This window comes from Leguminivora glycinivorella, chromosome 6, assembly GCF_023078275.1.
Source record: "Leguminivora glycinivorella isolate SPB_JAAS2020 chromosome 6, LegGlyc_1.1, whole genome shotgun sequence".
Taxonomy (NCBI): domain Eukaryota; kingdom Metazoa; phylum Arthropoda; class Insecta; order Lepidoptera; family Tortricidae; genus Leguminivora; species Leguminivora glycinivorella.
In genome coordinates this window covers 4,420,732-4,997,447 of record NC_062976.1, presented here as the reverse complement: position 1 = coordinate 4,997,447, position 576,716 = coordinate 4,420,732, and the positions used below count along the sequence as shown (strand labels likewise).

Below are 576,716 nucleotides of genomic sequence, written 5' to 3'. Positions count from 1 at the left end.
TTTCAGAAATATTGTTTGATGGCGATGATGGCATTATGGGGCATAATCTAAATTTCCTCATTGATAGATAATAGTGTCAAGCAACACATTGCAAAAAATTCAAGGTAGGCGCCAATTTCACGGAAAACATTTAAGTACTCAGAAAATTTCTGAGATTGCATAATGAGATGCATTTAATGCGAGGTTAAAATGATTCGGTTTCCTAATATTACTTGTATTTTTTCCTATGAATTGTGAAAAGATTTTGACAGAAAATTATGTTACTGCATGATCAATTATGTAACTTGTACTTTTGTACCTATATTCTGGTGAGCGTCAGAATGGCGGGTGTACATCAAGCAATCCTGGTGTGGTATACGTCAGGAGTTAGTACTAGCAATGTGCCAAATGTGCGCCAAAATTCGAGCAATGTGCTCTTTGAACTCCAGAGATATTTAAGAAATTAATGAAACCCGCCATTCTGACGTCAGGTTGGCGGGTGCACTTCCAGTTCTAGGTGATGGCTGCTTACTCAAGGGTAAAAGTACTGCCTAAGGTTAGTGCTCGCAATGTGCTTCCACATGTATGAAACACACACTAATTCAGAGAGCCGTTGAAGAGTAATATGGGATTGAATAAATATATCTTGTTGCTTGATATACACCCGCCATTCTGACGCTTACATATTCTGTGGTAAAAGCTACTCTAGTCATTGCATACTCTAAGCTTATGTACCAAAAGTCAATACAGCCAGTTCTTTCCTGAAGGACAGATTGGGACAGGCTCTCAATTTCCGGCCTGAGATGACGTCGACTGACTCGCGAGCAAAGGGTTCCGTTCGCAGATTAGTCAATAAGGATTTAGGTTATTTCGTGCCGGGATTAGGTTCGATATCTAAGCTACAATTTTTGGTAGCCTAGCGGTAAGTGCGTGCAACTTTCGCTCCGGAGGTCGCGGGTTCGAACCCCGGCTCGCACCTATGAGTTTTTCGGAACTTATGTGCGAAATGTCATTTGACATTTGTTTGTCGCTTTTCGGTGAAGGAAAACATCGTGAGGAAACCGGACTAATTCCAAGAAGGCCTAGTTACCCTTCGGGTTGGAAGGTCAGATGGCAGTGGCTTTCACAAAACTAGTACCTACGCCAAATCTTGGGATTAGTTGTCAAAGCGGACCCCAGGCTCCCATGAGCCGTGGCTAATACCGGGATAACGCAAGGAGGATGATGATGATCTAAGCTACAATTTTTGATATTGACCAGGATTACCTTTTTGATTTTTGTCGAGCTCCCGATATTACGTCTCAGTTACATGCATCATTATCACGGAAAACTGAAGAAGGGGGTAGATGTCAAAGTTGCGTGATAGCGCGCGATATAAGTCTAATGATAACCTAAACACAAAATTAAAATTTTGAAAAAACCCCCGGCCGCGACATGTCTGGAGTCAAGAGTAAGCCCATTTATAATAATAACAGGGGCGGCTCACTCTGCGATTCTATCGCCGCGCTACAAGTACATGCTGGCGGCCGCGAGTTCGCGGCCTTCTCAGGGGTGGCGCGCGTTCTCACGAAACGCACGTTCGCATTTTCTATTGCTACTTTATGTCGCGAGATTTTTTTAAGGTTCTTATGCGATGTTTGCGTGTGGAATGTCTAATGATGCTTAGTTGAATAAAATAAAAACCATATAGGACATTCTTACACAGATCTACTATTAATTAAGTCCCACGGAAAAGTGGAATAAGGCTTGTGATGTTGGAGCTTAAATAAAAATATATAAATACTGTATCTATACCTAGAAAGTACCCAAGATTTGAATATAATAGTATAACATTTTTTCTGAGTATTAATTCGTTTTAATCCATAGGCAACCCTATAGCCGGTCGCGGCGCACGTGCGGCTCGTTTCTTTGTTAGCATTTTGTAGGCATTTAAAAAGGCGGCATTTCGTGAACATCAAAGCAGTGGGCCTTCTGTACTTGTACTATTATATATTCTGTGATAATAATAAAAAAAGTGGACCGATTTTCATGAAACATGGCTATGAACACTCCCGACTAACTCAGCTTTCAAACAAAAAAAAAACTAAATCTAAATGGGTTCATCCGTTCGGGACCTACGATACCATAGACAGACACATACACAAACAGACAGATAGGTAGACAGACAAACAGGTAGACAGACAAACAAGTAGACAGACAAACAGGTAGACAGACAAACAGACAGGAAGATAGACACGTCAAAGTTATAACACCTCGTCGTTTTTGCGTCGGGGGTTAGAAATAGCCGTTAATTATTCAAAGCGTTACTTGATGCAAAAATCATGGAAAATGTGGCAATGTAATAAGTACATATTTACACTTTGTCAAACAAGTCTGTCAGTAAATAAGAACAAAGAAAACTATATGCATCCTTATCTTTAGGGTGCTAGAGAAAAGGATACCTATAGTTTTCTTTGTTCTAATTTACTGACAGACTTGTTTGACATAAACCTATTATTTAGTTGGACGGGTATTTACAAACGTAAAGAAGTACTAATAAATGTGTGAGAAAAAACTGTGAACTTGAACTACCTACCTACTCGTAGTAACCTTAGGAACCCCAAAATATTTTCAACCAATCGACTCGTCTTTTTCCTGCGCAATTGGATTCCTTATTCCCAGAATAGCCAAGATAGTAAGGCGGCGGAATTGAAAAAAGTCGTCTAGTTTTGAAGTTGATGTGACTGGAGAGTATACTGCTGACAAGTGGTATCGTTGTGATCGGTAGACTTTACTGAGTACGAAATAATGACTTGTCACTTTCTCAGACTGTGGGGGGGTTAACTATGACGTCACAAAGATCGCGGTCCCGGGTTTCAATTTTTTGCCAATTTGTCTAGAACCCCTTATCCAATTTTGAAAAATGAGGTGTCGATTGAAAGCGTATAACATGCTGATTAAGATTTATTATATGTGAAGAGTATAGTTTTGTTAGTTATTTTTTAATTAATAATAATGCAAAAAATACTTTTTTTTACTCTCTTTTTTGATTTTTGTGACTCAAAAAGGCAATGAAAACGGCCACTTAGCTAAAAAATATGTTATATAAATCATTTAACTACATTATTAAGCTATCTGTTGCTTTTTAAATTTCTACGATCGGATAATAAATAAGCAAACTACAACCACATACCTGTAGGCGGGGAGTACCGCTTGACACGCGTTCCCATACATTCGGCGTCTACCAAATTACACCTCGCGCAAAATTCGTTTCAAGCAGATATACCTCTAATCTTATTCATCGTAACCTATCAATATTGGTATCATTTGAAAGTACAATTAAAGTACTTTAAGAAACAATGTCAATCATTTTCATAAAATCAATAATCGCCAGTCTGCGGTGGTTACAAAGGAAAAAAGTGGGTATGCAATTTGACTGGTTTCCTAGGTTTGATACCCTAGACGAGTTTAAAAGGGGAGGTAAAGGTGACATATGGGTTGTTCTCTGGCCTAAAAGCTATACAGAGGGTCAGGGGAGAAAAAAACTAGGGTTTAAGTTTAGTTTTAAGTTATTTTTTCTTTTATTTGTTGATTTTATTGTGTTTAATTTTTTTGTAATTTTATCAAGGATACACATTGGTTTCTTTTGCTGAAAATTCCCTTTTTTATGAGAAATGTTATGAATTTCATGGCATTTTCCGATAGAGACTAAAATTAACTTTCAAATAAGGCCACATAGTCATACTGATACATAGTCATACCCTTAATATTATATAAGTAAAAGTATGACTATGTGGCCTACTGATACATAGTCATACCCTTAATATTATATAAGTAAAAGTATGACTATGTGGCCTTATTTGAAAGTTAATTTTAGTCTCTATCGGAAAAAGCCATAAAATTCATAACATTTCTCATAAAAAAGGCAACTTTTAGCAAAAGAAACCAACGTGTATCCTTGATAAAATTACAAAAAATTTAACACAATAAAATCAACAAATAAAGGAAAAAATAACTTAAAACTAAACTTAAACCCTAGATTTTTCTCCCTGACCCTCTGTGTAGCTTTTAGGCCAGAGAAAAACCCATATGTCACCTTTACCTCCCTTTTAAACTCGTCTAGGGTATCAAACCTAGGAAACCAGTCAAATTGCATACCCACTTTTTCCTTTGTAACCACCACAGACTGGCGATTATTGATTTAAAAAAATGATTGACATTGTTTTTTAAAGTACTTTAATTGTGCTTTCAAATGATATCAATATTGATAGGTTACGATGAATAAGATTAGAGGTATATCTGCTTGAAACGAATTTTGCGCGAGGTAATTTGGTAGACGCCGAATGTATGGGAACGCGTGTCAAGCGGTACTCCCCGCCTACAGGTATGTGGTTGTAGTTTGCTCATTTATTATCCGATCGTAGAAATTCAAAAAGCAACAGATAGCTAAATAATGTAGTTAAATGATTTATATAACATATTTTTTAGCTAAGTGGCCGTTTTCATTGCCTTTTTGAGTCACAAAAATCAAAAAAGAGAGTAAAAAATACGTATTTTTTGCATTATTGTTAATTAAAAAATAACTAACAAAACTATACTTTTCACATATAATAAATCTTAATCAGCATGTTATACGCTTTCAATCGACACCTCATTTTTCAAAATTGGATAAGGGGTTCTAGACAAATTGGCAAAAAATTGAAACCCGGGACCGCGATCTTTGTGACGTCATAGTTAACCCCCCCACAGTCTGAGAAAGTGACAAGTCATTATTTCGTACTCAGTAAAGTCTACCGATCACAACGATACCACTTGTCAGCAGTATACTCTCCAGTCACATCAACTTTTCCCGAGACCCTCTCGCCGCTCTACTAAGAAATTGGACCAATAATCCAATAATTGCCATCTGACATGTCAACAACTATGAACATTATTATCACCTCTTTTTGGCCATATTGTATGTGAGAAATGTTGAAAATCAAATAGACCATTGAGTTTCGAAAATTTTGCTCAATCTCAGACCTTGAATAAAGTCAAATTAACTAATATTGTCTTCGGTTACCGCGATAGTTACTCATGAAATAAAACTATGGAAACGGATTAAATCGCGTATAATGAATTTAAACTTACATCCCAACGTTTCGAACTCTTTACAGCGTTCGTAGTCAACGGGTGACTGAGGAAAAATTTAAATGTGCAAAAGCTACCCACTTACAAGAAATATTAACAAACCATGACCACAAATAATCTAGATTTCTAAGGCAGGTTCACACACTATTAACTGTTTTAAAATTGATAAAAGTAGGTGAATCTAGTAAGTAGTAGTATTTACCACCTGTGGAACTACTGGAAGCAGTGATAAACGCATTTTTTGCGTTGTAGTTTCCTCGCTATAGTGAGGGGTAAAGTTTTGTGTTACACTCGGGTGCAAATGTATTTTACTTCTCGTGTGTTAAAAAACTCGCAAGTTTAGGATTCTATTCTCGAACCACTCGCTTCGCTCGTGGTTCAACTATAGAATCCTTTCACTTGCTCGTTTTTCAATTCCACACTCGGCGTTAAAATACAACTTTGCCCCCTTGTATAACAAATAACTATTAGACCGTTGTATGGAAATCCGATCGGCCCTACTTGTCTAATTATATGGCAAGCATAAATGTTGAAAATTCTACATATTTACGTGACTTCAGTCTCCCTTCAATTTAAATGGTACAGTAACTATTTGTCTCCGAATGGTCTACCAGACGCTTGTACGTTTGAGTAGCGGTTAGCGTTTGAGGAGACGGCATAAACCGATTTAGTCAGTCCCTATCCCTAGTCGCGTCAAGTCGAGAGCCTCTTCAGACGGTAGGGCTGTTAACTTTGTGTTTATCTGAACGTCTTGTAACCATAGGTTAATGAATAAAATATGGACGTAAATTGGATAGCAAGATACCTAGCCAACGTCACTGATATTTTTTAAAGTCTTTATTATTCTACATACTTATAAGTAGAATAACCGTCTCGTCAAGCTGTTATACAATGATTTAGATCAGAAAATTAATGATCGTTAAGAGGTGTAGAGGGAAGTGCTTGGAATAAAATTTTTGGCTTCTTATATAACTTTATTTCGAATAGTTCGGCGCTTAGAAACATCAAAGGCGCGGTCCTACCCTACAGTATACTTTTGCGAAACAACAACCTTACCTAGACATTAACTACATTATCTAACTAAGTTACGGATCTACCTTAAGGGCCCATTTAGACGCTACGAGAACTCGCATACGAGTTTTATTACATTGCGTATGTGCAAAATTGTATGCAACCTCAACAGCCCGCAATGTAACTAAAATCGCATGCGAGTTCGCACGCCGTTTAAATCAGGTCTAAGGCAATTTATGACATACAACTCCCGTGCCAGGTTGAACTTGAAACATATTGTCTTGTATCTTTCGTTTCCGCGGCTAACTTCTAGACCATTAGACTAACCGAGCACTGGTCAGTGGACAAAAGATTGGTCAAGACGAGGTTCGACACGAAAATCAAATTATCCTCATATAGGCTTACTTATTTTGTACCTAAGAGTGATTTATCGAATTCGAACTGTATTTACTTACGACAAATCATAATTATACTAATCAAAAAAACGACATTACGAAAATTACGAAAAACATTTTAAATTGTATTAATTAACTCTTAAACTCAATTGCGTGACAAACATTTTGTAGCTAGGGATGAACAAACATCTCTAGCACACTCGTCTGACGTTAATAAAGCCTTGTTCAACATGCTAGCCCGCTTAGCCTCTTCCCACTCGAGTGGGCTCTCACTTTTTGCTAGAATTGAGACATTAGAGAAAAGTTCTTGGAAAAACATTTTATGTCAAAATAAATTAAGATAAAAAGTCTTTCCTGTTCCAGCGCCCCACGCTTTTACAATCAAATATTATAATTAAAAGCACATAGTTTTTAAACTTCAGCTCACAAATAGAGACAACTTGAACGATCCATAATTTATTTTTGGCTTTTACGTGCATTTATAAAAGCGTGTTTTATAGTGTTTTTTAAACTATTAATTTATTATTCAATAAATAAATAAGAAAAAAAAGTACAAAATAAATCCACAGCACAGGCTTTGCCAAATATAGTATCCATGTCAAGTAGGTTATTAACATATACATTAAACTCATCATAATAATATTGTCTTCGGTTACCGCGATAGTTACTCATGAAATAAAACTATGGAAACGGATTAAATCGCGTATAATGAATTTAAAATACATCCCGACGTTTCGAACTCTTTACAGCGTTCGTGGTCAACGGGTGACTGAGGAAAAATTAAAATGTGCAAAAGCTACCCACTTACAAGAAATATTAACGAACCATGACCACAAATAATATAGATTTCTAAGGCAGGTTCACACACTATTAATAAAGCTAGTTATACAATATTCAAAAAATTTACCATTACTCTGTTAAAAAAAAAAAAAAAAAAACCAATTAATCTACACAAAATTGACAAAGAAACAAACTGCAAATGTCCAACACCATACAACACAAATGCCTCACAGCCTTCGTCGTGCTTGTTCCATTATCAGATGTACTACTGGATCCCAAGCCGGTGGTAAAGTAAAGCCATCCTCTCTATTAAAGTTTGGATATTTCTTGATCTCAATGGCCTCTCGCAACATTCTGGGTATATATCGCTTCTCCTTAGCGAGAACCAGAGGCTTGTCAAACTTTATAGCATGATTGACTTTATCCATGACATGTTCAGAGACTGCAGACCTTTGCCGACGGTGCTTGACATCCGCTATGTGTTCCTTCACCCGTGTGGAAATGCTTCGTTTCGTCTGTCCCACATATGACAGGCCGCACTCACAGTCTAGCCTGTACACTCCCGCGCTTTGTAGAGGAGTTTGACATTTCACAGGCCGGCCTGCAATTCTCCCTTTTGTTAGAGGGGTCACAGATAGGATCAGCCACATCTTGAAACGGGCTTCTATTAAAACTTATTTCAAGCCTATGAAGAAGATGTCCCAATTCCTGAGGCCTGTGAAATGTCAAACTCCTCTACAAAGCGCGGGAGTGTACAGGCTAGACTGTGAGTGCGGCCTGTCATATGTGGGACAGACGAAACGAAGCATTTCCACACGGGTGAAGGAACACATAGCGGATGTCAAGCACCGTCGGCAAAGGTCTGCAGTCTCTGAACATGTCATGGATAAAGTCAATCATGCTATAAAGTTTGACAAGCCTCTGGTTCTCGCTAAGGAGAAGCGATATATACCCAGAATGTTGCGAGAGGCCATTGAGATCAAGAAATATCCAAACTTTAATAGAGAGGATGGCTTTACTTTACCACCGGCTTGGGATCCAGTAGTACATCTGATAATGGAACAAGCACGACGAAGGCTGTGAGGCATTTGTGTTGTATGGTGTTGGACATTTGCAGTTTGTTTCTTTGTCAATTTTGTGTAGATTAATTGGTTAATTTTTTTTTTTAACAGAGTAATGGTAAATTTTTTGAATATTGTATAACTAGCTTTATTAATAGTGTGTGAACCTGCCTTAGAAATCTATATTATTTGTGGTCATGGTTCGTTAATATTTCTTGTAAGTGGGTAGCTTTTGCACATTTTAATTTTTCCTCAGTCACCCGTTGACCACGAACGCTGTAAAGAGTTCGAAACGTCGGGATGTATTTTAAATTCATTATACGCGATTTAATCCGTTTCCATAGTTTTATCTCATCATAATACATAATAAAAAAAGAACACAACACACAACTAAATCTAAAATAACCCTCCCTGGATCGTACCTGGCTCAAAAGTCCTAAATTGTAACTAGAAGGTACAAAAAACTTACAACTGACTCTTTGAATTTTTTTATGTGAGATTAGTTTTCGGTAGGTACTTATTATATACCAAACAAGAAAAACCGGCCAAGAGCGTGTCGGGCCACGCTCAGTGTAGGGTTCCGTAGTTTTCCGTATTTTTCTCAAAAACTACTGAACCTATCAAGTTCAAAACAATTTTCCTAGAAAGTCTTTATAAAGTTCTACTTTTGTGATTTTTTACATATTTTTTTAAACATATGGTTCAAAAGTTAGAGGGGGGGACACACTTTTTTTTCCTTTAGGAGCGATTATTTCCGAAAATATTAATATTATCAAAAAACGATCTTAGTAAACCCTTATTCATTTTTAAATACCTATCCAACAATATATCACACGTTGGGGTTGGAATGAAAAAAATATCAGCCCCCACTTTACATGTAGGGGGGGGTACCCTAATAAAACATTTTTTTCCATTATATTGTCTTCGGTTACCGCGATAGTTACTCATGAAATAAAACTATGGAAACGGATTAAATCGCGTATAATGAATTTAAAATACATCCCGACGTTTCGAACTCTTTACAGCGTTCGTGGTCAGCGGGTGACTGAGGAAAAATTAAAATGTGCAAAAGCTACCCACTTACAAGAAATATTAACGAACCATGACCACAAATAATATAGATTTCTAAGGCAGGTTCACACACTATTAATAAAGCCAGTTATACAATATTCAAAAAAAAAAAAAGGTCTGCAGTCTCTGAACATGTCATGGATAAAGTCAATCATGCTATAAAGTTTGACAAGCCTCTGGTTCTCGCTAAGGAGAAGCGATATATACCCAGAATGTTGCGAGAGGCCATTGAGATCAAGAAATATCCAAACTTTAATAGAGAGGATGGCTTTACTTACCACCGGCTTGGGATCCAGTAGTACATCTGATAATGGAACAAGCACGACGAAGGCTGTGAGGCATTTGTGTTGTATGGTGTTGGACATTTGCAGTTTGTTTCTTTGTCAATTTTGTGCAGATTAGTTGGTTAATTATTTTTTAACAGAGTAATGGTAATTTTTTTTTTTTTTTTTTTATATTGTATAACTGGCTTTATTAATAGTGTGTGAACCTGCCTTAGAAATCTATATTATTTGTGGTCATGGTTCGTTAATATTTCTTGTAAGTGGGTAGCTTTTGCACATTTTAATTTTTCCTCAGTCACCCGCTGACCACGAACGCTGTAAAGAGTTCGAAACGTCGGGATGTATTTTAAATTCATTATACGCGATTTAATCCGTTTCCATAGTTTTATTTCATTTTTTTCCATTTTTTATTTTTGCACTTTGTTGGCGTGATTGATATACATATTGGTACCAAATTTCAGCTTTCTAGTGCTTACGGTTACTGCGATTATCCGCGGACGGACGGACGGACGGACGGACAGACAGACATGGCGAAACTATAAGGGTTCCTAGTTGACTACGGAACCCTAAAAATAGGTACATTTAATTAAATTAAAAATTAATCTTACTTATGAAATAGGAAACAATTAATTACATATTAATTGATTAATTTACATATTTTACTTGCAAATCGGAAATCATATTGCATCGAATGAAATGTAGGCAAGTTTTGAGTTATATTCGTTCATAATGCAGTTTTGAGTAAGTTGAATAGGCTTGTGCCGTTTCGTTCGTTGATCGGAGCGCTCCGATCTCGTTCAATCGCTCCCACGAACTAGTTCGCTCTTTTAGGTCTTTTGCTCATTTAGTTCAGCCAGACCAGCGACCACTGCGGTCGGAAAGATCAGAACGAATGGGACCGAATAGTGTCAAAATGATACGAATAGTCCACAGATAGTAACATTCCGGGCCGAAAGGTTGTAAGTAATCGAAGTTCAATATGAAAACTTGACGTTTTTTGTTGCTCTGCTAAGTAGCTCTCGCTCTCGGTCGGCGCAGTCACACACTCGTTCTCGGTCCAAACCGTTCGCGCTCGCCGATCCTATACTGAACTAAATGAGCAAAGACCGATTCTCAGAGCACGGAAAGATTCAGTTCATTTCGGTCATTGATGGGATTTTATTCCTAACAGTTCATAGTTCGTGAACGACACAAGCCTAAAGTTGAACAATTGTTCTAAGAAGTTTTTTCATTTGAAAACTGTGAAGTTTAAGTTTTAATCTATTTTCAAACTTTCTCTAAGTCAGATTTTATGTTATCATATCATTTTCGTTATCATCATTGAAATTTAATAGCAATAGCAATAATTAATTATGTATTTTGTTGCCTTTGACTTTCAACTCGTACCTAATGGTAAAGTATTTGTCAATACTAACAAACCCTCAATTTATTAGGTATTCATATTGTAAAATCTAATACCCCCCCTGGCCTGTGTGGTGACGGGTTAAGAATTTCACCACCCCCTTTCTTCCCGTGGGTGTCGTAGAAGGCGACTATGGGATATGGGTTAAATTGTGGCGTAGGCGAGAGGCTGGCAACCTGTCACTGCCATGTCACAGTTTCGTTTTCTTTCAACCCCTTATTTGCCAAGAGTGGCATGAAGCTTTAGTAGTTTCATGTGTTCTGCCTACCTCTTTATGGGATACAGGCGTGATTGTATGTATGTATGTAAAATCTAATAAAGTCATTAGAACATATTAAATAACCTAACCACAAAATTAAAATTTTGAAAACCCCCGACCGCTACATAGTGGACCGATTTTCATGAAACATGGCTAAGAACACTCCCGACTAATTCAGGGGCTCAATTCGGCATGGCGAATTTGACGTTTCACGTTGACTCTCAAATGATAGTGGATTGGATCACGGGTTGTCGAATACGTGCAGCTGTCATCTGGATTGGTACTAGGTTGGGACTAGAGCTCAGGCAATGTACCGGATAAAATTTTTGTAACATTTATTTTTGATGGAGTATTTTTTAAGTTTTGAGTATTTTAAAAGAACGGACTTCTATGTTTGAAATAAATAACATATGACATTTTTATCACCTCGTATCTCCATTTTCACTGTTACTTGAAGTAAAACATTTTACTTCAAGTAACGTGAAAATTTTGCTAATAGACGGTCGTCGTCGTGCCAGCTACACCAAAAAATATTTAAAAAAAATATTGCTTAAAAATATGTTAGTTGATTAATCTCTTTGACTCAAAACTTCGCAATACGTCCGAGCCTTTCTAACAAAAAGATAAAATATTCACAAATAACACCTATTTGTAGAAATCCTAAGCACGGCAAACGATTAAATTCCCTTTTTTGGGTCAAACTTGTAATACTGGCAATACTTTTGGTACACACTTTTGGTCTGCATTTTGCTAACGTGTCACGACTCTAGTATTGATTCTACTTTGATTTTACTCTTGTGTCAAAGTGACAGAATGAGATTGCAATTCGAATCATCATATCATTACAAAGATATGAATTGCGTAATTTTACACGAATTTAATCTCTCATGGCCTGACAATACGAACCAAGGCATGCGTTCTCCTGAATGGCACAGTATATAGACTTTTTTGTCGATGGGTATGGCCGCCATGTTTGGTTTATGACACTTAGACGGGGATTTTGTCGTACCAAAGAGTAAATTGCAAGTTTTTTTCGGCACAACTTGGTTCCTCTACTCGTCGCAAGATGGCGTTGGCATTATTAAAATAAACAAGAATGACGTGCATTTGCGTCGGTGTAGACCCATCATGAAAACGTAGATATGATAATTTTATATTTAAAAAAAAGCTAACGTGACATAAATTTGACAAATGTCTAAAAGAAATATAGTATCTTCTGTGTAATATCTTCTTCCGTGCACGTGTGATTTATTGTTTAGTCAATTTAAATATCACTCTAAGTAAGAACTGTTAGTCAAAACACTCGTAGCATAATTGTATATTTCAATATATCACAGCCATACATTTTTATATTCTTTCAGGTGATTCAGCTTACCCACAGAGGCAAACACTACTGATGGATGCACTGACTTTTGGATGCACCTGTAGGATCTCCAGAAGCTCGTTATACCGCTTTACAAGTTCGAGCCCGCAACTGTATAGAGCCGATAGAGCGGTGTTTTGGGCGACTAAAAATCAGTTGGTAGTGTTTGTCGTCAATGGAGAAACTGCACTACAAGCCAGCAGCGGCAGCTAAGATCGTTAAAACGTGTTGTGTGCTTGACAATATAGCTAACAAAGCGAATTGTGAACTGCCTCCGCTGAACCGACACGAAGAACAGGAGCAGCAGCAGGAGCAGAGATTAGCGGCGGAGTTTGACGCCCGTCAGCAGAATGCTGATATTTATTTGGCAATGGCTCCTGACAGGTGTTGGCTAAACAAAGAGCTGCAGCTGGGTCGCGCTGCTCGTCAAGCGCTTGTCCGGCAGTTAGCAAATTATGTAAGTAGTCTATTTCAGTTTATAGTTAAGGTAACCATTAGTATAATTATCATTAATTTCATTACAGAACCCATTTTTTCCTAACTTTTGTGTCGTCATGGGAGTGTCGTAAATTAGGTTTCGGGGCTGCTGATTTCAAAATTAATGTTCAATTTGGAATCTGACATTTGACACAAATTCGTCATGGGTATTGCTATATTATATTAGTATAATCAAGAACCATTTAATACTGGACTGACATAGCCCATACAAAAAAGCGTACCCCTAAAAAAAAGCTAAATTTTTGGTTCAAAACTAGATGGCATTGTTTTGCAACCCGGGAGTTGAAAAAAACATAATTTCACCTATATATTTACTTGTTTTTAGGGTTCCGTAGTCAACTAGGAACCCTTATAGTTTCGCCATGTCTTTCTGTCCGTCCGTCCGTCCGTCCGCGGATAATCTTAGTAACCGTTAGCACTAGAAAGCTGAAATTTGGTACCAATATGTATATCAATCACGCCAGCAAAGTGCAAAAATAAAAATTGGAAAAAATATTTTATTAGTTTGCCCCCCCTACATGTAAAGTGGGGTTTGATATTTTTTTTCATTCCAACCCTAACGTGTGATATATTGTTGGGCAGGTATTTAAAAATGAATACGGGTTTACTAAGATCATTTTTTGATAATGTTAATATTTTCGGAAATAATCGCTCCTAAAGGAAAAAATGTGCGTCCCCTCTAACTTTTGAACCATAAGTTTAAAAAATATGAAAAAAATCACAAAAGTAGAACTTTATAAGGACTTTCTAGGAAAATTATTTTGAACTTGATAGGTTCAGTAGTTTTTGAGAAAAATACGGAAAACTACGGAACCCTACACTGAGCGTGGCCCGACACGCTCTTGGCCGGTTTTTCCATTTAAATCCTTCCGACATCCGATATCGGATCGGATAAAAACGGACTAAGACAATAGATACTGTATCCCATCAAAAACAAAACTTGTAAAAACACCAAGTCTTCGCAAGTCAGTTTGTTCGCGCCCTTTTCATTCATTATCATTCATATCGTCCATCCCGTTCGCTCTTCCTTATGATAGGTTCAACCTCATTTTTAGGGTTCCGTAGTCAACTAGGAATAGGAACCCTTATAGTTTCGCCATGTCTGTCTGTCTGTCCGTCCGTCCGTCCGTCCGTCCGTCCGTCCGTCCGTCCGTCCGTCCGTCCGTCCGTCCGCGGATAATCTCAGTAACCGTAAGCACTAGAAAGCTGAAATTTGGTACCAATATGTATATAAATCACGCCAACAAAGTGCAAACATAAAAAATGGAAAAATATGTTTTATTAGGGAACCCCCCTTACATGTAAAGTGGGGGCTGATATTTTTTTTTCATTCCAACCCCAACGTGTGATATATTGTTGGATAGGTATTTAAAAATGAATAAGGGTTTACTAAAATCGTTTTTTGATAATATTAATATTTTCGGAAATAATCGCTCCTAAAGGAAAAAAAAGTGCGTCCCCCCCCCCTCTAACTTTTGAACCATATGTTTAAAAAATATGAAAAAAATCACCAAAGTAGAACTTTGTAAAGAATTTCTAGGAAAATTGTATTGAACTTGATAGGCTCAGTAGTTTTTGAGAAAAATACGAAAAACTACGGAACCCTACACTGAGCGTGGCCCGACACGCTCTTGGCCGGTTTTTATTTGTCGTGTCACCCGCCTTTTTGCCGACCTTCTTAAAAAATATAAGAAAATACGTCAATCTGCTAAACTAAAAGACATTCGATGTCAATGTGAAAAAATATCCGCAACGACGAATAAAGTTATAATTATTAATTAAATAAATAACGATTCGCGAGTGTACACAAGAAAGAGTGAACCAAGTAAATATTCGAAAGGGTGGCCGCCCGCTGAACTGTCGAGAAAACAACAGCAGTAAGTTCGGCACGCATCAATTACCATAATTTTATTTTTCCGTTTTATTTTATTTTATATTACAATAGTTCGTCAGGAACTACGTAATCGCTGGTCCTTCAACACAGTTCTTCTGGCGTAAAAAAGAGTTGAGATCCCTGTAATACCAAGTCGGTTAATTTATTCAGTCCCTAATACTTAAGAGGGGGTAGAGCAGGGAGAATTTTCAGAATCTGTCAAATTACCCCATTACACACACAAACACCCTTCACTCACACTACCTCAATTTACTGTGAAAGGTCAGTGACCCTTAATTTTTTTCAAGAGTGTTATTTTGAGTTTGTAGTCAACTACTGACCTCCTTTGAGAAATTAAAACTGTAAAAAAGGTAGCATACAAGAAGACAGAGAAAAAATACGCGTCATCTAGCTTTCCTTCTCTGTCCATGTCTCATGTGACTTTAATTTACCTAAATATGTAGATAACGTTCCTTACTCAGTTGATTGTTTACCTAGGTGTATTTCAAATTACTTTGCACTTCATTTTGCGTTACTTTTCTATACTTAGATTAAAAATCGTCAGCCCGCCTATCCCCGCAAACATTTTTCAAAGACGTGTGTGAAGGCCGATACCTCCAGGCAAACAATTATGGTCGCGTGCTAAATGATAAAACATCAGCCCTATCGCTTTATTTGTAAGTGCGATAGGGACGGCCCGATGCTTTATCATTTATCGCGCGACCATGATTGCCCTGCAGGTCTTCAGAGGCCTGAGCTGTGCATTACGTATATGCGGGTTGTATTAAAGACTATCAGATATTTTCTTTTTTCTTTTTGGTCGTTAGGTTTTTTATCATTTAGTTTATACAAAAATAAAGCATGTGTATAAAATAAAAACCTAATGAATAGAGTACAGCTAGCAGCAGTCAAGTCAGAGACCCAAAGGAAGACAGGGAATATCGACGCATATCTTATCATATCCAATACCGCCATCGCTATCTGCATCAGACTCTTGATCTTACCCAATTTCCTAGTCTCTTCTCTTAATTTCAGTTTCTTGAGTTGAAAATGTTGAAACTCATACTTAGCATTAAATAAAACACAAATACATATAAAAATCACAATATAATTTTAAATTATGGCTTAGGCCCTGTACCACTTGCAGTCGCCACGTCTGTAAAGCCACTTGTAGTTTCTTTTAAATGGCTAAATACCTAGATGTTATGTCATAAATATCTGTGACGTGACTGAAAATTAAAAAACATCGCTCAGAGATAAGGTTCAAATTAGCATGGCAAAAAATACAACAGTGCAGTCAAAATACCATCAAAATACGAAAAAGCAAATATCAATGTCGCCGTATTTCAGGCAATAAGGGCTGTTTTCTCAAATATGAAAAAATCTCAAAAGCAGAACTTCATTAAGACTTTCTAGGAAAATTATTTTGAACTTGATAGGTAGAACAATTTATAAAAGTTTTACAGAAAAAAATTCTGAACTAAGTTTGTAACTATATGAAAAGCATTTTTATCTCAGATTGCATATTTTAGTATCGTAACGATTTTTCTTTCAAATAAAAAGAGAATTATTAGAAAAGGTTCACGGTGTCTGCCGTAAACTGGGGTTACATTGACCAATTTGGGAATTTAAACTTCTCTAGCTTCTACATTTAATGGGTATTTTTAATGGGTATTTTTACCCATTAAATGTAGAAGTTAGAGAAGTATCAATTCCATAATTGGTCAATGTAACGTAACAAAGAAAGAAAAAATGGGACCATCAACTTTTTTAGTCTTCTCCTGCTAAAAATCTAGAAAGGTAACAAAATAATGTACGCAAAAAAAAACGATGTTATCAAACTTAAACTGACATTGGGGTTACTTTGATACCCTATGTATTTTTTTAATGGTAATCGAATGTAATCCCTTACAAAAGTATTTTATCTCAAGAAAAGATAAAAAACGGTTCGCAGAGTCAAATATTACAACTCTTTAACGCTATTTTGGGGTTACTTTGATTAAAAATAAAAATTACCATCTTCGAAAAACCACCTTTATTTGCAATTGTTTCAATATTTATCACAAGAAGAGATCAAATTATCAGTCTCAACAAGTACCGTGACATAACCAGACAATAATCAACTATGTGTCATTATGGTCAATGTTACCCCATGCAAGTGATCAAAGACACCCCACATAGTAAATAATTAGTAATAAATGCCTAGTTTGACTTTATGATACAACACTCAATACAATGGTATAGCTAAACACATGTCTGGCAAGCTAATATTCACTGAGAACCTTTTACTTTAATACCCACTACGTTAGTTAAGAAGTTATTTAAACATGAAAAATAGCAACAAACTATGCTTATATTTTGACACGTTATCCGCACTGCCCACGACCATACTTACTTGTTCACTGCGTCAGAGCACCATATAACTATAAAGGTTGGTTTAGGGTTATCATATATCTAGATTTCGATAAATTTATTTTATTAATACATTACCGACTACTCATAACATATTAGTTCCTTATTTTTTGATAAAATAAATATAATATGCTCGTGACAGGTCAGGTTTTGTTCGTAATCCAAAAAAATCAACCCTAGCACTTTTCTCTATTCACCCCCTTCCCGACCCTATTCACCCCAACGTTAGAGTGAGCGAAAATTACTAAATAAAACGACATATTTTCAAAGACAACCCGAAGTTCACACCGCTGGAAGATTTTTTGTGTAAAAAATTAACATGGCACATATAAAAAAACTGCTATCGACGTTCAAAAGTCGGTTTTGGCCCTATTCACCACAAATTAAGTTAGTTCATACCCGTTCCGACCCCATGAATCCAAAATCTTCAGAAAACGATGTACTAAGTAGCCCAAAGTACAGCGCCATCTCTAGGTGAATTGGGTTACTAATTTATGCAAACTACTTAAGTCGCAATAGATGTCATTTCATTTAGTATTTTGGAGGTAACTAGTAAAGATAATTTAGTTTTACAATTGTGCGAAAATAGATTCTCATTTGGCCGGATTTTTTAACCGAATTCCAAAATTCAAAAGGTTATAAATGTATAGTTTTTTTTTAAATATCACTCCTGGTCCAATTTAATATCCCACAAATATTAACGGCAAACTGATAATGACTTAAGTATTTTTGAAATAATTTTGTGACAAATGTGGGTAGTTTAGTAATTAGGCGCCGATTGATTGTGGGTAGGTTATATTTTCGCTCTCTGCTAATAAATCTTGTATGGAACGGACGTGTTTTCTTTGGTGCCTCTTCATCAGCGCTGATCTTCGGCTGGGAGCATACCTTACAAAATTGAATGCCGAAAAAAAAGTTTATCAGCAAAAATTACTTACTTGAAAATAAAGTCATAACCGTTTTCATACTTATGCATTGAAATAGATATCACGCACGAAAGTAAGAACGACAAGGCCTCCTGGTGGCTGAGCCGGGAATCTGACCCGCCATCTCTCTCGCTATACCCTAATCCTCTAAGTGCCACTTGCACCAACGAATATGGAGGGTTAACCTGAGGGTTAACCCACCATTTTACATGGAATTTGACAGTTGACAGCCCACTAACCCTGAGTTAAGTGGTTGGTGCAAAAGGGCCTTAAAGATTCATATACGAGGTGGTCAAAATGTGCCTATCAGAGATAACATACACTAGAGAAATTTCGTCGGGTACCACACGGCGGGCGGGTGGCCTAGTGGTAATGACGTTAGCTGCGTAAGCTGAAGACCCGGGTTCGATTCCCGGCTCGGCCACCAGTGGGCCTTGTCGTTTTTTCTTTCGTGTATGATATCTATTTCAATTTATGTTTGTATGTATGTGAACACTTTATTGTACATAAGACAAGTTAGGACATAAAAATACAGTATATGTAGTTATGGTGTACAAAGGCGAACTTATACCTATAAGGGATCTCTTCCAACCTTTGAGCGAATTGAGAATTTATATAAACTAGAAAATAACAAATCAAAAATTATTCAATAAAATAATTTTATTTCTTCCCTAAATGTATAGTTTCATACTTATGATTTTTATTTTAAAGTAATCCGTTTATATTATAGCAACCATGGGTGATTTTTGTGGACTTAAGTAGAAACGTTGACTTGTGGTTGACAGAAGTGTGATTAACATTTCTAAATGTTAATTTAATTGTATCTAGTCTAAGTACGAAGCAATACATTGACGTATAAATTGCGTCCATATACAGAGAGGTCATTCATAAAAACATCACTTTAGGTAAGTTATATATCTTTTATACAATTTGACAACCATTGACTACACATCCCAATTCACCCCTCTTCCGACCCTAATCACCCCCTTCGTAAACCTATTCACCCCCTTTGCGACCCGTTTCCCCCCATTATTGATCCTATTCACCCCTCAGGCCGCGGATATTTGTTCATCCCGTAAAAGTTCCCCAACACAGTTGCATCGCTTTCTTCATGAAAACCATTATAAAAACGAAAATATGTCTTATGATTTTCTGTTAAACATAAACTTTAGAAGTGTAGGTATACACTATATTCAAAAGGATAATGAACAAATTCTTAGCAAAATTTCACACAAAAATGAAGTTAAAATGAGTAAAAAATCCAATAAATTTGAATGCCTACTTTGACAGACATTTTCATGTCTGTAAATATATTATTTACATAAATCATAAAATATATTATTTAAATATAATAGCATTATATACCCCGGGAACCCTATTCACCCCAAATTACGGTATTTATTAAATTGTCAATATGTAAAATGTCGGAAACTACGGAACGGAACCCTACACTGACCGTGGTCCGATGCGCTCTTGGCCGGTTTTTCTTCTTAAAGATATGTAGAGATAATATAAAAATTCACCTCCCAATTTATAATAAGTTTTTTTGCAAAAAAATCATTTTTGGCACAGGCTTTACCTTAGCCGACTGTACCTTTCTTTCAAAAATCATCTATTGCTCTCCGAGATGTTTCTAAATACCCCTTACTCAATGGGGATACGACGTTTCATAACAGAGTTCCTCTGACCACCTTTCTGCTCCATCATCAGATCACCTCCATGATACCAGAATATTGCATTGTCACGTGATTTACATAAGTGTGCAAAATTTCAGCTCAATCGCAAATCGGAAAGCGGGTCAAATTTAGCTTCTACGTTTTGGCCCAAACTAAGATATACTAACAAGGCAAGTTGAATAAAAGCTTGTAAAAAGGCTTCTGATATCAGATTTGTAATAAGTTTACTTGTCATAGTTTAACAACAGATGAGACAGACATATGCACTGACAATACTGCACGTGTTTCGTGAGTCTGATGTCAAATCACCTCATACAATTTACCGCTCTAAGGCAACTAAGGTAGGGTTTGTTATTGCACTTTAATTACATATTAATGATTTCTAGCCCGTAAGATATATATTTGCTTTAACAATGGATAGATATTTATGCGAGTGAGAGTGTAATTTAGATTTTTATTTATAAGGAATCAAATATTTTTAAGCTACCCGATCAGATATTTCTGCGGATAAGGACACTCCCCACATCTGCCGTCTAGCAATCGTAGCGTCGGGCCAACTGTATGGCTAAGCCGCGCCTACGCGGCGTCTTTTTCCATACAGTTGGCCCGACGCTACGCTCGCGAGACGCTAGAAAGAGAGACGATGTTTTTGCCGGTCACGGAGCATCACAAATTTACGCCGGGAATATGTCGTCATATACTTATGGTCCCCTATAGAAAATTAGATATTTTTGCACGGCCGTTCATAGTCATATATGCTGGTGACTGTTCCATGAATATTTGGTCTAGTCTAGTTGAGTGGAGAAGTGCCATTCAAAACGAGCGTTAACTTTCTAAATATATATTTAGGTACTTTATAATTCTCTTTATTCATTTTAAATCTCAGGCTAGGCTATTTTATAATATGATTATAAAAGTAAAATACAAAACCACTTACAAAACAATACAAAATATATAAACACATTATAAAAAACCTAACCTAGGGTGCCGCCAGCAGCGGGGCAGGGCCCAAGCTGCCGGTGGTTAGGGCTGCAGAGAGAGGAACCGTCGGACTATCCGCGCCGTGTCCAAGATCACCGCCTTCTGCATCTGACCCTTGATCCAACCACCTAGCGAGAGTCTCTCTAGATGTTGGTCGAGACTCTTCGCTATGAGACCGTTCGCTGAAACGACTATCGGGACAATGATCGTCGAATCAACATCCCACATGGCGGTTATCTCGTAAGCCAAGTCTAGGTACTTACTGGACTTGTCCTTCTCGGCTTTCACGAGATTCTCATCATGGGGGATGGTGATGTCGACGAGCACGGCCCGGCGTTGCGATCGATCTATTATGACAATGTCAGGCTTATTGGCTACAATAGTCCTGTCAGTGATAATAGATCGATCCCAATAGAGCGTGGCACGACCATTTTCGAGAACTGGCGCAGGTATGTACTTGTACTTGTAGTACGGTACTTCGCGGTCCACAAGACCGTATTGAAGAGCAAGCTGCTGGTGAATGATCCTGGCTACGAGATTATGCCTGTGCAAGTACTCACCGTTAGCTAGATGAGAACAACCGGAGATGATATGCCTGAGTGACTCTCCGGGACGGCGGCATGCCCGACAAATGTCGACCGTACCGTCCTTCAGGATATATTTCCGGTAGTTGTTCGTCATCATAACTTCGTCGGCAATTGCACAGGCAAAACCCTCGGTTTCTCCGAAGAGGTCCCCGAATCGTAACCAGTTCACCGATGCGAGCAGGTCTACATCGGGTCCCGTGAGGGCCTTGTAGAACCGCCCGTGTAGCTGCTTGCTCTCCCATACCGCCTTGCGGTCCGCTGGTACTTTATAATTATTATTGTTTTCAACTTACGGTTACGTGTTCGTGGTATGCACAGAGTAAATCTTTAATGAAATTGAGACATTTTTTTATATATACAATTAAATTTGAACTAGAAGCTCGCATTCCCCTTTTTTCTTTTCTAAGTAAGAATCAATTAATAAGTATCTGAATATATGTATGAATAAATTAAATTGTAATTGTTTACATACAACCTGTGAAGTTTGGTTGACAAAATTTGACGTAGGTGCTGTCATATATATTTTTAAAATGACGTACTGTTAATACCAGCGTAATGAAAATGTATTCCGATGAGTAAAAGAAAACATGAAACTTTTTTCAATTTAACCAAACTAGAATGAAATCATTTATACTCATTCGGTTGTGTTCGTTATTTTCTTTAATAATGTGATATATTTTTATTTATTTTTTATGCACAAGCCATGCACCTTTAAACTTTAAATGAGATTGGATCTCCACCTGACATTATTGATTTACCCTATTTATTTTGAGCACAGTTTTACACTGGTATGGTTTTTCGTGTACGTACACTATTTTCTGTCAAAATATTTGTCAAATTTAAACGTCAACGCGGAGCGACCGGCGACACGTCTGCCTCCGATGAGCCGCTCAGGGCGTCTAATCGAAAGGAGAATTCTGACAGCAATGGCGAATGTATGGAAATTTTACGATAGTTTAAATTTAAGGTAAAATTTCTTTGTTGCCTTTGAGAGGAAAAATATAAAAAACCTCAAAACCTGTAGTCCATTTATCTGGCTTTTAGAATCACTTAATGTTATAACTAAAGTATTGAATTTTTTTAACAAAGTTTACTAAACGGCGACATACGTTTTTCTCATTTTAGGTCAACTTTGTGTGGATTTAGTTATTACACCGTTAATAATTGGAGATTGTGAATAGTCAAAAGTTGTAGACACACTCTTTAAGATAATAACTACATTTATTTTATTTCATTTAATTTAGAAATGTGAGCAGCATTTGTTAAACGCCGAATGCACTTTTCGAGGATTTCGTACGACCCCCTCTTAAAGGACCTTCTGCCATAAATTATTACGTAGTTTACTAATAGCTATACTTTCGTATTTTGCATTTCTCATGATGCGTCGAATAGCATTCAAATGTATAAGATGAAAACTCGACTCGACGCCGCTCGATTCCGCATATGTGGAAGCCAGGCTTTATGGAAAAAGTAGGTTTTTGTGACAACTACCAATAAGATTTTGCCAGGGAGACTAGAGATAAGGAGGAAAGTCTGTCGAAGTAGAACAGTCGCAAAAATGACCGGCTGAGCCTTTATAATTGCAGTTACAAATATCTCCGCTTGGAGCGCATGTCTCGCTCAATGATCAGCGATGTGAGATGACATTAGACGTTCTTTTCTCTAGGCTAATTTCGTCAGACTGAGCAAGTCAAGACGTAGTCCCGTGGTAGTGCGCTGGCTTCGTACGCAGATGTTCTCGGGTTCAATTCTGACAGCGATCTTTCTGTTTTTTTTTTTTTATACATTTATTTTCTTTTTGTGTATTTTATTTGTGTTTATTTATTGTTTTATTCATACAAATGTTAACTTAAGCCCTTTTACATTGTTTGCCCCATCTTAGGATTCTTCAGTAATGTTGTAAGTCTTGCAAATGAAATTTAAAAAAGTTGTAACAAAACAAAAAAATATTTTTGGACATTAAAAAAATAAAATAATTCAAGAAAAATATTAGTAGAAAAAAATAATAAAGGTCTCACCAGGATTTGAACCCGGGACCCCTTGCTCCGTAGGCGGGGTCACTCACTACCGAGAAGGCAAAGAGATTGTCAAACCCTTATGCACCTGCGATTGCAGCGCCACCTATCTTTTCTTTTATATGTGCACTTCTGATACTTAAAGAGGTTGCTCCTTTATTTCTATTCTTCATGGATTTTGCACATTCAAAACCTCTAGTTTATATTTTGGAAGATATGTCAGGCAAGAATATTGGAGCTTGGCACATAAAAGATTTTAAACTTTTTAATAATAGAGTTCCCCGTGTGGTGACGGGGAACTTTGCTAAATATTATTACGTAAAAATATATTGTAAAAAGTTCAAATTGCTTGATGCAAAATATTTACTAAAATTTCTAAAAATCGTTTTTTAAATAATGTTAAGAGCAAAGTTAAAAGTTTTGGTTGTATATAAAAATCTGGTTACATTAAAGGTAAAGAAAGTAAGAATTGGATCGATATATTAGTTCGTTTATTTTCCTCATCACTACTAAATCATCGACATTTTTACCTGTGCCCGTTCTGGCTGTGCGGCACAAGTCAATTTTGACCTGTTAATTAATTCGTCTATAAAATCTAAACGAACAGTCATCAACTTCGGCGAAGACAGTATTGTGTAGATTAGTTATTAGACTAAATATTGTTTCAATAAAATTTAATAAATGTGTATCTGGTAAAGGTATTTTAGGTAAAATATGAAACCCTCCTTACAAGCTGTAATTGACTTGTACCGCACAGAGAGAAAGCTCAATACAGGACTCTCATGGGTTGTAACGCACTGAGAGCGAGTTCACAAAATCCGGCTCCGCAGTGAACGTGTTAAATAACGACATTTTTATTCAAATGACACTCTTAGTGACATCTAGCGACATAGATTGACGGCTGCCAGCTGGGGTACGGTATTTAGTATGGACTCTGCTGGTCCTGTATTAAATGGTTCTTGGTATAATGTAAAATACCCCATAATGGACGGTGATACCATTATGGACAAATCCTTAAAAATAATAATTTGAAATTAGTTCCTAAAAATTGACGGCATTGTACCATAAACAAGAGTAATAGAGCTGCTTAATTTTGACGTTTCATTTAATTCGGTTATTTCTGAAGGATTTGGCGGCTAGATAAAAGTCATCAGTTTACTGAAAAAAAATATTAGTAAAAATTCTCATTAAATAAGGTTGCTAAGAGAGTAGAGTTCGTGTATAAATTAATAAAAAAAATAATACTCGGTGTAAACTTGAATGAGTTTTACTTACTGTATTAACCATGAGATAAGGTATAAAACATACTAGTTTGTTACTCCAAAGATATAAAGAAATTGTGTTATTTTGCGAGTGTCCATAACTGGACCCGGAAAACTGCGTACCTCCGTTCCGTGGACAAGGAACAATTTACAAAAACCAAAATTTACAAGAAACAATCCTATGTTAAAATAACCCAAACTAATTTTATTTGGGGTATATAAAATTGTCTCATTGAGTATTAGTTTGCTTTAAATGTAAATTTTTAAACTTATTTCACCGTTCATAATGGGGGATCCATTACTGGAGAACTGCCGTCCATGATTGGAGAAAAAGCACCTTGCTTTAATTTGTTAATTATGAAGAAACCAATAGGAGTATCTATTCTGCAATGCGCTGGAAATGTAAAAGAAAGATAAGACATTCAAGTTTTAACACGTTTAGCGGTAGAATTTTTACATGTTTCAGTGAAATATCGAAAATAGGCAAAATTTCATCTTAAACTGTCCATGATTGGGCCCGTTACCTTATAGTCGTTGGATAAGTTCGGTTCGGTACAAAACTTTTTTCTCTACACTTAAATAGGTTTGTAAAAAAGTTTTCGAATAAAAGTGACGTTATTCTAAAACAAATTTAAAAAAACCGGTCAAGTGCGAGTCGGAATCGCCCACCGAGGGTTCCGTACAAACTTTCAAACTCCCCAGTTAAAATAATCTCACGTTTTCACATACCTCTAACGACTTGACTAGAAGACAAAAGTATAGGTACTAATGAGCATTATTGTGTATAGCGCCATCTCTCGGTGAATTCGCTAACTAATTTGCGCGACCATATTAGTATGTTGGTTTTTCAGGGATTATTCTTTATAATGTTAACCGATTTAAACAATTTTTACTTTATTGGAAAGAATTTGATTTACGTAACATCTCGTATTAATTTGAAGTACTATATACATCCGCAAAGGTGGGTAAATTAAAAGTAAAAATCTGAAAAGTTTTTTGTGAATTAAAAAAAAGGTTTTCAAGATACAAACACGATTATATTTTTCCTGTAATATTTAGCATAAAACAAATGTTTCCTAAAATTTTCATAATTTTTCGTTGGTAAACTTCGGAGATAAGGGGGGGGAACGGTATTTTTTTTTACATTTTCCTTCAAAATTCTTTTTTTTTTCCACAACAAAATTTTTTAAAAAATAGTTTATTTACGTTCAATTTGAGCTCTTTCTAACGATACCCCACTTGACCTAGTAACTTGAAATTTACAGTTTGCCCCCCTTTCATTTTGGCCATGTTCTACAATTAAAATTAATAAATTAAATAAAGATAAGGGGGGGGGAACGGTATTTTTTTTTACATTTTCCTTCAAAATTCTTTTTTTTTCCACAACAAAAATTTTTAAAAAAATAGTTTATTTACGTTCAATTTGAGCTCTTTCTAACGATACCCCACTTGACCTAGTAACTTGAAATTTACAGTTTGCCCCCCTTTCATTTTGGCCATGTTCTATAATTAAAATTAATAAATTAAAAAAAATTATATGTTCTATTTGTAGAGGTTCACAATGTTCACAACTATTCCAAATTTCAAGTTGATAGCATTAGTAGTTCTCGAGATATTTAGGAATGTGACAGACGGACAGACAGACGGACAGAGTCGCACCATAAGGGTTCCTGTTGTACCTTTTTGGTACGGAACCCTAAAAATGATATTGCGCTACCTCTTTCTTAGTTTGCCCCTTCTATTCGGGCCCCGTAACGCCTAGGGTTCTGTTGCCTACGTATTGACTTATTGAGGTGGCGTTCTTTTGTGACATGTCGAAACCTGCGCTGTTCTGATGTTGGAATCCATGAAGAGTTGAGGGATTTTTTAGCAACTCAAGCATTTTCTCTTGTAAATTAACACTAATTAACTTGTAAATTTATTTTTTATGTTACAGTGATTCTTCATCGGACCAAGGCCGATTTGTCCAGGACCAATTTTCGGATCTCCTGGGCTTCCTGGAACAAGGACTAGTGATTGTTTCGAGGAGCTGTCATGGTGTTGGCTCTTGATATTTTATCGTGAAACGCAGGTATCCTTTCAATTGCTAGTTTTTCAATTCCACATTCGACGTTCAAATACAACTTTGCCCCCTTGTATAACAAATAACTATTACTGCCAAGTGCCAAGCCCTTTGCACACGCCAATGGTTGGAAACTTCTGATTTATTCGTGATCATTATTATTGCAGATTTAATGATGAAGGCGCGTCGGAACCCAAACGTCAAGAATCGCCGACGTTCACAGAAGCAGCTACAATGAGCGGAGAATCTGAGAGCCAGGTAATAAGTTTAACAAAATTGAAAATATCTGTGTATCTACAATGCCAACAATAGAGGAAAAACGACTTAACCCTTTAATGCACAGCGATGTATATATGCATCATCTATTTTTGACTGTAATGACAGCATGTCAAAATACAAATTTGAATTAATCTTTGTCAAGGTCATGCATTTAATGGTTAAATTTATAAAAATAAAAGCTTGAATTCATAAAAAAATACTGAACTGATTAGTTGAAAAGAGTTATGTCCCTTTTTTAACAGACTTTTTTTATCGAAAATAAAGGAGGTTATATAATTATTAGGGTTCATGTTTTTCTTTAACTTTACCGCCGCTCCAAATTAAAGCTTAAACAGTATTTGTTCGATCACCAACTTAACACGTTCGCTGCGGCAAGCCAAAACCTTAACCCAAAATCTAGTGCGTTACGAGGCCCAATCCGCCCCGTAATAGTTTACATCGTAGTGCGTTACGGGTATAAAAGTGCCCCGTACGCCTAAGTCTGTTAAAAGTGCTGTAAGTTCCTGAAATATTAGATTTTCCAATATTTTTTTCGACTAACTGTAAGAGTATGAAATTTCCTAAGTCTCATTATCCCCGCACGTGGATACGATAAAAACTCACAAAATTATATAGAAAAGAAAATACGGGGTTATTTTATCCCCGTATCGCACTAAAATTGAAAAAATACGGGGCTTAGTACACCCCGTAACGCATGTAATGTATTAAGGTCGATAAATTAGTAGTGATGGGAAATAAAAAAATCGATGTGTATGTGCTATATTAATAAAAACATTACACATCGAAAATATGATACTTCGCACTCTTGTATTTTTGTGAAAGTAGTTAATATAATTAAGTAACAAAGATAAATAAACCACCACCGTTTTTAGGTATTAAAAACATATATTTAATTACCTGCCTGCAATTAGATGTCAATTTGTGGTGATTTTGACGTTTACTGTGTGGGATAACCTTTGTTTTTGGAATAAAGTAGTTCTAACGTGTGGTTCGAGCGATTCATTTTTAATTTGCCGATAACAAGTATTTCAGTAAGCACTGCACTAGCGATACTGTGCCCACAACCCCGTACGGGCCAGCAAATTCTTTTACGGGGTTCACGGAGACCCGTATCGCACTAGAAGGTAATTTTTGTCCCCTGGTCGGTACGGGGTTCCTGAGACCCCGTATATAATTAATATATCAATAAATAATACTTTTGAACAGAAATCCAAATGTATATTTGTCATTTTCGTAGTTGTAAAAATGACCAAAATACAGCTCCCGCACCAGCGGAGTGAACACGATTTTTCTCACCCGCACTGAGTGATGACAGCGTACGGGGTTCAAAAACCCCCGTAACGCAGTGAACGTGTTAACCAAGAAACCTGCGCACTTGACACGAGTTGCCTGTAGTTAATACTCACCACAATGTTTATGTTCCATCGGCCTGGGAATGGAATCGACAACTTGCAAACCTTATTAAGATAGTTGTTCAATTAGTTTATATTTGGTACAGTTTTGTAATCCATCCTCATTATCACGTCACGTTGTTAAATCTGTTGTCTTGTGTCAATTGTCATCTTTAGTTCATGTAACGTCCGTTGGCGCTAGTACACGAGCGTTTAATGTCACGCCACGCTATATCCGACCGGACTGATTCAGGTTCGGTCGCTATCAAAACATAAAGTCCGTCTAGCCATGTTTTTATTCTTGTCATGTTTTTTATTTTTAAATTATGCTTTTTTTGTTCCTTTTGTTTCTTCTTTTGTATGTTATGTTACCTTCCGTGATTTTTCTCACTTAATGGTCTCACCGGAAGACCAGCGCTGGAAGTCGCCAGCAATATGCTGAGGTGAAGCCATTTCGTGGCACTTTATTACTATTTTATGTCAGTGTAAAATTGTTTATTATCTGTGTGCTTTCGAATAAAAATATTCTATTCTATTCTATTCTATTCTATTCTATTCTATTCTAAATCTCAAGGAAGGGGGTTCTCAATTCGTCTGTATTTTTTTTGGTTTTAGGGTTCCGTACCAAAAAGGTACAAAAGGAACCTTTATGGTCCCACTCTGTCCGTATGTCTGTCTGTCTGTCATATTTCTAAATATCTCGAGAACTAGGTAATTTTGCTATCGATTTGAAATTTGGAACAGGTATGAACATTTTTAACTTCTAATGGCAAACTGTAAATCATGTCAAGCTACTACGTCAAGTGGGGTATCGTATGAAAAAGCTCAAATTGTACATATCAAAACTATTTTTAACCGCCGCCTCAAATCTGTCAAGGAAGGAAGGTTCTAGGGATGGTCAGAGGGCGCTGCGAGTCCTTGTATAGATTACTCATATGAGAGATAATTTCGACCTCAGCATCTGTGACCTGGGTGGCCGAGCGGAAATAGGCATCTGCCGCGATTGCAGGGTACGTTGGTTCGATTCCAGCCTCAGGCACTGGAGGCCTTGGTCACTTTTTCTTTCATATGTGTAATTTATTTCGGTTTTAAAAACTAATCAGATTTAAAATTCAATTTAACCACCCTTGCGGATTTTATCGAACAGATCGAACTACAAATGAATACGAGATTATATGTAAAAAAAATCTCTTCTAAATTAAGATTAAACTATGCAAATGAGTTAACATTAAGAAATAATTATCCCTGAAAAACTAACATACTAAACAGGTCGCGCAAATTAGTTAGCGAATTCACCGATACCTATAGGTAATTATAGTCAAATCTTTAAAGTTATAGGTACATATATGAGATACATGAGATTATTTTAACTTTTGTAAGTTTGTACGGATACTACTCAGTGGGCCAGTCCGACTCGCACTTGACCGGTTTCTTTATGTTGTCGATTTCTCCGTTGTTACAGGACCGATTTCATTTTTTTTTTTTGATTGAATGTATATATGTATACAGATTTGAGATTAGTCCTATTTTTATCAAAACCCAGTTCTGATGATGGGATCCTGGAGAAATCAAGGCAACTCCTCGAATCTTGAAGGCATACATGTGGTGATTTTTGTGTTTTTATAAGAACAGCATGCATATACGTACGGAACAGTGACATTTGGTGCAGTGGAACTGCTGATGATGGTCAGAACGGAACTCCTCAAGTCTGAAAGGCACACTCATAGTGACTTTGGTATTTTTATAAGAACAGCATGCATTTATGTTCAGAACAGTGGAACTCAGTGCAATGGAACTGATGATGATGGAAATGGATCAGAATGGAACTCCTCAAATCTGCACGGCACACTTACAATGAATTTGGTATTTATATGAGAATAGCTTTAATTTAAGTACATTCATAACAGTGACATTTGGTGCAGTGGAACTGCTGATGATGGTCATAAAGGAACTCCTCAAATCTGGACGACACACTTATAGTGACTTAATTTAGTATTATTATAAGAACAGTATGCATTTACGTTCAGAACAGTGGTCGCGTTAGAGCTCGCGGGTTCGAACCCCGGATCGCACTAATGAGGTTTTTGGAATTTATGTGCGAAATGTCATTTGATATTTGCCAGTAGCTTTTCGCTGAAGGACAGCATCGTGAGGAAACCGGGTAATCCTAATAAAGCCCTAATTACCCATCGGGTTGGAAGGTCAGATGGAAGTCGCTTTCGTTAAACTAGTGCCTACGCCAAATCTTGGGATTGATTGTCAAAGCAGACCCCAGGCTCCCAAAGACCATAACTTTAATTTATTCAGGTATACATATATTGGTTTTTGTGTTATTATAAGAACAGCATGCGTTTACGTACGGTCGACTACAAAGAGATGTATACACTTTTTCAGCTTCTTGCATCGTAATAAGGTGAGAAATGGATACATCTCTTTGTAGTCGACCGTACCGAACAGTGACATTTAGTGCAGTGGAACTGCTGATGATGATCAGAACGGAACTACTCAAATTTGAACGAGACACTTATTATGACTTTGGTTTTAGGATTCCGTACCTCAAAAAGGAAAAACGGAACCCTCATAGGATCACTCGTGCGCCTGTCTGTCCGTCTGTCACAGCCTATTTTCTCCAAAATTACTTGAGTTTGGGGTTGGTGCAGTGGAACTGCTTATGATGATCAGAACGAAACTTCTCAAAGACGACACAAAAGGATCTTTGTTTGCTAAGCATATTGAGTTTTTAACTCAAATTTTGTCAAACTCGATTTCTTATAGGTAGTCGGATATTGGATTCATGACGAATTGAGGGAACTCCTTAAACCTTAACGGTAGGTATACGTTATTGATGTATTCATTTGTATTTCCATCAAATAACCAGACATTGAAAGCAGTTTTAAAAAAATACAGATTTCTACACAACATGGAACTTGACTGTACTTAAAATAAATTATTTAATACCATGCACGAAATAAAGCATCAGATAAATATAAGGAAAACATGGATAGAAGTTATTTTTAAATACAAATTCTATTTAATTCGTCAGGTAGAAATATATAAAGTAAATGAGTTGAACGTGACGCCACTCAATTCGATTAAAACGTTAAAATTCGTTTTGACAGTTCTTAAAGGGAAGCTGATTTGACTAGGAGGCAAGTAGCCTATTCAACATTCGTAAGTACCTTTCACCAGAACTCCAAAAGCGGCGGTTTTTTAGGGTTCCGTACCAAAAAGGTACAAAAGGAACCTTTATGGTGCCGTTCCGTCCGTCTTGTGTGTCCGTCCGTCTGTCACATAACTTAATATCTCGAGAACTACTTATATTACGGCTTTTTAACCGGAGCTACAGTCCGGTCTGGGAGAAAGCGAAAGCGCAACTTGGCATGTATTAAGTGCAAAATAGCAATAGAGTGCGATGAAAAAACATTTTCCCCCTCACTAGCTCGGAAACACGTGTTTTGTCCTTTAATACCAGCGGGTAAAAACGCATTTTATCCACTAGTGGGTAAAGTAATTTGACCTTGAATAAAGTCAAATTAACTGCTTTAAAATTGATAAATGTAGGTGAATCTAGTAATAAAGATGATTTACCACCTGTGGAACTACTGGAAGCAGTGATAAACGCATTTTTTGCGTTGTAGTTTCCTCGCTATAGTGAGGGGAAAAGTTTTGTGTTACACTCGGGTGCAAATGTATTTTACTTCTCGTGTTTTAAAAAAACACGCAAGTTTAAAGTTCTATTCTCGAACCACTCACTTCGCTCGTGGTTCAACTATAGAATCCTTTCACTTGCTCATTTTTCAATTCCACACTCAGCGTTAAAATACAACTTTGCCCCCTAGCATAACAAATAACTGTTAATTAATGTTCATTGACTATATCACCATTATTACAGGAATGCGGAGCACCTTGCTACTACTAAAATGGAGAACCCGGACCTGTTAGCGACATGGAACTGACCAGGACCGTCGTGGGCTCCTCATGTGCCACCCCCGGATACCTTTTCTGATTGTGGTGTTTACAGTACAGTAGTGTACATATTCATGAAAAAAAAATTGTAGGTACTTTTTTTACATTTTTAACCGTCGCCTCATATCTCAAGAAGGACGGTTATCAAGTCGTCTGTATGTTTTTTTTTTTTTTTATGTTTGTTCCTCGATATCTCCGTCGTTACTGGACCGATTTTGAAAATTTTTTTTTTGATTGAATGTATATGCATACAGATTGGTCCCATTTTTCTCAGAACCCAGTTCTGATGATGGGATCCTGGAGAAATCGAAGGAACTCCTCAAATCTGAAAGGCATACATATGGTGATTTTTGTGTTTTTAAAGGAACAGCATGCATTTAGGTACGGAACAGTGACATTTGGTGCAGTGGAACTGCTGATGATGGCCAGAACGGAACTCTTCAAATCTGAACGGCACGCTTATAGTGACTTTGGTATTTTTATACGAACAGCATGCACTTTCGTCCAGAACAGTGACATTTGGTGCAGTGGAATTTCTGATGATGGTCAGAACCGAACTCCTCAAATCTGAACGGCACGCTTATAGTGACTTTGGTATTTTTATAAGAACAGCATGCACTTTCGTCCAGAACACTGACATTTGGTGCAGTGGAACTGCTGATGATGGCCAGAACCAAACTCCTCAAATCTGAACGGCACGCTTATAGTGACTTTGCCATTTTTATAAGAACAGCATGCACTTTCGTCCAGAACAGTGACATTTGGTGCAGTGGAATTTCTGATGATGGTCAGAACCGAACTCCTCAAATCTGAACGGCACGCTTATAGTGACTTTGGTATTTTTATAAGAACAGCATGCACTTTCGTCCAGAACAGTGACATTTGGTGCAGTGGAACTGCTGATGATGGCCAGAACCAAACTCCTCAAACCTGAACGGCACACTCATAGTGACTTTGGTATTTTTGTAAGAAAAACATGCATTTAAGTTCAGAACAGTGACATTTATTTAGTTATGTTTGTTAAGCATATGTTTTGAAGTCAATGTTTGTCAAGCTTCGATTTCTTATAATATAATCGGATTCATGAGGAATTGAGGAAACTCCTCAAACCTTAACGTTATACGTATATTCATTTGTGTTGCCATCTAATAATTAAAGCATTAGGTAAAAGCAGTTTTAAAAAATACTTACACATTTCTACATAATCCAACATTCGCAAGTAGCTTTCACCAGAACCCAAAAGGCGACGGTTTGTTTTTCTTAAAAATTATTAAAAAACGCACTCTGCATGGTTTTGGAGTTTCGACTTCGTGCTAGATAAAAACCCCCAGGCAAGAGCAAACAATTTTTTTTCCTAGCCTATATTTGTGACCCACTGCAAAGGCCTCTCTTTTCTTCCGCCACCCATCACGTTTTGCCGCCTGCTTCGGCTAGCCGCAGCAAAATACGTCGAGGTCATCTTGCCTCGTTTTTTTTGGTCTACCTCTGCCCCGACTAGTCGGGTGGTGTCCAGTTAGCAAACTATACACCCTGTTTCTATTTTAAATTATATGTGTTGTATTCTTTTCTTGTACAATAAAGTGTTTACTTACTTACTTTTTTGAATTCCGTTAACTTTAAGGGAAGGTTCTTTAGATTAAATACGATTAATTTCTCAAAAAAGCTAGCGTCTTGACTGTTACGTTTACCGAGTTTGAAAAAATAATAGTTATTTGTTTTACAAGGGGGCAAAGTAGTTGTTTAACTGGACGTGCCAATATTGATACCTGAGCAAGGGAAAGATTTCAATATTGGACCGCGAGCGTAGCGAGTGGTTCAAAAAGTGGAATCTTGAGCGTTGCGAGCGAGGGTATCGAGGCACGAAGGTAAAAGGAACTTTGCCACCGACTATATATATAGAGCAGCGAAGTGGTCCAATGATAGCAACCTTCCCCTAATAACTCTTTCATTAGATTTTTATAATATTAGGTAAAAGACATGGAGACAGCCAATTTTTGGCTTCACTTTTTAACGTGCTAATTCTATAGAGCCAGGTTTCTGGGCTCTCTGGTGATTCTGTGTTTTAAACACATCTTTAGAATAAAAGCTTTACCTTATGTCAATAAAGTATTTTATTTGAATAAAGGTATTTTGAAGATACCTATTTTGCATTTTGTATTTCAAATACCTTTTTCTAAAACTATTTTGTATTTTTATTTGAAATAGGTAAAAAACCAAAGTATTTGCATTTTGTATTTAAATACATTGCTGGAGAGCATCACTTTGTTTTTCTGTCAATAAAAAGAAGAATATAGTAACTATGTATGAAGTCCATGTAGAGGCACTGCGTTTCAATATTAAGTATCAGTGTGAGATAAGATTTTTCAAAATAATAGTCACGATATTTGTTTAATTTGATAGTCACGTGTATTTAAATTGTAGTAAGTATCTACATTAGTTCAGAGTTTATTGCTGGGTGTGGCCATACTGTAGATAGAGCTCTTTCTTGTACTGTGCCCTTAGGTTCCCCCTTTGTAATAATTGCAGTGGTTCTTCAAATCATACATGCGGTAAATAATGCGGTCGTGGCACGGAATATCTACTAGCTGAAGAAGAGTTACTGTCAAAGTAAAATGTGTAATCACAGTGCCTATACTGCTATCTCTCGACACAGGCTTAAAACTTTTGAACCACAGTTTTGAAAATTTGACCCATATTCTTAGCTTGATATGAGTTAAAGTGTAAAATACTAATATTGGCGCCATCTAGCCGAGCACCCCCAAAGGTGTAAAGCCATCTAAGCCACCGTACCTTTTTCTTTATAGTTCTGAGTTTGGCCGTTTTCTTCCTATCTGTCTATACGGAGTTATATAATTGTCTTCCCCTGTTGTAAATAGCAATAGTAACAATAGTTGTGGAGTATACAGATGTATGCGACTAAATAAATGTACAAATGTGTTCTGTGACACAAACATTTAAGACATCAAATAAAGTTTAACGAAGCTTGTTCAGTTGTTTTATTGGGCATATTCTATTATATTTACGATCGAATGCAAAAGTATCTCCAAATGTGGTGTTACCATAGGTACAATATTTTGTGTTGTAGAATTAATTTGCCAGTGTAAAATACTAACGCAACAAAGAGTTTGCACATTTTTGTCAATATTTTTGTAGGTAAGTGCGTACTATACTTTGTCAAACAAGTGTGTCAGTAAACAAGAACAAAGAAAACTATATGCATCCTTTTCTTTAGGGTGCTATAAAAATACAACTGTATTTGTATATCGGCAGCAATATTGTGGGCATGGCAATCACATTGAATTTTAAGCGTAGCGAGGGATTTCGATAATAGTAGGTATTGAAATGTTAACGCCCAAGATGTAAATTATTAATTATGTGACAGACATTTAAAGGTATGCAAACTCGTTGCGTTAATATTCTGTACTGACAACAAAGTTCTCGAACGGAAAATTGTCAGTTTGCTCCCTCGTAGAAAAAAAACAAAGTCCCTTTTTGTGTGGGTGAGGTAAAAAACTAATTTCCGCCTTATACAAATCATTATTATTATCATAATACAAATCATTTATTCTTGATAAATATAAACAATACAAACACATATTTAATAGTTGTGTTTGTATGTCATTGAAATGAAAACATTGGCACAAAAAAGATAGGAATTTCAATTGCAGTTTAATGGATTTAACATGTTCAAGCTATTTTGTCAATGTGAATGAGGAGACACACTGACATGTTATCCCGCCGGGCACTGACATTTTAGGCGGCGCCTGTACGTAAGTGTAATAATGGGCATGTCATTGTCGTTCATATGTGTGAGAGAGAGAAAATATATCTTCTTCTCACTCTCACGTATTAAATTCTTTGTCTGTGCAATGGACTTATAAGGTGGCGCCATCTGTCACAAGCTTCGAGTGTGCCTCCTCATTGAATTTCAATGCAAACCCCTTGTATACTAGTGTCTGTACAGAAAGTGAGGAGTCGTGAGTCGTGGAATGTATTAGACCCCATACATTTCACGACTCTTCACTTTCCGGTCAGACTCTATGAATGGCGGCTCTGTAGGAGAAAAAAAATTCAATTTAAGTATTTTGTAAAATGTGTGAATGTACTTACGACTTGATCCGTAAGCGTGGTTTAGAAGCAACTTGAGATTGGGTGACGTGTATATACCTCCTATAATTTGTGGCGTTTATTTCATAATGTGTGGAGCTAGCATTATGTGACGTGTAGATGTCGGTTTCACAAAAATAACGCTTGTCAATAAAGCTTCAGTGCTGCTAAAATTCGTTTAATAATAGTCTTTATCGACCATCACCAGTGTAACCTCTTTTTGATAGCCGGTAAATGACATGTTTAGTTCCGCTACTCGCCACCGCATCGTGCACAGCGTTTCCATAGACAAAAAAGTCTAGCGACCAAATCCACATGTACCAAAAGCTGTCAACGGTAAAAAGGACACATGAATCATGTACCGTTTTGCTTAATGTAAAAAACTATAAGCCCTATTGTACTAAGATAAAGTTGATTTTAGATTCATATTTTTTTTCAATTAATACGTTTTGGTTGGCTCAAAACCAACTTGCGATCCGATCTCACATGCGACCATTATCCACAGTTGATTTTGAAATGATACCACTTGACAGTTAGATAACGGTTCGAATAGGGCCCCAGCTTTCAAACAAAAAATAACTAAATCTAAATCGGTTCATCCGTTCGGGAGCTACGGTGCCACATACAGACACACACACAAACAGACAGACACGTCACACTTATAACACTACGTCGTTTTTGCGTCGAGGGTTAAAATATAGGTCATAACGAGATGCATACAACTCTCCACTGCCTTTATGTATTACCCTCCCTTTTCAATTACTGCATACAACTGCATTCTCCTCGATCCTTTTTGTCGCAAATGCACTCAGCCTTATTTCCATACTTGCATTCTATAAACGTTGTTCAGTCGCTATCTGATACATCGGAGCGGGCAAGGTGTTCACAAATATCGGAACACGCACGCTTTATATGTACATTATGAGCGGTCACGTGTTTTGAGGAATAAGAATATTTTAACTAAATCAATGAAAAGCACCTCGTAATTTTAGACTTTTTTTGATATTATGTGTATTCGACATTGAGAGACCTTATACATCTCTAATTAATTGCATGCTCGGTATCAAGATTCGAGATCGGGTAAGGAATGTCGAGATCCGTCGTCGCACCAAGGTGCAAGACGTTGGTTTCGTCATTACCAAACTAAAATGGAGTTGGGCGGGACATGTTGCTAGGCAGAGTGATGGTAGGTGGACTAAAATGTTAACGGAATGGTGGCCGCTTACAGACGTAAGAAGCGCTTGGCATCCGTTAGCTCGTTGGGTGGACGACATCCGCAAGGTTGCGGGTCACAACTGGATGAGACTAGCTCAGGACCGGGACAAGTGGCGTACTAGAAGAGAGGCCTATGCTCAGCAGTGGGCGATAAAGGGCTGACATGATGATGATGATGATTAATTGCAGTGTTATACTCGCGTTATACTTTAGTTAGAACTTAGTATTATCAATTGTAATTACAATTCAATTTTAAATCATTTGTATATGATATGATGTGGCCTATTTTCTATAAATTATTCCGATTTTTTTAATTACTGCAAAATTAATTAAATTTATTGATAGTGCCAACAAATGTGCATAGTTAAGAAAAACAGGTAAAAGTGAATAAAGGTCTTGAAAACAGGTAAACATCAAAAAGGAAATTTTCATTTTGTAAACGCATACATTACTGCAATATGTTACTAGGACTTTCGCAATGTTGTGATCTCTTATGTTCTACCTGTAGTAAAGTAATATTTACATGCAAGTGTACTTTTTTGTTTGCCACGAGTGTACACTGGGTGGAAATAAGCGCTTGCAACTCGGCTGTGCTTTTTCATTGCATCTCACTGTCGGCAGTCTGAATGGATGGACTAAGTTTTTCAATTTTGAAACGTTTCCATTTTAGAATTGGAGTGAGGCACACATATGCTACATTTTACGAATATTAAAAAAACATTCAGCCTACACCCGCGGAATAAGGACATAAAAGGACATAATGTAATAGGTAAGCGTGCTTCACCTTAGACCGCATCATCACTTCATCACCTAATTCAATCAGGTGTGATCGTGGTCAACCTATTCAAACAAAAAAATAATCAAGCAAGATGGCGCCCAAAAATATAAAAAACAAAGAAGATCGTTAAATATTATTTATAAGGAAAACTGTTTTGACCATTAATAGGTTTACATTTTTTGAGTCATCTACGAAATGCTTCATTAGTCATGTCATGTGAAGAATTTTTCGTGTTTCTATATATGGATAATTTTTTAAAGTTGTTAAATGTAATAAAAATACATTGATGGCATAGTTGGTAATCAAACTATGACGACTACGACGGTTGTCTATTGTTTGCCCGACAGTCATTTAACATAATATTCATTTGCCCGAATCTAACTTGCCTGAATTTCATTTGCCCGAATGATTTGTTTACCATAAAAATCATATGACATACTCGTTGTTTATCCGAATATTACCTTCCATAATCATACAATGCCATACTATTTGTTAGCCATATTATTAAGTGCAATAATATGGTTTCATAGAATATTCAAACGCCATAAGCAATTATTGCCATATTAATTGTTGCCCATATTATTACCTAACCTAACCTACTTTCTGATAGCAGTTTCATTTTCCAGGGGTCACAGTTCTAACTAACCTAACCTACTGTCTGATAGTATTTTCATTTTCCGGGGGTCACAGTTCTAACCTAACCTAACCTACTTTTCAAGCAGTTTCCTTTTCCAGAGGTTCACAGTTCTAACCTAACCTAACCTACTTTCTGATAGCAGTTTCATTTTCCAGGGGGTCACAGTTCTAACCTAACCTAACCTACTTTCTGATAGCAGTTTCATTCTCTAGTCCTTCTAGTACCTATTATAGTAGTTTTCGATTCTGCCAAAGCACATTATGGAAATTGACTTTTCTGGACGCTAATTTGTATGACAAATGATGGTATGGAATGTGGTAATTACGGATTTCGATGATTCTGACAAATGACATTATGGAAACTGACTTTATGGGAAACAAAGTTTCTGGCACTAGATTAATATAGTAAACAATGATTATGGCATAAGATGTTATGAGAAACAATATTATGATTGTTGAATAGGATGGCAAATAAAATTATGGCAAATGAAATTCTGGCAAATGGGGGTATCCCGACTAGGACCACAGAATATGTCAAAAATACATTTAATACGTTTAATAATAAATCATCGTTCAAGGTAACATTATATAGATTTACAATGTCATAAAAATAAAAATTGGAACCACATTGTCATGAGAATGTTGTTACTTTTAATTACTTACTTACCTGAAACTACTTCAAGTTCTTAAAATATTTGCATTAAAGCTTTGTAGTATTACAGAATACAGAATAAACATGAACGCGCTACCGTTGATATTTTATTTAATTTATTTTGAAACCTGACCAGTAATATATAACTGCGCGCCATGTTGCGGAATTTCATTAGAACTATTTTCTTCATACTTTATTGAACTGTCATCCCATACATCAGAATAACAGCGCCCTCCTGACAATAGTCATATATTTTTGGTCAGGCTTTATGTACGTAATACGTACCTAAGTACTACATACAGTACGGTACGGTGACATTTCCAACATTCGTCTGTCATAAATATTATCATTTTAATGTCAGGTAAGTGAGGTAAGACATTCAAGGCCATCCGGCATTAAAAACAGGCACGATAAAAAAAATCCTTAACCTTAAATATTTGTGACAAAACATTTAAATATACGAATGTACTCCTACATTATATCGCGATTGGCGACTTTTTTTGAGTCTTATGGAGACCCATCATCAGTCATGAGTGCCCGCGGCGGCTAAACTCCGTGCACTGACCGCCTTTCGCGCGGCGCGACAGGCTTGCGCTCGCGCTATTTTTCGGTAAATACGAGTTCTAAGTTTTGAGGCGAACTACTAATTATCATAATGTTCAATGCATACAACCTCGCCTTAAGGCTAAAGTGAATCGTATAGGTATATAAAGGAAATAGCAATAATTTTGTTTACAGACCCAATATGTTTCTGATTTCTTTGCTGGTGATCGCTGCCTCAGCGCAGCCTCCGTATAACATCGGCGACGCTCCCAAAATATTTCAAGAATACGTGCAGAAACACGTCAAAACATACAATCCCGAAGAATACTTGAAACGACTTGACATTTTCAAGCAGAACCTAGAACTCATCAACGAACGCAATCATAAAAATCTAAAATACGAAATTGGAATCAACCGTTTCGCAGATTGGACGGATTTAGAAAAAACCGGCCAAGTGCGAGTCGGACTCGCCCACCGAGGGTTCCGTACAAACTTTCTTTCAAACTACCTAGTAAAAATAATCTCATATTTTCATATAACTCTAATGACTTGACTAGAAGACAAAAGTATAGGCACTAATGAGTATTATAGTGTATAGCGCCATCTCCCGGTCAATTTGCTAACTAATTTGCGCGACCTGGTTTTTCAGGGATAATCCTTTATAATGTTAACCGATTTAAACAGTTTTTACTTTATTGGACAGAAGATGGTTTACGTAACATATCGTATTAATTTTAAGTACGATATACATCCGCAAGGGTGGGTAAATTGAAAGTAAAAATCTGAAAAGTTTTTTGTGAATTAAAAAAAAAGTATTCAAAATACAAACACGATTATATTTTTCCTGTAATATATAGCATAAAACCAATATTTACTAAAATTTTCATAATTTTTCGTTGGTAAACTTCGGAGATAAGGGGGGAACGGTATTTTTTTTTACATTTTCCTTCAAAATTCTTTTTTTTTTCACAACAAAAAAATTATAAAAAATAGTTTATTTACGTTCAATTTGAGCTCTTTCCAACGATACCCCACTTGACCTAGTAACTTGAAATGTACAGTTTGCCCCCTTTCATTTTGGCCATTTTCTACAATAAAAATTAATATATTTAAAAAAATTATACTTTCTATTTGTAGAGGTTTACAATGTTCACAACTATTCCAAATTTCAAGTTGATAGCATTAGTAGTTCTCGAGATATTTAGGAATGTGACAGACGGACAGAGTCGCACCATAAGGGTTCCTGTTGTACCTTTTTGGTACGGAACCCTAAAAAGGGAGTATCTGGGTTTCAAGCGCTTTGATGGCGCGACGCAAGATGGCGCTGTTAGGCTAGAGTTCCCCGCTGAGGCGATCACAGCGCCCGAGGAGTTCGATTGGCGAGACCATGGCGCGGTCGGGCCAGTGAAGGACCAGGGCCATTGTCAGAGCCACTACGTGTTTAGCGCCACTGGTAATTATTTTTTTATACTTCCTTGTATAAAAGCTTAAATCATTTCAGCAGTTTTTAAAAATCTAATGCGATCTTTTATCGATTCCCCATACAAACTCATCATCATCCTCCTTGCGTTCGCCACGCCTCATGGGAGCCTGGGGCCCGCTTTGACAACTACTCCCAAGATTTGGCGAGGCACTACATAGTATTACGAGAGCGACTGCCATCTGACTTTCCAACCTTAAGGGTAACTAGGCCTTATTGGGATTAACCCCGTTTCCTCACAATGTTTTCCCTATACAAAGTCTTACCCCCCTGAGTGTTTTCAAGCCTTAAAAGTTTCCTATACTTAAATCTGATATATTTTACAGGAGCCATTTTATAATGGACTCCATCAACCTTGATGATTCTGATCTAAAACAAACACAGATATTTCAACAAACATCAACTAAGTACATAATTACAAAACAAACATACAAGGATTTTTTAATTACAAATGAATAAATGAATACATTTTTTACAGTATCCTGTGTTCTAACATAATTAGGAGGTATTTCAGGTATTATAATTTAATATTATTTTTTGATAAAAAGTTGTTAAGAATTTTGCATTGAGGAGAAAATACTAGTGTTAGAAGGAAATTAATGTTTATAGGACGGCTCATATTGGTACGGATTAAATTATACAGTGGACAAGAAATTTTAGGACATTCTAGTAGTAAATGTTCCACTGTGCCTTCAGCCAGGCCGCACTCGCAAATCGAGCTGTCTTTTATACGTAGGTTGGCCAGAAACACCGGGGAGCAGACATGCCCCAATCTTAATCTTGTAATGATTGATGTATTTATTTTTGGAAAGGTCTGTTCGAAAAAAACCATGGCTTTGGGTCCCCCCATGTTTGGTTGAAGCTTCCCATAATGTCGACCTTTGATCTGTCGCGACTGCTGCCACATAGTGTTCCATTCCTCAGTCATCAAGGGTTTCACTGTGGCTCTAAGATCTCGAGAGTAATGGTTTAACTGATTCCCATCTGAATAGCGTCCTTAGCATTTTTTCCTTCAAAAGTAAATACGGTAAATACGTCATTCGTTTGACTTTGACAGGTGACGTTTTCTGGAACGAAAACCATAGACTTATTTTTTATTACTTGGCGGCGACTTTTAATCGACTTGGACTGCAGATTTAGCGTTTAAACGATACTATACGATGGATGCCACTTGGCTAGCATGTAGCGAACGCAAACGCTTCGGCGCAAACGAAAAGCGATCGTATATCGTATGACTCTTGGCTGCGCCCTGGCCCCGTAGCCGAATGGCATTTCTCCGACGCCAAACGAAAGCGATACGCCGCTGGCTCTGTCGCGCCAATACGCAAGCGCGATAGAGATAGATATCCTAGCGCTTTCGTGAGTGTTTCGTGAGCGATTGGCCATTCGGCTACTCCTGAGGCCTATGCTAGCTCCTGGTATCGGTAAACCAACTAAGCTATGCACGTAGGTAATTTTTGTGTCTTTTTGTGCAATAAACATTTTTTTATCTTTTATCTTATCTTTAATCGTGTCTAGATATTTGTCCAATTACAGCAGGCTTATGATGCTTGCAATTTTATAACTTATCTACGTGTATAAAGCATCCCTCACGTTTTGGCAAGTATAAGTATGTGTTCACACACACGAGTGAAAGATGTTTTAACCACGTTGATAAGTGATACAATTACAAGTTTTTTTTATTTCCATGTAGATTTTTAGGTGCCACTATATCAAAAACGATGAACGCTAAACTTTGCTCTTACGTCCTCCTAAATCTGTACATCAGTCTTCTGTATACGTCTGCCGGCCTAGCCAAATGACAATCGTTGACGCTAGACGCCGATCGAAACGCAGTCTGTCTCAGTCGCGCCAGTGCCGAAGAGCAATAGAGATAGATTACGATATTATCGTATACACCCTGTTTTTAGGGTTCCGTAGTCAACTAGGAACCCTTATAGTTTCGCCATGTCTGTCTGTCCGTCCGTCCGTCCGTCCGTCCGTCCGTCCGCGGATAATTTCAGTAACCGTTAGCACTAGAAAGCTGAAATTTGGTACCAATATGTATATATATTACGCCGACAAAGTGCAAAAATAAAAAATGGAAAAAAATGTTTTATTAGGGTACCCCCCCTACATGTAAAGTGGGGGCTGAATTTTTTTTTTCATTCCAACCCTAACGTGTGATATATTGTTGGATAGGTATTTAAAAATGAATAAGGGTTTGCTAAGATCGTTTTTTGATAATATTTATATTTTCGGAAATAATCGCTCCTAAAGGAAAAAAAAGTGCGTCCCCCCCCTCTAACTTTTGAACCATATGTTTAAAAATATGAAAAAAATCACAAAAGTAGAACTTTATAAAGACTTTCTAGGAAAATTGTTTTGAACTTGATAGGTTCAGTAGTTTTTGAGAAAAATACGGAAAACTACGGAACCCTACACTGAGCGTGGCCCGACACGCTCTTGGCCGGTTTTATTGAATTCCGTTAACTTTAAGGGAAGGTTCATTAGATCAAATACAATTAGAGGTAATTTCTCTAAGAAACTAGAGTCTTAACTCTTAGGGTTATCGAGTTATTAAAAAAATAAAGATAATTACTGAACACGTGTGCCTTTACCAATTCCTGATGTTATTTGTTTTGACATGTGCCGTCAATCACTTGACACTAACTTTAATGTTATTCTTAAGGATATCTCACACTAATTAATTCATTTATTATGTATGAAAATGATGATTTTTTTGCGAATTTAACTAAAAGTGATATACAGGGTGGTTCCTGATAATGAACCTAGCAACGTGTCGAATTTAACGGAAAAGATGGAAAAGAAAAAAAAAACACGGTGTATATTAGGCACATAGTGAGGACAGAAGTGCAAGCCTTCGAAGAACAAAGACGAGTGGGCCTCGATTTGAAGCGTGATGAATTAAAGTCTCGCCCGACAACCTGCGGTCATCAATTACAATTTTGTCGGAGCCACTGTAGAGCTCTAACGGCTCAGCCACGACATTGGTCTAAGCGCGACAGCGGTGAGCGGCGGCCATACATTGGAGCGAGACACAGCGATGGGACTTTTCATTCGCACGTATGGCTGCCGCTCACCGCTGTCGCGCTTAGACCAATGTCGTGGCTGAGCCGTAATATTAGATATATTGAGAGGGATATTAGATATAATACTTACGATACGTTTGTGCACTTGGCTACGTACCCTGTAGAAGTTTAACAAAGTTGCATCCAGGTTACTTCTAGTCTGCTTCTCAGGCCTGTGTGTGAAGCGCCAGAACTTAGAAGTTTGAAGCCGCTAGGACTTGGTATAGTTATTATTTACTATCCATTTAATTTGTTATATATTATTCTGGTAAAGTATTGGTAGGAGACATTTTTGGGTTAATCCGCCGCAAGAACCACGCGAGTCACGATTTTATGGCATGTTCCAAATATTCACGACGCAAATTCAAGTGATAATCTATCTCTAAATAAGTGTTACTTTCCCGATATACATGTATGCAATGAGCCTTTAATTTGCAGCTGTAGTTCAAATGAACACTCAATAAAGTCGTGACTCACGTTACGTTTACGTGGATTCACCCATTTACTTTACCACCATTCTACTTTATCAAGACCATAATAGGTTACTTGCACAAAATACTTTTATCATGAGAGTCACGGGTGTTTCCAATATATTAGATTATTAATAATTATGTTGTCTAGTAAAAGAGTACCCACAACACAGGCCTTCTCGAGTTTACAGTGGGATTTTTATTTCTTTGTCATCAGTCATTGAGAAACCAAAGAAACTTCTAAACGACATCCGTTTACGGATTCTAAATCAAACAGTACGTGAATGATGTTTTGTTTTGATTTCATTACTCAAATCCACCGCATTAGGTGGGTCCGGGACATAAACCTGACTTCCCGGGATTTCCCGCGGGACGGCGGGCTTCCGAAACACAATAAAACCGGGAACCGATGACATTGCTGGTTTATGCGATCATTGAGACGGCGGGACATCGGTGTTTGTGGTTTATGTTGGGGAAAGTGATTCTGTGAGTCTTTTACGCATACGCTATGGAAAGATTGATTTTTATATACTTTGTGTAAAGTGTGAGTGTGACCACTTCCTCTAAGAAAGTAGCGTCCAATACTACATAGACAAACTTTAGACGCCTTACTTGTTAACTACTTACTTTTTACTTACCTTAGCAATAACATGTAAATCCGTACATAAGTATTAACGTTATAACTAATTAATTAATTATCTATTGTATAGAGTCGTGGATCCCACAGTCAAACTGTGTAAACAGTTTTGGTGGACGTTGTATTAATTTTTATGTTCATGTAAGATGCTTATTCAATAAACAATTTAAACAAACCATGCCGATTGTAACTTAGTGTTTGCTTACTAAATAGTGCACCTTGCTAGTGTACCTATGCGAACGAAAAAACAAAGAAAAATATTGACAGTACACCATGGTTGATGCTCAACCGTGCACTGATAGGTAAATAAATAACTTTCCATGTATTTATTTATTTACACTCATGTAAACAAAACACGTGTAACTTGGTATTTATTACCCAAATAGGTACCTGTTTTAATTACATTTACATTCATTACTTACAATACAATACAATACAATACAAATATTCTTTATTGTTCACCAATATAACAAGATTACATCACATAACTTTAATTAACTATGGTAGACAACAGGCGGTCTTATCGCTAAAGAGCGATCTCTTCCAGACAACCTTTGGGTAGTGGAGACAAGACACAAAAAACAACTGATTTGAGTAGGTGATGCAGTGAGTGATAGAAAACGTCAAATAATCTTAATACTAATAAACATACATAAATAGGAATTAAAATAAACCTAAATATACCGTACATATATAAATACTATAACAACACAGCTACGAATGTACATAGATCAAAACCAATGCGGCCAATAGCGATAAAGGAAAATGAAACAGGACCATCAATAAATATTGTATTATGGAATAGATAAATAATGCTCTTTTACTTGACTTTTAAAAATGTGAAGAGACTTAGCATGCCTTATGTCAATAGGTAATGAGTTCCACAACCGAACTGCCTGGAAAGTAAAGGAATCGTTGAAGAATTTAGAAGAAGATGACGGGACTTTAAGAAGATAATTTCGGGAAGATCTGATAGATTGAACAAAACTAAAGCGGTCTTTGAGATAGCGAGGAGTTGAAGGGTTAAACAGTATATTATAAAGGAGAGAAACTATATGAAGGTTACGTCTGCGACGAATGGGGAGCCACTTCAGCTGCGATCGAAAGCTAGACACATGATCGAATTTGCGCAAACCAAAAATGAAACGTATACAGACGTTCTGAATACGATCCAGCTTATTGAGTTGCTCTTCGGATAGATCAAGATAGGAAACATCAGCGTAATCCAAGATTGGAAGGAGCAACGCCTGAGTAAGCGCAATTTTTGTGGGGATAGGAAGAAAGTTGCGAAGTCTCCTCAGGGAAGCCACTGATCCAAACACCTTCCTGCTAATTTCACTATGCTGGGGTACCCAGGAAAATGTACTGTCCATAATAATGCCTAGATTTTTCACGTGACCAGAGAAAGGAATTAAAACTCCGTTGAAAATTAGTGGTGGCAAAGTACCAAGGTCCAGTCGCGATATCAGCTTAGAGCTCCCAATAACGATGGCTTGAGTTTTGCTAGGATTAACATTCAGTCCGTAACTGTTACTCCATTCACAAATTCGTTCTAAATCCTTATTTGTCGATGAAATAACTGTTGGTAGATCGTTTAGTGAACCCTGAGAATATATTTGAAGATCATCGGCATACAGGTGGAAAGATGAAGAGAGATTGACAGTAATGGAGTTAATAAATAAGGAAAACAATAATGGGGACAACACGCCACCCTGCGGAACGCCGGCTAACGTGCTGCACCATGATGATCGAGAAGAATCTAACTTAATACGCTGCCGACGACCTGTTAAAAAACTACGAAACCACTCAACAGCTCCAGGAGATACGTTGAGAGAACGCAGTATCGCCAGCATAATGTCGAAATCAACAGTGTTAAACGCGTTACTAAAGTCTAGCAACGTTAACACTGTTAACTTACGATCATTCATACCGGATCGTATATCATCTGTAATATTGACGAGAGCAGTAGCCGTACTATGTCCCGACCTAAAGCCAGATTGATATGGATTCAGAAGATTATTGTAATTAAGATAGGAAAGAAGTTGTTGAAAAATTAAACGTTCAAGGACTTTGGAAAGAAAAGGAAGTATAGAGATAGGTCGATAATCTGTGAAAGTGGAAGGCTTTGATTTTTTAGGTAAGGGAATGACTTCAGCATCTTTCCAAAGTGAAGGGAAAACGGAATTGGAAATTGAAAAATTCAAAATACAGGTAATGACAGGAGCAAGAACATCAAGAAGTGGAAGAATCATATTACGGCTAATGCTGTCGACACCCACGGCGTTAGAGCCTATAGCTGATAAAGTTTTCGCAACATCACTACTGGAAAATTGAGTAAGAGAAAAAGGAGAAGAGTCTGGAGTCGGAAGTGATGAAAGATACTCGAGAGTCGTAGTCTTAGCAGGACCACTAAAGATTGAAGAAGTGGAAAAATGTTGATTTAAGTTATCAAGATTAACATCAGATTTACATACATTTTGAGAAGATTTACCGACTCCCAGAGACTTTAAAAATTTCCAAACTTTAGCAGGATTACCATCTTCCACAGATTTATGGATATAACGCCTCTGAGCATCTCTGCAGACAGTACTGCATCGATTTCGCAACGAATGATACTTGGTTTTATTTGCATCAGATGGATCCGCCTTGTATCTCGACTTAGCCAAATTCTTTTTACCTAAGAGCGATTTGATTTCTTGGGTCAGCCAAGGAGCAGGTAGATGCTTGACCTTGATTGAGCGAATGGGAGCGTGCTTATCATACAGTTGAATGAGAAGCGAGTTAAATATGGAGATTTTATCATTAACTGTACTAGCATTGTGAACACTATCCCAATCAACCCTCACAGCATCAGCCCGCAACTTCTCAACATCCATCCGACCAAAACTACGCTGCAACAGGATTTTAGATTTAACTTTAGGTGGACGGATTCTGTAGGAAAGGTAAAGAAGATCGTGATATGAGAAAGCGTCCGCAGGCAACTGACCAAATTTAGCTACATGTGAGACGGAAGAAACCAGAGCGAGATCAAGAAGTGAAGGGGAGCAATTTGGAAAGTGATGGGTTGATTTCGAAGGAAGGATATTCAAATTACAGGAGTCAGCTAGTGCTTTAAGGGATTTAGAACGATGGTCATTTTTGAGTAAACAAGTATTGAAGTCCCCCATTATGATATGGTGTTGAAAAGATGGTAAAAAATCCTCAAGAAGTTTTTCTAAAGATGAAAAATAATTAATAGTAAGGGAAGGAGAGTAAAATACTCCAAGGAGAAGTTTGGAATGAGAAAGCGTAACGTCTAAGAAAAGATACTCAGCACAATCTGACGAGGAAGACTGCGGCGAAATGCTAATAATTGAAAAAGGAATATATGAGCGAAGATAAATTGCAACTCCTCCGCCAATCCTCCCCGAGCGATCATTTCGAACCAAAGTAAAACCAGGTAAAGAATAGGAAACAGAAGGTAGGCATGGCTTAAACCAGGATTCAGAAACTAATATTGCATGAATATTTTGCACATCGAAGGATGATAGGAAATCACTGAAATGAGCAGGAATGCTTTGGGCATTAATGTGAACAACATTGAAATTTTTGCATAAATCATAAAATTGTGCATCTAACAAGTCGTGGAGAGAAGGAGGCAAGCTATAGAAACTATCTTCACTTTCATCATTAGATGAAAAGGAAGCGTAGTGATCACTCAAATCGCTATTAAAACTATGGCCGTGCAGTGACATAATATATATAATATAATATATAATAAATATAAATTTACTAATATAATAAAATAAAATAAACTAAAGGTGGTCATACACTACCCGCCAGCAGTGTGAAACAGTGAAAAAACATTTGCAAAAACAGACAACATAAAATATTTGCAGAAACGAAACGCAACAATGACATGACATTGACAGTTTGAGATGACATTGATAGTTCAAATGTCAGTTCAAGTTGGTTTCAATAACGTAACGTAATAAACAAGTTTGGATTTAAACATTTGAAACTAAATCATAAAAAGTAAAGAGGGTATGATTAACTATGTATATAACGCAACTAAATTAAGAAGTTACAACCAACCGACCGACATAAAATGATGTGAAATGTAGAATTAAGTTAAAAAGGTGTTTCAAGAAACTGAACCAACAATATTTATCGAATTACAACTACTTATTTTTCCTTGGGCGAAGTTTTGACGCCTTTTGCGCAGGCTGTGTGTCTCCGTCTGCAGGTGTAGTTGAAGCGGCGTCTGTTTTCGATGCTGGTGTAATCGACTGTAGCTGCAGAATACTGGTTACATGGTGCCTCACTTTGTTCGCGTCGAGAACGAATACATCACCATTCCGGGTCCAGCAGCTTCGGACACCAAAACGTTCCCGGGCAGCTACAAATATATCGTAGCGGGGCTTTGTAAGGAATTCACCTAATGTAACACCGGTGCCTTTTAATGCTGTCTTCCCAAACCACAGGTCATCTCGCACAGCAACGTCATGAAACTTGACAAGGATGGGTTGAGGTCTGGCCCCACGAGGCTTACCCAGACGACGACAGTGCTTGAAGTCTGTTACTGACACATTACTTCTGATAGACTTGAACTTTTCAATTACAAGTGCGGCAGTGTCTTCAGTATCTGAGCTGGAATCACATCCCTTGATGCCATGGACCACCAATATTTTCCTGCGGGATCGCATCTCCATGTCATCGACTTGCTGGGCAACAAGCTGCACCTGCTTCTGTAGAGTCTCGAGTGCCGTCAAAATAAATGACCTAAACGCTGTGAAGTCAGACACCACCGCTGCCGTTGATGATCCACTAGACTCTGCCTTGTCCAAATCTTCTTGCAGCTCTGCCATCTTGGCGTTAAAAGTTTGTGTCAGCTCTGCGATGGACTCCTTAATTATCCCAGTAAGTGCCATAGTGTGATTTGGAGGTTAGTTAACTTAGGTCCAGTGAATAAATAAATAATTGTCTACGGAAATTTGAGAATTTGCTGGAGGGTGGCAGTTATTAATTTTGCATTAAGAATTTAATGCTTAAATTCCAAAATAAATTAAACAAATAATTATAAAAAATAAAAAACTTAAGACAGATGTTTAGGTTCTTCATTTTTAAATTTTTCCCTATTTCGTTTAGGTATTTTTAAATGCATTTAGGTATATTGATACACAGAAAATTAACGCTGTCTCAAATCAATTGAACAGAAACCTCAAAAACTTTACTAGGAATCAGAATACTTTTATTCCTTTATCAGTTATTATATGGCCTCTTAAGACTTAATCCTGATTCTCGAATATTATTTTAAAATTTCAATATTGAAAACAGAGACTGAAATGTTTCGCACGACGCGGCATATTTTTATTCTAATCCTTATTTTATCCTCTTTAGAGTTTACCCTGAACCTCGAACATTTAAAACCTCATGCACCGTATTACCAAAAGCTTACTTACTCGTACTCGCAAGCGCTTTGCTCGATCCTAATACCCAGCAAGGTGTTGTTAAAACTGGCGACGTATGAATATATCTCCCGGCCAAATGCACAATTTCCGACCATCCCGCGCCGCGGGATTGAAGAGTGGATGTAAATTTTACAGCGAACTTCGTTTCCATTGTCATCCGTCATAGATTTATAACTGTTACATCAAGGGTTTAAAATGAGACACGTACTTACTTTGAACTTTCGTAGAAAGAGAAAGAGATCGACAAAGAAAGAAGGAGAAATTATGGTTTACAAAATGCGAGAGACTTGCATTTTATCATCCACTATTGAGCATCGGCCTCTCTTCTATCTACAGTATTTTTGGCAAAACTTAACAATCATAAGATGACGAAGCTTGCGCTGTGGATCTTGAGGTGGCATTTCCTATAATATGTATGACGTACAGGTATGATCTTGAAAACGTTGATAAAGACTACGACACGGTCTAAGATACAAAATAAAAGGAAGGAGGGTGGCTTTGCACAGCAGAGAGACATGTTTCTATGCTCATACCTAATTATTAAATGAATCAATTTCTTGAACACACACACAAAGTTAACATTAAATTATTGTTCATCGTGTGACAGTGAAAACAGGAGATTTAGATGACAAAGCCGGATGTGAGCGCCGCCGATTTGTCAGACGACGAGACACATCGCAAATTAAAATGACGTATTTCGTTCTGAGTTGACGAACTTGATGGTCTGATGTCTAAAGAGAGAAGCTTTTTAGACTAGAGTAAACTAATAGTGTTAATTGATTGAAAAATTATTAAATTAGAAATTACTTAACCTAAAAGTGCCGGTTTGTTTTTGTGATATAAATATTGGACAGGATAAATATAATATTCATTAAGTACCTACTTAAAAAATATTTCGTGCAAACAATTTAAAGGGGGAGGGGGGAACGACAATTTCGCTAAGAGCATGTCATTTAATTATTTTAACATGTCCAAATCCAATTTTGAAAGTAAATATCGAGGAAATGTGTCCATAAGAAAGGGAAACATTAGTTTTCGTTGGACTTCAATTTATTGACGCATTAAATAGGAATGTCGAGGGTTGCACGTGTCGGTGCCAGTAGTGCTTGCAATAGGTTTTTTATGTATAAGTTGACGTCGATCACAATTTACGAGGAGGGTAAGGTAAAATAATAGATATTATTATTTTTTTATTTACATGCATTAAGCGACGCATCTCTCGAAAAAACGGTCTGCACTTTGACGAAATATACACATGCTAATAAAGTATGTAAATTAATCCGTTATATTTGATTATTTCGGATGGCAAGATATCTGTCTGGTGATTTCCTGTATTATAAAAACTTACTTGTTCAGTTTGAAGAGTATATTTATTTTTATTTATTTATTTATTTATGTTATGGAGAACCAACAGCTATAAAACTAGTAGTATACAAGATATGATTCAGAAAGCCAATTACAGGATCTCACAGATAGATACAAAGTAATATTTATTAAACTAATGCTAGCACTTATACCAACGCACACACATGCTCACAAAAGTGGAATATAAAGAAAGAGAAAACAAAACAGAAAGTTAAGTAAGATGAATGCACTAACAGTCAACATAAGTATTCAATTAAAAAGGAAAATAAATAATAATAATAATAATTACTCACAATTCTCACAAAGAACACCGCTTAACCAATAATTGCCTCACATTCGAAACTTTACAATTAAAAATATCAATGTCAATGTCCTTCGACAACTCATTCAGCCGACGACTCGCTCGAACTAGGAAGCTATTCTGTCTATACCTGGATGATGCAGTCTTGACAGATAAAGGGGGATAGTACCTCTTAGAACGAAAGGGGGTATTAAAAGCAGCTTACCAAGTAACTCGGAACAATCAGCTGCACCACTGGTAATATTCAAGAGAAAGGAAATATCAGATATGTCACGTCTTTTTCTCAGTGGTATTAGGTGGTGCTTCTTACAAATACTTAAATAACTGGACGAACTATAGTAATGCTTTAGTTTGTAGCATAAAATTTTTATAAATTTTTGTTGCACGCGCTCAATCCGGTCCACATAAGTGTTATAGCAAGGGTTCCAAACCTGTGATGCGTATTCTAATTTACTCCTCACCATAGCTGGGCATTAACTCGTTAATCCGTTAATCGTTAATTAACGAAGTTAACATTTCGGTTAACGGATTAACTTTTAAGTTAACTTTAAAAAATGTTAACGGATTCGTTAACTTCCGTTAAATTTCATCGAGTCCGTTAATCGTTAATCCAGCACCCCAAGCGGCTCGCTGCGCCGCGAAAACCACGTCCTGACTGCTACTCTAAAAGCCCGTAGTACTACGGCAAAACCTAGGATTTATCGGTAAAAGCAGATCCGTCGGTTATAAACAGTCTAAAGAGAAATTGGCGAATTTGGATCACTTATTCGAGATCTTCTAAATCTTATTAGGCGTGCTAGATCGATCACTAACCGGGGAATAGAGTGCAATCATCAGGCATGATAGACAAATCGCACAACCGACGCATCGAGTTAGAGTCCGGTGGGCCTTAGATTACTCTACCAAGTTATCGTGGCCCACAGCATCGAGTTATCGTCGCAAATCTCAATCTGAAAAACCGACGCACCACGATCGCGACCGCATGAATGACTCAATAATTACGAATCCGAAATAAAACCTAGGATTTAGCCAACCAACGGCGGTAAAAGCCCGAAGAGACCGTAATTATTACATTTCGGTTTTTTATATACCGATTGGTGTCACAGGTTTTAATGGTTTTTGGTGGATACTTAGTAAATACAAATACTTATACCTACAGTGAAGTCCTATTTTTATGACGTGTTAACGGATTATCGATTAACTTTAACTTCCGTTAAATCTACCGAAATGTATCGCTTTAACGATTAACGAAGTTAACTTTTTAAGTAACGGATTAACGATTATCGAAGTTAACTATTTGATTAACGGTGCCCAGCTATGCTCCTCACGTATGAACAATATAAATAGCCTAGGAACCATCCGGTCTTGCTACTACTGGGAAAATAACTTAATTCTATAACAGTACTTTTTATGTCACCAAAAATTAAGTTTGGTAATTTGAAATAGTTTTTTTAGTTAAGCCACCAAAATTTGTGACAAAAAACGTATAATAGAATAAAAAAAAAATATTTTAATTCACTAAAAATCAGGCGAAAATGGAATCAGGACTTTTGTTTTAAATTCGACTACTTTAATTTATGACCTTTATAACACATTAAGAAACCACCTATTTTTGTGAATGATACTTCGTAGTAGCAAAAAGCGGACTAATTAAATCAGTTATGACACAAGCAATAAAAGGACAAGTGAAGTTATGGTTGTTTTGTATATACATTATGTGTTGAAACACTATGAAAACTTAAACCACCCCAAAACAAGACGGATGTTCAATATTTTACTAGCTCGGAATAACATTCACGGCAAAAATTACATAAGCAAAAAAATTGGAACAGACTTTTCGTTAGGATCATAATAAAGAAGAATAAAAATTAATCCACCTTTAAATGCTCGCCAAGAAGCGCTAAAACCACATACGTACGTACTGAAATAAGTATTTTCATATTCTTCTTGATTACAAACTCTCTACCATTGACGATGTAATTTCCTGCATTATTTCAAAAGTGACTCATGTGTTCAACCGCATTTTCATTACATCATGGTATAATAATATATTTCGTCGCCACTACTATCGCTTAAATAGCTCAGGTTGTACTAGCGTAACGTAAAATGACGGACGGTCCTGATATCGTGGGTTCGATCCCCGGCAGTCGAAATGAACTTTTTTTGGTTTTTATTTTTATTTTATTTTTCTTTTACCGCCTTTTTACCCCCTTTATTTAAAATATTTTTTTTTTGTTGTATATAACATTTTATTTAATGCTGTGAGTAATTTAGGTACAGTCAAGATATTTATTTCCCTAGCCATTTTAAAATGTTATTAGACACATGTAATGCAATAAGGTCGAAAACTGTATTTCAGTATTAGTATTGATTGAAGGTAACCTAAGGTTCAACATCGTTCCTCCCCGCAATACTCTGTCTTAGCTAACCATCGCTAGACGTTATGCCCTTGTAATAAGGATTACAAATGTACAGTGACAGTTGTCCGGTATGACTCATAGATTTATATATTATTAAGCTAGATTGAGTTGTTAGGCCAAAAAGTGTGTCCACATGAGAGGGTAAAGTTGGGACTGGTGTCCCTCTCGCACTTATTGCCACTGTCAAAATTATTTGAATGACGTCATCACTGTCATTATTTGGGGATACCAGTCAATATTCAAAGTTACTACCAAATCTACTAATACCGAAATTAAAGGTTTTTTTAATTGCGCAAATCTTTGGTTTTATGGCTTCATAATAATGACTTACCAATTCGCTACAAGGTATTAATATCCTTGCCTCGATATAATACAAAAATTTTTAAGAAGTTTATTAACTTAGTTATCATACAGGTAAAAACACTACTACTATAGTAATCTCTTTAACACTGGTCACACGTGCGAGAGGGACACCAGCCCCAACTTTGACCCTCTCATGTGGATACACTTTTACTATCCTAATAAGAACGTTTTTCTGCACCGGTGATAAAGTTCAATTTATTATGGCAAAAAAAGTGTGAGCTCAGTCCCTATTGAAAGTCCATGGTATGACTCAATGAAAAATTGGCTAAATAGTAATCGGAAAACAAGCAAAAAGGGTAAAATATATTTTTATAAGTTATTTCGTTGGATTACATTACAAAATGAATGTATAATACTCGTTGTAATTGTATAGATTTAAATAAATAATTTTATTAGTTCAAATTAATGACCGTCAAGGAACAAAAACTAATTGAGTCGCTATTAGACCGTTTTCACATTATCCGATCCGATAACGGATGTCGGAAGGATATCAATAGATGAATCCAAGATTCCGCCTGTAATGTATGGGATATCGGTCCGACATCCGATATCGGTTCGGATAATGCGAAAACGCACTTAGGTCTACATTTTACACTTTTGAAAACCAAGATTAATTAGAGTCAGTTGTATGGTCGGTATGTAGTGTAAATAAAAAGTCGAAAAGTAGTAGGTTCTTTCTATACTTTTTGCTATGTATTTTATATTTCAATAGTCAGGCTTCTGTACCCATATTACAGTACTTTCAATATGTGCTATCCTATAATTAAATTCGGACACTCGCGTAGACACTTCTAATATTATTTGAATGGCATTACCAACATTAAATCTCCTTTTGAAAATAAATTTTAAAGAATATCCCACTATCAGATCAGAGCCACTGGTATTTAATTTAAAACAAATGCCTATAATAAATAAATCCGATTAACCTTTGGGTTGTCTGCTGTCGAATTTAATTATTTTCATAGAAAATATTTTAATTTGTATCCTTCCAGCTCGAGATTCTTGGAAGCCCTGTAAATTTTTCTTTGTGACAACTAGATATGACATGTCAGGAAATTTACACATACATACATTACATACATTTATTGTAATAAACGTAGTACAAGTGACCAAGATAAAGATGATACAGTAGGGTATTTTTAAAGTTTATGTAATGAAGAAGTAAAATTGCGGCCTTTTTTTTAGGTATTTCTATACTTATTATATATTGGTAGCGGCTCCATTCGTTCAATATTCGTTCGCGATTCATTTTGACATTTAAGTCATTTGAGCATATTATGACAAAAGGTATTTTGATAAAGAGTTTTTAGTGTGTCACAGTTCTATTTGCAATTTTGATACTTAGGTCTTTGTACACTAAGTTGGTTATGGCATGAACGATTTTTTCCTAAGCAGATAAGAAGTTAACGTTATTAGCATCAACAAGAATGGTATAAATGCAATTTAGACCCAGATTTTTAAAACATTTTTGTTATGAATTGTGCGTCCTTGTATTTAATGTCATTGCAGTAGCTTGTACTTATCAACTTATAATATAAATAAAACATAAAAAAAATGAATTAAAAAAGCTGTAATATCCGCACCTACGTATGCGACGACTGAGATTTGAACCCGTGACCTTTGGCTTGTAAGTCTAACGATAATCGCCGGGGCTATACCTGGCCGTGACATATGGGTCGAAATTAGACTTTGCATAGCTTTCGCGTGTTTGTAACAAGCGTTGCTTCAACGATTCTGAAGAATGGAAGAATACATTTCACAAGATGACGGAGATCTGTCAAATGGTAGAAGAGAAAAACGTGAGATAGATGTATGTACTGACAAGTATATACTCTTTTCGACGACTGTCAAATCGCATGCCTAAAATAAATATGTAATTTTTTAAATTACTTTGGACTTTATTATCGGTGGGAAACGTCTGTTTTTAATCTACCTAAAATATTACTTATGTAGAAATAGGCATGTAATGAGGAGGAACACTCAAAGGATACGACAGATGGCGCCACCCTATTAGTCCGTGAGACGTGAGAGCGAGAAGCTGATAATTATGTTTTTTTCTCTCTCTCACATATGAATGACAGTGACATGCCTAGACTCTTGCATAGGCGCCGCCTGGCGGGGTAAAATGTCAGTGTGCCTCCTCATTTACGTTAATGTGTAATAGAAGAACAGAATAAAAAGCATGCGACACGGCTCATCACCTACTCTCGGCCCAGTTCCACTGGCGTGGTGGTTTGCCATATGAATTCCTAAATGTAAGACACTAATAAAGGACTTTAAGGGTTTTAGCGTGAGTGAAGTATATGGAATTACGCATTATTAAACCTAGAGATTTAAGTGCTCCACTAATAATGCTATCAATGTGCCTATCAAATATTAAGTACACGTTACAGTTCAATTTTTGCTACTCGTGTTACAGGCTTCACCCGGCATACTTTTAGTATCTAAACTAATAAAAAACAGCCACGCAATGAAATTAATGTTTATTTATGAAGGGTACTAAACAATTTACATTCTTGACAATTAAACATATTTACTTAAAGCAATGAAACTAATAACGACGTAAAACGTTTGGTCAACGTATATAATGGCAGAAAGTAACCATAATTTTCCTTAATCAATAAGTATATCGTTTATTGTATTAGTTGTTTCTCTATTGACACCATTATGTTCCCGCTAGTTATTTTGCTAGTATGGGGCACTGCCACTGAGCTTCTAGCTAAGCCACATTACGATTTGAACGAAGCTCACAAACTTTTCAAAGACTTCACGCAGAAACATGGTAAAACATATGAACCTGAAGAATATTTGAAAAGACTCGAGATTTTCAAACAAAATTTAGCAGATATCAATGAGCGTAACGCCATGTTTCCGGAAACTGTTTTTGGCATAACTCGATTTGTTGATATGACACCTGAAGAATTAAGAGCAGGCTATGGTTTCAAAATGTCTGAGGATATTGATAGAATAGCAATTAAGCTGCATCTTCGTCCCGAGGAGATCACGGCTCCGGAACAGTGGGACTGGAGGGACCATGGAGCCGTCACGCATGTAAAGAATCAAGGCCACTGTGGTAGTTGCTGGATCTTCAGCGCTACTGGTGAGTTTGAATTTTCTTTTATTTGAATGAAATTATTCTACATATATTTTCATTGGGAATTAAGTAACAACTAAACACTTTTTTTATAATATTAAACTTTACCTACCTAAAAGATGAGAAGGAACAAATGGAAGCGTTTTTCAATATTTGCCCCTACAATTAATTGAAATGCCCAAAATTTGTCAATGTTGATAACTCCCCGGGTCAGGTGAACTTGAATGCACATATTTGCACACATTTATTCATATTTAACTGTATCTTTGTTCTCTTTAAAATATTCGCAGGCGCTATTGAAGGCCAGTATGCCATCAAGCACAACAAGAAAGTTGCTTTTTCTGAACAGCAGGGTCTGGACTGTATAAAAAATAGCAATGATAATTGTATGGGGGGAGAACCTCCTGTAGTTATGAAGTAAGTATGTAGAATGTAAAACATTTCAATCTGTCTAATAAAGGAATACTCACTCACGGTCACGGTCAGTAAATTAGTAAAGCTGCTGTTACACAGGCAACACAATTGCCAGCAATACCATTGCCGCGTTTGCTCCATAGTTAGTTAATTGGTACGTATTGCATAAACGCTACAATGGTATGTGATGTGAAGATGTAGCTGGCGTCTGGGTATTTTTTTAATAAAATATAGTAGTTTTTTTTTTTTTTAGGAAAATTTTAGTAAGAATTTTATTAAAGTTAGATTTTCTCAGGTACCATAAACGATTCGGCGTTGTACCAGAAACAGATTACCCGTATACAGGAAAGCAAGGAACTTGTACCGAAGATAGTAAAAAGGTCGTTACCAAAGTCACAGATTACACCGTCTACCAGCCGGATGAAGAAACATTGAAACAGCTTGTATATGAAAAAGGACCCTTGTCAGTCGGTAAGTATCTAATAATAAGATTGATAATGATAAAATTGTATCTAATGAAGAAGGACTTAAAAGTTGAAAACACAACACTGAAATCCATCATTCTTCATTCGTATTCTACCAGGAAACATCAGAGCTCATCGTACCTATTGGAACATTGATTCTACATAGAGTTAGACCAAGTTGAATTGACGACTATTTTGGTAAACTTTTCTATTGTGTTATGTACTTAAACATCATTACTAATTCATATAAAATTGACTTAAGCAGTAACCGGAGTGCAATCTCGGAGTGGTATCAAAATCTTTGTTTGCTACACATTGAAGTGACTTTAGCTAAAATTAATAGTGTCATTGGGTATACGTATGTCTTGTAAAATTATTATATAATGATATTCGCGATGCACACTTAATGCTGTTCGCCGTTTTATTTCTTGCTCTTGTTCTCTGTAATAGTCCAAACCGATTATAAGCATAGGCATGACCAGGTAGCAAATATAGTCCACCAGAAACTGGCGCTTAAATACCACCTGATCCCTCCTCCAGCCACTGCATACTATAAGTACACACCTGTCAATGTTCTCGAAAATACTACTCATAAAATGTACTTCGACAGAGCCATATTAACAGACCGAACCACACATTATAATAGACCAGATATAACTGTGGTAGACAAAACAAATAAAACAGCCCTTTTAATAGACATAGCCATCCCAAACACCCATAACATTCAAAGTACAATAGCTGAAAAACTATCCAAATACACAGACTTAAAGGAAGAAATAGCCCGGATATGGAAGCTAAAGAGTGTTACTATAGTACCTATTGTTTTGTCTACCACAGGTGTCATCCCTCAACAATTACATACCTCTTTAAAATCTCTGTCTCTGCCTCCATCGACTTACACAGTTATGCAGAAAGCTGTAATCCTGAATACTTGCCGAATCACCCGCAAATTTTTACAGAATGACATTTAATTATTCACACAGACCTAGACTAGAATATACATTATGAAATTTAAATATGATATACACTTGGCCTCGGCCCGTGTACTTCATTACGCCAGTGCTCTGAGTACTGAGAAGTTTAAAGAACCCAAATAATAATAATAATAATAATAAAGCCATTTATTTCCAATAGAATATAAATTTATACATGCATGATTTTATACGAAATTGAATATTAATTACTAATCACACTTTGAATAAATATCTTAAACTAACATACTTATCTATTATTATCTACAAATTATCATCTATATAATTCAAAAAATAGATACAAGTTGTCAAATAATTATAAAATGTCATTATTATTATATTCAGATTATTCCATTTTTGATTATTATGTTATTAAATTCTATTGGCTGTCCATTTATGGACATAGGCCTCCTCCATACTATGCCATGTTTGTCGGTCGGCGGCGGCACGGGTCCACGCGACGCCGGCCACGGCCTGAATGTCGTCTCTCCAGCGGCGTTTCGGGCGGCCGGGAGGGCGGCGTTTGTCTCTGGGGTACCACTGTAACATCGCTTCGCTCCATCGTCCGTCTTTAGTCCTAGCTGTATGCCCAGCCCATCGCCATTTTAATTCACACGCCCTTTCGCGCTGCGTCCATTACTTTTGTTTTTTGCCTTATTTCACTATTTCTGACTCTATCGCTCAACTTTATTCCTAGCATAATCCTTTCGGCCTTTCTTTGAAAAACTTGAATCTGTTTTATGCTATGTTTAGTAATCGGCCATGTTTGACATCCGTAGAGCAGAGTTGGGGTCACAACTGAGTCCATAACTTTCTTTTTGAGTTTTATATCCATATTAGATTTAAATATATGCTTGTAGGACCAGAATGCGCTCCACGCCTTTTTAATACGCCGCTCTATTTCATTTCCAGGGAAACTCTGTTGTAATGAGACTAGTTGTCCTAGGTACACGTATTCGTTTACATATTGAATATTTTTATGATTTATTGTAATCGGCACTGGATCGTTGTTCGTCATTACACAGGTCTTTTCTGGGTTCATCTGTAGACCTCGTTTTTCACTCTCGTAGTTGAGTGATTTGAGCATGTACACAAGGTCTCTTCGATTATCTGCCAGTAAAACTATGTCGTCCGCAAAACGGAGATGATTTAAGCGACGTCCGTCCACTTTGATACCACAAAACGACCAGTCTAGGTTTCTGAAGATGTCCTCTAGTAGAGCCGTAAATAGGTTCGGAGATATTGGATCGCCTTGTTTTACTCCGCGGCCAACCTTAAACTTGTTACTCTTTCTTTCTAATTTTACTGTTGCCTTGCTTCTTTTGTATATTTCCTTTATTATGTTTATATATTTTCTTTCGATCCCCTGTTTACTCAGAGCAGTCCATAGAGCCTCATGTGATATAGTGTCGAAAGCCTTGGAGTAGTCGACAAAGGCAATAAACAAACTCTTTCTGTGTTCCTTGTATTTTTCTATTACTTGGCGTAGTGTGAATATGTTCTCTGTAAACCAATTTGAATCCTAGGCCACTGTATAACCTTTTCACAATTAACGTCAAGAGTGACTTCAATGGTAATAATGCACGGTGTCAATAACACAGGCCGGTTACAGAGTGGCCTAGGATTGAAATTGGTTGACCGTACGTACGTGTTTGTGTATATCACGAATAAATGTCTCAATAAAATTGAACTTTTTTAGGTATTGATCCTCAAGACTTTTCAACATATCACTCAGGAATACTAAAACCCAAAGACTGCAATGATATTGTTTGCCATGCTGTGCTGTTAGTTGGTTATGGGATAGGTATGAATATTTTTTTTAAATTATAAATTATGCAGAAAATACAGAATTTCTCTCTTATGCTCATATTAATTATTTATCAGAAAGTACGTGGCTGATTACTGCTTTGAGACTTTAAAGTAAATTACGAAAATGAATTGGAATTGATTAATAAACAAAATTTACAGTTCCCGTGATGGTTTTCAGCATTGGGCAAAACAGTTTAGCGAGTTTTTCATCTTCGCCTACTAAAATTTTGAATGCAGTTGGTATGGAAATATTATAATTATTTTGTAATTTATTACAGAAAATGGCACCAAGTATTGGATCATCAAAGATTCTTACGGTCCCGAAGAGAGAGACCATGGCTATGTCAAGTTGGTGCGAGGAATCAACGCGTGTTCTATGGGAACCACTTTTACTATGTCCTGTACTGTTGAGTGATGGTTCGAAGAATTTTACACAATCATTCGCTTTATGGACGTTAAACTTTCGTGAGACATATTCAAATATATAGATATTTATACGGATGTACTCACTTTAATATATCGCGATTGGCAATATGTTTTGAGTCATATGACCCATAGCGATATACATATTTACTGTAACTACGTGTAATTGGATTTATTCATATACATGAAAGTGTCATGTAGAATTAGTTTCTTCTTTTCATTTTTTTCAACATCATTTGCTCTCTGCCTTTATCTTTACGATTCGCGATTTATGCAATCAAACCATAAATATTCAAATTATTCAAAGCTATGTACCTATTTATCTACACATGTATACATATTACGTATGTATTATTTTATATTAACGTCAATAAACTACTTGGAATTTCCTTGGTTATTTTTTTGGATCGCCCTACTCATTCATATATTTTGATTATGTCAGGGGCGGCTCACTCTGCGATTCTATCGCCGCGCTACAAGTACATGCTGGCGGCCGCGAGTTCGCGGCCTTCTCAGGGGTGGCGCGCGTTCTCACGAAACGCACGTTCGCATTTTCTATTGCTACTTTATGTCGCGAGATTTTTTTAAGGTTCTTATGCGATGTTTGCGTGTGGAATGTCTAATGATGCTTAGTTGAATAAAATAAAAACCATATAGGACATTCTTACACAGATCTACTATTAATTAAGTCCCACGGAAAAGTGGAATAAGGCTTGTGATGTTGGAGCTTAAATAAAAATATATAAATACTGTATCTATACCTAGAAAGTACCCAAGATTTGAATATAATAGTATAACATTTTTTCTGAGTATTAATTCGTTTTAATCCATAGGCAACCCTATAGCCGGTCGCGGCGCACGTGCGGCTCGTTTCTTTGTTAGCATTTTGTAGGCATTTAAAAAGGCGGCATTTCGTGAACATCAAAGCAGTGGGCCTTCTGTACTTGTACTATTATATATTCTGTGTTACTTGTACTATTATATATTCTGTGATTATGTTTAAAAATTACTGTGGTTAGACATCTGTCTGGCTGGATACAGGATGACAGGATGTCAATCCTGTATCTCATCTTCTATGATCTTTTTCCTAAAACCACAAATATATGGAAGCAAAACCATGTATAATGTCAGTAAATATTACATACCAAGGTCGCCGTTTAATACATGGAAATCTACGAATACCGTATTTACTATTAAGTAATGACATAATCTATGCAAGTTGTCCATTTCAAAAGCCTTTGGAATCATTGTTATGTAGTTGTTTTTAATATAAAAAAGACAAATAATCACTGCAAGATTTACCATCGTTATATTCCATCTTTTGGCTGCCAGCCATCAAACAAGCAGTATTAACCACACCATCGTCAAAGTCATCTCACCCGAAAAAAAAAATGCAAACATGCAGGTACTTAGTGAGACCTGACTAACACCATTACGAAGCTTAGGCCGGCAACAGACAGTCTTAAGTTTCATAATCTTAAAAAATCATAATCTTATGAAATCAGATCGAGTGCAAAGATTTCCATACAATTTCGCAACTGTCCACACACAGTTTTATTTTTGAGGATTATGATTTTTTTCAGATTGATCTGACAGATTGGTAACAATGTGAATTTTAAAAATGTGTGTGGCAAGGCAGTCGATCTTATTTTATAAGATTATGATTTTTTCAGATTATGAATTTTAAGACTGTCTGTTGCCGGCCTTAAATATACTTTGGGCGGCTTTTGACATTTAGATAAACCACAGGAGCTGCGGGTGTAAATAATCATCTAGTATACGTAAATGTTATATTAGGAATTTCAATTTATCCACTCGAACTTTATTTCAAATAAAGTACATGGCGTCTTTCCCGCACTGACCTTACATACAATTTGCGTCATTCAAAATTACAGGTGCAATTGACGTTTCAAAATTTTCAATGTCCCAAAATCGAAAACCGTTTCGAGATATATACGTCTGTACTTAGATCACAAAAATATATTTTATAATATTTTTTTTTGCATATTTTTAGCAAAATATTCTTAAAAATAGTTTAAAGGGGAAGTGACGTTACATAGTTGTTCGGAGCTGCCACTATAGCCAAAAAAATCTTCGGGTTGGGATGTCACTTGAGTTTGACTGTGACACTTATCACCGCTTGTGGTATGGATATTAGAGATAAGGAGTGAAAGCTTTATGAGTATCAGAAATGCACATATAAAACCATAGATAGGTGGCGCTGCAACTGCAAGCACATAAGGGTCTGACACGTCATTTTTCGACGAATCTACTTTGACAGATTTCCTTCCTTTTACTTCTGCATTCGCAGTAGCTCGTAGTTATTCAATATTTGTGAGTGTGTACGGAAAACGTCCCACTTTGTCGATAGCTATAAAGCCGCTTTGTCAGTTTGTCTTTGTCCGCTTTGTCGCCTTAATGTTAACCGACAAAGTAGGACGTTTTACTAAACACACTCACATTTGTTGACAGTGACACTTGACTACTTTGACAGATTTCCTTCCTTTTACTTCTGCATTCCATAGCTAGTAGCTATTCAATATTTGTGAATGTGCACGGAAAACGTCCCACTTTGTCGATAGCTATAAAGCCGCTTTGTCAGTTTGTCTTTGTCCGCTTTGATGTTAACCGACAAAGTAGGATGTTGTACTAAACACACTCACATTTGTTGACAGTGACACTTGACAGTCAGACATCTCGGACTGTTTAGCTGACTGTTAAAAACTTTTTTTAGGGATGATTTTGTCGTTTTCTTAGGTGTATGAAACAACACATGTGACGTCATTTAATTGAGTCTTGACGTTTCTATTTTACGCTCTTTCTGCTCGAAGTAGTAATAAAAAGGGATTTTCGCGTTAAAATGTAAGTTTTTTTTAAATAAAAAAAATGTGTATTCTTTATTATTGAGTTCTTTCAAACAATAAAAAGTAGTAATCAAAAATATGACATGTTGTCAATTATTGAAATTCCTAATATAACATTTACGTATACTAGATGATTATTTACACCCGCAGCTCCTGTGGTTTATCTAAATGTCAAAAGCCGCCCAAAGTATATTTAAGGCCGGCAACAGACAGTCTTGAAATTCATAATCTGAAAAAATCATAATCTTATAAAATAAGATCGACTGCCTTGCCACACACATTTTTAAAATTCACATTGTTACCAATCTGTCAGATCAATCTGAAAAAAATCATAATCTTAAAAAATAAAACTGTGTGTGGACAGTTGCGAAATTGTATGGAAATCCGTGCACTCGATCTGATTTCATAAGATTATGATTTTTTAAGATTATGAAACTTAAGACTGTCTGTTGCCGGCCTAAGCTTCGTAATGGTGTTAGTCACGTCTCACCTGTATGTTTGCATTTTTTTTTTCGGGTGAGATGACTTTGACGATGGTGTGGTTAATACTGTTTGTTTGATGGTTGGCAGCCAAAAGATGGAATATAACGATGGTAAATCTTGCAGTGATTATTTGTCTTTTTTATATTAAAAACAACTACATAACAATGATTCCAAAGGCTTTTGAAATGGACAACTTGCATAGATTATGTCATTACTTAATAGTAAATACGGTATTCGTAGATTTCCATGTATTAAACGGCGACCTTGGTATGTAATATTTACTGACATTATACATGGTTTTGCTTCCATATATTTGTGGTTTTAGGAAAAAGATCATAGAAGATGAGATACAGGATTGACATCCTGTCATCCTGTATCCAGCCAGACAGATGTCTAAACACAGTAATTTTTAAACATAATCACAGAATATATAATAGTACAAGTAACACAGAATATATAATAGTACAAGTACAGAAGGCCCACTGCTTTGATGTTCACGAAATGCCGCCTTTTTAAATGCCTACAAAATGCTAACAAAGAAACGAGCCGCACGTGCGCCGCGACCGGCTATAGGGTTGCCTATGGATTAAAACGAATTAATACTCAGAAAAAATGTTATACTATTATATTCAAATCTTGGGTACTTTCTAGGTATAGATACAGTATTTATATATTTTTATTTAAGCTCCAACATCACAAGCCTTATTCCACTTTTCCGTGGGACTTAATTAATAGTAGATCTGTGTAAGAATGTCCTATATGGTTTTTATTTTATTCAACTAAGCATCATTAGACATTCCACACGCAAACATCGCATAAGAACCTTAAAAAAATCTCGCGACATAAAGTAGCAATAGAAAATGCGAACGTGCGTTTCGTGAGAACGCGCGCCACCCCTGAGAAGGCCGCGAACTCGCGGCCGCCAGCATGTACTTGTAGCGCGGCGATAGAATCGCAGAGTGAGCCGCCCCTGACATAATCAAAATATATGAATGAGTAGGGCGATCCAAAAAAATAACCAAGGAAATTCAAAGTAGTTTATTGACGTTAATATAAAATAATACATACGTAATATGTATACATGTGTAGATAAATAGGTACATAGCTTTGAATAATTTGAATATTTATGGTTTGATTGCATAAATCGCGAATCGTAAAGATAAAGGCAGAGAGCAAATGATGTTGAAAAAAATGAAAAGAAGAAACTAATTCTACATGACACTTTCATGTATATGAATAAATCCAATTACACGTAGTTACAGTAAATATGTATATCGCTATGGGTCATATGCAGGCATCGGACAAAAAGTGCGGATGACGTAAAAATGACGTAGGTAATCTTCTACACAGGATGTTGGTATTTAAACTTCCGTGTGACATGTAGTAACAAAGTAGTATTAATGAAGTAACAAAATAATCGTAAATAAATCTATGGAATTCATAATACAGGTAGGATGATGTTAGTGAATAAAATATGTATTCACGAGATTTGTTAACATAAAGTACGATTATTTGAAATTAATTGAAGGGATATTTACAAAATCAACATAACTGCTTAGAGCGGTTGACACTTTTAGAACAACATTTTTGATCGTGACAGGTGTCAACCAGTGTAGTCAGTTATGTTGTTTTTGTAAACATCCCTTCAATTAGGACTGAATAAATCTGTGGGAACTCAGATAAATAGGTTTAAAACTCAAAGGTGGGAACAGTAGGTAAGATTAGTAAAAAACGTAACGTACCTACGTACTTACTCATTTCAAGTGGCGATATCGTTTAATAACGAGGTTGATAAACAGATAAGTGATAATTGTTTATGAAAATCATAGATACTATTTAAAATCATCCTATAAGTGGTTTGACGTCATAGGCACTTTTTGTCCGATGCCTGGTCATATGACTCAAAACATATTGCCAATCGCGGGTCGTTCTATCTTTTCGTGCCGATTTGGTGTTTGAGACTTATATTGACCGGGATATAGACCGTGATTACCTTTTTTTTTTTATAAAAATAAAAAACATGATTTTTGTCGAGCTCCTCCCATATTTCGACGCAGTTGCATGCATCATGATCACGGAAAACTGACGAAGGCGGGTGGATGTTAAAGTTGTATAGACAGCGCGCGATCTACCCTCCTTCGCGCGCGTCGGCTGCGTTCACTTTCAGCGTTACCACTGGTCGCGTTCACACTCGATGGTCTGTCCAAACACACTATACTCACAGTGTCACTACGTTTGTTCAATTCTGACTTCACCGGTTTTTTACACAAACAAATCACTGGATTCCATACATTAGATAGTTTGAAGCCATCCTCACGATTGAAATTTTTATATTTGTGAATCTCAATGGCTTCTCTTACCAATCTCGGTATGTAGTGGCGTTCCGTCGAAATTACCTTAGGACTATGCAACTCGATCCAATGATTTGCACCCGACTCAATGAGATGTTGAGCAATAGCAGACTTGCGAGTATCGTTCTTTTTGACTGCAGCAATGTGTTCTTTAATTCTGCAGGCAATAGTGCGCTTGGTCTGCCCTATGTAAGAACTGCCACAACTGCACTCAACTTTGTACACACCAGGTTTTTCCAGAGGAAAATTGTCCTTAGGTGACCGCAAGAACTGTGCAATTTTCCTGTGTGGGGTGAAGATAGTTTTTACAGAGTAATTGTTTAGTATTTTAGAGATCTTATCTGTCACTCCCTTTACGTACGGCATAAACGCTGGTTGTCTCTCTACGCGATGAGTGAGGTGCTTGGGTTTTGCATCCCGTTTATTAACGTTAACTCGGTAACCATTTCTCCTCAGGACTCTCTGAACATGGTTCAACTCCTGTACAAGATGAGAGGAGTCACACAAAGCGTGTGCTCGATTGGTTAGTGATGTTACGACCGAGTTTAACTGTCTGGGATGATGGTGTGAGCTCGCATGCAAGTAACGATCTGTATGCGTCGGTTTCCTATAGACAGAGTGTCCCAGCATGCCCTCGGCTCCAACCTTCAAGCTCACATCAAGAAATGCAATACCCCTATCTTTTTCCATTTCCAATGTGAACGACATGGATCGATGCACGCTGTTCAGGTGTCGTAACAACAGATCAGCTTCCTCCTTGCTACCCTTTATTACGCAGAACACGTCATCCACGTACCTCTTCCAAATTTTAACGGGAACTGGGGGCGCAGCGAGGGCTTTGTGCTCAAAATGTTCCATCCAGATGTTAGCCACAACTGGTGCCACTGGACTGCCCATCGCTACTCCCTCTGCCTGTATGTAATATTGCCCGCGAAACAGAAAATAATTTGTAGTGAGGCAGTGTTCGAGAAGCTTCACGTATTCTAATGGGATGCCATTCTCCTGCATCATATTTCGTACTACCTCAATGCTGTCAGTTACAGGTACATTAGTGAACAGTGACTCTACGTCAAAACTGACCATCACTTCATCTGGTTCAATCCTAATGTCCTGTACAATCTCAATAAAATGGCGAGAGTCCTTCACATACGATTCCGTCCGCCCAACCAACTGTTGCAGCACCTTCGCGACGTGTTTTGCCAAATCGTACGTGGGTGAATCAATCTGACTTACAATGGGCCGTAAGGGAGAATTAACTTTGTGTATTTTCGGCAAACCATATATTTTAGGCGATAGAACATTTCTGGGTCGCAATAGAAACTTCACCGTATCCTCAGTTAATACCTGTTCACACTCCTTGACCAGTGTCAATGTGGCACGATTGTACCGGGCTGTAGGATCGTAATTTACCTTTTTATAGGTTGCTTCATCACTCAGCAGTCCATTTATCTTGCTCTCATAATCGCTGACATCTATAACTACTGTGGCATTGCCCTTGTCTGCCTTCAAGGTCAAAATGTCAGGATTAGACCGCAGGTCGTTCAGAGCTTCCCATTCCTCCTTACTTATATTACTCCGAGGTAGTTTTGCGTGCCTCAGGACTACAGCAACATCTTGTCGCAATGCGTCAGCATCATGAGTTGGGATCTTATTACGCCTAATTAAAATCAAAAAGGTAATCACGGTCTATATCCCGGTCAATATAAGTCTAATGAAAATAACCGTGAATCATTCAAAACTCTTAAACCCCAGTTTTCTTTATTGATCATAAGTAAGTATATAACTAATACTATGTGAGTGCATATTCAGCTTAGCTAGCGTGCATCTTTGACAGAGAGAACGCACTTTTTAATTTTGTCACGCGCGCAATTTCATTTCCAGTCGAAAAAATTGTCAGACTTGTCCAGTTTGAACGCACCTTTATTTACAAACACCCGTGATCCCCGCGTGTCTCTGCCGCCTCAGCCTGCCACGATTTGTCAATGGGGAAGGACGCACGTTAATGGTTTACCCACAATTTCGATTCTCCTCATCAAAATCCAGTTTCGTCCTGAGTAAGTACTCATTACCATCCGGTTATTATTTTGACATCATGTAGTGAAAGAAATTGCTTGTCAAGTTAATTTATTATCATTTAGGTATGTCTTCATTTGGCTTGCTTGGTGGCCTTGAAGTCCGAGAGACGGCGAAGATATTTGAAATAAACGTTAAAACTTCATTCCGCTCCAATTCATTTCCGTCCATTTCCTTCCAATTTTGGCGTGGAAGGGAATGAATCAGTTTGGAAGGAAATGATAATAATGGGGCTACAGAGGGCCGGACCTGGCTATCCGCGTACCGTTTCAGATGCTACGTCTGTTTCAGGCACTTGAGCCATCCACCACCGTATCGGACCAACGGCTATCGGATCAGATGCGCGTCATTCAGCAGTCAAAGTGGCTGGATGACGCCACACTTGATTGGCTTCGCTAGGTGGCTCTCGCTGCTCGCGCGGACTCCGCTTCTCCTTCTCCGCGGAACTTCTGACTGGCAACGCAATTTCAACAAGCCAAGCGCAAGATCTTGGATCCAACTGGTGTTACTTTCCTGTTGTATAAGTCCGGTAGTAACACGGAAGCAAAAAACTATAGACCCATTACGTGCTTGCCTAATGCCTGCACTATACAAGCTCTTTCCATCTATTTTGAGAGCAAACGTTAACGCGAACATTACCTCTAACAATATTTTGGCTTCCGCTCAAAATGTCTTTGGTAGGGTTGGGTCCCGCGATACTAAAGAGCTCCTATTCTAATCTATACGCCAACAAGTTCAGCGGAACAAAAGACCATCTCGGCCGCTTGGATTGAATATAAGAAGGCACAGATTCGGTGCCCCACTTATGGCTGAGACGGATATTGGAGCTGTATAAACTTAATGCAGTTTTAATATCCGTCCTGGCCGCATGTAGGTATGAGGCAGTGGACCACAGTCCTTCGTCAGACAGGAGACAGGGATGACCCCCTTGGCCCGCCGGACTTCATAATGAAATATTCCAGGGTGACATTTGAGTCCATAGTGGTTCTGCCAAGCTCTGAATCCTCTCGGCACTCTGCTGAAGGATTCTGGGCTAGGTTGCCAGCTTCAGAGAGAGGGTGAAGTCATTTCTCACCTTCTGTACTTGGAGGATCTCAAACAATTTTCACCGAACACCCAAGATCTGATGGTGCTATTGAAAACCACAGAAGTTTTCAGTACCGCCATCAAAATGGAATTTGGTGTCGATAAGAGTGCGGATATGCATGTATAGCGGGGGAAGGTAGTAAATTCAGAAAATTTACACTTTTCTGAGACAATGTGTCGTTAATATCTATCTCTAAATCAGAAACCTATAAGTACCTACCTTGGTATGCCACAGTCGTTGGGTATTGAGGATAATGACATTAAATGGTCGGTGAAGGAGCGCTTTTTCAGTCGGCTCACAAAAGTCCTTAACAGTATTTTGTGTGGAGGAGGAACAAAGTGCGCGTCTTTAATGCCTGGTTAATGCCCCTACTCATAATTATACTCTTTTGGCATACTAAAGTGGACCCAGACCGAGCTGGACGCCCTGGTTCGAAGGGTTCGCCTACTGCTCACCACACATCGTATGTTACAGTCATGAGATTGTACATCCCACGGAAGTGCGGAAGTCGAGGCTTCCTAAACGCCAAAAATCTCGACAACCTCGAGGTGTACTACCTCAGGAATTACTTACTTAACAACGAGTGTGGGATGCATCGTGATGTGGTGGCAGTAGACAGAAACCTCACGCCGCTCTCCTTGGCGAAAGAAAACTGGCGCAAACCTGTGGTACTAAGTACTGCGGACCGCAAGGCAGTATGAGAGAGCAAGCCGCTACAAGGGCGGTTCTACAAGGCCCTCACGGGACCAGATGTAGACCTGCTCGCATCATTGAACTAGTTAAGATTCGGGGACCTCTATGGAGAAACCGAGGGTTTTGCCTGTGCAATTGCGGAGGAAGTTATGATGACGAAAAACTACCGGAAATATATCCTGAAGGACGGTACGGTCGACATTTGTCGGGCATGCTGCCGTCCCGGAGAGTCACTCAGGCATATCATCTATCATCTCGGGTTGTTCTCATCTTGCTAACGGTGAGTACTTGTACAGTCATAATCTTGTAGCCAGGATTATTCACCAGCAGTTTGCTCTTCAATACGGTCTTGTGGACCGCGAAGTACCATACTACACTGCCGTCCTTAGTATATAACTGCGCCAGTTATCGAAATCGGTTATGCCACGCTCGCTCTATTGGGATCGAACGATCTGACAGGACTATTGTAGCCAATAAGCCTGACATTGTGGTAATAGATCGACCACAACGCCGGGCCGTGCTCGTTGACATCACCATCCCCCATGATGAGAATCTCGTGAAAGTCGTGAAAGCCGAAGACAAGTCCAGTATGTACCTAAACTTGGCTCACGAAAATTTGGAAAATATCAAACAGTTGATTATTATATTATAAAACAGGTATTAAATCGTTTTATTTTAAGCCTCCATCTTTTAAAATATAATCAATTTCATTTCCATCCTTACGTGGACATTACCTTCCCATGGATTTTCATTTCCATCTACGCCTTCATTACAATCCTTAATTTTTCTTAGAAAGTAAAACTAGTATAAAGGTGCCTTTCACTAAAACATAGTTACTATGTGTATATACATTCGCAATATCAAAATAACGACCATACCTTTAAAAAAAAAAGTTATAACAAAAAACGACAAATCGGCACGAAACGATAGAACGACCCATATATTAAAGTGAGTACATCCGTATAAATATCTATATATTTGAATATGTCTCACGAAAGTTTAACGTCCATAAAGCGAATGATTGTGTAAAATTCTTCGAACCATCACTCAACAGTACACGACATAGTAAAAGTGGTTCCCATAGAACACGCGTTGATTCCTCGCACCAACTTGACATAGCCATGGTCTCTCTCTTCGGGACCGTAAGAATCTTTGATGATCCAATACTTGGTGCCATTTTCTGTAATAAATTACAAAATAATTATAATATTTCCATACCAACTGCATTCAAAATTTTAGTAGGCGAAGATGAAAAACTCGCTAAACTGTTTTGCCCAATGCTGAAAACCATCACGGGAACTGTAAATTTTGTTTATTAATCAATTCCAATTCATTTTCGTAATTTACTTTAAAGTCTCAAAGCAGTAATCAGCCACGTACTTTCTGATAAATAATTAATATGAGCATAAGAGAGAAATTCTGTATTTTCTGCATAATTTATAATTTAAAAAAAATATTCATACCTATCCCATAACCAACTAACAGCACAGCATGGCAAACAATATCATTGCAGTCTTTGGGTTTTAGTATTCCTGAGTGATATGTTGAAAAGTCTGCAGGATCAATACCTAAAAAAGTTCCTCAAAAGTCTTCTTTTCAGATAAGATCTGTGTGTAATTAAAATAATATGTATTTTGTGACTAAATCACTGTTTTCTGAACTTAAAGTTACACGTGTAGGTAGTAATTTTATTACACATGTAGGTAAGAATTTCAATAATTTACAGTGATACTTTAAGTGACGTCAGTTACGTTACATTCTTCACAATTAATCAGTGCCTATTGGTTTATGAAATATTAAAAAACTCTCAAAGACATAAAAGAAATTTACACGTTATATAAAAAGGTAGATTTACAGTTAGTCGAGCACATCATTAGTCTTTCGACACCATGTTTCCGCTATTTTTACTCCTGGTAGTTGGCACTACCGCAATCGAATTATTTGAAAAACCATATTACGATTTGAGTGACGCTCACAACCTTTTCAAAAACTTTGTCCAAAAACATGGCAAAACGTACGATCCGGAAGAATATTTACATAGACTTGAGATTTTCAAGAAATCTTTAATTGAAATCAATGAACGCAACGCAATACACGCGCAAAGTGTGTTTGAAGTAACTCGTTTTGCGGATCTGGCGCCTGATGAACGATATAGCAATATGCTCCTGAGTGAGTTCGTTGATGAAACTGCGATTGAGATGCATTATCACCCCCATGAGATCACTGCTCCGGAACAGTGGGACTGGAGGGACCATGGAGCCGTCACTCACGTCAAGGATCAAGGTTATTGTTTGAGTTGTTGGATCTTCTGCGCTACTGGTATGGTAATCATTATTTTCGCTTATGTTTTGCACGTTTATGATTGTTTACTATATTTTAAAAATAAAATGAATGAAGACATCAAACGCGATTGAATAGTTATGTCTTCTCCAATGCCTAAAAATAATTTAGCTTTGTATTTAAATGTATTTTGTATGTTAATGTACTTTGTACTATCTTGATCCATAGAAAAAGCTTGATACATATTCCTTTAAGTTTTTTTAGTTTAAGATATTTACCAATTCAGAGTAACGTCATTTTATTTATTCATACGTTCACATATTATAAAAGTCGTATTATTAGACTTTTATAATATGTGATTTTTTTCTATATAATATGTTTACAGGAGTTATTGAAAGTCAATACGCCATTAAACACGGTAAAGCCCTAGCATTTTCTGAACAGCAGAGCTTGGACTGCATAACAAATCGTTATGATAGTTATGACATGACTGGGAGACAAGGAGTTGACGAAGACGATTTAGACAATTGTTCAGGAGGCTGGCCTGGGGCTGTTATGGCGTAAGTTCCCAAAATATACAACTAGGGAACAAATCAAATTATTTTATTGAATATTTTTTTGATTTGTTATTTTTCCAAGTAGTCACACTACTATATATAAATTATAAATTGAAATAGATATCATACACGAAAGAAAAAACGGCAAGGCCCACTGGTGGCCGAGCCGGGAATCGGGAACGGCGGGCGTGTGGTCTAGTGGTAAAGACGTTAGCCGCGTAAGCTGAAGACCCGGGTTCGATTCCCGGCTCGGCCACCAGTGGGCCTTGCCGTTTTTTCTTTCGTGTATGATATCTATTTCAATTTATAATTCCCAAAATATCCCAATAATTATTTTTTCCCCTCACTAGCTCGGAAACACGTGTTTTGTCCTTTAATACCAGCGGGTAAAAACGCATTTTATCCACTAGTGGGTAAAGTAATTTGACCTTGAATAAAGTCAAATTAACTGCTTTAAAATTGATAAAAGTAGGTGAATCTAGTAATAAAGATGATTTACCACCTGTGGAACTCCTGGAAGCAGCGATAAACGCATTTTTTGCGTTGTAGTTTCCTCGCTGTAGTGAGGGGAAAAGTTTTGTGTTACACTCGGGTGCAAATGTATTTTACTTCTCGTGTGTTAAAAAACTCGCAAGTTCAGGATTCTATTCTCGAACCACTCGCTTTGCTCGTGGTTCAACTATAGAATCCTTTCACTTGCTCGTTTTTCAATTGCACACTCGGCGTTAAAATACAACTTTGCCCCCTTGTATAACAAATAACTATTATTTACAAGCTTTCACTTAACTTTAAGTCAAATCTTGCAAGTTATTTTAAACTCTACAAGATAAGGGCATAATTTTTCGCTCTAAAAATGCAAGCACTGAACTTTTACATAGTTTTTAATTGCTCTTTCTAATATTGATACCCGAGCACGCGAAAGATACCAATATTGAACTATGAGTGTCGAGCGTAGCAAGGGTTTCAAGGCACGAAGGTTAAAGAAACTTTGCCCCCGAGTGAAACAAAACATTTTTCGCCACACCAACCACCAATATACTAACTGTAAAACCTCAAATTAGGTCAAATCCATCAATTTAATAAACATTTATGATTTAAAATCAAATAAAATTTTATATGTAGGCAGTATACACTCCTTTACACTCTACTGCTATTTTACACTCTTGTGGAAAAAATTTAACCTTTCCAACCGTTTTCGAAGAGTCAAGACAGCCTTTACTAGATGGTCTCGTGAAAATATTGTTATTTAGTGTTACCACGCCACACTACCACAACATTAGTAAAGGTTTAAGAAAGATTTTAGTAGTTGGAGTGGTGTAATGATGTGCAAGTTGCGGAAACTTTCCAAAAACATCTTAAATTTCTTGAAAAATTCACGAAAATTTCACGAAAAATAAAGGGAATTTAAATTTATGAAATGGAAAGTTTCCATCCATACAATTGTCCATATAAAGTATGGAAAGTTTCCGAAGTTTTCCTATGTGAAAATTTCAGAATTTTGGAAACTTTCCGTCGGCACGTCAGTAGTGTGGTGAAAATGTGTCGCTTAACTTCAATTAAACTTGGGTAAATCCATTCTGCTAGAGGGTTGATTGTCTTTCAGATCATATATATTTCTTTATATAATCAACCTTAAAGCAGAATAGATTTACCCGAGTTTATTTATTTATTATTTATTTAAACTTTATTGCACAATTGGAAAAAAAGTACAAATGGCGGACTTAATGCCTTAAGGCATTCTCTACCAGTCAACCATAGAATATGAGTTTGAAATTAAGCGACACAAATATTATTAATAATTAACTATTTGTTGATACATACATGAGTTTTTCGCAGTTACCATGAGAAATTTGGCGTAGTGTTAGAGAAAGATTACCCATATAAAGGAGTTCAATCAGAAACGTGCATAGAAGATACCAAAAAGGTAATAACTAAGGTCACAGGACACACAGTTCTAAAATCTACAGATGAGGAAACACTGAAACAGCTCGTGTATGAAAAGGGACCTTTATCAGTGGGTACGTATAAGTGATGATGCAAATTTGATTTACGTATAGACAAGGTCAATCAATCTAGGCAATAAATATGGCACGAATTTCACATTTTCTATGGGAATAGGCTACTTGACCCTTTTTTAAAGTCTATTTTATATTATTAAATACCAGTGATCGGTTTTTTGGATTCACCCTCGCGGGATATCAAGTAGAAAAGTTAATATTGATACGACGAAATTATCTCTAAGGAACTTTTTACTCTTACATGGCAACCAGTTGAGACAAAAACTTCTATTCTTTTCCTAATCTCTACACTCTATTAAGCAAAATATATTAGAACCTCCACAAAGTATTACCTTACATCTATCATGATATTTATACAAACCGAACATTAAATTTAAATTGTTTTTCTAAATTTTATTGTAAGAATATCAAAGCTTTAGCTCACATTTTTAAATTGTTGGAGATATTTATAGTGGTTATGAAATCGCATGTTAGTAAGGCCTATTACGTTATGTACTATTTTTAGTTCAAGTTTATAATGTTAATGTTGTTGCTTTATATTTTTGGTTGAGCAATAAAACCATTTGGCATTGTGGACATTGTACATATTTTTTTGCCTTTTCTAACAACATTAAGCCCGGATTCCCGGGGCATATCCATAATTCCATACTAACATAATGATTGAGGTCGTTCACCCCATGTAGAATCCAAAAAACCGATCACTGCTAATTACTGTCCAATTAACCGAAAAAAATACTACCATATTTTATTACGACTTGAAAACCACAAAAAAAAAATTATAAATTTTACTTTGACTTAATTAGGCAAAAACATCATTAAAACTGTGTCTACTAAAAATACAAATTAAATTATTTTCTATGAGGATAATTTAATTTGTTCTAAGAAAAAACATCATTAGTCAGGTTATAAGCGATGTAATGCGTTTACATAGTTTTGTTTCACGAATAACTATAGCGTTAACTGAAGACAATATTATAAATATATGTATGTAAAACAAGGTTAAGTTTAAAGTTTCCTCGTCATTTCAGCTATAGATCCCATGGATTTAACATTTCACAAGAAAGGCATCGTGTATCCCCACGACTGCAGTAATCTTGTTTGCCATGGAGTGCTGTTGGTTGGCTATGGCGTTGGTGGGTATCAATAGTATGGTAGACCAATATTAATCTTAGGTCACTTTGGAACCCTATCTTATTGACACCGTGCTTTATTTCCCATGGAAGCTACTTTAACGTCTACTTTGAAAAGGTTCTATGGTGGCCTAGGATTCAAATTAGTTGACTGTACGTTGTAAAATAAGGTAAAGAGTCTTTTTTACAACTTGTATGTCTTCTTCTGTATTTAGTTTGACATGGTGTTAAATTAATCTGTCATTTCTGTAGTGGTGTTGGCCGAATATCGAAAATTCTCCGGACTGGAAGCGCTAACATGCGGCTTCGCTCGCGTTCGAAAGAGGCAAAAAGTAGCCTACGTCACTCTTCATTCCTTCAACTGCCTCCACCTAAAAAATCGCGTCAATTCGTTGCTCCGTTTTGCCGTGAAAGATGGACACACAAACAGACATACACACTTTCCTATTTATTAAATAATATTAGTATGGATTCGTTCTTCTTTTTCTTTTTTCTTTTTAAAAGTATCATTTTTTAAATGTTTTTAAATTCAAGTAAAAATCCACACCTCAGGCAGTTTGCAGTCTAAGTAGACTATATTGGATAGGGTGGCACTACTGTTATCAATTGAAATAATGTTCCAAATTGTCATGTTACAGAAAACGGTACCAAGTATTGGATCCTCAAGGACTCTGGCGGTCTTGAAAGAGGAGACCAGGGCTACTTCAAACTGGTCCGAGGTATCAACGCGTGTACCATGGGCACAACATATACTGCATATTGTACTGTTGCTTAATAAAATGTAAGGGACCAGGCATTTCATAAAAAAGTGCCAAATATTTTATAAGCAGAGATCGGACGAATTTGCGACATTCTTAGTGACTTAGTATGAGATGGCACACAAAAATCCTATCTCTGTTTATAAGCCATCCGATATTACCTAACCATGTCGACATGGACATGGCACATGAATGATAATATTGCTAATAAATATATTTTCATTTTGAAACTTTTATTTATACTATCACATACATTAATTTCTCATTAAAAGAAGAATCATGCATTTAAGGGTTAATACTAGTACTATTCACACAATGTAAAACTTTATTGGCAAAAATTTAAAATTTAAATTGCTATTACTACCTATTATATAATTGTTATTTTAACTCCTGTGAGCAGCTATTCAAATGTTAACGCGGGTTAAGAAGTCATTACCCCTGATAGCTAGCAATTCTTTTTTCATACACTCAAAGAAATAGGTCTTACGGGCTGAAAACCAGCGCTGTGCAGTCACTAGACTCGCGGCACAAGCTGAGTCTCGAGCCTGTCGCACCTAGTATTTAACTGATGGTATAGTTACTTAGTTATTTTAGTCCTCAAAGTTGTGATCATAGCTAATATTATAGAATATAGACATGATTGTACTGTATCATAGCGTAGCTTACTCTTAGTTGCATGATAGAAATTCAAGTCTACCGCCTCAGTCAAGGTCAGTTAGGTAAAATTTTTCAATCTCTGCCTAAATTAGTAGAAGAACACCGTAATTCATAATACTATCACTGTAAATCGTTCAAATTCAAAAGTTTAAGTTACACTTCTGCTATTTATAACTGCGTTAAAAATGAAAATGGAACTGTTCAGATTAATAAACTATTGCAGCGTTATGAATATTATTTTTATTTGTAACAAAAATAAGAAAATCCCATAAAATAGAAAAATTGCAATATGGAATACTTACTTAGGTTGAATTATTTGAAAATAATTAAATATTTATGAAGAATATAATTATTTCGATACCTGTAAGATGTGTAATTATTTTGAAAATTATTCAAAAGTGCAATAATTCCTGTCTTGGATGGAACTTGAACTTACGGCCATTGTATACTAGTGTAGCCAGCGCTCTGCTAACTGAATTATCAAGTCCTCATCTATGGATTCGTCAGCGGATCTTTCCACAATATTATAAGCCTGAGTTAAAGACAATGGTTGTTCACCACACCAAATGGTAAAGTCTCTCTTGATTCTTAGAAAACGAATAGCAAAATTTCAGTTTATCCACGAGAGTGTAAAGTAATTTCATACCTTTAACTTGACATTTTAAACCGGCTAAGATAGTAGAATTTACCAATAAATTATGGTTTGAATCAAAAATGTGTTATAAATTGACGGATTTGATTTATTTTGACGACAAAAACTTTTGCCGGGGATCGAACCTAGAACTATGGCTAGCGTGAGAGCAACTGCTAGCGTGAGAGCACGTGTCCATACCATCTTAGTCGACTTTCTTGTAGCTTATCGGCGATATCACGTACTCCGAGGCTACTGCGAACATGCTCATTGCGTATCCTGTCGATCCTCGTTACTCCGCACATCCACCGAAGCATCTTCATTTCTGCGACTTGGACAGACCGGACATGTTCCTGCTTTATAGCCCACGTTTCACTCCCGTAAGTTAGAACTGGTCTTATTATGCTTTTATAGACAAGGCCTTTAAGCTTCACAGGCATCCTCCGGTCGCAAGTAGCACCCGTCACTTCACGCCACTTTAGCCAGGCAGCGGCGATGCGGTGCTGCAAGTTCCCTTCCAAATTTCCTGAAGCATGTAACATGGTACCCAAGTATTTGTATTCGTCACATCTAGTGACTTGTTGTCCATCGATAACGAGAGGGTCTTCAAGTTGGTTGGGTTCGTTACACACCATGTATTGGGACTTGGAAATACTTAGCATCAGTCCACCCGCTTTTAACTGACGTTTCCAATCACCGCAGCATCCTCTAACTCTTCTCGGGATGTTGTGCAGATGGCTACATCGTCTGCGTAAATAAATGTCCATGGCGCTTTGGTTTGGGCATTATCAGTGAGTGCATCCATCACCAGGCAGAAGAGATATGGGTTTAGCACAGACCCTTGGTGTACCCCTTCTGTAACTGCTATTGGCTTGGTTTGCCCCGCTGTGGTTAGAATTACGGATTTCACGCTTTTGTACATGTCAGTTATTATGTCAATGTACCTCTCTGGGATATTTTTCTTACGAAGACTCCACCAGATTGTCGGACGAGGAACACGATCAAATGCCTTTTCCATGTCTAGAAAAGCGTTAAAAAGTGGCGTGTTTTTGGCTCTGAATTCCTGTGCAACCAAGTTTATGGCAAACATAGGGTCGATAGTGGACAGCCCCGGGACGAAACCGTATTGGTTCTTTGATAAGGAGCTCTCTGCTCTTAACCGGGCATCGATCACCCGTTCATACAGCTTCATCAACTTTATCCCGCGATAATTATTGCACTCGTATCTACTACCTTTACCTTTGTAGAGGGGAACGATGGTGCTTATTCTCCATGGGTCCGGTATAGTTGAACATTCCCAGGCTTTCAGAAATATATGAGTAAGAAGGTATATTACTTTCTCATCTAGGCACTTTCAGGCTTCAATGGGGATACCATCAGGACCCGTGGACTTCTTATTAGATATTTTCCGTAGCGCCGTTTTAACCTCCTGCGGTGATATAGGTGGGATATGAGCCCGAGATTTTTCTCGACCACTGGGAGGTCGACCGTTCTTGTTGTCGTATTTAAAAGCTGGTTGTAATAATTATACCACGCTGCCAAAATGTCGTAGTCCTTGTACAAAAGCTTCCCATCAGTGCCTTTGATAACTCTGGTTTTTATGGGATCTTGTGATGCCTTAGTTCGGGATTTTGTCAATTTATATATCTCTTTCTGCCCTTCTCTAGTTTCAGGGGTAGCGTACAGCGATCCTGTTGCGTTTCTTTTTGCAATGGAAACCGATTTTCTCGCCATCTTTTTCGCCAATTTATAGGCGTCTCTATGTTCTTAGGTTTTAGTGGACTGTCAGATTTTGAAAGCCGCCTTCTTTTCTTGCAATGCTGCTTGAACCGTGGCACTCCACCACCAGGTTTTTTTGAGTGTTTCCTGCCCTGGTTTGGTACGACCAAGAATTTTATTGGCCGCTTTCATTTCGATTTTTTTTTCCACATGCTATTCACATTATCTTCCATCTTTCCTAAACTTTTCAGCCTTCTCCCCTTTTAGCAGCCACCATTTAGTAATTAATATCCGGCGCCCTATCTTGTTTTGGGTTAGGCTTTTGGAGAAAGGTCATATCCATAACTACCACACGATGTTGTGAACTAACGCATTCGCCAGGAATCACTGTAATAAATGAGGTAATGAGGGCATAGCGAATGATATTCCGCTTTGTGTGGTAGGGCACAGCACAGCGGATATCATCTCGCTCGAATCTAGAGTAGAGCCCAACTGATGGGGAAGTACCTCCGCCTTACAGAAGACCGCAACCAAATAGCACTAGACCCTACTCATAGTGTTGTGTTCCTGCCGGTGAGTAAGGCTGCCAGAGCTCAACGAGGGTGCGGTATGCTGATGACGGGAGGACTTACGGAACTAATTTGTTCCGTCTATTGTCCTTTGAGTCGTCGGCAACCCGAACCCTCCTTAGAACTTGTACACTCCTTTTTGCTATGTACTTAACACAGCAAAAGGGAGTGTACAAGTTTCTAATGGGGTGGCAACGCGCATGTGACACTCTTTGAGTTGCAGGCGTCCATGGGTTACGGTGACCGCTTTACATCAGGTGAACCGTATGCTTGTTTGCCACCGAGGTAGTATAAAAAAAACATAAGTATTTCCGCTCTTAAATTTATTTTATAGCGACGACCGGCCTAAGCGCCTGCTAAGCCGCGGTCCTGGGTTTGTATCCCGGTAAAGGCAGTTAAATATTTGTGCGATTAATTATTTTTTTACTTGAGTCTGCAATAAAAGTTACACGTGTAGGTAGTTATTTTATATAAGAATTTCAATGATTTATCGTGATACATAGGTATTTTGAATGACGTCAGTTATAAGTATAACTACAATGGACATAAAATAACTTGGAAATTTGTATAATAAGATAGACTTATTTCTCAATCGAGCAAATAATTGAAATTTCCCTTTCGACTAACAACATCATGTTTCCGCTATTTTTCTTCGTAATAGTTCGCATTGGCAATAACGCTATCGAATTATTTGAAAAACCATATTACGATTTGAGTGACGCTCACAACCTTTTCAAACATTTTATCCAGGAACATGGCAAAAAGTACGATCCGGAAGAGTATTTACATAGACTTGAGATTTTCAAGAAATCTTTAATTGAGATCAATGAACGCAACGCAATACACGCGCAAAGTGTGTTTGAAGTAACTCGTTTTGCGGATCTGGCGCCTGATGAACGATATAGCAATATGCTTCTGAGTGAGTTCGTTGATGAAACTGCGATTGAGATGCACTATCATCCACATGAGATCACTGCTCCGGAACAGTGGGACTGGAGGGACTATGGAGCCGTCACTCACGTTAAGAATCAAGGCGACTGTGGTAGTTGCTGGATCTTTAGCGCTACTGGTATGGTAATCAGTATTATTTTCGCTTATGTTTTGCACGTTTTTAGTTTTGGCATAAAACTATTCAAGACATCAAAGGGCGGCAATTTGATTTTATTTAACCTTTTTTTCTAAATAAGTATTCCAAAATATAAAGAAGTCCAAAATTTTGATTTCTAGTGAGTTACAATTTTTCATAGAACTTGTTCGATTGTAACTCAGAGGAAAGCAAAAAATATACGAGAATTTTCGGACTATTAGAGAGAAAGATTCTGAGTAGAAAATGCGTGAAAGTTTCCAAAAAAAAAGTGAAATCGATAACAAAATGAAAATATGCCGTCATTTTTTATTCAATGTCTAAAGTGAATTCAGTTGTGTTTTTAAATGCATTTTGTGAATACGTTAGTGTACCTACTTTATAGGTGCTAGATACAATAAAAAATATTTCATAATGTTTTAGTTTAAGAAATCAGTTTAGAGTAACGTAATTTTAATGATTATTTGTAACTTTATTTTTTTATATACAATACGTTTACAGGAGCTATTGAAGGTCAATATGCCATCAAACACGCTAAAACCCTAGCATTCTCTGAACAGCAGAGCTTGGACTGTATAAATCATCCTTACGAGTATGAAACGCATGCAGATAATTGTGGAGGAGGGCTTCCTGGGACAGTTATGGCGTAAGTTCCAAAAGAAAAGCCATTAATTGCTTTTTGGACTAAAAGCCCAGAGCAGAGCCGCCAGATCTTATAGCAAAAAAATGGCTGACGGGCCGAACTAGGTAATATGCAGACATTAAACGTCGATGCGAACTACATTATCCCGAAGTTTCATCATTGAGAATTTGAGGAAGGTCTGGCGGCTCTGGGTGCGTAGCCGAATGGCACAAACGCTCAGCTCATGAAACGAAACGCTCGTAGATATCTATCTCTATCGCTCGTGCGTATTGGCGCGACAGAGCCAGACTAATGGCGCGGCGTTTCGTTTTCGTTTGGCGTCGGAGAAATGCCATTCGGCTACGCACGCTGGGCTCTTAGTCCATTTTATTTTTAGGGTTTTGTTTGAATTGCAATCTAATTGTTTCTATAAGGAACTAGAGGTATGTTAGTGCAAATGAAATAAATTCAAAATCTTACAGATTAAGATTAGACTGATGAAAATTTGATCGAAACTTTTCGCCCTAAAAATGCAAACACTGTGTCTGGCATGGCATGGTCATTTGGTCTGTAGGCCTATCACACACACACTTTTTTAGGGTTCCGTAGTCAACTAGGAACCCTTATAGTTTCGCCATGTCTGTCTGTCCGTCCGTCCGTCCGTCCGTCCGTCCGTCTGTCCGTCCGTCCGTCCGTCCGTCCGTCCGTCCGTCCGTCCGTCCGTCCGTCCGTCCGTCCGTCCGTCCGTCCGTCCGTCCGTCCGTCCGTCCGCGGATAATCTCAGTAACCGTTAGCACTAGAAAGCTGAAATTTGGTACCAATATGTATATGAATCACGCCGACAAAGTGCAAAAATAAAAAATGGAAAAAAATGTTTTATTAGGGTACCCCCCCTACATTTAAAGTGGGGGCTGAATTTTTTTTTTCATTCCAACCCTAACGTGTGATATATTGTTGGATAGGTATTTAAAAATGAATAAGGGTTTGCTAAGATCGTTTTTTGATAATATGTATATTTTCGGAAATAATCGCTCCTAAAGGAAAAAAAAGTGCTTCCCCCCCCTCTAACTTTTGAACCATATGTTTAAAAAATATGAAAAAATCACAAAAGTAGAACTTTATAAAGACTTTCTATGAAAATTGTTTTGAACTTGATAGGTTCAGTAGTTTTTGAGAAAAATACGGAAAACTACGGAACCCTACACTGAGCGTGGCCCGACACGCTCTTGTTTTCCTTTAGCTTTTGTTGCACTTTATCGGCGTGATTGATATACATATTGGTACCAAATTTCAGCTTTCTAGTGCTAACGGTTACTGAGATTATCCGCGGACGGACGGACGGCACCCCCTTATGGCACCTACCATTTTTTGAGGTAGGTACCTAACCTGATATTTTCGCAGTTACCACGAGATATTTGGTGTAGTGTTAGAAAAAGATTACCCATATAAAGAAATTCAATCAACGTGCACAGAAGATCCCAAAAAGGTAGTAACTAAGGTCACAGGATACAAGGTCCTGAATTCTACAGATGAGGAAACACTGAAACAGCTCGTGTATGAAAAGGGGCCTTTAGCAGTGGGTACGTATCAATGACAAATTCACTATTATTAAGACGATGCAGGAGGGGTCAACTCTCCATACAATCGCTCTCGACTGTTTCCTCCCTGGTTTTTGAAGATAGAGCACTGATTTTTTCAACACAATTATTATTATTTTTATCTGTGTCGGACTGTTTTGGTTTTCTTTTGATATTCTTAAACGCTAGAGCCCTTCGAAAAATTCCAAAAACGGCCTTATTGATTATGGCGTAAAAAAAGGTGTGGTATTCAAAATTGGCAGCAATACTTAGGCCAAAAAAACTAATTTCATTGTTACTCACGGCGTGCGTCCATTCAGCGTCGATTCAGGACACTTGAATGAGCTTCAATTGTTTGATATGTACAGTCAGCAACAGAAGACAGTTGCGTAGCGGGCAAGGTGTTCACAATGATCCTAACACGCTCTTATTGTCTTAAAAATAAGATCGTGTCAAGTTCATTTTGAACACCTTGCCCGCTACGCAACTTCTGCTGCTGACTGTACGCTGCACGACCCATACTGGGGCCTGACACTATCAAGATGAAGTAATAACTTGTTTTTGTCTGTATTTCAGCCATAGATCCCATGGATTTAACTTTTCACAAGAAAGGCATCTTATATCCGCACCACTGTACAAATCTCATCGGCCATGCAGTACTGTTGGTTGGGTATGGTATTGGTGTGTATCATGAGTATTTTTTTTTATACTACGTTGTTGGCAAACAAGCATACGGCCCGACTGATGTAAAGCGGTCACCGTAACCTATGAAATAAATAAGGGATAGGGCCCAATTTAAGCGTAATGCGTCTGTATGTCTTATTTTGTATTTAATTTGGCTTTAAATGAATGTATTATTGAATTTATAATATTGATTCTTTTTTTGTGATACAAAAATGTAAACTATTAAAATAACGACGGGCAAGTTTGGTATAAGCTTGTGCCAAGAATGTTTTCTTTTTTTGCAAAAAATTCATTTGTTTAACTTTATCATGAATAGTTTTAGGTGCCTACCTAGTCTCTAGGCACTTAGATTGCACATGTAAAACTAATACGAGTATAGGGTGGTAAGGTACAGCGAGGTAATTCCGACTGGGGACAAATGCAACTGGTCCATGTCTTTCCCATGTTTTACAATGTTTGCAGTACCAAATCCAGTGTCCACTGATTATACAACGTGTTTCCGGTAACACTCAAAACCTCAGACACCCCAACTGATTTTTATTTTTTTAAACTCATCTAGAGTATTCATCTTTTAATCTGATGGTTACTTTTTTTTTAAATTGAATTTTTAATTTTCTGTACAGCTCTACTTGACTTTTAGCTCTACACTCAATAAAATAATTGCTAACTTCCACCATAAATAATAAAACTATTTATTTGTGTACGTTACTGCAACGACTTAAGGTTTACCAATAGATAGCTAAGATGTCACTGTAAAACACTTTAAAGCTATGTCACAGTAAATTTCAAATTGGACGGTTAATCAAATCTAAACCCAATATTCAAAATGACAAGGTTGTAATTAGGTACGAGTACAATTTGTTATGACTTATGATAAACATTAAGATTAAACTGACAAACAACGTCAAACTCGTAGCGGAAAAAATAATCGTCCAAGTAACCAGCCAGTATTAATATCTCCAAATACTGAAAAAGGTAAACAACCTCTAGCAATGCGATATACACCATATTGTCTTACGAGTACAATAGAATAGGCACGTAAAAAATAACTAATAATACTAATTTAAATAAAAATATTACCCCCATCAGGATATAGCTCAATCGATTCTACTCTCGATTCTGAACAGTTTTCAGGTTTTTAGTGTTAAGTGAAACACGGTGTATATGGCACGCGTGTTCAGTGAATATGTACATGTGGAACTCAATAGTGTAGGGTGGTGTAGGTAATAATGGATCAGTTTTAATTGTACCCCAGACGATATTTGCCCCGCTGTACCTTACTACTTTCTCCAATTGAAATAATGTTTCAAAATTGTCGTGTTACAGAAAACGGTACCAAGTATTGGATCCTCAAGGACTCTTACGGTCTTGAAAGAGGAAACCAGGGCTACTTCAAACTGGTCCGAGGTATCAACGCGTGTACCATGGGCACAACATATACTGCATATTGTACTGTTGCTTAATAATATGTATTTATAGATGTAGTACATAGGTTGTCCGTTGTATTTTCTCGAAGAAATTAGTATTTGTCGTGCTAGTTTGATCAACGTTAGTACTTCTTGTATTGCGACTGGATGAAATATCATGAATATGTTTACCTACAAGGAAAAAAAAATTGTACTACATCTGTACATTATCAATACAACATCGTTCATCAAAAGTAAAAAATAGTAAATCGTTCATATATTTATTCAAAAGTTATACTACTGATATCTATATTTAACTGTGAACTTAAAAATTAAAAATTTAAATTAATAAATAAATGCAACTTTACGAATATTATTTTTATTCTTGGTTACCAAAAAAAAACTCATATAAATGAAAACAATAGGTAAATATAAATATTGAATACTTATTAAAAAAAACTGAAAATGGAGTGGGAAGCGCTGGTGGCTTAGCGGTAAGAGCGGGCGACTTTCGATCCGGAGGTCGCGGATTCGAACCCCGGCTCGTACCAATGAGTTTTCGGAATTTATGTGCGAAATGTCATTTGATATTTGCCAGTCGCTTTTCGGTGAAGGAAAACATCGTGAGGAAACCGGACTAATTCCAATAAGGCCTAGTTACCCTTCGGGTTGGAAGGACAGATGGCAGTCGCTTCCGTAAAACTAGTGCCTACGCCAAATCTTGGGATTAGTTTTCAGAACAGACCCCAGGCTCCCATGAGCCGCGGCAAATGCCGGGATAACGCAAGGAAGATGATGATGATGATGACTGAAAATGGAGTGGATCCATGATAATTATCTTGAGAGTGGATCTAAATCTATTGAAAAATAAATTCAAAAGTCGTCGGCAACCCGAACCCTCCTTAGACAGCGTTCCCACTTATACGTCGCGTGTCTCGGGGCGCCCCAGGTGGCGTGGCGGCGGCGGGGCGCGCGCCGCGCCGACTAACTACGTAAGCTTGACGTAAGCGTCCTTCCTATGCAAAATGTACTGAGGAGGCGCTTTTTGAACACAGGTGGCAAACACGCGACGTATAAGTGGGAACGCTGCCTTAGAACTTGTACACTCCTTTTTGCTGTGTACTTAACAAGCAAAAGGTTTCTAATGGGGTGGCAACGCGCATGTGACACTGTCTGTGTTGCAGGCGTCCATAGGTTACGGTAACCGCTTTACATCAGGCGGGCCGTATGCTTGTTTGCCACCGACGTAGTATATAAAAAAAAGTGTTAGGTATTATTACTGTCTTGAGTGACATTTGAACTTACGGGCCCCTGTAGCGCTCTGCCGAATCAGTTACCAAGTCCTCACCCATGGCTTCGTAAGATTTTTTTTAATATTATTAAGATCTGAGGGACCCTAAAGACAATGATTTTTCAGTACAGATGGTATTTTTTTTACGCACTAGTGCGAGAAGTGGTTCATTATATGCCAGGTCAAAACTCCGGAGGGCCACCTGTACTGAAAAGAGTGAAAAGTCGTACGATACACGTGCGAAAAATAAGTTCCTCCCTTCGGTCGTGTTTTAATCTATCACCACTCGTTTCGAAATTCCTTTTTACGCACTTGTATCGTAATGTACTATTTTTACTTTTCAATCTTAATAGTACATTACGATACAACTTGTATCTTGTATATTGTATCATACAAGTGCGTAAAAAAAGAAGTTCGAAACGAGTGGCGATAAATTAATTCGACACGAGTTACGAATTTCCTTTTCGCAAGTGTATCGTACGACGTTTTTCAGTACGACGTTTTTCAGTATAATGACAGATAGAGCGTAAAAAAATACCATCTGTACTGAAATAGTTTTCGACAAGTGCGAAAAAGAGGAAGTTCGGCATAAAACACGACCTGACATATAATGAACCACTTCTCGAACTAGTGCGTAAAAAAATACCATCTGTACTGAAAAATAAGTTCCTCCTTTCGGTCGTGTTTTAATCTATCACCACTCGTTTCGAAATTCCTTTTTACGCACTTGTATCGTAATGTTAGTACATTACGATACGCACATACGTTAGTACATTACACAAACAGTTGTATCGTACTTTTCAATCTTAGTACATTGCGATACAAGTGCGTAAAAATAGTTTTTTACTTTTCAATCTTAATAGTACATTACGATACAAGTGCGTAAAAAAAGAAGTTCGAAACGAGTGGCGATAAATTAAAACACGACCGAAGGGAGTGTTTTAAATCGACACGAGTTACGAATTTCCTTTTCGCACGTGTATCGTACTACGTTTTTCAGTACAGATGAGCCTCCGAAGTTTCGACCTGGCATATAATGAACCACTTCTCGCACTAATAGTGCCTAAAAAAACACCATCTGTACTGAAAATTATATTTCAGTACTAGATGATGGTGCCTTTTTTCCGCACTAGTTCACAAAGTGGTACCTACATTTCTTGTAATGTCACAATTTCGAATTTTGATGAAACCCAAAAATGTCGTACTATAAGCTTATTGTAGTTGATTTGACGAAAGCTGCTTTGAAAATGAAATAAATAAATAATAAATTATTTTTACCTATCTGATGGATGTACTATGTTTATTAGCGACATTCGCAGACTGACTTATATGGACCGGGATATAGACCGTGATTACCTTTTTGATTTTTGTCGAGCTCCCGATATTTCGACGCAGTTGCATGCATCATGATCAAGGCGGGTGGATGTTAAAGTTGCATAGACAGCGCGCGATCTACCCTCCTTCACGCGTGTCGGCTGCGTTAACTTTTATCCCGGTCAATATAAGTCTAATGAAAATAACCGTGAATCATTCAAAACTCTTATTCGTAGACTTGTACTCAAAATCAACTCTATACACGCAAGCTGCTGTCATTCGGGGGAGACTTGTTTGCTTACGTCATCCTCATCTGATACAAGTTAGGAAACTTTCAACTGCCCGGCAGACTAACTCCGGCTATTTTAGAGACTGGTATATTCTGAATCATCATTTCAGTATCAGTTTCTTTCGTCATAGTCACATGGCCAGAAGTGGCCGTTTTTTCGTGTAATAGCCTCTTTTTTTTCAATTTTTTCCAAAATCTGTGCAAATCCATACTTAATATTATAAATGGAGAGTGTGTGTGTCTGTTTGTTTGTCAGTCTTTCACGGCTAAACGGAGTGACGAATTGACGTGATTTTTTAAGTGGAAATAGTTGAAGAGATGGAGAGTTGACATAGGCTACTTTTTGTCTCTTTCTAACGCGTGCGAAGCCGCGGGCAAACGCTAGTTGTTGTCATTGACACGGATCTCATTCTTGTATCAGATGACGTAGGTAAAGATGTTATTCCCGCTTGAACTACTGCACTGCTGTCGATACCTTTTCTTTTTGTACCAGGACCACCAGATTTATATCTGGAATAAGTATGTTGGAAATTTCATGGACAGCACGTCGCACTAACGTATCTATTCTACAAGAGCTTAATGTCAAAACTCGCTTCTGCTATCTGCCGGGTCGGAGAAATGCCATTCGGCTACGGGGCCTGACGAGAAGATACATTTGGCCATACGAGATCCTGACAGCCTTTTTCTCGAGTCTTGTTTGGCGTTGATCGTCGGACCAGCGCGCTGGTTCAGAAGGTCACACGTGTTGGGCTCCAGGGATCCTTTAGGAAGGTAAAAGATCGGCCTTAGTGGAGAGTACTACAACGTACAGCGACTTATGGTGGTCACGATCCTCACAGTCATGAGGTTTCGACGAAGAAGAAGAAGAAGGTACGAGTAAGTACTTGTTCGTGTTGAACTTACTTTCTGATAGTAGCTGAGTAATTTAAAGGTAAATACCTAAATCATAAGCAACACGTGTAATATGTATATACGAAGGATTGCATTGTATCGATAAGTACCAAGAATTTCAATCATTGCACGTGGAACTGTGTAATGACGCAGATAAACTTTATTTAAATTAATAACGCAATAAATAACTTCATATTTTGTATAAAAAGAAAAAGTTTTATCATAACCTAGCTTGTGTTTGCACTGCATCATGTTTCCGATATTTGTCCTGCTAATACTTAGCACTGCAGCTGCTGAAGTATTCGAAAAACCTTATTACGACTTGAGCGATGCCCACAACCTTTTCAAAGAATTCGTCCAAAAATATGGCAAAGCATATAATTCCGAAGAGTACTCTCAAAGACTTGAGGTTTTTAAGGAATCTATAGTTGAGATTAATGAACGGAATGCAATGCATGCAGAAACTGTGTTTGATATAACACAATTTGCTGATTTGACCTTTGAAGAACGTCGATCTCTTTCTGGTAGTCTAGTTGAGGATCTTGAAATGGTGACTGAGCTGGAACTTGGTCTTGAAGAGATCACAGCTCCTGAAGAGTGGGACTGGAGGGATCAGGGAATCGTCACGCCGGTAAAAAGTCAAATGGGCTGTGGTTCTTGCTGGATTTTTGCTTCTATTGGTGAGTAGTGTTTTACTTCTAGCCATGTCTAACTTCTCACGTCATTTGTTCTGACATCTTATATGTCTGTTGAAAGGGAAACTAAGCTATACATATAAAGATTGGTTTGGCCTGTGTATCTAAGTTGTATTAGTATTAGTACTTTGACTTAATTGATATTGTTTATTATTACTTACAAATACAATGTTGTCTAATAATGTAATAGAGCCATTTTTATACCATCCTTGCTATTTTTTCCTTGCTCCGTGTAAACCATAGTCTAATTATTTTTCTTCCTTTTCTCTTTTGTAATATACTTATACATACATAATACCTGCTGCGTATTACGTAAATACAAATATCAGTCTCCTTTTCAGTACCGACACTTATCTTTTTTGGATATTTCTTATATTTGCAGGAGTTATAGAATCCCAGTATGCCATGAAACATAAGAAACTCCTGTCATTTTCTGAACAACAGGGCGTGGACTGTATAGTGCAGGAACATGTCCCGTACAATTGCGCAGGAGGACTACCTTATCTTGTCATGGAGTAAGCTAACACTTACGTATTATGAATTTTTACTTATTTAAGCTACTTATGAAGTTTTTCTAATGGTCAATGTTGAAAGGGTTTGGGCTCTTGTATTTGATGTTGTAAAGCTATTAAATTTTGGGCATAGACTTTCTTAGTTATTGGTAAAGAGCAGAGCTTTACATTGGGTCGACGACATCCGGAAAATTGCGTATCACAACTAGATGAGACTAGCCCAGGGCCGGAAAAGTGGCGTACTAGAAGAGAGGCCTATTATGTAATGCTCAGCAGTGGGCGATAAAGGGCTGATAATGACGATGATGATGTATGATGAACTAAGTATTCTTTTTCATTTTACCCTGTACCTTACAATAAATTCACTTTTGCATTTTTGCAGTTACCACAAGAAAGTTGGTGTAGTACTTGAGAAAGACTACCCGTATAGAGGAAAGCAATCAGCATGCCAAGTAGACCCGACAAAGGTCGTTACCAAGGTCATGGATTACACGGTCTACCAAACTGTAGACGAGGAAACATTGAAACAGCTGGTGTATCAAATGGGACCTTTAGCAGTAGGTACGTAAGATGTAGGTTTTAAAAGGTTTATAGCGGTTCTTACAAAAGCGCTGGTGGCCTAGCGGTAAGAGCGTACGACTTTTGATCCGGATTCCGGAGGTCACGGGCTCGAACCCCAGCTCGTACCAATGAGTTTTTCGGAACTTATGTGTGAAATCTCATCTGATATTTGCCAGTCGCCCTTCACGTTGGAAGATCAGATGGCAGTCGATTTAGTAAAACTAGTGCCAACGCCAAATCTTAGGATTAGTTGTCAAAGCGGACCCCAGGCTCCCAAGAGCCGTGGAAAATGCCAGGATAACGCAAGGAAGATGATGATACCGGTTCTTATAATAAACTAAATCATTTATTCACATGAACACAAATAGAAACTAAGATTAAGCATAAAACTTAGTAGCTAGCTTATATGTGACATTATTTGGATAAAAGGACCTTATTGTCGCTTACGACGTTATGAGCGATGTTCGTGTACAAATATGACGCCCCGGGACGTAAGCGCCATCGGCAATAAAGTCCCTTTACCCAGACAATGTCACGTATCTAAAATATGCCCTTGAGGCATTTTATCAAGGATGCTGGCGACAATTCCATGTACCTATCGCAATGCTGATTGTGCGAGGAAGTTGCCAGTTTATCGATCACCAAATCGGGATTTGGATTTTACTTATTCATAGGGTTTTGATAACCTATTTTCTAGGTAGAAATCCAATTTACCATAGATAATTATGTTTTCTTCATTCTGTTTCAGCCATTGATGATGCTGACATACTTTTCCATAAGAAGGGCATAGTGTACCCCCATGATTGCAAGAGCAAACCAACACATGCTATTTTACTCGTTGGATATGGTGTAGGTGTGTATGGACTATGGACATAAGTATTACTATTTTTTGACTAGCGAACATGTTTAGGAAACGCAAAAGTAAAACACCTTAGTTTATTCAAAACATTATCAGCATCAAGTCGCATTTGAGCAATTCCCGTTAAGTTTGTACATTTGGATCACGTCTACGATTTTGATAAAGTCCAATGATGCTGAGCAAGATCCAATAGGTTTCCCAAAATGTCCTATGTAGTTTGTATGAAACCTTCCTTTTTTGTAACCAGATCAACCTAGGACATTTCGAGAAACCTAGTGGATCTTGCTCAGCATCATGGACTGTATCAGCCTACCAATTTTAATCAAAACCGGCCAAGAGCGTGTCGGGCCACGCTCAGTGTAGGGTTCCGTAGTTTTCCGTTTTTTTCTCAAAAACTACTGAACCTATCAAGTTCAAAACAATTTTCCTAGAAAGTCTTTAGAAAGTTCTACTTTTGTGATTTTTTTCATATTTTTTAAACATATGGTTCAAAAGTTAGAGGGGGGGGGACGCACTTTTTTTTCCTTTAGGAGCGATTATTTCCGAAAATAAAAATATTATCAAAAAACGATCTTAGCAAACCCTTATTCATTTTTAAATACCTATCCAACAATATATCACACGTTAGGGTTGGAATGAAAAAAAAATTCAGCCCCCACTTTACATGTAGGGGGGGTACCCTAATAAAACATTTTTTTCCATTTTTTATTTTTGCACTTTGTCGGCGTGATTCATATACATATTGGTACCAAATTTCAGCTTTCTAGTGCTAACGGTTACTGAGATTACCGCGGACGGACGGACGGACGGACGGACGGACGGACGGACGGACGGACGGATGGACGGACGGACGGACGGACGGACGGACAGACAGACATGGCGAAACTATAAGGGTTCCTAGTTGACTACGGAACCCTAAAAACTGAACGGGAATTGCTCAAATGCGACTGCTTGTGTTTGTGATGTTCGAAACGTAGTGCCAAATATAAATGTAAGCGATTAAGTCCCATTTAGTTCTAAAATTATATCTAAATACCCGAATCGGGGCAACGCAGAAAACACGTAAATAGTAGAAGAACACACAATAAAATAATTAGCACAGTAGGCACTTTAATGTCAATACAAGTAGGAATATGTTAAAAATATTAGCGATTTGAGAAATATTCTTACTTATCTTCAACACATTTTTCACACTGAGAGTTATCCGAACCATTTTTTTTAATGTTTCAAAGTTTGACAAGCAGCTAGCACAAAGCTCTTAACACCGAAGAGGTTTTATAGCAAACCGTTACATTAAACTTCCACAAAAAAATTATATAAATGTAAAAGATAAAGATAAAAGACATTTTGTTCATGACGCTCACAAACACGTAGGTACATGTACACACAAGAATAGAACAAAAATGAAACAGTTAACAGAACATTAAGTGCGCATCACGAAATGGAGCTCAGCATAATGCTAGCTAGAAGCCAGCGCTGTACTCCTATAAATGTTTAATTTTCCATACTAAGAGCATGTGACATGTGACAATCTGAACAGCACGGGAAGCATGGTCGCGCGATAGACGATAAAATATCAGGCCGTCCCTATCACACTTACAAATAGTGCGATAGGGACGGCCTGCTATTTTATCGTCTATCGCGCGACTATGCTTCCCGTGCAAGTGTGTGATTGTATTTGGCTTTCTACGAGTAGGTACAAGGCTTGGCTTAAACATTTGGTCAAATGTCTAAACATGACATATGTGTGCCTTACGGCCCAGCCACGACATTGCTCTAAGCGCGACAGCGGTGAGCGGCAGCCATATGTGTGAATGAAAAGTCCCATCGCTGTGTCTCGCTCGCCGCTGTCACACTTAATAGACCAAAGTCGTGGCTGAGTCGTTAGGACTTTGGTCTTCTATTTTATGGTATATGGTACTGCAAGCATGTCCGATGTCCTTCCTTCCTTCCTATATCTATACTAGGTAATATGGTAAATATGATTATATATATTTACGGCTTGCTACTCTCAGCAGCGCACAGTTTGGGAAATCCTGCCTGTTTGGAACCTATAAATAAATCTATTTCTTCCAGAGAACGGCACCAAGTATTGGATCCTCAAGAATTCCTTTGGCACTGACTCTGGAGAACAGGGCTACGTGAGACTGGTGCGTGGGATCAACGCTTGCGCTATTAGGACACAAGCTACAACATGTACTGTTGCTTAAACAATTAAGTAAACATATAAAGAACATATAGAAATAAAGATGGAATGGCATTTTACTCTATCAGCTCCCTGACACATTCGTGTGCTAATCCACCCACTGCTGCTTGAAACCTGGTTCTCTCTCTCCTGGCACTCGATGTTAGTCTAAAGGCCTGAGTGGACGCTCGAAGCGGAGCGTTCAACGGGGCGTGCAACGGGGCAGGCGATTGCGTCCACCCTATGCAGCGTCGACCCAGGAAGGTGCGTCTACGCTAGGCGAGCCGAGCACGAGCAGAGCACGAGCTGAACACGATTCGTCTAGTGTGGACCGACTTACAAGCCTCGAATGAGCGCGTTCCGATCGCTCGCCCAGCATTATGGAAAAGTGGACCAAAGCTTCCTTGCAATTAGACCAATGTCGTGGCTGGACTACTGCCGTTAGTCCATATTCGCCAGGCTCGTATGGGGCGGGCCGTTAGAAGGGGCGAACGAACGGGGAGTGCATGTCAAACAAGTGAAGCTCAATACAAGTGTTCTGAGTGGAGGGTGAGCCATTTTGTTCAAAGTTGTCCACCCCACTTTTTTTTTTTTGGATTTGGAATTTTCCACCCCACTTTTTTTTTGGATTTGGAATTTTTTATGTGGTTTCCACTCAGATTGCGAGCTTTCTCAATCCTAATAGGAAAAAAAAAGTATCCCAAGGTTTTTTCCCATTCCGTTACCATTTTTTCACACACTTTATATGGCGGTAACGGAATGGAAGGTCTGAAAAATGTATGGAAATCTTGGGACATTTTTTTCTCCTAACAGGATCGAAAGACCTCGCGATTCTGAGTATGAATCGCGTAAAAAATACCCATTTTACAAAAAAGTGGGGTGGACAACTTTGAAAAAAAAATATAGTCCAGGGTACACGCGCGCTCGCCCAACCTCTGCTAACCCAGTTGAACGCTCCGCTCCGACAGGAGCAATCGAGTATCAGGTCAACGTAAAGGAATGAACAAAGTGAACAAGATGTTCTCTCAAATCCTGCATCGGCATAGTATAATTTCTTCTTAAGCTGAATTTGTGACGACAAATAAAAATGTATTAGATGTTTTTAAATTTTTTACTTCCACGAATCTTTTATCGACTTAAGCCAGGGGCGGCTCACTCCGCAATCCTATCGCCGGGTTGTCTATTGTTTGCCCGACAGTCATTTAACATAATATTCATATGCCCGAATCTAACTTGCCTGAATTTCATTTGCCCGAATGATTTTTAATAAGACAAAAATCGCTGTCTCGTAGAATGACCCGTATAATTAACTAAAATGTTACTGTCACTGTTAATAATACACTGAATAACCTGACCACAAAATTAACATTTTGCAAAAACCCCCGACCGCGACATAGTGGACCGATTTTCATGAAACATGGCTAAGAATACTCCCGAATAACTCAGCTTTCAAACAAAAAAACTAAATCGAAATCAGTTCATATGTTGGGGTGCTACGATGCCACAGAAATACACGCACAAACAGACATACAAACAGACAGACAGACAGACAGACAGACACGTCAAACTTATAACACCCCGTCGTTTTTACGCCGGGGCCTTAAAATTATAAAACTATACAATTCGAGATAAGAGGAGTTTGGTGTAACGTAATAAGATGGTAGTAAAAGATAAGAAATGGTGGGATGGTGTAAAAAGAAAACGCTATTATAAGGATACAATACATTTATATAAATACATCATGTAATTCAATATAACATAATTATAATATGCAAAAGAGTTTGTGCGCGACATAGGCCGTAGATTACGGCAAAAAGGAGAGGGCCTCCGCGCTGAATCGTTTTTGATACAAAAGTTATCCATTTAAACTATTTTGTATTTGTCTATATGTCGCAGGGAAATGGCGAAAACAGAGATTTGATCAAATCTCTAAGGGATATGATCAAATCACGCAAGATGTCAAAATGGCGAATCCATTTCATCATTTCTCTAGAAAATTTCAGTCATTTGACTAAATTCCTGACTCTGTTTAGTGAAATCACAAAATCGGCCAATAGACACGCCACGTTTCGTCATTTCACTAGATTTGTTTAGGGATTTGATAAAATCCCTGAACCACGACAGTAAGTTGACGAAACGAACTCAAAAAGTAAATTTCTTTTAACATTTTGCTAAACAAATTTAAGGCAATGATAAAGTCTCAACTGAAATATGGTATACATAATAATAAATATGGTGATTTGATCAAACCTCTGAACAGGTTTTGTCGCGAAATGATAAAACAAGTTGACGTTATAAACTCGTTTCGTCAACTTACTGTTATGTGGTTCAGGATTGTATCAAATCGCTAAACAAATCTAGTGAAATGACTAAACGTGGCATGTCTATTGGCCGATTTTGTGATTTCACTAAACATAGTCAGGGATTTAGTCAAATGACTGAAATTTTCCAGAGAAATGATGAAATGGATTCGCCATTTTGACATCCTGCGTGATTTGATCATATGCCTTAGAGATTTGATCAAATCTCTGTTCTGGCCATTTCACTGCGACATATATAACATATTACTTAAATCTAAAAAACAGACCACGTATACATTACAAGATTCGAATATAGTAATTTTCTATTAGCATTTCTGAAACCCTAGTAGTGTTTTGTAATAAGCACTAGTTCACTATAATTCGGGATATTTCGTTATCATTCACTTGATATGTGAAGTTATTCGATCCCCTCCTCTTAATTAGTTCAAAATAATAATTCTGTATGAATACCAAATTTCGCTAGAGTACACGGATGGTAAGCATAATAGTTTAATGGATGGATCCCACCATACAGTGTGTTACCACTATGCGGGCATTTATTAAAACCGATAATAAGATGATATATTAGCAAGCGTATGCGCATACAATGTGATGTGTCCATTTCGTAAATTGTCATTACTCACATCGTTCATACTTATGAGCTGTCAATGCCCTTAATTGACAAGTGTCTGTGCTGTACATTGCTGGCAATAAAAATATTGTTAGAAAGTTTATATAGTCAAAATTTTTGGTTATTAATTAAATTAAGGGCATGGTTAACTTAAATAACTACGTCAGCCTACGCTTTTTTTAAAAACTCCATTTATGGTAATACACCGTACACATACAGCGTGTGTATTCCATACGGGCGCATATCTTATAACGATTAGTATCGGACCTAAGAAACCTAACTACATGTTTTTTTGAATAGATGAGATTTTTTCATACATTACAATTCAGCACGCAACGTATTACGTCCATATCAATTAGCTTACCTATATAATCGTTATAATGACATGACGCTTATGTCATGTCAAATTAAGTTGGACAGCGTACTATCAGCTGCAAAAGTGCATGGCAAATTTATCAATGAATTCATTCATAATATCTCCATGCACTTTTGCAGCTGATAGTACATTGCTTCTTGGTAAGATAAGTCGGATTTAAAAAAAATATTTATATTAAATAACACTTTTTAACAAAATGATTATCTTTTGCGATTTGTATGATCAGATACTATAACCGGATACATTATACGCCCGTATAGAATCCACACGCTGTATGAACGGGTCCATCTCTAGTTTGAAATGAACGATTAGTTAGTTATGCGAGATGGCTCTGCAGTTCTCTGACGGTCGCAGTGGCAGTGTACCGTATACCTATGTCACACGCCCCCACCCCTCGTAGAATGCGGAAGTAGCCATTTTCTCCCCATTTCTCCCCATAGGAGTTCTTGACGTCCAATACTTGGTACCGTTTTCTGTAAAACAATATTAAAGCTATTTTTAACAAGCAGAAACGTCTGCTAACGATTCTAAACATTTTTATATTAAAGGAAAAAATGGAAAAATTTACGCGTAATTTATTTACGCTTTAGACGTGTGTACATAAGGAAAGGCATGGAAAGATTTGCGATGTCCGGCGCGGCTTCCGTAGCTCAATTGGTTAAGAGCCTTGGACGGATTGCAAATGATGGGGGTTCAAGTCCCGCCGGAAGCGTAAATTTTTCCATTTTTTCCTTTAATATAAAAATATTAAAGCTTTCAATCATTTTAAATTATTTTAGTACAGTTTTTAAATTAGTATATTTTATATGCCCGTGTGGTGACGGGTTAAGAATTTCACCACTCTTTTTCTTCCCGTGGGTGTCGTAGAAGGCGACTGTGTGATATGGGATAAATAGTGGCGTATAAGCAGGAAGCTGGGAACCTGTCACTGCACACACACACTGCAATATCACAATTTCCCCTCACTAGCTCGGAAACACGTGTTTTCTGTTTTACTACCTGTGGAACCACTGAAAGCAGTGATAAACGCGTTTTTTGCGTTGTACTTTCCTCGCTATAGTGAGGGGAAAAGTTTTGTGTTACACTCGAGTGCAAATGTATTTTACTTCTCGTGTGTTGAAAAACTCGCAAGCTCAGGATTCTATTGTCGAACCACTCGCTTCGCTCGTGGTTCAACTATAGAGTCCTTTCGCTTGCTCGTTTTTCAATTCCACACTCGGCGTTAAAATACAACTTTGCACTCTTGTATAACAAATAACTATTTCTTTCAACCCCTTATTTGCCAAGAGGCACTGTAACTTTAGCAGTTTCATGTGCTCTGCCTACGCCTTTATGGGATACGTAATTGTATGTATGTATGTTTATATTTTATAGTATGGGCCCTAATAGGTCAAGCGGCCGCGGTAGGCCTAAGACCGTTTTCACATTATCTGATCCGATATCGGATGTCGGAAGGATTTCAATAGAAAAAATCCAAGATGGCGCCTGTAATGTATGGGATATCGGTCCGACATCCGATATCGGATCGGATAATGTGAAAACGCACTAAGAAGCGCTGGCTGGACGTCATGACAGCGGACATGAAAGAGAACAATCTCACGCCTCTGGATGCCGAAGACCGGGAGAAGTGGAGTAGATTGAGCAGGAAAGCGGACCCTGGCGCTAGGCTGGGAAAACGCTAGGTTAAAGAAGAAGAAGTTTCATCATCAGTATGTAAAGTCAACCAATTGGAACCCTAGGCCACTGTAGAAGTATGTTATAGTGAAGTTATTAATCAGATTATAAGAAACCTCTTACTGATTGTCATTTTGGCATGGTTGTAGGGTTCCAATTGGTTGACTGTACCTAAATTTGTTTTTTATCATGCAGAAACATCTGCGAGCGACGTTACATATTTTTAAATTAAAGGAAAAATGGAAAAAAATCACACCTCCGGCAGGACTCGAACCTGCGACCTTTGGCCTTGCCGGGGCCATCCCGCTTCCAACTGCGCCACGGAGGCCTGCTGGATGTGTGCGAATCTATCCACGCCTTCCCTCAATTGGAAGCGAGATGGCCCCGGCAAGGCCAAAGGTCGCAGGTTCGAGTGACTGTACCTACATCCTAATCTTAAAGATAACGTTCTCAATCGCTTTCATGAGAGTTTTCGCATGAAAATTTCTAGTAATACGTAAATTTGGAGAATATTCTGCAAAGTAAATTGTATGATAATTACCTATACCGTACCCGACTATTAGTACGGCGTGATTCAAGAAATGTTTGCAAGCATGGGGGAACATAATGCCGCTCTTGTAGCCGTCCAAGTCTTGCGGCATCAAACACTAGGAAAGAAAAACATTACATATTTATTAGTAATTAAATTTGTTGGTTGAAGAATTTTATGGTAGGTAATTTTATAGCGGAGACGATGTGCCTTCTCCGCTGGCTTGGCCATCTTATAAGGATGGGTGAGGATCGGGCAGTCATGATATCCTATCTGGGTTGTCCAACTGGACGCCGTCCCGCTGGCCATCCTAAATATCGTTGGGCAGATAGAGTGGAAGCAGATCTCCGTGAACTCGGCGTTAACGAGGGCTGGCGAGAGGTCGCTCTGGACCGCGTAAAGTGGCGTGCTCTTGTGTTGGAGGCCAAGACTCACTTTGGGTCGTCGCGCCAACAAAGTAAGTAAGTAAGTAATTTTATAGCAACTATAATTTTCAGACAAAATAAACTAAATCGAAATCGGTTCATCCATTCGGGAGCTACGATGCCACAGACAGACACACACACAGACAGACAAACAGACAGACAAACACACAGACAGATACGTCAGACTTATAACACCTTTGCTACTATTTGCTACCTTGCTATTACTACTACTACTTGTTCCTGAGTCATGGATGTTTTTTTTTATGTATTTGTATCTTTTCGTCTAAATACATATCGTCGCCTAGCACCAGTCGAAAGTTTTATTTGCGTTAAGTCACAGATCAATACAACAAGATGGCCCTTACAGGGCGACTCACGGTCACCAAGCATACGACAAATCAGGTTTATAAAAGTTTGAACGCGTGCGACACCGATCAGTAGCGCCCAAGTATACGACCCGCTAACAGTGTCCGTGTCCGCTCGGGAAAAAATCTTAAATAATCAATTTTGGTTGCAAACAATGTCTCTTACAGCATAAAGTGGTGTGGCAAGTCTTCTAACCCTTCTACATGTAAAAAAGATGGAACAACATTCCACAGTTAAGTCAAATTAATTATTTTGTTGAATATTGTTTATTGTCCGCGGAGTTCATTTATACTGGTCAATATGGTTGTGCTGAGCGGCGCCGAGGCGCGTCCATCCCTCTTTACCGAGTTAAAAATGTGATATGCTATCCCTTTCACGTAAACGACTAGGCATGGGGCCATGTTAGTTTATGTCTGTTGCGGGAACTTCGTACTGCCGTTCGTACCATGTGCTACCATTTTATGAAATATAAAAGAAAGCTGATTTGTAATAGTGAATAATTATCTAGAATCTGTAGAGTCTGTAGTGGTATTTAGTTCATTGATTAGTTTAGAATATTTAGTTGGTTATTTAACTTAGTATACGTAAGTAAAAATGCACAGTTTAGTTATTAGTTACTAGAATGATTTTTATTGAGATGCTATCACAATTATCATCCTCCTTGCGTTATCCCGGCATCGGCATTCGCCACGGCTCATGGGAGCCTGGGGTCCGCTTTGGAAACTACTACCAAGATTTGGCGTAGGCACTAGTTTTATGAAAGCGACTGCCATCTGACCTTCCAACCCGAAGGGTAACTAGGCCTTATTATAATTTAATTATAATATTATAATTTGTTGCAAAACAAATTCACCACAGTACTGGTACCGGTACCATTGTCTATAATAGACATGTCCCATTCCCATCCCTACTGCTAATCATAAAGTCGCGCCATTATTTGAAACGACCAATGGCAGCACCGTGCGCGCCCGCCTCACCCCGCAAGGATTGGTGATTTGCGTCTCGAACAATATCGCTTGCATTTGGCTTCTAGTGGGGTGTTCTGTGCGTTAAGTGAATGTGCTCTTCTTCGTTTTCTTGTTATTAAGTGTTTAATTCGTTTAAAAATCCAATTGACAATGGATGAATTTGTTCCTTGTGACGGTGACAAATGCGTGGTACACATATTACTCGACGAAGGCAAGGTAAAGTAGTTAAATTTTGCCCAAAAACGAGACATTATTTCCGCGCGAAAACCAACGCCCGGCTTGTGTATTTATCAGAAAAGTGCGGCGCGTAATAGAACATTTTGTAGGGCTGTGAGTTCGAAAATTGAAGATTAAGTAGTTAGATATTGCCAAAACGTACCTTTCGGCTTGCCTCACTTTGAAACCCTAGGCACGCCACTGCCTAGCACCCATAGTACAAGCTTAGTTTGGGGCTAAGTTGATCTGTGTAAGGTGTCCCCCAATATTATTTTATTTTTTTCTTTATTTTAATTGTGACGTAGGCGAGAAACTGGTAACCTGTCACTGCAATGTCATTATTATAGTGGGAACCTTTTCAGTGACGTTTTATTTCAATTTTTGTAACATCCTTTTGTAATTTATATTGTTTTAAGCGTCCTGAATAAAGTTTTTTCTATTCTATTCTACTCTATTTCGTTTTCATTCAACCCCTTAATTACCAGAATAAAAAAACATGGAAAAAATTCGATTAGTTGAAAATTGTCTCCCAGTCGTAATTGCCTTAGTGTGAATATATTAATAATATTTATAATACAATTATGATAAAGTTAATACTTAATTATAATTTCTTACAACATGCTGTGATGTGGCCACCCCCCGTCACAGTTGTTATTCCAAATGACAGGTTTGACGCAATCCAGGCTCTGTTGTTCCGAAAAAGGAATCAATTTCTTATATTTTATTGCGTACTGCCCTTCCATGTTCCCTGTAAAAAGCATTTTTATAGATAGTAATTTGGGGTGAGTTGGGTCAGAACTGACTTTCAAACCTCGAATTTATTTTTACACATGCAAACTAATTGGTGTTTATATAATAAGTGTTCTTGACGTTTGTATTTTAGTTTTATTTTTATATTGGGTAGATTCATAATTATTTTTAAAATCGGGACTTAATCGCAAAGTCCCGATTTTAAAAATAATTATGTACCTATAATAATCGTGAAAGTTTAAATCAGTGTTTTGTTGGGTAGATTCATTTCATAACTCACCCCGTAGTCCCTCGTAATTAAGGTCAGACAGATGGGATTTCATACAAAGGTGATTTTGGAACATTATTTGATCGATTTTTTTTATTATGAATATTACTCTAGCTCCATTTTCAATTGGAATACATTATTTTTGCAACAGTATCCTTAAAATCACATCTCACCATTGAATCTACAGGTCGAAGGTCTACAAATCGTGACAGGGTCTTCAGAATTCAAAAGCGAGCGTTGCGCATCATAGACCGAAAACCTGTAGACCACCCCGCTAAAGACATATTCAGAATCCATCAAATCCTTACCTTACCTAGTGTTTACATACTACATGCGTGTACATACATTCGTAGCAACCTACATAACTATAAAACATACGGAGAACCTAGCCAAAGGCCCACACGAAGCCTGCACTTGTTGATGCCCCCGCGCAGGCGTCTAGCAAAGGCGCGCGCGGCTCTCGGCGTCGCGGGGATCCACTTATATAACCGTGTTCCTCAACACATTAAAGACCAAGCCTCTAACGCCTCATTTACAAATAAGCTAAAAGCCCATCTTATTGACCTTGCGTGCTACAGTGTAAGTGAGTTTCTGCAAAAATATCACTGACCCTAACACTCTAGACCTATGTAAATAAAAATAATTATAATAACCATATGTATAAAAATCTATGATGTAATAATTATATAAATTTATATTTGTTATGTTTACTAATTAATTTTAAATTTAAAATTTAATTTATTATAGTTTATAGTTGACGACATGTAAATGAGATGTACATTTATTAATAAATCATCTGAATCTGAATCTGAATCTGAATGGGGATTTAACCCTTTTCTCCCCATTCATAACCCAAGTCACCCCAAATTACGGTAAAGCTCATAATTAAAAGGCATAAAAATTAATATAAAAAATACTTTAATATCTGGGGTGTAAAATAAAGGCTACGATTATGTAAAGAATCGATGGTAGCCCGTAACAAACTTAGTGACTCACCAATTGCGCTAAAAATCCAGCAACTACCACAATCTCCTTGGTCCTTCACGTGAGTGACAGCATTGTGTTCCCGCCAGTCCCACTCCTCAGGAGCCGTGATCGCTTCAGGAGCGTACTCCAGCGTCGTCATCAGACCTTCCAGGGTCTCATCATGAGGCAGCTCCATGAAGTACCGCTGCTTCTCCTCGGCCGTCAGATGAGAGAACCGGTCGAGCCCGTACTCCACTTGCGGATACTTCGCGTTGCGTTCTCTGATGTCTTGTAAGCTTTTCTTGAAAGCCTCGAGTCTCTTCGGGTACTCTTCGGGTTTTATTACTTTCCCATGTTCTTGGACGTACTGGTTGTATAGTTTATGTACGTCTATGTCTTCTAAGTCAAATTGCCCTCTGTTTGGAAGGTCCAAAGCAGTGGCTGTGCTAACAAAAATCAGGAAAGTTAAACAAAACATGTTACCTGATGATGCGATGCGATGTGGCCGGTTTCTTTCTTATACAGCTAAAGTAGTAAATATTATATTACTTTGTTCATATTAATAGCTTCATGTTTTTATGACATTATTGTGGTAAAAATCCGACGAATTTATTTTGTTATCTTGGTAGGTACTTTGGTGTTTAGACATTGCAGCATTTAAAAAGGAAAATGTATTATTTTGATAATTTATGGAGGCCTGTCTTCCTATAGTCATATGTAACACTAGTTACAGGCGTCCATAGGCAGCAAACACCCATTGACGAGGAAATCGCGACACGAAAATGGAGATGGATTGGACACACTCTTCGGAGAGGGGGAAGAAATAATGCGAGCATTGCTTTCGACTGGAAACCGCAGAATGCAAGCCGTGGCCCCGGGCGCCCTGTTCACTCATGGAAGCGGTCCGTCGAAAATGAGCTACGAGCGGCTGGTCTGAGCTGGAGCGAGGCCACGAGGGTCGCTGAAGATAGAAAGGCGTGGCGCGAGCTTGTGAAGGCCCTTTGCACCTCTGGGGTGCCTTAGGACTACAACATAGGCTACGTAAATATTATATTATTTTTATTTTATCCGCTATCACCGCAGCTGTTTCATTTTTCGTTTTCTCAAAACTGTTTTTAAAAGTTGTAGGATGCAATCTTTGTGCACTTTAATCTGATTTTTAATCAATCAATCGAATAAGTTATACTGACTGATATGGGCATTTTGGAACAGATAAAGTTAGTATACACAAATTTTAGCTTTGAAATAATTTTTCTTAAATGAAGATAAGATACCCAAAGGAAAATTTAACATCTCGTTTTCGCTTAAATTTTAATTTCTCGTATACATGTCATTTTAAACCCATGATAAAAAGCCAAAATTAACTCTCCATATAAATTGTAACGCAACTTTTTCACTTTGCACTCGACTAGAAAACCCACGCTTTTGTAAAACTTTACATTTTCACACTAGATTTTACCTGCTTGAAGTATTTTTCACAACTATATCTTTGCTATCACTTTCTAACGCTTTATATGCTTTGATCTTTATAACTGTTGAGATAGAGTTGTGGGTTGGATAGGAGATGTTTTTGGATGGTTGTTGTGTAAGTTTGTTTAGGTAAACAGCCGCCAATGTTGGGCTATTCGTATTCAAATGAAGGAGGCTTGTTATTGTCATCGCCCTCGAAGGCATTGCATTAAATTTTCCAGCGTAAATCAAATACATATAATCACGCCTGTATACCATAAAGGGCACATGAAACCACTCAAGTTTCAAGCTTAAACCTTCAAATCAAGAGTGAACAGGCATCATTCTTCTGGGCGAGCTCACTCCATCGTAGGCCACGTCTTCGCCTTTGGCTAGTCTGTGGCCAAGAGTAAGCCCATTTATAATAATAAAAAAGTCGTCATTTTAGACGCTGTAGGTAACGAAAAACTGACGAAAACTTCATATAAAAATATTTGGTCCTTATAGGTTTTTAGAATTTTAGCATTTTTATTTTTGCCACTTTTATGAAGTGTGATATTTTTGAAAAAAAAAAATATGCTATTTCTACTCAGAATTACTAGCTCTTTCAATCCTAGTAGTTAAAAAAATTGTCCCATACGATTTTTTCTTATTTTGTTACCATTTTCCGTACATGTTGTATGAAATGAAAATGAAAATAAAAATGAAATATTTATTTTTCAAGTAGGCATATTACAATGCGCATATGAACGTCAAATAAAGCTACGCCGGCTCTAACCCTACGCCTCAGCCTCGAGAAGATTTCAGTCCCCCCTCAGTTGGGAGGGGGTATCCACTATGGGACCGGCAAGAAACTCGGCGGGCAACTTCTTTTCAAAACATTACATCTTATAATTAACATGCATTAAATAACAGAACAGACTAGGTACTCTATGGAAATCAATTTCAATAAATTATATTATTGCTTAATAATACGTCGTTCTTCTTCAGAGAAAACATATCAAATTGTCATAGAAGAAAAAGATAATATGAATCTCAATATCATTAAATATGTAATTTACCTACACAACATAAAATATAAAATATTTGATGTGCTTTCTTATCTGAACTGTGTCCTCTATACATAATACAATTATTTTAATTGCTATTCGTTTTTTGTAGTTTCTGGTTCGGGCCATGCATGTTTGTATGGGGTAACAAAAGAGGAAAGTAACAAAAATGTATGGAAATTCTGGGACACTTTTGAGTGCGATTGAAAGTACTCGTGATTCTGAATACAATTGACCTAAAATTCAAAAGAAAAGAAAATAAATGCTCAACTCTGGCGAGATGACAGTGCGAGGCAACGTTCTCAACGGCGCAAGTAATAAGATGTGACCAAAGAGATGCGGCGAGGAAATGCACCAGACTTGATGCACGATGCAAGTTGCAAACTTGTGAATTATGCGAGCTAAGAACCCGTAACTTGTCGTTAGCAGACCATGTGTTAAGTCTGGGGGGGTAACCATTTAAGACGAGAACGACCGCCTTGAGCAAATTTCCATACAAACGACGTAAATGCTGGATTTTTCTCTCTAGATAAAATTAACATGATATTTTACAGTGTTTAATAATTAATAATTAATTATTAAGTAATATATTCATTAATATTTAATGTGTGTTAATATTTAATTTAATATATATCTATTATATATTATACAGGGTGTCCCACGGCGATGCCACATGGAGGGAAAGTACCTTAAATCATAGATAGCATATTTTGCTGAAAGAAGACTTCATTTTATTTTTAAAACTTAGCAAAAGTGCATTCAATTTTGTTTAATTTTTACTATGAGGACTTATACAGGGTGTATTTTGATAGCGAGTCAGTAAGGGCAGCTATGAGATCCCGTAGTCCTACATGAAAATGGTCTAAGTGTACCATCAATCGATTTCAAATTGATGAAAAATGGCATTTACAGATTTTGGAAAAAACATACAGGGTGCGAGAAAAAGGGCATTTTTGACAAACTTTTTTTTTGACGCCAATCGATCCCATTCCTATCCAGGATCAAAACCTTGTATGGGATCAAAAAAAATTTCCGGCTAGAAAAGTAACAAATCGCGAAAAACTTTTCCCATACAATTTGTATGAAAAATTATTTTTTTCCACATGGTATTTTTATGATGCCAATCGATTCCATTACTATTCAGTATCAATAATTGCTTAGGGGTCAACTCACGACAATGCACCAAAAAAAAAGTTAGTCAAAAATGCCCTTTTTATCGCATCCTGTATGTTTTTTTCCAAAATCTGTAAATGCCATTTTTCATCAATTTGAAATTGATGGATGGTCCCCTTAGACCATTTTCATGTAGGACTACGGGATCTCATAGCTGCCACGAAGAATTAATCTCGAAACGCGTTTAGCCACTTTTGTCGTCAACGGCCGGTAGTCCACGTGCTCTTGTAAAATCTAGCTATCAATTTACAAGTGCTAACTCACCGTACACTGTCGTACTTACCGTACCAAAATTATTAATAACTAGACGTGCCCGCGAAGCTTCGCTCGCAAGTGATCGATATCCTAACACTTTCACTGTCCTTGCACCCAATGTGGAATCACGATTAGCCTCGATTTAAATTAGGGAATGCAATCATACATTTTCTATTCCTATATTTAGACATTAGATTTAAATAGTTTTCTATTACGATACTTGCGTTGTATCCGAGAAACGTGGTCCAAAAGTTCTTAAAATTTGTAAGGCGCCATCTCGTTTCTTCCCTCGTTTTTTATCCCTTTCTGGTTTTTCGTTTTTATATAAGTAGATTAGCTCATATCACCTTAACACTGGCGAAATATCCCAATGGATTGAAGCCATTTAATCTAAAAAAAATTGATGGAGAGTGACATAGGCTACTTTTTGTCTCTTTCTAACCCCCCCATTTCCCTAAAATTGAGGATGGAATTTTATATAGAGCATTCCGCAATTTTCGAATTTATCGCGAGCGAAGCCGTGGGAAAAGCTAGTATAAAATATTTACTGAATTGACTAAAATACAACAGTTTGTGTCATAGACACGAACAAACAAGCTGCCTTTGTTGTGTGACCCATTAGTGGCGACAAAAGCTAACTACTGCTATTTCCGACCGATTGCGCTAGGAGTTGTCACTTTCATTTCCTATCAGGGTTCGTAGCCAAATGCTTACAATATTATCACAACGCTTACAATATTCTCGTTATCGTAGCCAGCGTGCGTAGCCGAATGCACAAACGCTCGTAGATATCTATCTCTATCGCTCTTGCGTATTGGCGCGACGGAGCCAGACTACCTTTCGCGGCGTTTCGTTTTCGTTTCGCGTCGAAGAAATGCCATTCAACGCCAATGCCACCGGGTGCCGTAGCCGAAAGCTCACGAAAACGAAACGCCGCGAATGATAGTCTGGCTCTGTCGCGCCAATACGCACGAGCGATAGAGATAGATGCCTACGAGCGTTTCGTTTCGTGAGCGTTTCGTGAGCGTTTCGTGAGCGTTTCGTGAGCGTTTGTGCCATTCGGCTACGTACCCGGGCCCGGTATCTCTATCACTCGTCCGTATCTATACAGCGTTTCGATCGGCGTCTATTAGCGTCAACGATTGTCATTCGGCTAGGGCGGCAGACGGGGTCGATTCCGCTTTTACCTCGTAAGTCCCCGTGTAGGTACTTGTTCAGTACAACTACAAATTGAGGGTAGTAGTTTAGACCTGACATCTTAACTACATAGATGGCGTAACTGCCTTATTGGAAATGTTTCGTTACCAGTTTGCCCGGTATTTTTTTACAATGGCAATGCGGATGCGATCACCGTCATTCTATAGTCAACTGTCAATGTCAGTGACACTATTTCGCAAAACTTCCGGTCTAAGGCCCACTTGCACCAACCACACAACTCAGGGTTAGTGGCCTGTCATCTGTCAAATTCCATACAAAATGGCGGGTTAACCCGCCATTTTCGTTGGTGCAAGTGGCCCTAAGACAAGTATTTTTTTACTTATTTGAGCGTTCAACATAGAAAATACTCTTTAATTTCTAATAAGAAAATATTTTTTTTTAATTTCTTGAATTTTTTTTTATAATTTTAACTTAGAGGCCTTGGATGATGAAAGCTTGTTTATATCGTAGATTTTACACTTTTCATGAAACTGCATAAAAATGAAAAAAAAAAAGGATATAAATGTGGGGAACGGATGGGGAAAACATTAACTTCTCGGCGTATTTTTTTCATTTTAATCAGTTTTTTTAGTCTACTCAAAAACCAAACAGTCACATAAACACATTACATATTGGCAATACAAAAATGTACTACAAAAGAAAAAAGAAAACAGTAACAAAAGACCTGGAGGTTCATAATTGTATACTAAATAGTGTTCACTTAATGAATATCAGAAAACAACATAACGTAACGTAATACAAGAAAATAAAACTGCATACAACATAAAATAACCTAACTTAATTATGTTTTTAAAAGTAAATCCTACATACGTCTCAAGTTTAGCTTTCCGCTGGATGGGCCCACAGCTGATGTTAAGAACCCGCACTATTAGGTCGATAGCCGATTTGATTTCCTCTCGGATATGACTTTTCCCGCCCTGATTGATGGATTGCTTAGAGCCGCTGAAATAGCATCTGATTAGAGACATCGATGATTCATACTTTCTTTGATTGGATCAACTGAGGCCACGGATCTCTGTATATATTTATTTTTTCCCCTCACTAGCTCGGAAACACGTGTTTTGTCCTTCGATACCAGCGGGTAAAAACGCATTTTATCCACTAGTGGATAAAGTAATTTGACCTTGAATAGAGGCAAATTTTCTACTTTAAAATTGATAAAAGTGGGTTAATCTAGTGATGAAGATGTTTTACCACCTGTGGAACTACAGGAAGCAGTGATAAACGCGTTTTTTGTGTTATACTTTCCTCGCTATAGTGAAGGGAAAAGTTTTGTGTTACACACGAGTGCAAATGTATTTTACACTTCTCGAGTATTGAATTTCAATTTCACACTCGGCGTTAAAATACAACTTTGCACTCTTGTATAACAAATAACTATTATTTTTATAAATTGCTTCTTATGAACACTAATAACTTCTTTCTTCATAAACTTGTCTATGTATAAAGTGTTTTTCAGTACACATGGTGCTTTTTTACGCACTAGTGCGAGAAGTGGATCATTTCTTGTCAAGTCGAAACTTCGGAGGGTCATCTGTACTGAAAACCGTCGTACGATACACGTGCGAAAAGGAAATTCGTAACTCATGCCCATTTAAAACAGTCCCTTCGGTCGTGTTTTAATTTATCACCACTCGTTTCGAACTTCTTTTTTTCCGCACTTGTATCGTAATGTAGGTACTATTATTTGCAAACACACATCAACATAACACAATAGAACAAACAATAAAAAAATAAACAGACTAGGTATGTTGTCAGCGAAAAGGCGAGTCGGTTGTGGTGAAAAATTTTGTGTTTCACTCGGCGGCAAAGTTGTTTAACCTTCGTCCCTTGAAACTCTCGCAAAGCTCAATATTCCACTTTTTGGTATTGGAATCTTTCGCTTGCTCGGGTATCAACAAACCATCTGTCCAGCTAAAATTTGCTGCTAAAATTGAATCACGCACTGAAAAAATCAAGTCAATTCGTCGCTCCGTTTTGCCGTAAAAGACGGACAAACAAATACAGACTCACGAACTTCCCCATTTACATTATAGGTATATATAATAAATTATTAAATAAGTATGGATCTACTTAGTGCGAATTTTCGGTTTCATATCATACCGTGTGTAAAGTACGTAGGTACAGTGAACTGCAAAAGTGCATGGCGAATCTATCATTCATAATTTTTCCATGCGTATATGTATAGCGCAATTTCACTCGTACACCGGAAAGGTATGGAAATCTGCACCAGTGCGATAATGCATAAAAAACAAAAACTGTATTTATCTGGCGATAACACAGCCGGAAGCGTTCTACTTCCACAGGGATGGCGAGTGAGGGTTTTGGAGCCACAGTTATACTGGCCAATGGCCATTGAGGAACGCCAATGTTGTCCTCATTCTACCATTAGGCTTTGAGGCGCCTGGGCGGTTTCCTTCCACCCTCGCTTGGACCAGAATGTTGACCGAATGGTGGCCGCCTTCGGATGTAAGAAGCGCTTGGCGTCCGTTGGCTCGGTGGACGACATTCGAAAAACTGCGCACCTCTGGGCGAGATTAGTTCAGCAGTGGGTGATGATGATGCTGAAAATGATGATGATGATGATGATAGACCAATAACCTTCAAAACAAGGTAGGCTCGCTCCATCAAACAGATCCCGTAGGCCCGTACCGCAGTTGTGTTCTTTTTGATTGTTCAACTCGTTGGTACTGGGTCAGCGATGGAATGTCACTCCGGAATTAAGCGCTGAAATCTGGCAACGATGCAGTTGAACTACTGCTCGTATCCGGGGTTATTCTGGATGTGTATCGGAAAATTTTGTTCAGTCTTGTCAAAATGGCGTTTCGATTATAGCCAGCATGATTTTTCCGATATAATAGGTAGGTATCTACTTTAACAAATGATGTAAGGTGCATAAATGGTCTATTTTCGAAAATCGCATAAAAATCACCATTATTTTCATCATATCAAGGTTCCTCTTTCGAAATTACCCGAGCATTTCTGTCTTTAGGAATTACCCTAACGCATCTTACATAAAACTTCCTTAAGAATGTCACATTAAACATGTCGAAAACATCTTGAAATATATGACTACGTGCCATGTTGCGGAGTTCATTGAACTATTTTCTTCATACTTTACTGAACTGTCACTTCATACATCATATGATTAACAGGCGCTCTCTTGACAATAGCACAACAATAGTCATATACTTACTGTCCCGGAGTGGTCCCGGATCTGTAAGTTCACATTTTTGACACATTTGTTTTGAAGTATGTTGCGATGTGGCTAAGACGTATCGTTTGCCAAATCTAACAATTAATTTCGAATTGGTTGAATCGATTAGGCCCTATGTACAAGGAGGTGCTTAAACAAATATACGATTTCTATCAACTTACTGAAATATTTGAATCGAAGTGATAGACTCTGCCACAGTACTAGTTTAAAAATAAAAATGAATGATACATAAATGACATAATAAGTAAATCCTGCGTGATAAATTAATATCGTAAAATACTCACTAACGAAGATCCGCAAAAATGTAACATGTGTTAGATTATGTTTAAAGTAAGCGAAATATTGTTTTTAAGTACTTGATTTTTTTAAATATTATTACAGGATTTTATTTAAAATTTCATTAGGTTGCGCGAGTTTATGTTTTGTGGACGCTGTCATGTGTCAAAAAGAGGTTCTTACAAATCTGGGACATATCTCTATATGTGTCTGGTCAGATTTTATCAAGAAAGAAGATAATTATAGTAAGAGGATTGACGGGGAAAAATCCTGAATCATGTAGTAGTTACACATATTTTAATTTTAATTTAATGTAGTTTTAATATGGGCAAACCATTAAATACCCGTCTATTAAATAGTGAATTTAATCAGGGTTTAGAATAGACCCTTTTCAGCCGGGTGTTGGAAGTGACGCCATCTGTGCTGTGCTGGTATCTGTTGCCAACATGTAGCTGCATTCGATTCCAATTATAGTTTGATTATGATTTTAAATCAAGTAGGTACTTGTAGTAGAATTTAATAAAATAGTGTTCTTATTCGTAAACGTTTGCTAAATTTTATCTAGCCGATAAAGTTCGTTTGTCCCTTTCCGACGTATTGGCGTAATAGAAAGTTTATGAAAAAGGGGGTATGTATATGATTTAACTTCGGGAAATAAATCTGCTTAGTTATTTTATTTTGCGTTTTTCGAGTTCCCACAGGTAGATAATATAAATTGCTTTTTTTTACAAAGTCACTTGCTCGGTAAATAATATACATGCATACATACGCAAGTAGAGCGGAAGAATATGCTCATTTGCAAGCTCGTCTTAGTGCATTTTCACATTATCCGATCCGATATTGGATGTAGGACCGATATCCCATACATTACAGGCGCCATCTTGGATTTTTTCCATTGAAATCCTACCGACATCCGATATAGAATCGGATAATGTGAAACGGACATAGAGTCTGCTTAATATCGAATCAAGAGAAGATTTGAAAATTTACACACCGCTTTTGGTACAGAGCTGAGCACATAATTCACGTGTCTTCGTTAAACAGGTTCGCTCGACCATTGTTAAAATCCTGATTATTGTGTAAGGGCTCTGCTCTAGATTCGATAACTTAACTAAACGAAAAATGCCCTCCTACTTTGCTGTTACCTCCTATCCGGTATAAAAACTAAAAGTTATTAACTAAAAGAAAAAATATTTTATAAAACTTTTAGGGTATTTTATAAAACTTTATATAGGTACTACAGTCAATATAGACATCTTTAATTTTTTAATTAGACAGTAAATATCATATGTATTCGAACAAATACACCATATTTTAAATATTTAAATTTATTTGCATAACAAAAAATTAAAAATAATAAAAAAACCCCCGACAGCGACATAGCAGACCGATTTTCACGAAACATGGCTAAGAACACTCCCGACCTAACTCAGGTTTCAGACAAAAAAAAATCTAAATCTAAATCGGTTCATCCGTTTGGGAGCTACGATGCCACAGACAGACACACACACAGACAGACAGACAGACAGACAGACACGTCAACCTTATAAGTCTTATAACACTCCGTCGTTTTGGAGTCAGGGGTAAATAATAACCAGAGCGCCTGCAAAAACTAGAAAACGCAAAAATGTACAGTGATATGAACTATTGCTATTCGTAATCTGCAGGCGCCTTAGTTTACCTTCATTTTTTGTGGTTACTTATTAAACTTTACTTTGTAAAATGCAATATAAACTTTGAGTAATTAAAATAACGACAGCATACTGTGTTTTATGATTTAACGACATTGTAGCGTTATTAAAAACGCTCAAAATGTCTACACACTTAATGAGGCTTAAGATGCAGTTAATTCGGAAAAAAATGTATTTTGAATCTTCTTGAAAGATATTTAGGTTGACACTTGATGAAGATATCTTCTTGAAAAGTAGAAACTTGAAGAATTTACCATTCCCAAGGGAACTTAGTTGTTTTATGACCACTTTAAAAGACAATTACGGCTTTGCAGCGTTGAGTTACACTTCATGGCGTTTAATGTTTTGACAATAACTTTAGAGTAGGTAATTATGTTTTTAACGAAAAAAAAATGTTTTTTTTTAGTAAAATGCGTTGAATCTGTATGGTATAAACATGTAATAATGATGTGAATAATTAAACAATAAAGGTTCCTTATATAGTGTAGAGGAGCACTAAGAAAGAATTTTCCAAAATTCACTTCCTAAGGGGGTCAAATGGGGGTTCAAAGTTTGTATGGGGAAACAAGATTAGTTTGACTATTTTATTCGAAACTTCACAGGAAGATTCCTTAAGACATATGACTGAATACGTGTTTCAGGTTTTTTGAAAATTTAACCCCTAAAAGGGTGAAAAGGGGGTGATAAAGTCAAAAAATCAATATGGGTATCGTTTTTATGGTTTATCGGGTCGCTGATCACGATAAATACAACGTTTTTAAAATCTAACGAGGCGGAAGTGAAATACCTTCTCCCCTGTTGTGGTGCAATGGGGTTTAAATATCAAAAATATATATAAAAGAAGATATTGACTGACTGACTGACATATCAACGCACAGCCGAAACCGCTGGTCCTAGAGATGTCAAATTTGGCACGTAGGTTCCTTATATAGTGTAGAGGAGCACTAAGAAAGGATTTTTTAAATTCGCCTCCTAAAGGGCTCAAATGGGGGTTCAAAGTTTGTATGGGGAAACAAGATTAGTTTGACTATTTTATACTAAACTTCACAGGAGGATTCCTAAAGACATATGACTAAATACATGTTTCAGGTTTTTTGAAAATTTGACCCCTAAAGGGGTGCAAAGGGGGTAAAGCCAAAAACACAATATGGGTATCGTTTTTATGGTTTATCGGGTCGCTGAGCACGATAAATACAACGATTTTAAAATCTAATGAGGTGGAAAAGAAATTTTATCCCCTGTTGTAGTGCAATAGGGTTAAAATATCCAACATAGCCATAAGAGGAGCACTAAGAAAGGATTTTTCAAAGTTCACCTCCTAGCATGATAATTTGACAGGGACAGGGACAACTTCACAGGAGGATTCTTAAAGACATATGACTAAATACATGTTTCAGGTTTTTTGAAAATTTGACCCCTAAAGGAGGTAAAGTCAAAAACACAATATGGGTATCGTTTTCATGGTTTATCGGGTCGCTGATCACGATAAATACAACGATTTTAAAATCTAATGAGGTGGAAAAGATATTTTCTCCCCTGTTGTTGTGCAATGGGGTTAAAATATCCAAAATAGCCATAAGTGTAGGTTTAGTTTTTATCTATACTTCTGGTTCAAGATTTCAAATTGACACGGAAGTTCCTTATATGAAGGATTTTTCAAAGTTCACCTCCTAGCATGATAATTTGACAGGGGCAAGGACAGGGACAGGGACAGGGACGGGGACGGGATAGGGTTAGGGATAGGGATAGGGATAGGGATAAAAATAGGGGACGGGGACGGGGATAGGGATAGGGGAGGGACGGGGACAGGGACGGGACGGGGATGGGGACGGGGACGGGGACGGGGACAAGGATAGAGATAGGGACGGGGATAAGAATAGGGATTGGGGTCGGAAATTATTCCGGTCGGCAATCGCTATCTAGGCAGTGTAAAATGCAGGTGGCTCAGCGGGAAGGGATTAGTAAGTAGGCATCGGTGAGTATCCTGCATCCGTGATAACTATTATATTCAATGTGCTGTAAGAAGATCGTTGTTTGCTTGCCTTTTATATGTTTAAATTTGCAATAAGTATAAGCAAAATGGAAAAAATTGTAAGCGATAATGCAAGGAAGTACTTTTACCCTACCGACCATAGCGTCGAGATACTGGCTATGTGGGTTGTATGAAGTTTCCCAAGTATAAATATTTATATAGGTAAAATACATACATATTCGTACCTACTACCTACGCTGTGGTCGCTGTGTAACAATTCTACAATCATTGCAAGAATTTTTTTTAAAACAATAGTAATATGTGTAAGGTACAGTCAGCCAAAAAGCAGTAAGGTTCTTGGCTGACCGTACAGCAAATAGATCAGTTACAATGGCCCCCCAGTCGAGAATTGCCCCGCTTTACCTTAATCGAAATAATCGCGGACAGATGTACCTACAAAGAAACCTACGGATCCAAATGAAAATCTTATTTTTTTGTAAACGTTTCAATAAGAATACTTTTATTACGCGGGCGAAGCCGCGGGTAAAAGCTAGTAATTTTATAACAAAGATCTATACTTACTTAATATTATAAATGGGAAGTGTGTGTATCTGTTTGTTTGACCGTCTTTCACGGCAAAATAGAGTGACGAATTGACGCAAATGTTAGCAGTTTATTACGGGTACCAATTCGTCAGAATTTAACCCTTCGTCTGTATTTGATAAGGCGTTGGACTTTAAAATAGTATATCAAAGTTAATTGTTTTATGACAAATTTTTGACAGACACAGACGAAGGGTTAAGGGAAGTATACCTCAGCAATTCCCGTCAACTTTGTACAATGCCACGTCAGCAAATTTTAATTAATCCTATTTTGTTACCAACATTTAGTAATATAATTCGACTTTCGTAAGATATATACAGGATAATTGTTATAATTAAGAAAATATAGATACTAGAGAACCTTAATGACGAAATAAAACTTAATAAAATCTCAATTCATCAACAAAATCTTGGTAACAAAATAGGAATTAATAAAAACAAATTTAACTTTTCCCTTAATTTTTGTACAAAGTTGACGGGAATTGCTGACCTAGCAAATTTTACAGTTTTCTACGTGATCTTAACGCCGTAAAGTGCGAGCAAGATAGACGTACATGGCGAAATTGTAATGGTTCCTAGGTAACTATTACGGAACCCTGCGGAACGTTAAAAGGACACACTTCGCACCCTGTCGTTTTAACGTCATGTGCACGTCGCCGCGCGGACAAAAACCACTACCACGAGTTTGTAACTAGGTATAGTACGAATCGTCTGCGATGGTTTTCTGGCTTTTGCCGTAATCTATGTTTCTATTATTCACGTTGGCTAGCTCCCGTCTCCACGGCACGCGCTAAAGTTTCAATAAAGAGAGAGAAAACAAAACAGAAAGTTAATTAAGATGAATGCACTAAAATTCAACATAAGTATTAATGTATTTTGATGACCCTGCCTGCTGCCGGCGGTCCCGGTTCGAATCCCGGTAAGGGCATTTATGTGTGTGATGAGCACAGATATTTAAATAAAAAATAAATAAAATAAAATGCATTTATTTCAAGCACAATTGCTCATAGAGTACAGATTAAAATAATAATAATTCCTAATAAAATAATATAATAATTAACCTATTTCTAACATAACTAACAACTATTTATCTACAAATCTAGCCTATTCCAGTTTTTACATGCCTGTCGCAGCAGTGCGTTATATAGGGACAGTCCAGTCTGGCCGCGATCATCGCCAGGACGGCGTTGGAGCTGCTCCGCACCCGCTGTACCATAGATGCTGCGCGCACGCGCATGGTGGCATGAAAGCATGGCGTGCGAGCCTCCGCAAACATGCCCGAAGCACTGCAGTAGCGAGGCAGCCCCATCACCGCCCTGAAGGCGCGCGTTGTTATATTGGACGCGGAGTGCGTTGTACGCTTTCTGCGTGTAGTTAGCCCACAGGTTACAAGTGTACAGCGACGTGCAGTATACTTTGAATAAAGTTAACTTTACGCCGCTAGAGCACCGCGCGAACCTGCGAGCCAACATGTTCGCCCTCACACACAACGCCCTCCGCTCCCGCTCCATGTCTTCATCATCTTTGAGGTCTGCCGTAACTACGTGCCCAGGATACTTGCTCCTGTCATGGATGTTTTCTATGTATTTGTATATTACATTTATCGTTGTCTGATTACCTGCAACACAAGCCTTGAGCTTACCGTGGGGCTCGGTCAATCTGTGTAATAATAATAATGTCCTATAATATTTATTAACCGTCGCCTCATATCTCTCAAGAAGGTATGGTGATTTTTGTGTTTTTAAAGGAACAGCATGCATTTAGGTACGGAACAGTGACATTTGATGCAGTGGAACTGCTGATGATGGCCAGAACGGAACTCTTCAAATCTGAACGGCACGCTTATAGTGACTTTGGTATTTTTATAAGAACAGCATGCATGAGGTATTTGTGAGCGTAAAGGAAACACAGCAGTTCAGTCGACGGTCCGTTTATTACTGACTTACAAAGAAGTGCGCGGGGAGCGACACCGCGCCCGCGCTCGGTTTGCATGCATATACTACATTTCTCCCACACTATTCTTGAAAGCTATTGACAAAGAAATAACAATTTTTAATAAAATACCAAACAAGTATTTCCTTATGTTTAAACCTTATAGTTAACATCTTTCCTTGGACGCAATAGACGTCTCGACCAAGATTCCGCGAGAGCGGTCGACTCAGCGGCCTCTTGCACCGGTGCGTCGACCGCGCTCGGCAGCTGCACCGGCGTCCCCGGCGCAGACTCGCTCGGGGAGGCCGGCGGGGAGCCGCCGTCACCGACACAATCCGCCCACATTTCTTCCTCCGCGCGCGTCTCCCGTGTCACCTCGCGGGATGACTCACCGGACTGCTCATTTTCCTTATTAACCTCAGATGTATTAGAACGATTTACCGACGGTTCCGACCCTTGCGAGCAGGGAAATGCAGGTGGTTGAGTAGGTACATCCACGTCCCCTAAATCATCAACAGTAGTGAAACTATCCCTAGGCCCTTTATATTTTAGCAATTGGTCCAGATGGCGCACACAATAAGAATTATATTTATACATAAATATTTTAAACATTTTATTGCCAACCTTTTCCTTTAGAACACCTAACTGCCAAGTTTCTTTTCGAGCACTGTACCACCGAACCCAAACTTTGTCCCCGAGGTCGAAACTCCGACGATGCTCGATCGGTACCTGCGCGCGCTCAGTATTCTTTTTATCAGCAGTTGGTAAAATTAAATCAAGGCGCGACCGTAAATTCCTACCAAACATTAATTTTGCGGGGCTAGTCCCTGTGGTACAGTGTTCGGTGTTTCTATAAGTAAACAAGTATTCATACAGGGCATCGTTAACTTTATGTTGACAACTTTTTTCATTTAATATACATTTTATCATTCGTTTACAATTTCTAACTGTAACCTCTGCTTGGCCGTTGCTGTTGGCGTGGTATATAGGAGAATTCATGTACTTTATTCCATTGTTGCTACAAAACAGTCTGAACTCGGTGCAATTAATTTTGACGTCATTGTCTGAAACTAAGACATTCTGTATACCGAAATACGAAAATAAGTATTTTAACTTAGAAATAAGTGCTTGTGTACTTGTGCCATTATTCATGTGCACACAGTCTAGCCACTTACTGAATGCATCGACCACCACGAGATATACCCGTTGCCCTACTGTCATGTAATCGATATGTACACGGTTCCAAACTCCAGGCGGCCGCGGCCAGCTCAGTGGCGCCTCTCGCGGCGGCATGGCGCGCAACGAAATGCAAGTAGCGCACGCGCCGGTGCAGCGTTCGATATCTGCGTCAATACCTGGCCACCACATGCGACTGCGAGCATTACTCTTCATTTTGATAATACCTAGATGCGTACTATGGAGTTCCTTCAACAAGCGCTCCCTAAGTGCCATTGGAATGACGACCCTATGGCCCCGTAACAAGACCCCACCTTCCAGTTGCAAGTCCGACTTGCATTGGAAATAAGGTTTAATTTGATCGCATACTATCTTACGCGGCCAACCATGTTGCATATACCCTATCACCATCTTTAATACGGTATCATTTCCCGTGGCGCGGGTTATCTCATCATATGTTACCGCTGCTGATATCGCATTCATAAAATGTAGGGAGGTAAATGTGTCGAACTGGTTATCGCTATCACAGCGGGTCTCTGGATAAGGGAGCTCGAGAAAAATAATCGGCTACCAAATTATTTCCACTTGAAATGTATTGTACTACGTAGTTGTACGCGGACAAAATAATGGCATATCTTTGTAATCTTAATTAAGGCGGTTGTAATTGAAATACCAGTTTTATTATTAAATATCGATACGAGCGGACGATGATCCGTTTTAAGAATAAAAGGATCACTACGGCCATACAAATATTGATGAAACTTTTTCACCGCGAATACAATAGCCGTCGCTTCTTTTTCTATTTGGCTGTAATTGCGTTCACTACTTGTCAGAGACCTGGAAGCGAACGCCAGCGGCCGTTCCACCCCCTCCCCATCGCGCGTAGACAGCACAGCGCCGAGGCCGGCGGGGCCCGCATCAGCCGTCAGAACCAGCTGCGCGTCGGGGTCAAAGTGCGCGAGCGCGCGCTCCGAGGCCAGCTCGCGCTGCACCTCTCGCACAGCGCGGCGCTGCCGCTCGCCCCACTCCCACTCTGCTCCCGACCGCAGTAATTCATGCAACGGGTTCAATCAATACGCTTGATGCGTTTGGAATAAAATTCCTGTAATAATTAACCATGCCTAAGAAACGTTTAACCTCTGTAATGTTTTTAGGCTCCGGTGCATTAAGTATTGCTTTTACCTTGTGCTTGCTGGATTTAAGCCCTTCCTTACTTATAGTATATCCTAAATAAGTAACACTATTTTTGAAGAACTCACACTTTTCTTTCTGTAGACGGAGACCGGCTTCGTCTAGTCTACTCAATACTTCGCGTAACCTGGTAAGGTGGTCAGTTTTATTGGGACCCGTAATACATATGTCGTCCAGCCAGCAACTCACTCCATCTATCCCCGCCAACAACGTCTCCATAGCTTTTTGAAAAATAGCCGGGGCATTGGCTAAGCCATATACGAGACGTGTATATTTAAATAAACCCTTTGGCGTATTTATTGTGGTGAGTTCCTGGGACGCATCGCTCAACACAAACTGGTTGTATGCATTCTTTAAATCAATTTTACTGTAGTGCTCGCCGCCGCCCAACTTAGCAAATACTTCCTCTATACGCGGAAGTGGATACTTGTCTATCACTAAGTCCTTATTCAAAGTAACCGAAAAATCCCCCGCAATTCGTAATTTACCGTTTTCTTTGAGCACTGGTACAATTGGAGTGGCGTATTGGGAATGGTTGACGGGTACTAAAATACCTAAACCTACCAATCTGTCTAATTCAGCTTCTACTTTTCCTTTAAGTGAAAAAGGTATAGGTCGCGGCTTAAAAAATTTTGGGCTAGCTTTGTTATTTAATGTTAAAGTGACTTTAAACTTATTAAATGCACCGAGCTCATCGCGCCATAGCTTAGGATATTCTTCTAACAAATTATTAATATCCATGTCTTCGCTTATTTTATTTATCTTAGCAGTGAAATATATATCAAATGCTGCCATAAAATCGCGACCCAATAAACCAGGACCCCCATCTTTGACCACAAAAATGCTTATACACTTAGTGTTATTGTTGAAAGTGGCATCAATATTAAAATATCCTAAAGGTGCGATTTTATGACCATTATAAAAACACATACGGACATTACAAGGCAATAATTCGTATTTAGAAAACTTATCATAATACAAAGCGTCTGATATGACGCAGGTACCTGACCCTGAATCGAGCTCCATGGTAACAAGATCGTCACCTAACTTAACGTCAATTTCAATAGGTTTTATAGAAACGTACCTTAATCTATAGTTCTGACACTCCTCACAGCAAGCTGCCTCATCCGCAAGATCACTACCTTGCTGCACTATATTATTAATTCTCGATAACTTTGATTTACACACTTTTTTTAAATGGCCAACTAAACCGCACTTTTGACACTTGTAACCCTTATACTTGCACTGTTCAGCCTCGTGATTTTTCATGCCGCACACGGTACACTTGCGAACCTCTCGCCCGCGGTCGGTGGCGGGCTTCGCCCCGCTCACCCGGTACACCGGCTCCTCCTTCACGAGTGCTGCCGCCGCCGACTCCGTGGCCGTCGCCCGGGCATGGCGCGCACTCGCCGCCTGCTGAGCCACCTCCAAGGCCTTCGCGAAGGAAAGTGAAGTCGCGTCCTGCTCGAATAAGCGATCTCGTTCACGGCCTACGTTCATGCCTAGCACAAAACGATTGACTAGAAGCATGTCCAGTGCACTACCGAACTCACAGTGCACGGCTAATCCGCGAACTCGCGCCGCCCATCCCTCGACACTTTCTCCTGTGGTCCTTCTCGCCTCGAAAAACTTCTCCCTATCGGCGAAAGTACACCTTTTCGGCGAGAAATGCTTATCAAGCACTTCGACTAAAGCGTCAAACGTAACTGTCTCCACTTTCTTCGGATGAACGAGGTCTGTAGCCAGACGGTAAGTCTCATCCGATAGATGAGTGAGTAATAACGGTGCCTTCTTGGCGTCCTCGACTGAGTTTAAAATAATATACTGTTCCAGTCTTCCATGGAATATCTTCCACTCTTGGGAATTATGGTCAAAAACTGTAAGACTTCCGATACAAGCCATGATTAACGGTTTTTTTTTTCCCACGCGCGGGTAGATTCGTCGCCAGTGAGGTATTTGTGAGCGTAAAGGAAACACAGCAGTTCAGTCGACGGTCCGTTTATTACTGACTTACAAAAAAGTGCGCGGGGAGCGACACCGCGCCCGCGCTCGGTTTGCATGCATATACTACAACTTTCGTCCAGAACAGTGACATTTGGTGCAGTGGAATTGCTAATGATGGTCAGAACCGAACTCCTCAAATCTGAACGGCACGCTTATAGTGACTTTGGTATTTTTATAAGAACAGCATGCACTTTCGTCCAGAACAGTGACATTTGGTGCAGTGGAACTGCTGATGATGGCCAGAACCAAACTCCTCAAATCTGAACGGCACGCTTATAGTGACTTTGCCATTTTTATAAGAACAGCATGCGCTTACGTCTAGAACAGTGACATTTCAGCAGTGGAACTGCTGATGATGGTCAGAACCGAACTCCTCAAATCTGAACGGCACGCTTATAGTGACTTTGGTATTTTTATAAGAACAGCATGCACTTACGTCCAGAACAGTGACATTTGGTGCAGTGGAACTGCTGATGATAGTCAGAGCCGAACTCCTCAAATCTGAACGGCACACTCATAGTGACTTTGGTATTTTTGTAAGAAAAGCATGCATTTAAGTTCAGAACAGTGACATTTATTTAGTTATGTTTGTTTTCGATTTATTATAATATAATCGGATTCATGAGGAATTGAGGAAACTCCTCAAACCTTAACGTTATACGTATATTCATTTGTGTTGCCATCTAATAATTAAAGCATTAAAAGCAGTTTTAAAAAATACTTACACATTTCTACATAATCCAACATTTGCAAGTAGCTTTCACCAGAACCCGAAAGGCGACGGTTTTTTTTTTCTTAAAAATTATTTTATATTTATTTGTTTCATTTAAAGATCACTCACAAAAACACCGCTTAACCAATATTTGCCTCACATTCGAAACTTTACAGTTAAAAATATCGATGTTATCGAGTGAGTAAAGCATTAAAACCCTTGGTAGAGGGTCCAGACACGTTATTGCGACGAAGTGCTACAGCGTGTTATAAGCGTATTTAAACACCCAGAAGTGGGTGAAAGGGTTTTGTGTATAAATGTTGCTTGTCGTTTCGTTTTCTTTGATGTTTCCTTTGAACAAGCTTTATTTTCTACACATATTTTTGTATACAATTTGTTTTAACTTCGAAAAATCTTTATTTACATGAACATATTAACATAATTATATAAGAAATTAAGACTAAACTTAAAAGCTAGCTAATGTCTAAACTAGGTGCTTAAGGCATTGTACCAAGGATACTGGCGACATTTTCTCGCTGTATCGCATTTGTTTTGTGTGTGTTTGTTTTGTATACATATTATATTTTGTGTACATAATTTATAAATCTCTCACACACTAACAGATACATACATTCAAGTAAACACGTACGTACACGCAACTTAGAGTTAATACCATACACAATTATTTAAATATACATTACTTACAAAAAAAAAAAAAAAAGCTTTTTGTACTTCTTTATTCAACTCGCTGTACAATTTGTATAGAAATATAATATAGATTATGGTACTAGTGCGACGAAACTGCGTCCTGTAACACATGGTTTTCTAGCTCAGGACACAGTGCAGGGTCGTGATTTTCTGAAATTGTTAAATTTATATAATAAACTTTTTTCATTTTTCAAGTGGCGACTGATGTGACTATCCCTCTCTATCGCTCTGGGTCTCCATTAGCATGAAAGTGATAGCATACTGTAGTCGCCAGATAGTATTGCGGCAAGTCTGGAGTTTAGGGCCAATTCATTAAGGTTGATGGCCTCCGGCCCTTTGGCACAATTACCAGTTCGCCGCTGAAACAATTAGGGCCCCCAATTACTTCACAATCTCTAATGTATTTTGTTCTTCCTGAGCGAGAAATGCTGTTGTTTTATTAGGATATTTTATGTGTAAGGTATATAGGGCTCATTTTGTCTAGTCCATACTAATATTATAAATGGGAAAGTGTGTGTGTCTGTTTGTCCGTCTTTCACGGCAAAACTGAAAGACGAATTGACGTGAGTTTTTAAGTGGAGATAGTTGAAGGGATGGAGAGTAACATAGGCTACTTTTTGTCTGTTCCTGACCCCTCACTTCCCTAAAATGGGGGTGGAAGTTTGTACGGAGCATTCCGCAAGTTTCTACCTTTAATTTATCGCGGGCGAAGCCGCGGAAAACATAAAAAATGCCTCGTTACGTGATATTTAATTGTAACAACACAAAAAATATGGACACTCAAGGATTTTAGACGTATTTAAAATCACAGGCAAGTAACAACTTCATTAACAATATCTGACACGCTCAGACCCTATACAAATAGATGAACTTGTTTCTTCTATGTAAATCTACTTCCGTATATTGATTTAAACTAACACGATCTTCACTCATATTATTAAATTAAAACGGGACTTAATCGCGTAAAACTTACGTTTTATATTTAATCCGACGTTTCGGACATGACATTACGTCCGTGGTCACGGGTAGACTGGCTGGGAGTTGTATCAACATCTTCTAGCTGTACGAGTTTTTCGAACTACCCGCACTTGATTGTCATCAGTCACTTTTACGCTAGGGTTAAATATAAAACGTAAGTTTTACGCGATTAAGTCCCGTTTTAATTTAATAATCTACTTCCGTGCTGTCACCTAAATGTGCAGTGTAGTGTATTCGCCAAATTGGGATCTTTACTTCCAATAGGTATCGACGGAGAATAAACAATAAATGCCAGTTTTGTCATGTCTTTAATAAAGCTCCTGTAAAAATTAATGCTTATATATAAAACTATGTAGTTGTTAATTTTGTATTAAATTAAAAGCTTCGACCCGACGAACAAAACTAAAACCTTTAAACAAAATCAAGCAACCCCATAAAATTCAATTAGAACATGTACAGGAAATTATAGAAATTTTATAGTTTCATTCCGGTGGATTACGGGCACAACACACGATACAGATTTCAATCTAATTAGTATAGTGTTGAGCAATTTACCCTAATGGCGTATTTACATGATCTTATTATACTACACGACATAAAAGTTGATTGGAATTAGCTTTGCTAATAATTCCAATTAACTTTTGCACAGTCAAAATTTAATCTTTACGGATTTGTAAGAATACGACTTGATGTGAGCCAAGGGGAAGGCCTACGTCACTCGTTCGCGGCCACGCGTTAATTGCCTACACGCTAGCCGTTCATTCGAATGAACAAGTAGCCGAGGGGCGCCGCGTAGTAACTCATTAGCATTAGCAAAGACCTATATAATTTCATATAGACCGATAAAGTCTAAGAAAAAAACGTACCACAAAACCATACAGAAAAAGGTACGGTGAGCTAGATGGCGATACACCTTTGGGGTACGCTCGGCTAGATGGCGCTAATATTAATATTTGACATTTGAAAACATATCAAGCTAAGAATATGGGCCAAATTGTCAAAACTGAGGTTCAAAAAAATCTTATATTATTGTTTAAAGCCTGTGTCGAGAGATGGCAGTCTATGCACTGTGATTACACATTTTACTTTGACAGTAACTCTCTTTAATACTCGATCCTCTTTGGCATTAGTGAAATAAAGCCTAGGTATAAAATTTGTCGTTTTGCGGGCAAGTGAAGGATCTGTTACGTTAGTACCTTAATCATAATCTGTGCCAAGGGGCACGTATAACGTGTTAAATATAAAATAAATAGGTAAATAAATATTGGGGACACCTTACACAGATCAACTTAGCCCCAAACTAAGCAAAGCTTATCCTATGGGTGCTAAACGACAATATACGTACTTAAATAGATAAATACATATATGTATAGAGGTATATAGAAAACATCCATGACTCAGGAACAAATAAATGCCCTTACCGGGATTCGAAGCCAGGACTGCGGCTTAGCAGGCAGCGTCACTGTCGACTGAGACAGACCGGTCGTCGTCAATATTTCATATCGTCACTATTTAAAAAAAATCTCGTATCTCACGCTGTTCCTCAAAGTTAAAACGCAGTAAGTCTATATGCATTCCATACATACTTACTACAATTTTCTTTTCATTGACAGACGAAGATACAAGTTTTTAGGGTTCCGTACCAAAAAGGTACAACAGGAACCCTTATGGTGCGACTCTGAATGTCCGTCTGTCTGTCCGTCTGTCACATTCCTAAATATCTCGAGAACTACTAATGCTATCAACTTGAAATTTGGAACAGTTGTGAACATTGTGAACCTCTACAAACAGAAGGTATATATTTTTTTTAATTTATTAATTTTAATTGTAGAAAATGGCCAAAATGAAAAGGGGGCAAACTGTAAATTTCAAGTTACTAGGTCAAGTGGAATATCGTTAGAAAGTGCACAAATTGAACGTAAATAAACTATTTTTTATATATTTTTTGTTGTGGAAAAAAAAAGAATTTTGAAGGAAAATGTAAAAAAATACCGTTTCCCCCCTTATCTTCGAAGTTTACCAACGAAAAATTATGAAAATTTTAGGAAACATTGGTTTTATGCTAAATATTACAGGAAAAATATAATCGTGTTTGTATATTGAAAACTCTTTTTTTAATTCACAAAAAACTTTTCAGATATTTATTTTTCCCACCTTTGCGGATGTATGTACTTTAAATTAATACGAGATGTTACGTAAATCATCTTCTTTTCAATAAAGTAAAAATTGTTTAAATCGGTTAACATTATAAATAATAATCCCTGAAAAACCAACATACTATGGTCGCGCAAATTAGTTAGCAAATTCACCGAGAGATGGCGCTATACACAATAATGCTCAATTGCTCATTAGTACCTATACTTTTGTCTTCTAGTCAAGTCGTTAGAGTTATGTGAAAACATGAGATATTTTAACTGGGGAGTTTGAAAGTTTGTACGGAACCCTCGGTGGGCGAGTCCGACTCGCACTTGACCGGTTTTTAACCCCCGACGCAAAAACGACGGGGTGTTATAAGTTTGACGTGTCTGTCTGTCTGTCCATCTGTCTGTCTGTCTGTCTGTCTGTCTGTTTGTCTGTCTGTGTGTGCGTCTGTCTGTGGCATCGTAGCTCCTGAACGGATGAACCGATTTCGATTTAGTTTTTTTTATTTGAAAGCTGTGTTAGTCGGGAGTGTACTTAGCCATGTTTCATGAAAATCGGTCCACTAGGTCAGGGTCGGGAGTTTTTTCAAAATTGTAATTTTGTGGTTAAGTTATTTATTTTAAAAGTAGTGACGATATATGTCGTAGCCGGATTGTATTATCTGTTTATAAAAAGCGCCGATTTATAAAGCGGCGGCTCAAGCATTTGTTGGAATAGTTTAAAAATCTTCAAAAAATCGTTATGCTTAGATTTAGCTTACTTAAATAATTGAAACTTCGATTAAATTTAATTTTAAAAACATAATTTTTCAGCAGTATAAAAACTTATTAACAATTTTTGTTATTTTTTTCCTGTGCCCTTTGATATTTTACGCAAAAAGTATGGTTAATTTACCGTCCACGTTTTTTATTTTTTATTTGCTTACCACATCAAACGAAACTGGTAAGGTAAATACAAAAAAGGCGGACCGGCAGTTTGCCTCGCGCGAAACTTTCTGCTTGTCTTGCTCTGGAACTGCGTTATACTGGGGCTAACACCGTTTCTCGCTAGTATATCTAGAACTTGTTATAGCGAGAACGAGAGGTTGATAATAGTATTTTATGCAACTGGCGTTTAAAGGAGGTCAAAAAAGGCGAGTGACGCGGGTACTTTTGGCATAGCCCAAAATTGTTAATAAAGACGCCACGAGTATTTAATTATTTATCACATAATAATGCATTAAGTAATAATAAGTAATGAATAATAATGACTTAGTTAAACACCGTGCAATACTTTTTCTACGACCATGCACTTAGTTTTGTATAGGTAGTTTTCTAGAATAACGTACGCGCAAAACGTTTGCACTGCCAGCGCTCGAGCTAGCTGCCCAAAGGCATCCCCCGCCGGCTTCCCGCGCACGCGCGTAATAAAATAACGTTATAACAATGCGTTGCCATAGTTACAGAGCTAAACAATGCGTTTTAAATTTTTTCGTTACTGCGCGCGTGGGAAGCCGCTTTGGGGAATAGACTTTTATGTAGGGTTTAAAGATCTATGCACAACCTTGTAAATTACGAATAACAGTTCGGGAGTAGAAAAATGTAGATAATAATTATAATTGTTAGAACCAAGTTAGAATTATCAACCTCTGTGCTGCGCGCCTGCTGGCAGCGTGGCCGAAATGGATGCCGCTGCCATCGCGCGTCTTTTGTTTTTATGTACATATTTTTTCAGTTCTGTCAAGTCATGAGCGACAAAATGATTTATTTTGCACATCTTTTTTTTAAATATGTGTAAATCGTTTTGTTTTGTAAATATCCTGTGCTTGGTTGTGTGTATAAACTGTACATAATGTTTTTAGTGTTTTACTTACTGTTGGCGGTCTGATCACATACAAGTATGTATATGTATATAGCCCGGACAATCGCGGAACAGAGCCTTTAGTGTTGTAGTAGTTAAAAATATTCAAATACACCCAAATACCACATAAAATGGTAAATTTTTAACACGTTTCGGTATAGAATTATGTAAAGACAATGTTTACAATAGTAAAACTAGCATGCAATATATTTTAATTTAATTTATATAACACGTTTTTCTCTATTTTTGTTAATGACATAAGGTTGTGTATGTGTAGTTTATGTTGCGGCGAATACTTTTGCGCCAACTAGCTATAAAAATATACTAAGGTACAGCGGGGTAAATCTCGACTCTTGTAACTCTCGGCAATTGTAACTGATCATTTTTTTACATTATTACACTATGACTGAGTTTTACATGTATTTCTACTGAACATGCCTACCATATATTTATAACCGGTGGACACTCCATTTAATAATGCAAACATTGTAAAACATGGAAAAAATGGACCGGTTTCATTTGCCCCCTAGTCGAGATTTTCCCCGCTGTACCTTATGATATATATTTTTATAGCTAGTTGGCGCGAAAGTATCTCGCCGCGACATACTATATATGTACTATATTTTTTTATTTATTACTGATCTGCGCTTTATAATTGCATAATCATTTAACATGATACATAATAATTATTATAGTTATATGACATTGAGACGTCGAGATGCCGCAGTACTAGACCCTACCACCACATAACACACAACATGTTGTCAAAGTTAAACTCCCGCCGCGAACATGTTCGCGTAATGAGACAGCTTCTACACTCACAGTTATATGACATGAACTGACAGTGCGATACGAACAATGCTTAAAGATGGCTTAAAAGATATTTTAGCGATACGATACATCTTCATTATTGTCGAAAGTGGGGGTTTACTTGTAATAGTGCTAGATCAGTATAATACCTATAGCTATCTATCGTATTACAATATATATTATTACTACAATGCTGGCACAGTATTTTGAATGACCGGATAAAATCCTTACGCGCGCGGGCCGTACTTTGCCAACCACTAGTCTATGAGATATTTCTTCGAAAAGTTTTAGTGCTAACGATTATCCAATATCGTTGATACGGTCGCAGCCGCACAACACAGATCTTAGGTAAGCTTATTTATTGTTTTAAATACTTATCATTGAAATCCTAAATTTTTGGGTGAACCTGAACTAAGGTGCAGTCGAAACACAGTCGAAAGGAAGTAATAGTATATTTAGGTATGTTTAACAAAATGTAATGTGTTACTTATTTAATAATTTTCAATAAACAGTTTTCGCTCACATTTTTAACAATAACCCTTTACCAAGGTGAAAATGAATGAAAAAGCTTGTATCTGTCGAGATTCTCGGGAATGTTAATATTTACGGCGTCCCCGGCGGTGTCAACGTTTTGTGCAGGATGGGCGGTGAGACAATATGGCCCGGTGATGGATGGAGGGCCTTATTTAATGAATTTGTGACGTATTTTGAAGTCGGTGCTTTGCAGGAATAGTAACGTAGGGCGGAATTTATATATTGCGTAGGAGAGTAAGTTGAATCGCGACGGCTTGTTCCAGCGATTTAAAGACTTTTTTTAATAATCTACCTCTAAAGCCCAAGTTACATACGATGTTTTTATTCAACTTCACTTGCAACAGAAAATATGAAAAGAGACAAAAATAGTTAATAAAATTATGATAATATTTTGTAACACCCTTGGAAAAACGGTTTTTCTGTAACTTCAGCTCCGCCTGCGTGCGTTGTACATAATGTACATTAACTGTACCAGTATAAGGGACCAGTTGCATCAACCACATTTGACAGACACATCATCGTCACGCTGCAGAGATCTATGGAACTTCCCATACAATAGAATTTAACGGATGTTTTAACGGTGACAGGCGGTTTGATGCAACCGGCCCTTAATGTACAATTTCTCACCTGCCGGTTTAGCCGAAATGAAAATCGTTTGCTCCAAAAGTCTTTCTAAACGCCCATCAAAACGTAGAGCGATTTTTCAGAGATAGAGAGTATAGACGTAGAGATAGACGTTATCGTAAGCATTTGTCCATCTGGCTACGTACCTACTCTACTTATATGGCAACAAAAAAATGCTCCAAGCGATATAGCTTATAGCTGCGTGCTGTATCGTCAAAAAATACTAATATAACATAACCTCACATTTAAAATTATGCTACCAATTGATTGCCAATGGCAAAAGTAGCTTAATTATAGTAAAATTGCAAAGCATCTTTACCTTTAATATCCTATACGGTGCTTGAGTGCCTCAAACCGTCATTTTGTCTCGCCTTGTGTTATATTTAAGTTTCATTAAGCGCCCAAGTTATTAGGAAAGTGTTTCTGTCACGATGTACTATGACGTAGCGAAACCTTGCAAAAGTACAAACAAACTTGTACTGGGCCTTATTTTAAGCGCATAAGCGACACACTTTAGTGTTTGGACCGCAAAACTCAATATGTCTTTTTGCAAGATCAGTGCGGTTTCTAAAAGGATTTTTACTGGAATTTAAACTTTCATCTATAAAGGATAAGTGTTAGTATGTAGTTGATTGGTTATAAGGTAATTTTGTAAAGGCCTTGTGTCGAAATATTGCGTCGTCGTGAAATTATAGAGGACTCTAATGTTTTATTAATGGTTGGTCTGAGGGCAAGTAGGCCTTATTGATTTGGCTCTGGGCGTTTTTTGGCATGTTTACGAAGTTCGGTTTGACGTGGGTGTTTATAAATAAGCTATTGAAATAAATATCAAAGAATATAGGTACCTATAAATAAACAGTCTACTTGAAAGTTATGAAACTCGTTGGCTATTGTTTCTTTACATTATTATTCAGCTTGCGGTACTTATTCAAAGAATTACTAAATTGTTATATTTGGGCGGTTCTCAGGGATGACGTTCGGTGCCTGATTTCGGTGGTGATTTTTACTTACTACTTTATTGATATGTCAGTCAATTTACTCAAATCTAGCCTAAATATAAAAAATATTGGTGGTGGAGGCCTCCATTAGAACCTTATAGTTTGTAAGAAATCTGACATTTTAAAATCACCGAAATGATGTATGGGCACTGTAATCAATTTGCCCCACCGAATTCAATTTTTTACACATTATACCACATTTCAACTTAATATATAACTTATTATTAAATTTATTGATATTTTTCATTTTAATTCGATGACAGGTCATGTAAAAAGGCTCATAATCGCGCAATTTTACTAAATTTAACATATATTCATGCTAGTCATTATCGAGTAGAGAATTTTGTACCCGTAGAGTGGCTTAATTTGCTTAGAAACATAGTTTATGTTTTTACAAGGTATATCCTACTATTTAAGTATGAAATATTAGAAAATAATGAACATTTAATCAGTTTACAACGTGGCAATCGAAGTCGGTGGTCACTTTTTTTGATATCGGTGGTCAAAAAATCCACCGAAACCACGGAAATCAACTCCACTGATATCAAATTTTATAGCTTTTTTGGAGATAACTGCAATAGCATGAATGATACAGAGGAGATGTTATAATGACGTAATAACATACTTTCAAGGATTTGTTAGTACCTTACATAACGACAAATGGACCTAAACTGTGGGAGTAAATTGATCCACCGAATCTTAAAAAACATGGGACCAAACCCAGCGAACGACTGAGAAACCTTCAAAAAGTCCCCTTTATAAAACGGTACTGCATCTCCTCTACACTGAATGGTTAAAACATAGCTAAAACTAACTATATTTGTGCTACTACGTCCCTGATCTACTAATTTGTAAGAGTAATGTCATGTTTAAAAAATTACACCGAAATCAGTCACTAGCTCGGGACACATGGTAAATTTGTCTTTACTCGATGAGTTTAGCTAACATATTATTTTTATACAGAAAATATGATGGGTTAACTAATACCTTATACGTGAATATCTATAACAACTGCGATCAACAACTCCATTTTGAGTTATGATTTTTTGTTTTGCAAATTCTGAGTGCGGGACACGTCCACCGACGGTCATTTTTCGCATTTAATATTTTATTACTCATATCATACAAATAATAAATAAATAATGGTAAGGTGTACCAAATACAACAGAGGCTAAAGATTATGCCTGATTTAATTCAGATTTTTAGAACAGTCCGTTCTGACGTTTTTTGCCTCGGACACGTAAAAACGCGCCTCCTGAGAAATGCCCATTTAAATAATAAAACGTGGGTTAGGGACCCTTCAGAAAATAATCGAAGACTGTAAATATTCATAAGGAATTATTTCTCTATAACCCATACAAAAATATTCACATTCATATTCATTTTATTGGTAATAAATAAATTACATGTCAAATTAAAAATACAATCGCAAATAAGTAGGTATTTAAATTATTAGTTAGACTAGGAATTATCTGTATAAAGAACTCTTTATAATCGTAGAACGTCTGCTCTATAAGCAAATGTTTATGTTTGGTTTTTAACCCCCGACGCAAAAACGAAGGGGTGTTATAAGTTTGACGTGTCTGTCTGTGTGTATGTCTGTCTGTCTGTCTGTCTGTCTGTCTGTTTGTCTGTCTGTCTGTGTGTGTGTCTGTCTGTGGCATCGTAGCTCTCGAACGGATGAACCGATTTTGATTTAGTTTTTTTGTCTGAAAGCTGAGTTAATCGGGAGTGTTCTTAGCCATGTTTCATGAAAATCGGTCCACTAGGTCGCGGTCGGGGGTTTTTTCAAAATTTTAATTTTGTGGTTAGGTTAGGTTATAAATATTGCTATATTAGGTGTAGCGATTATTGCATTCTGAAGGTTATTATAGATCTTGCGACCCATGACGTGTGTGAGTTAATAAGTAGATAGGTATTTTGAAAAATATTACTTCTCAATTGTTTTCAACCTCAGTTTGAACTTCTTGTTCTTACGGTTTAACTAACGTAGTTATCATTATGTTTTGTACCTGCTGACCTAAGGGTGTCTTTCCACAAGAGCTGTGATACGCTACATTTCTATGGATGCGTCTGATATGCACCAATCAGCTTGAGTCGAACCCGTTCCCAAGCACTATTGCTTTGTAGAACAATGAACATGATTGGTGGATATTAAACACATCACTCTGGTGGAAGGGCACCCTTATTGGGGCGCTGTAGTCATTTTCTCACATTCATGTCATGTTAGCCACACAGGTGATAAGCGGTGGATAAAAAAAATACAATAGCCGCGGACCGCACACCGTTCCTCATACACAAATTAGATCAACTTTACATAATACATCCTGTAGTTACCTGTATCATTTTAGGGTTCCATGCCAAAATGGAAAAATCCCTCTTACGATTAGGTACTTTGTTGTCTAACCGGCTATTTGTCTGTCAATATCGGGCCATGCATTTTATCAAGTTGAAATGAAACCATAAAATTTTGTAAGTAGGTAAATAATATTTTCAGTAGGTATCAATCAGCTGAAAAAGTGCATGGCGAATTCATTCATAATTTCTCCATGCACTTTTGCAGCTGATAGTACACACGCAGGTATTGTGTTTTATTTTACCCCGCACTAGTTCACAAAGTACCTAGCCCATTTCTTGTCAGGTCGAAACTTCAAAGGGAAAAACTGAAAAACGTCGTACGATACATGTGCGAAGAGAGAGAATTCGTAACTCTTCTCGTTATAAAATACTCCCTTCGGCCGTGTTTAAATGTATCGCCACTCGTTTCGAATTTTCTCTTTCTCACACTTGTATCGTAATGTATTATTTCTTACGTAACACAGACAGGAATAAAAACAAGTTACATTTGTACCAAAGACATATGTAACTCCGTATAGACGGATAAAATCTAAGAAAATAACGTACCTCAAAGCAATAGAGACCGGGTACGGTGGCCTAGATGGCGTTACACCTTTGGGGAACGCTCGGCTAGATGGCTCTAGTTGTAAGCTTGTGTCGAGAGATGGTAGTCTTTGCACTGTGAATTACACGTTTTACTTTGACCTGAGCACAAAATCAAGTAGAAAATAAAAATTAAAACCCCAAATCATTGTTTAAAAGTAAATTCTACCAGCAAATGTTAAAAATACTTTTCCCCAAGTTTGGATAAAATGAAACTTCTGTGTTTATATCCATACTATACTAATATTATATACATGGGAAAGTGTGTGTCTGTTTGTTTGTCCGTCTTTCACGGCAAAATGGAGCGAAGAATTGTCGTGATTTTTAATTGGAGATAGTTGAAGGGACGGAGAGTGACATAGGCTACTTTTTGTCTCTTTCTAACGCGGGCGAGGCCGCGGGAAAAAGCTACTTTACTATAAGATCAAGATTAGAGAGTAAATCACTGCCCAATTGGTGTAAAAATAAACATGAAGTCACTGCCTGCAATAGTTAAAAAACTTACTTTATGCTGCAATATCGGCAATCACGAACCTACCTTCCAACTAAAGTTTCTAAAATTTAATATTCTCACAGCTAGGCTCCGCATTGCCGCAAAACAAAAGTATGGCCGCCGCAGAATTAAAAGCACGTAGCCAATAACTCTGCTATATTAAAAACAAGTGCCGGCTGCTGGCCAACTGGTGAATTAGTAAACGGTCGAGTACTGGATTAAGGGGCGACTGTCACACCGTGGTGTAATGGTAGACTTACAGGCCAGTTCAGACGAATATCGGGCGGTTCGGCACAACGTGTTACATCGCACGAGCTGTAGTTGAAGTCGCGCTGGACTTAAGAAGCTAAGAACTCGCGAGCGAGAACGCGCGAAAAACTCATTGGTACGAGCCGGGGTTCGAACCCGCGACCTCCGGATCGAAAGTCGCACCTATACTATAGTCTAAGTGCTAGTTCAGACACAGCGGAAACCGCTCTTACCGCTAGGTCACCAGCGCATTTTTTAAAACGGTACCTATTCAATGTTATTTCCGTTTGGATATTATTCATTTATTATGTTACTTTTTGTACTCGGTGTGAGAGTCGGCCGCACCACCAGCCCTCGATGGATGTCCCACACACTGCGGATTAGTCCGCAATTAACTTTAAACTCCGGTTTACGGCCGGCTGCCAACCAGTTAGTTACACTTTTCATTCTGCTCAAAGGTTTTCTATAGTTCAGCGTAATAAGATTTTGTAGGGTAATTTTAGTTGCAGTCTGCGTAGATTGTTTAAAGGATGAAGTATTTTCTTACCTGAATTTGTTTCATGTAGGTAATGAAGTTAGTTGCGTTTCGCTAAACTTAATATATTGACTGGGATATAGACCGGGATGTAGACGAGCAATTCCCGCAGTTTGTACATTAGGATCACGTCTCCGATTTTGATAAAAACTGGTAGTCTGATAGAGTCCATGATGCTGAGCAAAATCCACTAGGCTTCCCAAAATATTCCAAGTAGTTTGTATGAAACCTTCCTTTTTGTTACCAGATTTCTATACATTATCAGTAACAAAAAAGGATTTCTGTTTCCTGTTAGCTGTCACTCAGTTGTAATAGATTTCTCAACGTTCCTTGGTTCCGGGCCAAAACTAGGTTTAGCAAGTCATGAAACAATTTACCTTGCACAAATTAGTATGTCATGTCACTGTCATGTCAGTACTCGTAGACAGGTATTCGAAGTTTAAGAAGCTGTTACCTAGGTATTGCGTTCCGTTCGGTGACTGAAGAAAAATAAAGGACGGACTGTGCCCAAAATATGTATCCACAATTTTAACGTACCTATTTAATTATAAGCAATAAAGTCGTGGTATACATATTTTTGGCACTTTGTTCGCATCTATATTTAATTACCTTGACTGTGCCTGCAACAAATTTACCTCTGTCAAGTTTCAGTTGTAATATTAGTTGAGTAGATAAAATAAAAAATATATATAGCTAGGTACTCGTACCTATAGTAATTTTAATTTATCCTGTCACGGTCGCCATTTTTTTGTACTAGCGCGGGGTTCTTTATAATATTATGTTAACAACATAACAAAATATATTCTTACAGAGATGTGGCATATAAATGAGAGTTTCGTTTTTTTCGCCACTTCTATGAAATGTGATATTTTTGACAAAAAAAAATCCTATTTCTACTCGGAATCACTAGCTTTTTCAATCCTAGTAGTCAAAAAAATCGTCCCATACAATTTTTTGTTATTTTGTTACCATTTTCCGTACATGTTGTGTGGGGTAACAAAAAAGGAAAGTACCTAATAAAAATGTATGGAAAGTCTGGGACACTTTTGTCTCCCAGTGAAATTGAAAGTGCTCGTGATTCTGAGTACAATTGACCTAAAATTCCCTAAAAAAATCAAAATAAAAAAATGACAAAAGAAAGAAAGGATCAAATAACCTGATAGTGGCTTAATAATCTCATTCAAAGATAACAATTACAACCCACAAAAAAAGTAATATAAGTAGGTACGTGTTTTTATTTCAAGAGTAACTGTAACGGTAATCAAAAATATTAAAACAAGCCTAAATCATGATTAAAACGCCAAAGTCATTTGAATATAATGAAGTATCAACTGCGTTTGAATTGACAAATAACCTGATAGTGAATTAATAATTTCGTTCAAAGAAAACAATTACAATCCACAAAAAAAAACCTACTTACGTGTTTTTATTTATTTTCACGGTAATCAAAAATATTATAACAAGCCTAAATCATGATTAAAACGCCAAAGTAGGTTCATTAACGTAGTGCAAACAATCATCGCGCACGGGGGCAAACATTTACCCGCCGTGCCCTGTAATCAGGAAACAGTGGATTAATCTGATTAATTGGGACCATCATTCACCCTGCCGGCGTATTATGATGCTTGTCTTATTACCACTATGTGTTGAAAAGTATGTTTATGAGATAAATAAAAAAGTTTAGCATTCATTCGTAGTCGTAGTCGGTGGTGACCCTGCCTGTGAATCCGATATAGGTAAGGGCATTTATTTGTGTGATGAACTCAGGTAAGGTGCACTAGGGTATTTCCGAATGATTTTTGCACTAGTTGATAAGGTGTATGTGTTTCCATGAACCAGTCAGTATAGCAAAGTTTTTAGACGGAAATAGTGAATAACACACTTACTAGATGAAATAGCCTAACAATGGATTACAGAATTTTTCATAAATAATGTAAGATTTTTAAAATACAAGCATTTCAAATCTAGTTTGTTTTTTCGTTGCAAAGGTGCAATTCCGAATTGGTTCGGGTAAATCCGAATACACTTGAAAACGAGTTTTATGTGTATGTTGCATAAGAAACATATTACTTTTTTGATTGAAATTACCCTCCCGCCTCTTTTTACTCGATTTGCCGTATAGGAGTACTTATACATGTGTTTGTCAAGCTTTTATTTCGGATTTACCCGATCAGGAATCTGTGGTACTCAAACTTTAATGACACATTTATATCCACCATCAATAGTTTCCAAGGGGTCGCCTTATGATAATGTACCTACTTAATAAAAATCCACATATTAAAGGCTTAGTCTTTAACCTTTAAAAAAACGTAAGTAATGCACATAAACTTAGGTGGAAGACCTCCTAGGCCTTTATCAATCCATGTTGATGACACACGTGCTTCGTTGAAATTCACCGAACGGACCTGAAGGCAAATGTGCATATTTTAGAATCGTTATATCCGAATAACAAAAGAACTTAAATTTGTTTGTTTGAGAACCACTGGCTATTACTTAGAGAAAACAAGGTCGGGTAATTCCGGTACACTTTGTGACACAGAATTCCCCACTTCGGGTAAATCTGAAAATGTAATAAAATTCAAGCTAGAATAGTTTAAGCCGATTTAAAATGGCTAAAAAACGAAAATCTCTCAAACACAAAGGCAGTCAATTCATTTACTCACCAAAGTACAGAGTTAGCGATGACAAAAAAGCGGGAATTTTTCACTCGCTCACTAATCTGATGCGCCACAAGCGTAGTTTCGCCGTTAGCGTCTCGAGCCAACTTACGCTGGGAGGGAGATACTTGAACGTCATAGGGTGCGTTGCCAGAGCAAATTATGTAGCCGCGTTTAGTAGATATTAGTAATTTTCGGAATATCCCGAATTTCGGAATTAGCCGAGTAAACCTTATATTATTAGGGCCCATTTAGACGGTACGACAACTCGCATACGAGTTTTATTACATTGCGGTATTTGATGGCTGTGCAAAATTGTATGTGACCTCAACAGCCCGCAATGTAACTAAAATCGCATGCGAGTTCGTACGCCGTCTAAATCAGGCCTTAGTTAGGTAGATTTTTAATCCGTGCACAGGAACCATTTTTTTCTAACTCAGTAATTGATGTGGATTACGTTAAAGTAGTAATAACCTCGAATAGAAACAAACCTGTTTTTTTATGATAATTTTAATTTTGAGTTAAATTTTATCCTAAAATCCTTGTCACCCTACCTTATATTAACTGACAAGTTATGAGTAAACCTTGTCCTTGACATTGTCAATCACTTTTGTCATACGCATAAACAAAGTCAAGAGTCGTGAATATTGAATGAGAGAATTTGAACAAATTTTCCAAAAATCATGCCTGTGATTTTCCAAAAACCATGTGACTCAACTCAGAATACATACAATGCTGGATCCGCACTTGCGTTCCACAGGCACTGCATACTGGTCTGTATTTATTTTCACAAAGACGCGTCATTTCATTCAACCATTTAGACCTGTGAAATGTAACGAACCTAAATATACCTTCTTGACATCTTATTTACTTTTTTGTAAATTTTTGCATTACTCACTCTTTCAAAGAGAGTTCCCAAACGCGTGGCTTCAAAACAGGCAGGTTTACAGTCCAATAAACTTTTAAACACCTCTATTGTAACAGCATAAGGTTTATTCTTATTTTAGAGAAGCGTAAAACTTGTGTGGGTCTTTTGTAATGCCTATAAAGTATTCATCGAGGCAGCGAAAACATTTTTTCTCCCAGACCCAAGTACGTGAGATTTCATCGAGTATGCGTATTTACTTACGTACGTACTCGTGGAAAAGGAAGTATGTAATAAGTATTTTCTAGTCTTATACTTACTTACTTACTTACTTACTCCGTGGTTATAAAATAGCTTTTTCTCAAACATGCAATGAAATATTGTCTTTACGTTCCTTAAAATGGGCTGGGAAGTATCGCTTTTTGGGCGCAACAACTCGAGAGGACTGTAAAGGGATTTCATATTATTTTTCAGGCCTAGGCTTGCAAAGTAACTTTTTTTTATAAAATATTGTCCTTTAGAGCATTTTTTATTTTATTTCATTGTATGTTTGAGAAAAGCACTATACATGCCTCGGCGTGAAAACGGATTCCCGGCCTCGTATCCCTATCCGGCCTCCTCCTCATCCTCATTTTCCTGGCCTCTGATGTAATGTACTATTTATTTGCGTAATAGAGTATTTTATATTTATACTTACAGTAAGTGAATTGCGGGTGTGCCAGTAAAGAGTATGACAGGTTCGGAAAGGTTTAATAGTAAAAGATTTATGTAGCAGTTATGGATCGAATCAGCATTATCTCTTTTCTTGTATTCTTATTACCTATATACTTAAATGCTATGAATAAAATCTAAATATTTGGATTTTTGTCAGCGTGAATGCTTCATTCATTATTCGATTATTTGAAAAATTGGGCGAAGTCCTCTCGCTGACTTTTGAGTTAGGCCACAAAATACGGTCTGGCGCAGTCGGGTCTGATCCATGCAGGGCAGGGCATTTAATTGTGTGATGAGCACAGATATTTGTTCCTGAGTCATGGATGTTTTCTATGTATATAAGTATTTATATATTATATATATCGTTGTCTGAGTACCCACAACACAAGCTGATGTACTTCTTCTTGAGCTTACCGTGGGCTTCAGTCAATCTGTGTAAGAATGTTCTATAATATAATATAAATATACGTAGTAGCATTATTTAGTGGACAAAATATTATACTAGGTACATTATAATATAAGTATGTCTAAGTAATTATGTTTACTTTATAAAATAACTGTCTGAAGGTAACTTAGACGACTTGAATATTAATAATAAAGTTAATTATAGCCAATTTTAACTAAAATACCGTTGTGTAGTCTTTATTCGTTGGTTATTTTCATGGAATTTGGCCAATTTGCTTAAGTTATTTTTAATCCTCTTATTATTTTTACAAATTATTAACTGGGTTGCTAGCTCATACTTGTAATAACCTAACCTAACCACAAAATTAAAATTTTGAAAAACCCCCGACCGCGACAAAGTAGACCGATTTTCATGAAACATGGCTAAGAACACTCCAGACTAACTCAGCTTTCAGACAAAAAAAACTAAATTCAAATCGGTTCATCCGTTCGGGAGCTACTACGACGCCACAGACAAAAAAACAGACAGACAGACAGACAGACACGTCAAACTTATAACACCCCGTCGTTTTTGCGTGTGGTTAAAAAAGCGACGAACGAAAAAAGTTCCAAGAAATAAAAGACCAACGGCCAATGATGAATTTTATTCTAATTAAATTTAAGTGGAAACATGAATGCTTATAACATGAGTCTAAAGAAGGAAACACTATTATATTCTTATTACATAATACTTATCAAATAAACAAATGTCTTTCATGTTGTCATAGTAATAAAAACAAAACAGATTAAATAACACATGCCAGTTATGGCACGACTATATCGCAAATAATCGCTAACTTAGAATGTTTTCTGCAAAAATGTGCCAAAAATCGAGTGATAGGATGGACAGAGGACATCTTATATCTGTCATAAGTACATAATATTATTAGGAAAAGGATAATGTAATTTTTTGGGTTTCATACTAACTATGAATCCTGGTAAATTGTTAAAAAACCGGCCAAGAGCGTGTCGGGCCACGCTCAGTGTAGGGTTCCGTAGTTTTCCGTATTTTTCTCAAAAACTACCGAACCTATCAAGTTCAAAATAATTTTCCTAGAAAGTCTTTATAAAGTTCTACTTTTGTGATTTTTTTCATATTTTTTAAACATACGGTTCTAAAGTTAGAGGGGGGGACGCACTTTTTTTTCCTTTAGGGGCGATTATTTCCGAAAATAATAATATTATCAAAAAACCATCTTAGTAAACCCTTATTAATTTTTAAATACCTATCCAACAATATATCACACGTTGGGGTTGGAATGAAAAAAAATATCAGCCCCCACTTTACATGTAGGGGGGGTACCCTAATAAAACATTTTTTTCCATTTTTTATTTTTGAACTTTGTCGGCGTGATTGATATACATATTGGTACCAAATTTCAGCTTTCTAGTGCTAACGGTTACTGAGATTATCCGCGGACGGACGGACGGACGGACAGACAGACATGGCGAAACTATAAGGGTTCCTAGTTGACTACGGAACCCTAAAAAAACGATGTAAAAAACTATGATGATTATCCTCTGAGCACCTCTCGAACTCGTGAGTGCCAAATGTCTCTACTTACGTTAAAACGTGTAACAATTACAATGTAACTGTAATTTAAAAAACATTACTATTACAAGTTATCTTTACTCTTTCATTATTTGAGAAGGCACATGAAAATTTCTTACAAATAAATGATAAACCGAATGCGACATGCATAAACATGTCGAGAGGCAGAACTGAGAAAGTAAAAAAACATGATAAAGTAAGACTGGGGGATATTCTTTTGAAACGTTCTAAAACTTAGAAGACCGCCAGCCTTACAGTTATCCAAACAGTTCGCTTAATTATTTAACATAATGTATAAACATGTCTTAAACACTATAAAAATACAACAATATTCGTCGGTGAGACCATTCTGCAACACGGCATGAATGATCTCAATGTGGTACCTAGGTGATATGCCACTGATTACTTACTCTGTACAGCTACAGTTTTTACAAAATTCTTTTAAAACATGGATTACAATTCTAATATTACGTGACTGTTCGGGTGTTTCCCTGACTTTTAAATTACTTTGATCCCAATAGAGACAATAGAGAATGTGATAGATATAATGCGAAAGTAATAGAGATAGCAGAATCACATTAGCATTATATGTACATTGTATAGCCGATAGCAACAACAGCGAAATAGGCTTCGTTTGAAGTAAGCAGTCCACACAACAATTTTAACCACCAATATCATTATTAATGAACGTAGTTTTATTATTAATGACTTAATGAATGCTAACATCACGCGAGGTAAGCCGATTTGTGGTGTTTATAATTCGATTTTATATCGAGCGTATCATAAACAAGGTTTAGACACTAAATATTTTTAAATAGGTATTTTTAGTGTTCCGTTTTTTGGTTGGGATAAGTTTACGTCTTTGTCATTTTTGTGTACATAATCTTGTTAACAAAGTTAAATACTTATATACAAAAACAACACAAATCAGCAAGTGTATGTATCCTGTTGTTTTTAGATATATGAAATGTGAATTAAATGATCACATAGTGATAGTTGCTTACTTCAAACTCGCCATAATATCATTATATAACAGGGTACAACATATCTGCATACTACTGCTACACTACAAGTAAGAAAAATATATATTTTTCCAAACTAATTTTATGAAAGCTCGTGAAACTTTATTAATAACAAGAATTGTCTTTTACATTTAATACCTACGATAAGATAAATATATCTACCGTAAACGAACCAGCGTTCAACCATCGTGTCATTTCGAGTTTAAACGACAATAATAAACCATAAGAACAATCCAAACAAGAATAATGAAACCGTAAAAAACTTAGAACTAAAAACACACAAACGTAAATATAAAATATGGCTTAGCCAAGTGACAATAATTGATGGAAAACGCCAATCTAATGTGAAAAATTGTTATGGATATGGTCACAGTTTTCGATGCCATGTTTTTTGTCCGGCTGGCGTTTGTCGAAGTAAGATTGTCATTGCCTAAGCCCTCGAAGTGAACATCGCGTCCATGTCTTTAAAATGTGCTTCGATCTGCTGTGTCATCTATTGTAAACTTAATATCTGTCTTTGGAAATACATAAAGACCTATTGCTTTGGTCATGTTAAAATTACGCACAAACTGTCTTTTTTCAAAGTTGTCAGCGAAGAGGAAAATACAATAAATGCATTATCACAAAAAGCAATACAAGAGAGAATTTTATTTTTAGAGAGTAAAATTCGGAATTGTCACAATGTAAGTCGAGTACAAAATTCTGAAGGTCTGTCTTAACACTTTAAAAATTTTATTTCTCCTCTACTCAAAACTATGGAAGCCAAAATGTGACGACGTCACTATATGCCGCCTACAAAATGCGTTATTTTAGATTTATTTTTACTTATGCATTTATTATAGACACGTGTCTGTCTACTGATACCGAGATAGCTTTTCTAAAAAATGTTTAAAAGTGGTCCTATTTTCAATTTTAATAAGAAAATATGCAGTGGTCCAAGATTGATCGAAATCAAAATATTCATGCGGGGTGAAAAACAACAAAAAATATTCCTGTTTTTCATCGCACACGTTTTGAATCTCTAATAAAATGTACATAAATTTGAGAATTAAAACGAAGAGCTATCCCTTTGTGTTTTATTTATAAATCATTTTCATTTCAATTTTTTTAATATATTCATTTATGATTGTGGTTCTGACCCTGCCTCGTTAAAGCGATATACTATTTTACAGTTACCGATATTCTATCGTTACATCCTTAGTCCTACATTACAACAAGCGACGAAACATCCTAGGCCGATAGGAACTGAACACTGACATAAACATCTAAAATCGTAAACTACACACAAAAAACCGAAAATGATCAAGAACGTATCAAAATAAGTGCTCAATCTAAGATCTCATTATATTAAGGCCTAAAATACTAGTTCCATAGATGCTACAATTTAGAAATGAAACCGAAACTTATATCAAGGTGAAAATGTTTATGATCAGAGATCTGTACCTACTGCTTTTGTAATAAGACAAGCAGAATAGTTTATATTGGTGTCAGCTGTACACATCTAGGCCTTAATATTCGGATTGATCTAAGATCTGTGGCTTTTTCACCACATTGACACTTGACACAGACAATTCGGTGCTTATTTGTGGGTTGATAACTAACAGCGTCAATGTTCTTTGTTGAACAGGCAATGAATGGCGAAGTATCACTTTCGGGCGCCAATTGTCACTGTGGTGCAACAGTCACTGGTCACTGCTAATGAAACTAGTATAAGAGGTCCAAATAAGAGCGGAACATCGTACGCAGAAATAATCTAAATTACTTACTCTAATTCTCACTTAGTCTAGTTATTATAAAACGTACGCCAGCGATACTAACAGCCGATTAAACCATCATCAAACGAACGGCACCTCGCGATTTACATTGGTAACTACGGTCCTAGTCAACGATTATGGGGCCATCTAGTTGACAAAAGTGAAAACAGCTTAACAATCATCAACATCTCATTTTAAAACATTATCAATAAAATCAGTCCAAATTGCATTATTAACAGTTTCAGTAAGATCAATGTAGGAAACCATCTGTGAGGTAAGACCGTCTACAGTTCTATTGTTATTAGTATGGCGTTGAAAATACAATCCATAAAACGTTTTGTTTCATAATATTCTGAAATTGCACTGAGTGATTTTAAGATCGCGATCCCACATGTTAATCATATTAGTCATATCAAACAAACTTTCGATGAACGAATAAATACATGCTCTCAATGTAGGTTTCTGGATGTGATTCTGTCTCGCTTATCAGTGGTTTTATGGGAAACTTTGTTAAATATGACCATCTTAACACATTTTCAACATTTGCGATCACGAAATCCAGTCAGAACAGAGTAGCCGCCTAGCCGGTCTTGCCTCGCAGACGCTAACATTGACCTTGATTTAGTCTTTATATTTCCGCGGTCTGTGGTTGATGTACAGCGAGGAGGCGAGGCGCCGCCGCAATGGTGTCAGTTCGTGTGACTATGAGCTCTCCGGTTCGTCCCACTCCACGCTCGCCCACTGTGGCAGCTCCGTCTCGTACTCCCAGCCGGGCCCCTGTGCAAATAAAAAAAAACTTACTGTCATTCTGAATAAAAAGATTTGCAAAACTTCCATGATTCATTAGGTAATCGTGCTCTTTATCTGGAAGTTTTTTCGAATAACATTTATGCAAAATTCCAGGGTTCCAGAGATGGCATAAAGTAATTACATTGAGAATCAAAAAACTTGGTATTATACTGTGTTGTATGCTCTCTTGTCAAATATTAATAGTCTCGAAAAATCCACCTTGCAAAGCGTTGAGAGTTTTTTGCAGCAGTAAACTTAAAATGAAGATGCTAAGGATTTATGCTTGGAGACAATAGGTGGTAAAGGGTGGAAGGGCCAGTTACTTTGTATTTCCAAGCATGTAAATACATGACCAGGCCTCTAGGCCTTGGGTCACGGTAGCGCACCCGGCACTCGTAGCAGTGAGGATTGAGACTTGACAGACATCAGACGTGGTCTAAGAAACTGGTGGCATATTGGAAGAGCTTGCTAAAGTTTTATGCTTGGATAATAAGTTACCTTGTACTTCCAAGCATGCAGATACATGACCAGATCTCTGGGCCTTGGGTCACGGTAGCGTACTCGACACTCATAGCAGTGAGGGTCATGAGACAGAGCATCTGAGGAGCTGCTGGCCGAACTGACAGAGCTCGTCGCGGTGGCCGCGCAGCCCGTCTGCGTTGCCACTGTCACTTTGTCCGACTAGAAGAGAAATTTGAAAATAGAATATTCGTCAGGGTGTTGGTGGTCATACTCCAACTACACAAATAGTGGTGGAGTGTTCTACGGTGATTCTTATGGGGAATTTTGACCAACGTAAAAAAATTGCTGCTCGTTAAGAGTCATCACAAGTCATTAAGAAGTTCCATTTTGATCTTATTGATTTTGACGAGCGCAAAGATCTATAAAAGATCCTTCCTTTTGTAGAGGCGGGGGAAACACATCTAGTTGTGTAATCACTCTTTAGATATTATCTAAAGAGGTAGTTATAAACACTTACGCCACAAAATTTATTTTAAAAACTATTCACTAAACGTCCAACGCCAGCGATAAAATCAAAATTTAATCTAGCTTGAGCGGGTTTAAATATAATTAACCAGAGCCCAGCAAAATTCATTAAAACTAACAAGCCACTGTAACCTGATTTCAGTTTAGGGACCTTATATTAGAATCAACAAACCACAATTCGAAATAATTCGGGTACCCTTTGGTTCGGCATTGTTTGCCCATACGGGCTTGTTAGCCGGAAGTTTCGTTACAAATTCTATATTTGATATCGAATTTAAAGTTCTCAGGCAAATTTTGTACTACATAATAGTATAAGATTGGAATGATTTTGTAATACGCTAGCTTTTGTCCGCGATTTTGTCTGCGTGGAATCATAGGTAAGATGAGAAGAATAAGTACAGCGACTAGACAAAATTTAATGTTAAAAATTCAATTTGAGCTTATTACTAACAAAAATATGGGTCGATAGACCTGAAATAAAGAATTTCAATTTCAATTAAACAGGTAATTCATTTTTTCCTTCCGTTCCCGATTTTACCCTTTTATGGAATTATTTTCGTCATAAAACTTATAATATAATAGGGTATAACTTAAATAACTTATCTGTAACATCAACTTTAAGAAAACCTTTGTCTTCAAAAATGTTTGTTGATCAAAATACTCGAATATTTCAGAACAAAATATCCCTTTCATTTAAGAGCTATGCTTTTCAGAGCTTTCACTGCGATTCCATGCGTCTTCTTTGATGTGTTCTTTTGATATTAAAATTCCTTGTGGCATGCTCAATTTAAGAAAATGTTTGGCATTTTACCTTTGTTTTCACCTCCAACAAACAGACACTTCGTATTTATTACCACGTAACAAAATGTCGAAGAATGAAAAATTCACTTGATGTTAGGTTAAACATGGGTTTTTGAAAACGTGTTTAGTGAGTGATAGTTTCAATTTTTAGCTGTCCAATGCAAAGCTTTTCTTGTCTCAAATACAGCGGAGCATGGTGCAAGGCATATCGACAAAATATCTCGTGACTCGTAGTCAGAAAGCATGTGAATGTACTTATAATAAAGTTAGTAGTGATAAAAGTGAACAAATGACATCAATTGCTTCCGAGGTGATACCACATTTTGTGTCTGCATATTCATATGTATTAAGGAACAATTTCAGATCCTATACAAGTATGCACTTTACGTATTAAGGGCGGTAAACAAGAATCCAAATCAGGCGTAAAGCGTAACTAAAATGAAGGGAAGCGTTCTATGAAAGCGTCTAAAGTTGTTTGTCCCTATGCCAATTTTCTGCAAATTGATTGATTTAGAGGATCTTTTACTAAGCCAGTGTGAAGAATTATGCACATAAAAATAATCACCTTCTTTAAACGCTGAAAACAATTCACAACACACGAAATAAAATGCGTTTGTACTGGAAACCCCATGGAGTGCTCCAAGGGTGCCTTTTGGATCCTTTGGTGGGTCCTCTAGAAGCGGACCTTTAGATATTTTCATGTAGTCTTTCAAGTGTGATGGTTACCTTGGCGTCACTAGAGTCGTCGTTCATGGCTGCCGAGGGGGTGGGCGAAGGCGCGAGGGTGCAGACTGCCGGGGACGCGTCCAGGGGCGCTTCTGCTGCGCTTGAGGGGCTTGGTAGGGTCGCTGTGGGAGGAAATTCTCTTTGAAAAATTTATTAAAAATAAAAATATGACAAAGAGCAAATGGACTATTATGGTACGAAATAAAAAAAATCTTGTATATTTTTAACCGTAATAACAATGACAATTAATATTCCATTAAAGGATATTTTACTTCAGATATCATACTCCGACTAACCAATTTTATTAAAGTAATAGCTGACTTACGCGTCATGATAGTGGAAGCCGTCACTCCTGGCGCTGGTGACTCCAGCCTTGGAGACGACTCTCTGGAGGTTGGCCCAGTGTCGCAGTCATCTTCAACACCTGATGGAAAATTAAAATTCATTCATGATTTAACCAAAAATATAAATACAGAAGTAGCCCTGAAAATTTTGGGTAAAATGTTCACATGAACGTCTTGACAGGAAGCCTCTTTGCCATAACAAGATTACTAGTTTGGTTCAGGGAGTGACACAAAACATTATACCTTTTCTGAGATGCTGCTGAGAATTGGATTAAAATTATAATTCAGATAAATCTTCGGCATGTTTCCTGATGGTAAAATTGCTACACACTTACTGTTTCATCAGTTTCATTACCTTGCCATCAACTTATGCTGTTCATCGTTCGCTAAACTATCAGTTTCGTAAAAATCTTCGAACAACAACAATAATCAACCGTTTTATCCCTCACAAGCATCGTCATGAGCTTTTTCTACATTAGCTATAACACAAATCACATTACTGTTTACTATTTCAAGATGTTTACCTCATCCCCACAAATGTCTTTATGACCTTTTTTTATTTATACTTACATTATGTAGTGATAACACAAACCATAATTTTATTTTATTAACTATCTCACCTTTCAAAAATAAAAAAAAGCAAAAAATGAGCTTAAATTATACTATCTATCTCTATATTAAGTTGCCATTTTTATTTATTGTATTTATGTATGTATGTATTATGTGCATGTAAGGTATATTTATTTATGTATATATGTATATGTGTTTGTGTTGGTTTTCTCTATATTTTTTGTTCTTGCACTGCCTGTTAGCTTTTGTTTCTGTTCCGTTTTTCCAGCTACCCTAAGGTTGTCTGGAAGAGATCGCTTTTTAGCGATAAGGCCGCCTGTTGTTACCTAGTTATACTCTCACTCAACATTCTGTATATTTTTTACATGTAAAATGCTAAAATGGTGAAATAATAGTACATTGTGCAACAAGGGGAGGAAGTTGAATATTACTAACGAGAGTAAGTTAAATCGCGACGACTTGCCGGAGCGATTTAAAGACTCGAGTTAGTAATATTCATACTCCCCGAGTTACACACAATGTTTTTCATCACACTCGCAATGTATTAAAAAATATGTAAATAGATGTAAAAAAGTTAAGTACGGTACAAGAAATTTCATTATTCCCTTGGGAGAACGATTTTTCTATAACTCACGCTCCGCCTGCGTGCAATAGCACATTTAAAGTGCGGGTGTGATGAAAAGAATATTTACTTACTTACTTACTTTATATACTAGGGGATCGTTTACTTTGGGGTAACCTGTTCAAGATCTTTTATTTACTGTCTCACCTTTATCATCACGCACAGGCTTCGAGAACAGCATATCATCATCACCAGCGTCTACTCCCAGCCAGTTCTCCGCGTTATGTATGGCGATGAGGTCGCGGACTAGCTGCTCGTCTGTCTTTCCGCCGGTGTCGCCGCCCTTGCCTCGGAGTGGGCCGAAGACTGGGTGGTTGTAGAGGGGGTCGTTCACTACGGGGTAACCTGTTCAAGAACGGGAGCATGTTGTTATAGTTATATTTGCTGCAAAATAAATGTAAGGCGAAGCATATACCAGATGGAGTTAAATAGTGCTAAATTTTCTTCGAGGTCACATAAAAAAAAAATGAAGTACTTAAATATTTTAGACAGCGAAAGTAGACGATCTGAAATTGATATCTTTGTGCTCGGAATGTACTATTAAGAGCTGCCTCTATGTGAGAAGCAGAATATATCAAATCATCTTCTATGAGAATTTTGGATGTGTCTTGGAGACGCCCTAGGTCTCAGAAAAAATAAATTAGACATCTCAAAAGTATGCAACCATTCTTCAGGATGATGTTGACTGAATTGAAATACTTAACAACTAGGTATATCAATAATTATGTGTTTTTTTTCTTTGTTTTTTAATTATTAATTTTTATTGTATCTTTTGAATATTCTTGTATTATTTTATATGTGTTGTATCTTGTTTTATATCACGAATAAATGATTTGATTTGATTTGATTTGACTTAAGTAATACAGATTTTGATAAGTAACTAATTTTAAAGTTATTATCCGTTCTCATCTTGCGCTTCTATAGGTGTGTGGAGCAGCAGGCATGTCACAGTGCCTGAAACAGGATGGGTATGTGCTGCTATAGGACTCTATAGCCATCAACAAAGATGCAAGCCCCCGTAAACCTACAAGCGCCGCAACAAACATCTACAATAGATGCTGTGGCCAATGTGTATCCGTTATACAAGAAAACAAGGTAGACTCACCTAGATACTGCAAGTGCACTCTGATCTGGTGCATTCTTCCAGTCTTCGGTCTGCACAGCACCACGCTAGTGTTGCTCCTGGGATTGTACCCCAGCCGCTTGAACACCGTAGAACAATCCTTGCCCTTGGCTGACACTTTGCATACGCCGATCTTGTAGCTCACTACTTCTATGGCCTCTTGGCATTCTATTTCCTCCCTGTTTTAAAAAATAATTTATATTAGAGGTTATTCTTTGTCAAAACTCAATACCTTCACTACGGTACAAACTTTAATATAATGTCAAGATAGGTCATATCATATATTAGCTCTAAATACGATATGCATTGTATATGTAACAGCCAAAAGTGACGGTTTTGCTTGAAGGAATTTATCTTAAACAAAAATTAAAATGATTGGACAGTACAACTTTACTATTCATCACCGATTAGTTTTTTAAGATAGTACATCCCCTATGTGGGTATTGAATTTTAAATAAAAAGCCAGCAACAAGAAATGATTCGTAAAAATGCAATTTATTTCTTACATTGGGTCTACCGTCGAAGCTTGTATTTGTTTTTTACATTTTACCATTATTGCACTTTTAAAGACTTGTTGTCATCATGACCTAGGAATGAGAATATCCTTTTTTATTAATCCATCACCCAACGTTATTAGCCATGCCACTCCATATTAAATTACAGCCCATTTTTCTTAACACGAAACTGTCAACCTTGTCGATTGAAAACTAATTAACTAGCAGCTATTTATAATTGATGAGGACATTGATTGAGCAGAAATCTGCAATGCCAGTGCCGATGAAAATGGCTGATCGCCAAAATTTTAAATAAACAGAATAGATTAACGAGACGTTTCAGTGTTTAGAGAGATAAAAATGGAAAATTATATAATTTTGTTTATAGTAAATTAGTGAAGGTAAAGGCATTTGTCTTTGTATAATAAGACGATTGTCTTTGTATACATACATAATGTTGTGGGTGTGAATAATGAAAATATTTGTCTGTTAATACATCCAAATACCTACTGTTGATTTTTTCATTGCGATTCATGTCTGCATTTATAATTTGCGAAAATATCTGTTCTATTTGAGGATCGGTCAGAAAGAAACATTTTTTTACTCCTGATTTTTTGTTAATGCAGTAGGTATTACAGATTTCTGCATTGCAGTATTCATTTTATACCGCAGCAATGCCTTACCAACTAAAATAAAATGGCTGCATCAATTTCACACGTGTTAAATTTACATGCTAATTGCTGGAAAGATCTTGAACGCGAAATATTTAACACCAGCAAATCAATGTCAATTCACAACCAAAACATAAAAAACCACAAGGTATAAATATTTATTCGAGCCAATGTTGTCGTAACTAATAATGTAAACAGCGCACTCACTCAGGGAATTCGCCGTCGACTCGGCAGACATACTCCTTTTGCACCTGTCGGTTTCTTATCTGGTGTTCCATCTGTCTCGCCTTCTTGGGGCTTCGACCGAATAAGAGCAGCCCTGATTGGACAAAAGGTTTATTAGACTTTGTATACAATGCTATGGTTACAGATAGTATTCATAGATATTCGTAGAAAATATTCATTGTTATTTTTTTATACAGCGAATGTTTTTACATTCAAAAGTATGTAATTTAGATTTTATGAATGAAAGATCAAAAGCAGATTTTTTGATTTTCCATTAATACAGTTTTGATGCAATGTATCCCTCTATAGCTAGCGATCTATTTATGACTTCTAGACATTAGCCCTAGTGTAAAATTCGGACTCTAAAAAAAATTGACATACTTTAAAGTTGTATTACATTTTCAAAGTGAAATAGCTGACTATGTTTGTGTTGTTTTGATATTTATATTTTACTGTGGACAGCTTGGCATTTAGCAGTAATTCCGTGTTTTTGTTTTCCCCATTTTATCGCGAACAAACTAGATCGCAAAGGTCAACTACATAACATTATACTAAGTATGATGAGAAAGACTTGCAGGGGTATTCTAATTTTAGTAATAGGTTATGAATACGACGTTTAGTTATGGATATGATTTAATTCATAACCTGTTTAATAAAATTATAGATCTTATAAGAAATGATGACGTACTAGTATATCGATTAGATAAAGACATTTATATTCAAGTATGTAAATCGGTACCTACTTTAAAGAAAACCATAAACATGATGATATATGTGACTTTTTTAGATTCTCTCTAAAGGAATGATAAGGATTTTATTATTATTAAATTTGTTTGTCTTTACCATATCTCGGGACTATGAGGTTCCGGACCTTTGGGAGGCATGCGTGAGGTCGAAGCCAAGCACAGACGCCCTTTAAGACATTTTAATCTAAATGAACGGGATACACTTTAATCTTTTCAGTACAGATGGTGTTTTTTTTACGCACTAGTGCGAGAAGTGGTTCATTATACGCCAGGTCGAAACTTCGGAGGGCCATCTGTACTGAAAAACGTCGTACGATACACGTGCGAAAAGGAAATTCGTAACTCGTGTCGAATTTATCGGCACTCGTTTCGAACTTCCTTTTTTACGCACTTGTATCGTAATGTACTATTATTGCACTACAAAATAAGGTTCAAATGGTGGACTTGATGCCTTAAGGCATTCTCTACCAGTCAACCAAAGGGCTTAACCAGAAAGATTAAGTAGGTGCAGTGTCTTATTTAAAAAGAAGGAAAAGGAAACTGTAACCTAACTACACTATTACTAAGATAACTAAGAAGTAAGATTTTGAAGAACACATTTTTGCAATTGCAGTATAACCTTGTGTATGGAAAGGCAGATTTAGGGCCAGTTGCATCAACCACATTTGACAGACACTATCATCGTCACGCAGCAGATGACTATGGAACTTCCCATACAATAAAATTTAACGAACGCTTTAACGATGACAGGCGGTTTGATGAAACCGGCCCTTAGTATTATTGTGGCTTTATAGCCATTTCATTACGGTGGTTTACCTGATGTTAGCCTGTCCAGTCTATGTATGGTCCTTAGGTTCTTCAGGTTATACTCCTTAGCCAGAATGAATACAACCGTATTGTGTCGGTATCGCCCACACGGGTGAACCTGTAGACCAAACTTCTCTGTTAAAAAACATTTTTGCAGAATTATGTTCATTGAAAAAAAAAAAAAACAGTTCATCTTCAGTCACTTTGTTCATTATGAAAAGTAAATCTGTTAAAATTGAAATTACTTTGAGACTTTTTCTGTAAAAATCGTGCAGTACTTATTTTAATTATAGAAGTTGCAAAAGACAAACACGTGTATCTTAAACAAAAAAATCCTAGACTTAAATAATATGAAGAGCATGCATTGAAATTAATGTTCAAAAATCACCTTTAAACATAATTATATAGTAAGAGTAAAAGAGTAAGACAACACAGATGACATGCAAGATGAAACATAAGCACAAGTTAATAGGAACATTGCGATTGCTTAAGCGTTTCTTTACACGAAATGTTAAACACTGACCAAAAGTGAAATGATCTGGACAAATATAGGTAGATACAAGAAAATACTAAAGTGTAAACCTTCCACGATAAGAAATCATTTACATAACAAATAAATAAATATTTTAACTAAGGCATACTGTAAAAAACAAATATCGCCTAACTTTAGAGATTCCCTCCAGATTACTTAAAACCTTTTTCTACACTTTAACAATAGTTTTTTTAATGACCCTAATTCTACTGCTGAGTAAAGGCCTTTTTTCGCTTCCAATCTTCCCAATAAGTAATATGAAGATCAATCAACATTGAATCAATAAATAGTAGATATTTGAATTAGCCTCCTATTAAAATTCAATAATACTGAACAATTTCTTTCTATTTGAAAACGATTATAAATATTTCATTGGAGATTTAACTAATCAGGACAGTGAGATTTAGATGAAAATACAACTCACAAACTAAACTAAAATTTTGCTATCGTGGAAGGTGGAAACAATTCTGTAGATTCATCGTTATACAAAGACAAACAAGGTTTACAAGGGGCTCGAGCTAACCACTTGCGGGTGGTTTTGTACAATCCTCAAACGTGTTTGAGGGTTTTGCTCGAACTTTGGTGATTCATATCTCAGGACAGACTCTGAAAGATTTGGTAACTCGCAGTTGATCCCTAGGGTTAAAATAATCTCAAAGGTAGTCTTGAAATTGTACTCCTTCATAAATTTAGAAGTGTATTCGTCTAGCTTTATTAATAATTTTCTTCACTCTGACTAAATCTGTAATATCAGGTTAAAGCGTTAGTAAAATTACTAGCATAGCGTCTTCTTATTGCTACAGTCATTATTAAGTTGCTCCTTGCTGAAACTACGAAGTGTTTACCTTCAGCTCTACGTGATAAACATTACTTTAATTAACTCATAAAACCAGACTAGCTCAGATTTTTAAATCTCAACTACATTCCAAGTGTACTTAGCAAAATTAATAACAGAAATGAGTTTACATTTTGTACCACGTTTACAAACTAGTCTAAAGTAATAACAACGCCACAAAGCTGTGCTTCGGTACAAACTTTTTGCTCTCAAATATACGCTTAAGTAAAAAAATGCGGGACTTTTTAATTGGACGAGTTTAATTAGAATTCTAATTAAGTTTTCGACGTAAAAAATTAAATTAGAATGTCGTTCTGAACCCTTTGACTTTACGAAAAAAAATCAGAATTTCCAATTAACTTGAGCGTAAAATATTTTATATCTATTTCATTTAATAGCCGCAGATGTTTTCCTTGGAACGTTAAATCACAAATTAAGTTTTAATATTATTATTAGACAACATTTAATATATACAATACATATAAAAATAAACAAATATGTTGCCACTTTATTTCCTGTCAAAATTTTTAAATACCTGTATTTGTATGATTGATCGTAAGTTTGATGTAATATCCCAAACTTGAGAAATTATAAATACTACGATACACAAAAAAAAAAATATTTAAACATATAATTAGTACTTAGTACTAATTGAACATCTTTCAGCAACCAGGCGCATTTCTCAGACCAAAAGGCATTCTTTCAAACTCAAAAGACCCAAATAGCGTTGAATCCCGTCTTCAGAGTCTGTCCCACTCAAGGTCGCACGCTCGACTCACCGGCAGCGAGCAAGGCTTGTCTAGCACGAGAAGCTCGTCGTCAGCATGAATGATGCGCAAGGGACAGGCGAGCACTGGAGTTTCGTGCCTGGCCCACCACAACAATTATTAACAGTTCGTATGATGTTGCAATTCACGTACTTGTTGTGAACATTGAATGGTGCTTTTGTTAAATTTTTAAATCGAATTCGTGAATAAATAAATAAGCAAAAGACGTATTTTATATAAAACATTACACTTCCTTTTAAAGTATAGTATAGATAATATTGTGTGACTTTTCAGCATAAATAAAATAAAAATCATTATCTTTTTGATTGATGACAAAAAAAAATTGGTGAGACATAATATAAACTATTCAATGTTCACAACAACACATACGATTTAATTATATTACCAAAACAAATCTTTCAATATACCAAAGATAAGATAAAAAGATTTCAATAAAACAAAATCTTCAAAAATGGCGACCATAAAAGTCATATTAGTGTCAATATATTCACTGACTTCTGGTCTGTTTGTGTATTACAACATCATAAACGAAAACATTGTGTACGCCGATACATTGACGTGGTAGTGTCTAATCTAAGTGTTGGACTGTAAAGTGTGCATTAAAAGAAGGAGTGTGTGTCAAGTAAAAGATAGTGAAAGTAGTATAAGTCTTTAATACTTTGATCAGAAATCTCCAAAAATATGAGTAAAAAGAAGTGTGAGTTTATGTTTTTGTAACGTAGCCCTTTCACAATCAAACACAGCGAAGGACACGGCTACATATTAACATCAATGCATGCCAATAAGGTTTAAGTGACATTTTGTTCAAAAGGGTTAAGAGTGACACCGTTTTACTAAAGCACGTAATTGTTTATGGCGATCATGCAGCGTTCAATGCATGACATCAACAAAATGTGAGCAAAATAGTGCGGTAAGCTCATTGTCATTTTGATTCATTTCATACATTCCGCGATCGTATGCCACGCTGCATAAAACAATAACGCGTTTTCTGGTATGAAGTTTTTGATCCGTGTTTAACAAATTTGAGATGAAACAAGAATGTTGCATTATATTTAACATACATAACTTACAGGACCGATCAATTATTAATGTTAGGGCAAAAGTGAAGGGTATTAGGAAGACTAAAAGCTTGTAGTAAGCTCCGTAGTTCATAATCTTATTAGGAATAGAGGTACCTACTTATATAAGATCTCTGCCAAAATATATTTACTGAGGTTTGGCAGTATTATTGAATATAATGCTAATGAGATATTCGATAGAATCGAGTTGTGTCTAAGAGGCCACAGTACTGGCTGTTGAAGGAATACTGTCATATTTTGTATTTGGTATAGCAACCGATTCTTTGATATGTTTGTTTACGTTTTGTAAGTCAGTCGGTCAATAACAGTTCTCATGTAAACAGTGAATAAATTCCTGGTGTACACTTTCTTGGTTTCCTTGTGCTATAGATCTCTGCTATATAGTGTTAGACTTGTGGGATATCCCCCACAGTGGTTATGGTCCCTCGTACGATTCAAGAATAGTGTTAACGGTAAAAGGAAGAAATTTTCAGCGGAAATGAGTAGTACTGTGAAAATTGACCAACTCAACGAGAGTAATTATGAGACGTGGAAAATCCAAGTAGAAGCAGTGTTAATAAAAAACGACGCCTGGGGATACGTTAATGGGAGTATCAAGAAGCCAGCTGGAGAAAGTGGAGAAGCCGAAGTAGCGAAATGGGAGACAGGAGATTCCAAAGCTAAGTCTGACCTAATTTTATCCATAACTCCGAGTGAATTGAGGCACCTGAGAGGTTGCAAGACATCGCGTGACGTATGGTTAAAGTTAAATGATATTCATGCTTCCAAAGGACCTGCGAAAAAGGCTACACTGTTGAAAGAGTTGTTGCTGCGTAAATTGGATGAAAACGGCGATTTGAGGGAACATGTTATGAGATTTTTCGACATTATAAGCCAATTATCTGACATGGACATTGAAATGCCTGACGATTTGATATCTATAATGCTTCTCTATAGCTTGCCGTCCAGTTTTGACAATTTCAGATGTGCAATAGAATCTAGAGATGCATTGCCAAAGCCAGACGTGCTGAAAGTCAAGATTTTAGAAGAGGAACATTCCAGAAATCAGAAAGAATGTGTAGATAAGGCACTTCTTGTAAGAGGAAAGAGATCTTCTAAGCCAAAGAGTGGCATAGAGCTAAGTCAACGCGCATGTGATGCCCCAGAGCAGGCTAGTTCGAAATTCAATTATAAATGTTTCAAATGCCATTTACACGGTCATAAAGCCTCGGATTGTACTCAAAAGAAGAAGGAACAACGTAATGACAGTGCAAAGTATGTGTCGAACTCAAGTGATTTACATGATGTTGATTCCAATTTTGTAATATTCAATTGTGTTTCAGATGTTAATGCTGTTGGGAACGAGAATGGAAATTGGATCGTTGACAGTGGGTGTACGTCACATTTGTGTAACGATGCAGATAAATTTGGTACTTCATTACTACCGTTGTCCGGTAAGCTAAATTTAGCAACGAATTCGAGCACAGACGTACAAGGTAAGGGGACAGTTAGATTTTCTTCATGTGATAATGGTTCTAAAACTGAAGTGCAATTGCCAAATACATTATTTGTTCCGGATTTGCGATGTAACCTGATTTCAGTAGCAAAAATTACCGATCAAGGTTATAGCATTACGTTTAACAAAAATATAGCTAGTGTTCAAGATAGCTATGGTAATACTAAACTGGTCGCAAATCGTAAAGGTAATTTATATTACGTCGAGGAACATTGTGGTGTAGTGTCAGCGATTTCTGAGCGAAAGGTTGACGTATGGTCGTGGCACGAACGTCTTGGCCATTTAAATGCGAAAGATCTTGTCCGAGTTTTAAATAAATCTGGCATGAATTTAAAGATGTCAGATGTAACTGAATTGTATGATTGTGAAATTTGTGCGAAAGGAAAAATAAGCAGGTTGCCATTTTTTAGCTCGAGTGGACTATGCAATGAAAAGTTAATCAAACATAACGCGAAGATAAACGTGAAGAAAAGAAACGGATCAACGTTTAAAATCGATAAGAAAAGACCGGCAAATACTACAAATCAACCTTTATCGGTAGATGTAGAGTTCCATCCGGCTCAGACTAGTGGAAATCCGGTAGAACAGATCTCTGATCACGAAGATGTGAACATAAGGTCATCGAGTGATCGTGATCCTGAACCCGAGAGAGAAGAGGATGTTCCTGTTGAAGCCCGTCAAATGACAGATGTTCCAGGTACTGTTGCAGAACCATCTCAACATGATCATCATCAAGATGAAGTTCATGTTGATGGGGGGAGGATAGTGAAGAGAGGTCCAGGGCGACCGCGGCTGGAGAGAGGCCATGTTGGGCGTCCTCGGAAGATATACAACACAGTTATCGTGGAACCGGATCCTGTTATCGTAGAGCCAGTGATTGTCGTAGAGACAGAGATTATCGCAGAGCCAGAAGTTGCCATAGAACCAGAGGTTTCTGCGGAAGAAGGCTTTGAGTCAACTGAGGAGTATGGAGACTGCGAAGATTTCGTTGGAGTTGCCGAGATTAGTCTGAAAGAGGCCTTATCAGGTAACGAGCGAAAAGGATGGCAGGATGCAATAATGTCAGAAGTCAAAAGTTTAATTAAAAACGACACTTTTGATATCGTCAAGAAACCTATGGGCCGAAATGTCGTTGGTTGCCGATATATTTTAACGACGAAGTTAAATATCGACAAGACTGAGAAGAAGAAAGCTAGACTGGTGGCGAAAGGCTTTAGCCAACGTTACGGCGTCGATTACCAGAAAACCTTTGCGCCAGTCGCTAGACTTGATTCAGTGAGATTATTAGTTGCACTTGCAGTGGAACTGGATCTTGAAATTCATCAGTTGGATATAAATACGGCATATTTAAATGGATTATTAGAAGAAGAGATATACATGAAGGTACCAGATCTTCTTGACGAATGTTTGCAAGATTTAACAAGATTGAAGCAGCCAGGTTCATTCATATATGAAAGAGCTAGCAAGTTGTTATGCGACCTGAGGTCTGGAGGCAATGTATGCAAGCTCAAGAGGTCGCTGTACGGCCTGAAACAAGCTGGTAGACAGTGGAACATCAGACTGGATGAACAGCTGAAGTGCATGGGATTGCAAGTATCTTTAAATGAGCCATGCCTTTATTTTAAAAATATAGACTCGCAAACTAAACTCTTTGTATTAATATATGTGGATGACATACTCGTCGCATCGCAAAGAGGTGAATGCATCGAAAATTTCAAAAAGGAACTGGCCGAAAAGTTTGAATTGAAAGATTATGGCATTGCGAAGTATATGTTAGGCATAGAGTTTGACAGGTTTGACAATGGAATGAAATTGTCACAACAAAAATATATTGACGATTTATTAATTAAATTTAATATGGATAAATGTAAACCGATATCTACGCCTATGGAATTTAAGCAAAAGATAGAAAAACCGGTGAATAAGTGCAGTGCGCGTGAACAATACCCATATCGCGAAATTATAGGTTCGTTGATGTATCTTTCTACGGGAACGAGACCTGATATTACGAATACGGTGGCTGTATTGAGTCAATTCCTGGATTGCCCTAACGAGGAATGTTGGAATGCAGCAAAGCGTGTCTTGAGATACCTGAAGCATACGAAACAATATGGACTTATTTACAAAAAGACAGGTAAATCATTGCATGGTTATTCGGATGCTGATTGGGGAGGTTGTTTGATAGATAGGCGTTCTTATTCTGGTTATGTTTTTATGTTAGGAGCTGGTTGTGTAAGCTGGAGATCAGAAAAACAGAGATGTGTGAGCACTTCATCTTGTCAATCGGAGTATATAAGCTTGGCATCGGCAATGAAGGAAGCTATATACCTGAACAGTTTGCTTACTGAAATTGGGTTACGTAAGTATGCACCATTATCTTTACATGTAGATAATCAGGGGGCAATATGTCTTGCGAGCGATCCAATGTTTCATTCTCGGTCCAAACATATTGATATAAAGTATCACTTTGTGCGAAGTGTATTAAAGGACAATAAGAGTATTGAGTTAAAGTACTTACCGACCGACTCAATGCTCGCCGATATATTGACGAAGGCTTTGCCTAGAGAAAAGCATTATACGTGCATGCGCGGTTTGGGCATTGCTTGTTAATTGTTTACATTTTTAATAGTTGTTCTTTGATATCACTTTAGTTTGTTTGTATGTTTTATTGTGTTACAATTAATTTTGAATATGCACATTAAGGGGGCGTATTGAATATAATGCTAATGAGATATTCGATAGAATCGAGTTGTGTCTAAGAGGCCACAGTACTGGCTGTTGAAGGAATACTGTCATATTTTGTATTTGGTATAGCAACCGATTCTTTGATATGTTTGTTTACGTTTTGTAAGTCAGTCGGTCAATAACAGTTCTCATGTAAACAGTGAATAAATTCCTGGTGTACACTTTCTTGGTTTCCTTGTGCTATAGATCTCTGCTATATAGTGTTAGACTTGTGGGATATCCCCCACAAGTATAACATAACCTCTAGAGATTTTGTGAACATTACAGAAATGCGAGTATATTTTGTTGAATTATAAGCAGCGTTCGGATATATATCTCGTAGCATGGTAAGACGTTAGAAAACCATGGAGTCGATTTTAACATAAAAATCAACTCATACTCATACTCACATACTCATTCCAAAAGTTGATTATAAAGGAAATAAATATAATTTGGAATTGAATAAAACTATGGCTTTTACCAGTCCCAAGTAATTGTTGAACTTTTAAATTCTTTGCAACTATACTTTCTTTGTAACATAATTTTAGGTAATTATGTATACCTACAAAATATTGCAGAACGATATAAGTTTGTGTCATTTCCAAACAAAAATGCCAATACGTCGCTTTCCATAACATTTTAGAATAATAGCAAAAATATATCTCATTTCGTTAAATTAATAGTTCTAAGAGTTAAAAAGTGGAATTCCTTGCCGGCGGCTATATTTCTGAGCCCATAATTATAACCTTCAAATCAGGAGTGAACAGGCATCTCCTGGGCGAGCTCACTCCATCGTAGGCCACATCTTTGCCTTTGGCTAGTCTGTGGCCAAGAGTAAGCCCATTCATAATAAACAAAAAAAAACTTTGAACTCGTTGTCTGAGCGGCAATTTTTGATGATAAAATTATTTAATGAAGGCAAGACTGTATCCAATAATTCCTTGCTTAGAATATTTTATAGGTATGCTCATATGATCTTTTTATTTACATCATAGTTAGACTTGTGCCCTAGTTGTGTTCCGCGAACTCCAATACGAGAGAAATGGGAGCAGAATATTGAAATTGTTCGGATTGTTTTCTGCCTTTGCATGTACGGATTGTACGGTCATATCATGAGACCATAAAGTGTCTACGCAACTAGTGTATAAAACGCCTACTCAATAGTTTTCTCAAATTCCCGAGAGATGTCGCTTTTCTTTCTGGAAACTAGCGAACGGTAACTAGTGCATTGTAGTTTAGTTATGATATTTGAATTATTTTGTGTTCGGTTTGATTTGTGTGGTAATAAGTCGATGAAACATACTTTTTCTCAAACATGCAATGAAATATTGTCTTTACGTTCCTTAAAATGGGCTGGGAAGTATCGCTTTTTGGGCGCAACAACTCGAGAGGACTGTAAAGGGATTTCATATTATTTTTCAGGCCTAGGCCTGCAAAGTAACTTTTTTTTATAAAATATTGTCCTTTAGAGCATTTTTTTTTATTTCATTGTATGTTTGAGAAAATCACTATACATGCCTCGGCGTGAAAACGGATTCCCGGCCTCGTATCCCTATCCGGCCTCGCTCGCACGCTCGCTCGGCCGTATATACCCACTTGGCCGGAAATCCTCATTTTCCCGGCCTCTGATGTAATGTACTATTGTTTATTATTAAACTGGGTGTTTAATTTAAAGCTTTTCCTTTTCGAGGCCATTGTCCAAGTTAAACAACTAGAAATACACATTGAGTGAATATAATTTGAAATTTTACAATTATCATTGATTTTAGAAAGATTATGACACAAGTAAGTATATTTTAGGCCGATAGTCCACTATAATATGTTTATCATAGAAATATGATCATAGGTCTGTGTCCCTCCCTTTTTCTCCAACGTGAAGAAAAAGGACGGCATGTTGCCTATGATCATATTCCTATGATAAACATAATTATGATAGTGGACTATCGGCCTTACAAAACTCCAAAATTGGCAGCAAACTTGCTGTAGTTATTTTAGTTTATAGTTAAAATAGTAGTGTGTCTACTAAAAAATACAAATTAAATTATTTTCTATGAGGATAAATAAATTTGTTATAATAATTTGCTGTAGTTTTTTATATATTCATAATCAAACACGAAAGTGATGTAGATAGATATATGTAGTTACATTTTGTCAATCAGTACAATTTACAGATCGCAACTACGTCAAATTTAAGGATTTACCTTTATAAAAACAGACGCGTATGGATTAAGGCTGTATGACAGTATTTAGAAAGAAAATAATAAATGTATTTGAAACGGTCAGCTTTCGGTACTTTCAGAGTTTTCATTTGGTCACATTTCAAACACACACTAACATTTAAATCCCCATTTCTCCCATTTCCTCACTCAACTCATATGTAGTAAAAAGATCCTTTTGCCGTAGGCTTAAGGTTCGACTTTCCATCGAAAAGTATCATTAGTACGCGAAATTATGTCTAACATCTGCGCTCGTTTAGGTAAAATATCTTTTCGGTTACGCCTTTTAGAAATTCCTTCTTCAAATATTTGATGGAAACCTTCCAATATTGAGAGCGTGTTTCGTAACATAAGCCCCTAGGGTTATCAAAGGAATCCTTTGCTGCATTTCAAGGAACGTACGGTTATTGAAGATTTCTTGTCAGTGCATCATATGAACGAATGCTTGACTAGAACGATATTATCAATATGAAAACTGGGTCATATTATAAAAAAATACGCACTAGACTTTTAAATATGGGAACATTTATATCACAATAACTTTGACGAAAATCGTGATCATGTGCTGTTTTGAACTATATGGGAGAAAATAAGTCTCAAAATTTTACTGCATACCTACCTTTTTTTATAGATTTTTACGGTACCGAAATTACAGGTGTCTTGTCACACTTACACTGACATACTTGCCAGAACGTGATGGGTAAGTGATACAATTGGAAGCATGATAGGGCCGCTGGTCATTTACAGGTGATGTGAACTTAATCCATGTTAATAAGTATTATAATAAAATTGCAAGCATCATAGATCATAGCCCTGCAGATCTCCCATTACGTTTCGTGTAGCGCGCTAATCATATATCACATTCTGTAGAAATTCAAGCAAGTCAGTGAGCAATATAATTTTGTCCTAAACCAAGGTAAAGCGGTACGGTACATTGGGGAGAACCGCGGCATTTGGACGCCCCGAACTATTGTCAAGTTGACCGGGCGCAGTATTTTACGGGAAAGCGGATTTCGCCGGTGGCTTATAACATTTCGTGGTAAAACTTTATATTCTGCAGGGAAAGTAACCTTTGCACTATTCATTTCTAACGCTTTGATATTGCCTATAGGGCCTTACTGTCGTACTTTTAAACTTCGAAAGGTGATTAACCATTGGAATGTTATACACATTTGTAATAAGTAGCGGTACTAGAAACACACCTTTGGTAAAAAGATCATACATTTTCGCTACATTTTTCCAAATTCATTGGCTCTGATAGGTATATGGTCGGAAGACAGACGGACGTGACGAAACTATAAGGATTCCGTTTTACGCCGTGTCTTGCGTGGGCGACGGTCGCGCGACCGTCGCCGTCGCGTCTCATACTTCCATATCGATAAGGTTTGATTTCGTATGCGTCGCATCGCCGTCGCGCGACCATCGCGCGACCGTCGCCCACGCAAGCCACGGCGTTAGTCATTTTCACAACAGAAACCTACTTGTTAAACATTCTGGAAACTGTCTATTTAAAGAAAAAAAAAATATTTTGTCACAAAACATCAATGAGAACTGGTAACATGGTATTGTTTTCATGTCTGTGAAGTTGGCATATCAAAGTCTAGCAAATCAAGTTTTTATTGGAGTTCTATTAGCATGCACAATAGTTCTAGAGTTCCTGATACTTTATAACAATAGTTCTGGCATATTTATACAAAAAATCGTTACTATGGATTTTGACAAATTGATATGCTAACTTCCCACTCCAGCATATCATTTGTTCCCGAATGGATTAAAATTTTGTACACAGCTCCGCCACACGAAAACCAGGAGTTCCTGACAAAAATAAACCAAAGCACTGACCATCACCAGGATTTGGCAGTTATTTTCAAATAAATTGATATGCTAACTTCACACATGCTCTGCTGGTGTAATTTATAAACACACAAATGTAATTTTGGAACCAAATAAAAGATCTAGCTCCATCGTTTACAGAACTCACGAGTTCTAGGCTCTTACTCAAGTAACAAATCCAAAAAAAAACAAAACATTAATAATATATAATTTTTTAAACATAATACAGTGCTATGCTCAAATATTTCATGGAGTTCTAGGCCGTAATTAGGTCTTAAATGATAGCTGTGGCCCTAGACTGTACAGAACAAAAGAGTTCTAGGTATTCAGGACCCTTTTAGAATTTTTTTTAAATCAAGTTTGAAATTTCGATTTTGTCAAGTTACAGGTGTGATCTGCTGAAAGATTTTCACGAGTTCCAGGAGAGAACTAGGTCTTGAATGATAGCTGTGGCCCTAGATTGTACAGAACAAAAGAGTTCTAGGCATTCAGGTAGCTTTTAGATTTTTTTTGAAATCAAGTTTGAAATTTCGATTTTGTCAAGTTACAGGTGTGATCTGCTGAAAGATTATCACGAGTTCCAGGAGAGAACTAGGTCTTAAATGATAGCTGTGGCCCTAGAATATACAAAACAAAAGAGTTCTAGGCATTCAGGATGCTTTTTGATTTTTTTTTATCATGTTTGAAATTTCGATTTTGTCAAGTTACAGGTGTGATCTGCTGAAAGATTTTCACGAGTTCTAGGATAGAACTAGGTCTTAAATGATAGCTGTGGCCCTACACTGTACAGAACAAAAGAGTTCTAGGTATTCAGGATCCTTTTAGAATTTTTTTTAAATAAAGTTTGAAATTTCGATTTTGTCAAGTTACAGGTGTGATCTGCTGAAAGATTTTCACGAGTTCCAGGAGAGAACTAGGTCTTAAATGATAGCTGTGGCCCTAGACTGTACAGAACAAAAGAGTTCTAGGTATTCAGGACCCTTTTAGATTTTTTTTTAAATCAAGTTTGAAATTTCGATTTTGTCAAGTTACAGGTGTGATCTGCTGAAAGATTTTCACGAGTACCAGGAGAGAACTAGGTCTTAAATGATAGCTGTGGCCCTAGAATATACAAAACAAAAGAGTTCTAGGCATTCAGGATGCTTTAAGATTTTTTTTAAAATCATGTTTGAAATTTCGATTTTGTCAAGTTACGGGTGTGATCTGCTGAAAGATTTTCACGAGTTCCAGGAGAGAACTAGGTCTTAAATGATAGCTGTGGCCCTAGACTGTACAGAACAAAAGAGTTCTAGGTATTCAGGACCCTTTTAGATTTTTTTTTAAATCAAGTTTGAAATTTCGATTTTGTCAAGTTACAGGTGTGATCTGCTGAAAGATTTTCACGAGTTCCAGGAGAGAACTAGGTCTTAAATGATAGCTGTGGCCCTACACTGTACAGAACAAAAGAGTTCTAGGTATTCAGGATCCTTTTAGATTTTTTTTTAAATCAAGTTTGAAATTTCGATTTTGTCAAGTTACAGGTGTGATCTGCTGAAAGATTTTCACGAGTACCAGGAGAGAACTAGGTCTTAAATGATAGCTGTGGCCCTAGAATATACAAAACAAAAGAGTTCTAGGCATTCAGGATGCTTTAAGATTTTTTTTAAAATCATGTTTGAAATTTCGATTTTGTCAAGTTACGGGTGTGATCTGCTGAAAGATTTTCACGAGTTCCAGGAATGAACTAGATCTTAAATGATAGCTGTGGCGCTAGACTGTACAAAACAAAAGAGTTCTAGGCATTCAGGATGCTTTTAGATTTTTTTTAAAGTCATGTTTGAAATTTCGATTTTGTCAAGTTATAGGTGTGATCTGCTGAAAGATTTTCACGAGTTCCAGGAGAGAACTAGGTCTTAAATGATAGCTGTTGCCCTAGACTGTACAAAACAAAAGAGTTCTAGGCATTCAGGATGTTTTTAGTTTTTTTTTTAAATCATGTTTGAAATTTCGATTTTGTCAAGTTACAGGTGTGATCTGCTGAAAGATTTTCACGAGTTCCAGGAGAGAACTAGGTCTTAAATGATAGCTGTGGCCCTAGACTGTACAAAACAAAAGAGTTCTAGGCATTCAGGATGCTTTTAGATTTTTTTTAAAGTCATGTTTGAAATTTCGATTTTGTCAAGTTATAGGTGTGATCTGCTGAAAGATTTTCACGAGTTCCAGGAGAGAACTAGGTCTTAAATGATAGCTGTGGCCCTAGAATATACAGAACAAAAGAGTTCTAGGTATTCAGGACTCTTTTAGATATTTTTTTAAATCAAGTTTGAAATTTCGATTTTGTCAAGTTACAGGTAAGATCTGCTGAAAGATTTTCACGAGATCCAGGAGAGAACTAGGTCTTAAATGATAGCTGTGGCCCTAGACTGTACAGAACAAAAGAGTTCTAGGTATTCAGGACCCTTTTAGATTTTTTTTTAAATCAAGTTTGAAATTTCGATTTTGTCAAGTTACAGGTGTGATCTGCTGAAAGATTTTCACGAGTTCCAGGAGAGAACTAGGTCTTAAATGATAGCTGTGGCTCTAGACTGTACAAAACAAAAGAGTTCTAGGCATTCAGGATGCTTTTAGATTTTTTTTAAAGTCATGTTTGAAATTTCGATTTTGTCAAGTTATAGGTGTGATCTGCTGAAAGATTTTCACGAGTTCCAGGAGAGAACTAGGTCTTAAATGATAGCTGTGGCCCTAGACTATACAGAACAAAAGAGTTCTAGGTATTCAGGACTTTTTTAGATATTTTTAGGGTTCCGTACCTCAAAAGGAAAAAACGGAACCCTTATAGGATCACTTTGTTGTCCGTCTGTCCGTCCATCCGTCTGTCAAGACCCTTTTCCTCAGGAACGCGTGGAGGTATGAAGCTGAAATTTATATCAATTACTCAGGTCTACTGTCCCTTGAAGCTGTGAAAAAATCAAACTTCTAAGCCAACGCAATCAAAAGATACAGCCGTTTATGCCGCAAATTTTAAACACTTGCAAGGGAATCAAAACCTACAGGGTGCTTCCCGTGAACTCAGAATCTTGAAATTTGGTACGAAGCAATGTCTTATAGCATAGATAAAGGAAAAATTACGAAAACCATCAATTTTTAGTTACATCACATAATATATTTTTTTTTAATAATTTTAACCTTACTACCCATTTCCTCATAAACGCGTAGAGGTATTAAATTAAAATTCATACCAAATACTCAGGTCTATAATACCTTTAAGCTGTAACAAAATCAAACTTCTATGTCAACGCAATCAAAAGAAACAGCAATTTAAGCTGCATATTTTGAAACTCGCAAGTACTCGCAAGGGAATCAAAACCTAAAGGGTACTTCCAGTCGACCTAGAATCTTGAAATTTGGCATGAAGCAACGTTTTATAGCACACATAAAGGAAAAATTCCGAAAACCTTAGGTTTTTACGGAACCCTCGGTGCGCGAGTCCGACTCGCACTTGGCCGGTTTTTTTAAATCAAGTTTGAAATTTCGATTTTGTCAAGTTACAGGTGTGATCTGCTGAAAGATTTTCACGAGTTCCAGGAGAGAACTAGGTCTTAAATGATAGCTGTGGCCCTAGACTGTACAAAACAAAAGAGTTCTAGGCATTGAGGATGCTTTTAGATTTTTTTTAACTTAGGTATGAAATTTCGATTTTGTCAAGTTACAGGTGTGATCTGCTGAAAGATTTTCACGAGATCCAGGAGAGAACTAGGTCTTAAATGATAGCTGTGGCCCTAGAAAATACAAAACAAAAGAGTTCTAGGCATTCAGGATGCTTTAAGATTTTTTTTAAATAATGTTTGAAATTTCGATTTTGTCAAGTTACGGGTGTGATCTGCTGAAAGATTTTCACGAGTTCTAGGATACAACTAGGTCTTAAATGATAGCTGTGGCCCTAGACTGTACAAAACAAAAGAGTTCTAGGCATTCAGGATGCTTTTAGATTTTTTTAAAGTCATGTTTGAAATTTCGATTTTGTCAAGTTATAGGTGTGATCTGCTGAAAGATTTTCACGAGTTCCAGGAGAGAACTAGGTCTTAAATGATAGCTGTGGCCCTAGACTGTGCAGAACAAAAGAGTTCTAGGTATTCAGGACCCTGTTAGAATTTTTTGAAATCAAGTTTGAAATTTCGATTTTGTCAAGTTACAGGTGTGATCTGCTGAAAGATTTTCACGAGTTCCAGGAGAGAACTAGGTCTTAAATGATAGCTGTTGCCCTAGACTGTACAAAACAAAAGAGTTCTAGGCATTCAGGATGTTTTTAGTTTTTTTTTTTAAATCATGTTTGAAATTTCGATTTTGTCAAGTTGCAGGTTTGATCTGCTGAAAGATTTCCACGAGTTCAAGGAATGAACTAGATCTTAAATGATAGCTGTGGCGCTAGACTGTACAAAACAAAAGAGTTCTAGGCATTCAGGATGCTTTTAGATTTTTTTTAAAGTCATGTTTGAAATTTCGATTTTGTCAAGTTATAGGTGTGATCTGCTGAAAGATTTTCACGAGTTCCAGGAGAGAACTAGGTCTTAAATGATAGCTGTGGCCCTAGACTATACAGAACAAAAGAGATCTAGGTATTCAGGACTCTTTTAGATATTTTTTTAAATCAAGTTTGAAATTTCGATTTTGTCAAGTTACAGGTGTGATCTGCTGAAAGATTTTCACGAGTTCCAGGAGAGAACTAGGTCTTAAATGATAGCTGTGGCCCTAGACTGTACAAAACAAAAGAGTTCTAGGCATTCAGGATGCTTTTAGATTTTTTTTTAACTTAGGTATGAAATTTCGATTTTGTCAAGATACAGGTGTGATCTGCTGAAAGATTTTCACGAGATCCAGGAGAGAACTAGGTCTTAAATGATAGCTGTGGCCCTAGACTGTACAGAACAAAAGAGTTCTAGGTATTCAGGATCCTTTTAGAATTTTTTTTAAATCAAGTTTGAAATTTCGATTTTGTCAAGTTACAGGTGTGATCTGCTGAAAGATTTTCACGAGTTCCAGGAGAGAACTAGGTCTTAAATGATAGCTGTGGCCCTAGACTGTACAGAACAAAAGAGTTCTAGGTATTCAGGACCCTTTTAGATTTTTTTTTAAATCAAGTTTGAAATTTCGATTTTGTCAAGTTACAGGTGTGATCTGCTGCAAGATATTCGCGAGTTCCAGGAGAGATCTAGGTCTTAAATGATATCTGTGATATGCCAACTTCACAGACATATTGTTTTCTTTGCTTCGACAAAATGTTTGAAAATGCTTTTTTCTTTAAATCAACGTTTTCTGGTTTTGGAAATAGTCTGCTCTCTCTGCCAAGCTTAAAATCATGGAGCAGAATGGGTGATTGCGGCGGAGGTCGTCCTCGGCTTTGCGGGTCCATTTCAACTGCTCCCGGCATCAAGTGAAATTGATCGTCGCAGGATGGCTACTCGACACTAGATGGAGCACTTATATGGGTGTTTGCGATTGAATAACATCGCATAAAAAGAAGGTCTGAGATTTTTTATTATAAATGGCCTTACTCTTGGCCACAGACTAGCCAAAGGCAAAGACGTGGCCTACGATGGAGTGACCTCGCCCAGAAGATGCCTGTTCACTCTTGATTTGAAGGTTGCCGGGGTATATAATTTATATATGATTCTTTTTGTAGGCACGATGTTATTGCCGGTGACTGAACCATTTACTTTGAAAAAAAAAAACCCGTATTTTGTTTATTAAGTCAAAATGACGACAACTATCGGTTATAAAGGGGTAATATTGCACTAAAAAGTCCATTTTGTTACGTAAATAGGTTTTTCTTCTTCTATGGATTGATGACTTGACTTAACGGACCCATTTCAACTGCTGCAAGCATTAAGTGGAAGAGATTGTCACATTGGATTGCTACTTAACTGATTTTTTGAGCTGCCTCAAAAAAAAACTGTTGCTTTTTAAAATATTTTAGTGTTTTTTTAGCATCATGCTTTACTTGTAATCTGTTCATTTCTTATCTGGATGTTGCCCTGTCTAGACATTATGTATTTGCTTTAACTTAAATGACACGATAACTAAAACAAAAATAAAGCACCAAAACCTAAAACATTCTAGTTCTAATAATTGCCTTTTGCTTTTGTTTGAAACAAAACAATTACAATTTCCAAGAAACATTTTCACTCAAACAGAACAATGTTCTCTCTTAATAAGCACATTTTAATTAGCATCAAAAATCTAATTCTGGAAAGAATTATACAAAGTTTGACGACAAGTCTTAAAAAGAAAAGTTTTTCATTCAACGATTTCGCCATAAGTCCCCTAAACGAAAAAGTTACAAAGAAAACAAAACACTCATGCATGATTTCTCCCCAACTTCCCCCGTGCAATATTTGCCCCATTTCCCCTAATCAGAGGTAAAAGCATCGGGCGCTAAGCCGAAAATGCCAAAAGGCCCAAAAGTTATAGATTCATTGTTGTAGACACCTCGTTTTGAAGTATGTGACTTTTAATTTAATTTAGTAGGTATTTATATTCCCCTTTACTGTATGAACCTATTGTGTTTTATTGAGTTACCTAAGTAGGTATTTTTATTAAATTACATATTTATTGGGGCAAGAGAGGTGTATTTTTGCTTATAGCAGAAATATGGTTGAGTCTAACTTTTGAAAGTTTAATAACTCAAAATAAATGTTGATTTTATACTTACAATAAATTTTAATTTGTTTTGTTTCCAGTCATTATTATAATACGTAGGTACACTTAGGGTCGCTTGCACCAAACCGTCTGTTACCGAATTTAAAATAAATAAAAAAATAAAAAAATAAAAATTGTTTATTTTCAGACAATTACAGTCCATAGTTGTTAGTGTATTTAGCATTTGCACAATATTTTGTATAAGTATATCCACAGACTTCAGCAGCGTGGCATATATTATGTAAATGTTACAGTGGTGTTGATGTAACTGACCCTTACTAGTATAATATAATTTATCTAATATGTGTAATCTGTGTCATAAGCTCGCTAGAATACTTCTACTTCCAACAAATCTTAAGTGCCATATTTCTAAGGCACTCATAGGCATATTTGAATTTCATTTGTACCTTATGGCTTAGACTTTAGGTTTACATTTTTATGTGCTTTGATATTTTACTATGGGAGTAATATGGCCGCTTTATGTGAAGCGTGGGTGTGCGAACCTTGACACAGTTTCTTTATATTGAGGACCGGGTCTGGTCTAGCGCATAGTGACCCTGCCTGCTAAGCCGCGGTCCCGGGTTCGAATCCCGGTAACAGCATCTATTTGTGAGATGAACACAGATATTTGTTCCTGAGTCATGGATGTTTTCAATGTATGTAAGTATTTGTATATTATATTTATCATTGTCTGAGTACCCAACACGAGCCTTCTTGAGCTTACCGTGGGACTCGGTCAATCTGTGTAAGAATGTACCTATAATATTTAGTTATTTATTTACTATTGGAAAGTTTTTTGTAAATAATGTATAGTGTGTAGTTAGTGTTGAAAAGGTTTTGTTAATTTTTACCATAGGATGTAAATATTAATTATTTTGTGTTGATATTTTTTTAGTTTTTAGTGTTTCGTGCTCAAATCTGTTCAAGCGCTTTTGAGCAAAATTCGATTTTTGATAATCGGTTAAATGCTGTTTTTCATCAGTTAAAAATGGGGAACGGTACTCAGGGTACAGAGAGTTCGCTTTCAAACTAAGTAATTGACTTTCATATAAATAACTTTACTCTTTATGTGAACCAAGTTAGAAAGTACGAACATATTCATATGTAAATTAGTGGCTTGGTACTGTATATATTCTGAGTTTGAAGCAATATATCACTCAAGTTATAATGAAGTCAAATTAATGTATGAGTCGACGAACCCGGATATAATTAATGTATGGTTTCCCCTCTCAGTAGAGCCATGAGTTTTAGCATAGAGGAATAAGTAAGGGAAGAGTTGTAACTCCATACATCAGTAAATGCGAGTTATTTGTAGTGACATCTATCGACATTCACTCGTCAATCACGCGCCAACTAGCGTAAATTATCAGTACTGCTACTCGACACTAGGTGCCGACATTATTGCGTCTGCCAAAAATGTAATATTAAAACAGTTTACACCTTATATTATAAGCTGAAGTAATTGAAAGCAAAGTACTGATTAATACTATTGTAATATTAGCTAAAAATTGTTGAGCAATAGACTTTTTGTTCGTCGTGACGTCTATTGACAAGTAGCAGTACTGATAATTAACGCTAGTTGGCGCGTGATTGACGAGTGAATGTCGATAGATGTCACTACAAATAACTCGCATTTACTGATGTATGGAGTTACAACTCTTCCCTTACTTATTCCTCTATGATGACGTCAAGGTATGTATGTAATTTTTGATAGTATGTAGGTACAGTCAACCAACTGGAACCCTAAGCCACTCTACAACCATGTCAAAATGACAAGCATTAAGAGATTTCTTACAATCTGATACATAACGTTACTGTACTATAGTTGTGCCGTATACGACATAGTCCTACAGAGGCCTAATTGGTTTACTGTACCTAGGTAGTAAGTAAAGGTGCGTATTCACTATAAATATTTTCGTTTCGAAAAACATTATCTAAACATATATATACCACTATACTATTTTTCTGTTCGACGGAACTGGGAAGCGGTAACTCCGTTTAGCGCTGCGGCCAGAGGACAGAAAATATATTTTCCACAATGTCAGAACACTGACAGGAAAATTAGAACTACTATTTTGTGAAGTATCTATTGTCCAGTATCCTCTTTTCCTATTAAAAGAGTTTTCATGCATCCGTTCGAATAGAAAATCAATACAAACTGGGTCCTTCAAATATATAGATATTCGAACATAGATTCAACGATGCTTGAAACTACGTATTTGAAATATTCAACGGTTTGACACAGAAGTTTTATCGTCATATTATGCATGTTATGGGCCCTATTTTGATCCCTTGGGGCTTTAGTATTGCATATTTTATAGAAGGGTTATAACTGTATCAACTGTTATAGTAATAAAATATGAGCCTTTAAACGGGCCTTTTCAGAGTAAGGGCCTGGCCACATGGGCGCGTTGCGGCGACGCACCGCAAAAATTCTGCGTTGCGGCGCCGCGACGCCAGTTTTCGCGGCAGGAAATCTGCGGCGCGGCACCGCGACGCAGAACTCGCGGCGCGGCGACGCACCGCAAAAACTTGCGGTGCGTCGCCGCGCCGCGGGTCCTTGCGTTGCGGTGCCGCGCCGCAGATTTTTAGCGTTGCGTCGCCACAAAAATTCAACAAATACCTACACGGTGCCGTATTATAACTCTGTTTCCGTACTGTTCAAATTAACCTTGTTTTCGTTTATATTTGATTTCCATGTATTTTGACTAGGTCGATGAGTAATTTCAAATAATGAAATAAAAAAATATAGGTATACAACGTGTTGTTTTGTTTTCCGTTGAAATCGACACGTCGTTAGGTTCATTATCAGGAACCATCATGTATATCGCTTATTGCTAAATTCGAAAAAATAGTTTTCTTTTCGTCTATCCATACTAATATTATAAATGGTAAAGTGTGTGTCTGTTTGTTTGTCTGTCTTTCACGGCAAAACGGAGCGACGAATTGGCGTGATTTTCTAAGTGGAGATAGTTGAAGGGATAGAGAGTGACATATGCTACTTTTTGTCCCTTTCTAACCCCCCACATCCCTAAAATGGAAAGTGGAAGTTTGTATGGACCATTCCGCAATTTTCGAATTTAACGCGAGCGAAGCTGCGGGCAAAAGCTAGTACATAATAAATGGGTTAATTAGTGTGGGAGGACCTTTATCAAAACATTAAAGTCATTGTCAAGTGTTTGACGGCGCATTTGTCTTTAATACCAGCGGGTAAAAACGCATTTTATCCACTAGTGGGTAAAGTAATTTGACCTTGAATAAAGTCAAATTAACTGCTTTAAAATTGATAAAAGTAGGTGAATCTAGTAATAAAGATGATTTACCACCTGTAGAACTACTGGAAGCAGTGATAAACGCATTTTTTGCGTTGTAGTTTCCTCGCTATAGTGAGGGGAAAAGGATTGTGTTACACTCGGGTGCAAATGTATTTTACTTCTCGTGTGTTAAAAAAACTCGCAAGTTCATGATTCCATTCTCGAACCACTCGCTTCGCTCGTCGTGAGTCGTGGTTCAACTATAGAATCCTTTCACTTGCTCATTTTTCAATTCCACACGGCGTTAAAATACAACTTTGCTCCCTTGTATAACAAATAACTATAAGAAGTGGTAAGGGATGCCGCACACGTGTTCAGTAATTAAATTATTATTTTTAATAATTCGATAACCGTAAGAGTTAAAAGGCTAATGAATCTTCCCTCAAAGTTAACGGAATTCAATAAAAACAGGGTGTATAATTATTTTTTATGTATTGGGAGTCAATCTGTATGACCTGTGTTAGAAATTAAGTATTAATTATTTTGCTGTATAGGAGGTAGGGCATAGCGAATGATATTCCGCGCTTTCCTGTGTGGTAGGGTACAGCACAGCGGATATTATCGTCTCGCTCGAATCTAGAGCAGAGCCCAACCGGGGTCAAGAGGGACAGTATACTTCTGTCCCTTTTCATCTGGACCTCCGCCTTACAGAAGACCGCAGCCAAATAGCACTAGACCCTACTCATAGTGTTGTGTTAGGTGTTAGTAAGGCTGCCAGAAGCTCAACGAGGCAGCCAAATAGCACTAGTGTACAAGCTTGTACAAGTTTCTAATGGGGCGGCAACGCGCATGTGACACTGTTTGAGTTGCAGGCGTCCATAGGTTACGGTGACCGCTTTACATCAGGCGGACCGTATGCTTGTTTGCCACCGACGTAGTATTAAAAAAAATATTATTATCATAAAAAATCATTTCGTTAACAGTGTGGGTGAGCGATTTTCAAAGATCTGATGACGTTCGGTGCTGTTTTTTTTAGTACTTTATAGATCAGTCTTTTTCCTAAAATCTAGCCAATTTAAAAAAAAAACATTGGTGGTGGAGGCTTCCATTAGAACCTTATAGTTTGTAAGAAATCTGCCATTTTAAAATTACCAGACCTGTAATGTTCGTCGCTTTGCTATTTTCTGTTTGCCCCACCCAACCATACGTAGGCTGGCCCCGACTCCAAAAATAATTGATTTGTTTATAATTTGGATGTTTAGATTATTGCAATCCGATAAGAAATCTGAATTCAAAGGTTTATTATTTTTTGCTTTTTAGTTTCTCCGTGTTTTGTAACTTTTGTAACGTGCTTATTCTTGAAGGCGGTTTTATTTTTTGGTAAAAAGTTTATTTATTTGTTGATTTTTAGTGGTTCCTATTGATATTATATATATCAGTCCGAATATATCTACAGTAGCGAAAGAATTATTCTTTAACTCCTAACCATTGAGGAGTTGACCTTCCATCATCAGCTCAGCCACATAAAATTATTACCATCAGGCGTAAATACTGGTGTACCTTTAAAAAATACACTAGAAACATTAATTGTGCCTATAACATTTGAAGAGTTCCCTCGATTTCTCCAAGATCCCATCATCAGACCTCGACTTGGTGCCAATGGGACCATCTCGGGGTTATAAATGACCGATTGAAAAAAAAATTGAAAATCGGTCCATGATTCTCGGAGATATCGAGTAACATACAAAAAGAAAAAAAAAACATTCAGTCGAATTGAGAACCTCCTCCTTTTTTTGAAGTCGGTTAAAAAAGCGATACAATTTGATATCAGTGGTGTTAAGAGGGCTTTCATGTGAAAAATAGTGAAATCGCAACCGAGCACTTAAGGGTTAAGTGCATGAATTTGCATGAATTTTTTTTAAAAGAGATGTTAATATATGTGATAGACAACGGTTTTCTGACTCTGGGAAAAATAATAAAAATAAAATTTAATAGTCATAAGGCTTAAACTGCATTTTTATGAAGAAAGCAAGCCACTTTGCACAGTGATACCTACTAGGGACCAATACAAATGATTTCATATTTTTAAATTAAAGGAAAAATTCACACCTCCGGCAGGACTCGAACCTGCGACCTCTGGCCTTGCCGGGGCCTGAGGCCAGAGGTCGCAGGTTCGAGTCCTGCCGGAGGTGTGAATTTTTCCATTTTTCATTTAATTTAAAAATATGTAATATCGCTCGCAGACGTTTCTGCATGATAAAAAACAAACAAATGATTTCATCCGAGGAAACACGATTTTTATCCACTACAATTCAAGATGGCGGACATTTTCCAAAGTGGCGGACGCATATATTTTAAAAATTATAGAATCACAACGGCTGCACCGATTTTGATTTTTGGGGTGTCCATCAGTTCGTATTGAAGCGTTTATTAATATAAAAAATAAAATCATAAAAAAAATTAAGATGGCGGCCGAATAATAAGAAAAATATGAAAATTTCAAACTTTTTTTCATTGTCGCGCAATTTACCAATAAATTTTTAATGGTATGGCCAAAATTTGTAAATATTTAAATTAAACCTGATAATATTATCTACATAATAAAATAAAAAAATGAAAACCGTTGAGTGGTCTTTGAACTATACCCATTTCAAATGGAGCACGCGGATTTGAAAGACGTTTTTGCACGTGATGTAAAAAAAATGGAATCATAATGGCTGCACCGATTTTAATGGTTGGTGTGGCTATCAGTTTGTATTAAAACATTTATTCATATAAAAATTTAAATCCTTTAAAAAATTAAAGATGGCGGCCAAATAATAAGAAAAATATGAAATTTTCAATTTTTTTTATTCTCACGAAATTTACAAATCGTTTTTCTACGATACGGCTACATTTTTATTTATTGAAATAAAATCTGATAATAGGTATCATCTGCAAAAGAAAACAAAAAACATTACAATCCGTTCAGTAGCTTTTGAACTATACGCATTGCAAATGAAGCACGCGGGTTTGAAAGACGTCTTTGCACTTAATGTGATGCATTGTATTGTTTGGTGCCGCTATACATGCAAGACTGATTATTTATTTTGGTTACTATTCAGAATCAATGTTTTTAGTAATTATATACATTATTAGTTTTTTATTCCGAGTTTAGGTATATTTAGATAACCCCCGTAAACTTCGATGGTCATAATTTTTATTTTAATACGTAAAAGAACTTAAATGCACATAACATAACATTTGTGTTAATAGCAATTGCCCTTTCCGAGGACTCCAGAGAAATTTTCGACAACTTCTGTAGGGGGCTACAGAAATATCTATGTATAAAATATTTACTTTCTTTTCTCGTCTACTTAGTCTACGTTTCGAGATGGTTTGCTTGTTATACGACAAGGAGCGTATATTTTTGTATTGCTCACGATGTAGGTGGGATGCTGGTTATTAATTTTGGTTGGAAACAGTTCCTTGCGCACCAAGTTCACCGGTAAATGTTGAGTTTGCGGATCAACTTTTCAAGCTTGGCCATTATTTCTCCAGGAAGACACTGTTCAGTATATGACAACCAACAAGGCTTTTTCCAGAAACTGTAGCCTGTTGATGTTATGTTCTCTAACATTTGCTCCGCTATTTCAGGGTAAACCATAGGAACGTAACCGGAAGAAGCTGATAGCCTCATTGTACGTCGCGTAAAAGATATGGAACAGGGACTCACGCGTATCATCAGATCTTCCGATGCAGATGTCTTGGTATTTAAATAAAAACTGCTGGAGTCTGAAGTACGGGTGAAGGATAGACATAAAGTCAGTGGCCAGATTCGGGTTTGAACCTAGCTTAGAGCCTCGAAAGGTCTTTGCCTCATGAAGAGGCCTCGAGTGAGTTCAGGGTGGTAACGGATGCTAGAGTGTCCCATGCCCTTTGTTGTGTTTATATCGCAGTTTGTAGCCGTGGAAGCTTTCAGGATGTTATTTCAGGATGTAAATGGAGGCAGAAATGTCGGCAAAACGACACTTTACGAGTGCCTAAGCCGCCAAACCATACCGCTAAACAGGCCTGAGTCCATGCCTGCTCACTAAAATATGTGTTAAGAACGGTCCCAATTTGGCATTTAAGCATGGGATCTATGGAGCTAATTATATTGGGAAATTTCCAAGTCTCATCTAAATATATAAAAGAAGAAGCTGACTGACTGACTGACTGACTGACTGACTGACATATCAACGCACAGCCGAAACCGCTGGTCCTAGAGATTTCAAATTTGGCACGTAGGTTCCTTATATAGTGTAGAGGAGCACTAAGAAAGGATTTTCCAAAATTCATCTCCTAAGGGGGTCAAATGGGGGTTCAAAGTTTGTATGGGGAAACAAGATTAGTTTGACTATTTTATTCGAAACTTCACAGGAAGATTCCTTAAGACATATGACTGAATACGTGTTTCAGGTTTTTTGAAAATTTAACCCCTAAAAGGGTGAAAAGGGGGTGATAAAGTCAAAAAATCAATATGGGTATCGTTTTTATGGTTTATCGGGTCGCTGATCACGATAAATACAACGTTTTTAAAATCTAACGAGGCGGAAGTGAAAGACCTTCTCCCCTGTTGTGGTGCAATGGGGTTTAAATATCAAAAAAATATATAAAAGAAGATATTGACTGACTGACTGACATATCAACACACAGCCGAAACCGCTGGTCCTAGAGATTTCAAATTTGGCACGTAGGTTCCTTATATAGTGTAGAGGAGCACTAAGAAATGATTTTCCAAAATTCACCTCCTAAGGAGGTCAAATGGGGTTCAAAGTTTGTATGGGGAAACAAGATTAGTTTGACTATTTTATTCGAAACTTCACAGGAAGATTCCTTAAGACATATGACTGAATACGTGTTTCAGGTTTTTTGAAAATTTAACCCCTAAAAGGGTGAAAAGGGGGTGATAAAGTCAAAAAATCAATATGGGTATCGTTTTTATGGTTTATCGGGTCGCTGATCACGATAAATACAACGTTTTTTAAAATCTAACGAGGCGGAAGTGAAATACCTTCTCCCCTGTTGTGGTGCAATGGGGTTTAAATATATAAAAGAAGATATTGACTGACTGATTGACATATCAACACACAGCCGAAACCGCTGGTCCTAGAGATTTCAAATTTGGCACATAGGTTCCTTATATGGCGTAGAGTAGCACTAAGAAAGGATTTTTCAAAATTCTCCTCTTAAAAGGGTGAAATGGGGGTTCAAAGTTTGTATGGGGAAACAAGATTAGTTTGACTATTTTATTCGAAACTTCACAGGAGGATTCCTAAAGACATATGACTAAATACATGTTTCAGGTTTTTTGAAAATTTGACCCCTAAAGGGGTGCAAAGGGGGTAAAGTCAAAAACACAATATGGGTATCGTTTTTATGGTTTATCGGGTCGCTGATCACGATAAATACAACGATTTTTAAATCTAATGAGGTGGAAAAGAAATTTTCTCCCCTGTTATTGTGCAATGGGGTTAAAATATCCAAAATAGCCATAAGTATAGCTTTAGTTTTTATCTTTACTTCTGGTTCAAGAGATTTCAAATTGACACGGAAGTTCCTTAGAGGGGCACTAAGAAAGGATTTTTCAAAGTTCACCTCCTAGCATGATAATTTGACAGGGGCAAGGACAGGGACAGGGCCAGGGACAGGGACAGGGACAGAGACAGGGTCAGGGACAGGGACAGGGACAGGAACGGGATAGGGTTAGGGATAGGGATAGGGATATGGATATGGATAGGGCCTATCCCTATCCATATCCATATATAGGCATTGGGATTGGGATTGGGATAGGGATAGGGATAGGGTTAGGGATAGGGATAGAGATTGGAATTGGGATTGGGATAGGGATAGGAATAGGGTTAGGGATAGGCATTGGGATTGGGATAGGGATAGGGATAAGGATAGGGATAGGGATATGGATAGGGATAGGGATAGGGATATGGATAGGGATAGGGCTAGGGATTGGGATTGGGATAAGGATAGGGGTAGGGGTAGGGGTAGGGGTAGGGGTAGGGTTAGGGGTAGGGGTAGGGGTAGGGGTGGGGATAGGGATCGGGATCGGGATCGGGATAGGGATAGAAATAGGGATAAAAATAGGGGACGGGGACGGGGATAGGGATAGGGGAGGGACGGGGACAGGGACGGAACGGGGACGGGGACAAAGATAGAGATAGGGACGGGGATAAGAATAGGGATTGGGGTCGGAATAATCGGTCGGCAATCGATATTTAGGCAGTGTAAAATGCAGGTGGCCCAGTGGGAAGGTATTAGTAAGTAGGCATCGGCGAGTATCCTGCATCCGTAAACTATTACATTCAATGTGCTGTAAGAAGATCGTTGTTTGCTTGCCTTTTATATGTTTACGTTTGCAATAAGTATAAGCAAAATGGAAAAAATTGTAAGCGATAATGCAAGGAAGTACTTTTTACCCTACCGACCATAGCGTCGAGATACTGGCTATGTGGGTTGTATGAAGTTTCCCCAGTATAAATATTTATATAGGTAAAATACATACATATTCGCACCTACGCTGTGGTCGCTGTGTAACAATTCTACAATCATTGCAAGAATTTCTTTTAAAACAATATTAATATGTGTAAGGTACAGTCAGCCAAAACCGGACCGTACAGCAAATAAATCAGTTACAATGGCCCTCCAGTCGAGAATTGCCCCGCTTTACCTTAATCGAAATAATCGCGGACAGATGTACCTACAAAGAAACCTACGGATCCAAATGAAAATCTTATTTTTTGTAAACGTTTCAATAAGAATACTTTTATTACGCGGGCGAAGCCGCGGGTAAAAGCTAGTCTAGTATATTTTCTTAATATTTCAAATGACAATAACCTGCCAGAGTATAAGTTATAAAATAGCTAACACTGTGGATCTTGGAAGACCTACTGCTCTTCGTGGTTTTTACGCCTTTACGTCTGACACCACTTCTTTTTTCAATACAAAAGGAGAAAATCATGTTCTAAAACATTGTTTGCATACACTGAAGTTATACCAGATTTGATAGAAACATCGCCTGAAAAGTTCACCTGAACTTGGTGAGCAAGAAACTGTTTACCACCAAAAATAAATTAGTACCTAACCAACATCGGCATTACTTGCGCTCCGTGTCGTATAACAACGCCCCATATTCTGGATATTACTTCTGTGCCTATGCCATCATCCTGGGGTTGGAAGACGTACAATGATAGTTGGGTACTGCAGTGGTCTGAAAACAGGGAGATATGGTATGAATGGGTATACTTGGACAATTGCGAATACGTGTAACGCAATAAAATTATATTATTTTATCTTTTTTCCTACATCTGCAATTTCGCATGGATGTATTTATTGGCTGTGGGTACGGATAGATGCCCCAGTAAAACGGAGGTATTAGTGAACAACACTAAATTACCCTGCATTATGTATGTTAAACAAAATAATTGGCCTACTCTTTAATGTTATGTGCTGTACGGCCTGTACAATGGGAGTGACATTAATTGTGTCGCTTAACTTCAAACTCGGGTAAATCAATTCTGCTTTTTTGTATTCTTAAAACCGAATCGATTTACGCGAGTTTGAAGTTAAACGACACAATTGTATGTTAAAAGTTCGTCTAAAAAGTTAATGAAGCAATAATAGGCTATATTTATGTCGTTTTGTGCGTTTAAATTATTTTATTTCGGTAACAGCAGCTTTGATTTGACGAAACCCCTGTAAAAAGTGACCTTTTCAACACGGATCCGTTTTATCCGAAATATCCGGATATCCGGATCCGGCAAATCTTAAGATCCGAAATATCCGGATCCGAAAAATCGGCGGATCTTGCAAACCCTAGATGCATCACATCAAGTCATCACGTCTTTCAAACCCGCGCGCTTCATTCGCAATGCGTATAGTTCAAAAGCTACTGACTGAACGGATTTTAATGTTTTTTGTTTTATTTTGCAGATGATATTATCAGATTTTATTTCAATAAATAAAAATGTAACCGTATCGTACCGTACCAAAACGATTTCTAAATTTCGTGAGAATAAAAAAAAATTGAAATTTTCATATTTTTCTTATTATTTGGCCGCCATCTTTAATTTTTTTTAATGATTTTAATTTTTATATGAATAAATGTTTTTTTAATACAAACTGATAGCCACCCCTAGCATTAAAATCGGTGCAGCCGTTATGATTCCAAATTTGTTGACATCACGTGCAAAAACGTCTTTCAAATCCGTGCGCTCCATTTGAAGTGGGTAAAGTTCAAAAACCACTCAACAGATTTTCATTATTTTTATTTTATTATGTAGATAATATTATCAGGTTTAATTTTAAAATATACAAATGTGGCCATATCATAGAAAATTTATTGGTAAATTGCGAGAGAATGAAAAAAAGTTTGAAATTTTCATATTGATTTTTTCATTTCTTATGATTCGGCCGCCATCTTAATTTTTTTATGACTTTAATTTTTTATATTAATAAACGCTTCAAAACGAACTGATAGACACCCGAACCATCAAAATCGGTGCAGCCGTGGTGATTCTATAATTTTTTTAAAATGTGCGGCCGCCATTTTGGAAAATATCCGCCATCTTGAATTCTAGTGGATGAAAATCGTGTTTCCTCACACAGAACTTAATTTAGATAGAAGAAACAAATTCATATATTTGTATAGGGGCCGAGCGTGTCAAATTTTGTACTAAAGTTGATTCTTGCCTGTAATTTTAAATATGTCTCAGGCTCTTGATTGTTCATAATTTTTGTGTTGTTGCAATTGAATATCACGTAACGAGGCATTTTTTATGCTTTGGTTGACTTCAACTTACAAAAATTGACGCCCGAAAGCTGCAAGCTGCGAGTAAAGACGGACAACTCAGTGGATTTCACTGAGTTCATTTGACACGCTAAGTAGATACGTTTGCTTGATCTATGGTATATATGACATCTGTGTTTCCTCAGATGAAATCATTTGTATTGGTCTCTAGTATCACTGTGCAAAGTGGTTTGCTTTCTGCATAAAGTGCAGCTTTTGACCATAATTTCGCCGTATTAAGCCGAAATTATACCTACATATCGAGCCACGGGCCATCAAAGATATGATGCATATATACATCACCATGCATTTAAGGGTTAATCATACCGTGTGTAGTATCAAATTAAAGGGCTTTTTGAGTAGTTATATAACACATAATAGGACAAATATATAACACATAATAGGACTTTTTCTAATTGGTCTAACAAAATATGAGTAAATGTCCAGAAGTTGTAATAATTGTGACTGTGATGGCTTGTTTTCAAAAAATTGCCAAAAATGTATAATATAAATTTATAGTCACTTAACTAAAGCATAAGAGCAATTTTAGTAAACTTTGCAGATTGATTTAGTATGAAAATAATGTGTTGTAGATTTTCAAAGAAATTGTCACTTAATATTTGGTAATTTTTGAAAAAAATAATGATTCGTCTTAGCCCCGTTTACTCTTTTTCAAAACCTTATAATAAAAATGTAGTCTGAGAAGTTTGTTGTACGAGATATACGTATTATAAATTTACCAGTTCCAGTATTCAAAATTTTGCAAATTTTACAAATAAGATCGACTAATTCAGCGCTATACGTGGGGTTTTCCTAAACGTGCATCAGATAAAAATTCATAATTAATTTGGTGAGTCAGTTTTCAAAAATCCAGTCTTATAAGAATCAACATAATAAGAATCTCTAATTGAAACTTGAATTAATTACCGACTAAAACTATCAAGTTTACATTATTTTTACGTTTTTCTTGAAAGCAGCCTTAATTGCCGTAGTTTCGGTGGAATTTTTACCACCGATATCAACAAAAGTGACCACCGACTTCGATCGATTGCCATGTTGGAAACTGGTTTATTGTGCATTATTTTCTAGGATTTTATACTTAAAGAGTAATATATACTTAGTAAAAACATAAAACTGTTTGTAAGCGAATTAAGCAATACTATGTATAAGTACAAAAATCACTGTTCAAAAACGACTAAAAACTAAAATTCACAATCCTGCGGACTAAATTGACAAATGACTCACAGATGAAATGTTACCAGGAACAGTGAAATAAAAATAGTGAAGGGTATATGTCGATAACAATATATCGACAAGTTGTAAAGTACAAATAACAGACTAGTTTAAATAAAAAATACATATGTTACTTTTAAATAAAAGGTTTTGGTTTGTTCGGTTTTCGAGGTAGTGGATGGATAATAGTTATTTGTTATACAAGGGAGCAAAGTTGTATTTTAACCGAGTGTGGAATTGCAACACGAACTAGCGAATGGATTCTAGGGTTGAACTACGAGCTAGCGAATGGATTCTATGGTTGAACCACGAGCGAAGCGAGTGGTTCGAAAATAGAATCCTGAGCGAAGCGAGTAGTTCAAAAATAGAATCCTGAGCGTAGAGAGTGTTGCAATACACACGAGGTAAAATAATTTTGCATCCCGTGTGTAACACATAACTTTTCACCTCACTAAAACGAGGAAACACGCAATATAACCACAAAAACAACTGGAACATAATTGCACAGAAATAAGTCAATTTGTGTTTATTACAATTTCCTCTATGCACCCACCGACACCACAAAAGTTTCAAATTAAGAATCAAGAAGAAAATCTATTTGGGTGCGTTCCGTTTCACGCGTTTTGAGATTGCAATGTTACTTAAGGTGCGTTCTGAATAAGTACAGTGGAAAAGTCAAAAATACAATTTTTTGTACGATTTCAAGTGTTTTATGGTAAAATCATGTTATAAAATTGTTTGAATTTAGTGTTTTTAGTCGGATACAATTCGATATGAAATTATTTTTACGTTCACATCACATGATTTGTTAAGACAATTTAAGCACAGGGAGAAAATTGTCCCGTCTGGGACATGCCTTTACAAGAATTTATATTTAAAAATGTAACTAATGACACGTTCAAATTTCAAATATTCTTTGCACTCTTGTGGATAAAATGCGATTTTGCTATCTGTTTTTAAAGAATAAAAAAGTCCTTTCCGAGCTAGTGAGGTGAAAAATGCGTTTTTACCTGCTAGTTTTATAGCATAAAAAGGTATCCGAATCAGTAAGTAAAAAAAAAGTGTTGTCCGACAATAAGTAGTAAGTAGTCTTTATTATAAAATATTATTCATTCCCAGGCTCCGTTGTTTCGTCATCATCATCATCATCATCATCAGTTACATTTATAATAAAACGATTTAGACATTGTCCACTAAATGGTCGAGTTTTTTATTATGTGATTTACACAATCTTTTCATCTTTCGGCTGTAACACAATAATTGTAATAATTCATTTGTAAAGATTCAATTAAACTATCATAATAAATATATAAATTTCATTTGACCTGGTCCAACAAATTTCCCTGGCTGTTCAACGGGGCAACGCGGCCAGTGTTATGGGAACTTTTGGGCCAGCCGCGGTCCGGGGTGGCACCATACCCTAGGTTATTTAGTGTTTAAGTTTGACAAAGCCTGTTGCGGATTATTTCGTTTGTATATAGTCGACAAAGCCTGTAAGTAGCTGATTTGTTTTATGTCCACTTGACGAAGCCTGCGCTGCTGATCACGATCTATTTTGTTTTTATTGGATGGGTTTTGGGTTTAGTTTTAATTTAGTTTTTTTTTATTGATAATGAATTGAAGAATTATGTTTATGTTTCTTAGTAATAAAATAATTTTAATTTCATTTACATTGTTGCTGGTTTGAAATTAACATTTTATATCTAATTAGGGGTCTACAGACCTTTTGATCTGTCGAAATCACAGAAAAAGTTGGTATATTGATTAAAAGATCAAATTGCCAATTTGATTGTACCGTCTGGGTTCACCTTAAATCTACGGTGTAATAATAATTTTAATATCGATAAGAACGACACTAGCCAAACTGTGGCAACATTTGTTCACACTTACTTGTCAATTTGGTCCGTAGGATATGGATATTAGTTTTTTTTAGTACCTATATTACCATGCATAATTTAGTAAAATTGCGCTATTAAGAGCCTTTTTAGATAATCTCATCATAGAATAAAATTAAGAACAGTAAAGAATTGAATAGTATATATATCCATGATCAATTTCAATAAGTTACATATAAATTTGAAAATTATATGGAACTATGTAAAAAAAATAATTCGGTGGGGCAAATTGATTACATAATTTTGGTGATTTTAAAATGGCAGATTTCTTACAAACTATAAAGTTCTAATGGAAACCTCAACACCACTGGAATGTTTTTTTTTTAATTGGCTAGATTTTAGGAAAAAGACTGACCTTAAATATAAAGTACTAAAAAAAACAGCACCGAAAGTCATCAGGGTGGCTAGCCGAATGGCACAATCGCTCACGAAACGCTCACGAAACGAAGCGCTAGTAGATATCTATCTCTATCGCGCTTGCGTATTGGCGCGACAGAGCCAGCGGCGTATCGCTTTCGTTTGGCGTCGGAGAAATGCCATTCGGCTACGGGGCCTGATCTCTGAGAATCGCTCACCCACACTGTTAAAGAAATGATTTTTTATGATAATTACTTATATTAATAGGACATTCTTAATTTCTAACACAGGTCACACAGATTGACTATAGATACGTAAAAAAAATACACCCTGTTTTTATTGAATTCCGGTAACTTTAAGGGAAGATTCATTAGCCTTTTAACTCTTACGGTTATCGAAGTATTAAAAATAATAATTTAATTACTGAACACGTGTGCGGCATCCCTTACCACTTCTTAATGTTATTTGTTTTGACATGCGCCGTCAAACACTTGACAATGACTTTAATGTTATGATGAAGGTCCTCTAACACTAACTAATGAATCCATTAATTATGTATGGACGAAAAGAAAACTATTTTTTGATTTTAACAATAAGCGATATACAGGGTAGTTCCTGATAATGAACCTAACGACGTGTCGAATTCAACGGAAAACAAAAAAACACGGTGTATACCTATATTTTTTTATTTCATTATTTGAATCTACTCATCGACCTAGTGAAAATACATGGAAATCAAATATAAACGAAAACAAGGTTAATTTGAACAGAACGGAAACAGAGTCATAATACGGCACCGTGTAGGTATTTGTTGAATTTTTACGGCGACGCAACGCAAAAAAGTCCTTTTTTCATAGTGAATATATGTTTTTTTTTTTATTTGTGGCTTTTAATACATTATCGTAAGTTGACATCTAGGAAACTATTCATACCTACTGAATAAGAATGGAATCGTTGGGCATTAAATTTTATATGAAAAAAAAAATGTTTTTCATACAAATTGTATGGGGATCGTTTTTCTCGATTTGTGGATTTTCTAGCTAGAAATCTTATTTTCGTCTCATACAAGCTTTTGATCCTTGATAGAAATTGGATTGGCGTCAAAAAAAGTTTATGAAAAATTACCTTTTTCTCGCATCCTGTATGTTTTTCCAAAAATATGTAGGTAAACGCCATGTTTCATAAAGTTAAAATGGTCTTCTACTCTACTGATACTCTATCGAAATACAACCTGTATAAGTAATTGTCAAAGTTTAGACTAACATTTTCAATCATTCTTAGGGTTCGGTACCAAAAAGGTACAAAAGGAACCCTTATGGTGCGACTCTGTCCGTCTGTCACATTTCTAAATATCTCGAGAACTACTTATGCTATCAACTTGAACTTTGGAATAGTTGTGAACATTGTTAACCTTTACAAAATCAAAGAATTTTTTTCTTTTATTTATGAATATTAACTATACAAGATGGCCAATATGAAAGGGGGGAAAATTGTATATGTCAAGTAACTATGTCAAGTGGGGTATCGTTAGAAAGAGCTCAAATTGTACATATCAAAACTATTTTATAATTTTTTGTTATGAAAAAAAAAAACAGAATTGTGAAGGAGAATTAAAAAAAAAATACCGCCCCCTTATCTCTGATGTTTACTACATAAATTTATGAAGTTTTCACCGAACATGGCTATTATAACGAATATTACAGGAAAAATAAAATCGTAGGTACACGTACCTTGAAAACTATTTTTTTTATTTATAAAAAACCTTTCAGATTTACATTTTCAACCTGAACCTTTTAAACAAAATAACAATAAAATAACCTGCTTTCAAATAGATGCAAAAACATCGCGTTTTTCCTGATATAATGATGTCGGGAAGGTTCAGGAGCGTCCTTGCGACATGTCGCAAGTCGTAAACTATTGAAGTCGAATAGTCTTGATTTTATTTGGATGTTGTCTAACAATAAAATTGTATATTAAAATATTACTTGTTATGTGGGAAATTGAGTCTTGAGGAATTTAGTCAAATCTGTAGAGTTCTATGAATAACATTTTGATGATTCAACTATGTTGTCAAAGTTTGTACGGAACCCTCGGTGAGCGAGTCCGACTCGCACTTGACCGGTTTTTTTTTAATAAATGATTTTATGTTATAGTGAGAATTGTAACATTTTTGAAATATACTATGTTGATCCATGTCTGGATAAAGACTGATCGTGAAGTTCTGAACCGTGCATTTGTTATTGAGACACGGCAACGCAACGCGAGTTTTGGCGGCGCGGCGACGCGCCGCAAAAATTCTGCGTTGCGGTGCCGCGCCGCCAGTTTTTGCGGTGCGTCGACGCACCGCGAGTTCTTGCGTCGCGGTGCCGCGCCGCAGATTTCCTGCCGCGAAAACTGGCGTCGCGGCGCCGCGACGCAGAATTTTGGCGGTGCGTCGCCGCAACGCGCCCATGTGGCCAGGCCCTAAACGCTAAAATTGCGATTTTGATACGGTATGGATCGAGATAGCAATTTTGACGTTTATCAAGATTACTATAAATAGACTTAAGAAGGAATTTAATATGATTAGATTCCTTCTCAAGTTAAAGGGTTGAAAAATACCCCAGGCCCCGTAGCCGAATGGCATTTCTGCGACGCGAAACGAAAACGAAACGCCGCGAAAGGTAGTCTGGCTCTGTCGTGCCAATACGCAAGAGCGATAGAGATAGATATCTACGAGCGTTACGTTTCGTGAGCGTTTGTGCATTCGGCTACGCACGCTGAAACAATTTACATATAAAAATATAGAAATTCTCGAGTAATTGTCAATAAATAAGAACAATATATAAAAAACATCAGTAGTATGAATCATATAAAGAACTTATTGGTAAAAAGATAAAATTAAAAATAATTCGCAGTTAAAAGCAAGCAGTTTTCACAGTAATCAATGTTAGGCATCCATTGAGAGCGTACTATGTTTGTAATATTAGAACTTATATGATAGATGTCACATTGAACACCGGGCGGAAACCGCGCGGTTCACATGCGATTTTTCAATAAGTCCTAATAACAGTTATAGACACTAGTCAACTGAGGGTCTGTTGCTTACAATAAGTCAAATTGATTAATTACACCTAGCAAAAAGATAAAGTTTTGATTTAGCAGTAAAAGCAACGGACCCTCAGCGTGCATTAAAATCGTTAAAAGGCGAGAAAAAAAGTACATTTACCTTACCTTTTCGACCTGTTTTGAGACCGACACCATTTCTAAACAATTTTACAAATACAGGAGCTACTATGTACATGTACAAACCTGCATGCACGGCGGTGCCAACGCTGGAAAGTGTAGCAATAGAAGCGAAACAAATATCTACAAACGCAGTACGCACTACGCATATAAGCATAGCCGACAGTATGGCTGTGGGAATAATGAATGGTATCATAAAAAGATTTTAACTTTGACCTACATACTATAGCCATGTAGTAATAATCGCCGCTTAATCCAAGGATAAACCAGGCGACATGTCACATGACGTATGACCAGCAATTGGGTAAAGTGGCGCAACTTTGCCAAAATTCGCTCGACATGTCTGCCGTGTCGCTTGTTGAGCGAAGACTGGCAATGTTGCGCTATTCACTCAACGTCACACGTGTCATGATGTTTAATTTTGTCTCCAGCAGGGTTAGCACATGATTGCCGCGAGAGTATGTCGCCTCGAGATAGACTACCCGTCCTTATGTCATTAATACACTTAGAAGAACACGTGTCATTTATCTCGCGGCGACATACTCTCGCGGCAATCATATGCTAGGCCTACTGTTATCCGTGATTATCATCCCGATTTGAACTATTTACTTCAAAATTTGCTATAAGTTATGGACTAGATGTTAATGTCAAAAGTCACGTGTTTTCAGACTGACATATCAGATTAATATCGTATAAATTTTTTACACAACTGTATTATGGAGCCCACATATCACTCGTTTTCCGAACATCGGTGCCTGTCCTTTTACAATTAACAGACAGGCTTTATCGTCCGGCAAACTGATAACCTATGGTCGCCTTTCCAGTTCAAAGAGGCTGAGTATTAGGGCTGCCACACAACCTATATATATCTACAGTCTCCAACCATATTCATTATTCCCACGCCACCCAGCGCATAACATGGCTGTCTCAATTGCCACTTACGGGGATAGAGGCCGGTTTGTTGACAACCACGATATCCTCGTCGATATGTACGAGGGTGATCGGTTGGCTGGTCACAGGTACTTCGTGCCTGTAATGTGAGACAGGTCAGGCGGTGTTAGAGTACGAGACGACGGGAACGCAAGTTCTGAAGAGACAACCCTGAGTTTACGATTTTTACGATGTCATGTGAATGAACAAAATAGTATATTATATAATGGTAACTTTATGAAGGCTATAAAAGTTGAGTACCGCTTTTAGGCCACGAGGCCTGCAGTTATCATATGAACCTATAGACAAATAGACTTTCTCACCGTTACACAAATGAAGTTAATTTGGATACCGCTGACAATAATCTAATTGACAGATTTTTGTTAATTAATAAAGTTTTTGTTAATTTGTTGTTGTTAATACTTCAATTAGATTTATTATAAGTATTGCGTTTGGCTTTACCAGGAGTAAAATACTCGTAATTGACATAACATAATCTACGAAACGTTTACTTTTTTATGTCTTTAATCTCATGAAAAGTAATAGAATCATCATCATAAAACCTTTTGATTTTCTCCGTAATAACCTATGAAATAAAGACGGTAATACCAGTTTTATTGTAATTATTTCCTGCAATAAAGTCTCATAATAAACTTATTATAAGATGTGCACGCAATCAATAAATGTTTTGTTTTTCGTTTTATGCATTTAGGTACAATTTCGTATACAGGCTATATAAAAAAATCGGTTTTTATGCTAAATGTCCACAATCCATTTTTTTTATCTCCTATCTCTGTTAGGTTCTTAATAACGTGGCATGCGATAAACCAACATTGCTATCGCTGCTGTAGCGGTATCACGATTGCGTTTTTGTCAAATGTCAATAAAATTGTCACCCGGCCCTTTTGCACTTTCAAACTTGCAAAAGAACCTTGTTAAAAAAAAGTGTTTGTTACAAACATATTTTGTCACAGAATCGTTGTACTTTCAGACTTTATATGAAGAAATTTGTGCTAAAATTCAATATTTTGAAGACATACAATTTTTTCTGGAATAATCTCAAAAACCTCGATAGGAATAGTTACAAAATTAAATAATAAACAGCCAGCGATCTTAGCCCTAATCAGTAAGTTTTGACCTTCAGGGAAATTTCAAATTTTTTTAACCTTCAAAACTTGCGCTCAATAAAGGATGTTAATGATATCGTACAGTAAGGACAGGTGATAGGATAACGAGCTCAACTCGTTTGTCGCTCTCTTGACATTTCGTAAAATAAGGACTAGAGCGAGATGACAACAAATGAACATGCGTGGGTACAATGTCGTGACAATATTTGAGAAAAGGGCCTTTATTGCCTAATAGGTACCGGTATGTGTATGTATAACTGTCTGTCAATATGTGCCGATGTAGCTCTAAAATACATCGTAATCATTTCATTTTTTTAATTTATTTAGGTTAATACTCTGACTATTTGGTTCATTGCTTGTTTACAAAGACACTTCTTTAAAGCTCAACTTTCTCAAATTAGAGATACAAGTTTTTTTTAAATATTCGCTCAGATTACTTAATAAGTTATAATATAAAATAATTAACAAATTCAAAGCAATTGACAGATAATAGAGGTAGAAAATACGCACGTTTTCTTTTGACAGTAATACACACAAATCACAGATTAGAAATTGCCCTTTGTGTTACAATCGAGATGCTATTATAATAAACAAATATTTATGAGAGTAAATTCTATTAAGAAAATAATTTTCAAATTAAGACAGCTTGAATGAATAATGTTTAGTGTTTACATTAGGTATAAAATAACATAAGCTCTTTTTCCTGTGTGTTGTATTATTTTCTGGTACAATAAAGTGTTTTACTACTACTACTACATAAGTTGACAGTACTGAATTATATAACAAGCGTTATATGTGTAAAGTTACCACAGCAGGTAAAGTTGTCACGTTTAATGGCACAAACATTTTAGAAAACGCTCATGTTAAAAGAAGAATGACACATAATAGCAATTCCGATGGCAATTAACATCACATCAGGCCATTGTGCACTCGCATGATCATTCGGTGCTCGTTTATATACTTATCTATTTCTAGTATATAGTCCTTATATAAGCTCCCGTTTCGTTTGAGGCTTATTTTTGGAAGTTAAGGATTTATATTGCAAACTCAGAATTGATTGAAGTAGGTAGATTAAACAGAACTTAAATAGTATATGAGAACGTAGAATCAAGTTATAGACAACGTTTAAAAATGTGGGATTAAATTAAATTATTATTAAATAATAAAGAAATAAAAACATCCGTCAAAAAAACAAAATACCAAAATTAGACCCCACATTTTTAAAGCTCAAAAGAAGTAAAAAAAATCTTCAACACTGACATATTACACAAAAACAGGACTTTCACAGACATATAAAAAATCACTTCAAATATTTTTTTTTTAAAACATGCTTCATAAATCCGTAACCAGGTAACCACTCCGTCATAATATACACAAGTCAGAACATATATAAAATACGTTATTCTAAGAAGATTAGTCTAAACAAGTACTGAATTGTGTTTGCAATGTACATGTAGGTATGTCGACTATGTCGTGTGAAGCCCGTGCATATATGTGCAAACTAATGACAACTTTGCACATTTGTGCAAACTACTGCATCTTTGCACATATATAACGCATAGAAGAGGCTATCTTAAGCTAAGTAGCGGCGTATAGGACAAGGGACAATACTTAGGACAGAAAACTGGCGTAAATATCTACAAGGATACAAAATTACTTTGGGCTTAATATTTTTCTAAGGGTTTAAGCGATATTACAAGATGAAATTGATACTTTCACCAACATCTTTAAACTATCAGAGCATTCAATTTATACTGTTAAAGGTTGCAAGTTTACCTGTACAAACTTTATTTCAAGATATTACTTAATTGAAATTGCTCATATTAAATAAATAATATAAGAGAGAAGAGCTATTTGTCTTCAACTGTGACAACTTTCCCTCTATGGCAAAGTTACCACAATAAGTAAAGTTGCGACGTTTAACGTTTATTTTGTACAATTATCTTATAATAAGTATATTCTGTCCTAAATATTGTCCTAACGTGTAGGTATCTGGCTGCATTTTAGACGGTATACAAGCAGCCATTACTGCAAATGTGCATTCTAGAGCACCATTTGTATCACTTAATCTAACCACTGTGGATTGTGTGGATATAGTTCAGAGTACATCCATCACGGGTTTAGGAAATAAATTATTTGGCTGAATTATTTCTGGTTAACATCTGTACAAAAAGTCAAATTTATTACTTTTGTAATATATATGATACATTTAAAAAAATATGCGTTAACTTTGAAATAGATAAAATACCTTGGAATAACTGCAAATCTTGTTTCGTATGTAATTATAACATTTTGTACTGAGTAAGTAGTTAAACTTAATTGAGATTGTCGAAGTCAGGAATGGTCACGTTTCTACCTCTTTTGCACTCATGTGATGTTCATATACATGATAGCTTCTCTTTTGCACATTCCAGCAGTCTCTAAGCGTTAGCGAAATGACAGGTCTGTTGTTTTAAATTTGGTACGGGTATCAGCACGGGAAGCATGGTCGCGCGATAGACGATAAAATATTAGGCCGTCCCTATCGCACTTACAAATAGTGCGATAGGGACGGCCTGCTATTTTATCGTCTATCGCGCGACCATGCTTCCCGTGTTGAACTTATATAAAATGTTAACATTAAGTACTATCGCAGATATATGATTTCGATATTTTCGAGCCATTTAACGCCATCTGCAAATATAATCTATGGTAACAAGGCATTTTTTCAGTGGTGCCATCTACTTTTTGCACGTCTTTACGCGGTCGCATTGTAATGTATGGGATGGTATAATCTTCTGATATTTAGTTTATGGTAGGTATTATTTATTCCTCATAGTTTTTTTTTCTGTTCCTCATCACGCGTGCGTTGACTTTGAAATCAGCCAAATAACATTTCCCTAAACCCACCAATTCCTATAATTTCATTAAATCATTAAAAAAATCTTACCTATGCACAACATTAGCGAGCAGATCATTATGCTTCAACCGATAGTCGGGGTCCACCCGCTCATAGTTGACTGTGAGCGTGCCCGCGCGGATGCAGCGCTCGTACTCCGCGGCGGGGTGTGCGCGAAACTCGCGCGCGAACACGTCGAGAATCTTCTCGCCGACCCACCGCCCTTTTGTGAATGTCGTGAATGTGAAGTAGTAGGGGTAGACTTTTCTGAGGCCTGCAAAGAAGAAGAAGTTTGTAGGTACTGCTGTTAGGTAGAAATGGTAGAATAGGTTTTTTATTAGCTGCCTTTCTTTGAGAATAAAGAAAATTACTCTCGAAGTAAAACGTGTTGTCACAGTGCATAAATAGACTGACATCTCTCGACACAGGACAACTTTTGATCTGGTTAATTTTTTCCATGTTTTACAATGTTTGCATTATTAAATAGAGTGCACCAGTTATATATGGTAAGCGTGTTCTGTGAATAATAGAAAAAATGGGTTTTTAGTTTCAATGGCCCCCTAGTCGACATTTGCCCTGCTGTACCTTAGTTGATGTACGGAGTTATATATGTCTCTGCAGTTTGCTAAAATAAAACAATATTATTATTAGGGGTATTAGGGATAGAATTTTTTGAGACCTGAACATGATTAACAAAAGTTTTTACTGTTATTTTGCTGCATGTATTTCAAAAATGTCAGAATAAGTTTTTTTATTGTGTGAAGTTCTAGAGTTAACCATTTTTCTAAGTACTTACAGCTTAAAAGAAATTTAAGCAAGGTAAGTGATGAATTATAAAAATGAAAGAAAAGAAATATAAAATGAAATAAACACATAAAACGCGTTAATGGCCATAAAAACCTTGAAAACCAAAATCATCCACCAAATTCAATTTACAGGCAAGCCATTAAATCGGTTATATCATAAATTCTAATCCACCATAAAAAGGCCGGCTCAAAGTTACTCCAATGCAAATTAACTGAAAAACGGCATTGCAGTGCCATGACTCAACGAAACCCTGCCACTAGACATTATTAAAAAACACATAGACATAGAAAAGAATATAGACGGAATGCTTTAAGTAGGATCTTATTAACCTTATATCATCCTGTACACTCTCATGAAGTATGGGTACGGGTACCATATACCTACTGTACTGAAAGAGACAGTTCTTCTCGTTTATGATTTTTTGGTGACCAACTGGCAATAAGTCATAAATTTTAGTAAAGAACACACCTTAGTGGTTTTAAATATCTTAGATTGATTGTACTGGACATGATTACAACAATTTATGACTGATAGCCATGCAGTAAGATCACAAGAGAAAAAAATCGGTACCACAATACTGATTGAAGATCGAGTAGTACCTACACATAAGGTTACAGCGGAGCAAATCTCGACTGGAGGGCAAATGTAACTGATCCATTTTTTCCGTTATTACACTATTAAGTTGAGGTTTACATGTATCCACTGAACACGCAAACCATATATAATTGGTGGATACTCTATTTAATAATTCAAACATTGTAAAACATGGACCAATTACATTTGTCCCCGAAAGTCGAGATTTGCCCCGCTGTACCGTATATCTTTCTTTTTCAGCATAATATTATGGCATGTTGCATGATAATTTGATGTACATATACAGGATGACATATCCTGTTTAAAAGTTGTCGTCTATATTTTTTCTATGTCTATGGTTTCTACAATCTATGAAAAAAACCCCATTCTTGTCTATGAGTCGGTGAAATCGTTAAGGTTCCCTTTAATATTGAGAATCGATTTAATTTGACAGTTAAATGGGTCGGTTTCGGCGAAGGAAAGCGTAATTTTAACTAATTTTCCCATCCTGGGGCCGATTTCGAGGTATTTTTTATTGATGTTAATTATGTTACGTTTCTGTGTGTTATTATTATATTATCGAAATTCACTTTTGAATCGAGATGCCAGCCTTTGCGGGATATTTTAGAATAATATACAGATCTAAACTCATATCTGATATAGTCACTATTTTGAAAAAATCTCGTATCTCACGCTGCTTCTCAAAGTTAAAACGTAGTAAGTCACAAGGAATTTATAATAAATAATGATGTATTATAAATTCCTTGTACATAAATTATAACGTTACGTTAGACAATTACAACGTTAAAAAACTCTAAAAAACTCCCGTGAGACTAGGGTTGCAAAAAAACGGTTTTTTTTCTGGCTTGAAAAAAAACCGTGAAAAAAAAACAGTTTTTTTTCTGGAGTATGTTTTTTTTCTAAAGTACGAAATCTCAAAATTTGCAAAGTAGTTAGTACTTTTATACGGTTTTTTTGACTTAATGTTAACTATTAAACGAATTTAATCAAATAACTTTAATTTCGTTTGGCGTCGGAGAAATGCCATTCGGCTACGGGGCCTGGTCTTATAAAAGTAACATTTACGAAATCTGTAGTTGGTAGTTATCACTATTTACTGTTGGCAACACCACCGGTCCACCGCCTCTCCACCCTACACGCAGCATCGGGGATTCCCCAATAAACGTTTGTATACTGAATGTTAATTGTATTAACATGTACGTTATTGTTATTGAAACACGTTACAACTCACGAAAAACCGTTATTGTCGTATTATTTGTTCATCTGAAAAAAAACCATATTTGGAAAAAAAAAACCATGGTGCTCGGTTTTTTTTCATGTTTTTTTCATAATTCTGAAAAAAAACATTTGGTTTTTTTTTCTATTTACAACCCTACGTGAGACTCATACATATTTAAAAATATTTTAAGCGGGTTACTCACGTATTAAGTCGATATAGCGTTCGACATGTTTCGATCCAATTTCGAGGACCTTTTTCAAGAGTAGCGACCCCGCCTTTACATAGAAAGGTCCTCGAAATTGGATCGAAACATGTCGAACGCTATATCGACTTAATACGTGAGTAACCCGGAAAATATTTTTAAATATGTTAAAAAACTCATTAAAAATTTTAAGTAAGTTTTTGGTTTATAGTACGTACGTATACGTCTAATGGAGTTTTACATCGAGCATATCAAGATTTGAAAACTGCACACCAAAGCGTTGGGGCGGAAAACTTTTTCGCTGTCATGATAAAATATTTATTAAAGTACCTTATACTCGTACTAAAGACATATACAAATCTGCGTTGAAATCAAAGACATATATAATTCCGTATAGATAGAACGCCTCGTAAGCCGCATATCCACGTTGCCGCATAGCCTCTGCATATGCATGCCATACAAAAGCATACAAAGGGCACAGATAAAGCAATAATCCATAGTGAGCGGTCTTACAAAGTCTGCCCGTGAATGGCAAACGTGGCTAAGCCGATTACTGAACTGCAGTCTGGGCATGGCTGCTAGCAATTTGGCTGCATTTGTTTAAGGTGCAGTGAGTTCAGGCTAACGTGTTAATTGTTCACGCTATGTCGTCACACCTCGGACAATGGCGATCAAATATATGAAAGAGGCGCGTCCTACGCAGACAGTCGAAGCTCGTGTCGGTGAACGCGTACCATGATTGTATGAGTGAGATATGACAGGTCGACCAGCGCAACTGTGAGGTAGCCGAGAGCGGATGGGAGGCACTTTCAGTGGAGAGTGAGAGTGGCCATACTGTACGATAGTACTCATTATTATACTGTGTCGTCGTAGTCATCTCTTTATCTCTATTTTGAATAGCAATAGGAACACTTGCGTTCACCACAGTAGGTATGTATGCGATTTTCATGTTAACTACGACACTCTGATGGCCTAAAGAAGGTCTTGTTCATTGTCATTTTTTTCCTGGGTTCTGGTTCTGGGTTTTTTCTGGGTCCTGGGTTCGAAACCCGGTAAGGGCATATATTTGTGTGATGAGCACAGATATTTGTTCCTGAGTCATGGATGTTTTCTATGTATATAAGTATGTATTTATCTATTTAAGTATGTATATCGTCGCTTAGCACCCATAGTACAAGCTTTGCTTAGTTTGGGACTAAGTTGATCTGTGTAAGGTGTCCCCAATATTTATTTATTTTATTTATTTATTTTTCCATATTACTCGCGAGTTTTTAGAAGCAATTTCGATATCAACGTTTTGTGCATTTATTTAAATTTCAGCATGAAAGAAGCGTTCCTATGTTCGAGTTTTTGTAATTGAATATAAATCATGGATCATGGTTTAATTCATTAGAACCGATCAAATTTACTAGAAGAAGACAAGCTTGCTTTTCACATTACGATCTGAACAACCGATTGATCAAAAACTTGTCTGGCTGATGCTCCTGCACCTTTAGCTTCTACTTCAATAAATAAAATAATTTCATAACCAGTAAAAGATCAAATTGACAAGTAAAAAAGTATAATGTGACTTATAATACTAAAACGTTTAGAGCTTTTCATATCCATTACAAGAATAAAACGAATGGTAGAAGTATAAAAATGCCAATTTTTCGCAACCTCTATCATGAGTTCTCACGTTTTAATATTGGTTACTCGATAGCATACACCTTCCGAAAAACAGACTAAACAGCGCCTCCATACGGTTCCAAGGACCAAAAATTATACACATTTTCAGTAGTAAGTATTTAATGACCGGTCTTTAAGAATGTCTCATCCTCCTTGCGTTATTCCGGCATTTGCCCTGGCTCAGGAGCCTGGGGTCCGCTTTGACAACTAACCCCAAAATTTGGCAAAGGCACAAGTTTTTACAGAAAGCGATTGCCACCTGACCTTCCAACCCGAACTAGGCCTTATTGGGATTAGTCCGGTTTCCTCACGATGTTTTTCCTTCACCGAAAAGCGACAGGCAAATATCAAATGACATTTCGCACGTTCCGAAAAACTCATTGGTAGGTACGAGCCGGGGTTCGAACCCGCGACTTCCGGATTGAAAGTCGCACGCTATTACCACTAGACACCAGCGCTCTCTGTAAGAATGTATATGATAGTTCTGTTATATTAAAATCTTTAAAAACCCAATGGTAAAGGTTGTGGCGTACCCTCACGCGTCAGGCTTACCGCTCTCATTTTCCCCTGACCCACTTACCCCAATCCAATTTGTTGGGGAAGATTGGCAGAGACGTTACAAATCGACGCCAATTGATTCGATAGTAGGCAATCCTCTTGTTGAGTATGCGTGGAAATGGATGCATAGGGTGAGAAGCGGGGAATTCACAATTTGCGTCAAAAGTAGGTACCTATTGTACTTCTAGTAAAAATTTAATTCCAAAAGATAACTTAACCGGTAAGACTCGTTTTTGAAGTACTGAGCAACTTGGCAAGTTAGACGTCTTCGAAAAAGCATTTAAATCAATTGAAAACAAAACGTAGGTTTTAAATGAAGTAAATTACGTTTAGTGCTTGAAAATGAAGTCTTCTGCTGGGAATAAATAAATAAACAAATATTGGGGACACCTTACACAGATAAACTTAGCCCCAAACTAAGCAAAGCTTGTACTATGGGTGCTAAGCGACGATATACATACTTAAATAGATAAATACATACTTATATACATAGAAAACATCCATGACTCAGGAACTAATATCTCTGGTCATTACACAAATAGATGCCCTTTCCGGGATTCGAACCCAGTTATTACTTACTGAGCCACACCACTGAATACTTGAGCTAAACCATAAAACAAGTTCGGACAACCGATTGAGTCACAGCTTATTACGCTTGAGTTACGCTTACACCTATGTAAGATAACTATGAGTTGATGCTTGCCGTATCATGTTAAACTTCAAGTCGTATGTTTAAGCAGTCATGACTACTTAAAGGCCACACCCCAAAAATGTTTTTTGGAGAAAACTGATGTCAAAGTTTTGACACAATACGACGGAAGAAGAAGAAGAAGAAGAAGAATAAGAATAAATTATTGAAAAAACACCTAATTGCTAATGTTACATTTATGCGTTTACTACGTGATGTGTTACGTGCACCCGAACTAGGAAAAGAATCCTGTATCTCGGACAAAGAGATACAGGATTCTATTCTTACGAGTAAACTCGTGGATGCTGTATGTGTGTATTAAGCCTAACGTATGTGGGTGAATCAACTCTTTCTTGCCTGTTGTTGCCATGGTTACGGTCCCCTGAGTCACGTTGGTTGTATGCAAAATTATGCTACTGAAATTATGCAAGCATGCATGAAGTCCATGTTTGTAAGTGGCAAATTAAGGAAAGGGCTTGTTAACACCACAAAAATGCATGTCTGGATAGTTTAAGTAGCATAATTTTGCATAAAACCAGCGTGACTCAGGGGGCCGTAACCATGGCAATAACAGGCAAGAAAAAGTTGATTCACCCATACCTATGTGTGTAGGAAAGTGTTACCATTTTCGATGTAGTAGGAAGTCTCGTTGTACCGGTCGTCTGTGAACCCCGGCCTCTTCGCCTTTAGCGCCTTGGTCTCTAACTTTGCCTGTAACAAAAAAAAACTTCGGTTATAAGAAACGCTTTTGATACGCAATTTTATTTGAACTATACAGGGTGTTTGGCACATGACAACATCATCCTCCTTGCGTTATTCCGGCATTTGCCACGGCTCAAGGGAGCCTTGGGTCCGCTTTTGACAACTAATACCAAGATTTGGCGTAGGCGCTAGTTTTTACGAAAGCGACTGCCACCTGACCTTCCAACCCGAAGGGTAACTAGGCCTTATTGGGATTGTCCGGTTTCCTCACGATGTTTTTCCTTCACCGAAAAGCGACTGGCAAATATCAAATGACATTTCGCACATAATGAATAACTCATTGGTACAAGCCGGGGTTCGAACCCGCAACTTCCGGATTGAAAGTCGCACGCTCTTACCGCTAGGCCACCAGCGCTTTTTGGTTCAAATTTCCTATAATTTGTACACTTGTCGTTGTCTCCTTATCTTATCCCCGCCGACAATATTTGACGGTCCGTGCATGGCACGCTACGGGTATGATCGGTGATGGAACGGGCTGGTATGCATAGCCTCATACTTTGTAATACAAAGAATATTTTTTTGTCTGACACGTTCATAGCACGGTCATAGCTTGATATGGTCAAATGGTGTAATGGGTTTCCACCTTTAAGGATTAATTTTATTAGTGTTTGTTAGAAAATAACAAACTTTACTAACTTTCATGAGGGAAAAAACTACAAATCACAGCAAAGTTGTCACTTCCCGGCTGACTCGAAGATAAGCGCAATGAAGAAGTTTTGATGGAAAAGTAATCCGCAAAATATTCGACAAACCTAATAATAGATTGACAGAATATTCAAATATTGTGCGATGAAATGCAGGAGCGTATTCTGAGGCGAACTTTGGAAAAACTTGGACTGTAATTTATTTTACACTACAATCCCAAATGACAGAAAAAGTGAGTCACCCATACAGTGGCGGCTGGTGAACATTTCTGCTAGGCAACACTGAGCAAAAAGAAACTTACCTTATCATTAGGTACTTTACTAGTAATTAATTTTAGGGAAGCCTGTGGGAATCGGCTTGTATGGAATGGACCAGCCTCTGGTGCACCCATATATATCACCCTACGTATTAAAAAGTGAAAACACTGTTCGAATTCGATTTCATGTCAAAGTTACCCTCAATATAAACTTACAATGAGAATGAAAATTAAAATATGTCTTATAAAATTAAATCAACCACAAAATAAATTCAAAATAAAGTGTATTTTTGTAGGGCCTTTTTTCTGTGGTAAAGCGTTCTAAACTCATGGTATCGTCACAGAATCGGGACAAAAAGTTACGTCTGCCGGGGCCCGCTGCGAAATGAGAAAAGTTCCAAAAACGAAACAACCGGCCTTTTCATTTATTCCCGTGTCGCGCTTAACGGAAATTGGGGACTCAAAAAAGTAATATATGATTTTGGGATTGTTTCGCATTGGGTATTGATTTGAGTGCTATGTTGACAATATAATGGGAATTATTATTTACTAGCTTTTCAAAAAATGGCCCAACTATGAAACTCTAAACTGAGCATAGTCTGACGTTTGCCTCACTACCCCAGTGGGAAATATTAATAAAAACCCGCACCGTTTGCAAATCACTGTTTAATCCGCGCCAGACAATGTTACTGCACTCATGCCTGCCACGGGCAGATGCTGCCAATTAAATACAGCTTCCAACTCTCATAATAGCAGTAAATGGAAATGTGGAAGTAGTGGAGGTTTTTAGATTTTTTACTACAGACTTGACTAGAAATATGTTAAAAAATAAAATTTAAAATAGTGTGAAGTTCATAGGAAAAATCATTTTTTTTCTTTTAGATTTTTGCTTTTCTGAATAAAAAATCACTTAGTGAGACGTACTAATAGCAGACGAAATTATGCACGTGAAAATATGTCACCGTGGAATAAGTAGTCTGAATAGACTAAAGATCCATAATTTGTGTTCAAAAGTAGGTCTGTAGGTGTAAATAAATGTTAGCAAGATCTTCCTTAAGCCACTTAAGGGTAAATGAAAATATTACACTACCAAATTACTAGGTTAAAGGTAGGTCGCTCCATGACATATCCGCTTGGTTAACTGACAAATGATGTAACTACCAGAAAATGTATTTTTTTTGTATTCATGTTTTAAGTACACAGTATAGATCTAATTGATGAACCAATGCACATTAGAAACATGAATATTTTTGCAAAGGAATCAAATAATAATAATCACGTTTGAACTAACTATAGACACATTTTAATATAGTGTCAACAATCAACACAACACGTTTCGTTACCCTCGTCGTCACTCAAAAAGGGAAGATCGTTTCCAGGAGTATAATCACAATTTTCGCCAACCATGTTCATATTATTCATCCATCATTTAATCCCAGGCATCGTTCGCGCCTCGATTCAATCACAAAGGGTAAATTCGAGTTTTAATTATACAATTCATTCCGATTCCGTACAGCTATTCACAAAGGGAGATTCCTGCAGTTTCTGACATATCGGCATTTTTATGCGACATAACGTAGACTAAAAAATACTTTTTTAATTAATTTTTAGGTGTTATTATGGCTCGTCGATGATTCCGCCAACATCAAGGTGTAGGAAGACACGTGTTTTATGAAGACAATTGGCCACTGAGGTCTACATTTTTAACCGACTTCAAAAAAGGAGGAGGCCAGCCTGCGTATGGTTAGGTGGGGCAAACAGGAAATGGCAAGGCGACGAACAGGTCTGGTACCGACTACAAAAATAATTGATTTGTTTATAATTTGGATGTTTAGATTATTGCAATCCGATAAGAAATCTGAATTCAAAGGTTTATTATTTTTGGCTTTTTAGTTTCTCTGTGTTTTGTAACACGCGTATTTCCGAAGGCGGTTTTATTTTTTCAGCCACTGATTCAATCACTGATTGATATACTTTTGCCTGTGATATTGGGTTGCTTAGTTACCTATTTAATTTAGTTGCATATTGCAATGAAATGAAATAAATATTTATTTTTCAAGTAGGCATATTACAATGTGCATATGAACGTCAAATAAAGCTACGCCGGCTCTAGAGCCCTAATATGCCTCAGTCTCGAGAAGATTTCAGTCTCCCCTCAGTTGGAGGGAGGTATCCACTATGAGACCGGCAAGAAACTCGAAGGCCACATCTTTTCAAAACATTACATCTTATAATTAACATGCATTAAAAAACAAGATACATTTTAACATGCAAAAGTATTCACCAAAAAAAAAATTGAGTAGGTATACCTATCGGGAACCCTAAGTATATAAGATTAAATTCTGATTAATTGCAACATAAATACTGATAGACCTGTATTAAAGCGATCCCAAAACTTTGCGAACAACCCTCCTGTAAGTCCATACCCAGTGAAAATGTTTGTGTAATCGATTACGCGCGACTTTTGAGGCAATCATTAATATCTCCGACGCCCCGAATTTCATTTCACTTTGCTTTTCAGTAGCCATTTTGACGGCAATTTAAACATTGTTTTGATTTTAATTTGAAAGCCTCCTGGCAAGCAAGCATGGTCGTTACGTGGTGGAATGTTTATAGTGACCCTGCGACACTCCACCCAAGGCGGAGACGGAATTCGTTTGTGGTTTTAGACGGTAGTCCTACACTGGTTAGTACGTTATCGCCCTTAGTCCCCCGGACCGGATGGCGTGCATAAGACCGTCCCAATCGCACTTACAAATAGTGCGATAGGGACGGCCTGATGTTTTATCATTTATCGCGCGACCTTGCCTTGGACCGGTTTCTTATTATTTTGGACTAGACAACCAGTTTTATATCAAGCCGATAAAGTTCGTTTGTCCTTTTATATCACACCAATACGTCGGAAAGGGACTAAGGAACTGTATCGGCTTGATAACTTTAAAGTACGTTTATGAATAAGGGGGTAAGCATATTAAGGATCATAAAAAGTTTTTGTAAAAAGATACGAGCAAATTTCATCTGAACGATAAGCAATAACGCACCTTATACTATTTTTTTTAAATTATGAATATAGGCTTATTCTTGGCCACAGACTAGCTAAAGGCAAAGATGTGGCCTACGATGGAGTGATCTCGCCCAGAAGATGCCTGTTCACCCTAGATTTGAAGGTTGCGGGTGTCTACGCCACACATTGAGACAGCCACATCGTCATCCTCCTTGCGGTATCTCGGCATTTGCCACGGCTCATGGGAGCCTGGGGTCCGCTTTGATAACTAATTCCAAGATTTGGCGTAGGCACTAGCACGAAAGCGACTGCCATCTGACCTTCCAACCCGAAGGGTAAACTAGACCTTATTGGAATTAGTCCGGTTTCCTCACGATGTTTTCCTTCACCGAAAAGAGATTGGCAAATATCAAATGACATTTCGTACATAAGTTCCGAAAAAGTTATTGGTGCGAGCCGGGGTTCGAACCCGCGACCTTACGGAACGAAAGTCGCACGTACTTACCGCTAGGTTACCAGCGCTTCATACCACTAAAGTTAAATAACTTGCCGATTTACATATAATGGTATCTTTTAGACGTAGGTAATATGTCTCCGTCATAAAAGTAAAACACAAACAAATGAAAGTAGCACATGATCTAACTTTTCATCCTGATATTAATAATAAAAGTTGGGGTATTATAATAAATACAAAAAGTTACAAAGCCTCCGGCTTATACATTAATACTCATAAAGATTGAGCCTCATTTCATTCCTAACTTTCAGAACGTCGTATGTTGATAGGGTAAACGCGTCAGTTAAGACGATACAAGATGGGTCAATTCTCCATACAAACGCTCTCGACTATTTCCTCCCTGGTTTTTGAAGACAGAGCAATGATTTCTTCAACACAGATTATTATTATTTTTATCTGTGTCGGACCGTTTTGATTTTTTTAATATTATTATTTTCGAAGACGCTGGATCCCATCAAAAATTTCCTGGCGCAAAAAAAGGTGTGGTATTGAAAATTGGTAACAATTAGGCAAAAAAACTAAACAGTCCGAGACAGATTATTTTATTGTTATTCAAATTCTCAAATTTCGTTACGATTGATTAAGATTTGAAGGAGGAAACAGTCGAGAGCGGAAACTCGATTTTAAAGATTTTTTTCGCAATATCTTTTAACTGAGTTTGTTCTTAATGGACATTTTTTTTCTGATAAATCTAGTTAATAACACTAGTATATTTAACTATAGTTACGCTCATTTCCATTTTAGCATTTTCGCTCCTGTAGCGTCTTAAGGTATGTGGTTTCGTATGAGGACATTTAGGGTAAATGATTGTAAATCCAACTTTGGGGTTGCGTTGCGGATGTGTGGTTGGCTGATCTGATGAATTTCGAGTGGAATGAGACGTGTTTTATTCGATCTATCCTCGCTCGAGTTACGTGAAGGATCACATTCAGAGGTTATACGCTGATGCGCACGTGTAGGCAGTCTTTAATTGCGCGATTCTCTGAAACACTACACTGTACAGTTTAATTTGTGGAATGAATTTTCATGTGTAGTATTTACTACGAACTTCAAAATCATCAATGCAGTTACAATCTAGGGATGTCATACAAAGTGTAACCTTTTTTTTAATACCACGTCGGTGGCAAACAGGTATACGGCCCGCCTGATGGAAAGCGGTCACCGCAACCTATGGACGCCTGCAACTCAAGGGGTGTCACATGCGCGTTGCTGACCTATTAGAAATTTGTACACTCCTGTTTTGAAGAATATCCATAAATACTGTGGTTCATCGGGAATACCTGGGCAGGGAGCTCATTCCACAGCCGGAGCGTTCGCGGGAGGTAACTACTGGCGCAGAAAGGACATACCTGTATATGTATTTTCAGTGACAGTACGTCGACAGGCGGAGCACTGTCAGCGAAAGGGTTAACCAATATTTACATATCGATGTCAATATCCTTCAACAAGTCATTTAGCCGCGACGCATTACTTTTGACTTTCATGTCAGAAGCGCTGGTGGCTAGCGGTAAGAGCGTGCGACTTTCGATCCGGAGGTCGCGGGTTCGAACCCACCAATGAGTTTATCTAAACTTATGTGCGAAATGTCATTTGATATTTGCCAGTCGCTTTTCGGTGAAGGAAAACATCGTGAGGAAACCGGACTAATTCCAATAAGGCCTAGTTACCCTTCGGGTTGTAAGGTCAGATGGCAGTCGCTTTCGTAAAAACTAGTGCCCACGCCAAACCTGGGCATTAGTTGTCAAGATAACGTAAGGAGGATGATGATTCTCATGTCATAAATCAATCCAGTTTACGTTATTTTTGTTTATTTACCTTATTTTTACTAAAAAAATAAATCATTGTACAAAAACTGTTTTAGAAAATGTGTCAAAACCCAGGCGAAGATACGAAACTTTACGGTAATACCTAAATAATTTCTACCAGTCAATATTCAGGCGAAGTATTTTATTGGCAGACTAAACTAAATCTGTATGCATTGAACGTAATATGTTTGTTCTCGAGTATACCTCAATGTAAATATCGTAAAGTATACTTTCAACAGAATAGCTACTTATAAAGAACGGTGTTTTGACTTCGCGAAGCGTTCGGCGGAAGCACGATTTGCGGAGTTTACACGAAATCGCTTGTAAATCAAAGGTTATTCCAAACGCTTATAGTTTTTAGTAACCGCTACCCTCGCGGTTCAATATTGGAATCTTTCGCTTGCTCGGGTGTCAATATTGGCACGTGCGGTTAAAAAACAACTTAGCCCCCCTTGTAAAACAAATAACTACTTATAGCAACAAGCAAAGAGAATGGATATTGAGGATACTGGTCTAAAGAAAATTCGAATGACAAATGGCGATAAGTAAGCCAAACAAAAACAAACCTCTTTTCTTAAGTGGTTCGTTAGTTATTATCTTGAATCTGAGCGGAAATTGCTATTAAATTTGTCGACACATGATTAAAACATTTAGAACCTTAGTGATGACAATTCATGTATTTTAACTAATGGGATTACTAGTAGAGCCCTCTAACCGAGCAATTAAAGGGTTTTCCCGCTGTTTCTGAGATGTTTTCTTCTCTGAGACTTTATGTATCTTTGGCTACAAGTCTAATTATTACACGTTCAAACCTGTAACGCCAGGTTTGAAGGATCCTGATCTCTGCAATAAGGACCAATTTCTGTTTGGATCTTAGATGAATAAGTCCTTTTTGCGCTTAAAACTTAAGCAAGCGCAGTAATGGAAATTCACATACGAAAAGTGTGTTGTGACAGAGGAAGACTATATTATAGTTATTTGTTATACAAGGGGGCAAAGTTGTATTTTAACGCCGAGTGTGGAATTGAAAAACGAGCAAGTGAAAGGATTGTATAGTTGAACCACGAGCGAAGCGAGTGGTTCGAGAATAGAATCCTGAACTTGCTAGTTTTTTAACACACGAGAAGTAAAATACATTTGCACCCGAGTGTAACACAAAACTTTTCCCCTCACTATAGCGAGGAAACTACAACTCAAAAAATGCGCTTATCACTGCTTCCAGTAGTTCCACAGGTGATAAATCATCTTTATTACTAGATTCACCTGCTTTTATCAATTTTAAAGCAGTTAGTTTGACTTTACTCAAGGTCAAATTAATTTACCCTCTAGTGGATAAAATGCGTTTTTACCCGCTGGTATTAAAGGACAAAACACGTGTTTCCGAGCTAGTGAGGGGAAAAAAAATAAAAATAAAATTGTAAAGATATGTAAGCCCTGTCTTTGTTAGGCCGGAAACTTTTGGACCGCACTACGTATATTTGCATTTAGTGTAGTTTTTTCTCTGGACAGCTGTATCGACATACACATTTTATGTGAACCATATTGAAATATTTTAATATGGAAATTTATTTCTGAATTAAACGATATTTTATTTACAACTAGGGAACAAATCAAATTATTTTATTGAATATTTTTGATTTGTTCTTTTTTCAAGTAGTCACACTACTATATATAAATTATAAACTGAAATAGATATCATACACGAAAGAAAAAACGGCAAGGCCCACTGGTGGCCGAGCCGGGAATCGAACCCGGGTCTTCAGCTTACGCAGCTAACGTCCTTACCACTAGACTTGCGGCGGCGGGCGGGCGTGTGGTCTAGTGATAAGGACGTTAGCCGCGTAAGCTGAAGACCCGGGTTAGACAGTAGTTATGTTTAAACATAATCTCTATTTAATAAGTCAAAGAGAAAAATATAAAATAAATGAATTGCAGTGACGTCACTCCTCAGTATTTCATAGTAAAAGGAAGGGGAGCATATCAAAATGAAATTTGAAATTTTTGGTGTGTGACTTGAACTTCTACTTCCAATTGTCGTTTTAGAATACCTTAATTTATAGCGTAAGCGTCATGAACTTATATAATTTTTGGTATTAACACATATATAAATTATAATTTCTCATATTCATTGTAGATACCCTAAAATCTCAATTTAGACACTTTCTAACAACGCCAATTGTAAGTTCTAAGCTTTATCGTAACTTTTTATAGGTTAATTTATTTATAAATGGAAACAGCTGTTTCAGTAATCTCCAGCATAGTTCCGAAATGCCCGTAATAGTTTCATTAATTGGTCCAAGCGGAATTTAATAGTACTTTCGTAGTTCCAACTATTTGGTTGTTTATAACATTTCAGAGGCAATTTAGCTATAAATAGTTTATTTTGTAACAACGAGATGTTGTTAAGGAATTTTAGTTGTGTAGAAATCATTCTAAAATGGCGATATGTTGCTAGGCAAAGTGACGGCGGGTGGACTAAAATATCAACGGAATGGTAGCTCCTTACGGCTCAGCCACGACATTGGTCTAAGCGCGACAGCGGTGAGCGGCGGCCATACATTGGAGCGAGACACAGCGATGGGACTTTTCATTCACTCGTATGACTGCCGCTCGCCGCTGCCGCGCTTACGGCCCAGCCACGACATTGGTCTAAGCGCGACAGCGGTGAGCGGCAGCCGTACGTGCGAATGAAAAGTCCCATCGCTGTGTCTCGCTCCAATGTATGGCCGCCGCCCACCGCTGCCGCGCTTAGCCCAATGTCGTGGCTGGGCCGTTAGACCAATGTCGTGGCTGAGCCGTTAGATGTATGAAGCGCTTGGCGTCCGTTGGTAAGTCCATAACAAGGTAAGTACCTATAACAAATACGATACCAACTGTCCACGGATCCTCTATTTTTGTTACACACTGTATATATATTATATGTACAACTAGGTAAACCTTCTTTAGAATAGACAGAATATTTTTTCTAAAAATTCAACAGGTAAAAACCCGCACCCAACAGGAAAACTCAAGAATTCAAATTTTAAACAAAGTCCCCGAGATTGACGCAAGCAAACATTTTTCATACACAATTTACTCGAAAAACGTTTTGCTTGTCCAAAAATTGCCTTCAAACAGTATAATGAACTCGAGATGGACCAGGGGTCAAGGATTCTTAGGGTTTGTATGGAAGGTTGAACTCTGGTTGGATGAGAATTGCAGTACATTAACTGTCAAGTGGGGATGGCGACGTTGTGCCTCTTCAAGACGCGTAATGTATTTAAATTAGGTCGGGGACGTAGTGAGGGGGATGTGTTAGAAAAAAGTATCGATGGTTTTAGGTTTTATATTAGAGGGAAAATATTATGACTTGTATTTAAAAGGAATTTATGATATTGTCTTATATTTTGTTTATATTTATGTTTTTAATTTATACTTTTATTTTACTACTTAGGTTCAAAGGCACTTCTGCATGTATTAAAAATATACTGTTAACGTACACACATATAAACAATTAAACATTACACTACACACATACTATCACATAGTTTTTCTCTTCTTACTAGTGTAAAAATTATTTAATTATGGTTTGTTCTATTATTAATTTAGGATACAAATTTTTCATTTTAATGATTAAATAAATTATATTTTATTATATTTAACACATAGGTACATTTAATTTACTTCAACTTCAACTATAAAGGTACATTTAGTAACATTTCAAATTTCAAGTCTATACATGTCTGATAGGAAATATTAATAGGCTAGTAATGAAGTGTCGCCGTAGTCAAAGAACACATCGCAACAAAACGTACAATAATTAAAACTTTAAACACTACAATCAAATCCCCAATATCCACAAATGGTTTTTGTCCGTGTTTCTACAACACAAAGGAACCTTTATCCAATTTTATAAAACAATGACGTAATAAGAGCTGGTCGTTGGACAATGACTTGACATATAATCAATATTTCAGAGGTATAGTAACCTGTTTAATGGATACCCTTTTGTTTCCAATTAAATAGACACTTTCATGAAATAATACAAAGTGTAATAATTTTGTGTCATTTCACTAATATCAAGATAACAATGAAAACAAAACAGTATTTTTTTCATTTTCCTATTTTCAGGAATTTGACAATCTTTTAGTTTTGAAAATAGGTAATTATGTTTTTATTTTGGTGTTTACGAGGTGACCTGGATAGGAATTAGTTTAACCAAAACACCTCTTTTTCATTTCTAATTTGGTTACTTGAAATGATATATGATTAGATTTTCGTGAGACCATACAATAACTGTTTAAAAGCATGTTTGTACGGTCGAGTACGCAAACATCTTTACAAGCCAACATGCCAAAAATATATCTACACGTCTCTATGACAAAACAATAAGCTCGTGTATACATATATTTGGAATGTTAGTCTGTAAAGGCATTGCATATGTTTTTAACCGACTTCAAAAAAGGAGGAGGTTCTCAATTCGACTGAATTTTTTTTTTTTATTTTTTTTTTATTTTTTTTTTGTATGTATGTTACTCGATATCTCCGAGAATCGTGGACCGATTTTCAAAATTTTTTTTTTGATCGAACTGGTATAACCCCGAGATGGTCCCATTGGTACCAAGTCAGGGTCTGATGATGGGATCTTGGAGAAATCGAGGGAACTCTTCAAATGTTATAGGCACATGTAATGTTTTTAGTGTATTTTTAAAAGGTACACCAGTATTTACGCCTGACGCTAGTAATTTTATGTGGCTGAGCTGATGATGGAAGGTCAACTCCTCAATGGTTAGGAGTTAAAGGATAATTCTTTCACTACTGTACATATATTCGGACTGATACATATTATATCACTAGGAACCACTAAAAATCAACAAATAAATTAACTTTTTAACAAAAAATAAAACCGCCTTCAAAAATAAGCGCGTAACAAAACACGGAGAAACTAAAAAGCAAAAAATAATAAACCTTTGAATTCAGATTTCTTATCGTATTGCAATAATCTATACATCCAAATTATAAACAAATCAATTATTTTTGGAGTCGGTACCAGCCTGTGTATGGTTGGGTGGGACAAACAGACAATAGCAAGGCGACGAACAGGTCTGGTACCGACTACAAAAATAATTGATTTGTTTATAATTTGGATGTATAGATTATTGCAATACGATAAGAAATCTGAATTCAAAGGTTTATTATTTTTTGCTTTTTAGTTTCTCCGTGTTTTGTTACGCGCTTATTTTTGAAGGCGGTTTTATTTTTTGTTAAAAAGTTAATTTAATCAACTGACACTGACAAACAACTTTTGGTCATTCACCAATGTATTCGAGACATGTTGCCAACTGCAATATGATAAACGTAATTAGAACCATGCTTTTTAATATTAGATTTCGTTTACCATTAATCCAAAAAATAACGTGACAATAAAAAAACACCCAGGCCTTTAATACACTGTCAATGTTCCAGACCATTCAGGTACTAGTTCAGCAATAGGTTGTTTACGGGGGCCGTTGTCGATAAATCTCCGGGCGGCGAGTGCGCCGTAAATAACAGAGTTCCCGGCGGATAGCCTGGATACACTTGCAGGTGGTAACGAATTATTAAGTCCAGGTTTAGGTAGTATTGTGTCGGTTTTGTGGGGCACAAACAATTACGTGTAACAGTGACTTCAATTTGAGATGTAAGAATACGTGTTTTAATTACTACTTTTTTAACAGACAGAGCAAATCTAGGAAAAATTTTGGTAAAATGCAAAATGTACACAATATTCAAAGTACTAAGACATTTAGAAATAAACAAAGTATTATCAATTACCTAAAGGTGATTTGTATTTTACGGAGATATTCCGAAGAGAAAAAATGTCGGGGAAGGTGACAATACAAGTGTATTTAATATATATTATATTTACACAGGTAGGACGTTATGATTGACATTTATCAACTTTTTAATAGTTAGATTTTTCACATATAAAATTTCGACTGTCTTTGCATGTATCCCTAAATTTTATCGACACTGTATTCACATCCATTCGTCCCATCCCTACCCGGCTCGTTGTCATAAATTGGTGGCGCCCTCTACACGCCGTTCCGCGGAGATAATGAAAACGAAATGGCCGACCTCCGCCGCGGGCGCGAATACTGGGGGCTGCCAATGATTTCAACAGCAAGGATAAGTCATATAATTTCACCCGTTGACCACAAACGCTGTAAAAGAGTTTGGGACGTTGGAATGTATTATAAACTCATTATATACGATGCCATTTTCGGGGTATGGTCTTGGATCTTCTCTCTCTACTTCTTAAATTCCTCCTATTCTGCTTTGGTCACCTATTCTTTGAAAATAAGCGAGGCGCAAATTAAAAAAAAAAAGACGAATAACGAATGAGTCGAAATAAGAAAAAGAAAAACAACTCATATAATCAAAGACGGTAACGAAAGCAAAAACAGAACACATTTACGAACTTAACTATATCAATTCTGGTGACCGTCTGCCACGTCCTTTCAAAGTAACGTATAAGTCAATAGGGTCTTCAAATTGCGGAGTGATTTTTGGGGCGTGAGGGCTAATGATGAGACGTTTTTATAGTTGCATTTTCTTAGGTGTTGTGTTGTTCTTTTGTGAAGGGGGAAAAAAGGTTTTTCAAATGCATTTGTGGCTATTTCTTTGGTAGAATATATGTTCTCTGTTGATTTGTTTAGTCTCTAAGAACAAATTTTTGACGACCGGTCTGGCTCACTCGGTGATGACCCTGCCTGCTAAGCCGCGGTCCTGGGTTCGAATCCCGGTAAGGGCATTTATTTGTGTGATGAGCACAGATATTTGTTCCTGAGTCATGGATGTTTTCTATGTATGTATTTACCTCTAAGTGTGTATTTATCTATTTAAGTATGTGACCTGGATAGGAATTAGTTTAACCAAAACACCTCTTTTTCATTTCTAATTTGGTTACTTGAAATGATATATGATTAGATTTTCGTGAGACCATACAATAACTGTTTAAAAGCATGTTTGTACGGTCGAGTACGCAAACATCTTTACAAGCCAACATGCCAAAAATATATCTACACGTCTCTATGACAAAACAATAAGCTCGTGTATACATATATTTGGAATGTTAGTCTGTAAAGGCATTGCATATGTTTTTAACCGACTTCAAAAAAGGAGGAGGTTCTCAATTCGACTGAATTTTTTTTTTTTATTTTTTTTTTATTTTTTTTTTGTATGTATGTTACTCGATATCTCCGAGAATCGTGGACCGATTTTCAAAATTTTTTTTTTGATCGAACTGGTATAACCCCGAGATGGTCCCATTGGTACCAAGTCAGGGTCTGATGATGGGATCTTGGAGAAATCGAGGGAACTCTTCAAATGTTTAATCAACTGACACCGACAAACAACTTTTGGTCATTCACCAATGTATTCGAGACATGTTGCCAATTGTGATATGATAAACGTAATTAGAACCATGCTTTTTAATATTACATTTCGTTTACCATTATTCCACAACATAACGTGACAACAAAAAACACCCAGGCCTTTAATACACTGTCAATGTTCCAGACCATTCAGGTACTAGTTCAGCAATAGGTTGTTTACGGGGGCCGTTGTCGATAAATCTCCGGGCGGCGAGTGCGCCGTAAATAACAGAGTTCCCGGCGGATAGCCTGGATACACTTGCAAGTGGTAACGAATTATTAAGTCCAGGTTTAGGTAGTATTGTGTCGGTTTTGTGGGGCACAAACAATTACGTGTAACAGTGACTTCAATTTGAGATGTAAGAATACGTGTTTTAATTACTACTTTTTTAACAGAGAGAGCAAATCTAGGAAAAATTTTGGTAAAATGCAGAATGTACACAATGTTCAAAGTACTAAGACATTTAGAAATAAACAAAGTATTATCAATTACCTAAAGGTGATTTGTATTTTACGGAGATATTCCGAAGAGAAAAAATGTCGGGGAAGGTGACAATACAAGTGTATTTAATATATATTATATTTACACAGGTAGGACGTTATGATTGACATTTATCAACTTTTTAATAGTTAGATTTTTCACATATAAAATTTCGACTGTCTTTGCATGTATCCCTAAATTTTATCGACACTGTATTCACATCCATTCGTCCCATCCCTACCCGGCTCGTTGTCATAAATTGGTGGCGCCCTCTACACGCCGTTCCGCGGAGATAATGAAAACGAAATGGCCGACCTCCGCCGCGGGCGCGAAAACTGGGGACTGCCAATGATTTCAACAGCAAGGATAAGTCATATAATTTCACCCGTTGACCACAAACGCTGTAAAAGAGTTTGGGACGTTGGAATGTATTATAAACTCATTATATACGATGCCATTATCGGGGTATGGTCTTGGATCTTCTCTCTCTAGTTCTTAAATTCCTCCTATTCTGCTTTGGTCACCTATTGCTTGAAAATACGAATAACGAATGAGTCGAAATAAGAAAAAGAAAAACAACTCATATAATCAAAGACGGTAACGAAAGCAAAAACAGAACACATTTACGAACTTAACTATATCAATTCTGGTGACCGTCTGCCACGTCCTTTCAAAGTAACGTATAAGTCAATAGGGTCTTCAAATTGCGGAGTGATTTTTGGGGCGTGAGGGCTAATGATGAGACGTTTTTATAGTTGCATTTTCTTAGGTGTTGTGTTGTTCTTTTGTGAAGGGGGAAAAAAGGTTTTTCAAATGCATTTGTGGCTATTTCTTTGGTAGAATATATGTTCTCTGTTGATTTGTTTAGTCTCTAAGAACAAATTTTTGACGACCGGTCTGGCTCACTCGGTGGTGACCCTGCCTGCTAAGCCGCGGTCCTGGGTTCGAATCCCGGTAAGGGCATTTATTTGTGTGATGAGCACAGATATTTGTACCTGAGTCATGGATGTTTTCTATGTATGTATTTACCTCTAAGTGTGTATTTATCTATTTAAGTATGTATATCGTCGCTTAGCACCCATAGTACAAGCTTTGCTTAGTTTGGGTCTAAGTAGATCTGTGTAAGGTGTCCCCAATAAAAAAAAAATAATAATCAGAAAATATTTTAATTTGTATTTTAAGTAGTCACACTACTATTGTACTTCATAAACATGAAATAAATGTCATATACAAAGAAAAGGTTTTTTCTCCTTTCCATTTTAGCATTCGCTCCTGTAGCGTCTTAACATTGCCATTTTTTAAATATTATTCGGACAACTTAGTCACTGTGTGGAAGAATTTCACCATCTCCGTTCCTCTCGTGGGTGTCGTAGAATTCGACTGTGGTATATGGGTTCAAGTGTGGTGTTAGTGATGGGGTAACAACTTTCTGCAATCACAATTTCGTTAACTTTCAACCCCTTAATTACTAAGAGTAACAATGAAACTATTATGTGTTGTATTATTTTTTCTTGTACAATAAAGTGTTTACTCACTTACTTGAGACTTGAGCAGTTTCTTGCGTTCTGCCTACCCCTTTTGGAAATACAGACACGATTTAATGTATTAATAAAAAAATCGTTGAAACATACAGATATAACTTGGTCACTTAAAGATGCGTACAGGAAAAAGGAAAAGTACCTACAAGTAGATCAATATTTAGAAGAACGTATCTTTCGTTGAGGAGCTCCATTCGAAGCAATGGCCCGAATTAAGCTGTTACCGACCCTTTCGAGAGATACTTGATAAGGATACGATCCTTCTGATAAGTACACTGTATACGTACAACGTGTTTTATCGATGGAAACCAGGTTAAGTGGGTCGGACTCTCAAAATGGAGGGTTTGTCTTTGTCTTCTATACAAGACGGCGGCGCTAGTGTATCGTACTATCGTTGTCTTCTATACTGGACAGCGGCGGTCAAAGGGTTAATAGTAAGTACGGTCACGGACTTTAATTGTTGATCCAATTTTAGCTCATTTTATACCGGAGATCTCATAGTTAGCTTAGTTAATGCTATTACGTTCCAGTATAAAATGAGCTAGAAGTGGATTAACATTATCAACAATCAGTCCGTGACTGTACCAGGGGCGGCTCACTCCGCGATTCTATCACCACGCTACAAGTACATGCCGGCGGCCGCGAGTTCGCGGCCCATTCAGTGGTGAAGACCTCAGCGCGGCACGATAGAACTTAATGTCGGCTGCTCCCGTGCGGTCCGTTTGTTAATGTAGGTAAGAATTTAGAATGGCGGCATTTTGTGAACATCAAAGGAGTGAGCCTTCTGTATTTGTACTATTATATATTCTGTGACTGTACATTCAATTTGTACAAAAAAGAACCTCCGTGTGGTGATGGGTTAGTAATTTCACCACCCCTTTTCACGTAGGTTTCGTAGAAGTCGACTGTGTTATTGACAATTCTGATTTGACATTATTAGTTACCTAATACCTGTCTACTTAAGATCAATATTTCTTTGCTGAATAGGCATTGAACGGCAAAGTGTCACTGTGTTGTAACAGGCACTGCAATGGCTACGAGTACAATCAGTTTGTGTGTATTTGACTTTCTGTATCCCTTTCCGACCGGTTTGATATAATCCTGCAAATTATTTTTAAAAAATCTTGACAGAAAGTAAATTGTATTTTCGGGCTCAAACCTATACCGATCGAATCTGCAGACACTAGCAACACGTAATAATAATAAATACCTTAGGTTAGCCGGGTCAGTCGGTCGCAGGACATGTTTGAAGATGGCGCGGTATTTTGGTGAGAGTAGTGACCCACGTAAGTTCATAATTTCGTATATTTTTGGTGACAAACCTTTTATTTAATGCATGATTTATACTGTTAAAGAGCTAGTGGTTTTATTAATTATGAATTAAGACTAAAATTAAGTGATTTCGTGTTATTAATAACATCGTAAAAAAGAAGTGCACGAATTTGTAGGTTCGGTCGTAGCCCGTAATCCGTTTGCCATAAATATCTGCACGTTTATGTGTATTCGGCCTTTGGGCGTAAAATGAATTTCGAACAAATAATAAAATATTTTCGCGGTTTATTACAAATTTCGGTTTGTAATTCAATATTTATATTCTATAGGGCGTCCATTAAGTGATGAACAAATCCTTGAAATTTTGTGCAATGGTGAAATATCAGATACTGAAGATTTTGACGAGGGCCTTGAAGAATCAACTTATTACCTTTTTGAATGGCGTGACAACGAAAGTTTGGAGGTTGACCAGCTGTTTTTTGAACCTGCGTCTTCAAATACTTTAACTGATTTAAAAATACACGAATCGTTAATTGTTTCTGAGACGCAATGATAATAATTTAGCTTTGGTGAATGCATGGAGGGCATACGTACAAAATTGTTTGCGACGCCATGGGCCTCCCTAGACGCAAAGTACTTATACTAGATTTCCGCTTGGAAATCTTTGCAATGCTAATTAAAGCACCAAGAAAACGGCGTAGTGAATAGAGAAGCATGTTCGAATGACGTTTCACATGGTAAAACACCTGTGAGGCCCAGAAAGTGTCAGAGCTCGTCAGCCCCTTGCGTCTATCATATTTGATAACGTCACTTTCCTGCATGCGATTTTTTTATTGATTAAAGGCAATAAATTTTTTTATATTATTTTTTACGAGTATTTGACGACCATTGAAAACTGTTCACATGCATTTTTTATGAGATTTTAGAAAATAATTTTCTCGGTCGTAAAGGGGTATGGAAAAACACCATAGAGTCTCTTTGTAGCACATACACCGTTGTAATAGGATCGCTGTTTTTTTGAAAAAAAAAGAAAAAAGTTTATTATGACACTAATGTGTCCAATAATAAAAAAAAAAATAATATACGTAGAAATTTTTTAATAAGCTTCAGAAAATGTAGAGGAGTTATTTGTTCTGTCCATAGAAGACATTTATATCAGTTGTTTGACCTCAATAGATACCAAAAAAAGCTTTCCAATAACAATATCGTTTAATTCCCCAAATTAGCAAACCGTTAATTTAACGTTATTTACGACTGTTTCAGTAGTGCCATTAACTAATTATTTACCATTATCACCGATTATCTGTTCGTTACGGCGGGTGTATATCACGCCTAACGACTTTGGTTTCAAGGGCGAATTAGTAAAAGTTTACCTTGGGATGTGCATTCTTAAGTTGGTCCATTTATTAGCAATAGACATTATCATAGCTAAAGTTTGTCATTATACTATGTATCTGGGCGATCGAGCTTGGCTCGGTTTTATTTTATTATATCGTCTTTAGATAAAAAAACTCTTATAAATAAAAAGAAACAAAAACTCTATTTCTGGCAGGGAGTCGAAACCCTGACACTTGCGATGTGCTTGTGAACATTAGACCGACCTCTTACGATTGAGCTACGCTCAGCCGATGCGCGGTCGGCGAAATTGACGGCCATATTTTGCGTTTACTAACGCGAAAGAAAAATGCATGAAAACTCGAAAATTCGCGTTGTCCGGGATATAAGGCTAAGCTAGATCGATTTTTCACCCCCGAAAACCCCCACATAACAAATTTCAGCCACATCGTTAGAGGGGTTTGATGTGACGATTCAATTTCTCTTTGTTAGTTATCAATTTCTTCTCCACCGACATAATTGAAATTGTATCGGTTTGACCCAATGGTTGACTAATAGATTATTAAGTCCGGTAGTTATACATTTTTCTAGGGTTGTGTAATAATTTTAAATAATCTATGTAAGTAATGACAAGTAGTTTTATGAAGGTTACTTAGATCTGGATTTAATAAAAATGTAATCGATAATTATTTACCTTTTTCAAGTCTTTATTTATGTCTGTATCATCCGCTTTTCTCTTCTCGCAGGAAAGTATGCAGTTTTTGCCGCTGTCCTTTTCTCCCTGTAACAATGAAAAATAAACATTATTATACATCATTTTGCTTGTCATGTTTGTTATTATAAAAATATATTGACCCTCCATTACGCGTAGTCCGACGTGGATTTGGCCGGTCTTTTATTAATACTCTCCATCTATTCTAAAACTTTCTAACGTTCCCTCACGTTTTCCTTTCCCTTTCGCGCAATTTATTCGTTGCATACCTGCGCGCCCCGAATCCCCCCTTCCCGGCCGGGCCAATAAAATCCAATATTAATGCAGTATGTCCGGCATTCCGCATTCCTGGTCATCAGGGGACCATTGACGGCCGATGAATCATTTATTTGGGCGGTCAATTATAAGGGGGGTTTAAAATGTCATTTTCCTAAAGGTTAACTTAGTAATGATAATTTTAAAAGTAAAACAATTAGGGCCACTTGCACCAGCGAAACTGGAGGGTTAACCCGAAATTAATCGACAATTTTATATGGAATTTGACAGATGACAGCCCACTAACCCTGAGTTAAGTGGTGGGTGCAAGTGGGCCTTAAGGATACAATTCTAAAATATTGAGAAGATCATTAATCTTTGGAAATGAAATATAAAGAAAGAAAGAAACATATTTTATTTGCAAACATATCAACATGAACAATACAAACTAACAATAAAAAAAAAACTCAAGTTCAGCATTGGGCTGGCATCAAGTTCTGCAGAAAAATCGGAAGCAAAAACCATAATTACTATAACTTTTGACGTTTTATAAAATACGTTACTCCATAACGTAAACGTCATGACACGTCACGAAAAGTGTGTGTTGTTTTAGATTCTAGTCAGAATTAACCATTTGGGCGCGCTTTCTAAAACGTTGAAAACTCACGGCAGAAGCACAAGAGGCTAAGAAATAGACCCGCCTAACAAAGTTTGCTACACGTCTACGTTACGTATTTGCTACAAAACGGAAAGTAGTGTCTACGTGAGCTACGTCGCACGTAGTAGTTGCTTAACTTACATAATATATATACGTTATTGCGAACGGACGGTATCGACGCAATCCTAAAATAGATAATGTTAATTAAATTGCGTTTTGGCCATACCAATCGCAAATTACATTAATTAGGCATCATTTTGATATGTACTAAAGTGTATTGCCCTTCCAAAATAGTCTAAATTCATATACAAAAAGCATAATGAGGGCTATTATATCACGTCACGTGCAATGTCTCCATCACGCGTCAGAATTTATGGTAGCCATCATAAATGCGATTAGTATCCTACGGCATGTAATGTATGGGGGCCGTTAAAAATTAACGACCACTGCATAAGTTAAAAGCCGTGCGTAATTAATGCATTTACAGTAAATGCTAATATTTTTAGAAAGAAATTTATTCAGAAAACGCTTAAATTTAGAAATTACATAGACAGTAAGAGTAATTTATTGTTAAGCGTCATTGAAAGGGTCTCCACTCAGCTTAATGTCAAGATACCACTTAAGGATCTCGACGCTGGTCTTCCGTGGAAATCCTTCCCTTTTACATTTGTTTCTTGTTCTATTGGTTAGTTGATCTACAAAAACATTTTTTTTATTTAAATCATAATTAGGTATAGTTCCATAAGGTTACAAATAGAATTGATAAATAATTTGATTTTGAACGTAATTGCGCGGTGAATTATGAACTCATATCATTTTAAATCGTATTTTTGGAATGATTGAAATATTAAATCGTTTAGTTTAGTTGATTACTAGCCATCAGTTACTAAAAATTGGAGACATCGTTTCGATTCGCTTAAACAAATAAGCATACTATTCAAATGAGCTTAGAGAATAAAGACCAGATAATGTATAATGAATTTATGAGCTTTTATTTGTGCGATGAGCACCTATATTAGTTCCGGATTCATGGATGTTTCCTATGTATTATGTATTTATTTATGTAAGTATGTATATCGTCGCCTAGCACTCATAGTACAAGCTTTGCTTAGTTTGGGGCTGGGTTGCTCTATGTAAGGTGTCCTCAAATATTTTTTTATGTATGGACTCCCGCGCGACAGCGCAAGTTGTGCTAATGGGTCTGGTCGATAGCGAGAACACCAAGAACAAATGTTCATTTTCGCCATACAATGGCTGTCATCTTTCGTCACATTTTCGCTATTCAGTAATTCATACTAATCCATACTAATATTATATAGGGAAAGTGTGTGTGTCTGTTTGAAATGAAATGAAATGAAATGAAATATTTATTTTCCAAGTAGGCTTAACATAAGAAATTATACAAAGTACAAAGCTATTATGATTATTAATAAGAGATGTTAGAGATGTATAGAGTCTCTAAGTGTCAAAGTACATCTAAAAAAATTATACATGAAGAAAAAAACCGAATAACTAAAATAACTTTAGAGTTGTAAAAGACTCTTGTTGTCTTAAGCAAAGGAAAAAAAAAAATATATGTATACTTAATCTACTTTTTTCCTTGGAGATGTATATGGTCTCCAAGAGTCAGAAAGAAAAATAAACAAACAAGGACCGAACAGAGTGCCTCAACGTAATCTCATTCAAAATTAATGTTACATAGAATAGCATAGCCCCTATTAGCCGAAACAGACCGGTCTTCACAAACAGCACCCGTTCACGAATATGGCGCGCATCTCAGCCATCGCCTCCCTCAACCTTCATTCGGGAAGGTGGCGACCCGATCAACGACGTCACCGTAAGCAAAGACTTTTTAGCGAGCATGACATGTTCAAGCTGTCCGGGCTGTATTAAATATTCCAATAATAAGTGAATACGGTATACCTAGATGTAAGACACAACATTCCGTGCTTGTATGTTACATAGTTTAAATTGACTTAATTGAAAACAAGATCTTGGGAGATGTAAAAGGTCCCCACAGTCAATTATAATTAATGGGATATAATAAAAAATAAAAATTTGGAGGTGTAAAGGTTCTCCAAGTGTCAAAAGAACTAGAAATAGAAAAAAAAATGCGTATGAAATACAAATTTCACGTCAAGAGACTGTTAAGCTAGCAATCTCCAACTAATTCTACAGAATACATAACTAGTATGTACTCAACAAGTCAATATATATATATACCAAATTATAATTATACAATAATAAGGATCAATAATTTAAACAGCCAGTAGCAACAGCGCCTTAAGCATGACACAATGTCTCCCCGGGACACTGCTAGCAAAACTATGACAGATTTTGAGCCTGGATAGTCGGCCATGGTGTAGTATCTCCCAGGTAATCATCAATTTTGTAGTACCCCTTTTTGAGAAGTGCACTTTTTATGTACTTCTTGAATGAAGTAAAGGGCAGATCCCATGCCTCTAAGGGTACCTTATTATAAAATGTTACACAGTTTCCCAGGAACGATTTCTTCACTTTCTGTAGACGAAACTTGGAAACCGCTAGCTTATGTTTGTTCCGTGTATTATAACTATGAATATCTGACAGTTTCTTAAAGGACTCTATATTCTTATGAGTATACATTATCACATCTAGTATGTATTGTGAAGCTACTGTAAGGATGTCTATCTCCTTAAAGCGTTCCTTCAGTGAGTCACGTGACGCCATGTTGTAGATAGATCGTATTGCCCGTTTCTGGAGAACGAAGATGGTTTGAATATCTGCTGCTTTTCCCCAGGCCAATATGCCGTAAGACATAACACTATGAAAGTAACTGAAATAAACTAGGCGAGCTGTCTCCACATCAGTTAATTGCCTAATTCTCCTTACGGCATACGCGGCAGAGCTCAACCTTTTTGCTAGGGCAGATATATGAGGACCCCATTGCAGATTGCAATCTAAAGTAAGACCAAGAAAGAGCGTATTCTCGACAAGGTCCAGGTTTTCGCCATTCAGCGTGATGGTAGTATCTGTCTTCCTTACATTGGGTAAAGAGAATTTAACACATTTCGTCTTCTTGGCATTAAGGAGCAAGTTATTTGCTGTAAACCATTCTAGTACCTCCTTCAAAGTTTCATTCACATGGCTATAGTCACTCAGTTGCCTATCAACTTTGAAAATTAGTGAAGTATCATCAGCAAATAAGACTATCTCACATTTGTTCTTTACAAGACATGGCAAATCATTTATATACACAAGGAAAAGAAAAGGTCCCAGAATAGAACCCTGTGGTACTCCAAGCTTTACAGTTGTACCGTTAGATTCAGTACCATTTACAACCACTTTCTGGGTCCTTTCGTTTAAGTAAGATTCAACAAGCTGTAAAGCTTTAGAGGATAGACCGTAGTGCTTCAGCTTGTGTAGTAGTGTGTCGTGCTCCACACAATCGAAAGCTTTGGAGAGATCGCAGAAAATACCGATAGCATCTAACGAGAGTTCCCAGGCATCGTATATGTGCTTGATTAGCACAGAGGCAGCATCTGTCGTCGAACGACCTCGTGTAAAACCAAATTGCTGATGCTGAAGTAATCCATTCGTGTTAAAATGTCGAAGCAACTGGTTCAATATAATTTTCTCAAACACTTTGCTGAGAACGGGAAGTATGGAAATTGGTCTAAAATTTCCAAGGTCATCCTTGCTGCCTGATTTAAACAGAGGAATAACCTTACTATACTTCATCAGATTGGGAAACACACATTCCCTAACACAAGCGTTAAACACATCGGCTAGATAAGGTGCCACGACGTCAATAATTGAATACACGACTTTCACAGATATCCCCCAAATGTCCTCACTGTTTTTAACTTTTAAGGACTTGAAAGTTTTAATAATCTCTTCGGGGTCAGTAAATTGGAAATATAATTCCATGCTGCATTTCTTAACATTGTAATTGTCCAAGTAGAGACCTGCCTTAACTACAGAGGAGTTTAAATTCCGTGTAGTATCAGTGGCTATGTTGGTGAAAAAGTGTTGAAAGGCGCCAGCAACATCGTCGTCTGCAGACAATACTTGGTCTTGAACTTTTAGTGTGTAATGGCCATCACGGGGTTTCGTCTTCCCGGTTTCAGCGTTTATCATATTCCAGGTAGCTTTTATTTTATTGTCTGCCGACCTGACCTTCTTGCTTAAGAATGCAGACTTAGCCGCGGCGCAAACTTTCTTAAACACTTTTGAATACCTCCTTACATATTCAGTAAAATTTTCATCATGGTTAAAATTCCTCATTTCATACAGGTCATACAATCTCTTCCTGCTTCTGTGGATACCGACGGTGGCCCAGTCACTAAACTTTGACTTCAATTGGCCTTGCTGTACAGTCTTCGTCTTAAAAATATTCTTGTGGACGTCGTGGATGACACTCGACAGTTCCCCGTATAATGTATCAGGATCTTGCTTGCTTATACCTGTCAAAGTAGGTACCTGCGATATAATAGATTCTCTAAACTTATCCATTCGGCTAGCAGTGATAGGCCTATACGTAATCGCTTGCTGTTGTTTTACAATGTTGACTTGGAAATAAGCTTTCTGACCACAGTGATCAGAGCTGAAACAACTAAAGACATCTTTCTTTTCAACTTCACAATTACAGAATATATTATCCAAACAAGTCGCCGTACTGGCTGTAATTCTTGTGGGCTCGTGGAAAAGCGGAAACAAGTCAAAAGACTGAAAAAGATTTAAGAATCTAACTGTGTGTCCATGCGTGGGATCTAGTATATTAACATTAAAGTCCCCACAAATTATTATCTTCTTACTGCTAACAAACACTCGTCTCAACGCATCTTCCATCACAGACTCAAAAACGCTAAAATCCGCCGAAGGTGGTCTGTAGACGCACATTACTATAATGTGATCCTCCAATTCTATACATGATATTTCTATAGTTCGCTCAGTAGAAAGTTTAACTATGTCATTTCTTTCTTTACATTTAAATTTATTTTTTACTATAATCAATGATCCCCCGTGAATGGCGGACTTTCTACTGAACGAGCTAATTATGTCATAATTACAGATATTAAATACTAATAATTCATATTCTTTGAGCCAGTGCTCCGTAACGCACATGACATCAATATCTTGTGATTCTAAGAAAAGAACCACCTCTAACTCTTTGCTGGAGAAGCCCTGTAGGTTTTGGTGAACTAACCTAAGCTCACGGGACCTCTCCGCTGTCTCAGCCGTCAGTTTAAATGCTGTGGGCGGCCCGCGGGGAGGCTGCGCACGCGCCGGCGCTCGCCGCGCGGCCGGCACCGTTGCCACTGGCCGAAATGTCAAAAAACCCGGGTTCTACGTTGTAAGCTAGTAATTTTGCTGTCGTCACTTTACAATTCCGTGGTACATTCAAGTTTGTTTTCCGTCTTTCCCGGCAAAACTAAGCAACACATTGACGTGATTTTTTAAGCGCAGATAGTTGAAGTGATGGAAAGTGACATAGGCTACTTATTGTCTTAGAAAGAGACACCCCTCACTTCCCTAAAATGTGGGGTGGAAATTAGTCTGAAGCATTCCAAAATGCTTGAATTTAACGCGAGCGAAGCTGCGGGCAAAAGCTAGTAGATTATAAAGTCATACGTAGTACAGGCACTCCTGAAATGATAACCATTGAATAGTAAGGCAAGCCACAGTTTTCAATGAACAATGCCCTCAATCTCCATTCACAGGCATCCATGCACAATATACGGTAATATCGAAGCTGATGCATTTTGTTACAAAAACCAGTCTACACTCGACCTGTGAATACTCATACTTGTTGTTGGCGACCTATTGGTAAAAGTAACTTATAGCGGTTGGCGCTTAGGCTATTACTAAAGGCGCTCCAATATTATCGCTGTGGTAAGTGACGTAAGCGCCCACTGTCATAAGGTACCTTTTATAAAGGAAAGTCATAACATATCGATACCTTTGGGTTCAATTGGCGTAAAGGACAAAATGCAGGTTTTCAGGAGAAGCAAAAAACAACTTTTTTTTTAGAAAAATGTTTATATCTTTTTTGTTTTTTGACCTATATTTGTGACGAATATAGAAAAATATGTAGATTTTTAGTATCCTTAACCTAGTGTAGCACCTGTAGTGATAAACTAAACGGTTTAGAAGTTAGATGGTTGTAAAGGACATGTCAAAATGCTATGAACGTCCTTTACACCCATGATTTTTTTGAACAATTAGAGTTGATAGGGTCGTAAATGACGGTCTTAGATGATTTTTATACAAATTCGGGGCGTAAATGTAACCGGAATGGTACAAATGGCAACTGTTTTTAGCTTAATTTACAATTGAAAAACTTGAAATATGTATCAAAACGTAGTTAATATGCCATAGAATAGCCACAGTAGTGTTACAGTGTATATTTATCTAAATATTTAGCAAAGACAAAGAACAAGACTATTTTATACCCAGTTTTGCAATAAAGAAACAACATTTGCTTAAAAACTATCTAGTATTTTGGAAAGTTATTATTTTAGTACTCGCCGCTGTCTCAACTCTCAATAAGTTACGCATTCAGTATTTAATTCTAGCAGGGAAACGCTTTCGTAGTTTAAGTAAATATAAAAACACTAATGGTAATCACGTAAACTTTAATCAGAAACTGTGAACAGTAGACTATATTAATACGACAGTAATTTTAAGTCTAAAGTAGAAAGAAGTTCTAAGAATAACTAAGAGTTAAGTACCAATTTATAAACGCAAGTTAGGACGCGTATACAAACTGTGACCAACTAATAAATAATAGTAACTGTAGTCAAGACTACCTACTATGTTGATTCATATTTTTGATAATTTTAAAACAGAAGATTGTTATTTAGTCTTTAACCTGTTAAATAAGAATAATCTTAATTATGAGTTCAATCCTAGAAATATTATAGTCAATGCTTTAAGTACCTGTGGGTACATAGCCAAGTCACCAAACGCTAACTCTCATTCGCTAGCGAAACGCACCTGTTATTGTCGCACTAAATGTTAGTATAGTCTACTGTTAAAGTTTACTGGCGGCGTAGCTGAATGGCAATCGTCGACGCCAGACGCCGACAAAAATGCAGTCTGGTGCAATACGCAAGAGCGATAAAGATATATAGCTACGAAATACTTAGATATTATCGTGAGCGTTTGTGCATACGTTGTGGGTACGTACCCTGATTACCATAGTGTTTTTTTTTTTAATTACCTACATCTCGTCGCAGTATAATAATACTACGAAAGCGTTTCCCTGCTAGAATTAAAGGCTGAATGCGTAACCTACTGACTATTCAACAGCGGCGAATACTAAAAAAATAACTTTGAGCTTGTTGCCAAAGTATTAGTAGATCGTTTTTAAGCAAATATTGTTTCTTTATTACAAAACTGGATATAAAATAGTCTTGTTCTTTTTTGTTTCTAAGATAGCTTAGATAAATAATACACTGCATTAAACTAATGTCTATTCTATGCCATATTAAGTACGTTTTGACACATTTTTCCAGTTTTTAATTGTAAACTTAGCACAACATTTGTACCATTTCGGTTACAATTACGCCCCGGTTTTGTATAAAAATCATCTAAGACCGTCATTTACGACCCTATCAAATCATGGGTGTAAAGGACGTTAATAGCTTTTGACGTGTCCTTTACAACCATCTATCTTCTAAATCGTTTAGTTTATCACTACGGTTGTTACACTAGGTTAAAGATACTCGTAATCTGCATATTTTTCTTATACACGTCACAAATATAGGTCAAAGAAACAAAAAAGTGGGTTTATCTTTCTCTTGAAACCTGCATTATATGTCCTTTACGACCATTGAACCCAATGATATCGATTACAGTTGCGGATAAAATATTTTTAGTGCTGGTCGTAAAGGACGAAGAACAAAAAAACTTGTCCTTTACGCCCAACTTTACCACGCTACTATAGAAAGTGATCCTTAAAAAGTAAGGGCTTAAAGGGCAACAATATATATCAAGGTGACTTACGACTATATTTTTATTTGTAGATTTCCTTTACGACATAAATAATAATTTATAATTAATGACTTGATATTTACGCCCCTTCAGAAAAGCTATTTTTGCAAGTCCATAGTAGAAAATCTTGGTCGTAAAGGCAACTTTTTAAGAGATATCGAAATTTTAACTACACAGATCGATAGCGCTTGAAATTCTGAACAAAACTGTATATATAACTCATTTTCGCCGAAATGTCCTTTACGCCAATTGAACCCAGAGGTATCGATATAGGGGTCAAATTAAGATTTTACATGTTTGTGAATATAAAGGTTATTTGCATACGGCAATCAGCGTAGGTTTGTTAGTTCGTTTGTGGCATTTTGAGGTGAACAGTTCATTGATATTGATGAATAGAGATGAGGGAACGTGTTTCTGGTAACAATTGGAATTATTGGCTGTTGTTTTTAGTAAAAGGGATCGGATAGACATGTCAAATTAGTATTTTCATCGTGTAAAATATCTACAGTATCTAGTTTTCAATGGTTTGTACGCTCAATATGTTTCAGTTTGTTTTGAAGTGATTTAAAGTTTGAATACCTAAACCAGGCAGAGAATTAGATACTATATTACCTATTATAAATGCAAACGTGTATGCTTGTCTGTTACATCTTCACGCTTCAACTATTTAACTACATTAGTAAAATTAGATACGGGATACTTTTACAGAGAAGGGAATTTTTAGGGATACTTTGAATCCGGAGGAAAGATATAGTATGTTTTTTATCCCGGAAATCATCCCCAAGAGAGTAAAAATTATCTCACTTCTTCCCGAAAGTAAGGTTATTTAGGCATAGCCTGTTCATTGATGTATACATTTGTCTCAAAATGAGTAATTGCCTTTATTTTTTTGTCAGGCGTTATCCAAATTAGCAACAACCACAAACCACGCATATAAAATAGTGGGAAAAAGCTGGTGTCATATACGTATATCATAAAAATGTTCTTCTTATTCTTCAAAACATAATGTTATATCTAAAATGTATATACAGTATGTTATGCTTTGATCTTTATAGGCAACATAGTTTAACCGTGTCCACATACTAGACCTGTTACGAAGACAGGTTTACGTAACCCAGTTACGGCAAAAGTTTACTATCTCTGTCATTGTCCGTAACTTTATACTGTTGGTTGTTTAGCGGAATTCGTAACACGTTTACTATGTGGATAGTTTGTGGGGAACTAGGCTACTGAAGGTTAGTATCTTATTGTATTGTGTAACACTATTTTATTTATTTAAGCATGTGTTGATCAGACCCTTCAAGCGCGACTTCAAGTATGGACTCGCGCGCGACAAGGCAAGTTGTGCTAGAGGGGCAAGAAGCATTTAATAAGCCTACCTACACTCAATGTCAATGAGTTTAGTCAGACAATATTTTTCCCAAATATTTTTGCGTGTTTTTAATTTTTATAAGAACAATTCACATGCTTCTTTATTTTAATATCATGATACCACGTCAATACACATTTTGAAAAAATAATAACTTTGTAGGCATCATCAGTGTAGTTATGATATTTAATAGGTGGCGTTAAAAATTGTGGTACGATTCTATGAAGATTGTATATCTATACTAATATTATAAATGGGAAAGTGTGTGTGTCTGTTTGTTTGTCCGTCTTTCACGGCAAAACGGAGCGACGAATTGACGTGATTTTTTAAGTGGAGATAGTTGAACAGACGGAGAGTGACATAGGCTACTTTTTGACTCTTTCTAACGCGAGCGAAGCCGCGGGCAAAAGCTAGTCCTATATAAATCATAGGTAGGTAATACATCTAATGATAACCTAACCACAAAATTAAAATTTTGAAAAACCCCCGACCGCGACATAGTGGACCGATTTTCATGAAACATGGCTAAGAACACTCCCGACTAATTCAGCTTTCAGACAAAAAAAACTAAATCTAAATCGGTTCATCCGTTCGGGAGCTACGATGCCACAGACAGACACACACACAGACAGACAAACAGACAGACAGACAGACAGACAGACACGTCAAACTTATAACACCCCTTCGTTTTTGCGTCGGGGGTTAAAAAGGCTGACTGTGAACTGAACGAGTATTCCAAACATATTACACCTACTATGTATATCAATATGCTACATCTTTGACAAATGTAAACGTCACTCATATATGGTCAGGGCAGCGATACGTTATGTCTGCCAGCATGATGAATGAGGGGACGGTATATGTATGTTTTTGGACAAAAAAGATTTATGATCAAGGTTTGGTTAATATATTATGTTTTAGAAGACTTTTTGGTTGGCTTAGAATGTGTAGAGTTTAGATATTATGACGGCACATACTTTCTTCTTATTTACTGACAAACTTGTTTGACAGAGTATAGTGAAACACACAGGCCTATCAAAAAGTGTCAAAAGTGCAATCTCATTATAAATTTTATTCATTTTCATACTGCCACATATTTCCGCGTTCAAATCGAGACACTGGAACAATTTACGGGTCAAGTTCATGAATTGTTACGTTGTAACAAATTGTTATTGTTACTGTTACGCAGTTTAACGCTCACTTTTTATACACGTTGGAAGTTACGGGAACAATATTGCGGTGCATGTTATATTAGGAGGACTTTAAGTACAGTTTTAACGATTTGGATACTTTTGTTTTATATGAAAAACAGACGAAATAAATGCAGTAAGGAAAATATTTAAAATTTCATGACATGCAATTATAATGTAAATTTCTTGTAAAAACTTAACGTTTGTCATTTTAAGAAAAGTGCATACCCATAAAAGTGTTTTACATAATATTCAACATAAGGTATATTAAATCCAAACAAAAAACAAGTTAAACAAAATTATAATTCGATTAGATTTTTATCCATCCTAATTGCTGCAATTGCTGGTCCTCTATAAATATAATACCATTAAAACTAAGAGGTTTGATATTAATTTTGTTCTTAAAGACAAGAACAAACAAAAAGGTAAGGTTATAGGATTATCATTACCGTTATAATAACCAAATTAACCCAATAAACTACCAAATCAAACCCTTTCACCAACAAGGTTCAAATACATACAAAAGTATCAGTTTCATACAAGCGATAGGCACACAAACGAGCCTTCGTAGACGCGATTAGGGTTTGCAATCCGGATATTCGAATATCCGAATTATTCGAATATCCGCCAATATTTTTATCCGAAAATATTCGAATAATCCAAGTGAAATTATTCGGATAAACGGATAATTTCTATAAACATTATTTTTTATTTATAAGTAATATATTTAATAAATAGACGTCACTGAAACCAATTTCGATCAATTCTTAATACGGATAATGTTATTGCTAACAAGTTAACACCTATTTATCTTCAAAATCAAACTAATATTATTTCATTCTAGCTTTTCTAGTTAAATTGCTTCACCCCACGCACTCAGTTCTTATCGAATATTCGATTAATTGGATGATTTAGAAAAACAGAAAAACGTTCGATTATCATTTTTTTTTATATGAAAACGTTACCCCAATCTACTTTCATTACTGATAATAGCTAACGTGAAGTTATCTGTAAAACCGTACTTAATAAGGGAGATTTATACCTAGATTTCCTGGTCCCTTGTTGTTTTGAAATTGAAATTTAGCGCCTTACTCCGAATTTAGCTGTTACCAGTTCCATAGCAATTTAGTACGCCAGAACTCCCTCCACTTCACTAAGAAATATAAGGTATTTTCCTTTTAAGTCCTTAGTTACATGCATACACAAAAGTCGGTCTAATTACTACTTATACTTCGAAATCCTAGTCGATCTACTGATCAGCTTGGAAACTAAAACCCATCAAATCGCTGCCGAGTAATTTGAAGCGTTTTGGATTTGAATTTTTAAATAAGTTCGCCTTTGTGCCTCCTCCTTCTTCATTCTTTTAAATTTGATGTCTTGTATATTTTGTGTTGGTAGCACAATAAAGAATTTACTTACTTGCTTATTTGTCACCTATCCCCTTCCATTGGTACTTTGGTACCAGCCACTGTGCAACTAAAGTCTAAAATGATCCACACCTGGATAGGAAGTGTCTTCGACTAACTGATCTTCTCTTTTTTTATTATTCTGTTTTGCACGAGTACCTATATCTTTGCTCATTCCTGTTCTAATACCCTAACCAGGACGCTTTTGTTTAGAGCCTACGAAGAGAGTTTTCAATTTTTTATATTAAGTATCCGATCCGGTCCAAGATGGCATCTGGTACGGGCGCAGGCATTTATGCAAATGACTACAGTGGTAGTATCAGCAAGGGCAATTATGCCACTGTTTTCCAAGCCGAGACATATGCAATAATTGCCTGTGTACATGAGAATATAGTTAGACAAACCCAAGGGAAGAATATCTATATACTCAGCGACCGTCAGGCGGCACTCAAAGCCTTCACATCGCCCAGAGTTGACTCTAGACTGGTATTAAACGGCATTCAAGCTCTTAACAAGCTTGGAAGGCAAAACAGGGTGCAACTGGTATGGATACCAGGGAACGAAGGCTTCACTGGCAATGAAAATGCTGATGAACTTGCCAAGGCCGGATCTGAAGACAACTTCATAGGTCAGGAACCTTTTGTGGGCCTTTCACAAGGAACCATTAAAACGGCTATCTATCTAATCACCAAAAAGAGTGGGATGCCCTGGTAGGCCTGAAGCATTCAAAGCTCTTTATGCGGAGGGTAGACTCTGGGTGGAGCAAAAAGCTAGGAAAGCTAAACAACAGACAACTCCAAATTATAACGGAGGTCACAGGCCATTACGGCATCAAAAGAATTTTGGCCAAAATGGGACACGCTGACAACACTGACTGTCACATGTCTGGCGAAGAGGAAGAGACCGTCAGACATCTAATGTGTGAATGTCACGCCCTCGCCAGACAAAGAATGAAGAACTTTGGAGCAGGCTACCTAGTACCAAAGGACTTCAGAGAGCTACCCATGAGCGTCATCATCCGATACGTGTGGAGATGGTCGAGAAGCTCCTGATTAGCTGCCTTCAGATCTTAGGATCGAAGGGGGTAATTGCACAAAAGATCCCGATGGGTCGAAATGTATCCGGAAGGACCCTCGCAGATTTAAGATAAGTATTCGATCCGATAAGGACTGACTCCTATACATTCTCGAAATCATTCAAGGCGCCATCTTTGATTTTTGCCTTTGACATCCTTCCTACATCCGATATCGGATCGGATAATATGACAACGCTGTATAGCCCTATAACCATCATCATATCCAATGATGTTGTTTCACGTTCCACTCTACACAAGCCATCCTCTCTACCATCCATTTCCAAGGTAAAGGTGTTGTCAGAAAAACTTCTCCTTATACCTAACACCTAACTAATCACTACTAGTCTACTACTGTCTTATATCAACAGCTCACTATCTGATTGCAAGATTCTAGTCAATAGAACTAAAGATAGAGAGTTAGGTGTGTTTTAATTTCTACAGTTTGCTGATTTACGCAAAAAATAAATAAAATAATTATGTAGGTAAATTTCGCATTATGGCACTCATCTATCTCAGCCGTTATCAATTCCACTCTTATACGCACCTGGACCATTAATTTTGTTCCATTTCATAAATTATCCGAAATTATCCGATTATTCGAATATTCGAATAATAAAAATTGTATTATCCGAATTATTCGAATATTAAAAACCCGTCGGATAATGCAAACTCTAGACGCGATCGATAGCTACGACGGCGCTACGGAGCTACGTCGCGTTACAGGTGGCTGGGTAAACGTTCCACAAGATACGGAAAACGGTTATATGTACAGTGGGCCAAGAAAGTAGTCTACCAATTTTTAGGGTTCCGTAGTCAACTAGGAACCCTTATAGTTTCGCCATGTCTGTCTGTCCGTCCGTCCGTCCGTCCGTCCGTCCGTCCGCGGATAATCTCAGTAACTGTTAGCACTAGAAAGCTGAAATTTGGTACCAATATGTATATCAATCACGTCAACAAAGTGCAAAAATAAAAAATGGAAAAAAATGTTTTATTAGGGTACTCCCCCTACATGTAAAGTGGGGGCTGAATTTTTTTTTCATTCCAACCCTAACGTGTGATATATTGTTGGATAGGTATTTAAAAATTAATAAGGGTTTGCTAAGATCGTTTTTCGATATTATTTATATTTTCGGAAATAATCGCTCCTAAAGGAAAAAAAGTGCGCGCCCCCCCCTAACTTTTGAACCATATGTTTAAAAAATATGAAAAAAATCACAAAAGTAGAACTTTATAAAGACTTTCTAGGAAAATTGTTTTGAACTTGATAGGTTTAGTAGTTTTTGAGAAAAATACGGAAAACTACGGAACCCTACACTGAGCGTGGCACGACACGCTCTTGGCCGGTTTTTACAAAAGTTTCTGGGAGCTCTAACGATCGCTAGGGTTGACTTGACACATGGCATGACGTAAACATCATATATAGAGAGAGCAATTGTCACTGACATAAAATTATTGCAAGCGGAAATCGACCTTGTTGTCTCATGACGTTCAAACAAACCTCACCCGTAGGGTGGTAAACCACATTTTTGGTCGACTGTACTATCAGCTGCAAAATTGCATGGAGATATTATGAATGAATTCATTGATAATTTCGCCATGCACTTTTGCAGCTGATAGCACACTAAACTAAGTGGGCCATTTTTTTCAAAGTTGTCCACCCCACTTTTTTTTGGATTTGGAAATTTTCTGTGGTTTCCACTCAGAATCGCGAGCTCTTTCAATTCTAATAGGAGAAAAAAAGTGTCCCAAGGTTTTTTTCCCATTCCGTTACCATTTTTTCATACATTTTGTATGGCGGTAACGGAATGGAAGGTTTGAAAAAATGTATGGAAATCTTGGGACATTTTTTTTCTCCTATCAGTATCGAAAGAGCTCGCGATTCTGAGTATAAATCGCGTAAAAAATACTCATGTTAGAAAAAAGTGGGGTGGACAACTTTGAAAAAAATGGCCCAAGTAACATGGGTTACTTTATATGGAAATGTCTCAAGATAATTTTTGAATTAGAAATCGGCGGGCGGGGCGGCGGAGTATACATATTTATTTAACATAAAAAAACGTATTTTATAGATATGTATATCCTGTTCTACAGACTTGCTTTTGTTTCATTCGAAGTGAATAGTTCAAAGTATTAAATTCATATGAGATCCTTTGATAATCGATCTGATAATCGACCTGATTTGAATTTTACAAACGGCAAAAAAAAAACTTTATGACTATACGATATCATTTGAAAATGTCTGTAACGTTTCTTTGAACCAAAACGTCATCTTTGATTATGTATTAAATTATCTACACTGTATTAAAATAAGAATGTGTGATAAATGACAAATTTTTAAGATAATTTAGTGATCGAATTTCTGATTTTAAATCAAATTAAATCCCTATTGGAACGTTTAAATAATAGCAATTTAAAAAGTCTAATATAAAACCCAATCGTGAAACCGCAAAATTAATACCTATAAAAACACATAAAGCAATCATCAAAATCAAAGGAATCTAAGCTCAATAACAATGGAATAAAGTCAAAAATGTATGCAAATTAATGAGGACTTACATCGTTTTAATATGCGTTGGCATAAATCACCCTCTCAGTTCAATGACCTTTGCGTAAATAAATAGGGTAGGCGAATCCTCTTTTATTCTTATTTTAATAAAAAGGAATAATAGAGATAGATCTATACGTTTTGATTTCGGTTATTGACGCTTATTTGTATTAAATTTATGTTAGAAATCTTGAACCACCGAACTGTCTCATTACTTTAACTTAAAACGATTATGTATAATTACTATACTGTATTTCTATGTCCTAACTTGTCTTATGTACAATAAAGTGTTTACATACATACATACATACATAATTATTTTAACGGGCCTAATAAAATATAAAAACTTGATACCTTTCTGATTGGACTAATGTAACACATGATTGTTACATATGGAAGCCTAGTATGACTTTCATTTTGCATTATTTTCACATTCTACAAACAAAATAGGCGTTTCCACATCTGGTTGAGGTCAGTAAAATAGATATCAAAGATGAAAGCTTTATTGATCAGTAAAATAGATATCAAAGAAGAAAGGGTCTTTATTGATCTTGGGACTAAAATGTCATATAAACTTTTCTAGATTTCGTCTAGTTTCAGAGTTTTTGCCAATTTAAGATGTTCATAATAAATGCTTTGTGGAGCTCTCACAGTAGTCATAGCTCTTATGAAATATTGAAGGCTTTATGGATATAAAATACGCCAAAAAAAGTAAAAAAAAAAATAAAAATTTTAAAATTCTTTTTTTCTTTCTTTTTACCTCAGAAACGCGTTGTTATGCGCAGGTTTGATTCTTTATGATTGTTACGCAGGTTTGATTCCCTGATAAAGTGCAGTTTTTGGTATAGTTACCGAAATTATATTAGTACTACTTGTACTATTAGTATACATACAGGTATATTCTGTGTTAGTAGGTACACACATTATAATGACCATAAAGTAACAGAACTGTGCATGAATATCACTCTCAAGCAGATGTAAAATAGGTTATCACGAATGTCAAAATTAAACAAAAGTTTTGATGATCGATTATACTACTGATCTGATCGATTGATCGATACTACTGATCGATTATATTAATGTGATATTTTATCATAGTTGACTCAAATGCAAAGCACACTCTTTTTACATTTGAACGGTCAGAATCGGCCCACTAAATGCATTAAGCGTGACATGAAATTTTAATCGCCTGGTCAGGCCACTCAAGCGCCCTTAATCCCAGGGTCCCCTGCCCACTAAATCTGCTAAATTTGGACCATAATTAGCTCTGGACGGAATGAACAGCGTTTGATTGAAACTAGCCCTTTGTGGGTGATTTAGGGCCGTTTAGAATATTGGTGGTTCGGGACTCAACAATAACGTAGGTAACTCGTCCGATCTATTCTAATTAACGTCTACTTAACTAACGCGATACGCTTACGGAAAACCTTAGCCGCTTAAGTCCTTCTTGACGCGCACGATGCAGTGAGATAAGGAATGCAATGCACGGTCGGTTGTGTATCTACTTGAGTGGGTGCTATTTCATTTTTACCCGCTAATTTTGTAGTGTAAGTTATTGCTTTGTAATTTTAATTTATCCTATGTATCACAATAAATTAAATGTAAAATGTATCCACGAATCGAGTGTCAACACAAACCTGATAGGGTTTCATGGCACTCTGGTGTATGAACAAATGTAAGATTTTTAATATAGAATAAATAAAAAATAAAAAATACTCAAAGAAAATGAAACAAGCTGATATCAAATAAATTTTCATCTTATGTAATATATTCCTACATAAAATAATTGGAATATTTCTACCGGTGGTCGAGTTGGGAATCAAACCCGGGTCATTAGCTTTCGCGGCTCACGTCATTACCACTAGACCACCCAGCCACCCAGCCACTCTAAGAATTTTCATGTTAAGTTTTATATACTGAAGTTTTTCACAATATTCTGCACAAAATTATGGCTTCGTCCTTAAATCGGACATATTCGCGATAGAATATCAATGTCTTTATCAAAAGAGATGTTTTGTTTTGTTACAGTGTATCGCTGTGAAATCCTATAACCATATTTCGAATACAACCATAGTTCGTTATCCAAAGTTTAATAATTAAAGAAGTCGACCTGTCAACGCTGGAATGCATTCATCTGCACCAGCAATATTTGCATTTAGAATATTCAAACAACCTCCAAGTTTGTGAATAAATTTTGCGAAATTCAAATTTCATGAAAGTATGAATACACGAAAACGAGTTCCTTAAGAACAATGAAAACTTAAACGATGCGAAGTTTTCGAGTATTCACGACTCGAAATCAGTATTTCAGTTATCGAAATCAAGTTAATGCAAGTCAATATTTTTATTTCGAAATTTTAACCCCCAACGCAAAACCGACGGGGTGTTATATACGTCTGTCTGTCTTTCTGTCTATATGTGTGTCTGTCTGCGCCTCTGCGGCATCGTAGCTCCCAAACGGATGAACCGATTACAATTTTTTTTGTTTGAAAGCTGAGTTAGTCGGGAGTGGTCTTAGCCATGTTTCATGAAAATCGGTCCACTATGTCGCGGTCGAGGGTTTTTCAAAATTTTAATTTTGTGGTTAGGTTATATTAATCATCAATGTGTTTAAGAGTGGAACTACAAGTATTGACGGTTGACGGTGGAGCAATTTTCATGTCACGTGTTGGTCTTCAGCCTTCACTTTGACAGCTTGACACGACAGGGCTCTTTCACACAGAAGACCAACGCGTGACTTGTAAATTGCTCCACCGTCAACAATTGGACGTAGTTACGCATTAACGTTCCAATCCACATGAAATTGTCATTAAGTTTTAGACCAACGCGTGACTTGTAAATTGCTCCACCGTCAACAATTGGACGTAGTTACGCATTAACGTTCCAATCCACATGAAATTGTCATTAAGTTTTAGACCTTGTATGAAAAACAAAAGTCGCAAAACATGTCGCAGCAATAGCGATATAATAACGTGAGTACAACCGTATTTCAATTAATTATTTGAATATGTCTCACGGAAGTTTAACGTGTAAAAACAAAAGTCTTTAATTTCAATGACAATTTCAGATGGATTGGAACGTTATTGCGTAACTACGTCCAATTCCACTCTTAACCACATTGATGATAAATATAACTTAACCACAAAATAAAAATTTTGAAAAAACCCCCGACCGCGACATAGTAGACCGATTTTCATGAAACATGGATAAGAACACTCCCGACTAACTCAGCTTTCAGACAAAAGAAACTAAATCTAAATCGGTTCCTCCGTTCGGGAGCTACGATACCACAGACAGACACACACAGACAGACAGAAAGACAGACAGACAGACAGACAAACAGACAGACAGACAGACACGTCAAACTTGTAACACCCCTTCGTTTTTGCGTCGGGGGTTAAAAATAAATATTCTTTAGTGGAAGGACTAAAACAGAATCCAGTATTTGAAATACAATTACCAGTATTGAATTGAATAACATTGCTACGTGACCATTCACACTTTGCTTTAATAAAGAGCAAACTTGTTAAATTCACTGCACTTATTGGATTTCCTACACATTAAGTGACACTGCAACTTGAGCAGTTTCGTGTACTGTGCCTACCCTGTTTCGGAAGACAGGCGTGAGTTTAAGTATGTACAAACATGTTATAAAACGCTAACGCCCTTATTCATAACGTTCACTAAAGTTCCCTTGTCCCTTTCCGACGTATTGGTGTGATGGAAAGGGACAAACGAACTTTATCGGCTTGATAACTTTAATGTATTCTTCTTTGTCGTATCCTCATGGCTGAGGGACGTGACGAATGTGGATGCTCTTCACCAGTTATCTCCACGCCACTCGATCCTGGGCCCGGTGCATGATAGCCTGCAAAGTGGTCTTTGTCACAGACGTTATTCTGTCTGCCCAATGCGTGCCCATGCTTCCACTTCTTCGCTTCCTTGCCATGCGTCCCGTGATTGTGAACTTCTCTAGACTATCTGGTGCGGTCCTGCTCAGATGGCCGAAGAAACCCAGCACACGTTGGGTTTAATGTACGTTTATGAATAAGGGGGTAAGACTTTAGTGCCACGACGCAGAAAAGTAGGTCCAAATCTCGTGGTCCAAATCGTTTGGCAGAGAGAGAGAGAGGATTGAACGGACTACCGCTTTCGGCATCTGGGTACATACTATAGCCAAATGCACATAACGCTTACGATAATATCGTTATCGTAGCTAGCTATCTCTATCGCTCTTCCGTATGGGCGCGACAGAGCCAGACTACGTTTCAATCGGCGTGTAGCGTCAACGATTGTTATTCGGCTAGGCCTCGATCCTCGCGCTCTAAGCTATTATTATTATTACATATATCACTAAAAATTAAACCTAAATTGTTTAAAATTAACTGTTGCCAAGAGAATACAGTAAATGTCTGTTACCGTTATGTGGGACAGATCAGAAAAGCAGGCGTCTTGGTTAAATATAAACAAACATCAAACATATCAGCTGGACAGTACAAGGGCATGCAGTGCCAGAAATAACAATACTGGCGGCTTTTCGCTCTTGGTTTGTGCGATATGGACGCATTTGCTGGCGAAGATTGCAACAAAAGCATGAATAATTTGATTTTTGGTCACTCCTACTGAAGGATACGTATACGCACAAAGAAAAAAAGTACACGAGAACTGAAAATCTCTCACTGAACTGCAATATCCTACATTTCTGGCTATCTCATACATTTCGACTGATGTGATGCCTCTTATTTCATCTTATGAAACAGTCATTGCGCGATTTCATAATTGGTCCCATAATAAAAATTTATTATTATGTCCTCAAAAGTCAATATGCAAAGTTTGGCTACTACTTACAAAATCAGCCTGTATAATAAAGCGGATCTATTATACAGTTATTAGGGTGTCCCAAAAAAATCAAAGTTGTTTTTTTATAACGCATACCCTCTAATTTTGTTCGAATGATGTCAAAACTACCGTATATAAAATTTCATATCCTTAGAACCACGGCAACCCGTGCCGACTTACATCGAAACATGTGGGTACTTGTTTACTAGGCGCGCGCAGCAGCGTACCGTTGTTTTTTTTATTAGTGAATACATTATTTTCGTTCAAGATGTCGTAGTTTTCGAAAAAGTATTTTCTTAATCAAAACATCAAATTACTGGTTCAAAACTATCAAATTCAAAACAATTTTCTACAATAGAAAGTCTTTAAGTGTATAAAGTTCTACTTTTGAGTGCATTTTTTGGGAAAAGGCATGTATTCATATTTTTCCTAAACATATGGTTTGGAGGGATTAACAAAAAAATGCTAGACGGTGTTTCAGCAGCGTCGACAAGAGTTTGTTACAAACTTTTTTTGATATTGCCTTTTCAGGAGCGATTATTTCTTACAGCGAAAATATTAATTAGCTGGAGTAAACAAAAAACTCAAAAAAGAAAAGGCGATCTTAGCATTGAAAGCAAAAACCTAAACACTATTCATTTTTGAATAACCTCATCCAACAATATATCATCATTGATTGAAATGAAAAAAATAGTTCAGCCCCCACTTTTTCCTATACCCGTTGAGAGCACACGGCCCGAGTCTAATATTTCCGTAAGAAAAATTTTTCCATCCAAAATTTTGCTGCATTTTCGGTGTCAGATAAGTTGAGCGTTCTTGATATTATACAAGCAACTATTGAAGCTCCATAACATTGACGAATTTCCAATAAGCTAACGACCATTACAAAGATTATCCGCGGAAAAGCGAACGAGCGACAGGAATTAAAGTTGGACGGACAAGGTACCAGACGGGACGGAAGCTGGACGGATCCACGGTAAAGAAGAACACTTCCGATACTTATTACATATGATGATAAAGAACAACTTCTTGCTGTACCTAAATTGGACAACTCTTCAGGTCGTGAACAGGCAGAAGCGGTTTGGAATGCTCTTTTAGACTGGAATCTTTTATCATTTCTAAGCTCGCAATTCAGAATCGCAACCCTCCTTGACGTCTGCCTAATCGACATCTTACGTCAAACCCTGGTTGCAATGTATTTTGGCAGTGAAAGCTCCTTACCAAGACCTCCGCTTTTTAAAAGCCACCTACGCATTGACAAAAGCATCTCAAAGGTAGCTTTACCTGTCAGCACTTGTGGTAACCGATGAGGTGTCTATCTTGTCTCTCTTTGAATAGTGTAGACCAAGAGACTGCTAACTTGTCCAATACAATTCCATCAGCTCATGGGGGTACATGCCATCAAAAGAAGAACTCTGTGGCCCACTCTAAAGAAAAAAAACTCGAAGACTTCGTTTCCGCCAAAAGGTCTTTGTTCACTCGACTGAAACTTGACGACAGCTTTCTCAACGAGTCTCCTTCTTTGTGGTCAACTAATGCTTCGTTTCAACATTAAGGTACAGACCTTAAGAGCAGTAAACGATACCGCCGAAAGAGCAGTCAAGTTGAAAGAATAAAAACAATTTCTACTACGTTGCGTAATAATATATCCAGACTGTAAAAAGCGAAAAGATCTTTTTACTTATGACAGTTATCTATCTAGATTCAAACTATGCTAAGATGATTTACCACCAAATGTGGAACTTCGCAAAAAAAATTTTCTGCTTGGGAACCCTAACAGTTATCATCTAGATATACGATAAACGCATTTTTTGCGTTGTAGTGTCCTCGCTATAGTGAGGGGAAAAGTTCACTCGCAAGTTCAGGATTCTATTCTCGAACCATTCTAACTCAGACAATCGTGACCGGTTGGCTGAGTGGTTTAAGCATCCGTGGCTATAATGGAGTACGCTGGTTCGAATCCAGCATCGGACACTTGGAGGCCTTGGTCATTTTTTCTTTGTATATGACATTTATTTCAGTTTATAGATTTAAGATATCTTGGAATATGATGATCTTAGTAATGGTTCAATGTTAAAATATAAGGCGATCACTTAGGCAAAGCTAAAGAATATCTTGAATGTCACTGAGCCGCTAATTTTTCCCGCAATATTTTATCCCACAGTTTTTGTTTTAAAACAAGTCTGTTTGAAAAGAAGAAGCATCCATGTTCGACTAAAAACAGACTACAAAATGTTGTACAATCTTGAATATTCATTTCAGCGGCCGGCGAACCTGAAGGACAAAGGCTTTGGAAATGCCGTAAATAAAAGTGTAATCCGAATAAAAGCCGTATTCAAACTTCATAACTCGAACTGTTTGGATCTGTCTTTGATGTGAAATATCTGGGGGCGAGCAAAATATATAAAAAATAATTTAAATATCGAGGTTTTACTGGTGAATCCCGATAAGTTGAGCAGAACTGGTTTTTGAAATTCGCACTATGGTGGAATTTCCACAATATTTTTATTTAAAGGACAAATTATCTCGATTTATCGGCTACATAGCAAATTTCAGCTAAATTGCTATCACACGCTTTAGTAACCATATACCTAAGTCGTTATGCAATCTCATAACAGCAATGAAGCTGTAACAACAATAGAAAAAATTGCTTTTAGGGACTTGCATTTTTGTATACCATACATTTAAATCTAATTTGATGACTAGGCAACTATTTATTTACCTACAGAATTTGTGTTAAAAACTATAGATTTATGCTGCTCTCTAACATTTAATTATAACCCTAGTTCTAGAAAATCTGTGTTAAAACACCGGAAGGTTTGTCAAATGGTGACGGCCTTAGCTTTTAGTATTCTTTTCATAGCGTCTAGTCCATCGCTAATCAAGCAAACGGACTATAGCAATGACCAGTCTACTGTGAACTAAAGATCCTTAGAAAATGTATATAAAGAGAGTTCAAATAAGGATAACTAGTACACAAAATAGAGAGCAGAATTCTGTAAGAAAATTTTGAATATAAAAATTTGACGGATCGGATGAGAAAAGTCTTGGTTGACTTTGAAATGACAGATGTTTGAAAGAGTAAATAAAAAAATGTTATGACAGACAGACACGGATAGACAGTAGAGGAAATTCGTATGTCAAAGTTGATTGTCAAAAATTAAAATACCTACTTAGAGAACAAATGAAACATGAAATTTTTTTATACGTTATGGACATACCAAGTTATAATCAAAGTGATGAGTTGTGTCCTACTATTACGAATTTGCTGGACGACATCGGTCTGTCATTCACAACAAGCAACTTATTTTTCTACCAGCTTCCATTTCATACCGGAGGTTGGCTTTCATGAAAAGTTGGAATATCTGCTCAAATTGCTCAATCCATGCTCTCGCATTTTTGAGACAGGAGTTACGTAGTTCTCCGTGTGATCTTTTTTTGAGTTGAAGAGATTCATACTTCTCGTTTCGCATGCGTCGCAAACAACAGTTGCAAATAACAGACCAGGTACCATCAGGTAAAGGGGTAATCTATGAGCCTCTTTAAGAAACCATTCCTTTTAATTTTGTGAAACATAAATTTTCGAAACCAATAAATGCAATGACGACAATAATAAATGAAGTCATAACTGTTTACTCTAACTATATTACTACAATCCGTCCGTTCAGTCCGTTCGGTCGTTTTCAATACAATCCATGCTTTGAGCCAACCGGATGATTCTGTTTAAGAAAATTGATTTAGTTTTGACATTTTAGTTTACTTAGATTTCATAAACAATAGCCAAAAATACATTCTGAAACCTAAAACGGTTATGATCTGTCCGCTGAGGTCATCTATCTTAGGTTATGTTTTATGGCAATCCTGAAAAGTTACGCGTTTCTGAGAAAAAACAGATTATGACTAACGAAAATGGAAACAATCGATACATTATAACTTGAGACTTTATGGAAACCAATAGGAACCAAATATAACGAATACCATCAAATTATAATGACTGAATCAGGCACACACAACATACATGGATTGAAAAGTCAGAATACATCCATTTCTAAATGTATTACTTGAGCCAATTCTGGAGATAAGAGCCAAATGGATCCTATGATATGAATCAAATGAACTGTGGCGTAGATGAAAACAAAGGAAAAACAAAGACAAAGACAAAGGAAAGGAAACAAAGGAAAGGAGGATGATGGTCACACATCTCATGCGAATCAAAGTGCCTTACATATCAGAAGATAAGGAGCTCTACGTATCGCGCTTGCATTAGGTACTCCGCCGGGGCTGACGAGGTGGTGGATTACTAAGACACTACACGCTGAGGGTGCACCAGCTGCAGTCGCGCCACTACGTGCACTTCACTTCATTTGTAGTGCGCGTGCCGCGTACGCTGCAGGACATCATCGCGTACGCAGACTTCTGGCCGAAGGGTGAGGTATTTCGGCGGTTCCAGGGATTTTTCTGTATTTATCGTTTGTGTCTTGTTTTGTATTTTGTAGTTTCACAGTGCCCTGGTGTAAACTGTAATACTGTGTTACTTTTTGATTAAATAAATAAATATATTCCATGGAAGATATATTTTTTGCTATGCAAGATATGCACATAAGTGGGCTTACTCATGGCCACATACTAGCCGAGACGAAGACGTAGCCTACGATGGAGTGAGCTTGCTCAGGTGTCTATTCAGTTGTTTACCTTTGATTTTTAGGTTACTGGGGGGTTAAGTTTATGAGCTGCGAAATCATAGACGCCGGCAACGAATTCCACTCCTTGGCAGTGAATCCTTCACCAATCACCATGAACGGTAACCGTTAGATCAACTCAATGGTGCTATAATATAAATCAACATAGGGTCACAAAAATATTAAGACGATACGATGCAGCTCAATTCTCCATACAAACGCTCTCGACAATTTCCTCCCTGGTTTTTGAAGATAGAGCAATGCCATGATTTTTTCATCACAGTTTTTTTTTCTATTTTTATTTTAAAAGACGCTAGAGCCAATCAAAACTGTCTAAAAACGGCCTTTGACAATATGGCTCAAAAAAAGGTGTGATACTCAAGATCGGTAACAATTAGCCAAAAAATCTAAACGGTTCGACACAGACTATTTCATAGTTATTCAGATTCTCAAATTTTGTTCCGTTTAAATAATTTTTGAGGAAGGAAACAGTCGAAAGCGGAACCTCGATTTTAAAGATTTTTTCGCAATATCTTTTAACTGAGTTGAGTTGTTATTTAACTAAAATTCCCAAATTGAAAGGGGGACTCCATTCCATTTTAGCATTTTCGCTCCCGTAGCGTCTTAATACCATATCTTATTGATACGAACAGAATCGGCAGTCTTGCGCCCGTGCCAACCAATGAAGAAATGATGAGTTTAAAATAAACCTCGTCACGCACACTAAAATAAATGAAACACCCATAAATCATTATTAACCACATAATAATTTCTGCAACGAGACTATTCCATCAACCCGATTCGCTAAACTTAGCTTAAGACTTCATAAGAACCATAAATAAAAGTTCACATAAATAAGCCATTACAAATTTATATTAGTAGACGACAAAATCTGGAGCTGGAATGAGGATAAACAAGATGTTAGACATTGAGCGACAGTAGCGCTTGCACTGACGGCATCAGTAAGTTTGTAGAATGAATGAAGTATCCAATAACTGTCAAAAACGTATGGAGATGACGCGGATTTACGTAATGGGAATATTAGTGTGAATTTAATGAATTCGCATGTTATGTACAGTGGGCTCTTTCACTACAGTTACATTGACAATTTTGTGCCTATTGCTGGGTTGATATGTAACATTGCATTGTCCACTCATTATCAACGTCAATATTTTACATACATACAATCACGCCTGTATCCCATAAAGGGGTAGGCAGAGCACATGAAACTACTAAAGCTTCAGGGCCACTCTTGGCAAATAAGGGGTTAAAAGAAAACGAAACTGTGGCATTGCAGTGACAGGTTGCCAGCCTCTCGCCTACACCACAATTTAACCCATATCCCATAGTCGCCTTCTACGACACCCACGGGAAGAAAGGGGTGGTGAAATTCTTAACCCGTCACCACACAGGCAATATTTTGTGAATGAAAATATGCATTTGTGTGACAGATTGTTACAGATGTTCTTGAGAGATACGATTGTATATCGATACAGATGTATTTATACTTATTAGTAAATTATAATTGTAGATGCCGCGAAACTATGGTGATTCGAGGATGAGAATCGATATTTGACGATGCGAAGTACGAGTACTAAACTTACCTTAAATAGGTACCTATATTGAAGAAGAACACAAATAGCAGTCTGGAGAAATTATTGTTGACACACTTATTTTACAAATATTGGCTTATTTGAATTTGCATGAATGTAATTCATTTATTAAGATATTAAAAGCTCACAATAATACCTACCAACGGTTTTCAATAAGTACTTATTACATTACATTTACATACAATTAATTATTCACACATAATTTTATGTTTGGTATATACATTACGACTACATTTTCTCAATTACCTTTTCTATAATATTTTTATATAATTACATGACAGCCCGTCAAAAAAATCGATCATATTATTTTAATGGAAACAAATATATGTAATGTAAGTACATTACACTCTAAAAAAAATTTGGTTGCTCCTATCAATATTTTGATAGTCGTAGTCAAGCATCGTGATTCCATACGAGCCTGATAAGATCTTAGACAAATGAAATAAGGTAATTTTGATTGCTCTTACTTTTGCAACGTAACTGAATCGATTAAGATCTTGTTCAATAATTCCATGAAAAATAATTATGCTAACTGAATTACCTTAGTAAGTTCAACTAAGGATTGAATCAACCTATGTTACATAGTTATGGCTAACAAGTTAATAATTGATTCAAGGTGTACAATGGTTAGGAATAACAAAACACCTAAGTAATTAGTTCAATCGTACATTCTTAGTTGGTCTTCATTTTTTAGAGTGTAAATACTAATGGCGACACATTAAATTATAATACGATTATATTAAGCCAAATTTCCGTGAAACCGGATTATGGATAATTCCGATTAACGGATGGACGTAAAAGCAATTTTCATTTTACCAGGAAATTTTATTTAATGGTTTTAGTTTTAGGAGGCATTAACAAACTTAATAAGATATATGATCAATATGTTATTCGCTTAAAAAAAAACACACACATAAAATATTGTACATATGTAGTGAGAAAAGGGTTTCCGTCGTATTTGTCATGCTAGTTCAGTCACATTTTGTACTGAGACTGACTGAAATAGCATGACACTTCGTACGTTTATTTTTAACAAGCAGAAACGTCTGCTAACGATTCTAAACATTTTTATGCCCGATGTCCGGCGTGGCTTCCGTAGCTCAATTGGTTAAGAGCCTTGCACGGATTGCAAATGATGCGGGTTCAAGTCCCGCCGGAAGCGTAAATTTTTCCATTTTTTCCTTTAATATAAAAATACTTCGTACGTTTCCGTAACAATACGAAGGCAAATCTTTTCGCACCACATCTGTATGTAGGTATAATGTATCGGTTTTAAGTTGATATGTGAACTCGTACTGTGTCGATTTCGATATTTATCATTCACCTACCTACCGAGACTTCATACTTACTCATACTCATACTCATACTCATAATTTATTGATAATATATAATTACATGTCATCTTACGTATCTACTATACAAGTAATTGTTATTACAATTGGCTTATATATAATTAATATTTACTAGTCAGGAATTCATCAAGGCTGTAGAACGACTGCTCAACAAGCCAAGTTTTGAGTTTGTTTTTGAAAATTGTCATAGTAGGTGCATCTGTTATTACCGATGGTAAGTTGTTATACACAGCGGGACCCATAACGTGTACAATCCCCCAACTCAACCCCATACTGCAAGTCCGTCGGAAATAGCTCGGCAGGGAGCTCATTCCACAGCCAGAGCGTTCGCGGGAGGAAATTCCTCTGAAACCGCACGGTGCGCGACCATTTATTCTCTCATTTATTTTATTAAAAAATTTCTTTGCGGCCGAGAATCTGGTCGGACCTTATTTATTATCACCACCGCCATCGACAGGACGCTCATCCACACACCTTACAACCTAAATGGTCGCGCACCGTGCGGTTTCAGAGGAATTTCCTCCCGCGAACGCTCCGACTGTGGAATGAGCTCCCTGCCGAGGTATTTCCGATGAACTTACAGTATGGGGTTCTTCAAGAAAGGAGTGTACAAGTTTCTAATGAGTCGGCAACGCGCATGTGACACCCCTTGAGTTGCATGCGTCCATAGGTAACGGTGACCGCTTTCCATCATGCGGACCGTATACCTGTTTGCCACAGACGTGGTATAAAAAAAGGTAATCACAATTTTATCTCGATCAATATAAATTTTTTAGCAAGTTACAAAATCGTACACTGGTTCTGATTAAATGATGTTAGCAATATCAAAAGGATAGCTTTGTTATAGTGACTTCGGTGTACTTCAAATGTGAGTGTGTTAAGTAAAACGTCCCACTTTGTCGGTTACTATTAAGGCGAGATTTACTTGTATCTTAATATGAATAAACGGACAAAGCGGTTTTATAGCAATCGACAAAGTGGGACGTTTTCCCGTGCACACTCACAAATGAAGATAAAGCTATTTTTACTGCGAACTAGGGGCAGTGGCCCAGTGGGGCCACTAATAAATCACTTGTCACGCAACGTGTATATTGTCTACTCGAATAAATATATCATTGACTAAATGTGACATGAGCTACAAATCAAGCAACTTTACTTAATGTATTAACTGCGTCATACTAGATCTCGAAAGGATTGAAAGTACGGATACTGATTGAAATAGGTATACTAAATTTAATAAAAACTGGACTAAGATATAATGTCCATCTGTAGTAGCAAAAGAAAAAGTAGCTCGCAGATAACTTTTAAACGATATTGCTTTTAACTAACAGGTGAATATCATTTATTTATTTATTTACACTTTATTGCACAGTAAAAAAATGTACAAAAGGCGAACTTAATACTAGAAGGCATTCTGTATCAGCTAACCTTCACGAACACTATCATTCACTTCTATCATTCGACGAACCGATAATCTGTAGGGTCAAAATGACAATGAAGTTATGTGTTATACTCTAAAATTAACTTCGTGCCTCACAACGATCATATAATAAAACTATGGAAACGGATTAAATCGCGTATAATGAATTTAAAATACACGATACTATACGCGATTTAATCCGTTTCCATAGTTTTATTTCATGAGTAACTATCGCGGTAACCGAAGACAATATAACGATCATATAGTTATTTGTTTTACAAGGGGGCAAAGTACTTGCTTAACCGCACGTGCCAATATTGATACCCGAGCAAGCGAAAGATTCCAATATTGAATGAATTCAAAAAGGTTTCAAGGCACGAAGGTTAAACAAACTTTGGCACCGAGTGAAACACAAAATTTATCACCACACCAACACGAACAAAATACTGACTAAAACATCAAACTAAATCATATCCATCAATCTATTCAATATTGATGATTCAAAATCATCATTTATTGGTAAATTCTACCAGTCAGCTTATGACATCAAGTTAAAATTTGTATGAAATTACTTTGCACTCATGTGGATAAAATGCAATTTTGCTATCTGTTTTCGAATAGCAAAGTAAGCCCTTACCAGTTGGTGTGGTGAAAATAATATTTCCAAACAATGAAATCTCATGACTCAAAAAAGTCAGTCTTATACCTACTCGTAGAGGAACAAACTTTGAAATAAATAAAAAAAACTCGCCCAGTTATTACTATCCAATACTACATTGCTCAATCTAGTGGTAAATAACGATCTGCAATACATCAAGCCATCTTTTAGCGTTACGATAATAAAGCGATGAATTTATACGCCATATAATTCGGACTACAACAGACATCAAACGGAAGGCACAACAACAGACGCCATGTTATTTATGATACACATTTGTGGGACGCGCTTTACCAAAATTTAGTCTGACCAAATCTATTTATTAAGTTACGGCCCTGTTCAAACTTTAACATACGTCAAAATATCAGATCTAGATACGACGTGAATTGGATATCCCAGTGCCAAAATGACGCTTTTGTTAAAATATCCTACTAACAGATCAATATAATATCTTCATCATTCTTCTTTCATCATCTTCACATTTTAGAAGTATTGTTTATGTCACAATTTCGTTTTCTTTCAACTCCAGTTACTGAAACTTGAGCAGTTTCATGTGCTCTGCCTACCCTATTATATATTTTAGTAGACATTGTATATTTTAGTAGACATGAATCACTACATAGATGTCGCTTTCCGTGTAACTACATTCGTATCGGACTATCAATACCTACTTTTATAAACTTTTCAAAATCTTATCTCTTGTACCAAACGTATTCGTGATAAGCCCTCATTATGCCTCAAAAGGGCCAATTCTAGCTTCCAATGAGCAATTTGAGGCTGATCGTGAGGCTCGACGGCCGTTTTTGAGGGTCTCTTAGTTATGGGGTAAGGGTTTCCCCAAGGGTGTGCGTACATTATTTACTTGATGAGACTTTAAATAAACTGTTGTAGATAGAACCAAAGCCATGATATATAAAGCCATTTTGTGATGACAAGAGAGCACACAGGATTAAAATTAGTCAAAATCATAATTATACCTTCCATGTCAGTGAAAAACGAATGAAAACTACCTCTATGATAGACATTTAACGCCTTATTGAGATGCGAGCAAGTAAAATATGTTTCAAATGTGATGAAGTCATACTTTACTATAATTATTTACTCTATATGCCTGATCTATATGCCCTAAATAAGTCCTATGTTTGGGCTATTGCCCCCACGTAGGCTCAAAGAGGATTGCATACATTTGAGGTGTCTTTCAAAGGTGTGTGTTTTAACATTGAGTATTTACACAGTATAAGGATAAATCAGTAGTTAATCTCCGGCAGCGGCGACGCGGTCGTTACTACTGCGCAAGGTCACGCAGGGTTGTACCTGTGCTACTGTCCTACTCGTAGTAATTGTGTATGGCGCTATGCTAGTACCAACGCTCTTTCTACCTTTTTATCTAATAAAGATTCAAGTACGTGTTTGTTTCTTAAATACTGACGAAATCGTATTTACATAAAATGTTTGAATAGATGTTTGCACAATATTTAAGTAGGCACACAGCAAAAGGGAGTGTACAAGTTTCTATTGGGGTGGCAACGCGCATGTGACACTGTTTGAGTTGCAGGCGTCCATAGGTTACGGTGACCGCTTTACATCAGGCGGACCGTATACTTGTTTGCCACCGACGTTGTATAAAAAAAAATATAAAAAGTAGGTACCAAACTTTCGAGCTAGATAGATCGCAGCATCTACCTAAATGTCGTTACAGATAAATCCTTATTGATTTTAATGTGTCATTCTAGCTTTAAATCTCACTTTTACGCCATTTACGTAAGCAATAATGTACCTAACACTGTAAAAAATATAACAACCACTTACTTTTCTGGGTGTCTAGGAATCTAAAGAACATTCTGACATTTCCGCATTTTGAGAACTGTTCTCCATACACCCATAAACACTACAGTAACGAAAATATGTCTTCGGTGCTGACGTCATTTTCTCCCGAACTCAACACGTCAACACAGCGCGCGAACGCGGCCCCGACTGTCCAGCCCAATACTTACCAGTTTCGCATGTATTCGGTGCATATGGAGAGTAGTTTTCGACACACCGCGCGGAGTGAAGTTTGTTAGAAGAGTTATTACTGCTTTATACTGTGGTATTTATGAGTGTTTTAAGTAAAACGTCCCACTTTGCCGGTTACTATTGAGGCGAGTTTAATTTGTATATTAATATGAATAAACTGACAAAACGGTTCTATAGCAATCGACAAAGTGGATTTTCCCGTGCACACTCACATTTATTGTAGGTAGCTTTATAAAAGTTTTTGTCCTATAAACCCCTTGACGCCCGCCCACGTATAACAGCAACTGTTATAAATGTTATAATTTGGCCATCCCGCCTTCATTAAACATATATATTATACCAATCCGTCTTCCCCTAAACCTTTTTAAAAGCCCTTTCCACAAGAAAAATCGGGCGCATTTATTTCAATCGTTCCGGCAGTAATCGCTCCATCTATTGAGATCTCGACAAATGCCGCCATATGTTTCCATCTATTGGTTTCTTGGCCATGGTGTGACTTGTGAGCTTCATGTGTTGGAGAAATGAGTGAAGTAGGGAAGGAGGAAAGTTTTTAGGTTTTAGAATTTAGAATTAATTTTTACGTTTAAATTTTAGTTATATAGTAGTATTAGCTTAGTTTCCAGTAAATTCTATAAAAATTTTATTACTTTGTAAAAAAAACATATGTCAATGGTCAAAAATTTAAACTTTATCAAGCAATGCATTGAATGAATGTCTAAACCATAAGAAATAAAAAATACCGTAAATACTTCGCTGGTAGACCGACAAAAGCGCGAAGAATTTTAAAAGTGAATTTTAGGACTGAAACGTTTTAGATGTCTATAAATTCCTTCCAGGTAACATTAATCTAGAAGGTCATAGAAACAGAGAATCTAAACCTTTAAAGCATTACAAACAACTTTGGTTTTAATATACGGGAACAAATGAAAAAGGAGACACAGTAAATAATGTCGCCAACCACGACTTAAGATCTCTCCAACATGCCAAGCAAGTGACTAGGAAAATCATTTTTTTACGAAAAAAATCATGAATGTTAATCCTAATATTACTTTGGCTCACGGGACTTGATAGCGCAACCACAGAATATATAATAGTACAAGTACAGAAGGCCCACTGCTTTGATGTTTACAAAATGCCGTCTTTTTAAATACCTACAAAATTCTTACAAGGAAACGAGCCGCACGTGCGCGGCGTCCGGCGATAGAGTTACCTATGGATTAAAACGAATTAATACTCACATAAAATGTTATACTATTATATTCAAGTCTTGGGTACTATCTAGGTATATATACTGTATATATATATTTTTGTTCAAGTTCCAACATTGCAAGCCTTATTGAACTTTTTCGTGGGACTTAATTAGTAGTAGATCTGTGTATGAATGTCCTATGGTATTTATTTTATTCATGATGTCTATTCAACTAAGTATTATTAGCCATTCGACACATGGACATCGCATATGAACCTTAAAAAAACTCGCGACGTAAAGTAACAATAGAAAGTGCGAACGTGCATTCCGTGAGAACGCGCGCCACCCCTGAGTAGGCCGCGAACTCGCGGCCGCCAGGATGTACTTGTACCGCGGCGAAAGAATCGCGGAGTGAGCCGCCCCTGGCGCAACGTCATAAAAATTATTGTAATTTTTTAATTCTAATAATTATTTATACTTTGAGCGCATTATCCAGTTTTTTGCTATCGAGTAAAGAATTCTAAACTCGTAGTAGCCACAGATCCGAGATGGCGAACAGATGTCCCCGAATCTTGGATCCATGCCGTAATTCAGACGGATGGGGAGGCCGGGGTATAAACAAGTCACCTGCGAACGTGACCTGTGACGCGGGATAACCATCCCGGGATCCCGGGGATTTATTGTGTTTAATTGAAAATCGTGCAAGGACAGTTCAAAAACTTCAAAATACGGGTGTTGGTTTGGTGGAAGGTGGTAGATTAAGTAGGTCTTTTTCGTGTTTTCTTAGAATAGTACATGTTTGAAAATTAAATAAACTGCAATGAAATTAAACCTTTAATATGGCACACTTCGTTTTATAAGGCACAAAAGAAACGACACCGTCATGGATCGGCAACGCGCATGTGACACCCCTTGAGATGCGTGCGTCCATAGGTTACGGTGACTGCTTTCAATAAGGCGGACCGTATACCTGTTTGCCACCGACGCGGTATAAAAAACAAGCAGGTTAATTTTGTGTTCTAATCCTTATTTAAAGTTAAATCTATTTACTTTCATGACTAACAATATTTTTCTAGCCACCTTATCATGTTCTCCACGAAAGCTCCACAGAGTAACTACTATGTAAAAAAAATTACTTTGTGAACAAGATAATAAAGTAGACCACTACTATATAACTAAAATACACCCTGTTTTTATTGAATTCCGTTAATTTTAAGGGAAGATCCATTACATCAAATGCAATTAATGTCTCTAAGAAACTAGCGTCTTAACTCTTGCGGTTATCGAGTTATTAAAAAAATAAAGATAATTGCTGAACACGTTTGTCACAGCCTTTACCAATTCCTAATGTTATTTGTTTTGACATGACTGTGCCGTCAAACACTTGACAAGGACTTTAATGTTATGATTAAGGTCCTCTCACACTAATTAATCCATTTATTAAGTATGTATGGAAACGAAAAAAACATTTTTTTCGAATTTAACAAAAAGCGATATACAGGGTGGTTCCTGATGATGAACCTAACTGCGTGTCGAATTTAACGGAAAACAAACAAAAACACGGTGTATATTCCTTCATATCATTATTTACATGTCCAATCATCTGTCAGCTAAAGATATCTACAGGTAGCATTATTTCGGTCTAGTAATATTCTCTGACCTATCAAGTTGGACTCGAGCCAGCCGTACCCGATTTCTATATCGTATTGAACTGATCGCACACTTGAACAAACAATAGATCGCCGCGTATCGAAGTGCCTTAAGAGAATTTTAGACACAAGTGAGATAAGACGTTTTAGGGCTGTAACATGTTGTTAGTTTGAACTAATTTTGAATCAGTAAATACTAAAGTGCACAATTAGACTATGCTGTTTAATATTGCATTGGGTGATTTATACAGTAAATTTTAGAAGCACGCTTATTATCTTAACATCTTTGCAGATACTAGACGTCTATTGACGATTTTAATAATAAAACTACATATTAAACGTAAAATCGGGTAACTCGCGTAAACTCGTCGAAGGTCGCTCGACATGTTTCGCTCCGTAACGAGGAGCATTTTCATTGAGCACGCGCGATGCCGATGGTATCCCGACGCAGACTCAGACTCAGACTCAGACGCAGGAGACGCAGGTCTCACGACAGTAAGTAATTATGTATAATATGTAAGAATCTAACAATCGTATTTTCAGACTCAGTCAATCTGTGTAAGACTGTCCTATAATAATAATATTTTTATTTTTCCCTAAACTTTAAAACACGCAATTTATATTAAAATCTTTAAACATTAAATAAAGTACTAGGTTCATATAAAGTTGAAAACTTGCGCTAATATTTGCTTTTAAATGTAAAACATTTATGTTACACTATGGACAGAACGAAACGCCAACAAATATTTGCTTTTAAAATTTAAAACATTTGCTATTCAATTCGTAGATTGAATATAAATTCTCCAATTTAGTTCAGTCACGTTTTAAATGTCATCGATTTCGAGCTTATATCCAAGGATTACTAAATAGATTGTATAAATAGATATATTGTTCACATTCCAACTTAGGCGCGCGGTGAATACTAAACAAATACCAGACATTGCTTAAAAACTAAGAATTTAACTATAAAAATCCAATGGTCCAATGGTTGATTGGTAGAGAATGCCTTAAGGCATTAAGTTCGCCATTTGTACTTTATGTTGTCCAATAAAGGTTAAATAAATAAATTCCCTTTCTTCCCGTGGGTGTCGTAGAAGGCGACTATGGGATATGGGTTAAATTGTGGCGTAGGCGAGAGGCTGGCAACTTGTCACTGCAATGTCACAGTTTCATTTTCTTTCAACCCCTTATTTGCCAAGAGTGGCACTGAAGCTTAAGTAGTTTCATGTGTTCTGCCTACCCCTTTATGGGATACAGGCGTGATTGTATGTATGTATGTATGTAAATATATGTTGTATATGCTGAGGTGAGGCCATTTCGTGGCTCTTCATATTTTATCTGTATGTCTCGAAAATTGTTTATTGTCTGTGTGCCTACGAATAAACCATTATTCTATTCTATTCTATTCTAAATAAATTAGATTTTATTTACATTTGTTTAGTTTCCTAAAGATACAGATTATCCCCCTTATTCATAAACGTACTAAAATTATCAAGCCGATAAAGTTCGTTTGTCCCTTTCTATCACACCAATACGTCGGAAAGGGACAAAAGAACTTTATCGGCTTGATAACTTTAGTACGTTTATGAATAAGGGGGTATTTTGGGCGGGTTTTAGAAGCATTTTGTCTCATTTCGTTTTCTTTCAAGCAATTAATTGAAAACATGTGCTCTGCCTATCCCATTTGAAAACACAGGCGTGAGTGAATTTAAATGTATTTATTTGCCTTAATAATCCTGCGGCGTAAATATAACATTGCAGCAAAATCAGTATTAAAATACAGAGTGGGGCCTGTAACCAAGGTGAAGAATTGAACCCTAGGCTATTCTCCTTATACTGATCAACATTTGTTCGGCGACTTTTAAAAATAACTTGTATTTTGATTTTTATCACCCTTGAAAGTTTTTTCTAAGAGGTAATGTATTGCGAATTCTGTTAAGTCTAAAGTGTGACAGACAACGTCAATGACAACAATAATGGCGTACATTGAAAATTAATATTAATTAATAATATTTATTTTGTATGAAAACTTAAAAATTTAAAGACTTCATAATTTTTAAAAGTCACTGAACAAATGTTGATCAGTATAAGGAGAATAGCCTACAGTTCAATTCTTCACCTTGGTTACAGGCCCCACTCTGTAGACAAACAAGTAAGTATGTAAATCTCCAAAAAATCGTATGTATCTACATAATTATGTAGAAATCTCATAGTCGTTACGTCTATTGATTTAAGCATGCGCTTCTGTAAAGCTGGCAAATTAGCATTGCAAATGGAACATTTATGTGCCGATTGTACGTGTTTTTAATTTTAGATTTTTTGCCAATATTAGCTGATATGTTTCTGGGTTACCCGGCCGAGGTCACAGGTAAAGAAGCGGGCATTTCAAAGTCACGTGCATTATATATCTGTAAAATGAGTGTTTTGAGAAAAAGGGAGTGAATTGTAGGTACCTAATTATTTTAAACACACTGACTTTGTAGTTTTCTATGGGAGATTTATTTCCGTCATTTTGTGGTTGGTCCACAGTAAAAAGTTGCTCAGCACGACCTGCGCACTACTTCACTGTATAAAACTGCATGTAAATAGGTATATTTATTATGATATTTAATTGTTTAATTCTGGCGTAGGCCAGAGGCTGGCAACCTGTCATTGCAATGTCATAATTTTTTTTTTTTTTCAACATCATTACCAAGAGTGGCACTAGAACTTGAGTGGTTTCATGTGCTCTGCCTACCCCTGGATTTGGAATACAGAAGGCGTGATTGTATAGATAATGATGGTACTTTGAATTGTCCTCCTATTATTAGCACTACTGGGTCATTGGAATGTCATTACATGGATTAAAATAATAAACATAACATAATATTCCAAACATTTTATTTACACAGAACCAACAATGTTGCCTTTGACACGCAAAATTTCCATTATTACCAACATTGCAAAAACATAATTAAGCCAATCCTTCGGCTTTTGTTTCACACCCCCACTGTAATTTTGTTTTATTATGTTGGCAGAAAGGATTTTTATATGAAACGTTGTATGAGGCATAAATACTGGCAGTCAAGGTCGTAGACGTCGCAGTTCTCGTTTGGTCTAAATAAAAAAAACTTATACATATAGACTGCTTTAGAAATTAATATTATCAGCAAAGTTACTTAATCTTGAATAATCATTATCCCTTTTGTAAATTATCAGTTATCTAAACAGTGTATAGGACCCAGGAACGCCGAACACAGTAAAAGAGTTATTTAGCAACCTAAAAACACTGATAGGTTTCAAGAGGAGCAGGGGTGGCAAGATCAGTGCTACCCGTCTTTCATGCAAAATAGACACAACCGTTGTCAACTGGCAGAAAATGCACAATAATACTAATTACTAACTAACTATAACTACGACTAGGGAACAAATCAAATTATTTTGTTGAATATTTTTTGATTTGTTCTTTTTTCAAGTAGTCACACTACTATATATAAATTATAAATTGAAATAGATATCATACACGAAAGAAAAAACGACAAGGCCCACTGGTGGCCGAGCCGGGAATCGAACCCGGGTCTTCAGCTTACGCGGCTAACGTCTTCACCGCTAGACGGGCGGGCGGGTGGTCTAAACTACTATACATACTCCTTACCTACAATAGTTATTTGTTATACAAGGGGGCAAAGTTGTATTTTAACGCCGAGTGTGGAATTGAAAAACGAGCAAGTGAAAGGATTCTATAGTTGAACCACGAGCAAAGCGAGTGGTTCGAGAATAGAATCCTGAACTTGCGAGTTTTTTAACAAACGAGAAGTAAAATACATTTGCACCCGAGTGTAACACAAAACTTTTCCCCTCACTGTAGCGAGGAAACTAAAGCGCAAAAAATGCGTTTATCACTGCTTCCAGTAGTTCCACAGGTGGTAAATCATCTTTATTACCAGATTCACATACTTTTATCAATTTTATAGCAGTTAATTTGACTTTATTCAAGGACAAATTACTTTACCCACTAGTGGATAAAATGCGTTTTTACCCGCTGGTATTAAAGGACAAAACACGTGTTTCCGAGCTAGTGAGGGGAAAATAAAATATCTTCCATTTTACAAAACGAGTTTTTTCTTACCGATTTACAAATCGATAATTATACAAAGGGTGACAAATCTAACCAGGGTTATGACAATATTAATCAAGGCACGCGTCTTCGTTCACGTGTCATTCATGACAATATAATAAGATCCTGTACACCGCTTTCTTTATTCACTTGGACCACTTCCAAACATTTCCATTTAAGGAACAATAATTATGATATTAAAGAAAAATCATTACCACACCGCGCCACGGTTTAGTGCGTCGCCACAAACAATGGGATTTTGGAGGGTTAGGGACCAGTGGAACTCACTCTTTACTCGTTTATGAGTTTTGAAAATTGAGCGACTTTATGACTATCGAGAAGATGATCTTTTATGGGCTAAAAAGTCTAAAAACATGTGTTCGCGGCCTCTCGAAAATAACGCCACATCGTGAAATTTTTAAAGCATATCGTAAAACTTTATTGAGTATGATTAGAATACATACATAGTTTTTGTAAGGGCTGGTTGAAACGGCGCAAACTTTCCGTTTAGTTTTATTGTGGACGAAAAATGCCTCATATTCGCTAGGTGAACAACTAGTGCTGGTGGAGACCAGCACTAGCTGTTCACCTTACAAAAGGAGTTTTGTAGGCTTGTTAAATATTATAAAGTCAAATCAGTTTTGATCAACGGCTGCCGATAGCATTCATATTTGAGGTAAGATTACATGTGGCAATCAGCGCCACTGCTTCAGGCACGTTTCCAATCAGTATCAATTAACCTGACTGATTAAAAACCGCAATATAATAAAATTTAAAATGAGCTACAAATGACGAAACATTTCTTTTATCTGATCAGCGCTGGTCTTGCCTGTGTTCACGAATAAATGTTTATTCTATTCTATTCTATCTGCGAAAGGTCGTCTGTGTCTGTGAAAATCCTAAATATCACGAGTCTGTCATCAAAACATGCTATAAATCCCCTGCGAGCTCTGAACTGGCAGAACAAATGCACCAAACTGGATGTTAAGCCGTAGGCATTCATTGCGAATACAATAGGATTTTGGGAGACCAACTATTGGAAATCACTTAGTTTTCGCTTTTGTCGAATTTAAGTCGTCGTTATTTTCATATGATTATTCGATTTTGTCTGCGACTTCATCTGTGTGAAATTATCATAATATTAATTTATAAAAATACCTTCAGCAAACCAAATTATCTTCAGCCCAACAAGCGAAAGAATGTACGCATAAAGCATTCACGATGATAATGTCTCGATTATTATTTCGTGACATATCTCTTAATTTTTAAAGCGCAGCACAAATTGTGTTTAAAAACGGAGAACCAGGGTCTTCAAAATGCGCAAGTTAAAACTATACAAGGAATAAAGGTGCCAGAATTGTCAGAAATTATACAAACTCAGGTAAGACAATTTTTCCTGAAGGCACTTAACAAACTTGATCTTCGACCTGAATTTTAAAAACGAGATAAAGATTGATTAAAAACCTGAGAAAAGTTGATCTTAAATCCAAAGTCAACATCCGTGAAAGCTACTTGAGTAAAAATCTCTTTCAAAGTACACCAAAGTTGGGCTCAGGGGATTATAATCAATTTTACTTTGGCTAAACGTGTTAAAATGGCGTTACTTTCCATTACCTATATAAATGTCATATTTGGGGAAATAACGACATTTTAAACGAGACACTGATTTTAAATTTCATGATTTTCGTCATAACTACGAAAGAAAAACTAAATTGAATTTATAATTGTACACGATTAAATTACGTAGTACCTATCTAGATACTGCTGAGTAGAATTTGAAATGAAACTTAGCGTAGGTAAACTTATTATTTTAAGGTTAGCTGGAAGAGATCCCTTAAAGGGTTATGCTTACACAAATGAAAAGTTTAAGCTCTTTACTTCCTAACCCATAATAAGGATTCATACATAGGTATTTCCAATATTTTCACTAAGTAATTTTTTGTATATCTATTATTGTTAAGGAATTAAATATATTACTCACAAAAGTACAACTACAAAACTTGGTTCACCCCTAATGATGACGCGAAAAACACAAATTAGCCCTAATCAAACCGAAACTGTAGACCAAATTTATTCTATAGGAATAATGTGGCCCCAAAAAGGGTCCCTGAGGAAACCTCTCAATGTCGGAAGCCGCGGCGAATTTCCAAAGTTAAAAATACAAGGTGGCATAATAGAAGTAACATTAAGTAGGGTGAAACGGGCGAAAAGGGTGGATTTTAATCAAATCATGCTATCGAAATGAAGAATTGTTGGAAATTTTACTTGTCATCGTGTAAAACGCTTTACCTAATGCTAAATTTAGAATCTGACAATTACTACAAGTTACTAAAATAAAACGGCAGGAAATGAATTTCATGCTGCTAGGAAAACAGGTAGATAGAAAAGCGTGTAGTCAAGTTCCAAAAAATATGTACACACTACTTTTAAACCAAACCTATGTACTAAGTATACAATAAGACGCGTTGTGTTCCCGAAAAAACATTGGTCATATAAGTATAAGTTAACTCCATTTACAAAGAGTCTTTGCAAGTTTGCAGCTCAATTATAGTGTACAAGTTTCTAATGGGTCGGCAACGCGCACGTGACACCCCTTGAGTTGCGGGCGTCCATAGGTTACGGTGACCGCTTTCCATCAGGCGGGCCATATACCTGTTTGCCACCGACGTGGTATAAAAAAATTATATCTCTGTACCTATTTCTTGGAACATCTAGGTATTTTTAATAGTACTATTACAAGAATTGGAGTGCTAAAATAGTGAGAATCCAGTGAAAACCCGTAGTTACACAATACATGCAAAAAAGGCAATAAACAAAACCAAAAAATCAGTTTAAGCGCTTTACCGCGAAAGAGTTATGAAGCATAAAAAATACACGGAAACGACGGGTTACGGCATTCTAGTTTTTACACGCCGCGGTGAGGATTCGATTAGCGGCCAACAGTAAAGTTTAGTCTGACTTATAAATTGAAATAGATATCATAGACGAAAGAAAAAACGACAAGGCCCACTGGTGGCCGAGCCGGGAATCGAACCCGGGTCTTCAGCTTACGCGGCTAACGTCTTCACCACTAGATCACCCGCCCGCTCATCGTCTAGTCAGCGTAAGACGTTAGCCGCGTAAGCTGAAGACCCGGGTTCGATTCCCGGCTCGGCCACCATTGGGCCCTGTCGTTTTTTCTTTCGTGTATGATATCTATTTCAATTTATAATTTATATAGTAGTGTCACTACTTGGAAAAAAAGAACAAATCAAAAAATATTCAATAAAACAATTTGATTCATTCCCTAGTTGTTTAGTCTGACTTACTTTTGGAGACGAATTTGCAATAAATCATTTTCAGAAGATTTCATCAATGTCACCGGACATTATTCTTAGTTTATAGGTTTTGCCTAACCTGATTGAAGCATGTAAATACAGTGTGTGTTTTAGCCCTTATTTGGATTATCCCGGTTTCCTCATGATGCAAATATCAGCTAAGTACATAACTTCCGAAAAACAGATAGGTACGAGCCGGGATTCAAACCTTTGGTTGAAATTCTCACACTCTTACCGCTCGGCCTTCACTGGTCCCATAGGTAATATGTGCTAATATTGAGTGAAAATGTCACTTCATTCTGTCGCTTTTGTACAATCAGTTACCTGACTTCCGGTGCGAACGCCATCTTAGCGGCTTCGTGTCGTGAATAATTTATTTTTCTTTTACTCGTTAATATTGTTTAAAGTGTAATATCGATAGCTTATTATGCAGTAAACTAATGTTGTAGTGAGAAGCTGATGAAGAATTAATCTCGAAACGCGTTTTTGTCGTCAACGGCCGGTAGTCCACGTGCTCTTGTAAAATCTAGCTATCAATTTACAAGTGCTAACTCACCGTACACTGTCCTATTTACCGTACAAAAATTATTAATAATTAGCTCTTATCACCTTGACACTGGCGAAATAGTCCCAATGGACTGAAGCCATTTAATTTTAAAAACGGAACTCAACTGAATCAGTTACCTACGTCTACACGCTTAAATAAATATAAATATCAGATGACCCTTAATAATGAGCATCAAAGTGTGTTTAGATAACTTTACAACAAAACAACCATTAAAAATATCGTTATGAAACAAAACACAATCGACCGCCAATGCTCGTTAGCGCCGAAAAAATTCCCAGAAAACTCTTCGAAATTCAATCTCACAAAAAGAAACGTGGACAATGTCGGCGGAAAAAAGTCAACAATGTTAAACTGGGAGGTACGAAAATAAAATATATAAAAATGTTTGGAACCCATGCACAAAGGGCCCGAGAAATGATTCTGGGAAGTTAAGACGCATGCACAATGGCGGTGTTCACAAATATTGGTTATAAAATTTGAGGGTAAAATATAGCAAGGTTACTTATTAGTTTGCCATACATTTTTTAGGTAAGGTATAGTATGAATTTTTTGAAACGAACGTTTCTAAACAAAGGTATTGTTCCTTTTGTGTTGAGCGGGAGCTTCTGTATTTGCACGCGCTAAGACAACAAGAAGCAACTGTATCCTAATAATTGTAAGGTTCAAATCTGTACAGCAGCAAATTTGAGATAGATTATTTTGGAAATGCGAAGCGATAGACCACACCGCTATAGGTGCGAAAATACAGCGCTTCTAATACTTTGATACTTGATGGTGTAAGTATAGTACATATAGTTATAATAATCATCGGTAATATGTCAGTCTGTATAATAAAAATAACACGTTTAAACAGCGAAACTGCCAGATTAAAAGGTTGATAAGCACCTGGCACCTTAAGGTGTCATCGCAAAGTGACAATAAACACTGATAAGGTTTTTCAATCTGACCGCCATTGTTATGTTTTGTTATAAATACGGTTTACGGTTTGTTTAGTTATTTATGTTATTTTATATATCAAGACTTGTACCTAATATTTATGTAATTACTATTTATATATTGCTATATACAATTGTTGATTGTTAACAAAATCATTAATAAAAAATAACAGTGATAATATACGTGTTTCATTATTTACAGCACCACCACCAAGTATCAAAGTATTAGAAGCGCTGTATTTTCGCACCTATAGCGGTGTGGTCTATCGCTTCACATTTCCAAAATAATCTATCTCAAATTTGCTGCTGTACAGATTTGAACCTTACAATTATCAGGATACAGTCGCTTCTTGTTGTCTTAGCGCGTGCAAATACAGAAGCTCCCGCTCAACACAAAAGGAACAATACCTTTGTTTAGAAACGTTCGTTTCAAAAAATTCATACTATATACTTGTCTTTATCTTAGAAAAGGACGGGCTATACAGACAATGTGTGATAATTGTTTTATTTATCCGATAAACAAGCTTTCTGGTTCAAAAAAAACACAGTGTACCTAAATCATAATAATTATGCATGTAACTATATCGTTCACGAAATCGCGCATTTAGTTTGGAAGCTATTTAGTTAGGGCATTAGGTTAGCTTTGACAATTGTCATCATAGTGAATGGCATTTTGATATTTTGTTACGAGATAACAAATTTTAAAGAATAAATAAAGAATACATTAATACATACATTAAAAACACACAAATAACACATACAAAAAAACAATACATTAAAATACTCACGTCACGTGTCATTCAATTATCATATTATCAATCTATAACTATTTGTGTCCAAACTGTCCAACATTATTCACTAAGTACTTACTCCATATTATTATGATAGTGGAACGGAAACTGTAATTCAAATTATTCTGAGGCAAATACTAATTTTAGATTCATTATGCAAACCTGAATTTCGCTTTGAACTCGGATCGAACTTCATATTCGCAATATGTAAACGATGAATGCATTACATATAATTTCCTAGATCTGTCAAATATCTATTGAAGTTTCGATGTTTAGTGGAATAATTTGCTTAATTTTGTTAGGTTTCGTTAGGTTAGGTTAGGTTAGGGGCCAGTTGCATCAATCACAGTTAACAGATTCATCAAATTCATGCAGCAAAGAGTTCTATGGAACTTCTCACACAAAAACATTTAGCGAACGCTTTAAAAGTGTCAAACCCACCTGATTAAGGACCTGCAGTCAAAGCTATCTGTCAGATAAAAAATAACACGCTCTCTTTCTTCTTGCAGGTGAAGAAAAGAGAAAGTGTTATTTTTTTATCTGCTAGATAGCTTTAACTGAAGTATCTCAAATATCATAAGAACCTAACTATCCAAAATTTTTTTTAAGAAAAATGGAGAATTAAAAGGTAACTATTGATATAAAGATTGACTAACCTAATAAACCCCTCATTTTATAAAAACAACAATGGCCTTAACAATGAGCATTACAAAATAAATAAATATACAGACAAATTCCAGCTACATAAGTAATAAAATAAGACCATATAAAGTACATTGTCCATATAGAGGACAAATTAGTGTCACGTCAGAGCTTATAAATCAACATCCAATGTCGATAAAAACTAAAAAAAAAGCATAAACGCGGTGCCAAGTTAATTTCATTGCACCTCGGATGCCCACGTAGCGATACAATTAGGGATGATGGATTTTGGCCGAATACCGGATATTCGGCGAGTGAATATGTTGGCATGATGTCACTTGATGGTCTCATCGGAAGATCAGCGCTGGATGTCACCAGCAACACGCTGAGATGAGGCCATTTCGTGGCACTTCATTCCTTTCTGTCTTGTTGTTATTATGTGTATTTTGTCTTACCTGTGTTCACGAATAAACGTTTATTCTATTCTATTCTATTCTTTTCTATTCTATGATATTCGAATATATTAAGTTAGGTACATTTTTGTTACCCGTGGAGAGCCCTCCCCCCCTAAATTACATATTAGTTGTGGACACCGTGTGTCTATACTGTCTATAGTACGCTCCACGGGTTAAGAAATGCCATGGCTAACAAAATACAACTATTGCTAAGATTTTTTTTTTGCATATGACACTCAGAACTATAAATGTACCTAGTACTAAGTCAACGTAAATCATATTGAACCCATGACGATATAATTTTCACAATTTTCCAAGTGGGAAGAATGTTGGCGTGATAAAGCCTATCACTTCAGTCCGTCTTTTTCGCACTATTTGTAAGTGCTTTAGAGATGCACTGACGCGATAAGCTTTATCACACCTAGCGCAAGTGTGCTATGTCCACTGGAAGACTTTCTAAATCGTACACGATATAGTGGTCCACGATATCTTCTGTTACGATTTTCCTTTTAGTTAGGTGGTACGTATATTCGAATAGTGGTCTATATTCGGCCGAATAGCGAGTTTTCGGCAAGAATGCCGAATAACAGGCAAAATTCGGCCTAATGCGGAATAATCGGAGAAAATGTCTGAATAGGCCGAATACCTAATAGTCGCGGCATCACTAGTCTCAATGCACCCATCATTCGATTACTGACGAGGAGCAAAAACTCTAATTGCCGGGAGACAAATTAATCGCATTATGCGTTCAGTGAAACGGATCGCTGGAAATCCTGGAATACTGCGGCTTTTCTGTATCAAAAAGGGGTGAGAAAAAAGTCCTTTTTAATGGACATTTTTTAAGAATTCTTATGAAACCTTAGGTGGATGAATATTTTGTAATATGACAAACCTACGAATGTGGATCCGAATATATGTTTTTTTAACGCTACTTAAAGGACACATATAAATTCGTGTCACGAGAGACCTCTGTCCTAATGACCTATTTGAAATATTTCAATTGAGAGTGTAGGGAAGTACTTAAGTCCTAAACATAGTGAGAGACGAGACTTATGTCAAAATCAAGGTCGTATATTCAACGATGTAAAATGATTCCATTTTAACATTCAATAAAGGTTAATCATTATGGCAAAAATATTATTTAAGCAAATAGTTTTCTAAAACGCACGCAGGAGATCTTGGATCTCTGTTTATATTGTATTTAGACATTAACCCCTTTTTGTGTATGTGTTATAAAAAAATAAGTAGTTCTCGAGATATTTAGTAATGTGACAGACAGACCGACAGACAGATGGACAGAGCGGCGTCATAAGGGTTCCTTTTGTACCTTTTTGGTACGGAACCCTAAAAATCAGATGGTAACATTGGTAACGTCCTTATTACATAGTCAAAAAGGTCCTTCGGTCTAGAAAGCCATATAGTCCAGTTAATTACGCTTACTGTGCAAATCAGGCGCGATATCAATCAGGATGCGATGCAGTTACCTGTGAACGAGAAAATATAAAGTCAGTATGCGCTAAGAAATACCTATACATTTTTCTAGACGGTTCCACGAGTGAAATCCTAGAGGTCCGACGTAACAATGCCTAGCCAACGACACAATGGCTTACGCGTCGTACACAAAGATATAAGGTATATAACTCCGTGTAGATAAACCTGGAACCTGCACGGGAAGCATGGTCGCTCGATAGACGATAAAATATCAGGCCGTCCCTATCGCACTTACAAATAGTGCGATAGGGACGGCCTGCTATTTTATCACTTATCGCGCGACCATAATTGCCTACCAGGTGGGTGTCGGTAGAAGTCGACGGCGGGATATGGTTTATATTGTGGCGTAGGCGAGAGACTGGCAACCTGTGAAACTTGTCACTGCAATGTATTGTCACAGTTTCATTGTTTTCCAAGTCTTTCAATCCCTATTTGTCAAGAGTGACACTGAAACTTGAGTAGTTATATGTGTTCTGGCTACCCCTTTATGGGATACAGGCGATTGTATGCATAGACTGATAAAGTATAAAAAAAAACGTACCTCGGAACCATCAAGAAAAATGTACGCCGTACGGTCGTTTTAAATGGTGCTACGACACCTTTGGTTGGTTCTCGGCTAGATGGCGCGAATTCTAATTGACAATTTTAACACATACCTACTAATTGAAGAATATGGGCCAGGGGGCCGATTTTTGAGTCTCACGGCGTTCGAATTCAGAAAATTGTCACTGAAAATAGTAGGCAATTCACCGTTTTCAACCGGTATTTTAGTGCCAGTGAGACTCAAAAATCGGCCCCCTGATTGTCACAACTGAGGTTCAAAAGTTGTAAGCCTGCGTAGAGAGATGGCAGTGCGTGTCGTATCTCTCCCAATCGCTCTACAGACGAAAGTATACTATCATATGATTATATGATCATAGGTCTGTATGCCTCCCTTTTCCTTCAACGTGAAGAAAAAGGACAGCATGTTGCCTATGATCCTATTTCTATGACAGTGGACTTAGGTGTCGTAGCCGAATGGCATTTCTGCGACGCGAAACGAAAACGAAACGCCGCGAAAGGTAGTCTCTGTCGCGCCAATACGCAAGAGCGATAGAGATAGATATCTTGAGTTGCAGGCGTCCATAGGTGACGGACAACAAGACAACGGTGCGACAAGGAGACACTATTTCACCCAAGCTTTTTACAGCATTACTGGAAGATGTCATAAAAACGCTTGAATGGGACAGAACCGGTATCAACATCCATGGTGTCTTCTTGTCGCACTTAAGATTCGCCGACGATATTGTTTTGTTTGCCGAGTCCCTGGATGATCTCCAAAGCATGCTCCAAGGTCTATTCCATGCTTCTTTAAAGGTAGGTCTCAAGATGAATATGTCCAAGACCAAGGTTATGTCGAACATCACTGGAGATTCGAATCCTACTATAACGGTTGTAGCCGAAAATCTGGAGATGGTTAAACAATACGTTTATCTTGGACATATTCTATCTTTTGATAAAGAACAACAAGACAAGCGCAAGTGCAAAAAAAATCTACGAGCGTTTCGTTTCGTGAGCGTTTGTGCCATTCAGCTACGTACCCTGTAGTGGCGCGACAGAGACTGTTTCGATCGCTAAGTTCAACGATTGTCATGTTGGCTAGGCCGGCAGGTGCGAGCGTGTGAAACTAAAGCGTAGCTATTTCACGAGCTAGTAAAAAGGTTCGAAAGGAAATGGTTTCAACGGAATGGTTTGTAGCATATACATCTTTGAAACGTTTATATAATGTTTTCTCAGGTCAACCAGATTGGGAGAGGTGTCTTTGGTAAATATACAAGGGTTGGTTACATGACCCCTGAATATGACACCATTACTTTTAAGTACCTACTTATCTATATCTACACTACACAAGACTAGCTTTTTCCCGCGGCTTCGCTCGCGTTAGAAAGGGACAAAAAGTAGCCTATGTCACTCTCCATCCCTTCAACTATCTCCACTTAAAAACTCACGTCAATTCGTCGCTCCGTTTTGCCGCGAAAGACGGACAAAGAAACTTACACACACACTTTCCCATTTATAATATTAGTATGGATACCTATTACAGTCACTGAAAACATCAAACATTGAGCAACTTTCACTATGAGACCAACTGCAAAAACTGCATGGCTTTGGCTTGTTCTATGGGAGAGTATTTTTGAACAGTGATAAATAAAAATAAATAAATAATCACAATGCCACAGCGATCCCTGAAAGCTTCCCGCTGAAAGTGCAGCCCACCCCCTCTCGGTTACCTCACAGTTACCCCGTGTGGTGACGGGTTCAGAATTTCACCACCCCCTTTCTTCCCGTGGGTGTCGTAGAAGGCGACTGTGGGATATGGGATTAAATTGTGGCGTAGGCGAGAGGCTGGCAACCTATCACTGCAATGTCACAGTTTCGTTTTCTTTTAACCCCTTATTTGCCAAGAGTGGCACTGAAGCTTTAGCAGTTTCATGTGTTCTGCCTACCCCTTTATGGGATACAGGCGTGATTGTATGTATGTATGTATGTAAATAAATAATATAGGACGTTCTTACACAGATTGACTGAGTCCCACGGTAAGCTCAGGAAGGCATGTGGGTACTCAGACAACGATATACATAATCTACAAATACTAATATACATAGAAAACATCCATGACTCAGGAACAAATATCTGTGCTCATCACACAAATAAATACCCTTACCGGGATTCGAACCCGGGACCGCGTCATAGCAGACAGGGTCACTACCCAGACCGGTCGTCAAAAAAGTGATGTTTGTATGAACAGTGGTTCTATATAACTAATAGTGTACTTGTTGGTGTTTCGGGTGTCCATGGGCGGCAGTGATCGCTTACCATCAGGCGACCGTCTGCTCGTTTGCCTCCTATCCCATAAAAAATTGCTGCAGGTCCTTAATAACTAAGTTAAAACCTTGTAAAATAAAAACTGTTTCTTCAGGTCATACCAAAAACTCGGTAAGATGAATGAGGTTATATAGGTCATACTGAAGAATATTTATCATGGGACTTACCCTAAACTCTCATAAAAAATAAGTCTGAAAACTGAATAACTCAATGTATATAACGTATGCAATGATTATCAAAACTGTCTTATTCAGTATATCCTACTTATTAAGCACATTTTTCATCACACCAAGAAGGTAAAAAGATAATAACCACCCTGAATAATACATTTCCCACTTGTCAAATAAACCGGCATAAGTCAAGAGGTTCAGAGCCAAATCATCCGTCACTCTCTGACAAGTAAATATAAAAAGAGATGGATGGAGCATTATTCACGACAATAAACTTCAACATGACAACCCGTCTGATTTTGGGGCCATGCCAATTTACAAAGTTGCAATATCGTTTGTTATACAATTAACAGATTTCCTTAAAGGTTTTAAGACGAAAGAGGATCAGCGCGATATCGGCTTGTCATACAAACGTACAACTTGACCAAAAACATGTATTTGTATAATGACTACCTACGTGCCATGTTGCGAAATTTCATTAATCATTAGCACTATTTTCTTTATACAATACTTAACTACAACTCTTGATAGGGTGTTTTCCAAAATAAATATTGAATTCTCTTTCTTCCCGTGGGTGTCGTAGAAGTCGACTGTGGGATATGGGTTAAATTGTGGCGTAGGCGAGAGGCTGGCAACCTGTCACTGCAATGTCACAATTCGGATTTCTTTCAACCCCTTTTTGCCAAGAGTGGCACTGAAACTTAGTAGTTCATGTGCTCTGCCTTAACCTTTATGGGATACAGGCGTGATTATATGTATGTTATATGTATGTTATGTATGTAAATATTGAATTTCACCAGATCTGGACGTGTTTGGGCTCATTATTCTCAGAATCACGAGCTGATTCGATCCCGACGATAAAAAAGTGAGTCTCAAATTTTCCATACAAAATTCGAGTTTTCAATACGTCACGCTTACAGTAAGTTATTCATACTAAAATGGCGACATAAAGAAAAAAGAAATGAGGACACATTTTTTTATCGTGAGGATCGAATCAGCTGATGTTGAACTAACTCAGCTTGCAGTGGCCCGAAGATAGGCATCTGACACAAGACTTCAGTAATAAAAAAAATGTATTTTAGGTATAATAATAGGCCTTTGCTTCTAATGATTTAAGCAGCATCCTTGCGACACTTATTAGGTATAGGTAATAATAAAATACATCATCAGGATAGTCCGACGGTTCCTCTCTCTGGCTGTATAGCACCAAGGTTTTTTATAATATGTTTATAAATGTTTTTATATTGTTTTGTAAATGTTTTTATATTTTATTTTTATATACATATTGTAAAATACCTAGCCTAAGAATGAAAATAAATACTGAAAATACATCAAATTGTATAAAAATATTTACAATAATGTACTACGCTTCGTATCAAAGCCTGGTTTCAGGGCGACCGTCTATTTTCGTCTTAAGAAACTTCAAAACTGTACCAACCCCCGAGCATCAATTAAAATGAGTCCAATTAAAAATTTCCAACTTCCCAATTAATTCCATTACAATTAATCGCGAAGTTCGGTTACGATAAATAAGGGCCGACATTTAAGAAATTTCGGCAAAAAAGAGGGTGACCCTCGTCAAGCGGTAAGTTCGTCTTTTTACATCATGTTCGGGTTATTCGGGACTAAGTTTGACTATTGTGAAGAGTACTTTATAAAGGACAAGTTTGTTGACATTTCGACATCGAGTTCAGTCAGACAGGAAAATGGTGATTACAAATAGCCATATGTCAGAAAAAAAACACCCTGTTTTTATTGAATTCCGTTAACTTTAGGAAAGATTCATTACATCAAATACAATTAATTTCTCTAAGAAACTAGCGTTTTGACTATTGCGGTTATCTCGTTATTAAAAAAATAAAGATAATTTCTGAACACGTGTGTGTGTGTGTGTGTGTGTGTGTGTGTGTGTGTGTGTGTCTGTGTGTGTTTACAGCCTTTACCAATTCCTAATGTTTTGACATTCTGCCGTCAATCACTTGACACGAACTCGAATGTTATTCTCTGACACTAATAAATTCATTTATTGTGTATGAAAATTATGATTTTTTTTGCGAATTTAACTAAAAGTGATATACAGGATGGTTTCTGATAAGGAACCTAACGACGTGTCGAATTTAACGGAAAACAAAAAAAACACGGTGTATATTGTACAACAAAACATAGGTTTTTAGCGTAAAGATTGATAGTGTGTAATAACAAGAAGACATTACCTAAGTCGAAAGTTGATCTCGGTAAGCCCTCAAGGAATAATGTAAAATGCCTTCTTGAGCTTACCGTGGGCCTCAGTCAATCTGTGTATGAATGTCCTATAATATTTATTTATTAAGTAGTAATTCAATGATTGACACCGCTTGCTTTGTCTAGCGAAAAGGTATGCAACACGTCATGTGACTATAATTTATTTTCAAACCTTACTTATTAAATATTCGATATTCATTTTACATCAACAATCTGTGTAAAGCATGTATGAGGTTCTGTGAGATGATGGATAAACGTGAAGCTTCTGTCTTGTATTAGTTTATCTCTGTTTTTCCTTTTTACCTTTTTAGATTGTATTATGTACCCAGTTGTATCAATTCTCTGTTAAAAAGTCTGTTATAACTTTCACAGTGTATTAGTCCGCTGTAATGCTGTGTAATTGTTTTGAATCAATAAATAATAAAAAAAAAACATATTATACGTTTATAAACCCATGTTTATACATTTTCTAAAATTGTAATTCAAGAAGAGAGTAACACAGTTCAACAATTACCAACAAAACATACAAAAATCTCCTCCAATCTCTCATCTCAACCGCCATCGAATTCTATTAAAACACCGGGTAATTTAAAACCAAAGAGGGCGCCACTCACATTACAATATGAAAGGAAACCGGAAATTGGTTCCCAAGTACGATTCCTCTGAATACTTCCCGTGATTTCCATCGATTAGCCAACTTAGATTTCCATTTGAATTACCAAAAGCCAAACAATTTTCAACTTTAAAACCTATATTGTAAGAGCATGTGTGGATTTTGATGGATGCAATGTTGTGTGTGTGTGTGGGTTGGGTCACTTTACAATGACAGGTGTGTTGATGGCAAAATGCAATCATGCATGCATTTTTGAAGCATAAATGTGTCGGTGGCAGTCAGTCAAGTTGCTGAATATAGGTAGTGTTTTGGCCTTTGAGATTATTATCAGCAATGTGCTATTTGTCAGGGTATTGATATCAAAATAATGAAATTTTTAAGTGAATTCATTTGTGCATCATATCACTCGAAGTTCTTGTAATATCAGCTGCAAAAGTCCATGGAGAAATTATTAATGACTTCATTGATAAATTCGCGTATTGCATTGGCGGAAAGAGTCGCATGAGCAAATACAAAATAATTTTAACATCAAGTTTTAAAATCGAATTGGTGTAAGCTTAGTTTCATGACATTTGACTCAAATTAGATAAAAAATAATGAATCATAAACTGAAATAGATATCTACCATACGCCAAAGAAAAAGCGACAAAGCCCACCGCAGTGGTGGCGAAGCCGGAAATCGAACCCGGGTCTCCAGCTATCGCGACTGACACGCTTACTGCTACACCACCTCAAAGAAAAATATTTCATAATTTGATATGGTCTCTAGAACACTATTGAACCAATTAGAATTATACCGAATAAATACATATAAGCATTATCATAAAAAATTAACGGACCATAGTTTTGAAAATTTACATACTCACTGAATAAACGGGTAGTAAAATTACAAAGTAACATAATTTGCCAGACTATAACCCGTTGACTCACACTTACAAAAAAACGCCTATTATCTTCACGGTACCATCGCAAGCTCGTCACAGAATAATCGATTACTATAAATAACTCGATAAATATTAATAATCCACTATATTCCCACGTTATGGAGCTGGTATTTTTATCAAACTCAAAAGCATCCAGTCACAAAGTTCTATAATATAATGCAAACTGTATTATGTACTTTTTGAAGTACAGTCGGCGACCAAACAACCTTGCTATACAAGAATACAGACAAAATGTCAAAAACATGTATATACAGTGAGTTGACGAAATGAACTCAAAAAGTCAACTAGTTTTAACATTTCCCTAAACAAATTTAGGGAAATGATAAAGTCTCAACTGGTGATTTGATCAAATATCTGAACTGGTTTCGTGAAATGACAAAGGCAAGAATCTAATAATATCCAATTAGATTTATTAGACTCTTGCCTTTGTCACTTGATTTGATTGAATCCTTGACTAGATTAGTGGAATGGTAAAATTGAATCCGTTTTTAAGTTTTTGGTTTTTTATAAATAAAGAAAAAAATAGAATAAGTGAAGAAACAAAGCTAAAAATGTTTCATTTTAAATTATATTTACATTTATTAAAACATTTTGTCTTTTCACTGTACTTGTTTAGCGAAATGATAAAACTAGTTGACTTTATAAGCTCGTTTCGTCAATTTACTGACGTGGTTCAGGGATTTATCAAATCCCTAAACAAATCTAGTGAAATGACAAAACGTGGCGTGTCTATTGGTCGATTTTGTGATTTCACTAAACAGAGTAAGGGATTTAGTCAAATGACTGAAATTTTCTAGAGAAATGATAAAATGGATTCGCCATTTTGACATCCTGCGTGATTTGATCATATCCCTTAGTGATTTGATGAAATCTCTGTTTTGGCCATTCCCCTGCGACATATACAGTCAAGTGCAAAAATACGTATCGATTTTATCCGCTCAAAAATATGTACCGAGACCTTATTCCGCCGACATAAAGTGCTATGGGACATATTTTTGATAAGTTGTACGCACCCATATTTTTACACTTGACTGTACACAATTACACACCTTAATTATACAGGCATTAAAGTTTTGTATATATATTGGCACTTTGACTGTATTCATAGCTTTGTTGATGGCTGTACATTTTTAACCCCCGACGCAAAAACTACGGGATGTTATAAATTTGACGTGTCTGTCTGTGCGTGTGTCTGTCTGTCTGTGTGTGTGTCTGTCTGTGGCATCGTAGCTCGCGAACGAATGAACCGATTTGGATTTATTTATTTTGTTTGAAAGTTGAGTTAGTCGGGAGTGTTTTTAGCCATGTTTCATGAAAATCGGTCTACTATTCGGGGTTTTTTTCAAATTTTCAATTTTATAAAGAAATTGTAATGTAAGAAAAAAATTGACACAGACAGACAATAGTTCAACAATATTTCGAACAAGGAAAGAATATTAGTTTATGAAATAATAATGGTTTTCATTTGTTCTGCTGTTATAAACTTTACACCATTTAAGATTAAGATTAAGAATATACATATAGTTAAATATTTTACACTCTATAACACAAGGGATAAGTGTGTCATGTCATATCGCTAGTAAAAATAATGTAAAATTAATTTGGATCTGTGAAGTTGTTCTTGTTTTTTATATTTAAAGTACCTACATACGATTGCAAAATAGAAATCCTCAATTTTTCGGTAACTATATACTTATATAAAAATATATAAAATAACGTTGTAATAAACTATATGGAACCTACACACCTACTTATATGACAGGTATTGTAAAAAATGTAATGTAATGTATTTTGTCCTCACCATCAGTATCTTGTAAATCGTTTAATCTTCAACCTGATTATACACTTCACTTGCAATTACCTACTATGTACTTTTTATGGTCATGCGATAATGTTTGTAAAAAAAAAAACGTTTAAACTGACACGCCTTATTGGTAAATATTGCTGAGAATATGAGAATATTAATGCAAAAAGCAGAATCTATAAAAGTTAACTAGTCAGCAAGTGATATGAAAATCCAGTTTTATAATTCACTTCGAGATGATTATAACATAGTTAAAATTATATTTATAGTTGCGAGTCTCTCGTTTCTATTTTGATTACAATATTAAATATAAATGCGACAAGTATTTCTCATCCATCCATTTTTGTTGCTTTTCGAATGCTTTTTTATGTTTTAATTGTTACCTATCGTGATTGTTTCACCGGATGGCCTCAACAAGATCAGCGCTGGAAGTCAACACGCGAGACACTTTTGCCGTTTGTCTTTTCTTGTGTGCATGTACTTATGATTACTGTGTTTGTACAATGTCTTTTTGTATATTTTTATTTATATGCTTATGCTTTGCTTACGAGTAAAAATATAATACCTATTTCATCACTCTTGCATAAAAAATATTTATATTTGTTTTTTTTTTCAAGTCATTTTTTTAAACACGCCTAACAGCGGAAGGAAGATCGCCATCCTGGAAAAACATTTTGACGTTAATTACTCCGCTAATACGATTCCTAATTAATACTGGTGATTAACGACTAATGAACAACGACTAAAGACTAATGACTAAAGACTAAATGCCGGTTCTCAGGCAATAAACGCAGTTAATTTAGTTCTAATTGACTTTTTGGAAGAGTTCGGATGGTTGTTTTTTTTTTCTTGAAGAAACCTTCGTAAATTGGCGGGATCGTCGGATGCCATAACGTCAATAATCTCACTTGAAACGGTTGAGGGCGTCTCATAGAGAGGCAAACACGTATGGAGTTGTGTTCTATCGTTGGTGTTTTTTTTTATAAATACTGAGAAAATTTGTTCATTTACGGCCCGGCCACGACATTGGTCTAAGCGCGACAGCGGTGAGCGGCGGCCATACATTGGAGCGAGACACAGCGATGGGACTTTTCATTCGCACGTATGGCTGCCGTTCACCGCTGTCGCGTTTAGACCAATGTTGTGGCTGGGCCGTTACAGTACGACAAGAAATTGTATGGGCATAATTAAGTATAATATATGTGTCGTCTCGTTTTCTAAAATAATAATTATGTTTATTTGATCATCCGGACGAACACTACAACGTTTTCACTTTTTAACGTCTACAATGTCGTGACAATATCACAAACTCGTGTTTCTGTGTTGTATAATTAGCAAAGTAATATTTACGTTCAATATAATATTAAACGGTTTTCCGCGAATAACGCCTGATTCTATATATATTTTTATCTCGCACTAACAATCTTATTTTATTTTATTTCTTAAGAAACAAACAGTCTCATATTATGACAATTATTACAGTGTAAATTACTAATATTGTAGACTTACAGTTTTCTATATATTACAAATAGTGTGCTTGTTGAATACATTGTAAAGATAATCGTTTGAAGCTACCAAGTGTTTCGTGAAAAATGTCTAACTCTTGGAATTTTTCATCATAAAGCCTGCATGCTCTCCTAATGAAACCGTTTTTAGAATAAGAAGTACGACTACGAGATATATGAAAGAGGGGTTTTTCCTACACGCTCGCTCACAACGCCGGGGTACTCGAAAACAAAGTGTCTGCAATAACGAGGGGGCATCAATGATGTTGTTAATAATTTTGTAGAGGATCAAAACATTTATACGATCTCGACGAGAACTTAATAAAGTGGAATTTTGACTTTTTAAGGAAGTTGTATAATCAATGTATTTGTGATTAACGCGAAACTCAACCGCTTTCACAAATTTTCTTTGCACCTTCTCAATTTTGTCGCTGTGTATTTTATAAAGAGGATCCCAAACGGCGCTGGCAAATTCTAACCTGCTACGGACATAGCTATTAAATCTAACAATCTAACAATATGCACGGGCGAATCACAAAATCAGATTTTATATCACTTTTCAAGCTCAAAGACCTTTAATATTTATTTTTGATAGAGGATAAAAAGCATAATGTAAAACGGTCCCAGATAATGAAGTGCTGCGTATAATGGAGCACGTTTTTAATATTCGTTGGCAATTTAGCTTTAGTGTTAATATAGATTTCCTTGTTTTATTTTGGATTAGCTTTCGTCCGCGGCTTTGCTCGCGTTAGAAAGAGACAAAAAGTAGCCTATGTAACTCTCTATCCAACTGTCTCCAATTCAAAAATTACGACAATTCGTCGCTCCGTTTTGCCGTGAAAGACGGACAAAAAAATATACACACACACTTTCCCATTTATAATATTAAGTATGGATACTATAACTCGCTGGTCATTCGCACATGCTCCGAGTACCTATCAATCATTTCAAAAAACGAACGTTCTTCAAATCTTGCAATGAAAGCTCTTTAATGATCGCCTACATTACCGCCCCACCTTTTTAGTCTAGTATGCTATCATGCTATGTTATAAATGAAGATATAATTGCCCGGCGGAGTGTGGTGCAATTTGTTGACACTCCCACTAATTACGAGCCAGTTTCGCTGCAGATTCACCTTGTGAAGGGTGGGGTGCCACTCACAGCGGGAAGTACAAGCATACCTCGGACGCTGGCGATCAAATATATGAAAGAGTCGCGTTCCTACACACACAGTCTAAGCTCGTGTAGGTGAACGCGTAACATGCTTATATGAGTAAGATATGACAGGTCGACTGGTTGCGTTTTTTACAGGCAGAAACTATGAAGCAACCGAAAGCGGGTGGGCGGCACTTTCAGCGGGAAGCGGGAGTGGCCAATGGCCACACTGTACGATAGTACTCTTTATTATACTGTGGTAGAAACTGATCTATTAGGACCACTCCACATGAAGCAAACTGCTCAATGTTTTCCAAACATCGAATTTATTTGTACACATTCCAAATGTAACCGTGCGACTAACGTGTCGTGATTCGGAAAGTGTCGTGGATAAAATGTCATGTAAGTTGGTATTCTCGTCCTAGCTACAGTAGGAGCGAGTTCCACATACCACCCCCCCACTGGGATTGCAATGGGAAAAAAATAAATAGATATTATGTAAAGTTATAAGAATTATCATTCGCACTACCCTTTATTTTTGAAATTTGCCTAATGCTCTAAATTATACAGAGCAAAAAAACACAAAGAAGCAATTATAAAAAAGGTACAATATACCTTCTTGTACCGTTAGAACACTAAGTTGTGAATCTAAATGCTGAATCCCAGGAATTCCCGGTAATGATTATACCCGCCATGTTGAATGTTTAAATAGAAGACGATAATCTACCTACTCAGATTATCTTTAGATAATAGCCTTATTACTTTAATAAAGCTATCAGTCTATAATGAGATACCGATTATACATAAATGCATCAATCAATCTTGACGAGCCCACGCACATTCCACAACTACTTTACTATTTAATTTAGAATGTGTAAAATACCTGCTAGCTCTCCAATGTCATTGATGTACAAAGGCGATCGCATTTAGTAGGTATAATGCTACCCTTTTATTTATTTTATGCAGGATTTTTTTCTTAAATTTCTATTTAGAACCATTTAAAAGCTTCTATTGATCTTATTAACTTCGTAAAACGTCATGTTTTAGTAAAAGTAACAAAAAGATACCCAAATATACCCCCATCTTAATGAATCATAACCACTATTATAACTAGCACCACACCCCACCACAAGGGCAGAATCTACTTACTCTGAAATGGTTTCCATGTATTCTGAAGGCATGCTGGTTTTCGCATCACGGTATATTGCATCGCATGCCCGCACGAAATGAACCTCCGTTTCGTAGAATATATCAACACCTATGGAATTGGGTTTTTTAAATTACTTGTTAGTGTGTTTAGGAGAATTTAGATTAAAAAGTCCATAAGGTATATTCCTGTATGTAATGAAATAGAAGGCGAAAAACACTCCTTAGAGAATGAAACGAAACTATTACTGTACAAGTACACAGTGATGAACAATCATGTTGAAGAATTTCACTTATATAGTTTTGTTGTCGCAACGCAATTGTTATCTTGGCTGTGCCGGCAGAATCCAACGCAATATAATTATTCTTTTTTTATGAAAAATGCCAATCGGTCTATTCAAAATCATATGATTACTTACATAGTGTAAAACTTTGACGTTATTTTCGAAATCCTGATCAAGATCCACTCAGCTACCAATTTATGGCCAACTTTAAATATTGACATCCTAAAAACATATTGCATCTCCCTTGTAATTTTATGCCAATATACTAGCAAGAGCTAGGCGTAAAAATATACTATATATCTTTCATATATATGGCGTTTCCAAGAAAAAGGTACCACTTGGTGTTTAAGCAGTAGGACGGCTGTAACAGGTGATTCGTATAAAGATACTCGTACCTATGAAATGAGAAACTAATTTCGTCACCATGGTAAGCGACAATGTGGTAGTACCTTGTACTTAAGCCGCAACATTATAATACCATTCTAAAGATAATGTAGTTCAAGTTACCCTTCTAGTTTACATAGTTAAACCGGTACAGTAATTTGACTCCAGGGTAATTTAGCATGTTAATAAATGTGGGCATAAATGCAGACCTCCGCGATTGACATTCAGGAGATGTCCCCTAGGGACCTCAGGTATAGACTCGGGATAAGATATCGATAGGGTTTATCGATTGAGATTGACTTGCGAATTGCGAATAGATTATTTACAACTTGAACACTTTCTGTACACAATCAAACACTAACTAGCTAACTACACGTTTCTTTTAGGCTCTCTTATATGGTATCCCGTATATAAGGTAATTAATTTTTATGGTAAATAGTTACGGTGATAATGGTGATTAATTTTCAATATTTCAAACGACAGACCAATACGAAAATTTTTTTAGTACTACGTCTGGCAATTAAGTTTCAAGTATACGGTCCGCCTTGTCAAAGCGGTCACCCCTAGGACTCCTGCATCAAACAGTGGCAAAATGCCGGGATAACGCATTAGAAATGATGATGATACTTCAAACGATAGTCAACAATACTGGATCGGAATAAGGGCCGGTTGCATCAACCTGTCACCGTTAAAGCGTTCGTAAAATTTTAGTTTATGGACGTCTGCTGCGTAACGATCATATTATGTCTGTCAAATGTGGTTAATGCAACTGGCTCTAAGTCAATGTCAAAAACGACTTTTGTTGAAAATGTGTCTTTTGACACAACAGATCTGTTCCAAACCTTTCCTAGAATATGAAAATCTTTGACTTATAATTAAGAGCATTGTAAGCGCTAAAAACTAGGAAATTAAGTAATTGTAAGCATGTGTGGTCCAACAGGCTAGGCAGTGTACATCTAAATTAGCCAGGCTACATCGACCTTGGAGCTATACATTAATCGCCACAAATCGACACAAAACACGCATATTAACTATAGTCCATCGATTACGATAGCGTAACGTAGTTAATCTGATGACACGGCGACTATTAAACGCCTTACACGGGACACAAATTATGGGGTAGTCTAAGTTATAACATGCAGCGGATTACACCCGCCCGGTCTGGACATGAACGATAGCGGAAGCGAATAGAAGGAATGGTCTTATCGCTTTACTCATTCCTAAGATTAATAATGGAAATGTGGTGAAATAAATTATTATATTCGTGAATAGCGAGTTTGACTTTACGAATTCCACGATGCTTTCCCTTGCTGGAATTTTAGGATATCACCTACTGCGCCAAACTGGTGTCATATATATAGTGTCTTGTTATTCTTAGTGAATAACTGTTTCCGTATGTGTCGTCACAAGATACGAGAGGGTGCTCACGCTATCTAATGATTACAGTGACCCTGGCGACACCTATGGCGGAGATGGAATTCGTTGGTGGTTTTAGACGGTACTGTAGTCCTAAATTGCTTAGTCCGTCATCGCCACTACTTCCGCCGGACCGGGTGGCATGTTTAAAAGCATTTCCCCAACGTTAAAAAAATATACAAGCGGTAAAAAATAAAATGATGTACATATAATACTGTATCCTATCTATATCTAATCTATCTTCATCCACTGGTAGATGGTGAAAATGTATAAAAAAAATTATTTACCGAATTACCGTATTAAGACTCACTGGTGTATTAATAATTATTACTACTTATTCATAAACGTTCAAAGTTATCACAAAGATAAAGTTCACGTATTTTGATATAAGCCAACTTTATCGTCTTGGTATTTAAATGAATAAGGCGAAACCACTACATAAAGACGAAACGCAATAAACATAAGCATATAAAGTACATAAAGAATAGCCATTTGTACCGCATAGGCGAAGATAATCTGACGACACGTCAGACAGTATTTAACGCCTTACACGATACATCCAGACGATTATGGTGTGGTACAAACTATAAGAAACGGAGAGAACTACCTATGGTACATACAATTTTGTATAATAAGAGTTTTGAATGATTCACGGTTATTTTCATTAGACTTATATTGACCGGGATATAGACCGTGATTACCTTTTTGATTTTTGTCGAGCTCCCGATATTTCGACGCAGTTGCATGCATCATGATCACGGAAAACTGACGAAGGCGGGTGGATGTTAAAATTGTTAAAGTTGCATAGACATAATTTTGTATAATGTTTATTTTGGAGAAAGGTATTAAAAGGCATCTACTCATAAGAAATATTATGTCAGATCTCGCATCTTTTTTTGTAAATAAAAAATTGGCCAAGTGCGAGTCGGGCTCGCGCACAAAAGGTTCCGTAGCAGCAAATATAATAAACTTAATATAATAAACTTATACAGTTAAATCAACCTATCTCAAAAACTATAAGAGATACTTTGATCAAACCAAAAATCGTTGAAAGAGTTAATTAGCATGCATCACCTCTATTTTTTTTAGAATTTTATACCCCGTAGTTATAAAAATAGAGGGGGGGGGGACATACTGACGGACAGACGGACAGACGGACAGACGGACAGACGGACATGACGAAACTATAAGGGTTCCGTTTTTGCCATTTTGGCTACGGAACCCTAAAAATTAGGCCTAGGCGCTTTTATGGTTGACTGGCCGGAAAAGGCACATCAGAGGGAGTTGTGGAAATCAAGGGGAGAGGCCTTTGCCCAGCAGTGGAACACTATAACGGGCTAATTAAAAAAAAAAGAAATTAGAAAAAAGAGGCCATTTCCCAGCAGGATAAAGGACCTTCCCTAGTTTTACATAATTTCCGATTGTGTGCCTCTTTCGGCTAATGCGTTAAATCATCTTGAGGTTTCCTGGCTCTACCCCTTTGGCTTTTCCTTCGGCACCTAGGTTGGTTCTTATGTTATAGGAAATAATGTATCGCTGTTTCATCTGACTTGCACCACACAATCTGAACTACAAGTTAAACTAGTCCTACAGACGTTTAATGACTAACACGACTAGAAAAATAGTGAAAAATAACCGGGCTACATAAAACGGCGACCGCTATAAACATCAGCGAGATGCAAGATTGCATCGCTAATTACTGAGAAATGCTAATTCTTTTATTACTAAGCTAGCTAATGCCCGCTACTTTGTTCTCCTAGCTTCTGCTGTGTTATTTTTTTCAAGCTAATCTTGTCACTAAAAACCGGCCAAGAGTGTGTCGGGCCACGCTCAGTGTAGGGTTCCGTAGCTTCTCGTATTTTTTTCAAAAACTGTTACACCTATCAAGTTCAAAATAATTTTCCTAGAAAGTCTTTATAAAGTTCTACTTTTCTGATTTTTTTTCATATTTTTTAAACTTATGGTTCAAAAGTTAGAGGGGGTGGGGACACATTTTCAAATAGTAAGCTAGTAGTAGTATTTTGTCAAATAGTAAGCTAGGAATTAGTTCTGTAGACCTAAGTTATATTCTAATAGTTCTTATTTTTTTTGTGTCATGATATTTTTATGCAATAAAGTTTTTATCTATCTATGATCTATCTAATTTTTTTTACTATTGGAGCGATTATTTCCGAAAATATTAATAATATCAAAAATGATTTTAGTAAACCCTATTCATCCATTTTTAAATACATATCGTCACTACTTTTAAAAAAACTTGTATCTTCGTCTGTCAATGAAAAGAAAATTGTAGTAAGTATGTATGGAATGTATATAGACTTACTGCGTTTTAACTTTGAGGAGCAGCGTGAGATACGAGATTTTTTGAAAGTAGTGACGATATTCAACAATACCTATATAATAAGTTATGGTTGAAATTAAAAAAAAATCACTCCCCACTTTACGTGTAGGGGGTACCCTAAAAAACAGTTTTAACACATTTTTTAACATTTTTTCATAATCATGATTTTTTATTTCGAAGCACCTGCTCTTTTTGATTATGTTTTCGTTATTTCCGCTACCCAACGGTTGTTTGTTAGAGATCGCTCTTTAGTGATAAGACCGCCTGTTGTCTGCCTCTATTTATAATCATTTGTTTTGTCTCCACTGTATCTTTTGCTGAGGTGTGCCAGTAAAGATTATTCGTATCTATCTAATCTATCTAAAAGCTTTTTTTCCAAAATAATTTAATGTTTTTCCTACTCAGAATCAGAAATATATTTTTGTTATCTCTTCTAAAACTGCCCTGTAACAAATCTTCATATTGTTACCCTGATAAAAATAGTGTTAACAATATGAAGCATTTAGATGCACGAAAGTTGATAATGTTCACAATCACAAAATGTTCATTGCACAGACAGTCAGACACTTTTCTTACGATTTTATCACATAAATTCAAAAGGTAAATAAACAAGACGCAATTAAATAGCGGCTTGTTTGAAATAATTAAGGAGACGGAAAGTCGAGGTACTTCTGAGATAATTCACTTGTCGCCTTGTCGACATGATTATTATGAACATTGTTCAAATGTTTCAGTAATTATGGGCGCGCCTTTGTTTATTTAAGCTTACTATGAGTGAAATGCAAGTCTTAAAAAGTTGGAAGCTATAAATTACCTCTGTGTTCTGTTTGTGGTAGTACTATCAAAAAATAAATTAAAAGGATTCAAAATTTAAATCTACCCCGAAAGGCTTCTGTAGTATTTAAGCCACTTATCCGTGCAAAGATTTCATGTGGCCTCAAAGACAGGCCGCTCAATGACATATCCGCTTGATTTTGTATTGGTTGGTTAACCAAACTCCCGGCGGTATTGAACCCTTAAGTCTAAGGAGGGACTTCGCCTCCTATGTGTGTTCTATCGCCTGTACAATGGTTTGTGTTCTGAAGAACTGTTTGACATGATGCCAACGGCCACTTTTCATCATCGCACCGCTCGCCATCGACAGGGCGCTCATCCACACACCTTACAACCTAAATGGTCGCGCAACGTGCGGTTTCAGAGGAATTTCCTCCCACGAACGCTCCGGCTGTGGAATGAGCTCCCTGTCGAGGTATTCCCGATGAACTACAGTATGGGGTTCTTCAAAAAAGGAGTGTACAAGTTTCTAATGGGTCGGCAACGCGCGCGTGACACCCCTTGAGTTGCAGGCGTCCATAGGTTACGGTGACCGCTTTCCATCAGGCGGGCCGTATACCTGTTTGCCACCGACGTGGTATAAAAAAAATACCGACAATGTTGTAGCTACCCGGAAACGTTCCGATATCGGATGTAGGACCGATATCCCATACATCGAAGCCGCCATCTTTGATTTTTGCCTTTGAAATCCTTCCGTTTTCACATTATCCGATCCGATATCGGAATATCGGATCGGATAATGTGAAAACGCACTTACACTGTCACTCTTACCACGAGTAAAATAAAATATGTTAAATTTACCCCATCTGACCTTAAATTATATCAGAGATGGGTTAATTTTTTAACGTTTCATTTTCACTTTAATAAAATGAATTCACATCATTGCTTGCCCTTATCACAATTATTTAAGGTCGGCGCAGCGTCTTTTTCTTCCACACCTCTCTATCGGATGTCATCTCATCATTCACTTGCATTTGTTTCATATCATCTCTCACTCTCACACAGTCTATCCACTTCTCCTTCTACATTCATTCGAATAATACTTTTCTCGTAACAAAAATGAGTTCAAATATAATCCCCTTATTTTTATGAATATTATAAATATGGGAAAGTGTGTGTGTCTGTTTGTTTGTCCGTCTTTCACGGCAAAACGGAGCGACGAATTGACGTGATTTCTTAATTTCTTCTGGGCGAGCTCACTCCATCGTAGGCCACGTCTTTGCCTTTGGCTAGTCTGTGGCCAAGAGTCAGCCCATTTATAGTAATAAAATAATAATACTTGAAGGGCTGAAAAGTCACATAGGCTACTTTTGTCTCTTCCTAACACGAGCGAAGCCGCGGGCAAAAGCTAGTTCTCTACAAATGTTCTAAACCTGACTAAAAACAATAACACAATAAAAACGCTCAATATGTTTTTTGTGGCATTGACAATATTGACATACTATTTACAGCGCCATAAACACGTTCGACATTGCCCACTGTGCCAAACCAAACATGGCTGCCATGCCAAACATTCTGTTTAGTGAACACTGCTTATCTAAGACAGGTAATTGCAGGTTTAAAAATATAAGGTAGTTTCGACAAGGATATTCGAACACAAAGCTTTATTTGACGTTCATAAGCGCATTGTAATTGTAATATGCCTACTTGGAAAATAAATATTTCATTTCATTTCATTTCAAATCAAAATATTTGTTAAAAATAATTTGACTTGTTCCCATAGTTGCGTAAATTAAAAAAACCGACTATACACCGGTTATATATGTATCAACTCAACACGTGAGTAACCCGCTTAAAATATTTTTTTAATATGTTCGAGTTTCACGGGAGTTTTATAGTTAAAAAAAGGATACTCGTATTTATGAAAATTCTTAACGGCTCAGCCACGACATTGGTCTAAGCGCGTCAGCGTGAGCGGCAGCCATACGTGCGAATGAAACGTCCCATCGCTGTGTCTCGCTCCAACGTATGGCCGCCGCTCACCGCTGTCGCGCTTAGACCAATGTCGTGGCTGAGCCGTTAAGTGTTAGGCTTGAGTGCACGCTCATATTAGGCGTGCAGCAGGGCGGGGAGTGTGGCGTGAATGTCAAACAATTGAAGCTCATGAAAGTGTCCTGACTCCTGAGTCGACGCTGCATACGGTGGACGCACGCTCGCCCGCCGCATACTTACGGTGGACGCAGCGTCCGCTCAGGGTGGCTAGCCGAATGGCACAATCGCTCACGAAACGCTCACGAAACGAAGCGCTAGTAGATATCTATCTCTATCGCGCTTGCGTATTGGCGCGACAGAGCCAGCGGCGTATCGCTTTCGTTTGGCGTCGGAGAAATGCCATTCGGCTACGAGGCCTGGCCTTACACTGAGTATCTAAATACCAGTGACGGCTGGTGGTTCTGCTAGGCAACACCAAAGCAAAAAGAAACCTACCTTAACATTAGGTACTTTACTAGTAATCAATTTTAGGCAAACCGGTGGAATCCGCTAGTACGGACAAGCCGCTGCTGGTATCTATCCTAGAGTTCATAGCACACAAGTATAAAACAAACAATTCTAATGAACACAAGTTAAATTATAATCTATTGAAAATATTTCAATATATATGGTTTTAATTTATTTCGGTTTTAAAACAAACAATATTGCAAATTTACCAGTGGTAAGTTACTGAAGTATTTTAGTACTGTTTCTAAGGTTTATTTATTTATTTAAACACAAGCCATCTTGAGCTTACCGTGGGACTCAGTCAATCTGTGTCAAAATGTCCTATAATATTTATTTATTTATTTTGATACGTTTTATTTTATTGATAGATGATGTGAAAGATAATATGTGTGAGAAAGAATGAAATGAGTGCCAAAATGTTCAAAATAGAGGATAATGGAAGGCAAAGTCAGGTACCTATGTAGTAAAATATAGGTCTCATCAAATTTATATTTTTATCCAACGACTCTCTTTAATTAAATATTATACAGTTCACACACCGTGAAAATACCGGAAAATATAACCATAATCGGTCGCCGTTCCTACGAAACCTCCTATTTTGTGTACACACAGGTCTTCGGGTCTCAATGCTTAGTCGCAGTACGGTCGACGTTTAGTCGCGGCGACCCAAATGGGGACGATTGGTAACAGGCACAAATGGTCACAGAAGTGACAGAAGTGTGCACTACGCGTGCACACATTGTTACCGTTTGGCGACTACTTTCCCAAAATCATTCGTTCATTTCATTCTTTTCAAATGGCGACTGTCAGAGACGTCAAAGTAAAAAAGAAATAAAATCATTTGACATTAAAATGTAATGGCGTAAGAATTTGTTAAAGATAAATATTGTTTGCATTTGTAATATAATGTGGGCTAATTACCATGGCCAATTAAATTGCTCGAGTGATTTCATAAAATAAGTCTAAATTTATCAACGCGCCATCAATTTACCTCAGTTTAACCAGTAATAATATTATCATAGACTAAACTAAATAATTGATTTATCTATGATATTATTGACTACTCGGTGTTTGCGTGTTATGTATATTGATTGGTGAAGTTTTAGTGCTCTGGTGCATATACTATACTGAAATAATAAAAATAATGCCCAGAAAACCAATAAAGTTGTTAAAATATGGATTAAGACGGTAATATTCCATGTAAAAAACAGTCGCCAAACGGTCACCAAACGGTCAACAAACGGTCGCAAAATGGTCGCAGCGTACACGCGTGACCGAAAGCAGAATGGCTTCTTGTATTCATTTTTTTCAGGTATCCTCAAACTTTATAAACAATTAAATATGCCGTCGTACTCAGTTGCCCTCACTAAAGAAGATTAAAAAAAAATTGTAACGTGCGTACCGAGCTGCTGGGTTGTAAAGGATCGGGGATCATATTATTATGGTCTTCTATAGAGCAACTAGTATTGTGCGGCATTTCACAATTGACACTTGTTGAAGTAGTCTTCATTAATATTACTATCAACATTCATTTCAGCGATCTGTACTTCTTTTGTCAAGATTTTTGTATAGATAAGTGTCTACAAATTTGTAATGTTAAAGAGACATAAATAAAACGTAGTAGAGTAAATAATGTGTTTTTTTTGTAACCCAAACAAAATACTTGTAGATACGAGTGCGGAAAAGAGGAAAATCGATACGAGTAGCAATAAATTAATACACGAACGAAGGGAGTGTTTTAAATCGACACGAGTTGTGAATGTCCTTTTCGCACGTGTATCGTACGACGATTTTCAGTACCTAAATCTAAGCTAAGAGTTTCGACCAGACAAGAAATGAATCATTGCTTGATTTGCTCGCACTACTGCGTTAAAAAAAGCAGCATCTGTACTGAAAAAAACTATCATTGCGCAACAGAAATTCTATTAATATCACAGTAAATACTCTATTTCATTTGATTCCTACTTTTATTGTGTAAAGCAACACTACACTTCATTTTTATCAATAAGAATTAAAAATTATATATTTAATACATTAAGTAACTATAAAGTGCTTATCTATTTGTATTATCATTCTGCACTTTTCTTAACTTTCCCACATTTCTATAAAATGTCGAAGAGTGCTTAAATGGTCGTCGTCGTTTATTATTATTTAATTCGCTCATATTTAAATGATTCAAAGCAACCAGTCCACAACTTCACAAGACAGTTTGAGAAACCTTCGTATTTCAGATTGTCATTTGCGGATACAGTGGTTTAGGAGCAGTTCGCTAATCAGACCTACACATGTGTGTACAAATTCTGTCAATGTCACTGTCAGAAACCGTTCTGACAGTGACAATGACAGCCACAAATTCGTCCACATGTTGTTACCGTTATGTGTGCAAACGTCGACTAATAAAGTGTCGTTAAAAGTCATTCTGACAGTGACATTGACAGCCACAAATTCGTACACATTTTGTTACCGTAACGAGTGCACACGACGACTACATTTTGTTATTGTATCAATACGGTCGCATTGTTTGCACGCCGTTACCACGCGTTATGTCACATTTGACAGTTAGTTACTGATTTGAAGATTTTGCGACTGAAATGGTTGTATGGGCTGTGAGATCCTGTTACAAGGAAATAACGCGTACTGAATTTTGATTTAGTCTGATTAAATAGAGTAAAAGATAAATTAAGGACAAATTACCTTCGTTAGAAAAAAACGATCCAGATTAGAGAAGGTATTCGGCCATTTTGCCGATTATTAGTTATTCTTTCGAATTCGGCAAAAATACCGAGTGATAAATGTATTTCATCGTGAAATAAAACAAATCAATTATAATTACCACAATTTTCGATATTTAATTTCAAAATTATTCACGAAATTTTGAAATGTGAAGACCCTTTTGACTGCTTGAAGAATTCAAAATACATAAGTAGTTGATTTATATATGAATTTTATTTATTTACAGCTTTAATAGTTTGGTGCAACAAAAGTAAAATTTTAGCAAACGTAATGTAATGTGTTGTTGGATAACGATTTTCATAATAAATAAAACTTAGGTATTTAAAATAATATACCTATATGAATATCACGCCAAATACTCGATATTCGGACAAAAAAAGCTGAACATGCTGTATTCGGGATTCATATAGAAGCCGCCGAAAATTGGGTAGCTAATTAGCTATACTAGCTATTCGGCTGAAGGAGGAGGCCGAATATCTGATATTCGGTAAGAATCAGTATCCAGGGACTTCGGGGCATCTCTAGTCCCGTATCTAAGTTTACAGGCAACACGCGTAAATGGAACACATAATGAACCTTAATTCTGCTGTCTGTCGCACTAATTGTGTCAAATTCGTTTGCGAAGTGTAATTACGTGGACGTAATTTTATTGGGGATTTGTTAGCTAGACGGTGATAATTTTAGTTTTAGAAAATTTAACAATATTTTATGTAATTAAATGTAAAGTTAATTTTATTAATTAAAATGCTTTGTTTAAGGCATAATAACTTCTTTCTGTTCAACGATTATTCATTTATATTAAATCCACCACACCAACCGGTAAAAGCTCTATTGATATAGGTACTTCAAAACGGATGAGAAAGTTGTTTTTGTTTAATATTTTACATTTTCCCATGCATTGACATCCTCCCAACGCTCAAAATTACACTTTCTGGACCTCTCGATTAAATTTTAAAAGCAATATTAGAAATGCCACTTGAAGCATCAGGTCAAAAACGGATCTTTATTAAAATTATACTCTGGCAGCTAGATTTATTTTGAGAGTTCCCCTTGTTTCATTCTGTGGCCTGGATAACACTGCCTGCTAAGCCTCTGGCTTAACAGGCAGGATAGAGTCATTATGCACACACTGGTAGTCAAAATAATTGTTGGTACTAAAATCAAGGGCTATGCTCGGCGTCTCTCTGCGGGAGCGAATCAGAAATGAGGTTATCTGACAGAGAACCAAAGTGATCGACATAGCCCACCGTATTAGGAAGCTGAAGTGGCAGTGGGCTGGCCATATTAGCCGTAGAACCGACAACCGTTGGGGGTAAACGAGTTCTTGAGTGGAGACCGTGTCTCGGCAAGCGCAGTGTAGGACGCCCTCAGGCAAGGTGGAGCGACGATTTGCGCAGGATGGCTGGCAGGAGCTGGATGCGAGCAGCCGAAGATCAGAAACGGTGGCGTCAAATTGGGGAGGCCTATGTCCAGCAGTGGACTGCGATAGGCTGATGATGATGATGGTGATGATGATGATGATGATGGTGATGATGATGATGATGATGGTGATGATGATGATGATGATGATGATGGTGATGACTAAAATGATTGTTGGTACGAATGGTACCTTTCTCTGGGGCTGGTTGGGGGGCAGCGGCGGCGGCGCGATGAGCCGCAGCGGCGGCGGCTGCGGCGGCAGCGCGGCCAACAGCAGCGGCACCACGCCGCCCATCGGCAGCGCCACGGCGTACTGCTTCATGCCTGAGCCCGTGCTGCCCGTGCCGGCTGTTGTGCCATGGCGACTACTGACACATGCTTCAGTAGTGTGTTAGGTCAGGTTAGAACCTGTACCCCCCCTAGGGTGCCGACCTTGCCGTGGTGGGGGGCTGGGGTTAGTAACCGTGGACTGGTCACCCACGGAGAAGCTAAGAGGTTCCCAGGGCCGGCCGGTTTGGGGAGCTGGCTGGCCCGAGGTGGTCGCTCTAAGTGGGCTTGTAAAGCCCACTTAAGACGCGTCTGGGAGGACTGCGGTGGGAGGGAAGATCCGGCAGTATGGGATGCCGCTCTGTGCCCTCCCACGGTAGCCGAGGTGGGGCTGCAAGGGAAGAGGAGTGCCGGTATTACGGTGCGCCGTTCTCCCTATCCTTTGCGGCCGACTTGGTTAGCGGTGGAACCAAAGACCATTTCCACTGCTGGGCGCCGGAACATTCTGGCGCCCATGACCTCTTTGTGGCGGACTCGAGGGGGGGGGGCGGACATGAGAGCGCACTGCAGTATAGTTCTATTTCTGTCTCTCTAACCTGTATGCGCATACAGTGTCATATGCGCTTCGCGCGAAGCGCATATGACACTGAGAACGCATTGCACTAGCTATCTCTGCCATGTAACACAGAATAAGACCTGGATTCTCTGTCGTGTGAAGCATCCATGTTTTAAAACGCGACACGTATCAGTATATTCGGTGTAAATAGTAGGTACCTTTCTCTGGGGCTGGTTGGGCGGCAGCGGCGGCGGCGCAATGAGCCGCAGCGGCGGCGGCTGCGGCGGCAGCGCGGCCAGCAGCGGCGGCACCAGCGGTACCACGCCGCCCATCGGCAGCGCCACGGCGTACTGCTTCATGCCCATGCCCATGCTCCATGGGAGGAACCACCCGCCGGCTTGCATGCCGCCGTACCACGCCAGCGTTCACCGGTGCATATGACACGGGGGGGTTGAAGGCATTAGTTGCACTGTTACCTGTAGACAAAAAGGGTTACATTAGTTATTGTCATTATAGTTATACAGTTAACTCATAACTCATAAAAGATATGGCATATAGTAGACTATCGACACTCATCCATACTAATATTATAAATGGGAAAGTGCGTGTGTTTGTTTGTCCGTCTTTCACGGAAAAACGAAGCGACAAATAGACGAGATTTTTTAAGTGGAGATAGTTTAAGGGATGGAGAGTGACCTAGGCTACTTTTTGTCTCTTTCTTATCCCCCACTTCCCTAAAACGGGGAGTGGAAATTTGTGTGGAGCATTCTGTGAAGCCGCGGGCAAAAGCTAGTAATTCATAACTAAGCATTTTTTTAAAAGACTACTTTTTAAACCGAGCTTTTTGGCGGTGTGAATGGTGTGATTTCAAATATAGGAGGTAAGTATTTACATACAACACCTACATGTGTTTATGACATCCGAAATTGTTGCATTTTGACTGGGGAAAAGTGTTTAATATTTCAAAATATTCCTAAAAAAAAAACATTTTGAATTCGCAAAAATTTGAATTCCATAAATTTTCCAACTTCTATTGGTGATGTGAGAGATACGGCTATGAATAAGTATACCAACATCAATTTTACTGTGAATAAGATCTAGAAAAGATCCTATGTAAATGTTGACTTGATAAACGCCCTAACCCGTTTCGATATAAAATACATAAAACGCAATGAGAAGATGAAAGGGGAAAGCAGAAATAGTCGTCCTAATCCAATAACGTGATAGAGCACAGACCTTCCCCAACGTTAACCAATGTGGCCACGATAAATATTCTTACGTAAAATACTTCAGACACTTTAAATATTATATTAGCATTGGACAGTTTGACTATAAAAATAAATACGGTTGCGTAACCTACTATCGGATCATCAATCTATCCAGAAATAACGCCTTAACAGCGTCGGAATCTCTGACTGACAGTCCGTGGGTGACATGACACGAGCGGAAAGCGTGAAGCGTAAGATATTTATAGTATAAACTACATTCCATATTAGATTACATTCGTATTTTTGTGTGAGATGTTCTCTCTTCTTCTGTAATGTCTTATCTAAAAAATACATACCGACGACCGGTCTGGCCTAGCGAATAGTGACCCTGCCTGCTAAGCCGCACTCCAGGGTTCAAATCCTGGTAAGGGCATTTATTTGAGTGATGATCACAGATATTTGTTCCTGAGTCGTGGATGTTTTCTATGTATATAAGTATTTTTATATTATTTAAATCGTTGTCTGAGTACCCGCAACATAAGCCTTCCTGAGCTTACCGTGGGACTCAGTCAATCTGTGTAAGAATGTCCTATAATATTTATTATTCATATTTATTGATATTGCACATATACATTACACGTCAGAAACATAAACATTCATTATAACTAAGTAATTCTTATTACTCTAAGAATTAAATTATAAAATTTATAAATGTGTTCTATATAATTTAAATACATTATCGCGCTAAATATTACATTTCAAGGAATTCATTATTTAATTAATTTATTATTTATTTATTTTAAATTGACAGTGTCTAAAGTACCTAAAAAAATTGTGAACCAGCAATGAACACACGCCTTTATTATGGCGTCACAGTGAATATGATATTTTAACAGCTCGACATAACGAAATAATGTCTACAGTTACATATTAAGTCAGTCAGCTAATATAAAGCAAAATATAATATTCGCAACACGATCGCGACCCTTGTCATTGTCACGCGACGTCCCGACTTGAACAGCTTATTCAATTGAAATATAATAAACTTGTCATTTTAAGCTTATAACATAATTATAACATCGAAATAAGATGTCATATAGTAAAGAGAAACACAAATCAAAATATTTGTTTAAAATAATTTGATTTGTTCCCATAGTTGAGAACATATAACATATTAAACAAGCTTCTACGAAATAATAATGTTGTGGTGCATTGGGGTAACTTTAAAAGCAGGGCGATTCTGAAAATGAGTTACAATAAATGAAAATGACTTACTAGAACGACAAAGTTGAGTGATTAGATTACGAGTAACTATTGACAAAGTAAATACATACAAAGTGCGTCTAAAGACCTACAGTGCTAATGCTAGACATCATTCGTCAAAGTATTTTCATATTAAAATCAAAACTTACTTAAATATTATTAGCTCCACATGGTTACTATAAGGTTTTCGGACATTTCTACAAAACAAATAGTGCTTTTACAAATGTACCTATATCTGAGAATCAGTGATCGGGAGCAAAACTTTAACAAAACCTTAGAGCTGATATAAATTTAAAATAAAACCAAGATTATTATTTTCAGATCAGTGTTTTTTATTCTATACCTAAATCCAAGATTACTAATACATTACTAAAAGGATATTAATATTTTCATGGCTGTAAGTACTCTAAAATGTCCACTTAGCAAATTTTGTTAAAGTTTTACTCCCATAGTTCCGATCACTGCTGATAATACTAGGCCAAACAAAGGTCAGCGCTGATCTTCCGACCTCTTAAAAAAAAAGTTCCAAATTCAAATTCGCTAAACTTGGCTCACGCCGACAAGGAGACCCAATCACTATCGCTTGCCGCTTGTGCCTCGAGTCGAAAACCCGTCGATCTTCGAATAGATCAAAGACATTGCAATTTATTGGAGCGTAAAACTGAAAGAAAACACTCGAGGGGTTATTATGTGTCTGTGACCGGTCGAACGGAACCGTGAAATTGAATGTGGCGTTAATTAGCACCGGGTTATATTCGGGTTTTTAGGGTTAGATACCCTTTGTGTGACAACATGTAGATTGTTTTAGACTGAACAGGTGGCTTCTGGGAGTGCTTGCTCAATCGTAGGCCACGTCTTCACCTCGCCTTGGTTAGGCTGCGGCCACACATGAACCCATTAAGACGCTACGGGAGCGAAAATGTTAAAATGGAAAGGAGTCCCCCTTTTAATTTGGGAATTTCAGTTAAATGTACTAGTGTTATTAACTAGATTTATCGAAAAAAAATGTGAATTAAGAACAACTCAGTTAAAAGATATTGCGAAATCTTTAAAATCGTTCCTTTAAAAGCTTCCGCTCTCGAATATTGCCTCCTACAAAACTTATTTAAACGGAACGAAATTTGAGAATCTGAATAACAATGAAATACTCGTAATCTGTGTCGAACCGTTAAGATCGGTAACAATTAGCCAAAAAAATCTAGAGTATCACACCTTTTTAACACGCTTTTATTAGGTCGTCGTGTATGTAACTATGTATGTAATGGAATCTGCGGAGGCTAATTTAACCATCTTCCAGGAGTCGTAGCGTAATGAAAATTGGCAGCTATATGTAGTTCCGATGACAATACAATAATATGGTACTGTTGAGCTGATCTGATGATGGAGTCGGAAGATATGAACTGGAACTACATGATGGAACCTCGTATCATAGCCGTTTTTGGGTTTCTTAGAAAAGTCTTGTAATGAACTTTGACTACAATTAGGTTTCAAGGTCTGATGATGAAGCCGAAAGATATGAACTGGAACTACATGATGGAACATCGTATCATAGCTGTTTTTGGGCTTCTTAGGAAAGTCTTGTAATGAACTTTGACTACAATTAGGTTTCAAGGTCTGATGATGGAGCCGGAAGATATGAGCTGGAACTACATGATGGAACATCGTATCATAGCTGTTTTTGGGCTTCTTAGAAAAGTCTTGTAATGAACTTTGACTACGATTAGGTTTCAAGGTCTGATGATGGAGCCGGAAGATATGAACTGGAACTACATGATAGAACATCGTATCATAGCTGTTTTTGGGCTTCTTAGAAAAGTCTTGTAATGAACTTTGACTACGATTAGAATTCAAGGTCTGATGATGGAGCCGGAAGATATGAAGTGGAACTACATGATGGAACATCGTATCATAGCTGTTTTTGGGCTTCTTAGAAAAGTCTTGTAATGAACTATGACTACGATTAGGTTTCAAGGCCTGATGATGGTGCCGGAAGATAAGAACAGAAAAAAGGGGGGGCTCGAGGGGGAAGCATGAAAGAAAGATCAACGTAGTATTTAAAATAAGTTGGGTTAGCGTTTTCTTGTGACCTTTAAGAGCAAACAAAGGGGGCTCGGGGGCGAAGCCCCCGCATGAAAGAAAGATCAACGTAGTATTTAAGATAAGTTGGGTTAGCGTTTTCTTGTGACATTTAAGAGCAAACAAAGGGGGCTCGGGGGCGAAGCCCCCGCATGAAAGAAAGATCAACGTTGTATTTAAAATAAGTTGGTTTAGGGTTTTCTTGTGATCCTTAAGAGTAAAGAAAAGGGGGGCTCGGGGGCGAAGCCCCCGCATGAAAGAAAGATCAACGTAGTATTTAAGATAAGTTGGGTTAGCGTTTTCTTGTGACCTTTAAGAGCAAACAAAGGGGGCTCGGGGGCGAAGCCCCCGCATAAAAGAAAGATTAACGTAGTATTTAAAATAAGTTGGGTTAGCGTTTTCTTGTGACCTTCCAGAGCAAACAAAGGGGGCTCGGGGGCGAAGCCCCCGCATAAAAGAAAGATCAACGTTGTATTTAAAATAAGTTGGGTTAAGGTTTTCTTGTGATCCTTAAGAGTAAAGAAATGGCCCCCGCATGAAAGAAAGATCAACGTAGTATTTAGAATAAGTTGGGTTAGCGTTTTCTTGTGACCTTTAAGAGCAAACAAAGGGGGGCTCGGGGGCGAAGCCCCCCGCATGAAAGAAAGATCAACGTAGTATTTATAATAAGTTGGGTTAGCGTTTTCTTGTGACCTTTAAGAACAAAAAAAAGGGGGGCTCGGGGGCGAAGCCCCCCGCATGAAAGAAAGATCAACGTAGTAGTTAAGATAAGTTGGGTTAGCGTTTTCTTGTGACCTTTAAGAGCAAACAAAGGGGGGCTCGGGGGCGAAGCCCCCGCATGAAAAAGTAAGATCAACATTGTATTTAGAATAAGTTGGGTTAGCGTTTTCTTGTGACCTTTAAGAGCAAACAAAGGGGGCTCGGGGGCGAAGCCCCCGCATGAAAGAAAGATCAACGTAGTATTTAAGATAAGTTGGGTTAGCGTTTTCTTGTGACATTTAAGAGCAAACAAAGGGGGGCTCGGGGGCGAAGCCCCCGCATGAAAGAAAGATCAACGTTGTATTTAAAATAAGTTGGTTTAGGGTTTTCTTGTGATCCTTAAGAGTAAAGAAAAGGGGGGCTCGGGGGCGAAGCCCCCCGCATGAAAGAAAGATCAACGTAGTATTTAAGATAAGTTGGGTTAGCGTTTTCTTGTGACCTTTAAGAGTAAACAAAGGGGGGCTCGGGGGGCGAAGCCCCCCGCATAAAAGAAAGATTAACGTAGTATTTAAAATAAGTTGGGTTAGCGTTTTCTTGTGACCTTCCAGAGCAAACAAAGGGGGGCTCGGGGGCGAAGCCCCATCATAAAAGAAAGATCAACGTTGTATTTAAAATAAGTTGGGTTAAGGTTTTCTTGTGATCCTTAAGAGTAAAGAAATGGCCCCCGCATGAAAGAAAGATCAACGTAGTATTTAGAATAAGTTGGGTTAGCGTTTTCTTGTGACCTTTAAGAGCAAACAAAGGGGGGCTCGGGGGCGAAGCCCCCCGCATGAAAGAAAGATCAACGTAGTATTTATAATAAGTTGGGTTAGCGTTTTCTTGTGACCTTTAAGAGCAAACAAAGGGGGGCTCGGGGGGCAAGGCCCCCGCATGAAAGAAAGATCAACGTAGTAATTAAGATAAGTTGGGTTAGCGTTTTCTTGTGACCTTTAAGAGCAAACAAAGGGGGGCTCGGGGGCGAAGCCCCCCGCATGAAAGAAAGATCAACATTGTATTTAGAATAAGTTGGGTTAGCGTTTTCTTGTGACCTTTAAGAGCAAACAAAGGGGGGCTCGGGGGCGAAGCCCCCGCATGAAAGAAAGATCAACGTAGTATTTAAGATAAGTTGGGTTAGCGTTTTCTTGTGACCTTTAAGAGCAAACAAAGGGGGGCTCGGGGTCGAAGCCCCCCGCATGAAAGAAAGATCAACATTGTATTTAGAATAAGTTGGGTTAGCGTTTTCTTGTGACCTTTAAGAGCAAACAAAGGGGGGCTCGGGGGCGAAGCCCCCGCATGAAAGAAAGATCAACGTAGTATTTAAGATAAGTTGGGTTAGCGTTTTCTTGTGACATTTAAGAGCAAACAAAGGGGGCTTGGGGGCGAAGCCCCCGCATGAAAGAAAGATCAACGTTGTATTTAAAATAAGTTGGTTTAGGGTTTTCTTGTGATCCTTAAGAGTAAAGAAAAGGGGGCTCGGGGGCGAAGCCCCCGCATGAAAGAAAGATCAACGTAGTATTTAAGATAAGTTGGGTTAGCGTTTTCTTGTGACATTTAAGAGCAAACAAAGGGGGCTCGGGGGCGAAGCCCCCGCATGAAAGAAAGATCAACGTTGTATTTAAAATAAGTTGGTTTAGGGTTTTCTTGTGATCCTTAAGAGTAAAGAAAAGGGGGCTCGGGGGCGAAGCCCCCGCATGAAAGAAAGATCAACGTAGTATTTAAGATAAGTTGGGTTAGCGTTTTCTTGTGACATTTAAGAGCAAACAAAGGGGGGCTCAGGGGCGAAGCTCCCGCATGAAAGAAAGATCAACGTTGTATTTAAAATAAGTTGGTTTAGGGTTTTCTTGTGATCCTTAAGAGCAAACAAAGGGGGGCTCGGGGGCGAAGCCCCCGCATGAAAGAAAGATCAACGTAGTATTTAAGATAAGTTGGGTTAGCGTTTTCTTGTGACATTTAAGAGCAAACAAAGGGGGCTCGCATGAAAGAAAGATCAACGTTGTATTTAAAATGAGTTGGTTTAGGGTTTTCTTGTGTTCCTTAAGAGTAAAGAAAAGGGGGCTCGGAGGGCGAAGCCCCCGCATGAAAGAAAGATCAACGTAGTATTTAAGATAAGTTGGGTTAGCGTTTTCTTGTGACCTTTAAGAGTAAACAAAGGGGGGGGCTCGGGGGGCGAAGCCCCCCGCATAAAAGAAAGATTAACGTAGTATTTAAAATAAGTTGGGTTAGCGTTTTCTTGTGACCTTTAAGAGCAAACAAAGGGGGGCTCGGGGGCGAAGCCCCCGCATGAAAGAAAGATCAACGTAGTATTTAAGATAAGTTGGGTTAGCGTTTTCTTGTGACCTTTAAGAGCAAACAAAGGGGGGCTCGGGGGCGAAGCCCCCGCATAAAAGAAAGATAAACGTTGTATTTAAAATAAGTTGGGTTAGGGTTTTCTTGTTACCCTTAAGAGTAACGAAAAGGGGGCTCGGGGGCGAAGCCCCCCTCATAAAAGAAAGATTAACGTAGTATTTAAAATAAGTTGGGTTAGCGTTTTCTTGTGACCTTTAAGAGCAAACAAAGGGGGGCTCGGGGGGCGAAGCCCCCCGCATGAAAGAAAGATCAACGTAGTATTTAAGATAAGTTGGGTTAGCGTTTTCTTGTGACCTTTAAGAGCAAACAAAGGGGGGCTCGGGGGGCGAAGCCCCCCGCATAAAAGAAAGATAAACGTTGTATTTAAAATAAGTTGGGTTAGGGTTTTCTTGTTACCCTTAAGAGTAACGAAAAGGGGGGCTCGGGGGGCGAAGCCCCCCTCATAAAAGAAAGATCAACGTAGTATTTAAGATAAGTTGGGTTAGCGTTTTCTTGTGACATTTAAGAGCAAACAAAGGGGGGCTCAGGGGGCGAAGCTCCCCGCATGAAAGAAAGATCAACGTTGTATTTAAAATAAGTTGGTTTAGGGTTTTCTTGTGATCCTTAAGAGCAAACAAAGGGGGGCTCGGGGGGCGAAGCCCCCGCATGAAAGAAAGATCAACGTAGTATTTAAGATAAGTTGGGTTAGCGTTTTCTTGTGACATTTAAGAGCAAACAAAGGGGGGCTCGCATGAAAGAAAGATCAACGTTGTATTTAAAATGAGTTGGTTTAGGGTTTTCTTGTGTTCCTTAAGAGTAAAGAAAAGGGGGGCTCGGAGGGCGAAGCCCCCCGCATGAAAGAAAGATCAACGTAGTATTTAAGATAAGTTGGGTTAGCGTTTTCTTGTGACCTTTAAGAGTAAACAAAGGGGGGGCTCGGGGGCGAAGCCCCCCGCATAAAAGAAAGATCAACGTTGTTTTTAAAATAAGTTGGGTTAGCGTTTTCTTGTGACCTTTAAGAGCAAACAAAGGGGGGCTCGGGGGGCAAAGCCCCCCGCATGAAAGAAAGATCAACGTTGTATTTAAAATAAGTTGGGTTAGTGTTTTCTTGTGACCTTTAAGAGCAAACAAAGGGGGGCTCGGGGGGCGAAGCCCCCCGCATAAAAGAAAGATAAACGTTGTATTTAAAATAAGTTGGGTTAGGGTTTTCTTGTTACCCTTAAGAGTAACGAAAAGGGGGGGCTCGGGGGCGAAGCCCCCTCATAAAAGAAAGATTAACGTAGTATTTAAAATAAGTTGGGTTAGCGTTTTCTTGTGACCTTTCAGAGCAAACAAAGGGGGCTCGGGGGCAAAGCCCCCGCATAAAAAGAAAGATCAACGTTGTATTTAAAATAAGTTGGGTAATGGTTTTCCTGTGACCCTTAAGTGCAAATAAAGGGGGGCTCGGCAATACTTAAATTTTGTTTGAATTAGTTGAAATGTGACAATATTTTCTAATCGAGTCAAACAAAATCCCACTAGCTGAGAGCTTCAAAACAATGTATGGCGAAAGTATGTCTCTCTAATGTCTTTAAAAAGTCCGCGATGGCACATGTCTATATTGTCTGTCTTTTACGGATAACTTACTAGGTATAAACATTTTTATGATAATACCGTAATAAGAAGGTAGCCGCTAGTTATTATTAAGTAGCAATTAGCAATAAGTACACGTTAAGCTTGTAAAATCCGCCTACTTGAAATAATTTTATGTATAAATGTTAAAAGGTATTTATTTCATTATTAATGACTAAAAAGTATAAAATAAATTAATAGTTTAAAAAACACTATAAAACACGCTTTTATAAATGCACGTAAAAGCCAAAAATAAATTATGGATCGTTCAAGTTGTCTCTATTTGTGAGCTGAAGTTTAAAAACTATGTGCTTTTAATTATAATATTTGATTGTAAAAGCGTGGGGCGCTGGAACAGGAAAGACTTTCTTGTAAACAAATACTAATTCGAACTTCCTGGCGAATGAAGTTGCATAAGAACATCTCGTCCACGAACAAGAATTCTGCATCCTGTCACTGTAGACACTTTCCCCTTTTGTACTTTGATTAGCGGAAAAAAGCGGCGTTCTAAGTGTCGGTGACTGTCGACTCTCCTCGCTGCTAGCGCATATTTTGTCTGAGTTCGACAAACTGGTACCTACTTTGAACACTGACTTTTAATTGATTTGACTGTTTAATGAGAACCTTTTGCTGCATCCAGTTAGCGCTCAATCTGTGTAGCGCATAATTTGATTTATCAGCAAGTTATACTTATAATTCTGTGGTTATACAAAAAGTAAAACAATAAATATTATAATTAAAAGCAAAAAACTTCAGCTCAAAATAGAGACAACTTGAACGATCCATAATTTATTTTTGACATTTATAAAAGCGTGTTTTATAGAAACAAAATTTTTAACCATAAAAAAGGCTAATTTTTGATTGGCTCTAGCGTTTTTTAAAATAAAAATAGCTCAAAACGTGTTAATCTGTGTTGAAAAAAATCATTGCTCTATCTTCAAAAACCAGGGAGGAAATAGTCGAAAGCGTTTGTATGGAGAATTGACCTGTATCGTATCGTATTAACAGTTTGAAAAAAAAAAAAAAGATTGTAGAAACCCCTAGATTTCGGGTATCTGATGCCATCATGGCACCATTTTTCATTCACACTTATGCTCCATCCACAATGAGGTCAAATTCTGTTAAAATTACAGATGTTCTGTTCACAATTTAGAGAACACCAATAGTTGCCAGCCACATATTATTGCAATGAAAATATGGCCCGTTTAGAAGCTAAAACTAAATACACGACGACAATTATTGAGCATCCATAGACAATTTTATACAGACCATAAACACAAAAGATAATCATATATTACAACACTTACTTTAAATCAGTCAGTTAAATATGCTAAATGAATTCAACAATATCTTACGCTAACCTATTTAGAGGCAAGTTCTAATTCTTTGTTAAAATTTTGGCCGCCATTCAAGTTTTCCATCATTTTTTACGCGCTTTAAAAATAATCTGTCTCTGACGTCGAAATACTATCCATTGGATTCCGTATCGTACTGAATTGTACAGTCAAAGTTATTATTATGGATGCAGACAAATTGGCAAAAACATGTATCTACAACCTAAACGTAATGAGCAATAAAGTCGTATATACATATTAATGACACTTTGTTCGTATCTATATTTATTACTTTGGCTGTAGTACGAATTTCTAGGTCTTAAAACGGTTGCCAAGACATAAAACGATTTAAAAACTTATATAATGACATGTGAAATGAATGATTTTAAAATTTATTGTCCGTTTATGAATAAACTCATTCATTCAACGTTCGTTGTTTCTTCGCATAGTAGGGCCATTTTTTCAAAGTTGTCCACCCCACTTTTTTTGTAACATGGGTATTTTTTACGCGATTCATACTCAGAATCGAGAGCTCTTTCGATCCTGATAGGAGAAAAAAAATGTCTGAAGATTTCCATCCATTTTTTGGAAATTTCCATTCCGTTACCGCCATACAAAATGTATGAAAAAGTGGTAACGGAATGGGAAAAAAACCTTGGGACACTTTTTTTCTCGTATTAGTATTGAAAGAGCTCGCGATTCTGAGTGGAAAACACAAAAAAAAATTCCAAATCTAAATACAGAGTGAAAAAATTTCCCAGTAGACACTTCCTTTTTTAAATAAGGTAAAATGTCCCTACATTTTGTTACCTAATATATATATTAAACTCTGTCAAACAAGTCTGTCAGTAAATAAGAACAAAGAAAACTATAGGTATCCTTTTCTCTAGCACCCTAAAGAAAAGGATGCATATAGTTGTCTTTGTTCTTATTTACTGCCACACTTGTTTGACAGAGTATATCTTCTCAGAAACTTAGAGCGTCCACATTGAGCCGGGTCCACATAGACCGCGGCACATCGCGAGATTCGCGAGGCAATGTGCTCGCGCGGCCAACGTACTATCAGCTGCAAAAGTGCATCGCGAATTTATCAATGAATTTATTCATAATTTCTCCATGCAATTTTGCAGCTCACTGTACAATATAGACGTGCCTCTGCCGAGGCAAGTTGCTCGGACGAGCAAAACGCGCGCTCTGCGAGGCACATATAAACGGCACTTTTGCCGCTCGAGGCAATTGCTTCGCTATGTGTGGACCCGGCTATTAATAAAGCGTAATTTCACGGATAAACCGTTAGACCAATACCCATATTTGCGCAAAACTGTTCCACTGTTTAGCTTCAACAAGGCGTGTGTATGTTTGTATGTTCATTATGCGTCCAAACATTGGCCCGCATTCGCCTCACCCTAATTTCTTTTGAGGTCGCATTCCCCGCGTTATTCAAATTGCCTTAATTTAATTCAAAGCTGAATGGAACTCGGAAAAGCTCTGGAAGGTTCCGTGAATACGTCCTTAAGGGCAGAATGTACTTCGTCGATTGCCAATAAGAACGAATTAGGTTCCGATTGTAATTTACAGCGTGGGCCACAAGGAGGAAATTTAAATACTTCGAGGGATCCCGGAATGTTTGCCTAAAATATGAAATATTGAATCATAATATTTAAAACAAAGGTACAATTTAATTAATTATTTTAATTTAGAATTTTAAAATACATAATTGCATTGCACATTAAAAAAAATTAAAAAAAAATTAAAAAAAAAATGAAAACCGACAATGCATCTCTACCATTTTTTTTTTTAATTTTCTACCATTGTCAAGTATTGAAATACGAATAGAATATTATAAAGTAAAGGAGGTTCTTTTTCTTTAAAAAAAAGGGGTACCTAAAAAGAAGGGATTAAAAAAAACTAAAAACAAATGAAAAACGACAATACATGAAAATTTTCTACCATTTTTATTTTTATTATTTATTTGTTTTTTTTTCTACCATTGTCACATAGAAATACGAATAGATTATTATTAGGTAAAAGAAGTTTTTTTTCTTTAAAAAAAGGGGTCAAATGATACCCACAAAATAAACATCGGCTATAAGCGCCCACAGGTACATGAAAAGAAATTCGTGCAGAGTGCATGAGATCATGTAAAAAGTTTACTAGTTTAATCTACACAAGCTTCATGGATATAACCAATCTAACCAAGATATTGAATACTGCGACGTAAGCAAGATCTCACATCTAAATGATACTCCGTATCACTAACAAGTTTAATCTTATTGCCACAGGAGTGTACTACCAAAACACGGTCCGGTCAACTGCCTTAAATACGTTAAGATCTTGTCAGCAGGAAATGAACATACCGGAACTGAACGGAATTCCAATCAGAGGAACTACTGATCTATATTCGATATCTTTGCTCCTTGTCACACTTATGTAATAATTTACTAGTTCGAAAGGGAGGGAACACGTCGAAGGTAGTTCGGGGTAGGCCTTCAGGACAATGAAGAAAGAGATATCGATATGATTGTATCACGGCTAGTTGGACGGGGAAAGCGGTAATGAAGAAAATAAAAAGAGTATATTTCTATTTTGATGAGTCCGAAATACTGGGACAGTCTTTTTAACAAATATGTAAAGTTGATGCTCAAATTCTAAGTTTCTCTTTTCAAAATCACATGTAAATTATTAACCGCTACTTACATGCCACTGTTTTCGCCAATGCTAAATATCAAATAAGCTAGATGTACCTACTATAACATTTATTTAGTTAATACTTAAAAAAAAAAAAACAACAATCGTTTATGAAAATAACCTACTTACAAAATAAAACTTAAAGAAATAAACTAAAACTACCTAAAAATAAAACTTAAAATAATAAACTAAAACTACCTAAAAATAAAACCTAAAATAATAAACCTTGCCCACGTGGCAAGGTACCCATCACGCAGGCAGCATTCCCGCGCTGTATTGCGATTGCAATCTTTTGCGCGAGAAAACTGCCCGCGCGAGGGTCCCCGTTGACTCCCTCAACCGCCTGCCCAGTTCTCTGCAGAGCCCGCGCGCACCGCCACCCCACGGACCGAGTGTCTCGACACCAAAAGCTACAAATTCGTAATTGGTGCCGAGACAGCTATATTTATTTCTTTTAAAACGCTCTCGGGCGTCAGCCGCCGCCCCGGCATTTTTAGTGGTGGCTGAAATGTAGGACGCTGCCAGCGTATCGGTGCAGGTAGCGTCCCACACCAGCGCACGGCCCATCCTCCAGGGAATCAACGACATCCCATCAGGGCGCTTGCCGTCGTCCCGCGCGATCTGGGGTTCTAAAGCAGCTGGGACGCCGGCGCTGACGAGCGATCGCCTTAGGATGTCGTTGAGTGCCGCGTGACGGGACAGCCGACCGGCGCCCGAAGAGCAGGATAGTCCGTGGTGCCCGAGACGATCAACTGCGGCCCCGCAAGAGGTGCAGCTGTGGTCAACACACACATCAGCCCCAACTCGGAGTCCTGCTGCGATTCGGAGGGTTTGCGGGTCGATGAATGTTACCTACTATATGTTTCAAAGAACATAAAATTTCCAACTAGGAATCATTTTTGCCATTAGAAATTTCTGGAACATAAATCAGGTTATTCAAACTCACCTTGTATAAAATTCAATTTCTTAGTTCCATTTTTGCCAAACCGAGTTCGATATTTTCTAAACATTCTTCCTTCTCCATTACTAAGGATCGTGACCAATCAAAACGACCCAAGTAAATGACGTAGCGGTACCCATTGGCGGAACCCTAAAAAAACCCGTCTCAGTTAAAGGGCGGTGCAACCCTTTCAGAATCAAGAACCTTTCTTATGGTAAATAGCTGCCTAATGTAGCTAACGCGTACCTTTACCCTACTGCTGTAGTAGAAACACTTCGAAAAAGTCGTAAATACATAGGATGGTCAGTGGCACATACGACTTTGTCTAAGTAAGCTGGAGAGTTTACAAAAAGGTTTCGATTACCAATTATACAGGCCACGTGGAAATAGAATTAGCTTTCAATTTAAAAAGAAAATTGGGTTCGGTTTGTTTATGTTAGAAATTGAGAATATTGAGTAACTACGAGTGGTAGAGAAAATATAAAATACTAGCTTTTGCCCGCGGCTTCGCTCGCGTTAGAAAGGGATTAAAGTAACTTATGTCACTCTCCATCCCTTCAACTGTCTCCACTTAAAAAATCACGACAATTTGTCGCTTCGTTTTGCCGTGAAGAACGGACAAAAAAACAGACACACACACTTTCCCATTTATAATATTAGTATGGATAAGATTCAAACAATCTAAAAAATACATCTTTGAAAAAACCCCTACATAGTGGACCGATTTTCATGAAACATGGGGGCCGATTTTTGAGTCTCACGGCGTTCGAATTCAGAAAATTGTCACTGAAAATAATAGGCAATTCACCGTTTTCAACCGGTATTTTAGTGACAGGGAGACTCAAAAATCGGCCCCATGGTTAAAAACCGGCCAAGAGTGTGTCGGGCCACGCTCAGTGTAGGGTTCCGTAGTTTTTCGTATTTTTCTCAAAAACTACTGAACCTATCAAGTTCAAAACAATTTTCCTAGAAAGTATTTATAAAGTTCTACTTTTGTGATTTTTTTCATATTTTTTAAACATATGGTTCAAAAGTTAGAGGGGGGGGGACACACTTTTTTTTCCTTTAGGAGCGATTATTTCCGAAAATATTCATATTATCAAAAAAACGGTCTTAGTAAACCCTTATTCATTTTTAAATACCTATCCAACAATATATCACACGTTGGGGTTAGAATAAAAAAAATATCAGCCCCCACTTTACATGTAGGGGGGGTACCCTAATAAAACATTTTTTTCCATTTTTTATTTTTGCACTTTGTTGGCGTGATTGATATACGTATTGGTACCAAATTTCAGCTTTCTAGTGCTTACGGTTACTGAGATTATCCGCGGACGGACGGACGGACGGACGGACGGACGGACGGACGGACGGACAGACAGACATGGCGAAACTATAAGGGTTCCTAGTTGACTACGGAACCCTAAAAACGCTCCCGACTAGGAATAGGCTACTAGACTCATATCGAATTTGGCACAATAAATGATTGTCTTCTGTAGTATTTGACATAAAAAAACAATATTTATAGATTTTGGTATTAAAAGTGTATGATGACTAGGTACGTATTTTCAATTAAAAATGTGTGTATTTTTTTTTGGCAACCGAAAACGCTGTCAGCGATGTAGTGACGTCATCGAATTCGAACCTTACTGCATGTCAAAACAATCACTGACATATTGAATTTTATGCTTTCATACTTAAAAAGTCAGAAAAAGTTGTTTTCGAATAGAATGACCTGATGCACAGATAGTCTATATGTAGATTAACTTGACTGTGTTGTTTTCGCCTGATCACGTAAAAGTATACTTTAAAAACATTTTTAGCTGTTTTCAGGTTATAATAAAATATGGCAATATTTTATTTCGCTTAATTGGACACTACTTAATCATTATAATAGACACACTTTAAAAAAGGGTCAAGTAGCCTATTTAGCTTTCAAACAAAAAAAACTAAATCTAAATAGGTTTATTCGTTTGGGAGCTACGATGCCACAGACAGACACACACACAGACAGACAGACAGACACGTCAAACTTATCCGTCACCCCGTCGTTTTTGCGCCGGGGGTTAAAAATCTTATTGTCATATTTGAACTATGCTTTTGAGATGTAAGTAAGATGTGCCTACGATATACGAGTAATAAATTATGTCAATGTTGAAAGGACCATTATATTAAATTCACAATTTACTTACAATACACAATTATACATGCACAGGGTCAGTAGGTATTTTACGTTTGGGGTCTCTTTCACCTACCTTTCTATCGCTCATCATATACAATTAAAAAAAACCGGGATTATCTATGGTTACAGCTGAACCAATTGAAATGTAATTTTGTATAAATATAGCTTAAAAAGGCATCAAGAATTAAATAATAATAAAAGTTTAGGATCGAAAGCGCGCCCACAACAATGTCAAAAATCCTTAACAGGAAAGAATTGCTTCTGACGTCCCTTCAAATATACGGTTCAATGCAAATGCCTTATCTATAATAGCCCATTGTTTGTCTCCGCCAAAAGAGCAAAACATCTTTTGATTTAATAGCGGACCGCGAAATCAGCTCCTCTACTTCCGAAATTTCCTTGATAAACATTTGATGAATTTTGCATGGTTTATGTTGTACATATTTTTTGGTGTCAGTACAGTGGTACAGTTACCACAAGTACAAATGTTCGAAAAAGTGAAGTAAAGGTTTCGAAAAGCACGTCGAACGGGAGGTGGAAACAAATAAAATACACACTCTAATAGATAATACACAATTATGTTTTTTAACATAATTCACACTCCATTTGTCTCTCTTTTCCATATAGCTTTTTATTGTAACTGCCGAATTTAAATTCAGGCAATATAAATACTGTGTCTTTTTAGGGTTCCGTAGCCAAAATGGCAAAAACGGAACCCTTATAGTTTCGTCATGTCCGTCTGTCCGTCTGTCCGTCTGTCCGTCTGTCCGTCTGTCACAGCCGATTTACTCGGAAACTATAAGTACTACAGTGATGAAATTTGATGGGAATATGTGTTGTATGAACCGCTACAAAATTATGACACTAAATAGTAAAAAAAAAAGAATTGGGGTGGGGCCCCCATACATGTAACTGAGGGATGAAAATTTTTTTTTCGATGTACATACCCGTGTGGGGTATCAATGGAAAGGTCTTTTAAAATGATATAAAGTTTTCTAAAAAACATTTTTCTTAAAGTGAACGGTTTTTGAGATATCAGCTCTCAAAGTCGTAAAAAGTATGTCCCCCCCCCTCTATTTTTATAACTACGGGGTATAAAATTCTAAAAAAAATAGAGGTGATGCATGCTAATTAACTCTTTCAACGATTTTTGGTTTGATCAAAGTATCTCTTATAGTTTTTGAGATAGGTTGATTTAACTGTAATTTTGGTTTGCTGCTACGGAACCCTTTGTGCGCGAGCCCGACTCGCACTTGGCCGGTTTTTTTATCATGCAGAACAAAATTTTTGGAATTTTGAAAACAAATATCTGATCCTGCAAAAGAACAAGTTTCATCCTAACTACTTACACCGGTCTCCATAATAAAGTACTTATTAGAAAAACTTATTGAACTAGGACACGCCTGTCAAAATACAATACACCATCTGATAACCGTTCACAAACAGACAAACCGGCGACCCGTGAAGCGACAAAAACCGTATCGGTCATTTCGTATTGATAGACAATTAGTGGACAATGGGGACTTATTCGGTCGCTGGTCACCGCATACCCGGTACCCGGCCCTAAAGTAGGGACGGGACAGCTATCAATAAAAAAATGGTTTCTGGTATTTGTTGAAAAATTTGCTCAATTTCTATAGATAGAATAGATAAAATAGGGATGACGACTACTTAAAAAACCGGCCAAGAGCGTGTCGGGCCACGATCAGTGTAGGGTTCCGTAGTTTTCCGTATTTTTCTCAAAAACTACTGAACCTATCAAGTTCAAAACAATTTTCCTAGAAATTCTTTATAAAGTTCTACTTTTGTGATTTTTTCATATTTTTTAAACATAGGGTTCAAAAGTTAGAGGGGGGGGACGCACTTTTTTTTCCTTTAGGAGCGATTATTTCCGAAAATATTAATATTATCAAAAAACGATCTTTGTAAACACTTATTCATTTTTAAATACCTATCCAACAATATATCACACGTTGGGGTTGGAATGAAAAAAAAAATCAGCCCCCACTTTACATGTAGGGGGAGTACCCTAATAAAACATTTTTTTCCTTTGTTGGCGTGATTGATATACATATTGGTACCAAATTTCAGCTTTCTAGTGCTAACGGTTATTGAGATTATCCGCGGACGGACGGACGGACAGACAGACATGGCGAAACTATAAGGGTTCCTAGTTGACTACGGAACCCTAAAAATGGCATTCTGATTAGTCCGCCAGTTAGATCGTCCAAAAATACTGAACACATATTTTTCGCTTTTTCTAATTAATGAAAAAATACAAAGATATAGAGCATCAAAGTTCCGGAGTGGGGGCTTGTGACGTCACTTTTATTGTACCTAGGCTTGACGTCACGCGAAACTTCAACGCACTGTACCGTCGTCATTTTTCGTTTACGAGAAAAAATAAAAAATACGTGTCTAAAATTTTTTGATAATCTAACTGCCGGACTAATTACTTTTTTTTAGTCGTCTCGCCTATTATAGGTTGATTGATAGCGTTTACTAAGTAAAATTCATTAAAGCATGAGCAAAATCTATATCTTACATTTAATATCGTGCAACGTGCAACATAAGTATTTTTGAGGTTATGAGGTGCCGCCAAAAAGCGTCGGTCAATTCATATTGATAGACAATTACTGGTATTAACAGTACCCGCATTAAAGTAGGGAGGGGATAGATGTATATCGAAAAAAAGTGTCAAATTGGTGTCTGTCGGTTGTCGAAAAATACACAAAGCGGTTAATTTGTATGGATTGATTGCGAAGTCAAGTAGACCTAATTATAGTGTGAGCAAGTAAATAAATAATATACGTATATTGTATCGTACCACAAATCAAAAAGTTTTTTAAAGTTTTTGAGGTTGCCAAATAAAAGTTGCCAATATTACTTTCAATCGGCGAATGACACAGTTCTATTCAAATGTGCACCTAACATCAAACTGATATTATAATCATATTGAAAAGCTAGTTGATTTCGATATGACTCAAATATCGATTTGATGTCGGCTGCATCTCCGAATCAGCCTATCAATGAACATGCAGTCATGTATTGGGCAAGCCAAATGTCAAATAAAAATCTTCATAAAAAATGGTTTCCAAACCAAAGCCTGTCCCAACTCTAATAATTACAAAATGCTCACCGCAGCCTATTGTCCGATATCCTATTCGTTATCGATACTCGATAACTCTCCCACGAAACATCACATAAAACGACTTAACAACCAGAACATTCCTATAGACCGTGTCATCCATGATGACGCTTTATAAACATGACTTTACGAGTTAAGCATACGTCTTCATGGATGGCACGATTGGCAGTGCGTCCCTCCCTTTTGTGGTGTGAAAAGTGTATTCTAAAATGCCGTAAGTACCGTACTATTGGTAGTAAGTTAAGCTGTTTTGTTGGCGGAATAGGCTATTGTCACGGCCTATTATGAATTAATCGGGCACGTCATTGGGTCTGCCTTTATATTTTGATGGCGACTTCACAGTAGGCTGGGTCCATAGAAATATTTTGTACGTGAAACTTTTTGGAAATGTGAACCATTATTTCCATCATATCAAGATTCCGCTTTCGAAATTACCCCAGCATTTCTGTGATCCGAAATTACCCCATTGCACCTTACGCCGTGGCTTGCGTGGGCGACGGTCGCGCGATGGTCGCGCGACGGCGATGTGACGCATACGAAATCAAACCTTATCGATATGGAAGTATGAGACGCGACGGCGACGGTCGCGCGACAGTGGCCCACGCAAGACGCGGCGTTACTAAGCTTTTGGCCTAAAGGTAAATAATGTTTCCGTTGATAAATCATACTTCATATAAATTATTCAGATAAAAATATTAGAAATTAGTCTAGTTCAAAAATACGTACACACTCTGTCACTGGATTAAGGTGAAGAAATGTATAGATATTTATGCCGCCCGTATGCATGAGTGTATGGGATCATTCTGTATCCCATGGGTCGTAAATCGTGAGGTAAAGCTAAACGTTTTGTTTGCAAATTGCGAACATCGCACCCTTGACACCGGCACAGTGAGATTTGAAACAGTAGGGCAACTATGGAATTGTAACTTACAATCTATATTACGGCTATTACAATGTAACATGAACAAACCTGCATGTTTCAACCCGCACTAGCCGCTGGGAAAAAAAGATAGAAGATGTCTTTTGTTTTTTACACGGAAAATTTTCTTCTTCGTGAATCATGTAATTCGATATGACGATGTTTGATTTACTCGCGTACTGACAGCTCTTTTTTACTTTATTGTACATAATATTTTTGTATTATATTGTTTATTACTGGAAGTACGTTAGTTTTATTTCTCCGCTAGCTGGTCGGCTACATTGGCGCCCAACGTGGGGCGTTGATACCTATATGTTTATATGGTATATGTACGTATATGTTTGAATATTATGTTATTATACATTTTCATCCGATTAAAAATAAAAAAAATAAAAATAAAAATAAAAAGTCATTTATTGTCGCAAATAATTTTAAGGTACAATTACTTAAGTATTTATTTCTATCATGCAACTAAGAGTAAGCTACGCTATGATAGTATTTCTTGTTCTATATTAGCTATGATCAGAGGACTAGAATAACTAAGTAACTACCAATAGTTAAATACTAGGTGCGACAATGGGCGGCACTTTCAGGTGCCGCGAGTCTAGTGACTGCACAGGCCTTTTTCACTGTACGATAGTACTCTTTGAGTTATACTGTGCTAAGTCTAATGACTCCTAACCCGCGTTAACATTTGAATAGCTGCTCACAGAAAAATAACTTTATAATAAGTACTCCAGCGTTTATGTGTGCGGGGGTGGGCGCACTTTCAGGGAGCAGCAGACCGGGCCATACTGTACGCGTACTCTTTATTATACTGTGGTCTTCGAGTCCCAGGCCTCCATGTCCAGCAGTGGACTGCAGCGGTGTGCGGCTGATGATGATGATGATGATGATCTGTGATGGGGGATAATGATCCAGCAGTGATGAGCGGGCTGATGATGATGATGATGATGATGATGATGAATGTCTTCGAGTAGTTCTCTCCATTCTCGCTTTTATTTATCGTATTAGATAAATAGATTATCGATAAATCATACCTATTTGGCCGAACCCTCGAAATTGTAGCCAAGCTTATATTACGTAATTGTTGACTTCAGGAACACTTACCTGTAAACAAAAAAGAAAAATTTTATTAATAAACATCTTATTATTGTAAATTACAGTGTAAAAAATTCACCTTAAAGTACGTAAGCATAAATTTTAAGATAAATCAATTTCGATTTTAAAACCGCTTATTTTTGAAAATAAGTATTTAATTTAATTTCCAATGCTATAGTTGATGTCATAGTTCCATGACCTACTGTTTTTACTCTACTGCATGTCTCAACCTTTTCGGCTAAACTTATTTCGAATGCAATAAATTACAATAAAAACACTACTTGAACGGACGGGAACAAAATAAATTCTCCTTTTGACAACTTTGCATTCTTAGGTTTGGGCTACACAGAGAGCAGTGGCACAGTATAATAAAGAGTACTATCGTACAGTATGGCCACTCTCGCTTCCCGCTGAAAGTGCCGCCCACCCCCTCTCGGTTACCTCACAGTTACCACCTGTCAAAAACGTGAACAGTCGACCTGTCATATCTCACTTATGCAAGCATGGTACGCGTTCACCTACACGAGCTTAGACTGTGTGCTAGGAACGCGCCTCTTTCATATATTTGATCGCCAGTGTCCGAGATGTGCCAGTGGACCCACCGCGAACATTGAAGTGTGCAAAAATGCACTTTCGTTTCTAAAAACTATATCGCGACCAGCTTCAAACAAAATACCTAGGAATTGAACCGGTTACATAGTCTTCTCAATTCAAAAGAGTACGTATTGTTACAAGTAGCAATGGTTTTTTAAACAAAAGCCCAAGAAATTTACGGCATTTTTTGTCAACATATTCCTAACTTTACCTTTTTGTTGCACCTTACCTATGCACTTTGCCTAGATTTTTTAGGTTTAGGAATATTAGCATGCGTCGGGAACAACAATATTAAGTAGGATGATTTGAACATCAAACTAAAAGCTGCTTCACATCGTTCGAAACATAAACTTTATAATAGACCTCAAAAACAACATTTATCCCGTTCTCTGTGCACCCACGCCGAAGTCGTTTGCCAACTTTCGGGACATTAATGGTATTCTGATTAGATGAACATAAATTTGGTCTCGCTTTGATGGAAACATGGCCCGCGACTTTTTAGCCCAAGGTCCAAAAAATCGGGCCTTATTTCAAAGCTGTGCGGTCGGTATGCATTATGATGACTCTGTGTGTGGTAAGCCTTAATTGCTTGAGGTTGACCGGTGGTTTTAAATTTCAAATGCTTGCTTTGAGTGGGTTTTGAAATTATTTTTTGCTCGTTTGTAGTTACATACAGATGGCAAAGTGCCTAAGCGTATACTTGAATATATCACTTTATGGCTCAAAATTAAGATGAAGAAAAGATACAAAACAAGGTAAATACATTTGTATGTACAAAGGCAAAAATAATCTCTAAAAGGAATCTAATCCAGCGAACCTTTGAGAAAATGCGAAAAAAAACATTGCTAGGTAGGTACATCAAAACCAACATATGTGAAAGTACTTAACAATTTACATACCTACTATTCAGTTTAATGATTAACATTTACTTAACTAGTACATAAAGTTTACCTTGTTATGAGAATTATTATCGACCAAGGTATTTTATTTATCTTTATTTTAGTTGTTATCGATAATAATCTTTTATTTATTGCTGGATTACACATGTTTTATTGTTTGATAAAATTAATAAAAAAAAATATATCAAACGTGTCTTTCGATATCATATCGCAGTAGTATAGGTAAATAAAAAAAAACAGCCAAGTGCGAGTTGTACTCGCGTTGCAAGGGCTCCATACACCACAAGAAGGGCTTAAGCGCCTTCTTTTTCAAGGCACAAAATAGTAATGAATTCATATGTCATATTCAATCGTCATGACGACCGATGATGAGTCGTTTGACGACCGGTCTGGCGTAGTTGGTAGTGACCCTGCCTGCTAAGCCGCGGTCCCGGGTTAGAATCCCGGTGGGCATTTATTTGTGTGATGAACACAGATATTTGTTCCTGAGTCATGGATGTTTTCTATGTATATAATTATGTATTGGGCAAATTTTTTTTTTGTTGTATCTTTGGCATACCTCTTCTGACAAAGTATTCTATATCACTTTTTTACAGGCGTTTGATAAATATAATAATATGCATAAATAAATAAATTGTCTTTCAGAAATTATTAGTTTTGAATGATTATTAGTCATATTTTTAATAAAAACTTCTGTTTGAAGTCAACAAAAGTGTTGTTTTTCCCATGTCCTACCATGAAGTACTTATGTTTCATAGGCGTTAACATATTATTTTTGTATCATAACAATATGTTTTTATTTACTTAAATGTTTCTTTGTACATTAATTTCTAATTTAAACAACGCTTTATCTATCAAAAATAGTTTTAGAATACTAAAAAATCATTTCAAACATAAACCACAAAAAGTAGCTCTGTGGAAAATCCTACTGAGTTACGGACAAATTTCGTCAATATTTACTTATTTTACTACTAAAGTGGTAGGTTGTTTTTTATTCTGGCAACATAATAATGTCTTGCCGTGTACGCCATATTGGTTATTTGTTGTCAGTCACACGCCACAACTCGTGAAGGAAGTATTTGTTCGAGCGTGTTTTAGACCGTTTCTGAGTTCCACATAGTGACTACGTTTTCGAAGGTATATTGTATATTTTATTAAGAAACTACCTGTTCATATTACTAGTTAGTTTATCTATTTTAATAATATATAACGTTTATGGGAAGAGTTTGTATAATTTGATTTACAACCAGAATTTTGTTTCTCAAAGGCGTAACCGTTACGTTCCATTGAGAAATATTGTTTCTCAGTGGATGAAAAAGTAACTCAGTGGAACGATAAAGCCGCGTTATACGTACACATTTATATTTTCATATCATATTACATTTAAAAAAAAAATATCGTCACTCTTTTATATGGAAATTTAATTATTTTCATGAATGTGATGCAATATGCAAAGAAAACAAATTACTAAATTAAGGGCCTCAATTTTCATACGTGAGGCGTAAAATGAGTCCAAAAAGTTAATATTTTGAAGACACTGTATATGTACACTTTTTCTGAAAAGGGCTCAGTTAATTTTTTATTTTTGTATTTGAGATATTAACATCCACGTAAAAAACAGTTTGCTTAATTGTTTGACGTAGTTAAATTAGCTCCATGTTAATCGCACCCTTAGTTTTATGTCACGTTCCACTGAGAAATTGTCCTAGCATTTTCTTAGATGTAAATTTAAAATTTTTATAAGATTTTGTTAGCCTTACCTACCTGTGAGTATGATATTATATAAATTTAACATCTTCTTTACATTTAATAGGAGTTTATAGTTAATTTTTCTACAGATTTTTATGTTTTTACAAAAAAGTTTTGAAGTTTTTTGACCACAATGTCACTCAGTGGATATGTAAAAGTGATTTTTAGAGGGTTCTTTTGTGTTTATTCTACAGTTTTTCTAAAATTTAAGTTCATTTTGTTTTGATTTCTAATATTAATAAAAGATTTCACATATATACGTCTTTTTTTGTTATTTTTATACATTAGTAAGTTTGTAACTCAGTGGATCACCCAGCTCCAGAAACACCGATTAAAGTTAATTTTTTTCTCAGTTCTTACAAAAATGCTATTAATTTCATTGAATTTTATGTAGATGAATGACTAATGAACACGAAAAAACAATTATTATCATGCAAACTAACAACATTTATAAAAACACAAGTTTTTCAAAACGCTAATGTATACTCGTATTGTCGCCTAGCACCCATAGTACAAGTTTTGCTTAGTTTGGGGCTAGGTTGATCAATGCCATTGGCTCACAAACAAATACATCTTGGGCCGTAATTTCCCGTCCTGTGACTGCTGACGTCACACGGAGATTGTGATCGTGTGAACACAATATGTCATGGAGATGACAACCAATTACATGGGGAGTCAAGGATAGGTTACGGATTGGAAGATTTTCATAACGAAACTTGGTATGTTTAAAATCCATGCTTTCAATATCATAAATGGGAAAGTGTGTGTGTATGTTTGTTTGTCCGTCTTTCACGGCAAAACGGAACGACGAATTGACAAGATTTTTTAACTGTAGATATTTGAAGGGATGGAGAGTGACAAAGGCTACTTTTTGTCTCTTTATAACCCCTCACTTCCCTAAAATGGAAGGTGGAAGTTTGTATGGAGCCCTCAGAATTTTTTTTTTAAATTTAGCGCGAGCGAAGCCGTGAGCAAAAGCTAGTTTTCTATACATCTTACTTTAAGTACTATTTAATTTACAATACATCTTACCAACCTGCATCCGAACTACATTATTATCAATATTATCATGTCGTAATGTTTTGATATCTTTCATCTTTACTGCAATTTTGTAACATGTGCATAATTAATAAACTTGAACAGGATTTGGCAAAGACTAAAGAGTCTTAAGAGTGGTAGGGTGCATTGGGGTAATTTCGAAGCACAGAAAAGCTTGGGTAATTTCGAAAGCGGAATCTTGATACACTGAGAGAAATTTGCATTGTGAATTTAACAAGTTCAACTTGTTGCAGTTTAATCCGTTTGAATCAGCCAAACGTATGTTTAAAACAATATGTGTCAGGTTGTTTTTATAAAATCGACTTGTTGATTCAAATATAAGTATTGCCGATTCAAATGACAAGTAGCTTGTTCTTTGAACCAAAGAGCACGTAGACGCTATTTTAACCAAAAAACTTGTTGAACGAACATTTATTTATTTTATTTTATTTTTATTTATTTATTTCAAAAAACTTATGACTATATTACATTTTTTTCTTTTCGCCAAACTGAAAACAAACTGAAAACAAACTGAAAACTGGTTGTATTTTCTCTCAGTGTATGATGGAAATAATGGTGATTTTTATGTGGCTTTCGAAGTCACCCCAATGCACCCTATTAAGAGTTAACCAAATCTATGATCACCTACTAACTAATCGATCTTAAAAAAACAATTACATTTGAAACAATAAATCCGTACTAATATTATAAATGGGAAAGTGTGTGTGTCTGTTTGTTTGTCCGTCTTTCACGGCAAAACGGAGCGACGAATTAACGTGATTTTTTAAGTGGAGATAGTTGAAGGGATGGAGAGTGACATAGGCTATTTTTTGTCTCTTTCTAACGCGAAGCGAAGCCGCGGGCAAAAGCTAGTAGTTAATAATTCTATATTACAATTTTATACGGCAGATAAAATACGATCTATGACTCTCTCAAGTCTTCTATTGCAGAGATAAAACATGTATTAAATTTTATATTTCACTTTATACATGTCTAGATGGTCTTAGCTTTGATATTCGTATTTTATTGTTTTCAGACTGGTTTTATTAAGGCCTTGGGTGCCTTTTTATGAACATTGAAAGATATAATTTTATATTAATTACGTATATACATTCATTAGAGTACTATTCAAAAAACATTTGAATACAAGCTTTAATTAATGAACTAAATAGTGTACTTTTCTTTTAGAAGTTTACTAATATAGGTACTACAGTCAACCAATTGGAACCCTAGGCCACTGTAGAACCATGTCATAGTGACGCTATAATTCAGATTGTAAGAAATCTCTTATTGCTTGTCATTTTGACATGGTTGTAGAGTGGCCTAGGGCGCCAATTGGTTGACTGTATGTTACGTATTCATTGAAAATGAAATGAGCTTCATTTAACTTGTTATCCCTTTATAGGGCACTGGTCTCAAAAAAGACCACCCTGTATGACTATCTTTTTGTATTTTTTTCTTGTTCAGAATTTTTAGGACTACAGGATGGCGATGAGGTTTGAACTCACGATTTTTTTGAGTCTTGCCCGTTAAAGGGTTAAACGAGAAGAAACCTATTTTAAACAAGTGAGAAGTACTTAATTAAAAAAAAAAAAATGTTTGATTTACTTACTTCATTTGCCTTTGCCCAGCAGTGGGACACTACACCAGAAAAAAAAAACTTATTTCATATATCCACAGATACAGAACCCAAAATTGAAGAAAAGTTTCGTTTAAATCGTAAAAATTAATAAACATTGTGGTCATTTCCATAATACTGCGTATCTCCATTATTTATTCGACTTTTTGATGCATGGTTGCAAGTTTTAAAAAGTGAATGAATTAACTTTTAGATGACCATAATAATTTATATTTCAAGGTAATTCGTTACCTTTTTTCGTGTTTCGTTATTAAGCATAGTGGTAATTATACTTATTGCATAAAGGTGAACCGATTACTTACATTGTCTAAAGTACCTACTCTAAAAAACTTACTTAAATCACATACTATAGTATTCGTATATGAGCAGGTCTGCGTTTTCCAAAATAAATCTCGAAAATCGAATTTCACCATTTGGACGTGTTCTTTGTGGGCTCATTTTTCTCAGAATCACAAGCTGATTCGATCCTGACGATAAAAAAGTGTCCTATTTTTTTTTCTTTTACGTCACGATTTTAGTATGAACTTATTACGTGTGTGACGTACTGGAAACTCGAATTTTGTATGGAAAATTTGGGACCCATTTTTTATCGTCGGGATCGAATCAGATCGTGATTCAAACATGTCCAGATCTGGTGAAATTCGATATTCGAGATTTATTTTGGAAAACGCCCAGGTACCGTAAAAATGGATGACTATAGTCCCGGGGGGAACTTTGACTTATTATGAATAACGCCATAATATATTAGAAAATTGTCACATTATCCCCAAAGTCCGCATGATACTATAATACAATACTTTTATCCACAGACCTCTAAAACAGATTTAATTCCATTAATTACCATAATAATCTTATTATAAATCAGTACTATAATAGGGCAAGTGTCGTCTCACGATTCGTTGTAAAAAGTCATCATTCTCTGTCAGCGGATGACGATATAACGTGAGGTCACCGATAAGAAGGCTGTATTCAGATTACCAATACTATTTGTAATAGTTTTGATACTGTGTACACAGTTTTACAAACCCTTGTTATTATGGCGCGGATTATTTTTTATAAAAGCTATGTTTGATTATGATTAATTCATACTTTAGTAATTGACATTTACAAGAATAGACAAAGGAACTGACGAAAGAATACGTGACAGGAAAAAAAATCGTAACTTATTTTTATAATTCTTCTCGCAGTGCTTTTCATGCTCCTCAGTGTATTTATAAACAAAGGGGATCGAGTATTATAGAGAGTTACTGTCAAAGTAAAATGTGTAATCACAGTGCATAGACTGCCATCTCTCGACACAAACTTAAAACTTTTGAACGCCAGTTTTGACAATTTGGCCCATATTCTTAGCTTGATATGTGTTCAAATGACAAATATTGATATTAGCGCCATCTAGCCGAGCGTCCCCTAAAGGTGTGTCGCCATCTAGGCCACCGTACCTTTTTCTGTATGGTTTTAGGTACGTTTTTTTCTTAGACTTTGGAGTTACATATGTCTTTGGTATAAATAAGTACGTGAGAGCATATCAAGTCAACTTCAAAATTATTATTTTATAATCTGAATACCGCTCAAGGTTCTAGGTAGTAAACAACTGATGAGTAATTTAGTAGCTAACTACCTTTTAATGAGGCAAATAGATAATATGTTGTTATCGTATAGATCTGAAGAGGATCTTCTAAAATGGTCATTTTCCTGCATTATACTTAGAATGCTTTGTAGCGTTCTATGTCAATAGATACCTTAAGCTTCATATGCATTAAAGACGGATCTATGTTGAAAAGGAGCCTTTTGTATTGAAAAGTCAATAAAGATATTACATGACTTATTTATGTTCTCATCAACTGATTGAGCGTCAAAAATTATATAGAAGAAACAAACTCCGGCGGTCATAATTGACCAATATTCGTCACCAATTTCCTATGAGTAAGATCTCTTTTTTTCCGGCTGCAAATTATAAATTAAGTATTAAAAGTGCCACCGTAATCACATCACAACGCCGAATATAAATCTATAAGTAGTAAATTATCTCATCAATTAACAACCAAAGTCACAAAAAACCGTACATCCATGTCACTACTCCACCAATGTTAATATACGTTGTTTCACCGAACTTTAGTTGGCAACCGACCTAATGTTTCGTAAGTGAGAAACGCTCACCGCATAGGAGACTGAACCATAACAGTGAGTGGCTAGTGTCGGATGTTGAAGGAAGTGACGAAAGTAGAATTTAGTGAAACAATCATCTGTCGAAAAGCTGACGAGTGATGACGATAGTTTTGAGTTTGGGAACAGGTGGTGCTGGCGACGCGGGAGACATTGACATATATAATATTTCGCGAACATAATTAGTTATCTAGTTTAAAAATGACAAATCAACGACATGAGAAATTGGCATTGACTGCTGGAGTCGGCATACTGTAGTCAAAGTATTAAATATACAAATAAATAACATAATACAAATGATAAATAATACAAATTAACCATTAGATTTGGGCGACGACGTAACAGCGTGGCTCCGTTGCGTCGTCTGACTCGGAGTAGGATTCGCAAGGTTGCCCCGGAACCGACGAAATACCACACTCTTCGGCCAGAAGTGTCCTGCGCTCGCGATGGTGTCCTGCAGCGTGCTCATAATCATTGTCCCGCTGTTTCCTCTTCGTCGCTTTTCCTCTTAAACCTACCGGCAGCCGCGAGTTAAGCCGGTGCCGGCACCGGATCAAACCCCGAGTATTATCCTCGCGTGCCTCTCTAGACATATAAGGAACTTTGCCAGTACTGTGACTTTTATACCGAAAATGTGATGATGACACATACAATACAATACAATACAAATACTCTTTATTGCACACCTCAATACAGGAAACAACATAGTACGTACAAACAACAACTTAAGAGGTAAAACAAGAGGCGGTCTTATCGCTAAAGAGCGATCTATTCCAGACAACCTAGGTCATAGTTTTACTATCTTGCCCTTTGGTCACTTTTTTCTTGCAGACAGTATACCTAAATAATAACTATACAACGTGTTATACCATGCACTGAAAATCTGAAAACAGTTTGTTCAGAATCAAGAGTAGAATCGATTAGGTTATATTTTGATGCAGGTTGTTTTTTGTACAGTATTTATTTTTTATTTTATGCGTGTCCGGTCTAAAAGTTACAAACGCAACAGTAATTACTAGTGTATCATTGATAGAGGATTGCATAGGTATCTACTTGGTAAGTACTGTTTTAATACTAGCTGTTGTTTTTTTTAATTAAAGACTGAATTGTCAAAAGTTCGCGCTTCTTGCTCAGTAATAAGGTTCAATTGAGCATGACAAAAATACGACAGTGCAGTTCCTATTAAAAGCGAATGTCAGTTGCCAATGTCACTACCATATTTCAGGCAATGAGGGCTGTTTTTCTTATAATTTGTAACAAACTATTGCCTTACCGACTTTTGTTACAAACCCAGTTTATATGACTGACAATTGATAATATACCTAAAGCCTATGTCTTTGCAATAAGGATTACGAATTGCCAGTACATAATCTGTGTGGACCATGATGATACACTAACACATCACACATACGTAATGAACGAACGTAGAGTTAATCATCTAGAATTTCGAAAATAAAAGAAACAGCAATATCTTTGGAAATAATACAGTGAGATATTTAAGAATAAATTCTCTAGACTAACTCTAAATAATAAAAATCTGTTGGGATGTTTTGAGGTTTTCCGTGGCTGGTGTAACACGTTGTATAAACAGTAGGATCATTTTACCAAAATAATATCAATACGAATAAGTGTAACTGGCCTTCAAATTGCTTTTACAATAACTTTGATGATTTTATGACGACGATTTTTTTTTTTATGACGACCGGTCTGGCGCAGTCGGTAGTGACCCTGCCTGCTAAGCCGCGGTCCTGGGTTCGAATCCCGGTAAGGGCATTTATTTGTGTGATGAGCACAGATATTTGGTCCTGAGTCATGGATATTTTCTATGTATATAAGTATGTATTTATCTATTTATGTATGTATATCGTCGCTTAGCACCCATAGTACAAGCTTTGCTTAGTTTGGGGCTAAGTTGATCTGTGTAAGGTGTCCCCAATATTTATTTATTTATAATAGCTACTAATTTTTCGTATTTTTTTAAGTGACACTAAACGCAGGTACAAATTCAAACACACGTACCGCAAGTCTTACGCCGTGTCTTGCGTGTCTCATACTTCCATATCGATAAGGTTTGATTTCGTATGCGTCGCATCGCCGTCGACCGTCGCCCACGCAAGTCACGGCGTTACTTATAAACAAATTAAATGATAACCTTATAAATTAAAAAAAAAAAAAACACAATATTATAATGAAAAGTACTCGTAGCATTGACCTTCTTTTATTTAATTATGAAGTCAAAATACTGTTAACTTACTAACTGTGACCGTAACCTCAGCATACGATTTGAGCGGCTTAGTGAAAACCTCGATTGACCAAATATTTCCAATTCGTTTTGAAATTTTAAATTTTCAAAGCGAAGATGATGTTATTTAATTATAAATGGGCTTACTCTTTGCCACAGACTAGCCAAAGTCAAAGACGTAGCCTACGATGGAATGAACTCGCCCAGAAGATGCCTGTTCTTCCTTAGATTTGAAGGTTGCCGGAGTATACAATACAATACAATAATTTATTAATAACACCAGTGTTACATGTCAACATCTTATAGTATAGTACATTGTTATATGAGCTCGGAAATATGGCCGCCGGCAAGGAATTCCACACCTAACTACTAACTAGCTTAAGACGCTACGGGAGCGAAAATGCTAAAATGGAAAGGTGCCCCCCTTTCAATTTGGGAATTTCAGTTAACTAGATTTATCGAAAAAAATATGTCCATTAAGAACAACTCAGTTAAAAGATATTGCGAAAAAATCTTTAAAATCGAGGTTCCGCTCTCGACTGCTTCCTCTTTCAAAACTTATTTAAACGGAACGAAATTTGAGAATCTGTATAACAATAAAATAGTCTGTGTCGGACCGTTTAGATTTTTTGGCTAATTGTTACCGATCTTGAGTATCACACCTTTTTTTGAGCCATATTGAAAAAGGCCGTTTTAGACATTTTTGATTGGCTCTAGCGTTTTTTAAAAAAAAAATAGCAAAAAAAATCAAAACGGTCCGACACAGATAAAAATAATAATAATCTGTGTTGAAAAAATCTTTGCTCTATCTTCAAAAACCAAGGAGGAAATAGTCGAGAGCGTTTCTATGGAGAATTGACCTGTATCGTATCGTCTTAAGCGAAGGTCTCCAACTCAGCTTGGACAAAAATACCATAAATGGTACAATGATGAGAAAGTAGGAAATCGCTGTCTTGTTGTGAGATTTTAAAGCATAAGTACGTTTGTAATAATGTGACCGTCTGTTGTGATTCAATATTGTGTAATATTTGTTAATAATGTGCAATAAAGACAAATCATATTTTATGTTAAGGATGCATTGGGGTAATTTCGAAAGTCACATAAAAATAATCATTATTTCCATCATATCAAGATTGTAAGTAGTTCTATATCTATACCTACCTTTTAAACCCCGATAAATTCTACAATCTTATTGAATTGCCTTATCCAGTAAAAAAACTATACTATAATTATGTTTAAAATAAAGCACTATTCATTAGGTATTTCCTTTGTTATTTTTTGCCCCAACCAATATCTAATATTCTAATCTATACACCGTGTTTCACTTAACACTAAAAACCTGAAACTGTTTGTTCAGAATCGAGAGTAGAATCGATTGAGCTATATCTTGATGGGGGTAATATTTTTTGTTTTAATTTGTATTATTAGTTATTGTTTACGTGCCCATTCTACAAATTTGTAATACAATATTGTGCATATCATATTGTTAGAGGTTGTATACCTTTTTCAGTATTTAAGGGTATTAATACTGGCTGGTTACTTGGACGATTATTTTTTCCGCTACGAGATAGACGTTGTGCGTCAGTTTAATTTTAAAGTTTATCATAAGTCATAACAAATTGAACTCGTACCTAATTACGACCTCGTCATTTTGAATTTTAGGTTTAAATTTGCTTACTGAGTCACCTGTCCAATTTGAAGTTTACTGTGACGTCTGTGACACAGGTTAAAGTGCTTTACATTGACATAGCTGTCTATTGGTAAACCTTATGTCGTTGCAGTAACGTACACAATTAAACAGTTTGAAGGTTTATGATGGTAGCTAGGAATTATTTTATTGAGTGTAGAGTTAAAAGCCGAGTAGAGCTGCACAGAAAATTTAAAACTCGATTTAAAAAAATAATAATCATAAGATTAAAAAATGAACATTCTAGATACGTTTAAAAAAATAAAAATCAGTTGGGGTGTCTGAGCTTTTGAGTGATACTGGAAACACCGTGTATAATGTTAACTATTCACGTAACTCGTATGTTATAACATAATCACATAAAAATGTATATTATATAATGGGTCTTTTCTTTCTATAACATAATTTGAAAAACTCACTTTGATTTCGTTACAATAAGGTTCTGTTTCAATAAACACAAGAATTCATTTACGTCCCTTCGAATGTATGTGATTATCAAAGTTTTGCTATACCATCTATTAAAAGGTGTTTTCTTAACAACAACTTCAATTCTAAATCAAGTTTTAAGCACTCAATAATAAAGTTTATATTCAAACGAAGATAAAGATTGATATAAGTCCTTTGGAAGTAGTGAGGTAAAGTTTTTGCCATATTGAATCCCAAGATGGATATTCGATTAATAAGATTGTATCGACATAATTTGATTCGGTATACTTTTCTACGTAACTACTAACTAATATACATAGATAATACTTGTAATATGTTATTTACTTTAGGGATGCGTATCCACAGAAACCGTAAGTAGAGATATTCATATTCATATATTTATTCATAATAGTTCATATTATATGTCACATACATTTTAAATACAATTATTTGCAGAATTGATATTCATTACATTCAAATATTTTACATGGTTACCTATCAAAAAGTCGAAAATTGTAATGTCGATTATTAGTAGCCCGAAAACGCTTCCCATTTTATTAATTGGCCTACGTTTTGTTTGCCCAAAAGTACTTTTCCCCTATTATTATATTCCCGATTCTTATTTCGCTGTAATTTTGTTTCGCTTATGATTCGAATCAACACTTATTAAAATTCCTAAGAATCATTTGACAACTACTTTTTGTCGCGTAAAGTTTTTATTCCGAAATATTATTTAACCGCTATATCAAAAGTTCGAAATTCGAATTAACACTTATTAAAATTCCTAAGTATCATTTGACAGCAATTTTGTATGGCGTATAGTTTTATAATTCGAAATATTATTAAGCCGCTATATCAAAAGTTCAATAAATCCTTAATTTTCTAACAAAAATTTGTTCCCGACCCTCACGGTCGCAGTTCTTACTTGACCTATGAGTGCTTGCCATGAGATGGCAAAGGTTTATTTCTGTAGGGTCGCAGTTCTAACCTAACTAACCCATTTTCTTACAAATGTTTGTTTCTGTGAGGGTCGCAGATCTAACCTAACCCACTTTTCTAGCATAAGTTTGTTTCTGCAAGGTCGCAGTTCTAACCTAACCCAACCCACTTTTTTTGCAAATATTTGTTTCCGTGAGGGTCGCAGTTCTAACCTAACCTAACCCACTTTTTTTAGCAAATGTTTGCTTCTGTATGTTTGCAGTTCTAACCAAACCTAACCCACTTTTCTAGCACAAGTTTGTTTCTGTATGGTCGCAGTTCTAACCTAACCTACTTTTCTAGCACAAGTTTGTGTCTGAATGGTCGCAGTTCTAACCTAACCTAACCCACTATTCTTGCTAATGTTTGTTTTTGTGAGGGTCGCAGTTCTAACCTAACCTAACCCACTTCTCTAGCACAAGTTTCTTTCTGTATGGTCGCAGTTCTAACCTTTTTTTTTTTTTTTTTTTTTTTTTTTTTTTTTGCGTTGGAAAAATACTTTATGTATACCCACACACCTGGGGGAGGTTGTGCGGGTTATGTGGGACTCGGCAAGAGGCGCCGCTACCCACTAAAAAACCAACGGTATGCCTGCGCGCCGCCAATGGAGCGTGGCCACGGGAACTCTTGAGTACGCAACCGTGACCACGCCGGCGCCGCCCGCCCCTACCACTTGCAGCGGGCCCTTCTCTGTGAGGGCTAGAGAGGAACCTCTACCCCTGCCTCCTCAAACGGCATGTGGGCTACACGCGCGCCTCCTCTGTGCGGCCTTTGTAATGGACAGTGACGCCCCCGCGCCACTGCCCAGACTTCACTAGGTGGGGGGGAGGAGGTGGGCATAAGCTCTTCTCCGAGCCCCTGTGCGCTTACGGCGGATAGGGTGCGAAGCTGGGTCTGCCTCCCTTTCCCTTTCCGCCGCCTCCTTCTGCGACATTACATCCTCGCAGAAGAAGAGGACCGCTTTCCACGACCTCTCGTTGGCGACCATAGCCTTAACCACGGCCGGCAGGGAGAGGTCGTCTCCCACCACTGCCACGAGGTCCCGGCGCTGCCCCGCCCAGGCAGGGCATTCCTCCAGAGTATGCTGCGCTGTGTCCTCGTCGCATCTGCACTGATGGCACTCGGCTGTCACCTCCCGTCTTGCGAACCGGTGCAGGTAGCTACCGAAGCAGCCATGACCCGTAAGCACCTGCACCAGCCGGAAGGTTAATGAGCCCCATTCTCTCTCCAGCCAGTCTTGTAAGACCGGCCGGATTGCCTCGACAGTCCTGTGTCCTTCCTCTCGTTCAGCCAGTTGTTCCTCCCATTGGAGGACTATGGACTGCTGGACGAGGAGCTTCTGTGCCTCTACTTCTCTGGGCGCAGGATGGTACTCCTGGAGCCGGAGGTCCCTACGCCACTCATACAGAGACGCTTGGGCCTCCGCCTTCAGGTTCCAAGGAGGCGTTCCCGCTAGTAAGCACGCCGCATCGTATGAGGTGGTGCGATACCCGCGTACGACGCTGATCGCCATCGCCCTCTGAGCCCTCTTCAGCAGGGCGACATTTCGGGCCGCCAGGTTCTCCGCCCAGATCGGTGCCCCGTACAAGGCCATCGATCGCACCACCCCCATATAAAGACGGCGGCTCGCAACCTCCGGCCCACCAATGTTGGGCATCAGTCGCTTCAGTGCAGCCGATGCTGTCATGAGTCGGGGGGTCAGGCGGACAAAGTGCTCGCGGAAGTTCCAGCGGGAGTCAAGGACAAGTCCAAGATATTTCATGTTGGACTTGACCTCGATTCGAGTGCCACCAACAACGATGCTGGCTTCAGCAGGCGGCGCCTTCCGGGCTGGGTGGAAGCAGAGTGCCTCAGACTTGTGCAACGCCACCTCCAGACCCAGCATCGCTATGCGCCTCACCACCTGTGCTACCGTCACGGTGGCAAGGCGTGCTGCTTCCCGGTACGAGGTTCCCCGGGATGTGACCAGCGTGTCGTCTGCGTAGCAAGTCACATTTGATCCCGGTAGAAGCTCCCCCCGCAGGACCCAGTCGTACCCGATGTTCCACAGAAGCGGCCCTAAGACCGAGCCCTGTGGAACACCGCACGATGTCTCCCACCTTGTCAGCCCGCCGCCCCGGACTGGGTACTCCACACACCGCTCCGAAAGGTAGGACCCGACTATTTGGCACAAATAGGGGGGCACTTTGTGGTGTTTCAGTGCTTCCCTAATGCACGACCACGGTAGAGTGTTAAAGGCATTGGCGATATCCAAGGACACCGCCAAGAGAACCCCACCGTGGCCGACCGCCTCATCTGAGAGTGCTTTGATTCGCGCGACCGCATCTACTGTCGACCTGCCCTCTCGGAATCCAAACTGGTGTTCGGACAAATCGGGTCCCACTCCCCGGAGGTGCTCGACGAGGCGACAGCAGATGATACGCTCGAAGAGCTTGTCAGCCTCGTCGAGCAACACGATCGGACGGTAGGCTGATGGAGAATCCGCGGGTCGCCCGTCTTTTTTCAGGAGGACGAGCCGGCCGGTTTTCCAGATGGTCGGAAATCGGCCGGACTGTAGACAGGCGTCCAGTAGTCCTCGAAATCTCTCCCCCAGGGCCCGCAGCGCCAGAGCCAGGACACGTCCTGGGATCCCATCTGGACCCGGTGCCGTGTTTTTGGCTTTCAGCTTAAACAGGGCTGCGTCTAGTTCTGCCTCCGTTACCGGAGGAACCTCGACTTCCGCAACCTCATATCCAGCGCGCTGACGGGGAGGTGCCATTGCTGGGGGCTGGTGCTCCGGTCTGTTCGGGAACAGGCTAGAAACAACAACCTCCAGCAACCGAGGCTCGAGACTCTCCGTCAAGGGAGGGGCCCAGGGGCGTAGTTTGCCCCTGACCGCCTTGTAGGGCCTCCCCCATGGATCTCGGTTTAGAGTCTCGAGAAGCTCCGCTTTGGCGCTCGCCTTCGCTTCGCAAATGGAAATCTGCAGCGTCTTGACCGCCTCTCTGTATGCGCTGTACAGCCGCGACTCCTCGTCGACGTCTCGGGTCCTCCTTCGTCGGCGGGACCGAGTGTACTGACGTCTCGCCTTGTTGGCACGGCATCGAAGTTCTGCGATTTCTCGAGACCACCAATACACTTGCCGTTTCGGAGGTCGAGGCTTGGCTCGAGCCATGCCTGCATCACAGACTTGTGACATGGCTTCTCTGAACCAGGCTACCTCTTCCTCGACCTCCACAGGCCCGGTAGATGTTGTCCAGGCCTGGACGATAGACGCTATCTCTACCGCTTCACGATCTAGGCTGTTTAGGGCCCACCGAGTGGAAGAGGTCGCGGTACGGCGATTCGGGTGACGATCTGTGACTGTCGTACCCCCGGAGAACGTGGAGACATCAAACCGAATGTACAAATGGTCCGATAGTGTTTCCACCGTCTCTAGTACTCTCCAATCACGGACACGGGTCGCGAGTGCCGGGGTCGCGAACGTTACGTCCACGATGGACTCACCCTGCCAGCGCACGCATGTGCTTGCCGACCCTCGGTTCAGAATCGACATGCCGGTCATTGTCGCCCACTCCTCCAGAAGGTCTCCTCGAATATTTGTCGCGGGACAGCCCCAAGCCATGGACTTGGCATTTAAGTCACCCGCGACGACTACCTGGCGCGGTTGGGTCTGCCCCACGAGAGCCGCTAGGTGGCCGAGGAGAGCCTCGAACTCGGAGACTCTTTTGTTGGGGGAGAAGTATACCCCGATCAGGGTGATGTCACCCCAGATAACCGACACATAACCCTGACCCCTCGACAAGAGCGTTATGCCCTCTGCCCCTGCCTTTGTTATAATGGCCACCAAGCCGTCCACATCCGCAGCCCAGTTGTGGTTGGGAGGGATATAGTACGGCTCGGCGACCACAGCGACATCTATCGACCACTGCGCCATGGACTGCAGGAGGAGATCTTGAGCCCCGGCGCAGTGGTTTATGTTCGCCTGGAGGATTCGATTAACTGCCTGATTCAAGCAGTTCTAACCTAACCTAACCCACTTTTCTTAGCAAGTTTGTTTCCGTGGGGGTCGCATTTCTAACCTTACAAATTTTTTTTGTAATGTTTCTATAAAATTATATTAGGAAAAATGACATTTCGATGTCGCGTAGCATCGAATTTATGAAAAGGTGGTTAACGAAACGGTTGTCAAATGATAAGATTGGCAACTGTTCTTCTGGTTATTGAGTTTTTATAAAATGATATTAGGGAAAATGACATTTCGGTGTCACGTAGCATCGGATTTATGAAAAGGTGGTTAACAAATTGGTTGTCAAATGATAAAGTTGGCAACCGTTCTTCTGGTTATAGAGTTTCGGGAAAACGATAATGTGGCATAGCAAACTAGCGACATTTTAAAAATATGGTAAACAATGTATTTGGATTATAAAAATTCTGTCAACCGTTTTCGGACAAGTGATAATCGGACAAAGGATTTTCGAAACATCGATAGGTTACCATTTTACATACTTATTCTAAGCTTAGGTACTTATTTGGTACTCTATAAACTCCTTAAAGCTGTAAAAAGTGTGTTCGATAAGCCATCGTTTCAGTCGTGCTTTAAAGCTCATCAGTGACGGTGCGTTTGTGACATGACCCGGCAGTCTGTATAGGATATTGTCTTCGGTTACCGCGATAGTTACTTATGAAATAAAACTATGGAAACGGATTAAATCGCGTATAATGAATTTACAATTCATCCCGACGATTAGTGTCGTGTTTCAGAGCTCAAGGAGACTTCAGTGTTATAATTCCGCAACGCGCATGAAACAACTATTTAATTATAGGCGTCTATAGATTACGGGGACTACTTTCTATCAGGGCATGCTTATTTGCCAATCTACAGAAGCAGCATAATAATAACCATAAATTTAATACTTCCAAGATCTTTTAAGATGAGTTCACACTTGCCGGTAACCTTGCTGGTTAATGATAGGTTACTAACACTTATCAAGATCGCCTTAACAAAGAACGCTATTAACTATGGCTATTAAGGTTAAACAACTTCGATTAGATGAACTAAAGTTGCAGATATACAGGTTGTCCGGCAATTACTGGACAACCTTGTCTAAGAACTGGCAAGGCACTTTTAGAAGAAAAACCTTTAGGCTGGTCCAGAAAACAAGACAAAATAATTCAGTTTTCGAAAAAAAAAAAACATAAAATCTGGTAGGTTGGTTACCGCGATAGTTACTCATGAAATAAAACTATGGAAACGGATTATACAGCGTATACCTAATGAATTTACAATCCATCCCGACGTTTCGAACACTCTACAGCATTCGTGGTCAACGGGTAACTGAGGAAAAATTACAATCATAAATGCTGCAAAAAATGCTGTAAAGTGTTCGAAACGTCGGGCGTCGGGATGAATTGTAAATTCATTATACGCGATCCATTTCCATGGTTTTATTTCATAAAATCTAGTCACATTATTTCAAGAGAATCAGTTAGGTAGTAATTGCGAGCTGTAGGTATAGAAAACATACAAAAGTAAATCGAGTTAAACCATAGACCTACGGTATGGCTCCAGTCAATTAATTCATATGATTATACACATAAAAAAACAACAAGCCTATTAAATAGTCAAGTCGATCTCTTATGAGGTATCACTCCGTACGTGACCATTGTTATCATAATGATTACCTACTGTATGACGGGCGATGGGTGTGCTGTGTTCCACTTAGCTCCACACAATGTTTTCAGTTCGTAAATAAATAATAGTTATTTATAAATTGAAATAGATATCATTCACGAAAAAAAACGACAAGGCCCACTGGTGGTCGAGCCGGGAATCGAACCCGGGTCTTCAGCTTAAGCGGCTAAGGTCTTTACCACTAGACCACCCCGCCGCTTATACAGGCTGTAACAAAAATGGTGGTGATCCGTTTATGTGCGTATTCAGTATCGTATTCTCATCAGGAAAAAGTAGGATACATTTTTTTTATCTTTGTATGGAGATTCGACCGAATCGCGCGGCCCGGCTAAAAAAGCCTACAGTGCTCTGTGCGTCCAGTACAATAACGCCTTCAGGGGGATGTTGGGCCTGCCCTGGCGCTGCAGTACGTCAGGAATGTTCGCCGCCTGGAGGACGGACGGCTTCCACGCCGTGATGCGGAAGCGGGTGGCGTCTCTGTGCGAGCGCGTGCGAGGCAGTACCAACACTCTCCTGAAGGTGATTGCTGAGAGGGTGGACAGCCCTATCCTCACGCACTGGATGTCCTTGCATCAGTCTAATTGTAGCTATACTTTCTACTAACGTATATTTAGTCTAGTTTTTAAGTTATTACTAACATAATATGGATGTGTGTCCGAAATAAATGCTTTCATTTCATTTCATTTCATACAAAAGTGAAATTTTTTTTAGCGAAAAAAAAATTTTCTTCTACTATTTCCTGATAAGAATACGATACTGAGTACGCCCTTAAACGGATCACCACCATTTTTGTTACACTCTGTATATGGTAGTGTGACTACTTGAAAAAAAAACAAATCAAAAAATACCAATAAAATAATTTGATTTGTTCCCTAGTTGTAATAGTTATTTATTATACAAGAGTGCAAAGTTTTATTTTAACGCCGAGTGTGTAATTGAAAAACGAGCAAGTGAAAGGAGTCTATAGTTGAACCACGAGCGAAGCGAGTGGTTCGAGGATAGATACCTGAACTTGGCGAGTTCAACACACGAGAAGTAAAATACATTTGCACCCGTGTGTAACACAAACTTTTCCCCTCACTATAGCGAGGAAAGTACAACGCAAAAAACGCGTCTATCACTGCTTCCAGTAGTTCCACAGGTGGTAAATCATCTTCACCACTAGATTCAATAACTTTTTCAATTTTAAAATTTTGACTATATTCAAGGTCAAATCACTTTACCCACTAATGGATAAAATGTGTTTTTACCAGCTGGTATCATAGGATTAAATACGTGTTTCTGAGCTAGTGAGGGGAAAACTAAATAAATAATTGAGCCTATATACGTCCCACTGCTGGGCCCAGGCCTCCTCTCAGTAAAACCTGGTCAGATGATAGTCACTTTCGTAAAACTACTGCCTACGCAAAATCTTGGGATTAGTTTTGTCAAGGCGGACCCCAGGCTCCCATGAGCCGTGGCAAGTGCCGGAATAATGCAAGGAGAATGATGATGATTCCGTTACGTTACTTTATTTATACGAATAAACTGTTGAGTACTGCATGCTAATAAGATACTTAATTTATTACCAGGGGGGGCTCACTCCGCTGCGCAATAGAACTCAATATCGTATACAGCCCGTTGACAGGTTGTTGACAGTGAGCCTGCTGTACTTAGTTTGTACTTTTATATATTCTGTGTTATTACTTAGAAACCAAATGAACAATATGTTTATCATCATCATCATCATCATCAGCATATCAGCCCTTTATCGCCCACTGCTGAGCATAATATGCATATAGCATAATATGCTCAGCAGTGGGCCTATATTAGGCCTCTCTTCTAGTAAGCCATACGTCACTTCTCTCAGTTCTAAGCTAGTTTCATATGTTTATAGCGAGCACTAATAGGAATACACCTATTCGATTCGCTCTTAAAATTCATTAAACTCAATGCTTCCAGTTAACTAGATATTATTGTCCAGTAATGGTTATTTGCATACAGGTTTTATCGTTAGTAAGCGATACTATATCGTTATCAAGATTAATACGATAGTCATTTAAGATTGTATAGACACGGTATTAAATATAGATGCGGATAAAGTGCCAAAATATGTATACACGAGTTTATTGTTATTGCTTTAAGGTTGAGGATCCATATTTTGACACTGTCTGCATCTATTGACGACCGGTAAAGCTATTGACGAGCGGGAAGTGACCCTGCCTGCTATGCCGCGGTCCCGGGTTCGAATCCCAGTAAGGGCATTTATTTGTGTGATGAGCACAGATATTCGTTCCTGAGTCATGGATGTTTTCTATGTATATAAGTATTTGTATATTATATATTTCGTTGTCTGAGTACCACAACACAAGCCTTCTTGAGCTTAGCGTGGGACTCAGTCGATCTGTGTAAGAGTGTCCTATAATATTTATTTATTTATAACTGGACTGTAATAGTGCTTGGCGAGTTTAAGTGAACCAATATGAATACAGATGTAGTGCGGAAAGGGTTTCCTTCGTATTCTTCCGGAAACGTTCGTATTTGTCATGCTAGTTCAGTCAATGTCGGTACATCTTGTACTGAGACTGACTGAAATAGCATGACACGTTCGTACGTTTCCGTAACAACACGAAGGCAAATCTTTTCGCACTACATCTACAACTAGGAGTCATTATTTCATTTCATACATTAGTCAGACACCTCACAGATCAACCGAGACCCAAACTAAGCAAAACGTATAATCGGTACTAAGGTAAGGTATCGGACGATATATATATTTAAATACATCATGTATTTAACTAACTAACTTATTATAAAACTCCCGTGAGACTCATACATATTTAAAAATATTTTAAGCGGGTTACTCACGTATTAAGTCGATATAGCGTTCGACATGTTACTTAATACGTGAGTAACCCCGGATAACTATCAAACCATTTTTAAATAACTAACTTATTATCAGAGATCGGATTTTTGTGCGTCATCTCATACTAAAAGTCATTAAAATGACGTAAGTCACTAAGAATGTCTCAAATCCGTCCGATCTCTGCTTATTATATAACCCAGGACCATCGGCTTAGGAGGCCGGATAACTATCAACCGGACCACTGTCCTATTACCATATACGTATATAAATATATAGTTTAGGTTGAGAGAAAGGGACACAGCTATAGCAGTTACATAGCTCCGTCCCTCTCTCTCAACCTAAACTGAACGGCTTTAGCACGTCATGTTAACCCCCCTGGTCGTCGTACTAGGGCTAGCAATTTTATCCACGAGGTGTTGAATTTGTTTATTTATTGTGGACGTTTTATTTTTATTTTATCATCTCTTTCTAACACATATTTGCCTCCTCCTCTTAAATTGACTAAATATAACGGTCCTTGCGTTGCGTTATTGCATTACCATCTCATTGGACCCTTTCACGTCAACACGCCTAATATGACTTTCAATGGCTTCATTAAAATTACATGTCTTGTTTTCATATACGTGGAGCTCGTTCGTCAACAGTCAAGGGATACACAGGTAGCTTTATTTGGACGTAGTTTTGAAAACGAACATCCTAGCAAAATTGAAACCTCGGAAATTTTAACTTTTTGAAAAGCAGTCTGTGTCTGCTTCGGGTGCAAACTTAAAGGAAGTAAATGAAGTGTTAGCAAAGGAAAGAAACTGATCCTTTCGGAAATTCTCGGCTCGGTTCGGCTACATCATTGCAAGTGCCAAGCAATGATTAGAATTGGCGCAACTTGGAGTTGCGAGCAATCACAGAGACAGTAGCTAGAATTTGACTTTTAATATTGGGGGACACCTTACACAGAAAACCTAGCCTCAAGCTAAGCAAAGCTTGTACTTTGTATGGGTGCCAGATGACGATATACTTGGTGTACCCTTGTTTCGCCGACAAACTTTTCATCGAATATCATTTCATCGACAACAAATCATCGAAAGTTTAGTTCGAGTAAAATTGTTTCGAGTAATTTGGTTTCAACTACTATTTATTTGAAATTTTCTTAGTTTTAATAAATACTATTCAACTAATATTTCTTCATCGCTGATTCATTTCAAAGTACTTTAAATAGCAGAAATACAAAACATCGCAATTCATTTAGTCGACGTATTATTACAAAACTTTCTCATTTGTCGTACTACACATTTATGAATGTTTTATTCTAGGAAACTTCAAATTGTCGATTTTATCGTGGCACATCACATACGTCCATAATTAAACTATGACCATTGGCTTTAATCCTATATTAGAGTACCAATAGGTTTAGGTTAGGTTAGAACTGCGATGCTACAACACGATGAATGGGTTTCAAAGTAGGTTTAGGTTAGGTTAGAACTGTGACCACACACAAAAACGACCAGCTTACAGAGTATGTTTAGGTTAGGTTAGAACTGCGACCTACACGACAACGAATAGCTTTTAAACCACACACAAAAACGACCAGCTTACAAAGTAGGTTTAGGTTAGGTTAGAACTGTGACCACACAGAAACAAATAGTTTACAGAGTAGGTTTAGGTTAGGTTCGACCTGTGATTTAGACAGAAGCAAACGTATTGCAGAGTAGGTTTAGGTTAGGTTAGAACTGCGACCCTACACATCAACGAACGGTTTATACATATAGTAGGTTTAGGTTAGGTTAGAACTGTGACCACAGACAAAAACAAACAGTTTACAGAGTAGGTTTAGGTTACGTTAGAACTGTGATCACACAGAAACAAACGGCTTGCAGAGTAGGTTTAGGTTAGGTTAAAACTGCGACCCTACACAACAACGAACCGTTTTTAAAGTAGGTTTAGGTTAGATTAGAACTGTGACTAAACAAACAGTTTATAAATTGTAAAATTTTAGAAGAAATCAAAATTGAAATAATATTATTCGTAATGAATTGTATTTAATGTAAAACAAAATGAAATGAAAAAACACGAAATGAAACACCACGATATAAAGTATACTCGGAATAACTTATCTACGAAGTAAAAGTCTACGGTTTGATTTTACTTGTGTCGATTGTTCTACGATATGAACTGTCGATGAAATGAAATTATTTGAAACGTTGTCTTTGAAATAATATTCGAACAAGTGTCTGTCGGCCATTCAAGGGTAAACCGATATACTTACTTATATAAGTTATATAGATAAATACATACTTATATACATAGAAAACATCCATAACTCAGGAACAAATATTTGTGCTCATCACACACATAAATGTCCTTACCGGGATTCGAACCCAGGACCGCGTCATAGCAGGCAGGGTCACTACGCGCTAGGCCAGACCGGTCTTCAAATAACCGACTATCCTAAATAACCGAAAGTTATGGTGCTAAAACACGATACGACCTTGGATTGCTGTCGAACTTCAATTTTGTGTGAATTTACATACGAAGTTAATAATTTTACTATTAGGTTTCTTACTTTTACAAATAAAGAAAATTCATACATTAAATAAATTAGAATGTCAACTTTAAGTTAAATTTTATCTATCAATTTACAATTATACCTACATATTATCAGCATAATTAAGGCAATCAGTCTACTCATTTATCTCCTATAATAAAAGGAGGCCTAACCAATGATTGCAAAATTCCTTTGAATTCCAAATTGCTCCTTAATAACCAAAAAATAACCAAAACCTCTTAGATCTTGAAGCAATCAATTCGATCAGAAAAAAGCGTATTTATTTCGCAATCTAGTTATCTTGATTAACAAAAGAACATTGCTCATTAATGTCGAAGATATAGACATCGTATATTAGACTCAAACAAAACTGTAACTTATTTACAAGTCAATTCTATTAGGTATTCTAGAAACGGGAACATTTTCGCCCGTTCTGTTAGCCCACGATTTATTGAACCTCTAAATTCGGCGCCTTTCTCTCTAAATATAGAAGACAAAACGTATTCACTTGGTGAATTAATATTTAATTCACATACGAAAGAAAGCCTTGCATTTTGTTTTATTGAACTCCGTTGTGTATTCTGTAGCATAAATGTAAATGACTGCTAACTTAACAGACGTGGCCTTTATTAGATGATTGGAGAGCCTGTTTTATGTAATAGGCAGCAGAAAGCCTGACAGAAAGCAGTCCTCACAGCCCATGGACATAATAAACATCAGAGGAACCACTTATGCGTTTCAATTTTTTGAGAATTCTGAATATCTGCTTCACGAAGAACCCGAAGTGATCGCGCAAGGGAAACATCTCGGAAGTTAGATTAACACGGCCAAATCTTTAAAATACCTATTAGTATTTTACACGATTTTCAAGACCTTTTATCTACATATTGAATATCATTTCACTTTTCTCGCGTCGTCTCGCCCACTGCGTTTATCATAGGTCTTCTCTCTTTGTACTAATAATCTGGGCAACCGAGCTTCGCTCGGTTCTGTTTTGTATCCTTGACATGTGTCGCCATCTAGTTCAAAAATGAATAGTACCTACATCGAGCGAAAGAATTCTCAGCCTTAACAACACAACTACTCCACACGAGATGGCGCGCATTTCGCCACAAAAACTCAAATAGTGTATTTTCTATTCGTTTTAGCCTTGACCTGTGTCGCCATCTAGTGTTTGCAATAAATAGTACTTACATCGACCGAAAGAATTCTGTCTTAACAGTACAACTACGGCACACGAGATGGCGCGCGAAGAAAAACGCATGAAAACTCGAAAATTCGCGTTTTCCGGGACCTAAGGATAAGTTAGACCGATTTTTCACCCCCAAAAACCCCCACATAACAAATTTCTGCGAAATCGTTAGAGCGGTTTCCGAGATCGTCAGTGTAAATAAATATATATATAAATAAATAAATAAATATACAAGAATTGCTCGTTTAAAAGTATAAGATAATACAATTTAACGCTTAAAATGGTGAAATTAAATTAGTTAGACTATTAAATTAATGAAAAGTTTAAGACAAATAGAGCAATTTACAAAGTGCAAAGGTCACTACGATTAAGGCTATAATTTTTATCACAAGGCTGTAAAATCGACCTTGCTAACTGTAATGTCTTTAATAGACGCTATTAGGTGGTCTTATTCAAAATGCCCGTTATTAACCTTTTATTTATTTATTTATTTATTTAAACTTTATTGCACAAATTTACAAAAAAAGAGTACAAATGGCGGACTTAACGCCTTGAGGCATTCTCTACCAGTCAACCATTGGGCTAAACAGAAAGCTTAGTTTGGTGCAGGATTTTAAAAAATTAAATAAGAAAACACAAGTCAGTATTCATACTTATCGCAATAAACCTACTTATATACATATAATAAATACATATTCCGAATAAAATAAAATATATATTAAACACAAATATATATTATACATAAATATATATTATACATACATATATATAATAATTTCGTACCTAGTGTGAGACATAATACAAATACTTAGTCACGAATGTTTTCAAATAGATGCTTACGCAACTTGGTTTTAAACGTAAGTTTGCTCTGAGATTGTCTGATAGGCAAAGGGAGAGCATTCCACAGACGAATCGCTTGACAGGTAAATGAGTCTGACAAGAAGCCAGTCCGATGTGGGAGTACAGCTAGCTTGAGAGTACGAGAGTCACGAAGTACACAACCGGGGCGGGCTCTTATAAACTCAAATTTGGAACTGAGATAAGTGGGTGCCTTTTGATGTTAAACTCAAGCTGTGTTTGTCCTATTATTTTGATTCGTTGGATCGTCTGAACGCTTGATTGAATTTTATTGTTAAACGACTTGGTGAAAACACGTTTTGTTGAAAGTGTTTTACATTTCATTAATTTTTAATTTTCATCAAAGCCTAACAAAGGCAGTTATAACCTAACCACAAAATTAAAATTTTGAAAAAACCCCCAACCGCGACATAGTAGACCGATTTTCATGAAACATAGCTAAGAACACTCCCGACTAACTCAGCTTTTGACAAAAAAAAAACTAAATCTAAATCGGTTCATCCGTTCGGGAGCTACGATGTCACAGACAGACACACACACAGACAGACAGACAGACAGACAGACAGACAGACAGACAGACAGACAGACACACAGATAGACACGTCAAACTTATAATACCCCGTCGATTTTGCGGCGGGGGTTAAAAATAGAAGTAGTTTACGTCGAAATTATACACTAACAATACTTTGAAATAAATTTTGTGATTGCAGCTAAATAAACACATAATACATATACAAAATTAATAAAGTCTACAGTACTACTGATGATGCCTTAAGTTAAGGCTCATTCAGACAGCACGCGAACTCGCATGCAATTTTAGATACTTACATCACGAACTGTTAATTTAATTCTATTCAGCCACCTGATCAAAGCTGTATTGCAATTGACACTTTGCGAGATCTTGCACCATCTAAATCAGCTTTTAAACATGTCACAGTACCTTTTTGTTGTATTTGTATAAATGAATTCTTGTAATCTTTTGGCTCTCAAAAAACACTCCCGACTTTAATTTAAAAATACCCATGCAATTTTCAAAACATCGTCTTTAATTAAACCCTGTTCATCATTTAAATGACTTCATTTAATCTTATTTACATGTAGGCGTACAAGTCCAGCGAGTTTTTTACCATTAACGTCTAGCCCTTGGTCAATATTAACTAAACCTGAAAGTCCAGTGATATTAACATAATACTTAGTTCGTTCCCAGACACTGTCTGAGATATCGCTTTTAAATTCAAATGTTACTAAGAATACACCTGCCTTTCAGGACTTTAATGGTCAAACAGGATTCCAATGAGTGTACGAATAACCTCGTTAAAGCATTCATTAAGCACCTGTCTAGTGTACACTGCACTTGAGATATGACACATTCACTTTTTACGAATGGTTTGTGGATTTCAATGGCTGCAGTAATAACCTCGTTTACGTTTTTAATAAGCACCTGTTTCTGGCACTTGAGACAAATGACATAAAATCGATATGACTCATTTTCTTTTTATGGCAAAACGTGCTTTTATAGTAATAACTCACGAAACGGTTTAGTTTTTAATGATATGTATCTAATTGAAAAATACAAATGAAGAGCGAATTTAAGCGGAAGAAAACGGTAGATCAGGTAATTTTATTAATTTATATAATTTTAATAACTCCTAAGACAGTTTAAATTCTAAAAGGGAAAATAACACAGTCCTTGAACTTCTTAAATACAAAAGAAATATTAAAAGTGATCAAACAGGTCCACTTTTTGACTTAATAACAGCAGCTTAATTGTAACAATATGTAAGATTTTCAATTATCACGATCAAGAATAAAATAAAAATAATATTAGGTGTAGAGCTACAATAATATTTTTATTCGTTTAAGGATTCAGTGGCAATATGGGCCCTGTTACCTGTATCAAATTAAATTAAACAAATAAAACATGAATCGCTCCACACCCTGACGTTTGGTGATGGAACGGGGAAGGTAAAATTAAGTAATTAAAGTACTAATTTCGAAAATGAAGATTTATCCCCTCCTTCAAATGTAACGGGTATTTATCTCAATTAATTTTAATTGGATCGTGATGAAGGCCTGGTTACGATGATTACATGTTTGTTTTATTAATAAAGGAAATAAAACAAATAAACTTTCTGTGAATCCTTTAGCATTTAAATAAATATCTTACTTATGCTGTTTCTTGGAAATGACATTTTGAATGTCAATGATAATATTCTGAATATAATTTTAAAGCTAATAAAAATGCTTGAAGTGTTTAGACGTAAATCGATAGGAATGGATCAAACGAAGTTTTCAAAAACTTTCAGAATTCATAACTCTTCAATAAAAGCAATTCAAAAACTGCAAAATATCACAAAATGCCAAAGATGCCAGCATAAATAAATACCAGAACCTAATTCTACAAACACCTAATTTGACAGTAGCATAGTGAGGCAATCACTGTCTAGTTTCCATCATTATAATAATATAACTTTTATACTGACAGTCTCTCACTTCGCTTTGTCCTATTCAAGTACTTAAGTACCTACTTAGGTGCAACGCATAGGCGGACTCTAAAGATGATCTTAATTAACATGTCAATTGACACTGTCAATTTCAACACCATGGTCCTCCCAATCAACTCCGGTCAACCATTTGTATGGCTTGGTCTTGATCACAACTCAGTAGAAAAAGGTCGAAAGGACGTATGCAGCTCATATTTTGTTAATGCTTTCTTTACAGACGTAGATGTTACAACATTGGAATATACCAATAAACAGTCAAGTGGACTTTATTATATTGGTGTAACGCCTCATAAATGATTTCTTTTAGTATGTCTCAGAGAAGCGCGCTCCTTTAATTTGAAATTACAATTGTTTTGGGACATAACATTTGTAACGAATGAAAATTCTAATATAGGTATGGTGTTGATATTAAAATGCTATAAATATACGGGTAGGGAGAGCAATGGGTTAGTACATAATAACAGAGCCAAACTAAATAAGAAAAATAATATAAAATATAAATGACAAATAATGACTTGCAATATAAACTAAAAACGCAGTAAAACCAATAATATAAGTAGATACTGCAGAAATTGATAGAATTAGTGCTATAACCAAGAAAACAAATAAATCACTAAAATTCAATCTTTGCTAAGCCGTTGTCACTAATCTGGACAAGTCAATCTATTAAGTTGAAATTACACATGAATCTAATATACACATGATGATGAGCTACCAAGGTATGCGATTACTGAACTGGTTTTAAAATTAATGAAGGAAAATGAACCTTTAATGAGATTATTGGTAATGGGTTTAAGTTAGCGTGCTAGATGATATCAATTCGCTTCAACGCTGCCAGGAATATATTCGGAAGAGTAATATATGATACTGAATTAAGGTCAAATCAAACAGTTTGCCGAATGCTAAATTAGCCACTAAATGGACATAAGGTTAACCAGGTCAGAAGCAAAGACGGTCCAAAAAAATCAGCAGGATGACGATCAGCAGGATGATGGACGGATGCACTCCAAACGCAGAAGAAAGAAGTAGAATTGGTATCTCAACAGTGGGACACAAAATAGGCAAGAAATAAAACATCTCAAACAAAACACAATCAAGGCAAGGTCACTCCAAAAAAACTGACAAAATATAAAAATACTTTGATGTGCAAGCGAAAACACTGCAACGATCAGCGCTCGTATGTAATGTACAACTTAAGGCACTAACTTTACTCTAGACGTTGCACCGACTACACCCAATTATAATCATATTTCTAATATCTGAATGCACTCTTCGACCGCACACGCAGTAGCACTTATTCCGTAATAATCTCAACATCTATACTTTCACTGAGATGCAAACATTTCGCAACCAGTTCACGGTCGCGTGCATCCGAAAGCCTGTTTGACCTGATGTTTGGATTGGACAAACGCGAGTACTATTTGTGCATGTTGGGTGTTTTCTCCACGAATTGAATTTTTCTTAGATATAGCTTTAATATCTTCTGTATATTTTACTGTATCGTCATCATTATCATCACTGCCATCATTCAATTTTATTGTGTTATCAGGATCGATAAATAAATAGTAAATGAACAAATAAGTTGATCCATCATGCTTGTTCGTGTGGGATAGACCAACGAGAGACTGGGGAATATTTAAAGATATGCAAATAAAATGATTTTTTTGAAATTGGCCTGATATATTTTAAAAATTAGACCGTATAAAAAAACGGGTGAAATCTAAAGTCAGCAAAATGTAGATAGATAGACAGACGATGACACCTTTAATATATCATCGTAATGCCCTACCGCTAAATCGCTACCTATTTATTATTCATGTGATGTGACATGTTTATTAAGACAGTATTTTAGTGTCTGAGTCTTGATGCTTTAATTATATGTGTCACTATTCAGTCTCTAGGAGTGAGTTTAACCAAATTGCATAGTCAACCAATTACTCTCATTAACCAATAGTCTGACAGTCTTGTAGACCTATAATTAAATGATCCAATCACCTTTACCACCATGATGACAGCTGATATACCTATGCTCAATTTGTTGACAGCTCGACATCTTATAACCTCGTCTCCTCTCACTCAGAAGAAGCCAGAATTGCAAATCGATTACGTCGAAATACCAGTTTGAGAGATTTCGAGGAGCGCACGGAACCAATTAGAATAATATTTGCAACATGTGCAAAATTTACTAAACTTGCTGTCAAATGGACTGAGAACGGGTTGAGCAATTGGTTAGATAATTGATAAATATCTATAAAACATGGAACATAGTACTACTATCTGCTCCATAAACTGCGTTGGGAGGTAATTCTTGAAGTATTTCGAAAGATTCCAATGACAAAAAATATAATTTTCTTTCAAGCTTTCGTTGCTAAATACCATCGCTAACAATAAGCCTATCTGTATTTCAAATCGTCAAGGTCCAAATACACAAAAAAATAAAATGGGCATTGTTTGTCCCAAGACGCAGACATCTTGGGATCTGGACATGAGCGTCCTAATATCAACTGTGGAAATCTTTCAACGTACACGGGTATCATATCTTTCAAATAAATAAAACATTAACTGAGGCGTACTTAAGGGATTAAATAATGTTTGGCAAAATAGTTGATAAAAGTCGAATAAATGAAAATGGTTACATAATATAGAAATAGAAAATAAATTGAAAATCTACAAGAAAATTTGCGACTACAAAAGTCATAAGCAAGATATTTCAAACGAAAAAATTCAGTTATAATTTAACTTGAATTTTAGAATTCGGCGAAGGATAAACTTTGGCAGAGCCGAAAAAATATAGTTACTAACATACTACCTCCACCTTAGGGGCTATTGCGAGCATCCATGTTTAAAAATAATTATGTTTTTTACGATATAATAAAAAAAATATCCTTTTTGAAATTTACGATAAAGGTTTGGTCGACGAATGGTAACATGATATAATAAATTGATCGTTACAATTCAAGAAAAACTTGAACTCAAAGTCTTCAGACAATCCATTTTTTACATTATACTTGTATGCGTCTCATCCCATTTAGGTCTCGTATTCTGTACACAAGACAAATCGTTTGCATCACACACCAAGGTCTCCGTCACCGGTGATTGCAATAATCCCCATTATGCTAGTCTAACGCGATGTCTATCAAAAATGATTGCGTGTAATCACACATAATGGTGTTTCCGAAACTTAGGACGTACGCAAAGTCTTGGCGTAATCTTGAATGCACGGGTCATCCTTTAGACGGTGTATATTTAAGTCAGTTGTGTCGTCGGAACGTTTCTGAAATTTAGAGATTGTCACAAAAAATTACGACTTCAAGTAGGCTTGTACTCTTATGAGCCGATATATCTGACTAAACTGTCGTTCTGTTCACTTATAGAAGCGGTCCGTCGAGAATGAGCTACGAGCGGCCGGGATTAGCTGGAGCGAGGCCACAAGGTTCGCTGATGATAGGAAGGCGTGGCGCGAGTTCGTGAAGGCCCTCTACATCTCTTGGGTGTCTTAAAACTACAACATCTAAGTTAGTTAGTGAGCCACATGCGAAGTCTATGGGAGGTAATCTCCATGGATACGATGGAATTATTGAAAATTGGCCATGCTTCCTCCGCCCATCCGTCCTCTAATTACGAAATTACGGTATTTACCAGTTTTGACGGTTTTTGCTGGATGTCTCAAAAACCGCTTTTGAGGTGTGTTTAAGTGATTTCGCGACTGGTGGTTAGTCTTGGACACTTTGTGGTGTGTTGGGTCAACACTTGACAACGAACAATCCGGTTAATTGAAGTCGATTTTTTTAATTAAAAAAAATAGAAACGGTGTTCTTGTTGGTTCCAAAATGTGCACATAATATATATATCAGCTTTTCCTATACAAAAAAAAAATATCGATTTTATTTGAAAAACAGCCATTTCAGTTTAGTGATAAAGGATGCAAAAATTTGTCAATTAACTTGGAAGCGAACCTCTTCTTATAAATCTGAGAAAGATCATTCGCAGGGTGCTCTGAATCGTTTTTTTAGTACTATTATTATATATACCTACCTACAGGGGCGGCTCACTCCGCGATTGTTTCTGGCGGCCGCAAGTTCGCAGCCTGTTTGGGGGTCGGCGCGTGTTCTCATGGAACTTAAAACGTCACTTTAAAAAGCGGCATTTCGTGAACATCAAAGCAGTGGGCCTTCTGTACTTGTACTATTTGTTATATGTTCTGTGATACCTGTTCAAGTTGCAGGAATGTGGAGCTAAGTTTGTAGTTGTAACCTTACCGTTTCAATCCTAATCTTCAATCCATTGCCTTGTATAATTTACGAGACTTACCTGTGAACAAAAATAATTCATTATTAGTAACTGTAAGCATACATTATAATAATTACTATATACAACTATCAATCATTTACAAGATTACAAGCATCCTTTGAATTTTATATATAACTAAGTACTACGTTCTTAAATAAATTAATAAAATATGATTACTTTATGAAGATTTTCTTTACTATGCTCATTTTACGACCTATAAAATTCTTATTCATTTGAGGATAAAATAAACGTAAGTAAGGCTGCCAGAGCTCAACGAGGGTGCGGTGTGCTGATGACGGAAGGACTTACGGAACTGACTTATTCCGTCTATTGTCCTTTGAGTCGTCGGCAACCCGAACCCTCCTTGGAACTTGTACACTCCTTTTTACTGTGTATTTAACACAGCAAAAGGGAATGTACAAATTTCTAATGGGGTGGCAACGCGCATGTGACACTCTTTGAGTTGTAGGCGTCCATAGGTTACGGTGACCGCTTTCCATCAGGGGGACCGTACGCTTGTTTGCCACCGACGTCGTATAAAAAAAAGGAGTAACATCTCTTTACATATTTTTTTCTACTTGTCGACTGTAATCTGTCAATTAGGACACCACAGACTAAACTATAAGTGCTAACTTTTCAGTGTTGGATACTCTATGGCAGTTCCGACTCAATTATAATAAGCTCATTATAGTTGACTTTAGTTAACTGTAATAATTTCAAAAATAGAACTTCATACAATTTCTATACTAATTTGCGATACCTGGCAAATTTTCCTGCATCTGAAACACATTTTTTTTTATCTGTCGCGTTATCGGCCAATCAGAGACGGTTATTACAAACAATTGGTTGCTAGGTAATTCGATGTTGATACAACGGTGAACGACTCTATTAACATTAATTTTAACTTGCATGAATGATGATATTTCCGTCCATTGATGATGAAGATGATGACTCGTAGAAAAAGTATTGTATACAATAGTGATATAATTAAGCTTTTCACTCTCGTACCGTACTATTAGGCCACTCAGCAAGCTTCGTGGCCTAAACATGGTACTCGACTGAAAAGCTTTGTATTATATCAGGATTGTATAAAATACTATTATCTCTTGAAAACCTACTCAATAAAATCATAAAAAACAAACAGCCATTATAACGCATCAAAATACCCGATTTAACATATAATTATTCCCCATTTATTATAATTAGCGGCCGCGCCGCATTAATAACGAACAAAAGGTTTTATCAGTTAAATTATAATTTTAAATTCCTTTTCGTTTATCCACGGATTATGTAAATGGCAGTTTTTTGCATCTGCCGTGTGCATCAGTGTGGTGCAGCTTATTATGCTGCAGATGCTTATCTGAAGCTGTGTCGCTATCTGAGCGAGCGTGGGTCGAGCTTTTGATGCATATTTTTCAATGTTCGCTACGAAACAACAAAAAAAAAAATTGTTTTAGAGGGAGGGTAGTGATTTTCTTGTAGTAGACTGATCGGCGATTGACCCTAATGACCGTCCAATCAATGAATGATGATGGAAAGTGAAAACAGAGTCTCAGTGCGTTTTCACATTATCCGATCCGATATCGGGACCCACAACCAGCAAAACCTGCTTCTAAAAGTTGTTTAAAAAAAAACATGAAAGGGTAAATATATTATGTTACCGAAACCCCAAACACCAAAATACCTATTATGTCATCTGATTTAATATCTGGGCTGCAAAATGAAAACCGTAAAGAACAGGTCATTGCCAAACTACTCTAATATATTCAAGATGCTTGACCATCCACTAATCCTTTTAGTTGTTATAAGGCTGCACAAGCTGTTAATGCTTAACGGACGCTACGCCAGATACAGTAGAAAGAAGAATAAATATCTAGAGAATTCTTCTTCTTTGTCTTTAAATCCTGTTACCCGCCATTGACTCTGACCTTGGGCAGCTTGGATATTCGCCTGCCAGCTCAGCCTTGCTAGCCGAATAGCATTTCTGACAGAAATGCAGTCTAGCTCTGTCGCGCCAATACACAAGAGCGATAGAGATAGATAGCTACGAAATATATTATCGTTATTCGGCTACACACACAGGTATGGTATAGAATTCTCGTGTTCACGAACGCGTAAAAGCGCGCTCATATAAGGACATGCCTTAACATGCGTTTTAAAATTTATAAGGATTATAAGATAAGTCTTACCTTGACAACACTAAGCACATGAAGTCACGAAGTTCCCAACGTGTAAGTATAATTCACGCATTGACATTCAGGATTATGTTTCGCGTTGTGTTTGTATAAAGGTGTTTGGGAGAAGTGTATAATGCGTTTATTTTTGAAATAACCGTGTGTGTAGCCGAATGCACAAACGCTCACGAAACGCTAGCTATTTATCTATCTCTATCGCTCTTGGGTATAGGCGCGACAGAGACCACATTTCTGCGGCGTTTCGGTGGCGTTTCGCGTCGCTGAAATGCCGACAGGTAAGTTTTAGTAGAAAACAATTGATGGAATCATCAGAAAAAAAATTGGCAGAATCACCACTTTATAGGATAGAATAGAATAGAATATAGGGACTTTATTTAACATCAAAGTGGACAAATATAAGAACTATTATACTGTGGTGTGTCTCACGGTAGTATAGTTATTAAAATATAAGATAAAAGACAATCTAGATGCTAAATGGAATCCCACTCCGCATTTTGCCACGGCAAGCCGAGGCGCTGATTTTCAAGGATGATTTTGAAGTATGTGAGGTGTGCAATAAAGAGTATTGTATTGTATTGTAATGTATATAAGTACGTAATACGTAAGTACAGTCGAACCAGGGTCCATTTTTATTGAACGAGCAAATATATTGTACATACATACATACATACATACAATCACTCCTGTTTCCCAGAGGGGTAGGCAGAGATCACGGATTTCCATTTACTACGATCCTGACAAACCACTTTCGCTTCACACACTTTCATAACGTTTCTCATACACGCTCGTCGGTTTCGAGTACTTCTGACCTGGCCTTCTTGCAATATTTCCCCGATTTGATCAAGAAAAGTTCGCCTAGGTCTTCCACTACCAACTGACCCTTCCACTCCTTAGATATATTGTAACATAATATATTCAGTTTACAGCATAAACAGATAAACGTGCCGGAGCATTAGGTTTTACAGTGTTGGCAACATAAACCAGCAAAATGTCATAAAACGCAAACGGGACTATCAATTCGCATACAAAGTATTAAATGAAAGTTATTTACGACTGTCATATTATTCGCACTCAACTTACTGTAAATAGACTAGTCAATGAAGATGTTTGACACTTTAAAAAAATGTGATTTAGTGTATTTGTTGGAAATTTTACGCGATTTTACAAATAGAATTTTGCTGCGTAGCTAACTAAAAACGAATTAAAATGATAAAATACTATTTAATTGGAAATCCGCTACCTTTTCTAGTAATAATGGCAGTCCAATAACTAAATTCTAGTACATTTCATATTTATACAGTAAATATTTTGGATTTTCAAAGTGTACCTGAATTCTAAACTAAATAAACACTATGATAGTCAAATTTTGCGAATCGATGCGTATTTAGTTCATGACAGGTATCCGGAAGTTTCTAATTAATATAAGTACTACCTTCTCCACTTTCTGTATATTGCAAGGGAAATACATTTGGGATATTTAGGCTAACAAGTAACAATCACATATTGATGTTTCTTTTGTGCGATCAAAATCAAAAATAAAAAAAAAATGTATTCAGTATATATTTTTAAATATGGGTCTAGATTGTATACGTAATAACCTAACCACAAAATTAAAATTTTGAAAAAACCCCCCACCGCGACATAGTAGACCGATTTTCATGAAACATGGCTAAGAACACTCCCGACTAACTCAGCTTTCAGAAAAAAAAAACTAAATCTAAATCGGTTCATCTGTTCGGGAGCTACGATGCCACAGACACACACACACAAAGACAGACAGACAGACAGACACGTCAAACTTATAACACCCCGTCGTTTTTGCGTCGGGGGTTAAAAATCGCTTAGTTTGTAAATGTTCCTCGTTGATTGGTCTACGATAGCATTAAATAGTGTAAACATTGTCAGGTTTCTCCAAACACTGGTAACTTTGGCCAAACATCCGAATTCCGATAAAACGGTCGAGAGCTCCCGAAATGCTTTTAGCATCACCAAATATACTTTAAGAGGGAGTTGGGGTAATATGGACCCCATAGGGTATATGAGCGTTGTAGGTAAGGTAACTAAATTAGTACCTATATCATCAAAATTAACATGTTTTTTTTTTTCGAAATACTTTAAGGCTTTTTAAGATATTGTAATTAATTTAAAAACAATATGTAGTAACGTAGTTTATTGTAGCAGTATCTTCTTAGGGTTGTGATTAAAACTGTTGGTATGTTTCTGAAATTTATAAATTTAATAATGTTTTCACTTACTTTATTCGACAAAAATACGTTAATAATCAATTTTACTATAATTACAATGTTTGGTGTACTAATAATATTAAATTGTGTGTAGTAGGTTATTAGAGAATTCCGTATGTATGCCAAAATCCGTGGACAAACTAATTGAATTTATTATTGCCATATTGGAAACAGTTATTTTTCGAAATAATTTAATTTGAAATAATGAAATTCCATGACTATATACATTAATAATGATCATAAACATGTGTAACTGTTGATGTTATTAATTTGATAGGTATTACATAATCATAAATATAATACTCTTTTATAACATATAAGTAATCACTAGCAGCCAATAGGTGTGTATCGTATTTAATTGCATACACACATATTTTTTTATTATTATTTAAAATACTCTTTATTTACATGAACATATTTACATAATTATATAATAAACTAAGACTAAACTTAAAAGCTAGCTAATGTCTAAAATGCCTATTTGCCTTGCGGCATTGTACGAAGGATACTGGCGACATTTCCTCGCTGTATCGCAATGCTGATACGTTGTGCGAGGAAGTCGCCAGCTCTTCGGTCACCAATTACCTCAACCAGACGCTTCGCGATTTCTGTGAACAATTTGTTCACGCTGGGACGCCATGGACCTAGGGTTTCTACGAGAAATTGTTAGAAGACATCCAATGTGCATTGAGCTAATTTGCCGTGAAAGACAGACAAACAAACAGACACACACACTTTCCCATTTATAATATTAGTATGGATTAACCTAATCGTAAGGATAAGATCATTAATACAAGTCAATTACTCGATGTATTTAGCCATTTAATACATTACGGCATACAACACGCAATTGTAGCTAACAAGAAGCCGACATCATTGTCAATGCCACGCCAAATGTGGGCATTACATCACATGTCGTGTTAGGTCAATGTTGTCACATGTGACCTGTCATATTCCCATACCTCGTGTTTAAGAACCAGGTTAACTGGACTTTTAGACCTGTAATAGTTTTAGGTAGCTGAGGGTCCAACTTACACCGGTCTTCTCAAGTCGTTGGTCGTAAGTACGGTATTAGAGACTACGATCTAAAATGCATTAAGTGCTTTAGTAAGTTAAAGTAATGTAAATTTTAAGACAGTTGTAGTAAATACCAAATTAGATGTAAATGAAAATGTTTCTTCGGTTTTTTATAAAAAATGTGATTTAAAGTGAAAAGTTTAAGAGGCCGTCAATATCAAAAAATAGAAAATCGTAAAATTGGTAGTTTTCTACGTCCGGTTTCAGTTTCAGTATATACTTATTGATAAGAAAAGCACTTGTTTTAAACAGCGCGTATTCTTATCTACAAAATCAGTAGTTAACATCAAGGAAAAGTTATTCCCTGAATTAATTATGATTTTTTTCCTGACGCTAGTTTAAGAAAACCCGCAAATAGTGCTCACGTCTGAGTGAGCTGAGCTCAATTTTGTGTACTTTAAGGCTGCTAAAATTGATACTGTCGCATTACTTATATCCTAAACTAAAAATTCAGTAGTTTAAATGTGTGTTATCATGCTACTAAAATACAATAAATGGAAGTTAAACGACATCAATATTTGTCTAAAAATACTTCGAATCAAATGGCAATTACTTCGGAAACCTTTTAGACAAACAAAAGGCTTTCTTGATAATTATAAACTTTAAGTATGTGTATGCAAAATAGTGTGTAATACAAATCAGGAAACACTTCCAATTTTAGATACATACTTACTTAAAGTTGTAACTAAAATGCGGTCGGCCCATGTCGGCATCTTCATAAATTTGAATATGTACGACCGTGTTTTAGTTTTAAAATAATGTTATTTTATAAGCTAGATAACTGGACTACAGAATTATTACCTTTTCATATTTTTCCTTACAAAGAGAACGAATAAAATCAATGTTGAATATAAACTTTCGTAAATTTTCCATACAAACGTCAAAACTGCGAACAGATTCTATTGAGTCAGACGCCCGATCGGGCTCGTTCGGAGCAGACGTGTCGCCAAATTTGCTCCAATGACATTTGTTTTTGAGACTGGAAATCATATACGGATACAAAAAGATTGCCAGTGCTATGAATGTATTCAAAAGTAATAAGGTAAATAAATATCGTCACGTCTAAAAGAGTCTGAGTTTAAAATCGTTTTTTTGTGTTGTTTACTACTTATTATTGTTGAGAAATAAAAAAATACATGTAACTTTAATACAATGATAAGAAATATAGGTATTTTTTGTCTTCTAAACTTTATTAAAATGAAAGAGTTTTAAAATTAATTTTAACTCGTTGGACTTTATTTTCATTATACTGGTCACATTATTTAGTGTGTCAGTGTGTGTAACATTCTCTTTCGCGAAGAGACATTCAGTGTTGCGTATGAAAAAACTAACAGAACTAATCATTATAATTATATTCTACTAGCTTTTACCCGCGGCTTCGCCCGCGTAATAAAAGTATTCTTATTGAAACGTTTACAAAAAATAAGATTTTCATTTGGATCCTTAGGTTTCTTTGTAGGTACAGATGTCCGCGATTATTTCGATTAAGGTAAAGCGGGGCCATTCTCGACTGGAGGGCCATTGTAACTGATCTATTTGCTGTACGGTCCGGTTTTGGCTGACTGTACCTTACACATATTACTATTGCTTTAAAATAAATTCTTGCAATGATTGTAGAATTGTTACAAAGCGACCACAGCGTAGGTAGTAGGTACGAATATGTATGTATTTTACCTATTTAAATATTTATACTGGGGAAACTTCATACAACCCACATAGCCAGTATCTCGACGCTAATGGTCGGTAGGGTAGAAAGTACTTCCTTGCATTATCGCTTACAATTTTTTCCATTTTGCTTATACTTATTGCAAACGTAAACCTATAAAAGGCAAGCAAGCAACGATCTTCTTACAGCACATTGAATGTAATAGTTATTACGGATGCAGGATAGATAGATAGATACATTTATTGGTACTAATCATACACCGTCAAACACTGTTACAATTATGTAAAAAATAAACTATGCTCGCCGATGCCTACTTACTAATACCTTCCCACTGAGCCACCTGCATTTTACACTGCCTTGATATCGATTGCCGACCGATTATTCCGACCCCAATCCCTATTCTTATCTCTATCTTTGTCCCCGTCCCCGTCCCCGTCCCCGTCCCCGTCCCCGTCCCCGTCCCCGTCCCCGTCCCCGTCCCCGTCCCCGTCCCCGTCCCCGTCCCCGTCCCCGTCCCCGTCCCCGTCCCCGTCCCCGTCCCCGTCCCCGTCCCTGTCCCCGTCCCTGTCCCTGTCCCTGTCCCTGTCCCTGTCCCTGTCCCTGTCCCTATCCCTGTCCCTAACCCTATCCCGTTCCTGTCCCTGTTCCTGTCCCTGTCCCTATCCCTGGCCCTGTCCCTGTCCTTGCCCCTGTCAAATTATCATGCTAGGAGGAGAACTTTAAAAAATCCTTTCTTAGTGCTCCTCTAAGGAACTTCCGTGTTAATTTGAAATCTCTTGAACCAGAAGTAAAGATAAAAACTAAAGCTATACTTATGGCTATTTTGGATATTTTAACCCCATTGCACAACAACAGGGGAGAAAATTTCTTTTCTACCTCATTAAATTTTAAAATCGTTGTATTTATCGTGATCAGCGACCCGATAAACCATAAAAACGATACCCATATTGTGCTTTTGACTTTACCCCTTTGCACCCCTTTAGGGGTCAAATTTCTTTAGGAATCCTCCTGTGAAGTTTCGAATAAAATAGTCAAACTAATCTTGTTTCCCCATACAAACTTTGAACCCCCATTTCACCCTTTTAAGAGGAGAATTTTGAAAAATCCTTTCTTAGTGCTCCTCTACGCCATATAAGGAACCTATGTGCCAAATTTGAAATCTCTAGGACCAACAGTTTCGGCTGTGTGTTGATATGTCAATCAGTCAGTCAATATCTTCTTTTATATATTTAAACCCCATTGCACCACAACAGGGGAGAAGGTATTTCACTTCCGCCTCGTTAGATTTTAAAAACGTTGTGTTTATCGTGATCAGCGACCCGATAAACCATAAAAACGATACCCATATTGATTTTTTGACTTTATCACCCCCTTTTCACCCTTTTAGGGGTTAAATTTTCAAAAAACCTGAAACACGTAGTCAGTCATATGTCTTAAGGAATCTTCCTGTGAAGTTTCGAATAAAATAGTCAAACTAATCTTGTTTCCCCATACAAACTTTGAACCCCCATTTGACCCCCTTAGGAAGTGAATTTTGGAAAATTCTTTCTTAGTGCTCCTCTACACTATATAAGGAACCTACTTGACAAATTTGACATCTCTAGGACCAGCGGTTTTGGCTGTGCGTTGATATGTCAGTCAGTCAGTCAATATCTTCTTTTATATATTTTTTTGATATTTAAAGTTTAAACCCCATTGCACCACAACAGGGGAGAAGGTATTTCACTTCCGCCTCGTTAGATTTTAAAAACGTTGTATTTATCGTGATCAGCGACCCGATACACCATAAAAACGATACCCATATTGATTTTTTGACTTTATCACCCCCTTTTCACCCTTTTAGGGATTAAATTTTCAAAAAACCTGAAACACGTATTCAGTCATATGTCTTAAGGAATCTTCCTGTGAAGTTTCGAATAAATTAGTCAAACTAATCTTGTTTCCCCATACAAACTTTGAACCCCCATTTAACCCCCTTAGGAGGTGAATTTTGGAAAATCCTTTCTTAGTGCTCCTCTACACTGTATAGGGAACCTACGTGCCAAATTTGAAATCTCTAGGACCAGCGGTTTCGGCTGTGCGTTGATATGTCAGTCAGTCAGTCAGTCAGCTTCTTCTTTTATATATTTAGATAAACGATTATTTACGTAAATGGCGAAATTATTAATTGTAATAATATATTATCTTATCACAAAATTGTTCTGTATGACTTATCTTCTTACGTTCAATATAATTTTTAAATGGTGTTTGCACACGGGGCACGTAACCTTAGATTCAGACTTTAACTAAATTTTGAAAATTATTATTTTAATGAAGAATTCTATATATGGCAACAATTTTACATGTAAACTGACTGTCAACCTCTGTTCATACATAACCTCAACCTTTGTCTCAGTGCATTTATAACGGATGTTATAATGGCTAAACCGATCAGGAACAGTGAATTATTTTAATTGATTCGGAAAAGGGTTTAACCATTTATAATTAGAATAAACGAAGCACTGTTTTTTACACCACAGTTATTTTGATTTTATATGGTGTTTGCACAAAATTGAAAATAATCGGAGTCAATTGAAAAATAATCGGAGTCAATTCGTGTGAGATGGTAACACTAAATTGACACTGTCCGCAATCTAAACACGCGGCAGCGTGTCAAGCCAAGTTCAAGTATTTTTGAACTTGTAACGCTCATAAATTTTATATTCTATTCTTTCTATTCTATTTAAAAGTGAAATGATATTTTAACAATTGTTAAAACATTTTGACTGCCATCTTCAGTTTAGAACTGCTTTTGTCGTACTATATAACATTATAATATTGAACTTGTCTATATGGGAGTTCAACTCAGTGAAACTACTTGTCACTCTCACTTAGGTCACTCCTTCCAGTAAATTGCGGTAGTGTGCGAAAAGTATGTTGGTGAGTGTGACGTGCGTTAGTGTGTGTAAATGGGGTAATTTGACAGATACTGAATTTTTACCCATCGTGACGGGCTCTTAAATTGCAGTATGTTTAGAAGTAACAACAATTTTATGTAAGTTATCTTAAGACTCAAATTAGGACAAACGAAGATGTAGGATAGACTTGTCTAGATCCAAGAGTACATATGGCCTAGACCTAAGTGAATATAATGTATTTACATCGTTAAGACGTCAATGAAGGATTTGAAGGACATTTGGTGACAAATAAAATAGCAAATGAAACCACAAGTGTTAAAACACTTTAAAATAGAAGTGAGTAGATATTTAGATACCTACAAAATGGAATAACAAATACACTTCAAGCATATTGTTCGAAATGAGAGAGCAAATTCGAAACAACTTAAAGACACAAAAGGAATAAATAAACGCAGAAGTAATAAAAAAAGAAAAATAATTTCGCCGAAGAAAAGACATTCGTATAAAAATAATCATCGCACAAAAGCATCAAAAATCCATTACATTAAATCTATAGGCTTCCGAAAATCTGGCAACACAATATCAAAGCTGGTACAAAATCAATAACCCTTAGGGTAAGGATAGGAGCACATATACTCGTAGACTTATTTAATCTCCTGAGTTTAATGGTTTCAATCTCAAAATGGGGAAAGATTTCTGCGCTTTGAGAGTTTTGGTTGCCCCTGGCTGTTCGTGCAACAAGGTAACGCGAACTACAGAAAGACATTTTTGGAGACTTTTTTCTGATATTTTCCTTTTCTTTTTGAGGTCTTTTGACACAGCACAGAAAACCATGGGCGGGGCGCGCCGAAAGGTGTTGGCGTGCCCCGCGTGCCCGCATAGTGATGCGATCCGAGCAGTGGCTCGGAACTAGATTTGAGGGACTTTAATGCTACTGCGTATTGCTACGCATCCATTGTACGAAAAAGGAACTATGATACAAAAAGAAGATCTGGTGTCGTAGCCCAATGGCATTTCTATAACGCGAAACGAAAACAAAACACCGCGAAAGGTAGGTAGTCTGGTTCTGTCGCGCCAATACGCAAGAGCGAGCGAGATAGATTTTTACGAGCGTTTCGTTTCGTGAGCGTTTGAGCTATTCGGCTACGTCCTTGAGTAGAAATAACATCGCATCAAATCTATAAAATTATAATAAAATTTTGAAAAAAACCCCGACCGCGACATAGTGGACCGATTTTCATGAAACATGGCTAAGAACACTCCCGACTAACTCAGCTTTCAAACAAAAAACAAACAGCTACGATGCCACAGACAGACAGACACTGTGTCAAACTTATAACACTCCGTCATTTTTGCGTCGCGCGGGGGTTAATAAAATAGGCCAAATGATATTATGGCCGTGTGTCCTCCGCTTTAAACAAATCTTGTTATATTCCTAGTCGTATTTTATTGAGACGAGCGTGACCTCGGCGGGACAATCATTTTATAGACGAGACAAGTGTGGTCAATTGTACGTAGCAGGACTTGTACCCACTGTATTGACAAGTCGTGTATTATGTACATTTGTACATTTTGGCTATTTGCGAATTTCATGTAGTGATGAGGTTACAAAGTTAACATACACTGAAAAGTGAATTCGTGCAGTATTTCAAAACCAATATTTTTTAAACCTTTATGGAAAGAGTAGCTATATCAGAGTTGAAAGTGTATTGAAAAAAAAATCACCAAAAAACACTGCAAAGTTTGTGTGTGTGGTCTGATTTTTTTTTAAGTATGCATAGGTAGACGTTTGACCACGATCACACCTGATGGTAAGTGATGATGCGGTCTACGGTGAATACGCTTACCTATGAGATACCTTACTCTTGCTTTAAAGAGACCTGGATTACTCGTGCGGAAACACAGACTCAGGCAGGGCATTTACTGAAATATACTTATAATAGATACAGGGTGGTCCAAAAATGACATTGGTATTGTTGATACACCATATTACTCTACATCAACACAGATTGGCATTCGTGTAATAGGATAGTAATATACATACTTATATCACGACATCACAACAACATGTTTTATTATAAGATACACATATTATTAGTTTTCATTTTAAGTAACGTGTTTAAAACAGAACTATTTCAAGTAGCCACTCAAACAAACAAATAAAATCGAAAGTTTCATTAAAAATACAAACAGAAGCAAAAAAAGCAAACCACTTAACCCGCTGTCCAAGTTTTTAGATAGTCAAACAAAGCAAGGCAAATCAACAATCGGGACAAATGACTAAATAAACAACGATAATGCTTGCAGACTAAACAAAACCAATCAAATCCAATTGGAAATTAGAATTGGAAAATTGAATTGAAAAGTTTGATGTTTATTTTTCATTAGAAATGTATGATAATGAGAGAAAATTCCTACAATTTTTAGCAGAATTAAATGAGAACGTTCTTTGTTTTTAAATCGTTGTATGCAGCTTAATAACACTTAATGGACTAAAATTAAACAATTTCAAACATACACCAATACAAACTTAACCTAGTTAAAGCACCATATAAATGTAGTTCCCAGCCATATCATTAAGTATTTATAAATCATGTACACTTCAATTAATTCACTTATTAAGTACCATTAATAAAACCCTTTTTAAACAGGTTCGTAAAACGAGCAATATAATTCAATCATTTTAATTTAATTAAAATTGCAACATTGGAATGAAAACATGTCTGGTACCGTCGTTACATTTACCATTAACATGTTTTTGCATTTACAAAAAAAGTGTAACCAACCGCTATAAAAAGGTCCATATACTGAGTGAATCTTGGTGTTTTAATTTAATAAACATTTTTTGAATAATTTTTTTTTGTTTCTTATGTATTATTAAACTTACATATTTTCACCACGGCCTTTTATCTGTTAACCTTGATATAATTTATATAATCTCATACATATCGGCTTGCCTTGGCTCACTAATGCTAGAACTTATACTAAATGGGCTAATACGGACCGATGTGCCAATTTCTATAGAAGCAAGGAGTCCCGCCATAGCTCAGAGATCATGTGACCCTTTTTTTAGAATTGAGCCTTCCTTACATAGCAAACATGTGTCAAATAAGAAACATCGCGTTAGCTTTAACAAGACAGTTAAAAAGGAAAACTGTTATACACAGCCGTCACTAAAAGTGAATACCTAATATAGCAGACTATTTGCTTCATACATGAATTTGGCGCCGCCCTAGTGGGCGTGGGACATATTGTTTATTAGACAGTAGTCAGCTGCCAAATATTATGAAGATATGTTACAATGTATATACTACTAGATAGGTCAACTCAGTCTAGTTTTATTGTATTAATAGAAATCAAGATGGCATGTTAAGCGTGAGGGCAACGCATAAAACATGAAGTGCTTCTGTTTTATTAGATATATTATGACTTTTATGACCCATATTGAAAACCACCCTGCATTGGAATTTACCTCAGTGCAATTTAAATATTCAATAAACAAACTATCAAAGTTATTCCACAGATACACAATCTCGATTCATTTAAATAATTTCACAGACATCCACGTTTTTATCATCGTGATCCGATCATCAATAATATCAATATGTCTTCCGATTGAAATAAAATGAGTAATTGCTTTACGAATGATGTATCGTATCCGAGACACTCTTGGTCTTGTTTGTCAGTTGAATGACACATTACGTGTAGTCCTTGCGCTGAGTGGGGATATACAACAAAGCTAGGTGTCCATTATGTCCGTATCGTACTCATCGAACGCATCGCGTCGCATTTCGTCCACTGAGATTGCGGTGCGTACGGCGCGGATAGGTGGACACACTTGTGTGACTTTCTATACAAAAGAATATTACCAAAAACCGGCCAAGAGCGTGTCGGGCCACGCTCAGTGTAGGGTTCCGTAGTTTTCCGTATTTTTCTCAAAAACTACTGAACCTATCAAGTTCAAAACAATTTTCCTAGAAAGTCTTTATAAAGTTCTACTTTTGTGATTTTTTTCATATTTTTTAAACATAAATGGTTCAAAAGTTAGAGGGGGGGGGACGCACTTTTTTTTTCCTTTAGGAGCGATTATTTCCGAAAATGCTAATATTATCAAAAAACGATCTTAGTAAACCCTTATTCATTTTTAAATACCTATCCAACAATATATCACACGTTGGGGTTAGAATGAAAAAAAATATCAGCCCCCACTTTACATGTAGGGGGGGTACCCTAATTAAACATTTTTTTCCATTTTTTATTTTTGCACTTTGTTGGCGTGATTGATATACATATTGGTACCAAATTTCAGCTTTCTAGTGCTAACGGTTACTGAGATACGAACCCTAAAAAGGATCGAGTATTATAGAGAGTTACTGTCGAAGTAAAATGTGTAATCACAGTGCATAGACTGCCATCTCTTGACACAAGCTTAAAACTTTTAAAACCTCAGTTTTGACAATTTGGCCCATATTCTTAGCTTGATATGTTTTAAAATGTCAAATATTAATATTAGCGCCATCTAGCTGAGCGTACTCCAAAGGTGTAATACCATTTAGGCCACCGTACCTTTTTCTGTATGGTACTGAGGTACGTTTTTTTCTTAGACTTTATCTGTCTATACGGAGTTATACTATATGTCTTTGATATTACTAAATGTGATGCATCCAGTACGTACGACGTGGGTCTGTGGACGTTTACTTTAAAGACATATTGACCGGGATATAAACCGGCCAATATAAGTCTAAAGAAACTAACTGTGAATCATTTAGAATGCTTTCTTTTAGTCAATACTGTCGATAGTATTATTGAATGCATCAAAATATTCAAAATTGACAGAACTATTTTACAGTCCGACGTCTACAGTACCGGCGAGGGCTGGCGTGATATCGCTCTGGACCGAGTAAAGTGGCGCGCTCTTGTGGAGGCCAAGACTCACTTTGGGTCATCGCGCCAACAAAATAGGTAAGTACGTCGACATAAAGTTCATCGCTAACTATGATGGTGTTGTAACATTCTTTAAAATCCATGGCGGGTAAGTTGAATCCTTGAACGAACCAGCATACCGTGACCTTATGGGCCATTTTTTTCAAAGTTGTCCACCCCACTTTTTTTGTAACATGGGTATTTTTTACGCGATTATTACTCAGAATCGCGAGCTCTTTCGATCCGGATAGGAGAAAAAAAATGTCCCAAGATTTCCATACATTTTTTCGAACCTTCCATTCCGTTACCGCCATACAAAATGTATGAAAAAATGGTAACGGAATAGGAAAAAAACCTTGGGACACTTTTTTTCTCCTATTAGAATAGAAAGAGCTCGCGATTCTGAGTGGAAACCATATAAAAATTTCCAAATCCAAAAAAAAAGTGGGGTGGACAACTTTGAAAAAAATGGCCCTTATCAACTGAGTTCTTCAAATTGTTGAGTTTGTACTTACTCCCGATGTAAAAGAGGGAAGGGATAGACAAAAAGCCGTTAATCCGTTATTGCAAAGATTCACTGATTGAAATAAGTAACTATTTTTATTCGTATTTTGGAAGAGTAAAATATTTTGAAGATAGGATAGAAATTCTTTGGTCGAAAGGAACCAATAATCAATTCTGTTGGCAAGCGTCCTTCTCGTGCTCTGATTTATGAAGTAGCGCCGTGTGATAACAACATTTTATTGAAATAAAAATGATAGCTAGCGGGGTTGTGGACTGTAATGACTAATGTAATGTAAATGATGAAGACACGTATTAAAAACACTTATTTTAGTTAAGTAATTTAAATTGATATTGGTAAACAAACATATTTATAGTTCCGTGACAGAAGGCAGACTGACTACTAATCAATCATATTTCAAACAATATCAAAGTGGCATTATTTCAACCGTAATAAAAATCTTTTACCGCGATATTTACTATGGAAAAAAATCGCGTATAATGAAAAAATTCATTTTAATGAATGGATGGATTTTAATTATTTCATTATACGCGATTTGATCCGTTTCAATATCAAAGTGACAAAATTCAAACGTTTAAGAAGGTCGCGCCCCAGCCAGTCGCCAACATACATAAGTCACTAGCAGAACTACAAACATAAACGGATACGGACTTCATAGTTCTTGAAAAAAATTTAAAGTAAAGTAAAGTAAAAAGTATTTATTGTACACACAAAAGAACTTAAACAGAAATTGAGTTATCTGGTCTTACAACTAAATACACATAACTAAACTAAACTAATTTCATATTAAAAAGTGACCAAGGCCTCAAAGTGTCCCGAGCTGGAATCGAACTAGCGTCCTTCATACTCCGTCCGTCTAACCGTCCGTAGGCCTTACTTCACCGTCGTTTGCCTCAAAATGTATAATGTATTTTGTCATATAATTACTAATTACTATGTATGTTTATAGGTACTTAAGCGGCTCTGTTTTTCGTTTAATAAATGTCATTGGATTAAATGGAACTTCTGATGAAGACCATAACAGGATACCTTCAGAAAGAGGAACACACATATTATGCATACGGGTTCGTTTGAGTCTCTGATTCATTTTTGCTCCTTTGTGTCTGCCTGTCTGGAATTACACCTTGTTTGGATAACTAATTGCGGCTCATATTTTGTTTTCAACAGGATTTTATTTCGAAGTGATCTTAGGTAGGTTACATTTACATACCTACAGCTTAACATTCTTATTTTACCATCGGACTCTGCGTACTTTAAGTTTTTTTGTACAAATGTTAGCATAATAGACCCTGGCAATAAATACGTATAAGAGGAAATGCTTGGAACACTATTTTTGACCCTGAAACTTTTTAGGGACAAGTTAGGACGCTTTGACAACCTAATCCCCGTAGGCACTAGTTTTTACGAAAGCGACTGCCATCTGACCTTCCAACCCGAAGGGTAAACGAGACCTTATTGGAATTAGTCCGGTTTCCTCACGATATTTTCCTTCATCGAAAAGCGACTGGCAAATATCAAATGAAATTTCGCACATAAATTCCGAAAAGCTCATTAGTGCGAGCCGGGGTTTGAACCCGCGACCTCCGGAACGAAAGTCGCACATACTTACCGCTATAGGCTACCGCTAGGGACATGTTAGGACATAAAGATATCAAAAGTCCTTAGGTCTTGAAGGGGTTTTTCCTCCACACCTCTTAACGATCCTTCATAATTCATAATTCATAATTCTTTATTCGCATTTAAAAAGTGTTAACATGATAGGTCTTACATAAATTGTGTGTACCAACTTTTTAGCTGTGTTTTGGCAGCATGCAAATTATACAATAACTAAAACTACATTAAAAATTAACTTAATTACTTAACTTATTATTAAACTAAGGTATACAATATGTACAATATTTACAGCATATCTTACTCTGTTGATACTTCCCCATTACTATCCACAAATTCTTTAATCGAGTAGAACAGTTTTGCCATTAGCCATTTGAATAGTGCATTTTTAAATTTATTGCATGGTAGGTCTGTTATATCCTGTGGTAACTTATTATAAATCGTGACACACATAGAATAACAGTTACTTTTAAAAGCGGCAGTTCTTTGTTGTTTAGGTACAACAAGTCTGTTGGTATTCCTAGTATTTCTAGGGAACACTTCCTTGGCAGTCTTAAACAAGTTTACATTTAATTTCACAAATTTACATACTTCAAAAATATAGAGACAAGGTAGAGGAAGAACATTTAATTCGGGGAACAGAGGTTTACAAGATGTCATCTGGCCTACTCCACATATGGCACGAATACATTTTTTTTGGCAGATGAAAGCCCTTTGTACATCAACCCCATTCCCCCACACGATTAGTCCATACCGAAGAACCGACTCCACATAGCCGTGATAGGCCATCAGGGCCGTTTTTCTATCGGTCGTTGTGCGCAGTCTATGCATGACAAACACAAATCTGTTTATTTTATTACATATATGTTCAATATGGCCATTCCATTTTAAATCAGCGTTAACAATCAAGCCCAAGAATTTTATAAGATTATCATTTTTCAAGGTATGTCCATTATAGTTAATATTCAATGTCAAGTTATTAAAATTCATATAATTAGTTTTAGATATATTGATTTGCATATTGTTATGTTGCATCCAATTAATTACTTCAGTTATAGTGTTGTTTACATTACATTCATGATCAATTACAGTTTCTGTCTTAATATTTGTAACAACAATCGAGATGTCGTCAGCAAACAGAATACATTTGTGAGACGTCACCTTCGGCAAATCATTGATGTACATTATAAATAGTAGTGGGCCTAAGACACTACCTTGAGGAACTCCAAAGCGGTTGAATTTATATTCAGATTTGAATACTTCGGTCTCCTGCAAGCTATTCACCCGCTTAATTTCTACACATTGCTGTCTATCTTCCAGATAAGATCTTATCCAATGTAATGCCGGTCCTCTAATGCCGTAACTCTCTAGTTTGGCCAAGAGTAAGTCATGAGCAACAAAGTCAAACGCTTTGGACATATCGAAAAATAGGGCAGTAGTGAAACTACTGTCATCGCGGTGAGTGGAAATCTCACTTATCATGTTAAAAACTGCGAGTGTAGTAGACTTACATTTTTGGAAACCATGCTGTTCTGGTACAATAGCATTAAATTTATGAAAGAATTCACTTAACCTTAAATACATTGCTTTCTCAAAAATTTAGATATAATAGGAAGGATCGTAATAGGGCGATAATTCCCAATATCTTGCCTTTCGCCATTTTTAAAAATTGGAATGACAGTGGCCTTTTTTAATTTGGATGGAAATATTCCTGACTCTAGACTAACAGTTAATCAAATATGTTAAGATAGGAGCTAGTTCACTAACTACATTTTTTGATAATACATGTGGCCATACCATCATACCCTTCTGTTTTAGAATTCTTAAGGGAGGCAATAATTTTTGAATCTCTATTTCACTAAATGGTTTTAGAAATATGGAATTAATTACTTTATTACCATTGAGCGTGTTTGAGGTTTTATAATTTAGCTTATTCGAGGCTTCAATAAAAAAATTATTAAAAGTGTTAGCGATATTAATGGGATCGGTGATAGTAAGATTGTTAAATTTAATGGTATCTATAAACTGGTCATTGTTAGAATATTCAGCTTCATTTTTTATGAGTTCCCAGGAAGCTTTGCATATATTATTACTGTTTAAAACAAACTTTTTATTTGCATTCTTTTGGGCCTGTGAAATACAGCGTCTTAACAATTTAGAATATGCAGTGTATTTATTTTTAGTTTCCGTTGATTTTTCCCTATAGTAACAAAATCTTAACTGTCTTCTTCTTTTTGTGCTTAACTTGAGTCCCGTGGTTATCCACTTCAGTTTTTTATTATTTGATACCCTAATTTTAATCAGTGGGAAACATAGATTATAGAATAAACACACGGTATCGTGAAAGTAATTGAAAGCTCTATTTACGTCAGAATCACTATATACATCTTGGAAAGATAAACTACTAAGGCAATTTTTAAATTTGTGTACATTTTCATCAGAATAATCTTTCTTACAAATAATAACAGTTTTTTGTGGTATGAGCTTACCTTTAGGCTTAAATGAGAGCAGTTGGGCTGTGTCGTGATCAGAAAGTCCTAAGGGAATAATTGTGCCAATACTGTCATAAATATTGCTAATAATGTGATCCAGACACGCGTTTTGTCGCGTGGGCTTATTAATATGGTTGCACAAATTGAAATTATTAATGATATCTAATAGCTCGCAACTGTATTTATTAGTTTTCAGTGTATCGACATTAAGGTCTCCCGCTAATATAAATTTCTTTTTGGGATATCTTTTTGATAAAGTTAATAGTAGCAGCCGTAACTTCTCAAAAAATGATCTTATACATGATGACGGTGTTCTATATATACATACTACAATTAGATTAATGGAGGAAATCTCCACTGCACAGCATTCGAACGAGAACATTTCCGCTAGATCATTTATCGGTTTTACTACTTTGTGAGTCAGACCTTTTCTTAAGAGAATACAAGAGCCTCCTCTTTTACTTTTTCTAGAGAAGTGTGAAGCTAGTTCGTAATGTCGCATCAAAATGTTTTTTTCCTCGCCCAGTCTGATGAATGTCTCAGTTAGACAAATTACATCTACATTTATACCCGAGTCAAATAGTTCCAACAAACATAATTCAAGTTGGTCTTTCTTGTATAAAAAACTTGCAATATTTTGGTGCAACACATTAAAATTATTGTTCACGAAAAAACTCTTCCTTTGGCGGCGAAGTAGTCAGTTCAATAGTCTTCTGGGCCATAGACTCCTCCTCATCTCGGACCGCTAGCACAGGCGATTTAAGTTGTGATGTTGTAGTAGTTGTATATGTTTTTCGTGGGAAATAATCCAGTATTTTTCCTTGTTTATGTTTGTCTATCGGTGGTTTTAAATTGTCACCAGTCCGAGTTAATTTACTCTCAGTGGCAACAAATTGCCCCAGATGGTATATGATATTGGCCATTCCTTTATTACCTAGACGTCCTGTCCTGCCAGAGAACATATCAGCGATAGATCAAGGTTCGAATCGAATGAGAAGTGTCTGTCATGAAGAGTCTCGTTGCTGCGTAACATGGTATTAAAGTTCTCGACCCTGTAATTGTATAGAGGTCTTCCACAGATATACGTAGGGCACGCTATGATTATGTTCGTGTGAGTAATTGAACTAACAGTACTTGTAATATAATTAACTAAATCTGAGTAATCTGCGCTCTGTTGGAAGTCTTCTTCACCAATTAAGACTATGCAATAATCTTTTAATGTAAACGATACCAGCTTGTTTTCCAGTTGATAAAGGCTATTTCTTATTCCTCCCCCAGGCGTTAGGAAATGACAGTAATCAAAGCTTGAGAGCGACTTATCCTGCCCTACAATTTTAGCAATTCTGTTTCTGTTGTTGCAGCTCAATATTGCAATTTTATTTTTTGCAGGCGGTGGTGTTTCTAGGTCATTTTATGTACCGTGCTGAGTGAGACTTCGCCAGATATTGTCACTGGTGACCCGGTAGGAGATGTAGGTGGTGTATTTGTTTCGTTAGTATTTTTTTTATCCTGTCTCTGTTTTGTTTTAGATACATCAGGTGTTTGAATAAAATCTATTTTTGTTCTGTTCATACTTTTCAGGTGGGTCCATGATTTTTTTCTTATCAGTCGATTTACAGATGCTAGTAAGTTTGGCTATTTCAACTTTGTACTCATCTAACTTCTTTTTTAGTGAGTAGTTTTCATTTAACAATTCTTCAATTTCATTCTCAGCAATTTGTAATTTTTCTTGCAATTTTTCATTTTTTTCTCTCAAGGTTTCTATGTCCTCAATGGTGTTTCTTATTTCTGGGCAGCTTCTGTTTTGGATGGATGTATTGTCCATGTCACTGTCACCAAGAGACTCAAAGGAATTATGTGTAGACACATTTATGGCATATTCCTGTCCTTCAGTTATGTTGTAATTAGTATCTGTTGTCATTGGCATATTTTTTGTACTACTCGATGGAGTCGAAACTTTAGAACTAGTTGGTGAAAGAATTTTTGAGCTGGTAGGCGGTGTTGCAATTGTTGAGATCTTCGGACTAGTTGCTGAATTCACTGTGATTTTTGATGTGATTAATGGAGTTGAGTCTTTCGAACTAATTTGTGTAATCGGTGTACTGGTACTGAGGTCATATGATTTCGTTTAGTTGGCTTCATGCAATCATGACACATCCAGTTCTTTTTGGATTTTTCACTCATAAGGGTAAATGCATGATTTGTGACGTTTGTACATTTTATGTGATATAGTTTAATACAACTTGAACACGTGAGTGCCAATCTTTTACTAGCGATTTTTGCACATACTGCGCATTTCGACGCCATTGTTTGTTATTTTTATTTATGACTTGTTTATAGCAATCTCCTTAAACGCGCTATAATCATGCGGTACTCACAAAGTTTCTGAACGAATCTTAATGTCACCCTTGACAGCTAGACGTCAGATTGAATGTGTCAAAGTCAGATCGCGGGCGGCTAACCCTATAATTTCTCCTTTTATTTTGCGTGTTTTTAATTGTTATTTTCAAATTATCTCTGTGTGTGTGAAGTTCAAATATAACTGTCTTTGTTTTGGTTTAGTTTTTACTAGTTTTAGATTGAAAACGGCTTACCTAAGTGCTGTTCCCATCGTATGTTGATTTGTTGCAGTCACTGTTTTGTTATATTTGAATCTTCGGTAAGTTTACGGCAATTTTTCCTATTTTTCGCAATTAATTTAGATGAAAGAGCTGCAGAGACTAAAATGAAAATGGAATACGCTAACATGTTTCTTGGCATAAAAATATCTAGAATAAAGCAAAAAACTCGCCAAGTGCGAAATTGACTCGCGGTTTAAGGGTTCTGTTGTAACTAATTTTTATTTTATTTTGCAATTAGGATGTGTACCTACTTTTATTTTTATTATTTTAGGTCCTAATAGTGCTTTCTTAAACATGACAAAACAGATGTTTTTGTCGAATAGGAAACTATAGTTAGGTGATGAGTATGAGAATCTAACTAAACTATTGGAAACGGTATAAGAGTAGTAAAAGAAAGTTGATTATTGTTAGATTATTTTTCCAATTAACATGTTTTGGATCTACAGTTGATCAAATCAAGGTTTGATACAATCAACATGGTATGATGGAATAACTATTAAATTTAAAATAGTGCAATAACTGACAGTTAAGCAACACGAATAAGGGCCCTGGTCAAAGACATAATATATGTAACTCCGTATAGACGGATAAAGTCTAAGAAAAAACCGTACCTCAAAGCCCTAGAGAAAAAGGTGTGGTAGCCTAGATAGCGTTACACCTTTGGGGAACGCTCGGCTAGATGGCGCTAATATTAAAATTTGTCATTTTAACACATATCAAGCTAACAATATGGGCCAAATTGTCAAAAATGAGGTTCAAAAGTTTTAAGCCTGTGTCGAGAGATGGCAGTCTATGTACTGTGATTACACATTTTACCTCGACAGTAACTCTCTATAATACTCGATCCTCTTTGGCCCTGGTGTTTAGGAAGTATGTAATAGGAAACAAATTTCATACATTTTCTAACGAATCCTCTCAAAATAGCCGGTGGGTTGGTAGCCGCTGATTTTTTTTTTCTTTACTCATCACACAGACTGAGATCATATTAAAAGGGTTCGTTGTCTTCTGAGATACGGAACCCTAAAAAGAGATCATTAACCCAGGCAAGTGTAGGATAAAATTAATAATCATCATTAGTTCATGCGAGTTGTGCGAATGGTATTCAGCACTGATAGGCCATAATAATAAGGAGATATATACGCAGGTGAAAACTGGTGTTGGGAGACAAATCGGTTTGTTGCAAACGAAGGAAAAAAAGTAAAATACTGCAATGATTTTTATTTATTTTCCATGTTTTGATTAAAATAGTCATTATCCATGTTTAAATCAATGTCCTGTAGACTATTATAACAGCCATTCTTTCAGACTAAAACATCGAATACCTATCCTTACTATCCTAAATATAGTTTGGTGCATAGATTGGCGGCAGATCTCCGTGAACTCGGCGTTGGCGAAAGCTGGCGTGATATTGCTCTGAATCGGTTTACATAAGTGACGTGGCGTGCTCTTGTGTTGGAGGCCAAGACTCATTTTGGATCATCGCGCCAACCAAGTCATTCTAACAGCTGCCAACCAGTGTGAGCAATAACAATTTTGACCATTTTAAGTGCGTTCGTTAGTAGGTACATATTTACTTAACCTACCCCAAAAATTTTGATAACGATACCAAGGATAAACAATAATAACCTTATCGCTTAAAGCTTTTCGACTCCAGACATTAACCAAGAGACGTTGTTTTAAACAAGAAAAATATCTAGCAAACAAAACTGCGAGCGAATCAGCCGCGAAGCAAAACGATAAGAAACCCTGGGGTATTCCACACGTTCGAATGAGTCGAGATTTACGTAAACCCATTTTGAGAGAAACAATCATGCGTGACATGGGCGACAACCATGCCGCCCTAAATCGACTTGGCGTCGCTCTGTTCACCAAGAGCTCAGGGTATTAGGGATGGGGTGGGAGGAGGTTACCCAAACTGCCCAAGACCGGAGAAAATTGAGAAACATGATTCCGAGTCCTACATCTCAGCAGACGGTAACAGGATGCAAAGAAGAAGAAGGTGACATGATAGAAGAGGGTATTGTTGGACTAGAGTAACATATGTTTCGCTCAGGATAGAAGTGCAATTTTATTGTATCTTTGTTTTTACAGTGACCCAGAAGAGAAGAGGTGAGGTTTATTGCAATAAAGGTGCGCCTGCAATGGAAAATCCTTTCGTAGAGGCCCAAATAATTTGCACGACAATAATAAACAAACGAAATAATTTTCACAATGGAAAAATGGAAATTGGATGGAGAAAGCGAAAGGTGGAGACAGAATTCTGCTAGTGGACGAAAGAAAAATATCCCATTGGACAACCCCAAATAGTTATTATTTGTCGAGAAATAGCGCAATATCGTAAAAAGTGGCGCTCTCTTGTGTTGGAGGTTGGAGACTAAACTCGGCGTCGCGCTCGCGCTCGCGCAGCGATCGGTAGCGGATGCGGACGCTAACGTATCAATACCGTCGAAATTAACCGTAAATAGTCGTAAAAATGTCGAACGTTGTAAAGTGCAATGTGTGTAATATCGTCATTGACGAATTATTAGCGTTTGTCCAAAATAAGCTATCTCTAGTGGACGATGAGACTATAGTGCGTCTATGTTCTAGTGCATTTACTAGCGTAGAAATTAAAAATTCGAAGTCGTTATTATTTGAATCTGTAACGACAGAGCAGCGGAATATTGCGAGAAAAAACCGAGGAAAGGAAACACGAGATCTTGAAGATATTGTGTCTTTACTGAAATCAATCGACCCAGAAAAAGTACCAGTTTTCGTTGCAAGAAATTTGGAAAAGTTACCACCGCTTACAATAGATCACTTGGACTGTACAAAACTTTTGAAGGACCTTGTCAAACTTCAAAGCGATATTGACACTGTAAAGTCGACTTATGCGAAAAGTCAAGAGCTTGACGAGCTACGAATCGATGTTCAAAACCTAAGGTACGAGTCATTGCCACGGTCACCCTTTGTGAACATAAATGCAAAACGCGGAGCCTGGATAAATGATAGTGGGCCATCAGGGCTATCAGTTTATAATACGGACTCGTTAAAGCAGGCCAACGTAACGACAAAACAGTGCTCAAATTCTACACATGACCTATCGAAAAAGTCGTTACAACGGACTTCGTTTGAAATAAACAATAGCGAAAATGATGAGACAGCCGATGCGATAGCGTTTAAAACCTCTTAAACACCGATTTATAATCATACACAGTCAATAAGCCAAAATGACTTCACGAAGACGCGCAAATCACCGCTTAAAAATTACGATAACAATATACGTACGGTAGATCCATCAGCTGTGGCGGCGGTGACGTCAGAACCCGCGCCGGCTCAGCCGGCCGAGACTCAGACCGGTTCGCTTATCGATAAGCCGGGCGATCACTTGTTTACAGTGCATATGCCTCAGCGCCCAGATGTTATTTATGACAGAGATATGCAAGTATCCCAGCTTAAATCGTATGCAGATGTCGCTAAAGATATGGAGAAATGGAAAACCGTAGGACGGTCAAAACCAAAAACCAACGGTCGTTTTCTAGGTAGAAAAGGGTGTGCCAGTGTTAGCGATGGAAAGTTCCGAGCAGCTGACTCCAAAGTACTTATGTTTATAACCAAAGTCCATAAGGAAACGACCGAACAACAGATAGAAGAGTACGTGTACGATAAAACCGGTGAAAATATTAAGTTACAAAAACTGACGATTAATAAAGATAAGGAATACTGTGCGTATAAGTTTTTCGTGGCTCAAAGTAAGCTGGACTTGTTTTTAGATGAATCATTATGGCCCCAGGGCGTAATATTTCGAAGATTTGTACATTTTAAATATAGAAATACGAAAGGGCTGAGTGGCCCTAGCGGCAATAATAATCGACAGTTAAATGAATAGTACTGTTTACAAATTAGCCAGTTTTAATTGTAAAAGTGTCAAAAGATCTATTGACAGTATACGACAGCTATGTAAGTCGTGTGACATCATTGGGTTACAAGAGACCTGGTTGACGCCGTGGGATATCCAGTTTCTTGACAGTATCGACGATTCCTTTGGCTACACGGGAACATCGGCAGTGGATGCGGAGGCTGGTATGCTGCAAGGGCGGCCACATGGGGGAGTAGCACTCTTATGGAGCAAAGCAGTGTTTAAAAATGTGTGTGTTGTGCAGTGTGGTAACCCGCGAGTGTGTGGCATTAATGTCACCATAGGTCAAAGGTCGTTTTTGGTGTTAAACGTCTACATGCCCACGGACAAGTTGGAAAACTTAGTTGAGTTTACGGATTGTTTAGCTGTGGTAAGTGCGATTGCTAATAATAACATAGCGGAGTCTGTGTACTTACTCGGCGATTTCAACGCGCACCCAGGCGAACTGTTTTATAAAGAACTATCGTGTTTCTGTGCGGATCAGCAATGGACTTGTGCTGACGTCGACGAGTTAGGTTTACAGTCGGGAACGTATACTTTTGTTAGTGACGCGCACGGATCCAGAAGATGGTTAGACCACTGTGTGGTAACAAAGGCTGCTGCGCGTTCTATTGTTGATATTTATGTCAAACTCGATGTAATGTGGTCCGATCATTTCCCCTTAATAATAGAATGTGATTTAAATTTTGTAAAACCTAAGCATTTGGCCCCGTCAAACAAAATAGTTAATAAAGTTGTATGGGGCGATAGAAAGCAAGAACAAATAAATATTTATAATCATGAATGTAATGAAAAGTTAAAAGTTATAGATTTTCCTGATATATTTCGCAACTGTTGTGGTAAAATGTGTAGTGATAAAAATCATAAATCTGCTATTGATAAATTGTATAGTGACATTATAAATGCCTTAAGTGAGGCCGCAACTTTAAGCTATGACCACGACCCTAAGTTTCTCAAAAGGAGAAAACCTGTATTGGGGTGGAACAAATATGTACGTGAAGCGCACATGAACGCTAAAGTTAAATTTGAATTATGGAAGTGGCATGGTCAACCCAGGTCAGGTCAGATTTATGACGAAATGTGTAATACTCGAAAAATTTTCAGGTCTCGTTTAAAATGGTGTCAGAAACACGAAGAGCAGATTAAGATGGACATCATTGCGGAACACCATTCTAAGCGTGATTTCTGTCAATTTTGGAAGGCGACCAATAAGTTGGGTGGCAGACCGGGTCTGCCTGTTAGTATCGAAGGAGTGAGCGAAAGTCAGTCTATAGCCGAACTATTTAAAGAACACTTTTCTGTTAAATCACCGTTGGGACCATCGCGGGCAGATAATGCTGGAGGCTGTGGCTCGGGTGGGCAGGAGATGAAGACCTCATTTACCGCGACGGACGTTAGGAATGCCTTAAAGTCCATGGCGCGAGGGAAGTCTCCTGGCCACGACGGCCTCAGTATCGAGCACCTTCGTCATGCCGGCCCACACCTAGCAAGGGTACTGGCGATGTTTTACACTTTTTGCGTTCAGCACACTTACTTACCCGCCGACATGATGAGGACTGTGGTGGTCCCAATAGTGAAAAATAAGACGGGCGATATTAGTGACAAAGGCAACTATAGGCCCATTTCGCTCGCTACGATAACTGCAAAGGTGCTTGACGGACTGCTTAATTGCCAAATAGACCAGCATTTTAAGGCCCACGACAACCAGTTTGGTTTTAAATCAGGGTTATCGACAGAGAGTGCTATTTTGGCGCTGAAGCAGACCGTAAAGTACTATACGGACAGACGGACAGCGATTTACGCGTGCTTCCTAGACCTATCTAGGGCATTTGACCTGGTTCATTATGACATTTTGTGGCAGAAGCTGGCAGAGTTAAAAATGCCAGCCGATGTTCAAGGTATATTTAAATACTGGTACCATAACCAGGTCAATGTCGTAAGGTGGTCGGACGCGTATTCGCAGCCGTACGGGCTCGAATGCGGCGTTAGGCAGGGCGGGCTTACCTCACCGAAGCTTTTTAATATCTATGTAAACGCCCTTATTGAGGAGCTGAGCAGCACTCGTGTCGGGTGTCACATAGACGGAGTGTGCGTCAACAACTTGAGCTACGCGGACGACATGGTGCTGCTCAGCGCCTCAGCATGTGGGCTCGCCAAACTTATCTCGATTTGTGAACGATACGCGGCGAGCCATGGGTTGGTTTACAACGTCCGCAAGAGCGAATGCGTTGTCTTTAGGGTCAAGGGTAAATGTCCGCCAATGTTTCCTCAAGTGAAATTAAATGGACAACCTTTAAGTATAAATTGCCAATTTAAATACTTAGGACATTTGATAAACGCTGACCTTAAAGACGATGCCGATATTGAGCGTGAGCGCAGAGCGTTGTCCGTCAGGGCAAATATGATAGCCCGCAGGTTTGCTTGCTGCTCTAAAGAAGTCAAAGTTAGTTTGTTCAGAGCCTACTGTACTAGTTTCTACACAAGCAGCCTGTGGGCAGACTATACATATAAACGGTACAACGCTCTGCGCGTTCAATATAACAACGCGTACAGGATGCTGATGGGGCTGTCCAGATTTTGTAGCGCGTCAGGGATGTTCGCAGAGGCGCGGGTAGACTGCTTCTACACCACTATGCGTAAGCGAGCCACATCCCTGGTGCGCAGGATACGGGCCAGCTCCAACAGCATCCTGACCATGATTGCGGACAGGGTTGATGGCCTATACCTAAATAATTGCTGCATGACCCATGCACTTAGGAATAAGTAGATTTAAGTTAAATGTAAATAGTTACGTATACTAACACTAGTCTTAAGTTGTTCTATATATTATGTTACTAACAAAAATGATCCAAGTTGGTCCTAAATAAATTAATATTATTATTATTATTATTATAAACTTTATTTTGTGTCACTGCATGAGACAACAGAATGAATAAGTATGGAAAGGCACACATTTATCCAGAGCACAAATCTGATGAATTCCGTCTCTTTTGAACCGTTGAAAAACAGCGATTACCTATTCCTATTCGTGATTGATCAATGCTAAAATATTAGAAAATGTGTAATTGCTACAAACCCCAAGATCATTTCCCGCTGGTCGACCACACAACTCGATTTGTCCATAGTTTTTCTAGAACACGCATCCTGTAAGTGATCACCGGAATCAACAGGGCGATGTTTTTCGACCAAAAGAGGACAAGAGGAATGGACGTCATTAGGCGCTGGCCGACGTAATGGGCCTTTATACGCCGTGATTTTTTTTACGTAATGATAGAGATTTCGATATGTGTCGTTAGCTTTAGTTTCAGATATGCCTTGATCGCAAAATATGTCAGTACCTATTTCATACAGAATAAGCGTTAGCAGATTGATTTTTAGTGAACCTTTAACTGAACCTGACATATGCAAATAGGTGACTGTAGGTACTTACTCATAACACCCCGTCGTTTTTTCGTCGGGGGTTAAAAAATGGAAATGTACAGAAGATTATTTTAAAACAATAACTACAAATTATCAATTCACTACATGAAGAGTCAAGGTTGCCTCTTAATTATGCAGTTATGCAAATTAATAATCTTCTACGACAATTTATGCGACATGCGACAAAGAACCAGTCAGACAAGTTCATGGTCGATGCAAAAAACTAAGAAATTATTTGACAAACAAATTATTTATCTATAAAAATAGCTGGCAAAGGCATCAAAGAAATTTCCGTTGTGTCTGGTCAGTCATCGGTCTAATCATAATATCATGCTATTTTTGTAACATTGACCCTTTAGCACAACTTACCTTGTCGAGCGCGAGTCCATACTTGAAGTCGCGCTTGATGTATGTATGGACAAGACAAGTTGTGCTAAAGGAGCAGGTGAAAAGTAAAACTGCAAACTTACTGCCACCAGAACTTGTGCCTAGGAGTGCCGAAACGTGCCTGCGACCTCGTCCTATAGCCCTGAGGTGGCAATCGAGGGGTTTTAGTGGGTAAACCATGGGTCTCATTAGCCTATATAGGAGTCCCACATAACCATCCCAGGCCGGCCCTGCGCCTATATTGCGCCAAAAAAGAGTATTATATTAGTGACATCTTATCTGTTTTAGACAACAGGGGCAGAGGCGGAAGACATAACTAGGAGGCATTTACCCAGCAGTGGGACACAAAATAGGGTATTAAAAATGTCTTATCAATACGTAAATATTTTGCCATAGAACTGCTATTAAATTTCTTGTCGTAATATAGATAAAGTTACCTACCACTTACTTTAATGTATTCAGTGTAGAGAAAAATGTAACAGTTGGTCGCTGCTTTTGCTTTCTTTGCCTTTACTTACCTTCGTTATGAATTCGCTTCTGTTACCTTTTTTACCTTTAATTAAATTAACCTATGAGGTACAAAACCTAATGAATATAACTGCTAATAAGATAAAAGTGTTTCCATGACGAAATTTATACTTTGCGTAGTCACAAAAAACAAGCCGGTTTTTGGGATGAAGTCATAAGAATGTAATTTTACAAAAAGTCGTATATCACTATGCCAATCGTATGGAGATACAGTTTTTTAATTTATACAATTATCAGAATGTGCCAACACATGACACGCATTACGAATCGCAAATGATACTCGCATTATACCACAGAATATATAATAGTACAAGTACCCAAGTACCCAACGTAAGGTAGTGTCTTACCAACGTGTGCGAGTCACTATGTATTGTGTAATACAAACATGCTTAAGTTAAATTATAGCTCATTATACAGTCGAGTTCATAATCATATAAACATTATTACAAGGAATTACTGTGAAGATTCGTATACATATTTGTGAACTTAATTCAGTGATAATGGGAAAACTGGTCATTGTTAGGTTGGAATATGGAACACAAATTAAATATTATTAATGTTGGTAAGCATGGGATCCTAATTTTACATCAAGGATACCTTGACTAACGGCCCAGCCACGACATTGGTCTAAGCGCGGCAGCGGCGAGCGGCAGCCATACGTGCGAATGAAAAGTCCCATCACTGTGTCTCGCTTCAATGTATGGCCGCCGCTCGCCGCTGTCGCGCTTAGACCAATGTCGGGGCTGATCCGTAAGGTAAGTAAAATTAAAACCTATTAAGGTAGGTGTATTTCATCAAGGTCATGTAGTTTTCATTCACTTTGGATGGGTCTCGGTAAGATTACGCCGTTGTCTGCGTGGACGACGGTCGCGCAACAGCGCGGCGATGTCGACACGGCGCGACGAAATCAAACCTTCGATCTCTATGAGAGAGATGGGCGACGTCAATGAACTATCGATGATATGCGATGCGATGCGACACGATGGCGATAGTCGCGCGACTATCGCACGCGGAAGTCACGTCGTTTGCTTGATAATAGGGTCCACGCATTTGAAAATGTTTGAGCAATTGAGTAGCAGACCACAGACATATTTTTTTAGAATGACTGAAGTATCTCAAAACCCCTGGGGCCAATTTCTCGAAGCTACAAGTTACAATTTACAAGTGGTAGTCAATGTCTAATATGACAAGTGGGAAAGAGACTTCCGCTTGTAACTTGTAACTTTCGGTTTTGAGAAATGGGCCCTAAGCTCTTAGCCTAAGCTTATAACTACAACAAGTTAACACAATTCAAGCATTCCGTTTCAAAAACAGAATCAAAAGGGGAAGAAAATTTCAAGATCTCTTTGCACAATTTAAAAAATATTGTTATCTCAGAAACTAGGATAATAAAGTACTCAGAAACTACTCAAACGATGGGGCAGACTAGAGATAAAATAACAAGTACGACTTGTTGCGGTTTATCTTTGATTCACTATGTTTAAAACAATATGTGTCAATAAAATCGTCGATTCAAATATATTGATTCAAATGACAAGTTGTTGTCCAAGGAGCAAACGATTGTTGAACGAACATGAAAACTGGTTGTATTTTCTGTCAGTGCAGATGCTCAAATGTGAAGAGGATGTAAATAACACTGTTCAATACCACGATAATGATTGATAAATAACTAGATTAACTAGCAATATTGATTGGTAACGAACGTCATTATATATTGACCGCGCGAGGTTACTTTAATGTAATTGATTGACGGCTATCATTAAAATAAGCTAAGCTATATTAAAATAGTCTTTACAATTTTAAAGATGGGGTTTTTATTTGGCACTTTGGAAATATAGATAAGTGCTTGTTAAGGACTGGTATTGAGTGTGGATTAAAAGCAAATTGAGGTTCTTAAAAACTAATCCAACTGTTTAAAATGAAGAGTCATGTTCCTCAATATTAAATAAGTACCTAATACATCAATAACATACGAAATCTAAATATGACATGCTTTACATGAGAATTTGAGTAAACAAAAATATAATGATGACGTACAAATCAAGTCATTAAAGTGAATTAAATTTAATTAACCAAATCACGGACACCTTGATTTACAAAGAAGAAGCAAAGAAAACCTCAGCACTGGTTCTCAAAACTACACATAGGACTATAAAATATTAAACACATTCGAAAATTGAGTTTTTTTACAGCCAGAAATAGTAGAATTGAATAGTGGCTCCACCGTCATGTAAACTGTTTTACCTGTAGCGACAGTAGCGACACTGACAATTATTTTATGAGATATATGCACCGATAGCACAGTATAATAAAGAGTACTATCGTACAGTATGGCCACTTCCGCTCCCCGCTGAAAGTGCCGCCCACCCCCTCTCGGTTACCTTACAGTTACCGCCTGTCAAAAATGCGAACAGTACAAGCATAGTACGCGTTCACCTATACGAGCTTACACTGTGTGCTAGGAACGCGCCTCTTTCATATATTTGATCGCCAGTGTCCGAGCTGTGCCGATAGCATGGTCATGCAATAAACGATAAAACATCGGGCCGTCCCTAACTATAAGAAGATCATACCATCCCATACATTAAAATGCGACCGCCTAAGAACGCGCGTACACTACATCACACATAGATGACGCCACAAATGAATGACTTGTTGCCATCGATTATTTGTAGGTTGGCGTAGATGGCGCTAGCGTCAACGCATTCACATCGGCTCTATTTATTTTAGTGTTTAAAAATGCGAAATCAAGTAATTTAGTGCTTAGTGTCAGTAATATCTGTTGAAAAACATTTGATCCTTAAGTGAAAATGTTATCTCTAATCTCTGGATTATATAAAGTACGAAACAAGTGATTTGAAAGTGAAAAGTAAATAAACAAGCTACAGTGCAAAATAAACACCAAAAATGTGCATAACACGGTATAAATCATTGATTAGAAATCAACTGTGCAATTAAAATTGTAGACTTGTAGCATTAAATAAGTGTTTGACAGCAAAATATGGATTTAGTGACTGTGTACTGAGTGCAATCAATATTTTTTTAAGTGAGGGTGAACTTCAAATACATTGCTAGAACTATTAGCAGGCATTTTCGTCACATGAACTCATAACGAGATAAAGCGCTTAAATTCGATCGCTGACGTAGTGGTCAGTGTGGTCTAGCGGCATAGGCGAGAGCTTTTGCTCTATACATCACCAGTTGTCCCGAGTTCGAACCCCCAGCGGACGAATACTTTTTGTGTTTTTTTTTTTTTTTTTTTTTTTTTTTCAACATCATCACAACATGGCGTCAATATGCTATAAATGTAAAGAAAACTTGACTGATAAATATGTCCTCAAGTGTTCAAAATGCGAACATTCTTATGACACTGAATGTGCTGGAAGATCTAAAAAGCTATATCTATTAATGACCGCGGAGAGTAGAAAAAAATGGTCATGCTTATCATGTCGTTCAAGTGAAAGTACTCCAAAAACAATGGCAACAAAAAAGCATATAGATAATATTATAAAAAATAAAGAAATAAGCAATAATGTTACTAAGAGAAAAAAACAAATAAAAAATGACTTGTATTCCCCTCCGCCATCTATCTCCTCTGCTTCATCAAGAATACTTGAACAAGAAACAGAGACTAGTCCATCACTCAACTTGCAGTCCGAGGAAATTGAAAGTGTTGCCTGTGCAAGCAGTACACCTTCTGACAGGACAAAGCTACAAAACGAGCCGCACATGACAACAAAAAATCACTCAAATATTGATATTTCCAATGAAAGCCATCAAACTGAGTCAACTCTTGATTTTCTTGAGGGGCATTCTTTACAACAATCCTGTAGCCCCATCAACAGAAGCTGTCCCGAACCAAGAACTGTCACAGAAGAAGAACTTCTGGACTACAAAAATAAAATTATTAACTTAGAGCTGCGGTTGCAATCGGCAGAAACAGAAATCGAAAATTTAGTTTTAGAAAATAGTTGTCTTAAGAAACAACTGGATGAAAATGAGAAGACCATCAAAAGACTGAAAGATATATGTACACCAACTTCAAAAAAATCAAAAAAGAAGAAACAGCGAGCTAGTATTGTATCAAATTTAAATTCAAAGAAATCTCGGGAAAATAAGAAAGTTAAGTGCAACACGACTACAGGCACTGAAATACTCGGCCCCTCAAGCATCAGCCCTACGCACCTACGAAGTGACTCGGACACCTCCGACGACATGATAGGAAGCCCGTCGGATTCACATCATACGTCCATAATACCACTTAACGATTTTGCACCTGTGAAAAATACTTACAATCAGGCTAAAACAAAACTGTGCGTAATAAGCAACCTATCAAATAAAAAAACCCTTCAAGCTATTGAGAATGCATTTCAAAATGAAGCTCAGTTCTGTCATTATGTAGCATCAAATGGTAGTATTAAGAATGTTATGAGCAACTTAGAGGTGAAGCTAGATCAGTTTACTTTTAGCGACTACTGTATAATCTGTATAGGCCCAAATGACATAAAATCAAATAAAAATAGCATATATTTAGTCAATTATCTACGTGAAACTCTTCAAAAAGTGACATATACAAATGTTGTAATATGCCTTCCCACTTTCGTCTGCGGAGCCCTGATATATAACTACAAGGTGGAAATGTTTAATAATTTATTATCCATGGATCTACAAAGTCATGATTATGCATATATATTTGATACGAATTACGATTTGTCATTAGATATGTTCTCAAATTACTCAGGAAAAATTACACCATTCGGCTTAAAAAATATATTTATGAATTTGAAAAAGTACCTATCCAGCTTTTCGGATGGTAACTCAGATTTTGTAAATACACGAGTTACTATGTCAAATAGTTCACCCAATGTTTCAACCAAAACCCAAGAAATCGTAGAGGAAAGCCAGGCCGACCCGGACCTAGCTAAACATTGTTTTCGTGACCACAGACAATGAATATACCTTCAGTATTTACCACCAAAATGTACAAAGCTTAAAATCAAAACTAAGCCAAATTGAAATTCTTGTAGACAACTCAAATATTGACGTAATGTGTTTTACTGAAACTTTTCTAAAAAAAAGTAATGCTTTAACTCTTCAAATTAATGGCTATAAAAATGTGTCTTTCTTCTGTAGAAATAATAAAACACGAGGTGGGGTTGCAATATATGTTAAAAAATCAATAGATTGCATAAGTCTAGATTGGATTTCGGATATGTCTATAGAGACTCATTTTGAGTCATGTGGAATTCTTATTCCAGGCCTAAACTCCGTCATACTTTGTGTTTATAGAAGTCCACAAGGTGACCTTAATACTTTCTTACAAAAACTAGAATTTCTTCTTGATAAGTTAGTATTCAGAAACAGAAAGTTTACACGGAAAATTTACATTGCAGGAGATTTCAATATAAACCTGCTAAATGATGACGCAAATTCGAACCTCTTTATTTCTGCATTGCGCAAATATAATATGCATCCAACAATTCATGAGCCTACAAGAATTACCAGTCATTCTAAGACCTGTATTGATAATATTTTAACAAACGCTAAAAAATACGTCTCGGAGGTGATGAATTTAGCAATTTCCGACCATACAGGCCAGATTATAAAAATTCCAATTAGTGAAAGTTACAAGGAAAAATACTGGTTTGTACGCATTAGAAAGGTAGAGCAAAATATGGACATTTTCATGAGATATATTTCTCAAATTAGTTTCGAGGAAGTTTATCACTACTCTGATCCCAACAATGCATATAATACATTTATACATTTATTTCAATTAATATTTAACTTGTGTATACCAGAGGAGACTATTAAAAAAACACACAAAAGAAAATCAAATTGGATAACCGAAGGAATAAAGAAAGCAAGTAAAGTAAAACGAAGATTACATTTAGATATACAACAACGGAAAAATACAGTTAATAAATATAAATATAAAAAATATTGTAAATTATTAAGAGTAGTAATTCGTAAAGCGAAAATATTAACTAATGATTCTTTTCTTAAAAATAGCTCAAATAAAACAAAGGCAACATGGAGTATCATAAAAAGTAATACGTGCGCAAATAATTTCATTGCCTCCTCGATTGAGAAAATTAATCACGACAACAACATTATTACCGATCCAACCAATATGGCTACACAATTCAACACTTTTTTTACAAACCAAACCTCAAAGCAACAGCTAAAATCTACAGAATATAAGCCAATTGGACCACGGATTACTAACAGCATTTTTCTTATGCCTGTCGATGCACAAGAAATAAGGAAGACTATAATGTCATTAAAATCAAAAAAAAGTACTGGCCACGACGAAATACCAATGCAAGTTATAAAGGCATCTGTAGAGTATATTGTCCATCCCCTTACCTATATAATTAATCTCTCACTAGAGAAGGGCATATTCCCTGACGAGTTAAAAAACGCCATCATAAAGCCACTATACAAGAAAGGAGCTAAGGATGACATGAGCAATTATCGGCCCATTGCCTTATTATCAAACTTTTCTAAAGTATTTGAGAAAGTAATTTATAATAGACTCATTAAATACTACGATGCGTTTAACATCCTAAATCCTAATCAGTATGGTTTCCAAAAAGGTAAGTCGACCTCATTAGCTGTATTTAGGATTTTCAAAGACATATGGGATAAAATAAATGAGAAACAACTATGTGTTGCCTTATTTATAGACATGTCCAAAGCTTTTGACTGTGTCATTCACAGGGTCTTATTACGGCAACTGGAAAACACAGGCATAAGAGGTCATGCTTTGAAATTGTTTGAAAATTATCTTTGTAATAGAAAACAACGTACAGTTGTCTCAAAATATTGTAAAAATTCTAAAACTATTGAAAAATATCAATCTGAATACCAGATAGTAAATACAGGCGTGCCTCAAGGTAGCGTTCTTGGACCTCTTTTATTCTTGGTTTATGTGAATGAGCTCCCGAATGTAGTCAATGAACTCTGTGTACTATTTGCCGATGATGTAACTATTCTTTTTTCGGATGCAAATTGTAATGTATCAATTTTAGAAAACAATATAAATTGTACATTAAGGAAAATTGTAGAATGGTTGGGACAACTGAATCTAAATGTAAACTTGACCAAAACAAATGTTATGCAGTTCAGGAGCTACAATACAATCCCGATGTCATTAAACATTAATAAAGCGGGGGTAGCCATTCAAGCAGTAGATAGCATCAAATTCTTAGGAGTAAACATTGATTCACACTTAAACTGGAAGTCCCATATAGAAAAAATAAATAAAAACATATCTAGTCAGTGCTACGCTTTATCTATTTTATCAGAAACCTGCTCAGAAGAAATCACTAGAAATGCATATTATGGAAATATATATCCATTGCTCACATATGGAATTATCTTCTGGGGAAACTCGACAGACGTCCAGTCTACCTTTATCTTACAAAAGAGATGCCTACGTACTATCTACCGTATTAATATCAATGAATTGCTATCCCATAGAGCCCTCTTTAGAGAAAAGGAATTTCTTACGTTAACTGGAATTTATATTCTGGAAATATGTACTTTTGTTAGAAATAATGCCGCATTTTTTGTTAAGAAATCTCAATTGAAAAGTAACTTACGTAACCAATATAAGCATGATCTAGTTCGACCTAGAGTAAATACCGCAATTTTAAAAAAAAGTACATACATAAGTGCTATAGATATTTATAACAATCTCCCTGATGAACTAAAAACTCTGGAGGGCAATAAGTTCAGATGTAAATTAAAACAATGGTTACCGTTACCGTTACCGTTAAGTGACTACACCAGCCAGCAGTTCTGCAGCAAGGACTCGGAGGCGATGGCCACGAAAGGGAGGAAGGGACAGGGGGGCTCATCGAGCCTGCTCGAATGCACGCGCACGCATGACCCAGGTCGTCGATCAGAGGCGTATGATGCAGGACGCTAACAACCTCCGTCCAGACGAGCCTGTGTCAAACCATGACGTGCATCCGGGCCTGCTCGTGTTCTCCTACCGTCTTCTGCCGCCCCTGCATGGTCAGCAGACCCTCCTGCCCGAGACACCGGTGAGCCAATGTTACAGGTGGGGAGTGTAGGGCTTGTGCAGTCAATGGGAATGGGAGTGACGGGAGTAGAAGAACCAGACCGAATACCAGCATCGTGCCCAGTGTGAAGGAAGATAGATAGATACTTGTGTAAATATATACGAAAGGATAGTGACTGCGATTGAGTTGCGTTCATTGCTTTAGTTTGGATAGTAGTATAAAATAGCCAGTTGTGATTTTCACGTGAAACGATCAATCACTAGCAATTTTGTTATCGCTAGGGTCGTAGTCATCATCTTCAATTATCATATGTAAGTATTTTTCGATTGACTTTTCTTCAAGGAGTATTTTAAGACGAGGATTTTCTTTGTGTCCTTGATGCAGTCCTTGTGAGGTCCTTAACTATGAAAGTGCGACTCTCTATCTAGCTGTCTTGTGTGCCTTTTCCGCACTCTTACGCGACAACGCCGAACTCGATCGCGCATGTCTTCCGCGCATATTAGGGTGCGCGCACACGGGCGACAAAGTTGCTCGGCGACTTTCGTATTTGTATGAAAGGTTGCGTCGCCTCGTGTGCGCACCTTCATACTAGCCCATAGACCGAGCGACGGAGACAAAACAGTTTTGTCTCCCGTCTGTGGGGGCCCTTAGATGGGTTATCCATATCGTCAGTGATCCGTGTCTGATGATATCCTGAAGTAGTACTTTCCACAATAGTTATATTACCTATGCCAAAGAGGGTGTGTTGCACGTTGATTAATTGAGAATTTGGAAGTAGGTAATTGAGAAAAGTTCAGTGGAGAAAAATCTCTTGTCACCTCGTACTAAGTGTACGTATTTATATTTGAACTTCAAAAATACAGCACTGGTATCCTTATACCTTACTCGTAACATTTAACAGTAGGTATATATAGTCACCATAGCACTCAACACCGTAATTATATAAGGTCAAGGTTCATTTCACTAATTTCTTACGTTTATTAGCTTTCCACGGAAGAATTGTTTACACTTTCCCTGAAACTTATAAGAAACCACCAAGTCAACGAATCAGCGAAACTGAATTTCAGCACTGCACTTGGCACAACACTGACACTTTTAGAAGCAAAAAAGAACAACGTAGGAAGTGGTTACCACTTTTTTTTAAATAGAACACTACCACTTTAATAGTAAATACTTATAAATTGGATCAGACAGTTTCATTGTCAGTCATAAGTCTGCTTTGGTGGTTAACATGCCAAAGACCTTAACTTTTCTTGTTTCTGCAGTTAATCCCGTAACTTCCATTTATGTGTAAGTCTTGATGACTATCGCTTCACACGGTTGCAATTCATGTCAAAATACTCTAAAAATCATTTATAAGTGTGTTTTTATGTTGAGTTGTGTGTCCTATGTGTCTAATAGAATATTATTGTGTGCAACACCTGCACACTTCTTCTTCCGCACCATGGTATAAGTCGAACGTCGCAGGTCTACAGTTGCATCGTTCTGGCGTGTACTTGTTTGATGGACGCGTGATGGTCGGTAACCCGATTTCGGCGAAGCAAGGCTTTTGTAGATGAGGGACATTTGATGCATTGCCAGGCCTGTTGTTTGCCAGATGTTGTGGCGAGTATTTTTTACAAAATATTTGGTTTTTGTTTTATGGTCGGCAATTATTGTACCAAGAAAAGTGTTACTATTGGTCGACGGGGGAAGTTAACCATACGCTTATAATTGTGTCCGTCTTTGGAATGTTGCTGAGTTTTTATAAACAAAATGTATCCATAAATATTGTCGCAACAGCGTGGCGTCGTTTGGTCAGCAGATGTCATTATCTGGTGTTTAATTTTATTTCCTTTATATTGATTGCCACCTTTCTGTGCCAAAGATAACCCGGGCTAAAAACAAAACACTTAAACTGTACAACAAATCGAGACAATTACTAGCTAATATTTGATGAACATAGGTAATATGCAATTCATAAGTATAGGGCTTGTGCCGTCGCTAAGTTAACATACATATATAAGGTTCAAACTTATAGAAATTTATCGTAAGTACGTTGTTATAAGGTCGTTCGGACGAAATTTCAAATAACCACCTTGTCTGATCTGTGCGCGAAGAGTAACCTAAGGGCTAATGGTCCCAGACTCGCCCTGTGTACCTATTCCATAGGCATAATAATTAAGTAATATGGCTAGGGATAATAAAAAAAACTAGATTTGTTCTGTGTTCACAAATAAACAGGATTATGGTGATTACAAGGCAACCTGGCGAGGGCCTGGTCTGCCTGGATCAGCAGTAATTTATTTATTCATTAAACCAATGCCGACCATGCAAAATACAAGCAAACAAGGAAACATAGAACGGCCCCTAGCTTTTATTAAAAGTCCCACTGTTCACCTAAATGTGGTTACAGGACTTCGCGGTGAAATGATAACAAGATTAGCAACCCATTGAGATGGTAGCTCACTGAGTTACATTAAAAAGCCTACCTACAGTTCAGCTACCTATTATTAGAAGCTTGTTTTATTATAATACAAGTGGTCCTACTTATAGTTGCAAGACACTTAACAGTAATGAGTTAATAGTTAAGTTAATTAGATTGTCTATGTACATAGATACACGTTGGTATCACAAATTGCAAGGCATCGCGGTAGACCTCGCCAGAGATGGCGTGACGAGCTTGACGCCCCTGACGAGGACTGGTGGGACACCTCAGGGTACAGGGATGCCCGGAGGAACTTTAGGGGGGCCCCCGCCCAACAGTGGGACAATACGGGCTCTTAATAATAATAATAACCATAGTATCTTGGACAAGTCTAGAGTTTGTAAACCGAGTAATTGATTATAAATAACCAAGCTGGAACGGGCTCACCAGGTCGTCGCGTCGTCACGTCGCGTTGGGCCACTGATACAGCAGTCATGAGTCCGTCGCGGTTGGCATGGCCTCTTAGGTCGCATTATTACTGCAAAGCACTGGTACCGAGGTGCACTATATATGATACATTTTAACACTACTGTCACAAAAGTCTGAAATTAGGTACAACGCGTCGCGGTAGCTTTGCTCGGGTCGGGGCGCGTCGGCGGCACTTATTTAGTGCACGTGCGGCGGTTGCACTTTTGATCTGGCGATGGGTGTCTATTGTTTCGATGGGTTTTTACGCGTTTATGGGTCTCGCTCCGGACACGACCGTCCACCACGGCGACCCAAATGGTTCTCCGATGTAAATTAAAACAATGGTTAATACAAAAAGTATTTTACAACATTAAGGAATATTTTGAACATGATAGTGATAAAATTATGTAACCACCTAGCTTCACTTCAATTCGCGGTATTACCTAGTTATTTATTTATATTTAAGATTACAACTGAATTAACCATAAGTTTAGGTATTACCTAATTAGTTTAGGCATAATTTGCATGATAGTTAATAAAAGTTACGAGTAATATAGATAATAAGTAGATATAATAATTTTGTACACAGTTTGTCAATAAAGTGTTTCTATTCTATTCTATTCTATTCTATTCTATTCTATTCTATACATAGAAAACATCCATGACTCAGGAACAAATATCTGTGCTCATCACACAAATAAATGCCCTTACCGGGATTCGAACCCAGGACCGCGGCTCAGCAGGCAGGGTCACTACCGACTGAGCCAGGCCGGTCGACCGGTCGGTATCACTATTGTACTGATAATAAAAGTCTACTGCGGCCACAGACAATAATAGCCCTTAATTCATTTATTACGAGTGTTACCCCAAGGTAGTAATTTGGCCCTTTACCCTATTGTAAGGAAGAGATATATTAATGTATGCCAACAATTAGCGATGCAAGTAATTGAAGGTTTATATATTTCGAGTTTCTCGAAGTTTTGGTTTATTTGAAACTTATTAATCACTTTTTATTACGGAACATAAATTGTTTATTACGTTTCGATAGTATAAAAAACTAGAGTACCTAGAGGTACTTGTGTTTTTGTTTTTGATTGTACGGTAACATAATTATATGCTTTGAACTTCAATTTATAAGTAATGCCGGTCATTGAATTATTACTCTAAATTTGTTACGTAAAAAAAAAACTATAGGACATTATTATAGACCGACCTAGTCCCACGGTAAGGTCTGTGCTCATGAAGTATAAAAAAATGTCCTTAACGGGGTTCGAACCCATGATCATCTTAGCAGGCGTAGTAGTGACGTCACTACTCACTATGCCAGACCGGTCGTCATACAATTTGTTGGATGGAATTACCTAAATATTTGGATTTTTTTAAAGTATGTGAGTGTGTTTAGTAAACCGTCCCACTTTGTCGGTTACCACTTGTATCTTAATATGAATAAACGGACAAAGCGGTTTTATAGCAATCGACAAAGTGGGACGTTTTTCCGTGCACACTCACATATCAGTGTAACACTTTTTTTACAGACTATGCAGCACTGCATCTGATCACATTAATACCGGTACCGGTACCGTACCGTATTCGTTATAGCTACCAACGATGGTCATTACCGGTAATTTTAGTGCACAATCTGTGAACGAATGCATCGTTAAGCTGCGCTCAAGGCTGCTCGTGAGAATGTACAACCGTGAACCAAAGTGTTCATCGGCTTTATTATGTACTAGCTTTTGCCCGCGGCTTCGCTCGCGATAGAAAGATACAAAAAGTATCCTATGTCACTCCATCCCTTCAACTATCTCCACTTAAAAAATCCCGTCGATTCGTCGCTCCGTTCTGCCGTGAAAAACGGACAAACAAACAGACACACACTTTCCCATTTATAATATTAGTATGGATATTATTAAAAATAAGTCTTATTATTACTTTAAAAATTAGGAAGAAGCCTAATTTAGTATTTATCTAAGTATAAAACTAAGTATAGCCAATTATTGAGAATCCTGACAAACGAGGGGACTGTTTTTCTATGTAAATGAAGGCTTGATTCGGGGTGTTCATGGAACAAGAAATTTTCTATGTAGGTATACTGACTGAAACTATGCCCTTTCTTTTTGTCTTTAGTTTGTTTTATCATTAAAATATTTATAAGCTGCAGTGATAAGAGATGGCGGGACGACTTGGATGCATTCTATGCAGATTGACAGGTTTACACAAAATGTCATTCAATGACAGGGTTAAGTGAAAGCGAGTGGAGGCCTTTGCCCAGCACTTGCTGGGCCAGCAGTGGGACACTAATAACAGCTTAGTAAAAAAAAAAAAAGATAATTTAGAAAAAAAAAAACATCTATACATATTCAAAATGCTATATTAAATAATTTGATCTTATTGGACCTTGATCATGCACAGTACGGTGTACGTTACTGTCTCTGCTTGTCAAAATGTTCAAAAATGTTTGCTGACGCTTTAGTACGCGACAGTACCCAGCCCGTAGTTAAGATAGCTTCTTGGTTAGGCAGTTATTAATTTAATGTACCGCGAAGCGCGAAGACCGATTTCCAACGAATATTGAGGAGAACTAATGGCCTCCTATTAGGTTTGACGCCAATTTTACATTACAACCTTGCATTATCAATTAACATGTTCACATTAAAAAATATATACAGGGTGCAAAGATGAGATATATTTTTTCTTAAGTCCATTCCGAAACTTGTAAAAGTTTAAATATTATGGAAATTACGGTGACCGCTTCCCATCAGGTGGAAATTCTTGAAATGCGGATTTTTTTTTTCAGAAGTGCAGTATGTAAATAAAATATTATTTCTATTTACTTCAAGGCATGAAATAGATTGTCAATATTTAAAACAAGTTAATCGTGTTAAGTATATTTACTTAACACGATGCATTTATTTCAAATATTACTTATCCTATTGGATAAGTCTATTGAAACCCACCTTAATTCAATGACATTTATTATATTTATTTATACTTTTTTGCACGAAAAACTTAGTGCACAAGAGGCAACTTAATGCCATGAGGCATTTTCATTGCAGTATTTTACAGCTTAGCCAATGGCTATATAATATATATATATGGCTTATTAGCCATACAGCGAGGAAATTTCGCCAGTTTCCTCGGAACAGCGCCTCAAAAACTATTTTAGATTCAGATATTAAGTGGGAGTTGGATTGCATTCGATAAATGTAAACTTAAACAATTCCTGACAGTTTTATTCTCCATTTTAAATAGTTAACATTTGAAATCGTTTACCCTGACAAAAGACCGTGTCAACCGGTCGTAAAGTATTTCGGCATTTTATGTCGCCGCCAGCGCAACTAGTTTGAGTGGCATTAATGTGGGACAGAAATAGAAATATGGCTAATTTATCGATGCATACTGTTTACTGTAGGCCTAGCACATGATGGCCGCGAGAGTATGTCGCCGCGAGATAGATGACACGTCTTCTTCTGACTGTATTAATGACATAACGACGGGTAGTCTATCTCGCGGCGACATACTCTCGCGGCCATCATGTGCTAGGCCTACTGGTCGCAGAACGTTTTGCAGATAATTGTAACTGTTTCGTCATTAAACTAAACCAAGGAAAAAACACACAGAGAGATACACAAACGCGAACCTAGCAAGACTTTACCGCGTTGAACTGCGATGGATCACCTTGCACAGGTCAGGAAGGTTAATAAAGGTTAGTAAACTGATTTGAATGGAAACTGCAAGTAGGAAGAAAACTCTAAAGGAGCTTAGGTAATGACTATCAGTCTGCTGGACGGTAACATTATGTCAGATGTAAAAAGTGATATTAATTGGCAACAAATACAAAAATATGTTTTATAGGGATTTAAATCCGGGACATCTAGTTCAGAAGAATATATTATGACAAGTAACACAAATGCAACTTATACGTTATTTGGAAGAGATCTTTCATCCAGGTAAGTTACTAGTACTTTCAATAAAATATTTACTGTAACCCTTTTCTCCCAATAAAAGTGTGAATTCCTTACAAAACAGTCCCCTGTCTAACACACCCTGTTTACAAACTAATAGGGCGCAATAGGTTAGAGAAAGCCAATAAAAATAAACCAGAGTGGCATTTCCAGCTGTTCCAGTGTCCTTATATGGCGAGGAATTCACAGGTGCAATATAACGAAGCCTTATAGAAAGAGCGCAGACATATATCTGACTAGACGTCGTTAACATAGATTTATTATGATGCATGCATAATGTACTTTTAGCGCGTGTAAACATTTCTTTTAATTTCATATAATTAGATTGATAGTCTAAGGACTGTATCGTTAAGTATAAGGACAAAACAAACCTCGTCTAAATGTTGACATGTGCATAATTTTGTATTATTATGTTCCGAGAGTATGATCTTAAGGTATTGGTAAGTACTATTTGATATAAGAAGGTCTGATATTTTTTTTATTTTAGGGACTTTATGGTACTTTCATTAAGGTCTAGCAAATAAATTTCGGACAACCCCTATCTGGCTTAATTTGAGAATATTTTAATGACTCTTTGTACGATTTCAACAAACAAAGGTTAATATGCTGCCAAAATATATTCTTTAAGAGTCCTCTTCATGGTTTTTCCAATTGGGTACTTGTAGAATAAATGCGGCGAATTTATATAATTTAAAAAAACGCAATTTTGAGCAACGTTCCGGATTGCCGTAAATGTTTGATGCTAGCAGGATGAGAGAAACAGATAAAAAAATTAGCCATAGGCTAAAGTCTAATTGACATTCATGGTGTTTGAACAGTGCTTAAACCAGATCGATATAAACAATGTATGATAGTCAAATTCGACATCAAAGTCGGAGTTAGAGTAAGCACCATGCCACATTCTCTAAATGGCCGCCATACACAGATCCTGAACTATATTTTAAATAACAGTAGCTAGACTATGTCCAGATATTCTGCTTTGTGGATCATGTGTCGTTGAGGTTCGCACCATACAATTTTTTTTCGCAATCGTATCGTCTTTTACGCACTTTGTGAATTTTCTAGTAGCATTTGTCCGGAATCGTAATTGGTACTCGGGAGGATTAAGTCAATACTGTCTAAACCATATGCTTTACGTCGAGTTTCTAGGACAAAATGTGTACCTTATTATGTGCCTTATTAAGCCCAAGGCTTGTTATAAGAAAAAAATATAATAGCAAATAAATACGGCTACTCAAAGTTGTCTTCATACTTAACGATACAGTCTTTAAGTTGTGCCTTGTTTAAATTACAAATAAATCACCCTATTTGTAATTTAAACAAGGCACAACTTAGACTATTAATCTAATTATATGAAATTAAAAGAAATGTTTATAGACGTTAAAATTTCGCGAGACATTTCAACTATTTAATCAATATGCGATTGTAGCTCATCTCATGCCTAAAGACCTTGGTGTCTTCAGGCATGAGATGAGAGCTCGCAGCGTCGGCGGCTAGATCAGTGCATGGAGAACAAACCGTATTAAATATTACAAATGTTTATTTTGACGATAACTAAAGTGGCTCCATTAAATCGTCTGGGACTGTGACAGATTCGTTAGTTTGCTCCATCTCAGAAGGAATAGTACCGACAGCCACTGTCAAAAACTTTATAGTTGTAGCAAGAAGCAAACCAACATAATAATTACCAAACCATTAGCACAAACGATTATCAACAGTTCATAAGGCATGTTAGAATTTTATGAAAAACCATATATCGTGCAGTGCGTGATCTAAATATAAATATGTCTTCAAAAGAAGCCGTATATGAGTGCATTTTCACGTACGGTCTAGAAACATCTAACAAATCTCTTTTCACCTTACCACTGAGATATAAGGTTTAAAATACGTTGCACCGAAATTCTCATGTTAGTTCGGAATAATAAATTTTGTTAGAATTACGAGTGTACTTATTATAATTATTTAAGGCTTTTGTTCAGTGGGAAATAACTTTAGCCGTTTAACTTTACTGGAGTAACTAATTTAGATGTTCTAAAGATATACATTATACCTTTAGGAATATTATGGGGATTGGTAATGAAAAATGAAAATGAAAATGAAAATGAAATATTTATTTTTCAAGTAGGCATATTACAATGCGCATATGAACGTCAAATAAAGCTACGCCGGCTCTAACCCTACGCCTCAGCCTCGAGAAGATTTCAGTCCCCCCTCAGTTGGGAGGGGGGTATCCACTATGGGACCGGCAAGAAACTCGGCGGGCAACTTCTTTTCAAAACATTACATCTTATAATTAACATGCATTAAATAACAACATACAATTTAACATGCAAAAGTATTCATCAAAGAATATGAACAGACTAGGTACTCTATGGAAATCAATTTCAATAAATTATATTATTGCTTAATAATACGTCGTTCTTCTTCAGAGAAAACATATCAAATTGTCATAGAAGAAAAAGATAATATGAATCTCAATATCATTAAATATGTAATTTACCTACACAACATAAAATATAAAATATTTGATGTGCTTTCTTATCTGAACTGTGTCCTCTATACATAATACAATTATTTTAATTGCTATTCGTTTTTTGTAGTTTCTGGTTCGGGCCATGCATGTTTGTCTGTCAAATAGTCCTCGACTCTGTAATAAGCCTTTAACATCAATGATTTTTTTAAGTAGTTCTTAAGAGCTGGGAGGGGTAATCTCAAAGCAGTGTCAGGTAACTTATTATAAAAATGAATGCATTGCCCAACAAATGACTTCTGTACTTTACGGACACGAAACTTCTTTATGGCAAGCTTATTTTTGTTTCTAGTGTTATAATTATGGATATCAGAATTCTTAGTGAAACAGTCTAAATTCTTAACAACATAAATTATACTATCATAAATGTATTGGGAAGCTACAGTTAAGATATTAATTTCTTTGAAGAGTTCTCTTACTGATTCACGTGTTCCTAAGTTGTAAATAGAACGAATGGCTCTCTTTTGTAATACAAAGATAGTCTGTATGTCAGCTGCTTTGCCCCAAACCAGAATACCGTATGACATTACACTGTGAAAATAACTATGATACACTAGGCGAGCTGTCTCAACATTAGTCAGTTGCCTGATTCTCCTAACGGCGTATGCGGCTGAACTTAATTTGCTTGCTAGTTTCTTTATATGAGGACTCCATTGTATATTGTATATTTACTTAAAACAAGTACCTAGACTCAATAATATTATATTAGTGGGTCGCGCTTTAAAAGGGCACTGGTCCCACCAAAAGAAAGTACCAAAAGGTAGTCGCTCTGCACGGGAAGAACGGTCGCGCGATAGACGATAAAATATCAGGCCGTCCCTATCGCACTTACAAATAGTGCGATAGGGACGGCCTGCTATTTTATCACTTATCGCGCGACCATAATTGCCTGCCTGGTGTAAATAAAAGAGACACGATGGTAGCGCGAGCGAGTTACGCCGTGGCTTGCGTGGGCGACGGTCGCGCGATGGTCGCGCGACGGCGATGCGACGCATACGAAATCAAACCTTATCGATATGGAAGTAGACGATGCGATGAGACGCGACGGCGACGGTCGCGCGACCGTCGCCCACGCAAGACACGGCGTTATAGTTCGACGCCGAGCGATGAACTATGGGCTACTAGACTCATGTCGAATTTGGCACAAGAAATTATTATTTTTTGCAGTATTTGACATAAGAAACTAATGTTTATAGATTTTGGGAATTAAAAGTGTATGATGACTACGTATTTTCGATTAAAAATGTGTGTAATATTTTTTTTTGTAACTTTGGCCACCGAAAACGCTGTGAGCCATGTAGTGACGTCATAGAACCTAACTTCATGTCGAGTCAATCACTGACATAATGAACTTTATGCCTCATACTTAAATGTCAGAAAACTTTGTGTTCAATTCAATTGACGTCAAGCACAGACAAGCCTATTAATCGTTCGCTCTCTCTTCAATACCGACGTTTTTTGTCAATAAAATAAAACCGTTTTTTTTTTCAATTAAATACATCACTTTAACTAACCTCATGTAATTCGATTATGAAACTCTGAAAATCGCGTTGAAGGACCTTATTTAATTTATTAGAATACTAAACTTTACAACTAGGTACTAGAAGTTACAAGTTTTTTCGCAAGTAGACATATTTTTTTAATTTCTCCTTTACATTTTTGCTTACAACACAAAGACGTAAGATTTTTATACTGATTTTTATCGATAAAAGCTGTCGAAGGTCAAGAGGCTACACACTTTTACTTAAGTGATGCTTCAATGTTGTTCACACAAGCAATCGCCTTGCCAAATCTGTTTTAGATAACCAATAATAATTTGAACTCCAATAATTTTTAATTTGAGTGAGATGTTATGTGTAAAGGGCCCACAGCGATTCAATAGTTAGGGACATGTTTTTTTTTATTATAAAGAAGGGCATCTAATTTGTAATTACAGAAATAGTTGCAAGTTTAAAAACTTCGATTAGGTCATTTGATGGTCGACTTTGAATATAGATTAACGAGAAAACGAGAATATCCTACTAACTAAAGGCCGATATTTATGTACAAAAACGCTTAATATGTAAGTAATTCTTGTTGCATTTCCTATCTCAGTGTAAAGAGTAAATAAGGATGAATTGAATATGTCCAAATGAGTCTGTTTTCCATATCAATACACATATAACATAGGTAATCGTTTCCCATACAATTAAAGTTGTTTTCATTTATTGCATCTTCATGTATATGAGCATGTAAAGTGCATATGTTAACAATTATGGATGAATACAAAAGGTCCCCTTTCATTGGTTGTTTCTGAACTCGACTATCACACTCCACCAATGAGAACGCTCCATCGCCAAAATTGCTGATCAATTAAGGTAAAACGTCTACAAAAAACTTCAAAGTGTTTTTCGCGATCAGACTTATCGGCCATCTTTGTTGATACAATCTTTTATTACTTGAAAGCTAAAACGCTTTTAAAAATTACGTATACGTGACACGATGAAACGTTAGTTGAAGTAAATGGAACCTAGCCATTTAGTGTTTCTGGTAAATTGAAACTATCGTGAGTTATTAGAACTAGTATTTTAAGAAATGGAAAGCTAATCGCACTAATTTAATTTGATTAAAAGTATGTTGGTATCTAATTGATTGATTGATTAATCTATGTAAATACCGCAAGGTGTTCTCAGTTTCCTTAACATGTTATTTTAACCTTTTCATATGTACAGTCACCGGCAAAAATAAGTGACGATTTCTGTACCTTGTCGCATTTAATCATATGACAACTTCGTATGACATTTCAAACAAAATGTTAATGTGACAAGGTACAGAAATCATCACTTATTTATGCCGGTGACTGTATAATATTTTAGTCTATTAGGCAATTTCCGAGAAGTCGCAAAATTACTTAGCAATAACTACAACGCCCATAAAAATTTACAACAGCAAAATAGGCCGCTGGCAAAACGGTCATTAAAAGGCATTATTCTTGATACTAGGCCTGCTTGCGTGATGTACACGCAAAAGAGTTTTTTCCAAATAAAGTAGTAACTACAAGAATTTAGACGATCCTGTGGATCACAGATGTCATCTGTGGATTCTTAAGGGTTACTATTCTTTAGTTAGTACTTAGTTTCAGACGTCCAGGTATCTTTGAAGAGTTGTTGAACAAAGTTGAGAAGTTTAACTTAAACTTTGTAATCTACTCGTAAGAGACCGTCTCTTCAACATGTTTTTGATATCTAAAATACGAATAAGAAAATAAAAAAGTATATATAAAAGTGAACAAAATGTAATGTGTAGTAGTTGTGTATATGACAAATATCTTAAATATCCTTTATAACAAAGCCCAGCGAACAGCATTTTATTATTTTTTCTACTCCCATATTGTCATACATCATTTACAGGGTCATGCATAGATCTTTAAAAACCTACATGCTACAAATATGTCAAGATAAGTCTAGTTTATTCCCCAAAAACGCATTTGTAGCAGTGTGTTTTCGGGTTTTAACGTACTGCGTTACATTGCTACCAGCTTACCAACCCACATTTATTCTAGAAAACTAGGTAGGTATTAAAAAGGTAAAAGTATAGTATGCAAAGGTATTTAACTCCGTTAAAAAATACTCGTGGCGTCTTCAACAATTTTCGGCTTCGCCTCAAATTGTTATTCACGCCACTCGCCTTCTCTGACCTCTTAATTGCATAAAATACTATAATGTCACTTACTGCATTTTTACTGCATTATTTCTATGCAGCAGTGCATGCAGTTTGGTTCTGGAACTTACCTGCAAAAGAAAAACATCTATTGAACAAAGGTACAATTTATGCGATGATGAATCGATACAGGTTAGAAATAGATCAGTGGGCGAGTTTTAAACGTAACTGCTGATTACAGGTATATCCTCAGCTTGTAGCATAAAGGAATAAGTAAGGGAAAAGGGAAAATGCGGGTTATTTGTATAGGCATAGTTAAGTGACATTTAGCGACAATCACGCGTCAAATAGCGTGAATTATCAGTACCACTACTCGATACTAGGTGGCAACTTTACTGTGTCTCGTCTATCAAAAAATTTAATATTAGAACAGTTTACAAATATTACAAGCAGAAGGAATTGAAAACAGAATACTGATTAATACCACAGAATATATAATATGTTAATACTATAGTAATATTAGGTAAAAATTGGAGAGCATTACGCCGTGGCTTGCGTGGGCGACGGTCGCGCGACGGCGATGCGACGCATACGAAATCAAACCTTATCGATATGGAAGTATGAGACGCGACGGCGACGGTCGCGCGACCGTCGCCCACGCAAGACACGGCGTTAGACTTTTCGTTCGTCGCGACATCTATTGACAAGTAGCAGTACTGATAATCTACGCTAGTTGACGCGTGATTGTCGCTAGATGTAACTTAACTATGCCTATACAAATAAACCGCATTTACTGATGTATGGTGTTACAACTCTTCCGTTACTTATTCCTCTATGGCTTGTAGCAATTTTTATCAAGCAAATAAAAAATCCTACGGTAAGCGTAAGGTGCCGTATTGAAGTTATTTTATTCAACAAAACGTATTTAGTTTTTGTATGGAAAGTGAACCACATTGAGTGACGTCTACATCACAGGTAATATAATAGAAAATAAACAAAATTCAATGCATACAAATCGTATTATTATATTAAACTAGAAAATATTAAGAACCAAAAACGTAAGAAAAATTAAAAAAGGCCCAATGGCCATCAACTGGGTCATATTTTTTTCTTTCCAGTTTATTGGCAGATGTGATATTTAATTATATTGACACTTATAAAAATATTTTAGTAGTTCTGCAGTAAGGGGTGTAAAATATAAAAATTATAAACTGAAATAGATACCATACACTAAATAAAAAGCGATCAAGCAAATCAAAAAAATATTTAACAAAATAATTTGATTTGTTCCCTACATCAATATCAAAGTTATTTACTAGTAAACGAATGTAACTAAAAATAACTAGAACTAGAAACGAACTACAACTGGAGTATCTATGTAGACCAATTTAGAAAACCAGCTATCTTCCAACGAGTTAATCCAGAACCTGGCTGGCTAGTAAAAAACGTTGTAATTGTACCATTTTTTTTTTCCTTTTAAGACACTAGTCCACCAAAAGCGAGTAAACGATGAGGTATCTGCGATAGAAAAGAAACAAAACGTACAAAACGTAGTATAAAAAAAACCGGCCAAGAGCGTGTCGGGCCACGCTCAGTGTAGGGTTCCGTAGTTTTTCGTATTTTTCTCAAAAACTACTAAACCTATCAAGTTGAAAACAATTTTCCTAGAAAGTTTTTATAAAGTTCTACTTTTGTGATTTTTTCATATTTTTTAAACATATGGTTCAAAAGTTAGAGGGGGGGACGCACTTTTTTTTCCTTTAGGAGCGATTATTTCCGAAAATATTAATATTATCAAAAAACGATCTTAGTAAAGCCTTATTCATTCTTAAATACCTATCCAACAATATATCACACGTTGGGGTTAGAATGAAAAAAATCAGCCCCCACTTTACATGTAGAGGGGGGGGGGGGGGGGTACTCTAACAAAACATTTTTTCCATTTTTTATTTTTGCACTTTGTTGGCGTTATTGATATACATATTGGTACTAAATTTCAGGTTTCTAGTGCTTACGGTTACTGAGATTGTCCGCGGACGGACGGACGGACGGACGACGGACGACGGACGGACGGACGGACGGACGGACGGACGGACGGACGGACGGACGGACGGACAGACAGACATGGCGAAACTATAAGGGTTCCTAGTTGACTACGGAACCCTAAAAAACAAACGATCTTCCGCTAATAAGAGACGCGGTGATAGCGCGAGCGAGTTATAGTCATACTAGTAATACTAAATTGAACCTTATCACTAAGACAGAAAGGTGATCGTATCAGACTAGCGAAAACGGTACACATGAGAGGGCATTGTTTGGGCTGGTGTCCCTCTCGCACGTGTGGCTAGTGTTAATGAGGTTACCATAGCCTATACCATACCATTTCCACCTATATATGAAACTATATTTGTCTTGACGAAGAGGATTTGTCTGTACTGAAGATACTTTTTTTTCCGTGTAGTAGTATTTTTATCTGTATATTACCTGACTTTATAACTTCTTATATTATTTTAGTGTTATATTCAAACTAGGGTTTCGATATATTTTAAAGAATTGGCAAATAATTATAATAATTATTTTGATGCCAATAAATCAAAGATTTGTATAATTAAAAAATACCTTCAGTTGGGTATTAGTAGATTTGGTAGTAACTTTGAAAATTGACTGGTATCCCCAATTTATGACAGTGATGACGTCACTGAATAATGTTGACATTGTCAGTAAGTGCGAGAGGGACACCAGCCCAAACAATGCCCTCTCATGTGGACACACTTTTTGACCTAACTACTCATTCTGGTTTAACTATAATTCTGTGGTTATAGTTCGTTACCGAGAGATGAACTATAAATTGCTCTCTCTCTCGCCCTCTCTTTCATTACACGGGAGTGACGGGAGCGACTATATTTAGTTCGTTTCTATCACTAATAGCTCTTAGCTTACTAGCTTTTGGTGGAACCAGTGCTAAAAGATTTCCTAATAAGCGGTCTAGGCTCTCATTTAGGTCATTCTAGCCGCCCTGAGAATTCTGTCTAGAATTTTAGACTTTAGAGACCGTTCATTTGGCTCTGCAAGCTGAGGCAGTGGGATTTAAACCAGTGGAGTAAGATTGGAAGAACTATAAATAAAGAAAAAGAAATACTTTTTGGTTCATTGCACGTTCACAGCCAGTATTGTAAACTTTTAAGTTATTTGGAATTACGAAGTAGAAAACAAAACGCTTCAACAATTTTATAGGTAGTAGCATTATTAGATTTTTTTTTCTTTAGTTAGTGTATGGTGTAAAAAAAAATCTTGTTTTTCTACAAAACTTTACGCATATTTCTGATTGGAATCGTAAAAGAAATTCTCGGATAAGTTACCATACTTGCAAGATTGTTTCTGCAGTTCTAAAGGTGTTTTGCAGCTTGTTTGATTTTGATTTGTACATTGGGGAAGGGTGTAAGTATTTAATTTGAATATTTATTGAGTAAAGTCACCTAAAATAATAATATGTTACTCTACTTAGACCGCAAGAATAGTGACACATATTAACTATAGCTTAGGGCCCCTTATATTTACAAAGAAGAACGTGCCAAATATTTGAGTATTCGTATATTCGTAGTGTATTCGTTACCTAACATATGATTGCAGATGATAATACTTTTTTCCCCTCACTAGCTCGGAAAACGTGTTTTGTCCTTTAATATCAGCGGGTAAAAGCGCATTTTATCCACTAGTGGGTAAAGTAATTTGACCTTGAATAAAGTCAAATTAAGTGCTTTAAAATTGATAAAAGTAGGTGAATCTAGTAATAAAGATGATTTACCACCTGTGGAACTACTGGAAGCAGTGATAAACGCATTTTTTGCGTTGTAGTTTCCTCGCTATAGTGAGGGGAAAAGTTTTGTGTTACACTCGGGTGCAAATGTATTTTACTTCTCGTGTGTTAAAAAACTCGCAAGTTCAGGATTCTATTCTGGAACCACTCGCTTCGCTCGTGGTTCAACTATAGAATCCTTTCACTTGCTCGTTTTTCAATTCCACACTCGGCGTTAAAATACAACTTTGCCCCCTTGTATAACAAATAACTATTACATTGCCTTAGGGCCACTAGCACCAACGAAAATGGAGGGTTAACCCACCACTTTATATGGAATTTGACAGATGACAGCGCACTAACCCTGAGTTAAGTGATTGGTGCAAGTGGCCCTTATTAAGTTAATGCTACACTGAGAGAAAATACAACCAGTTTTCATGTTCGTTCAACAAGTTTTTTGGTTAAAATAGCGCCTACGTGCTCTTTGGTTCAAACAGCAAGCTACTTGTCATTTGAATCGGCAATATATTTGAATCAACAAGTCGATTTTATAAAAACAACCTGACACATATTGTTTTAAACATACGTTTGGCTGATTCAAACGGATAAACCGCAACAAGTCGAACTTGTTAAATTCACAATGCAAATTTCTCTCAGTGTATAATGTAATTGCTCAAGTATTTTTACTTGAACTCGTCAATGTCACGGATTTTTCCTTATTTGTGGTTATTGCTTGCATCTTATTTGCCTACTTACTGAGGAATGACGACATGACATCATGATGTCGTTCTATGCATTCATTATAGTGTGTTAACTAAAAGTATACATTATGTATGTACAAACACACTAAGTAACCTATGCACAAAATTAACATTTTGAAAAAAACCCCGAAATAGTGGAGCAATGTTCATGAAACATAGCTAAGAACACTCGACTACTTCAGCTTTCAAACAAAAAAAAAACTAAATCTAAATCGGTTCATGATGCCACCGACAGACACACATACAGACAGACAGACACGTCAAACTTATAACACCCCGTCGGTTTTGCGTCGGGGGTTAAAAAATCTAATTTAACACAAACAAATATTTAAGGTACAATAAAGTACAGTAAAATGCGAAAATGCATGGAGAAATTATGAATGAAATCATTGATAAATTCGCCATACAGAACCCTCACGACTTACTCAGCTTTCAGACAAAAAAAACGAAATCCAAATCGGTTCATCCGTTCGGGAGCTACCACAGAACTTAATTTAGATAGAAGAAACAAATTCATATATTTGTATAGGGGCCGAGCGTGTCAAATTTTGTACTGAAATTGATTCTTGCCTGTAATTTTAAATATGTCTCAGGCTCTTAATTGTTCATAATTTTTGTGTTGTTGCAATTGAATATCACGTAACGAGGCATTTTTTATGTTTTGGTTGCCTTCAACTTACAAAAATTGACGCCCGAAAGCTGCAAGCTGCGAGTAAAGACGGACAACTCAGTGGATTTCACTGAGTTCATTTGACACGCTAAGTAGATACGTTTGCTTGATCTATGGTATATATGACATCTGTGGGCATCGTAATGCCACAGACAGACAAACACACAGACAGACAGACAGACACGTCAAACTTATAACACCCCGTCGCTTTTGCGTCGGGGGTTAAAAAATGAATGTGGAAGGAGGGAACGGGAGACGAAAGCCGAAGAAAAGGATGGACAGCGTGAGAGTTGATGAGATAACGTCCGATAGAGAGACACATTATCCGATCCGATATCGGATGTAGAACCGATATCCCAAACATTTAAGCCGCCATCTTAGATTTCTGCCTCCTTATCCACTCCAGTGGAAATCCTTCCGAGATCCGATATCGGATCGGATAATGTGGAAACGCACTAAGGGTAAGCGGATTCATGAACATCAGTAATTGCTTACCACCAGGCTATTTGTCTATTATTTGCCGCCTCGCAGAAAAGAACTTCTAGTACATACATACATGCATACAAACAATCACGCCTGCTTCCCAGAGGGGTAGGCAGAGATCACGGATTTCCATTTACTACGATCCTGACAAACCACTTTCGCTTCACACACTTTCATAACGTTTCTCATACACGCTCGTCGGTTGCGAGTAGGTACTTCTGACCTGGCCTTTTTGCAATATTTCCCCGATTTTAACAAGAAAAGTTCGCCTAGGTCTTCCACTTCCAACTGACCCTTCCTCTCTATTCAAGAACTTCTAGTTTAGAATAATAATTCATCTATCAATGAAACATAATCGCTATTCATATCCAAACTTGGTTAACCAATTACCAATAAAAGATATTGCTTTAATCTAAGTCAATTACAAATACGTAATTAGCCATAAAAGTCAAGAATTGCCCAAAACGATGTTTCCAATTAAGATGTTTATCGATGAAAAATGTACTTCGGTGAATGTTACAGGCTTTTATATTGCCCATTATAATAGGTACTAGAAATATTGAAAACACCTTTTGTTCATTAGACTTATATTGACCGGGATAAAGACCGTGATTACCTTTTTGGTTTTTGTCGAGCTCCCGATATTTTGACGCAGTTGCATGCATCATGATCACGGAAAACTGACGAAGGCGGGTGGATGTCAAAATTGTGTAGACAGCGCGCAATCTACCCTCCTTCGCGTTCGGTAATATGAAGAGCTCGACAAAAATCAAAAAGGTAATCACGGTCTATATTCCGGCCAATATAAGTCTAATGAAAATAACCGTGAATCATTCAAAACTCCTTTTTTTCAGAAAATATCTGGTACAAGAAAAAACTGAAGCAACTTCTTTGTCGTATTTGGGCCATTTTTTTTTCAAAGTTGCCCACCCCACTTTTTTGTAACATGGGTATTTTTTACGCTATTTATACTCAGAATCACGAGGTCTTTCGATCCTGATAGGAGAAAAAAAATGTCCCAGTTTTCCATACATTTTTCAGACTTTCCATTCCGTTACCGCCATATAAAATGGATGAAAAAAATGGTAACGGAATGGGAAAAAACTTTGGGACACTTTTTTCTCCTATTAGGATTGAAAGAGTTCGGGATTCTGAGTGGAAATCACATAAAAATTTCCAAATCCAAAAAAAAGTGGGGTGGACTTTGAAAAAAATGGCCCATTTGTATAGAGATTAAACAAATTTCAATAAAAGTGCAATTGAATTGAGTTTGTTTTGTGAAACTTTTTGAAATGAGATGGTTAGAATATAATGGGTCACTACTGACTGCGCCAGACCGGTCGTCAAAGTACTTATTTGTACTAGTTCTTGTTATATATATTTTTAATTTAGGTGTAATCGGTATTTCGCCGAATAGTAGGTAATATTCGGCCATATCTAGCATAGCCTATGCCCTACTCTCAATATTTCACAGACATCTGTCAGCAATAAAAATATCTCTGTCCAAAGACACAAGGGATAACTCATGCGTCACTCCGAGCTCCATTTACCGTGTGTCCACGCATGTCACCTGTCCCTTTCTAACGTAGTGTCAGAGAGAGACGGAGACAGTCTGGGCCGTTTACAGATTTATCTTTGGGGCGTTATTGCGATCGCTTCCGGAATACAGGTTAGTGACAGAGATGAGGCGGTGAAATTTCATACCTGGGTACCTAAGTAGATACGAGTAAGAAGCCAATCGTTCACGTCGTAGCGTATCGTAGTTATTTGTCTATCACTCGTGTATTAGTGCTTAGTGCGACAAAGAGGGATGATTACAATTCGCTACGGATTGAACTAAGTGTGGTCCTAGCTACGGACTCTGGTCGGAAAATGTAAGATGATATAATTTTTTTTTGACAGGTTCCAAAACTCTTGGCTTTTAAAGAGTACGAATTTTCGTCATTTTGGAATAGGTACGTTAATGCGTTATAAGAAACCGTAAACGTGACGGAAATTGTATGCAATTTTTGGTTGTAGTAGGATTCTAGCTTCTAGTTAGAGGTTTTTTACACTTTGTTAAGTGTAACAAACAGTGTTTTTGTCGGTGATAAAAATTAGAATCATGTATTTCAAAACGTCAAAGACAAAAAAAATGGTATTGATACATTATTTTGTTATTTGGCTCACCTCTACTCATGAAGACAAACATAACAATTATTAAACCTTAACAAATCAGCCACCATTCCATCCAGTCTGGTCTAGACTATCTATAAGTACATACATACCGACTTATTACATCACAATAGCTTCATTAGCACGGCATCGAGCCAAATGTATTTGTACGGCGCGATTAATTTAATTGTAAGCTTGTGTGCGTATCTATTGTTGTTTCAAGTACCTATATATTTACCAAGTTACTTATGGGGATACATTCCAGACAATTCCAGGTGTTGGTATTCTGAAGCCAAATTTTCTGGTAGGTACATGAATTTAACTATTATACTTATTTAAAAGTATAACGCCGTGGCTTCCGTGGGCGACGATGGTCGCGCGACGGCGATGCGACGCATACGAAATCAAACCTTATCGATATGGAAGTAGACGATGCGATGAAAATGAGACGCGACGGCGACGGTCGCGCGACCGTCGCCTACGCAAGACACGGCGTAACAACGATGTGTCAAAATGGTACAACTATCAGTCTCATCAACCGTCAAGTAGGTATGATAGGCTTACATCAAGTATGATATCTAGGCGCAAGTAAGTGTTGCAGTGTTGTATGGAAACATTCGAAGGGCCAACCCTAGAATTATGTAGAACTGGTATCTTTTAATATAAATATCACAGAAAAAAATATGACAGCATCTACGACCGACTTTTTTTCCATCGGCTTATTACATTTGACCGACAAAATCAACCTGTATCAATGTCGGTCACAAACAAACCCTAAATGTACCGAAATTGGACTCTGGCATCAAAAATTTAATTTCGCCCAGTATTCCAGACAAACATCTCCACTCATATTTGTAACCCGAGTCCATCTCATTTCTATACACCGTGTCCAGTATAAGTTGATCTAGTGTTATATACAGGGTGTCCCAGAGATAGGTCATTTTATATTAGATAAGTGTAGAAATGAGAATGTACGATGTGAATTTGCATGCGCCGGGTGCAAGCTATTACAATATGAGTTTTCAGAGTTGTTTTACGATCCCGTGCCAATATATACAAGATGGTGGTTAATGGAGGAAGTTTGCTTTGCTCCCGTTTTGAAGTTATTAAGATTTATAGATTTTTATATAATAATGTAAGATACGTATATGCTTACGTATTTCATGGGAAAACTTGATAAAAAAAAGAAATAGTAGACTTCTGTTCATCAAAAATAATGTGTAGTATTTTATATAAACGCATTGTAGTCATTGAAATAAGTACCTACAATGTTGACTCTGGCAATTGGATTTACAAAGCGTGGAAGACTCATTGTAAACATCAAATGTAAATATAACGACCTCTTACCTAATACATAATAATAAATAAATAGATAGGTAATACAGCGCAATTAATATTAAACTATTACGCGGCACAAAAACTTCTATTGTCTATAAAAAATTTTTTTTAATACCACGTAACCAACTTTTTTATTGGTGATTACACGAAATGATTGACTCACAGAACCCGTTTGAGTACCTGATTGCGTGAAGTCACGACAGGCGAGTGGCCTAAATAAGTGCAAGTTACTTGTAGCATCACTAAGCATTTAGTACTTGACTGCATTGGTGAGTATGTGCCTATTAAGGCGCGGTGCGGTTTGAGCAGTGACGTAACAATGATAATAGATAGAACTTATTAAATTAGGTCCTGGTTACTACTACTAGTTACTACCTGGCATTAGCGTCTATTTCAGACGATTTATGGTGCAATGTCCGAGAGACATCGTTTTTAGGGTTCCGTAGTCAACTAGGAACCCTTATAGTTTCGCCATGTCTGTCTGTCCGTCCGTCCGTCCGTCCGTCCGTCCGCGGATAATCTCAGTAACCGTTAGCACTAGAAAGCTGAAATTTGGTACCAATATGTATATCAATCACGCCAACAAAGTGCAAAAATAAAAAATGGGAAAATTTTTTTTATTAGGGTACCCCCCCTACATGCAAAGTGGGGGCTGATATTTTTTTTCATTCCAACCCCAACGTGTGATATATTGTTGGATAGGTATTTAAAAATGAATAAGGGTTTATTAAAATCATTTTTTGATAATGTTAATACTTTCGAAAATAATCGCTCTTAAAGGAAAAAAAAGTGCGTCCCCCCCCCTCTAACTTTTGAACCATATGTTTAAAAAATATGAAAAAAATCACCAAAGTAGAACTTTGTAAAGACTTTCTAGGAAAATTGTTTTGAACTTGATAGGTTCAGTAGTTTTTGAGAAAAATACGAAAAACTACGGAACCCTACACTGAGCGTGGCCCGACACGCTCTTGGCCGGTTTTTTGATGACTAAAGAGACCTATGCGAGAGCGACATATTTTGCAACATAGCTTACAAGGGAAGCTTGCAACCGATTTCGACGTTACTAGTGCATACAATATCTATGGATTCTTAGTAATACCATACACCAAAGAAAGAGCCATCAAGTCCACTGGTAATGAATCCAACCCAAATGCTTACGCAGCTAACATTTTTACATTTTTTTACCACTGTAACTACCTCGACTGCACCTAGCCCCCTAGTTAGATTCCCGACACCGGTATTAGAGTTCGATATTGGCTATCAATACCACTTTTATAATCTTTTTAAAGACAAAATCAGTCAAAGATTCAATTATACTGACCAATATTAATATTCTATTACACATATGTCATATGATTTATTAATATGGATTTGTAACATTTAGATTAGACTACTTATTTACATATATATAATCCTGTTCAGTGTAGGTACCTATACTAAAAACATACACATATTTCCTTATTCCTATTATTAAAAAAACGCAACTAATTATACACACATGTACATAACGAGTAGTAAAATCCGCAACATAACTTTTAATATCAACAAAAATTAATTTCGTTATCAAAAACTGCAAAACTGCAACCTACTCGTACATACACCTGCCACAGTACCAATTAAAGCAGTAGCGTAACTTAATGCGCGTCGTTTGACACATTTCACTTGACCCAGTGGGGTGCCACTTGCCACCACTTGCGCGTTAAACGACACCGATGTAGAGTCATGGAAGTGACCTTGACTTTGACCACTTTTAAGTCAACGAAAACGCTTTACCGATTATGTACAGTTAATATGGACACGGGTATATCAGCGCCCTCTTGACAATAGTCATACACCGTGATTTTATTGAATTCCGTTAACTTTGAGGGAAGATTCTTCAGATAAAATACAATTAATTTCTCAAAGAAACTAGCGTCTTAACTCTTACGGTTATAGAAAAATAAAGAAAATTACTGCAACCGTGTGTGACAGCCTTTACTAATTCCCAATGTTATTTGTCACAACCACATTTGCCGTCAACCACTTGACACTAACTTGAATGTTATTCTTAAGGGTCTCTCACACTAATAAGTTTATTTATTATGTATGAAAATGATGAAAAATGTTTTTTGCGAATTTAACTAAAAGTGATACATAGGGTGGTTCCTGCTAATCAATCTAACGACGTGTCGAATTTAACGGAAAACAAAAAAAAAACACGGTGTATATTTCTGGTCAGGCTTTAATTAAATACTCAGTTAATTATAAGCTACTTATTACTACTTTTTATTTAATTATACAGTTAAAGCGACCCCCAGGCTCTCATGAGCCGTGGCGAATGCTGGGATATCGCAAGGAGGATGATGAAGATACAGGAAAAATCTTGTTCACAAAAGTCAATTTCTGATTGCATTAACTAAAACCGAAATAAATTACACATATGAAAGAAAAAGTGACCAAGTCCTCTGGTGCCTGAGGCTGGCACCAGAGGACTTCGTCACTTTTTCTTTCATATGTGTAATTTATTTCGGTTTTAATTTATATACATAGTAGTGTGACTACTTTAAGACAGCACAAGTTGAAATATTTTCAATAGATTATAACTTAACTTGTGTTCATTAGAATTGCATTAACTATTTTATTTTATAACAATTCATGTGTAAATTTATAAAACGTAACGAACTAAAAATCAACAGATATGTACATACTTTTTAATTTACAAAAAAAAAATTGCACGACACCGTACCACTTCCAGTATTTTAACTTACTCAAATCAGCGAAAGTGACGTGACGGCCTTCAAGGTCGAGAAAGCGAAGAGCACACGAGAAAGAGACAGCTATATGCGCGGACGCACAGCGTGAGAGAAAGAGACAACTATATGCGCGGACGCACTACGCAAAGCTGCGTAATCGGCCGTCTTCTGACATAATGTGGGACGCTCTACGGAAAAAGGTACCACACGGTACAGACGGTCAAGCAAATCTTGTCACTAAAAAACCCGGCCAAGTGCGAGTCGGACTCGCGGTCCAAGGGTTCCGTACAATAAAATAATACTTTCTTTATTCAGTCTTCACTGCTATCCCAGAAATGGTCGTAGGCGTATCGGTTGTTATAAAAGTTATATAACATTATAACACCATTAGTAATCGTTTGAGGCAACTTTCACACACGAAGAATATCTTTTTCCGTGACGCATTCGATTCGAGTAACGTATTAAAACTTCATGATACCTTTTCCTATGGAATATCTCATCTCTTGACAGTAAAATTTTATACAATATGTGTTACGAATTACGAATGCCAAGAACAAGATAGTGACATTATTAATTATAATGTAGGTAATTTATGGAATATAAAATCGCGAATTTCGATTGATTTTAATAGCTTTTGTGTGCCAATTTTTTTCTTTATGAAAATGTAATTTTATGTGGGAAACTGTGGGAACTTATCATTTCATTCATTATTTTTTTCGGCATAGGTAGCTACTAACTGAATATAAGATATTTTCTTTTTCTAGGACTATACTTTGGACTCTTTTTAACCCCCGACGCAAAAACGACGGGGTGTTATAAGTTTGACGTGTCTGTCTGTCTGTCTGTCCGTCTGTCTGTCTGTCTGTCTCTGTGTGTGTCAGTCTGTGGCATCATAGCTCTCGAACGGATGAACAGATTTAGATTTAGTTTTTTTTTTGTCTGAAAGCTGAGTTAGTTGGGAGTATTCTTAGCCATATCTCACGAAAATCGGTCTACTATGTCGCGGTCGGGGGTTTTTTTCAAAATTTTATTTTTTTGAAATCTCTCTTTGAAATTTGAAATCAAGACAACAGACAATTTACAATAATGATAGTGACATAAAATATAATTTAAAATAGCAATCGGATAGTGCCTAATCGGAAAGTCCAAAAGTTAAATAAATCTACTCGTAGCACAAAATGGTCAATCAAATTTTCATCCTTTTCATCAATATAAAAATAATTATATTGTTGTAACTCGCCAACATTTCTGCTTTATAATATTTGTTTTATTCTTGTAGCACAAGTAAATAATTTAATGTAAATTATAATGAACATAACGTTTTATGCTGATGTCAAGGTTATTCAAATGATGTAACATTTGTCAGTTTTATAGATACGAGTATGTATATATATAATTATATATTACATAAACTTTAGAAGTTGTTGATAATAATTTAAATGCCTGCAAATTATTTGCAAATATCTGTGTGAAGGGCGACATTTTATTTTATATAAAATAACTTTGAACCTAGATGAAATAAATAAGTATGCAAAATAAAAGTGATCCTATTCTTTTTTTTAACTAGGTAACTTTTTTTTCTTATTAAGTGATCATACTTAAACTTGATAATATTTTGGCAATACCTTGCCACCACTGTTGCCCTAACTAGGTTTTTTTTACTGAAGGATACATGGAAAAAAAATCGCACAAAAAATTAACTACATTTTCAAGGACTGACTACCAAAATTTATAAAAAGTCAACGTCTCCAAAAAAGTCACGACAGAATTAATATTTTACTTGTACATAATTATTACATTATTGCCCTTTAATACCGTGCTATGCTATACCACTAGGCATGATACAAGTAAATAATATTCAAATAACGAATAATCTTATCGGCAACGAAAACTAAAACTGAAAATTATTAATTATATTTGAATCATTAAGCCTTCTTTAATGGACATCCACATATTGGCACCAGCGTTTGTGCTCCGGACGCCCTAATTGATTGGCAGATTTGGCAACTATACAATAACAACAATTCAAATTAAATTAGAATTACTACTCAATTCTGCTGCAATAATCCTCGATATATCTTAGACTATATTGCATTCCATCTTAAATAAATAAAATATAAGACGCAGTTCCGAATAATGCCAATGAAATACAATAATACCGACCCCGTTTTAGCTTTTAGAAGTACAAGTGGATGAGAATATTGAGAGTACTACATGTGTAAGGGAAAAGAGATCTTTTTACAAAGGGAAGAGGTCAGTTTTCGTTAAAGAGGGAGCGAACAAGTGGCGGATCAAATCCGACCGATCTGACGTTTTATTGGATCTCAAATAGATCTATGCGCGCGAGTTTCAGGTTGACCACGCTTTTAGTCTAGCGCAGGACAGTTTATTTTCTCATAATATTACATGTAGGATATTTCACAGCCGTCCCTTTTATTCGCTCAGATGTGGTTATCTAACTAGCAAAAATTTCTGACCTAAATATTTATAGGCCAACGAATGCTACATAGATACATGATCGGTAAAATAAATAAAAAAAAACTCAATAGAGTCACATCACATTTAACTAGCCTTGTTTCAACTTACCGATCTTGATTTACATGTCTTACACGGATAAAATACATGTTTCTGACCACTTATTAATAACTGATGTAATATCAAAAGTATTTATTACATGGTGGTAAACACAATATATCACTTGTTATTTTATTACTTTTTGACATACACTCACTTCGCAAACAATGTTATTGTTATAATACAAATAAAAAAAATATATAAAAAAACTGATAATTTGATAAACAAAAAATAGAATTTATAAGATCAAATCAAGTCAAATAGAGGTGTAATTATTTATTCAATTGCATTTTTGAATTATTCAGTTAATCCGTGTATTTTAGTATGTTTTCATTAATTTGAAAGAAAATGATTTAAAAACAACAGATTACGATGACCAAAATATGAAAAATTGTTACGACAGAATATTACCAAGATCACTAAGCCTCTATGCCTCAGACTACGTGTAATTGTCGGCCGAGGCGGAGCTGAGGCTAACAAAAAAATACTGAGGCTTTTGAAACAATATTTACTTGATAATGATCAAAGTGTCAGAAAAGAAAAAAAATGGCCACACTATGGAATACAGAGTAAATAGATTATTTACTTAATATAATAAAAGGTAGAATTTGAAATAAAACTAAATAAATATGAAACATATGGACACCCGATTATTAAAACACTAAAGCGTTTTAAAGGCCGCAACCCATTACCTACGGTAAGAGTAAATATTTGATCACATGTTTCTTTAATGCCCATTCAGACGAGCCATTGTGGTATCGCATGCTTTACTTAAATAATTATAGTAAATTGTATAGGCATTAAAAGAAAAGGTGTATATAGAAGTTTTTATGAAAGGAAATTATAATTAAAATAAAAAATGATTACTGGTTGTGAGACAATGCAAAAAAGAATTGAAACGTACGCAGTTCAAATACACAATAGCACTTTTTAAATATATATAAAATGTATATTATTTGCTCAAGTAATAAAAATAAAAAGCACAATCTCTAAACTACCGAACTATAAATCAAATCCTATGACGTCGTTACCTTGATAGTGCAAAAAACGCATAAAACTAGCTATTATACAAAGCATTAGATGACGGGTATGTGCTGTCATCGTGTCACTACTGTTCTATTATTAGGGTTCCATAGTCAACTAGGAACCCTTATAGTTTCGCTATGTCTGTCTGTCTGTCCGTCCGTCCGCGGATAATCTCAGTAACCGTTAGCACTAGAAAGCTCAAATTTGGTACCAATAACTATGTATATCAATCACGCCAACAAAGTGCAAAAATAAAAAATGGAAAAAATGTTTTATTAGGGTACCCCCAACATGTAAAGTGGGGGCTGAAATTTTTTTTCAATCCAACCCCAACGTGTGATATATTGTTGGATTGGTATTTAAAAATGAATAAGGGTTTACTAAGATCGTTTTTTGATAATATTAATATTTTCGGAAATAATATCTCCTAAAGGAAAAAAACCGACCGTCGCGCGACCGTCGCCGTCGCGTCTTATACTTCCATATCGATTAGGTTTGATTTCGTATGCGTCCCATCGCCGTCGCGCGACCATCGCGCGTCCGTCGCCCACGCAAGCCACGCCGTATGATTAAAATTCCTTCGGTAGCCAAAAGTAATTTGATAACACATCGAGCTGTCATAGTAATTCATGAATACAGCTTTTTCTCTTTGATGTTAAAAATAGATTTATATGTTGCATTCTTTGGTGTAATGCGAGTTATGGTTTATGATCCGACTTCCGATTCTGATCTATAAACCTAAATGGTCGAGCGATAGTAGTGAAGATCTCCATTTTATGCTGAGTTTACACGGGCTTCGTAGCTAATGCTTAGTGCGTGTCACTAATACTTGTCACATGCATGTAAACACATTGTACAAGTGCTTAGTACTAGTGCAACTGATAACTGATGACTAATACCAACTATTAGATGTGAGTTAGCACGGGAAAACGTCCCACTTTGTCGATTGCTATAAAGCTGATTTGTCAGTTTATTCATATAAAGATACAAGTTAATCTCACCTTAATAGTAACCAACAAAGTGGGACGTTTTGTTAAACACACATATATTCTGTGCTAATACTCACTTGATCGTGGTGGGTGATTCAAATGTTGAAATGTCTTAAAAGATATGTAAGTATTTAAAATATATATTGCGTGCAAGATTTAAAGTTTAATTCATCCTGTTTTCATTAAAATCAATTTATCTACTTCGTCTCAGTTAATCTTTCTGCAAAAGCATTTATAAGGGCCCATTTAGACGGTACGAGAACTCGCATACGAGTTTTATTACATTGCTGTATTGACGGCTGTGCAAAATTGTATGTAACTTAAACAGCCCGCAATGTAACTAAAATCGCATGCGAGTTCGCACGTCGTCTAAAGCCCCATTAACTCGTAATAGAAAACGAGGTGGTGACGTTAATAGGTTCTGAATCGGATCTTCGGCAGATTTATTTGGTTTTTTTACAGTAATAACGTTTTATGAGATGTACCCGCTGTTAGAAACATAATTATTGTATGTACCATTTAATTTTCTGTCAAAAATAAAGTTTCTTTGGCAACAGGAAAAATACATGTAACTTTTCATTTTATTTTGTTAATTACCTTTCCGTTATTTTCTTTGACACTTCTTTGAGCTCCCGAGGAAGTCATTACGTTGTTTTTTTTTTCACTTGGCCTAAAAACGCAGGCCCTGGTCTTTTTCCGTTTTTTTTTGCCATTATTTCGATAATCATACGCTTTAAGTGAGTAGGTATTCGTGACAAAATATATGATTCACTAAAGCTCACATCATTTCTCAAGTAACGTATTAACTTTAGAAAAAAACAATGCAAAAAGCCAGACGTCATGGCACCAAGACGAGTAATTGTAGTCCATATTGACACGCCTAATAGCTGGATTGCGTGCTAGTAGGGAAATAATAGTTGGGGAGCCCAAGTGTGGCTTTTCGATGTTACTCGAGCGACTCAGATTAAATGGACATGTTTAGTAAAACGTTCCACTTTGTCGATAACCACTATACGAGATTTGATTGTAACTTCATGTGAATAAACTCACACAGCGGCTTTATAGCAATTGACAAAGTGGGACCTTTTACTAAACTACCTAGCTCACAAATATGAATGATGTCCGTGCAATCTATCTTAACCATTTTTATCCGTATACATTTTGAATTGGTGGGAGCTTGGTAAGCTTCAACAAATCTTTAAGCGTAAAAAAGTGATTATCATATTAAAGACTATGTACATATAATTTATAGAAACATTATAGCAATAACTTGTATAAATAAATATTACGAAATCAACTAAAAACTCGACGATTTTTAAAACCTCCACCAATCTTCTAATATATAATATATAAATTTGTGGAAGCTTCCAAGCTCGCTTGAAAAGAAATTAAATCTAGTAAGTGGTGATCGAGTAACTACACATTTAGCACCGCCAGCTCCCCAGCTATAATGGGCCAGTGTGGGATGTCAAAATGTTGCCACTTTGTAACCATTGTTGTTAGTTCATTCATTCTCAAGAGAATGTTCAGGGTAATTTATTATGAGAATAAGGATTTGTTGTCAAGCGAGGCTTTGATTTTTATCAAGACTCTCAGAACAGTGAAATCTTTTAATCTTATAAAGAAATGTCTCAAGATTTTTATTCTCTTTCTAGCGCCATTTATTTATAAATCTTGTGTCACGTTAACGTAGTGAAAGAATCGTAAAATGTACCAGTATATTTGAGAGATTTCACTTTTTCTATTTTTTTTCGATGTTTATAGAATATTGGCAGATTTTTCAAACTTGGAACAATTTGTGAGGTTAGCAAGGTACAGTCAGTTGCAGAGAAAAGTAGACCCCCCTGCATACAAATTTGTAGGCAAAGGGGACTTTTCTCAGCAGCTGACTGTACCGCAATGTCACTATCATAAAGGCAAAATTTGCACGTAGCCTTACCTATTGCTGTACACACACGTCGTATAAATGAATTGCTTGTTTTAGTGTCGGGTAAATGACAATGTAGCACCTTTGTTTTGAGAATGGCACATATAATAATAATAAAATAATCATTATGAGACATTCTTACATAGATTGAGTCCCACAGTAAGCTCAAGAAGGCTTGTGATGTGGGTACACAGACAACGATAATAGTATACTTATACACAGAAAACATCCATGTCTCATACATACATACATACATACATACAATCACGCCTGTTTCCCAGAGGGGTAGGCAGAGATCACGGATTTCCATTTACTACGATCCTGACAAACCACTTTCGCTTCACACACTTTCATAACATTTCTCATACACGCTCGTCGGTTTCGAGTACTTCTGACCTGGCCTCTTTGCAATATTTCCCCGATTTGATCAAGAAAAGTTCGCCTAGGTCTTCCACTACCAACTGACCCTTCCACTCCTTTTTCATATACTTTCTTCGTTAATCTCCTCTCATCCATCCTCTCTACATGCCCAAACCACCTTAACATACCCATCTCAATCTTTGTCACCACATCTATATCCACTCCACACTTCTCTCTTATCACGCTATTTCTGATCCTATCACTCAACTTTACACCAGCCATGCTTCTTAACGCTCTCATTTCTACGGCATTCACTTGACTTTGAAGTCTTTTCTCCCACACCCAACTTTCACTACCATACATAAGTGTAGGCACCAAAACTCCTCTATGCACCGCCAGACGTGCTTTTTGCGACACTTTCTGGCTGCCCATAAAAGCGTTTAGTGCTCCATTCACTCTATTCCCAGCATTCACTCTCCTTTCAATATCTTTTCCATGTTTACCGTCCCTTGTAAACAACGTTCCCAAATACACAAACTCTTTCACTTGTTCCAAACTTTCATTATCGATCTCAATTTCGCAATCTGTCATAATCTCATCTCTTTCAAATACCATTACTTTCGTCTTACTGACATTCATTCTCATTCCTTTCCTCTCGAAGGATGCATGCACTCTTGTTACCATCAGTTGTAACTCCTCGGCCGACGACGCAAGTAATACTAGGTCATCGGCATATAGGAGACATTTGACCAGTAACCCTTCCATTCTCAACCCACAATCATAATCTTTCAGATCTTGCAAACAACTAATGACCATATCTTACATAGTTAACAAGATGACTCCAAGTAGCAATTTTAAATCAGTTTCAAGTACCTGTAGCTAATAACATCTTTCTTTGAAACTCACGCCAACTATAAGTAAAAAGGGTATTTTTTGTACTACTTCTTGTTCATAGAACTAAAGAAAATTATACTTAGTCACCTTGAGTTTTAGATGGATCATTATGAGTACGCTAATGCAATAATATTGACTTAAATATCGTCATTTGTGTAATGTGCAAAAAGTCCACACATTAGTTTTTAATTGAACTAACGTGTAGGTATTTTGGCTTCAGCATTGATCGGTCATGGATTTGGGAAACATATTGCAATATTTTATGTGCTAAGATAAAAATATTGCGGTTTTTCATTTGATGAACGATTTCCGTTAGTTCATGGTCGGTCTTTCCATGATTTTGGATATATACCTTGCTTGTGAAAATAAAAAGAATATTATGATACCTACTGTTAAATTTAGAATTTTCAGTACCATCCGATTCGGTTTCATTCGTAACATATATTTATTATTATCTTGATTTCGTTTTCTGCGCCGTTTGTACTATATGTCTACCATCTCCAATTCTCCTTCAATTTAAAGGTTAACTGGAAGAGATCACTTAAAGGGATAAGTTCGCCTTTGTACTAGTGATAAGCTATTTTTCTTGTGTGTTATATTATTTTCTGGTACAATAAAGTGTTTTACTAGGTACTATATACATACGACTACATATTTTTTTAATATTTTTATTTCTTCACTAATTTAAATGGATTTTTTTAAGCAGTCAACAACTAATGCTGAGATTACAAAAGTGGACTCATTAATTTCGACTCAACTCATTTTTTTTTGGCCTACGATGGAGTGAGCTCGCCCAGAAGATTCCTGTTCACTCTTGATTTGAAGGTTTGCCTTGGAAGTCGCAAACCCTTAAACAAGACGCCATCGAATCCCCAAACACCGCAGAAAATGAAAAGGGAATCACAAAAAGGGAGCATTACGCAAAGAGCCGAGGTGAAGAATAAAGGGCCGGCCGTGCCATCAGCACTGCGCCACTGACCCAAATAGTGCCAGTCGCAAAATGCCCAACATCGAGAGCTAGGAGCGATGGAAGTGCCAAGGAAATGTCAATCAAGACAACGTCAAGCTGTATGTTAAGAATAAAGTGAAGAAAAAGAAAAATAGATTACACTAACCACAAAATTTAAATTTTGAAAAAACCCCGACCGCGACTTTAGATCTGATTTTCATGAAACATGGCTAAGAACACTCCCGTCTAACTCAGCTTTAAGACAAAAAAACTAAATCTAAATCGGTTCATCCGTTCGGGAGCTACGATGCCACAGACAGACACACACACAGACAGACAGACAAACATACAGACAGACAGACAGACAGACATATAGACGGACAGGCAAACAGAAACTTATAACACCCCGTCGTTTTTGCGTCGGGGGTTAAAAATGCCTAACTTCATGAGCCAAGGAAGTGTCTAATTTTAAGAGAACATTATGTTAGCCAACCATTGAAATACCAAAGAGAATATTACCTCTTTACGAGTAGTAGATGCTACCACTTACCACTAGCACTACGGCACAGGGCACATAAATAGACCCAGCCGTAAAAGACAAATTTAAATGTCATAGGCCACTGATGATCTCAACTCATTAAATTTTATGTCGAATCTCATAAAAAAGATTACGTGAAGTGTTCGCACGCACCTTCAACGATTGCGATGGAATAACACTGCAACGCACCGATAGTCCCTCCATAAGCTGTCGTTTCTTTATCTGCAATTGTCAGTTAGTCAAACTTTTTTTTTAAGGTTTACCAACTTATTACAATGAATCTTATGTAGTTTATACTAAAATTAAGTACAATATGCTTAATGTATAACTTATTACAGGTAAAACACAACATGCAAGTATTTAAACTAATTAAATCTACAAATAGCTGACACATTTGAATCACCTTATTTCTATTGAAAAAGGAGCAAAGCGCAACCTTGAAGTTATCTGCTTGAATCAAGGCATCTAAATCTTAATCACTTGGGGCGAAAAAATGTTATATCTAAACTGGCTTTCACACAGAATAAAAGGAAGAAAGAAAATAAATTTATTCAGGACGTTAACAAGATTCCTTAAGTCTATGATACACATTTATTAATAGGTATTGATATTAACGTCACTGAAAAGGTCTCCCCTCAGCATTTTGTCAAGTTACCTACCATACCAGGTATCTTGACGCTGGTCCTGACATGTCCAAGCGATCGCATCAGTACATATATTTAAACAAAAATTTAACTTACGAGATTACAAATGTTAAAACTAATATGAATGGTGGAAGGTATACATGTATTCTTATTAATGAAACTTCCCTCAACCCTCTTCACAAATTCCTACATCCCCAGCGTTATCTGGTGACGTCAACGCGTCTCATTACCCGACCGTGTCAGCCGTAATTGTGTAAACAAAGGAAACAATCTTATACATACGTACGCACAGACAGTATACGTGATATAATGTACACAAAAGGTTGATGCATATAACAGATAGACCCGGTACGTTACAGGGTATAGGGTGAAATTTTTGGAGCGTTTGAAAGATAAGTCACATCATTTATGTTTATAAAAAAGAAACCTAACACCTTAAGTAAAAAAAAACTGGTTCTTCATTGAAGGACTTTTTTGGCTCAATTTATTGTAAACGGCGATAACGAATGGACATCGGTCTTTGGAAAGAGATAATTAACGTGACATATTTAAGCAAGAAAGAGACAACATTCTACGAAAACGAAAAACCGATGTGCAATCATTATCACTGTCATCACTGAGTTTATTAAAGGACGGTAAAAAAATAATAGCTCCGGGCAAGTCGAATAAGCTTGCGAACATTCAAATCAATTCGTTTATTTATTTATTTAAGCGTATGGCGTGTATATTTGTAGACAATTAATATTATAAGTCGACATTCAGGCTACGCAACCAACCGATCGCGTCAGGTGTCAAATTGGTATAGAGATCCACCGGGCTGCCTTGAAAACGTTAGGGCATCGTTCGACTATGTGCTGGGTAGTTTGATCCTCAAGGCCGCAGTCACATAACGGACTCTCGTTCGATCCCCATTTGTATCGCATGTGATTGCATCTGCCATGACCCGTGCGAATTCTATTCAATTCGTTGCAAAGCTGACTAAGCTTATCTACATTTATATTCATTCCCTTTTACTCGCATTTACACGCCTTCCTCTGATATAACAATCTAACGTTATAATATTTTTATAATGTCTCTGAGACAAAACATTTCCGTGATGGTCTTGAAGCAAAGCAATGTTGATATATAAGCATAAACTCTTAATGAGAACAGTCAGAATAGCCGAAGTGATATTTGTTGACGCTACGTGGCGATTGAAACGCACTCTGGCTCTGTCGCACCAACACAGATGCCATAGGGAGAGCTAATAAAACGCATAAAGACCGGAATGGAAATCCATGAAAAAGGCATATGTTCAGCAGTGGACGCGAATATGCTGAGAAGAAAGAAGAGGGGAGAGCTACAAGACGCTAACGAAGCATAATTGTGACGTTGGCTAAGTACCCAGACCCTAGAATGTCTTCAAAAGGGTGCCCGTAAGCGCCCCGTACGTTTGATGAGCTCTCAGGCTCTTAATGTAACGTCGGGAAGTACAAAGGATTATAAATAGGCTCCGCTGATTACACATCGATGCAAGTTTTAATGTAACAGCTGGCGTTGAATTCTGGTTTGCTTTAACACAACCCTTTATGACATAGGGGTTAGTGTGAAGTCACATCTATCAGCATCGAGATGCATTTTACTTATGTTTGAGAAATTGCTCGTTACGCCGTGGCGTTTGTGGACGACGGTCGCGCGACGGCGATGCGACGCGACGCGGCGCGAGGAAATCAAACCTTCGATCTTTATGGAAATGGCTTAGGCGACGTCGATGAACTATCGATGATAGGCGATGCGATGGGACGCGACATCGACGGTCGCGCGACGGTCGCGCGACCGTCGCCCACACAAGCCACGGCGTTAGTGTGAAGTCACATCTATCAGCGTCGAGCTGCATTTTACTTATGTTTGAGAAATTGCTCGTTAGTATGAAGACATTGAAGACGCTTACGCATCGGGAAGCTGAAAGAATGCGTCATATTAACAAGCAATTTCTCGTAGGCAAAATGCGGCTCGATGCTTATAGATGTGATGCCACCCTTACGCCTATCAAGCACCCCACTTTTTGTGTAACATGGGTATTTTTTACGCGATTCATATTTAGAATCGCGAGGTCTTTCGATCCTGATAGGAGAAAAAAATGTCCCAAGATTTCCAAACACTTTTCAAACCTTCCATTCCGTTACTGCCATACAAAATGTATGAAAAAATGGCAACGGAATAGGAAAAAAACCTAAGGACACTTTTATTCCTATTAGGATTGAAAGAAAAATTTCCAAATTCAAATAAAAATTGGGGGGGGGGGATCAAATTTAAAAAAAAAACTTGCCCAAATACACTTCGCATTAACAATTCATGAATTCACAGAAAAATATTATTTATTCGGAAAGCCAATTGTATAAAGCGAACCTTTAATTTTACAAAAGCAGATCGGGACTGATAAACGTAAAATGGTAGTTTTTGAAGAAATACCTCCAAATTATGATAATTCGTGAGATAAAGAACAAATCTGATGTGAACATTAAACGCATGGGTAGCATAGCGTAAATGTTGGAAAAGATTACAAATAATAGGTAGTTTGGTCAATTTAATGTGCACATTAGTAAACATGAACATTTTGTTTTGACTATGAAGCAATCCAAATGTATGCTCGTCTAGATGGCGGTACAGCTTTGGTTGGTTCTTGGCTAGATATCGCTAATATTAATAAATATTAGAGAATTTCAGCAAATAGGCATCTATCAAGAAAGATTGTCGCTCCCGTGCAAAAAAAAAAAGAGGCGCGATAATAATTTGATAACGCGAGGCAGTTACATAGTTCGTCGCCAAGCGCTTTCTGTCTCTCGCTTACTCGTTTTTAGTGGAACTGTGACTATACACATCGATCCTCTTTGGCGCAAACTAAGGATTCTTGTGTATGAAATCTTATAAAAAAGATCTGCGAATTCAAGTGACCCCCATATACTAACTAGCCACAATCACGCAAAATTACCGTACCCAGCGTTTTTCCTCACAAAGTTCACGTTTCACAGTCGTTTACAATAAAGATAATAGGCTTACATATACATAGGCCGTTTCCAGCCATTTTACATAGCTGAACAAAGGCCCGGTGTCGTAAAAATCACGCAAGGGGCTACGTAAAGACAGCGAAACGTGTTGAAGGTAATACTACGTACCAAATACGAAGGCCTACAAATACTAAGGTAAGGTAGTACTTGAAACTTAACAGTGTTTGCATTTTGTTATCTAATTATATTTTTAACCCCGACGCAAAAACGAAGGGGTGTTATAATTTTGACCTATCTGTTTGACTATCGTCTGTCTGTTTGACTGTCGTCTGTCTGTTTGTCTGTCTGTCTGTGTGTGCGTCTGTCTGTGGCATCTTAGCTCCCGAATGGATGAACCGATTAAGATTTAGTTTTTTTTTGTCTGAAAGCCGAGTTAGTCGGGAGTGTTCTTATCTTAGCCATGTTCCATGAAAATCGGTCTACTATTTCGCGGTCGGGGTTTTTTCAAAATTTTAATTTTTCTCACATTTACGCAAAGAGTTTTTAACTTAAGGTACAGCGGGTCAAATCCCGACTGGGGAACAATTATAACTGATCTATGTTTTCCATTATTACACTATTAAGTTGAGTTCCACATGTAACACGTGTGACATATGTAACCAGTGGACACTCTAATTAATAATGCAAACATTGTAAAACATGGAAAAAGGTATCCCAGTTACATTTGACCCCTGGTCAAAATTGCCCCGCTGTACTGTTGCTTATATATTTATATAACTAGGTACACTTCTTAAGTATATAGGTAGCGTCTTGTTACTCAACTGTACGCCACACATGTACAGAGGAACGTCCTTATTTACACACATGGACTTGTCACGTCAACTTACTTAAATGAGGAAACCAGATTTAATTTTACTTGCTTACCTAGCAAATGAATACGCGAGGTTACCGACTTACATTTTTGACGTGAACAAAATATCGAATGAAAAGGGCATTTAATGCTTTAAAATGACAATGCTTCTACAATTCACAAACGGCTCCAACGTGACTATACAGGTTGTAATTTTTATAACTGGCAATACTTAAAGGGGTGATCGTATTTATGTAGCTGATACGGCTAAGCTCATATAAAAGAGCACTGAATTAAATAGCTATCCAGTGCTCCCAGGTTCAATGACAGTGAATTTTTTTTTCTCTAAGCAATGGTCTTGCCAACAGATAAAAAATGATAAATAAATATTTAAGACTGCATTCAGATTGTAAGATCATGTTTCACTGGTTAACCCGCGATCTCGTGTCTAACGAATAACACTGCTAATGCCAGTAACTGAGTAACTGCTGACATTTCTAATTTGTACCATTACACGACTTCTAAAGGAGCCTTTGGCGTTAAAACTGCCAGCCTAGCCGAAGTGACGATCGTTGAGACGTTGACGCTACGCACGCACGCAGTCCTCTGTCGCAATACTACTGAAGAGCGATAGGGGGCAAAACCGATATCCCATACATTTAAGCCGCCATCTTTTATTTTTACTATTGAAATCCTTCCTCCGATCTGATATCGTTATAATGTGAAAACGCACTAAGTGTAATGCCTGAGTGGAAGCTTGGTGCGGAGCGTTTGGCGAGGCGTGCAGCGGAGGGTGCGAGCGTGCATACAATCTAAGCAGCGTCGACTCAGAACACTTGTATGAGCTTCAATTGTTTGACATGCACGCTGCACATCCCACCCCGTTGCACGCCCAATATGAGCGCGCACTCAGCGATGGTGACATTTTCTAGGTACATCACAGTTACCGCCTGTCAAAAATGCTACCAGTCGACTTGTCTATCTCATACAAGCATGGTACGTGTTCACCTACAGAAGCTTACGCCGTGTCTTGCGTGGGCGACGGTCGCTTCTCATACTTCCATATCGATAAGGTTTGCTTTCGTATGCGTCCACTGAGAGAAAATACAACCAGTTTTCATGTTCGTTCAACAAGTTTTTTGGTTAAAATAGCGCCTACGTGCTCTTTGGTTCAAACAACAAGCTACTTGTCATTTGAATCGGCAATATATTTGAATCAACAAGTCGATTTTATAAAAACAACCTGACACATATTGTTTTAAACATACGTTTGGCTGATTCAAACGGATAAACCGCAACAAGTCGAACTTGTTAAATTCACAATGCAAATTTCTCTCAGTGTCGCATCGCCGTCGCGCGACCATCGCGCGACCGTCGCCCACACAAGCCACGGCGTTAGACTGTGTGCGTAGGAGCACGCCTCTTTCATAAGGCCTGTACCGAAAAGTTTTTTTACATACCGTAATTATGATATTAATGAAACTATGATGACCAGCAAAGATATTTTATTTTAGTTATATTATGGATAGTGTCTATTTACAAAAAATATATACATTTTATATTTTTTGAGTTTTGCGGCTGAATAAGCGGATTTTTCTCTTCAAGCCTGCCATTAAGTTTTGCACGGTGGTTTCGGTGACTTTCTTGGCGTGTTTTTTCCACTTCTTTTTAAAATCTGCTTCTGATGTAGCTGGTGAACAGTTCTTACGCAGCTCTGCTTTTACTAATGCCCAATAACGCTCGATGGGCCGTAGTTGGGGGCAGTTCGGGGGGTTCATATCTTTGGCCACACATTGCACGTTATTTGAAGCCAGACACTCTTGTGTGGCTCGGGCATAGTGTGCAGTAGCCAGGTCGGGCCAAAACAACACATCCCCTTCATGTTGCCGTATAAATGGTAAAATAAATCTTTTTATACATTTCTGGACATAAATATCTGCATTTATCGTACCTTTTGTAATAAATGACCCAGTGCGTTTCCCGCAGGAGCATATTGCTTGCCATATTAAATATTTTTCTCCAAACTTCTCCATAAAAATATATTTATTTTGATCGCTGATATTCGCCTTAGATTCGGTTGTAAAGAATTGATCACCTGGCAAAGTCGAAAAATCTTTTTTCACATACGTCTCATCGTCCATGAGCACGCATGCTCCGTTCAAATCGCAAAGCAGCTTGTACAATTTTCTCGATCTTGTAACGGAACTATTGAATTGTGTTATCGACTGTTTTGGGGCTTTTACTTTTTTATAAGACTTTAAATTTTGACGTACTTTCGCTCTCTGGACCATAGAAGTACTAGTTTTTAATTTTTTTGCCACGTCCCGCACCGATAAACTACAATTTTTCTTATAAGCAGTCACTATTTTCTTTTCTAAAATTTTATTTGACGGACCTATGGGGCGTCCACTTCGAGCTTTGTCTTGAATTCTGTATTCATTGAAGTAACGATTAACTATATTTCGCACCGTTGCACGATTTACATTTACCATTTTTCCGACCGCCGCAAAAGATGAACCGGGATTTTCCAGATACGTTCGCAAAACATTTTCTCTCCGAGTTAATTTATCGTCTTGCATTTTGAATAAAAACAATGCCCAGCCTAAATTAACAATGTCAATTGATACATTAAAATGACATAAGCTGAAAACTATAAACAGAAAAAAAAAACTTTTACCAGCCAGTATTTTAGTAATATGCAAACTTTGTAAAAAAACTTTTCGGTACGGGCCTTACATTTGGTCGACATTGTCCGAGGTGTGCTGTGCTACCTATTGGCTATGTGCAGAAGAGCGATAGAGCTAGCCACGATTGTGACGTTGGCTAGGTATACTGGTGACATATCTCGCGTGCCAGCTGTGTGGCAAGAGCTAATCGCCTTAAACGTCCGAACGGATTTACTTAGCGTTGGTCAATGGGAAGTAATATTTTAAAAACACGACAGGGAAATTTTTATTTGCATTTCGTTCGATAAAGTTATTAGAAACCAACTTTTGTACTTGAATGAGGAAATTGTCATATATATTTTTCGTTCAGTTGTTTTTTACAATATTGAGTGGTGTAGAGTAGATCAAGTTATTGATTTGTCCCTTACTGAATTCTGTCCTAGAAGTACAATCCGGGATGTTACCTACTGGAACTTACCTGTAAAAGATAAAATAATAATTAATAAACGTACTTTAATGAAATTAAGAATAGTAACAGGAATATTAGAACTAGATAAGGTTGGTTGATCAATAGGTGGACAATTGGATTTTATATTACGGTAGAGTGAAATAGTACATTACGATACTAGTGCGAAAAAAAGGAAGTTCGACACGAGTTGCAAAATTTCCTTTTCGCACGTGTATCGTACGACGTTTTTCAGTACAGATGAGCCTCCAAAGTTTCGACCTGGCATATAATGAACCACTTCTCGCACTAGTGCGTAAAAAAACAACATATGTACTGAAAAAATCAAAAAATCAAAATTTTTATCAAATTGGGCAGAATTTGGGCTACTTGGGAATATATGCTTCATACCTAAATGATATCTTCGTTTTTATTGCTTTTACGCTGGACTATGACGTATGTCGTGATAATATGTGCTCTATTTACCGAGTAAATTACTTGCAACAATTACAAAGACGAACAGTCAATAATGACCAAATTGTTAGGCCTCTTTCATGACTTAAAACTTTTTGTTGAATTTACCACTCCGCGAATTCCTCCAGGGCACTAAACCCTCAACAGCTCATTTAAAAGGTCTAGAAAGCTCTATTTCCATTTTTGCCTAGTTTGAAACTCAAGTTATGTTTACCGAGTAACCAGTTATTACGAATGACTAATTACAGAAGGTGGGCAAAGACACGACAGACTTGTTCTACAGACTTAGGCACTGGTGACACCAAAAGCGAGGACGCGATGAATTATCTGCGATGGAAACGAACAAAATATAGTCGCTCCTGTCTCCAAAAGAGATGCGATGATAGTGCGAGCGAGCACTAAAAAAAAATTTGGTTGCTCCAATCAATATTTTGATAGTCGTAGTCAAGCATAGTCGTAGGAGCCTGATAAGATCTTAGACAAATCAAATAAGGTAATTTTGATTTCTCTTACTTTTGTAACGTAACGTGTTTTGTTTAAGATCTTGTTCAATAATTTCATGTAAAATAATTATACGAACTAAATTACTTTAGTAAGTTCAACTAAGGATTGAATCAACCTATGTCACATAGTTATGCCTAACAAGTTAATAATTGATTCAAGATGTACAATGGTTAGGAATAACAAAACACCTAAGTTAATAGTTCAATCATACATTCCCTTGTAGTTTTTAGTAATCATCTTTATTTGAATTATATAAGATCATAATTGTAGTGATTAACTTCACGTCAACTAAAAGAAAACTGCTCTTAGTTGGTCTTCATTTTTTAGAGTGAGTTTATAGTTCGCTATAAATCGCTCGCTCTCTCTTTTATTTGTCACGGGAGCGACTACCTTGTTTTTTTTTTTTCAATTATCAATGGGCTTACTCTTGGCCACAGACTAGCCAAAGGCAAAGACGTGGCCTACGATAGAGTGAGCTCGCACAGAAGATGCCTGTTCAGTGTTCACTTTTGATTTGAAGGTTGTTCGTTTCCGATAGCTCATTCCTCACTCGCTTACGGTGGCACCAGTTCCTTAAGAAGGCCAAACGCGATGGTTCGGCTTGCGTGACTACAGGTATAATTGATGGAAAAGTTATTTACTTTTTTTAATTAATTGATGTCGTTGGGGTGATGGGTGGGTCATGGTATCTAGGTTTTTCTTCTTAATTGATAACAATCACGATTTCTGCAAAAGCAATTTTCTCTGCCTGTTAGCCTTGGTCCTGTTTCATACAACTCACTTCTGATTCTGACGAAAAATTCAAGCATGGCTTTTTCTTTGACACTTTATTGAGATGTTTGAAACACCGGATCTGCGGCTTTGACAAATCAAGGCTGATTTAAGACAAATTATTATCGCAGCATCAAAAATTCTACAGCCTTTGATCTGTTTTATTACCTACTCAGTTCTGATTCTATTTACTGCGAAACTTTTTATTTTATGAAATAGGCAGCAAACGAGCAGACGAGCCGCCTGATGGGAAGCAGTCATCGCTGCCCATGGACATAAGCAACATCAGGGGAGTCATTTACGCGTTGCCGACCTTTGAGAACCCTAAATATCTGCTTCTTGAAGAACCCCATGTCATAGCGCAAGGGGAACACCTCAGAAGGTAGCTCATCAACTTGCATGTTCTAGGCAAAAACGAGCTAGAGGCCCGTTTGTTCTTGGTTGCTAAGCATTGCTTTTTGTTAGACAGTTGACTGAGCTACATTTGAAATGACGAGATCTGCAGTTATGCAGTATCATGATTTATTTAAATACTTGAAGCTATGACAAATGAGAGTTAGTTGAAGACAAGTTTTCATCGTCGCATAAAAATTCTGGTTTATTTAAATAAAATTCCTTTCAACCTCTGACCTCTCCTATCATTCCTTCTACACCATTTACCAGGTGAAACTAGGCCACAACGGCCCATTTAAATAAAAAACACTACAGACATAAAAGGTCATAACTCCAATACAAAAAAGGTCGCTTCAGTCCTTTTTTACAAAGTAGTTCCTCTTTTACAGACAAATGAGGATATTAAACTCGATAGCGTGTTTATGCTAAGCTGCGGCATGCATTTGATCATCATTATCGCTGATCTATTCACTTTAAAAAGGTCGTATGTCAGCAAGGGGATTATACGGAGATACGACAATTTACGGATGGTTGGTTTTCCAGGCCGCCTGCATAATAGCGTCTAAGAGAAATGCGTGCGACGGAAGCTTATTAGGTTAATTATCTCTTTTTATGTTTAGCTATAATGGGGAGGCATCACGATTCCTTTGACTACTTGTAAGGCGGACGACCTAGAACTGAATCTATGGTTCTTGTAATCAGGTTCACTTGAGAATTTCAAAGGTAGCGTTTTAATCGATGTATTGATCAAGCAGATTTGGACCAAGACATGATCCATAGCAACAAATGTACTTAGTGCATTCTACATAAATTGAAGGAATTTAGGAACTTTGTAGAACTTTACAAAGAAAAAAAATAAAATGTTAATTGATATTTGGTCCAGTGTTACTTGAAAAGTTGTTATTATGATCTACTTAAATCGAAAAGTTCAGTACAAATACAATATGATTATCTCTTCGTATTACATACATTCATACATACAATCACGCCTATTTCCCAGGGGGGTAGGCAGAGATTACGGATTTCCATTTACTACGATCCTGACAAACCACTTTAGCTTCACTTTCATAACGTTTCTCATACACGCTCGTCGGTTTCGAGTACTTCTGACCTGGCCTTTTTGCAATATTTCCCTGATTTGAACAAGAAAAGTTCGCCTAGGTCTTCCACTTCCAACTGACCCTTCCACTCTTTTTTCATATACTTTCTTCGTTACTCTCCTCTCATCCATCCTCTCTACATGCCCGAATCACCTTAACATACCCATCTCAATCTTTGTCACCACATCTACATCCACTCCACACTTCTCTCTTATCACGCTACTTATTTCTGATCCTATCACTCAACTTCACACCAGCCATGCTTCTTAACGCTCTCATTTTCTTCGTATTATGTTATTTAAATAGCAGTAATCCCTGTCTTCCCGTGGGTGTCGTAGAAGTCGACTGTGGGATTCGGGTGAAATTGTGGCGTAGGCGAGAGGCTGGCAACCTGTCACTACAATGTCACAATTTTTCGTTTTTTTTCAACCCCTTAATTGCGAAGAGTGGCACTGAGACTTTCATGTGCTCTGCCTACCCCTTCATGGGATATAGGCGTGATTGTATGTATGTAGTAACCATAAGTGACGTACCACAGCTACAAGTACCGTCTGGTGGTTGGCACTTATTCTATTACGACGAACTCTAATACTGATGCGGCGCCAAATGCCTTAAACTCTAAAGTACGGTCAGCCAAGAAAGTGGTTTACCACTTTCCGACTCTATTTTAAACACATAAGGTATAGTGGTAAACCACTTTTTTGGCTGACTGTACTTTATATCGTGGAAAGTCACACACATTTGATAGGTACCACACATTGGAACAATTGACAGGTCAATGCTACAACTATAAAATACAGTAGCCTTCGATACGCATTAGATCTGTGACACCATTTGGGCATGTGGTTGACACAAGAATGCATTCAACTGATTGAATGAAAGGTCGGTTCTTTATTTATTTATTTACTATGCGTTAACTACCTCTACATTCATATGAGCTAGTACATTATTGTTTGGGCAATGATGCTGATATTTGATAGTAAATTAGAACTTCTTCACATTGTTCGTTTGTTTTTTTTTAATTCCACATCAGTACTATCAGTAGCAAGACTGGTAAGGATATCATATACGTACCTAGTCACCATAAGTTATGGTCAGCTGCAACTCCAAGGGTTTTATGACTTTTCGATTATGACGTAAAAGCCAATGATCTGCTGTCTGTATTGTAAAAAGACGTAATTTCTTACTTTGTTATTCAATATCTGGGCAACCGAGCTTCGCTCGGTTCTGTTCGTATCCTTGACATGTGTCGCCATCTAGTTCAAAAATGAATAGTACCTACATCGAGCGAAAGAATTCTCAGCCTTAACAACACAACTACTCCACACGAGATGGCGCGCTTTTCGCCACAAAAACTCAAATAGTGTATTTTTCTATTCGTTTTAGCCTTGACCTGTGTCGCCATCTAGTGTTTGCAATAAATAGTACTTACATCGACCGAAAGAATTCTGTCTTAACAGTACAACTACTGCACACGAGATGGCGCGCGAAGAAAACGCATGAAAACTCGAAAATTCGCGTTTTCCGGGACCTAAGGATAAGTTAGACCGATTTTTCACCCCCAAAAACCCCCATATAACAAATTTCTGCGAAATCGTTAGAGCGGTTTCCGAGATCGTCAGTGTAAATAAATATATAAATAAATAAATAAATAAATATACAAGAATTGCTCGTTTAAAAGTATAAGATAAAATTGTGCCAACTTTTGTATATTTCTAACAAACACAAATGTCAAAATCATAAAATAAATAAAGACTTAGGTACCTTTTTTTTTTCTAGACAATATAGAGAGAATCAAGAACGTTTAAGCTAGTTCTAAGTTAACACATGCACTTTAAGGACATCAGCTACAATTAAACTAAGAACTACAGTAAAACTTTCAAGCATACTCTAATTTTATCGTCAACGCAGGCACTTACGCCATTACACAGCCACTTTACACACGACAATGTCTTTAATGGCTGAATCTACAATTTCCTTTTCATTAATTAAACCTAACTTTGTTTTAATGTACGCAAAGAAATGTACAATTACACTGTCAACTTGGCTTAGTTCATTCGTTACTGGGTAAGATGTTACGCATATACAAGGTGTATTTTTTATAACCGGCAACATTTGAGAAGGTGATCTGATAGTTGATACGCTAAAAAAATGATAAAACGATAAAAAAATGTACCTTAATTTTGCAAAGTTTTCCTTATTTCCATAAATTATGGACACGAAATACGCGGCGGTGCATCAGAGTAGGTAAACAATCGCCCAATCAACTCGCTCTGTGCGTGATTTCACCGCGGGTGTGTGCACGAGATAGAATTTTGTTAAGAAAGAATAAAAGAAGTTAAGTCTGTGTTAAGTTGAACATTATATGATATTTGTTTTTTTTCACATAGAGTCCATGATAAAATTTAAAGCCTAAAAAATATTGTTGGCTATAAAAATTACACCCTGTATCTTCGCGGACAAACGTACGTGTTTGAGAGTGCAATGTTGTCTTAATGAGAGAGCGAGGGCTTATACGGACCATAAGTGCATTTTGATCGCACAAAGCTGCAAAACATTTCAAGGTCACAGTTCAACTCAATCGCTATTTCCTTTATATGGGAATACGCAGGGCAAAATTACTGCATTCAATTTGTGATCGCGATAAAAGCTCTTATTACTTAGAAATTTGGCCTTAAAAGGACGCACTGCTAAAACCGCTTTTAAATGAACAGAATGTGTACAAGTGCCAAAATATACTTAAGTTGCTCAAAAATATGTTTTATAGCCTGTTTTTTTTTTAATACTACGTCGATGGCAAACAAGCATACGGTCCACCTGATGGAAGGCGGTCACCGTAACCTATGGCCGCCTGCATCTCAATGGGTGTCACATGCGAATTAAGAGCTACTAGGACGTATTTTTGAGCCACGTGTGTACTAATCATATTTTTATACTTAACTGTATATGTAATAGGTAGGCTATGTTTGTTTTTGTAATGCCAATTTAATAAATTGAATCTGATAAAAAATTCTTTGTAAGTACACAATTCTCTTGTTAAATTTGAAACCGCTTTCTTTAACGAGCACGGACAGATTGACAGCAAATCGATATTAATATTTTTGTTTTCCTTGTAGTATCTCAATCATACCTTTTAATATTTAACTTCACGGACTGGCGATCCTGCACTCTGTTGCTATAAGACAGCGACAATCCTTTATTCCGATTTTCAACTCATAGAAATCGTACGTTCTATCTGCAGTTCACTTGCCTGGAAAATGCATATGTTAACGTTATAGGGAGACCTAAAACTCTCGTGAATCTGTAAGATGCGTGGAAAGACTACGACCTCTGTTTGTTTCTCTAGTTTTCTAATGATCTCTATTCTATATTTACTTTGTTACCTTCTGGAAATATTTCATGTTTTCTTCCTGACAAATGTAGTAGATATGCTCTTGTAATCCTTTTTATCTGTTTACTGGCGTCTGTCTTTAACTGCAACGATTTATGTTCAAAATTAGTTTCTATTTCTCCTACATGTAATAAACATAGTATTGATCAATGCAGTTCGCAACGGCGAAACTTACCTTTCTAGTCTACAACATTTTTAACCATTATGTTTGCAGAAAAACATCGAATTAGATTCATATTTTAATTTGACATATTTATTTATTGATTGACATCACCATAGTTTTATTTCATGACATCACCATGTCAATAAATATTCTTTCATGTTTTAAACTGACTAAAGAGTTAAGTATGTATACTTTTAATGTAGGTTTGTTAGTTTTAGACCATATTTTTATAATTGGCTAGCGATAATATTTAAATTTTAAATTTAGTTTTCTAAATTCTCAAACATGGGTATATAAGCAGCGGCCCTCGTGTCAAAACCAGGAGTCATTATCTCGTCGTTTTCCTAAGAGAACGAGTTATAAAGGGTCCGTGCGGGGCCAAGCCAGGCCCCGCACTCTTCAAGAAAAACCCTCTTCAAGTCCTCTCCTCCTTCGGTGAGCTGCGCGCTGTGCAATCTACCTCGTGAGCTGGCCTATCTGCTGGGCGCTCCTATTACGTAACGCTATAGTTTGGCGCCCAACTCTAAATTATCCGGCTCAGTTATTACCATTATCTCAAAATTCCAAAACTAAGACAACCTCCGTGTCTATAAATCTATTATTTCGGCCGTCAATTAGATTCATTTTCATTTTTTTTTTGGTAGGCGATATGGCACGCTTTTTTTTTCTATACACTATGAATAACTTTTGTACAATTTTATTTTTATAGTTCTTTATTTTATAGTTCTTTAGCCAGTCCAGTCCGTCTTGCTCCTCCTCTCTAGCTCCTCCTCATCCTCCATTACTCCATCTTCCATCTTCTCCATTATGTGTGTGTGTGCTTCATGTGTAAATATTTTTCTCCATTTCTATCTGGGTGGCTCTTTAGCCTTATGCCCCTTTTTCTTTTTTTCTTTTCTTCATCACAGAGCGGTCGGCCAACTCTGCCAAAATAAGCCTGATGGTCAAAAATCTTTTATACTCTACTTGTGGTAGGTCTACCCCTACCACAACTTTAGCAGCCTCTAAACCTACTTACCTTAGTTCGGCTCTAAACCGACTTGGGTCTTGTATATAGTCTTATCATCTATCTTTCTTTCTAGCGGAGCGGCTGACTACTCCCTAAAAATAAGCCTTAGGTCATAGCGAGTGAACTTCATAGGAGTGACGGTCATCTAAAATGAACCTCATCCCCTTACTTTATCAGAGATGTATGACTGAAGATTATGTTAGGTGACTTAAGAATCCTGTGTTTGAAATGACTGTGTGATTTTGTAAGGTGATGCATGGTTGCGTTGAAGTTCCTTGATCTTCTCATCTTCTTCTTTCATCTTTTCACGCACCCTGATCACATCACTCATTCTCTGTAACGATTCTGATTTTACTAACTTTAGCTGTTCGACTTCTTTTTGCTTATTCTATTCACTTTTTCATCCTCCCTCTGACTTAGCTACCTCTATACTCGTGTACAAAAAAAAAACTTTTCGGTTTAACAGAAACGTCAAAGTTTTTTTTTCCGAGGTTTTTGGGGTAATGTAGTACCTTTTAATATTTAACTTCACGGACTGGCGATCCTGCACTCTGTTGCTATAAGACAGCGACAATCCTTTATTCCGATTTTCAACTCATAGAAATCGTACGTTCTATCTGCAGTTCACGAGCTGGCCTATCTGCTGGGCGCTCCTATTACGTAACGCTATATCCTTTGTGCTACGTTTTGCACGTGGAAAGGTAATTATTTATACAGTGTGTTACCACAATGTGGGCATATATTAAAACCAATAATATTATGGTCAATTAGCAAGCGTTTGCGCATGTCACGAAATATTCTAAGAAAAAGATTTGACGGAATCGTCAACTTGCATACAAAAGACCGTCTCATTACAATTGAATACCTTTTAGTTTGTGTAAATCTTACGTTAACGCAAACCTTATTTATTTTATGAAACTTATTTATGTAGTTGCTCGTTTGGACTTGTAAACTCATGTTAACCAATCGTTAGTCTGGGCTTACTTTTCTGGGCTTCCGTATAAAAGGAGACGATGTGTAAATAAGATAATGACTTTTAGGTGCCCCTATAATACAAAAATTGCCTTGATTTAAGTAATTTCCTTAATAGGAAGATTTCATGTATTTAAAAAACAAAAAATATTCAAACTATCATATTTTTATCGTGGAACGCCATATAAGTGACGTCACAATTTGGCCAAGTTTATGAGTAGGCAAAGAGGATTGAGTATTATAGAGAGTTACTGTCAAAGTAAAATGTGTAATCACAGTGCATATCTCTCGACACAGGCTTAAAACTTTTGAACCTCAGTTTTGACAATTTGGCCCATATTCTTAGCTTGATATGTGTTAAAACGTCGAATATTTGTATTAGCGCCATCTAGCCGAGCGTTCCCCAAAGGTATAGTCATCTTAGCCACCGTTCCTTTTACATTATGGTTTTGAAGTACGTTTTTTCTCAGACTTTGTCTATACGGAGTTACATATGTCTTTGCGAGTAGGTAACATTGTCTTGAGGCGATAAGCAGACAAGTGCTAATCGTCTGTAAATGTATCCTAAAGACTGGGAATCAATAAAACCATAAATCCTTTGATAATTCTTAATCCAGGCAAAAACCAGATAAGAAACAAAACGATTCAAGTAGGTATCTTTTGGATTTTTTACAGCAAAAGTGAGTTGAATATTGCGGCTTAGCGACCCGTCCCCACATTATGGTATGTACATAATGTACATAATAAACCTTTCTTTTCATCACTCTGTGTATTAAACATACCGGTCAAAATCGTAACCCTCCTTTTGCGTAGCCGTAGTCGGGTAAAAAGAAACCGCATCAAAATCCGTTGCATAGTTTTAAAAATCTAAGGAACCATTTGTACCACGTGGAGGCGGTCAGTGGAGAAGGAGGCTGGCGCAAGTGGACTAGGGACAGGAAGAGGCTAGAAAAGGATTTGGAAGTAGTCGCCCAGGATCGGGGAAAGTGGAAGATTCTTCTAAGAGCCCTATGTCCCTAGTGAAGGATAACAGGATCACATCATCATCAGCATTATCAAGGATACATATGGACAGACAGACCGCGGAATGCGAAGGTGAAGATGCGGAATGAGAAGATCTGGACGTGTCTGGGCTCATTCTTCTCAGAGTCACGAGCTGATTCAATCCTGACGATAAAAACCGGCCAAGAGCGTGTCGGGCCACGCTCAGTGTAGGGTTCCGTAGTTTTCCGTATTTTTCTCAAAAACTACTAAACCTATCAAGTTCAAAACAATTTTCCTAGAAAGTCCTTATAATGTTCTACTTTTGTGATTTTTTTCATATTTTTTAAACATATGGTTCAAAAGTTAGAGGGGGGGACGCACTTTTTTTTCCTTTAGGAGCGATTATTTCTGAAAATATTAATATTATCAAAAAACGATCTTAGTAAACCCTTATTGATTTTTAAATACCTATCCAAAAATATAACACACGTTGGGGTTAGAATGAAAAAAAATATCAGCCCCCACTTTACATGTAGGGGGGGTACCCTAATAAAACATTTTTTTCCATTTTTTATTTTTGCACTTTGTTGGCGTGATTGATATACATATTGGTACCAAATTTCAGCTTTCTAGTGCTAACGGTTACTGAGATTATCCGCGGACGGACGGACGGACGGACGGACAGACGGACAGACAGACATGGCGAAACTATAAGGGTTCCTAGTTGACTACGGAACCCTAAAAAATGTGTCCCAAATTTTCCATACAAGATCTGGTGAAATTCGATATTCGAGATTTATTTTGCAAAACGCCCAGTTATCACATTCTTGGACACTTTGGTGTATCTTAATAGCACTTGAAATTTTCATTATTAAAACCAGTTTTTATAGCCATACAACTTACTGACAAGTAAAATTTAATAATCTATTTACAAATAAAACATACAATTAACTTCGACAAAACAGGCTTCGAAAAACTTACCCACACTTTGCCTCGCCGGAGGCAAAAGAACTGACGAATAGAATAAATAAAACATGTCGGGTACGTTAATATTAGGTATCTATGAGAACTGGAACCGGTCAGGCGATAACTAGCCGGGCGTGATCGGTGCCTATACCACGAGTTTAAGGCGTTTTAGAATACGTCACTAGGTAGCGTATTACCCTATCATTCGCTCGCCCTTAGTCATCACAGTCACTTAGTCGTGTCATACATTGTGTTACCAACAAGTGGATGTTTTAAAGGAACGTATTCTTACATAGTAATTTAACTTGATAATTTAATTAATAATTAAGACGCTACGGTAGCAAAATGCTAAAATGGAAAGGAGTCCCCCTTTCAATATGAGAATTTCAGTTAAATATACTAGTGTTATTAACTAGATCTATCGAAAAAAAATATCCATTAAGAACAACTCAGTTAAAAGATATTGCGAAAAAATATTTAAAATCGAGGTTCCGCTCTCGATTGTTTCCTCCTTCAAAACTTATTTAAATGGAACGAAATTTGAGAATCTGAATAACAATGAAATAATCTATGTCGGACCGTTTAGATTTTTTTGGCTAATTGTTACCGATCTTGAGTATTACACCTTTTTTGAGCCATATTGAAAAAGGCCGTTTTTAGAAATTTTTGATTGGCTCTAGCGTCTTTTAAAATAAAAATAACAAAAAAATCAAAACGGTCCGACACAGATAAAAATAATAATAATCTGTGTTGAAAAAATCATTGCTCTATCTTCAAAAACCAGGGAGGAAATAGTCGAGAGCGTTTGTATGGAGAATTGAATAGAGGTAGCGTATTATCATGGAATTATTATTCGCTCGCCCTTAGTCATCCCAATCACTTAGCCGTGTCGTGTCATACCACAGTATGTTACCAACAAGTGGACCTTTTTTCAAAGGAACGTAATCTCACATAGTTATTTAACTTGACCATGCCCTTAATTTAATTAATAATAAAAAATTTCGACTTTATAAACTTTCTAACAAAAAATGACAATGACAGCTCATAAGTATGAGCGATGTGAGTAATGACAATTAAGAAGTGCACGCGTTACATTGAATTTTGGGATTTCGGAAAATTATTTTTTCAGTTAATTTAAATAACTATGATTTGCTGATATGCGCAAACGATTGCTAATTGACTTGTATTATTATTGGTTTTAATAAATGCCCAAGTGGTGGTAACTCACTGCATACACATGTACTGTAACATGAGTTACATGATATACGCGTAACAAGTTAAAATCGTGTTTTTTGAAAGTCTTAACTACCAAGAATAAAAAAAAACATAAATCTCTTACCAATTCCACGTACGTACTAAACTACAGTAAGTCAGTTTTTGCCTTAGTGAGTTGTGGCTATCTACTGTAAGTGTAGTTACGGTACCAAAATTACATAGGTACTATTTAGCATTTTGGATATATAATGAAACGTCTTTAATTTATGTTTGTATGAGAGATCATATCAATTTAATTATGCGACCGAGTATGTTAAAGGGGTATAATAAACAGCCTTTTTTTTGTTCAAAATAATAATCAACGTTTTTACTTCAAGAAAGGTAACTAACTTCCAAGGAACAAATTACGTTTACTCAAATATCATATGACCTGAAGTGACTACTAATATGACGAAATAACTAACTTCCAAAGAACAAATTATCTTTACTCAAATGTCATATGACCTGAAGTGACTAATATGATAAAATAATTATAAACATATATTTGTTTTACAGTTTGGGCAATTCGCCGTTTAAGCAATCCTGATTTGTTTTTGGAATAAATTTAAATATGTAATTCAATTGGCAAATATGGGACATAATAAAACTGCATTGGTTATAAAGCAATGACACCAATATATTTACTTGTTGAAAACACATCAAATACTCGACAAGGGAGTAAAATCATAAACAGGGTTACTATTATGTTTCGTATAATGAAATAGTAAAATATATCTACTAATTTTTAATTACAATTTCATTAGTCAACTTTATCAATTTATTCAGGTAGTTTTCATTAATTAATTTCATAGTTAAATTCAGGTAATTATTATGAAATAATCAGACATAAACAGTGTTGTTGTCGAGTTATTACGAAACACTAACATATTAACTTTTTAAATACATTTTTATTAATCCATTTCATAAATTAATTCAGATAATTTTCATTGAATAATTCCATAAACTAATTCAGACAATTTTCATTGAATAATTTCATAAATTAATTCAGGTATTTATATTTATTAAATAATCTGATTAAGGTACTTAAAATAATTTCATAAATTAATTCAGGCAATTATTATTATTAAATAATCAGATTAAGGTACTTATCTCTGTTCGTGGCGCTGGTAGAACTAAAAGTGACTGCTCGCCGACGAGCAGTCCCTTTTATAACCAGTCCAGGTAAACTTGCCAACCGACCCGGTTTCTTTGTCTACCGACATTATTGCCATAAATTTAAATGTTTGAGAGAAACGTACCTTAAAATGTTACAATTATTAAATATTATAATGGCAAATCCAACACGGCCATACTGACAAGTACTTCGATCTCGAAGTACAAAAGTATTTACATAGTTACATATCTTAATCTAACTCTTATAGTAAGTAGCCACAAGCCTTGACATGTAAGCCCCATCACCTGCTGCCCGTGAAGCCAGGCAAACATCAGACTTGTGACCGACCAGCATTTTTTTTGTAGCTGTGGGCCCTGGCATGAAAGCTCCGTCACCTGTTGCGACATGACGTCGAGCAATCATCAGACACACAACCGACCAACAGTATTTTTGTAGCTGTGGGCCCTGGCATAAAAGCTCCGTCACCTGTTGCGACATGACGTCGAGCAATCATCAGACACACAACCGACCAACAGTATTTTTGTAGCTGTGGGCCCTGGCATGAAAGCTCCGTCACCTGTTGCGACATGACGTCGAGCAATCATCAGACACACAACCGACCAACAGTATTTTTGTAGCTGTGGGCCCTGGCATGAAAGCTCCGTCACCTGTTGCGACATGACGTCGAGCAATCATCAGACACACAACCGACCAACAGTATTTTTGTAGCTGTGGGCCCTGGCATGAAAGCTCCGTCACCTGTTGCGACATGACGTCGAGCAATCATCAGACACACAACCGACCAACAGTATTTTTGTAGCTGTGAGCCCTGGCATGAAAGCTCCGTCACCTGTTGCGACATGACGTCGAGCAATCATCAGACACACAACCGACCAACAGTATTTTTGTAGCTATATGCCCTGGCATGAAAGCTCCGTCACCTGCTGCACCATGACGTCAAGCAATCATCAGACACATAACCGACCAGCAGTATATATATAATTGACAACATTTCATATTTTTGAGTATTACTTTTCATTGTTTGGTTTGGAAGAACTCAATACTAAAAGATACACGTATTTTTTTTTATTTTTCCAAAAACTGCTATTTTAATGAGAGAATCCCTTATTACTACTTCGAGCAGAAAGAGCGTAAGAAGACAGCTTTATGACGTTACATGTGTTGTTTCATACACCTAAGAAAACGACAAAATTATTTCCAAAAAAAAAGTTTTAACAGTCAGCTTAAACAGTCCGGTATGTCTGACTGTCAAGTGTCACTGTCAAACTCAAGTGACTTCCCAACTGGAAGATTTTTTGTAATAGTGACAGCTCTAAATCAGCTATTGACGTCACTTCCCCATAACTATTTTTTAAGATTTTTTTATACTAAAAATACGGAAAAAAAAAATTATATTAATATATCTCGAAATGGTTTCTGATTTAGGGACACTGAAAATTTTGAAACGTTGTCAATTATACATAGTATATAATATATATTACACATTTTATTACATACGTACATATCCAACACGGCTAATCCGGACTTAAAGCAATCGGCAAAGAAAAAGCTACCTTTTTTCAGTTATTTATTGTAATCTTAAATTGATGTAATAGTGTAGCAAGTACACAATAAATATAGCCAGTTTTTTTTTTGCGGAATGCTTTAAGATAATCAGCACTTATATGGCCATTTACCATTTTGTATACCATTTTACATTTTCTTTACAGATATAGCATCATCGATAGGTATATCTTTCATCAAGTTTTATTACAAAATGTTTTTATCCTTGTATTGTAAAAAGATACAGTATCCTAGGACTTCAATTAATCGAGCTATATATTTATTTCTGATTACTTAACGATCAATCAACAAGTGTGAATATTATTATATCTTCCAAACAGCTCGGCCAGTCTGACCTAACGACATAATATTTTATGAAGGGCATGTCATGTAAGGTGCAAATGACGTACAAACTGAAAACCTATCTTCCTTTATTCGTAGCTTATTACATGACAAATATCGCATTATCAGCAACGGTTTTAAGTAAATAGTATACCTAATATATTTATTAAGCATTACAGTATCACATATTAACTATGTAATGAGCTATCTTGAGAAGTAAAGCATAAACCTGACGAATCATCAGGAAAAGAAGCATATAGAATCGTCCACTTATTTATACAGTTATATTTTGAAAATTGTCCCTTTCCCAAAGAATCTTATTTGAACCTATTTACACTATTTTCCGTACTCTATTCAGCATGGAAGATGAATAAGTACCTACCTATTGACCCTTTTTTTTGCAGTATCTTGTTCTGTGAGATTTTTATTATTGTTCGGCATTTGTGTTTTTATTATTGTTCATAATTTAATTTATTAATCTTATTTTTTTTTGCTCCCCCTTTTTTTTACTAATGACTTTCTTGTTGGGAGACCAAATTAATTTTATTACTTATACGAACCCGCTGAGAACATATTGTAGCAAACGTATAATGTGATATTTATTATGAAAACACAGTGTTTTTTTTTGACAGTCGCTAGGATATCAGGAAACACCCGGCAGGTTTATTTTTATCGTTTTCATACATTATAAATTTGTCAATCATGTGAGAGACCCGTAGGAACAGTGAAGTCAGTCTCAAGTAAATGACGTCACATGTAACAATAAATAATAATAAGGAATTACAAAGGCAGCCTTTATTACTACGCTTACTGAGCCACTAAATTCATTCCCTGAATAACTCGATAACAGTAAGAGAAAAGACAATATTTTCTTACAGAAATTAATTGTAAGTTACCTAAAGAACCGTCCCCTAATATTAACGGAAATCAATAAAAATACGTTGTAGATATGAATCTACCTAAACTCGAAAACCAGGCAAGCACAGAGTAAACTTTCTTTTTAAAGCAAGTTGCGTAAGCCTTTATTTGCAAACATTCCAGATTAAATGTCTATGTGTCTCGCACTAGGTCCATTTATTTATCTACGTATATGTTAATATGTATGTAAGTTCATTTATTGTATCTATGTATGTTTATTTTATAATAGAATCGACTTGTATTTAATCATTAAAATCTCATACTGGCTTTATAATGGCGTCCACCAAACTATCTCTGTTTTGCCCAATGGTTGACTGATAGAAAATGGCAAGTTTAAATAAATAAATAAAACTTTATTCGTTTTTGAGCCTAAGATATGCGATAACAGACACACAAACGTGGAAGTAGAATTAAAATCTCAGACACGTCCTTAATCGTTACTTCTCAACGAAAAGAGAAAACAAAATTGTAAACATACTCGCAATGATGATAAATAGATCAGATCAGTAATTTTTCCGAGGTAACAGCAACTTGGAAAAAGTTTCAATGTTAATTGAGTTCAAACTAATAGGGATGTGTGTGTAACAATACTGTTGGGTACTAACAGTAAATTTTATTGCTCCGCAATTTGTAAAATAATTTTGAAATACGTTAGTGCGGGATACAAACGTTTAAGCGTTTCTTAGAATAAGCACAGCATTTTTAGTAGCAAGTTTTGAATCTATTTTTTTTTTATTAACTAGATAGGTAAAGAAAGTCTACCATATTTATTAAATAATTTGGTTTAAATTTCAATGCCTCAAATTGTACCTACATGGTGGGCAGGAACAGGTTAAAATAAGCACAGCATTTTTAGCAGCAAGTTTTGAGTCTTTTTTTTTATGATGTAGGTAAGTATGTAACTAAACTACTGTATTTAAATAAACCAATAACTTTCACTTTGAAGCCATGCCACTATTTGAAGAAAGCACTAATATACTACCTTTAAATTTGACATTTTTGCAGGTAGGCAGGGTTAATTACTAATTTGTTTGTTTCTGGTATAGTATAGTTAAATAAACAACAAAAACCGCCTTCTAAAGTAAATCACATATCGATTGCCAATTTTTTTTTGTATCGCATTATAATGGCAATCTACTTAATGTTTAACGCAAAGTAATTTATAACATAATGAGTCAGAGTCAAATCCTTGAACTGATCGTTACAGTCTTAAACCTCCTTTTATATTTTGTAGGAAGAAGTATTTTTAGAGGACCATAAAGAAAGACAAAGGTCTCATTCTGGTCAATGTGGAGAAAAATCTTTATATAATGTAAGCGAAAACAAATATTGGACAATTGAAAAGAGAGTATTAAAAAAATTAAAGCGATTTTTGAAATGTACATATTTGCTTGATAACATCGATATTGAGTCATCAAATTTTTACTTATTAAGTGAAAACTGCCACTTTGCTAAATACATAAACAAAAAAAAATATATTAGTGATTTAGTGTTGCAGTTATAGGATCACTCCGGATCAGTCGTGTCCTAATACAATCTTTACAACAAGAACTTATTTACCGAATTCTGTCATTAACAAAATATAATTTATTCCCAAAGGAAGAAACTAAACCAGTATTGATCTAAACCTGTATTGTTCAGTTCTGACTTTTATACCCTTTCTTCAGGATTTAACTGTTTTCTTTTAAACAACATGATCTAAGATGAGGTAATTTATTTATTCAAGATGTCATAACACTAGCTCTTTCAATAACTAGCTCGATTAACTGCAGTTCCGTAATAAGTAAACAAAATCAGTTTAAAACACAGTGGGTACAAAAATATTTCTTCAAAGCAAGAATTTTTACATGATAAAGCAGAGCCCTCAGGGCCTTACCGACTTTAATGATCATAACAACGCCAGTCCATTCAGGTTTGCAGAAGGTCCCGAAATCGGTGCACCATGCGTCGGCCGTGCAGCCCCATCATCGCTGTCAGTAGGACCAAATGTAGGAAGCACAATGTTGTGGTATCGGCAGCCCGAAGAAACTGCACTTCGAATGGTGGTATGAAAGTTGATCAGCAGATTTCAATCCGTTATCTCTGAAATAATTCACAGTGTTAAAAGATGGCTAGGTAAAACGTATCCCACTTCTGAATTTAGCATTTTGGATATATAATGAAACGTCTTTAAATTATGTTTCAACGTTTTTACTTCAAGAAAGGTAACTAACTTCCAAGGAACAAATTACGTTTACTCAAATATCATATGACCTGAAGTGACTACTAATATGACGAAATAACTTACTTCCAAAGAACAAATTATCTTTACTCAAATGTCATATGACCTGAAGTGACTAATATGATAAAATAATTATAAACATATATTTGTTTTACAGTTTGGGCAATTCGCCGTTTAAGCAATCCTGATTTGTTTTTGGAATAAATTTAAATATGTAATTCAATTGGCAAATATGGGACATAATAAAACTGCATTGGTTATAAAGCAATGACACCAATATATTTACTTGTTGAAAACACATCAAATACTCGACAAGGGAGTAAAATCATAAACAGGGTTACTATTATGTTTCGTATAATGAAATAGTAAAATATATCTACTAATTTTTAATTACAATTTCATTAGTCAACTTTATCAATTTATTCAGGTAGTTTTCATTAATTAATTTCATAGTTAAATTCAGGTAATTATTATGAAATAATCAGACATAAACAGTGTTGTTGTCGAGTTATTACGAAACACTAACATATTAACTTTTTAAATACATTTTTATTAATCCATTTCATAAATTAATTCAGATAATTTTCATTGAATAATTCCATAAACTAATTCAGACAATTTTCATTGAATAATTTCATAAATTAATTCAGGTATTTATATTTATTAAATAATCTGATTAAGGTACTTAAAATAATTTCATAAATTAATTCAGGCAATTATTATTATTAAATAATCAGATTAAGGTACTTATCTCTGTTCGTGGCGCTGGTAGAACTAAAAGTGACTGCTCGCCGACGAGCAGTCCCTTTTATAACCAGTCCAGGTAAACTTGCCAACCGACCCGGTTTCTTTGTCTACCGACATTATTGCCATAAATTTAAATGTTTGAGAGAAACGTACCTTAAAATGTTACAATTATTAAATATTATAATGGCAAATCCAACATACTCGTACATTTTCTATGACTGTACGCTGTGACCAGAAAGGTCATGAATGTGGAAGGAAGTAACGGGAGAGTAAACCCAAAGAAAAGGTGGATGAACTGTGTGAGAGATGATAATGGTGATTGGTGATAGAGAGAGCACTGTCAATGTCTGCCCATAATACTAAACAAAGTCATGCCTAAGTACTGTAACTGAGTAGTATTTTTAAAGTCAGCGATATCTAGGCAATCAAATCGTCCGACAGCAGACAAAATTACGCAAATTAAAAACAGGTTCCACAACTTTTAATACAATTAATAGTTATGCAAGCATTTTTGCTGTATCTGCAAGGCGAGCGAACCCCCACACTTCGTGGCCTAGGCCGTAAAATGTATATTAGTGTTACGGCCTTTACGACATTACGACCCCCTAGTAATATGGTTTAACGACTTACGGCAAAAAATCGATATGTTTGTAACGTATGTATTTTTAACATCTTTATTTACGGAATAAAACGATAGAAAAGGAAAATATCGCGTAAAGGAAAAAACGACCAAAAGGACTGTTTTATATCGACTTGAGTTACGGATTCTCTCTTCGCACGTGTATCGTACGACGTTTTTTTAGTACATATGGTACTTTGAAGTTTCGACCTGACAATAAATGTCCTACTTTGCAAACTAATGCGAAAAAAAAACCACCAAGTACTGAAATTAATATTAGCTTATTTTTTTTCTGATGTTTATTGTACCTGTTGACTGTGTAGTATACTGATTGTGCTTCACGGAAGATCAGCGCTGACTTTTTTTGTTCCTCCTTTGAACAAGTCCATACATATTTGTGACTGTGACAAATAAATATAATATTCACTTCTCTTAATCTAATTATATGTATTTTTGACGCTAAACAATAATTATGTTTATCAACTGAAATCTATTATTACGTAGTAAATTTAATTTACAATTACCGCTGCTGAAACGTTCATTTATTTGGCCAGTCAATTAATAGCTTTAGTACAACCAATTAATCAAGTCATCGGATTTAATTAAAATTGAACCATCACTACATTTCATTAATTAAAATGTGGCACTTACAAGAGTATAATATTGTAATGGCCATGACATGAGAAATGATCATAATTTTTCATAGCACAATGTACTTGGTATTCATTACATTCAATTGATGTCCGAGTTCGATATCAATAGCGATACTATACACCTAATCAGACCGTCTCACAGACTACAGACTAGACACCGCATTATGGAGCATTTACAAAGAGAATTATGGTCACCACACATATTAAGTTTTTTACTGGTAAAATACAACATTTGAGCAGCGCAATTAAGTAGCGTCTTACACCATTTTATACAGTCCAAGTTCAACGCTAAAACTCATTTTTTATAAATATTTCAAAATTACACGAGTGCTGATTATAAAAGTTGACACAACTGGATCAAGCGGTTGCGTTGCCATACTAAACTAATACGGGAGATCATCTGTAGGTATTTATTGGTTTCCCCTTCCTTTTAAGGTAGAATAAAAACAATTAATTTCTGAAAAAAAGTGACTTTATTTCATTTTTCTGTTTTTGAGTTATTCTTAAAATAGATTTAATGACTCAACAAGTGCTTCATAAGCTTCTAGTTCCTCGTGTTATTTATTTTGATACTTAGGTGCCATAAGATACTTCAAAATTTTTTTTCGAGCGATATACGAGTTAGCTTCTGTTAATGAACCTAACGTCCTGTTGAATTGAACGTAAATAAAAAAAACGGTGAATGTGGTATTGGCTTAAATGTTCTGTCTAGTTGAGGTGGTCTGTGGTCTCAATACATAAATTCTTGCCGGACTTCCCTTGATCTTATATCGGACGAAATAAAGCGATCCCTGATTAATTAGGCACATAATCCACTCCGAATTAACACCCTAACATAATACTAATAAGACCTGTTTTTGTATCACATAGCCGGTATGTTTATTAATCGTGACTGGATTTTTGTTTAGCCGAAAAAAGGCTTTGTCCTGAGGCGCTTTTCTCATATTGCTATCTCTTTCATGCCAATGGAGACTTAGTGTGATAAAAAGTGATAGTGAAAAGTATAGGCGTAAGTCCGTGATATATCAGGGTTGTCAGGGCCAAATAAGATGTTTGAGGTTTAACTAACTCGTATACTTTTAGGGTTGCGCCCACAAATATTTGTCTTTTTCTGTGTGTAGATAATAATAGTGACGACTAAATTACTATGCTGGGTAGATAATTAAATTAACAGAAAGTCGTTAGCCAATACAGAATAACATTTTGGTAAAGTAGGTACGATTACATTTCTTGCCTTTTTCTTATGTAAAAGAGCAGAACTAAGACGTTTAATTTACGTCAATTGTGTTTTTTAGTTATACGATTGAATATAAAAGTTAAAAATACTACCGTGAGCGACATTTGAACTCACGGCATCTATCCCTACCCTCTACCTATAATGTACAAGCTCCACGAGTTCGCATCTCAAAAAGGCAGTGTAAGTATTTTCCACTTTTAAATTGATTCCGATCTTATTAGAATCAGTTGCAGACGTTTCGTAAAATTAAAATCTAAATATGTAAAGAAACTGACTGACTGACATATCGACGCACAGCCGAAACCGCTGGTCCTAGAGATTCCAAATTTTGCACGTAGGTTCCTTATAAAGTGTAGAGGAGCACTAAGAAAGCATTTTTCAAAATTCGGCCTAGGGGGTGAAATGAGGGCCCAGGGTTTGTAATATGGGAAAACAAAATTAGATTAATACGCGAGCTAAGCCGCGGGAAAAAGCTAATCCATACTAATATTATAAATGCGAAAGTAACTCTGTCTGTCTGTCTGTCTGTCTGTCTGTCTGTCTGTCTGTCTGTTACGCTTTCCCGCTTAAACCACGCAACCGATTTTGATGAAATTTGGAACAGACAATCTTTAGACCCTGAGACAGAACATAGGCTACTTTTTATTTCGAAAAAAAGGGATGAAGGGGTTGAAAAAGAGGTTGAAAGTTTGTATGGGATTTCTTAATTTTAAATGATAAAACCATGAAACTTTATATTTTAGCACTTGATAAGAAATCATTAAACATATATTTAAAGTCACATACAGGTCGAACGCGATTAATTAACATTATTTTTACCTTTAAAATAAACATGGTGGGAAATAAACATTAACTAAAAGCGGGTAGATTATATTTATTTGTCTACCCCGAACATTTATATAAATTAATATCGGGTAGTTTTGTGTTGTTTACATCTCCGGTGACATTTTGCTGGGACGTCAGTCTTCCGCGACCACGGCCAGTGCAACCTGGCCGAAACGTTGGGAAAAAAGGTAAAAATAATGTTAATTAATCGCGTTCGACCTGTACGAGTATGTGACTTTAAATATGTGTACAAAGCGCGAGAACTTAAAGTGTTATATCATTAAACATCTTGATAAGGGATAGGGATAGGGATAGGGATAGGGATAGGGATAGGGATAGGGATAGGGATAGGGATAGGGATAGGGATAGGGATAGGGATAGCGATAGGGATAGCGATAGGGAAAGCGATAGGGATAGCTATAGGGATAGCGATAGGGATAGGGATAGCGATAGCGATAGCGATAGCGACAGCGATAGCGATAGCGATAGCGATAGCGATAGCGATAGCGATAGCGATAGCGATAGCGATAGCGATAGCGATAGCGATAGCGATAGCGATAGCGATAGCGATAGCGACAGCGACAGCGACAGCGACAGCGACAGCGATAGCGATAGCGATACGGATACGGATACGGATACGGATACGGATAATATGGGTATCGTTACGGGATACGGATAATCGGTCGGCGGTCTCTTACAATCAATGTGCTCTAAGACGATCGTTGTTTGCTTGCTTGAAGATTACGTTTGCGATAAGTATAAGCAAAATGTAAAAAATTGTAAGGGATAATAGAAAAAAGTACTTTTTACCCACCGATCATAGTGTCGAAATACGGGCTATGTGGGAATTGGGATGTTTATAAAGGTTTCCCCAGCGTATATAGAATTACCTACGCTGTGGTCGATGTGTAATATTTCTACAATCATTGCAAGCAAAAGTATTATGTGCAATCGAAATAATCGCAGATAAATATACCTACAGAGAAACCTACGGTCCAAATCTTAATGAATACTTTTATTACGCGGGCGAAGCCGCGGGTAAAAGCTAGTTTATAATAAAATTATAACTTTATTAGTCCAAATCCAAAGTTTAAAACCACGAAACGCAAAGAACATTTTATTCAGCATTTTCGCGTGTTACTTTGGCATAAATGGCAGTATTTATTACAATAGAACCACGGTGTACCTTCGTGCATTTTTTATTATCTTATTTATGCTTAGGTTAAATGCCGTAGGGATTCGCTAATAACACGCCGCATTTTTAACAACGTGTGACGGTGTAAAGATAAAGGTACCTTACGCCGTTTGGCACTTAGTGTAAGGTCTGGTGCCGTAGCCGAATGGCATTTCTGCGACGCGAAACGAAAACGAAACGCCGCGAAAGGAGTCTGGCTCTGTCGCGCCAATACGCAAGAGCGATTAGAGATAGATAGGACACCATCGCGTGCGCAGACTTCTGGCCGAAGGGTGTGGTATTCGGCGGTTTCGGGGCAACCTGCCGAATCCTACACCGAGTAAGACGACGCAACGTAGCCACGCTGTTACGTCGTCGCCCAAATCTAATGTTTAATTTGTATTCTTTTTTGTAATATTTATCGTTTATGTCTTGTTTTGTATTTTGTAGTTTCACAGTGCCTTAGTGTAAACTGTAATGCTGTGTTACTTTTTTGATTAAATAAATAGATATCTACGAGCGTTTCGTTACGTGAGCGTTTAGTGAGCGTTTGTGCCATTCGGCTACGTACCCTGAAATGCTCGGAGCGGAGCGTTTAGCGGGGCGTGCGAGCGTGCGTCCATCCTATGATGCGTCCACTCAGGACACTTGTATGAGCTTCAATTGTTTGACATGTACGCTGCACGCTTCGCCCTGCTGCACGCCCAATATTACCGGTCACTCAGGCCTAACGCTTACGTTATGATATTATGAGCAACATCGTGTGGTAATGGGGTTAAGAATTTCACCACCTTTGATCCCGTGGGTGTCCTAAAAGTGTGGGATTTGGTTTCGATTGTGGTGTGCTTGAATTGTTTCATGTATACTACCAATTTCTTTCGGGAATACAGGTCTAAGTTTATTTATGTATGCTCCAATAATGAGGAGGCACACGGCATCCAGCCAGGCGGCGCCTGTGCAAGTGTTTAGGCATGTCACTGTCATTCATATGTCAGAGAGAGAAAAACATATCATCTTCTCGCTCACATTATGAAATTCTTTATCTAAAAAAAAATCGTGCAATGGACTAATAAAGGTGGCGCCATCTGGTCATAACCTTTGAGTGTGCCTCTTCATTAGCGTTAGGCGACCTAAGTAACATATTCCATTATGGTGTCTTTAACCGTGGAGCGTCATTTTCTCGTAATATAATACACATAGGTAGATAGTACATGTTTAATCTATACAACTGCTCTTACGTATCACACAGCGATAAATAACGCAAATTGGTATACGGCGTAGTTAATAAACCATATCAGGGACCGGCCCGCTATCCCTTATACGGGGTTTTGTATGGGTATTTCGTTAGGCTTAACTTACCCTACCCTTTTGACGCGATACCCTTTCATTTTGCTTTTAAAGCCCTAACGAAAGCGCTTACCTAAAATAGCCCAATACCCTTTCAAAACCCTTATCATCGGCTCAGCCTAACGCCATAAGGGTAAGCCTTATATTGGGTTTTATTTGCTTTCCCTTATAGCATATCGTGCGAGTTTAAATCCTGTACCTCGCTCATAAAGCACACATTACTCCGAACGAAATAACATACGATCGTTACCTACGGTGGCACTGTGTGTGATATTTACGCGTTTCTGTTTGATGGAAACGGCTGTAGATAAAATAAGGTTCAATTTTCAATACCAAATACTTATAGTTATGATGGCTCCTTCTTTGCTCAGGTGTAACACAGGCAAACGCTGCTTTTTAGGGTTCCGTAGTCAACTAGGAACCCTTATAACTATAACTTCGCCATGTCTGTCTGTCCGTCCGTCCGTCCGTCCGCGGGTAATCTCAGTAACCGTTAGCACTAGAAAGCTGAAATTTGGTCCCAATATGTATATCAATCACGCCAACAGAGTGCAAAAATAAAAAATGGAAAAAAAAAATATTAGGGTACCCCCCCTACATGTAAAGTGGGGGCTGATAATATTTTTCATTCCAACCCCAACGTGTGATATATTGTTGGATAGGTATTTAAGAATGAATAAAGGGTTTACTAAGATTGCTTTTTGATAATATTAATATTTTCGGAAATAATCGCTCCTAAAGGAAAAAAAAGTGCGTCCCCCCCCCTCTAGCTTTTGAACCACAAGTTTAAAAAATATGAAAAAAATCACAAAAGTAGAACTTTGTAAAGACTTTCTAGGAAAATTTTTATCGGACTTCTACGGACGGATTCTAGTTTTTTTATCGGACTTGTCTTGATGAGTACCCGAAGTCTAGCTGATGCTGAACCCTGGCTGCACCTAGGGGAACTCGGGTTTAGTGTAATACAGGCAAACGCTGATTTCGTCATCGGACTTGTCTTGATGAGTACTCGAGTGAGCAGTACCCGAAGTCCAGCTGATGCTGAACCCTGGCTGTACCTAGGGGAACTCGGGTTTAGTGTAACACAGGCAAACGCTGGTTTCGACATCGGACTTGTCTTGATGAGTACTCGAGTGAGCAGTACCCGAAGTCCAGCTGATGCTGAACCCTGGCTGCACCTAGGGGAACTCGGGTTTAGTGTAACACAGGCAAACGCTGTTTTCGTCATCGGACTTGTCTTGATGAGTACTCGAGTGAGCAGTACCCGAAGTCCAGCTGATGCTGAACCTTGGCTGCACCTAGGGGAACTCGGGTTTAGTGAAACACAGGCAAACGCTGTTTTCGTCATCGGACTTGTCTTGATGAGTACTCGAGTGAGCAGTACCCGAAGTCCAGCTGATGCTGAACCCTGGCTGCATCTAGGGGAACTCGGGTTTAGTGTAACACAGGCAAACGCTGTTTTCGTCATCGGACTTGTCTTGATGAGTACTCGAGTGAGCAGTACCCGAAGTCCAGCTGATGCTGAACCCTGGCTGCATCTAGGGGAACTCGGGTTTAGTGTAACACAGGCAAACGCTGTTTTCGTCATCGGACTTGTCTTGATGAGTACTCGAGTGAGCAGTACCCAAAGTCCAGCTGATGCTGAACCCTGGCTGCACCTATGGGAACTCGGGTTTGGTGTAACACAGGCAAACGCTGTTTTCGTCATCGGACTTGTCTTGATGAGTACTCGAGTGAGGAGTACCCGAAGTCCAGTTGATGCTGAACCCTGGCTGCACCTAGGGGAAATCGGGTTTAGTGTAACACAGGCAAACGCTGTTTTCGTCATCGGACTTGTCTTGATCAGTACTCGAGTGAGCAATACCCAAAGTCCAGCTGATGCAGAACCCTGGCTGCACCTAGGGGAACTCGGGTTTAGTGTAACACAGGCAAACGCTGTTTTCGTCATCGGACTTGTCTTGATGACTACTCGAGTGAGCAATACCCAAAGTCCAGCTGATGCTGAACCCTGGCTGCACCTAGGGGAACTCGGGTTTAGTGTAACACAGGCAAACGCTGTTTTCGTCATCGGACTTGTCTTGATGAGTACTTGAGTGAGCAGTACCCGAAGTGTAGCTGATGCTGAACTCTGTTTGCACCTAGGGGAACTCGGGTTTAGTGTAACACAGGCAAACGCTGTTTTCGTCATTGGACTTGTCTTAATGAGTATTTGGGTGAGCTGTACCCGAGATAGAGCTGATGCTGAAACCTGGCTGTACCTAGGGGAACTCGGGTTTGGTATAACATAGGCAAACTCTGTTTGCGTCATCGGACTTGTCTTGACGAGGACTTGGGTGCGCAATAGTCAAGACAGCGTTGTAGCTGAGCCCTGGCGGTATCTAGGGCAACTCTGGTTTCGGTGCATTATAATATAGAAATATTTCATGCAATGTCAAGTTAGGCATAAAAGTCATAAAACATAATATTAACTGAACAAAAATCCTACCAGAAGTGAATATTAACATCAAGTAGTTAGAACAAATTTATTAATTTGCCATACATAAAACACTTTATTTATGTCTACAAAAATACGTATGTATATCCATTTGAATATCAAAATTAAGTACAGTCGATTTCACTAATAGTAACAGGGAATAAAGAGAATACTGGAGTTCCAAGCGACCATAGACTGCGGTAACTATTTACTATCAGACGGGCTGTATGCTTGATTGCCACCAGAAAAGTATTTCTGTTTCAAACGATCTTCATAGAATTTACAACAATCAACAGAAATAGTTTGACAGATTCTATGGTACTACACAACTCAACCAAGTAGCAGTCATAAAGACGAGTCTAAGATATTTCACACGAAACATACTATGAACAGAAAACAGCGTTTATTTATATTGCACCGAACCTGAGTTCCCCTAGGTACCACCAGGTCTCAGCTACAGCACTGGCTTGGGTACTGCGCACCCAAGTCCTCATAAAGGCAGGGCCTATAACGGAAACCGGGTTTGTCTATGTTGCACCAAACCTAAGTTCCCCTAGGTACAGCCAGAGTTCAATATCAGCTTTACCAGTACTCATCAAGACAAGTCCGCTGACAAAAACAGCGTTTACCTATGTTGCACGAAACCCGAGTTCCCCTAGGAATAGCCAGGGTTCAGCATCAGCTCTACCTTGGTTACTGCTCACTCAAGTACTCATCAAGACAAATCTGATGACGAAAACAGCGTTTGCCTATGTTGCACGAAACCCGAGTTCCCCTAGGAATAGCCAGGGTTCAGCATCAGCTCTACCCTGGTTACTGCTCACTCAAGTACTCATCAAAACAAGTCCGATGACGAAAACAGCGCTTGCCTATGTTACACCAAACCCGCGTTCCCCTGGGAAAAGCCAGGGTTCAGCATCAGCTCTACCTTGGTTACTGCTCACTCAAGTACTCATCAAGACAAGTCCGATGACGAAAACAGCGTTTGCCTATGTTGCACGAAACCCGAGTTCCCTTAGGAATAGCCAGGGTTCAGCATCAGCTCTACCTTGGTTACTGCTCACTCAAGTACTCATCAAGACAAGTCCGATGACGAAAACAGCGCTTGCCTATGTTACTCCAAACTCGCGTTCCCCTAGGAATAGCCAGGGTTCAGCATCAGCTCTACCTTGGTTACTGCTCACACAAGTACTCACCAAGACAAGTCCGGTGAAGAAAACAGCGCTTGCCTATGTTACTCCAAACCCGCGTTCCCCTGGGAAAAGCCAGGGTTCAGCATCAGCTCTACCTTGGTTACTGCTCACTCAAGTACTCACCAAGACAAGTCCGGTGAAGAAAACAGCGCTTGCCTATGTTACTCCAAACCCGCGTTCCCCTGGGAAAAGCCAGGGTTCAGCATCAGCTCTACCTTGGTTACTGCTCACTCAAGTACTCATCAATACAAGTCCGATGAAGAAAACAGCGTTTGCCTATGTTGCACGAAACCCGAGTTCCCTTAGGAGTAGCCAGGGTTCAGCATCAGCTCTACCTTGGTTACTGCTCACACAAGTACTCATCAAGACAAGTCCGATGACGAAAACAGCGTTTGCCTATGTTGCACGAAACCCGAGTTCCCTTAGGAATAGCCAGGGTTCAGCATCAGCTCTACCTTGGTTACTGCTCACTCAAGTACTCATCAAGACAAGTCCGATGACGAAAACAGCGCTTGCCTATGTTACTCCAAACTCGCGTTCCCCTAGGAATAGCCAGGGTTCAGCATCAGCTCTACCTTGGTTACTGCTCACACAAGTACTCACCAAGACAAGTCCGGTGAAGAAAACAGCGCTTGCCTATGTTACTCCAAACCCGCGTTCCCCTGGGAAAAGCCAGGGTTCAGCATCAGCTCTACCTTGGTTACTGCTCACTCAAGTACTCACCAAGACAAGTCCGGTGAAGAAAACAGCGCTTGCCTATGTTACTCCAAACCCGCGTTCCCCTGGGAAAAGCCAGGGTTCAGCATCAGCTCTACCTTGGTTACTGCTCACTCAAGTACTCATCAATACAAGTCCGATGAAGAAAACAGCGTTTGCCTATGTTGCACGAAACCCGAGTTCCCTTAGGAGTAGCCAGGGTTCAGCATCAGCTCTACCTTGGTTACTGCTCACACAAGTACTCATCACGACAAGTCCGATGACGAAAACAGCGTTTGCCTATGTTGCACGAAACCCGAGTTCCCTTAGGAATAGCCAGGGTTCAGCATCAGCTCTACCTTGGTTACTGCTCACTCAAGTACTCATCAAAACAAGTCCGATGACGAAAACAGCGCTTGCCTATGTTAAACCAAACCCGCGTTCCCCTGGGAAAAGCCAGGGTTCAGCATCAGCTCTATCTTAGGAACTGCTCACCCAATTAACTCATCAAGGCGAGTTGGATGACGAAAACGGCTTGTTTTTATGTTGGCAATTAACGTTTTCAATGTGTAATGTTAATGGTTAATTGTATTGATTTTCGGCCAACACTGTATATTTACATGCATACATACATATTTACATAATTATAGCCTGTCAACCAAATCTTGGCAGTAGCAATGTACATCAAACTAAAGTATGGTATCCCTATGAAACGAACAAAAACCAGCAATGTACGTCGAACAGCCACAGATTTTTTTTTCAAGGGGCTCGCTCCTTCCTTACGAATTAGATAATGTATTAAAAAGGGACGGATATGTGCTAGTTATTTCTCTTTTTGGTAGGGTGGAGATTTCCACAGATAAGATACAAATGACACTCGAATTTCCACCGATTTTCAAAACTAGTGTTGCTAGCCCGCGATTTTTCAAATTTGCCGCCTTTTTCTAGTGACAAGATTTGGTTGACGGTCTATATATTCATACATACATACCTACATACATTCATACGTACGAACGTACATACTGATCTATGGGCGACGATGATCATTTACCATCAGGCGATCCATCACTTCCTTGTCTCCCAGTTCATTAAAAATAATTTCTAGCCGTGTTCTACTTTTATCCAACGAAAACATGTTTCGTTGCAAAATTAAAAATGGGGCGCATAGTGCGAAGTGGCAACAGCGCATTTTCCTTCCTGTTCTTACAATAGCTTAGATTCATAATCCTGTCTCTTTTACGCAAGGCTCGACTACGCTTTAACAAAAGGGAAAGCCTTATAAATAGCGCTTAAAATAAGGGTAACCCTTATTAAAGGCTTGCAAGCCGTATCGGATAGCGCTAAGCCAATGCACAGGGCTAGCTTTATTGTTTTGCTTAGTTTTTTGTAAGGGCTAGTCAAATGAATGGGCTTGCAGTTCGAAAGGGAGAGTCTCTCGATTGGGTCGTCCTTACGTTAGGGATTCCCAATGAAAGGCTTGTAGCGCGGAAGGGGTTGTCCGGTCCCTGAACCATATTCGACAGTAAAAGCTATTATTTACATTTAACAGATAACCGCTCCGTAATAACCCGCATGGGCATAAATAACTGCCAAATACATCGACATATGTCGTAACTGCACATACGGTTATAGGCAGTTACGACAATTGTGCTCAGCGCGTCAAATACATTAGCATAAGTATTAAGTAGGCATTTAAGATACAAAAGTCCTTTGAAAAATGTGTGCATCGGAAATCATTTAATTCATGTAGGTATGATAATTGAGTATTCAAGTACAAATTATAATTTAAAATGGTAAAAGTGAGCACATTTTAACACTTAGTTCAAAATACGTTTTTAGGGTTCCGTAGTCAATTAGAAACCTTTATAGTTTCGCCTTGTCTGTCCGTCCGCGGATAATCTCAGTGACCGTTAGCATTAGAAAGCTGAAATTTGGAACCAATACGTAAATCAATCACGCCGACAAAGTGCAAACATTAATGTTTCATTAGGGTTATTCCCCTTAACAAGTAAAGTGGGGAGGGATTTTTTTTCTTCATTTCAACTCTAGCGTGTGATAAATTGTTGGATAGGTATTTAAAAATGGATAGGGGTTTGCTAAAGTAATTTTTAGATCATGTTAATACTTTCGGAAATAATCGCTCCAGAAGTAAAAAAAATGTCCCCCCCCCTGCCTCTCTAACTTTTGAACCATAACTTTAAAAAACATGAAAAAAGTAGAACTTTATAAAACTTTCTAGGAACATTATTTTGAACTTGATAGGTTGAACAGTTTTTGAAAAAAATACGGGAAACTACGGAACCCTACACTGAGCGTGGCCCGACACGCTCTTGGCCGATTTTGATTTTTAGTTTTCTAATAACAAACAATTATTATGGTCGACTTATAAAGTAAGGGTTCAACTGTGGTATGAGAAAAATCTGTCACTGCAATTTCAAAATATCACTTTCTTTCAGGCTCTTATTTTTTGATGATATAGTTTGCTAGTTTGCTACAAACTAGCAAACGAGCAGACAAACCGCCTGATGGGAAGCTGTCATCACCGCCCATGGACATAACCAACATCAGGGGAGCCACTATTTGATAAGTGGTACTTTGAACAGTTTTTAATACTTTGATTACCCCTTTTGAGAATACTAGCGTGTTTTATGTATGTATGAGTATCATCATCACTATCCATACTAATATTATAGATGGGAAAGTATGTGTCCGTCTTTCACGGCAAAACGGAGCGACGAAATGACGTGATTTTTTAAGTGGAGATAGTTGGAGGGATTGAGAGTGACATAGGCTACTTTTTGTCTCTTTCTAACGCGAGCGAAGTCGCAGGCAAAAGCTAGTAAGGTATAAAACCTAGTCGCTTCCCGCTGTCTGTCTGTCTATGAATGAAAAAAAAAATGTCCCAAGACTTACATACATTTTTCAAACCTTAAATTCCGTTACATACCATTTCTTCATACATTTTGCATGGCGGTGACGGAATGGGAAAAAACCTTGGGACAGTTTTTTTCTCCGACTAGGATTGAAAGAACTAGCGATTCTGAGTGGAAACCACATAAAAATATTCAAACCCAAAAAAAAGTGGGGTGGACAACTTTGAAAAGAATGATTCAAATGCATAAAACCCGTGCAAAGCCGAGGCGGGTCGCTAGTTGGGTATAAAACCTTCCCTGAAAAGTGCTAAAAGTAATTCATATTATAGTTCCCCATTGTTTTTAGTTCAGACAGGTATTAATGCCAGAACTTCCTAACCTAACAATACAGAAGTAGAAAATACGATCCATAAATTTACGTATATTCTCGTACCTGTATTTCGCATTGTGGAATATATTTATTACCACGCAAAGTTAGATGTAAGAAATGTTGTATTATATTAGCACGTCTACCTTTTTAGGTATGTAGGGGAGACTGAGGTGAGTTGAGACAGAGTCAGTTTTGACAACGTCGATTATGGGAACTAATTAACTCTTGGCAAGCAACAGTACAGGTGTCTTTAGTTAAGTGTCGGACTAGAAAATAACTTATAATAGTTAATGACTTCCCCAAAATTGACGTTGTCACAACTGACCTCTGTTACAACTCACCTCGATCTTCCCTAACATTCATATTTTAAGGACTTATCGATTATCACGGCATTTCTGTTATTATTATTTTGTTTATTAGATATGTACGAATTATTTTTTTTAACTTAAAAAAATGATCTAATCTTTAGCCTACGTCAAATATTAGTTTTAAATATATGAATCGAACTAGTCACTGTCAAAGGTGACGTTTGTGTTAAAATAAACGCCATTTTGACGTATTTTAAAGTTCCAATCAAGCCGAAGGTGTCTTTTAAAGAACAGGTGCCGTAGCCGAATGGCATTTCTGCGACGCGAAACGAAAACGAAACGCCGCGAAAGATAGTCTGGCTCTGTCGCGCCAATACGCAAAGAGCGATAGAGATAGATATTTACGAGCGTTTCGTGAGCGTTTGTACCATTCGGCCACGTACCCAGATATCTCACTTTGCACACTCAACGGACAGCCAGTTGGCACTGACCCTTATTTATGTAGGTACTTAAATGCGTAACATAGCACTAAAAATATACTCATTATGTGCACTCGACTGTTCACGGCTTTTTAGAACCAAAGGACTCAGGACCAAACAGCGGAATTCTTCATAGTAAAAATCAAACTGTCAAAGGGATTGACCTAACTGTTTTATCGACTTATCGATAAATATATATCACTTAAAGAAACAAAGTTAATTAGCTGACCGCCACTGTATTTTAGTATAATAGCAAAGAATAAAACAGAAAATACTTTTTTTTTTAAATTTTTTATACGAAACTTATCATGAAAAATTAAAAACAAATATTGCTAAGAGTAGGTAACTAATCTTCATTCAAAATAACAGAGTCGAAATCTAAATTTGTACTTAATATGTTTTCTTCATCTTCCCTGTAGTAAAAGAAAATAGTCTTTATTTTTCAACATTGTCACCTTTCAAATTACTCCTTTTTTCATTGTAGATCTTTTAAGTTGATTATGGATACCTATTGCTATATTATTCCGTAACATCGATAAGTCGATAAAACAGTTGGGTCAATCCCTTTGACAGTTAGATTTTGCTATGAAGAATTCCGCTCTCTGCTCAGGACATTAGTGTTACTATAGTGTATATCAAATAGGTCATCATAGCTGGGCATTAACTCGTTAATCCGTTAATCGTTAATTAACGAAGTTAACATTTCGATTAACGGATTAACTTTTAAGTTAACTTGAAAAAATGTTAACGGACTCGTTAACTTCCGTTAAATTTCTCCGAGTCCGTTAATCGTTAATCTAGTAGGGCACAGGCGCCATCTGCGCTGCGAAAAACACGTTCTGAACGCTACTATAAAAGCCCGAAGTACGGCAAATCCTATGATTTACCGGTAAATCCTAGGTTTTACCGATATCGATTGCTAAAAGTCCGAAATATTACCTAAAAAAGTATTCTTCACGTGGATTTGCTTTTACTAACTTTGATTCGGTGAATCCTAAGCTTTACCATGGCGACTGTTGTAGTGATAGGGCAGCAAATTCGAGCCTATTTACGACCACATTCGCTTCCCTCACAGATGTCATATATACCATAGATCAAGCAAACGTATCTACTTAGCGTGTCAAATGAACTCAGTGAAATCCACTGAGTTGTCCGTCTTTACTCGCAGCTTGCAGCTTTCGGGCGTCAATTTTTGTAAGTTGAAGTCAACCAAAACATAAAAAATGCCTCGTTACGTGATATTCAATTGCAACAACACAAAAATTATGAACAATCAAGAGCCTGAGACATATTTAAAATTACAGGCAAGAATCAACTTCAGTACAAAATTTGACACGCTCGGCCCCTATACAAATATATGAATTTGTTTCTTCTATCTAAATATAGTTCTGTGGCTTCCCTAGCCTCTACCGCCCAAAGTGCCAAAACAGTCCCGTCACCGCCAGCATCTCTCCTGATACAGCTCTTGGCAGTAGCTCAGGCGATCACTGCCTTCCACGTGCAGCCTAGAGTTCAATAGGCTAGCTGTACTTCTGCCTTTTACAGAAATATAATACGTTATAGTGGATACTGATGCAACTAAATATTTAAAGAAAAGTTTATTTATTTTCACGTGTTAACGGATTAACGATTAACTTTAACTTACGTTAAATTTGTCGAAATGTATCGCTTTAACGATTAACGAAGTTAACTTTTTTAGTAACGGATTAGCGATTAACGAAGTTAACTATTTGATTAACGGTGCCCAGCTATGTAGGTCATTTACGTCTTAATGCACTTTGCTATCACTACACCTATTTTATAAAACAAAAGTCTCTGTGTTCGTGTGTATGTTCGCGTTAAACTCAAAAACTACTATATTATGAAGTATGAATAAAGTGATCTCCGACGAAGGTTTAGGTACATAGGTTTAAGTATCATTTGTAAATATTCTGTGTGAATTGGTTGAAATATGACGATATTTTGTAATCAAGTCGGAAAAATCACGCTATCGAAGAGTTATTTGCGATGCCATATAATATGTCATGTATCTTTTAACGAAATTACTACTACCTACTATTTACAGTAAGTATGTACCTATTTTTAACACTTTCGCTACCAAGAACCCGACTGCCGGGCACACCGCTCGTAGAAGCGTAGCCGATTACATGGGTTTCCCCGTATGTAGCGAAAATGTCGTAGCGCCGCGTAGAGCCCGGTTTCGAAAGTGTTAAATTATGCTTTACTTCCCGTGCAAAGCCGGGGCAGATCGCTAGTGTTTTTGTATGTATCAGTGTGGTATCAGTGTAAAATCAATGACACCACAAATATGTTCGCATGGCCATTACCGGCGCATAGGCCAAATCGTTAGCATCCTGAGCCCAGCGCTACTTTATACTTTTTCCGTCCCATAAAATACCTCAAAGAACGTATCCGGTAATTTTATAGCTATTTGTAATTTACTGGGTGTCTGTCGGTAATTTATTCTTTTGCTGTTAAATTGTATCTTTTTAGATCGCGCTGGAGCGTACGGGATGAAGAAGTATCTTGGAAAAAGTATTTTTAGAAATTTTCACGGCTATGTTGGACTACGATTCTCGTGAAAGACGTCGGATAGAATATACAGCGTGTATTTCGAATATTAACAAACTTTAACTAGAACAAGGTTTTATTGCTAAGAACCCATAAGTACCTACACAGTAATTATTTACAATTGTGATCCTAACTACAAGAGCGTAATTAGTAAAAAAAAATTGAGGAGCAATGTATTGCGTGCACTTATTTGTCATCTGGAAGACGCTAATGGACAGTTCTTTCGTCAAGTCAGCTAAGTACGATGTATTGAACAAAAATAAAGTAGCAATACATTGCGTGCTAAATAATTTTGTATGAAAAAATAAAAGTAATATTTTTTTAAATCAAACAATATGAAAATATGTTCCGTGGGGCTTATACAAGTTAACCCTATAAATACGCGGTAAGGTGTATTAGGGTAATTCCGAAATTCACAGAAATGCTCGGGTAATTTCGAAAGGGGAATCTTGATATGATGGAAATAATGATTTTTATACGATTTTAGAAATTAGACGATTTTCGGAATTACCCTAATGCACCTTAATAGCAAAAATACACACTGTAGGTATATTATATACTATAGGTACCTATATGGGAAAATAGTAGAGCGGCGAGAGGGTCTCGGAAAAAGTTGATGTGACTGGAGAGTATACTGCTGACAAGTGGTATCGTTGTGATCGGTAGACTTTGCTGAGTACGAAATAATGACTTGTCGCATTCTCAGACTGTGGGGGGGTTAACTATGACGTCACAAAGATCGCGGTCCCGGGTTTCAATTTTTTGCCAATTTGTCTAGAACCCCTTATCCAATTTTGAAAAATGAGGTGTCGATTGAAAGCGTATAACATGCTGATTAAGATTTCTTATAAGTGAAAAGTATAGTTTTGTTAGTTATTTTTTAATTAACAATAATGCAAAAAATACTTTTTTTTTACTCTCTTTTTTGATTTTTGTGACTCAAAAAGGCAATGAAAACGGCCACTTAGCTAAAAAATATGTTATATAAATCATTTAACTACATTATTAAGCTATCTGTTGCTTTTTAAATTTCTACGATCAGATAATAAATAAGCAAACTACAAGCACATACCTGTAGGCGGGGAGTACCGCTTGACACGCGTTCCCATACATTCGGCGTCTACCAAATTACACCTCGCGCAAAATTCGTTTCAAGCAGATATACCTCTAATCTTATTCATCGTAACCTATCAATATTGGTATCATTTGAAAGTACAATTAAAGTCCTTTAAGAAACAATATCAACCATTTTCTTAAAATCAATAATCGCCAGTCTACGGTGGTTACAAAGAAAAAAAGCGGGGATGCAATTTTACGGGTTCTCTAGGTTTGATACCCTAGACGAGTTTAAAAGGGGAGGTAAAGGTTACATATGGGTTGTTCTCTGGCCTGAAAGCTACACAGAGGCCCAGGGGATGAAAAACTAGGGTTTAAGTTTAGTTTTAAGTAATTCTTTCTTTTATTTGTTGATTTTATTGTGTTTATTTTTTTTTGTAATTTTATCAAGGATACACGTTGGTTTCTTTTGCTGAAAATTCCCTTTTTTATGAGAAATGTGATAAATTTCATGGCATTTTCCGATAGAGACTAAAATTAACTTTCAAATAAGGCCAAATAGTCATACTTTTACTTATATAATACCAAGTAATACCGTTTGAAAAACGACTTAGAGGTGCGGTTTTTTGACCCAGTAGGTAATAAAAAGTAATCGTAAAATCAAAACGATTGGACTTCGGTCGTTATACACATTAAATCACTAAAATGAAGTTACCTATAATGTTTTAGTAATTATAATCATCACTTTTAGCCACTTTTCTCAAAACATAATTATTCAACAGAAGTCAAGATAACATTAAGAGCATATTTATTATTAATAATGCGTTATAAATATGAAATAGTTGTTGGGGTACACTTGATAAGTACATGCAGCTCCTGCAAATACACTCAGTGTCAAAAAAATCACACATCTCAATCGTTTGCGTTTAAGCAGTATTGACCCACATATTAGAGAGCAGGGCACGCAGGCCGCCTCGTAAGACTATGTGTGGCACTGAGGAACCAGTGAAGTCAGGTCTATGGATTGCTACACTGCTGTCCCGCTTGCACTACTCCGCCGGGGATATTACCCTTAATATTATATAAGTAAAAGTATGACTATGTGGCCTTATTTGAAAGTTAATTTTAGTCTCTATCGAAAAATGCCATGAAATTCATCTCATTTCTCATAAAAAAGGGTATTTTCACAAAAAAAAACCAGCGTGTATTCTTGATAAAATTAAAAAAAATTAAACACAATAAAATCAACAAATAAAAGAAAAAATAACTTAAAACTAAACTTAAACCCTAGTTTTTCCTCCCCTGGGCCTCTGTGTAGCTTTCAGGCCAGAGAACAACCCATATGTAACCTTTACCTCCCCTTTTAAACTCGTCTAGGGTATCAAACCTAGAGAACCCGTCAAATTGCATCCCCGCTTTTTTTCTTTGTAACCACCGTAGACTGGCGATTATTGATTTTAAGAAAATGGTTGATATTGTTTCTTAAAGGACTTTAATTGTACTTTCAAATGATACCAATATTGATAGGTTACGATGAATAAGATTAGAGGTATATCTGCTTGAAACGAATTTTGCGCGAGGTGTAATTTGGTAGACGCCGAATGTATGGGAACGCGTGTCAAGCGGTACTCCCTGCCGACAGGTATGTTCTTGTAGTTTGCTTATTTATTATCCGATCATAGAAATTTTAAAAGCAACAGATAGCTTAATAATGTAGCTAAATGATTTATATAACATATTTTTTAGCTAAGTGGCCGTTTTCATTGCCTTTTTGAGTCACAAAAATAAAAAAAGAGAGTAAAAAAAAAGTATTTTTTGCATTATTGTTAATTAAAAAATAACTAACAAAACTATACTTTTCACTTATAAGAAATCTTAATCAGCATGTTATACGCTTTCAATCGACACCTTATTTTTCAAAATTGGATAAGGGGTTCTAGACAAATTGGCAAAAAATTGAAACCCGGGACCGCGATCTTTGTGACGTCATAGTTAACCCCCCCACAGTCTGAGAATGCGACAAGTCATTATTTCGTACTCAGTAAAGTGTACCGATCACAACGATACCACTTGTCAGCAGTATACTCTCCAGTCACATCAACTTCAAAACTAGACGACTTTTTTCAATTCCGCCGCCTTACTAAAAGGTATTTTTGGAAGTTTTCACTTGGTTCAGCTGAGTGTCGTCAAGAAAAAGATAGATACTTTTAGGAAGCCACAAAGTTAATATGTCGTAAGGTGTTTTATACTTGAAACTCTCATGGGGCTTACCGGCAACTTCGAAAATGGAATGCAATAAATTGTAAGACTATGTTGTCACTCATGCCACTCAAGTAAGTGACAGCGTGAAGACAAACTTTGGAACTTTGTGTTCGACACTGTACTGACACGTTCAGTATGTACTTAGAAGGTTTTTAGGTACAATCGAGTTCAACAGAGTTACAATACCAACTTTGGAACTTTTTACACGAATGAGACACGTTCAGTAAGAATAAAGGGTCTTTAGAAACAGTCAAATTCATTAATATTATACTCGTAAGTCAAAATGTAAAAAAATAATACGTCTAGGGCACTGAAATTGAGGTTATGTAAATATTTTTTGAGGTCGTTGAATGGTAGGCTCTTGTGAATGCAGCCGTTTGTCTCTTAACACGTTCACGGACGACTAGTGATGTCATCTGTCATAGGCCAAAGGAAACAAATGACTACGCGTATGCTATAGCATACGTGTCGACGAATGTGTTAATATTAGAAGGTGATGTTCAAATACTTTGACAAGTCTTATGAGTTTTAACACCAAAGTACAGATGTAGTGCGAAAAATTTGCCTTCGTATTGTTACGGAAACGTACGAACGTGTCATGCTATTTCAGTCAGCCTCAGTACAAGATGTACTGACATTGACTGAATTAGCATTACAAATATGAACGTTTCCGGAAAAAAACGAAGGAAACCCTTTTCGCACTACATCTGTATGGTTATTGTGTGTAAAGTGCGTAACAAGTCTGGGTAATATTATATTTCAATTCCATATTTTCCTATCTCTTCTTCTCTCTGGCTCCTTCCCATTTACTTGGGGTCGGCCCTTCTAATCATGCGTCGCCAGGCCGGACGGTCCTGGGTCGTCTCTGGTCTTAAGTTTCCATTCTTCATATCTTTTCTGACAACTGCCATCCAGGTTGTTGGAGGTCTACCTGATCCACGAGGTGCATCAGCTAACTCCAGGACTTCTTTGGTCATGTGTTTTGGTGGCCGCATCACATGACCATACCACCTTAATCGGCCTTCTACAAGTTTATCTTGGATAGGCACCTACCTCTCTGAAACTGCCTCTTACGTAGTTGTTCTGCACATGATCAAGTCTCGTAACGCCGCCTGCCCATCTCAGCATTTTCATTTCCATATTTTCCTATCGAAATTAACCTATGAGTTTAGTTTCAAGGCAATTGGCACTTAGGTTAAACGTGTTATCGTTGTAAACGCCAACCTTAACCTTAGATGAGGTTTATACTTTTGACCCAAAGACTAACTAACGACTCTTCTATTAATAAACACAAAAGATTATATCTATTCTCCGTAAGTATATTCTCAAGGTTAAGTTTATTTCAATATCACATATTGGCCAATTACCAGAATGATTCTAAGCAGCTCCGAGGCCGCGGCTTCCTTTTGAGAACAACGATCTCTGTGTGTGCGCATGTTCTGACGTTTAATACAATACAGCTTATCGCTGTAGGATATACAGTTCAGTAACAGCCTTCTCTTCAAAACACTAGATAAAAGATACTTTATATTGCTAAACCAAAGATTTGTTTAATACAAATACAGATACAGTTCAGTTACAAGCCTTGTCATATAAAAAAAAGATTTGAATTATTGCCTGACTACACAACGATTACACCCTATATAGTCACTTTGCATGTAGTTTTTTACAGTTTTAAACCTTAATTGATCATCATCATTCTCTTGACCTTATCCCAGTCACTTGGGGTCGGCGCAGCATGTCTTTCTCTTCCATACATCTCTATCACTCGTCATTTCATCATTAACTTGTTTTAGTTACATTCCATATCATGTCTCACACAGTCCATCCACCTCTTCTTCGGTTTTCCTCTCCCGTTACTTCCACCAACTTCCACATTCATTCTTAATATCTTTCTCGTCACATGCCTTTCATCCCTCCGCATTACATGTCTATACCATGCTTGTCGATTCGCTCTTACTTTTTCTACTATCGGTGCTACTTTCAGGCTTCCTCTGATATACCCATTCTTTATCTTATCCATCCGTACATCTTGTCACGCCACACATCCATCTTAATATTCTCATCTCTGCGACATGCAATCTCTTTTGATCCTTCACCTTTAGGGCCAAACACTCTGATCCATACATGACGACAGGTCTGATGACTGATTTATACATTTTGCCCTTCAGTCGAAGAGGCATCCGGGCGTCACAAATGGTCATCTATCACATTTATGACAATTATTGCAAGGGTTAATAAATAAATATGTTTGCTTAGATCAAATATAGTCAGGTTAAATATATGTATACAGCTAGTAGATTGAATTGTTTCTGCAATTGTGATATCCAGAAAATTCAGGTTTAAACGACTATTTTGTATCAAGAATAAAGTATAGAATCGGCTGATTAAACAGTACGTACAAAAGTTTATGAAAATAGAGTTTTATTGTTTTACGTAAGCTATATTGCTGATTGTAAAATCTCGGTTTTATGATTATTATGTGATTGTGAGATGTTAGATTGGCAAAGAGTTTTGGAGAACAATTTCAATAACACTTCTTTCTCAACTCAACTCAGCATCTTGGCTAGAAACCTCCAGAAACTTCCTGCCCCGCACAGCTAAACTGTGGAATGAATTGTCGCCTGCGGTATTTCCGGACCGATACGACCTTCAAATCTTCAAGAAAAGAGCGTACACCCATCTTAAAGGCCGGCAACGCACCTCCAACACCTCTGGTGTTTCGGGTGTCCATGGGCGGCGGTGATCGCTTACCATCAGGCGACCTGTCTGCTCGTTTGCCTCCTATCCCATATAAAAAAAGAAATGCTAAAGACATCGTACATATCGAGGGTCTACTGGTGAAGCTCGATATATCGAGATTATTTTTTGTCGTAATAAGAACAATAGTTGAAATTGCACATTCAATAACCTAACCACATAATTAAAATTTTGAAAAAAAAAACCCCGACCGCGACATAGTGGAGCGATTTTCATGAAACATGGCTAAGAACACTCCCGACTAACTCAGCTTTTAAACAAAAAAAAAACTAAATTTAAATCGGTTCATCCGTTTGGGAGTTATGATGCCACAGACAGACACACATACAGACCGACAGACAAACAGACACACGTCAAACATATAACACCCCGTCGTTTTTGCGTCGGGGATTAAAAACCAGTTTGCTCAACTTATCGGGTTGCACCAGTAAACCCTCTATATAGGGAGTATAGAGACTACAAAATATTTTTTTTTTAAATAAACATTCAGCAGAAAATAAAGTTTTATTGCAGAATTTGCGGACCTTTGAACCCATAACTAGCAAATAAATACATACAAATAACGATTCCCTATTTATCTAAACATCCTAATCTAAATACGATTTCCGCCAAGTCAAACAGCGAAACCAAATCAAAACAAGACAGAACTGCCAAACATTGCGCTGAAGACAAACACGGTAAGACACTGCTGTTAAACAAAGTACAAAGAGAAATACATTGCGACAAGAATGACGAGGAAAACGTATCGAGTTACTGACGTTTATAAATAAGGAAAGGCAAGAATGTAAGCTGAATTTCTGATGTTTAAATGAATTGCGTAAATGGCCGGTACATCTCATGTAAAATGGTGTAAGTGCCAATAACCCTTTTTAAAGTAAAGTAGACATTTTTTCAGGTGATGTTATGTTTCTAACGTTTATTAAGAAAAGATACGAATGTAAATAAGCTCGATGTATGTCAAAATAAGAAGTTACTACATTTTCTGATGCAGTTACGTCGTATGTAATGAATTGTAAAATGATGTAAGTGCCAATAACTTTATTCAAAGTACAACGTGTTTTTTTAAAGACACTGGTGTTAAACAAAGTACAAACACGAAATAAGTATATTGTAACCAGGATGACGAGGGAGAACGTATCCAATTACTGATATTTATAAATTAAGGAAGACATGAATATAAGCTTCATGTTGTTGTAACGAGAAATTATTCTATTTGTGATGTTTTAAAAAGATGGAGGATGGAGTTTGGCAGTTACATCGTTTATGTTGATGCATGTAAAATGGTATAAGTGCCAATATTGTTTGAAGTGGACACTTATGACATTTTATAAACGGGTCTTATTTGTTCGTTTTTTTCGATATGTCAACTAAGTATAAATATAAACGGAACGTGAAAAGTCATTAACGTTCATTACTCGTTTGTCAATCACTCCTCAACAAAAATACGCATCAACACCTTCAAACTCATCATAAGGCGCATTCTGCTAAAATAACGTCAAAATTATGGCAATATAATCCCTTTAACGACTGCCGAAAATAACGGCGTAGCAACAATGATAATTTTAACCAGATTAACTTTATTCCTACGTTACACAATTTGGGAGGATTCCGGAATTTTTAATCCCGCACGTTCTTATGTTATTTCGGTCCGTTTATCTTTCTCTGTTAATTAGTTTGGCCAACTCTGGATGTTTTTTTTTTATCTTTTTAGGCTTCTTTATTTAAACGGTCAGGTTGGGCATCCTTAGTGTTTGCTCTTTATTCAGACCTTTTGTGTATGTACGTACAGTCAATACCAACCGTAGGGTAATTAGTACTTACGACTTTATTAACGATGATTTGAATAATTAGTAATACAATATTGACATAAGGACTTAACTCAAAATAAATCACATTTTCAAGCCAACTTTCTGCAATGTCTTCGTAATTTTAACGCTATTCTTCAACCTTGAACTGACCATTACAATATTCTGGACCACGTTCAATAACCAAGGGATTTCTTTCGCGAAAGTCGTTAACATCAAAACTGATGGATTCCGTCTGAAACTAAATTAAACCGAAGCTTCAACAAACCTAGTAATTGATCGAAATCTAAAACAGGGAACTTAAAGCAACAGCTGCGCGAAACACTAGTACAGATAAATCTTCCGGACAATTTCAAATCAGTGTCATTTGGCAAGAGAAAAAAAAATAGAACGCACAGAGACAAAAGGTTCGAAAGAGTTTTCTTAATTTAAAAATAAGATTCGGAAAGTCGTCGCCGGCCAACAAGCTGTCGCTGTACGGTTGAAAATAGAATTGGTTTAGACTTACGGACGCTAACGGACGGCATGCATTAGTTTCGATGTTCGTTTCTTGATGGCAGTCACGTGAAGCAATCGGATTTGATTTTACTTTCCGACATGGTACAAGTTTACTCGTAATACTAATACCATCCCAAGAATTTCACTAGAATTTAGACAGCATTTAGCCGTTTCAAGGTAAGTTTAACGGAAGACACGTGTATCTCAATTTAGCAATATAAATTAGATATTCCATAAAATATTACCAAACTTTGATATAACAATCAAACTTTCATATCAGAAGAATAAATACTTTCTGGAAATCTACAATTCTGAATCGTTTTGTCAATACACGTGCTTTGGGCAAACACGTGTTTTTAATCTATCGTTCACAACTTCTCAAGATTTTGCCTCCCGCGAGATTGGAAGAGCATTATTACGATTTCTGTTTTAGAGATGGCATTTGCAAAATTATGTCGTTAAATATCCGTGGCATATTTCAAAATAGTAACAATTCTCGCCCGACAGTGACATTTCGCCGTCCATTGCCTTTTCAACAAAGAAAATATTGATGATGAGTAACATTGTTATCTTATCAACCCAGAATAGGCACAGAATTGTCAGTGCCACTGTGGTGAACTAGCCCACTGATGTCATGAAGAATCCCACAAACATGAAATACGACTGATCAATGTATCGTATATTATCTGGGCGATTGTGGGAGATAATAGATGATTGTATAATCTTCTGTTTGTTGCACCGCATAATTTCTCACAACCTGATTCTGACATAATATTAACAGTATCTTATGAGGCTGGCAAACGTTTCATTGAGCGGAAAACGATGTTTGTTGTTAGTTTAGTGCTTTTGACACTAGATAATATGCACGTGTTATGTAAATAAACGATTATTAATTTTGAATTTTCATAGTAAACTTAGTAAGTAAATGTATCAGGGCGTTTTCCAAAATAAATCTCGAATATCGAATTTCACCAGATCTGGACGTGTCTGGGCTCATTTTTCTCAGAATCACCAGCTGATTTAATCCTGACGATCAAAAAATGAGTCCTATTTTTTTCCTTTTACGTCACGAATTTAGTACCTATGAACTTACTACGTACGTGACGTATTGGAAACTCGTATTTTGTATGAAAAATTTGGGACGCATTTTTTTTATCGTCGGGATTGAATCAGCTCGTCATTCTGAGAAGAATGAGCCCAAACACTTCCAGATCTGGTGAAATTCGATATTCGAGTTTTATTTTGGAAAACGCTCATCAGCATAAAGCTTAGTTTTTTAATACATTTGCGGCTGACAAAGCTTTACAGCGCCTGGCAATTACGTCGCGTAACGTTACGTTTTTATAGTATCTTTCATAAAGGCGTAAGTGCCAATTGTAACAATTAATAAACATAATATAAAACTAAGTACTAGAGTACTGACTCACCACATTACCTGCCAAATGTAGTTTTTTAATTGCTTATTTTCACAAATCCGAATAATTTTGTGCAAAATCAACAAAAACCGTGTAACTCCATATATCACATTTCAAAACATTGCTTCCATCATTAGTATTTATTTGGAAGTCTTAATCTTTTTTTTTGTGCTTATTTTTTATTTGTTTCAGTGTGCATAGCTTACGTCTGTATGAAGAGAAGAGTAGATAGATTGTATCAAATCCTTTCTCTACAGACTCTAGTACCAAATTTAATATTATTGATTTTCCCTCACTATAATTTTCGCAGATACACATTCGGCGTTTATATTCCGCTGCATAATGTTAAATATTGTATTGTGATGAGCTCTTGATTGAGAATTGTACAATGAAAAGCTTTTAAATGACGCTTGTTCGTTGAATTTAACATTTACAATTCAACAATACAATAAAATAAGCATCGTCTGAGCAGGTATTATCTTCTCATGGAAAATCAGGGAATATGGAACCGAATTCAATAGGTCCTTTTAAACCAGTTGATCTATGAACAAAGAAAAGGAATAGGTGCAAGGTGCATACACATGGCGGTTACCCTTGACGCCTATGATATTATTTATTTATCGTATGGCAATTAAGACTACAATACACTGTATATACACTATAACTAGTTCATATACTAAATTTACATTCCTCCAAGTAGGTAATGGCTGCGCTTGCTGCGTTTTTAAAATCTTCCACTGGGCCATGGTACTTTGTCAGTGGGCACTCAAGGACAATATGCCGAACAGTTTGCTTTGGGCACCCGCATTCGCAACACTCCCGATCGCTCCATCCCCATTTTTTCCGGAGGTAGTTTGATAAGAACCAATGGCATACGGGGCACGACAGAGATACATGTAAACTTTACATGTAGTACATTGTAAAGGGTTTAAATTTTAAACCGTTAAAGTTTGTGTAACTTGTATCTACATTTTCCATAGCATAAATGAGTTACTTACTCCCTTATATGATATTTATTAAATTGTTACCCAATTTATCTGAAATTTACTATTGTAGTTATAGTTCCAGTGATGCATTATGTAATATTTCCGTTGAATTGTAAAACATACTAAGTACACTTGTTTTGGAACTCGAGCTAGTTTTAAACTTTTTAGCATAACATTTATTGTAATCATGATTTTGTACAAATCTGTTTGGTGTAGGTAATAAAATAAAATAAAGGCACCAAAATAAATACTTGTACTTATTATATTATTTATTCTGTGATGATTAGGTTCTATGATTAGGTTGTCTGGAAGAGATCGCTCTTTAGCGATAAGACCGCCTGTTGTCTACCATAGTTAATTAAAGTTATGTGATGTAATCTTGTTATATTGGTGAACAATAAAGAATATTTGTATTGTATTGTATTGTATAAAGGGAGAAAAAGAAGGAAGACCATATCCCAGCAGTAGGACACTAAAATAAATACCTAAGTATTATATAACTCATAACTAAATCTAAATAATTTTATTCAAACGTATAAATAAATAATCTTCAACATTCAGCTGAACCGGATCAAGTTAAGATGACAGGTGATATCGAAACCCGGCGGAGTGTAGTGACCCATTTCATTTGCTCGTGGTAACACGTGTGTACTGATTAAACTACGCGGGTGAGACGGACTTGACACTTTTTTTACAATCTTCTTCTTCAACCTAGCGTTTTCCCGGCCTAGCGCCAGGGTCCGCTTTCCTGCTCAGCCTTCTCCACTTTGCCCGGTCTTCGGCATCCTGAGGTGAAAGATTGTTCTCTTCCATGTCCGCTGTCACGACGTCCAGCCAGCGCTTCTTAGGCCTACCGCGGCCGCGTGACCTAGGGCCTTGGACGATGAGGTTGAGGCATCTGTTTCCGACGTAGTCTACCGGTCTGCGGCGTATGTGGCCATACCATCGGAGGCGACTTTCCTGCAGCTTATCCGCCACGTCACGGATACACATCCACCGCAACATCTTCATCTCTGTGACGTGAAGCTGCTGGACATGCCTTCCGAGAGCAGGCCAGGTCTCGCTACCATACAGTAAGACTGGTCGGATGATGCTCTTGTACACAAGACCCTTAAGCTTCACCGGTATCCTGGGGTCGCAGAGGACACCGGTTACTTCTCGCCATTTTGCCCAAGCAGCGCTAATTCGGGCCTGGACGTCGTGATCGATTTCGCCTGATTCGTGCAGCACAGACCCAAGGTATTTGAATTTATCTGTTTTCAGAACAGATTCGCCTCCACCCGTTATGGGGTCGGGGTCTGTGCCGCCACACGCCATGTACTCGGTCTTCGCAACATTTAGTTTCAGACCGCCGTCCTCTACTTTTTTTACAATACATACCTAAAATACTGAGCTTAGAGCGAAGTTACATAAAAAATATTTATTTTCTTTGTAAGTCCAGTAAATATTAGCGCAATTTGACTTTACGATCTACTAAACCTTTTTTGTTTGAGTTCGGCATTTCGTAGGCTTTTCTTTGCCATTTGCCGAGATATGCCCAGAATGATAATATCTTCAAAATTAGTCATTTTCATCAAAATCTGAGCTCACAACTTCGGTCGTCCGTCATAGAATATTTAGCCAAATATGTTTATTTGACATCTGTTAATTAAAGGTACATTTAAATCTGCCTTACGTATGTTAATGCAAATTCTCTCTTTTTCATTAACATGTTTACACAATTTTATTTCGGCAATTAATTATTTGAGTACAGTCAGCTGCAGATAAAGGTATACATAGTTACATACCCTTCTTCATAGAGATGTGTATGCAAGGGGGTACCCTTTTCTCTGCAGCTGACTGTACATCAAGAATTGCTTTCAGAAAATGATTTTTCCCCTACAAATAAAGGAAAATATTCTCATTCCACGACATAAAAAGCCTCTAAAAATGTGTTTTTAATTATCTCTAAGTGACGTTTCAATTAATATTCTAAAGGCGAAAGATAATTTGCATTCAAAAAGACAATAGCCTTATTCCTAAACGAAACCTTAGTAATTAATTTGAATTTATCGGAAGGGAAATACATTTTGTACAATTTTATCTTGATTCAAAGTGAGATATTTCCTTTATTTACATTGTTACTTTCGCAAGTTAATGCGGAATAAACGAGAAATGTTTTTAGGTTAATTAATGTATTTACTTTAAAATTTTTAAGATACAAATAAATCATCATCATTTGCTTGCCTATCCTATTTTTTTATACTACGTCGGTGGCAAACAAACATACGATCCGCCTGACGGAAAGCGGTTAACGTAACCGCCTGCAACTTAAGAAGTGTCACATGCGCGTTGCCAACCCATTAGAAACGTGTACACTCCCCTTTGCTGTGTTAATTCTAATTGTGTGCTGTGAATTACTTGTCTTTCTATTGAACGTCATGCATCTCATTATCCATACTAATATTATAAATGGGAAAATGTGCATGTCTGTTTGTTTGTCCGTCTTTCACGGCAAAACGGAGCGACGCATAGACGTGATTTTTTTAATTGCATATAGTTGAAGGGATGAAGAGTGACATAGACTACTTTTTACCTCTTTGTAACGCGAGCGAAGCCGCGGGTAAAAGCTAGTTCAAATATAAGTTGCATTCGTTTTATATCATCCCTCACACATCTCATCCATCTTTTCTTCGGTAAAAACTGGTAATAACCTAATAAATATCCAATAAATATTAGTTATTCGTTTTTTTTAAATGAAATATTAATGTTTATTTATTGTTCGTTTATTTATTTATACTCGACGATCATAATATAAATTCGTATAGATTAAGGTAGAATAATTTTAAATGTAATTTTATATTATGAAATAAATAAATCTAAATATATAATAAGGATTTAATAAAAATATAAGGCTATACGCTAATTTACAAATACCCAAACCAAAACATAAAAGTAATTAAAAATACATCAAACGATTTTTGATGGATTTTGTAAGCAATTGGCGGCTACAACCTTAGAGTGTTATTTGTTTTTTACTGTGACTTTTTATAAGAATACGTGAACATGCTTACGGCAAATGCTTTTAAGTACGTACAGATTATATAAAGAACAAATAATAATTCTCACACCTATCAGCTAATTTTACTCGCTCGAAAAATAAGACTTGAATTTTGACTGTTTTTGTAATAAGATTCAGTTTCCGTCTGATATGACAATTTTCCTTTTTCCAAAATTTGTTTATTTTTCATCATGTTTACATACATATTTGCTTTATATTTTGTCATGTCGTATAAAACTCAGACTATGTATTTAAATGTATGTTTTTTTTTTATATTTACTACAAAAAGGATCATTTAATTTTTCTATTTCCTGACTTCCTGAGACCTACCTATAGGTCGTAGACTTTGCTACATATTTTTTATTATAAACAATGAATTATGGTTAATGTCTTTTTTTATTCATTCTTTTACTGATATTTTTTATTATAAACCTCTGTCAGAAACAACAAGTGAAAAATATACTCACGTTTTAAAAAACCGTCGTTACAACCAAAATCCTCAAAAATAATAAACAGAATCGTTCACGAAACACAAACAGGCTCAACACTCCAACAACATAAAACCACAAACAATATAAACCCGATATTTTCAGAATCGGATTTGAAATAGGTACGTAAATTTTCGCGGGAAATAGGAAAGAGCGACACACGCCGTATCCGCACGGTGGCTCGAATGAGACTAAAGCGAACGATGAAACTCACTAGGCAGTAGGCACCTGCAATGCGTGCGCTGCTAACGTGCGACAGAGACAGCTTTATACAAACATTAGGTTGACAAACAAGGATAGGGTACACACACGTGGTTGCGAGGGGTAGCTTCAGGAACGGGGCGCGTCGAGCGAATGAATAGGACATTTTACAGAAGGAAAAGTGACGTTGGTATTTTTTGTATTGTTCCATAACAATGGCACTCTTTTCGTGATTTTTACGGTTACTGCCGTGGTCGTGGTTCCGAGCGTTGCTCGGCTTAGCGCCTCGGGCGGGTTAAGGTTGACCTTGAGAGTCGTGAGATCAGAGGCATATTCTGATTTTGATGAATTGATCTTTAGCTTTTCATGGTTATGATGTGCCAGTATCAGAAATCACATTTCTTTAACTAGAATGGTCGCATTGATAGTCAGATAATTTACGTTCGTTAATAGTTACATAGTAGGTATAACAAATCCCGATCAAGTACATAACTAAATAAAGTAACCTAGTATTAAGTAATGGTTTAGCAAAAACAATATAATTATATAGAGGAATTGATACCCTCGTCCTTTAGAAATTTTCACCTTTTATCCTTTATTTTATTATGTATTGTTTTGCAAAGAATATTTGTTTTCGTAATCTATACAGAAAATGTATTTTTTTTTCTTTAGAAAATACTATAAAACAAAAATTGTAACAGGTAATTAATTTTTAATAAAAAAGTTTTAAAACAATTTTACACCTACTTACGATTTTTCAATATTGCTATTTAATTTCCATTTTTAGTATTAGTTTTGCACAATGGTAATTTTAAAATATTTATATCGTGTTGATTTTTTTTGTCTATTAAAAAAAACTGAAAGTTTCAGTTTAATGATAGACCTACAATTTACAAGAGGCGACTAGTTATACAGCATTTAGAATGTCAACAGCATGATTGCAGTTTTTACAAGGTTCGACTCCGATAGCTACAATATACAAAGGGTGCTTTAGTTTTTGAGACAAAAGACTGTTAAAGACATTTTTATGTTGACCCTTTTCGTTACTACGCTACCATATTTTACGCTTGTGACTGTAAAAAATATTTTATAGTTATTATTAAACAGAAAAAAATTGGAGGCCAATTCAGTTTAAACTACTTCTTTCCGTTAGGAACTTGTATTGACACGACCTTGTCTATCACTCACGCTACTTGGTGCATGCAAATTGACAATATAAGTACCTATACAATGAAATTTCTGTGTTGCAATTCGACAGAAATCCGTAGAAATAAAAAAACAAATGTGGCAACAGTGTGGTGTGTCGCCCCGTTTTCTTACATTTTAAAAAGGGACGTCACTAATGTTGCCATTTATTAATTTCTAAAATGTTGTATATGTTTATGAGCTCAAATAACTAATACGGCTAAGGCAATGAATATCAAAACTGTAGCAAATTGATAAAGTAGAATCGACTTCAAGTAGCTATTTTTTTTGTAGGTACAATTTGTTAAGTCGCAAATTAATAGCAAATTATTTATGGTTCGTCAGTACATTTCGTATCTACGTTAGGAGCACGCAAATACGTGATTGTTTTTCATCTTTAGAGATCCGCTAAGATTTTCATGAAACATGGCTAAGAACACTCCCGACTAACTCAGCTTTCAAACAGAAAAAACTAAATCCAAATCGGTTCATCCGTTCAGACAGACACACACACACAGACAGACAGACAGACAGACAGACAGACAGACGGACGGACGGACGGACGGACGGACGGACGGACGGACGGACGGACGGTCGCACGGACGGACGGACGGACGGACGGACAGACAGACAGACAGACAGACAGACAGACACACAGACAGACAGACAGACAGTTTTCAGAAATAACAAAAATTTGGCGATACAAAAATCACCATAGCCTCCTCAGTGCCGGGAGCAAATGTTTTGTTTTTGACTTTACGAGTAAGATTCTGAAAGTTCAAAATATATTTTTGAATAAGTATGTACAAATAAAAAAATATTATTTTTAAGTATGTTCATGGCCTGCTCCTTAGTGAACGAGTACCTGGTGAATTGAAGTGTCCAAGTCCCCATATTATTGTATCTGTATCAATAGTAATGTCATTAATTTAATTGTTTTCATTTTGTGTTATATAATTTCAACAATATTATTTGTTAATTAATTTATGAACATGTAATGTGAATATAATGAATTGCTTTTTTTTAAATTTCTGATTGAAAACTGACAGTGTATGATTAATACCAATAAAAATCTATCTATCTATTTCGTTCGTATCATATGAAGGTATGTACGGAACCCTTCACATTGCGCTTCGTCCAGTTTTTCATTCGAAATCAAAATCACATGGAAGCAAGGTCAAGGCCACATCAGCACATCACAGTAATATCCGTGAATAGAAGTAATAAATAGTTGAATCACTTTATATTAATTGAATCGAGAATAAATACTGTGAAGACAAATGGTCGATAATGACGTAATGCCGCAGTACACGGAATTATAACAGAAAGGCATTATTTGTGTAAAAAAATCACGGAAATCGGAGTTGAACAAACGTAGCGATACTGTGAGTGTGTTTGAATAGACAGACCATAGAGTGAGAATGCAACCAGTGGTAACGTTGAAAGCGAACGCAGCCAGCGCGAGCGAATGGCGGTAGATTGCGCGCTGTCTACACTACTTTGACATCCATCCGCCATCTTCAGTTTTGCGGGATGAGAATCTCTTATTTTTATTTTTATTTTTTTAGGGAATTTTAGGTTAATTGTACTCAGAATCACGAGGACTTTCACGCTCACTGGGAGACAAAAAGTGTCCCAGAATTTCCATACATTCTTGTTACTTTCCTCTTTTGTTACCCCACACGACATGTACGGAAAGTGGTAACAAAATAAGAAAAAAATAATATGGGACAATTTTTTTAACTACTAGGATTGAAAAATCTAGTGATTCTGAGTAGAAATGGCATTTTTTTTTTCAAAAATATCACATTTCATAAAAGTGGCGAAAAAAAAAGAAATGCTCTGATCATGATGCAATGTAATTGATACTGCTTATATACTGTTCGTACTATTTAGATATTGTACATACTGTTTTCAAACTATCAACTGTTTCGCTTCAAAGCGCGATTATTTACTGACCTAATGAGCCTTGTAGTTCTAGCTAGCCTCACGACGGGATTATACAACTCACTCTAAAATTCAAATATAAAATGTTCTAAGCCTCTACGATGACTTTTTGAAATTCTAGAAAATTACATTCATTATATGGAGAAAGAAATTATCCGATCCGATATCGGATGTCGGAAGGATTTCAATAGGAACAATCCAAGATGGCGCCTGTAATGTATGGGATATCGGAGGAACCTTATTTACTATCATGATAGTTGCTTTTTAACTACACTGAGACTATAGCACGTGCTGTGGAAACGGGAGCTAGCCGCCGTGAATAATAGAAACAAAGGCGTTTGTTTAACAGATTACGGCAAAAGCGAAACGTTCATCTCAGAAAATTCATACTATAATGTGAAAATGCAGTTACGCTACCGAGTACCGTATTCTAACGACTCGCATGACTCGCTTCAAAGAAGCTTTATACTTGCAAAAAATTGGTACATCGGAGATCAACAAATACACTTATTGTTTTGTTATCTTACACTCGCGGTCAGTAAATACGGGTCACTTTGTATGGATATCTCTATGGAAAGTGACCCTTTTCCACTGTCCGTGACTGTATTATCACAGCAAAATTATCACATAGGTACCTAATACTTGACTGTACTTAGAATCTATAGTTTTAGATACCTAACACCTGTTCAAAATGTGAATTTTTAATGTATTAAGTATGTTACTACTACTACATACTACTACTAATATGATATGGGCTCTGCCTGAAATAAACATTTTTTAAAACCCTGGCAAGTGGGTCGATCGATATTATGTACTTACTGTTTAGAAACTATCAACTGCTTCGCTTCAAAGAGTCATTGTTTGCAGACCTAACGAGCCTCGCGGTGCCAGCGAACCTCACAGGATTATAGTAATTATCGTCACAGCTAAATTACCACTTAACACTTACGGCTCAGCCACGACATTGTCTCGCTCCGCTCACCGCTGTAGCGCTTAGACCAATGTCGTGGCTGAGCCGTTAGACGTATTTTGAATCCAGAATTATAAACATGCTAGCTTTGATAGCAGGTAAATTATCATACTACAGTTGAGCTCCATCCATTATTTTTACCCGTCGCAAATCTCTATTTGCGACGCCCTACTCTGGTTATGATTTTGACCAGAATTTTGGTCGGTGCCAGTGTGGTGACGGGTTAAGAATCTCACCACCCCTTTTTTCCTGTGGGGTGTCGTAGTAGTCGACTGTGGGATATGGGTTAAATTGTGACGTAGGCGAGAGGCTGGCAACCTGTCAGCATAGTCACAGTTTCGTTTTTTTTCAAGCCCTTGGCAAGAGTGGCACTGAAACTTGAGTAATGTCATGTGCTATGCCTACCCCTTTGTGGGATACATGGGTGATTGTATGTTGTAGTTATACGTCGTTGAACAAATGTAGGTATACAGTCAACCAATTGGAACCCTAGGCCACTCTACAACCATGTCAAAATGACAAGCAGTAAGAGATTTCTTACAATCTGATTTTAAACGTCACTATGACATAGTTCTACAGTGGCCTAAGGTTTAAATTGGTTGAGTACACGTGCGAATAATTAATTCGTATCTCGTGTCTCCATTCGAAAGATCCTAATTTTGTAGGTATTAAGTTCCGCAAAGGGAACTTAGGATTATTCAAATTTGCATTTTAAAGAAATATAGTCGTGTATTGTATATACTAGTATATATTTTTGACGACCGGTCTGGCTCAGTCGGTAGTGACCCTGCCTGCTAAGCCGCGGTCCTGGGTTCGAATCCCGGTAAGGGCATTTATTTGTGTGATGAGCACAGATATTTATTCCTGAGTCATGGATGTTTTCTATGTATATAAGTATGTATTTATCTATTTAAGTATGTATATCGTCGCTTAGCATCCATAGTACAAGCTTTGCTTAGTTTGGGGCTAAGTTGATCTGTGTAAGGTGTCCCCAATATTTATTTATTTATTTATTTTTTTTTATTTACTTTTTCCACATGTGTGCTTAGTAAAACATCCCACTTTGTCGGTTACCAATTACCATTAAGGCGAGATTTACTTGAGTCTTTATATGAATAAACTGACAAAGTGGCTTTATAGCAATCGACAAAGTGGGACGTTTTCCCGTGCACACTCACATTTAATAACTTTACTGTACCAAACATAATTACTGCCAATTAAACCTAGACAGTTTGCGGCAAAACGAAACCTAATTAAAACTTGCTTGAAAACTATTGAAACAGGCCAAGGCCATACATTGTTTTAGCTAGTCTACTATTTCATTAATTTTGTCTACCCAAGGTTGAAACTTCTTATAATAAATTTCCAAAAGCGTATCTGTCCAAGAATTTTCCTAGCTAAAATATACTATATTGTTTCAACTGTAGGATTTAAATTGCAATGGATTTTTTTGGGAAAATGAGAGGTGCAAATTTTCTTTATAGACTATGGGGACCTAGGCAGGAGATGATTCAAACGCCGATACCAGTAGAATAATGAACATTTATTTTAATAACTTATCGCTATATATACAATTTTCATATAAAAGAAAAACAACAAGATGGGTAGTCATAATTTGATTAATCTAAGTTTACCCTAAGTATTGAGAACTTGCGAATACTAGCGCGATGGCATATCATCTATCTCGCTCTTATGGTAAATATACAAATGGGTAGTTGGCAAAACTGCTTTCTTGGATTACCCGTCTGCATCGACTCTCGGCCGTAAGAGTGGCACGTCCGATCTTTCGTCTCACTCCAACGGCAACGTAAATATGCGCGCGGCGCCTGCGCGCGCTTCAGTTGTCTCCGGCCGCCGATGCGAACGCATGTCCCATAGCACTCCCTCTCAAGCGAAGCGAATCCGTTTCGTAACTCTGCCCGATCTTGTTACGTATGTTTGCGTGTCCGGGCTCGAAACCGTAGGCTGGCTGGCGCTTGCGATGGCTTCATCATAGATGTAGGCTGGCTTCAAACGCTCGATGGTGACGACTGTGGTTCGTTGGGGCATTTGTATCTTGAAATATTTGTCATAGCGTTTCAAAACTTCGAATGGGCCATCGTAAGGTGGTGTGAGCGGCGGTCGCACGGTGTCATTACGGACGAAGACGTGTGTGCACGATGTCAAATCCTTGTGCACGAAGGGTCTTAATTGCGTGGCGTGCGTCCGAGTTACAGGTACAAGCGATGACATTATTTCTGACAGGCGGCGTACTAATTCTGCATCTTCAATTTTCGACTTTGTAGGTACGAAAAAATCAGCTGGCATGCGTAGTGAAGATCCGTATGTCATTAAGGCAGGACTTAAGTTATTGTCGCTGCGTAGTGCGGCTCGTAGTCCAAATAATACTGTCGGTAGCTCTTCAGACCAATCTGAACCTTGTCCTCTTGCCATAAGAGCTGCTTTTAGAGTGCGGTGGAGCCTCTCGACTTGCGAATTTGCTTGCGGATGATAGGCTGTCGTGCGTATTCTCGTGGTTCCAAACTTCTTCAGGAGAGCGTTGAAAAGGCTGGACTCGAAGGTGCGACCCTGATCAGTCGTGATGCGTAGTGGACATCCAAATCTTGTAATCCAGTGCTCGTACAAGACTTTAGCCACTACTTCCGCTGTTATGTCGCGTACCGGTACTGCTTCAGGCCACTTCGTACAGCGATCGATCATAGTGACGCAATATCGATAACTATTCGATATTTTCAGAGGGCCCACAATATCGATGTGCAGATGCTCGAAACGTTGTGATTGCGGGAACTCGCCGATGGGTGGAATGACATGTCGATGAACCTTAGCTCGTTGACACCCAATGCAAGCTCGAGTCCATTGCGCGACGTCTCTGTTCATTGCTGGCCAAAAAATTTCGATGTGACGAGCTTCCTTGTTGTACGTACACCCGAGTGACTTATATCGTGTTGCGCTTTGTATGCAGCATAACGATAAGTACTAGGTAAATACGGACGCGGCGTGTCGGTTGAGTTCTCACATGTGATTGGTTGGCTGATGCCTGGAAGTGCGACTACGATGAACTTGAGATTTTCGCGTGTTTTCAATGTTTTCAGCTCTTCATCAGCGTGCTGGTCGGTGGCTAGCTTTTCATAATCGATGACCGTGGGACATTGTATTTCTTCGATTCTCGATAAGGCGTCAGCGATGTTGTTTTTATCGCCTGGAATATACTGGATGCTCGAACAAAATTGGCTTATAAAGTGCAGTTGTCGCTCGCGTCTCGGGGTGTCGCTGTTGCTCGGTGCTCGCGTAAGTGCATGTGTAAGTGGTCTGTGGTCCGTGTAGACGATGACGTCATTGCCTTCTATAAGTCGTCTGAAGTGTTTGATGGCTGTATAAATCGCCAACAGCTCGCGATCGTAGGTACTGTAGCGGCGTTGCGTAGGACTCATTGCCTTCGAGAAAAATGCCAGAGGTTTCCATGCGTTGTCAACTTTCTGTTGAACTACTCCTCCCAGGCTGTGGTCTGATGCATCTGTCATGATACTCAGCGGAGCGCCGTGAACTGGATAAGATAGCGTCGTAGCTTTCAGTATGCTTTGGCGGCATTTTATGAAAGCTTCTTCTGTCTCGGGGTTCCATTCGATAAGAGTCTTGTCATTTTTCTTGGAGTTGTGCAGGTACTTGTTTAGTTGTGATTGAAGTTCAGCTTGGTGTGGTAGGCAGTCGCGGTAGAAATTCAACATGCCTAGGAATCTTCTAAGCTCGCAGACTGTCTTCGGCTTCGGGTAATTTGATATAGCTTGAATCCGCTCTTGAGTGGGACTGATGCCATCAGATGAAACTTCATAGCCGAGGAAATTGATTTTTCTTCGCCCAAACTCGCATTTATCGACGTTAAGTGTTACGCCGTACTTGTCAAGGCGCTCTAGGACTTGGCGAAGCAGCGTCTTGTGCTCTTCTTCGTTGTAGGATGACAGCAGAAGATCGTCGACGAAGCAGAAACAGCCATCTATGCCTCGTAGAACGTCGTGCATGAATCGTTGGAAAGTTTGGCTTGAGTTACGAAGGCCAAACGTCATGGAGTTAAATTTAAATAAACCGAACGGCGTAATAATCGAGGTTTTCTGTGCGTCTTCTTTGTTCATAGGTATCCAAAAGTATGCCATCTTCAGATCAAGCTTCGAAAAAATCTTCTTATTGTGCAGCTGGTACGTAAAGTCTTGAATTCGAGGTAGTGGATAACGGTCAGGTTGCGTTACTGCGTTGAGGCGTCTATAATCCCCACATACTCGTAGGGTCCCATCCTTTTTCGTGACGACGTGCAGTGGACTCGCCCAGGGGCTGTTTGAGGGTTCACAGATGCCCATTGCCATCAGGCGTTCGAATTCAGCCTTCGCCGCTGCATATTTGTCGGGCGGCAGAGGGCGTGGCCTAGCGAAGAGTGGGGGGCCGGTCGTCGTGATGAAGTGCTGTACACTGTGCTTGGCAGGTGTCTTCACCGACATAGGTCGAAGTACGTCAGGATATTCTCTCAGTATATCGTAGAATTCTTGGTCGCTGCTAATCAGGTAAACGGCTTCTTGAGTGGTTGAGACTTCTACGGCGTCGACTTGAAATTTAGTGGTCTTGTCGATGAGCTTCTTCTGGTCTAGGTCGATGAGTAACTTGTAGTGTCTGATGAAATCTGCTCCGAGGATTGAGGTCTTGATGTCTGCTATGACGAATGTCCAACGCAAGTCTCGTCGCAGCCCGAGGTTAAGAGTGATCGTCTTGTCCCCATAGGTCTTAATCGGTGTGTTGTTTGCAGCATAAAGTTTGTAGGTGCTTGATATCTGGTTCTTCTTATGGTGCGACGACAGTACAGATATTTCTGCGCCAGTGTCTACGAGGTAACGTTCTCGAGAGTTGCGATCGATGACACATAGGCGGTTGCTAACTGCAGGAACACCGACGCCCGCCAAAGTCGGTGTGGGCATTAGTTTTCCGACGTGTTGTGGTTCTTGCTACACGGCGATTCACATTTTCGTGCCCTGTCTCCAAATCTGAAGTGGTATCTGCAGAGCCATCCAGGATCACCTGGCTTGCGTGTAATTTCGTGCGTCGGTCTTGATCGTGAACGGGAACGACTGCGAGAGCGAAAGGGACGGCGATAGGGTTGCCGGCTGCTGGAACGTAGCGCTGCAATTTCGAGCGTCAAATTCTCAAGCTTTTGAGACAGCTTTTCGAAAAGTGCGATGTCACTGCTTGGTGGGGCTTGGGCTTCTGAGGTTCTTGTGACTGCTGCAACTGTGACTGGTTCGGTGTGCTCTAGCATCTTGTCGGCCATGGCGGCAAGGATATCCAGTGATGACTCATTGTTGACTGATAGAACGGTGCGTACTTGCACTGGAAGTTGATTCATCCATATGACTCGCAAACCGTCGTCTGGTACCATATTCTTGCCTAATTCTCGCATTCTTCTTAATAACTGTGTCGGCTTCTGATCTCCTAGCTCGAGACCGCTGATGAGCTTCTGGAATTGCCTGGATGCAGATTCTTCGTAAACAGAAAGAAGACGTGTCTTGAGCGCGCTGTACTTGCCGGTCATATTAGGTTTAAGAATAATGTCGCTGACTTGTTGAATATCGGCTGCTTGCATTACGCCGAGCGCGTATCTGAATTTCTGGTCGTCGCTGGTTTTTAACGGTTCTACGATTGCTTCGAACTGCGCAAACCATAAGCGTGGATTTTCGCGCCAAAACGGCAGTAATTTGGACTGAATGGAGATCCCGGCGAGATCGTAGCTTGATTGTGACAGCTCCGGTGCTGGAGCTTGCTCCTTCCGTGTTGGGTTTTCCTCCGTGTCCGACATCTTGTGAGCGTCGAGGGTCACCAAATATGGGGACCTAGGCAGGAGATGATTCAAACGCCGATACCAGTAGAATAATGAACATTTATTTTAATAACTTATCGCTATATATACAATTTTCATATAAAAGAAAAACAACAAGATGGGTAGTCATAATTTGATTAATCTAAGTTTACCCTAAGTATTGAGAACTTGCGAATACTAGCGCGATGGCATATCATCTATCTCGCTCTTATGGTAAATATACAAATGGGTAGTTGGCAAAACTGCTTTCTTGGATTACCCGTCTGCATCGACTCTCGGCCGTAAGAGTGGCACGTCCGATCTTTCGTCTCACTCCAACGGCAACGTAAATATGCGCGCGGCGCCTGCGCGCGCTTCAGTTGTCTCCGGCCGCCGATGCGAACGCATGTCCCATAAGACTAACGATATCTGTCTATACCTATAATTATCTATGTAATTTATTATCTGTCTGGCAAATTGTCTTCGTGGTGAAAATTTTGGCAGAGTTCAGGCTATTAGTGGAAATTGCGGCAAATTTAACGAAATAGTTATAGCGTAAGGACGGCTGTAGGTCGAGAGATATCTTTGTCAATTTTACGTGCCTATGATAATAGTTATTTGTTAGTGCGTTTTACATTATCCGATCCGATATCGGATGTAGGAAAGTTGTATTCTGACGCCGAGTGTGGAATCGAAAAACGAGCAAGTGAAAGTATTCTAGAGTTGAACTACGAACGAAGCGAGCGGTTCGAGAATAGAATCCTGAACTTGACGAGTTTTTCAACACACGAGAATATAGGTATAATAGCTACATTTGCACCCGTGTGTAACACAAAACTTTTCCCCTCACGTTTATCGCTTCCAGTAGTTCCACAAGTGTATCAATCACAATTATCTTTATCAGTAGAAAGAATAGAATAGAATAGAATCGTTGGCTCGTTGGGTGGACGACATCCGAAAAACTGCGGGTGCGGGGCACTTCTGGATGAGATTAGCCCAGGACCAGGATAAGTGGCGTACACGAAGAAGGCCTATGCTCAGCAGTGGGCGATTAATGGCTGAAATGATGATGATGATGATGATGATGAGAATAGAATCATTTATTGCAAATCACATTACAAGCATGGATGGATGGAGTGGAACATAGAGGTATACAAGTGACACCCTGTAAGGGCACAGCAATATAGAGGGCTAGAAGTAGGTAATTACTTAGATTAAATTATGATTATATACATTATTTTACACATTTCGTTATACTAACATACATTCAATAATTTTCATTTGGTCTTACTATTACAAAATTCTTGGTAACTATAATATATTAGTTGAACTAGCTTCTAAACATCATAATAAACATTGAATCGTTTGGTTCAATCACAAGTGTTTCTGTGCGTCATGGAAGTTCCTAGTAAAGCTATGCAGTCAGTTACAAAAATATACCAAGCACGAGAATACTTTAATAGTTTGTACCTATAAAAGTAGGTATCTATTTGTTATAAGTAATGAGAAACATAGTCATTCGCAACTATATTGCAAGCTTAAAGAAACAGCCGGCCCCGTTGATCAGAAACAAAAACAGAAGCAAGACGGAAGTCGTTTATAAACAAACACAATGCCAATCGTGTGAAAAGATAAGTATGGGTACCGTGAATATCATCTTGTTCTGTGTGGCAGGTCAGCATAGTGGATGTCATTCCCGAGATACCTGACAAAAATCTGCAGCCAAAGGCATTAAACATACCTAGAGGTACCGGTGAGTAATATTGCCAGAGCTTAATATCGCAGGAGTTGCAATGGCAGGCGGTATACTCTCAGAGTGGGAAGTACCTACCAGGATAGATTCATTGTTCAGATGCTTAAAAGGCAAGCTTCCAGAAATAAGAGTCCCATCATATCTAGCAAGGCTCCGTCTCCTCTTAGAATGAAAAAATGGCTTTCACCGTCAACTTTCACTCTTTACAGCAACTTTATACGCCTAAAAATTCACGTTTTTCCAGGTGGTTCTATCAGTTGCTGACGTATAAATTTGTCTACCTCTTGACGAAGATAAACGCGCCTAAAGTCAGGTGCAGAATTTTAATCCAGCTAAAACTGTAACCGAATTTTCTGGTACAATAAAACGTCAGAATGATGTATGATCACGGTGAGCTGTAGCGAAAAATCTCTGTGTCCGAGCCAGGCCTCATTCGACTCATTCCGGTCTGTGCGTTGGAGGAAAATAAATTGATTTGGAAATACAGGTAATTTACTTAAGTTGGAAATTTTACTAAGTATTTTTAAAGCACTATGATCAGATTTGAAATAGATTCCAATAAAGCCAGTTACCCTTTGAAGGTCAGGTGGCAGTCGCTTTCGTAAAACTATTGCCTACGATAAATCTTGGGCGGGACCCCAGGCTCCCATGAGCCACGGCAAATTACGGGATAACGCAAGGAGGATGATGATGATAAGGATTGAATAGGGAGAGGGCGGCCTTTTCCTAGCAGTGGGAGTGGGACATACTACAAGGCTATGAGATACGGACTTTAACACAAGACAATGCCACCCTTTCTAGGTCCTTCGCTGCGTCTGGCATATTCATATTCATATTCATATTCATTTATTCATAAAATTAAAAATTTTACATGTCAAAGTTAAAGTTAAATTATTATAATTGACATATAGTTGACTAGGAGATCGCACAATTCCACTATCGCGTAAGGCTTTTAGGTTCTTTGTCGTCATTAATTATGTTGGTTGTTTTATAGACATTCCTTGATATTTCTCGCTAATTTTATTTCCTGTTACGTAGAAAAGAGTAGTAGAAGAAAAAAACAACCCAGGTGTCCATCCCTGCATTATTTTAGGTTGTAGTCCAAAGTACCCATAGTTGAAGTTTCCGAATAAGCCCTCCAGTATTATTAATGCGGACATTATGCTAATGTAGGCCGCGACCGACCGGAAACACACTTCGCAGCGTAAAATCGCTCGTGTTGGGGGGGCTAGTCAAATATGTAGTGGCTCACTTAAGAGATATCTTACATTTGAAAACGTCACCTGTACCTATAGAACCAGTGAACCCAGATCTACGGATAGCTAACCCGAGTAGGGCGCTCTACGTGTCGCGCTTGCACTATTCTGCCGGGGCTGATGAGGTGGTGGAGTGAGCTGGCCGGAAGACTGGCAACACGCTGAGGGTGTTCCAGCTGAAATCGCGCCACTGCAGGACACCATCGCGAGCGCAGACTTCTGGCCGAAGGGCGTGATGTTTCGGCGGTTCCGGGGCAACCTGCCGAACCCTACGCCGTGTCAGACGACGCAACGGAACGCTTTACGTCCTCGCCTAAACAGAATATTGTTTTTATTTTTATTTTTTTCGTCTGTTTTGTTTTGTTTTTATCTAAGTTTCGTGACAAAATTGGTTAATCTGTAATGTCATGTAAACGTGTTTTTTACTAATAAATAAATAGGTGTGTACGATGGTCTGACCAAGATAAGAAGACTATCACAGGCAAACTACCGTGGGATGAGGGTTACGGTGGATTTATTCTATGGCGACAAATGACAGAGCATCACCAAGTGGCCACAGCCCTCAGTAATGACCGATACTACTAAGAAGAGATAGAGAACTTACCTAAAGTCTTAGTTGAAAATGTCATGGCGTTTTTCTCAAAGATTTGCAACGCATGTCTCCTCTGATGTTGCATAAGTATGTCAGGAACAGCGATAACTGCTTCACATCAGTGTGAGTAACCGAATGCAGAAACGCTCACGAAACGCTCACCATAATATCTGTTTCGTAGCTATCTTTCTCTATGGCTCTTGCGCATTGGCGCGACAGAGCCAGACTACATTTCTGCGGCGTTTCGACGGCGTGCCATTCGGCTACCGGGCCTGGTAGCTCGTATGCACGATTGCTGCCAAAAAGTCTTGGGGAGAATAACTTTAAACGAAAAGTGTATGACTAATCTATTTTTAACACATTCTTTCAACGAATAGCGTGCGTGAAAAGGGGGTGCTAATACACAGTTAATCGTTATGCAAATACCCAAATACCCATTTTGGTTGTTTATGGGATTATTATTTGACAAGCCAAGACCGATAGTGGGTCATTTACATTGGTAATTAGTGACTTGGCACGATATTACGGACAAATTCTAACTGCTGGTAATTTCCTGTACATATACGTTAGGTACATATCTACCTATAATACCATTTACCCGTTTTTTCGGTTAGGTGAGTATAATTAATGTTTTTTACGACATAATGACGTTTTTGTCTTGATTATTATAGACTTAAGAATTAGTTTTTCTTACGGTTTTTTTTGGCTAATATCTTATTCAGTCCTTAGATAGGTATCGAGTAAGTAGGAAGTTCTTCAGACTTTCTCTACCACTTTCAATCCGAGCACATCTGTCATCTATACACATATCATTTAAAAAGATACATGATACAAATCATCATCATCCGCCTTGCGTTATCCCGGCATTTGCCACGGCTCATGGGAGCCTAGGGTCCGCTTTGACAACTAACCAAAAGATTAGGCGAAGGCACTAGTTTTACGAAAGCGACTGCCACGTGACCTTCCAACCCGAAGGGTAAGTAGGCCTTATTGGGATTAGCCCGGTTTCCTCACGATGTTTTTCTTCACCGAAAGATACATGATACAAATGTAGGTAAAAATATGTTTTATTATATTCTTACGCAAAAGGTACGAAGCAAACTCCATTAGAAGATATCAAAATAATATTTCAAGTCCCTAGAGTTCCCATGAACTGTCATAAGATAACATTGAATGTTGAAACAATAATTGCCCGTACCAGTTTCCTTGCATTGTTTTACTGACAAGTTTTTATACAGAACATATTCAAGTATATTTAACTAACTACGGTAAAAATACTACGTCGGATTAGAATATATTTTTTTTATCATAAACTGGCTAGTGATTGACCTGATGGAAAGTGACGACAAGGCCGAAGTTGTAGCTCACTGGTTCAGTAATAGCATATTCACTCTTGACTTGAATACACCCAGATTGTATTCGGTCGGGAATACAGATGAGGGGAGCATGTTCCATTCCTAATAGTTCGCATTAGGAAATAAACATATGTAATCCACAATTAAATTTAGAACCATTGGTGTCGAAACTCTCGAGTCTCGTAACTCTAATCCTCCATGGGGTCAACACAAGTTTTTTTACATAAATCGCCAAGCAGCTAATGTAACTGGTGACTGAAGAGCTGGCGACTTCCACGCAGAACGTATCGATATTACGATACAGTGAGGAAATGTTGCTGGCCAGTTGTACCAAGTACCAAGGATTACAATCACCTGCAAAAAGATGCAGATCTGTATCTGTACCTCTGTACCTTGTCGCTTTTAATCGTTTGACAATTTCAAACAAGACGTTATAATATGACAACGTACAGAAATCATCATTTATTTATGCTGGGTGACTATACCATGCCTCAAGAGTCTATTTTATATTTTTAGCTTGATATTAAGTTTTGTGTTTAATCAAAGTTTTCTTGCTTATGTAAATTTATTCATATTATTTCGCACTAGATATGTCATATGGATTAAAGTGACGTTTCTTCAAGCACAAAACATTTTTTTATCTTAGTCGTTAAGGTATCCCATCCATATCGTATCAATACCTATTAATATTTGATGAATAATTTAAAAAAGCAAGACGCAGTAGTCAATAATGAACAGAAATATACAATGTAAAATTTAGTTAGAAATTCATATTTTTTTCCAAGTAAAAATACTGAGTCATTTTCACGTTTAATTGCAACCTAGAAACGTCGTGATTTACTTAAACAATGCAAGGACGAGTAATCATAGCACGGATCATCACAATCAAGATCACGGGATCTATGCCAGTTTATCATTTCATTTTGAAAAACAAGAGTAGTTTAAGGTGAGCTAGTATTTAATGCAGCTGCGACCTTGTGCTTTGTAATCGACAACAATACTTATTACTTTAGCAGTCTATAGTTACCTAAGTTAGGGCAGAGCCAGTGTCAAAAAGTTTGATCTTTGTCAGATCATTTATGATTCCTTGTAAAAAGCAAGCCAAGTATCGAACTACCTACCTAACCAATTACTTGTCATTATCAAACAAATACAATCTTTAAAATGATGACTTACATAAAACTGTCCAATCCTTATGAAAGTTTTCTAGCGGTGACCACTAACCTGTAACAAAAAATACAACATTTAAACAAATAAATATTTAGACAAACGCCTATGTTATTGCAAACGTAGATCGTTACGTATCAAATGCCAAAAGAATAGGTACCAAATGAATACTCTTGCAAATGTTACAATTGACTGCATTAATCACGCCAATTTTATTATAAATGTATCGATTATAATTATAAACCGAAATAACACAACCACAAAAATTAAACTTTTGAAAAAATCCCCCACCGCGACATAGTGGACCGATTTTCATGAAACATGGCTAAGAACACTCCCGACTAGTTACTCGGACTGCAGAGTTCTGCAGCTTTCGAACAAAAAAAAACTAAATCTAAATCAGACAGACACGTCAAACGTATAACACCCCGTCGTTTTTGCGTCGGGGGTTTAAAATATACATTATAGTTTTCAAAAGTTTCATTACAGTTTCAAATTGGTAAAAGGGAAACAAAAGTGGCTAAAAGATGTCTCTGATCTGTACGCGCTCTTGACATATTCAGGTAAAAATATGTCTAAAGGGCATTTTCGCGAGAAGAATCACCAAAAATGTTTTTTTATTTTTTTTTTATTATAAATGGGCTTACTCTTGGCCACAGACTAGCCAAAGGCAAAGACGTGGCCTACGATGAAGTGAGCTCGTCAAGAAGATGCCTGTTCACTCTTGATTTGAAGGTTGCCGGGTTATATGAGCTAGGAAATATAGCCGCCGGCAAGGAATTCCACTCCTTGGCAGTGCGCATAAGAAAAGAAGAAGCAAAGCGCTTCGTGCGAATTCGCGGAATATCTACCAAGTAAGGATGGAAACCGGCCGTGCGTCTAAGAGTCCGATGGTAGAATGGGGGCGGTGGAATAAGCTCGTGTAGCTCTTGAGCACACTCCCCGAAGTGCAACCTGTAAAACACCGACAGACTGGCGACTTTCCGCCGATGGGCCAAAGACTGTAGCTTGGCCGTTAGCTTCTTGTCGCCTGGCTCCTGGCTCTGCGCTCCACTGAGTCTAAAGTAGCGAGTTGCTATTTAGCTGAGCCATCCCACAGGTGGCTGCAATACTCCATACAGGATCGGACTTGAGCTTTGTAGAGTGTTAGAAGCTGTCCAGGTGTTATCGCTTCACCTTATTTTATTTGTTTTTTCTAAGGTAAGTAAATTTTATGTTCTTCCTACTCAGAATAACGAGGCCTTTCGGTCTAAGACAAAAAACAAGAGACAAAAGTTTCTAATGGGTTGGCAATGGCATGTCATACTCCTTGAGTGGCAGGTCCATAGGTTACAGTGACCGCTTTCCATCAGGCGGACCGTATGCTTGTTTGCCACCGACGTAGTATTAAAAAAATGGTTCCAAAATGTTACATTATTTTGCATACTTTCCACTTTGTAACCGCTATACAAAGTATTTGAAAAATAGTAACAAAGTGGAAAAATTAAATTTGGGACGCTTTTTTCCGCCTAGTATGATGGAAAGGGCTTGTGATTCTGAGTAGGAAAAACATTAAATTTACCTATTTTAGAAAAAAAAAGTCTTTGAATCTTTTTTCCCGAAAATGCCCTAAAAGGTAAATGTATAGTTTATTTTTATTTTATTACAGACTGATCAGCGATTGACCCTAGTCACACCTGATAGAAAGTGAAGACAGAGTCTGAGATGGAGCTCGCCGTTTCAGTAATAGCCTATTCAGTCTTGCTTTAAAGATACCGAGTTTCTAACTTGTGTGCATCGTATGTAATGCAGCAATCAAATAACTGTCTGTAAAAATATTGATTTCAGATTCAAGTATTATAATATTAACCTAAATATCTTTCATCTAATTTCATCCCCCGGCTTAACCTACAAAACCATTGACTTAAAATCTTAACCTCGAACGCGACACTTTATGCTAATGCAAATCCGTGACGTCACGAAATGACGTCACCGGGTTTATAGCGGTCGCGGATTAGGGAAAATGTCGCACGGTGATTGTATAGGTACGTCGTTTATGTCAAGCAGTTAATAAGAACTTATTATAGGGTTCAGTACCTCAAAAGGAAAAGAAGTTACCCCCGTTCACCGTTGTCCGTCCGCCCGACCGTCTGTCCGTCTGTCCGTCTGTCCGTCTGTCCGTCTGTCCGTCTGTCCGTCTGTCCGTCTGTCCGTCTGTCCGTCTGTCCGTCTGTCCGTCTGTCCGTCTGTCCGTCTGTCCGTCTGTCCGTCTGTCCGTCTGTCCGTCTGTCCGTCTGTCCGTCTGTCCGTCTGTCCGTCTGTCCGTCTGTCCGTCTGTCCGTCTGTCCGTCTGTCCGTCTGTCCGTCTGTCCGTCTGTCCGTCTGTCCGTCTGTCCGTCTGTCCGTCTGTCCGTCTGTCCGTCTGTCCGTCTGTCCGTCTGTCCGTCTGTCCGTCTGTCCGTCTGTCCGTCTGTCCGTCTGTCCGTCTGTCCGTCTGTCCGTCTGTCCGTCTGTCCGTCTGTCCGTCTGTCCGTCTGTCCGTCTTACTACCTCAACTCTGCAGTAGCCACAGGACGCCTGCACCCGTGATTGCATGAGAGAAGATTTGTTTTCATTTCAAAATATAAATACATAAGTTTGAATCGACTTTATTATGTACATTATTTTGGTCCCTAATAAGAATGATTGAAGAAAACCGGCCAAGAGCGTGTCGGGCCACGCTCATGAGCTGCAGTGTATAGGGTTCCGTAGTTTTCCGTATTTTTCTCAAAAACTACTGAACCGATCAAGTTCAAAACAATTTTCCTAGAAAGTCTTTATAAAGTTCTACTTTTGTGATTTTTTTCATATTTTTTAAACATATGGTTCAAAAGTTAGAGGGGTGGGGACACACTTTTTTTTCCTTTAGGAGCGATTATTTCCGAAAATATTAAAATTATCAAAAAACGATCTTAGGAAACCCTCATTCATTTTTAACTCAAAATTCCTTGTTTACGTTAAATTTACATTAATTGAGAACAAAGCAAATCATTTTAAATTAGAACCTTTTCCACACAATGCAACTGTTTACGTAGAAACGAAACTACCTACAACAATATATTTAGTAATAAACTAAGTATTTGGCCTAATTATCGATACACCAGCGAGTTAATTTTTATCGCTATCCAGGCAGTAAATTAACCGCTATCAGCCATAAAGATTGTCTTACGCTATTATGAGTGTTATGACCATCTTTATTGTGTAGTTTAAACCATTATGCTTTGTGTAACGTACGAAAATGAGGTAATAAGAAGCGTTACTTACTAAATGTTTGTAGTGTTACCATATGAGTAATAATCAGGATAATTTGAACCTGACACCAACTTGTGTGCAATTTTGCGACAACAATTTTATTGACATCCATGAAAAATATTTGTTCCCCTCACTAGCACGGAAACACTTGTTTTGTCCTTTAATGCCAGCGGGTAAAAACGCATTCTATCCACTAGTGGATAAAGTAATTTGACCTTGAACTTTCTGCTTTAAAACTGATAAAAGTGAGTGAATCTAGTGATAAACACCTCTAGTGATACCACCTCTGAAACTACTGGAACCAGTGATAAACGCGTTGTTTGCCTTATACCTACTTTCCTGGCTATAGTGAGGGAAAACTTTTGTGTTACACACGGGTGCAAATGTATTTTACTTCTAGTGTATTGAAAAACTCGCTAAGTTCAGGATTCTATTCTCGAACCACTCGCTTCGCTCAAGGTTCAACTATAGAATTCTTTCACTTGCTCGTTTTTCAATTCCACACTCGGCGTTAAAATAGAACTTTGGACCCTTGTATAACAAATAACTATTGAACTTTTGTTAAATATTCACGTCCATCGATATGTTAGTAATTTAGGACTGTGAAATATGGAGTGCTTCAGTTTAACAAATGGGATTTATGACATGTGTACTTTTTATTAGTCTTCTGCATTTTAAGCCTTATAAACAACTAGTTTTTGTCCGCGGCTTCGTTTGCGTTGCGTAAAGGTAAAGTAATAATAATAAATCGCGTTCGACCTGTGAGTGAATTTAAATATGTTTTCTTCTTTTATATGTAAACTTCTAACACTGATGGTAGACTCAAATCTCTCTCATTAACAGGTTCACTCGTCCTTCCAACCCAGTTCCACCGCCGCATAATGGAGAACAATGTCAGCAAAACCATAGAGGAATAAGTAAGGGAAGAGTTGTAACTCCATACATCAGGAACCCGAGTTATTTGTCTGTAGTCCGACATCTATCGTCATTCACCGTCCGTCCGCGGATAATCACGTAACCAACTAGCGTAAATTATCAGTACTGCTACTCGACACTAGGTGCAAAACAGTGCTGCATCTGAAAAAAATGTAATATTAAAACAGTTTACACCTTATATTATAAGCTGAAGTAATTGAAAGCAAAGTACTGATTAATACTATTGTAATATTAGCTAAAAATTGTTGAGCAATAGACGTTTTTCGTCGTATTACGTCTATTGACAAGTAGCAGCTCCTAAAGGATAATTTACGCTAGTTGGCGCGTGATTGACCATAATGACGATAAAATGTCAAAAAAACTCACAAATGTATAACTTTATAAAGACTTTCTAGTTAAATTGTTTTGACTTGATTCCTCTATGGCAAAACAGACAGGTGACGTGTATACACGACGCTTGACGCCACGAGTAATGTTTTTTTTAAGGCATTTACAGAATTTAAGATCCCCCCAAAGAGCGTAAGTTGTTAACAAAAATTAACTCACTGTCAGTTTTGTGACGATAATTAAGCATGAAATTTCAATAAAAATATTGTTTTTGTGTTAATTACATAAACTTTAAGCGATAATCTATATGTGAAAAAAGTAATTTTTTTGACAATTTTTATGCTTAATTGTCGTCACAAAACTGACAGCGAGTTAATTTTTGGTAACAACTTACGCTAATTGGGGTACACAAATTCTGAAAATGCCCGTATGGAAGAGGGGGACTTGCTGCACTGACCTCAAATGACTGAGATAAGGGCAGGCAAATAATGATATCTTTTACTTTTGATTTTTTTCACTTTATTGCCCGCCTATACAGGCAGATTATTACACAACCTTATTCCTGTGCCTTCGCACAATGTATTGCAATTTGCAATGTAAAACAATGTCAGCCGAACTGACAGTGACACGAGACGTGTAAACATAGCGCGTGACGTCACGACCCGAATCCCATTATCGATAATATTATACAGAATCAAAATATATCCATGTAATATTTTACAATACGAAAAAAAACCGGCCAAGAGCAGAACAATTTTTATCAAAAACTATATCATGAGTTTATGACATTTTACAATACGTTTCCAAGTCCAAAAAAACGATCTTATAAACCCTTATTCATTTTTATCCTATCCAACAATTATCTTGGATTGGAATGAAAAAAATATCACTCCCACTTTACACACAAAACATTTTTTTCCATTTTTTATTTTTGCACGTTGGCGTGTATATACATAACGATGTCTAGTGCTTACAGTTACTGAGATTATCCGCGGACGGACGGACGGACGGACGGACAGACACATGAAACTAGGGTTCAGTTGACTACGGAACCCTTTCCAGCCTGCCCAAACTTTTTCAGTGCCACTCTTCGCAAAAAGGGTTTTAAAGAAAACGAAATTGTGACATTGCAGTGACAGGTTGCCAGCATCTCGCCTACGCCACAATTTAACCATATCCCACAGTCGGCTTCTACGACACCCACGAGAAGGAAGGGGGTGGTGAAAATCTTAACACGTCACACACCATTTTCCATAACATATGGGTGTCCTTGGGCGGCAGTGATCTCTTACCATCAGGCGATCTATCTGCTCGTTTGCCTCCTATTCCCTAAAAAAACATACACTCTAAAACGTTATTGATACTAAAAGTACCTACGTGAGAAAATAAGAAAATCAGGTGCCGTAGCCGAATGGCATTTCTCCGACGCGAAACGAAAACGAAACGCCGCGAAAGGTAGTCTGGCTCTGTCGCGCCAATACGCAAGAGCGATAGAAATAGATATCTACGAGCGTTTCGTTTCGTGAGCGTTTCGTGAGCGTTTGTGCCATTCGGCTACGTACCCTGTACTCTGCAGTTTGGATTTAAGGGCTTCAAAGGTGATAACATGTAACGCCGTGGATTTCGACGGTCGCGCATGGTCGCGCGACGGCGATGCGACGGTGATATGGACATGAGGCGACGGCGACGGTCGCGCGACCGTCGCCCACGCAAGACACGGCGTAATAATTTCATTAGTCCGGTTTCCTCACGATGTCTTCCTTCACCAAAAAGCCACTGGCAAAATTTCAAACGACATTTCGCACATAAATTCCGAAAAACTCATCGGTGCGAGCCGGGGTTCGAACCCGCGACCTCCGGAACGAAAGTCAAACGTACTTACCGCTAGGCTACCAGCGCTTCAATTTTACAAGAAAAATATTGCTAAATAAGTCGACATTTTCTTTCACTGAATAACTCTTTGTTATCAAACAAATTATCCGACTTGTACCTTTTCATGCGTAATGATGCAAATACAAATGCGTAATGATACTGTTTGACACCCACCTTATTTATGAAGTCAAACAGTATAATTTACATTACGCAGAAGTGGGTTGAAGGCCTCGCGTATTAGGACAAGCATTCAGAAAGCTAGTTATGTAAACATAATAAATAAAAGTACTTGACGACCTCTGTAATAAAATGAAAATCTAAATCTGTTGTTTACCTCTGTAATAAAATTTATTGTAATGTGGGTAATCAAGGTTGTGCATTAAAGTGGATTTGAATTGTATTGTAGACCTCGTTAAACTTTGTATTAGGACAAGCATTAAGGGCATTTATTTGATGAACAGTTGAACACAGATATTTGTTCCTGAGTCATGGATGTTTTCTATGTATATTAATATGTATTTATCTATGTATAAATAAATCGTCGCCTAGCACCCATAGCACAAGCTTTGCTTAGTTGTGGCTAGGTTGATGTATGACTGTCCCCCAATATTTATTTATTTATTTTCCTATGAATTTTAGATGTTTTCGAATGTCATCATCATCATCCTCCTTGCGTTATCCCGGCATTTGCCACGGCTCATGGGAGCCTGGGGTCCGCTTTGACAACTAATTCCAAGATTTGGCGTAGGCACTAGTTTTTACGAAAGCGACTGCCATCTGACCTTCCAACCCGAAGGGTAAACTAGACCTTATTGGAATTAGTCCGGTTTCCTCACGATGTTTTCCTTCACCGAAAAGCGACTGGGAAATATCAAATGACATTTCGCACATAAATTCCGAAAAACTCACTGGTGCGAGCCGGGGTTCGAACCGGCGACCTTCGGAACGAAAGTCGCACGTACTTATCGCTAGGCTACCAGCGCTTAGATGTTTTCTAATGTATTTTATTATAACAAACATTTGTGTTTATACAGTGACAGTAAAAACTTTGAAAACTTTGATTTCAACTTTTACAGTTCATAATTATGGTGTTTTTTTTCCCGCACTAGGTCACGAAGTAGTGAATTACATCTAAGTAGTAAACAACTTCAAAGCGCTAAGTAAAACGTCGAATTTTGTTTTGAATTTTCATCTACAATGTCGAAACTTGCACGGGAAAACGTCCCACTTTGTCGATAGCATAGCCGCTTTGTCATTTATTCAAATGTAAAACGCCTTATCGAAAAAGTAGGACGTTTTACGATCACATATTGTTTACACATGAATTTTCTATGAAAAAAAAAGTAACCAAGTCTCACTTGTAATCATACCATTTTCCAATGAACTATATTATCCGCTCGGCCACCCAGGTTAATATATTATTGATAAATTACACATCGTTACACGTTTACAAAATAATATGTTTAAGGGATCTCTCATCACCAGGGGCGGCTCACTCCGCGATTCTATCGCCTTGCTACAAGTATGAGCATATGGCGGCGGCCGCGAGTTCGCGGCCCTTTCAATGGTGACGACCTTCGCGCGTCGCATTAGAATTCAATGTCGGGTGCTCGCGTGCGGTCCGTTTGTTTTTTGTTTTTTTTTAATTTATTGAAAACAAAGATTACGGTTATACAGTTTCTAGTTTTTTCGCCAAACTTACGTTTAACGGCGAAATGAAGCACTCATTTTCAAAGTTAGTACCTTAAATTATATTAAAAGACTTATTCTAGTGTTAATAAATAATAATGTCTTATCAATTACTAATGGCGCTTTTCATTGGCGCTTTGCGTTGATGTAGGTAAGTATTTAGAATGGCGGCATTTTGAGAACATCAAAGGAGTGAGCCTTATGTACTTGTACTATTATGTATTCTGTGTCATCACTTACTTATTGTGTCTGACAGGCCGTACAATTGCTTGCAATTAAAGGAATAGAAATTTTAAATAATTTATGACGATCCAAGACCAGTAATGATTATAAATGGATGCATTTAAAAACATAACTGGAAGCAAAATTAATTGAGAACCGAGCGATATCACCTTACTCGAGTTAAGGAAATGGGTGTCCGAGTAGAAAAGACGAACGGGTAAACTTTAGCGACGAGCGGTCTGCTAAGGGTACTGGGTTCGAATCCCGGTAAGGGCATGTTTTTATGGGATAGGAACCAAACGAGCAGACAGGTCGCCTGATGGTAAGCGATCACTGCCGCCCATGGACACCCGAAACACCAGAGGTGTTGGAGGTGCGTTGCCGGCCATAAAGATGGGTGTACGTTCGTTTCTTGAAGGTTTGAAGGTCGTATCGGTCCGGAAATACCGTAGGCGACAATTCATTCCACAGTTTAGCGTATTTGTGTGGTAAGCACATATTTACCTGAATCATGGATGTTTTCTATGTAAATAAGTAACTGTATATCATATTAAGGTACAGCGGGGCAAATCTCGACTGGGGGGCAAATGTAACTGGTATTTTTTTTCCATGTTTTACAAAGTTTTCATTATTAAATAGAATGTCCACCGGTTATATATGGTAGGCGTGTTCATTGGATACATGTAAAACTCAACAGTTTTATTTTTATACCACGTCGGTGGCAAACAGGTATACGGCCCGCCTGATGGAAAGCGGTCACCGTAACCTATGGACGCCTGCAACTCAAGGGGTGTCACATGCGCGTTGCCGACCCATTTGAAACTTGTACACTCCTTTTTTGAAGAACCCCATAGTGTAATAATGGAAAAAATTTACTAGTTACAAATGCCCCCCAGTCGAGATTTGCCCCGCCGTACCTTATATCGTTGTCTGAGTACGTATCTACAACACAAGCCTTCTTGAGCTTAGCATGGGACAGTCAATCTGTGTAATAATGTCCTATAATATTTACTTATAGGGTTGGAGGGAGGATATAGGGGATAAACCTTTGCTTAGACATATTGAAACATTAAAATTTGCATACAAAATATCTCGTATCGCTATCAAAACCAAATCGCTATCTCTTTTGAAGTACGCCAAACATAATCCGCCAGGCGTAATTAAAAAAGTTCTAGCTCAGGTAGCAGGATTCAATTAAAACTTGAAAAAAAAATCGCTATCAGAAGACAGTTTGCTTTAAGTTCAACGAAAGTATGCGTTTTAGGAATCCAATGGCAGCTTTGGGCATTTTCGCAAGAAGAATCCATTTTTAGGGTTCCGTAGTCAACTAGAAACCCTTATAGTTTCGCCATGTCTGTCTGTCCGTCCGTCCGTCCGTCCGTCCGCGGATAATCTCAGTAACCGTTAGCACTAGAAAGCTGAAATTTTAGGGTTCCGTAGTCAACTAGGAACCCCGGCCTGGCCACGGACTTGGTCTAAGCGGCGAGCGGGGCGGCGCGCGGCGCGGTAGGGAAGCGCGGAGCGGGAAGCATGCCACGTACTTCGCAGTCGCGTCAGCGGCATCAAGCGGAGGGGACGGATTCAAAATGGTGTTATCCAAAATTGCTCGTCAGTTTCTCGAAAGCAGCACATATTTCAGGCAGGATATTTTAAATCTGAGAGAAGGAGTACACGAAACTAACAGACGTACACATGGCGAATTTACAATTTTGTATGAACACAGAAAGTACCCGGAGAAATTTTACGAGTACACCAGAATGAGCATCGAACCCTTCGATTACATATCTCAATACTAAAACAACTATAAAATTCTCAGTATCAAATATTTAAAATAACTAAAAACACTACTCTCTGTATATAACAATTAATGGCACTTACTAGTATAAAAAACAGCCTTTTGGTAACGTCAAAATCACATTCAAAAATGTAAACCTAATCATAAGTTACCTATCTAATATTTCCGGGATAAGCGTTTCCGCGAGTCCATTTCGCGAGCGAATCGTCTAATATTTTTTGGTCGGTAGCGAACCGCCCGATACGTGCCGCTAATATCGCTGGTCGCGCCGCAGTAAGTCGTGGCGTCGTCCACTAGCGCGGTACGTTTGTTTCCCCCGCGCGTCGCACCGCGCGCCGCTGCCGCCCGCCGCTCGACAAAATTCGCGCGCGTTGTCGCCAGCGGCGGCGGTTCGTGGCATCCTAAATGCGTTTTTAGGCTTTTGTTTCTCCCGCTCACCGCTCGCCGCTGCCGCTGCCGCAATTCGCGCGTGTCCGTGGCCAGGCCGTCGCCATGTCTGGCTGTCCGTCCGTCCGTCCGCGAATAATCTCAGTAACCGTTAGCACTAGAAAGCTGAAATTTGGTACCAATATATATCAATCACGCCCACAAAGTAGAAAAAAATGTTTTGTTAGGATACCCCCCCTACATGTAAAGTGGGGACTGATTTTTTTTTCATTCCAACCCCAATGTGTGATATATTGTTTGATAGGTACTTATTTAAAAATGAATAAGGGTTTACTAAAATCGTTTAAAAATAACGACCTCATGTGGTCGCGACCCTCAGCCATGAGGAACCGAGGAAGAAGAGAAAATCGTTTTTTGGTAATATTAATATTTTCGGAAATAATCGCTCCTAAAGAAAAATAAAGTGTGTCCCTCTAACTTTTGAACCATATGTTTAAAAAATATGAAAAAAATCACAATAGTAGAACTTTATAAACACTTTCTAGGAAAATTGTTTTGAACTTTATAGGTTGTTGAGAAAACTACGGAAAACTACGGAACCCTACACTGAGCGTGGCCCGACACGCTCTTGGCCGGTTTCTTAAATACAAAATACAGGCTACAATATTTACACGTCAATATTAGGCGCAATTCATACGTTTACATCATCATCATCCTCCTTGCGTTATCCCGGCCTTTGCCACGGCTCATGGGAGCCTGGGGTCCGCTTTGACAACTGATCCCAAGATTTGGCGTAGGCACTAGTTTTACGAAAGCGACTGCCATCTGACCTTTCAACCCGAAGGGTAACTAGACCTTATTGGTTTTTTTGTATGGTAATCTTATGAACATTACGAATAACCTAACAACAAAATTAAACGATGTAGGGAACAAATCAAATTATTTTATTAAATATTTTTTGATTTGTTTTTTTGTATGGTATCTATTTCAATTTATAACAAAATTAAAATTTTGAAAAAAACCCCGACTGCGACATATAGTATAGACCGATTTTCATGAAACATGGCTAAGAACACATCCGACTAACCTCAGCTTTCAGACAAAAAAAACTAAATCTAAATCGGTTCATCCATTCGGGAGGTACGATGCCACAGACAGACTCACACACAGACAGACAGACAGACGGACAGACAGACAGACAGATAGAAAGACAGACGTCAAACTTATAACACCCTGTCGTTTTTGCGTCGGGGGTTAAAAAAGCTCATACGCGAGATATATATCTTGTTTTAGTTCAAAAACGACATATTGCGCTAACGACATCCTTTTAAAAACTCTCGTACAACACCGGGAAGTGACATGACACTAATGATAACGCAAAAAAACGTCTTTTTTCTGGAAAAATACCGAGCACGCCGGAAAATCCTACCGCTGCGTACTAGCGCTTTTCTTTCATTTGGAGGGGCCTTATTCTCGATTTACTTTTTAGGAATATTTTTTTCACCGCACCAACTGGTAGGTTTACTTTGCTATTCGAAAACATAGCAAAATTGCATTTTTTCCACAAGAGTGCAAAGTAATTTCATACAAATTTTAATTTCATATCTTAAGCTGGCTGGTAGAAGTTACCTATAAATAAATGATGATTTTGAATCATAAAACCCCACATAACAAATTTCAGCGAAATCGTAAAGACGGTTTCCGAGATGATAGGTGACATACATGAAATCGACATGTTGGAATATACCTTTGACTTTTCTACAAATTCAAGAGAGATTTTAATTTTAAACTAATCAAAACAAAAGTTATGACAAAAAACCAGTTTGACCCAAAAATTGTTCAACTTATCACAGAAACAATGAACTGTCTAGTAATTATGAGACTATTGTGCTTAAAGACGATGCTGTTAATATGATAGGCTTTAGAGACTTATAGAATCTTATTATCGATGGATTCAAATCGATGGATTCAAATCGAAGGTCATTGGCGCAGGGAATCCCCTTAAAGGTATTAGTTATGTCGCAATTGTTGAATTTGTTTTAGAGCCCTCTACTTCATTTCCGAACCCGCCCCTGCGTTTTTGCTCTCAGCGAGATTTGCCCCACACGGTCCACTTGTTTGCTATAGTTTTTTTCTAGTGGCCGCTGACGTGGTAAATTTACTTACTTTGTGGACACTTTTACTGGTCGCATTTTTGTCAGTTATCACTGTGGATAAAAATTTGTCGGCTGCAAATTAATGACTGCAAAAGTAAAGTTGCTACCCAGATATTTTTAATGCGTTACTTCAAGCGTAAATGAAGCGGAAAAAGTGTGTAAATTTTAGATTTTTTTTTGATTTTTTAATTTTATTTTACTAAGGTTTAATATTTTATGCATAACTACAACGAACCACACAAATGTATGCCACATTACATTTGCCTTCTATAGGTAAAGGAAAATATCCTGAGGAAACCGGACTAATTCCAATAAGGCCTAGTTACAATTCGGGTTGCAAGCTCAGCTGGCAGTCGCTTTCGTAAAACTAGTGTCTACGCCAAATCATGAGCCGCGGCGACTGTCGGGATAACGCAAGGAGGATGATTATATACGATTAGATACGTTTGCCTTCTATATTATTATATTAGAATTAAATAGGATATTCCTATATATAAATCATAAACATTCTTAAAGTTTTATAGAAACACTTAATTTTCCAACACAATTTCTAGTTACAGACCCTAGGTCAGTAAAAGCAATATTGTTGTCAACCAGCACATTCGATTCGCACGCGTCCGTAGGCTGAATCTCATAAAAAATCTGCGAAGCTATTAAATACATAAATTCCTGAATATTTGCCAAAAATACCGGTTCAGACCGGTCATTTAAGCCTATGCGAAAAAAATGAGAATGATAAATATGCGACTATTTTTGTGCACGTTGCTTACGTCATTACGCATTACAGTCGCCATCTGTTATATCAGAGCGGGCAAAGTGCTCACAAATATCTAAACACGCTTCTTTTTTTATACTACGTCGGTGGCAAACAGATATACGGCCCGCCTGATGGAAAGAGGTCACCTTAACCTATGGACGCCTGCAACTCAAGGGGTGTCTCATGCGCGTTGCCGACCCATTAGAAATTTGTACACTCCTTTTTAGGGTTCCGTAGTCAACTAGGAACCCTTATAGTTTCGCCATGTCCGTCCGTCCGTCCGTCCGTCCGCGGATAATCTCAGGGACCGTTAGCACTAGAAAGCTGAAATTTGGTACCAATATGTATATTATAGATGGGCCATTTTTTTCAAAGTTGTCCACCCCACTTTTTTTTTAGATTTGGATTTTTTTATGTGTTTTCCACTCAGGATCGAGAGCTCTTTCAATCCTAATAGGAGAAAAAAAGTGACCCAAGGTTTTTTTCCCATTCCGTTACTACTTTTTCATACATTTTGTATGGCGGTAACGGAATGGAAGGTTCGAAAAAATGTATGGAAATCTTGGGACATTTTTTTTCTCCTATCAGGATCGAAAGAGCTCTCTATTCTGAGTATGAATCGCGTAAAAAATACCCATGTTACAAAAAAAGTGGGTGGACAACTTTGAAAAAAAATGGCCCAGATTACCCGTTGAATTGAAGATTATAGCCAATGTCAACAAATTCAAAACTGCGCTTAGGGATTTTTTGCTAAATAAGTGCTTCTACTCAGTGGAAGAATTTTACCAACCTACTAGTAATTAATTAGAACCCATTTTATGTAACTAAGTATCGTCAGGGCAAGTTCGAATAGACACAGTTGAGACAGACTTTATGCGTAATGTAATTGTTGTGAAGTAGTTTAAGTCTGTTTTATAGAGACAAGAATGTTTTCTTTAATGGCTAGTGTTAATTGCTAGGAAATTAGCTCTGAGTGCTTTCAAAAATAGAACGTATTATTTACTCGTAGTAAACAAAAACGTATAGTCAAAACTAGAAAGTTACCCCAGTATAATGCCGCGGCTCAACTATAGGGTTCAACCTGTCAAATTGTGACGTGTGAAGTCGGTGTCAAAAACGTGTAATACCTTGCAGTATATTTGAAATAATATATTATTATTTATTATGAATGGGAAAGTGTGTGTGTGTGTGTGTGTGTGTATATCTGTTTGTTTGTCCGTCTTTCACGGCAAAACGGAGCGACGAATTGACGTGATATTTTTAAGTGGAGATAGGTCAAATGGGGGGTGGAAGAATTTCACAATATTAGAATTTAGTAATATTCGAAACCGGCGAGTACTATGGTACATTTTAGTAACCAAATATTTCTAAAGGTACGAATTTTTCGTCGTCAAATCTTTTTTTCACATTCATATGAAAATATAATATCACATAATGTTTTTTTTTCATCAACATAATTATATAAGAAACTAAGACTAAACTTAAAAGCTAGCTAATGTCTCAAATAGGCCCTTGAGGCATTGTACCAAGGATACTGGCGACATTTCCTCGCTGTATCGCAATGCTGATACGTTGTGCAAGGAAGTCGCCAGCTCTTCGGTCACCAGTTACATCAACCAGACGCTTCGCGATTTCTGTGAACAACTTGTTCGCGCTGGGACCCCATGGACCTAAAGTTTCTACGCCAAAAGGTACAAAAAGGTATTCTTTGCCAAGACTTTTGTATTTATTACGTTTAAAAATTTCGGCACGTTCTGCCACTGCGCCCGCTTTTATCTTGGTCCGTTGGAGGTGAGACGGTGCCAATGTATCTACGCAGGTAGCATCCCACACTAACATTCGTCCCATACTCCAAGGGACCAAGGACATAATGTTTATATCGCAATGTAAGTTTGATTTAGCCTAAACAGCTTGGGTACTAACAAAAGTAATTTAACACTCCTAATAACCCAACCCCTCGTTAACATCGCCAATGTTATTTAACCAAATAAATCCACAGTTATAACATCATCCCGAAACGTATGAAATGCTAAACCACTAAGCCATTAAAGCTATTTATATGTGAATCAGATTCAGACAGTTTCCAGACTCGGGGTTTGTGTTAGTAACCGCTTAAATCTGGGCTGTTCATAAAGTTTAGGCTTTAGACTGTAAAAGAGATTATGTTTATTTAATGTTTTTTATTATTCTACATAAGTAATACATACACATACACCTACGCTTTCGGAAATCGCATACAATCAAATCCTGACCTATCCTTATTTTCTTTAATATATCAATATTGAAGCTTGACACACTGGAGCAACAACTTAAAAAACAAATTTGAAAATATATTCGCTGATTCAAATTATTTTATTGAATATTTTTTGATTTGTTCTTTTTTCAAGTAGTCACACTACTATATATAAATTATAAATTGAAATAGATATCATACACGAAAGAAAAAACGACAAGGCCCACTTCTCGAACCCGGGTTTCAGCTTACGATTTTTATTTAATATATTCGATTAGCAAAGGCATGTTTTAGATTTTGATTACGAGTAACATGGATTTCCGCAAAGTAACATCTGAGTCCATCGATTACTTTACAGAGTCCACGATAAGTTTTCTTACCTCAAACATGACACCTATTTAATGGATTTTTTTTTATCTAATGAACAATTATTTTAGTTTCTAATCTTAATTATTGTAGATATTAAATTATACTGAATAAGAGTAGAATTAACGTATAACGTTTGAGAATCGCGATCAGCTGTTTGTACTGCACCACCATCTGTATTTCTGATCGCCCGGTACTTAGAAACTTATTGCATGCTATGAAATCGTTTTAATTCGATTATAGCACAGAATATATAATAGTACAAGTACAGAAGGCTCACTCCTTTGATGTTCACAAAACGCCGCCATTCTAAATTCTTACCTACATTTAAGGTGGTGCTTAAAAAACCAGAATCAAATTAAAATGGATATCATTGCTAAGCAGCACGATACAAAAGATTTTAAATCGTTCTGGAAGAGTACTCAAAGCCTAAATTCAAAGCCTTGTCTGCCAACGAGTGTTGATGGAGTAAGTGATCCTGGTGACATAGCCAACCTTTTCATGCGTCAGTTTAGGATACAGGCTGCGCATGCCACTGAGAGCTCGTGTGGGCAATGCGGGGGGCAGGGGGTGGGGTTGCTCGATGCTGAGCAGGCGCAGAGTGACTCGTCGCTGGTCTATTTCTCAACGCGTGAAGTTGCTGACGTAATAAAAAATATGAAGCGCGGGAAATCACCAGGACATGACGGGCTTAGCATCGAGCACCTCCAACATGCTGGCGTACATCTCTCACGAGTTCTTAGTATGTTATTCAACCTCTGCATCCGGCATAGTTATCTACCGGCAGGTCTCATGCGTACGCTGGTGGTACCTATTGTGAAAAATAAAACCGGTGACGTATCCGATAGTAATAACTATAGGCCCATATCGCTGGCTACAGTGACAGCTAAGGTGCTGGATGGGTCTCCTGAATAAGCAGCTCGATAAATATTTAAAATTTAATGATGCTCAATTTGGTTTTCGAGCGGGTCTCTCGACAGAGAGCGCCATCTTTACCTTAAAGGAGACCGTCAAATACTATACACAAAGAAAGACACCAGTTTATGGATGCTTTATGGACTTATCTAAAGCCTTCGATATGGTTTCCTATCGGATGCTGTGGGCGAAGTTAAGGGCCACTGGCATGCCCAGAGAACTTGTTGACCTGTTCAGTCACTGGTATGAGCGGCAGGAGAACTGTGTAAGGTGGGCAGGAGAAGTCTCTGACACATACAGGCTGGAATGCGGGGTGAGGCAGGGGGGGCTAACCTCGCCTAAGCTTTTCTGTCTGTATGTCGATGAACTGATTGCCGGACTCAGCAGCACGTATGCGGGATGTTCCATAGATGGCCATATGGTCAATAATATCAGTTACGCGGATGATATGGTGTTGCTGAGTCCGTCTGTCTGTGGACTTAGGGACCTGCTGCGCAAGTGCGAATCCTATGCCGACTCACATGGTTTGAAGTACAATTGTCTTAAAACCCAGGTCATGGCTTTCGCGGTGCGAGGCAGGTCTCTAGGATATATGCCGCCCATCAAACTGTACGATAAGGAGCTGGAGAGGGTTGACAAGTTCAAGTATCTAGGTCACATTATCAGGAGTGATGTAAAGGACGATAGTGATATTGAGAGGGAACGTAGGGCTTTGGCTGTTCGGGGGAATATGCTGGCTCGCAGGTTCGCTCATTGTTCGGGAAAAGTAAAGCGAACCTTGTTCAAATCCTTCTGTCAATCGTTTTACACCAGTGGCCTGTGGTTTAGTTATACCCAGAGAGCACTCAACGCCTTACGTGTTCTCTATAATAACATGTTTAGGGTTCTGATGGGACTCCCTAGATTCTGCAGCGCATCTGGAATGTCGGTGGCCGACGCTCACGTAGACGACTTCCATGCCGTAATGCGTAAAAAAGCCTTGTCCATCAGGAGCAGAATACAGGGTAGTCCCAACAGCATTCTAAGCATGCTTGCGGACAGGCCAGATAGTCTTTTGCAAAGACATTGGAATTGAACAAAACAATAATCATGGACGTGCACGCGCACGCGTGCAGACGACATTGAATTCTATTGCGCCGCGCGAAGGTCGTCGCCACTGAATGGGCCGCGAACTCGCGGCCGCCGACATATACTTGTAGCGCGGCGAAAGGATCGCGGAGTGAGCCGCCCCTGATTATAGGTAGTTTAGGTAATCGAGTTAACTAACTATTTACTACTGATAAACCAGCAGATCATTCAACGGATATGATTCAGTTTTATGTCACGTGCATATTTTAAATAATTGAAAGAGACAGATTAGCGATGTTTAGCATTTCTAGATAATAAAACAAAACACTAACTGGCCTTACGCCGTGTCTTGCGTGGGCGATGGTCGCACAACCGTCGCCGTCGCGTCTCATGAATACTTCCATATCGATTAGGTTTGATTTGGTATGCGTCGCATCGCCGTCGCGCGACCATCGCGCGACCGTCGCCCACGCAAGCCACGGCGACTTTGAGACAATTTATGATGCAATTTCCGATAAACAACGCTTTTGATGGCTAAACAGACCATGCGAGAGCGACATACTTTGTCACATAGATGACAAGGGACGCCTGCAACCGATTGCGATGTTTCGCTACGGTGCCTTCTTTCCCTAAAACCCTAGCTTTTACCTATAGGTACTAAAACCAGCCAAGAGCGTGTCGGGCCACGCTCAGTGTAGGGTTCCGTAGTTTTCCGTATTTTTATCAAAAACTACTGAACCTATCAAGTTCAAAATAAATTTTCCTAAAAAGTCTTCTACTTTTGTGATTTTTTTCATATTTTTTAAACATATGGTTCAAAAGTTAGAGGCGGGGGGGACGCACTTTTTTTTCCTTTAGGAGCGATTATTTCCGAAAATATCAATATTATAAAAAAAAAACGATCTTAGTAAATCCGTATTCATTTTTAAATACCTATCCAACAATATATCACACGTTGGGGTTGGAATGAAAAAAAATATCAGCCCCCACTTTACATGTAGGGGGGGTACCCTAATAAAGCATTTTTTTCCATTTTTTTTTATTTTTGCACTTTGTTGGCGTGATTGATATATACCTACATATTGGTACCAAATTACAGCTTTCTAGTGCTAACGGTTACTGAGATTCTCTGCGGACAGACAGACGGACGGACAGACATGGCGAAACTATAAGGGTTCCTAGTTGACTACGGAACCCCAAAAAGCTTCTAAAAGATCCATATCAAATTGAAGGCTAGCCTCCACCTAAAATGTAATAAAAATACTCTCACATCTGTACATAAACATCGGTAAAAGGGATCATCCCCGTTTCAGTTCGGTCGAAAGGTGATACACATCAAACGAAGTATCTAATTTCATCAGCTTTTTACTTTTTTACCCATTCCTTTAACTTCAGAAACGCTCCCGGGAGGCGACGCAAAGGAGTCTTAAGGTCAACAATATACAGGATGGTACAGGCGAGTTACTAAAGGTCACTGTCACTGTGTATAATATGGGGTTGGTGCGGGCCATTTTGACAGTAGAGGACAGTCAAAGGGCAAATCGGTTGAGAGAGTTCGGATGACGCTACCAACATGTTGACATGTCTTTACCACATGGGTTTTGGTTGAAATTTTCACACGATTTTATTGAAGAAATTTATATTTTCACTAAATTACTACCTGGTGGTGGCGGTTTTTTTACGTCCTAATAATATATTTATCGGCAAAGATTTCTGGTAAGTAATTAAAAAATCTTGTTATTAAACAAATAAAATGCCATCAATGCTAGGTTCCCAATCATAAAAGCTTCTGATAGGCTAAAGTTTTAGCCGCTAAACTACCCGTGTAAAAGATTCTGAAGGTCACTGATGTACAGTATGACGGCTCAGCCACGACATTGGTTTAAGCGCGACAGCGGTGAGCGGCGGCCATACATGGGAGCGAGACACAGCGATGGGACTTTTCATTCGCATGTATGGCTGCCGCTCACCGCTGTCGCGCTTAGACCTATATCATGGCTGGGCCTTGAGGTAGGTACGAGTCCGAGGCCACAGACAGAGGACAATTGAAGGTCAAGTAGGTTAAAATATAACATGACAACTTTACTACATCGAAATAAGATGACATACATTAAAGAAAAAAATTACAAGCACCAGTGGTGAAGACCGGATTCGAAACGGCGTCTTTAGCAATCCGGGCTAACGCCATGAACAGCTAGGCCACCTCGCTACGCCATTTTTTTATTTATATATAGTAGTGTGACTACTTAAAAAATACAAATCAAAATATTTGTTAAAAATAATTTGATTTTCTCAAACATGGTATGAAATATTGATGTTATGTGCCTTATAATTGGCAGCGAAGTATGACGTTGCAGGTGCGGCTAGGACGATTGATAGATAATGGAATTTCATACAAACCTTGCAGGCCAAGGCCGGCAAAAAAAGTCCTCTTTTTGAACCATAATTTCCAAACACAGATAATTGTGACATAACATCCAGGTATTTAGCCAATTAAAAAAAAAACTATAAGGGGACTTTATAGACGTGCCGACTGCAATTGGTACGGGCCCTAGACAATATTTGATTTTGGGTGCGTTTTACTTTTTGTTTTTTTATAAGCGTATACGGGGTATCAAAGGGGAACGAAAATTCGATTATTTTTGCGCTACGACGCACCGTTTAGGAGATACAGCCATCCAAAGTTACTATTTTCAGTAGACTTTATTTATTTCATGAATACCATGTTTGAGAAAAGCACTATACATACCTCGGCGGGAAATGGGGTTGGGGTCTATGTGTCTTCGGCCGGCAACCCCCTTGGTCCCGGCCTCTGTAGTAATGTACTATTGTTCCCATAGTCGCGTAACTTTACTACAGCCGTCACTGTTTTAATATAAACGTCATACCATTTTGCTGACTGTCATGTTGTATTAGGTATTTATGAAATTACTTCAGCATTTTCTTGTCTCAATATTTATTATCAAGACTGTCATTGGCCTTGGCCCGTCGTGTATTATTTTAATTATGAAACTCTTTGATTAAAACATGTCTGAGTTTTGTTTTTTAGGGTTCCGTACCTCAAAAGGAAAAAACGGAACCCTTATAGGATCACTTTGTTGTCCGTCTGTCCGTCCGTCCGTCTGTCAAGACCCTTTTTCTCAGGAACGCGTGGAGGTATGAAGCTGAAATTTATATCAATTACTCAGGTCTACTGTCCCTTGAAGCTGTGAAAAAATCAAACTTCTAAGCCAACGCAATCAAAAGATAGAGCCGTTTATGCCGCAAATTTTCGACACTTGCAAGGGAATCAAAACCTACAGGGTGCTTCCCGTGAACTCAGAATCTTGAAATTTGGTACGAAGCAACGTCTTATAGCATAGATAAAGGAAAAATTACGAAAACCATAAATTTTTAGTTACATCACATAATATATTTTTTTTAAATAATTTTAACCTTACTACCCATTTCCTCATAAACGCGTAGAGGTATTAAATTGAAATTCATACCAAATACTCAGGTCTATAATACCTTTAAGCTGTAACAAAATCAAACTTCTATGTCAACGCAATCAAAAGAAACAGCAATTTAAGCTGCATATTTTGAAACTCGCAAGTACTCGCAAGGGAATCAAAACCTAAAGGGTACTTCCAGTCGACCTAGAATCTTGAAATTTGGCATGAAGCAACGTTTTATAGCACACATAAAGGAAAAATTCCGAAAACCTTAAATTTTTAGTTACATTACAAAATATATATTATGACTCGATTGTCGTAATGAACGAACTTTGTAAACCTTGCAGGTTTGTACGGAACCCTCGGTGCGCGAGTCCGACTCGCACTTGGCCGGTTTTTTTGCTGTCATGTTTGCTTCGTTATTAAATCCCTAATTAGTTTTAAACAATATTGGTGTATGGTATCTACTTCAGTTCATCGTTTTCAATTTTAAACTGTACAGTATCAGTTTTTCAAAAAAATATGATACATTTCAACACGATCACCCTTCCTAGAATATAATCTGTGCGGAAAATAATAGTTACAGAATGAATAGGGCCCCATACATTCCATGACTTTTCTCTTTCCAAACACCCTTTTTGCTGTGTACTTAACACAGCAAAAGGGAGTATCTACTTGACACTATTTGAAAAGGTTACGGTGCCAGACGAAAATAAAAAAAAAAAACGTATCTACTTCGAAAAATGCCATATCGAGGTCCTGGTTACGCTTGAAGCGCTGGTAGCCTAGCGGTACGTGCGACTATCGTTCCGAAGGTCGCGGGTTCGAACCCCGGCTCGCACCAATGAGTTTTTCGGAATTTTGTGCGAAATGTCATTTGATATTTGCCAGTCGCTTTTCGTTGAAGGAAAACATCGTGAGGAAACCGGAATAAGTCCAATAAGGTCTAGTTTACCCTTCGGATTGGAAGATGACAGTCGCTTTCGTAAAAACTACTGCCTACGCCAAATCTTGGGATTATAGTTGTCAAAAGCGGACCCCAGGCTCCCATGAGCCGTTGCAAATACCGGGATAACGCAAGGAAGATGATGATGATGGTCACGGCGAAAAGTCACCAGCCTTAATACCGAGTATTCACATACGTACATACAATCACGCCTGTATCCCGTAAAGGGGTAGGCAGAGCACATGAAACTACTAAAACTTCAGTGCCACTCTTGGCAAAATAAGGGGTTGGAAGAAAACGAAACTGTGGCATTGTGGGGAGTATTCACGATTATAATTTTCCATTAAAAATGTCACCTTAACTTGGCCCTTAAGGAAAGTTTTTCAGACTAAACCCGCGTTCATTGCGCACGCTCAATCTCTTAATGCACAAAACCACAAGGGAGAGATGAAAGGTCCCTGAACTCGCGAAGAAATTCCTTTGAAAAGCAAAGGCGAATGAAAAACGGGTTAGGAAAGTCAAAGGTGAACCTTTGCGAGGGAATATGTAGTGCCTAACGGCTTTTTAATCTTAGGAAAAGGAGGCTTTTGGTACACTAAATGTTAAAAATATTACGCGGATGTTTTTACGTTTTTGGGTTTTCTTCTTACGGCTCAGCCACGACGTTGGGCTAAGCGCGACAGCAGTGAGCGGCGGTCATACATTGGAGCGAGACACAGCGATGGGACTTTTCATTCGCACGTATAGCTGCCGCTCACCGCTGTCGCGCTTAGACGAATGTCGTGGCTGGGCCGTTAGTGTCAGAAAATTTAAATATACAGTCAGTATAAAGTCAATTCAGCTGGGATGACATGAAAGTAGAATACTCAATCAGCAAAAAGTAAATTTAACTGGATGGCTAAGACTTAGAATGAATGAGTAGCCAAACGTCTGGAAATATACATAGTCCGTATGATTAGCATATCTAAAAAGCCAAAAGTGTAGTTAGTTAATTGACGTCAACACAGAACTATTCAGTAGCAAAACGTCCGGAAATATAATGTGTCATCGCCATGATTTATAAATATGTAACATGTAACAGACCGACCTCTACAGTCAATAATTTAACGTTTTAATTCAGTTAGATAATTTAACTTGTCAATATTGAATTTCGCGCGTTATCTTGGGATTGTAGACGTGACGCTCAATTGAACGCCATCTATGAATGGTGTAGGGAACTATTAGGTCGATTCGTTTTGATTCATTATTTGCTACCCTGCGGAATTTACGTAAACATTTAAAATAAATTATTTAATCTAATCTTTGTTCAACAAAATAATTACTGATCTGAAAATATTGGACATTTCTGTTTTACCGACCTTCTTATTAAAGTTATGCCGGGAGATCGATTAAAATGCGCGGGAACTATAACCACCAATCATATGTTAGCGTCGAAGATATTAACCAATCAGGACGCGGTATTTTGATAGGACCTATTAGGAATTGGTAGGAACTACGGGGAGCAACCGAGGGGATAAGATGGATGACACGGGAGATTTTAGGGGCTTTTTTCCGTCGGCAGAGCGTCGAGACAGTAGGGAATTCTGTGAGTGTTAGTTTGTAAGGAAAACGTGTAATAAGCTTGTTCACAGATACGAGGTCTAGCATCCGCCATCAGAAGATTCAAAGGATGAAGAAAACCAACGGCTGTGACGGGCGAGACATTGCATGCGGCATGTCGTGGCAAGCTGAGCGTTGGCGCGAAAGACAGCATCATGCCGCCATGAGGTTTCAAAAAAGCTACGTTTCATTGGTTCCGGGGTTACTGTGAGTGTTCAGGTTCCTTATCTATTCCTTTACAGCACACCATCTGTAAGATCTGGGTCACTGTTGAATAGTCTGCAGCCATGTCGGTTGAAATGTAAGTTGCATAGTTAACTATGGGCGTAAATATCTACGTGCTATCTATTATCTTCGTGAGGAATTCCAAAGACAGCGTGGCTATCGAGGCAGCTTCCACAACGACTACTTATCATTAGCGTCATGATTACTGTGAGTATTCAGTATTCTTAAACCTGAAGGCATGCTGACCGAGACACGTCATATAGTCCTAACATGGGCGTGAATATCTAATTGTTATCGCCTTGTGTTGTGAGGGAGACTAGGACAGAGCTTGTGTCAAAGATGGACGGCACATGGTTGGGGCTTCTACATTCACGAGGGCGAGTGGAGCCACGTAAGTCTACCTACCACGAGGTGGACGTGACATTGGATAACACTGGCATGGTACGTTAATTTAAATATTTAGTTGTTGGTTGTTATTCAACTTTGTGCATACCCATAGGTTATAGTGACCGCGTACTTATTAGTAAGATCGTATATCGTTCGTATGGTTTCATAGAATTCGTAGTAGCATAAACAAAACATAATGGGCGTAGTATAAACGGAACGTAATATTGGTTTTGAATGAATGGCGGGTAGCTCCATAGGTCACGTTAGCTTATTCCTTACGTTAATTTAAATATTTAGTTGTTGGTTGTTAATAAACTTTGTGCACATCCATAGGTTATAGTGACCGCATACTTATTAGTAGGATTGTATTTGGTTTGATATAGTTCGAAGTAGCATAAGCAGAACATAATGGCGTAGTAAAAACGTAACGTAATATTTGTCTTGAATGAATGGCGGGTAGTTCTATAGGTCACGTTAGCTTATACCTTGTATTTTGCAATAAATTAAATCTTGTTGATTGTTTTAGTTTGCCAGCTATGCTATAACGTTCGAAGTGAATATTTTCAGTTTAGTTTGATTTTTTAACAGTGTAACGGATACTTGTTTGTGTTTTGACGATTTATAAATAATATACGTGGGTCGGAGTTCGGGAACGATTATGAAGAGTGAACGTATTATTGGGTTAGTGCGTACAATCGGAGTTGAAAGTAAGTCTCAAAGTCATCATTATCCTCCTTGCGTTATCTCGGCATTTGCCACAGCTCATGGGAGCTTGGGGTCCGCTTTGACAACTAATCCCAAGATTTGGCGTAGTCACTAGTTTCACGGTAGTAAGTTTCAACGTCATCATTATCCTCCTTGCGTTATCTCGGCATTTGCCACGGCTCATGGGAGCTTGGGGTCCGCTTTGACAACTAATCCCAAGAGTTGGCGTAGGCACTAGTTTCACGGAAGTAAGTTTCAACGTCATCATTATCCTCCTTGCGTTATCTCGGCATTTGCCACGGCTCATGGGAGCTTGGGGTCCGCTTTGACAACTAATCCCAAGAGTTGGCGTAGGCACCAGTTTCACGGAAGTAAGTTTCAATGTCATCATTATCCTCCTTGCGTTATCTCGGCATTTGCCACGGCTCATGGGAGCTTGGGGTCCGCTTTGACAACTAATCCCAAGATTTGTCGTAGGCACTAATAGTTTCACGGAAGTAAGTCTCAAAGTATGTATGTTTATAGTAGTCTGTCCCTTATACGCGTAGAAGCTGTAGGGGAATAGTAATATCATAAAAACCGGTCATGTATTTGCAACCTTTTTAATATTACTAGCGATATGATTACCCGCGTGATTTTGTAATATTTACCAGGGTTTGTAGAAGTAAATTGCAATCATGTGTGTGTTATATTTGGTAATATGTTGTAGAGTAGGTGTCTATATAGTTACGTGTACAGATACGGTAGAAGTAGATAGTTCTATAAATAGCGGCAGTGTGCTTGCAGCCTTCTGATGCTACTAGTGATTTGTTTATCTGCGTGATTTTTATAATGGGTACGACATAATTATTACATTCAATTTGATTATAGAACTGAGTAGTGTATGTATGGTTTTCGGTGGTTTACTTAAATTGCAGATGTGTCTGATAAAGTTTAGGTAGCGTTAAGTTGTTTCATTCAAACGTCCATAAATTTATCAAGTAGTTACTTTAATCGTAATATCACCTAATATAAATAAACGTAAATAAATAGTACCTATAGGATTTGAAATAAACGGACGTTGTAGGTAATTGCAATCCTTTATTTACTATATTATTTAAATTGTTTATTTCTCAAATTCTCGGTCCATGGGCGAGGAGAATCGACGAGCACATCTGTCAGCGGATTACAAGTTCTCCATTCTACCAGTGTATCGAGAGGCCTTAAGGACCCTTCTACATGGACATGCGAGTCTACATGGATGTTCCTGGGTGCTCCAGCCTGCGTCACGTTATCGTCCTCTTGGGCCGCCTACAAAATACATCAGGCCAAGGTGCTCCCCGTCGGCATCTAGCCAAGGCGCCGTGACTAGGACGTGTAAATGCAAAATGGAGTATTACCGAAGACAATACAAACGGTGCGTTGGTTCTGAATTGATATTTCTCTTAATCATGATTGATTGATTTCATATTTTGTGTAAAATTTGACATACACCCCTAGGTCGTCATACTGAGCATAATCTAAGCCTGGATCGTGCTGTAAACGGTAATTTATTATTTATTTAATTAAGAGAAGTAATTTAATATTGATGTCCCATTTATGGTATGATTATAATTTATAATTAAATATCGAAATGATGATCACTCTAGGGTGTAAAGGTAATGCCCATATTCTTAACCATCTTATTACATTGTGCAGTATTTATAGGTTTCACGTTTTATTTTAATCGGAACTATCAAACTAAACTAATAAAATAAAATAAATAAATAGATATTATGGTACACTTTTACAGATTAGTCCTGCTAGGTCGAAGGATTGTCTTGTGGGAACTCAGACAATGACTTATATATAAAATATAAATACTTACATACATAGAAAATATCCCTGACTCAGGAACAAATATTTAGATATGTTATAAACACAATTTTATTTCTATTTCCGGTTCACGAGCGGTTGCGGGTGCGAGCCTGATGCCATCGGCGACATGCAGAGCTTTACTACGGCGCTACGATGGGCCTCCTCTGCCACGACGGGCGTCAGACGCAAGTTTCTTTACAACGAGCTACGCGTGAGCCACTCCGTCTTCATCGTCATGAACCGTGAGATCTTCGGACAGCGGCCGTCAACCCTGACGCTATAGTCTATGCGGCGACCTAGATGATTTACTTACTTGCGTAGAATGTAACTATACCGCGTGTTCCGAGATTTTAGGCGGGGTAGTTTTGACGTTAGGTACGTTTTATTTACTTAAATGATTAGATTGATTGCGGCATATTTGTTTAAGATTAAGACACGTGTTAAGCATATTTGTATATTTCCATTATTGCGGTTCAGCCACACACGTATTTATTAATGATAATTATTGATTTACATGTCTAGTCATTGACTGTGAAAGTAGACGTTTCTCATGACAAATGAAGTTATTCCTGACTCTATTATTGATATTGCGAGACCCTTTGATTATCTGGTAAAGCCATCTGTTTGATAATTAATAATATTTGACACCTACTTAATGATCATGATAACGTATTCATTTTAGATGTAAGATGTTAGGTACCATATAGTTATGTAGGCGTTTATCCAATATATTTCGTATCCAAGTTCTAATATAGCAATTCACATTTATTTCACTATAAGAACAATATTCAAATACACACGAGTACATACATAGCTTCAAGCTATCCATATATCTATATTTCGCACACGTTAATTCAGCTTTGGCTGGTTGCGAATCATGAATCATTTGCAGTGCATTACAATGACATTGCTAAGGTGTAATGTTATATTTATTATTAACGCATCATTCATTAAACAGATTGGCATAGATATTTATGGTCTTACGTAAAATTCTATTTCGAGTCAGCATGATTCGCAAACAGCTATTATGCTATGAAATTCAGGAGTCATGAAATGCTATTGTGGGTGTGATATTCGATCATTCGAATTTTATACGTACCCAATTCACGTGTCATATTGAATCGTCATTTGACTGAGACTATATTTAATACATATTTAATATAATTTTAGTACGCCCGATACGTCCATTCGAAAAGTATATTATATTTATTTACTAACTAATTTGTAGTTGTTGAAACCGGTCACAGTGGCTTTATTAAACACGTGGCTGTTTTAACAAGGAGGTATTTTAGTCGTTATTGGAATTGTCCTTAAGTTGATTTATTCCAGCAATGACAAGGTTTTGAGATTACCCATATTTAATTATTTGAATGTCGCTAAGCAACGGTTTTCATCCACGTTGATGGAATACGTCATGTGTTTTATTATAGGGCCCGTCCTAGATGTCTAATAAATGGTCAAACCTTTGGTCTGTCCTCACAGGTATATCCTGTGTATGTGTGTGTTATTAGGGGTGTCAAGTACATTGTTTGTGTAAATTTAATATTCATACAAAACGTATACATGGCGCTCCCCTCTAGGGACATGTTCCCGCTGAGGGACATGCTACGAGTGTCAGTATTGCTGCTCATCGGGATGTGGCGAGATCCGTATTAATGACGGCTATGTCTTTCCAGATCCTTCTGAGACGTTTATTGTCCTCACAGGACGAGAAGTTTGGGTATTTCATTTGCTGGTATAAGCTAGCTTGTATTGGAGTCAATGTAATACTCAAATGATTGGTGGTCTGTTTATCTTAAATTTTATTAGACAACTAAACGACATTGAGGATTGCTTCGGTATGACTCGGTGTTGGGGACAACCAACCGTGTTTTATTTAGTATGATTCAATATGGATTTAAACCGTATTTTACACACTTAGCTTTTCTTATTTTAATGGGTAAAGGTAACAGATTCTTATTCAACTGGCATAATTTAATAAACAGTTATATTGCGCGATGTTACAGTTGATAACATAATGAAATGGCTGATCTCATGATATCAAGGGCAACGCTTATATTATTGTCTTGTTTATGAACGTTCATGGGTGCTCATGTCACATACTTATTTACTTATTTGGTCCCAGTTTCAGTACTCGATAGTCTGAACCTTGCGTGAAATATTCCATGTAGGCGACGGGTCTACGGTATTGCAGACGGTGCGGGTCCAAGTGACTATAATACCATACGTATGGATACTTTCACGTAGGGACTTGCGGCTCCGACATATTAACAGCACCCATAGTAACGATATATGCATGATAATTTTATGAGATCTCAAGGTTTGCTTAAAGTTGACTGCAACCAGCTATTTTATATAACGATATAAGTTTATTTTAATATAGTCGTGATAAGCCAGATTTATCCATCGATTTTATGGATTTTATGACATATTTGTGTTATTGATACTTCAATCAAAATAAACACTAATCTATTTTATATATTAGCTGAAGAATATTTCAGTGCAATATATTTTAGAAGTATATAAATCTGAGTCCATCTGGTTTTAATTAAGTTATACTTTCATTCGCGTAATGTTTCAATGATACCATAATGAAATGGCTGATCTCATGATATCAAGGGCAACGCTTATATCATTGTCTTGTTTATGAACGTTCATGGGCACTCATGTCATATATCATACTTTTATGTCCCGGTTTCAGTACTTGATAGTCTGAACCTTGCGTGAAGTATTCCATGTAGGCGACGGGTCTACGGTATTGCAGACGGTGCGAGTCCGAGTGACTATAATACCATGCGTATGGATACGTTCACGCTAGGGACTTGCGGCTAGACATATTCGTAATGCCCATGAACGACTTATGCATGATCATTTTATGAGATTTCAAAGCTTGTCTTAACGTTGACTGCAACCAGCTATTTTATTTTAAGATATAAATATTCGTTGGCCTAATCGTGATGAGCCAGATTTATTCGTCGATCGTATCGACATTATAACATACTTATATGTTATTCAACTTCAAACTCAACAATGCTAACATATTTTATCTATTATCTGCATAATTTTACCTAATTTAATTGAATTATTTCCCAGTTGGTCTTCCCAGGTTAATCATTTAATATCTTCATGGTTTTCTTATCATAATATCTCCCACAATAGCATTTTATAGGATTCAAGTTTCGTTTATTATGCCATACAGTTAGGAGTATTGAATTATATTTTGTTTATAATTAATAGTTAATTAAATCACCTTTAAGATACGTATTATGCTTGTTAGAACATATCATTGTCTGTATCGCTAACATGTCTCACACCTCAGGAACTTGGTTACTAGTTTCCATAACGTTAGTCCATATTACCCTAGATGATTTGCCATATATTGTTTGTGTATTTTAATATGCTTTACCTTTTTATCCATAACATATTTTATTATGCTTGTGTACAGGTTAAACTTGGGCAGTCAGGTTTTTGTTTCCGTCTACTTTTCCTGACGTAGGGACTTGGCTCTAGTAATGAAGGCGGTGTATTCAAATAGGTCCTAATCAGACTTAATTGAATACAGAGTTATAGTAATTATTTCTGACAAAATATAAATGATTATAGATACAATAAATCGAAATGTTTTAGTATCCAATCTTTTGTTTATTTTATACTCCATCCTCGTAGCTTACACCCTCGTAGCTTACATATCTAATTAATATAATTTTAACTTTAAATTTTTAACTAAAAAAATTTAAATTAATGGTAAGTATTAAAGCTTGAGTAGAGTCAATAATTTTATTGAAGTAGCTTTCTATTAGTTCTTTGAATTTACCCTGGGTAAGACGTTACAAACAGAACAGTTCTTATTAACAGTGCGAGAAGGTTTGAATTCTCAAGACACTTAAGCATTTTAAAACCAGACGTTTTGCTAACGGGTCGTTTGGCGTTTATTCTATTTAGCAATAAAAACATTAAACAATCCAGATTTTTTGCTCCTTGACCGTTTAGCGTTCATGTCTGTTTTGTAATACAGACATTCGAAGATGAAGATGTTTTGCAGTTAGATCATTTTAAATTGTTACGTTTTAAGATCCAGACGTTTTGCTAAAGACACATTTAGCATTCATGTCTACGTAGCCACAAAGACATAACACAATCCAGACGTGTCAGCTATATAGTCTATTAGCGATAAGGTAAATTTGATAGTGACCCCGTTAGTGTGAGGCCTGAGTGCACGCTCATATTGAGCGTGCAGCGTGCGGCGTGCATGTCCATTTTTAACCCCCGACGCAAAAACGAAGGGGTGTTATAAGTCTGTCTGTCTGTCTGTCTGTCTGTCTGTCTGTCTGTCTGTCTTTGTCTGTCTGTGTGTGTGTCTGTCTGTGGCATCATAGCTGTAGTCTCAGTACACAACTCGACGCACGGTCTTTGAAATCCATTCTTTATCTTCAGTAACCCGTTATCATGAAAATGAAAATGAAATATTTATTTTTCAAGTAGGCATAAATATTACAATGCACATATGAACGTCAAACAAAGCTACGCCGGCTCTAACCCTACGCCTCAGCCTCGAGAAGATTTCAGTCTCCCCTCAGTTGGGAGGGGGTTATCCACTATGGGACCGGCAACAAACTAGGCGGGCCACTTCTTTGACACACATGACACATGTAACTCTAAATATCACAAGTTCTCTAAAACAATAGATTGCAAAAGGAATTCACGGTCTTTATCCACGTTAATATAACGTCACGTGCCTGCTAAACGGCCCCAACTGAAAAATAGTTATTTGTTATGTGTGGAATTGAAAACGAGCAGGTGAAAGAATTCTATAGTTGAAGCGAAGCGAGTGGTTCGAGGAGAATAGAATCCTGAATTTAGCGAGTTTTTCAATACATGCGAAGTAAAACACATTTGCACCCGAGTGTAACACAAAACTTTTCTCCTCACTATAGCGAGGAAACTACAACGCTAAAAATTCGTTTATCACTGCTTACAGTAGTTCCAGAGGTGGCAAATCATATTCTTTACTATAGATACACCCACTTTATTAATTTTAAAGCAGTTAATTTGACTATATTCAAGGTCAAATTACTTTACCCACTAGTGGATAAAATGCGTTTTTACCCGCTGGTATTAAAAGACAAAACACGTGTTTCCGAGATAATGAGGGGAAAACATTTTTTCGTTTTCACGTGTCAAAGTTTTGACACATGTTCGCGCGTCAGTAAAATTGTTCTAATCATGTAATCAATAATCCATAATTAATATTATTAATGGGAAAGTGTGTGTGCCTGTTTGTTTGTCCGTCTTTAACGGCAAAACAGAGCGACTAATTGACGAGATTTTTTAAGTGGAAATAGTTGAAGGGATGGCTAGTGACATAGGCTACTTTTTGTCTCTTTCTAACGCGAGCGAAGCTGCGGTCAAAAGCTAGTAAGGTTATATTTAGGCTCGGTTTGTTCTTTAAAATCTACTGCTTCAATCTAATGTTACATGATGACATTTGCTTAACAAAATAAATCTCATAAGGTAAGTACCAATTGCAGGAAAGATGTTGATAATTTTCAATATACATCTTCCACAAAGGCTTAAAAAAGAGACTTAGCCGGGTTAGCTAGTAAGCATTTTTATTAAGTCTTCTCGCCATCCATTTTACTGCACACACATCTGTAATTTTACTTACTAAGTTTTTAATCCTTACATGTCCATTTTGTGCTGTGTTGGTAAATAAATATCTTTTTATTTTATTTTTTACTTTTTTTATTTCTTCCGACATAAGGTCGTAATTTGAATGATTTTGAACCCGATTCTGAATCCGAATCTACAAAAATCTCAAAAACCAAAATGTTAGAGATGTGGCCGTTTAGCACGCACGGGACGATAAGGCTCGTGCCTCGCAATACCATTTCTACGTCATTCAAATAAAAACCGCTTTCGACAATGCTCCAAAAACTATCCGGGTTCCGACTGGAAACCATTCAAGCTCCGCTGACGTCACAGTGCCGGATAATTTTAGCCATCACGATAGGACGCCGTGTTCGGCTGACGTGGCGGAATGGGAGCGATTCGTTCTAGCCTATTTCGTTATTTTAGTAATGTGTCATTATTATAAAGAACTAGCTTTTCGGCTTCGCTCGCATTAAATTCGAAAATGGCGGAATGGTCCACACAAACTTCCACCTCCCATTTTAGGGAAGTTGGGGGATAAAAAAAAGCTACATACATATACCTACATCACTCATCCTTTCAACTACCTCCACTTAGAAATCAAGTCAATTCGTCGCACCGTTTTGCCGTGAAAGAAGGACACTTTAATTATAGACGGTAATCAGAATACTGGGCGGCACCTTCAATTAGACTAAGTCCATTTTCACATTATCCGATCCGATATCGGATGCCGGAAGGATTTCAATCAGAAAAATCCAAAATGGCGACTGTAATGTATGGGATATGGGTCGACATTCGATATCGGATCGGATAACGTGAAATCGCACTAATTCTGACGACTTTTGTAAAAATGGTTACATCTACAGATGAAGTGGTTTTGTGGTTAAAATGGTGATGCCATTTGATTTTGAAATGTGATAATAATGATAATTTAGAACGTTATATTAACTAGTAAAACGTGGATGATTTAAAAAGTTGACGAATTGGAGTTGCGACCGAAACGGTCCAACCCCGACGTCGCTGAGCGTTTTAAAAACTCGAAAATCATGCCGATCGACTGCGTGTGACGTCACGCCATTCAGCGGCTGCGTTACTATGGGTTCCCGATCCCGATTTATTCATGAGGATAATATGAGGACTTTAAACTGTCGTCACCTTGCCGTAAGGGGTTTCTTTCGCGTTTGCTTGGTAACTAAAAATAGATATTTTATAAAACATGTGACACTTAAATAAGTACCTATAAGTACCTAACACTTTGACAAGACAAGAATAAGTTTTTGTAAGTTGGTAACTAATTAAAATTTAATAATAAAAGTTACGACTCGTAGATTCGTTTTCATTTATTTAAATGCAAAGTTAGACATGTAATTTTCAAGAAATTTACATTTTCAGAAACTATTTTTTTCAGTTCATTGGGTAGCTGTATGCATACTTAGTTGAAACTGATGCGCATCGTCCGACCGAACTTTTATATTAAAATCGTAGTAATATTTTAATTAAATATTAAAACTTGTTAAGCATTATTAGAAGTGACTATCCAAACTATCCAAAGTCATTCTATTAAATATAAAATGTATTCAGTTCAGAAATATCATGCAGTCTTGGACGAGCAATATAATAAATAATAATAAATATTATAGGACATTCTAACACAGATTGACTGAGTCCCACGGTAAGCTCAAGAAGGCTTGTGTGGTCTGGTGGGTACTCAGACTACAGAACGCGAAGCTCTTGCAGCCATTTGGGCCCTTGACAAGTTCCGTGGGTACATCGAAGGCTCTGAAGTTACCCTTGCCACTGACCACCAACCATTAAGATGGATTTTGACTCTTAAGACACCTACAGGACGCCTTGCGCGATGGGCTCTGAAGATACAGGCCTATAACCTGAAAATCGAATATCAACCCGGAAATAAGAATGTTGTTGCCGACGCTTTGAGCAGACCAGTATGTGATGACACTACTAAGGATTCCTGTAATTTATGCAGTGTTATAGTAGATATACCACACATGTCACCTACCGACCTACGGAGCGCACAAGCGGAAGACCCAGAAATTTGGAAGATTGCTAAAGATTTCGAAAACAACAACATAGAAGCTGCTACACACTGGACTGAAAAAGGTTATTATATGTCACAGGGAGTGTTGTATCACTTTAACCCTGACTTTGAGAGCGAAGATCCTCAACTTGTCATACCACAGTCCATGAGAAAAGAGATTTTGAAGGAATTACATGATGCTCCTACAGCCGGACATAACGGAGTTGAAAGAACATATCAGCGAGTGAGTCAAAGATATTATTTCCCTGGTATGAAGAGATATATAAGCGAATACATTAGAGACTGTAACGAATGTCAGCGCTACAAACCATCCAACTTGAAGCCTGCAGGGTTACTGCAGACACCTGTACCAGCTCAGAGATTTGAGGTACTAGCAATAGACCTATTTGGACCTTTGCCTACTGGAAGTAAGGACGAACGATGGATTTTTATTATAGAGGATACTGCAACTAAGTGGGTAGAACTCTTCCCATTAACTATAGCAACTGCAGAAGCTTGCGCCAAAACACTGGTTGAAGAAATTTTCCTCAGATATGGTTTTCCCAGGAGAGTAATATCAGACAATGGTGTACAGTTTGTGTCACAAGTCATGCAGAAAGTCATGCACACCCTAGGAATAGAGCAGAACTTGATACCTCTATACCACCCAGAAGCGAATCCGGTCGAGAGGAAAAATAGGGATTTGAAAAGTCAACTGGCTATCATAGTTGAAGGGAACCACACTAACTGGCCTAGCGCACTACCTGCTGTACGCTTCGCCATGAATAGCGCCGTTACTCAGAGCACCGCGAAGTCGCCTGCTTACCTCGCCTTCGGGAGAGAGATGCGATCACCGGTAGAGAACAGACATGACCTGCGAGCTGTTATCCAGTCAGAGAACTTTATACCTCAGATAACACCCTACCTGTTGAAGCTCAGCGATGATCTCATCAAAGCTCAAGAACATAATCTACAACAACAGGAACGCAGGAAGACTTACGCAGATCAAAAGCGTAGACCCCATGAAAACTATAACATAGGGGACAAGGTCCTTTTGAAAACACACGTCTTAAGTAACCAAACAAAGGGCATAACTAGCAAATTTGCGCCCCGACGTGACGGACCATACATTATTTCTAAGATAGTCAGCCCGACTACTTATATATTAGCAAACAATGGCGAAACTGTTGGTAAATATCATGTGTCAGACTTGACTACATACCATCAGAAGAGTGGTGATGAACCTGCAGAACCCATCATGCCACAAAGGAAGAGAGGTAGACTGCCCAAGCGAACACCTACTACCCCTACTACTACTCCACCTGCAGCTGGTGAGAAGAAGAGAGGCAGACCACGCAAGAAGCAACCTGTGTGTCGGCCCATGGGCGAGGACGTCCCCATGGCCCGAAGGGGGAGCCTGTAGCCTTAACTCCCTACCCAGACGTGTAGAGTTGTAGACACACCCTCATACACACGTCTGTGAACGCCTTAACATTCATACACTCACCATTCATCACATTCACTCAACCAATCATTCACACTACTCGCGTGCGCCATATTATTTCAGTCCGAATCCGTTTGCCTTTGAAGAAAGATGTAAGGTCGCGACCTTACAACTACATGTAAGTGTCCTTCTCCTAGTTGTTTTGCGTAAATCACGGGACCCCTTTGACCATCCCCGGTTATACTTATATACATAGGATACATCCATGATTCAGGAACAAATATCTGTGCTCATCACACAAATAAATGCCCTTACCGGGATTCGAACCCAGGGCCGCGGTTTAGCAGGCAGAGTCACTACCGACTGAGCCAGACCGGTCGTCATAAAATAGTCCTTATACACTGGCTGGTGCCACCTCTGCGTGCGTCCCATGACACGAGTAAGGGCAGCATCCGATCGATGGACCCCACGTGTACCCCCTACAATTCATGAAAGTGTCAAAAGGCTAAGATACAAATACGTGTTGGTTTCGACTCCGCGCATGCTGCCCAAAGGTTCGGAATACTCCATGGTTTCCGTGACGAGAAAGGCATCATCAATGGCCTCGAACATCAATATTGATGGGTCCAATAGATTACGGCACTTCCGCAAATGGCTAGTGAGTCCAATGCGAGAGCGGTAGCCGCGACCGCAAAGCTGGCAGGAGAATGTCGTGGCCGTATCCAGTGACAAAGGTTGGTATTCCCGCCTAGAGTGAAGAAGGTCAAACCATACTTGGTCGTGCACTGAGAAAAAAAACAACCAGTTTTCATGTTCGTTCAACATGTTTTTTTGGTTAAAATAGCGCCTACGTGCTCTTTGGTTCAAACAACAAATTAGATTTTGTTAAGTGTAACTAGTACATTCTACAAGTTACTCGTCATATCAATCAACAATATAATATTTGAATCAACAAGTCGATTTTATAAAAGCAACATGACACATATTGTTTTAAACATATGTTTGGCTCATTCAATCAAATATCTTTCAATAAGTTTGACCTTGTTGTTCGAACAAATTCGACTTGTATTATCAATATTGTGATTTATTCCGTTTACTAAAATATTTTTGTTTCAAACGGATAAACCCGCACCAAGTCGAACTTGTTAAAATCACAATGCAAATTTCTCTCAGTGTGTGCAACTACTCCTTCACCCAGGGTCTGCCTCCAGTGATCGCGGTCTTCAGTTTCCATTTCCCAGTCGATATGATCGATCCAGAAGGATAACATGTCACAAGAAAGACATACAAAACATGTGTTTGTTTCACATGCAGACCAATAGTACCGTACTCACATGGAGCCGGTATCAAGCGGATTCGTCGGTATAAATTATTTTTACAGCCACTCCATACATTTGTTTTGGTTTCCCGTGTAATTTTATGAGTGCATTAACTGTACAGGGAAATATTGATAATGGATTCGGAGCCGTGTATATCGGGAATAATGTACGTCTGTTTATATCTATTAACCTTGGGATACAAACGGTGTTGGATATACATAGATACCTGGCGCCGTAGCCGAATGGCATTTCTGCGACGCGAAACGAAAACAAAACGCCACGAAAGGTAGTCCGGCTCTGTCGCGCCAATACGCAAAAGCGATAGAGATAGATAGCTACGAAAGAGATATTATCGTGAGCGGTTGTGCATTCGGCTACGCACACTGTACCTATAATGTGTAGGCACACCTCGGACACTGGCGATCAAATACATGAAAAAAACGCGTTTCTACGAACACAGTCTAAGCTCGTACCGCGTAGGTGAACGCGTACTACGCTTGTGTGAGTGAGATAAGACAGGTCGACTCGACTGGTCGCGCTCTCGTAACTGTGAGGTAACCAAGCAGGGAGTGGCCAAACTGTATGATAGTACTCTTTATTATACTGCGGTATAGGTTTGTGAATACTGCAATGTGAATGAAGTTACACCTACTTACACTTGGTTAAATTTATTATTATCCGCAACCTAGGTTGTCTGGAAGAGATCGCTCTTTAGCAATAAGACCGCTTCTTGTTTTACCTCTTAAGTTGTTGTTTATACTTACTTGTTGTTTCTTGTATTGAGGTGTGCAATAAAAAGTATTTGTATTTTATTGTAGTTTAATCTAAGTACAATTATTTTTTATGTTGTATGTTTTTAAATAAAAATCGTTTTCTATCTTTTCATCCTGTGACAACTGTGTAACAATGTCCTATAATATTTATTTATTTATTTATCCTAAATTTACACCAGCGCAGTTCTATACTTTTATTTACTAGTCAGCAATCTAACTGCAGTATAGGGTTGTCACTCCTGTCACCCGCTAATCGAAGCCCGGCAATAGCAGCGCCTGATTGAGCTGTTAGATTTATGTATGCTGACCGGTGGCAACCCTTTTACATGAGGACAATTGCGAGTATAGTAGCGACAGTCTATCGTAAATTTCTATTAACAAAAATGTCTTGACTTATGGTAGTTACCGTGCTAGAGTAACTCTAGAGTAACTCTAGCACGGTAACATGGTTGCTAGAGTAGGTAATTGCAAATAGGTAATTGTAGGTAATCATGACCGTCACAGACAAACTGCATCCCAACTGCAAATTCAAACTGCACGCCGACGGCTTATCTCTTACTTTTTATGTATTACCCAAGTTACATATACCTACCTACACCCTGTTTTTATTGAATTCCGTTAACTTTAAGGGAAGGTTCTTTAGTTCAAATACAATTAATTTCTCTAAGAAACTAGCGTCTTAACTCTTACGGTTATCGAGCTATAAAAAAATAAAGATAATTACTGAACACGTGTGTGACAGCCTTTACCAATTTCTAATGTTATTTGTTTTGACATGCGCCGTCAAGCAATTGACACTAACTTGAATGTTATTATTAAGGGTCTCTTACACGAATAAATTCATTTATCATGTATGAAAATGATGAGAACATATTTTTGCGTATTTAACTAAAAGTGATATACAGGGTGGTTCCTGATAATTATCAGTGTAAGATAAGTATCACCCTAACTACGTGTCGAATTTAAAGGATAACAAAAAAAACATGGTGTATATGTATTACCCAAGTCTTCATTTTGTAATGTAATTTTGAATTAAAAACGGTTTCAAATTTAAAACATGCATGTTGCGCTTCTATTGCACCTACGCGCGTGCCTTCAAGATATTTCAATGAAATTTATAAAGAAAATGTTTCTAAATATACATGGTAATATTAAAATTACATGACTACATTTACATAATTAATAAAGTATTGAAATTTGAACTACTCGCACTCACGAAAAGGAAATGCGATATTAAAAAAAAACCTTTTAAACCGTACATTTACATCAAAATGACATTTTTATGATGTCAATTACTGATTGACCGTCATGTAGAAATTCAAATTTTAAAAACAAATCAATCCAAACTACAGGGCTGTCAGGGTTGTCACTCGACGCCAGCCGGTAATCGATGGCTGACGGTCGCCGGCGGGCTCGGTGATTGAACTATTAGATTGATTTCCATCGGTGACAACCCTATTGATCCGGGGGCTGCGAGAACAATCGTATGCCGGTGGACGGTATGGACGCTTGAATAATCAAGAGCAGTGTCCATATGAGAGTAAGTTTCATGATGATCATTCAATGATCAATTGATCAGGTTATTCAAGACCATATTATACACCTAAGTAAATCAGAATACTTACAAGAAAATATGTATTGTATCGATCAAATCGATCGTTTTTACAAATCTCAAGGCGCTCCACCAACCACTTTAAAATTTAAAAAAAAGTCGGTCATTTTGAATGTATTTTGATAAGTTACAACTTTTTTTCCACTCGAGAACCTGTATTGTATGGTATGCCATTTAGCACCCTCCAGCTATCTCTTTCGGTTTAAAAGTTACCATACCTTATACGAAAAAGTGACCACCATTTTGACATTTTTGGATTTTCCAAAAAAAAAATTTTTTTCGGTCCAATCCAGACCCCTATTTTTTGCGAGACGCATAGAAGAACGAACGTCAATGTAAAAAATGAGAAATCAAAGGTATTAGATAACATCACGCCGGCACGTCGGGATATTAATATGTACCCTGCCTGCTAAGCCGCGGTCCTGGGTTCGAATCCCGGTAAGGGCATTTATTTTGTGTTATGAGCACAGAAATTTATTCCTGAGTCATGGATGTTTTCTATGTATGTATATGTCGCAGTAAGATAGATAAAGCCGTTATATAGTTATAACCCTAGGAATATAATTATACGTCGTAACAAAGTTAAACGAAAGCGATTAATTGCTATCTTACTAGGAATATAACTATAATACGTTACTAGTTTAGTCATATAGTTATATGACTGGATTCAGTTTAGTAAAATGATTGTAGGCAGGAGTGCAGCGGTGCGGCAGAGGTATAGTTATAACCCTAGGGATATAATTATATGCCGTAACATAGCTAAACGAAAGCGATTCATAACCATCTTACTAGGAATATAATTATAATACTGTAATTAATTACTATTAAACTATTACTTTATTAATACATTGTATTCATGTATAAATAATACATGCGAGGCTAGTCTAGCCCTGGTACATTAATTAATCTGAAACACAATATGACATGTAACAAGCATGTCTTCATTGTTAATTGATTACATGAATACACGTGTGTTAGTTGTGTGTAGATATGTATTGGGGGAACTTTCATTAACCTCGTAAGGCCCAATGTACATTACAATGTACATAGTTGTTGCAATCTAATTTGAATCTTTCTCGAACCGAATAAAGTTGAATTTCCATTGTTACATTGATTTTTAAGCCCGCAAAAACGACGGGATGTTATAAGTTTGACGTATCTGTCTGTCTGTCTATTTGTTTGTCTGTCTGTCTGTCTGCGTGTGTGTCTGTCTGTGGCATCGTAGCTCCCGAACGGATGAACCGATTTAGATTTAGTTTTTTTTTTTTGAAAGCTGAGTTAGTCGGGAGTGTTCTTGAGTGAGCCATGTTTCATGAAAATCGGTCCACTATGTCGCGGTCGGGGGTTTTTTCATGTGATGCTCTCAAGGAACCCCACTTTGCGTTTTGGATATTTTTATTATACGAGGATTTAGCTGGAGGAGGAGGATTAATGCTGAATTTTTAAAACAAACTAAATTCTTGCCAGTTTACTTACAGAATAAGGTTAAAATGGGAAAACTAACTATGGTGGGCCTAACGAGGACAAATAAGAGCCTTCGGTTAATCCAACTGTATATGTTTTATCATCATCATCATATCAGCCCTTTATCGCCCACTGTTGAGCATAGGCCTCTCTTCTAGTACGCCACTTGTCCCGGTCCTGAGCTAGTCTCATCCAGTTGTGGCCCGCTATTTTCCGGATGTCGTCCACCCAACGAGCTAACGGATGCCAAGCGCTTATTTCATTCTGTGAAGGTTTATATACGGCTGACAGTACCAAGCGCGGATCTCTTCTAGCGCCACTTGTCCCGGTCCTGGCCCCGGCTCCAGGGGGGCCACGTGGTCTATTTGTATGTCGTCCAACCTAACGAGCTAACGGGGGGTCATGACGCCCATTCTGTGACCCCCCCCTGGATCCGCGCATGGACAGTACTCCGTTTCTGGGGGGCGATTTTTCAATCTCGTATACGAGATTTTGTCACTAAAATACCGGTTGAAAACGGTGACTTGCTTATTATTTTCAGTGACAATTTTCTGAATTCGAACGAGTGAGACTCAAAAATCGGCCCGCTGGAGTATATTTATGTATGAAACATCATAGGTTGTGTTATGTTTTTTGGAGAAAACTAGGAAAAAAATTTGCAACATTGAAACACCCTGTTAGTGCGATCATTTAATAAAAACTAATTGCACAGGTTTTAGTATCTCTTAACTGTAACTGGCCAGTATTTCCGCTGGACCACAATGACATATAATCCATACAATTATTGACATGAGTGACATGAGAGATTGTGTTAAACATCTTGTCAGGTTAAATGTACATGGTGATTATTTTTACATAAAAATTACAATACAGTTTTTGATCGGTAAATTAAAAAAAAGATCATATGAAAACTTTTTTTAATTTCTAGTAGAAGTTAATATTAATTGAAGTCCCTTAAAATATCCGTGACTAATTTGGTAACACCTTATTGTATTATGGTGTATAATAAAATGAATAAAACAAAACCGGTACGACACTCATTTCATTTTACGCCACATGACAAAATGACGCGGAAAAAAACAGAAAACCTTAAAAGCTATTCTTACAACAAATTCCTGTATTCCACAACATAAGCGGAAAACGGAATGTATACGACAAATAACGCATACACATATCCCTTTTCACGCAAGAAAATATCTGACATGATTCTCGTAGTCTAAAAAACATAAATTTACTTAAATTTGAATCTTACTCCGTAGAATTAGGATTCAAAGTCGCGATAATTAACGCGAGTATTCATGTTACGCCATTTTGTGAAAAGCCATAGATTATAGAAACCTGTAGATGGGGGTGTGACGTCATCATGGCACCACTTTTCATTACAAATGTAACTGATAGACAACTTTCATAAAAATATTAAGTTATTTTGTTTGAGAGAAAAAGGAGTGTCCCGGTATTGATTGAAGGTGGAGTACAGCTACAATACTTATTCATTCAGTAATTATGTTTCATCAGACTGTGCAGGATCACATATTAAGGTTATTATATAAAAAATAAAATGGCGTTCTCAATGCCAGATGACATTCTCCGCCAGTTACCCTTTGAAATATAGACTGAACTTTATGAAAACGATGAAAAAAAAAATATTGATAAAACCTTATTGCTAATGTATTTTTTTCAGTTGTTTTTTGTCATATGAATATTTGTTGAGCAAATGGCTATCAGTTATACAATGTCATAACGGAAAGTGATGCCATGATGACGTCACATACCTGTCATCTAGGGGTTTCTACAATCCATGATGAAAAGCTTCCGCCATCTTGAAATACTCGTGCTTGGCATTGTAAATTTATTCATCCCTAATAATAATGGAATCAGGTTTTGTTACTTTATCACGCGTTGTGAGTGATTTGGGGTGTTAGAATGGGCGCGAATGCTTTTTATTGATGTTTTGAAATGTCCAAGTAAGTAATATTTATTGAACAGTAAACATTTGGAAATTATGTTGAAATGAAAACATTGAAAGCCTTTTATATTTATAGATTTAAGGATTAGTTAATATTTCAGGGAGAATATGCAGACATTATCTTCTTTGACCTTGACCTTCCCATTTACTTTCTTGTAATAGAATTCATTATAAATATCTTCGCTTTATTTTACATACGAGTATTATTTATAAGTAACTTCGCTGATGAAGAAACCCGCTGAGAGCCTATTTGAGTCAAATTCCCAGCTTTTTATCAAAACATTGCTTCAATTGGACCAACTGTACTCAAGAGAAGTTGCTCGTGACACTTTCGAAAGAGTGTCCGGTGAAAATTTAATTGAAATAGTTCAGCGGAATTGTCTTTCGAGAGTCAAACAGTCCGTGCAATGATGTTAAGTGGTATAGAATACGACCCCGCTTGGAGGCTAGTTCGAACTGCTTACATTCTGATACGAAAACGACGAATAGGGATGGTTTTCAGCAGTGTATAACTATGGCCTTCAGTTTTCGAATAATGCGCCGACCAGTCAACCAAAAGCATCATTTTGACACTTTTTTTTACTCAAAACTTTACTTAGGTAGTCATGGCCACAGACTAGCCCAGGAAAAGACGTGGCCTATAATGGAGCGAGCTCGCCCAGAAGGTGCCTGATGTTCAGTGTTCACTCTTGACTTGAAAGTTGCAGGACTTGCTGGGTTTTACACTGGCATATCCGAGTTATAGGGTAAACTCGCCTAATTCGGTGACACGCCTAATTCGGTGATACACGCTTTGAAGCACTATTCAGAAAGACGATTTTTGGTTGTTTCACCGAATTAGGCGTGTCACCAAGGCGAGTTTACTTAACTAAATCTTATATTTGACGTACCCATTGTAAAGTTTAAATCTGGTCGGTAATCAGTTAAGATTTAGCGTGCCGACTCGCATGCGATTGCGATCTAACTTACACTGCAGAGAGCGGAGGTTGCATACTATTGAACAAATATACCAATGTAATGAAATTCGCACGTGAGTTCACGCATCGTGTGAATAGTCCTGAAATTATTTGTCATCATCATATTTTATCGTTTGATTTTACAACACTTATATTATTATGGTGTAATAAACGATTATTTCTAGTAGCTTTGTACTTTATATAATTTCTTGATTGATATAATTTCCATAGTGTTAATTTTTTTCTATTATGAATATTTTTGCCTATTAAATTGTATCTTGTTTTTTAATGCATGTTAATTATAAAGATGTAATGTTTTGAAAAGAAGTGGCCCGCCGAGTTTCTTGCCGGTTCCATAGTGGATACCCCCCTCCAACTGAGGGGGGACTGAAATCTTCTCGAGGCTGAGGCGTAGGGTTAGAGCCGGCGTAGTTTTATTTGACGTTCATAAGCGCATTGTAGTATGCCTAATTGGAAAATAAATATTTCATTTCATTTCATATTTCATTTCATTTCATTTCATCATCATCGTCATTTCTGCCGTTAATAGCTCACTGCTGAGCGCAGACCTCCATAGGCTTCGTGTAAAAAGAGGTTGAAAGTTTGTATGGGATTTCTTAATTTTAAATGATAAAACCACTTAAATACATAAGCGATTATGACTATGTTGAAATTAAGAGTCTTTTTGACGACCGGTCTGGCTCAGTCGGTAGTGACCCTGCCTGCTAAGCCGCGGTCCTGGGTTCGAATCCCGGGAAGGGCATTTATTTGTGTGATGAGCACAGATATTTGTTCGTGTCATGGATGTTTTACATGTATATAAGTACCTATGTATTTATCTATTTAAGTATGTATATCGTCGCTTAGCACCTATATTTGTACAAGCTTTGCTCAGTTTGGAGCTAAATTGATCTGTGTAAGGTGTCCCCAATATTTATTTTTTATTTATTTTTTAAAATCTCGCAACTGATAAAACTGTAAAATTGGTAGCAATTCTGAACGATTTTAATATCTGTCCCACACGATAAGACAATTATATCCAGCTTGCAGTAATCCAGATATAATTGGCTCAGAACGCCGCCATTGCAGGACTTAATGCAATTTATAGCTGCAACTTATAATTGCTGTGTTTTGTGCAGTCGAGGTTTTGTTTACTTTGCGGATGAGTTGCTTGAAGTATCTTTGTAAGTGCTTTTTTGGATTCTCGTTATATTCGAGAGGGCGTAAGGCTCATAACAGAAGCTAAATAAATAAATAGAGGTAAAATTGTTTAAGTATATAACATAATAAATGCATTATTTATTATATGTCCTTCAAATCAAGGGTGAACTTGCACCTTGGTATGAGCTCACTCCGTCGTAGGCCACGTCTTTGCCTTTGACTAGTCTGTGGTCAAGGGTAAGCTCATTTATATAATAACAAAAGTGTCAGAAGTCTTCAGAATAACATAAAAGTTTGCGTCAAGTATCTGACGACACATGTCAAAATAAATAAGACTTAGGAAGTAGGAAAGGTTAATATTGTTTTTCCACTTGTTCAGTCACTAAATATATTATTTAATTACTAAATAACAGTAAGAGTTAAGACACTAGTTTCTTATAGAAATTAATTATATTTGATTTATAGAACCTTCCGTTAAATTGAACGAAAATTAATAATAATAAACACGTTGTATCTATAAACAGCGTTGTCTAAAACATATTCCGCTCGCTATTTCTGTCACACTCAAACCAATATGATATTTATTAAGTACTAGTATTTACCCGCGGCTACGCTCGCGTTAGAAAGAGACAAAAAGTAGCCTGATGTCACTCTCCATCCCTTCAACTATCTCCACTTAAAAAATCACGTCAATTCGTCGCTCCGTTTTGCCGTGAAAGACGGACTAACAAACAGACACACACACTTTCCCATTCATAATATTAGTATGGATAGACGTTAAACTTTCGTGAGACATATTCAAATATTTAATGAAACTACAGTTGTGTTGTAGGTACTCAAGTCCGACAAAATTCTCCTCCAAAATTGGCCCCAGACATGTCGCAGCAATATAATAACGTGAGTGCAACCGTAGTTTCATTAAATATGTGATATTTATTCGAACAAAATAATCAAACGAAACTAATTATTTGTCCCAAAACGCACCGTAGTTATCCAACATTCATTTTGAGTGACATGTAATATCAATTTGAGGTTGATATTGTTTTGATTTGCGTCGGCATTTGTTTGATCGACGCAAATATACGCGTGTGCGGGTTTGTTTGATAAACATTGCTTTACTATACCCTAGTTTGAGTAAACATTTTACAAATAAACTTTTATAACTTGTTTATCTTTTACATGTCCGTGTAAAAAGAGACTGACAATTTTAGTCTGTCCGCTAACTTTGGAACAAAGTGAGGAAATGTCATAGCGATTTGTCATAAACAATGACCTATATAATATACATACAAAGTTATCTTTAAGGTACAGCGGGGCAAATCTCAACTGGGGGGCGAATGTAACTGGTCCATTTTTTCCATGTTTTACAATGTTTGCATTATTAAATAGTGTCCACCGGTTATATATGGTAGGCGTGTTCAGTGGATACATGTATACCTCAACATCATAGTGTAATAATGGAAAAAATGGATAAGTTACAATTGCCCCGTCGAGATTTGCCCCGCTGTACCTTGTCTATACGTAATTTGTAATTATTTAGGCATTTTGAATACCGACCTACAGATATAGCACAATGGTTTTCCATCGTGCTTTTTCAAAAACGTTTATAGGTATCTGTTCGGGGTTCTTATACTGAGCCCGACTGCAATAGTAGGTATGAAGCATTCGCAAGTTTCCGAGAAAATACGAAGCAGTAGGTACATCAGATCTGACATTTTACATCAAATTACGTTTACGTCAAATTACCATGAACCGACTAAATTTAATATTTGTCTGTATTAATTAATTGAAACCAACATTGTTATGTTTACATCCGGAGCAGCTGCGAATGGTATTACTAGTGACGGGTGAGGCCCTGCCATTGTTCCTGCACCTGAGCCTGGTATAAACTAGATTGTAAACTGTGTAATCAGACCTTACTTTAAGTCCAAAATAAATTAAACATAAATTGTAATCAATACAATGATATGCTTAAAGACAGTTGGAAGTCTTCATCATCATCTTCATCATCATCATCATCATCATCATCATCATCATCATCATCATCATCATCATCATCATCATCATCATCATCATCATCATCATCATCATCATCATCATCATCATTGGACTTGTCTATAACCGACTATTCAAGCAGTGTCAGGTGGAGCGACGTTTTTCGTGGCTGTGTAAGCCAATACATGGGTACATACATATTGGGGGACATCTTACACAGATCAACCTAGCCCCAAACTAAGCAAAGCTTGACTATGGGTGCTAGGCGATGATATACTTACGTATATAGATAAATACATACTTATATACATATAAAACACCCATGACTCAGGAACAAATATCTGTATTCATCACACAAATAAGCCCTTATCGGGATTACGGGGATCCGAACCCGGGTCCTCGGCTTAGCAGGCAGGGTGCTAGGCCAGACCAGTCGTCAAAAAGCCAAGAAGCCAAAACGAGAACGTCGGGAACACCAAACTGGCAGGTGTAGTGTGCCCGTGGCGAACAGGTAGTTTGGCGCGCTCAGACTTAGTCACAAGTAATGTAATCATAAATATTAAATACCTTTTCTGAGACATGGTATGAAATATTGATGTTATGTACCTTATAATTGGCAGCGAAGTATGACGTTGCAGGTGCGGCTAGGACGATTGATAGATAATGGAATTTCATACAAACCTTGCAGGCCAAGGCCGGCAAAGTCCTCTTTTTTAATTTCCAAACACAGATAATTGTGACATAACATCCAGGTATTTAGCCAATTAAAAAAAAACTATAAGGGGCTTCATAGACGTGCCGACTGCAACTGGTACGGGCCCTAGACAATATTTGATTTTGGGTGCGTTTTCATACAAAAAAAATTTTTTTCGTTTTTTTTTAAATTTTTTTTTAACTTTTTGTTTTTTTATAAGCGTATACGGGGCATCAAAGGGGAACGAAAATTCGATTATTTTTGCGCTACGACGCACCGTTTAGGAGATACAGCCATCCAAAGTTACTATTTTCAGTAGACTTTATTTATTTCATACCATGTTTGAGAAAAGCACTATACATACCTCGGCGGGAAATGGGGTTGCCCGCCTCAGACCTATCCGTCTATATGTCTTCGGCCGGCAACCCCCTTTGTCCCGGCCTCTGTAGTAATTACCACCAATTTTATTTCAAGATTTCTTGCGACGAAAAGGCGGCACTTACCTGCAAAAAAGATACAAAATAATTTAATAAAAAAGTAATTAACTAATCCAATTTTTGACTCGTTAAAATGAAAGATCACTTTCAAAGAAATTATTCAAATACTCCTAGGCCATTTTTTTTTTCGAAGTTGTCCAGCCCACTTTTTTTATAACATGGGTATTTTTTACGCGATTTATACTCAGAATCGCGAGGTCTTTCGATCCTGATAGGACAAAAAAATGGCCCAAGATTTCCATACATTTTTGAGACCTTCCATTCCATTACCGCCATACAAAATGAATGAAAAATGGTAACGGAATGTGAAAAAACCTTGGGACACTTTTTTCTCCCATTACGCTTGAAAGAGCTCGCGATTCTGAGTGGAAACCACATAAAAAATGCCAAATCTAAAAAAGTGGGGTGGACAACTTTGAAAAAAATGCCCCTCCTAGGCTAGCTATAATCAATATCTTACCATTTTTATACTTAAGAGAATCCTTTCTAAAATCGTTGCTTAAATTTGTTTAGCTCAATCGGTTTCTTTAAGGTAAAAGATATTATTTGTTGATCGAGTTCGTCAAATAACGAAATTGAAACAAATAAACGAAAATGATTTTCAGTACGTCTACTATTTACACAAATGGAAACTGCTCTAAGAATTATTCAGTATTTATAGAAATATACAAACAGTTTATCTAAATCAATTTCAAGCAGTATTCTGCAAGCACTTACGTAAGTAATGACAAAAAGGGAATCATAAATAAATATTATAGGACTTCTTAAACAGATTGACTGGGTCCCAGGATAAGCTCAAGAAGGCTTGTGTTGTGGGTACTCAGACAACGATAGGTATATATAATATACAAGTACTCACACGTATACATAGAAAACATCCATGACTCAGGAACAAATATCTGTGCTCATCACTCATTCACGCAAATAGATGCGCGTACCGGGATTCGAACCCGAACCGCGGCTTAGCCAGCAGGGTCACTACCGGCTAGACCAGACCGGTTGTCACTACATATGAAAATTTCAGTTTGAATAGTCCGATAGGTCATTCGGATCAATCGGAAAAAAGTTCATGTGATCCAACCGGTAGGACCACGTGACCAGAGGGGGCAGGATCACTACCCGCTATGCCAGACCGGGTCCGGTTCTAAGATTAACTTTGTATTTTCTATAAAAATGCTTTAGAAAAACATTCCTAATTCTGTACCGTTCAACACACATACTGGTAAGAACGCCAAAACCCTTGAAAACAAATAGCCCACTCAATACACGTGTTAGCAATCGCTTACATTTATTGTTCTGATTCCTTTGATGTGTACTACTTGATGCCGGGAAAGCTTTTTTACGTTTGCATTGTTATTCTGAACTACTAGCCTAGCTCTTGCTTCAATCAAACCAGAAAAAAAATTCTTCAGCCTTACGAGTAAGTAGTTCTTGAAGTCCGATTCAGATATGAGTAATGTGACAGCGTTAGACTATAGTTTTGAGCGTCGAATTACCTGCTTAGGTAATTCCTTTCATGAAAATCTGTCTACTATGTCGCGGTCGGAAGTTTTTTCAAAATTTCTATTTTGTTCCAGATTTGAATATGTTATTGTGAGTAATTTATTTGTTACTATTATTTATTATTTATTTATTGGAAAACCAACAGCAAATGAAACATGTTCTGTTGTGAAACAGGAGGCCAATTACAGGTTCTCACAGATAGAAATCTTGTAGAAATTAACTTCACTAGGTATTAGGTATTACAAGTAGGTATACAAATATGCTTACAGTTATACAGGGTGTAACAAAAATGGTGGTGATCCGTTTAAGGGCGTATTCAGTATCGTATTATCATCAGGAAAAAGTAGGATAAAAATTTTTTTTCGCAAAAAATTTTTTTATCTTTGTATGGAGATTCGACCGATTCGCGCGGCCCGGCTCATACAAAAGTGAAAATTTTTTTAGCGAAAAAAAAATTTTCTTCTACTTTTTCCTGATAAGAATACGATACTGAGTACGCCCTTAAACGGATCACCACCATTTTTGTTACACTCTGTACAAATATGTTACAGATAAAACAGTCTACGCTTTCTTTATATTACATCGCATCTTCGCATCGCTCTTACATCGCATTTACCTTTTTCTAAAAAAGAAAATTCTAATGTAGACAAAGTCCTGAATACATAACTGGAACAAACATCATTAATATTTCATATTTCTAAATGCAAAGAATAGGTAAGCATTCATAACATAGTCCCAAGAACATGATCCCGTTGGGATGAAGAAACCTTCAAAAAACGACGATGAGATGTATATATCTGTACATAGTATTGCTATTGCTACAGATTTTACCATTTGCGGCCTCATTTTTAGGGTTTCGTTCCTAAAGAGGAAAAAACCGGAACTCTAATAGGAGCATAGGTAGAATATAATGATCAATGATAATTTTGAACCATACATTTTAAAATTGATGGATTTGATTGATTGATACACACGACAAAAAGGCTAAATGTAAAACACCCTAAATCAATCAATCAAATCCATCAATTTTAAAATGTTTGAAAAAAAAATTGTTTCGCTTGGTTGAAAAATTGATTATCCTTTGTGACTTAAAACCCTCGCAATGCTCAAGATTGCACCAATCGAACCATTCGCTAAAATCAATATTAGAACCTTCACGCTCTTTATTAATTAATAACAATATATTTACACGGCATTACAGACAAGCCAATACACCGAGAAATAGAGTATATACATTTTCGCTGTACACAAAATACAAATTTTATAACAAAACAAAACTTAAACAAAAATACTAGACAACCTGTCATCCATCGACTCACAAAACCTTAAACATTCATAACACACATTCGCCCATCTCCACGCAAACATGTCGCATTCAGGTGCGGATGTCAGAAGCGTATTGAGCAATGTAAGCGGCGTAAGCGCACGACAGAGCGGCGAATTCTTATGCGACACCGTGCGCGTCACCGGTACTGCCAGGAGGGGGCGAGCTCGTGGTCTCAGACTGACTCTGGGCACATCCGGAACGTAGAGCCGTAAGACTCGAGCCACAAGTTCCGGGCAGTCTGACTCACCACGCAGTATGCGACAAGCGGTGGTCAGCAGTTTGTTGTTACGCCTTACTTCTAACGAGTTATATCCGAGGCATCCGAGTAAATATTTTGTTGGATAAAGAAATGGATAATATCCAAATCTTTTCTTAAACAAGAATCTCAAGAATGCCTTTTGGATCTTTTCCAGAAGTAAGGCGTAGGTGGACTCATATGGGTGCCAGATGATTGACGAAGCCTCAAGCTTGCTTCTGACCAAGGCACTGTAAACCATCCCTATAGTCCCGATGTCCCAGAAATCCTTGACACTCCGAATCACAAAGCCTAGTCTCCTAAACGAACCATCAGCAAGTGTGCGGATATGCTCGTGAAAGGTGAGACGGTCGTCGAAGACCACACCAAGATCCTTTACAGAAAAGACCCTAGTAATAACCTCAGTTCCGAGAGTATACTGTTCAAGTCGAGGTGTCGCCGAACGACTAAACGTGAAAACAGCACACTTGGACGTATTAAAAATCAGCTTATTGGTAATGCTCCAGTTCATTACTGAGGTAATATCTTCTTGAAGAGAACTACTATCCGCACTACTCTTTACTCCGTATATGAGTTTCAAATCGTCAGCATACAATAAGCATTGTGCATGCTTAACGACTGATTCTAAGTCATTGATCATAAGTCCAAATAAGAGCGGGCCAAGTATCGAGCCCTGACTGACCCCAGATCTGGTGTGATACGGAGGTGAGACGAAACACCCATGACGAACGTACTGTTGACGATCACGCAGATAACTAGCAAAGAAAGCCAACAACCGCGGCGAAAAGCCTATGTCGCTTAACTTTCCCACTAGTACGTCGTTATCCACGCGATCGAAAGCTTTCTTGAAATCAAAATACAAGACGTCAACCTGGGTGCCCTTATCCAGATGCTCAGAAATAGTGGCCGTCAGGGTAAGAAGGTTAGTGTCGACAGAGCGATTCGCTCTGAAGCCATGCTGGGAGTCGCACAAATATGGTTTCAATTGTGTTGCTAGCATTCGATGAACAATCGATTCAAATAACTTTGCCAGTGTAGGAAGTACAGCTATAGGCCTATAATTTTCAACGTTGGCGGTGTCACTAGTCTTAGGTATAGGCTTCACTCTTGTGATCTTCCAACTTTATAATTGTCTGTTCGTGTTCCGTCTGTATATCTGTCATGACTCATTATTTTGTGAACGCGTGAAGGTAACCATTTTAAATTAAAACCATAATTATTTTACTAAGCACTACATTTTCTTTGAAACTGTCGGGTCTATATAATCCCAATATCCCGTTCGTTGATCTAAAACTATGAGGTTTGGCAAATAATAAAATTGGAAAAATAATAAAAAATAAATAAATTATTTGTACGGAACCCAGGGTGCGTCGGATCGACTTGCACTTGGGCTGTTTTGTGGAAATAAAAGCGGTTTGATTTTTGTACTATGATATCTTAAGATTATGAGTGACACATCTTTGAGTCTACCGTAGGCAAAGTTATATTTGTTGGCTATTAAGTGAAATTTAAACGCTTAGTGATATGGTAACCTTAACCTTTTGCCTGATGCAATAAGAAACATTTGTTTCTGGCTTTAATAGCTGTGAATAGAGTATCATACTAGTCTTAGTGGCAACCCACACTCAGGCGATGCACGTCGTAAGACGCGGAACGGGCGTCAGCGCCGCGCCGCCTGCGTCTAATTTAAAAAACGTCTCAGTACATTTTGTATACTCGTAGGAAGGACGTAAGACGCGCTCCAGGCGACGCGGCGCGCGCCTCAAGCGACGCGTCGCTTGAGCTGGCGTCCGTTCCGCGTCTTAAGACCGCGCATGTGTGTGGGTAGTCCCTTATATGACCCCGTATGCGGTAAAGAGAAAGAGTTAAAAAGGTAAAATAATGTTAATGAATCGCGTTCAACCTATATGTGACTCTAAATATGTGTACAAAGCGCGAGAACTTAGAGTAACATACTGTTCAAATATCTAAAAGGCTTATTGATATGGGCGGTATTTAAACAACTGAAACGCCCAGAAGTTGGACTGAAAACGGGTTCCACTGGAAGAATCGAAAGTATTTTTATTGACGACCGGTATGGCCTAGCGGGTAGTGACCCTGCCTGCTAAGCCGCGATCCCGGGTTCAAATCCCGGTAAAGGCATTTATTTGTGTGATGAGCATAGATATTTGTTCCTGAGTCATGGATGTTTTCTATGTATATAAGTATTTGTATATTATATATATAAGTATATCGTTGTCTGAGTACCCACAACACAAGCCTTCTTGAGCTTACTGTGGGACTCAGTCAATCTGTGTAAGAATGTCCTATAATATTTATTTATTTATTTTAGCAGGTAATAAAAAAAAACGAAAACAGAAATCACATAATTAATCTTCCTTAGTTCCAGTAAGAACAGAAATCTCATTGTCCGTTAACTAAGCAGTAAGTAAGTAAGTAAGTAAGTAAACACTTTATTGTACAGAAAAATAATACAGCACATAATATTTAAAATAAAAAGTTTCAGTACAAAGGCGAACTTATCCCTTTAAGGGATCTCTTCCAGTGACATTCAATTCCTACGACTAACGAAGGGGAGATGACCACGCATTACACTCATATTGCAATATAATTTCATATGAGAAGGGTAAACATAGAAACACCATAATTAATTACTTATTTATTACTGGGCCATTTTTTTTCAGTTGTCCACCCCACTTGTGGTTTCCACTCAGAATTGCGAGCTCTTTCAATCCTAATAGGAGAAAAAAAGTGTCCAAAGGTTTTTCCCACTCCGTTACCAATTTTTCATACATTTCGTATGGCGGTAACGAAATGGAAGGTTTAAAATAAAGTATGGAAATCTTTGAATAGTCTTTTCCTTATCAGGATCGAAAAACTTCGCGATTCTAAGTACGAATCTAGTAAAAAATACTCATGTTACAAAAAAGGGGTGGACAACTTTGAAAAACATCTACATTTTATCCAAAACCATAAGGTACACTTCACCATGAAATATGCGCCATTTTATTTTTATTTCATAAATGTCAGGGAAAATGACATTCATTTGTGTTTACTAAAGGTCAAAATCCCATTCAATTTGAGGATCACCAAGACCCGTACGTTACGATCCATTCTCGCATGAAATACACACTAAAGCTATTCATAAATACAATTTCAGTGATACAAACCATCCATCACATAAGCGTCCATTTCCCTGCATGACCAATGAATCCAATAAGCTATGATTTATCGGGGCCATCGCTCTTCGTCTTTTTCGGTATGATGCTTCGCTGTTGAGGCGTGACTTGCAGCTCTTGAGTATGATGATTGAGGATTGGTTCGAGAAATAGTTTATAACAGTTATGAGTGTGACCAGTATAACTCGCCCTTTGCAAGTCAAATTTTTAACCCCCGACCAGGGGCGGCTCACTCCGCGATTCTATCGTCGCGCTACAAGTACATGCCGGCGGCCGCGAGTTCGCGGCCCATTCAGTGGTGTCGACCTACGCACGGCGCAATAGAATTCAATGTCGGCTGCTCTCGTGCGAGCTGTTTGTTACTGTAGGTAAGAATTTAGAATGGCGGCATTTTGTGCACATCACAGGAGTGAGCCTTCTGTATTTGTACTATTAAGGTGGAAACCCATTACACCATATCATGCTATGACCGTGCTATAAACGTGTCAGGCACGGAATGTAACGCGACACGGATGGCTATGCCCACTACAACGTGTCCACATCATTTCATATCCGGGCATAACGAGTTAAGTGACCGTAGTGTCCGCGTATCATCCCCGTAGCATAGACGAGTATAGTGACCGTAGTGTCCGCGTATCATCCCCGTAGCATAGGCGAGTATAGTGACTGAAAGAAGTATGACAACGCGTGTATAACGTGCTTCAAACGGTCACCATACGCGGTTATACCCCGTTTGACCGCCTGCACGCACCGTTCTATCACCGTTGCGTGCCATTCACGGAGCGTTTCGACACCGGCAAAATATCCTCGCCGACAATATTTGACGGTCCGTGCATGGCACGCTACGGGTATGATCGGTGATGGAACGGGCTAGTATGCATAGCCTCATACTTTGTAATACAAAGAATATTTTTTTGTCTGACACGTTCATAGCACGGTCATAGCATGATATGGTGTAATGGGTTTCCACCTTTATATATTCTGTGCCCCGACGCAAAGACGACGGGGTGTTAATTAAATTATACATACATACATACAACATACATACAATCACGCCTGTATCCCATAAAGGGGTAGGCAGAACACATGAAACTACTAAAGTTTCAGTGCCACTCTTGGCAAATAAGGGGTTGAAAGAAAATGTTATAATTATAAGTTTGACATGTCTGTCTGTTTCTCTGTCTGTCTGTGTGTGTGTGTCTGCTTGTGGCAATAATGTGGCATCGTAGCTCCCGAACGGATGAACCGATTTAGATTTAGTTTTTTTTTTTTAAGTTGAGTTAGTCAGGAGTGTTCTTAGCCATGTTTCATGGAAATCGGTCTATTATGTCGGGGTTTTCTTTGAAATTTAAATTTTTATTAAAGCGAGCGTACAGCGGGGCGGGCCAGCGTGCAGCGTGCGACGATAGAATCGCGGAGTGAGCCGCCTCTGGTCGGGGGTTAAAAATTTGACTTGCAAAGGGCGAGTTATACTGGTCATAACACTCATGACTGTTATAAACCATGCATCGTCCACTAGGGACACTTATATGAGCTTCAATTGCTTGACATGCCCCCGCGCGCTTCGTTCCGCTGCACGCCCATTATGGTCAAGGCACAGTATAATAAAGAGTACTATCGTACAGTATGGTCATGGTCACTCCCGCTCCCCGCTGAAAGTGCTGCTCACCCCCTCTCGGTTACCTCACAGTTACGCCGTGTCTTGAGTGGGCGACGGTCGCGCGACCGTCGCCGTCGCGTCTCATACTTCCATATCGACGGCGTCTGTCAAAAACGCGAACAGACGATGGTGTGGTCATGTCTCCCGTATGTCTAATGACAGAGTTGCTAAGCGCATCTTCTACTCACTGGGAGACTTCGGCACAAGATCGGCCGAAATGGAGGCATACAGTGAGAACAAAAGTGCAAACCTTCGAAGAACAGAGACGAGTGGAACTTGACGCCAAGCGCGACGAGATAAAGGCCCGACCACCTGCAGCCATCAACTATAATTTCATCGGAGGGGTGCTGACATGCAGTGAGTGTGGTCGTACATTTACTGCAAAAATAGGCTACGTTAGCCACCTGAGAGCTCACGACCGTCGCTCTCAATAATAAACCAATATCCAGTCGCTGAGGCCGAAACCGGTCGGGACAGGATGATGATGATGATCACTCATACAAGCATAGTAGGTACGCGTTCACCTACACGAGCATAGAATGTGTGCTAGGAACGCGTCTCTTTCATATATTTGATCGTCAGTGTCCGAGGTGTGGTCAAGGTCATATTATACACGGTCGCGCACTCAAGTTCAAACTTGTAAGTGTAGTACAAAAACACAATTTTCCAATTCTGAATTCAACTGAGATTATTCAATTTATACATAACCCAGAGCTACTAGATTCGCTTCCGGTAGTTTTGGATGATATTTGGATATCATCCAAAACATACGTCTTCCTAACTAATGTAGGCAGTTTCAGTTTATTTGACGCTAATCCTTGTTCGGATTTATTGGATACAGTTGAGTTCCATAGGTATTTTTAAACCCCGACGCTAAAACTACGGGATGTTCTAAGTTTGAGGTGTCTGTCTGTCTGTTTGTCTGTTTATTTGTTTGTCTGTCTGTGTGTCTGTCTGTGGCATCGTAACTCCCGAACGGATGAACCGATTTAGATTTAGTTTTTTTTTGTTTAAAGCTGAGTTAGTCGGGAGTGTTCTGAGCCATGTTTCACGAAAAACGGTCCACTATGTAGGAGGTTTTTTCAAAATTTTAATTGTGTGGTTAGGTTACCTATTTGTTGAGTGAGCAAATCGATTTGAAACGTGAATTTATACGATGGGCCTAGTCTAGCATGACTTTTTGACGTTATATGGGGAAAGTGATCGGTAACTTAGGTATATTAGATCCAAAAACCGTAAAAATGTTCTGTTACGTTTAAGCTCTCATCATCATCATCCTCCTTGCGTTATCCCGGCATTTGCCACGGCTCACGGGAGCCTGGGGTCCGCTTTGACAACTAATCCCAAGATTTCGCCAACAAACTGTCCTCAGTTTGGCGGAATTGTTTCCTGTAAAATAGTTGTAAGTTTCTTGTTATAAATATATATATATAAAAAAAAAAAATTGGCGTAGGCACAAGTTATACGAACACGACTGCCATCTGAAAATCCAACCCGAAGGGTAACTAGGGCTGATTGGAATTAGTCCGGTTTCCTCACGATGTTTTCCTTCACAGAAAATCCAGAAGCAAACAGGTGACTCATAAAACTCAGCTCCTATTTATTTTTCTTATTGGACAGTCGCCATCGAAAATCATATTTGTCCTTATTCTTAACTTAAAATGTTCGACTCGCTTTCACAGCCTTCTGCCAAATCCTTTGTAAATAAATCTCTTTTGGCAAATATTTGGCGCTCACACAGATTTCCTGCCGAAGTTATACGTCATCGATGGTTATTTAGATTTAATCCATACCAATATTATAAATGGGAAAGTGTGTGTGTCTGTTTGTTTGTCCGTCTTTCACGGCAAAACAGAGCGACGAATTGACGAGATTTTTTAAGTAGAGGTAGTTGAAGGGATAGAGGGTGACATAGACTACTTTTTGTCTGTTTCTAACGCGAGCGAAACCGCGGGCAAACGCTAGTTTATTATATGTGCAACATGTGGAGAAACCTGCACTGAAATGTCACAATTTGGATTTCTTTCAACCCCTTTTTGCAAAGAGTGGCACTGAAACTTAGAAGTTCATGTGCTCTGCCTACCCTTTTATGAGATATAGGCGTTATTATATTTATGTATGTATTAAAATAAACAACGATATCACTTAGTGTAAGACAGGGTCAACAAACTCTTAAATAACAGTTCCACTATATTGGGAATTAAGGGGTTAAAAAAAACTAATTGTGATTTCGCAGTGACAAATTGCCAGCTCATCGTCCACACCTTAATGGAACCCATACCCCACACTGAACTTCTACGATCGCCACGGCAGGAAATTGGGTGGTGAAATTTTATTCCCGTAACCACATCAATTGTGGATATCGGCCACTCCAATTACTGAATATCGTCTCTGATAGTGTAAAAGAGCTCCTATTTAATAGCGGCCGACCCACGGCCCTGGTTTTATCACTTCATTGTGAACTTTGATCAGCAATTTTCATTTAATAGTTTACTGTAGTGAATTTCAAAGCTAAGATTCTTGATTAAGGTAAAGTAAATATTATACCTACTTAGGTGTCAAGATTTGCATGAAGTAAACATAGAGAAGAATTAATTATCTAATCTGGAGCAACTTGAATGTGCTTAGAACATTTGAATGTACTCTTATATTTTTATATGCACAACCAAACACATTTGTAGCTAATAGTACCGAAAATAAAACAGTCAAGTTTATGTAAAAAATGGTACGATATGTAACGATCTATAACAAATGTAACAGGGCCATTTTTTTTCATGTTTTACAATGTTTGCATTATTAAAAAATTGAGTGTCCACCGGTTATATATGGTAGGCGTGTTCAGTGGATACATGTGGAACATCATAGTGTAATAATGGAAAAAATGGATCAATTACAATTGACCCGTAGTCGAGATTTGCCCCGCTGTATCTTACATACCTGAGGGTTGAAAACGAAACAAGTAGTTTTTTGTGCAGTAAGGTGCCAAGCTACCTAACTATATTTTACTTGTAAAACAAAGTTTACACGAGTTTACTAGCCTCGCTTGCGAAGACTAATCAATACCGCTTACAGCACAAAGAACCAAGTAAATACTAAGCTAGTGTAATCCCGGCTTTACGCAAGGAAATGCATCCTGCGCGGACATGGGATTATTTATTTTCTTTGCTCATTCGAAAGGTTTTAAAATGGAATGAAAATAAATATGAGAATTAAACGCAGAAGTAAATTTACATAATGAACTAAGGCTAAATAAATATTGTGCTGGGGACACTTATTACAAAGATCAACTTAGCCCCAAACTAAGCAAAGCTTGTTTTATGGGTGCTATTAGGCATATATACATAACTAGTATAGTTACAATTTACATAGATAAATACATACTTACATACATAGAAAACACCCATAAATCAGTAGCAAATATCTGTTTCCTTCATACAAATGCCCGTACCTGGATTTAAAAACTAAGGACCATCGGCTCAGCAGGCAGGATCAAGATACCGACTACTCCAGACTGGTTGTCAAACTATAGAGCTTTAAAAGTTAGCTCGAATCTAAAATACGCATTGAGGATGCAAGCGGCATTTCCTCGCTGTATCAAAATATTAATTCAGTGAGAGGAAATCGCCAGCTCTTCCGTCGTCAGTTTCGTCAACCAGATGGATGAATAATGAAAATAAAATCAAATGGATGGATAAATATCTAAGTTACAAAGTGCGATGAGTATCAGCCATCATCGTGTCTTCTGATCATTAAAGCTGAGGCAAAATAATGATTTAGAATATCAATAGGTCGTTTCAATAATATTGAACATAGCAACTTACGCAACTTGAAGTATCAGCTGCAAAAATTTATAAATGAATTCATTCATAATTTCTCCATGCAATTTTGCAGCTCACTGTACATTCAGCATCAATATTTAGTTGCTGATATCCTGAATAACTTTTCTTAATATGAATAAATCGGTAAAGTTAAAAATATCGAAGTTTAATTTTTGTTTTATGTATACAACGTGTTTCCGGTATCACTCAAAACCTCAGACACCCCAACTGATTTTTATTTTTTTAAACTCATCTAGAGTATTCGTATTGAAATCTGATGTTTACTTTTTTTTAAATTGAATTTTTAATTTTCTGTACAGCTCTACTCGACTTTTAACTCTACGCTCAATAAAATAATTGCTAACTACTATCATAAACCTTAAAACTATTTATTTGTGTACGTTACTGCAACGACATAAGGTTGACCAATAGACAGCTAAGATGTCACTCTAAAACACTTTAAAGCTTTGTCACAGTAAACTTCAAATTGGACAGGTAATCGCGGTAAGCAAATTTCAACCCAACATTCAAAATGACAAGGTTGTAATTAGGTACGAGTTCAATTTGTTATGACTTATGATAAACATTAAGATTAAACTGACAAACAACGTCAAACTCGTAGCGGAAAAAGTATCGTCAGCCAGTATTAATACCCCTGAATACTGAAAAAGGTAAGCAACCTCTAGCAATACGATACACAATGTCGCATTACGAATACAATAGAATGGGCACGTAACAAATAACTAATAATACAAATTAAACAAAAAATATTACCCCCATCAAGATATAGCTCAATCGATTCTACTCTCAATTCTGAACAAACTGTTTTCAGGTTTTTAGTGTTAAGTGAAACACGGTCTATACACACATTTATTTTTGTTAAGCGGTTACAAAATGGCAGTTACTTCTGAAGCGTTATTTGATGCTGACTTGATCTAAAATTATTCGTAAATTACTTTAGATGTGAAAGTGCAAACGGTAGGGTTGAGTGGAGGAAAAGAGGGCAGGCATTTGTCCAGCAGTGGGATACTATAACCTAACCATAAAATTAAAATTTTGAACAAACCCCCGACTGCGACATAGTAGATCGATTTTCATGAAACATGGCTAAGAACACTCCCGACTAACTCAGCTTTCAGACAAAAGAAACTAAATCGAAATCGGTTTATCCGTTCGGGAGATACGATGCCACAGACAGACACAGACACAGCAAACAAGACAAACAGACAAACAGACAGACAGACAGACAGACACGTCAAACTTATAACACCCCTTCGTTTTTGCGTCGGGGGTTAAAAACAGGCTAATTCGAAATTTTAGATGTGGCATTTCGTAAATAATGTATCTAGTTTTGGAGTATTCTCAGACTTTTTCTATTTCTACCCCCTCCCTCCCCCCATTTCGTGTAAAAGCCCGATAATCCATTTCCGCAGCACTAGCGACATCTATCATTCGGAACATATTTGCTCGCAAAAGCCCCGATATCCCCGCGCTGAATTATGATCTGTATAAATCAGAAACACCTCGCAGTTTCAGTTGTCCCGGTTATATGTACTGCTGGGAGTCCATTAAGCTGGATATACACGAGTTTAGTGCAGAATTAGAATTATGTACAGTAGTACAGACAGTCTATAGTGTGTGGAGCATAGAGGGATAAGTAAGGGAAGTTGTAACTCCATACATCAGTAAAAGCGATTTGTGTATAGGCATAGTTATAGTGACACCTAGCGACAACCACGCGTCAATTAGCGTAAATTATCAGCCTATTTGATGATTAAATGATTTTTAATTTGTAAGTTGTCAAGTCGACCACAATCGGCTAATATGATTATACTAATGTTCCGAAAAATGGTCCACAGGCAATAATAAATAGGCAAACAGTTAAAAACTTCCAATGAAGCCTCAACACTGCAGACATTTACCGCCTCAACTAAATCCAATAACGCGAACAAACAAGCTGCATATTACAACTGCATTCGAGTTGCACATGCACATGCAACTAGGCCGCCGAGTTTCATACTAGAGACGTGATGAAAGAGGAAACAAATACAGGATGTTTCTGTAATATGAGACAATAATTAAAATGTTACTTTAGGATTTTTAATATTTTTTAAGAAAAAAAAACGACTACATTTAGGGACTCTGGTGAAAATGCGAATTGTGAATGTTGGATTATGAAATGTGTTTATCTTTGAAAAAAAAAATATGTAGAAAATTAAGACATTTTCTAGTTTTAATAGACCGTAGACCGCATCATCACTTAACATCAGGTATGATCGAGGTCAAACGTCTACCTATTCATACAAAAAAAAAACATATGAACCAACTGGAGTCGTTTCAGCATTTCTATATGTTTGACTGAATATTGATTAATATAAATCCAATAACGCGAACACAAACAGGTTGCACATTACTGGGGGCGTAGCCGAATGGCACAAACGCTCACGAAATAATGCGAACACAAACAGGTTGCACATTACTGAAGCTGCATTCGAGTTGCACATACACTATACAGGATGATTCTGTTATTTGAGGCAAATTTTGTTATATGTTACTTTTTAACCTTTCATATTTCAAAAAAGCGACTTGTATTCGGGATTCTTGTGAAAGATGCGAATTGTGAATTTTAGATTATGAAATGTGTTTTTCTTTGAAGCACCTCGCTCTGCCGCCAGCCTAATATACTTATAGACTTTTATTGTCCCATTATATTTCTTTATAAAACAAAATTGTATTTCATAATTTTTACAAGGACAGAATACTAATGAACGTCCATCAAAATCTATCTTTGATCAACGACAACGAATCAGAGCTCACAAAATCAGGTCGCTTGTAGAGGAGCTACCGCGGACCACCACGTTCGACGTGACGTGTTCCTTCCCTGTGCAAATTTACCAGTGCGACAGAGAGAAAATACGTCAAACGCGTTTCGTGGTAGGCCTCCTGATTCCATTTGGTTCACTAGGCTTGTTAAGTTTACTGATTCGACGCTCAACCAACGCGCTGCAGTGAATTCATTTAAAAATGAAATATTTTAGTTAGCTAACAATTTACCACTAACTTTGCACGACACATCATCTTTCTTGCGTTATCCCGGCATTCACCACGGCTCATGGGAGCCTGAAGACCGCTGTGACAACTTTACTAATCCCAAGATTTGGTGTAGGCACTAGTTTTACGAAAGCGACTGCCATCTGACCTTTCAACCCAAAGGGTAACTAGGCCTTATTGGAATTAGTCCGGTTTCCTCACGATGTTTTCCTTCACCGAAAAGCGACCGGCAAATATCAAATAAAATTTCGCACATAAGTTCCAAAAAACTCATTGGTACGCGCCGGGGTTCGAACCCGCGACCTCCGGATTGAAAGTCGCACGCTCTTTCCGATAGGCCACCAGCGCTTTCACTAACTTTGCACGACTAGGTATCTCTATCACTATTAGAAGAAAGAATTCTATAACCATTCTTGAACATTATATTACTTTACTATAAGTTTGAAACAACCGCAAAATTCATAAAATTTGCCTCTTTCTGCCCCTCTAACGCTCGAATTTGCACAAAAAGAGAAAAGAACATGCGATAAGCGATGGACAATGAAATTGGGAATGAATTCTGTCTTTCAAACCGTCCATTTCCGTTGCATTAGGCTTCTGAGATTAACTTATGTAGATAGTGGTTGGTTGATCGAGATAGTATACATTTTCACATTAGCATTTTGCAAATTTACATTTGTCGACACACCATCGTGTCTGCTCACAGAACACCCACCTAGAAGCCTAATGGCAGCGATATTGTAGGAGACGCAAATCACCAAACCTTGCGGGGCTAGGCGGGAGCGCACGGTGCTATCGTCGTTTCAAATAACGGCGCGCCTTCACGCGTAGCCGTAGGGATGGGATAAGTTTATAAGTATGCCTGATTTTTCATACGCTTGGTGACCACGAGTCACCCCGTAAGGGCCGTCTAGTTGGGTCGTTTGTGTGTCTGCTACTCCGTCTGATTTGTTTCTCCTCACCACGAAACCAAACTAAAATTATAAATGGGAAAGTTTGTGTCTGTTTGTTTGTTCATATTTCATGGCAAAGCGACGAATTGACGTGATTGTTTAAGTTGAGATACTAAGGGATGGAAAGTGACATATGTGTACCTTTATAACCCCTCGCTTCCCTAAAATGGGGGGTGGAAGTTTATATAGACATTGCGCAATTTTCGAATTTAACGCTCGAAGTCGCGAGCAAAAGCTAGTCCAAAATAATAATGAGACAAGTAAACCAAAGTTAGTTAAGTACCCAAAACCGGAGCCTTTAAAAATATGTGAAACGTCTAATTTACAATTCAAACCGGAATAGAGTTCAGGAAATTAGTGAAAAAGTTCCTGTCAACCAAAATGTAGCGTTAGTGGACTAGTGCCAACTGACTGACGGAGGTGGTCAAGGGTGAACTGGTTAACGGTTCTGGGTTCTTAGGGTTTGGGTTCCGGTTGATTTCTAATTCACTTCACCCTTATAAAACAAAGTCCGCCTCCACGCCTGTTTGTTTGTATGTTCGTGATAAACTCAATAACTATACTGAATGGCTTTTTATGCGGGTATAATCTATGGATTGAGTGATTGTTGAGGAATTGGTTGAAATTAAATAATATGACGATATTTGCTAAACGAGTCGGACAAAATCTATCAATCTTAGTGTGCGTAGCCGAAGGCACAAACGCTCACGAAACCTTCACGAAATGCTCGTAGCTATCTATCTCTATCGCTCTCCCATATAACCATTATCGGTCGTCGTTCCTACGCAAATCGTCCTATTTTGCGTACACACAGATATTATTTAATTCGCTCATATTTAAATAAATAAATAAATATTATAGGACATTCTTACACAGATCGACTGAGTCCCACGGTAAGCTCAAGAAGGCTTGTGTTGCAGGTACTCAGACAACGATATATATAATAAACAAAAATACTTATATACATAGAAAACATCCATGACTCAGGAACAGATATCTGTGCTCATCACACAAATAAATGCCCTTACCGGGATTCGAACTCGGGACCGCGGCTTAGCAGGCAGGGTCACTGCGCGCTAGGCCAGACCGGTCATCATATTTAAATGATTTAAAGCATCCTATTTCAGATCGTCATTTGCGGATACAGTGATTTAGGAACAGTTCGGTAATCAGACCTACACATGTGTGTATGATTTCTGTCATGTCACTGTCAGAAACCGTTCAGAGAGTGACATTGACAGCCACAAATTCGTCTACATGTTGTTACCGTTATGTGTGCATACGTCGACTAACAAAATGTCGTTAGAAACCGCTCTGACAGTGACATTGACAGCCACAAATTCGTACACATTTTGTTACTGTAATGAGTGCACACGTCGACTACATTTTGTTATTGTATCAATACGGTCGCATTGTTTACACGATATTACCACGCGTTATGTCACATTTGACAGTCAGTTACTGATTTACAGATTTCGCGCCCGAAATGGTTGTATGGACTTGCGTATTGGCGCGACAGAGCCAGACTACCTTTCGCGGCGTTTCGTTTTCGTTTCGCGTCGCAGAAATGCCGTTCGGCTACGGGGCCAGGTATATTTAATCCTCAATGTCTGCAAAGATATATGGTGTGGTGTTTATTGGCAAAAAATAATATTTGCATACATATTTTCCACACATCGCTCACACTAATATTCTTTTCCTTGGATCGTGTCTTTTCTTTCGTTCCTGTTATTTGTGTGTCAACACTGTCAACGCGGTTTCTCTTTCCCTTTTTGAACAAAGCAATATTTTAAAACATATACACCCTGTTTTTATTGAATTCCGGTAACTTGAAAGGTTCTTTAGATCAAATACAATTAATTTCTCTAAGAAACTAGCGTCTCCACTTTTACCGTTATCGAGTTATTAAAAAAATAAAGATAATTATTGAACACGTGTGTGCCTTTACCAATTTCTAATGTTATTTGTTTTGACATGAGCCGTCAATCACTTGACACTAACTTGAATGTTATTAAGGGTCTCTCATACTAATAAATTCATTTATTATGTATGAAAATGATGATTTTTTTTTCGAATTTAACGGAAAACAAAAAAACACGGTGTATAAATAGTTGGTCACGGAACCCCAAAAACAGCAAACGGGGCTAATGGAATATTCCTAGACGGATGGATTTGAAATTGTAATTCTGCCGAGTTTCGTTACTCCTGTACACAAGTAGTTGAGGTAGGTAGTACAGTTGGCAACTAAATTTATGTGGACAAAGTTTTCAAAACGGATGGAAGAGCTCCACGAATAAACGTAGGACGTTAATCTACTTTTTAAAAGGGCTGGAATAATTACGAATATAATACTGAACAAATAATTGAGCCTTTATAAGTTTCACTCACAGATAATATGAAGGATGATCGCACATTCGCGAGCGAGCATTAAGACGATACAGGAGGGGTCAATTCTCCATACAAACGCTCTCGACTATTTCTTCCCTGGTTTTTGAAGATAGACCACTGATTTTTTTCAACACAGATTACTATTATTTTTATCTGTGTCGGACCGTTTTGATTTTTTTATATTCTTATTTTTAAGGACGCTAGAGCCCATCAAAAATTTCCAAAAACGGCCTTATTGATTGTGGCGCAAAAAAAGGTGTGGTATTCAAAATGGGTAACAATTAGCCAAAAAAACTAAACAGTCCGACACAGATAATTTCATTGCCGTTCTGATTCTCAAATTTCGTCTATTGATTAAGTTTTGAAGGAGGAAACAGTCGAGAGCGGAACCTCAATTTAAAAAAAAGCAATATCTTTTAACTGAATTGTTCTGAATGACAATTTTTTTTTTTGATAAATCTAGTTAATAACACTTATATATTATCTAAAATTCCCAAATTGAAAGGGGCCTTTCCATTTTAGCATTTTCGCTCCTGTAGCGTCTAGAGAGCGGACACGCCGCCAGCAGATGTGTCGCAGACGTCGTTGTTTTTTTTTTAATGGACTTGAGGGCGGGACGTCGCAGTTGTTAGCTCGTTGAGCATGCAGGTTTTCGTTGTAAGGGCGTTTTCAGAAATTGGGACCCAAAATCAGTGACAGTTGTTAACAAAAATTAACTCGATGTCAGTTTTGTGACTACAATTATTAAGAAAAAAATTGTCTAAAAACCAACTTTTGTCATGTTCTAAATGTAGATTATTGCTTATAGTGTATGTAATTAACACAAAAACAGTATTTTTTAACCGGCGACGCAAAAACGACGGGGTGTTATAAGTTTGACGTGTCTGTCTGTCTGTATGTCTGTCTGTCTGTCTGTTTGTCTGTTTGTCTGTGTGTGTGTGTTTGTCTGTGGCATCATAGCTCCCGAACGGATGAATCGATTCGCAATTTAGTTTTTTTTTGGTTTGAAAGCTGTGTTAGTCGGGAGTGTTCTTAGCCATGTTTCGTGAAAATCGGTCCACTATGGCGCGGTCGGGGGTTTTTTCAAAATTTTAATTTTGTGGTTAGGTTATATAGAAATTTCGTGCTCAAAATTATCGTCATACAAAATGACAGTAAGGTAATTTTTGTTAACAACTTACTTCGGGGGTCCCAAATTCTGAAAATGCCCCAATACCTGAGAGCGGACAGGCCGCCGGCAGATGTCGCAGACGTCGCAGTTGTTGGCTCATTGAACATGCAGGTTTTCATCGTATGCGTGCGTGATGACATGACTCGCTGATCGTTCTCATGTACAGTGAGCTGCAAAAGTGCGTCGAATTTATCTATGAAGTCATTCATAATTTATCTATGCAATTTTGTAGCCACAGACATGGAAATTGCGCAATAAGAGCGTCCACAGGGTATGTGTGGGTTCAATAGCTTCCGACAGGTGTATTCAATACACATCACCCGGCAGCGGCATGATCACTCCTTCCTAAATCTATGATTGTCTAAGTATAGCCTACTGTTTAATTTTATTTTCACCACACCAACGGGTAAAGGCTTACTTTGCTATTCGGAAACAGATAGCAAAATTGCATTTTATCCACAAGAGTGCAAAGTAATTTCATACAAATTTTAACTTGACGTCTTAAGACGAAAATGACGATTTTGAATCATAAATATTGAATAAATCGATGGATTTGATTCAGTTTGATGTTTTCTTCTTCTTATTCTTCTTCTTGTTCGTGTTAGTGTGGTGTAAAATTTTGTGTTTCACTCGGCGGCAAAGTTTGTTTAACCTTCGTGCCTTGAAACCCTCGCAGCGCTCAAGATTCCATTTTATGAACCACTCGCTACGCTCGCGGTTCAATATTGGGATCTTTCGCTAGCTCGGGTATCAAAATTGGCACGTGCGGTTAAACAACAACTTTGTCCCCTTGTAAAACAAATAACTATTATTGCTCCTGTAAAAGAGACATCATAAATAAATGTGATAGTTTCTTGTTTTTTCTGCAGACTGTATCGTATTAAGCCCGCCGTTTTTTCTATGCTAATACTATTGTCGGATTTCGGCACTCGAGATTTGTGAGTGATGTTCGATTTTGCGCCTAGATATTTCCATTTAGGATTTACGTAATGGCAAAGACCTATATAACTCCATCTAGACGGATAAAGTCTAAGAAAAAAACGTACCTCAGTACCATATACACGGTGTTTCCGGTATCACTCAAAACCTCAGACACCCCAACTGATTTTTATTTTTTTAAACTAATCTAGAGTATTCATCTTTTAATCTGATCGTTACTTTTTTTTTAATTGAATTTTTAATTTTCTGTACAGCTCTACTTGACTTTTAGCTCTACACTCAATAAAATAATTGCTAATAACTACCATCATAAACCATAAGACTATTTATTTGTGTACGTTACTGCAACGACATAAGGTTTACCAATAGACAGCTAAGATGTCACTGTAAAACACTTTAAATCCTTGTCACAGTAAACTTCAAATTGGACAGGTAATCGCAGTAAGCAAATAAACTCAATATTCAAAATGACAAGGTTGTAATTAGGTACGAGTTCAATTTGTTATGACTTATGATAAACATTAAGATTAAACTGACAAACAACGTCAAACTAGTAGCGGAAAAAATAATCGTCCAAGTAACCGGCCAGTATTAATACCCCTAAATACTGAAAAAAGGTAAACAACCTCTAGCAATGCGATATACACAATGTTGTATTACGAGTACAATAGAATGGGCACGTAAAAAATAACTAATAATACTAATTTAAATAAAAATATTACCCCCATCAAGATATAGCTCAATCGATTCTACTCTCGATTCTAAACAAACTGTTTTCAGGTTTTTAGTGTTAAGTGAAACACGGTGTAAATAAAGCAGTGGTGACCTAGATGGCGTTACACCTTTGGGGTAGGCTCAGCTAGATGGCGCTAATATTAAAATTTGACATTTTAAAAAATATCAAGCTCAGAATATGGGCCAAATTGTCAAAACTGAGGTTCAAAAGTTTTAAGCCTGTGTGGAGAGATGGCAGTCTATGCACTGTGATTACACATTTTGCTTTGACAGTAACGCTCTTTAATACTCGATCCTCTTTGGTAATGGTAACCCAAGGTTCTATTATAAAGATAATTCAAATATAAGATGAAGTAGATGTTTTGCGTTGGTTGATTGGTTGGAACTTTTCTAAGGCATGAATAAAATATATACAGTTTACATCTCAAGCTCTGAAAGGTGGTCATTATTGTTCTAAAAAGTGAGTGTGTGTATGTAGGTATAAAGCATGTATTTTTTTTGTCAACTTTTGAAATGTAATATTTTTGATAAATTTTATGCTATTTAAAAAAGCGTCCCATACGATTTTTTCCTATTGCGTTACCATTTTCTATTAGTTTGTATGGGGCTACAAAAGAGGAAAGTGACAAAAAGTATGAAAATTCTGGGACAGTTTTTTTCTCCTCTTGACATATCTTTGTCAATATTTCGCACATTAAATATTTCTTTTCACAGTGCAATCGCAACTCATACTTGTGGAATTCCCGTTGCACGTACCACGTAGCACTATGGTGTTAAAACAATATAATTTTAGCGACATTTCTCTCGTATAGTTTCTGGCAATAAATATTTACCTACATGTTTTGTTTGAATCTTGGCTGTGGCACTTTCGCGTGTAATTTACAAGTGATGTGCAATATTTACAGTTTGTACTTTTAAGTAATTAAAAACACTTTTCAATTTAGTGTTGAAATTATTGCGAACATATCTTACTACAGGCAAGACAAGGAAGTTGAGCGCCGCGTTCAAAGTTTACCCGCTAATTTTGTAGTGTAAGTTATTGATTTGTAATTTTAATTTATCCTATGTATCACAATAAATTAAATGTAAAATGTATCCACAAATCGAGTGTCAACACAAACCTGATAGGGTTTCATGGCACTCTGGTGTATGAACAAATGTAAGATTTTTAATATAGAATAAAAAAATAAAAAAAAGTGCCTGGAAGAGCTACTGGTCCATGAAGGAGCTAATGAAGGGCGACCTTCCAATGTCACTAAAGCGTAAACTCGTTGACATGTGTATACTGCCTGTCCTATTAGCCTACGGTTCCCAAACTTGGTCACTCACCGAGGGTCAGAAGTCCCAACTGAAGCAGGTCTAGGCGAAGATGGCGGGACGACACACCCTGAACACCTCTATGAGTGACTGGCCGGAATAAGCACACCAGAATGAGTGGTGGAAATCAAGGGGAGCGGCCTTTGCTCAGCAGTGGGACACTATAACGGGCTAATTAAAAAAATAAATATAGGTAGGAGGTAGGGCCTAGCGAATGTTATTCCGCTTTGTGTGGTAGGGCACAGCACAGCGGATATCATCTCGCTCGAATCTAGAGCAGAGCCCAACTGGGGAAGTACCTCCGCCTTATAGAAGACCGCAGCCAAATAGCACTAGACTCTACTTATAGTGTTGTGTTCCTGCCGGTGAGTAAGGCTGCCAGAGCTCAGCGTGGGTGCGGTGTGTTGGTGACGGAAGGACCTATGGAACTAATTTGTTCCGTCTATTGTCCTTTGAGTCGTCGGCTCTTGGAACTTGTACAAATGTACACTCCTTTTTGCTGTGTACTGAACACAGCAAAAGGGAGTGTACAAGTTTCTAATGGGTTGGCAACGCGCATGTGATACTCCTTGAGTTGCAGGATACGGTGAGCGCTTTCCATCAGGCGGACCGTGTGCTTGTTTTCCACCACCGTAGTATAAAAAAAGTCTTACTAGTATTCTGTAGCAACATGCAATGGATTAAATACCTAAGCTCTGATAGACAGTTTAAAGCAAATAGGTTTGCTAAAATAGATAAGCTGCCAAATTGGTGCTGTTAAGACTAAATCCTAGTTCAGTACACTAAGCCTAAATTGAAACAGTACCTAAAACTACACCTAATGACAGCAGACATGAAACATCATGATTGGAATACAGAGCAATTCGATGAAAATAGGCGCTAATTTACACAGACAAAACAGTGTTCTATACATAAGCAAATAATTTAGGTACCTACAGATTGTATTAAACGAATTGTATTACTCAAACGAAGTGATCTTTGTTCAACAACTCTAAAATTATGAACTGGCTTGCGTGGGCGACGGTCGCGCGATGGTCGCGCGACGGCGATGCGACGCATACGACATCAAACCTTATCGATATGGAAGTAGACGATGCGATGAGACGCAACGGCGACGGTCGCGCGACCGTCGCCCACGCAAGACACGGCGTGAGGCATTTGTGTTGTATGGTGTTGGAAATTCGCAGTTTGGTTTTTTCAATTTTGTGTAGATTAATTAATTAATTGTTTTTAACATAGTAATTGTAAATTTTTTGAATATCGTATAACAAGCTTTTATTAAATAATAGTCTGTGAACCTGCCTTTAAAATCTATACTAATTATGGTCATATTCATATTTATTGTATGTGGGTAGCTTTTGCACATTGTAATTTTTCTTCAGTCACCCGTTGACCACGAATGCTGTAAAGTGTTCGAAAAGTCGGGAAGAATTGTAAATTCATTATACGCGATATAATCCGTTTCCATAGTTATTTCATGAGTAACTATCGCGGTAACCGAAGACAATATTATTTCTAATTTGTTAATCATTTTGAGGAGTATAGCCTAAAATATAACAAAATCGTAGTGTATTGTATCATGTATAATATTAATTCATCACACTAGTTTTCAACAACTGAACACAATAATGTATCTTAATTTACCCTGCGTCATACTAAGCCGCAATAAAAGTTAGTTTTCAATATACAGGGTGACCATAAACACGTCCACAAAAGTCGTAAATTACTTCATCCCCCGAAGGCTCTTGAGCTTTTATAACGGCCCTCTGGGATCCCTTAGGAACTTTTTACGATAGGTAAACATGTTAAACATTATTTTTATGTCTATAAATGTCTTTTTCGTTTCAGAGCACACAGTAAGGTCTGTTTAATCTCTAAAGGCCCAGTATGCTTTGTAATGAACATAGTAGAAATATTTTAAAAATGTGGCTTACTATGTTCTTAATATGTGAATACTAACGCCCCACTCTTTTATACCCCATGATTTTATTTTAGTCTGATTAATAAAATTTATTACTAGTAAAGTACCTAATGTTAAGGTAGATTTCTTTTCGCTCAGTGTTGCCTAGAAGAAATTTTCAACAGTCGCCACTGATGTGTATTATTAGATATTACGGATTATAAACGACATTTAAGCCAATAGCAATGTGATATGAATTTTCGAACGCACATTTAGATTGTGATTTTTTTTTTAATAATGACAAGTGAGTCATAGATTTTGCCGCGGTCTTTGAAGAGGCGTGACACTGACAGTAGTCGACGCGACAGGTTTTGGTTTGGAAACAAAAAAACGCCGGTTGTGTTACAGAGATTTTGCTGTCTAAATATTGTTAAACCCATATTAAACCTACTTTTGTTCAATAAATATTGGTTATAAAACAGTGTGTTGTCCATATCTTCTATTAGTATATATAACAAATCTAACAAAAGTGATGCAACAGTCACATTTGTCACAGCTAACAAATACGAAATAAACCTTAGCGAGCACAAAGGACAGAATCGATAACGAAACGTATCGAGTCTTGTCACAATCGACTATCGAATAGAATTCCTGGAGCGAGCTCGAGTGAATGGCCACGGTACGATATAATACCTGATAGGGTGACCATACTTTCGTATAGAATGTGGAATCAGTAACCTCCTGTGGCCTATTTCACAAGATAGATTGTCGCCCGACAGTGACAGTTTGCCGTTCATTGCCTGTTCGACAAGGAAATATTGACGCTGAGTCGCTGAGTAACAAAAAGTAATTATATATACATGTTACTTATTAGCCCAGGGGGCCGATTTTTGAGTCTCACGCGTTGAATTCAGAAAATTGTCACTGAAAATAATAGGCAATTCACCGTTTTCAACCGGTATTTTAGTGACAGTGAGACTCAAAAATCGGCCCCCTGAAATAGGCGCAGAATTGTCAGTGCCAAGTGTCAATGTCACTATGGTGAAAAAATCCCTTGTTCCTCGTAAGTAGATAACCAAATTTGATAACTGGTTTTGTATGAGGAAAAATAATTCTTCCTAGCTAACTGGGTTATGAAATAGGTTTTTTTTTTCTTAACAGAAGACCATTATTTTTTGCAGTTTTCTACGAAGAATTTTTTTCTTCTTCACTATATCTTATTCACTTTTTTTTAGTTATTTGAGCGGTAAGGCCATAAGGCTCTGAATCTTAGAATATTACAATAACATTAAAAATTTGAAAATAGTAAAAATAACACAAAAGTGTAAAAGTAACCATAAACCGAGCATTTCAATGAAATTGCACTCCGTTAATGAACTTGTCTGTTTAAATGAGTAACGGGCAGTATTCTAGTTTCCAGTCGGGCAGTAAAAAGCGCAGTAACTGTGAAGCTACGCCATCAAGGCCAATTGGTTACTTGAGTATGAGCGAGGCGAGTTCGTGGAAAACAGCGTTGAGGTTACCTAATGAAGATGGTGTGGACACTCAGATACGAGTAGGGATTGCAATCCAGCAGCATTTTCAATCCAGCTGGATTTTTGCTGGATCGGCGCCAATCCAGCTGGATCCAGCGCGGATCCAGCAGGTAGAAAAAATGTCAAAAAAAAAAATACATTTTGCTATACTATAGGGCTGTTATTACTAAACTTATTTGAAATAGTTAAAGTAAGGATGAAAACGCGCAATTTTTAAGCATAATTTATTAAAAAAAATTTAAAACGGTTCTCTTATTTTTCTCCGAAAATTGTATGACCGAATATCACTTCCCAGCGCACGTTTCGCGGAATTTTATTCCGCCGAATGTTCATTTCCCAAATTATCATATTGTTTTTTTTTTTATTTGCCAACCTTGCATTTACCTACCAACTTAATGTTTGGCCGTTTTTAGGGTTTTTTAAAAGGCCTTTTTTTAAAAACCAAACTTTCATGTTATCTAATGTTTTACTTGACGTAATAATATACAACTAGTTGTTTATTGTTATACACCAAATGTTGTATTGAACACCGACAATATCTATGGCGTATTTCCAAAAATATGCAATAATGTCTCCTATGAACTTCTAAATTTATTGACAGGGATGCAATTACGTATTTTACTTACGTATATATTTTTTTAAATAGTTACCTACTTACTTTTTTTACAAGAATATTGTTTAATTTATTGTTATTACATTTTAAAACTTTTTTCCGGTTGTTCACGGTCAACCTAACACGCTCCTCCTGGTTTCGCTCGTCGTCGTCCCTAACTGGACTCTGTCATATATGATTATACTGCCAACATAGTCCGTGAACAGAAAACTGCTACCTTGCTCCCTCCTAACCTAACAGGGAAATAACTTGAAATTTATTTGTAAAAAGTTGGCATTAATTTTTGTAACCATTTTTAATCCTTATAGCAATCTACATAAATAAAAAATGGCATTAAAAGTGTAACAACGATGAAGCGAAGGTACTACAATAAGTAGGTACGTTAATAATGCTATCAACATTTTGGCACAACATTTGGGCATTCACTAGTTCACATTGAAAATTACTAACTTACTTACTAGTACTTAGTTTTACTTACTTAATATTTATGAAAAAATAAGCCTCTAAGTAGGTATAATTATACGTAGACAAACATCAATCAATATTCTGATCTAAACATAAGTTGAATCTTAAAAGAAAATTTGCGGTAACAGTAAATAATTAAATACTATAAATACATTTCGAGATCTTCAGTAGTTATAATGCAGTGTCAAACTACTTTATTACGTTTTTGAAAAAAAAAATAACACAATTGTAGCGAAATAGAATTATTTTGTGCTAAGCGGCCACGGGCTCTACGCGGGAACGCGGAACCGTTTTAAACATGACGTAAAATAAGTTAATTACGCATTTTATTGCAATTTTTTTTATTTGCGGATCCGCAGCGCTGGATCCAGCGCTGGCTGCTGGATCCAGCAGACCGAAAAATGCGCTGGATCCAGCTGGATTGCTGGATGCTGGATCCAGCAATTGCAATCCCTAGATACGAGTATCTATAACTAAACACGTTAAAAGACGGAAGCACGGACCTATAGGCAACATTTAAACGGATGATATTCCTTATTCGACGCCTGTTAAACCAATAATAAGGTAGCTACCTAAAGACACTTAGGATTTATAGAGGAACTGTGTGCGTAGCAGAATGCACAAACGCTCACGAAACGATCACGATAATATCTCTTTCGTAGCTATCTATCTCTATCGCTCTTGCTATTAGCGCGACAGAGCCAGACTACATTGCAGAAATGCCATTCGGCATGGCTAGAGAAATGCCACGTCATTTATCACGCAAAATCATAGAAGTAGGATGACAAAGAACAACTGTCGAATATCAAAAGTGAGACCAAAACTGGACCAATGTCAAGTGTCATTAGGAATATTTAATTCAGAAATTATGTATGATAACGTGAATAATTTGCTTTTCTAACTGTTTAATCCAAACGGAAAGCACTCACTGTGTCATCTAAATACAACTTTTTATACTGAAAAGTACGATTAATCCGTTAACTTAAATTGAGTAGGCCGCTAGCGGCCGCTGCCTGTCATCAAAAATGGTCACGTTTTTTCATTTGTAGTCTGCCTCTTTTGCACTCATAGGATGATCATATACGTGAAAGCTTCTCTTTTGCACACTCCAGCAGTCTTTAAGTGCAAGCGAAATGATAGGTCTGTGCGCAAAATGCTCGTAGGCAAAATGTTTGTCAACATGCGGACTTGCGTCACACTTTTGTATTGATGATGACATAATTTATGTAGATAGTTAAGTTTCATTCATCAAGTAGACACTACAATGCAATGAGGTTTAATGCAGGACTTTCTTTTGTTAGTGGTTCCTATGCAGAAAGTGACAGCGTCGAATGCCAGACCATTAGACCGTTAAGGTTTATATATATATTGGTTAACCTATTAGTTCGATTCCTTTTAACCCTCTCTCTATCGGAACGTCGAGCTTTAAGCTCATCAGCTTCTAGTCGCTAAGACTCGAGGGCTTACCGAGCTTTTACGGGAGTAATAAGTTTGTTGACTTTTAGTCGCCGCCTTTCTTAGCCGCTAAATAAAAATAAACTAATTTGGTTTGCTTCAATAGAAATAGATGGTAATGTGTTTTACTTGTTCTGGCGTTAGCATTAAAAAGATCCAACATAATTTTTATGAACTTAGCATTTTTTTTTATGTTGGCTAGACGTCTCACTTTTTGATATTTACCATTTAAAACATGTGTCACCCGTGTGGTGACGGGTTAAGAATTTCACCACCCCCTTTCTTCCCGTGGGTGTCGTAGAAGGCGACTGTGGGATATGGGGTAAATTGTGGCGTAGGCGAGAGGCTGGCAACCTGTCACTGCAATGTCACAGTTTCGTTTT

At 37.4% G+C, this 576,716-nt stretch overlaps 8 protein-coding genes and 1 non-coding gene across 11 annotated transcripts; 4 read left to right on the top strand and 5 right to left on the bottom strand.

The window, feature by feature from the left end:
- Positions 1-12,844: 12,844 nt before the first annotated feature.
- On the top strand, positions 12,845-32,748 carry LOC125227581. Of its 2 annotated transcripts, XR_007177201.1 has the most exons (4): positions 12,845-13,171; positions 26,881-27,015; positions 27,174-27,264; positions 32,569-32,748. XR_007177201.1 is itself a non-coding variant. In XM_048131921.1 (2 exons), the coding sequence occupies exons 1-2, from the start codon at positions 12,890-12,892 to the stop codon at positions 32,593-32,595; spliced, it is 309 nt and encodes a 102-aa protein (XP_047987878.1). In that variant the 5' UTR covers positions 12,845-12,889; the 3' UTR covers positions 32,596-32,748. The 2 variants fall into 2 exon arrangements, 1 of the variants encoding a protein (XP_047987878.1); XM_048131921.1 differs by lacking the exons at positions 26,881-27,015; positions 27,174-27,264.
- A 26,015-nt stretch (positions 32,749-58,763) lies between these two features.
- Positions 58,764-79,731, top strand: LOC125226955 (oryzain gamma chain-like). Its single transcript, XM_048131138.1, has 10 exons — positions 58,764-59,230; positions 59,515-59,641; positions 59,934-60,109; positions 62,773-62,877; positions 63,161-63,294; positions 74,734-75,175; positions 75,522-75,696; positions 77,530-77,711; positions 78,740-78,844; positions 79,480-79,731. Exons 1-10 carry the CDS (start codon positions 58,798-58,800, stop codon positions 79,614-79,616), a joined length of 2,016 nt encoding a protein of 671 aa, XP_047987095.1. The 5' UTR covers positions 58,764-58,797; the 3' UTR covers positions 79,617-79,731.
- Positions 79,732-83,808: 4,077 nt separating this feature from the next.
- LOC125226954 (cathepsin L-like proteinase) lies at positions 83,809-88,678 on the top strand. Its single transcript, XM_048131137.1, has 5 exons — positions 83,809-84,244; positions 84,761-84,905; positions 86,283-86,461; positions 87,035-87,139; positions 88,469-88,678. Exons 1-5 carry the CDS (start codon positions 83,809-83,811, stop codon positions 88,603-88,605), a joined length of 1,002 nt encoding a protein of 333 aa, XP_047987094.1. The 3' UTR covers positions 88,606-88,678.
- Positions 88,679-92,583: 3,905 nt separating this feature from the next.
- On the top strand, positions 92,584-97,202 carry LOC125226953 (thiol protease aleurain-like). The gene is made up of 5 exons (XM_048131136.1): positions 92,584-93,013; positions 93,411-93,543; positions 93,923-94,101; positions 94,850-94,954; positions 97,037-97,202. Exons 1-5 carry the CDS (start codon positions 92,584-92,586, stop codon positions 97,168-97,170), a joined length of 981 nt encoding a protein of 326 aa, XP_047987093.1. The 3' UTR covers positions 97,171-97,202.
- Positions 97,203-100,681: 3,479 nt separating this feature from the next.
- Positions 100,682-107,092, bottom strand: LOC125226952 (cathepsin L-like proteinase). Its single transcript, XM_048131134.1, is given in 5 exon segments — positions 100,682-100,905; positions 100,908-100,925; positions 102,668-102,757; positions 105,253-105,378; positions 106,645-107,092. Coding segments are annotated over 5 exon segments (819 nt in total). The 3' UTR covers positions 100,682-100,768.
- Positions 107,093-145,552: 38,460 nt separating this feature from the next.
- Positions 145,553-483,288, bottom strand: LOC125227454 (RNA pseudouridylate synthase domain-containing protein 2-like). 2 transcript variants are annotated; one of them, XM_048131777.1, is made up of 14 exons: positions 483,096-483,288; positions 298,165-298,422; positions 224,628-224,714; positions 205,551-205,638; positions 199,243-199,465; positions 195,199-195,286; positions 157,304-157,412; positions 155,724-155,835; positions 154,334-154,530; positions 153,376-153,573; positions 152,018-152,116; positions 151,693-151,814; positions 149,677-149,859; positions 145,553-149,166 (listed from the first exon to the last, which is right to left on the bottom strand). In XM_048131777.1, exons 2-14 carry the CDS (start codon positions 298,348-298,350, stop codon positions 149,092-149,094), a joined length of 1,767 nt encoding a protein of 588 aa, XP_047987734.1. In that variant the 5' UTR covers positions 298,351-298,422; positions 483,096-483,288; the 3' UTR covers positions 145,553-149,091. The 2 variants fall into 2 exon arrangements, with proteins under 2 accessions (XP_047987734.1, XP_047987735.1); XM_048131778.1 differs by lacking the exon at positions 195,199-195,286 and adding an exon at positions 159,441-159,528.
- On the bottom strand, positions 338,693-338,764 carry Trnak-cuu. The gene has a single exon. It is a non-coding gene; the product is annotated as a tRNA-Lys (tRNA).
- On the bottom strand, positions 480,327-492,377 carry LOC125226951 (the record flags this gene model as incomplete). Its single annotated transcript, XM_048131133.1, has 3 exons — positions 490,436-492,377; positions 489,352-490,298; positions 480,327-480,968 (listed from the first exon to the last, which is right to left on the bottom strand). Coding segments are annotated over exons 1-3 (3,531 nt in total), but the record flags the coding sequence as incomplete, so codon positions are not given.
- Positions 492,377-493,252, bottom strand: LOC125226949. Its single transcript, XM_048131132.1, has one exon. The coding sequence runs from the start codon at positions 493,250-493,252 to the stop codon at positions 492,377-492,379; it is 876 nt and encodes a 291-aa protein (XP_047987089.1).
- Between the last annotated feature and the right edge of the window lie 83,464 nt (positions 493,253-576,716).

Bases quoted from the DNA above. Each gene is read 5' to 3' on its own strand.
- LOC125227581 (XM_048131921.1), top strand. From the start codon at position 12,890: ATGGAGAAACTGCACTACAAGCCAGCAGCGGCAGCTAAGATCGTTAAA. The intron at 13,172-32,568 runs GTAAGTAGTCTA...CCATTATTACAG, and splicing joins TCCGGCAGTTAGCAAATTAT to GAATGCGGAGCACCTTGCTA.
- LOC125226955 (XM_048131138.1), top strand. From the start codon at position 58,798: ATGTTCCCGCTAGTTATTTTGCTAGTATGGGGCACTGCCACTGAGCTT. The intron at 62,878-63,160 runs GTATGAATATTT...AATTTATTACAG, and splicing joins GTTAGTTGGTTATGGGATAG to AAAATGGCACCAAGTATTGG. The intron at 75,176-75,521 runs GTATGGTAATCA...ATATGTTTACAG, and splicing joins TTGGATCTTCTGCGCTACTG to GAGTTATTGAAAGTCAATAC.
- LOC125226954 (XM_048131137.1), top strand. From the start codon at position 83,809: ATGTTTCCGCTATTTTTCTTCGTAATAGTTCGCATTGGCAATAACGCT. The intron at 86,462-87,034 runs GTACGTATCAAT...TCTGTATTTCAG, and splicing joins AAAGGGGCCTTTAGCAGTGG to CCATAGATCCCATGGATTTA. The intron at 87,140-88,468 runs GTGTGTATCATG...GTCGTGTTACAG, and splicing joins GTTGGTTGGGTATGGTATTG to AAAACGGTACCAAGTATTGG.
- LOC125226953 (XM_048131136.1), top strand. From the start codon at position 92,584: ATGTTTCCGATATTTGTCCTGCTAATACTTAGCACTGCAGCTGCTGAA. The intron at 93,014-93,410 runs GTGAGTAGTGTT...TTATATTTGCAG, and splicing joins CTGGATTTTTGCTTCTATTG to GAGTTATAGAATCCCAGTAT. The intron at 94,955-97,036 runs GTGTGTATGGAC...TATTTCTTCCAG, and splicing joins ACTCGTTGGATATGGTGTAG to AGAACGGCACCAAGTATTGG.
- LOC125227454 (XM_048131777.1), bottom strand. From the start codon at position 298,350: ATGCAAGCCGGCGGGTGGTTCCTCCCATGGAGCATGGGCATGGGCATG. The intron at 157,413-195,198 runs GTAAGTGGCAAT...TTTGGTCTACAG, and splicing joins ACAAACCGGCCTCTATCCCC to GTTCACCCGTGTGGGCGATA. The intron at 149,860-151,692 runs GTAACCATCACA...TTTCTCTTCTAG, and splicing joins ACGACTCTAGTGACGCCAAG to TCGGACAAAGTGACAGTGGC.
- LOC125226949 (XM_048131132.1), bottom strand. From the start codon at position 493,252: ATGTCGGACACGGAGGAAAACCCAACACGGAAGGAGCAAGCTCCAGCA.